Source organism: Marmota flaviventris, chromosome 1 (assembly GCF_047511675.1).
Source record: "Marmota flaviventris isolate mMarFla1 chromosome 1, mMarFla1.hap1, whole genome shotgun sequence".
Taxonomy (NCBI): domain Eukaryota; kingdom Metazoa; phylum Chordata; class Mammalia; order Rodentia; family Sciuridae; genus Marmota; species Marmota flaviventris.
The window spans coordinates 182,025,350-182,602,065 of NC_092498.1; the positions used below are offsets into that span (position 1 = coordinate 182,025,350).

General features: G+C 36.5%; 1 protein-coding gene across 1 annotated transcript; it reads right to left on the reverse strand.

The window, feature by feature from the left end:
- Positions 1–165,646: 165,646 nt before the first annotated feature.
- On the reverse strand, positions 165,647–448,150 carry Znf385d (zinc finger protein 385D). The gene is made up of 8 exons (XM_027923176.2): positions 448,110–448,150; positions 375,395–375,537; positions 279,597–279,707; positions 246,951–247,113; positions 179,321–179,554; positions 169,071–169,249; positions 167,889–167,990; positions 165,647–165,936 (listed from the first exon to the last, which is right to left on the reverse strand). Exons 1-8 carry the CDS (start codon positions 448,129–448,131, stop codon positions 165,703–165,705), a joined length of 1,188 nt encoding a protein of 395 aa, XP_027778977.1. The 5' UTR covers positions 448,132–448,150; the 3' UTR covers positions 165,647–165,702.
- Positions 448,151–576,716: the final 128,566 nt, after the last annotated feature.

Consider the following 576,716-nt stretch of genomic DNA (forward strand, 5'->3'; position numbering starts at 1 on the left):
GAGATCAGAGAATGAAGAGGAAGGTAGATCTACTTGCCAATGCCCTAGTGGAGCAGTTGGAATGTTTTTGGAGACAAGTCCAGTCAGACCAGAGCTGAGACCAAAAAAGGAGCCAGCAAGAAGGACCACCTCAACCAGGGGTGAGATTACAATGGAACCAGTGTGCTTGTTGCCGTCAAGAAGGTCCCTAGAAGAACAAGTGTCCACAACAGTCAGAGAATTATCACCTTGTCCTCAGATGAAGGAGGAAAGGCTGAGTAATTCAAGATCAATGCCAACAACCACAGCAACCCTAAAAAGCCCCCAAGGATAATTTTGTTGGATTGGCTGCCATGGGAAACTATAAAGAAACCTAGGACAGATTGTGCTCCATTTTGTTAGGCCCTCAGGCACCTGTGATCTGAAGACTGTGGAGGGCCAACCCATGAACTTCAATGATCAGTACCAGTGCAGGTCACATTCCATAGAGACCTAACCTGTGAGCCCTTCTTGCCGAGACAAGCCACTCTTGTGGAGCCACAGGTAGCCTAGCTGGTCACCCTTTTTTGCTGCCTTGACAATGCAATTTAGATGGCCATGAAGTTATTCATGATTTCCTGTAATTCCCAGAGTGTCCTGTGGCTTTAATGGATCAGGTCCTATTGGGAAACCTGCAGGTCCATATAATTTTTGACTCTTGCAGCCAAGCCACCCTGATACTAGGAAAACCAGAAGCAAAGATCCTGACTCTCATGGGCCCCAAGAAGAGTTTCATAAAAAGGTTACAACAGAGACCTGAGCTTCCATTAAATGTGCCTGTGGTGTGGGCTGAGGATAAACCTGGACTGGCCTGAAACATACCACAAATAGTAGTAGAATTAAAGCCAGGGGCTTGGCCCACCTGCCAAAAACAGTATTCATTCCTCTCAAGGCACAGATTGGTATCCAGAGGCACCTGGAGAAACTTCTTAAGTATGCAATCCATTGACCCTGTTGGCCCTCCTGGAACACTCCTCCACTGCCAGTCCAGAAGCTGGGGACAGACAACTATCATTGGGTTCAGGACTTAAGGGCAGTAAACCAGGCCACTGTTAACCCATACCCTGTCCTCCCTAACCCCTATACTTTTTTAACCTTATCTCTAATGAAGCTGCATTCTTTGCATAAGGATATCTTAATGATGCAATAAGGATGCCTTCTTGTGTATTTGCCTGGCCCCTCAAGGTCAACCAGTCTTCACCCTCCAATGGAAAATAGAACAGAGACAAAGGCCAGCTGATATGAACTAGATGGTTTTAAGGGTCTAAAGATTCTCCAACCATTTTTGGTACTGCATTGGGCTCTGATTTAAAAGTCCTCTCAGCAGATAAACATAGCTTCACACTGCTCCAGTAGGTGCATGAGCTACTGCAAGCCAGACAGATACAGAGGGTTGTATAGAAGGGCCACAGCAACCCTCCTATGAAAAGCTGTCTACAAGGTTTCAAGGAAAAGGCCTAAATCTGTTAAGAAAATGTCAAATACCTTTGTTTTTACCTATCTCAACAACAACATCAACTCAGCCTAGAGAGAAAATGGGATTTCTGCTCAATCCCAGTTCTGTCAACTAGATGCCAAGTTTGGGAATTCCTTAAGACTGCAGGTTTCTGTAGAATATGTATACCTAACTTCTCTATCCTAGCAAAACCCCTTTATGAGGCTACAAAGGCGGGTAGAGTGATAACCTTTTATATGGGAACAAGCCCAACAGAAGGCCTTTGAGGAAATTAAGCAAGCTCTCACCAACACACCAGTCTTGGGACTCCCAGACACGTCCAAGCCTTTCATCTTGCATGAGCACCTACTGCCATTGCAGTAGGAGTTCTGACCCATATCATAGCCTCCTCCAGTGGTATACCTCTCCAAGCAACTTGACTCTGTTGCTCGAGGCTGGCCTATGAGTACTTGCAGTCACAATTCTCTTGGCATCAGAGGCTAACAAACTGACTATGGGACAAGAATGAACTGTCCAAGTGCCACACTCAGTTCTGACATTAATGGTGTGTAAGGGACAATATTGGCTGTCTAATACCTGGATGGTCAGATGTCAGGGAATGTTATGTGAAAATCTGTGCACCCCACTTAGAAGTAGTGAAGACTTTAAACCCTGCAACCCTACTGCCTGACAGACCAGGTCCACCAGATCGTGACTGTATCAAATTCATGGATGAGATATTTTCCAGCCAACTGGACTTCACAGATCAGTCTCTCAAAGATCATGATGCTAAGTACTTCACCAATGGTAGCAGTTTTATGGAAGAGCAAGAATACCTCACTGAGCAGTGACCCTAAATTCCACCACTGAGGCAAAATCTCCACCAAAAGGAACTTCAGCACAAAAATCTGAACTCACGGCTCTAACCTCAGGCCTTCAGCTGGCAGCAGAGATGTGTGTCAATATATACAGATTCCAAAATATGCCTTTACCACCCTCCATGTACATGGAGTGTTGTGGTGTGAACTGATAAATACAATCAATAAGAGTGTAAGTTATATGTTATAAATTAGTAAAAATATATATAGAGAGATTATAGATATGAGATTTTGATAAGTGAGATAAGACAATTATAAAGCAAGAACTGTCATAGACAGGCCTAAGACTCCATTTTGCTGCCTTCTATAAAACACTACTACAAGAGCTGTTTCTGAGAAACTGAAATGAAAGCTATTTTCTTATAAAAAATTGTCTTTCTGTACTTTGTACCCCACAAATTGTACCCTACTCAAGATGAAGCAATGGTCATGGTGAGCTACATCCTGGGTGTGAATGTCCTTGTGGGTCTACATGACTTTGAAGTAGATTCTCACCCCACCAACCCCCGCCCAAGTTCAGGATGTGACTGTCTAGCACCTGCTTGAATCCAGGACTGTGGTCAACTTAATTGCAAAGCTAATGCTATTTTAGCTTTTCTTTATTGCTTGCTTGCTGACTGAAAAATTCCAGTCCTGCCTAGGGCCCACAGGTCCCACTTATCTATGTTTTAATTTCTATGATTGGCTAGCTCACATGACAATAAGCAAGTCACTGAGTTGTGGTTTTTGTGTTTATATTCTCTTTGGATGGACCAGAAAGCTACTGTCCTCCCACAGAGCCTGAGTCTCTGCAGTGGGTGACAATCCTTGGCCAGGTAAATAAAGCTCTCTTTGGATTTGAAATTCAGGCTTAGAGTGCTTTCTGAGGCGTTCTCCCCATAACCGGGCCTAGTTAATTCAGAAGGAGAAGACATAAAGTACAGCAAAGAAATCATTGAACTCCTAGATGCGGTTTGGGCTCCTAAAAGGGTGACAGTCATCCATTGTCAGGGACATCTATGGGGGAAATGCCATGGTCGTTCAGGGAAACGGCAAAGCAGACCAAGAGGCAAAGTCTGTGGCCACTGAGGGGCCAACAGAACCAATGACTATGACGGTCATCCTGTTCACCAGTCCATTGGAAGAATGGGACCCCAATTACAAACTGAGAATACCTGGTTTAAATCTGAAAATGGAAGTTCCTTCCCAGGTGGAAAGTGGAGATTTGAAGATGGCCAAAAAGCAATTTCTGAGGCCCTAGCCCCAGCCTTTGTCAAAAAGTTCCATCAGGACTGCCACATTGGCTGGATGGCTCTCGGGGCCATGTGAGAGTGACATTTCTACATTCCTCAGCTCTCCAGCATAGCCTGAGTGGTGTATGAACAATGTGAAACATGTGCCCAGAATAACCTGCGTCAGGGACCTCAGGCCTCCCCTGGGGTACAAAGTGTAGGAAGGGTCCGTTTGAAGATACAGTTGTGAACTTCACTGAGCTCCCATGGGTTTGGGGCTATAAATATTTGTTGGTCTTTGTGTGTACTTTCTCAGGCTGGGTAGAGGCCTTCTCTATTTGCACAGAGAAGGCACATGATGTGGCTCAATCTCTCCTAAAGGAAATCATGACCTGATTTGAGATCCCAATCGCCATGGGATTGGATAATGGGCCAGTGTTCATGGCTGAAATGGTGCAATTGGTGGCAAAGGGGTTGAAGATCATCTGGAAGTCACATATGGCATACCATCCCTAGAACTCAAGGATGGTAGAGCAAAATAACTAAACTCTAAAGTTACAGCTAAGCAAACTGTGTCAAGAAACCCACCTACACTGGGACCATGTGTTGCCAGTTGCTTTAAGAATTAGGTCTAACCCTACATCATGGACAGATTTTTCCCGTTATGAGATTCTTTAGGGATGCCTTCCTCCCATTATAAGGGGTAGACAAGGAGATCTAAAGGAATTGGGCAACATTACACCTAGGCAGCAGATGCAGACTCTTAGCTCAGCCCTGACCATTACACGCCATTGGGTTAGGGTAGAGCTCTGTGCACCTGACCACTGATGCCTACACCTTTAAACCAGGAGATGCTGTTTGGGTAAAATAATGGAATGTCCAACCCCTGAAGTCTCTTTGGAGGGGTCCATTCACTGCCATTTTATCCACCCTGACTGTAGTGAAGGTGGCCGAGGAGGTCCCCTGGATTCATCACAGCAGAGTGAATCCAGCTTCTCATGACTATGAGTACGTTCCAGATCCAGCTGCATGGTGCAAGTTGACATCCAAAATAAGCAAGCTGCACCCTGAGAGGATCCTGAGGACAACAGCCCTGCTTTAGTCACCCCTGAAGCTGACTAATTTACGCATGGCAGAAGCTTGAGGAATTGACCACCTGCCAAGATAAATGGACTGTTCTTATCTTCTATATTAGTGTTTCCACTGTAATGCTTTGGCACTGTCACCCCTTACCCCTCTTTGATATCGTGGTTCTAGCCTTATTTTTCACTGTAGGATTAGCAGAGACCGCTATGACTGACGGGCACTGGGGTGAAAAATTTCTATTAGCAGTCCTTTACCTCCTTTTGATAAGATGCATTGTTGCTATTGTCTGTGTCTGATCTGGCTCCCATTTGTAGACGTAAGCCCCTCATCCTGTGACCCATACATCTGCACGACTCAATCAGGCCAAGGTATCACCATGACCCTACTTTATCATACCCATTTCTCCTGTCAGGGAACAGTCTCAGGGTCCTGCAGGTAGAATAAGACAAGCTATTCTATCTGCCAACAGAGGGAATCAATATAACTGTTTTGATCTACAGTATTCCTCAAGGGAGGAATGGCTAGAAGTCCAAAGCTCATGGGAAGACAATTTGGAACAGGGCTCATTAATTTACAAAGTCCATCTTACTGAAACAACTAATTTCAGTACACTTGGTGCACACGGGGTCACAAGGGAGACTTGGGCACTTGCTGCGAACCATTGTATGTCCACCATATCATGTGGAGACTTATCTGGGGAGAGGAAATACAGGCTCAATGACAAGAATATGTGTGAATAGCCTGTAAATGGTGTGGTCCGTGTGCACTGGTTATGCCAAGTTTTTGTTATTGTTGTTCCTTTTGGAGTTGTGTTACATGGGCCACTTGGCAGAGTGACAGAAAAACTGACTGACATCCAAAGACTGTCACTACATCTGACTGCAAAATGGAAACCTGTAACTCCATTAATTTTACTATTCTTGACCCTGAAGATTCAGGATGGAAAACAGGTCACCTAACTGTCCTGTGTATAGTTGGATTAAGTACTGACTCAGGAACCATACTACAAAAGGGTCACAACTTCATTTAAGTCTTCCTCCCACCAGGTCTTCTATTCCTTTTATGAGGAAATGGGAAAAAAATAATAACCTGCCTCCTCCTTCCATCACAACCAGAAACTTATTCCTAACTTTGGTGGACAGTATAGTTCAATCTCTGAATGTCACTCTTGCTTTGTGTGTGGAGTAACCAACATGGGGGATCAATGGCCATGGGAGACTAAATAACTAGACCCCCATGAGTCCACCATGGTACAATGTCTTCCCATTTAACTACTGGTTTTTCAAAACCTCAATTTTGGAAAATATTGTTCTTCCCTAGAAGGAAAAGAGCTTAACATCTCAGTTGGGAATGTAACATGTCTGGCCAAAAATTCCAATAATGTAACTACCCAGAAAAAACAGTGGTGGGGATCCGTAAATCTCACAGAACCAAATCCCCACCCCTTGTCAAATTTCTCTAATGTCAGACAGGCCTGGGATAATGCCACCATAGAAATAGAATGGCAAGCCCCAGGTGGACTATACTATATACGTGGAAGGGCTGCCTTTGCTAAATTGCCCTGAATCTGGTCTGGATCTTGTGTACTGGGGACAATTTGCTCCTCCTTTTTCCTCCTTCCATTAGCTAGAGGGGAGCAAATGGGGGTCCCAATATATGAAGACTGAAGGACCCAAAGAGAGTGGAAAACCCTGACAATTAGTGACTAGAAATATGATCTCCTGAGTGGATAATTCATTATCATGGTCCAGCGACCTAGGAAGAGAATGAGTCCAATGGATACTGGACTCCCATCTACATGTTAAATCATATCATTAGGCTACCGGCTGTTGTTGAAATTATAACTAACGAGACCACCCAAGCCCTCAATTTATTGGCCAAACAAAGTACTCAAATGTGTAATGAAATCTATCAAAACCACTTGGCTTTATACTACTTACTTGCTTCTAAAGGTGAGCTATGTGAGGAATTTAACCTGAACAACTGTTGCTTACAGATTGACGATGAAGGCAAGGCCATAGAATAAATTACAGATCATATGAGAAAGATCGACCACGTTCCAATCCAGACTTGGAAGGATCAGAACTCCAGGGAATTATTTGGAGGATGGTTTTCCACTTTGGGGGGAATTCAAAACTCTCATAAGTGTTGTGGGTTTGATACTGGGGTCCTGCCTGCTCCTACCTTGCTTGTTACCCCTGGTTATAAAATCTGTCTCCAGTCTCATGGAGGCTATGGTTGAGAGAAAGACATCTATGCACATCTGATGTTATGGAAATATAAGCCATTAAGTCAGGATGATCTTTGATCCTGAAGGGATCCAAATATTAGAGTGAGGAATGTGGTAGAAGCCCTCTTCAAACAAAGAAAAGACTAGGTGGTGCAGCCAGTATTTGTATGCACATGTGTGACTCTGTCAAGCAACATGGCACAACCAGCGTCAGCATGTGCATTCGCAGCTACATTCAACGTGGACCAGCCAATGCCTGTGTGTGCTCATGTGCACCTTGTCAGTAACCATGTGTGCCTGCATTCTCTAGACAAAAGGAAGGCAACATGGCGCCCACAGGCATATGTGCAACCCTGCTAACTCCCCCCAACCCGAGCACCTGCACAGCTCTGCCACAACTTCCTTATGAATTTATAGTATAGAAAATCGATGCAAAATGTATTTCTCCACATAGGGGAGAGAAAGGGGCTAGTATGTAGCAGGGAGGGGTAAATGGAGACTAGCAGGGGCTTCTAAGGTGAAGCCCTGCTGTGTTCCCAGGCTTGGCCTTTGGATGTGATTCTGCCATGTCCGTGCTGGCACAAAATAAACACTGGTTCCTGTTGAATGCTCCCGTGCCCTGTCTCTGTACGAGAATCCCACAAGGCCCATGTGCCCTCATTTGAAATAATCAAAATACCAATGAAAGTATGTTTTGGAGTGGCAATTCCTGAACTTAATCAAAAGGAATTTTGAACTTCTTCATAAAGGTGTCATAATGTTATGCACAAGATGCCAGACTCAGAAAGACCATAGTTTTCCATCCTATATGGAAGGTGGAGTGGGGGAAAGAAAAGAAAAAAAGGGGTATTATGAAAATAGAAGGGAAAGCATTGGGGTAGAGGAAAGGGATTAGCAGAAGGGAACAGAGAGGGCAAGAGGAGGTAACAGGCAGAGAAACAAATCAAATTATGTTATATGCACCACCTTGTATAATTACTATGCACCAATAAAACTATATTAATATAAAGGGGAACATGGCAGTCATTTGTTTTTCTGATATAATAAAACACTTGCTTAATTTTCAGAAAAAAAAATGTTAGGTCTGATGATGGCTCATTAGCTATGCACTTGGCTTCAGTGTTAGACAGACATGGATTAGAATCCAGACTGCCATGGGAGAATTGGCCAGACACTTCACCTCTAAGCTTCCCTTTACTCATCTAAACAGCAGGCATAAAAATAACCACCCACAACTGACATGCAAATGCAGGGGTGATATGTGAAAAGGGTAGCCATGATGCCTGGCGTGTGTAAGTAGGAGCAGGTGAAGAAAGAGTGGAGGGACATGAGAAAAGGTAAAGAGCAGGGGATGAAGCAGCAGATGAGAAAGAAAGGAGAGTGGATGTTTCCCTTCACCCCCAACCCTGCCCCAAATCCCATTTTCTGCTCTGGTAACACTAGCCTTCCTGTTGGTGCCTGTCACCTGCCTGTATTTTATTCTCAGGGTTGTTATCATTTCCTCCTTCTATCCTTCTTCTCACACACTTCAATTCTTCAAGGGTTCACACGTTGACAAAGATCAATGGCAGATCATGCTGGTTTTCAATGGATAGTATAGAATTTTATATTTAGATGTAACTGTGACTCGATTCATGTGTAAATCTCAATTGTTCAACTCTGGCTTTCTCTGTGTATCTTTTGGTGTACAAAATATTGTGCCAAGGGTTGTGCTGACTGTGTAGAAGACATTCAAATCTGCATGGTTTGCTTAAATCAAAAGAATGACTTTGATAATTATATTTCCAGGATACATCCCAATGCATCAGATTGCTATGGGGTTTTGTAGGGGGAAACAAGTTTTACAAACTGAAATTATAATATGTAGACCCCCAACGCATTATATTCTATGACTGTTTTATGAATGGATAGGGTAACACACATATTCGTGGATGTGAAGTATCCCAACTTTGGGCATTTATGTGTTCCCTCTGCCTTACTGGAAAAAAAAAGCACAAAACACCCCACAAACCCACTGAATATCAATGAACCAAGCACTCAGCCCATGAGATATGCACACGAAGTTCAACCATTGTTTTAGAAGTGAGTCATGTGCATTTGGTACAAGATGGAGCATCATATGTCAAAGCATATGGCTGCCGCTGAAGCCAAATGCAGATAGCATATGCTTGGAAGTAAAATATTTGTAATTCTTGTTACTTATCAAAAATTAATGAGAGCAACAGTGTGTGTTTTGTACTATTCTGGGTTTATAACAGATCATCTGGGTTAATTGTAGAAACTGTTTTTTTGCAAAACAGTCAAGTGTAGCTATTTCAAGCTCTGATGTTTTCTTTCTATACCTTAACTCCCCACCCATGCCTCCCTACACACAACCAGACATACCACGCATATACACTCTGGGCAGGTATCAGAAACCCAATTAATATATCGTTTGGCTCAGAGCTCCATTTTCCCAACAGTGTAGAAAGGTGGTCATTAAATTTCACTTCTGGAACTATTCACGTTTCCATAGAGGAGGGAATATCTGTGCATAAAAATGAAACTTATGTCCTCAAAAATGCTCTGTATGCATATTTCCATAAAGCTTCCTTGTTTATAAAGTTTATTCACTTATTTGACCCTGTGTGTTAGGCAATTTCATGGCTATTTTATGGGTGAAGGAAATTTGGCTCCTCCAGGTAAGTCACCTTATCCTTGGTTTTGATGAAGCCAGACCTTCAGCCCTTATCTGCTGCCTCCACCTTCAGGATAGTCTCTACTACATGGAGCTTTGTAATGTCATTAGCAGTTGATGTTTGGATTAAAAGCTTGATTGGTGATGAAAGCTGGAAGAGTTGTGTCCAACATCATCACCGCTAGACCTGCTATTTGTGGCTTTCTGGAAAACGTTTGGGATAAGAAGGTTTGGCTACACCATCAGGACATGCAGTGATGTCTCTGGGTCTTGGCAACCCAGCAATATAAGTAAACATTTTTCTTCAAGGGTGATGACATTTCCTCCTTAGGAACAAGCTGAGCTCGTCATCTTTTCATTGTTGTGACTGAGATACCTGACAAAAACAACTTAGAGAAGAAAAATTTTTATTTTGGGATCATGTTCTCAGAAGTTCAGTGCAGGGTCAACTGGCTCCATGGCTTTGGGCCTGAGATAAAGCAGAACATCATGGTAGAAGAGCATGCTTGAGGAGGAAAGCTGCTCAGGTCCTAGAAGCCAGGAAACAGAGAGAGTGAAGAACCAGGGACAAAATATAATTCACAAGGGTACACATCCCAAACCTACTTCCTCAAGCCACACCCCACCCACCTGCAGTTACCAATCACTAGTCTATTCAAACTACTGATCCATCAAATGAATTAATCCACTTACTAGGTGACAGCTCTTATTTTTTGCAAGTAGGAAGTGATTATGTCATGAGGAAAGAAACCTCATGAATGAGACTTGAAACCTTACAAAAGAGACCTCAGAGAGTACCCTCAGCCCTCCACCACTTGGGCATACAGCAAGAAGACAGCCATTTATGAACCAGGAAGAGTCCCTCTCCACATACTGAATTTGCCAGTGTTTTGATCTTGGACTTGCCAGGCTCCAGAACTGTGAGGAATGAATTTCTGTTGTTGATAAGCCACTTAGTTTATGGGGTTTTCTTATAGCAGCCAAAATATACTAAGGTACTACATTAAACAATGGTAAAAATAGGTTAAATGAATTTTAATACTATTTTTATTGCATATATCGCCTAATATATAATAATCTAATGTATCTACTAATATATATCAATCTGCTATAATATGCTACATCTACTACATGTAAGTACTGCATTTCTAGTGTACATTGACTACATTTCCATGTCAACACATTGTCAGTATGAAATCAGTAAGATATTTATATTAATACTATGTCTTTGGAATATAGTAAGTTTCATCTTAATTCTGATTAACCACAATTCAAGTGCTTAATAACTACATGTGACTCTTGGATACCATATTTGATAACATAAAAAGCTAGAACACCTTATTTTACTTGCCTTCTCACTCTCTCCTCCTTTCCATGATCAAAGTTCAAAGTTCTTGATTCTGAACCGCATTAAAGTTCAACCCCTATAATCTCTAACAGTCTGACTTTGCCCTGCTTTTATACTGAATGGTTCTTTTCAAAATGCCTGGCCACTTCCTTATTGTTACATGCAGTACCAGTCCCCTCTCTTCATTGGGAGCTCTGAACTGTCTAATAGGAGCACAAGAATTCTGCCAGATGTTTCAAATAAAGGAAGTTTAATTCAAGAAACCTATTTACAAAAATGTACAAATTAAGAAAACCTCGAATCTATCAGAGTGTTTATTGTAAAAGAGGTAATACAATGACTAATTATCCAGAGGAAAATCATGCAGAGTCTTGCAAGCCATGTTTAGGGATTTGGAGTGTTTTAAAGAACTGAAGGAGCAAGAACAGAAAGCAAGTTAGCATAGAAAGTAACTCCAGGAATCTTTTGCTATCTCTAGGGAGGATAAACAAGGCAGTAGCAAGTTTTATCACAACCCAGGAACACACCTACAACTGACACTAGTATCAGAGAAATGTTGCCATTCTTAAAACCACAGCTTGAGTGGTGTTAAGGAAGCTAATAAAAATCTTGAATAATGAAATTATTTAATGTCCTGCATGAGGGCTTCTTCTATTTCCACTCAGTGGGGGATTTCATATACTCCCTGTAAGTCCCCTGTCTTCAATTATTTTCATTATAATTGAATGCCCACTAAAGAAATGCACTTGGATATACCATTTGCATATGGAATTCCAAATGTTAGAAATAGAAGTCAATCCTCTCTCTCCTCAACAACCCCCCTTCATCCTCCATCACTGTTATTTCATCTAGGCCAGTGGATGACATTATAATCTAGGCAGAAACTCAAAGTTCTCTTTTATTCCCAAATCTAATCAACAAGTCATGTCAAACTTACTAACAACTTCTTAAAATTGCCCCCCTTTCAAGACCCACTGATGGTTTCCAATTCAAATCATTATCTCCGTTGTATCAACAATTAGGTAACTACATTAGTCTCCTAATTGGTTTCACTGTGTTCAATACATTTTTCTCATTGCATTTGGAGTGATTTCCTTAATATACAGATTCCAAACACATCATCTTTCTGCCTATAACCCTTATTAGACCCTATAAAATTTCTCTCTGCTTACATTTCCAATCTCATTTCATGCCATTTAATACTTTTCTTTGGAGGTCAACACTTCAATAAAACTGAGTTAATTCCATTTCCAGCTTTCTCTTCTTTCTGGACATTGGTGCATGTTGATCCCTTCTTTTGAATGGCACATATCCTTCTTCCTCCCCTTTGCTTGAGTCCTTACCCTTCCTTTTACCCAAATGCTCCTCCTCATCCTTCAGATCTAATAATATATTTTCATTCACTCAAAAAGATATACTTGATTCCTGGTTCTCCAAATCTCAACATATCATAACAGAAAGAATTCTCTATCTTAAATACCATCCTACTCTCTAAAATGTAATCTCTTGGAGTAAGAAACTTAATTTTCTCCTCCAGCACAATCTTTGACATGTAACATGTGTTCAGTGAGTCATTTTTAAATAAATGGGTGGATAAATGGTTGAATGGACATGCAGCTAGATGGAGACAAGTACAAATTTACCTAGCATTTTTTAATGTCCACCTTTTTTCATGCTGATATGTTGCTTCCACACAGAGCACTCTTAGAATCCATCCTATCTTCTTGGACATAAAACGTGAAATTTAAAAGGACCTACTAATTACAAGTTATTTTCTCAGTATCACTATCCTCAATAATCAAACCAGGTGGCATAAGAGGCTCTATGCCATGGGAAGATTTGTGAATACCTGGATACCTGTTTCCCTATCCGTGGTTCTTGGCTTCATTTGGATTACAAATGGCTTGGAGCAGGTTGTATTCATGTTTGCAGTTTCCACAGTGCCCAGAACCTAGTTGAGCTGAACAGTTTGGTGAATGAAAAACTGAATTCAATAATAAGTGAAATCATAATCAATAAAAATTTGTGTTTTAAGATGTAAATTTTGCTCAAGAATCATTTTCTTAAGGCAAAGAAGGCTGATATCAACCTAAGAAAGCAGGTCATTGAGTTTGGGAGTAGTTGGAATTGCTTTGCAAAAAAGTATGTGAGCACAGGGCTTGTGCAATTGCCCTGAAAAACCAATGAGTCTTTGCAAATGTTCGTGAACTCAGAAAACTATTAAGTTTTCTCCACAGCTTGGATGCTTAAACCAAACAATTAAATTAATAAGGAGAAAAGGGTGGGTGAAAGAATTCTACTTCTAATATTCATTACATTTTACAAATTTGACTTGGGACCATCAACGGACACAATTTGGCATTCCTTAAGTTGTCACTCTTTAAATCATAAAATGTGCAATTGGAAAGGGGCCTTGAAATTTGTCTTGTTCAACTCCCCCACCCACCCCAGAACTTTTTGTTATAGATAAGTACTTTGGAACTCAGAAAAGCCAGGCAACTTTCCCAAAACCACACAGCTCTTGTGACTCTACTGGGAATCCAACTCAAGTTTCCATAAGTAAAATGAAAACAAAAAATACCCTACATGAAAATGTACAGTGTATTTGAAAGTAGCTATGCATTGTAGCATGTAGGCCTTTTATCAAGAAATGTGATTGTTTATACAAAAAGACTGACTGGAACATAAGTTTCTGCCAAGACATATTGGCATATACCAGGTGAAACTTTTAGTTATGAAATTGAAGTGTAAAGAGTAAACTAAAAATGGAGTATAGAACAAAGTACGAGAAGACCTTGTCTCCAAATTATAGTGACATCTCATGGGGAAAACACACACAAAAAACACCCCACCTTGAAACCAGGCAACTGCTTTGGAAAAAAAGCATTGAACACAATGTGATTGTAACAAGGTGACCTAGGAGAGCAAGGATAAGGGGAACTTCAAAACAGTGCCCACATATGCATTCTGGCTCTCCCTATTTCTACCCAGTTTTTTTTGTAAGGACGTGATATCTGCAGTTGACCCACAGAGTGCTCTACCAGATGCTAAATTGTCAGTCGGGCAGCCACAGAGCTTCAGTGAAGTTAGGAATAAATGTGTTTATTAGCATCCCCATTTACTGCCATCCAAAACATTCACATGAAAACACCCACTGTACTCCCTGCACACCCCTCCATCTGCACACTAGTTGGCAAAGGGAAAACTCAAGCAGAAAACTCTCTTTGAGGCCCCCATATTCAATTCAACCTCCTGAGTAAAGATGCTGGCTGCAGTGCTATAGTCTGAATGTTTCTGTCCCCCTAAAATTCAGATACTGAAAGCTGATCCCTGAGGTGATGGTAATAAGAGATGGGAGATGTCCAGGTCCTGAGGATCAAGCCCTTGTGAATGAGATTAGCACCCTTCTCTAACAGGCCCAAGAAGCTCATTTGCTGGTTCCACTCTGTGAGGGCACACATACATAGAAGGCCCTTCCCAGACCCTAAATCTGCTGGCACCTTGATCTTGGACTTCTTGGCTTCCAGAACTGTGAAAAATAAATTGTATTCTTTGTAAACCACCTTGTTTAGGGTATTTTGTTTTAGCAGCCAGAAAGGACTAAGATATCCTTGGAAGAACAGTTCATTTCCAGGGAAGGGTTAAATGACACTCCACACTGTTAGCCAGGTTTCTGTGGCAGAGCCATGTACTGCCCTAGGAAAGTGAATGCATTCACTAACCAAGTGCAGCTGATGGGGCTAATGCAATGGAGCAGCTGCCCTGACGTTTTCCCAGCAGGCAGGCGCATGGAGCTCCAATCTAGTGCAGGCTGGATGTTTTTAATTCACAATCTAATCATGATGGATTGGAAGAAGATGCAAAGCACTCTCCCTTTGTCAGAAAAGCCTTAATGGTCATCAACCATTTCAAGAAAATAGAAATCTTGACCAATTCTATTGAGGACACATGGGGGGGGGGCTTATTCTTGGCAGAAGAGATTGCAGATTTGTATAAAATATTCAGATCTCAAACACTTTTCATTTTATGATAAAAAGAAATAGTTCATGGTTCAGATATCTCTTATTAGCCAACAGTTGAGTAATTATACAGGATAATAACAAATATGATGTGTTGTCCACTTGAAAGAAATAATATCTTGTAGGAAAAATTGGCCAATACATAATAATATTTGGCCACATTAATTGAGTAATTTGATACACTTTTATTTGTTCACAAAAGGCCTCTCAGGGGATCTCTGAATGTTCAAAATATTATAATTTCCCCTTCACCAATGAGAATTTGAGTAAAACCAGTTGGCCCAGCAGTCACCCTAGTAGTAAACCCCAGAAACTTCTTTGTTTACTCATGGACATATGATTATCCACTGGAGCATCTGGAGGTTCAGAAAAAGATTTGATCACATATGCCCAGCATCAGGGACATGTAAAAAGAAAGTCCTTTCCCTTTGTCCCCAAATCACCCCAAACCATGTGCTTTGCAATGATTTTATTTGGCTATAAGATTAGTGACTTTAAATGCTCTGTTTGATGCCATTCAATTCCACAAATATTTGTTAACCATGAATTATTTTCCTTCAGTATTCTTAGTCAGCTTTCCTTCATATCCAGACCTGAGACAATCAAGTTATACAGAAGGAAGTTCCATTTTGACTCATGAATTCAGAGGTTTCAGTCTGTGGTGACTTGTCCCTCTTGCTTTTGATCCTGTGGTGAGGCAGCCTATCATGGCCAGCAATATGTGGCAGAATAAAACCATTCACCTAATGGCCAAGATATAAAAAAGAGAGAGAGAAAGGGATCAGGGTCCTGCAAGTCCCTATGGAGGCACGTAATCAATTATCTAAAATGTCCCACTTCAAGTTTCCACCAACTGCCAATAATGCCACATTGGGGATCATGCCTTTAATGTGCAGAAACTACATAGGATAATGTTTAAGACGTGACTCTTTCTCAGCTTGATAATTTAAAATGCATTTGAAAGAGTTACAAAACAATATGAGACAATTTTAAGTGGTGAAGACAGGAAGCATTGAAACCATGGGGTGAAAGTGAGTGAGTGAGGACCAGAGACACTGAAGGGCTTTCCTTAGAAAATCGAATGGGTCGGAGATGTGGCTCAGTGGTACAGCACTGGCCGAGGCCCTGAGGTCAATCCCTAGAACCTCAAAAAAAAATGAATAGAAAGAAAATAGAGTTGGGATCTTGAAGAACAAATAAACCTTCAATAAGTGTAAGAAAGGGAAAGACTATGAATGAACTATCATCAAAAAACAATGGAACCTAGGGAGAGTAGAGATCAATAACCTGTACAGAATTATTTTAGTAAATTATGGAGATAGGAAGGGAGGCAAGAATGAGTTCTTAAATAGCTGAGCATTTAAGACCATTATTAGGGGAATAACTACTCTAGAATTCTTTTGCAATTAATTTAGCAATCGTTTTATTACCATCTTTGTTTTAAGAGTCAAGGGCAATTTTGTGCCATGGGTGTTCTCAAAATCTTCTTGAGGAAGAAATGTGCACATGAAAAGGTGTCTGAAGGGGCCTAAATCATGACTTTCTTGAACTTATCCTGATGTATTTTTTTTTCATTTTTCCATCCCTTCTTCTTAAAGGAGACTTTCTCTCATTGAGGCTGTAGAACACTGAGACAAAATTTGGCGGTATCCTTACACTTTACTAAAAATTCATTGTTCCTATTTCAGTTCCAGTTCTTACTTGAAGTCGCCTCATGCATAAGTAGGATAAGAAGTCATATTAGAATTAGAATCAGAAGAAGACCTCAAGAATAACCAATTATCCTCTAGGATTAAAATAACATTCCCAGAGGTCTTCGGTTTGGAAGGAAACATGTTCCTTCCTTCACTCAGCGCCCATTTATTGGATACTTTCTCTGCGCCTGCACCAAACCACAAACTCACTAGCAGGGAATAACGATGAAAATGAGTTTCCTTTTCTTTGTCTTAGAGTGCCTTGATCACAGTGGAACCCAGTCAAGCATCAGCTGCATAGAACATGATGACATCTCTAGGTGTGATTTGTAAATAGAGGCTTCTTGAAAAGATGGCACTATCCAAGAAAGAATTGGAGGATTGGTGAGTACAGTGGGCCCACAATGAAACTTAGGGCAATTGGGGCAGAAAAGAAGGATTTACCTAAAAGAAACTATTCCTACTTTCATGTTTTACCTTAGGCTGAGCTTGCTGCCTGTGCTATATGGAAATCGTACATTCTTTCTCACATCTGGTTCAAGGCGCATATGCAAAGGGTATGCACATATATTTTGAACACCCCCCAGGGCGCCTGATCTACCAATAGGACCCATAAATGTTTTATTCTAAGAGATTAGGAGATCCTAAATTTGCATGTTGCTGGCAGAGACATTAGGCAAACAGTTTCTGTGTGTGGTCAGGGTAGTCTGCCCGTCCCTGGGAGAACAAAAATTAGGCAAAGGAGACTATGGGAAAAAAAAGAAAAGAAAAAACTTTCCTTTCCTTCTGGGTTTTCATTGCCAAAAAGGGAATATCAAAATAATTTCAGCTGTCTGATGAATGGTGAAATATTCCAGGCAGGGAGCTGCACAGCTCAAAAAGAATTAATTTTATAACTGTCTGCCAATTTTTTTCTTCCCCTCCTTTCCCCCGCGGAAATGCTTGTGTGTTAGTCACACACTGGATGAATAAAATGAGCACATAGCCTGCTGTTCAGGGCTGGGGTTGTGGTCATCTTCTGCTTTGGAAGACAGTCAAGGACTAATTAGGCATGTGTCTCTTCCTATCAAGTTTTGACAATCTGGAAATTTGGTGACAGCATAAGGAGAGGTCAGCTGATGGAGAAACTTGGGTTAGGAGAGGCTGTTTTTGAGACTGAGAGTCTTTAAAAAAAATAGGCATCTATTATTATTTGTCCTATCATTTGTTTCCTGCATCTCCAACATCAGTGCTGTTAATTTGGCAAATGACTATATTCATGGTGGGAATATTTCCTAAAAAAATGTAGTCTTGACCTTATTTTATTTTAGTTTTGTGAGTAAGAATTTCTCAGTTTCTAAAAAAAAAAAAAAAGAACCTCAAAAAGGTTTCCCAGGTATTTTCAATACCTAAATTTGGCATCCACACTTCCAAACGATGATAAGATTTTCGCTGAAGGGGGCACTTATTCAAGAGTAGGCATGGAAGTAGAAATGTTGTGGGCTCCTTCTGGAGGCTATAGGACAGGTTATAAAGTTTTCCATTTACTTTGTAAGACCCTCTAGTAAAGTGATAGGAGTTTAACATTAAACATTATAGGGTAAACCCTAATTTTGACTTAATGTCGGAATGCTTCAGTGTGCAGAAACAGTGAACGGTGTGTTTCTTTTTGCCTCTGTTTTGGAACTATTTCAATATGTTCCCAGATTTTCTCTGCATTAAGAATATATATAGAAAATCATGTACACTACACTTCATAGGATTCTGCTGAATATTTCAAATGTAATTTTAATGATATTGAATTCTAGCCCCAAGACTGGATTTTAGAAAATAATCCTTTCATAAAATACTATTGAACCTTTTGATTCCTTAACAACTTATTTCAGACATCTTTACATCTGAAGACACATTCTTCTTTACTGAAAACATTAAAAAAAAACACTCTCCAAGACGTGTTGATTGATATTTTATTTTCTCAGCCTCTAAATAATTGAACTCATCCTCAGATAATGACCACCTGATCAAGGAGAATAAAAAATATTAAATATACCCTTTACAAACATGTAGACATGTAATGGGAGAGGCAATACAGAGTCCTGAGTGCTATTTTTATCCACTTTCATATAGGAGAATACATCCAGCACCTACCATTAATTACAGAATAATCATAGGAGAATGACAGATGCATGAAACAAAGGGTCATACTTGACTCAGTCTCTAGGGTTCAGCCTCCTCACTTTTAATGTGACAGAATACCCTTGGTGATATTTAAGGTCACACCATGCCTAGTTTCAGCACTGTGTGCTTCACTTAGTCCAAGAGATGACTTCTTACCAAGGTGAAATATTCTCCAGAAGTAGAGTTTCTCTGCTTGAAAATGTGCATTTTCTATTATGTGCATCCAAGTGCAGATATTCTATTTTGAGTACTACTCCTGCCTTAGCCATTAACTTTCATTACAGTTTATCACTCTCCCTAATCCAAGAATTCATCAATAGAGACAACCATGATTATAATTAATGATTGAAAATCAGTGTATATGCAGTTGTCAAAAGTGTCTAAAACAGGGACTGACATATGTAGAGAAATCAGTGTCTATTTAACAGAAGCAGGACTCTCCAGGCTAGTCATGGTTTCAAGGTCAGGCAGCAACTAACTCTCAATTACTGGCAGAAAGCATAAGAAACACAGGATTCTTAATTCTGCCAATTTTTTTTCATTTACCCTTGCTTCGTGCAAGTCATTAAAGGCAAAGAAAATAAGAAACCCAATTAGGAAAGTATAGCCAATAATATATATTTAGTTGTTCCTGAAAATAATGAGATATTAAATAAAAAGAGGAGCCCAGTATGGTAATGCCACCATAGTATTTTTTTATGAGAGAGAGAGAGAGAGACAGAGAGAGAGAGAGAGAATTTTTAATATTTATTTTTTAGTTTTTGGCGGACACAACATCTTTGTTTGTATGTGGTGCTGAGGATCGAACCCGGGCCCCACGCATGCCAGGCTAGCGCGCTACCGCTTGAGCCACATCCCCAGCCCAACACCATAGTATTTTTTAAAAAATTAATCTAATATCAGTTGTTATATAGTTGGAAGTCAAGAGGAAACTGTAGACAGGAAAATGAGTTTCCAAAGTGGAAAGAAGAAGAAAAAAATACAGTCACTGAGTTAAGAGAGAGAGAGAGAGAGAGAGAGAGAGAGAGAGAGAGAAATAACATCCAATGTTAAATTGGCTCAAAATATTTATGGTGGTGTCTCAGAGATTTTGTTTTTCTCGTTAGCCCCAGTATGATATAATTTTGGCATAAGATATATAATGCCTTCCTTTTTAACATCACTTATGTTTTTTCTTTAAAAAGTCTATTGTTATTACTCTAATTCAGAAATAAACTACATTTTGCAAGGCTCCCTGATTTTCCTAGTTTGTCTCAAATTGTGTTTCCCTGATCTAGAAGATCAGCATTTCCTGAGAACTTATTTTAAATGAAATATTTACGACTCCATTGGAGACTGACTGAATCAGAATCTCTGGGAATGGGGAGCAGCCATCCATGTTTAGTAAGTCCTCCAGAGTATTTTGACGCATGTTCTGTTTTAAAATTCACTGAGCTGGTTCATTCTATTATAATATCCTTCTAAACCTTGAAAACATAGCAAACACATACATGTTTTTTAAATTGTCACTCGTATGAGGCTTGTTAGAAGACCTCTATAGTGTCACATCTTTCTAAATGGTAACTCAGAAATTCAAACTGTTCCTATCATATGGCTGCTGCTCTCTCCACTGGAGCCTACAGGAAGTGAGAACTGGAGAGTTATGGCCTATCAATAAACCAACCTGAAAAACAGTGTCCTCATATCTCAGTTCCTCTGCAGAGATAGTTATGTGACCTGTCATACTCACATGGAAGATGGGGAAGACACAGATATTGAATGAGGATCAAGTATGTCTGCCATGACCCTTAGTTAATCCATTTAGTGACAGTCTTTTCCTGGTTCCAGCCAGTCCACATAGAGACAAGAGGATAATTCCTCCAACTGAAGATTTTTTTTTTTTTTATTTTTGGAATTCTCAATTTCCATGGTCTACAGTCAAGTAGATAAGTGCAAATGATTGTCATGATATTTATCATTTTTCAGAGTTCAGTACCTCCTACTTTTCCAATGACTGCACCTAAACACAAATGCACAATTTTAACTCTGATAATCTATCCACTGTCTTTCTTTTCCTTCTTCATAAATAACAGCTGTGTAACGTATCCCCACTTCACTTCCCACAGTCTTCCTTTTCTCTTTCTTCCCACCCACGTCTTTCCTGACGTCTAAGACTGAAGTAGGCAACTCCTTGACATGAATACCTCTACTGAGGAGCCCATGCCCTCAGAATGATACCTGGAGAACAGAAACCATGTCCACAATATTTGTCCTGATCCTTGGCCATTGCCTCTAGATCCGGAGGTAGACATGTGCCTAAATGGGTCATTCAAATTTTTTAAGCAAATATATAATGATGTATTGTCAAAACGCTAAAGAGGCTTCTAATAGTATTATAATTGGTATCTATTTCATAGGTCATCCTCTTTAATGAGATGATTATTACCAGGTAGAGTCTTTAACATTGTGGTAAAAAATACATTTGGGGGGCAAAGAGCTGCCAGTATGGCAGATTCAATGCTGAGAGGGGTAGGAGCAGAATTGGTTCTGATTTACATTATGCAGCTATTTAAGATTTTGTCTTGAAGATAAATACAAATTATTTTAGACCTTGGTTATATTCCTGTATAAAGATTTAATGTTAATCCCAGCATTCATGAATGACTGTATGTTCTATCTCTTGAACAGGGATAATAAAGAAACTTACACTTAACTAAATAGTGTATATAGGATTATACAGAAATTATGTTGAGACTCATCTAATACAGTGCCCTTAAAAAGAAGCTTTATATGTTCCATTTCTTTGTAAGCTCAGAGATTTCACAAAAATAAAGATAAGTTTGATTCTAGCTGCCATTGTTAGCTTATCGGTGCCTGTTAAAGATGTTGAAAGCTTCCCAGAATATTATCCCTTATTTTCCTAGTTAGGGAGGGGGGAAAAATAATTCATCAGCTCCTTGTGTTTAACAAGACCAAGTAGGTTCAAAATCAATTCTCTAGTTCCCATCATGGAAACGATTCCTTTAATTAGGGTTTGCCATGTCATAGCTTCTGCTTGTTAGTCCATTATTTCCAGCCTAAATTTCAGACAAGATACTAATCCACTAGGTCTTTTAATGAGTTTCCAGAATTCTCTGAGATGGAGAGAATACTCTGAGATTAAATAACGGAAATAGTGATTGACCTTCATCCTCTTCTCAAATTCAGGTATAATTAATTCCTCAGCTGCTTACACCAGGTTGCTCTATGGAGATTCCTGTATTTCTGACCTTGGTCCAGACTTTGTCTCTTTTGCATTAATTTTGTAAGTTGTCCACTTAGGGAACACCATCACCCCAAGTGAGGTTGATTAGTATATGCTTACTTTGCATATTTTCCAAAAAATACTTAGTTGGAATAAATTCAAGGTTATATGCATAAAGGAAATTACTTTTACTATCTATATAGTTGATCACATAGTATATTTTCATTAACTTTTTGAATACATCATTTGTTTGAAATGCTCTACCAGCTTTTTTATTTGTATTTTATTCACAGTGATGATTTCAAGTTTTTGTGTTTCTTTTTAATAGTTTTATTATGGCCTTGTCTACTAAATTATGAGTGTTTTTATTGAAATACAGTTATGTTTGCATAATTTTCACAAATATAGGATTCAAGACAGCTGGATATTAAAAAAATTCTTAATGAAAAAATGTGTTGATAGAAAATTGCTTATGTTTATATGTTTGAATTATAGTTTTTAAAAGAAAAATAAAATGAAAAAAATCACAGTACAGAAATTTACAAAGAAATGAGTAAAACAAAAGTATTTGTGCTCATTTGAAGGTTTTGCCACTAATGGTTATCAGTTTAAATTATTTTCTCTGATATTTTGTAACATGTAAATGTTTTATATGAATGTCATAACACTGTAAAAGTTCTCTTTTTTTCTATTTCTAATCTAAAAACTTGACATTTTAATTACCTAGTCTTATAATCATAATTTAATGGATATATTGTGCCCCAGAGATAGCAGAACTAATTATTTCACTACAATTGAAAATTTATATTGTTTTAGATTCCTTACATTTATGACTGAAATCAAATTTTTATTTACTAATATTTTTCTAGACTTTGATTTTAATTTCTTATAATAAAATTCAGAAAAATTAATACAGAATCAGAAGATATAAACTTTTTTTAAGTAGGCTTATGTTTTTAGCACAATTTTGAGTTCAAAGAAAGTTTGAGCAGAGGGTACAGAGATTTCCTGTATACCCCCCATAGATGCATAACTTCTCCCCATTACCAACATCCTCAACTCTGACTAGTTGCAATCAATAAACCTAAATCAACACAATATTGTTGCCCAGTCTAGCGTTTACATTAGGGTTCACTCTTGATGTACATGTTCTATGGTTTTGTATAAATTTAAAATGACTTGGGTCAAACCAACATGGTACCATACTGAATGGTGTCACACCCTCAAATACCTTTGTGCTCCTCCTTTTCATCTTTTTGTCTCCCCCGGCCCCTGAAAACCCTTGCTCTTCTCCTGTACCCTGGTTTTACCTTTTCCAGAAAGTCATATAGTAGAATCATGCAGAAGTAGTCTTTTCAGAAGAGTTTCATTCACTTAGTAATATGCTTTTAAATTTCCTCCATGTCTTTTTATGGCTTGATAGCTCATTTCATCTTAGTGCTAAATAATATCACATTGTCTGAATATACCAGTTTATTTACTCTATTCACTTACTGAATGACATTTGAGTTGATTATAAGTTTTGGCAATTATGGATAAAATGACTATAATTATCTGTGTGTAGGAGCTTGTGTGGACATAGTTTTCAACTTTTTGGGGAGTTACCAAATGACACGCTAAGAGTGTGTTTTGTTTTGTAATGATTGAGGGTTGATGTTATTCCACATGCTTGCCAAGATTTGGTGTTATCAATGTTCTGGATTTTAGCTATTTTAATAGGTATGTAGTAGCATTGCATTATTATTTCAATTTGCATTTCCCTGGTGACTCATAATGTGGAGCATATTTTATATGTTTATATGACCTCTGTAGAACTTCTTTAGTGAAGTGACAAGGTTTTTGACCCAGGTTTTAATCAGGTTGTTTTTTTGTTTTTTTTTACTCAGTTGTTCTGGTTTGGATATTAGGTGCCCCACCACCCCAGTCCTATTAATGCAGGAATATTCAGAGATGAAATGATTGGATCATGAGGGCTGTAACCTAATCCCTCCATCCCAGTTTGAATGAACTGACTAGGTGTAGGCAGGTAGGGCATGACTGGAGAAGGAGGCCTTTTCCCTCTCTCTCTCTCTCTCTCTCTCTCTCTCTCTCTCTCTCTCTCTCTCCCCTCACCCCTCACCCCACCATGAATTGAACTTTTCCTTCACTGGGCCCTTCCTTGAGAGCAATGGAGCCTGCATATATGGACTAAGACCTCTGAAACCATGAGTCTCAAAAAAACTTTGCCTCTTTTTAAGTTGTTCTTGTTGGATAGTTTGGTCACAGTGACAAAAAAGCTAACTAAAAAAAGTTCTTTTTTTATTATTATTTTTAGTTGTAGATGAACACAATTACCTTTATTTTATTTTATTTTTTTATGTGGTGCTGAGGATCAAACCCGGTGCCTCACATGTGCTAGGCAAGCACCACTGAGCTACAACCCCAGCCTCTAAAACAAGTTCTAAACATTGTTTATGTACTTTGGATGAGGATCATCTATGGATCTTGCAAATATTTTCTCCCAATCTGTGACTTGTTTTCTTATCCTCTTGAGATAGTCTTTCAGAAAGCACAAATTTTAATTTTAATGCACTCCAACTTATTCTTTTTTCTATGGACTGTGACTTTGGTACTTATCTGAAGAGTTAGTGCCAAACTCAAGGTCATCTGGTTTTCTCCTATTTTATCTTTTAAGGGTTTTATCTTTTGTGTTTTAAATGTAGTTTTGTGTTCTATTTTGATTTAATTTATGTGATGGGTATACGTTCTGGATTTATATATTTTTTTCCTTATGGATGTCTGCTTATTCTAGCACCATATGTTGAAAGGACTATTCTTTATTATGTTGTCTTTATTCATTTGTCAAAGACCAATAGACACTATTTATGTGGGCCTATTTCTCATCTCTCATTGATCTGTCTATCCAGAAACAACATATTTCTCCATTTATTTATTTATTTGATTTTTTTACATAAGAGATTTGTGATTTTCCTCATCCAGATCTTGTACATATTTTGCTAAATTTATAACTGAGAATATTTGGAAGAGTGCTACTAATTAAATGGTATTATGTTCTTTTTATTTCAAATTCTACATATTCATTGCTGGTATATATGAAAGAAATAAACTTTTAAATTAATCTAATATCCTGAAACTTTACTATAATGCCTCATTAGTTTCAGGGTTTTATTTTAAAAATACACACACACACACACACACACACACACACTGCATAGGTGATAATGTTATTTGCAAACAAAAAAGTTTTAGTTTTTGTTCCCAATCTGTTTACTTTTTATTTCCTTTGGTTATTAACCACTGATTATTAAAGATTGATCATTGTCTTATTAATTAGCTAACATTTCAGGAAAGCAATTGTAAGAGAGAACTAATCTTAAGAAAATTTCAAGTTTCTTACCCTTAAGTGTATTGTTAGCTGTAGGTTTTTTTGTACATATTCTTTATCAATTTGAGGAAGTTTACTTCTACTTTTAATAGATTGAAAGTTTTTAATAATGTCTTGAATTTTGCCTACTGCTTTTGCTGTATCTATTGATATGATCATATATATATAATTTTTCTTCATTAGCCTGGTAATGCAATGGATTATAGTAATTGATTTTCAAATGTTTAAATGGAATTCCTAGGATAAACTATATTTGTGGAGTATAATTCTTTTTATACTTTGTTGACTTCAATATACTAATATTTGGTTGAGGAATTTTGCACCAATATTCAAGAGAAGATTGATTTGTAGTTTTCTGTTCTTATCAAATCTTTTTTTGATATGTCAAGAGCTTTGTAATGTTTCAAACAACTAATAATAAAAAAATTTAAAAAAAAAACAAATCTTTTTTAAAAAATTCTTTTGTAGTTATAGATGGACAGAATACCTTTATTTTATTTTTATGTGGTGCTGAGGCTCAAACCCAGTGCCTTACAGATGCTAGGCAAGCGCTCTGCCACTGAGCTACAGCCCCAGCCCATTATCAACTCTTTTTCTAGCTTTGGTAATAGTGCTGGCCTCACAGAATGACTAAGGAAGTGTTCCCTCTGTTTCTATCTTCTAAAAGGTATTGTAGAAAGTTGGTGTAATTTCTTTCTGAAATCTTTGGTAGAATTCACTAGTGTTTGCATCTGGGTCTAGTGTTTTATGTTAGAAGGTTATTAATTATCAATTTATATATATTTTTAAAAATATATATAAACTATGTAATCTGTCTAATTCTTTTTGTGTATTTTATCAGACTGCATCCTTCAATCAATTGATCTATATTCCATTGGTTATCAAATTTATAGGTATAGAGTTGCTCAAAGTTTTCCTCTATTATCCTTTCAATGCCCATAGCATCTGCAGTGATCATGTGCCCAGTAAAAGGAATTCCTGTAATTAGTACTTTAGTAATGGGATGGAAGTGTGGGGGAGGGGTGACATTGGATAGTCCTGTGATTAGGTCTCACTTGGATTTTCAGGATTGCTAACTTCACATGTGCTGTCTCCCACCCCCTTGAGGCAGGACAGAATATCTAGAGTGAGCCCAATTAGGTATTTCCTTTTTTTCCATGTGAAAACTAGGGGGAGCTGGAGTTTAATATTTTCCTTCCCCTAGATCAGGTACACCGTGATAAAACCTCTGTGGGTTAGGCCTGATTAAACACTCTTCCCTCAAGGCAGAAGTTAAGAAGAGCAGTGTTCTAGTGTATTTCAGTCATTTCTTTTCCTCTTACCCCACAAGAAGCACCAAGGGATTTTTCTCTGATCTTCACCAGGGGAACCTGGTAGAGCTCCAGGAGGTAATACAGAAGTGTAGGAGCCCCCTGATGATGGGTCCCCCTGGAGCTTTATCTTCAGGCTTGTGCACACAGTCTGAAGCAATTTGCCAATTCCAGTTCAGATTTCTTTACTGCGTACTGATTCCTGCAGTTGTCCCTGTTTATGGGTTTCTGTTCTGGTACCTTGTGATTCTTTGTGTGTGTCTTTCAGCTTCCAATGCTGCAGGCAGTCATTTGCCTTGTAACTTCCTTTTTTGACCCTTCAGCGTCTTACTAGTTACTGGTATCTTTCTCATTAATAATAATCTAGGCATTCTTATGGAATCCCTGTCTTTAATTGACTAAGAGTGTAGTGCCATTGTTATTAACTTTGCATTTTTACATAGTGAAAGCTTTCATACCTTCAGCAATTACGTTTCCAATGTGAGTCTTTTTTTATTTTCTTTATAAGGAGATTAAAGGAAGCACAGGTGCTTTTAACTTCAAAGAAGTTAAATATATCTCTGTATTTTTAAAGTTTTTAGGTGGTATCTATGAATACTCATCTTTTTTCTTCCTCTATATACCTGTCCTTAAATTATGCTCTTTTCTTGATGAGAGTCCTTTTATGAACTGTTATATAAATATATAATTATATTACATATAATTATACAAATATTTACATACATACATGTGTATATATATATATATATCTGTATTGGGATATATGTGTGTGTGTGTGTGTGTGTGTGTGTGGTGTGTGTTTTGGGTCTACAGAGATTTAGAATCATTGGCTCCAATAACTAATTGTAGGTGTTGGTGTCTCTGAAGTGTTCAGGGCAATTCAGCAAGTTCGAAATTTTAGCAAGATCTGATATTACAGTATTGAGTCCAAAGGCTGAAAACTGGTGTAGAATTTTCTTGTGGCAACCTAAATGTAGAATTAGGGAATTCTTATGGATTCTTATGGAATCCCAGTCTTTGCTTTTAGGCCTTCCATTCATTGGTTGAGACATGCTTATATAATGGAAGGAAATGTCTTAACCCAATGTCTATTGATTTACATGCTAACTTGCTAACTACATTCCAAAAAATGCCTTCACAGCAACATCTAGACTATTTTTTTTTTTTTGGACCAAACAAATTTGCAGCTTAGCCTAGTCAAGTTGACACATAAAATTTACCATCAAAACACTATGACCAGGGGCTGGGGTGGTGGCTCAGTGGTAGAGCACTTGCCTAGCATGTGTGAGGCACTGGGTTCGATTCTCAGCACCACATACAAATAAATAAAATAAAGGTTCATTGACAACTAAAAAAATATTTTTTAAAAAAACACAACACTATGACCTATTTTGATTTTGAGTAACAAAGTTAATATGTTTTAAAATTAAAAACATTATCTCACTATTAAAATGATAGTTCTTTACTTCACACATTTTAACAAACTTCTATATTAATTTTTTTCTACTTGGTAGTTCATTTCTAAGCTATTTATTCCTAGCCATAGTCCAATTACTCTTTGAGTCAAATAGTTATTTTTAAATATGTAATAGAAAGGAGAACTAACATATATTGAAGACAGGCTATTTCTTGATGACTAATAAAGTATATTCCATTCAGTTGTCCTAATAATGCACTGAAGAAAGCATTATATTATTTTACAGATGAAGAAAATGAGGCTTTACATGTTCTAGTTAAATAGGTGAGCACAGATATGAACCCAAGTGTCTTGAGTCAAAAACTCCCTGTTTTTTTCTATTAGTTTTCACTTCACACTTGTTCAGAGTCTTTCTTATTTCACTTTGCAGAAATGTGGTTGTCCCTACGTATAAAATGAGTTTTTCCTATAAGACTGAAATTTATCAAGACTATTATATCATACCTGAATTGGATAAATGCAAAATGAAGAATGAAAGACAAATCTCAGCAGATTTCATTTTCAGTGAAACTAGGAGCATATGTAATGTATCTGAAGGCTAATAATGATGTCTGAGAAATCCAACAACCATACAAGAATAGTAGGAGAGATAAAGAACAGTGGTAGCAAGATGACCAAGAATCACTAGATATCAGATATTGTCAGGAAAAAAAATACACTTCCTTTGGAAAGAGATTTTTTTAAATGTAAATGCCATAAATTTATACTGGTCAATAAGTCATGCAGAAAAACCATATTTGTAGGAAGCAATCTGAATCTGTGGCAGCAAGTAGAAGACAAGACTTTCTGTTGTACTCTCAGTGAGGTGGTGCTGCCAGCCTCTCTGCCATCACCCCAAACTCCAAGAAATTTCAACAAATAATGAGCACTGAGAAATCCATCGTTAGGGTTTAGATATGAGGTATCCTCCCAAAGCTAATGTGTGAGATAATGCAAGAAAGTTTAGAGGTGAAGTAATTGAATTATGAGATCCTTAACCTAATCAGTGTATTACTACATTTAAATAGATTAACTGGCTGGGAATTGCAGGCATGTAGGGAATGGCTGGAGGAGGTAAGTCTCTGGGGATGTGCCTTTGGGGCATATATTTTGACCCTGGTAAACAAAGCCTCTTTTCTGCTTCCTCCTGGCTATATCCTGAACTGTTTTCCTCCATCACACTCTTCCACTATAGTGTTCTGTCTCATCTTAGGCCCAGAGCAATGGAGCTAGCTGTCTGTGGACCGAGACCTCTGAAACAGTGAATGTCAAATAAACTTTTCCTCCTCTAAAATTGTTCTTATCAGGTCTTTAGGTCACAGTGATGGAAAGGCTGATTAAAACAGCTATCTAAGTTAATAGTAATCAAAAGAAAACTGACACATCAACACAAAGATGGTTTTCAAAATAAAAGTGTAGAAAAGTCTTCACTTATATTAATCTAAGTGAAGAACACTAACCAGAAAAAAATTACCATGGGTCAATTAAAAGTTGTGACCAAATTTTGCAGAAAGGCATAAAAAACATTTGGAAAATCCATTAACTCAATAATTGTTTCTTGAAAAGGGAAAAACAAAACAACAAAAAACAACAAAAATCCATTACTTCCACAACATCAACACAAATGCATCAAACACACACACACACACACACACACACACACACACACACACACAGGAAGAATATTTCCCACCAGGAAAATGTCACCACAGATTAGATTTTATTTTTAAAAACAGAAATTACTGTATCGATTAAAAAGGTAAAATATTCATAACTCAAAGTACAGAAATGTTGCCAACTTCCTTAGTAAGTAGAGAATTTCTGAAAATCTAGGAAAAAAAACAATAAAACTATGGGTAATTAATTAGAATTAGCTTGAGACATACCAAATATCTCTGAAAAATATATCAAATACTGCTAAGCATGCAAAATGCTAATCAGATTTCTCAAATCCATTAATAATAATAAACATAAAAATTGAACCTGCAATCAATTATTAATAGATGGTTGCCAAAATGGCCCACAGTGAAACATGGCTTGGTGCTAATGCTCTTGTGTAGTCCCCTCCGTCTTGAACCTGGGCTGGATCATGTGAGTTGACCTACAGTTAAGAGAACAGCAAATGTGATACAAGCTTGCACATTGGGGCTTGTCTCCTGGAATTCCTATAAGAATGTCTAGTGTGGCTTTTTTGAAGATAAAATCTGCATAAAGACACATGACTAGCTTTCCTTGCTGTCCTACCAGCTGAGTGCAACCCAATGGAGTAAACCCAAGAAAACTGCAGAGAAGTGTCCAGCCAACCCATAAAATGGTGAGAAATAAATCATGGCAATTTTAAGTCAGTATGGTGCTCTGCAGGGAAGGGAGTTGTTACATAGCAATGGATAATCTGATACAATGACATGCCATTTTCACTAATGGAATTGGTATAAATCCAGAAGTTTCACAATTTGCTTTGGTTGTGAGACTATGGGGAAAAAATATATCTCATACACTGCTGATGAGAACATAAATTGATAAAACTCTCTGTAGAAGGCAATTTGGCAATATCTAGTTACATTTCAAAGACTTATTTTCTTTCCCCAATGATCACATTTCTAGAGAACTATTTTGCAGATATATTTGCACGATTGTAACATTATGTATAGGCAAGTTTATTTGTGCAGTATTTTATGTAATAAAAAGAGGTAAATATAACCCAAATGTTTATTAATAGATTCTGGCTAAATATACAATGAAAAATATGATGTGTAAAAACAATAAAGTATGGGAAATCTTTCCATGCATTTATGTGAAAAAACTTAAAGAAATATTATTAAGCAATAAAAGTACAGTCAGTAAAATTATGTGAATAGTTGCCACATACTTTGTATGTAAAGAGAAAAACAGAAATCCATACTTATATGCTTGAATGAACATTTTTAAAACTCCAGACAAATCTTAAACCCTATATACCTACCTAGATAGGCTGGAAAGGCATTTGGGCTCTGGATGGGAAACAGTAGGAGACTTCACTATGGATATCATATACTTATATTTTTGAGACAGTATAAATATAAGTAATTACTTTGCAAACAAAAATAGAAACAACTCAAGAAACAATATTTTGAGTAATATAGCAGTACATTTATCTGGCAAAGCCCATACCATAGAAAATTAGACTATTGACAATTCAATGCTATTATAAACATCGCTGCTGTAAATATACTTATGTAGCAATTTTCCATTGTACCTTTGAAAAATCTTAATACAAATTTCTAAAAGTGGAATTACTATGCCAAAGGTATGAACATTTCTAGTGCCTATGTATAGACAAATAATTTTTTGTACAAGTGAGGTTATCTTTTATTTGAAGTCTTAGATACATTTCAGTAATTTATTTATAATTTGATTATTGTCCTTTATGTTGAATTCCAACCTCTTTTAAAATAATAAATATAATAACCCATTGTCAAATATATGGCATAATATTTTTCAAGTTTTGTGTATATCTGCAAATAATAGGGGAAATTATCTTTTAAAAAGTTTTCTTACCATCTAAATAACTTCTGTAAATTGTAAAAACTTAAGGCAGAAACAATAAAAAAATCAACAACATTTTCACAACTTGGGCTAATGTCTGTTAAAATAGTGCTTCATGTATCATGTATCTATCGATTCTTTTTTCCCTAATTATATATTTGGTACTGGGGATTGAACCCAGGGGGCATTTTACCACTGAGCTACATCCTCAGCTCTTTTTATTTTTTTAGTTTGAGTTGCCCCTGGGCAACTGAGTTTAGTTTGATGATGCTGGCCTCAAACTTATGATCCTTTGGCCTCAGCCTCCCACATAGCTGGGATTGAAGGCGTGTGCCACCATATTCAGTTATATATGCATTTTAATTTATCTTTGTAACCTGCTTTTATCAATCAACTCACCTTTGCATTTTATAAATTTCTAATCTCGTTTAGTAAACCATATTCTAATTCCCAAAATATCCTTGATAGATTGTTGGGCAATAACAGTAGAATCCAAGTCCATATATTATATCTGACTTTTACAAACATAAGTGAATACAATAAAATGATTATTTTTTTAGACTAGGAAAAATATTTCAGCCCATCACAGTGGTGTATGCTTATAATTCTAGTGACTCAGGAGGCTGAGACAGGAGGATCCCAGGTTCAGGGCCAGCCTTAGCAAAGTAGTAAGGCCCTCAACAACTGAGCAGGACTCTGTCTCAAAATTAAAAATAAAAAGGGGTGGGGATGTGCCTCAGTGGTAAAGTGCCACTGAATTCAATCCCCAGTACCAAAAGAAAAAAGAAAAGACAAATTTTTCATTTTTCTGTCATTTTAAAGGTTGTGTATATTTGTTTATTTATTTTTTGTTTCTATATCTGATCCTACATCAGAAATAATCCAGAACATGGTGTTTACAAGTAAGATGCTGCTATAAGAGAACTTAAAATAAATGGCTTAGTAAATGGTTGATGGGATACAAACTATTTGGGAAGCCGTGACCTCATTTTATTACAAACTTTTGGGTTAAATTGCCATCTGCATTTATCTTTGAACTCAAGACACAAATTTTATCCCAGGGAAATGGGTTGGAAAATTCAAAATGTTGGTATTGGTTGCCCAATTCTTCTCATTTTTTGTTTTTGTTTTTCATTAAATTGTTCTGAGGTTTAGCTCATATTAGTCATGTGGAATTCCTCCAGACAGGCTCTCCAAGCAGTTTGTCAGCCAGAGCTCCTTCCCTTTCCTTCCCATTAGAAGTTAGTGATCAGACTAAGTAAGAGTTTTTCCCTTCACATCCCAAGCAGATCCAGCCAGGATTCTGCCTGTATTCCCTGTGAGCCCTTTAGAGCTCCAGTGCATACCCACTGTTCCTTACAGGCAACACCTGCATCCTTTTTATGGAAAGGCTGCCCTTGAGTTGCTGGAACTGCTTTTCCTCAAAGCAGGGGAAGTCAGAAAACCCACAAAGGTAAATTCCTTCATTTAACCTAAGGTAACCCTAAATGATGACCCCTAGGTACAGAAGTATAAATGCTCCAGCTCCCCTGTTACTTGATTAAACTATTAAAGGTGAAATTTACACCACTAATGCCATCTCGAAAGGTCCCCTGGACAACTGAAGCAATGTCACCCTCTGCGGACATTGCTTGCCATCTTTAATTTCTTGGTCCCACTTTCCCACTTTGTTATGGAGTTTTCTTGGTAACATTTGCTGGAGAATCATGTTCACATGAGTACTTGCCTTTGGTTTTGCTTCCTGGGAATATGGCTGAAGATATAAAAGCTCGTTATTATAGTGGGATTCCCTTTATGTTGAAAAAGAGGAAGAAAAAAAGACCATTGAGGCTAGAAAATAAAACAACAAAAATTTCAAAGTACAACAAAGTTATACTCACATTATAGCTTTGGTGATTGTTTCTGGCAATAGAATTGACCAAAAGGCCATACAACAGAAGCCTATCAAATTATTGAGGCTATTTTAACTGTTCAAGAAACCACAAGCCTGGCATTTAGAGTCTGTGGCTCCACAGCCCCCAAGAAAAAAATTATTTCTAATAGTCATTCCAATGTGGCTATAGAGGATAAAACACAAAGGAGAATCTCCAAGAGAAAAATCCTTGAACCATAGAAAATGGACTTAGAAAATTAGCAACTGTTAGATGTACAAAACCAGGAACTTAATTCACAGGCATGACTGAGAATGCTTATAGTTCTTGCTCACAAAATTTAATAATACCCAAGAAGAACAAATGTCATATGTTCTCCATTTCTACCTTCTCAAAAGAGGAGTTTTTATGGCACATATTCTGTGCACACCCCACTGTCCATTGTTCTACACTGGGTATATATGGTGAAAGCAGAGAGATACAAAATACTTGTATTTTAGCATCTAAACTAAAGGCAGAAAGACACACACAGAACTAAAGGAAAATCCCTCATGCAACCCAAATCTTTGGTCCCAGATCTGAAGGTAATAACTAGATAGAACTTAAATTCCTTTGGAGAAGAATGACTGGTTCTACCTTTGAAGAAGTTGCAAGTGGGTGTAAGAAAGGAGAGCTCTGGAAGGCACAGCTAGTTATCCACATACATGCATTTTCTTTCATTTTCCACCTTCGGAATAGAAGCACTAAATATTTGCTGGAATGTGGATTTAGCATGGTCACCAAGCTAAAGACATGTCCCGACCTCCTTTGCAAATAGTGTAACCATTTAAACTGTGGCTAGTGGTGTCTGAAAAAAAATCTGTGCTTGGTTTATGTCCTTAAGAGAATAGGTGTGATTTCCCATGTCCTTTTCTCTTCTACCTTCCAGCTAGTATATGATTGTCATGACGAAAGCTGAACAGTGTCACCACGTCATGTATACATTGGTCCATGACTACTGATGATTGTAATGTTATAGGTGTCTAGGTGAATGTTTGTAATGTTATTGTAATGTCTAGGAAAAGCATAAGAACATGCATAGATAGGAGCCCCTTAAACATATAAGGGCTTCCGTTGCAAGGAGTTGCCACAGTTACTTGGAGGCCACCCAGAAAACATTCTTAAGCACAAACTCTTAGGCACCACTTGTCCCAGTATCATGCCAAGACAAGAACTCCAGCCACAATCAAGGTTAAGAGCATTGTGCTCTGATGTGTCATGAAGTGAGTACCTGTCCTAGTCTCATGAGTGTCCCAGTGATACACAGCTGAGCAAAACCAATACCCCTGCTGCCCTCCCAGAAATGAATATTTGTCTTTTAAACCACTTTTGCCTGCTCATTTACATAGCTGCTCACCTAATATCCTAAATAGTCTCATAAGAAAGAATTTATTTGCATGCATTCATAGGAGTTTGAGCTCTTAGAAATATCTACATCACCTGATTTACCTCCTTGTATTTATCAAGGCAAAATACTAGTTGTAAATGAACTCCTGGTTGTCCCAGCTTCCCAGATGCCAGATGAGCACGGATCTTCTTCATTCTAACTCCTTTGATCCTGGGAAGGCAAACAAAAACTGCTTTAATTAGGCTATTAGGCAAGGTTCCCACAGTATAAATAGTTTCTCATTTTTCTTAAAAATTACCATAATAAATTTCATAATGATAAAATATTTAATTAACATTTCTAAGCTCTTTATATTTTTTGTTTAATTTAATTTCATTTTCATTTTATTTTATTTTTTGGTATTAGGAATTAAGTCCAGAGATGCTCTACCACTGAACTACATCTCAGTCCTTTTTGGTTGTTATTTTGAGACAATCTTGTTAAGTTGCCCAGGATGCCCTCCAACTTGAGATCCTCCTACCTCAGCTTCCAGAATATCTGAATTACAAGTGTATGCTATAGCACTGGGATTATATTTTCTTTTTCAATACTTGCAACATCTTATAAAGTTTATACTACCAGAACTCCTAGTTTATTCCTGGTTTATCATTCTAAAGCAAAAAGATAAGTAACAGCTAGGATTTAGAATACAAGCAATATGAATCTGTATACTAAACTTTTAGAAAGTATAGAAATACATATGCATTCTATACTTACATATATTCATTCTCTTTTGAAGAGCTGGGAAACAGAATCAACAGACTTCAATAAAAAGATAGTGTTAAATTTGGTTCTATCAATCCTCAGAAAGTAAATTATCCCTGTAATGAGGTTTTCTCCTAAAGTTCAGATCTCCAGTCTTCTGTAGGGCATTACTCCCACTCCATCAAACGGCTGACCATTCCCAGTGGAGTCCCAGCTTAAATTGGTCGACAAAGAGTAATGTAACATATTAGATTGCTTACAGGCCAGTGGTGGTCCCTTTTCAAGTCAACAGGTACCTTAGGAAAGGAGACAAAGAATGGCGAATGGGAGAAAGCAAAGTATGTGGAATTTGATTTAGCCTGGGAGTGGAAACACTATTGTTATTACAGAAAGGTTGTAAAGAGTAGCAGTAAAACATTTCAAGCAAAGCTGAGGATAGGAATATACATTAAAAACAAATGTCTTTCAATGCACAAACTCACTGAATTGTCAAATGAACATTAATTATCTAGAAATCACTCCAATGATGTCGTATTGCTAATTCATTTGTCAGACAACAAAAGTCAGCCGCCCCCAGGAGGAAACTATCAAATATATAACATTCGGGGAGACTTGGCAGGCAGGCAGGGGGACTTTGGCCAAGCCAATACTAAACCACTTAAGGAAATGTAAAATGTAAGACTGTCCTGAGTAAATCCCGGAATTTGAGACCTGGCAGGCTCAGATGCTAAGGATGAAAGTTTATATTTATTTACATATGCATGTATATGATTCTTTGGAAACTGACCTAATTTAATGCAGATTTATATGCTTGACAGTTTTGTTCTTCCTCACATACATCTTCCATTTAACAGTAGGAAATGTTCCCTCTGGTTGTTTTGGATTGTGATACATATCCCAAAGAATTTTACAAATACATTTTGTTTTCTTCTTATTAAACACATATTAGTTGAGCTCTGAAGATCCTTACCTACATAAAGTACACATGCAAAAGATGACTCTATAAGATACACATAAAGGTCAAATTCATGTATGTACATGACACAATTTCATTCCACAGTTCCTTCCTTTTCTTATCCCTCCTTAAAAATAAATAAATAAATAAGATGGCTTATTTTCCTAAGCTGCTTGGAAAAGTAGATGAGGACTTGCAAACTTCATAGGATGAAATTTAGATAGTTCAAGGTCCGTCTTAGCTTTATGACTCACCTTTTCCTGGCCCTTGGAGAAACAGTTCAGACCGATTCTGGCTGGGATAACTTCGGTTAAGGTTACGCTGCAGAAATGACTCTTGGGTAATTGGTCCTGAGTGTACCTAGTCCAACAGAGAATTGCTACTTGGATTAGAACTTCGGAACTTGGGTTGTTCCATTCTTTCAAGTAGGTAGTTGAACTGTGTTACCCAGAAAGTGACATATGCTGTCTAGATAACCCTCCCATCTCTAAAATAGAATGTCTAGAGACTCACTAAAGTTGCTGAGAAAACTAATAACCTGTAGTTTAATAGCTATCCAAGAAAGGAGAAAAATATTAGGAAAAGAGATTCTAATCCCCAAAGAAAAATTTAAAATATTGAATGTCTATTGATTGCCACATGCACTCTTTTTCAATGTGCTATGATTATCCTCCATGTAATTTTTTTCTTTAACTTCATTTATTTGTTTGTTTTATTCTCTTGGAAGATATATTTAATCTCTATTTCTTCAAATAGTAATTCTGGTTTTTTCTTTCTATACACCTCGTTTCATTTTAACTCAATGATCTTTGACAGAAATTATCTTAACTTTTAATGAGTATTTTAACAAGTGTTTTGTAAACTCCTCAGGCTAGTGTTTTCTAACAACTTTCTGAGATGATGGAAATGTAGCTTTTCTGTGTTACACAATACAGTAGTCACTGCTGCATGTAGCTATTGAGCACTTAAAATTTGGTTAGTGTAAATAAGAACCTGAATTTTAAATTGAATTGAATTTCAGTTACTTTTAATTTAAAGACACACGAGGCTAGTGTCTATCATATTGGACACTCTAGCATAAAAGATCAAAAAAACTTGCCTGAGAAAGTGAATAAAAATGAGAGTGACTGTTTACCTCACATTTAGATTGAAAGAACCTGTCCAAAGTGTTGAGATGGATATTTGCACAGAATGTGAGGTCATATCAGGATGGTTTGTGATGTTTGGAAGTATAATTTTTTTGACCTGAACCAGTCAAGATGTTTGACAGAAACTAAATATGTCTGTATTAGGCAAAAATGAAGGATTTATATGAGAACTAGGGAATCTTTCAGAATCAAAGGAAAAGCTGAGTAGCTAGGTTTTATAAGGTTAGCATCTAGTGATGGTTCAGAGAAATGGGCAATAAGATTAATGGATGGCTCTTCCAGAATGCCCCAGTAGAATGAGATCCTCCACCCATGCTCCCTTCTGGGACCTCTCTCTCTCAAATTCAAACTCCAAATGTGGGTGATCAAGATTTGATCATGTACCATTCCTTATTCAGAAAAATTCATGTTTTTTATTACCATAATATTTTCTGAAAAAAAATCTAGCATTCTTCTAGTAGATACAAATACTAGATATCAGGTTTGGTTAACTGGTAAGTATAATGAATGCCATGTTTGATAGTTCTGTATATGCCCATTTGTCCACTACAAAGACATCTTCATTCTCTTGGCCTTCATAGTAAGCATGTTTTAATTTAAATAGGAAAAAAAACATATATAGAGAAAGCAGGTATCATGTTAACTGCTTTGATGCATACTATCTAAATTTTAACAGTTTTTTTTAGGGATGTTAATATTTGTGTTTTCCATGTAACAACTCCATCTTAGCATGTTCATGTGACATATTTAGTTTTATTTTAAAAGAAAGAACTATCTGGTCATGCTCAAAATTATTGCATATTTATGCATTTTTATGTTTCAAAAAGCAGCACCACAGATTAAATGAAAGGTTTAAAGTGCATGAATGGAAGGGTTATTCAACTCCTTTACTTTATAGATGAGAAACCTGAGTCTAAAACAGTATTGCCCATTTCAGTAGCCAGGAGTCATATGTGGCTACTGAGCATTTGAAATGTGTCTCATCTAAATGGAGACTGTTCTAAGTATAAAATAGACATGGCATTTTGAATAGAATATATAGTGTGGAAAGCAGAATGTGAAATACCATAATGAATTTCAAATGCTTGCATGTCAACATGACAATGTTTTTGCATATTATGGGTTAAATAAAATATATTTTTGAAATTAACTTCACCAATTTCTTTTAAGTTTTTAAATGCAGCTACTAAAAACTTAAATAAGCCACAATTGTGGCTTGCATTACATTTGATTGAACAGTACTAATTTAGAAAGCTAAGTGACTTGATAAAAGATGAAGTCAATGTAGAAAACAAATCTACTATCCTGTGGTCTTCCCCCACCCTAAGACCAATGTTGTGAACTTGCTTGATCATTCCTTAACACTGTTTTTTTGTTTTGTTGTGGTGATTGAACCAGGGCCCCACATATGCTAGACAAACATTCTTGAGCTACATCTACTGAGCTATATCTTAGCCCCTTAATTTTTTCTTTAAAAAAAAATAATGTTAGAGCATGCTGGTACTCTACATAATATTCTATGCCCCCCTAAAATTTTGTACCTTATAATTATGTAAATTTGTTTAGCTGTCAATTACCATAGTTAAGAAAACACAGTCTGACAAAAAGTAATAGACAAAGAGAAATTATATCAATTCATTCTTTGTTTGAAATCCGAATGAGATGAGCATCAAAGGATTTGGGAGCTCAAAATATCTGTACACTGATTTTAAATATTGTTTCCCAGAATATTAGATGTTGTACCATTCCAGTCCTTACCTAGAAGATTCCTTGAGTGTAGCTGGTTCATACCAGCTATTCAGGCTAGTATTAATTTAAAAATAAACCCCCTTCCATTTCCCCTCTACTCCTCTCTTCTAGGATTGGAGGATCTTTAAAGGCAATTCCCTTTTCTTACCCAGTGCAGCAGAGGGATTCCTTCTACAGACTATGACCAGCCTTCCCGGCAGCCTCTCACATAGTTGTCAGCAGAGTTGAGCCAGAAAGAAGGCAACAAAGGTGTCACTCTGGGATTATGGAGGGTTCAAAGATTCCTCCAACCTGTAAACTGAGAAATTCTTCACATAATGCGGTAATAACTAAACAGAGAGCCAGAGGTTTCCTGTTTTAACTCATTGACAAATCCACAGAGATAGTAAGGAATATTGGGTCGTACTTTGGGTGTTTTACTTGGCGCTCCTCAATCCAGTTCCACTAGCAATGGAGTGAAGAAGTTCACTCCCATATTTTCAGTTATTCAGACAGGAATTTGAGGCTTATATGCATATATCAATACAAGTCTACCTCACAGAGCATAATTTTTAAAATGTGGCATATAGTTTTTGGTAAATGGTTAACTTTATACCTTATGATTCCAAAAAGACATGAAACTTTTTTGAAACTTGTTGTTTTACAATGACAGAATCTCTAGGAATGAATATCTGGCATTGCTATCTACCCAGAATCATCACAGCAATTCAATTTTGATCTCAGGATACAGCAAAAATTACTCCAGGTTTGAGAGGGCATTTATCATTAGCATCCTCAGTTTCTACCTGAATCTAATCAGCTGGATTTTTGGACATTTTGCATATTTCTTAGATGAAGGAGAATCCCAATCAGTTCGATTTTTCTCATTATCATAAATAAATACATAAACATCATATCAGATCTCAAAGGAAAGCAAAGCTTTTCTTAAAATGAGGTTGTCTTGGAGCTTCTGTTTCTTCATTTATAAAGACAGAACACCCACTTTTGGAATTGGTATGAGAGGTAAATGAATTAGTATACAGATTTTTTTTAAAAGATTGCTTGAGCAGGGCGTAGTAGTGCATGCCTGCAATCTCAGCAGCTTGGGAGGCTGAGACAAGAAGATTGCAAGTTCAAAACCAGCTTCAGCAAAAGCCAGGTACAAAGCAACTCAGTAAGACCCTGTCTATAAATAAAATACAAAATGGGGCTGGGGACATGACTCAGTGGTCAAGTGCCCCTGAGTTCAATCTTTGGTACCAGAAAAATAAAAAATAAAAATAAAAAGATTGTTTGAAAATAATAGGGCTATATATATGAGTTACATATTAATTTTATTTATTTAATTCCTCAATCTAAACTCTTTTTTTAAATTCTCCCAACTAGCTATCACAGCTACAACAGAAACTGGATGTCCAGAGAAAGAATACTAATTGATATAAATTTATCATGTGAACTACTATTTTATAATATATTTCATCATTTGAAGGTATTTTTTAAAAAAGTGTTCAACAATCTATTTCATAAGTTTTAATTAAATGATGTTTACTGAGAATTTACTGTGTGTCAAGTTCTCTTTATGTTACTCTCATGTAATAATAATTCTAACAGCTCTGTGGAGCAGTTTATTTTCAACTCTCTTTTGGCTATGAAGATGCAGAAACTCAAAAAGCAAAGTATTTTCCACGGTTGTAAAACTACTTAACACTAGACCTGATATGTTAAAATTTATCTGACTTGAAGGTCTATCCAATTTCTTTCTTCTAAAATCGAAAATGTTTCTCAAACTCCATTTATTTGCAATATAGCAATGCATTGAACTCCTCAAGTGTTTTAATTTGTTGGAATTCTTACTCTTTGGAAAAAATGATAGTAAGTAAATAATATTATTTATGCTGCCTGTTTGTTTTCAACATTGCCCTTATTCTGGAATTCTAACATTTTCTTTTGTTAGAATTCAACTTTCTAACAAAAAAAAAAAATTCTTTTTTGTTAGAAAGTTGAAAGTGTCCAGGCTATATGGCCAATGACCAAACAGACTCCATTTTACCCTGAGACGCCATATCATGTAAGAAATGCTTCTCCCATGGGAAAGCCCCGCCTCTGTACCCATCAATAGTTACCTGGCATGACACACTTGGCAACTCAAAATAGCAATTCTTATACAATGTAAAATTGTTCTCTTTGGGTTCCATTTTTCTTGGGCAATGTATCTTGTCAGAGATTGATTGCTTAGATGTTAGTAACCATTCTCTAATTTGTACTGAACTAGGGTCATTTTGACCCACTTCCCTTCTGCTTGCTTGCTGCTATGCCAACCTGGAAAGTCCCGTGGGAAATACCAGTGTACCCATTGCATTGTCTCACTAACTGCCCAATTCAGCTTCTGTACTTACTTGCTTGCAGCTATGTCAACCCAGATGTGGTTTTTGCCTTTCAATATCCTAAAATGCTCAGGGTTGGGGCTCTGCCTTACAGAGACTGTTATTGGTCCTGTGAGGAGCAGTCGCTGGCTGGCCAGCTAAATAAAGACTCTTCAATTTGGACAAAACTAGGACTTGGTGTGTTTTTTTAGTGACCTGCCCCACAACAAAGAGAAAAGGAAAGCAAAGAAATAGAAAATTTGTTGGGATAGTTATTCCGTTTGGCTGCTATTTTCTCAAATAAAAGATCTCTGCTTATAGTGTTAAACATCATGAAGATTAAGAGAGCTGCATCATAGTTTACTTGATGAAAAATAAAATTGCTGAGTCAATCTGAGTCATTGACTTTGAAAAAGTCAAGGGGAAGCAATGAGAAACATCTAGAAGAGATATAATGTTCTCACCCACTTCCACTGTACAAGACCAATTAACCTCAAACACACAGTCATCCCACAATGCATTGTGACCTTCAAGCAGGAGGTCTATAAAATAAACGACCTTTAATAGACAACAGCTCTGACCAAGTAGACATTCAACAGCAAGTTTCATATGTCTTCTGGTAATTTACTAGCAAATAAATAAATAAAACTGCAATTAAAGCTGAGATTGATAATTTAAGATCTGAGAATAAACTTTTAAATGCAACTAGAGATTTCAAAAAGGAAAAAATTTACTTGTAATTATATTAGGGTTAACTGAGCTAATGGATAAAAGTATCATTTTATAATTAATGATAATTAAAATTTTAACATTATATTTATTGCTCATTTTTTGTCCTGCTTGAATTTTGCACTGTAGATTTTTTTAAATTAAATGTCACAAATTCTTTTTATCATCTGAAATTTGAATATTTATATTTTAAGGAGTAATGAGTAATATGAAAGCATTTTTTTTCTTTTTCCAAAAAGTTCCTGCCTTAGAGCTACCAATGCAAAAATTCCTCTGTGACACATCAAACAGTCGCAGCAAATAGTTGATTATAAAATAATTACAAGATGCTTTTCATTTTGCTTAAAACATCAATGATAGAGACACATTGAGAAAATCAGTTGGTCTTGATGTCCACCTCTTATATAATACTCTAAGTTGAAGGCAAGATGGAGAATGAGATAGCAAAAGCAAGATGAAAGAGGAAAAGAGAAATGAATAAGACTCAACCCTTACCAGTCGGAAATGCACACCTCCCCTACATATGGTGGAGTGTGCCTGTAATCCCAGGGGCTCAGGAGGCTGAGACCAGAGGATTGCAGGTTCAAAGCCAGCCTCAGCAACTTATCAAGGTCCTAAGCAACATAGTGAGCTCCCTGTCTCAAAATAAAAAGGGCTAGAGATGTGACTCAGTGGTTAAGTGGCCCTGGGTTCACTTCCCAGTATTCAAAACAGAAAGAAAAATAAAAAGAAGCACACAACTCCTACTCCCACGTGCCCCATCTGCTCTTCTAGGACAAAAGTCTAATCAAGACAGTGAGTCGGTTGAAGAGAATGGCTATCAGAGGAAGATATGTACACACAGTGTTTATCCACGATGGGACATTTGAGGCTGTAGTTGTTCCTATGAGGAAATGCACAGCATTAAATGACTCATTTAAAATGTTCCTGACAGAAAGCTCAGAGTAGAGTTCTGTGGGGATCCATTCCTCTCTGACAAGGGGAGGCATGAGGATTCCAATAAATAATTTACATTAATTCATAAGCATTACTTATAGGATATAACCAAATATAAGTCAGTTGGGGGATATCAGTGTTCACAGGCAAGACTGTATCTTTGCTGCCATTCCCTTCTTTAAAACATTTTCTCTCCATTTGTGGGTTTTTTTTTTTTTTAATGATGATATTTTGAAGTCTCTTTTCAGAAGAAAACAGCCTGTGACATCATCTAAACCCTTCCATCTAATAAAGTTTTGTCTTTATATGTATTGCTCTCCCTCAAATTCCAGCAGCAGCCAGGCATGATGGCACATGCCTGTAATCCCAGAAACTATTGTTGGGAGGCTGAGGCAGGAGGATCACAAGTTGGAGACCAGCCTAGACCACTTAGTGAAACTCTATCTCAAAAGAAAAAGAAAAAGGACTGAGCATGTAGCTCCATGGTAAAGTGCTCCTGGGTTCAAACCCCTGTAAACTTCCATCCCCCACCCCCCCAAAAATACCAGAAAAACCCTGGAAGTAGGAAAAAAAATCACAATTCTTGATACCTATAGTTTTCATCTCCCTTTCACTGTCATGTTACTAGCAGCTAGATCACAAGGTTTTTGAGTCTGGTGGGGTGTTAATTTGAATCATATTCATCCATAAAGTAAGGCCCCTTACCTGTTCATTGATATCCATAAAGAACATTGTTAAAATATGTCTGTTTTATCTCCATAAGACAGGAAGCACTGATCATTTCACATGATAGGAAATGAAATCCAAACATAAACTTTGGCACTCTGCTTAATGGGCCATTTTCAAATAGTACGTTGCCAAGCCTTGTTCCTAATTTGATGTCATGCAGCATAAGGAGAGTTTTATTTTCTTTTTCTTTCCTTTGCACTTCTTCTTGTAAGAATGCAATTGCACACACACTTTTGTTGAGGCCACTGCAAAACATGGAGAGATTTGAGGCAACCTGAGGAAGTCCAAATCAGAACAGTTGCTCTCTAAAAATCTGCAATTGTCAAGGCAAGGAAACCATAGGCCCTGGCACACATCCAGACATCCTCAGTGTGTAAGTAATAGATAGGACAGGAATCAAATGTAGTAGAAAGACTTGTTAGCATATTTAGGTAATCTGGGCCTATTGCACAATTTAAAAATTATTATTGTTAATCTGTTTCTACAAGTCAGAAGTACTTGCAATCGGTTAAAAAAATAAGGGCAAGGATGTTATCCCAATTCGAAATTCACAAATTTTCTTTATATAGTATAGACAACAATTATTCCAGTCCTTGAAAGTGACAACTTCAATCACTTTTCTTTTTTTTTTTTGAATTGTGGATTGAACTCAGGAGCACTTTATCATTGAGTTACATCCGCAGCTATTTTTAATTTTTATTTGAGACAAGGTCTTGCTTAGTTGCTGACACTGGCCTCAAACCTGCAATCCTCCTGCTTCAGCCTCCTGAGTTGCTGGAATCATAGGCAACCTGAGGAAGTCCAAATCAGAGCAGTTGCTCTCTAAAATGTGTGAGCCACCATAGCTGGCTCAATCACTTCTAACAGAGACATGCAGGTACAGATGTGCAATATCAGATACACCAACTTACTGGCAATGAAAAAAAAATATAAAATATTTAACTTTATGAAAACTTTGCAGTTTTAAGAAAGTGGCTAGAGAATTTATTTCAAAAAACAAACACACACTGTACTGGCTGAAATCTCTAAGTCCATCATCTTTTCTCTCTAAAACATCTAGAGCATGTTACAGTTTAGGACTTAACACAACTCAATCCTTATGTTCGATGGTTTTGTTTTATCTTGTTTTTTCCTCTGTTTATGATGTAAAGGGCCAGATAATCAAAACCTCAATGACTCAGCTCCAAACTTCTACCAGATAGATAGATTTTGAGAATTTCATACTGTAGTTTCAACTCTTCACATCTTCATATCTTATCACCAAAAGCTTACATTTTTTTCCCATCTTGCCTATCTGATTAAATTTTAGGAATTTTTACCCTGAATGCCTTGACTTTTTGTATATAGCCAGCAAGATCTTTACCAACATGGAAGGCTAAGGGATTTCAATGGTCTAGTAAGATTTAGAGACTACATTGTTTCATAATAGAGGTATATTTGGATTATAGATGCTATGTGGTCGCTGGTGTGTTCCTCCTGAATGTATCATTGTGTCTAATCAGAGCCCAGATAAACTCAAAATGATTCAACTCTCCTTATGTGCCGCGATAATGCATGGAGTCATCCACTTTGAGATTCAGAGGGAGATTGTTGTCTTGCACAAATGAAGAGTAGCCCCAGTGACACTCAATACAGAAGATTATTCCTATCGATCCATCTCAGAAGGAGAAAGCTTCTGTTCCCAAATGTCAGAAGGCACACTGGTTCCATTTAATCACAGAAGAGAAATGTGCTTATACACCTGTCCTCAGAACAAATCCTCTGCCTTGGAAATGCAAGCAGACCCAATTAATCCCAGTGGCTGTGATGTTAATGGTAGAGAGGTTTGGGAAGGAGAAGAGAAACAACAGATTACTAAAAGATTTTAACTTCAGTTTACTATTCTGAGCTCCAGAATGCGTGTGTGGATAAAGAACTTTAACATTAAAGATGAGTGATTTTATTTTTCAACTCTTTCTTTAATTTTCAGACCAAGATACGGTTGAAAAGCAGCATAGGTATTTATTTTCCTCTCATATGGAGGTAGTTTTAGAAAGATTGAATTGTAGCAGGACAATGGTTTAGTCTCCTCTGAATATCTCCAAGCCCTATGGAAAATATTATTTCACTTTCCTTTTCCTGAAATTTCTAAGTTCCTACAGCTGGGTAAAGTAGCTAGAGGTGCTCAGGTGAAAAAACAAGGCAAGTTCTAATAATACCTAAACTAGTAACATCTCCTGCCCTACTCCATTTGGCAATTAGACATGAGCAGTAATGTACCTTCACACATTCTCCTGTTGGTCCTTAAATCTTTAAAGGATTTTTTCTCATTCATGTTTCATATATTATGCATGCATGTAATTATTTGTTTCATATTTAATCTTCTTTAATTGTCATTCTCTCCAATCCTTACCAAAAACAAAATTTCCTTCCACATTAACTCTTATAAATTTCCATTATTCTGAAGTCAGATATTTTGAAATGATAATGACAAAAGTATTTAATATTCACCATTTTCTGACAGTTATTTTTTCATCTTCTCTTGGCATAAAGAAGTATATATTATATCTTTATCACACCCTTCAAAGTGCTTTTACAAAGGTAACCATTGACCTCCTAGTTCAATGGCCATTAGATTTATCCTCGAATTGGTGAATTGATGTTTATTGCTCTTGGAATTTTCTTTGTGAGTCTATCAGTTATCAGTTCCATCTCCAGAAGTTTTACTCAAATGGTGCATGTTTTTTTTTTTTTTTTCACCATTGATTTCCATTTATCATCTAGATTCTTGCCTCTTCTTTTGGTTTTTCTCCAGTTTTCATTCCCAGAGCAATCAGGAGCATGTCATTTTCCCCTATCTTGAGTTCTAGACCACTGCTGGCAATCACCTGTGCTTCACATTTATTTCAAAATTAACATATCCAAAATTCAATTTTCCAAACTCCATCTAGGTGCGGCACTCTTCATGTGTTTCTGCTCAGTCCAGGGCAATGTTCCTCATATGGTTGTCTCAGATACAATTCTTAGAGTCCTGTATAAATCCTACTTCTCTTCATCTTTTCAACTTAACACCTCCTAGAGCTTACATGCTTGTAACATCCATCACCTCTAGCTCCTAATGCTCCTCCATCCTTTACCTCTTCCTGGGGATATTAGAAAAACTTCTCAACTTATCTTCATGTTACTCTTCTCTTCACTATGAACCTTGTACTGTTCACAGAGACACAGTTGCCATATTTATAATTTGTACCAAGGATGCACAATTCACAAAGCAGACATTGTAGGTTTTTATATTTTATTATGGCAAATTTCCAGCAGATGACAGTAAAGTACTTTGTTCTAACAAAATCAGTATATTAAAACAACTTGGCTCATATATGGAAGGAATATGACATAAGAAGCAATGCCATTTTCTAATTTGCTCATAGGTACCAAATGGAATAGCTGGAGGGAGTATAGCTAGCTTTCTGGAATATACTTCTCCGATTATCTTCTGCCTGTTATATAGCATGCAGGATAAAATTTAAACCCTTTAGCAAGTAGTACAAGGCCCTGGACACTCTTGCCCCACTTTACTCATTACATTTTCCAATTGCCTCCAATGTTTCATCCCTGCTGGGGGCGGTTTGGTGCCACAACTTTTGCTGTTTTACCTAATTGGATTCTCTCCACCCCCTATTCTTCCTCTAATTGCTTATAAAATGTAAAGCAAAACTCATCTATTGCTGAAATACTCCTTGGTATAATTGATTAATTTCCTCACCTATGCATTTATATTTGACTTTATAGTAAGGATACAATTCTCCAAATTTCATGCCTTAGGTTGGGATTTAACACAAAGATGAGATCATATGAAGTTGCCATCAAACAAGGATCAACGATCAGCAATTTCATATGGCTCCATCTGTTCTCCCATTTATAGACCTAACTACATGCTTATATATGTTAATGTTTTTCATCACATCTTTTTGTCCTTGTGTTCCCTAAAATTTCCTCTTATCTTCTTGATGAAGTCTATTTGAAGAATGGGGAATGCATATATTATTATTTTTAAAAATTAATTAATTTATTTAAATTAGGTAGATATGATAGCAGAATGCATTTTGATTCATTGTACACAATTACAGTGCAACTTTACATTTCTCTGGTTGTGCACCATGTAGTGTCACACCGTATGTGTAGTCATTCATGTACCTAGGGTAATGATGTCCATCTCATTCCACCATCTTTTCTGCCCCCATGTACCCTCCCAACCCTCCCTCCCCTTTGCCCAATCAAATTTTCTCCATTTTTCCCATGCCTCCCCCATCCCCGTTATGCATTAGCATATTATTTTGATCACACTTGGCAGCTCACCCAAACCCAATATCTGTGACCAAAAACATTGTAGTCAATGATATAAAGCAAGGATTTCTTTATGTTACAAGCAACAAGGCCACTGGGTCAGAATTATCTGTCAGTAATAGCAACAAATCCTGGGCTGATGGGGGTGCTGGTGGGAGAGGGTGTGTGTGTGACATAGGGCTCCTATTAGCTTTAACATTTGTTGACATTGGAAGTCTTAAAAAAAAAAAAAATCTTCCTGTGAACTGAATCATTGCAAAGTGCTTAAGAACCTTGTCCAAGAGCCCAGGCACTTCATCATTGGCCACATTCCCACAGAAGAAGTGATCCTGAAAAGATTGCTCTTAAATCAAAAAATGTGAAATTGTACTTGGCAGCCACCGCACAGGAAAGAAAATTTCTGCTTGGAACGGCAACCTTTTCCTGTGTTTTGTACACTCACTTTTTTCCCCCCTTCTTCTTTTCTCTCGCTGCTTGCTTTTATTTTTATTTTTGGTATGTCCTGATAGCTGAGAGGAAAGAGATCTTTTTCAGGATCTTTGTGAAAATAGAATTTCCTGAAACGGTTGGGTGAATGAAACCCTATCCTTCATAGTTAATCTCAGAAGGTACGGTTGTTGGTGTTTTCACCCATGATGTTTAAGGGCTTTGGAAACGGAGGATTATTGAAACACTCATTTCCTGTTTTAAGTCTCTGCCACATCACAGCTGTGCTCAATTAAGCTTTTTTTTTTTTTTTTTTTTTTTGAAAAGCCAGACAAGAGAAAACAAAACATTTTCCCTTCTATTCTCTGCATTTCTTTGTAATAAATGAATAAATAAACCTAACGACACAACACTTTCTATTGGAACCCCCCCCCCAATGTTTTTAGAATTACAGACTTATTAAAATATCATTTCTAACTAACAGAAAACATCCCTCGTTTCTGACTAAACAGCACAGTGGAGGGGAGCCCTTTGTTTACAGCTACGTCAGAGACTTGCTGAAATTTCTTACTGAACTTTATAACTGTCACACTAAGTTATTCTCAACCTCGATAGGACAGACATTTTCATGTTGCAAATCCAACAGTGATTCAGGGATTAAGTGCAAGGTAGAATCTTCCTTAAGAAATGGAAAGTGTGAGGGTTGAAGATGTAGTTCAGTGGTAGAGCACTTGGTTAGCATACGTGAGGCCCTGGGTTTGATCCTCAGCAGGAAGGACGGAAGGAAAGAGAAAGGAAATAGAAATGAGAAGTATGAGAATTTCAAAGAGTAGCTGTAACTCTGAGTTGACATCTAGAAAATGATCTGGAAGAGTACTCTAGCTCTCTTGGCTACTGTTTGGTCTCTAACCCTTTCCCCTACATTACAGCAAAGAAAATTTTCTTATGTATGTGACAATGTTATTGCCCATGTGATCACCGATGCCCCAGGAACTAAAAGTGTTGATTATGAATGTTAGATGGGCATAAAAATTTTCTGAAGTGCTTTAACAGTGTGTGTGTGTGCTTCCCTTTCATCCCAAGTGTTTCTAAGTCATTGAGTCTGGGTTGAACACATGGGAATCTGCATATCTAGGATGCATGCAGCATGTTCTAATGCATAAAATGTAAGCAGACAGTCACTAGACTATAAGACAAGAGTCAAACCCTGCAGCACAGTATACATGTATTTCATAATTGGGCTTATTATACGTTTCAAATCCAAAAACACATCTTAGGACTGATCATTGACTTCTAGTCAAATTGGATAGAACTGAGTACTCCTTATGACTTAGTGATTCTCCTATGTGTCATAAGGCAGACATTATTTTACTCCTGTTATGGTTTACATGTGGTATCCCTCAAAACCTCATGTATGAGATGATGCAAGGTTTAGGGGAGAAATTATTGGGACATATCCTTACACTAATCAGCTAATTAATCCCTGATGGGATTAACAGGATGGTAGCTGAAGGCAGGGGGGGAGTGTGGCTGGAGGAAGTGGTTCATGAGGGGGTGTGGCTTCGGGATATATATTTGTATTTGGCGAGTGGAATCTCTCCCTGGTTTCTAATCATAATGTGAGCCACTTCCCTCCACCATGATGTTCTGCCTCACCTGATGAATAGAGCCTGCTGTCAATGGACTGAGACCTCTGGCACCGTGAGCCCTCAAATAAACTTGTCCTCCTTTGTAATTGTTATGTTCCTTTTAAAAATATATATATTCCTAGTACATGTACTTATTTTCTTCCAATCTCTAAAATACTGGTTTTCTCCAGGTTGCTCTGTGAGGCTCCTTGTTGTATGTATATTCTTTGGGTCACATATCAGTCCTCCAGTTACCTTGATGTTTAACACATGGACTCTGGGGCCAGGTTGCCTGGCTTCAACCTTGAGTCTGTCACTTACTAATCTCTTTATGCATTTGTCTTCTCATCTAAAAAAATGAGAATAACCATAGTATCTACATCAAAAGGCTAAAACACAGTAAGTTCTAATAGGCATTTATTGTTCTTATCATTATTGTCTTTATGTGGGTGGTTAACCAATCAATTCCTTCAGTTCTAAGTTCTCCCCTGAATTCCATGACTACTGTCCAACTGGCTATTTAGCATTTCTACTCAGAGATCATATAAACTTAACACTTCTAAAATTGAATCCCTGTTCTCCTCTACCAGACCCAATTTGCTCTTCCTTCTGGAATCCCTGGCTCAGTGAGTCATAATATCAATCCTAATATTTAAGATGGAACCTGATAACTTTGTCTTTTTCTCTCTATCAAGTCCATCACCAAGTATTGTTGGTTCTAGTTTCTCATATGATTCAAATTCTTCCTCTCCTTCTGAATGCCACTTGTCACAGCCCAATATTGAACCACCTCGATTACATATATTCCTTCCTTTCTATGTATGTTGTGTGTGACTCATTGAAGTATTGTCCCATTTCCATCCTATTCATTGTACTTCAGTGATAGCAAACATTCTACCACATGTCAATCACTACCAAAGGACCTCCAACGACTTCCTATGGTCTTCAGAATGAAAGTTCTGAATCAAATGTCCTTATGGGTCTGCCTTAACATTCCCACTCTAGTTCTCCATCATTCCCCACATTTTACTCTATACTCGTTTTACACTGAAATTTGTCATTATCACCCTGGCCTTTGAACTTTTGTTTAATTTCCCCTCTGGAGGATACTCTATCACTTACCAATTTGTCTCCGCTAGCACGTAACTTCTCTAGATATCTGTATTAATATTCTAGAACTCAATAAGGTATTCTCTCTAGGTGCCCCATAATATCTGTTGTACTTCACATGTTACTTCATAATCGCTGTGTCTGCTCCTACAATCTCATTACTTCTAAGTCATGAACTTAACTTTCTATTTTTTCCAGTCAGCACACTGTCTGGCATATAATAAACATCCAAGAAATGTGTGATATATAGATAAAGGAAGGAATATATAAATACAGAAATCCTTTATCACACACCTGGTATTCTATTCATACCAAACCATGATTCTACCCATAATCTATTCTGAGACTCCTTATGATTGCTTCTTCTAGTATACATAAATGTAATTTTAAATTTTTAAAACAAATAATATCTATACAGTACTATATGCAATATGCATGAAATAATTAAAACATTACAGTTTTAAACTTTTGAAATAAATAATATCTGTAAGTTACTATCTGTAATACAAACTAAAATTATTACCATTCTTTGATAGGATCAATTTATTATGGAAATTTTATTCAGAATAATAGCAGGGATTCCAAATTCTGTAAGTATGGGCCCCTTGAGTCCATCTAAAACACTTCCTGATTGTGGGTAACCACAGCATCTTTGACATTAATCTGAGCATCTTATGAGATTTTCAGTTCTTCCTGATTTCTGGTTTCTGGCCCCATTTGTATGGGAAATCTGGATCTTATTGACTCTAATACCAACAAGACAAGTGTCTTATTTTAGAAGGAAAATGAATCAAAATACATGAAATGAACACATGGGAAAGACATTACTTGATTTTCCAAGGAGGGTCAATGCTTACAAAAGATATAATATAAAAGCTGGAAGAGATTTTAAATATCAAGTCCAACCCATTCACTCTGTAAATGAATAGAGCTTCTACTTAGCCAGAATGGTTAGGTAAATAGCCACAAATCACCCAGATTCTTATTAGCAGAGTTTAGTTTGAAAGTGTTCAACTCAGAGCACTTTCTGCTCACTCATATGGCTTAGGAGAACTTTTTCATACGCTTCAGAAGACTATAAATTCTTCATCTAGGCTAGTGATTGATTGCTAAGGAAGATTCACAGATAAAACTCTCTTTGAAAGCATTGAAGAAAAACCATTGTGATCATTATCCATACAGTTTGTCTTAATATACTTCCTTGGTTCATTTAGGGGTGCATAGGGGTAACTTAGTGGGTCAAACAATGGAGAAAAACAAAAACTGTTGCATGGGTAACACAAAATAACAATTTTAAAAAGCCACCAGTATGTTGGAGAAAATTGAAGATTTGCTATGTAAAATATATATATTTATATATATTCTTCTTTACTCAGTTCTCTCTGCAATTCTGATTCCTTGATTCCTTATACTTTTAAAGGACAGGAAAGGAAAGATGACTTGGCTCATGTTGAATAAAATAAATAACTCCTATTATTGTTTTATTCATTTCCTGAGATTCTCTCAGGACTATGCTTTTGAATCTAGGCTTAGAATTTTAGGCAGCTTCCTACCTGTGCAATGTATGTCTTGATATCCCAAGAACTGGCCTTCCATTCTGGGTCTCTGTCTGACTGGGTCCAACTCTTTGACTTGCCCCAGATTTATTTCCAAACCAGAAACTAGTCACAATGTTATATGTTTATGGCCTAAATAAACCACATGTCCAGTATGTATGGTGGTTGTTTAAAGCTTATACATTTTTAATGCTCTTTGTCATTTAGCAGTAGATAATTGAAGCACTGGCTACACCATTCCTTTGCATAAACTTCCCTGGAGAGAGCTTCATATTGTCCATAGTCCATTATATCATAGGTAAGTGCATTTAAACTAAGGACCCAATCTACCTTTCCAGTTCATTGTCTCTCAATAGTCATTTACCCACTCCTCCTTCTCTACCTCACCTCAGTAACTTGAAATTCTCACACTCATTTCACAGTGCAAACATGCTTACACGTGTCTCACTGTTTGTTCATCAACTCCAGTCTGAAAGGTATTGCTTCCTTGTCTGGATCTTCAAGAACATCATCTAAGAGACAGGGAATAACTTTACCTTAATACATTTTCTTAAAAATTTCTTAGTTTTTGAGAGTCTAGAAGCCTCACTTGTAGGCATTCCAAGACCATCTCCATCTCTTTTTTTTTTTTTAAAGAGAGAATTTCAATATTTATTTTTTACTTCTTGGCAGACACAACATCTTTGTTTGTATGTGGTGCTGAGGATTGAACCCGGGCCGCACGCATGCCATGCGAGCGCGCTACCGCTTGAGCCACATCCCCAGCCCACCATCTCCATCTCTTAAAAATGGACTCATTAAACAAATTCATGATACTAATGAATAAGCTTTGAATGTTAAGTTTCCATTCTTTTCTCTTCCTTTGAAGGGAACCTCTAATTTAATTCACCATGTAAGTACTTTTTCTCCTTATAGGTAGGATCTCTGGTGAATAAGTTACATAATTGAATGTGGTCTAAACAGTGTGAGGTAGAAGGAAGTATTAGAGTATTCATTAGTTTAATGTCACCATGTCAGTTCAGTCAGATTCATCTTTCTCCACAATAAGAAGTCATGGAGGAATCCCCATGCTCAACTCTCTCTCCCCATGGGCAGAGAATCAAGGTGCTCTATCAGTTCCTCTCTGAACTGTATTACATTCTTGCTTCCACAGATGGCCATATTGTACAGTTGCTTCTGTATATGTTTCAGAAAAATAATATAATTTCAATAAGTATAAATATCATAATTTTTGTCTAACAGACTCATGTTTGTTTATTTAAGGGAATTAGTCAGTAAGAAATAGGAACTCTTAAAAATACCTAGTATAATAAAGATTCATGTGTTGGAACCTTAGTGTGATGGTGAGGAGTGGTAAACTTTAAGAGATAGGACTATGTAGAAGGTCCTAAGGTCATTGGGGCATGCCCTGAGAAGGCAGTGGGGGACCCTACCTCTTGGGCTTCCTGTTGAATGAAATATGATCTCTTCATCCTGCACATGTTCTTGCCATTTGCTGTCAGTTACTCACAGAATCACATTTATACTGGTATCATGCCCTTAAATCTCCAGAAAGTGAGTCAAATAAACCTCTTTATTATGTTAGCTTATCTCAGTTATTTATAATAACACAAAGTGACAAGTTTCCATAGAATCCAAAATTCCAATTATGTCACTTCTGTGTGATTAAATTTAGGAATTAAAAACCTTAAACCAGAGAAAAACATTCTATCATGTTTTGAACATATGTTCATCATGTACTTTATATCAGCTTTATCTTTAGTATTCAAAATTACCAAGAAGATAAAAAGAGAATTATCATACTCAGTAACAGTGAGGACCAGAAAGAACAAATAACCACAGTTGCATAGCTAGAAGTGTCAAAATAAATTTTAAACACAATTTATTGTTTGTTTGTTTGTTTTTCACAAAACTTCAGTATCCAAGTCCCAGGAGAAAAGAGGGAGGGAAAGTATATTTAAAGAACATGGTGGTGAAATATGAATGGACCTGTAGGACATTATATAATGATGTTCAAATCTGCAGGAGAAAATAAAAACATTAAAGGAATGTTTCTTTGATGAGGCCACCAGAAAAGTGAAGACCACGCTTAACTCTAATGGACATGATAGAAACATGATCTAACCAAAACCTGAGGTGCTGTGATCTAGCCAATCATTTCAGAAAGCACTTTATGAAGTAAGAAGGCAGTGATCTAGGACTTAAAAAAAAAAACATAGCTTTCAGAATTTGTTTATTCCTTTTTTCATAATTCTAGAATAATTTGCACTAAACTGTAAAGGTCAGGCGAACATCGGAGGAAAAGACCACCAAGAGACTGTCTCATGCAACAGCAAAGGGTTTATGGGGGGTCCAGCATGCTGGGGCTCCAAGCCTACCTCAAAGAGGTAAAGAGCAAAGAGCCCCGAGAACAGCTTGAGCAGAGCTTATATACATTCTTTGAAAAGGGCAGGGACTTCACATACAGCATAACAAATCACCTCAAGCCATGGGAAAATCAAACAACAACTCTAAAACAAGATTAGCACATTCACTGGCGGGAACAAGTTGGGTAGGGGTGATTGGTCAGTACAAAAGGGGTATTCGTTTGAACTGATTGGTTTGAGCCAAGAGGGGTGTACATACTGAACTACATGGTTTCCCAACTTGTTATCAACCACCATAAACCACTGGGAGGGTCATCTGGCATCCCAGGTATTTCCCTGTCTCATGCTGATTGGTGGCTGCTAGGGGGCTGCTATGGATCCCCACCTAGCCTGACTGAGTCAGGGACACCTGACACAGCAGATCTCTCCTGTAGATAAACAATTTAGCAGGGTAGGAATGTGCCTAGGAGTGCTCTGTGGGTTTTTCCAAGGACAAAGGCCATGTCCCTTCCTTGGACAGCTTTGCTCTGAGATAGAGGCTGGTTTTTCAAACCTCTTCAGAGAAACTTCCTATAGTAATTTATTTTCAAAGATGACAATAATCCTTCATTTAAAAAAAAAAGTCACTTGAATGGGAAACTGCTCAACTTGGTAAAGATTATCAATAAAATATCGAGTTCACAATATACTTAGATGCCTAAGTTTGAGAAGAAGGTGAGAATGGCTCCTCTCATTAAAATAATCCACCATTGTACTAGGGGCCCTAGACAGTACAATAAGAAAAGAAAATAGAAGATTAAGATATTGGGAAGAAGGTAATAAAACTATTGTTGTTGATAGAAGACATTATTGACTCTGTAGAAAAAGCCTAAAGAATTAACAAACATACTCCTGGAACTAGTTAGCAATTATTGCAAGGTTGGAGGATACTAGATTAATATACATTGCTTTTCTATCTGTTAGCTGTGAACTCTTGGAATTTGAAACTAAAAACACCATTAAACGTGAAATATAAATCCCATAAAATATGCAGCAACACAAAATAGAAATTTTGACAAAATATAGGAAAGAATGTGCAAATAAATATAGGGATATTCAGCGATCATGAATTGGAAGTCTTAAGATTTTTAAGGTATTAATTCTTTCCAACTTGATTTGTAGATGCTGAAGCCAGATTTAAAGTTAGGTAGTCAGTGTAGTTAGGTAAATTGGAGTAAGATCCAAAATGGAGGCCATATTGAGAATGAATTCCTGGAAACGCAGGACAACTCATGGAATGTTAATGAAGTCCCTGAAAAGCCCAAGGCCCAGAGCCCATCCCAAAGAAGTGTTAATGAAACAGCTCCCAGCAAACTTGAAGATGCTGACTCAAAAGTCCTTCCTGCCCAGATTACTCCTTTGGCCCACCTGTGCCCCACCCTTAACAGAACAGGAATTTGACAGGAATGCGGGAAAGCTAAATGAAGACTTCAGCTATAAAAATGGGAGACAACGGGGCTTCCATGGATTCCATCTCTTGGGTCCCCTTCTTCCTCCAGGAGAAATCTTTTCTGCTGTCCTTTAATAAACTTCTATTTTCCACTCTGACCTTGCCTCCGCGTGCTTCTCTGGTGTTATTCTTCAACATTGGGGAAGCAAGGACTCGTCACCAGTCAACAGCGGTAACAATGCAACACAATCTGAATCAAAATCTCAGAAAGTTCTTTTGGTAGATATTGACAAAATGATTCTTAAGTGGAAAGGAAAGGGACTCCAAATAATGAATACGATACTGAAGAGACAGAAGGTTTAAGGAAGGACTGAGAGGAGCATACTTTAGAATTTGCCAAAGCTTCTGTCATCAAATCAGTGGAATATTGATAAACATTAACGATAACAACAAAAATAGACAAATAGATTCATGAAACAAAATAGCCCAGAAACACACCCACATAAATATAGCCAATTTATCTTTGACAAAGGAGGAAAGGAAATCCAATGCACAAAGGATAGTCTTTTCAACAAATGCTGCTGAAGCAATTAGATCTATGTAAAAAAAAAAAAAAACTTAAATTTTTCAAAAGAATAAACTCAAAAAGAATCACAGTTATGAAAATAAAATATAAAACTTTAAATCTTAAAGAAAACATAGGGGAAATCTAAATCACATTATTTTTCCCAATAGGCTTTATGTACAATCCCCAAAACACAACCTTAAACAGACATTAATAAACTAGACTCATTAAAAATTTAAAAAACTAGGGCTGGGCTTTAGCTCATGGTAGAATGCTTGCTTAGCATGCATGGGGCACTGGGTTTGATCCTAAGCATCACAAAAAAATAAAAATAAACAAATTAAATAAAGGCACTCTGTCCATCTACAATTATCAAAAAAATTTAAATAAATTCAAAAATTATTTCCAGTAAAATGCACTATTAAGAAAATAGAAAACAAGCCACAGAATTGGAGAAAATATTTGCAAAATACATATGTGACTTGTGTTCAAAATGTAGAAGAATTCTTAAGAAGCAACAATAAATAACAACCCAATTTAAAAAGTGGCCAAAATTTCTGAACAGAAGATCAATATAGGGCCAATAAACATATGAAAAGATGTTCACATCATTTGTCATTAGGTAATTCAAATTAAAACAATATTGAGATACCATCACACACTTATTAGAAAGATTGGAATAAAGAAAACCTGACAAAATAAAAGTTGGTGAGGATGGAGAGTAACAGAAACTCATTCATTGCTGGTGGGAATGCAAAATGGTGCGGTCATTTGAGAAGACAATTTTCCAGCTTCCTAAAAGTTAACATAGTCTCACCAGACAATACATCCTCCCTGCTCCTAGGTATCTAGCCAACTATTTAACATCCACACAAAAACTTAAATGTGAATGTTTATAGCAGCCTTATTGATAATCACCCAGTCTGGAAGCAACCAAATGTCTTTCAAAAGGTTAATGGATAAACAAATTGTGGTACATCCACAAATTAAGTGTTATTCCGTGGTTAAAAAAAAAAAAAAAAAAAAAAAAAAAGCAGCTGCCAGTCCACAACAGGATGAAAGTTAAATAAGTATTGCTGTGAAAAGCAGTGGCACACACCTGTAATCTCAGCCTCTCCAGAGGCTGAAATAAGAGAATCCCAGAGCCTTTGCAAATTAGCAAAACCCTGCCTCAAAATTTAAAACAAACAAACAAATAAATAAATAAAAGGACTAGGGATGAGATTCAGTGATAGAGTGCCCCCTGGGTTCAATCCCCAGTACTACAAAAATACATACATTGGTACAGGTCTTTAAATGAAATAAGGCTGAATAAAGCCAAGTAATTACAATTATATGACATTCTGGGAAAGGCAAATCTCTAGAGATTGTACAAAGATCAGTAGTTTCCCAGAGAATGGAAGAAGGGTGAAAGATGAAATAGGTGAATCACAGGGAATTTATTGAGCAGTAAAATTATTCTTCATGTTACTGTAATGCTGGTTAAATGATATTATACATTTGTCAAAACCCATAGAACTTTATAACTTAAAGAGTAAATCTTAATATATGCGAATTAAAAAAAATCATTTAGCAGGAGTTGAGAAAATTCAAGAAGGAGTACAGACCATGCCAAGAAAATCTAAATGTATTACAAATGTGTGAAACAGACTCACTGAAGGATGCCATGGAAATGGTGCTGACCCAAGTAACTTCACATATGCGTGAAATCTCTAAGACTAAAGACAAAAAGAACTACACACAAATACTCTACTTCCATTGACAAATTTTTTTTCCAGGGAATATGTACTAAAATCTCTGATATGCTATAGAATTAAACAGTTAAATAACTGCAGTTAAATAAATGGGTAAAGTATGGTTTGAGCCAGATTTCTGCCTCTTGGAGTGTGAGGTTATGGTTAAGCAGGGAGATGTTAGAATGTTCCATGTAATAATGAAGTAGGATCTGAGGCATCAGCATGAATTCATGTTTAGCTTAAAATAGATGTGATGGATGAGTACAGAAATATTTATAGACATGTTCACATACACGGCTTAGTATGCAGACATATTTTCTTATTCTGTTAGATGAAAGGGCCTAAAAGCAAAGACACCCCCAAAGCACACTCAACCCAGACCATAATTTCTACTAAAAAGAACTATAGTGTCTACTCAAAGAAATGGCTGATTATAGCACTGGGGAAATTCTTAAGTATCTTATAGTGCCACAAAGTAAAAAAAAAAAAAAAGTCCTAAAATAAAAACAAACTACATTAACAGAATAAATCAAAAGGATATATTTATATACCAACTTTCAGTTTCAGTGCTCCCAATGGCAAAGCTGGAATAATTTGAGTGCATAATAATATACTATAACTAACTCAGAATATAAAACAAATACCCATGATTCTATAATGACATACATGAATACTTATATAAATAACTGGGGAAGAACAGAACAATTTTTCCACACAAAAGGATTCCAAATAATTTATGTAGCTACTCCTCCCTCAAAGAAAAGGCACATAACTCCCCATTCCTTCAGTATACACTATACATAGACATTTCCTTCCAAAGAGTGCAGTATGAAAATGGGGGGGGGGGGGCGGCGCGGAGAGCAGATTTGCAGTGGAGAAACCTGACAGACACTATCTCATGTAGGTAATCAAGGTTAACATCAACAGTTATAAATTATGCTAATCCATATGAACACTTGATATAATGTGATGAAAATGACACTTTCCTGCTCCCCAAATCTCATAGCTACACTCTAATTATAAGAACATCACACAAATACCAATAGAAGGGCATCCTACAAAATGTCTGCCAAGTACTCTTCAACAATGTCAAGGTCATCACAACCAAAGAAAACTTGTCACAGCCAAGAGAAGCCTAAGGAGAAATAAGAAATAAATGTAATATGCTATCGTGCTTTACATTCTGGAACAGGAAAAGGAAATGAGGCAAAAGCTAAAGAAATCCTTATAAACTATTCATCTTAGTAGTATTATATCAACACAGACTCATTAATTATAACAAATGTGCCATATGAATGTAAGATACTAATAACAGGGTAACTGAAGTATATGGGAACTCTACGTACTATTTTATTGAGTTTTCTGTATGCTTAAAAACTGTTCTAAGGAATGAATTTTATCTAAAACAAGAAAATATCAAAATACATTGTGATCCCAGGTGGAACAATCTGAGCCACAAAATAAATAATGATAATGTTGGATTTAGCCCTAACAATAAAACAGATGAGTGGATAGAGAAGTAATGAGGGAAATAGAGAGCTATCATTAGAATACAATAGTAATGGTTGCTATAGGCATGAACTATTGATGATAAAAGCAGTTGATATAAGTTTAAGCACAACAGCAGATTTGCATAGTCTCAAAATCTTCTAGTCAGCTTTTTGTTGTTGTGATCAAAATATCTGACAAGAACAATGGGAAGAAAAGTTTATTTGTGCTCAGGGTTTCAGGAGTTCAGTCCATGTGTGTTGGGACCCTAGCTGTGGGCCCAAGGTGAGGCATAACCTCACAAAAGAAGGGCATGGTGGAAGAAAACTGTTCAGATCCTGGCAGCCAGGAAGCAGAGCTAGAACTTCTACTTATTAGGGAAAAAATATAAATCCCAAAGATATACTCCCAGTGACCTGCTTCATCCAACCATACCTTACCTGCCTACAGTTATCACCCAGTTAATCTACATTAGTGGATTAATCCACTGATTACCTTTCCACTTTACCACTGACCAATCTTGCATTGTCTCGCACATGAATTTTTTACATCTAAACCATAACACAAAACATCGAGTCTAAATATTTATTAAATGCAAGGAGAAAAACTGTAGCTATGTAGTGGAGCAACTCTGGCAAGGTAAAGGTTAACATCACCAGCAATAAGACATTTTGACTTCACAATCTACTGAGAAAAGTCCACCGCCAATGTAAGATTCCTTCCAATAATGCAGAATCACAATATAGTTACCAGAAAACATCAGGCAGACACACCAGGGACATTCCACAGACACTACTCAGTACCCTTCCAAAGTCTCAAAGACATGAAAGGCATGAAGGACTAAAGAGCCATCACCAATGGAAAGACACCAAGGAGACATGAAAAGTGAATGCAGTGATAGATTCCGTATTACATCCTGGAAGAGCAAAAGAAGGAGCGGAGAGAAAAAGCTGATGAAGTATGAAAAAGACCTGTAGTTCAGTTAATAATGCATTGCAATAGGGTTACTAGTTTTGATAACTGTACAGTGACTACACAAGTTGTTAACATTAAGAAAGCCTGGGTGAGGAGAACAGGAACTCTGTGCTATTTTCACAACTCTTCTGCAGTCCTAAAATAACCTCAAAATAAAAAGTTAAAAACACACACACACACACACACAGGGAAACAAAGCTTGTTTTGCAACATATTTGCACCAAGAAGGGCTTGCCTGTTTTATTTGAGACAGTTTTTCTGAGGCAGTCTCTCTCAGCAAAGTGATGATGTTTAGCGAAGAGCTGCCAAGGTTATTTGCCAAGATCAAATGACCTTTGATCTCTTAATTAAATTCTAAGGTAGTATTTTCCTCCTTCAAGAATATAATAACTTCTTGGAAATATCTCATATTTCTTCATTTTACAACAACAGATTTCTTGTTTGTTGTCTTTTTTAGTGTGTTCTAAAATACCTTCAATATGGAAGGAGTTCTGGTTTGGAGTCAGATGGATTCCAGTTGTTTGAGAAACTGTATTTAGCCATGACTCAAAGCCAGGTGTATAATAGATGCCAAAGGAAGAAATAATTCACCCGGCTATTTCAGATTTCCAGCAACATTCTTTTTAGCCCACTAAGTTATCACATCCGACGTGGATAAATTCAGTCCCTCAATTTCCCCACAGCAAAATCCCTTTGCACACATTGTGACTTGGAACGTTCTATAAATTCATTCATCTCAATAGTAATTTTACAAAGTACCTCCACCTATGCAATCTTATTTAGCTTTATAAATAAAATGCATGCTCTAGAGAAGGTTGTAGGCAGAAAAACCAGATTTCAAACTTATAGTCCAGTAACATTATTGTAGGACTAGATTTAGGGTTCATATTCTTTGATTGATTTGTTAATTAAAAAAATAAATACAAAAGAAATAACTCATGTTTATTTAATAGTCTTCCCAAGGTTCTGCTTCTATTTTTGAGGAAAAGAAGAGCACTGGGTACTGAAAGAATTATGATCTCCTTTTTTCTCCTCAAGATCACTATTAATTCTTTCTCGGTTCATTTTCTTGATGATATATCTTTTACATACATTTACCACCATGTAACTTTATTCAGTTGCTCTTAGTTCATTTGTACATTCTGAAAACTATGGGATAAACTTTTTTCTCTAACAGAAATTGAGAGAAAGCAATTAGCTGAATCACAGGACATTGTAGCTAGTAGAAAAAAAAATAGAAATGATTAAACCCAATCTGTACTATACAAGTTACACAGGGGAGATCCAGAGAAATTAAAGGGCTTGTTGAGAGTAACAATTCTTTGCTTATCCCCAAACTATAATACAGAGTTTCTGTATTATATAGTTCCTCACTCCTGGTTCTGTATTTTATATTACATTAATCTGCCTCAACGGATGTCTTCTCAAAAAACACCTTCATTGTATACAAATATATCTACTCTTTCAGTGTGTGTACGAATCAGGATATAAGTCAAAATACGCATCTAGAATATGCTATACAAGCCGGGTCTCTTTTCCATTACCCCACTTCGTATTTGTTTTGTTGTTGTTGTTGTTGTTGTTGTCGTCTTTTGTACTAGGGATTTAACCTAGGATGCTTACCACTGAGCAACATCCCCAGCCCTTCATCTATTAAATTTTGGGACAGGGTCTCACTAAGTTGCTGAGACTAGGTTTGAACTAGCGATCCTCCTGTCTCAGTAGAACTGCTGTGATTGCAGGCCTGTGCCACCATGCTTGGCTCCATAATTTACTCTAATGCTATATTGTTAACTCATTTCTCTTAAGGAGTTCTGGATCTTACTGGTGATTTTTAAAGCCATTATTAAGAAACATGCATAAAAGTACAAAAAACCTAAGTTTGAAGCATTAAAAATAGTTGAACAAGTGAAAAGGTCTATTTGATTTTGTTAAGATACACTATTATATATATGACTGTTTTTTTTAATTATGGAAATTTTGGGTGATTAATAAAATGATATTGAAAATTTGGGAAAAAATATAGAATGTTAAGTGTCCAGGAACTTCCATTAAACAACAATAAGCAGAAGTTTTCCCTACTAAATTGTAATATATGTATATATACATATATGTATATATAAATATGTATATACATAAATATATATATATATATATATATATTCCAAAATTAAATTAATTAAAGCACTGAGGCACTAGAACAAAAGCAGACATAAGACAAATTTAAGTTTAAGTCATTTTGTGGACATATGTTTTCATTTCTGTGAGTAAAATACTTACAAGTAGAATTCCATATGGTAATTATGTTTAACTTTACTAAAAACTTGCAAACAGTTGTCCAAAGTGTGGTACTATTTTTGATTCTCATCAGAGTACTGTGTCCAGTTTTTCTATATTCATCCAATCAACAACTGGAACAGTCATTGTGCATGCATGTGGTTTTATTTTTTATAATCTATAGTGACAGAAAGTAGAATGGCAGCTGCTTGAAGTTGTTGGTGGGAGTTTCAGTAGAAAGGGACATGAGGAAGCACTTTAATTGATGAAAATGTTCAAAATCTTGACTATAGTAGAGGATTCACACACACACCTACACACACATCAATCAAACTTCAAACTGTACACCTTAGATAGATGCATATTATTTTAAATAAATTATGCATACATGCTGCTTTTTAAAAAATAAACTATAAAATGCAACTATAAATAAGTTTGATTACAAAGTGACATTATTCCTTTTTTTTCATGTTGAACTTTTGTATTCATAGAATACAAAGAATTGTACTGAATTATTGAATGAAGGAGCCTGTTCAAGATTATTCATGTATGACTGAATACAGAGCTCAAGTAACATTACTTGGAATAGAATAATAGAGAGCTACTTTAATAAAATAGTTGTTATATAGCTTTTGATATATAATGTACATACTGTACATTTCACCCCTTAAAGTATGCAATTCAATGATTTTCAGTATAGTCACACAGTTTTACAACCAGCACCACAATCTAAATTTAGAATATTCCATACCATTTTAAAAAACCAAACACATTAGTAGTCATTCCCCACTTACCTCCCACCTCTCTCTATCCTGAGGCAACCACTATCTTCATTCCGTAGAGTGCATATTATGAGCATATTTAACATTGCTTATGAATGGAATAACATAATCTATGTTCTTTTATGACTAACTACTTTTAGTCAACATAATGTTTTCAAGGTTTATTTGTTATAGTATGTATCAGTATTTCATTTCCTTTTATGGCCAAATAATATTCCATTGTATATTTATACTGCATTTCATGAATCCATTTATTAGTTGATGAGCAGCTGGGTTGTTTCCACATCTTGGCTGTGATATATAACATTGCTGTATTAATCTTTTTTGGTCAACTATAACAAAATACTATAGACTGGGCAATTTAAACAACAGAAATGATCTCTCACAGTTCTGGATGTTGCAAAGTCCAACACAAAGTTCTCAGCTGACTGTTTATGGTGAAGGTTCTTTTACTGGCTTGTGTACCTATTTTATTACTATGTTTTTATGACAGGGAAGGGAGAGAATGGGAGAGGAAATAGAGGGAGAGAGATGCATTCTAGTGTCTCTTCCCTTATAAGTATCCCAGTCCCATTGGATAAGGGCCCCACCTTTACATCTTTATTCAATTTTGATTACCTCCCAGAAGGCCCTATCTCCAAATACAGCAGCAAAGGAAGTAAGTTGGGACTTCAGAATATAAAGGATTTTTTTGATGAGGAGGAGGAGTCAATTCAGTCCAAAGCAGAATTGCAGTGCATATTCAAGTACAGATTTGAGGAGAAAATATGTTTTCCTTTCTCTTCATTTTTACATAGGGATGGAACTGCTAGGTGATGGGCTAACTGTATGTTTAACGCTTTTGAAGAATAGCCAAACTGCTAGGCAAAGTCTCAATTTCCATGAATGGAGCATTAAGGGCAATTCTGTTGAGGCATCAGAAGACAGCGGCTGTGGAGAAGCATAAGTTCTTTTAGAGATTACTTACAGGATTCCAAAAGTAATAAGGAAAGGCATCCACACATGGTAGATTAAAAGTAATAGTCTTGTCACCCAGATGGCCATTTTCCTTATGCCAGGTAATTAAGCACAAATGCCCTGAAGCTCAAGCCTCTCCATTCCCCAGATGAGACTGAAGGATCAACTGATCATGATATCACTCAATACAGTTGAATGTATGAAAGCAATTAAGCACATTCCTTCAAGGCCTTCGAAGCATGGGGTCCACCCTCTGGCACTTCCTTAGTGTTTGTCTCATCCTGAACATCTGCTCTTAGGATCAGATACCTAGCAACCAGTGTTGTGCTTGCTTCCTCCTTCTTACTATTTTCTGTTACTTATCAAGCTTAACTCTTAACACTTTTCTACCTAAATTCATTATATACATTTTATTTCATATAAATATACTAACTGACCCCAAATTCAAATGACCTACATAACTCTCTTGTAAGGCAAAATAGTTTTTCAAATCAGACTATTCTTTGAATCATGTGAATGTCATACGGACTCATTTTTCTAAATCTATTATCCATTGTGTTTTTCTGTTTTCCCTGCACTTGTGAGTCCCGCCAGCACTTAACTCAAATTATTTATTCTTTCCTACTACCCAACCCATTATGAAATCTCATCTTGCATTTTATATTATTTGCTTGATATCCGACACTTTTTGTTTTGTCCATCTCTTTTAATAAATGTGTATTTCCATCTAAGAGGAAAAGCTACTGTTTTTACTATTGAGGGGCAGAACAGTATTTCCATATCTTTTGGATATATGTAAGTTGAATGAATGAATGAATGAATGAACACATTAATAAAAATCCTAGCTATTTTAAATCCATGTATATTGTTTAGTGTAGCTTGCTCCTACCTTAGTGTAGAATTTTAAGAATTTTATCTGTAGGTTCTTATATTAGCTAGATCTCCTAGCCAATACTTTGGCTTGTGAAGTCAACATAAGGAATAATTTGATGCTATTATATAATCTGTTTCTGAGAACCAACATATTACCCTGTAGATAGTGGTAGTTATCTTAGCATATGAGTTGATGATGGTACATATTGCAGATCAAATTCAAGGTGTTTTCCTTATCTAATAGTTGAGCACATTTTAAAATGCACATGCTCAAATACTATACAATCATGATTCATGGAGTAAAATAAGTCTTAGGAATACACATCTCCAACACATTATCTATGAAGTACATAGAAAATAATATCTTCAAAACAATTTTTCTTTATAAGCATGATTGTTATAACCTTGTAAATACTGAACAGAAATCAAGAGAATCGTTAAAACTTATATGTAGGGACCAAAGAACCAATATATTCCTTAAAGTCAAAGTTACAAAATCAATATATTTGTATCATATTTTTCCTCTTAATACTTTGATTTAGTGATTCAGAATTTCCCTACTTCTCTTGTCCACTTTTCTCAGATAATGTTCCATGATTTCAGAAAATAGCTAGAGGTCTGGTTAATAATTTAAAGTCTTTGATAAGACAGTAAAGGTTCAGCCAACTTATTGTGGATCAAATGTTTCAGCAATGATAATCCAAAGTTGAAGCCAAACACATAAATCACTGCAGGATTTTGTTTTCAAAATGACAGCTTGTTTTCCTTGGCTTCTCACAATTCACATTGATTCCAAATTTGCGTTGTCAAAGCAAATTCCAGGAAAACTTAATGTTGACAAAAAAAAAATCCAATATTTTATAAGACACAAAGAGGTACTTACATGTGAATGTTTTCAACTATGGTATTAGAATACAATCTACTATCGATATTGAGTTTAACTTAGTTTCATAATTTGGGGAGCAAAATAGCTAGTGTGTCCCCTCTCAGGAGTGCATGTTGATTATTTTTCAACAAAATTGCTCTGAATAATTGTAAAAAATTGAAATAACTAGAGATCATGTCCACAGTCATGGAGTTGTACATGTTGAGGGTGTTAATAGCCACCATGTTTGGAAGTCAGCTAATTATCCACTCTGGTAATTAAGCAAGCACCTAAAGTGAGAACTTTCTGGGGTATATGAATAACATTGACCTAGTGCTGAAGCAGACTGACAAATAGCAATTGACTAATGTTACATTCATTCATTTCACCAAGATTTACTGTATATCCACTGTGTCCCCTAAACACACAAAAAGTTATTAAAGCACTTGGTTACAAGGTATGTAGGATCCCAGGCTGAGTTAGAAGGCAAGTCTTCCAAGAGAGTAAAGACAAAAAAAATCTAACTTTTATGAAGGCCAAAACTAAGCATTTGATTATTTTCCATCTTACAGTCCATTTCCTTCATTGATATCCCTTGAAGATTTTTGTGTCCCAGTATTCTTTTTTATCAAAAAGCATCTGCAACACATTTATACTCAATATTAAATGGTTTCAAGTTCCTTAAGCTATTATTTTATCCAAAGAATATTTTCATTAACTTGAAAAACATAAAAGGAATAGTTGTTGGTTGCAGACCAACCATATTTAAAGGTGGTCACACATACTACGTAATCTAAATTCCCTTGTTGAAGGGGAAGTCTCAACACAGAATAAAAGAGTGGAGAGATGAGATTGACCATCAGGTCTAATAAAGGACGTAATCATTCACTGTTGATAGCTCTCAATAGGCGCATATTCTGTAGGCGCATATTCTTTCTATGCAAGTTTATTGTCAGAATGTTGATAAATCATGGTACTGAATCTTACCTGGCACAGCCCGAATCCCAGGTGGATGAGCACTGTTGAGTTCACTGCCTCCCTTGGCAATTCTGTTAAGGCCATCCTTGGCATCCCAATTTCCGTGTTGGCAACATGAAATGAGGTGTTTTTCCCATCATTATCCCTTTTGACTTTTGTCCCAATAATAGCAGCAAAAAAAAATCCTTAGTTATTGCTGCTTTCTCCACATTCATTCAAGGCATTTAAGGATTTTAGATCAGGTTCAACTGTGCTCAGGATCTTTCCTTTTATCTTGGAAAAATAAAGTGATATTAGATTTTAAATGAAGTCACAATTTTTATTGCAGCTGTATAGAGCCAAAATGAAAATAAAAATTAGTTGAGGTGTAGTTATTATAGTTGTATCTCCAATCTAGTGCTATGGTCATTTCTGGGATGAACAGATGTTTAGAGTGTGACTCTTCTTCCACGAGATTTACATTTTTATATAAGCTTACAGAACATCAGCTCTGAAGTAAGGGGGCTTATGTAGAGGGCTGTGTACTCATTTTTACTCTGTAAAAGCTAAAAAAGAGTTTGCATTTTCTTTGTACTTTCTCTATTTACTTTTGTGTAAGTTGGTAATGAAATGCCCTCCTTTATTGATGATGTTTCTCTATACAGAGTGCTACATTCCAGGTGGCAATTGTTTACTGTGCCAAGGCTTCAAAACATGAGAAAAATTCTCTATAATAGGCTGAGGAGGGGAAGAAATGAGATGTTATATTTGAACATCAGGAACACATTTTTCTTCATCAAAGAGAAAATGGTTAGAAAAAAAATAAGCCTAAAAGTTAGCCCAAAACAGAGATTAATTTTAATTAAGGCTCAGAAAAAGATGACAAGTGTATTGATAAATGGCTTTCTTTTCTTTGCTTTCCTTCATTTCCTTTCACGGTCTATGCTTGAAGTCAGAAGCTTTTCTAAGCTTCAGTAGAGGCTCATTATGGAGTAAAAAGCCATGGCAGCTTCAGGTATTCCAAAGGAAGAGTTGATAGTGTTCAGTAAGGTTAGGAAGTCAAGTTATGTCCCAAGAATTTCATAAAATTCTTTCAGTCTAGAATATTCACTAAGCTCTTGCTAACTAAAAGACATTGATCTAGTGTGATGGTTTGGATGTGCGGTGTCTCCCAAAAGCTCACGTGTGAGACAATGCAAGAAGGTTCAGAGGAGAAATTATTGGGTTGTAAGAGTCTTAACCCAATCATTGAATTAATTCCTTGATAGGGATTAACTGAATGGTAACTGAAGTGTAGGGTATGGCTGGGGGTGGGCATTAGGGAGTGGCTTTGGTATATATATTTGTATCTGGAGAGTGGAGTGGCTCTCTCTGCTTCTTGATCACCATGATGTGAGTTGCTTCCCTCTGCCACACACTCTGCCATGATGTATATTATATTACACTCAGCCTCATCTCAAACCCCAAGGAATGGAGCCAGCCTTCTATGGACTAAGACTTCTGAAACTGTGAGCCCTCAAATATACTTTTCCTTCTCTACAATTGTTCTGGTCAGATCCTTTAGTCACCTCAGTGAAAAAGCTGACTAACACATCTACACATTATGGAAGAAAGCATAGATGACTATGTCTAAGACAGAGAAAAAAAAGAAGCATTCAAGTCTTAGAAAAAGTATAGAAAAGTTTTAAACTGGTTTTAGTTTTAATATAGGAAAGTCGTCATTTGGGTTTATTTTATGGAAGAAAGCAGAGATAGATTAACTTCAGGGAAAATAATACAGTCCATTGAGCTATCGACATAGATGTGCATGAACATGCTAACCTCAGTTCTACTATAAAAAAATATGTTTTGTGTTGAATACAAAAAAAATCATAAACTCCTTCCATGAGCAAAATTTAATCTAGTTCTCTTTCTTATTACTTATCAAGAAATAAAAATCTTTTTACTGGAATAAAATCTCTTCATTGGAACAATGTTTAAAGACATTTAAATATCCATATATCTAGTATGTAAAGTAGGAAGAGTCACTGAAAATAAGACATTATCTCCAAATCTTCAAAGTTGTGTATGTATCTTGCTTGTGGGCATCAGTAAAATTCTTAGGATTAGAAACAATGATGTGACAGAAAAAAATATTTTTTTCATTCTACTTCATATAACTCAAAACAGCCCCAGGTATTAGGTGTATTAGTCAGGGTTTTCTAGAGGATCAGAACCAACAGGATATGAATACATATGATTATAAAAGAGGGATTTATTAGATTGGTTTACACATTCAGAAGCTGGATAATCCACAATGGCCATCTTCCAGATGTAAAGCTGGAGGAACAAATAACTGCTCAGTCCAAGAAGCTGGAGACTTAGATAAGAGGGATCATTATGTAGCCTCAATCTGAGGCTAAAGGCCTGGAGGCTCCTCAGTATGTTTTGGAAGAGTAAAGGAGCTAGAGTCCAACATCCTCAGGTGATTGCAGCAGCAATAGAAGCACCTGCTAAAGAATTGTCCTTGTGCCGGGTGCGATGGTGCATGCCTGTAATCCCAGCAACTTGGTAGGCTGAGGCAGGAGGATCAAAAGTTCAAAGCCAGCCTCAGCAACTTAGTGAGGTCTTATGTAACTCAGTGAGACCGTGTTTCTAAATAAAATACAAAAAAGAGCTGGAGATGTGGTTCAGTGGTTAAGTGCCTCTGGGTTCAATTCCCAGTACCAAAAAAAAAAAAAAGAATTGATCTTGCATCTGTGTTGGCTTCCTCACCTTCCACCTTTTGTTCCATCCAGGACCCTCAACCTACTGGATTATGCTGCCCACTTTAAGATCAGGTATCCCCAGCTCAGTTTGCTGTCCCATTTGACCATCATATCTGGAAACACCCTCATGTACACACCCAGAAGTCTCTTAATCTTAGGCATCTCTTAACACATTCAAGTCGACAATCCAGATTAGCCCTCACAGTAGGTAATATTATTATTGTTATCTTATATATAATATTTCTAAGCCTTAGCGAGTTTTAATGGCTTGACCATAATCACTCAGTAACTAATTGTGGAGATACCATTTAAACTCAGGTCTGTCGGATTTCAATGTTTCTAATGCATTTGGTCATAAGATCTGCCTAATTTCAGACTAAATAAGATTTAGAGAGGTTTTGAGTTCTCTATAATTGTGCAACAAACCACCCTGAAACATGGTGGCTTAAAAAATCATTTTCTTTCTTTCTTTTTTTCTTTCTTTCTTTCTTTCTTTCTTCCTTCCTTCCTTCCTTCCTTCCTTCCTTCCTTCCTTCCTTCCTTCCTTTTCTTTCTTTCTTTTCTCATTATATCATTTTCATGAAATTGGATGAAACTTGAGAACATTATGTTAAGTGAAATAAGACAAACTCAAAAAGTCAAGGGGCATATGTTTTCTCTGACATATGGAAGCTACAGAGGGAAAAAAGGAAAAGAAAGTTGGAGGGGGGTCTTATAAAAATCAAAGAAAGATCAGTAGAATAGAGGAAGGGGACTAGGAGGAAATGGAGAGGGGATAGAAAGGGGAAACTCTGGAAAATGATATTGACTAAATTACATTGTGTACATGTGACAATGAATCCCACTATTATGCACAATTACAATGTACTAATGGAGAAAAGAAAAAAAAACAACAATTAATTATTTAACTTGCAAATCTAATATTTAGGAAAGTCTTGGCAGAGAAATTTTCTTAGTTCTACACAGCACTATGCAAATGATTTCTCTGGAGCTCTAGGATTTATTTCAATATGGCTCACTTACATGGCTGGCAAGGAGGTTCTCATTGTCAGCTGAGTGCTTAGCTGGAATTGTTGGCCAAAACACTTACTTCTAAACTGGGCAAGGTGGCACATGCCTGTGATCCCAGCGGCTCAGGAGGCTGAGTCAGGAGGATTGTGAGTTCAAAGCCACCTTCAGCAAAAAGCAAGGTGCTAAGCAACTCAGTGAGATCCTATCTCTAAATAAACTACAAAATAGGGCTGCAGATGTGGCTCAGCGGTAGAGTGCCACTAAGTTCAATCCCTGGTACTCTAAAAACAAACAAAACACATCTAGCATCTTCAAGCAGCCTCTCTGCATGGGCTAGCCATGCCTCCCACATATGTACAGCAGCTGGTCTCCAAAAGAAGCATCCCAAAAGCACCCAAAGGAGGTTATGCTGTCTTTTACTGACTAGCACCAAAAGTTATACCACATACTCACAGCTCACCAATATTCAAAGGGAAGTTACATAAACCCCACCTTATATTGGAGATATGTAAACATCACATTAAAATAAGAATGCATGGGGTGATATAAAATCTGGGAGCTATCTTCAAAAATTATAATCCACAATAGAAATCATATCAAATATTGTTTCTCAAAGTATGTTTGATTAAAATTAACTGATATTTGTCTTGCTCTGTTGGCAATGCTATGTCACAATACCTGAGAGTAGATAATGTATAAAGAACAAAAATGTGTTTTTCGTAATTCTGGAGGTTGGGAAGTCAAAAACCAGATGCCAGAGTCTGAAGAGGGTCTTTATGCTGCCTCATCAGATGGTGGAAGGTAAAGGAGTAACAGAGGACAATGTATAAACATTCTTTTATACACATTAAGCCCACCATGAGGGAAACATATAATTTAATGTTTTAAGATCAAAGCCTGGGAAGACACATTTTTAATAAATTATTTGGGTGGATTTTATGCATCTTAATATTTAAGACACACTTATCCCATCCAACACTCTTATTTGAGAGAAAAAGAAAATAAGATATAGAGAAGTAAATTATCTTCCCAAGACCACAGAGTGAAATAAGCTGGGTTCGGCCTTTCTTTTGGAGTGTTATTACAGGCCTGGGAAACGAGGCTGAGACCAGGATCACCTCAGTTAAAGTTCACATAATAATAGAGAAGCGAAAGATCTCATGGACTTCAGAAACTGCTTTTGGAGAAAAAAAAATCATCTCGAATGTCTCACTCTGCTTATGGTGGACAGGAGATGTCCACAGGAGATGTGGACAAATGGTTGCTGAATCAACAGTAGAAAGAAGAAAAGTTTCAGATCTCCAGGAAGGAGCTGAATGGAGCGCATGAACAGAGCATAGATGAAACAAGCACTGACTTATTTGTTCTGGATTTTTAAAGTGGATATATATTGAATTTCCCCCCATCTCTCTGAGTACACTGAGAGAGAGAGAGAGAGAAAGAGAGAGAGAAGAGAGAGAGAGAGAGAGAGAGAGAAATGTACCTATAAATGTCCAAACATACACTTATACAGTTAAAAGCCTTTACTACCATGATTATGCAGAAGCAATTCCTTTGGAATGTAAAATCATGCACTGTTTATCACATCTATAGATGATGAAGTCAATAATTTATTGCCTTCTCCAACTGTATAAATTCATCAAACAATTTGACAACATCCGTGGTCTTCCAGGGACAGGCTCCCTATTGAAACCAGTTCATGAACTCTCCAAGGTGCTTGCCCTCTGTAGGGCAGCTGGATGAAAAGTCAAATTTCATATCCTCTTATTTCTATGCAGGAGGAGAAGGGAATTATTGAATCCTGATAATGAAGCTAACTTTGGTCAGAGTAGTTCCAAATGAAACAGAAACAGCCATTTGCTTTAAAAATATCTGTAGATATATGAAAGGAAGAAACTAGAAAAAAACAGCTCAAAGGTAAATAACCAGAGACACTGTGGCAAAAATAAGAACCGCATTTACGTTTCTGGGACAATTGATACAGTGCATTTAATAGAACCAATTCCAGCTAAAAAGAGGTGCTGCTGCGTCTGCTGCTGCTATTCCTAGCTCTGCAATTGGGAGCTTCTCACTGGCGCTCACTAGTCTTTGCCTGTCAGGGGAGGTTGAGATTGGTCCACAGGCTCATTTTATCTTTCTCCTATTGCTGATTGCTAATTTCCTGGGTATTAATTACAAAGTTCAGTCTTTCCCCTATTGAGTCTGAAATAGAGAATGAAGGCTAAGTTTAGAACAAAAGCTGTCAAATTCTCCTATTCACTCAGTACATTTAAGGCCAAGGACATGCAAAGCAAAGAGACACATTCCTCCCCTTTCAGGAAAATTTCTGTGAAATTAAGATGACTCAAACATTCCTTCTAGGTCCTTAAAATAAAGGGTGAGTGTTAAAGGCATTCCATTTTTGAATGGCCCTAAAAAAAAAATCGTTTTTTCTGGAAGATATGGAAAGAAGGGTAAAATTATCTCAGCTCATTGAACACAAATAAATGTTCTGGCTATCCTTTCCTGCATGATTAAACCATTGTCTTAGTCACAGCCTGGCCTCTAATTCCCGAATGAATTCTAATTCCATTGCTTTGGAGTTGTTTTTAAACAGGAGAGAAGAAATTGAATTTTGATAGAGATTTTTCGCTTTTGATCTCAGGAACAAATCCCATCCTCTGGGGCTGGCCACCAGTGGCTTCAGCTACAAGGTTCAATTTATGGCACATTCTCATATTTCCTTCCCAAGAACGTGTTTCCCGGTTGGCAATCTCCATGTGAATCAGAGTTGAAGAACGAACCAATCTACCAGTAGATTTGGCAGGTGGCGGTGATGTAATTTCTCTCTTCTGGCCACAAAGATAACCTGACTCAAGTATACTGTCAAGGAGTTTATTTTAAAGCAGAATACGTCTCCCATTTAAAAAATTTCCCAAGCAATTTTGACCAAGTAAATAGGGAACTTCGGAGCAAATCATTCTTGTGGACCTGTGTCTTCTTATGAGGAACTGAGACATCCCTTAGGGAATCAGCATTAAAAACTCTAGAAAATATCTGAAAAATTCTAAAACATGAAAATATGAACTAAAACCCGAAAAACTGTCCTTAGTATTCTTGAGTGACTTTTACTCTAAGCTAGTCAAAGAAACTGGCTTTCTTTGAGTCCTTTACTTTCCCATTTGTAAGTTAAGTGGTGCTAAACTGGAGGAGTGGTTGCCAACCCATACATCCTAAATTTCTAGGAATTGTCCATGCTTCAAAAATCCTAATGGAAATTGTCTTTATATCTGGAATAAGTTTGCTCAGCTAGCTAAACCCCGCCCCCTCTCTCTTGCTTTTAGCTGGATTTACGTACATGTGATCAATTATATGGTGGTCAGAAAGCAATGATCAACTGAGGCCATCTGACTTCAATGAAGAGAGCTGCAAAGTCACTCTCATCTTCCCAACCCCGTCCCCATATCTGAGGCAGTCCTATACCTTGATCTCATCCCCATCAGAATGAATATTCAGTCTAAATGATTCCTCTAAGACCAAGCAGTTTATGGAATGGTAACATATGGGCTAATCGCCCCGCCCCCCCGCCCCCCACCCCCCGGGCAGATTTCTTTCTCTAGCGGGGGAAGAGGGGAAGAAAATATGATATTGATATAGATACAGATATTTTCTGCTCATTCTGGAGCAAAGTATATGTTATGTGAAGCTATTTAACTATTACTTATTAAAACTTTATTATGTCTCCTCTACCCTACATTGCTTTAGTTTTATTTTTCCCTTTCAAACTAATATAGACATTGATGGCAATATATTATCTTTACTTCATAACACATTTATCTTTGGTGAATAATGGCTCATGATATTATTTCAATGAACAAAAGTGGTTAAATAAATCAATGTATTAGGATGCTCCAGATTAGAGTTTGACCAAATATTGGGTACCCTAGCCTAGCCAAGTTGACCCATAAAATTAACCATTGCAAAACATTATTCCTCACTGTTAAATATAATTTGATAAATAAACTCTGTTATAAAATATGAATTCCAGATGATGAAAAGTTTAAAAAAACTACCAAAGAAGTTTTCTGAGAACCTTTCAGAATTGAAGGAATTTGGCTCTGCTGACTTTATGGAGAGGTTTGTCAGTATGAAGAGTTTATCCGGACCTCTAAACTCTACTTTGAAAAGACTAGTTCAAGGTCTTCCGTCTCTATCTGCTGGACTTAAAATGACGACAGTTGGGTTGTATCTTACACCTGCCAATAGCCATTTTTCTCTTGCTATTCTTATTTTTTTTTATTATTGCTCTTGTCTGTTTGTTTATTTTTCCTAAGATATTCTTAAAACCAGAAGAAAGACAGATGCTGACTGCCCCAGAGTTTATCTCTTAAGATGTTTTAAGGATGTGTGAACATTGAAAACCTTTCAAGTGTGAAATATTAAAAATAAGTCAAACAGAAATATAATACAATAATCACCTTCAAGTTTTCATTAAATGGACCTGAATACGTTTTGTAATCACTTTATAAACTTTGGAATAAACTCTGTGGATCAGCATTCTCCCCTCTCCTGCAAAATTTTGATTTTTCACACCTGGGCAATTTCAGAAACAACAGAGATTGACGTTTCTTCCCATATCCTTCCTGGGTCAGAATTTCCTCTCATCTTTCATAACATCCTCATCTCTGAAAAGTTTACCACATGAAGCATTTTTTTTTCTCTAGAGTTTGTATTGCTATAAACATTTTGTTATATTTAGTTTTGAAATATAAATGAAATATGCAAACACAGATACACATACACATATTTAAATTAGATTTAAAAATAAATGTCTGCTTTTTCTAAAGTAAAGGCTCACTTCAAGATATATTCTTCAGAAAAAGCAAAAGCCCATGCATATCCCAGGTCCCCATTTGAAAATCAGTATTCATCTTTTAGAATACTTTTTAGAATTAATGTGCTTTGATGGAGATAAAAATGGAAAAATAATTAGACACTAACCTCCTTATTTGCATTCTTCAGACCCATTCCTGATTAAATCAAATTAGTAGGGTATGTTTTTTTTTTTTTTTTTCCATTGATGGCATTTTCCATGGAGTGGTAATTACGTCTCTGTCCTGATGAGTGACCCACCAGCGCAATAGGGAACCCAGTTCTCGAGACACAGCTCTCAAGCAGCCTTTGCAAGAGGTAGTTATTTGTGAAATGAGGATTTTTTTGTGAAAAGGCACAAAATCTGTATAAGATTAGAACTAATACTCGTGAGCTTCAAAAGGTAGAGTTAAGCCTGAATTCCTGTCTGGAAAGTGTTGAAATCCAGCCCTTATTTCTTAGGGGTGTGTGTGTGGGTGCATGAGTGTGGGTGCATGCATGCTTGTACATGGCTGCACATATAGGTAGAAGACTGCAAAGGGGAAGTTCAAAAATTTCTGTAAACTTGCAAACACAATGTGCAAATCACTGAACCCAGTTACATTGTCTGCTGGGTGGATTTGGCAAGAAGCCGGAGCTGAAAGTAATGGTGTGGAGAGCCTCACCCCATTACTTTCAAAGCAATTGATTCTGTTGTAGCCATTATATCACTCTCAATTTAAAAAGAAAAAAAAATGGAGGTGTTTTATCATCTCTCCTAATAGATAAGAATATAAATTTGCTTTCAGTGTGGGATAAGTGAACTAAATATAAGGTGCTCTGTCAGTCTCTGCTTCCAAGTCAATGATGAGATGATGTGCTTAGCCCTGTGGCCAGCATTCACACTTGCTTCCTCTGTGAGGGAGTATGTGGATGGTGTGCCTGTCTAAATGGCTTCTGAGGGTCAGACCAGATTAAGGAAAAACAGATACTTATGAAAGTCTATTACCTTCAATGCTTGATTTTGAGGTAAGATACCAAGAGGATGTTTTAGTATCTGCCACGCCTATTATTGTCTGTCATTGGACTTGTGATTTTTATTGTGCATTATACTATTACCTGGAAAGAGATAGATGATTAAGAATGTGAGTGTTGTCCTGTTTAGTAGATGTTTAAAAACATTTTTTTTTCAGAAAAGCTGGTAGAGCAAGTTAGAGCAAACACTATATGCACTACAAAAGATACAATTACTGAAAAATACATGATAGGATTTTTGTGCAAAAGATAATTCTGCTAAGCCAGGTGTGGTTACACATGACTTGGCAGGCTGAGGCAGGGGGATGGCAAATTCAAGAGCAGACTCAGCAACTCAGTGAGGCCCAAAGCAGCTAAATGAGTCCTGTCTCAAAAATTAGAAAAAGGTCTGGGAACATGACTCAGTGGTTAAGAATTCCTGGGTTCAATCCCTGATATGCCCACCACCACCCCCCAAAAAAAGAAAGAAAAAAAAAGAAAATAGAACAGAATATGTCAAAATTACATATGAGTCAACTAAAAGAGATCCTAATGATGAAAATTGGAAGAAATTTGAACAATAAAATGTTATTTGATTATAACCTAAAGTATAAAATAAATATCTAGATATCCATTCTTACATGCTTAAAAATAATTGAATAAATAACAATAAATAGATAACTCTTCATTGAAGAATTAGCAAGAATTGATGTATATAGAATTTCATTTACAAGGTGTGATATATGTAGTATCTCATTTATAAGGTGGTGTGGTGCTCTTTAGAGTAGATTGCAGAATAGATTAGACTCTTCCCTTGTAGTTTTCCTTCCAAAACCCATAAATCCAATCAAATCATTAAACAAACCCCAATTCAGGGACATTTTACAACAACCTGAACCAGCACTTCTCAAGTTCTTAAAGTCATCAAGAACAGATGATGATGGAATAGACATTTTCTGATTCCATTACCCCTGAAAGAAATCCAACTAGCAACTATGCACAAATAAGAATTTTTTTTAATAACCCAATTCAGGAGTAAGGGTGAGGTATACCTTCTTGTGGCACAGAACTGAGAAAAGTTGTGTTTGAAAGGTAAGTGCAACAGTTCTCTTGAACTACATCATTCTGCCTCTGAGCTGGCAGTCCAATTCTCAGGTGATTCTTTTTGGACCCACGGTTTATACAATGAGAACAATGAGTTGGTGGTAGATACTCAGATTCCCCACTATTCTGAGCCACTATCTAGCAGGGTCACTATTTCTCATCTCATGAGAAACATTGGGAATAACTGCAAGGCCAGACCACAAGGGGTCAGTTAGAAACAAAGAACAAGGCTAAGGCTCATAGCTAACAGTGCATGGATCCTGGCCATTGTCTGTGTTCAGTACAACAGAAGAGACAACAGAGACCAGCCAACAGCATTGAGCTACAGGAAACATCTGAAGCATAGATCTACCAGGTTTAAGACACTAACTAGTCTTCCCACAGAGTCCCTGTGCTCTTGTTGGGTCTTTCCCAGAATGGGATAAAGCTACATGCCAGCAATCATCCATAGAGGGAGCATCTGCCTCTCCCCATTCCCAACTGTTGAGCAGTGACTTCACCAATATTTGGTGTTCTGATCAAAACTATCTTAGACTAAGAGGCAAACCCAAGTCAATGTGTATTTGTTGAGCATAGCCTCTGGCTGTCTCTGCTAACCCTGCATAAAAGAACAGCAACCCCAGAGATCTCATCAAGTCTTGGAACCCAGTATAAAACCCTGTTCAATTATAGATTCCAAATTGTAATACTGTCCAGTCAAAGAATACAAGCTATACCCTTGCCCAATCAGAGACAGTTACAGAATCCAGTCAGAAGTACTGCCTGATGGCAGAGTCCAGCCTCTGGTCTCACTAGAGCATGGAGCATAGTTAGCATCATTCAACCCCTGAGCACAGGAAGTGATCCAAGCCCAACTGAAGAATGTGACGACAAGGTCTACAACAAGGTCTATCTGTGCAGAAATACTAGCAGCTGGCCCAGTGTCAAATAAAACAAAAGTCTGCCATTCAAGAATACTTTATCCAGCAAAGTTGTCCTTCAGAAGTGAAAGAAAAATGAAAATTTTTCAGACAAGAAAAAGTTAAGGGAAATCATCACCTCTAGAGCTTTAGAGGAATTTCTAAAGGAAGTTATTTCAGCTTAAAAACAAGGCTATTAATAGTAAATATATGTATATATACATGTTATTAGCCTTTCATACATATATATGAAAATTTAATCTCTGGTATAAGTTTAATGTAGTCATTCGGAATTCTGTAATAACATAGGTTAGCAAATAAAGTAATTTTTCTCTTATTAGCCTAATAAAAGCAAAACTATTAAAAACAACTATGACTAACCATTAAGGGAAATAAGGTACAAAACATAAATTTTGTTATTAAAATCATAAAAGGTGAAGGGAAGGAATTAAAAATGTAGAGTTTTTAATATGTAATTAAAGTTGTTACCAACTTAAAGTAGCTAGTTATAAGAATAAGATGTTTCACATAATCCTTATGATAACTACAAAGCAAAACTGCACAAAATATAAAAAGAAAGAATTCAAAGCATAACACCATAGGAAAAAATCAAAGAAAGATAGCAAGAGGAAAAAAGAAATGAAAGGCCTGCAAAACAATCAGAAAACAAATTACAAAACAGTAATAGCAAGTTCTTATCTATCAATAACTATCTTGAATGTAAAAGGATTAAATGTTCCAGTAAAAAGACACAGCATGGCTGAATGAATTTTTAAAAATGATCCAACTCTATGCTGCCTACAGGAGATTCACTTCACCTGTAATGATTCACACAGAATGAAAGTGATGGAATGGAAAAAGATAGTCCACACAAATGAAAACAGAGAGCAGGGGTAGATATATTCATATTACATGAAACTGACTTTAAGTCAAAACCTATAAAAAATATCACAAAGATCATTACATAATGATAAGGGAGTTAATTCACCAAAAAGACATAAAATTATAAATATATATGTGCCCAATACTGGAGCATATAAATACATAAATAAATCATTAAGTGATCTGAAGAAGGAGATAGACTTCAATATTATAATGATAGAGGACCACAATATCCCACTTTCAACAATGAGACAGGTTATCTGGACAGAAAATCAATAAGAAAACATTGAACTCGAATTATATCTCAGAGCAAATGGACCTGATGGACATATACAGAATATTCCATCCAACAGCAGCGGAATACATTGTTCTCAAGAGCACATGGAACCTTCTACAGAATAGACCATATGTTAGGCCACAAGACAAATTTTAAACAAATTTAAGAGGGTTGAAATGATATCAAGTGTCATGTTACATCACAATAGCATTAAACTAGAAATCAATAATAGGAGAAATCTTAGAAAATGTACAAGTATGTGGAAATTAAACAACATGCTCCTAAATTACCAGAGGATCACTGAAGAAATTTGAAAAGCAGGAAAAATTTCACACACTGAAGACTGTGTAAAATGGAAGCACAACACACAAAAACTTAAGGGATATAGTGAAGGCAGTCCTAAAGGGTGTCCTAAAGGGTGGTAAATGCCTATATATAAAAAGAAGTTCATGAATAATCAATCTAACATTATACCCGACAGAACTAAAATAAAGAAGAAATCATGTACAACCACAAGACTGGGATCCTAATTAGAATAAGTTCTACTCTATGTTTATATAAATACATCAGATTCTACTCTACTGTCATGTATAACTATAAAGAACGGAATAAATAAATAAATAAAACCAAGCCCATGGTTGCAGAAGGAAGAAAACAAAAAAGATCAGAGCAGAAGTAGAGACTAGGAAAATAATATTAAAAAGTCAATAAAACTGAGCTGATTTTTTGAAAATATAAACAAAATTAACAAAAAATATACAGAAGACTAAATAAATTCAGAAATGTTAGAGGAGATGTTACAATTGCACTACAGATATAGATGGGATCATTAAATATACTATGAAAATTACATGCCAACAAACTGAATAATCTAAAAAAAATGAATAAGTTCCTAAACACAATCTATCAAGACAAATCATGAAGAAATAGAAAATCTGAGCAGGTCAATATGAATAGAGAGATTTAATTTTTAATAAAAAATGTTTCACATCAAAGGAAAGTCCAGGACTGAACAGTTTCACTGCTAAATTCTACTAAATATTTAATAACAATTCTTCACAAACTTTGAAATCACTCAAAGGGGAGAAAACACTTATAAACTCATTTTATCAGGCTAATCTTACTGATATACACCAGGTAAGGACACTAAAAGAATATTATAGACCAATTTCTCCAATGAACACTGATGAAAACTCAACAAAACATTAACAAATGAATTCAATAACCCATTAAAAGAAGCATTCATAGATGATCAAATGGAAGAGATGCCTGAAATTCAAGGATAATTCAATACTTAGCAATATATTTAAATCAATGAAAATGTACATGACAAGAACAAAATGAATGGTAAAAATCATATGATCATCTCAAGAGGTACAAAAAAGCATTTGACAAAATTCAACATTCTTTTGGGATAAAAACAGAACAGATTCAGATTAGGTATACAAAGAATACGGCTATATATGACAAATGCATAGCTAACATCATTCCCAACAAGGAAAAGTTGAAAACTTTCCTCTTAGATTGGGGACAAGATAAGATGTCACTCTTAGCATTTCCCTTCCATATGTATTGAAAGCACACATCAGAGAAATTAGGCAGTTGAAAGAAAAAAAGGCATCATAATAAGAAAAAAAAAGAAGTGAAAATGTGTGGTGAGCCGCTTCTGCCGTTTCTGCAGACTATGGTCGCCATTACGAGATGGCGCTGGCTCCGCTGTGGTATGTGACAAACAACTCCTTATCTGGGAGAGTTGGCACATGATTTTCACCACCCTGTGAGAAAGCTCCACGCGGCAGCTTTGCATTGGGGCTTGGGATGCTTTATTAAGGCTGGGAAGGGCATCCGGGAAGAAGAGAAGAAGAAAGAATAAGAAATATCAGGGACCTGAATAAACTGCTGAAAGAAGATTCCCGAGTGTTGCGTCTTCCTTGTGGGCAAGGGGTCGCGACAAAAATGTTCTAATGTACTGTTTGTTAATGACATAATATATACAATAGTATGAATATATTATCCATCTATCTATCTATCCTTCTATATACATTTATTCTAAAACTGCACTAAAAAAGTCAGAGTTAATAAAGAAATTTAATAAAGTTGTAAGACAAAAAATCCACATACAAAAATCAGTAGTGCTTCTATTTACTAACAACAGATTATCTGAAAAAAAAAAGTTTAAATCAATTCTATTTCTAATAACAACAAAACAATTAAATCCTTAGGCATAAATTTAAGCAAAGAGGATAACTTGTATAATGAAACCTATAAAACATTGATGAAAAAATACAAATAAAGTGGGAAATAGCCAGTGTTTATATATTAGAAGTATTACTATTGTTAAAATGTTCATGCTATAAAGTCAACACAATACCTATCAAATTATCTTTCCCAGAATTAGATAAAATAATCCTTCAATTTGCATGACCACAAAAGACTCCAAATGGTCAAAACAATCTTGAATAAAAAGAAGAAATCTGGAGGCAACATGCTGATTTTAAAACATGTGTCAAAGCAATTTTCCTCAAAACATCATGGTGTGGCATCAAAACAGACATACTGATGAATGAAACTATGTAGGAAGCCCCCCCTACCCCCCAAAAAGCTACACATTTATTTCCAATCGATTTTGACAAAGATATCAAGGAATATACACTGAGAAAATGACAGCTTCTTCAATAAATGGTGCTGGTAAACTGGAAAGTCACAGACTGAATTAAATTGGACTCTTGTCTAACATCACATACAAAATTCAACTCAATACATGTCATTTAACTGTAAGACCTGAAAGTGTAAAACTACAGAAAGAAAACTATAAAAAAATCTCCATAAAATTTATCAGAGCAATGTTTCTGTTTTTTATATGACTCCCAGAGTACAGTCTACAAAAGCAAAAATAAACAAATAGGATGGCATCAAACTGAAAAGATTCTATACAGCAAATAAAACAACAAAGCAAAAAGATAGCTCACAGAAGGAGAGAAAATGTTTGCAAACTATACATATGACTAGGGGTTAATATCCAAAATAGATAAGGAAGCCAAACAAGTCAATGGCACAAAAACAAATGATTTGTTTAGCAGTAGAGAAAAGATCTAAAAACACATTTCTCAAAATAAGACAAATAAATGGCTAATAAGTATGTGAAAAAAAAAGCTCAACATTACTCATCAACAGAGAAAAGCAAATTAAAGCTACAATGAGATACTACCTCACAATATTAGGACAATATCAAAAAGACAAAAGATAAGTGTTAGCAATGATGTGGAGAAAAGTGTACCTCTGCACACTGTTAAAGGAAATGTAAATTAGTATAGCCATTATGGAAAACAGTATGAAGATGCCTCATAAAATTATCAATAGAACTACCATGTGATCCAGAGATTCCACTTCTGGTTATATATCCAGAAGTAATAAAGAGACATCTGCACTATCATGCTCATTGTAGCACTATTCCCAAAAGCCAAGATATGGAATCAATTTAAATGTCCATTAATAGATGGGTGAATAAAGAAAACGTGGAATATATACACACTGGAATACTCTTCCGTCTTATAAAGGGCAAGAGGATTCCTGTCACCTGGGATAAAATAGGTGACTCTTGAAGATGTTATGCTAAATAACTCAGGCACTGAAAGACCAATACCACATAATCCCACTCTCATGTGAAATCTAAAAATGTTTAATTTATAAAAGTAGAAAAGTAGGAAGCTGGATGCTTCAGTTGGCAGAACTCTTCCCTAGCATACACAAGGCTCTGGGTTCCATCCCAAGCACTGCAAAATAAATAAATAAATAAAACAAAAACAGAAAGTAGGAATGATGGTTGTTACTAGAATTTAGGTGGGATGGGAAAAGAGGGAATAGGGAGATATTGGTCAAAGAGTACAAAGACTCGGTTTCCTGAGTTTGCGATCTATTGCACAGAAGGGTGGCTATATTTAATAATACATATTTCAAAATAACTAAGAGGATAAAGTTCAAATGCTATAATAAATGTGATTTATCCTATCAATAGGATGAAATACAAAAGCTGTATGACCATCTCAACAGAAATCAAGAAATCATTCCATAAAATTCAATATTCCTTCATGTTACACACTCTAAGCAAACTATGTACAGAAAAAAAAACAGATAAACACAATTATGGCCATATATAACAAACCAATAGCTAGCATAATACTGAATGGGTAAAAGATGAAAGTATTTCCTCTAGGATCTATAACAAGAGATGGATGCTCACTTTCATCATTTTTTTTCCCACACAGTACTAAAGTCCCAGCCACAGCAATTAGGCAACAAAAAGAAATTAAAAAGCATCCATATTGGAAAGAAGGAAGCCAAACCATCCTTGTTTGTTAATAACAGAATCTTATATAGAGAAAAACCTAAAAGAGTCCACCCAAAATTGTTAGGACTGAAAGATAAATTCAGTAATGTCAAAGGATACAAGTTCAATATACAAAGATAAGTAGCATTTCTATATACTAACAATGAACTGGGCAAAAAAAAAATAATTCAAGAAAATAATATTATTTATGACAGTTACAAGAATGAAATAATACAGAGGAATAAATTTTCTCAAGAAGGTGAGAGAGCTCCACAATAAAACGTACAAAATGTTATTGAAATAAATTGAAGAGGACACTAAAACAGCTGTCTTATGTTAATGGATTGGAATAATCGGTGATATTTAAATGTCCATACTATAAAAAGAAATTTTTAGATTTAAGGCAATTTCATATCAAAAATACACATGATATTTCTCCACAGAAATTTAGAAGTCACTTAAAAACTCATATGAAATTAGAAAAATCCTGGAATTGGCAAAGCAACCTTGAATAAAAATAACAAAGTTGGAAAACACTGAATTAAAAATATACTACAAAGCTATTTAAAAAAAAAAAACATGGTTCTGGCATCAAAACAGATACTTAGGTCAAAGGAACAGAACAGAGAACTCAGAACAGAATAGAGAACTCAGAAATAAAACTATGTATCTACCACTGAGTTCTGACAAGGAACCAAAATGAGAGAGAGGAGAAGGGAGGGGAGGGGAGGGAGGAGAGTAGAGTAGAGGGGAGGGGAGGAGAGGAGGGGGAAAATTGATGCTGGAGAACTGATATTTGCATGAAGACTTAAATTTCTATCTCTTACAATATAGAAAAATCAACTAAAAATGATCAAATACCTAAATGTAGAAGTTGTAAAACTACTAGAAGAAAACTTCAGGGAAATGTTTCAAGATATTGGTTTAGGCAAAGACCTTTTTCCCCCAATACCCCTAAAAGTACAGAAACAAAAGCAAATATTGATTAATGTGATTACATCAAACTAAGAAGCTTCTGCACAACTAAATAAGCAATCAACAGTGAAGAGACAATCTACAGAATGGGAGAAAATATTTGCAAACTTGACATCTGACAAGGGATTAATATCCAGAATATATGAAGAATGCAAGCAATTCAATAGCAAATAAACAAATAATGCAATTTAAAAATGGATGAATGATCTGAAAAGATAATACTCAGATTATGCACAAATAACTAACAAGTATTTAAAAAAATTTCAGTATCACTAATCATCAAGTGCAAATGAAAATCTCAATGAGATATAATCTCCCCCTAATTTAAAAATGTTTATCAAAAAGACAGAAATAAACAAATACTGGCAAAGAAGTGAAGGAAAGGGAGCTCTCATACTGTTTGGTGGAAATTTAGATTTGTTCCATCATTGTGGAAAATAGCATAGAGCTTTCTCAGAAAATGAGAAATAGAACTAAAATATAATTCAGCAATTTCACCTCTAGGTGAAATTGAAATCTGTATGTAAAAGAAATGTGTGCACTGTAAAGTTTTTTGTAGTACTATTTCTAATGACCAAGATATGGAGTCAATTCATCACTGGGTAAATGGATAAAGGAGATATAATGAAATATATAGAGACAATATATTGTAAATATATGCAATGATATATATGTAAGATATGTAATTCTATTTTTTTAACAATGTGAATTAGATTGGAGGACATTCTATCATTAAATAAATCAGGAATAAAAGGGCAAATACCATGTTTTCATTTATATGTGGAAGATAAATATGGTCTAATAGAAGTACAGAGTAGAAGAGTATTAGCAGAGGCTGAAAGGGTGGTAAGTGTAGGGGGATTAAAAAAAAAGTTGTTTAGTGGGCATAGGGTGTAGCTGGAGAGAAGGAATAACTTCTAATGTTCTGTAACACAGTACGGCAATTATGAGTAACAAAAAGTAACTGCATATTTCAAAATAGCCAGTACAAGAGATTTTTAGTGGTTCCCAAAGAAATGATAAATGTCTGACATGAGAGATATATCAATTACTCTGATATGATAATTACCCATTATATACAAGTGTGGAAATATCACACTGTACCCCATAAATATGTGCAATTATTTGCAACATTTAAAATTAAAGGATATGTTTTTTAAGTCTCACCATAAAATTTTGTAGATGAAGTGATAAGTGTGTTAATTAGTTTGATTAAGCAACTCTACCGTGTATACATATATCAAATATTACATTGTATATTATAAACATACATTTTAAATTTGTCAATAAAAATAATATGGGGGAAGAATAGAAGTACATTGAATTAGACAAAGGGGAATGAAGTGAAAGGGGGTGGAAATATGAGAGACAATAGAATGGATCAGACATAACTTTGCTATGTTCATATATGACTACGTGACCAGTCTGACTCCACATTGTGTACAACCACAAGAACGGGAAGTTATAGTCCCCGTATGTATGATATATAAAAATACACTCTAGAGTCATGTGTAGCTAAAAATAACAAACTTAAAAGCATCAGTATGCTATGTTGTGGAACTAAATAAATTAAAGGTATAGTAAAAATATTTAAAAAAATAAAAAGTAAAAAATAAAAATTCTTTGGTTCATCATAAACAAGGAAAATAGAGAACTATGCCAACTAAAAGGAGCATGAAGAGGCATGACAACTAAATGTAAAGTTCTTTCCTGGATGAGATCCTGAAAAGAGAAACAACATTACGTAAAAATTAAGGCATGAAGTATGGATTTTAGTTAATAAATAATTTATATGTGATGTTTCATTAATCATGATCAGAATCATACTACATATATCAATAATAAGAAACTGATAGAGAATATATGTGAATTCTGCACTTTGTTTGAAAATTTTCTATAAAGCTACAATCATTAAAAAATACAAAACTGATTTTAAAATTTTCATAAAATGGAGTAAATTTAACGCTTGTCAAATTTTCATGATGTTTCAAAGTTATAGTCTATTTGCTGCAAGAATGTTCTATCTACCTAAAGCCTTTCAATCTGCTCCTCTAAACCTACTTTTTCTGCTTTTTAGTCTTTCTTTGTATGTGTGTTTGTGTTAGGTACAGTATACAGTTATCCATTAGTATCTGTGAAGAATTGGCTCCAGCCTCCTGCCCAGGGATACCAAAGTTTCTGACTGTTTAAGTACCTCATATAAAATGATATAGTATGACATGTAACCTACACACACCCTCCAGAATATTTTAAATCATCTTTCAGTTACTCATCATACATAATAAAATACAAACACCATGGAAATCGTCATTATAGTATATTACCTGGGAACAAAAGTGTACACATTCAACAATTTTTTTCAAACATTTTTCATCTATGATTGTCTGAGTTTGTCAGACAAAATATGGAGGGCTGACTCTGTGTGTGTGTGTGTGTGTGTGTGTGTGTGTGTACACAGAGAAACACATATAGAGACAGAGATAGACAATTTACTTTATCCTCACCAATATGAATCCTGTTTATTATCATATGCAATGCCTATTTTCTAGTCTTCTTTGCTAAGGCTCTTTGGCAAATCTTTAAATAGATATATACTATTTTAATTACTTCTCAGATTTGTTTTTCTTTGGGAGAAAACTACATTTTTATTCTGACAAATATGGATTACATTCTCTGCTTTCTTTTAAAAAAAAAACTGGTTTTAATCCCCTAGCCTAGGGCTGGGGATGTGGCTCAAGCGGTAGCACGCTCGCCTGGCATGCATGCAGCCGGGGTTCGATCCTCAGCACCACATACAAACAAAGATGTTGTGTCCGCCGAAAACTAAAAAATAAATATTAAAAAATTCTCTCTCTCTCTCTTTAAAAAAAAAAAAATCCCCTAGCCTAACTTTTAACAACACATTGAAAAATGTTACTAGCCTAACTTTTAACAACACGTTGAAAAATGTTACTAGGACTATAAAAACATAGCTACAATTTTACTATACACATACATCATGTTTGATCTTTAATAATCAGCAAATAAATTTAATAGTAGAGATTCATCAGCCTTGCTGGTTTCCTACATTCTCCACATTAAAGCCTACAGTCTAGAAAACACCGGCACCGTGAGGCTCAGATTGCCTGACTCTTGGAGGCACATTTACTATGGCACCTGAACACAAACACAAGCAGAATCATAAAATGGCAAATTACATGTTCAGATGCCAAACTGCAAGACCAGATTGCTATTTACACCTGCAATTACAAAAACCAGAGCACACACTGCATTGCATACTCTAAACAGATGTGAGACCACATTTTGCAGAGACAGCCTGACTGCGAGAAATCATGGTCTTCCCTGATACACAATAAGGTTTCCTGCCTGTGATCATGATTGTAGTGATGTGACCATTTAGTGTTATGATTTGAGGGAAAGTCTTCCGTCACCAGATCTAGCTTCCAGGCTATTTCTTTTGCAAAAGGAGATAAACTACCCCACTGTAGCCAAAGTAACTAAGTAAATGATTTATATTCATTGGTGATATAGATTGTGTCATTTGGGATCTCTGAGGGTCTCACATTATCCTTTTTGGAAGTTATTATGGTCAAGAAAAGAATTTTTTTAAAAAAAAGAGGAAAGCAAGTAAAGCGTTTGATGAAATGAGAATTAGAACATATTTGAAATCACACAGACTTTCTGGTGACAGAAAGCTGTGGAGAAAAGAAAAAGGAAAAAAATATGTGCAAGATATACAGCCAAAGAGATTTATTTAAGGATAAGGGAAAATATTCAAACAAACATTTCTCCATTTTCCTCAAAGAAATTTATGAAAATATAATCTCTCTAAACCATCTAAAGTGGAATTACATAAATATGATATTTTAAAACCAAAATATATAACATTTTTTAAAAAGTAAACATTATGAAATATAACAAAATCAATAAAACAAACTGTAATCAGTGATATATGGGGTAGATTAAGAAAAATTATAGAAAACAAAAGAGTGTAGAAATAAGACATAGAAGTTATTATAACTAAAATGATAGCTTGTTGAAGACAAAGGATAGTAACATTCATAAAGTTCAGAAAGAAGCAAAACAGGAAAACATTTGAAATATAATAAAAGAAATCTATATTGAATTTGCAGATCTAAAGAACATGTCATACCCTGGAATTTACTAACAAAACAAAATTTCTCCAAGTGAAGAAAACTCAAAAAATCATTTCAAAGCCTTTTTTTAAAAAAAAGTAATCACAAGGACTAAGAAGTTACAAAAAATTTCAGTCTGGCCATAGACCACCCCATTTCATTCAAAGTTGAAAGCGAAACAATGTCATCATCATTTGTTTATTAATAATCACACAATATCCTATGAAGAAAATGTACAATTTATTTCTTTTGTAAATACGTTGGTGTACTTTCACAATTTCCAGTTGATCAGCTTTACAGGAAGACTGATCTTGTAAGAATACCCGGTTTCAGAAGACAATGCACAGGCAGATTCAGATAGACACTCAGATCATGTCTTCTAATTCTATCATGTCTGAAGTTGAGGGAGAAAAATTGGTGATATTATATCACAGATGGTCCCATTCTGCATCTTGGAAGAAGTCATATTATTACAAATCTTTATGTTAATCATTCAGGCCAACAAATGTTTTAAGAACCTTTTATGTATCAGACATTATACTAAGTAATTAGTTACAGGAATGAGCCAGATGGGATCCTCTGCCCTCATGGGACCTTGTTAAAAGCCAGACTTGAATAATCACATAGATCTTGTGTGTGTGTGTGTGTATGTGTGTGCACGCACGTGCGCACGCGTGCACACTTGTGCGTGTACATGAGCATGTGCACATCTGTGCACCTTCTTAAATAGTGTCTATAGAATTTAGCAAAAAGTTCGGAACACACATTCATCATAAATTGACAAGAATGCCATATATAATAATAATTATGACCACCCCTGCCAAAAGCAATTTCAGAAACCATAGATTATATTTTCTAAAAAATCACATTTGACTAAAAGAAATTGATAAAAGAAGCAATTTCTCTGCTGATCTTCTTCATGGTCTTGGTTTCCCTGATTGAATTTCAGAGAATAGACAGCTTGAGACAGAGACAACACAAGAAATTCTTTTCTGACCTGTTCTAGTAGTTTATCTTTCAGTTTCTGATTGAGTTGAAAATAATCCTGGAAATAAGAAGGCACATTTCCTGTGAAAAAAGCAATTAACCCACCAGGATAATTTTTTTCCCTTTAGGTTAAGATGAGCTTATGTGAAGATAATATTATTTATTTGATAAAGACCAAAATGATATAGGTCAGAGTAGACAGTGATAAAGTTCTACAAAAAAAGTGTAAAATCAGTGAGTTTACAAAAGATGGACGTGGAAATGGAGCTGTGGACAGGTATATGATAGTTGAAGCAGGTGACTAAAGGCTATTGGTAAGCAGCTGGTGAATCAACAGCAAGGGGAATAGATTCACACTAAACCAATATAGCAACAATTTTTTTTTATTATCTATTCTAGATTTTTTTCCCCTAGAATGGGGACCAATGAAAATGCATAGCCCATTTCAGGTAGAAACATGCTGGACACAATTGGAATTTGATAATTCAGACATTAGATAAAGGTCAGCGTCTAAATATAAAAATATCTTCGGATAGTAATATTCCATTTATAGAGGGAAACTAGCAGGTGTTTTTAAATTTAAAAAAACCCTGAAACCTGACAAAGAAACGCCATACCAATAAAATACTCATGACACTAAGTTACCTGTCTATGAATATTTATGAAAATTGATCACAGCTTACTTTGATGTAGTGGACAGTAGGTTGCACCATTCAGATGCTCTAATTAAGAAAAATACCTGTTCTCTCTGCTGCTTGGAATACTTCCAGTTGTTGGAACATTCCAAGAATTGCCCTCATCGGAAGAGAATGGCCTTGCTCCATACCATACCCTCTCATCCCTGGAACAGCCTTCATCCGTTGACCAGTTGACATAGGGGTACACAGGCCCAGCCTCTTTGCTTTTTACTGAGGCAAGGCTGAAAGGCTAGCTGAGTTGTCAATTTTCCCAGCTGGATCCCCTGAAGCCTGCACTGTTACTTGGCTTGTTTTGCAGATCATCATTTCCACCTGGGCAATCTTGCTTTTCTACCTTTCCTCATAAATTCTTCCTTCCTTTACACTGAGGCCAGGCTGAGCCACCAGCTTAAAGACAGTAATACCCCATAAAGATGGCATTTTATGCAAAGGACACTCTAAATCAATACTTGTGACATCATGCTTTGTTCCCAAGTACAGGGTCCATAATGCAAGGTGTCATAAACCAAAGAGTGAAAATAAGGGCAGACACATGCTCTATCACTTTCAGTAGTCCTCTCAGGGGATTTGTGTTTCCCATTCTAACGAATATGGGCTTGCTGGATTTGCAGGTCCTTGTTCCCGTATGGGAATTCTTTTAGCAAGATGCACAGAGTGCATCTTCTGGAACATTAAGGTATGACTGCCTCCAGGCTCTTCAGACAACTTATGCTTAATACTGTCAGGTATTAACAAGAGTATTTAACCCTAATCAATGGAGGAAGTAGCATTGCTTTTACTCAATAGAAATATGGCTGAATATGATTAGCATTCAGGTGGTCCCTTTTAGGTAACTGTTGGTAGCTTCTTGTCTAAATCTGATAGTAAATGGGCAAGTGCAACAACCAAGAGATGAGATGGGCATGTTAACAGGAGACTTAACTACTGATGGAAGGAGGATCTGAGTCCATCCAGTAGAGAGAGTATCCAGGAGTGAGCAAAAAACTAGAATGGGTAATAGAGAAAGGTATCAGTTATGGGAAAATAGCTGTAGAGAGGCAGGAGCTATCATTTTCAATACTAATCTTCCCATTACAAAATTCACTCTCGAAAATTTGGAACACTATAATTCCAAAAGCGATGCTTCCAGACTTGTACAAGACATATATTTGAGCAATGCAAGAGCTATAGTGTATAATGCAACCCAGAGATTCCCTTTAGAACATGATGCAACAAAGATTCCCTTTAAAACAGGCCAATCTATTTGCCTAGCTGCTAAGAGTACTGACAGATGATGGACTGGGATTGGTCTCATCAACAAGCTTTAATTATCTGGTCATTACAACATGGACTTTCTAAAGCTATCTACCTAAGGGTGCTATCTAGTTTCCTGCCACTTAAGAGAATCAACTCATCCAAAATTCTCACCACCTTTCTGGAGCCTGCATCTGGTTGCCCATATTATAAAGGACCAGACTCTTTGGATAACGTTGAGATAACTCTCACATTATCTAACCAGCTACATGGTGCTCTGTGCTTATCTGAAACTTTTGTTAGGTTGCATTGGGGAACAAACATCTTACTCTCTTTATTTCTGATTTATTTATTTCCCACATTAGTGTAAATCCAGTCGACAGTGTAAAACTTGTTCTCTAAGGAGAACAGGTGTCCTAGGAAAACTGACTTTCAATATTGTCCAAAGACAAGACATGATTAAGTGTTTTCCATCCTTAAGATAGAATGAGGGACTGGGGATGTGGCTCAAGCGGTAGCGCGTTTACCTGGCATACGCAGGGCACTGGGTTCGATCCTCAGCACCACATAAAAAATAAAATAAAGACGTTGTGTCCACCGAAAACTAAAAAATAAATATTAAAAAATTTCTCTCTCTTTAAAAAAAAGATAGAATGAATGTTCTATAACTATACATAAGTGTGATTTTGAAGAATATTCAATAATGTACATAAAATTTTTTAATGTAATGTTGAGTAAGAAAGAAACAAGATCTGAAGAAATGTGAAGGATCAAGAGAGAGAGAAAGGAGAAAGAGAGATCTGAAAGTAATTGCCCCTTTGAATTTTAACCAGTTCTAAGCTTAAGAAATTATAAAGATTTTCCTCTTGTGTTTTTTGTATTTTCTAAATACTCCCCAATTAATATGCAATGCTTTTTAACTGCAAATGAATATTTTACAGGATCTGTCAATGCTTGGTCTGATATAATGGTATATCAGAGGAAATTTGGGTGTCCATGAGATGATTTTTAAATATAGATAGGAAGCCTTTTTTACATTTATCATTTTAATGGAGCTATGGACTTTCATGCTAGACACTGTAATAATTTTGATGATGAAACTATGTTTTACATCCTCCTTTGAGATGACACATTGATAACTGTTATTGCTAAATGTACATCCACAATTCGAGCTTCACAACCTCATATCTGACTTGTCTGCCATTAGGACAAGAGTCATAGGTGTGCCCGATGCACTTTTTGCAGGGCTTGAATACAGAGAATAGGGATGTTGCTGGCAGCTGTGTATGGACCATGATAGAGCATCTAATCCACAGGCATCAACTCTCTGACAATGAGGTCCCAGGCTTTCTAAAGATGTATGCCAGGGATGCAATGTATCTGCCAATTTCAAGCCTTACTCTTTCATTTATAACTCATTTCCCATCCGATGAATTTATTATCCCTTCTCCTTCCTCCAATGCTGCCATTTAACCTTGAGCCCAAGAGCAATAGAAGCATTGGAAAATCAGGTGTGTGTGTGTGTGTGTGTGTGTGTGTCCCCATGTGTGTTTAAGGGGCAAGGTGCTGTATTTTTAAACAACCAATTCCCTCAAGAACTGATTTCTTCTAAATTGGAAAAATCCTTTATTTTGACTGACTGGCTGATGCAATGTCTGGTTAAGTGATTGCCTTCTCATTGTTGGAGTTAGTGACTGATACAGGTGGATAGACCCAGGTAACTGAAATAGGCATTCACTGCCAACTGCTGTTAAATGAACCAAGGAAAGAAGAGGATTAAAATATCCTACAACTGTGATCCCAAGAATGAGAATATATAGCAACACAGCAGTAACAGGAGGAGGGAGACAGAGGTATTAACTAGCTTTCTATTCTTGTTACCACATTAAGGCAAGATGCCTTCTGCATTTGTGAGGCAAATCTCCCTACTCTTATGTATTTCCTAAAACTTGTGTGATTTCTGCAAGTGTCATGATACCCTGAATTGGCCACAAGCATTCTGTTCCTTTGTTCATTTTTTTCCTATTCTTATGAAAAGTCATTTTTCCCTCAGCAAATGGAAAATGAGGCATGTGACATTTGTTATCAGAAATGAAAATACTCTTGCCTTGCTTTTGGTAATCCACTTCTACCTTTGTGTATTCACATTTAGTCTTAGTTATTATTTTGAAACCATTCGAACCTTTAAAATTGTCCTAAATGATTTGCATAGTAAATATAACTATCAAAGAAACCCGAAACTTAGAACAAATCTTGCCAAAAAATTTAAGTGGGCGGATTATTATCCCACAAATGTCACAATAACCTAAGGTCATGCATTATAAAGTCATTTCCAAGGCCTAATCATCAGCTCATCTATTTTCAGCAATATTTGACATGATAGAACATCAAAGACATGTGGGCAGTCTTACAGCATTCCTGACTGTGATGGATCTGACCGAGCAAAGGAGGTTTGGGTTTATTCTAGAATCTTTGTGTCAGGTGCAAAGAATGTGAGCTAAGTATGCTGGACACAGTCAACTACTTTCTCTCCTATGGCCAAATTTAGGTGTGCCTTCACACAGAGGCAATTTGTCACAAATAAAAAGTGGCAGACTTGCCACATAGCTAATCATTACCTGCAAAAAGGCCAAATTAGGTATCTTCATTAAGAGTAATTGAACTCAGTAGATAATGAAAAGTTGGTAAGATTAACTCCAGGGCTGTGTGTGTGTGTGTGTGTGTGTGTGTGCATGTGTCACTGAAAAAGAGAATCCAAAATAATCAAGAGCTGAATGGTAGATATAACATCATTGACAAAAAACAGTGTTTGAAATGAAAATTGAGGGAATTATCTTGGTAATTGCCTTTACAGCTATGGAGATCAAAATGTTCCTAAAATATTCAAATAGTTTTTTACTTATACATCTCATTTTGCAGTTCAAATAGAGATATTGAGGCCCCAGTTATCAAAAATTTATCAAATGAATAATCATTACAAGGAAAAATAGATTTACTGCATATGACATGAATTTTTAAAAAGACAAATGAATAAATAAAAGAATGAATATGAATGAATGAAGCAGATAGCAATGTAGTGCCTTTTGCATATAAAAACTTTACATATATACTTGAAGTGTTAAAAATGGTTAAAAAAGATGACATAGAGAATTTGAACTTGAGAAGACAGTTTCTTTGTTTCTCATCATTACCACCATTGTATCCTATGCTGACTTAATTATTTATAGCATAGAATACATGATATGCAATACTATGCACCTACTGATTTATTAGTAGGCACATATGTACCCATATCTTCCTTCATTCCTCTACTTAATAAATATTCATCATCCCCAGTATATCACACATCCCAATGCTGTGATATATACACAATAAATAGGCATAAAATTCAATTTCCTAACTCTAGGTGCTTATACCATATGTGATAAGTTGTGTGATATGGCAGCAAGTAAGTTAGTGGGTTAAGATTTTAACAATGTCACTCACTAGCTGTGTGTGGTGGTGACTGTGTTGCCTACTGACTTTTTCTTTAGAAATAGACTTTTCCTCTAGCATCACTGTATCCATCCCTATGACACTACGGTTGACCAATAGAACAGAGGAGAGAATCATCAAGTGTGGAAGGTGTTAGAGCTTAGAACAGAGTACCCTAAAATGTGGCTCCTTGGCAATTGGGAAAATGTCAGGAGCAAGCAGTCTTCAGAGCAAGCAACCTTCTCCGGGCTTCTTACCCTGGAGCTTGGTCATAAAGTGTAGCTCAATGAGGTGTGGCTCCAGGAGTAGGTGTCACTGGGTGGGGTTGAGCTACACTCACCCATTCCTTTGTAATCCTATCCCTTTGTCCTTTTTGGGATAAAATGTCCCATGGAACCTCCCCTTATGTGTCCCCTATATAAGAATAAAGAATGCCAATGGCTTGCTCTCTTTTCCACGGACCCCTAAGGTCACAGAGCTGTCCCCTGATTTTGAAAAGTTACTTCAATGTGGTTGCGTGCTTTCTTCACCATTTTCTTAAGTTATTGGAACAGTCAGATTTTGTGAACCCAGCATTAGGTCAACTAAGCTAGAATAGATGGCGATAAATCAGTACAAACAGATCTTGCTAAGCCCCCCACCCCAAGTTTATTAGCATGAAGTCATATTCCTTTTTATCTAACCATACCTTAGAGTTTTCCATAAAATTACATGTTTTTTCATGAGATTCTGAGTATTTCTGAAGGTTCCATGTCATATAAAAATTAGATTAAATAAATTTGTTTTGCTCTTCTCTTGTCTGTCTTTTGCTGTACAGGTACCAGCTGTGAGCCTTGTGGTGGATGAGGGGAAAGTATTACTTTGCTCCTCTCTAGAGGATTCCAAGCAAAGTCCTTGAGAAGGGGACAGATAGCTGCAATTGACCTTTCCTCATCTCCTTTATTCTCTCTCTTGCTTCTTGCCTGGAATGTAGATGTGATTTATTAGCTTGAGAAAGCCATTTTAGGTAGTAAGGTAAGCTTGAGGATGAATGTCAAGCCCTTGGGTTTGCATACTAGGAAGACAAACCTCAATGACTTGTTGGAGTCTCCATAAAAACCATATGCTGCCTACTTCTGAACTATTTAAATCTGTAATTGAAATCAATTTATTTTAAGTTCACAATCTGCTAACCATTTCTAATAGATAAAATGTGTAATCTTCTTTAGGCCCTTATTTTCTCTGAGACTCCTCTTTTTCTTTAAAATAATGTCAACTTTGTAGAATTTTGTATTAAAATTTTAATGTATGTGAAACAATAAGCATTGAGTAGAGGTATGCAGAGCAGACAAGTTCTGGGCCCAGAATCCTCTGAAACAGTCTTATTGCTTTGTTATAGGGAGCTCTGCTTTGGTTTTCAGGATCTGTAATATATCAAGAATTGCTCTGATCTTGAATATCATCCCAGAATATGTAATAGACATGATCTCCTTACATCTAAGCTAAAGAGAATTCTTACCTACATTTCTTAACTGAAATTCATGATGGGATTTAAATAAGAGAACAAACCAATAGAATTGTCAGAAAATAGTATCAGAGACAAATATTTAGTGCTAGTCTTCAATGCATTTGCCTTTTGAACTCTGCTATCTGATAGAAGAAAGTGGGAAATACCAATGAGGAATATTCAACTCATATCCACAGCATATTGGCATTCATTGGAGATGAGGCCATCAAAAACTGTAAGATACACATCCTGCTACAAGGAGACGCAGAAGGAGGAAAATACCATATTTTGAAAAACCGCAGGCTTGTAAATAAACATTGTCCATATTGCTTTTGTGTAAGTCAAGAGCAGGTTCTGTACATACCTTTAAAATCAAATCCTTAGTGAATTGTTTCAAGTATGCTTCAAACATTTGTGTCTATGTTAAACTGTATCAGGTGGTTTTCAGCAATAAATGGATATACAGTAGACATTATTAAGAAAAGGCATTGACAGATAAAAGCAGAAGGATGGAGTGGAAATGAGTAATTAGCTTTGTGTTTGCTTGCCTGTAGGTAGAAAGGATTTATTATTTCATCCTGGTCATGAAATGCAGAACATTTTCAAAATAATGTTTAAATGTTTGTTTTGTGCCTTGATGTTTAACCTAATTAACACAAATAAAGAAAATGATAATTAGTACATGCCAGCCTTGGCATGACGTTTATGACCCTCGTGTGATGAATGAGAGGAAATGCCTTGTGCTTCGGATAATGTGATAATTAAAAAGGGAAAGGAGAAAGATCCATTGTCACAATCATCATGACAAACACAAAGCCCTTCTGAGAGCACAGACTGCAGGACTGGCACATGCTCTGCTCAAGGACAATTTTGTGGTCAGTCTTGATAAAAGAATTGAGCGTTACCTTTGACCCCCAGACATATCCCCCCAAAATACTTTGCCATAGAATACATACAATATCACAATTGCAGAGCCTTTTACTGGGGGTGAATATCAGTCACAGTATCACAAAGAGAAGTGGAAAATCTTGGTGATCTAAACTTTTCACTTTGTAAATGAGAAAACCGGGGCCAAGAAGAGCAATAGCATTTTTTTTTTTAGAAAATTTTCTGAAACTAGAAAATGTAGGAGGAGGCTTTTAAGGTTTAAAGTATACTATGGACATTTTTTTCCCTCACAATTTATTTTATTTCAATTTACTTATTTTCATACTAGGGGCTGATTTCTGGGGGTACTCCACAACTAAGCTATTTTATCACAATCCTTTTTTTTTCAATTAAGCAGATGTACTATGGACATTTAAAAATCAAAAGATCAATTTCTATTTTGCTTAAAATAGTTTGAGTAGAATTCCTGTCATTCACAAATAAAGAATATTAACTGACTTGATTTTCAAAGCTTATTCGTTTTTTAAAATTCAACCAGGAGTACCAATGATGCTGAAAGGAAAATAATATTTAAAGCAAAATTGATTTTTGCTGTGAGGATAGGCTGGTAGACTAACATTTGGCAAGAATGAAATAAAATATACTGTTCTTGTGACTTCTGCCAATATTGGTGATAATAGCATGTGGAAGAAGGGGGATATACAGAATAAATCTAAAAGGAATGATTACATATGATCAAAAGAGTTCAGAAAAGAATTTTAGGGGTAAGTTCTACAGTTCGCTGAACTATTTTTTTTTTTTGTGAAAATGATACTTTCATTTGTTTGGACTATTGTCTTTTTTTGACTTCTGAAAAGGCAGGGTTAGAAGAAAAGTGAAGGCAAAACAGGTAGGCAGAATATTTGAAGGATATTCAGAATCAGATTTTAAATACTCAGTTTTTAATTCCCTTTTTTTTGCCAATGAAAATCCCCTGTGTTTCCAAAGCTTCCAAGGAATCTGTGATACACCCAATAATCTAGTCTCGAGTAGAATTAAGGGGTGTGTGTATGTGTGTATGTGTGTGTGAAAGAGAGAGATAATTAAAAAGAAGCAGAGCTCATGGTAAAGACAAAAAAATTGTAACAGATACAAAAAAATGAATAAATTAAAAAGCATCAAATCAAAAAGTAAGAGAACTAGAGAGGAAGAATGAAATTAAGGAAATATAAAGCAGCCAGAAAATAAAACTTACAAAACAACAGGAGTAAGCCCTTAACCTACCACAATTGTTTCAAATGTAAAGTGTTAAATCCTATACTCAAAAGACATAGAGTAGATAAATAGATTTTTTTTAAAAAAAGATTCAACTATATGTTGTCTATAAGATACTTAGCTTTAGGGACACACATAAACTAAAAGTGACAGGCTGGTTAAAAATATTCCATGCAAACTATAATTAAAAATGATCAGAAGTAGTTATACTGATATTATGCAAAATAGACTTAGGTCAAAACTGACAGAAGAGAAAAAGAAGATTTTTATATAAAGATAATGGTGTTTGCTCATCAATAGGATATAATGACTATGAATATATTAGCATTGTACATCAGAGCATCTAAATAAATAAATAAAGCAAATAATAAGAGAAATGAAAGGGGAAACAGATTGTAGTACAATAACAACAGGTGACTTCAATACCCTACTTTCAACAATGGACAAATCATCCAGACAAAAAAAAAAAAAAATCAATGAGGTAATGGCAGACTTGAAGAACACCACAGATCAAATGGACATAGAAGACTCATACAGAACATTTCGCCTGTAGCAGAAGACACATTCATATCATATGTTAGGTCACAAAAAATTATTACAAATTTAAGACTTAAATCATGTCAAGTATCTTTTCCAACCACAATGGTATGAAACTAAAAATCAATAACTGAAGGTATATGGAAAGTTCATAAATATATAACACACTTTCATTAAAAAACATAAATAATAACATGCTGTCATTAAAAAACAAGAAAATAAAGAGGAAATCAAAAGGTAAATAAAAAATATCTTGAGATAATTAAAATGGAAATGAAACATACCAGAGTTCGAGGATGCAGCACAGTTATTTTTAAGAGGAAAGTTAGTAGTGAGAAGTGCCTTCAGTAAGAAAAAGAAATCTAAAAACACAATCTGATATTATACCTAGAGAAAATAGAAAAAGAAGAATGAAGCTCAAAATCAACAAAACAGAACAATTTTTTTAAAAAAAATAGCAACTAGAAAAAAAGAGAAAAATCAATGAAGCTGATTTTTAAAATTAATAAAAATCACAGAACTGTAGTTAAATTAAAGCAAAAATAATGAAATAAAAAATATAATTAAAAGGAAAGATTGCAACGGATACCACAGAATTACCAAGGATAATAAAAGGCTACTATTAACAATTATATAATAAATGAGATCAATTTGAAGAAATGACTAAATTCCTAAATACATAAAACCTCCTAGTACTGAATCATGAAGAATTAGAAGATCTGAGATCAATTATGAGTAAGGAGACGGAATCAAAAACTTCTCAACAAAGATAATCCCAGCACCTAATGATTTTACTGGTGAATTCTAACAAATATTTAAAGAAGAATTAATGGCAATCTTTCTTAAATTCTTCCAAAAATTCAAAAGTTAGGTAATGTGTCCAAATTTACTTCGTGAAGTCAGTATTCACAACACCAAAGCCAAACAAATGAGAAAACTACAAAGAGAAAGGAAGAAGAAAGAAGAAAATATAGGCCAATCTCCCTGACGAGCACAGATGCAAAAATCCTAAATAAAATACTACTCACTGACTGAATTCAATCGCATGTTAAAAGGATAACACACCAAATAAAGAAGAATTTATCCCAGTAATGTAGAGATGGTTCAATATGTGCAAATAAATAAAGATGGTATACCACATTCATGGAATGAAGGATGACAGTCATATGATCTTCTCAACACTAAAAGTTTTCAATGACAGCTAACATCATATTTAAGGGTAAAATCCTGAAAGTTTTCTTCTCAGATCCACAAGAAGACATGGATACCGATTTCCACTCTATTTAATACAGTACTGGAGGGGTTGAGGCTGTGGCTCAGCAGTAGAGTTCTCACCTACTACGTGCAGGGTGCTGGGTTCAATCCCCAGCACCATATAAAAATAAAATAAAGATATTGTGTCCACCTACAACTAAAAAAATTATTTTAAAAAATACAGTACTGGAAGTCCCAGACAAAGAAATTATGCAACAAAATAAAATTAAAGGAACCAAAATTGAAGAATACACAAACAGGAAGATATCTTGTGCTCATGAATTAGAAGGAAGACTATTAAAACATCTAACTACCCAGAGTGAGATAGAGATTCAATGCAATCTCTATCAAAATTCCAATCATATTTTTTACAGAAATAGAGGAAAATGATCCTAAAATTCCCATGGAAATATTAAATACTATGAATAGTGAATGTAATATTGAGAAAAACAAACTCACAGAAACACAAATCTGGAGGCCTCATACTACCTAATTTCAAAATATGCTACAAAGCTAGTAATCAAAACAGTATACTGATGACATAAAAACAGACAAATAGTCTAATGAAATAGAATAGAAAGCCAGAAACAAGGTCATGCCTCTATGGCCAATTGATCATTTACAAAGATACCAACAGCACAATACTAGGCAAAGGAGCATCTCTTCAATAATTGGCACTGGCAAAACCAAATATCCACAAGCAGAAGAATTAAATCAGATTCTTACTTCAGACCACATACAATAACTCAAAATGGATTGAAAATTTAAATGTTTTCCCTGAATCTGAAACAACTAGAAGAAAACACAGAGGAAAAGCTTGTTGATATTGAGATTTGAGCAATTATTTCTTTGGATATAACTCCCAAAACATAGGCAATTAGACAAAATGTGATTTGGTCAACAAGAAAGATTCTGCACAGCAAAGGAGACAATCAACACAGTGAAACAACAGCTTACAGAATGGAAGAAAATATTAGAAAAACCATACATCTGATAAATAGTTAATATCCAAAAGCTATAAGAAACTCAAAACAACTCAATAGCAGGGAAAAACTGATTTTTTTTTTAAAAAAATGGACAACAGACCTGGATAGACATTTCTCAAGAGACTTATAAATAGCCAACGTATTAATGAAAAAATGCTCAAAATCATGAATCAGGAAAATGCAAATTTAAACCACAATAAGATATCACCTCATACATGTATGATGGGTCATTATTAAAAGGGCAAAGGGAAAGCATCAGTGGGGGTGTGGAGAAAAAAGAACAGTTAGTTGGAATATAAATTAGCACAGCAGTCATGAAAGACAGGGTGGAAGCTCTTCCAAAAGTTAAAAGTAGAACTATCATGTGATCTAGCAATTCCACTTCTTCTAATTATCCAAAAAATAAAAGTATGTTGCAGAGATGTCTACATTATCATGTTTATTGCAGCATTATTTGCAATAGATAGCATATGGAGTCAACCTAGGTGTCCATTAATGGATGAATGGATGAGTTAAATTATTTCTCTGTGTGTGTGTGTGTGTGTGTGTGTGTGTGGTGTATACAGCAAAGTAACAATTAAATCTTGCTATTTGCAATAGCATGGATGAACCTGAAGGACATTACATTAAGTGAAATAAACCAAGTACTAACAGTAATTACCTCAGAATTGAAGACAAAACTATAGATATAGTTTAGATATAGATATAATAGTGGTATATTTCCCTAAGACATGCCAAGATGCTATAGGTATTTTATTTATTTATTTATTTATTTATTTTTGGTATAGGGGATTGAACCCAGGGACACTTAACTACTGGGCCATATCCTCAACCCTTTTTGTATTTTATTTGGAGACAACATCTCCCTGAGTTGCTAAGTGCCTTGCTAAATTGCTGAGGCTAACTTTGAACTTAGGATCCTCCAGCCTCCCCAGCTCCTGAGATTACAGGCATGCACCAACCCCCACCCCCAGCTGATATAGGCATTTTTTTTTGACAAGCATGATATTCTGCAGTAAAGAGTACATGAACTTTAGTATAAAACATAGATTCATGTTGAATACTTCAGTGAAAACAACTGCATAACAGAATACTTTGCTGAAGTAAAGACCCTCATATTTCACACAAAAATCTGCTATCAACTTTTATACCAATGTCAAAATCTATGTAAGACAAATGTATAAACAGGTTGAACTTAAAGATGTTCTAACACAAAAATGTTTGATTGTTCTCCTAACCTTCTTTCAGTCCTGTTGTTTTGTGCTTTATTTAATTCTTGATATTTATAATCATATCAAGTAAGCATTTTCTAGCATTGGCTCCATCTTTTGGGCCAATTCTGCTACTCTTCCACTGATAGTACCCCCTATTACCTCTCAATACCTGTAGTCACAGTAAAATATGTCTATCTTCCAACGTACTCAACCCTTAGGAACACCATCAACTTTTGCCATGGTTAGAGCAAAATTACAAATTGCCCTACTCTGGAATAAAGAGGAAAGTCACAGGATCTCTGTCTAGATACAAGAAAAGTCTCTCTTTCCTAGTATTATCTATTACATAGACCTTTGCAGTAGTGATGGTCAACTGGTTGGCCACCTTGTATCAGCCCTAAGGAGATATATGTCTGCAAAAGTTCTCAGCTCCCTGTGGAGTATGGAGTGACATCTTTTTCTCATTCTCAATCGTTGAGAATAGATCTAGAAGACTCAGGCCAATTAATGAGCTGAGCTGACATAAATAAAACAAACATTTTTATTTTAATTTTACTTTATTTATTTATTTGTTTGTTTTGGGTAGGAGGGATTGAACTCAGGAACACTCCCCCACTGAGCCACTTCTCCAGTCCTAGTTTGTATTTTATTTAGAGATGGTCTCAGTGAGTTGTTAAGTGCCTTCCTTTTGCTGAAGCTGGCTTTGAACTCATGATCTTCCTGCCTCAGCCTCCCAAGTTGCTGGAATTACAGGCATGCACCACTATGCCTGACTAAACATATTTTTAAAGATAATTAAATATAGAAGTTATTGCTTACTAATATGATAATACTAATGAAGATGGCCCACCTATTAAGATGGCCTGTCAGCATGTAGCCACATTCTTTCCTTGGTGAATGAAAGCTAAGAGATGCACCTGCCTTCTAGGGTGAGTACGAACATTTTAAGATGACACTGATAACTTTTAGTTCATGAGAGGAATTGTGCTTTAGCTAACGTGAGAGAAATTTAGGCTAGACAAAAGTAAGACATTCTTGACAGTGTGCCTGAACAATAAAAAAAAGGATGCTCAGGAAAGATTTACACAGCTTGCATGATGGTATACACTTATAGTTCCAGTTCCACAGGATGCTAACATGGGAAGATCACTAGAGCCTAGGATTTTGAGGCCAGCCTGGGCAACATAATGTCTCTTAAAAACAAAACAACAATGTAAACCAAAAAGACAACAGATAGAAAATATCAATATAATTTAAAATCCATCAAGATTTGGCTATTCAAGAATGTGGTCTAAAAAAAATGAATCCTTTCTACTCATGTTGAACCTAAGCCACACTTTACATAAAGTTTTCATTTAAAAGAGGATCTGGCAACTCTCAAAATGCATCTCTCGCTCTTGAGATGGCCCACATTATCCCTTGAATGTGTATCCCTTGCTTTCCTAAATAAATCTCTGTGCCTGTACTAAGAAATTTTGTTCTGTCTCATATGTTGAGGACTCCAATAGTCCTGAATGGAGTTACCCCTTTGGGGGGAAATTTTTCAGGACCCTTTTCTGGTGATATCTCTTCTCCAGTGACACAACCACTGTGCTTATAAAGTGAAACTTTTGCTTTGTAAGAAATTTTATGAAATTTTTTTTTTAGACATTTCACCAGCAAAGCTTTTCACATTTGGGGTTTCAGTTCACAACTATGTACTAATATGTGCTTGCAGCTGGCACATGTCAAGGATTCTACAACTTGGCAAAAACATCTCACTCCTCACTTCATCTCCTAATGAAGTGTACCACAGGATTTGCATATGGAAAAACCTATGATTTTATTATAAATTGTACTGCTTTTATTAAAACTTAACATTGCCATTTGGAAATTCTGTTAATTCTAACATATATGTGTGTGTGTGTGTGTGTGTGTGTGTGTGTAGATAAGATAGATAGACAGATAGATAGATAGATAGATAGATAGATAGATAGATAGATAGATAGATCAGTAAATCCATGATTCCATTTCAGATTACTCAAGGGATATTAGAAGTCCTTGTTAAAATGAAATAGTGGGTAGTGGGGCTGATATTCTGGGTAATGACTTGAAATAGATTATCTGAAGTTTTTCCTTCCTTGACACAGAGACTAGAAAGATTTCTAATTGAATTCCATGAGCACTGCTACTTATATGAATAGTTGAAAATTAAGACCATGAAAATGGAAGGTTCTAAAGATATCTTTAAATGACCATGAGGGACTTTATACTTATTAACCTAGAGTGATGTAAAATTGGATGTCCATTGTCCAAACTCCAAATTGGCTTAAAAAAAAAAAAGTTTGACAGACCTGACAGAGTAGAGGAAAGAAGCGGTTTCTGAGGTCAGGGAGGGGAGAATGGATTCTGTTGAGATCAGGATAGAATAAGAACCTTCTCTGATGATCAAGCAATAATGTTCAAAGACGAAGCCATGGAGATTTAATTTTTAATGAAATGCAAAATGCTGTCAGAATATTGTAGATGCCTATTATGAGGCAAAAGACTAGGTATAAAATTTTAGGTACAGAGATAAATGTGGACCCCTCCAAGAGAAAAGTGACTTTAAGTCAGGAATATGTTAGGTTAATATGTTAGGATGCGTTTAAATGATTGGTGTGCACAGAATATGGCTCACCCATCCCTCTTTCTTAATGTTGGGCCTTCATCAAGTCACATCAAGGTAATATTCTTATCAAGGTATCTTAGGGAGAAAGTGAGTCACACCTATGCCCTCTCCCCTAACCTGCTCTATTCTTAATCACTGGCTCAGCTCTACAGCATCCAAATTTATGTATAAGGCATTCCAAGTCAACACTAATGTTCCACTGTCTTTTAATAAATAATATCTTTTTTGATTGTTTTTTATTTGCTGTTTAGCCCCATAGCCTGCTGACTGTGTTTTTAGGTTCAGTAGAACATAAGGGCCATGTTTTTTAATTTCATTCATCAAGCACCTGCTTAGTAAAAACTGTACACCTTCTGTGTAAGATCTGTAAGCTCTTCACTGATGCCAATAAAATCCTCCCATCCACTATCCTGGCCTTCCACCAGCCACAGCTCGACTCTGAGTGAATCATTGTCTCCATAAGAATGAATGTAAGCACTCAGCTGGGCATAAAGTATAGTTGTGTGAAAAATATTGCTTCACCCTGCTACCATCTTGAAAAGACATGCTGTTTCTAAATGCAACCTCTTCAGTAAATACATGCTACAACTTCCCAAATCTCCAAAGCACCACAGTGAAGAGTAGCTCAGCATTAAAATCCCAGCTATTTTTTTTTCTCCTCTCCACACTAATTTGAGACTGAGCAAGTCATGAAAATTCTCTGAATCTCAGATTACTAAAAAATAGACTGCCAGGTCACATTGAATGGTTGTTGAGAGGATAAAGTCAGAAAATAAAATTATATGTGAACCTGTTTTCATTTGTGGCTAGTTCCTGGGGAAAGGGGAATATGTGGTGATACAAATCACTGTTGAAACCGAAGGCAGCATTTTTATAAACATTGTTACTTGGAAGTATTTTTGAATTTGAAACAAACAAAAGATCTACATCAAACATCTATAAATTGGGAAAATAAATAAATAAACAAACAAACAAACAAACCAAGAGTAGATTTTCTGTTACTTGTAGGTATTAATACCCAAATTTCTTTGTTAGCAAAACGTTTTAAATGAAACTTTTTAAGTTTTATTTTTCTTATAAGCCAATTTACAAAACAAACACCAATTTACACAAGTGAATGTATCTCAAAGGAATATACTTAAACAAATAAATTATTTTAACTTTAAGCTCTCATATAATATTTTTACAGACTATTTTTTGGGAGGCGAAGTTTTCAGGATTGAACTCAGAGGCACTTGGCCACTGAGCCGCATCCCCAGCCCTATTTTGCATTTTAGCTGGAGACAGGGTCTCACTGAGTTGCTTAGCACCTCATCATTGCTGAGGCTGGCTTCGAATAATGATGCTCCTGTCTCAGCCTCCAGAGCCACTGAGATTACAGGTGTGCACCACTGTGCATGGCTTGCAGAATACTTTTTAAAGGGCATTTCTTATGGTTTTATTTCAACTACGCATTAGTTGTATAAACATACTTCCATGATTCCTAAGCCACAACTAAATGGGCAGTTATCAAACTTCAAATATTATTTTTGGGTTGCACAGAAGATGAAATATAGATTTAAAAATTTGAACCACACTTGCAGGCCAGAGTGGGGAACCTTAAAATGCAAAACTGAAAACCACTATGTCATTTCTGTTTATATAAATATCCAGGACAGTAACAGAAGAAAGAAATAAGAGGCTGTGAAAGCAAGTAAGTACAGAGACATGGGGATGAGCTATCAAGTGACTGAGCAAATTCCGTGTTTATGTCAACTTATTTTTTTCTGATTTTTCTGTCATCTGTAACATTTTTAACCCTCTGGCTAACCTTCTGCCTTTATTATTTCTATTTTGCTTTGTGTCTGTGTAAAACTTCATACAACATAAGACTTTGATACATTTTTGTTATGCTAAGAAATTGTTTTAAATATAAGGTTGTTTTTTTTTTTTTTTGGTCTCCCAGGATCCAAGGGTAAATTTCAACAGCAAATTCTGTGAAGTAATGGAAAATGTGTTAGACTAAATTTCAGAAATCGTGGCTTCTTCCCTATTCAAGCTGCACTTGTACAAGCCATGTGACCCTCTGAGCTTCATTCCTGTTATGTGTAGAACAATGCTTCATTCTAATGTTGCTGTGAATTTTGAATGAAATAAGTGCAAAAGTGCTGTATATGCTTGAAAGCTTTTTTACAAGAGAGTTGTCAATCAAATATTGCTGACATAAAGAACAAGGAATAGAAGTTCTATTTCCCATCTCTGAAAATCACTTGACTCCATGTGAATATGATTATGTCTCTGGTTTCTATACTGTAAGTTCAGATGATAAGCTAGAGCTGAATGTATCCTTTTAAAATTCAACTTGGTAATGCTCCTTTAGAATCACTCAGTAAAGAAGAGTCAAAGGTCTAATTAAATGAAACTGGTGTTATAATAGCTAATTCTATGTTTTGTTTGTTTGTTTGTTTTTTGTTGTTGAACTCAGGGGCACTTAACTAATGAGCCACATCCCAGGCACCTTTTTTTTTTTAATACAATTTACATTTTTAATTAATTTTTAAATTTGTTTTAATTAGTTATGCATGACAGTAGACTGCATTTATGCCAGGCACTTTTATTTTTTTATTTTGACACAGTGTCTTGCTGAGTTGTTTAGGGCCTTGCTAAATTGCTGAGGCTGGCTTTGAACTTGCAATCCTCCTGCCTCAGCCTCCCAAGCTGCTGGGATGAATCAATATGAAAGCATATCATTGTATTTTTTAGTCTGAAATATGACTGAAAACAGTCTGAAATTATGTAAAAAAAATTCCACACTGTTAGCAGCTTCCTTATTAACAGTGAAGAGAAGACATTTTTGTCATATGGTACCTACTGTTTTTGTTTGGATGGTTTGGTTTGGTTTTTTGGTACCAGGGATTAAACCCAGGGGCATGTAGCTACTGAGCCACATCCCCAGCCCTCTTTTATTTTTATTTCTTTGAGATAGGGACTCACTGAGTTGCTGAGGCTGGCCTTGAACTTGTGATCCTCCTGCCTTAGCCTCCTGCACCGGCTGGGATGACAGAGTGCACCACCACATCTGGCTAGTGTTTTTAATAATGTTTTGGAATGTTCTTAAAGTTTTGGAATTTTAAAATTGAGTGGAGCTCAGGCTGTGCCAGATGACATTTCTTTATGCAAGATTGACTATTTTAAGTAATAAAGAATCAGACATCAGTGTGGCGCAAGCACTCTGGCATAGCAGCTCACCAAGGTCTTTGCATAAATTAGCTCACTTCATTCTCACAAAATCTCTAGTGAAGTAGACATTACTGCCAGTTCATATTTAAGTGCTTTATAAGCATTTTCACTTTGAATTCTTAAAATAAACCTTAAACATGGATACCGTCATCATTTTTATTTGGAAATGAGAAAGCCAAATATTCTAATCAGCTTTTTCACGGCTGTGACTAAAAGACTTGACCAGAACAATTTTAAAGGGGGAAAAGTTTGAAGGCTCACAGTTTCAATTCACAGACAGCTGGGTCTATTCCTCAAGGCTCGAGGTGAGGCAGAACATCATGGTGGAAGAGTGTGGCAGAAGAAAGCAGCTCACGTGGTGACCAGGAAGCAGAGAGAGAGGTCTCCACTTGCCAGATACAAATGTGTACCCCAAAGCCATGCCCCAATTCCCAAGTCCTCCAGCCATATCCTACCACTTCATTTACCACTCAATTAATCCCAATCAGGGGATTAATTCAATGATTGGGTTAAGACTCTTACAACCCAATCGTTTCTCCTCAGAACCCTCTCATATTGTTTCACATGTGAGCTTTTGAAGGACACCTCACGTCCGGACCATAACACCAACATTGAGAAAACTTGACTCAGTTGAGCAAGATCCCCTTAGGTAGTAAGTGTTGGAGATGAAACTCAAATTCAGATCTGTCTGATTTGACCATGACACTAAGTGACACAGATGGGGCAGATAAAAAGCATGCCAACATTTTAAAATACACGCTCTCAACTGAAATGACAGATGAGAGTACTGGATCTCTTTGAAGGAGAAATCACTTCAAAGTATCTCAGTTAAAAAAAAAATCTGCATTTTTACCAAGTAACAGCTTTTACCCTTTCTCATGTAAAATTTTATACAGCCTAAGTGCTGAGAGCCATTGCCAAGTAGGAATGACGCATGGCATGACCCAGGTCATTTGCAGTGACATTGCATGTAAGGTGACCTTGCTCAAGAACCAGGGCGGATCCAGGTTTAGGGTGTATCCTGCTGGGATTAGGGAGTATCCCGCTCCTTGGTTTTAGGGCGGTTCCAGGTTTAAGGTGTACCCTGCTGGGAATAGAGCGTATCCTGCTGCCTCAGGCGCACCCGCTCCTTGAGTTCCCGTTGAGTTCTTGCAGGATTCAGAGAGTATTTGGGATTCAGAGCCTGGTGGAGAATGTGGATTTTGCCCAGAACGTGGATTTGCCCAGAACATGTGTGTAAAGTGCCGGTGACAGTTCGAGAATAAAGAGTTGCTGTTTGAATCTACAAGGTGTGTGGTGGCTTGTGATTTTGTGCCCAGCCAGACTGCGGCACATAAGCATCACAATATTGTACCAAAAGAAAAAAGAAAGAAGCTGTTAGATTTGAAGAAAGAAGAATATGAAAAATTGAAGGAGAAGAATGAATATGGGAGTAAGTGGAAAAATAAAAGGAGAAAAAAGGAATCAATAATAATTCCCACAAGATAGTGTGGCAGAAAAGTAGAATGATAACTATGGTATTTGAATCCCACATAAGGATAACTAGGGTGCATACTTATGAGAGAAGATCAAACATATAAAATTGAAGTTCCTGAAAAAGAAAATTAAGATAGTGGATCAGAATTAATATTCAAGTATTTTTAAATTTATACTTAAATTTAAATACCAAGCTCAGCCCACAAAGTGACTAATAATAGGGGCAAAAAGCAGACTGCATCTATAAAAAAACTGTGAAGAAAAAAATTTGATACAAAATATTTTAAGTAATGAAAATTTCCTCTCCACATCATCCAAAAATCTAATAAACCTGTCACACTGCTGTGTCAGTTTTCTATGGCTTCTGTTACAAATTGTCACAAACTTGGTGGCATGAAACTATATATATATATATATATATATATATATATATATATATATATATACGCACACACACACATGTGTGTGCACATATGCATATATATGTATATATACACACACATATATATATATACACAACATATATATATACAGATATATACATACACATATATACATATATAAAACATATACATAACATATATAACAGATATACACATACACATATATATACATATATAACACATATACATAACATATATAACAGATATACACATATATATGTTATATGTATGTCATACATATAATAACCTCAGAAGGGTACATGTATTTCTTGACTTTTGACTACTTCTTAATCACTCTCCAGTCTCTTGATTCTGTTACCACATCTCTTACTACATCTTCTTCAGTCAAATCCTCCTCTGGTTCTATTTTAGGATTATAATTAATTAGAATTAGAGCATATCCAGATAATCCAGGATGATTTTTTCCTCTCAAAAGCCTTAACTTAGCCACATATGCGAGGTACTTTTTGCCAGATACTGTAACATTTTCAAGTTTCAGGGGTTAGGTCATGGATATTATTGGAAATCACTTCTCAGACTAACATAGTTACTCTGTAAATTAAAAATCCTATCATGTGCCTGCAGAATATGTAAAAAAATTTAAATTTATTGTTCACAACTTAGACATTGAAATAAACAAAATCAGAAAAGAACCAAATTTGTTAATTGAATTTAAAAAGATATAGAGTAGAGAAAGTACAGAATCATAGGGAAAATACAAAATCATATCTGAAAAGAAAAGAAAATTTCAGATACTCAAGGGAGAATAATTATAAAAAATAATGACAAATATTTTAAGCAATAGACAGTGAAATGAAATGAAGAGTAAAAAGAGTTAGAAAGAAAGTGATTGACATTTAAAAAGGAGCCAGGCACGGTGACGCACACCTATAACCCTAGCAGCTCTGGAGGCTAAGGCAGGAGGATCTTGGGTTCAAAGCCAGCCTCAGCAATAGGGAGGTACTAAGCAACTCAGTGAGATCCTGTTTCCTAAATACAAAATAGGGCTGGGGCTGTGGCTAAGTGGTTGAGTGCCCCTGGGTTCATTCCCTGGTGTCCCCCCCCGCCCCCAAAATATATATATTAATAAAGGAAAAGAGGTACAATGCTGTAAAAGAAAATGAAAAGATTCAAATAGAACCCATGTAAAAAATTAGGAACTAAGAAAACTTTCTAGATGTCAGTAGAATAACAAGAAGGATGTTCAAGTTTCTGGAAAAAAATTACGTTTGAGATATATATCATAGCAAAATGGTTAGAATTCAAAGGTAAAGAAAATGTCCTCAATGTCTCCAGACAAAATTATGAAATAACTTATGAGGACAAGATCATAAGAGTGGCATCATATTCTTCAAAAACAACAGATATAAATCAAGTCAACTATGGTACAGCATTTCTAAAGAGTAAAATAAAACAAAAATAAAGAATAAACAAAAGATTTTCTAGTATCAAAATTATTGGAAAACAATTTAAAACATGCAGGAGCTCAACAATTATTATTACTATTCTTCTTATTATTATTATTATTCTTCATCATCATCGTCATCTTTAATTCCTTGAATAACTTACCAGAGGTTAAGCATTATCTAATCAAGACATGACTGGCAAATCTTTAGCACATAGACTATTTAGTCAATTTCCCATTACTATGACAAAATGCTTGAAATAAGTAAACTTAATAAGAGGAAAGGCTTATTGCAACTTAAGGTTTCAGCTCATGATTGGTTGACCCTATTGGGTCTATAATGAGACAGACATCATGGCAGGAGTGTATAGCAGAAGAAGCTATTCACCTCATGGTAGCTGGGAAGCAAAGCCAGAGAAGAATTGGCCAGACTCACCATATTTCCTTAAAGGCACACCCCCAGTGAAATATCTTCCTACCACTAAGCACCCCCTCTTCAAGTTTTTACAACCTCCCAATAGCACCACAGGCTAGAGACCAAGCCTTTAATGCATGAGGCTTTACAGGATATTTATCAAAACCATAACTCCAACCAATGATATTGCCTATGTTTACTTGTACAACCATGTCTGAATTAAAAGAAGAATAATGTGTACACATAACATGTTCCTATAAAATGGAAGAATGCAACTAAAATGAAAGAGAGAAAGAAAAATAGAATGTCATAAATTTTTGTAGGGATGACAGTTAAGACTGGCCAGCCGGATAGTGATCATTAAGGAATATAAGCAGGGAGTATAAAGGGCCCTTGAAAAGGTATAAATGTAATCTCTAGAATAAAGAAACAAACCTTGAATCTTCATAAATACCTAAAGTTTTTAAAGAAAGGAAGACACACCAAATACAGAGAGAAACACAACAAACATGATATAATATGCACAGTAATATTTAAATAATAATATACAGGTCACATTAAACATACCAGTTACAAAAAAAAATGTTAGGACAGTATGTCCAATTTTTCATTTAAAGGAAAAGCATTTTCAGGAATGGAAAGACTCTGGATGAGAGGAAGGGAGCACTTTTCAGTTGCTCCACAGTGCAGGATTCAGGCAGCCAGAGCACTGCTTCTCAGAGAGGTGGGTGACTGAGGGAATTCACGGAAATTCAATATTGGACAGTAACATAATCATAGTCATGGAAATTCAGAAGCTTTGAACAGAGAACAAAAACTAATAGGTTAGAGACACACCAACTTGGCTGGCAGCAGCAATGTCAGCGCTGCCAGTTCACTGCAGAGGGGAGGGGTGACACAGGAAGAGAGAAAAGCACTGGGAATGAATTTGGCACAGGAGAACCTGTGGAGCACACAGAAGAAGACTGATCTTAACTGACTGAGAGATGGCAGGGCAATCTGATGACTGAAAAGTACTCAGAAACTTTCAGAAGGTAGATGAGGAGTTGAAGGGAGAGCTGTTTGCAAGTGGCCACATGGTGATTTCAGTGACAGCAGCTCAGGAGTTCATAAAAAGCACTAACAGGCTGTCCCAGCAAATGACTGTTGAGATTGTTCCTGGTCCAGTACTGCGGAAACAGGCACCTGGAGAGGTTTCTGTCCAGTGGGATCCAGGTTGTGGATATTGAGAGGAGAGGGGCTCAAGTTTCCTTTATTTATGGTGAGCCCATGCAACCAGTGGAGAGAAGCCAGAAACTGGTCAGACAGGCACATCTGTACACCAGGTCTGATTCTGGGAACTGGACATCCATGACAGGGAATATGTGAGACGTGCAGAGGGTTCGATCCCTGACTCTATGAGTGGAATTTTCAGGAGGTCCCTGACATCCAGACCCCCATCAGAGATGGGCCTCATCTCAGGAACAGGGGGGTGTGGAATTTATCTCTCTTTCTGGAGTAAATACTTCCCACCAAAGTTCCAAAGACAGTCAGAACTGAAGCCCGGCTGCTGGAACTTCCCACTTAGAACTCTGCCTCAGCCCTGCCCTGGGAGTGCATTGATTGACATTGCCTACCCAGACAAAACTCCAATTGTCAGTATTCCTCTATCTTGCTAAATGGGAAGCTGAGAGCAGCTACAACCAGTTTTGGTTCCAAACCATATGAACTGGCAGCTTAGTGAGAAAGACAAAGAGGTCAGATTTAACAATCCCCAGTCCCTGATCCATGGGACACACTCAAAAAGAAACTCACAGAAGGGCACAATACTATAGGCAACGGACATCAACCTTGTAAAAACTTTTGATTCCCTCAATGGAAACAAGCCTTTAATTTTTCATTAAGGTCTTTTTTTTTCTATTTCTCCTAAGACAGGAGGCTGATGCCTAAAAGTCAGTTTTCCGATGACGGGTAAGAACCATATGTTGAATTGGACAAACCTAACAGGCACGGTCCCTAGCCAGATTGCTTGTTACTTAAACAGAAGTGGGGAGATGCTAAGAGCCAAGTATATGATGCATGGCATTTTTGGTGGAAAGGTGACGCCAGCTAGCCACTGAGATAATATGATTATATTAAGATTTGCATTCATATGGATATTGGACTCCTGCTGTTCACCTAGGCCAGCTACGGGACTCCTGGAGAGTTCCCATTGGTTGGGGAAGTACAGTAGGAGGGAGTTCCGGGGGAGGAGCTCTCTCTGCGGGTCCGGAGGAGGCCGCGTGGGTGGATCGAAAATCTTCCCGGGCTTGTACCGGACATTGGCGGCAGTTTCAAAAAATAAAGTTTGTTCCTGCTTGAGTGGCTCGTGATTTTGTGCCCAGCCAGACTGCGGCACTCTCTCCATTTTTTTTTAATCTTACTCCATTCTGGTGTGTGTGTGTGTGTGTGTGTGTGTGTGTGTGTGTGTTTTCTCACTGTTCTTCATGGTTCAAGAATGTATGTGAATGTACATATATGTATGTGGGTCTAATATATACACACATATGTATATATGTGTATATATATATATATATATATATATATATATATATATATATATATTCATATAACTTTTCCTTCATCTTAATCAATTTTCTTCACCCACTTATTATTTAGTCCTTTATTTTACTTTGGAGGGTTAGAATTTTTTGTGGGTTTGTTTTGGTTTGATTTTTTAATTTGCTCTTACCTTTGTTTTGTTCTTCTTCTTACTTCTTCTTCACTTTCTTCCCTGCTAATAGCTATATTCTCTCTTTTTAAATTTGTTTTAATTAGTTATACATGACAGTACAATGACTTTGATATATCATACATTTGAATCAGATGGGATATAATTTCTCATTTTTCTGAGTGTACCAAATTTTCTTATTATCTCTTTCTCCCTGTACTTATTTTACTACTTTGAGTTATTTTTTATTCCTTTTTATTTATAGCCATCACCTGCTACTTCTGATTCCTCACTGTTAATTTTTAAATTAGGCCAAACTTTATCTTGCCTTCCTACCTCATTTTCTCTTCACTTAAGGGACTATAATTTTACTACCTTTAGAACTATTTAATTTATATAACTCCTCCAAACACACCATTTATATTGTTATGGTTATTAATAGGGTGGATAATAGAGTTGACACCTGCTGTGTAATGCTAGATCTAGTTCATGGCTATTTTTTGTTGCTGATGTTAAATGCTGACCCCATCATTCCTCTTTGTATGACAGTTAGTGTTGTGGATGTCGCAGGTGTTTATTATTAGTTCCTACTATTATTGTTATTGCTTGCTCCCCCTATTTCTAAGAGAGGCTGTGAATTTATTGAGACACTACAAGTTCACAGGGTAGTAATCCTGCATCTGAGTGGCACTTAAGGCTGAACCAAATGACAATGAACCTCAATCCATGCACAAAGTATCCCCAACCAAGGTCCAACACAAAGAATAAGGGAGACAAAATCCCAAACCAATGACCAGGCCTCAAATAGGAACAGCCACAGTGAGAACATAGGTCCCAACCTGGGACATCTATTCACACAGCAAAAACATAGAGATGTTCCAAGATGACAGACAGTTCAGAAGAAGCCATAGTATTACAGAAGCTCTGCAAGAGTAAATTAAATCAATAGTTCTATAGTAGCAAACTGAGCAGAATCAGAAGCTAAAATTAACACTCATATTATGTTGAGCCCAGTGATGTAACCAAAAGATATCCAAAACACAGGACTTACTACAAAATATATAACTACATACCAATGAAAAGAGACTTCATAGAGGAAGGTAGACTCAATGTCAAAAGTCCAAGTCCAAGATTTCTGAAAATATGAGGAAACAGGCAAATAGGTCACCTTCCAAAATTTATAACCCCCAACAAAAGAACCCATGAATATTGAAGTAGATGATATTTCAGAGAAAGACTATAAAATATTAATAAATTATGTCATGAGCTACAAGAAGGTATAAGGAATGAGTTAAGAGAGAAAATACAGAAGGTGAAAGACAACAAAGAAATATAAATACTGAAAGAAATTCAACAAAACTCCTAGAAATAAAAGATACAAATAATCAAATTAAAACTTCACTTGAAAGTATCACCAATATATTAGATTACATAGAAAATAGAAATTTAGAACTGGAATTCTGTCTTCCGGACCTTGAAGATAGGGTATCTGAATATAAAAGAATTCTGGGACAACATCAGAAGAGCTAATTTAAACATATTGTATTAGAAGAGAACACAGAGATATAGGCTAATAGTATTAAGAAATTGTTCAGTGAAATAATAGAAGAAAATATTCCTAACCATAGAAATGAGATAGACATCCGCATACAGGAGGCATATGGAAACTCAAACAGACAAGATCAGAAGAGAATTTCTCCAAGATACAACATAATCAAAATGCCTAATGTAGAAAATAAGGACAGAATATTAAAAGTTGAAACAGAAAAATGTCATATTACATTAGGGGAAAACCAATACAATGCTAATGACTTCTCAATTCAGACCCTAAAATCAAGGAGGGCCTAGAATAAGATATTCCAAGCACTGAAACAAAACAATTGGCAACCAAAATTTCTATACTCAGCAAACCTATCTTTTAGTCTCAAGAAGAGGTAAGATTCTAAGATAAGGATAAACAACAAAAAAAATTTCATGAAAACTGAGCCAGCACTACAAAATATACAAAAAGATGTATTATGTACAGAAGAACTCAAAAAAAAATCCCACAGCTCTCAAATGGATGAAGGTATCTGAAAGAGAAATTATCTAAATAAAAACTATGACAAAATTAAATATAGGAAGCAAATTAAAATGACAGGAAATAATAAATATACATAATAACACTGTATGTAAATAGTCTCAACTATCCAATTAAAAGATAGAGAATGACAAAATGGGTTTAAAAAACAAGATCCAACTATATCTTATTTACCAGAGACCCATCTTATAGGCAAAAGCATGTGCAGGTAAAAGTGAAAAGATAGAAAATGATAGTCCATGCAAATTGAGTCTGAAAATAGCAGAAATAGCTGTTCTCATATTTTACAAAGCAGATTTCAAGCAAATTAATCAGAAGAGATAAAGAAGGTCACTACATATCTGGTAAAGGGAATAACCCAACAAGAAGATATAATGATAGTAAATATTTATTCCCCAAATGTCACTCAACCTAATTACATAAAACAAATACTTCTTGACATTAAGTCCCAGACCCCAATACAATAATACTGGCTGGTTTCAACACACCCCTATCACCAATAGTCAGGACATCCTGACACAAAATCAATAAAGATATTTCTAGCCTAAATACTATAAAACAAATAGACCTAATGACATCTACAGAATATTCATTCATGGAGAGCTGAATTAGCTTTCTTCTGAGCAACCTATGGAACATTTTCAAAAATAAACCATATTCTACATCACAATGTAATTCTTAGAAAATACCAAAAAATTAGTATGATCCCATACATTTTATCAAAACATATGGAATGAAATTAGAAATTAGAAGTCAACAACAAGAAAAATTATAGAAAGAAATAACACATTGAGATTGAACAATACTCTTTTAAATGAGGAATGGGTTATTGAGGAAATGAGAGATTCTTAGAATTGAGAACAGAGATATAACATATCAAAAGCTCTGGGACAGTTTGACACAGTGCTAAGAGGAAAATTTCTAGCATTGAGTGCCCACATTTGGGGGAAAAAATAGCAAAAAGATCCCAAATAAATAATCTAGTGTTATACCTCAAGGCCCTTGGAAAGGAATAGCAAACTAATTCCAAAATCAGTAGAAGAAAAGAAATAATTAAGTGATAGACCCAACCTGATCTTTTCTTAAAATTGGGAGCCATCTCGCCACAAAGCCATGAAAAGATAATTTCGGCTTTCCTATAAATTACTGAAAATTCTGAACCTGCTTGGAATGCCTGCCGGTGCCTTGAACTCACCCTTGCCTGGCTCTCTGACCAGATAGCAGCCCTCTCTGAAACTTTAGTGACGCCTCACAAATCTTGGCCTTCCCTGGCCAGATAACGACCTCTCTGAGGCTCTAATGACCCTCATAAATTCTGATGTTGGGGCCAGCAAAAAATGTAAACTACCATCAGTGTTATGCTCGTCAGAGTTCTGTTATCTGTAACCCCCCTTTGTGTAACTTTCTGGGCTATAAAGCTGGGCTGCAGGAAAGCTGAGGTTGCTGTCTCGTTCCCGCGGTTTTGGGAGGGAGAGGCAGCCCGGCTGGTCGAAATAATAAGCTTGCTTTAATTTGATTTTAATTGGAGTCAGTGGTCTTTTCTTGCGTCCTGGTCTAACATTAAGATCAGACCTGAAATGAGTAAAATTGAGAATAAAAATATGAAGAATCAATGCAATGAACAGTTGCTTCTTTGAAAAGATAAACAAGATTGATTTAACTTCAGCCAAACTCAACAAAAGAGAGAGAGAGAGAAGACCCAAGTCAACAAAATTAGAGATGGAAAAGGAGATATCACCACAGAAACTTCTAAAATCCAAAGAATCATTAGAAACTATTTTGAAAATATATGTTCCAATAGACTGGAAAATGTAGAATACATCGACAAATCTCTATATACATGATATGCCCATCCAAATTGAATCATGGAAGTACAGAAACAGACCAATATCAAGCATTGAGATTGTAGCAGCAATTAACAGCCTTCCAACAAAGAAAAGCACAGGGCCAGATGGATTTCAGCCAAGTTCTACAAAATCTCTAGAGAAGAAATAATGCCAACCAACATTCATCGAATTACTCCATGAAACAGAGAAAGAGGGAACACACCTGAATTCATTCTATGAAGCTAATATAACCCTGATACCAAAACCAAACGCACATCAAGGAAGGAACGTGTTATGGTTTAAGTATTAGGTGTCCCACAAAATCTCATGTGTGAGAAAATGCAAGAAGTTTTACAGGTAAAATTATTGGGTTAGGAGAGTCTTAACCTAAAAAATGAATAAATCCCCTGGTAGGGATTAACCAAATTTTAACTGTAGGGAGGTTGGGTGTGGCTGTGAGAGGTAGATCCCTGGGGCATGCCTTTGGGCCATATATTTTGTCCTTGTTGACCAGAGTTCTCTCTGATTCCTGATGCCCTGTTACCAGCTGCTTTCCTCTGCTATACCCTTCTGCCATGATGTTCTGCCTCATCCCGGAACCTAAGGAAATGGAATATGCCATCTACAGTTGGAGACCTCCAAAAATGTGAGCTCCAAAATATACTTTTCCTTCACCAATTGTTCTTGTTGGGTCTTTTGGTCACAGCAGTGAAAACCTGTCTAAAACAGAAAACTATAGAACAATCTCTCTGATCAACATCGACTCAAAAAATCCTTACTAAAATACTATCAATTCACATTCAAAAACACATTAAGAGGGGCTGGGGATGTGGCTCAAGTGGTATCGCGCTCGCCTGGCATGCGTGCGCCCCGGGTTCGATCCTCAACACCACATACAAACAAAGATGTTGTGTCCATCGAAAACTAAAAAATAAATATTAAAAAAATTTCTCTCTCTCTCTCTTTAAAAAAAAATAAAACACATTAAGAGGGGCTGGGGTTGTGGCTCAGTGGTAGAGCACTTGCCTAGTGCCTGTGGGGCCCTGGGTTCAATCCTCAGCACCACATAAAAATAAATAAATAAAACAAAGGTGTTGTGTCCAACTACAGCTAAAAAATAAATATATTTTTTTAAAAAAACATTAAGATGATAATATACCAGGATCGAGTGGGTTTCATCCCGGGGAAGCATGATTGGTTCAACACAAATCAAGAAATGTCACTTATCACATAAACAGAATTCAGTACAAGAATCATATGATTATCTCAATAGATACACGGAGAAAAAAAACTTCTACAAAACTCAGTTCATATTAAATATACCTTAGAAACTAGGGAAAGAAGGAACTTACCTCAATATTATAAAAGCTACATATGACAAACCCAAAGCCAACATCATAGTGAACCAAGAATGTCTGAAAGCATTTCCTCTAAAATCAGGAACAAAACAAAGCTGCCCACTCTCATCACTCTTGTTCAGTATAGTTCATGAAGCTATCACTAGAACAATCAGACAAATGAAGGAAAATAAAGGGATACAAATAGGAAAGAAGTCATATTATCTCTGTTTGCTGATGACATGATCCTATATCTAGAAGACCCCAAAATTTTCACCGGAAGAACTCTTGAGCTGGTGAACACATTCAGCAAAGTAGCAGGATACAAGATCAACATTTATAAATTAATAGCTTTCCTGTACTCTAATAATGAATATGCTGAAGAAGAAATCAGAAATACTGTCCCCTTCACAATAACCTCAAAAAACATTTGGGAATAGATCTAACCCAGAATGTGAAAGATCTCTACAATTAAAGCTCTGGAACACAGAACAAAGAAGATGGAAAGATCTCCTAGACTCTTAGGCAAAATTAATATGGACAAAATGACCATATTACCAAAAGCCCTATACAGAGTTAGTGCAATCCTCATCAAAATACCAATAATAATCTTCACAGAACTAGAAAACCAGTCCTAAAATTCATTTGGAAGAATGGAAGATCCAGAATAGGCAAAGCAATATTGAGCAAGAAAAGCAGTGCTTGAGGCATTACTATAACTGATACTACTGAGCTCTAGTAAGAAAACAACATAGTATTGGCACAAGAAAAAGACACAAAGACCAATGGAATAAAATAGAATACACAGACAGAAACTTACATACTTATAACCATCTATTCTGGACAAAAGTGCTAAAACATACCTTGGAGAAAAGATAGCCTTTTTAGCAACTGGTGATAGAAAAACTGGATATCTGTATATAGAAGAATGAACTATAACCCTATCTCTCACCACACATAAAAGTCAATTCAATGTGGATCTAAGACCTAGGAATTAGACCAGAAGCTCTGTAACTGCTAGAAGAAAAGAGGGTCATAACTCCAACATATTGGCATAGGCACCAACTTCCTTAACAAGACCCTTATAGGTCAAGAAGTAAAACCAAGAATTTGTAAGTGATGCAGCATCAAATTAAAAATATGCACAGCGAAGGAAACAAGAGTGTGAAGACATCGCCTACCAAATGGGAGAAAAATCTTTGCTAGCTACAATCCCAATAGGTATTAAAGTATTCAGAATATATGAAGAATGCAAAAACAGAACTTCATATTAAAGCATGAGAAACCTAGTCAATAAATGGGCAAAAGAACCCAACAGACATTTCTCAGATGAGGAAACACGAATGGCCAAGAAATATATGAAAAAAATAAAAAGTTCAACATCCCTAGCAATCAGGGAAATGCAAATTAAAGCTACAATGAGATTTCATCTCATTCCAGTTAGAATGGCAATTATCAAGATTACAAATAATAATACCTGCTGACAATGGTACAGGAAAAGCAGTCTCTCATACATTGTTGGTGGGACTACAATTTAGTACAACCACCTTGGAAAGCACTTTGGAGATTCCTCAAAAGACAAGGCATAGAACCACCATATGATCCAGCTATCTCACTCCTTGATATTTACCCCAAAGAAATAAAAACAGGATACTATAGAGATACAGGCACATCAATTTTTACAGAAGCACAAGTCACAATAGCCAAGTTAAGCCATCATCCCAGCTGCCCATAGACAGATGAATGGATTCAGGAAATGTAGAATACATGCACAATGGAGTTTTACTCAGCCAACACAAAGAATGAAATTATGGCATTTGTTGGTAAAGGGATGGAATTGGAGAACATAATGCTAAGTGAAATAAGCCAGACTCAGAAAGCCAAGGGTTAGAATTTTTCTGTCATATGGAGCTTAGAGCAAAATAAGCAGGGGAGTGAGGAGTGGATCCCATGAAAATAGATGGGAAATCATTGGAGGAGAGGAAAGGAATTGAAGGGAAGAGAGATGATACAGGAAAAGAAGTACTGTGGAATGAAATTGACCAAATTATGCTATGTAAATACATGAATTCTACCTTTACATACATATATAAAGCACAAATTGAAAAAAACAACAACAATAAATAGAAGGAAGACCAATAGACTTGAGGAAAGGGAGAAGGGTAAGGGAGGAGGGGAGAGAAAGTAGAAATACCAGGGATTGTAATGGAGCAAATTATATTACATACATGTATGATGTGTCAAAATGAGCCTGCTTGTATGTATAAAGCACTAATGAAAACAATTTTTTTAAAAAGGAAAGATCTTTTCAAATTGGCTTATAAAGCAAAATCTACCTTCATATGTACATAAGAGACATACCTAAAATATTGTCCCTCAAAAAGGCTAAAAATAAAGCACTTCACAAAGACAAAGAAACAAAGAGAAGCGGTGATTATAGTTTCAATAATCAGACAAAGTCAAATGCAGACCAAGAATTTAAAAAGCATTAAATTAGACAAAAATATACCCCCAGGCTAAGAAAACATGCTTAGGAGAAAAACAGATTTGAGTTTTATTTCTCTCCCTGATTTTGAGGTCGTAGGCAAGTTTACCATCCTCAGCCTCAATGTCCTTATATATGAAATGGTAATAGTAAATAGATCACACAGAATACTTCCCTATATTCTAACACTGGTGAAATAAAATCCTGTCACCAGCAGCCATTTTATTATATTTGAATAAATCCCATTGCTTTTTTTTCTCCTTTGAATCCTACTATGCACCATATTCGTATTGTGTTTTATTTTAATTTCACAAACTTTTTTTTACACAATATTATCTATTTATTTATTTATTTATGGTGCTGAGGATCAAACCCAGTGCCTGGCACGTGTAAGGTGAGTGCTCTACCACTGAACCATAACCCCAGCCCCAATTTCACAAACTTTTATGTAGCAACTATTGTGCAAGACATTAAGTGCTACCAGGGTTACAGATGTACACACTGTGGAGACACAATCTTACAAGATGGCCTGTTCCCTATCTCCTTATTCTAAGGAATTCTCAAAGTGCCCCCTATAGATTCTGAAAATGATTACTTGTCTGCAAATCAGAGCAACATTCCCATAGTTGTTGGAATATATGCACATAACCTATAGAACTGTCCAACATAGAAAAAGAAGGGAACACCCAGCTCGACTTTTACAGATTGGACTGTGTCTCCATAGATGTTGAGGAGTCAAAATTTGGAATCTTCCTCTCCTGCAGCCACGTAAGCAAGAAATTACGCATTCGAACACTAAAAAGGGGGGGGGGGTGAGAAAAGGTGAGAGGGAGGGAGAAATAAAAGAAGAAAGAAGGGAAGAAAGGGACAAGAGAGTACTCACACACCTAGTATATATTTATAGATCTTTAAATGCCACCTGATTTGGCTTTTGAATATCACCAGGATGTACCTGTCTGTGACTTCAGCTTTTGCATTATGTATTTATGTAAAACACATTTAGCCAGGAGGAGCTTTTGAAATTCTCATTACTATTCCATGGGGGAAATTTATAAACTTGTTCTTGCTCATACAGAGAGAATTATCTGAGATGCCTTGTTCTCTATCTACTCTGAATCTAACCAGAATATGGCTCTCCTATATTTCCATCATGATTGACTGGGATGAAATTATCCCATGATTCTTATATTTTATTAATGCCTTTCTTGTCTATGTTCTCATTTTGTGGTGCTATCATTGTTTTTAAATAGATTAAGTATGATTAGTTTAATTCCAGCTATACTCTATCTGATAGTTTGCCAACCACAGAATTTCCAGATGTATTTTTGGCTTGCAAAGTGAAGACAAAATTTGGGGCCTCACCCCTGACTCGTTGGAAGTGTTCACTGGAATGGTTAGAAAATGGAAAAAAAAAAAAAAGCCCTGACATTAAGAGATGTGAGCTGTTTCCACAATGCAAGAGTTGAAGATTTGAAGACAACATTGGGAAGATAGGTTACTGGATATTACACACCCAAATGAACAATTTATCTCTTCAAACATAAAACAATAATAATAAAAATGTAGATATGCAGTATTTTGGGTGGTGAGGCCTAAACAATGAGATGATATAATAATGCCACTTAAGGGTGTTGTAATTATGAGTTTTTAAAAAAACCATTATCTTTTTTTTTTAATTTACTTATGGACTAACTTTTGTGCCTTGCACCATGATACTACAAATTTAATTTTTAATATTGTGAATAGCATGGCCATGTTTTCTAAGAGTTTAGATAATGAAAATGACAATGATTACAAAATCAATGCTAGCATGACCCAGATATCACCAAAAAAAGGCAAATAACTGTGTTATTTTAATGATTAATGAAAGTGCACATACAATGGGACTAAAGAGGCAAATGATCAAAACAATGTATTAAAATATTATATAATACATTAAAACATGAAATTTTATAACAACATGATATTAAATACTGTGATAACAGTTAAATATTAATATTTAATGTTAAAGATTATAATACAATATTTAATATTAAGCAATGTTCAAATACAAAATGTATTAAAATATGAAATTTTATAATAACATTAAATATTGTATGACTAGCTAATATATTAATATTTAATGTTAAAGATTATAAGAAAGTGATATTTAACATTAAACATTAAATAATATTAAAATATTATACAACATACCAGAAATAATTTGAAATGCAAAGAATGAAAGAGATATAAAAGCATATGTGAAGATGAAAAAACTCACATTTTTATGATAAGACATGCAAGAAATTTTACATCAATAAAGTTTTCATCTCCTCAAAATACCTCAGTGCACAATCAAAATTGTAACCACTGAATTTGGGGCATTCATTACAAACAAACACTCAATATTGTGTCATTCTCTATAAAATGAAGTAAAAATATATTTCCTGATTTAGAGGTTACAACTGAAATATCTTATGGGTAAACAAAGGGAGAAATTTGAAAACAGAGATATTAGTCCTTTATAGTATATAGCTGATTCTGCCAGAACTTACCATCAACCAAACTTTCTACAGTGTAGAAATGTATAAATGATGAACTGAATCATGGCCAGAAACCAAAATCCAAACAAAACTATAATCCCTATCTCTTTAAGTACTTTGATTAGAAATGTAGAATTTGAAATCATGTTCTTGATTTCTGTAAAGATTTTAATAAACTTCAGTAAATACTAAACAAATAGTCGCTGACATATTTTCTAAATGGAATCTAGATTCTGCTTACCAACATGAATATTTGGTTAACAGGGCAAATGTAAATTTTAGCACAATCCATTAAGTCTATAAACTACTTATCAAAGAAAATGAAAAGATCTTACCTATTAAATGTTCTGCTTGCCTGTATACAGCACTGTTATAAAGAGACGTTGTTTTCCTGTCATATTGACAACTTCATAATGAAAATTTATCACTTTTTATTTCCTCAAAATGTATAGATGCACTTAATGATATATTTTTTTATTTTATTAAAATAAAAGAAGTTAGACTTTCATGTGTTTATAAGGTGGCTCTTATTGATGTCAGTCTTAGAAATAGATTAAAATGTTGGCCTGTTATTAAATTTTTCAGAGTTTGAAGAAAGAATAATATTTCAGAGTTTGAGGAAAGAAAAATTTTCTCCACTATCTCAAAAATAGTTTTACTATTTAATATAGTACATTATTTGGATTCCAACTTTGAATTCTCAAGTTCAAATCGCCTCTATTAAAACTATTTTCCCCCAAAGATTTAAGCTATAATGAAAGCAAATGTGTTTCTGAATGATTTTAAAAGATGGATGTTTTAGACACGAGTAATCTAAAACTACTATATTATGAATTTTTACCAAAACAAACAGATAAATTAATAAAAACTTGATTGGCAAACAATTCACCTATCAAAACAAGTTTACAGAAACAAAGTAATGTATCTATAGACAACATTTCAATGTTTTGCATTTCAGCCATTCTAATAGGTTATGTATAGCTATGTAACATGGTCATTGATGTCAGTCTTAGATTAAAAGGTTGGCCTATTATTAAGTTTTTCAGAGTTTGAGGAAAGAACAATATTTCAGAGTTGGAGGAAAGAACATTTTTGTTTCCTTAAGTCAACTCATGAGCAATAGGATTTAGGCTAAGAACCAATGAAGAAAGCACCATGAGTATAGGCCAAGACTCTATAGCAGTCCACAAAGTATATACCTAAGTCACTCATTATTTAATATAATTTTCAAATATATAATAAAATACTATTAAACCTCATTTTAGGGTGCTGGAGGTAGGACAAATGCTTAACACACTCAAGACTTTGGGTTCGATTCTAGCATCGAGAGAGAGAGAGAGAAAGAGAGAAAGAGAGAGAGAAAAAGAGAGAGAGAGATTTATCAACTTTGTTTAGTACTCTAGGGAATAGAAGGGAGGCACTATATGTATGTATGTTTGGAAAAATAGTGGTAAAGAGAAGAATATATACTCTATATACCAGCAGTGCCCCACGATAAAAATCAGGAAAACAATAACAGGTTGCCATAGGCAGGTTGGTACAGACCAGAAGATTTATCACAGGGAAGGCACTGAGCCTAGAGGATCAGGCAAGCAGAAGTGCAATGGAGGCCTTCTCCATGTTGCAGGGTGAAAGCAACAGTTATCAGCAATAGCATAAAGTAGCCTTGCAAACTCCTAGAACTATTAGAAGTAATGAAAATAATTTTAAAGAAACCTAAAGAAATTGTCTGGATTGAGGTAGATTATAGAAAAAAGATTGCTACGAAGTTGGTAGTTGTAAGCAAAAACCGGATGTTAATGGTCATATGTCTTTACTATACAAAGGGAGATTAAACCTGGTGACATCTGGTTGTCTGCATCTATGAGATCAACCTCACTAATTATATTATTCTGATTCTTTTGCAGACATGTTGCTTGTTTCTGCCAAGCTTCCTTTTCTTATAGAAACTAAAATCTTAGTTTCCCTTGGGAATCCGCAATGCATGTGATTTGAGTAAGAATGACCCTGCCTCAACCCAAGAGTTAAGCATGTGTCCTGGTACCAACCAAACATAATATTCTATACTCAATCACAGAGACTGATCACAGCTCACTTGACCCAAATCAGGCAAATGCAGCCACACGTATTTGCTAGAACTGTTAAAAAATATAAAGTCTCTGTATATTTACATCATGAATTACATGAATGATATAAACATGCAGAGAACCGAAGAGAAAAATACAGAATGCAGATCCTAGAAGTAAAGAAAGAAAAGTAACAGAGCAAGAGATAAAATCATTGAGAAATCTTCTCTGAATATTATCTTTAGACATTCATCAACAGAGCCTTATTTGGATCTGTTTAAGTTTTATTTAAGTTCTACTTAAGTTTTAGTTAATTTAGTTTTCATTTGTATTCACTAGACTTATAACACAATCCTCTGTATGTACTTTAATTAATAAAGCAGTGATCAAGATTAAAGTCTTGTGAACTTCTCTTTCAATTTATTTATTACTGTTCCTTAAAGGTTTTGCTTTATATATTTGATTGCAAGATGTATATATAATGGTTAATGACCATAATACCTTCAATATAAACTTTAGTTTAACTTCAAACTCTATCAAATATTAAATAGAGACTATCTGTGTATGGTATGTATCCTTTAGTTAATTTAATCTGAAATTCTATTAAATATTAACAAGAATCCCAATTCCTCTTTGTTTGCATTTTAATGTTATAACTTTACCCGTCCTTTTTGTATGTCAACCTTGTTAAATCAATTTTTCAGTAGTTTCTCTCAGATAACTCAAGATTGAGTTTGTTTTATAATGTAAACAAAGATCACATGTGTTTATATATTACATTGCTCCATTTTGATGATTTCATGATTCTTTTTGTCTTATTTTTTATCATTTTGTTCTATTGTCTGGTTTATACTTGATGGAGATATGAAATTCTTTTTTTTTCATAATACTGAATTCTATTTGCTAATATTTTTACCTGCATATTCAGGAGACATATTTTGTCTGTGAATTTCCTTTTTCATTCTGATTTTGTCTGCTTTGGTATCAGGCTAATAATGAATTCATAAAATGAATTGGGAAGTACTCCTTCATTTCAAGTTTCTAGAAGTGATTGTGAAGAACTGTTGTTTAGTTATTTCAAAATCAGGTACAATTCTCCGATGAAACCATTTAAATTTGGAAGTTTGCTTTTGGCAATTTATGACTTACTAATTTAATTTCCTTCATAGTTATAGGTTATTTTAAGTTATGTAACATTGTATAGAGTTTTAGTAGTTTTTGTTTATTGAGAAAATGGTCAATTTGTCAACATTTGAATGTAGAGTTGTTTTTAATACTCTTTCATCATTATTTTTATGTTGGCACAGTATCATGCTTTTCCATTTTATTCCTAATATTTATACTTTGTTCCTTTCTCTCTTTCTTTTTTACATTTTGCTAAAGGTTTGAAAATTTCATTGGCATTCAGATCTTTCATCACTGATTTTATCTATTGTTTTTCTATTTTCACTTCTATTGATTTCGGCTATGATCTGTATTATTGCCTTCTAATCACTTTACAGTTATTTTGCTCTTTGAGTCCTGTTCTTGAGGTCTGAGAATGGATTATTTTGCAATTTTTTTCTATTTTTTTTAAATTATAAGACTTTTACTATTTTTAGCTTACACATTTAATGATATAGAGTTCCTCTCAGAGCACTGCTGTAGTTATGTCCACAAATATTGTTACATTGTAATTTTTATTTTTATTCAGGTTCGATTTATTTGCAATTTTATTTGAGTTTTCTTCCTTCACTGAAGGTTTATTTAGAAGTGTCTCATTTAGTTCGCAACTATTTAGATATATTACAGCTATGTTTCTGTTATTTTCTAGTTTAATTTTATATGTTCAAAAAAATGAAAATTTTATGATTATGCATCTTTTACATTTTTTGAGGTTTGCTTTTGGCACAGGAAATGTTTATCTTGGTGGATGGTCCACAGAGTATGTCAAGTAGTGTTTAGTTGATGGTTCTCTATACCTGGTTAATTTTCTGTTTAGTAGTTCAATTAATGTAGAAGTAGTATTAAAGCCTCCAACTATAACTTTAGATTTTTTATTTCTCTCTTCAGTTCTATGGGTTTGACTTCACATATTTGTCAGTTCTCTTGTCTGGTAGATACATATTTAGATTGTTTTAGCTTCATATTGAATTGTCACTATATGTCATTATATAACATGCAAGTCTTATCATTATGCAATGCATCCCTTTGAGTTCTAAAGACTACTTTTTAAATTACTAGTATAGCCACCTCTGCATTGTATTGTTAAATGTTTGCATAATATATCTTTTTCTATAATTTTATTTATTTATTTATTTATTTGTTTGTTTGTTTGTTTATTGGATTGAACTCAGGGGCACTCGACCACTGAACCACATACCCAGCCCTATTTTGTATTTTATTTACAGACAGGGTCTCACTGAGTTTCTTAGCACCTCACCATTGCTGAGGCTGGCTTTGAACTCATGATCTTCCTGCCTTAGCTTCCCAAGCCACTGGGGATCACAGGTACTTACACCATGCCCAGCCACCATTTTATTTTTAACCTATTTAGGGTTGAAGTGGATTTCTGATAGACAGCATCCAGTTGGATGAGGTTTAATACATTAGGAGATGATGCTCTCCACCATATAAGAAGGTCCTTTCCAGATGCTGGCATCAACTTTCCAATTGCCTGAACTGCAAATCTCTATACTTTTATAGACTACTCTGTCTCAGAAACTCTGTTATTGTAGCACACAGTGGATTAAGACAGAATATAAACCAGGCTTTGACCCTTGATGTCTACTTTCAAAACAACCTTATCAGTATTATATAGAGCAGAGATTGCTCTGTATTTGTGATAAAATATTTTGACTATTCCTGAGGCATAGGCTAAATCTGTTTTTCTCAATGTCTATTTTTTTCAATCATGTGATCATTTGGTATAAGGTGGCAGTAGGGAAAAGAATAGGGAACTTTCTTTATCCTACCAGTTTTCCAAGGAGTCATAAATGTACTTTTCCAATAACATAATATTATATGACTTATAAGGCAATGAGTATCTACCAATTTTGAAATAGCTGGCCTCATTGAAGAATTGTGATTTGAGCAATATAGTAGAATTCAGATGAGTCTATGAGTCTTCCATTAACTTAGTATTGAGATTTTGAACACGTGATTAAAGTTGTTTAAAATATCAGGGTTTTTATATAAAAATATCAGGTAGTAATCTGTATCATTTCTATGAATGTTAGAAATAATATCTATGAAGCCTCTATAAAATTCTTCAGAACACACACACACAAAATAAAAGCATTATTAAAGACAATGTAATTGCATAATTAAATGTTCATTTATGCATTTCTAACCCTTTTATGCAAATAAATTCATAAGTGAGAAAACTAATTTGTTAGACTAAATATATTGAGATTTAGTTTGATGTTTTTGGTAGACTATCCCTTGGGATATTGTCTCTGCCTTGGAATATTAAAAATTCTTGTCAGCTCTTAGGAAGTAATTTTCTTATGATGTTACTGATTTACATAGCAAAGGAATTGAGTGAAAAATGGAAAAGGAACCTAGTGGAAGAGAAAAATAAAGTTGGAAGGTTTAAAACACCAAGAGAAGCTATCCATAAAGAAACAGGGAACTCTGAGGACTGAATGCCAAGTGTTTACTAAATATATCTCCTAGTTACTTGTTAAGGTCTGTGCCCTTGAAGAGGAAGCTCACAATTTTCTAACTTTTGCTCTAAAAAGGATTAAGATAAGGCTCGGAATTTGTTATAAACCTTTAAAAGTCATTAATTATATGTTATAAGTTTTGATATAAGACTTTAAATCTGATAGTGTGATAGACAATAATAACTAGGATATATATAGTTTGAATTTTCACTTTTTTAAAATTTTACCTTGGAAATTATCAAATAAGGTAGAATAGTAACCTTAAGCACTCATGTTTTCTTTTAGTTAATCTGTTTACATTCATAGATCCATTCATTTAACTGTCTTATATAATTTGAAGAATAATCTCAAATATCACTTTAATCAGAAATGGTTCAGTGTCCATCTCTGAAATGCAAGAAATATTTTTAAAACATAACTACAATTGTATTATCTAACATGAAGATAGATGACAATTCCTTGATATCATCAGCTATCTCTTCAGTGTTTGAGTTTCTACAAGCACATATGGAGAACAAAAGGAGAAAAGAACAGATGGGCAAGTAGAAAACAAATAAAAAAGCAATAAATTTAAATATAAAAATACAGATAATTGCTTTGAGTGTAAATAGTCCAAATATGTAATTGAAAAGCAGAGAATGTGAAACTAGATAAAACAGCAATACTCAACTTCTTGCTACTTAGAAGAAATTCACCTTAAAAACAAAACTTCAAATAGTAAAAGTAAAGAATGAGGAAAGTGCACCCTAAAACAATAATTTAAAAATAAGGAGTATTTATATTAATTTAAAAATAAACATTAGAACAAATAATATTACCATAGAGCAGGGCACAGTGAGTGACCTTTAATCCTAGCTGCTTAGGAAGCTGAGGCAGGAGTATCACAGGTTTAAGGCTAGCCTGTATAACATTGTGAAATCTCTCTGAGGAAAAAAAAAATTAAAAAGAATATTACTATGGATAAAAGAGGTCAATTCTTCAAGAGAATGGAAGAATCCTAAATACCTTTTTTAATTTGGAGCTTAAAAGTATGAAACAAAAACTGAAAGTAATGAAAAGAAAAGATGATTTATCATTATCATGGGAGATTTTAAAGAATCTCTCAATAATTAATATAAGAAAGTAAATAGAAATTCAATAAAAATATAAAAGAACTTAACACTAATCAGTCAACTTGTCTCAGGACATTTATTGAACACTGAAATCAAAGCCAGGAGAATGCATATTCAAGGACACCTGGGGGTTTTATCATAGTAGGCCATAAAACAAACATCAATGCATTTTAAATTGCTCTGAAAATGAAAAGTATATACTCTAATCATAATGAAGTGTAGATAATATAACAGAGGGTGATTTGGAAAATTCACAAATATTCTGTAAATGCCAAACTTCTGAATAATGCATAAGGTGAACAAAGTCACAAGAGAAATTAGGAAGTATTTTGAATTGAATGAAAGTAAAAACACAATATATCAGATATAACTTGTGGGATGCAACTAATGAAATACTGATAGAGAAATATAGTATTAAATATATATCTTTATGTCAAAATAAATAAACATCTTTAAGAACTTAAATGAACTAACCCTTTTAGAAATTTAAAAGAACAAACTAAACAGATGAAAGAAACAAATACAAATAAATGAAAAAGCAGAAAATAATACAGATCAGGAAAATAATAGAGAAAATCAATGAAGTCAAAAGTGGGTTTTTTGAGATCAATAAAAATAGCCACAATGATAATGAAAAAAGAAATAGATTATAAATATCAAGTAGAACATGATATTAGTTCAGGTTCAACAGATACAAAAAAGGACAATACAGTAATATTATAAACAATTTTATGCCAGTACATTTGATAATTTAAATGAAATGAGTAAATTCCTTAAAAACAAATACTTTGAAAGCTCATTGAAGAATTAGATAACATGAATTCTCCTATATCTATTACTGAAATATAGACTGTTACCACAATAAAAAAGATTCTAAGGCAATACGGACATATTTGAGAATATCATGAAATCTTTAAGCAAGAAATAATTTATACACACTTTCCAGATTGAAAAAAATGAGCATACTCCCTACTTCAATCCATGAGGCATGATTTAGTCTAACACAAAAATCTAAGATGTTAGCATAAAAGTTAACTCAAAATTTATCACTAATATAGATGAAAACTTATTACCAAAAGTTTTAAAAGTCAAACAATATCTAAAATGATGATATATGTGGTAACATTTGCTCCAAAAATATAAGGTTGGTTTACAATAAGAAATCAATAAATATAATTCATCATATTTACCATACTACTAAAGAAAAATCATGTTATCATCTCAATAAATTCAGAAAATGTATTCAACATTAATGGATGATAAAAATCTCTGTGAAAACTAGGAATAGAATGGAATCCCCTCAACACAATGAAGGATATCAACAATAAAATCTTCACCTAGTCTCTTACCTAATCATGAAAGACTAAATGATTTTCCTCTAAGATAAGGTATAAAAAATTTTCATTGTCTAAAACTGAAAGCAGTCTTTGTATGTATTATTTTTTGGAGTTTCTAGCCAGTTGAATAATGCAAGGGAAAAAAGAGTGCTAAGGTATGAAAAAAAGAAATAAAATGGTCAATATTTACAAATTACATAATTGTTTATGCAGAAATTTATAATATCTACCAAAGATTTTATCCAATTAACAATGAGATTGTCAAGATTTCAGGATACAATATGAATATATAAAAATCAATTCTATTTCTATATACTGACAATAAACAACCAGATACCATTTAGAATAGCATAAATACATGAAATGCATAGGGGCGACTCTGAAAAAAAATGTGAAAAGACCTGTAACAATGTGAAAACTCAAACATTTCTGAGACAAAATAAAAAAATAAATAGAATGATGTTGGGTTTGTATCTGTTCTCCCAAAATTTATCTATAGATTCACCAAAATTCCAATCAAAACTCCAGCATTCTATTTTGTACAAATCAGCAACTTGCATTTGAAGTCCATATGGAGACGCAGAGAGCCTTTTAAAAAGAGTATCAATTTTAGAAGACTAAAACTACCTGGTATCCAGATATTATAAAATGACAATACTCAAGGCAGTAGGGTATTATCACCAAAAGAGATGAATAGAGTATTGAACAGAAACATGTAGTCCCCAAACAGACTCACATATATGTCATCAACTGATCTTGAACAAGAATGCAAAGATAAGTAACAGGAAAGTTATACCATTTTCAACAAGTTGTCCTGAAACAATAGGATATATATATATTTGCAAAAACAGACACCATATACAAACATTTAAACTACTAGTCCAAAGTTCTAAATGCAAAACTTACAGGTGTGATATCTCTAAGAGAAAAAGTCGTAAACATTTGCTTCACAGCCAAAGATTTTTTTAGCTTCAGCACTAAAACCATGACTCATTAAAAAAATTGATAAATATCATTAAAATAAGAATTTCTGCTTTTTGAGTGATGTTTTTAGTAGAACGGGGTGGGGGGGAAGCCACAGATGGGGAAAAAAAATCTTTGCAAAACATTTCTGTGACAAAGAACTTCATTTCAAAATATATAAAGGAACTCTCAGTCAGTAATAAGAAGAAAATAAAGAAAACTTACCAAAGAAATGAATTATAATATTTGAGATCACACTTTACAAAAGAAGATTTGTAGATAAAAAATAAGTACAAAAAATTCTTACAGTATTTGTCTTTAGAATGAGCCAACTAAAATGCAATGAAATAAACTTTACATCTATTAAAATGGCTGTACTTAAAAGGACTAATTATACCAAGCAGTGGTGAGAATGGTGAGCAATGGGGAACTGTCATTGACTCAATTACCTTGGAAAATAGTTGGGCAGTTTCTTAGAAAATGAAATATATATCTACCATGTGACCGGATCATTTAATTCCACCTGTGGTCAATGTTCATAATAGTTTTATTTTTAATAGCCCCAAACCGGAAGCAACCCAAATGTCCACCAACAGATGGATGAATAAACTGTGGCGTTCCAATAAATTAGAATACTACAACTTAGAAATAAAAAAAGAATGACATTGAAACATGCACCAACATAGTTGAATCTCAAAACATTATTCTTTCTCTGCTTTATTTTAGCTTTTGTTTTGTTTTTAGTGCTACAGAGTAATCTAGGGCCCTGTGCATGCTAAACTACATTACTACACCTTCAGCACCTCAAAATGATAGTTCTTAAGTGAAACAAATAAGACAAAATGAGTGTATACTGTAGTATTCAATTTAAATAAAATTGAAGAAAATACAGAATAATAATGACAGAAAGCATAACAGAATGAGTCATCTGGAGAAGTGGGAAACATGGAAAGTAGAGAGAGGGAGATAATACAAATGAAACATTAAAGGGTGCTGGATATGTGTATAACCATAATTGTGGTCATGATTTTGAAGATGGATACACAGTAATTTGGATGTCAATGATACCTCAATGAAACTTTTAAAAATTAAATAAATGTATATTTTTATAAAAGCTGTTTTATTCCTATTTATTCACCCTATCTCTCCTCCCTCTGTAAAAAAATAAATTGGATAGCATTTATTGAACTTCTTAAATGAGTAGTAGCATTCCATAAACAACTTCTTCCACCTTCTTTTTTTTCCACCATAATTAAATAAACTGAATCACAGCAATCCACGGATATGGTCTTCATATATTTTACCAGTTGCATAATTCTGTAGTGTGTGGATATACCATGGCTTATTTAATTGTCCCATGTAATTATTTTTTGGGTTATTTTTAATATCTGGGTATTAGTAAAATAACAGTGTACAAGAGTGGTGCAACTGGTTGTCTTGATCATTATGCTTATACTTTTGGTGGCATATTGTTGGAACATATTTCTAGAAGTGATATTTCTTGGTGTAAAGGATAATGCAATGTGTGTTTGGTAGCATTTGCTAACTTTCCTTCTTAGGAATTATGCCAGTTAGCATACTGACTACCAATATATTGACTCCTTATTTTTTTCTGCAGTCTGACCAACAGAGTACGTTCTTTGCCTTGCTGTAAGATGAGAAACTTTATTTTAGTTATTGAGCTATTTGCTTAGACAGTAGTGCTAATAATTGGATGATTTGACAAAACTAGAACAGGATTTGGATCCCACAGCCTAGGTTTAAAATCCCATCTCTGAAATTTTATTCACTCTGTTTCCATGGGAAAATCACTTAACTTCTTCACACATGGATTTTAAATAATAATAATCCCATGCTCAAAGAATTGCTAGGAGGATAAAAATTAGTTAATATATATAAACTTCTTAGAATAGGACCAGTGTATAATAAGTGGTAATACAATCAGCAGTAGTAGTGCAGTATAGTATACCACACCAACTTCCTCACTCACCACATTCCATCTCATATTTTTTGTACCAATAACACTGAACTACTCATGGTATCCTGCATATACTATGCTACTTATTTTATGCCTTTACTTATATTGTTCCTGTTGTTTCAAATGCTCTGCTCATGTGGTTACCCACCTCATGTTTTCTCCTTGTTCAACAAATATCAATCATTATCTCTTTCAGGAAGTTTTCTCTCACACCTCCCTTAACACCCAGCCCACAATGAACTTTAGAGTCCTGCTCTATGTTTTCTGTGACTCTGCTTAACTCTGGGTTGCAGAAGCATTTAGATGTTCATAAACCACTTTCTCCTTCTTCCTGGGCTCACAGCTGGATGGCATATGCCAGTCTTCCTTGCAGCTGGATACAGCTATGTCATCTAGAATGCAAGCAGTAGAGTTGGGTCACTTTTCTAGTTCTGGCCTTGGAGAATCTCTTCAGTGTAGTCCTCTATCCTATCTGCATTCTACACTACAGGTTAAGCAAACACATTCAGAGAAGGGCCCAATTATACCAGTACCCAAGAAAGTCTCCTGGGAATTAAATGACATGGAGGAGGACATACATCTGCTCATTGGGAACAAATGGCTAAACCACTGAAATTTGGGGATGTATCTGTTACAACTTTAGTATGACTAAAACAATAAAAATCTACCTCATAATCAAAACCTAGTATTCAAATTATCTTTTCTGTATCTGGATTATAGAGTATAATGCTATAATAATCTTGAATTCGAAGGCACTGCCATGTCTACTCATATCTGTATCACCAAGTAGATGAATTTATTCAATAAATGCTTGAATTCAATGAATGGTGAACTGAAGTATGCGGCTACACATGGATAGAACGTGTTAGGCTATTTACAGATGTTGTCTCACTTAATTATCACAACAATTCTCGTGGTATGCATCATTTTCTCTGTTTTATGATCTAGAAAGAGTATATGAGATGGCAAGTAATTTAGGCAAGGTTGACATATTGGAGATTAGATCTGCCTAACTCTAAAGCTTACATTACTTTCTGGAAACGTGTGTCACAGAGCGTGTGGAAATTGGCAATTCACACTCACAACCTCATATCTTGTCTTTTCCAGAAAAAAAAAAAAAAAAAAACATGGCCCATATTTTGAAACTGTAGTTCTCCCATAGAGATAAAAAATCTAAGAAGTACTTTTCTTTCCAGGTAAATCTTCTTATAATTTATTTTCCAAAATGTTTTTGGCCAGTCATAAGCATCTGCTCTGATTTTTTAAAAGTCTGTGGGTACATCCAATGCCTTGGTTTATTGTTGTTGTTTTGTTTTTTAATGGGAGGAAAAGTTGATTTTTTTTCTTCCAACAATGAGGTAGTACATGATTTAATCGAAAATAAAATACTAGAGACTTGTTATCTTCCAAGGAGAACTCTGCAGTCCTTTGCTTGCACACTCCTTATTAGTCTCCTTGGCAACGGGTAATCACTTGTTTCCCTTAAATAGATGAGATGCCAACAAATATGTAATAGTGGTTTGATACTTCAGCAAAGAAAAGTGCTATAATGACAGCATAATAAATCTGAACATGAAAAGTTAATAGCCACATTAGTGACAGCCTAACTATAGTGTGAGAAGCACATGGAGCTTGAATTTCCTGCTTCCGCTTCATTCTTTCTGATAACTGTGTTCTCCCTAGAATGTCCTCCTCCCTCCCACCATGCCATAGCCTGAAACATGTAAGGGGTAGAAACCCTTCAAAATGAAAATAGACCCGTTAATCATCCTTTTTACCCTTGTAAGAAAGAATGTTAAATTTATCTGGCTTCAGGTATATTATTCTATAAAAATGGGAGTCCAGGTTCATCTTTAAAATGATAAATACATAATTTGAACCCACGATGTTTACCCAATATATTGCATCGGGTGGGGTGTGTGGATTTTCCCTGATTTATTTTCATTAGGGTCACTGATCTCTATTTGGATATTCTGTTTTCTGAATATCACGGCTATGTCATGGAGGTAAATGCACAACTCACCATGGTCCTGTCACAGAGGAGCCATGGATAGCTGGAGTGGGCTTACAGTAATTGCCTCTAAAGATGTAACTAGACACAGCATCCCTGTTAATGCATGGTAGACTCGCTCCTCTTCTTATTGTCACCAGGTCTATATGGGCATTTTGAAGTGGTCTGTGGACAGCCATTGCTTTCGCATTCATCCCCAGAATACATCATGCTTAGCAATGGCAATAGATTTAGACCTACAGGAGATGCCAGTTATGCCCTCTATTACATTTCCTTCTTCCTTGTTCTTAGTTCTACTTACTCCACTTCCGATGGCTCCTTCAAGTTATATCTTTCCTTAACATAATTTTCTAAATCAAATTCTGATCTTTTCCCTTGACAGCAGCAGAACCTTTTGGAAAAAAAAAAAAAAGTGCTTCCTCTAAGATATTAAGATAAAAGGTGAGATTAGAGAATAAAATAGATCGGAGAAGTAAAAAACCTAAAGAAGGAGTAAACATTATAGCAATATTAGAAGGATTAGTTTCATCTGCCAAATACTTACAATTTGTCAAATGGTGTACTAAATTTTATGTGCATTATTTCCATTGACTCTTAATAATATGCAAAGCATAGTCTTGGTTTTATAGGCAATTGAGGTGCCCATGGATGTTAAACATCTTATCCAGGGGCACATCAGTAGAAAGTGACAGAGTCAGTATTTTAATATACATTATCTTGTTCCCAAAGACAATGGAGAGTTGAAAGGGTCATTCAAAGCCAATGAATAATTTATTAAAAAATGCAGTCATTCTTCATCTGAAATCCTTGAGAGTGTGATTAACCAACCTCTGAGTGGTTCCAGGTCCTTGCCTTCCAAGGCATCATCTAAGTCTGTTATTAATAATAAAAGGAAGAACAGCTACTATTTATGTAATGCTTGCAATGTGCCAGATATATTCCCCAGCCCAAACTATGATCAGTGGCCATAACCAAGGGCTCTGGAGTCAGACAGCCTGAACTTGGATCCGTACTCTACCTTTATGAGACCTTGTGCCAATATGCTAGAATCCACCTGTTTTCTCATTTATACAGTGGGGAACCAGAACATTCCCTAAAATACAGTGTGACTGGGAGACAATTAGATGAGGTAGTACACATACAACTCCTAGGACTGTGAGTGCCTACAAGAAGTATTCAATAAGTATTACCCAAACTGTTAGCTGTTTTTATTGTTATTTGCAAGACAATGCACTCCATCATTTACATATATTCTTTAAGCTACTCCTCTTGGTAAGTTTTATGAGTTATGCACTATGGGAATCTTTATTTTATAAATTTGAAATATGAGGCACATTGATTTTATGTGATTTTCTTAAGGTCAAGACGGAGTAGTGATGAGCCAGCTTTCCAACCAGGCATATGTCTCTGAAGTAGGACTTCTCGGGTGACATTTTATATGAACTCTACTGTTGGACAATGTTGATGGTTAGAAGCTCTTCCCATAAAGCATCAGTCCCTTGATCTTAGTTGTAGTTGTTAGTAGTTGATACACTTCACTGACCATGAGAATTTTCTCTTTCTTCCATCTAATACTCCATATCCCTCCAAATCCATCACCATCCCAACATAACCTTACTTCACTACCTTTCCATCATAAATAATTTGTTAAAAGTATTGGGGGAAAATAATTCTCAGGCATTTGACCCAAAGTGGGTCTTAAAAAATTTGATAAATACAAATATACTTAGGAAGCAAAAGTTTTTTATGATGGAAAACAACAACAATAGTTAAAAGGCAATACATTGAACCTGGAAATTATCTGAAAAGAGTCATTTCTGTATCCTTCTTGGCCTCCAAAGGATGAGACATATATGCTTATATTTCATCCTGTGCCAGAATAGCTGGCAACTAAAGGTACCGCACAATCATAACACACTGCCTTCCAGGGATCAGAGACTTTAGGGGAGGTGCATGTCTGCAAAATTGTATCATAGCAACTTGCACATTTTTAATAAATAAATCATTGTCCAAATAACTTTATTCACCAAGGAGAGATTTCAGGTTCTTGTCCATGTCTGAATAGCACTTGATGTTCTGTTCTTCCTGGGTTGAATCTAAAAACCACACACACTTGGTAAATTATTATCCCAAGTGGAAAATGCTTTGCTTTTCAGAGGATGGAGAAACATTGTTTTTCAGATTTCTCCAGAGTTATTAGAGAAGCCATGTCAGGGCGAAAGCTTGATTTAAAAGAATGAAGGTTGGTCAGATATCACTTCTGAGTCCCCTACTAGAATACCAATTTGGCAAAGGAAATGTTCTGATTTCATTCCCAGTCAACTCATAGCCTGTGGATCTTGCAGTTAAATGGGAGAAGGATGATGGTGGATTGGAGAAACAGGAAAAAAAAATGGTACAGGAGAGAACATTAAGTACATTTTACATGCATAATTACATGAAGAATCATGGAATTAAACCAATAAAATCAGGCTAAGTTCCAAGCAATCATTTTGGAATGCTGAAAGCCTCTAAGTTCACTTACCCCTTGTCTGATCCACATCTGTTCCCCAGGGTATGTGATGAGTGGATCAAATGCAGGGAGAAGACTCCTTCATAGACCAATGCTTCTATCTACCTGAAAACTACTTACTCCAGACCAGTTCTTTACAACTCAGAAACATCATGGATCCTGTGAAGCCTAAGACAATATTCATCCCTCTCTGAAGTTCCTTCTCCCTTCTACATACATCTCCTTTGTTTCTTCTCACAACACATTGTAATTATACATCTCTGTAGACCAAGTCATATTTACCTGTTTTCATATGAATTTACCTTCTAAAGTGTGATTTTCATAAGATATGCTATAAGATTTTTTTTAAAAAAATCCCAGTTTTGTACTGAAGTACTGTTTCAATAAATATGCATTGGGTGGATGGCTAGCTGACTGGATAAATGTTTTTTGACGGGTGCTTTATACTTGTACATAATGCTGGGATTCATTCTTACATATCCATACATGCACACAACATAACAATATAATTTAGCCAATATTGTTCCTCAATATTTCTTTTCCCTTTCCTCCTCTCTCTCCCTGGGCTCTTTCCTCTATCTTGCTAATCACCCTTCCAATTTTATGAGATTCTCTCCTCTTTTTTTCCTCTTTTCTTCTCTAGCTTTAACATATGAGAGAGAACACATGACCCTTAACTTTCTCTGAGTGGTTTATTTAACTTAACACAATGTTCGAAAGTTCCATCCACTTTCCTGCAAATTACATAATTCCATTCTTTATGACTGAATAAAATTCCATTGTGTATACCTACCACATTTTCTTTATCATTCATTCATTGATGGACACCTCATCTGGTTCCATAGTCTGGGTATTGTGAACTGTGCTGCTATCAACGTCGGTATGCATGTATTACTGTAGTATGTTGACTCTAATTTTTTTAGGATAAGAACTGAGGAGTGGTATAGCTGGGTAGATGATGGTTCCATGCCTAGTTCCTTGAGGAAATTCATACTGATTTTCATAGTGCTTGTACGAATTCACAATCATCAATGTGTAAAAGTGCTCCATTTTCTCTAAATCTTCTTTAACGTTTTTCATTGTTTGTATTTTTTTGTTTGTTTGTTTCTTTTTGTGCTGCTGAGGATTGAACTCAAGGCCTTGTGCCTAGGAGGCAAGCACTCTACCCACTGAGCTTTAGCTCCAGCCCTTATTGTTTGTATTCTTGATGGTCTTCATTCTAAATGAAGTGAGTTGAAATCTCAGTGTAATTTTGATTAGTATTTCCATAAGTGCTAATGATGTTCAACATTTTTTTTCATATATTTGTTGGCCATTTGTATTTCTTGAGAAGTGTCTGTATATATACTTCATTTGTCCATTTGTTGAGTTGCTTTTTTTGTTATTAAGTTATTTGAGTTCTTTACATATTGTAGGTATTAATCCTGTGTCAAAAGAGTAGCTAATGAAGATTTTCTTCCTTTTTGGAGGATGCCATCCTGTTTGTTAATTCTTAGCATTCTTTTTTGAATTCTAGGGGTCCTATTGAGAAAAAGATGTTGCCTGTGCTTATGTGTTGAATTGTTGACTCTGTTTTCTTTTGGGAGTTGCATAGTTTTTGATCTAATTTCTAGATCTTTGATCAATTTTGAGTTGACTTTTGTGCAGGGTGAGATAATGATCAAGTCTTATTCTTCTATATATAAATAAGCAGTTTCCCAGAAACATTTGTTTAAAAAACGGCTATCTTTTCTCCAATGTATGCTTTTGGCAACTTTGTCAAGGATCACATGACTATATCTGTGTGAGTTTGTGTCTGTGTCTTTTATTCTGTTCCATTGGTCTCTGTGTCTGATTTTAGGCAGTACCATACAGTATCTGTCATTATGGTTCTGGAGAATAATTTAAAGCAACCTATTGTGATGTCTCTAGCATTGCTTTTTGGTTTAGAATTGCTTTGGCTATTCTGGGTCTTTTCTCCTTTCCAATGAACTTTAGGACTGTTTTGTCTTACTTCTGTGAAAAATGTCATTAGTATTTTTATGATGATTGTATCGAGTGTGTATATTGCTTTAGGTAATTTGGCCATTCTGACAATATTAATTCTGCCTAGCCAAGAACATGGGAGGTCTTTTTATCTTCTGAGGTCTCCTTTATTTTGTTTTTTTCAACATTCTATAGTTTTCATTTTAGAAGTCTTTCACCTCCTTGGTTAGATTTATTCCTGTGGATTTGTTTGCTTGCTTGTTTGCTTTTATGAATGGAATTGTTTCCATGATTTCTTTCTCAGCAGAAAAGAAAATTTATCATTGGTGTATAGAAAAGCTGTTGATTTTTGTATGTTAATTTTGTAACTTACTTTGCTGAATTTATTTATTAGCTCTAGCAGTTTTCTGGTGGAACTTTTTAGAACACTTAAGCATAGGATCATATCATCTGCAAGCAATGATAATTTGACTTCTTCCTTTCCTATTTGTATCCTGTTAATTTCCTTCTCTTGCCTTATTGCTCGGGCTAGAATTTCTAGTACTCTCTTAAATAAGAGGTGGTAAAAAAAAAAAAATCTTGTCTTCTTCTGGATTTTAAAGAAAACACGAGTTTTTCTCCATTCACTATGATGTTGACTTTGGATTTGTAATATATACCCTTTATGATATTAAGGTAGGTTCTTTGTATCCCTGGTTCCTCCAGTGTTTTTATCACAATAGGTGCTGAATTTTGTCAAAGGCTTTTTCTGCTTCTATTGAGATGACGCTGTGATTTTTCTAATTCTGTGGTGAATTACATGAATTGATTTGCATATGTCAAATCATCCTTACATCCCTGGGTTTTACTACTTGGTCATGATGTACAATCTTCTTAATGAGTTGTTTAATATTATTTGCTAATATGTTGCTAAAAAGTTTTGCATCTAGTTTCATCAGGTATAGTGGTCTGTAGATTTCTTTCCTTGATGTGTCCTTACCTAGTATGAGAGTAATGTGGCTTTATAGAATGAATTTGGAAGTTTTCCATCTTTTTATATTTCATGGAATACTTTGAGAAACCAGGGCATTAACTCTTTTTTAAAGTTCTGGTTGAATACAGCTTAGAATTCATCTGGTCCCAAGCTTTTCTTTGTTGGAAGACTTTTATTACTGCTTCTATCTCATTGCTAGTTATTGGTCTGTTTAGGTTTTCTATGTGCTCTTGATTAAATTTTGGCATGTCATATGTGAACAGAAACATAGCCATTTGTTCTAGGTTTTTCAATTTATTAGAGTGTAATTTTTGAAAATAGTCTCAAATGATCCTCTAGAGTTCTGTGATGTCTATAGTGATTTCTCTTTTGTCATCTCTAATTTTATTAATTTGGGTCTCCTTTATCTTTTTTTGTCTTTTTTATTTCAATTTTTAAAATAACTTTATTTATATTTGTATGTGGTGCTGAAGATTGAACTCACTGCTTCTCACATGCTAGGCAAGAACTCTACCACTGAGCCACAACTCAAGCCCCTCCTTTTTCATTTTTAATTTTACTAATTTGGGTTTTCTCTAATTTTGGTTAGTTTGGCTAAGGTTTTATCCTTATTTATCTTTTTAAAGAAAAAAATCTTTCATGTCATTGATCCTTTGTATCATTTTTTTTAATTCTCAATTTGATTGATTTAGGCTCTGATCTTAATTATTTCCTTCCTTCTACTGATTTTGAGATAGAATTTTTCTTGTTTTTCAAGGGTCTTGAGATGTATCAGTGAGTTTTTTTATTGAGGATATTTTGGATTTTCAAATGAAGGCTCTCAGGGGCTGAGGTTGTGGCTTATCAGTAGAACTCTCACCTAGTAGGTTCAGGGCATTGGGTTCGATCCTCGGCACTACATTAAAAATAAAATAAAAGTATTGTGTCCAACTACAACTAAAACAAAACATTAAAAAAAAACAAGAAGGCTCTCACAGTAATAAGCTTTCTTTCAGAACTGCCTTCATAGTGTCTCAGAGGTTCTGGTATGTTGTATCAGTATTCTCATTTGATTCTAAGAATTTTTAAATTTCTTCCCTAGTTTCTTTTATCTCCCATTCATCATTCAAAAGTGTATTGTTCAATCTGCATGTGTTCATATAGCTTCTGTAGTTTGTTTTGGTGTTGATTTCTATTTTCATTTCACTCTGATCAGAAAGATGCAAGGCATTATAGTGATTTTTGATATATGCTAGGAGTTGCTCTCCTGACCTAAAGTATGGTCCCTTAAGAAGAAAGATCCATGGGCATCTGAGAAGAAAGTGAATTCAGCTGTTATTAGATTAAATTTTCGATAGGTATTCATTAAGTTCATTTGGCTTATAATTTTTTTTAACATATGAAGAGTCTTTACTGATTTTATATATGGATGACTTATCCATTTGTGAGAGAGGTGTGTTGAAATCAACCAGTATTATCATAATGGGATATATGTGAGTCTTTAGTTCAAATAGTGACTCTTATGTAACTAGATTATCAATGTTTGGGGCCTAAATATTTGCTCTCAATATATCTTCTTGTTTGATTGTTCCCCTTACCAGTATAAAGTGATCTTCTCATTAATTTCTGATTAATTTTTGCTTGAAATATGCTTGTTTTGGGGCTCTAAAACATTTGCACAGCATATCAATTTTCATCCTTTCAATTTCAGCCTGTGTCTCTCTATGCTTGTAAGATGAATCTCCTTCAAACAATATAAGTTGAATCTTATTGTTTTAGTTCATTCTGCCAAACTGTATCTTTTAATTGGACAATTGAGTGCATTTACCTTCAATGTGATTATAGGGAGATATTTATTAATACCTGTCATTTTGATTTATTCCTAATGTTTAATAGTTCTAAAAGACAGCAAACATACAGTTTACTAATAGAAAAGAAAATGGGATAGGTGGTATAGGTTCCATATGTGAACAGAAAGAAAGTAGTAGAGGTATGTCAAGTTATGGCTATAAAGAAAAGGAGAGAAAAATATATTAAAAATCTAAGTAAGCAAAGAAATTAAGAGAAAAAAAATTGGTTATTAGAGGGAGAAGAAAGGAGAGAAAGAGAAACAAATAAACAAGAACAAAACCATACAAAAATAAACAAACAGAAAACCTAACCCTTGAAAGATAGAACAAAGAAAAATAACACTTATTAAAAAGTGCTAAAAATTAGGAAAAAAAAAGAAAAAAAATTGTGTACATATATATGTCTATATATCAATGAGCCAATCAGCACAGCAAGAACACCAGTAAATAAGTAAGTAAGTAAGTAAATAAATAAATAAATAAGAGGAAAAAAGATCCTCAATGAAAATGAAAGAATTGTCTCAGTTGACAGGGTAAAAACTGTTGACAAGGATGAATGGTCACTGCCTATGCCTGACTGTTCTTTCTGTTTCTTGTTGGGCTGTGTACTGAGAGAGAGAGAGAGAGAGAGAGAGAGAGAGAGAGAGAGAGAGAGAGAGAAAGGGAGGGAGACAGCAAGGGCTGGGCCTCCCTTTTTGTGTTGCTTATAGCTGGAGTAGCCTAAATCTAAAGCTGGCTGAAATGCTTTCTAATTCTCTTCTTATCAGTAGAAGGCAGAACAGAATGGAAGTAGCATCCATTGGAGTTTTATCCAGATGGACCAAATCAATGCACTCCAAGGGGGGCTGCTGCAGTGTTCAAAATAAGGAATTCCATAGGCTGGGGCTTAGCTCTATTTAGGCCTTAGGACTTTGATGGGTAGTACCTAGACCTTAGATCCGCACACCCATAGGTCTGGACAGATGCTGATCTCTGCCGGGAGTTTAGATCTCAGAAGACTCTGAAAAAATTCTTCCCTTGGGATTGGAGAGTGATCCTCCACAAGTCATTCCACTGCCCACAAATACAGCCTTCCTAGTCTTAGTTTCTGAGTGTATTCACACCTGCCATGTTCAATTTCCTGATGCTTTTCAGCTGATCCTGTGAGCCACCAGACTGAAAGGGAAAGCAAATTGAACTCCCCTCTGTACCTCTGGCTTGAATCCTCTTGGGTACAACCTTCTCTGTGCCTGTTCCACTCATGCTCTGCTGGTTACAACCTAGGCCACCCAGTAGGAAATTGCTGGATTAGTATGATAACATTTGCTATGATCTTTTGTGCTCCTGCACTAGCAAGCTGTGGCCTTCTCAAGATGGCTCCCTGCCCCAGCTCTCCACTGGCCAGTTGAGAAACAGAGCACTTTTCAAACACCAGTTCACTGTGCAGCCTTTGAATCAGCTATGTTTAGGTTGCTTTTCTGCTCTAGAAGTTGTTCCATACCAAATTGGTCCACAGTGTTTCTCTCTACCCCACGCCCCCTGACTTTTTCCCTCCACTCTGCTGAAACCTGCTTGGCTCTAATGTACTCTTTATCATTCTTTGTTCAATTCACCTGAATTTCTGAGTCCTTAGGAGATGTTGACTGTCTGATTCTGAATTTAAATGCATTTTTTTTCACCCACCTTGTTGAGAAGCAGTGCTCTTGTTGCTTGAATCCTGAGCCACAGATCAACTTAAAATGCAAACTTCCTCTAGTCACCCATCTTGAATGTCCTCTGGATGGATTAATTAAAGAATTAGACCTGATTTTTAAAACTTTCTTATCACTGCCTTTAAAGCTCACTAATTAAATATTCATTAATTCGGAAGGTAATTAAATACGTGGAAAGAGCAATTGATTTTGAGGCAAGAAGATACCTACTATACTACCGTCTATTTAATCTTTCCCTACTAACTTACACCATAAGCTATCTCTTTTATATGCTGTGTCTAATAAAACTTACCTCAAGGAATTTCACAAAATTAAGTAAGATGATGTATATAAATGGTCTAGTAAATTAAGATTATGTATGCAAAATTTTGGGTTAATTATAAGGGCTCACAAAATGGTAGTCACTTTTATTTAAAAATCTGACTGTGAACCCCTCTACATCTTAAAATATATTCTTGTTTCTAAATAAACATTATTAAATACTTCTCAGAACACACAAACACATGCATAGACATTTCCACCTTAATGCTAACTTTCAAACCAATATAAAATTGATCATATATTCATACATACACAACCCCACACACATACAAAAAATTATGGATGCAACATGTCTGTTGTTCTTTTAAAAATGCCTCTTTTGGTCTAGAACCCTTGGTTGTTTGTATAAAGCTTATAGAGGAATAATTGTAATAGTAATAATAATGTTAATATGATATAAAACTTATTATGTGCCAAGTGCTACCCTTCAGCATGTCATAATATTCAGCTAATAAATTGACCCAAGAACATTATGATGAGATATTCACATTTACTCACCAGTATTATGTCCACTTAACAGATAAGGACATAAGCACAGGTTAATATCTGACCCAGTATCACTACCTATGCCTGACTATTCTTTCTGTTTCTTGTTGGGCTATGTACTAAGAGAGAGAGAGAAAGAAAGGTAGTCACTTTTATTTAAAAATATGACTGTGAACCTCTCTACATCTTAAAATATATTCTTGTTTCTAAATAAACAAGTTAGGAAATAGAGCAAGAGTTGGACAAGTTCATTAAGGCAGCAATAACAGAAAGTTACCTCACTTTGACCAGGTTGTTGGGCAGGAGCTATTTCATATTTACAGAATAGTATATGCCTAAATCTATAAGCTAAACATTGTGGAAAACAAGACTGACTGGTAGCTGCATATTCTGCTAGTCTAAGATGTGCATGTTTGAACAGAAGTCTTCAGATTCCCATTCAACTGAATGGTATTGTTGTATTGTTTGGGTCTACTGGTATATAAAATTATACTAGTGGGGGTGGAAGGTGAGGGTGGCACTGAAGGAGCTATTTAAATTTGGCCTCATAATACCTTATATGTGATTTGTACCTGATGTGGAATTCAGGGATTTTCTGGAGCATGTAAACTTTTTTTGTGTATGTGTGGGGGTACTGGGGATTGAACTCAGGGGCACTCAATCACTGCGCCAAATCCCCAACCCTATTTGTGTGTGTGTGTGTGTGTGTGTGTGTAATATTTAGAGACAGGGTCTCACTGAATTGCTTAGTGCCTTGAAAGAAAAGTGACCACAACACTCGAAGCAACCAAGAGATCTTTATTGCAGCAGTGCAACAAAGAGAAAAGAAAGAAGGAAAGAAGTGGGAGGGGGGCAGCTGGGGAAGACTTTTATAGCCCTTCTGCTGTGCTGCCTAAATCTAACAGGGTCTCTGGGTTTGCAAGCTGCCTTGTTGGGACACAAGGGGGTTAAGCGCTCAGCCTTGAGCGGGGTGTGGGGGGGGTGGGGGGGTGGGCTTGGGCGTTTGGGCTTGAAGCAAACAGGTGATAAAGAATCAGACAGAGGGTTTGAGCGGCCAGGTCATCCTGCAGCTAACTTTTTTTGGCATGCCCTGCAGACAGCTTACTCAGCCTGTCCTGCACCTAACATGCCTCACCATTGCTGAGACTGGCTTTGAACTCATGATCCTCCTGCTTCAGCCTTCCAAGCTTCTGGGATTACAGGCATGCACCACAGCCTGCATGTAAACTACCTCAGCTACATGATTTTATAAACCGGTATCTAAACCCTCTCACTTTTATTCTGGCTTGTCTACATAATACTATGTGTACTAAATACCATGTACCAGTCCTTTATTACACAGACTTACAGTCATCTCTAAAAACAAACAAATGTGTGTGTGTGTGTCTATCTCAATGTGTGTGTTCCATTTGTTTATCTATGGGAAAGGTATGATATACGTGAATATCAAATTCCAAAATAATGTATCTTCTACCTAATAAAATTGTCCACTACAAAATACACACACACACACATATACATATACACATATGTGTGTATATATATATATATATATATATATATATATATATATATATATATATAATATATATATATATATATATTTTTTTTTTTTCTTTGTGGGAAATGTCTAGTCATAGTAGTGATAGTATTCTGGTGTTGGGCATCAAGCCAAAGATGAGGAAGAAAAGCCATTAAAAAATATAAGAACTAGCAGCTCTTCTAAAGAGTCATTTAATATAATAGCAATGGCCAAGCACTGGAAGCAACAGGAAGTTTCCTGGACATTTTCTTTAAAGATTCTGATACTCCATAGGTAGAGTTCAAGAATTCACAGGACAAATTCTCCTAGAGTTTCTGATGGGAGTGGCCTTGGCACCACATGTGAACAAATCCTATCCAAGGCCATCTTTTGTTGTTTAACAGTTAATATCATTGTTTAAATGCTTTAAAATGTCAATAATTAAAGAAATTATCTCTTGCTGCTTATGCAATTATCCTACATCTTAAGATGTGCAGATATTCTTACGTGAGAAATTGTAAGGCAACAAATCTCAAAAACTCCATGATTTACAAAAGCATTCTTCATTAAATGGGAGAGACATTTTATTTGTCTGAGCTTTGGGGATGTTATCAGGAAGGCAAATTTGGCCTTGTAATTGTTTCTACTATTGAAAGAATACTCATTGCCATCTCTGAATTTCATTTGTGTGGGTTGAAGGCCTTGCTCATCGACAGAAGGTGTAGTCGGATGCTTTGTCCCCAAACCCTGGATTCTGTGATTTCTCACTTCCACTAAAGAATACATATACACCAGTGTTTCTCATTGCTGGTGTGTAATTGGTGACCCTTCTAACATTGATCTCATCATTTTATTAAAGCAAGTACAAAGCACTGGAGACTAAATTTGAATAGAATATGTATTGACAGAGCAGTAAAGTGTTGGTAACTGAGCATAGATTTTGCATGTTGGTCTGAAGATCTTAGACCATTCCACTGAAAAGGAAAGGATGGGTGAGATGTAACTGATGTGAGCTCCATCATAATTACTAACATCTTCAATATTTTAATCACTATCACTTTTTTCCTCAACAGATTTAATTAAGAACTTCACCCTTCGATCTGTATAGCTAGATTCAATGAAATTTTGCTATCTTCTCCATGAAACATCTGGATTGAAAATTTTCCATTGTATGGTAGAAAAAAAAAATTAGGCATGAGGTTCCTAATTTAAGTATTGTCACTAAAGGTCACTCACTGTTTGCAACTGTTCCACCTCTGTAATTTTACTTTTGCATTTGTACTTGAGCACAATAATCTTTTACTACTATTGAGAGGATAAAATAAAATATATATTTTCACTCTATGTTTTAGTTACCTTCCCCAACCTTGTCCAATATAGCATAGGGTACATTATGTAATACAAATGATGCCTGAATGGAGGGGTGGGGGACAGATGGATGGACAAATAAGAAATTCAATCAATTTATTTGTAACTTAAAATATTAATTGCTATTACAGAAAAAAAGCATTTTGTTCCTTCCCTAGTGGAATTTTTCCCTCTAAAAACAATGCTTTTTAAAAAATACTAAGCACTGTACAAAAAAATTTTATTATTGGAAAGAATCCTTATTTTACACCTATTTCAACCTCTTTTTTAAAAATGCTTGTTGTAGTTGTAAATGAACAGAATGCCTTTATTTTATTTGTTTACTTTCATGTGGCACCAAGGATTGAACCCCATGCCTCACATATGCTAGGCAAGTGCTCTGTCACTGAGCTACAGCCCCAGCCCACCTATTTCAACCTCTTCATTTAATATATTGAGAAAAGGAAAGTCAAAAGGTGACCAACTTATCAATCAAACCAGGAAATTTTTTAGCTTGCAATAGAACACTAATAGTGAGGAACCAGTGTAACTGGTATGAAGTGAAAGTATTCCAGGAAAACTAAGTTGACTAATCACCCCTCCTAAAGGTGACCCATGGCTTGCCAATGGTCACAAGAACTGAGGTTATTGTCTCTCTTTTTTTACCCTAATGACAGCTATCTCTTTGCATACCTCATCCTTTGTTTATACTAACGATCACTTACTGTTTTATAGAATTATTAAAAATATCTAGAACTTCCCATGAGACTAATCCAAAAATAACCCTTTGCTTTCTTCCCTCACCCTCTTCTGCTTCCTTTATTCCTTTTCACCTGAGAGCCTTCCCTCGGTAACAAAGAACTTTCACAAGAACCCTAAGAACCTAGTTTCCTTGGATTACTAAAACAAATTACAATAAATGTGGATGGCTTGGAAAAAAAAAAAAGAAAATGGAAATTCATCGTCTCACTGTTTTGGAGGCCAAACTCATAGACTCTCTTTTATGAGTCTCTTCTATTCTCTCTCTATGTCTATAAGCCACAAGAACATAAGAGCCTCTGTTTTTATAGGACATAAACTAAGAAAATGGGATTGGGTGTGGACAACAAGAAACATAATTTTTGAGAAATAGTAGAGATTTCTAGAGACAAAGATAGTTTTCAGGGCCCTGTTCTGCTTGCCTGTCACTCTAAACTGCAGTGACAAAGGTGGTATCTGTTGTGGTACTAGTTTATCTCATGTACTATCTAAGTCCTTAGATCATAAATATCCTTTCCAAAGGGAATGATAAAAATTTTGAGTGTAAATTCTCTGGGAAAGGTGAGGTAAGCCCAATGTCATAGGTTGATTTGTCTCCCAAGAAGATATATTGAAGACCTACTTCTACAACCTAAAAATGTGACATTATTTACAAGTAGGGTCTTTGCAAATGTAATTACTTCGGTTAAAATGAGGACACACTGGAGTAGGTTGGATCCTAAACCCAACCTGGCTGGTGTCCTTATCAGAACAGAAGAGACAGACATGCAGAGGGAAGATGCTATGGTATTATGGTGCCAATCTTAAGAAGTTCATTTGTTAGGCAATGGAGGAGGTGAAATGATTATGAGAGCCATAACCTCATTAGTGGGTCAATCCATTTGATATATTAACAATTTCAATGAACTACTGAGAAATGACTGTAGGCAGATGGGGTGTGGCTGGAGGAAGTAGGTCTCTGGTGGTGGGACCTTGGTATTCCTTGCTCCCTGTGATTCTTCACTACCATGCCTTGCTACCATGATGCTGTGCCTCAGCTCAGGCTGAGTGCAATAGAGTCCGATGATGATGGACTGAACCTCTGAAACTGTGATCCCAAAGTGAGCTTTTCCTCATCTTAGTTGTTCTTGTCAGGTATTTTGGTCATAGCGATGTAAAGCAGACTGACACAGAAAATGATGTTAAACTATGGAGGAAGAATTCCAAAGTGAAGACAAATTCAGAGACTGGAGCATGTATCTATCTATAAGCCACAGAATGCAAAAAATTGCTAGCAACTCCCAGAATCTAAAAGAGACTCATAAAAGAGAGTCTATGAGTTTAGCCTCCAGAACAATGAGATGATGAATTTCCATTTTTTTCAAGCCATCCACATTTATCATAATTTGTTTTAGTAACCCAAGGAAACTAGTGTGCCTTAGTATACAATGTTAGAGATTTAGTATAAACTGGTTTTCTTTATAAATCTGGAGAACCATATCTATACCAAGTGTCTCCAGCAGACTCTATTTCTCCCACTAGTTACCCAGAAAGAATCTAGAGAGAAAAACAGAGGAATCACTGACCAAAGTAGGCTTAATTTTCTGCTATCCTACATAGCATTTTGCTTCCATTAAGTCCTGCATCCGTGGCTAAATAAATCACAAACTTGCAGAGGGTATGTTTATGTAGTCTTTTCTAGTATAACTCAACCCACCTGAAATGCTCTGACGCTCTTGAAAATAATTTCAATTAATGAATAAAACATGATAAACTGATAATTAGCTTTTGAAGGTGAACTCTTTAACAGGAGGGTAATTCAGTAATGTTCTAATTGTTTTCCCCAGCATCAGACCTTAGCTGACATTTGGTTTGAGCTTCAGCATAACAATTCCCAGGCTATGTTTAGAAAGACCATGGACAATTTCCCAGGGCTTGGCCAGAAATTATTCACAATGCCTGGATTACACACTTTGAAAAATGTGAAGTTGTATGTTGTTCAAGTTTCCAAATCTAGCTTTGGCAAGGGCTCCTGGCTTAGAATACTCAACAGAATCTTATGAACAGCACTGAATTTTTATTTCAGAGCAAAACAATATGAAAGAGACTTTTGGTATTACATGATCAGCAACTTCAAAACTATAGATACTAATATGTCAATGGTATGGGGTCAGTTTATTGCCAAGGCAGATGAAAAAAATAGATAGTTGGCAGGCTACAAATAATTCTATATTTAAAATGTTATTCCTAAATGTAAGGCGGGGTGGAGGTTATTTCAAAAGTAAAGGGAATTCTTTTGTATGTGTTCTTTTCAAACTGATGATCTGGCAGGTTACATATATTTGTGGGACAGGGTCAGAAGCGCACTCAAGAATCAAAATGTGTTTAGCAAATCTGTGTTTCCAAGTAGTATTATTTCTGAAATTCTCCTCATATTTGATTTAATGAAAGAATAAAGAAGATAATGATTCATTTTCCTATGAAACATGCTTAGTGTTTCTTCCGAAAATCCAAGTTCTGCCATTAGCAGAAGCCAAACCCTCTTGCAGGGAAACTCAAAGAAAATGCCAGAATCCCTTTCTGGAATACAGATACCCATTGCCTGAACCAAATATTTTTCTGGGCTCCAACTCTAAGATACTCCCACACATTCCAGTCATTGATTTGTCACAGGTCAAATTCTGGTGAAAGAAACCTTGACTGCAGTGAAAGTTTGCAAAACATTTCTCCTCCTTGAAGTTGACTCTCCAGCATGAGAATCAAAGGCATTCCAAGATGGAGCAAGCGATACTTAATTGGAAGGTATGGTTGAGGGATGGGGAGAACTCTGGAAACTAGGGGGCAAAACAGATGTGATGGTTGAGAACCAATAACTTATGGTGGGATTTGCAAAGTGAATATTACAGGATCTGGTAGAAAGCAATGGCTAGAGCCCCTAGTGCATTGGAGGATACTGTAAAACTCTTGTTTTATCCAGAGGGTGCATTCCTAGTTCAACTGCCACTAACAATGTCCTAGTGGGAATGCTGTACTAGGGCTCTCAGTCCCCGCCCCCTCCCAAAATTAGAAATTCTCTCTCTATATATATATTAGATAGATAGATAGATGTACTTATACATATATACACACATATATACATGTATCTCTCTCTGTATATATGTATATATGCACATACTTTCCTTCTTTTGAGATTTTTGGGACCTATTAAAATTTTATAATTTCTAGCCCAATGGAAAATTAGAATATCACCTTTAAACTTCTTATCTGCACTAAAATTTTATTTCACCAAAAGTCAGCCACAATGTTTCAAAGTTGTAGGTAACATGATTATTCTGCCTTATACTTAATTGAGTCATGAAGTGGTCAGTTTAAAGATGAGAGTAGGGGGAAGAGACAATGACACAGGCATAGTCAGAACCAAATAAAAATAAAATATGTCACCTTTTTCCTTTCATACAACACATTTCTTATGAGATGTAGTCATTAGATGTATGTCCCGTGAGTCACTATGTCTTACTTGGCACCTGGAACAACTGTAATATGTAGGTTTGCTGTACTTCTCAAAATGGGAGGATGTTCAAATAAGTGATCTGGAACATGTAGAATATATAATTTGTTGTAGTATTCTTCACCAAGTCTTAGGACATAAACTAAGAAGGAAAATTACTTCCCAAAATGAATATATTGCCTATGGATTATCTACAGGGTGAGGAAAAATAAGCAACCGTCTTCATTTCATGAACTAAATGAAGAATAAATACATAAATGCACCAATTTCCTGAAACTACAGGCAATGCTACATTTACCTGGACAATTTTGATATTGTCAGAGAGAGGAGATAATGGCTGAGGATGTTTCTAGAGCTGGGAAGAAATCAGGTAGCTTTTGTCACATAAAAATATTACTAGTGTCTTTATTTTATTGAAACTGAAAAGTTCTTCAAGAATTCCTGATAAAAATAAAGATTAATTTGTTCACAGCTGCAAATTTAGCATAGTACAGGACCACAGACAGAATAAAATGTACTATATTTTACATTTCTGAGTCAACAAAACTGATAGCAGCTTCATTTCATACTGGGAAAATTACTGACATACGGGGGATTTTATTACATGATATATGGGGTGGGGGAAGCAATTGACATATAAGCAGATTTTATTACATGACTTAAAACAGAAGACCAGCATAGAACAAGTTATGCGAATTGCCCTGATTATGATCACTACTTTTTAGTTTAGCATTTCACTGGCATACAAAGGACAATTCTTTGAGTTTATAATTAAAATGATTGTAACAATAACAAACGTAATCATCATTCTTTCAACCATCATAGTGTAGAACACACACACACACACACACATAATCCCACCTCAAGTTTCCATGCCTACTTGGGGACATCTAGAACCTCTGATGAAAGGTATTCGGCATGATTTGGTAAGACATAAAGAATAAAATAATTTATGATCAATGCATGGACTGATAAAGTCGCACAAATTAAATTGCATCCTGAGAATTTTTGGCTTCTGGTGCTCAATTCAAGTTCCAAACTATGCAGATGAGAATGGAACATGGAAATTGTATACTAAGGTGACATTGTTATAGCTGACTAGTAAATCAGAATCCCATACCTTTGGATGTCAATTTCTTTGATCCTGTTTTGCATGTTTGTTTGGTTGTTTGTGTAAACTTAAGATAGCTATGTCTACTATGACTCTCTTCAATATTTGTGGGAATGCTTTTTCAAATATGAGGAATTATTGCTACCAGGTAAAACCTTATCAAACCTTTTGCCAAGAGGCTACTATTGGACAGAGCTCTGATTGCATTTTCTAGGTCATGAGAATAAAAGGGAGGAAAAAAATCTCATGAATATTTTCCCCTTGAATTGTTTCTTTGAAGTGTTATAAACACATTGAACAAATCACAGCCTATTTTTTATTTAAGAATATTACTCACTTTTTTGAACATTAATACCAAGGTTTCCATTAAGAAGCTGTTGTCAGAAAAAAGAAAAAAAATACTGCCTTCAATTTGTACCAAATTCATGTAGATTGAGCTTTTTTTATGTCTTGAGACTAAAGTCCAAATTGGCTCATGTCAATAAATAAGCAGTCATCACTCAATCCATTTGACAGGTACTTTAGGAATATGAATATGAATAACCATTTTAAAATAGCCAAACATCTAGTTTTGTAAAAGCTGAACACTTCACCATACAGTGACTAATATTAAATTTTCCTCTGATCACTCTTGGGAGTTAGTTTAAAATTAATTATTAAATTCTAATAAATCAAATATTATCAGCACAAATGATTCACTACAATTAGTTGAAACTGACATGAGATACTGATAAGAAACTGATAAAAGTAATGAAAATAACATGACTGATAAATTCCCAAAGAAGAGCAATGTTTTTAGTACATAGCTCCATTTTCATATAATTATTTTTTAAAAACATCACATTAAGTACTTACAGGACAAAACAGAGTACCTAGTATAGCTGCATATGATGTAGCTTTGGAATCAGATGGGTTTCATTTCAACATGTGGGAATTTGAATAGTATAAATATTAATTGCATTTTAAAACAATCTTATTCAAATTTATACAAATAAAGTTTTGATTTTGGAACTAATTTAAGTGACAAATGACTTGCTTAACTGAAGTTTCGTTTCGTTTGTATTTCAGTAGATCTCTGTCAAATGATTGATTATTATTCCTAGGTTTTTCAGAAGAGAATCATGAGCTCAGTTGCCTCAGATAATTTGTGGTGAAGCCAGCACATGTGTTCACTGTTCTGTGGTGTTCAACCTTGTGCCCATATCCCTTGGCCACCAGGCTTTCCCCAACTATCCAATACTTCTACATATTTTTCTGTTATCTTATTTTTTTAAAGGAGATGTCATCACAAGAAACTCTTCCTATTTGACAAAAGTGATACTTTCCAGAATCTCAAGAACTTAATTTCTTTTCCAATTGTAGTAATTTTAGCTCAAAGTCACAATAGACACAAAGCAATTCATGAGGGGTCTTCACCTGATATTAGCCTTTACCCATTATTAACCTTGGTGTCCTATACTAAGATTACACAATAAAATTGTTGGTTGACAAATACTCAATAAAACCCACTTGTTGTTTTGGTTAATAAAATTCCATATATTCTCATTATGGCTTCAAAACTCTGTAACATTTGTTTCTCAATGAATTTATGTTGAACAATCCTACATGTGAGAGACTTTTTTAAAAAAAATCTTTGTTTCCATAAATGTAATCTGAGTCTCTGATAAAGTAATCTCTCTTTGCTAATTTTCTTTTGTCCAATTTAACATGTTCTGCACACTACCAAGAACTGAAGATTTGATAAGGATTCAGATTCCACACTCAAACTCTGTAGCTTATATGAAATGACAATTACATTTTCCAACTCAAATTGCTAGCATAATAATCTTGTCAGACAACATAGTACTTGACATTATATCTACTTTTAACACCTCCAACGCCCTAAAATAATTAAGATTCCAAGTATGAAATTAAACTTTCTCTTCTTAGTGTGAAACCAACCTAACCATGGAAAACAATTTGTCATATCTTTGAAAAAATGACGATATAAAAATACAGAGTCACACTTTTAAAATTCTGTGTATGTGTGTGTGTGTGTGTGTTTGTGTGTAAGCGCGCATTAATTTTAGAATTGGTGACTAAATTTTATTTAATTTCTACTTCCTTGTTCACAACTTACTTTAGTCCTACTCTTTGGAAATGTTCTTTAGAACTGACCTTTCATTCATAAAATGAATGTGACCTCATTCTATATTGTTTCAGTAAACTTGGTCACACTCTAACATACTCAACTCAATCACATTTATTAATGATCAAATTTGACTTCAAATATGTTTGTCAGTTTCTAGGGTCAATTCAACCAATTAAGAAGAATGAATTTCAATCACTGAGAAGGGGAATAAAAAGGCCTGCAAATGAGAAGTATTTCTCAATTCTTTCACATCTGTGCACTGATGACCCCTTCAAAGAATTCTTTAAACTCTGTCCCCATTCATGACCTTCTAATCCAGGAGTACATGGAGATTTTTCCAGTGTAGAATCTTCCTCCCATTGCTATTCATCATTCTGCTGAGCCATAAATCCATTCTGGGAAGTAACAACCTTGTAGGCCATCTGAGAATGATTTACCCACATACTCATCTTTCTCGGTAAGCCTGAAACCACTCTCAGAACTAGCAAACAGGCAATGGAAACCTGCCACTAAATGATCCATCTCACCTTCTGACAGAAACTTGTCTAGTTATGAAAGCAAACCACACCAACACCAGGAGAAACACTCCAGAAATATATCTCCCCATTTAACAAAAACAAACAGCAATTATTAGGTAAAATAGTCCCTGTCGGGACTCAGTTCAAATAATTCTTGCAACAATGACGGATTTTATACCTGATTTTTTTCTCCCTGTGGAATAAATGGTCTTAATAAGGTGGCCATTAGCTTAAATACATGCACACTCAGGGGGAGAATTAGTTATGGTTCAGATGGGACCTGTTTCTACTAATGAGAGAAAGTGTAAGAAAAGTAATAGGATGAGGCATAACAATCCATTGCTTCATTCCACACCACACTGCTGGCTTCCAACTGCTCTTATCAGGATTGGTTTTGCTCTGAATTAATTAATCCAGACTGGGAAAAGACAGGCAGAACATCTTACATGACTTTTGGCATAAGTCCAGTAATAACAAGTGAATAGTAAGTGAATTAGCAGCTCTTCCAATATTAATTGGTGGATCTACATCTGACCGAGATGACTGATCCACTTTGTACACCCAGGATAGAAAAGAATACAAAATCATTCTCTGGATACATGGAAGTATTTGAGTAACTATTTTGTTACCTCTAGGAGAGCAAGTTTTATTGCTGAGGTGACAAGAGAAATGGGCTTTCAAAAGTGCTAAAACATTCAACCAGCTTAGCCTTTAGTCCCCTTCACCCATTTTATTACTGATGAAGAAATTTCGAGCAAGGTATCCGCTGACCATTGAAACTTACCCAGCTGGTCAGAGATAAAGGTTGCAGTCTCACTGCTTTCCCTTTCATGTCATTTCATGCTGCTTTCTTGCGTAGTTACTTTTACAATGCCATCTGTACTTATGGACAGAAAGGTAGTTGCACATCAATTCACTTTCTAAGGAAGAAGCTTACTTACAATTCAGTTTCTAAGGAAGACTACTTACTTCAATCATCTTTTAGGCTTTCTGATGTCAGAAATGTTGAAACGTGACATGGGTGTGGACACAATGAATTTAATCATAAGTGAAATAAATGCCCAGGTCTATTATTATTAGTCCTGTGCCTTAGAAACTTGTAGGAGCATACCCACAATGTACTTTGATTTTTTTCATTGCCTTTTAATCCTTAATAACTTATTTCCTGTTTTGGTTTTTTTAAAATTCCCAAATGTGTATAAATACTCCTTTTTAAGTAGCTCCTTGTCAACAAAATTATCTCTCTGATAATGGCAGTGAACTATTGCAAGAGTGAAGGGTGTCGCCCGATTGTACCTAAAGATAGCAATCCTTTCAGAGGAAGCAGTGGTAATATAACTTGCCAAAAGCCAACTGCGTTTGCTTATGTGACTAAACAACTACTCTTCAAAGTTTAGAGCGAGTGAGAGGTGCAATTTGTTATGTGTAATCACCTGTTTTCTCAGAAGAGAAACACAGTACCTCCCCCAACAACTGTTTCCCATTTCCCTCTGGATGAGGTGCAACAATGCTTTTTCCAGCAGCATTTGGCTCTTGCAATGCATTTATATTTGTTTCAAATGAAATCCAAGATGCTTACTCAATCACCTTCCTTGCCAATGGGGGTGATGCATGGTAAGAGATGTATAACCATAGAGTCAGACCACCTTTGGGGATTTTCATAGCACCAGCGCTGACCAATCTGAATTGTCAATCTTTATTCATGAAAAATGCTCCCTAAGGGAAAGAGATTCAGCTCTACAGTCGGAACTATAATAGATGTTGATCTGGTGTTGATAAATATGTGGAGTGTGTGGGGGGAAACAATTCACAGAGAATCCGCCGTAAGTTCTATGTTTAGGCTTCATCCTTTATTAGGTAGTGAATAAAAGACAACTGATGCTTACAACTCCAATTTAAGAGACCATTTAAACAAAAATGGTTCCATGGCGAAGAGAGGCAGAAGGGATCCAGGTATTTCTGAGTTTTCTCATATGGCTGATGGAGAAAAATATGGCTGATTTGTTTGTTCCCAGCAAATCATTGAAGTTAGTGACACTCGATAACCCAGGACTCTGTGTATCCCACAGGCCCTGACTTCTAGTGGACTGGCTTATTCACTTTGGTGAAAATGGGGAAGAACAGCAAAAGCACATTATATAGTAAGACAGCTTTGATTAACATCAAATTCTCCAACAGAAAGAGAGGCCTTATCAGATATAAAGATAGTTGTATCGAGATTCAGTATCACGTTAGGAAAGATCAAAATATTTGACAGAGCAGAGAAAGGAGACCAAAGTCCAGGACGGTTAGAAGCAGGTCACATAGGGGAGACACAGAGCCCAAATTAACAAAACTCGTGAGTAACTAACTGTTCACCTGGCTGAATTAGCAGAGTCTCTAGGCAAAAAAAAAAAAAAAAAAAAAAAAAAAAAAAACCAAACACTTGCTATAAAACTAGAGTAGAGATATTGGTAAATGCAAAATCACCAGATACTTGCAAAAACAAATTTAACGCTATCCAATGTTTAACCAGAGAGGCATGGCTTGAAATTCTCTTTACCAGAAGACTGATGGAGTACATTTTCTTATTCCCTGTCCTTCCTTCCTTTTTTTTTTTTTTTTGTTTCATTTGGTTGTTTAACAAAATAATATATAACAACAGCTTTAAAGACACACTTAGATGACAAATTTCTATAGCTAGATAATGGAGATGTACTCCAAAGACCATGTTTAATGTTGAGCACCAAGCACACTAATGAATGTTTTTAAATATAAAATGACAAATGATAAATACCTATCTTTCCAATGGTTTCATGTTGATTCTTTATACCTCTCTCTAAAGGTTACTAGTTTAGATAAGAGCAGTTTTAAGAAGGCCACACCCAGCCCTTCCCTATATTTTTAAATAGTCTTTACAAAACCTTTCCAAAAATAATTTTTTTTTCTCTAAATCACATAGGATTGATTTGTACATGTTTTGTCCTTGCTCTAAGATTGAGTGCCATTGTTCTTCTCAATGCAACAGATTGGCTGCATCAAATCCCACCATACTGATAGGTATATGTCAGCTTTCTATGGGAAAAAGCAAATAGCCTTTATCACAAATTAAAGGCACAGCTATTTTATGCCATTTGTTACCAATTTAATGATAACATGTAACACTGAATGGTTATAGAATTATTTTATATAGATTTTCTTTTTATAAGTTATTCTCTTAATCTTTCTAACATATATACAATATACATATATTTATATATATACCCCTGATAAATCTTGTTTTAAAGGTAAAACATCAACTTCTTTCAGCTTTATGGTGAATCTCAAAGGCTATCAGAATTTCACAACTCCACTGGAGAAATGATGGTCTAGTGGAACTTACCAGTATTTTTTAACATCACGTCATCATTGTGCAATTAAGTCAGACTCATTTTTATTGTTGTTACTAACATTTAAATATATATTAATAGTTTATATCATCTCAGTAGGAAATCTAAAAAACAATAATAAACCCATAACATTAGCTAATGCTTAATTCTACCATCAATACTTAAAGAAGAGAGAAATCTTTGAGACAACCCTACTGGTATGATATAAAGGGGATATTGCAGAGATGCAATATTCTCTGTTTTTTATTAGATTATGCACTAACATGAAAGACTTAGCATTATTATCTGAGGTTGAGATTGCTCCTTGTCCTTGAAACCGAATGGTTGTACTGATTTCTTTCTAAACACCCATGATACATGGGTTTATCTGTGTTCAGACAAAGACTCATTACACATGCTTCCCTGTTTCCAGCAATACCTCTTCAGGGTGGGGAATTAGTGTTTGGTAAAAAATTTATCATTATGAATGCCTTTCCCACCTCTAAGCATAGCCCTGTTCTAACTCCACGCTGGAGAGGTGTGGGGGAAAATGCTAACCAGAGAGGCCCCTTTGACACCATCTGGTGTTTATTGTTTTACTGCTTACTGGTATGAAATAGTTGTTCGTTCTACCTTTTGCGATTCTTTAGAACCTAATGGCATAGATTGAGACACAGCACTATTGTTTTACAAGACATCTACTGTATCTACTTTTGTTGGGATAAATACCCAGTAACTGCTGTCATAGCAAGAGGACCAGCACGGGGTACTACTATTCACAGTGTTGCTTTTGTTTTTTATGGGTTTTTTTTTCTTTTTTTTTTCATATTATTTTAATCTACAGAGTAAATTATTATATATACATTGGAACCAGTTAATGCCCTTAGACAATGTATAGTTGTTTCGTAAAGCAGAGAAGACAATGCAGGGGAAATGGGTGCCCAAAAGCACAGTCACAGAGGCTTCAGAAGTTCTAGATACCACTACAAGTCAATGCTGGAGATCACTTCTAAAACAATCAATGTTCAAGAGGAATGCTTTAATTTGGAGAAGATACCACACCCTCCCTCCCCCCAAACCCCTCCCACCCTGTTTTTTTTTTTTTTTTTTAATAATCTTTTCATTTCACTATCAAAAGTCCTGGCTCTTCAGATATACTTTAAACTATAAATAAACACTGCATAGTTCTCTTTTGTTTTACTTTTTTTTTCTTTTTTTTTTTTTGTTTTTGTTTTTTGAAAAATTATTGCAGTACAATGACTCCTGTTTGGAATTCAGTAGGGAGCAAACAGCACAGGAGTGTGGGTGGTCCGAATGGGTCCTGGCGCTGGCCGCAGGAGTGCTGGAGGGAGTGCAGAGGTCTGAAACAGCGTGGCTGCTGGAGTAGTTCGGAGACTGAAGGGAGAATTCACTGCCACAGCTGCAGCAGCTGCTGCAGCTGCCAGGGGATTGGGTAGAATTCTGGGAGCCAATGGCTTTGAAGGTTCTTTTGAAAATACTAATTTCACCTGCAAGGAAGAGAGAATAGGACAAGAACAAAACTTTGGGAGTCTGTTCTTAGAATCCAAAAATGGTAGGCAGCTTTAAAAACACATCCCATCTGATTCAAATGTAAGATATGTCAAGATCATTGTACTGTCATGTGTAACTAATTAAAACAAATTAAAAAATTAAAAAAAAAAAACAAAAAACACAGTACTGAACAACTACACAGATGAACTTGCATTTGTAAATTGACAATAAAAGAAATGGAAAGTGTAGAATACTTTCCCTTAGGAGGAGACTAGAGATGGCTGAAAACAGCCAGCCAAGGATGTTTAAGAGTCACCCAGAAAAGTATTCAGGAACCTTATTTTATTCTGGTCAGAAAATATTCAGGGGAACGTATTCATCTTGAGAAAAAAAAAAGGAACATTTTAGGTCATTCTTTTCACACACATAAAGTTTCAAGGAATAGACATTTTTAAAGAGGATCATTGTTGCTCCCAGTGCTACTAGACTCTTCCAGTGTGCATGTAAACCAGGTAGCATACGGAATGTGGTTCCTGTTGGATGAGGGACTATTCAAGGGAAATAAAAATAACAAACATTTACCTTCAATAAAGAAGTGAACTATCTTCCCCAAATTTTGACTCCCCCTCCCTGCCCCTTGTCTTCTTTGCTGGGTGTGTGAAAATGGTCACCACATTCTCTCAATCTTCTTCTACAAAGTCAGTTAATCCAGTGACATGTAACGAAATGTGAGAAAGATACCAGTTCTAAGATACCTGTTCTCACTGGATGGAATGTTCCCACTTATGGAAACAGTAACAGTCTTGGTTAAGGTGGAGGAAAGGGAGGGAGGGGAGGGAGGGTGCTTGGGGACAGGAAATATGGTGGAATGAGATGGACAACATTACCCTAGGTACATATATGACTGCACATATGGTGTGACACTACACCGTGTACAACCAGAGAAATGTAAAGGTGTGCTGCAATTGTGTACAATAAATCAAAGTGCATTCTGCTGTCATGTATACCTAATTAAAATAAATAAAATTAATTTTGAAAAGGAGGGTTTCGATTCTAATTGTAACACGATTTTGACTGCTCTGTGTAAGTATCATTCTGTCGCCTGTCAAAGCTGCCATCTGTGCTGGCTGGAGATGGCACTGAAGGTTGTGACTAGCAGTGCTGAAGTATCAACTCTGCACAGAATTCAGTCTCCTAAGGCAGCAAGAAATGTTTCTGCACAAAAAAGTAAAGTGACTTCATTCGTATAAAATGAGCAATCCTACTAAATTCTTTAGGTCAATCTATCCTGGGGTAGCCTATTATAGCCTACAATGTCAGAGGATTTCACAGATTGCCCTTAAAGTCCTACCAAACAATCCCAGTCAGGACATTACCCTACTATGTTTTCTAATCTAAAAAAAAACTATTCCTGGAGTAATAGGGAGAGGGAATTTCTCAGGATACATTTCCCCAGACCTTTTACAGTGTCCTTGGATGAATAATAAAATTAAGGTATACCCTTGAGATTGTGTTTTAAAAATGGAAAATTATTGAGACCATCAATACCAAGGCTTTCTCTCTTGAACATGTTAAAAAGACAATTTAATAATTTGTTTTGCACTAACCTTCTTTCCTAAAAGTTTTCACTAACACCAGGATGACATGTCATAGGACTATTCGCTGGACTCAAAACAACCTGGCGTTGATCCCTTCCCTGTGCTCTAAGATAAACCTGAGCCCAACACAAATAGATAGAATACTGAGCTGTAGCTAAAGGTGGCAAAATCCTGAAACAAATCATGAGACCAATAAGTCCATTGGTGGAGCAGAAGTTGGAATATAAAAACAATTAGTCTAATTAGTAACTCATCCACCTTCCAAAAATAATGTATACATATATTCAGCAGAATGTGGGACATTAAAATACACATCATGCTATCTTTTGGGAGGCAGAAATGATACTCACCCCCAGCGGATGTGCTGTCTTTTGTAGTTTGTTGTAAGGACTGTATTTCGGTTTGGGGGGCTTCCCAGCAGCTCTGTCTTTGTGCCTTCTACTGCTAATGTGCTATTAAAGACAATTAAAAATTACAGCTTTTACAAATTCATCCCCCCAAAATATTTGCAAATATTGTTTTAACCTGGAAAAAAGATAATAATTATTTCATGAAAGTTTTATAAAGACAAAAATAAAAGAGTATGCACTTTTGCCCTTGGATTTTGATACCTTGAGGAAATACATTTTTGTGCTATCCATTTTAGTATATTTTTAACAAATAGAAGGGTCTTATGTTTTTCCCAGCTTTTTTGCCTTATCACTGCACACATCTCCCCCGCCCCCCCCCCTTTTAAAGTATTTACAAAAGAAAGGAAATGTCTGAAGACATTTTATGTGCAAATAAACAAAGATGCCCAGGCAAGCATAAATTTATTTCCATACCAATATTTATCCTCATATTTGTATAGCCAAATGTCAACCCCTTAAATTCTGAAGATAAATAACTAGGGTGCATAAAATCAGCAAAATAGCTCATATATACGTATAAAACAACAGAACACGAGGGTTTGGCCTTCAGTTGGAAATGAACAACTGATCTCTTTAAAAGGCTGTTCAAAGTACAAATGAATGCAACCTGATTAGACATCCCTTTAGCAGGTGGCGGCAAGATTTGGAAATATAGCACAATACCATGTAGCAAAGAACATACAATAAAATAATGGCACAGTATAAAATTAGTGACAGCATGCAAAGATCTAAAGAAGTAAAAATGGAATTTTGCAAATTGACCTTTAACAAAAATCTACACTTTTGTGTGGGAAACCTGGTAAAGACCTTCTATCCCTTCTCCTCCCACTGTTCACATGCAGGAATAGTACAAACCCACTGCCAACAATTTCCAAAAGCTCCTAGAAGCCACTGCATTTTAGCATTCCCTCCAGCAACTAGAAATGAGCATAAATAACTAAGGAGCATGAATAGAAGATACGTGGGTGGATGGGTGGGTGGATGGATGGATGGATGGATGGATGGATGGATGGATGGATGGATGGCACAGAGACAGAAATGAGAAGGCAGGAAAGCAGAATGCACATGTTGTTAATAAGTGTCCCCTGTTTGATTTCATTCCTTGAACATGTTGCTGCCTACCTGTTTAAGTTGTGTTTCTGAGTTGACATGCACATCACAGATTTCACAGTGAAACGTTTTGTTCTGGAGTCCCGTGTTTCCCTTATTGACAGGTCCTTTGCCTTTCACTCCTGCCCGAGGAAAGGCTTTGATAGTCCCACTTCCATTTCGGGCTTCTAGCATGGTTTTGTGCTTAGTACCTGCCAGGAATGTTTAGGAGAAAAGGAATAAAAAGAGAGGGACAAAGCCTTAGCGAGCATGTATTTCAACAAACAATATAAAAACAAAATCACAGGACTTGCTTAAATGCAGTTTCTTCCAGGGATTATGGCTGAAATATGTTCATGTCATGCATATAGAAAATTAATATTAAGTTATATTTTATACAACTTATGGTATAATATTAATCATTTTAAATGTTCCATATAAGAAACAAGCATTCTCCATATAAAAAATAAACCTGAAAGCCCTGAGGCAAAATTAAATGGGTGTGACTCAGTTTCATTTCCTCTTAATGCTAATAAGACATAAATGATAGCTGATGAGGAAGAGTGATTTGGTTGCTAAAGGTAGAGTTGGAGGTGATGTGTAACAAATGTAATCACTTTAAACATAGTATGTTTACAGAGGTGGCACTAATTAAATATCCACTTTCCAAACAGAATACAAACAAGCTTTCTTCGCTATATATTTTAGGTTCAAAGAGGAAGAGCAATAGAAAAAAGATCTTAATGACTCTGACAAAAAGCCGTATTAGGATGGTAAAGCCCTCACTGATTGGCTATGTAATTTCAGATGTGTACAAGTGACCAAGAAGATGAAGGGTAGGCTCAGATTATGCAGACACACTACAAACAAGCACTTCTTTTTATTAAACCAGCAACATCCTTCGGTTGTATAACATAATTAATATAGCTGTGCTTATCAACTATGAACATTATTTTTTGAGATCACTGTACTTACATAGTCAGTTTGGGATGGCAGCTTTCCTTTAAAAAGTTGTTCAAAATTTCTTTTTCCTTTTCTTTCTTTTTTGAACTAAGTGTTCTTTATTTTTCCCACTGGGTGATTTGTTTTTCCAATGATATTTTCCTTTACAATCATTTGTATATTCTTTCGGCTATTCTGATTTTTAAACATTTTAAATTATTGTTTCATTTCTATTTGTATTTATTAGGATACTGGTCAGTTTTACAAACATACAAAAAGCTCAACTTCTAAGCCATGTGCCAGCTTTGTAAAATCATTTAATATTAACAAGGAAGCCATATTAGAGATACTCTAGGTAAGTGCAGATTGTATCATGGTAAATTGGAAGCAAATGCATGAAGAAACTTTAAAGCCATGTTTCCCTCATTCAAAATAATCATAACTTCATTTAGGCCAATATAAAGTATATACATCTGATTATATCTTTACCAATTCAATATAAAACGTTCATTCATATAACTTAGGTTGCTCTCTTGGAATATCTATGCTCTTATGCATGGTTATTAAAATGTTCAAATCACAACACATCCAGGAAAGGAAAAGAAGTCAACATCATCCAAGACTAGAGGAACAGGAGCCTGGAACCACAAGATTGCTCTGTCAGGGGGTGGTGGTACCTCACTGAGGTTTGTTTGGGTTATCTCCCTCGTGATTCAGTAAGCACAATTGCTTCCCAGTGTGTCTGAAGATGGAACAAGTGAGAGCAGGGCCAAAATAAAAAATAAGTCCTAGAGAGCAAGAAACAAATATGCAAATATGCAGATGGCAATCCAAACTTCTTTATGCCAACTGATGAATTCATAAACAAATTTTCTCCTCATGCAGATTGTTCAGTCAAAATGAGAAGCATTCATAGGGTCAAGATTAACTAAAAAAAAATTCAGATCTTGACTTTCTCGAGGAACTCCTGGTTCAGTTTGGGTTCATATCATTTGATTCGGAACTGGTCTTTGGTGGATAAGGGGTGCTTGTGCGCACGTGCGCGCGCACACACACACACACACACACACACACTGCAAGATGGAAGGTGGAGGAACTACCGTTCATCATTAGACAGAGTTGAACTTTAAGGTGCTTCAACCTCATGCACTTAAAAACAGATTGTCCGCTGTAATTAATGAGCTATTAGATTGCTTTGTAAGATCTTAAAGCTCGTATAGGCTGTAAGGGTAGGTGTATTTCTTCCAAATACAGCTAAAATTCAGTAAAAGTGTACTGAATTTTAAAAGACTTATTTTTTGAGACATAAAATGTGCATTAATAGTATGAATATATTAATTGTTTTAATTCATATTTATAGAATCTTTAATACATTTCAGATGCTGTGTTAATTTTTTTCCTTGCTCACAGGTGCCTTATGAGTTAAGTGCTATTAGTCTTCCCATATTAGAGACAGCAAAGAGATTCAGATAGGTGAAATTTCTTATATATGAACACAAAGCAAGCCTTACTTGAAGTTTCTTGTAATTGGAAAGCAGAATCCTAGCTAAGTCCTTAGGAATCTACTAAGAACTTCCAAGCTCTCTGGATGCAGTTACATACAAATCTTTTTTCAGCACCTTTAATTTTCAATTTTAAATGTACATACAATCTTTAAAACTGGATTTTAATTTGGGTCTTTCAGACTCCCCCACCACCACTTTTTTTTCCCCCTTGCAATGCTCGGCAGAGCTCCTTGAATTGTGATGCTTGGAAAAGCCCTGGCTCTGTAATAGCCAGTGGCAGCACCTCTGGCTTTAGCACACTGTAAACATCTTGCAAAGTTGGTGCCCTCCTTTGTGGCCACTTGCCAGTCTGTGTCTGCACTTGACTCATTCCTCCTCTGAGGAGAGAATCTGCAAGAAGCCAAGTGGACTGCTTTCCTCTTATTACTTTTAAAAGGCTGACACTGACCGTAACCTTCATTTGAAGCTTCGTGATTTCTGAAAAGAGAAACTATATTTGGACTAGGGTTTAAATTCGGCAAGTCATAAGGCTTCGGGAAATCCCACATTTATTTCACTTTTTGCTTAGCTGGACAAGACACTGATCTCACATTTGTACAAATCAAAGTCACATCAGAGGAAGGGGCTTGGCTTACCCTTCATGCCCATCATCTTATGACAGTTTTTATAGCTGGCCCTTCAATTAGGTATTGGTATAAAGAAAAGGTTGGGAAGAAGGAACACTGACAAATGATTTTTAATTAATAAATAAATCTGTCATCAGAAATGATTTAGTATGTCATTAGGAAAACAGAGAAAAATTTAACAAAAAGAAAACAAGAAACGTAATTCTACCAACAAGAGGTATATCAAAACACTAATAAAGTTTGGATAACTTAGGCAAAGTGGCACTGTATAAATATACCTATGGAATTATATATGCCTTTAGAAATACATGATTGTTAATATTAACATAGAATTTGCAACGGATATGTTTAACCATTTATCTAAGATTAGATCTTTGTGTTATTTGCTTTTCTCCTGTGTAATTAAGCTGTAACCAGCATGATACTTGTTAAATCTTTCATCACACATCTGATCTTTCCTTGGGTTAGATTTCATAAGTTGGACCTTAGGGATGAAGAACATGACTATTTTTAAGGCTCTTGATACAAACTTTCTAAACATCACAATGTTATTTTCAGAGAGATTTATTTTATAGGAAAATCTATCTTGGTATCACCTATAAAATTTGCCCCTCTATTAAACACCTTTCAGTACCTTAAAGTTTAGTTCTCCAGAATGCCCATGAATGCAGTTATATTTAATAGCATTTGACCGGATCCTTAACTAACCCATGCAACTGCCAACAATAATTTAGTTACCTTCTCAATGACATGTTAAATGATTCAGTTTATAGATGAGTGAGCAGGAAAGTGATCAATATCCACACAAGCAGGAAAGTGCAAAGGTGTTTTGTTTTTTTATGTGTTTGTTTATGCTATTTAGGAGAATAGCATCATAAACCAACTCTCTTGAACCTATATTTGAATAATTAACACCATAAGCCTCCATGTGCTCTTCTTGGCACCTTTAAATATGAAATTAACTTTTTATTACCCTGATCCCCTATGTATATGTAATTTCCATGTTAATTGCATCTGAATTCTGTCTTACAGAAAAGAAAAAATACTTTGGCTACTTTATCAGCATATCCACAAACATTAAGCACCTAGATGGACATCCATGATATCAGATGACTAAGTAATGCCCCAAGTGATTAGAAAATCATGTTATTTCTGTTAGTTCCCTGTTTGAAAGTAATTTGCTGATTTATCAGTAATATACTGAAGCTCTAATATGCAGAGGTGAGAGTAGAGACAAGGAAAAGGAAAAGTCAGAACAGAGTAAGGAGAACTGTGTTTTGGGCATCAGAAAAAGCCTTAGAGGGAAAGCTATGAAGTTGGGATGGGGACCTTCTGACCAATGAGAGTCAGGGAAGAGCTTTGTAGGCCATGGGATGCAGTGGACAAAGCACATGGCTGGGTCTGCTGAGGAGATGAATGTGAAACCATGGCATCCAAACAGCAGTAACCCTTGAAATATAGCAGGTGAGGAGAAGTATCAAGCACTAGGAAGTCTCTCTTATCCAGAGTGCCTTCAAATTCTGACTATAGGAGCACCAGGAGACTTGGATCCATCTTCCTGTGTGTCCACCTCATCTCCTTAAAAACACAGCCCTTAAGAGTGCAACAGATGCCATACGGCTTTAATATCCACTCCACAAGAGAGCCTAGCAAAAAAAAAAACAAACAAAAAAAAAACGTTTTCACATAATTTGCACTCAAATCGACAGACAAATCAGTCACACTTCCACATTGAAACTGAGATATGACAGTTATTTGCAAAAGCAGACGTTTTTTGTTTACTTTTTGTGTAAACTAGTTTTATTTATTTTATACTTTTTAAATGAAATTTAACAGATGCTCTTGATAAAAAAAAATTCAAAGAGCACAGAGTAGAAGACATTAGCCTGCCCAGATTTCAATTTCAAGCTGCATGCCCACAATAGGTACCCATTTGTGGGTATAGATTTTCAAGAGTTCTAAATATCAATGACTTCATGTGAGGCATGGGCCAGGAAAATCACAGAGGTAGGACATTCTACTGATTTGCACTTGTTACTTCTTTTACTAAGAATAGTCATGTAAACCTTCACAGTCAGAAAATGTATATCGATACAGGTCTGAAGTCACAAACCCTGAGCGTTCACCAGGTAATTCACTATCACAATCTCCATATTTCTAAACGGTAGCTTTAGTGTATGGTCTAATGGAAAGTTCTGTGATGATGAAGATTTCCTGTATTTTTCCAGATAATGAATAATTAGCCATGTGTGGCCCTTTGACATTTGAAATCAGGCCACTGCAACTGATAAACTGAACTTGAAATTAATTTAAATTTGAATGCTTCCTGAGGCTAATGATTACCATACAAGGTAGTTCAGCTCTAGTATTCAAATATACCATGTAGAGGCAGAAAGAAAAAAGGAGGTATGTGTTAGCCAGCTTTCCATCAGCATGATGAAATACTGGAGATAAGCAACTTAGAAAAGATATTTTGGGGCTCATAATTTTGGAAATTTCAGTCCATGACTGGTTGTCCTTGTTCTCTGGACCCTTCAGTGAGGCACAGAATCAAGGTGGGAGTTCTTGATAGACAAGACCTCTTACCCCATGGCCAAGAAGGGAAAGAGACCAGGGTGTGCCTAACATATGTTAGATAATCAGTGAAAATTAGTTTGAGTATTAGATCTTACTACAGATTAATAAATAAACACTGAAATTATTCTTAGTAGTATCTTAGTACAGATTAATAAAATAAACACTGAAATTATTATTATTTTTTCATTTGTAAAAGGAATTATGAGCTCTGGTTTTTGAACTGCACATGTCAGAATTTGCCTCCATTAACTGTGGGGGATCTTCAATTTCTTTGTACCTCAATGTCCTCAGTTATAGAAAAGGAAATGATCTGCTCTATTGAGTGTTATATTAAATGCATTTACTGTTCTAAAGATAACTTAGGGCACTCCATGTACCCTACTAAATTCTTTTCTTTCTCCTTCATAACACCATTGCTTTGTCAAGGTAAAAGTTTAGAAATCTCCAAGCATTTTTAAATTTAGTAGAGTCTGTCCTCTGATAGTGATATTTTCTGTACATTAAAACTTAGTGAGGGATAGAATAAGCTCTGTCAAGGGATAGCAAGACTGGAATGAGCTGAGTGAAAACTATTAAGTGTTAGTGCTTCAAGTAATTACCAGAAAAATCTGCCCAAATTAGTAATAAGCTTTAACTATAAAACATGTCAAACTCTTTTCCCCATTACACAGAGAAAACCATAAAAATTAGCTAAACAAATAGGATATTTGGGGGAAATTTCTTTAAGGGAAAAGAGAAACCACATCTTTTGTAATAACTTGGATTATAACACACAAGTTGCAAGGGGGTTCCAGCTCTCCTAAAGAGACTAGGTCCTCTTCAAGGTGGTTTTAGCATTTGTAGACTGTCCTGTGAGTCCTGCTGGGAAGCTCAGAAGAGCTCTGGCTTTTAAACTGCATATTCTCTTCCCATATATTCTTAAAATATCAAAGCAGGAATGCTTCTGTTCCAGTCCTGTGTGCCTATGCTATCTATGGAATACAAATCAAATAACTGCAACTTCAAATGGTTCCGCCATAATGAGGAATAAAAAGAAAAAGCAAACAGAAAGACACACTTGACCCCTAAGTATGTGGGACGCAGCAGTGGTCACGCTCCGCATTGTGCTGTAATATTAGATCCTTAAGAGGTGCCACATGGCTTGGAACTCCATTGAAGACAGGGAGAAGAAAGAGCTAGAAAGAGCCCACAGAAGACAATTTCCTTGCCCAGGTTCAAGTAAGGTGATGTGTATACCTGAGGGTAAAAGTAAGCTAAATCACTTCTACTTCATTCTGTTGAACCATACCACAGGCAGTATTTGAATAAAACTGTACCCCTGGTACACTACCTGTAATCAGTTGCTCAGGATTAGATTTTCCAAGATTAAAAGTAAAACATTTTGAAAGGTCATTGGCAGCCCAGAGATGCACATTTCCACACTTAAATGTAGGGAAACTGTTGTATGTTTGTGTGTAATGTACTTCCAACAGGGAGCAAAGAAAGAGAATTATTTGTTGGATGCATGAGAAACACTGCCCTACCTGAAACCTGGCTGCTTCTGACTAGGATTGATCTTCAAACCTAATTTTAAACATATATTTTTTTTTCTAATTTCATGACTCTAGAAAAAATCTGAGAAGTCTTTAAAGTGATTTTGGAGGGATAGGGGGCAAGGGAGTCCTAAGATGGGGCAGTGGTTGTGATCTTCGCTGAGAGCAGACAGTGAGAGGTTACATTTAAAAAGAATCCAGAAAACCATAACTAAATGGACTAAAGGAACAAGACAGCCTGTTTCTACTGGTACCACAAGCCAGAAACTCTAGAATGTCAGTGATGAAGTATTACACCTGAAAAATACTGTTAGTCTATATTTTAAGCAATTGATGGGGTTACTGTTAAGATTCAGTATATAATAAATCACCGCATTGCTCTTACTTATCTTACAAATAAACCTCACATTAGCCCTAGATACACACAAATTCAGTTGTAAGTTTTGGTTTCATCAGGTAAGTTCATTAACAGTTTCAAAGGCTGAATTTACTAAGGGCACAGTTCATACATTTGACCCCTCCTATGTCCTTTTAAAATGCAAACAGATTTTAAACAAACAATGATAACACAATGATTATAAATATGAAGAAACAATTAATTTGATCCTGTCATTCTCTCTGAACAATTGAAATAGCTGTGTTTAAGCCGTGAAGCAGAGTGTGAACTGAGAAGTTAATGGTGTTGGCTGGTGAGCTCCAGCTGCCCAAGTTGGTCACTAGCTAAATGATGTGTCCTGCATTGGCTGTCTTCTCTTCCCTCTTTCTTTTCCCCACTCCCCCAACTTGTATCCTTCACCTCCCTAAAAACTATCTGTCCCCAAAACCTTGTCTCAGAATCTGCTTCTGTGGGAATCCAAACGAGAGCACACTACAGCAATCCTATGTTCAATCTATCCTGGCAGGGCATTAGGCATTAGCCTCTATTCTTCACACTTGCATCATAGGTTCCCCTATAGCAGACCCAAGGGAAAGATGCAGAGCAACCCAAGTACAAGTGGCTGTTGTTTGGACACAGGACTGAATTTATATATAGTTACAGCCAGAGGAAGTCCAGACATGTGGGGCCTCTCAGCAGACCTGCAGTTATGGATGACAGAGCAGAGCTGGGGGATCATACATAGTGGAGCAAAGAGGTCAGAGACCACTGACTTGAGTCTTTTTCTTCTTCCTATGCCACCTCTAGTCCTGACACCACTCACTAGTCCAAGTCTAGGACAAGGTCTGCAATGAGCATTAGGATTCGGGTCTGGGTCTTTCAAAAAAGAAAAAAGACTCAGAAAGGGAAAGATAAGGATGAGAAATGCCAAGAAGCAACCTGAATGAAGTAGGGAAGTGGCTGAAGTCTTTAGATCAGGCTGACATTTTGTTGGGAACTGTCCTCTACAGGGACTCAGGTAAGGGGTGACAACTATGTTCACCTTCTCCAACTGTCAGAGGAGATTGTTTGGGTCACTCTCAGCTCTGTCTGCAAACTTCAGTGGAAGTATTTCCTTTTTCTTTTCCCCAAAACTACAGCTTCCCAAGCCTTGGGTATAAGTCATCAGAATCCCCAGGTGTATTGCCCAGGAAGATATACTTTAAACGCTTCGTGGGTAATTTTGTTGACACTCAAGGCAGACAGAAGGACCATAGAACTGGAATATGAAAAATGTTGACCTGGTGTGATATAATCAAATAAGTAACTCTTCTGCTTCTTCATGAGATGTTTCCGATAAGAATTCAAGAAAGACTCTGAAATTCTTATCAGCAAACTCCAACCTCAAAGGGCATGCATGGTTTACCTGTCAAAATTGATTCCCCCCTCAAACTGAATGCGTTTTTCTGTCACTCTGTGGAATGATCAAGAATTTCTGAGCAACAAATGAACTTTCCAGCATCCAAGGGGGAGGGGGGAAAGGATTTGCATGAGTAAACACATGGCAAATCTACATGCAGTAGATTCTGACTTGGGGCCAGATGCTTTCCTGTGTTTTTCGGCTCCTGAACTCATGAACTTTCCCTGACTGCAGTTAATGTATGCAGAAGGAGGATGTGTGCTGGAGTCATTGTTCTCCATCTGCAATTACTCCTTAGAGTCCTGAAGTCAATACTTGAATATGACCCTGCAGCACAATAGTTTGGTCAGTGACTCAACATACAGCTGCAATATTAACTCAGGGCATGATTCACAAATGATTCTACTTCTTTTATAGTTGCTGACAGAATCCTGGCAATGCACCCAGTCTTTCAGAGAAACGTTGATCTTGGCAATCAACCCAGTTTTTAGAGAAAAGCTGATATTTGTGTGTACACACATACACAGAAAGAGAGAGAGAGAAGGGGATATATACATTACACACACACACACACACACACACACACACAGCAGCTGGATGGAACCAAAATAGATCCAGAGAGCATTTTTGTCGTAACTTGTCAGTGTTCCAGTATTTTCCTTTTCTGCTTTAAAGTGTTATATTCAAGGAAGAGGGACTTGGGTTTGAATCATAGTCCTGTCACTTAATTGGCCACATGCTTTTCCTTCTCTGAACCTCAAATGGAAAGAATAATATGTTTCAGTTGTGGGAAGAGTAAAGATCATATCTCAGAGGCTGCACATAATAAATGTTTTCTTAAGTTTAATTGTCAAAATCACATAGATGTAACCCAAATAGCACGATTTGCCATAAAAATCATTAATAGAGGGGTTTTAGCCAAAAGTAAACGGAATTGTAGAACCACATTTTGCAATCATAGTATAGGTATGGTTTTAGAAAATTTCATTTTAGAAGCAAATGCATGCAAGTGCATAAGTAATCATATAAATGCAGAACATATTTTAGAATTACGTTTTATCTCCTTATGTTTAATAAAACACACACACACACACACTCACACACACTCACATACCCCACACGGGCCTGCAAGCCCTATAAACCCTCCTTTGCACCTATACAAATGACATTTTGCTTGCCATTTTTATTTTTTAATGGTTAATGAATACCATGTAATAATTGCCAGTTTTCTGCCACCCCTTTGTCCCCTGCTGCAAAAGATCTAATCTATTCAGAGGAAGATAATTGCAGAGCTGTTGAGACAGAAAAGAAATGGCTGCATCTCACCACTGTTGTGCGCCTCCAGCTGTGAGGCGGAGTTGACAGCGACCTTGCATAGCGAACAGTAAAGAAGCCGTTTTGCCTTTTCTTCCTCAGTCTCCGTAGTAGGACACGAGCTGTTGCCAGTGGCTGTCGTGGGGCTCTTCTCCACTTTAGAGGTGATCTCAGGTGTCATAACACTGCTTTTGCGGATTTCCACACTTGTCGACGTTGATATTGCTGGTGTCCCTGCAGTACTGTCTGCATTCAAAATACCATACGAAGGGGGTGAGAGTAGTATCATCTTTCCCTATTTGGAAACATATCACTAATATTATATTCTGCTAATAACCACAATAGCAGCTAGCAATTGCTGCTTGTCAACTATGTATCAATCATCTCATGAGGAAATCTGCATTGATGACCACACTTAATTTCGTATATTGAAATAAAACATTCAGATGAGTCTACAAAATAACAGAGATTTAAAAATATTCACACAATTTTTAAAAATACTCTATGGGATTTTAAAAAAAAGCCCACAAATTTCTCTTGCCATATTATCTGAATATAATATTTATACTATTGTACTTTGTATACATGCATTTATACATATATGACTTTTTTAAGAAATAAAATAGAGAGTAAATGCTTTTATAAATATTTTTCTATTTTTTTCCTTACTACTTGACTATTTCCCTTCTGTATTTCCTTGGTTTTTAGGAAAAATAAATATGGAACCCTGATGTCATAATTGCTTTGTCTAGATTATCAGTTCAGAAAAGCCATTGCTCTGTTTACAAAGAGTTAATAATTCAACACAGAGTACAATAACATTGATACCAAAATAAGAGAAATTCTATTCCATCGTGTTTACTAAATGCATGCTCTGTATCAGACTTCTGTGGGCAGAAGTTTGTGACACAAATATTCAAACATCAGTAGCCACTCTTGATGAGGAATTCACAGACTAGTCACAGCATGCATTAGTCACATCATTTTAAGAGTGTGATGATCATGAACGTGTGGATGCACTGTAACCCAAGAACCCTTTTGGCTCCAATGTCTGATACTAAATCTGGAGAGATCAACCTTCAAAGCAAAATTACCTCGTCCTAACTTCACTGGGGTATACATAGCTCTCTTCCCAAATATGCCAATCACCATGATATTAGCAATGCTTGCCATGTCCAGGAATGATCTGCAAGTGAGTACTATACTCATATTCTATCTATTCTTATACCTTCTTCATTCTATATTCCCAGGCGGCCTCTGTGGCTACAGCTGCTTTCAGAGCTGCCATTCCATATATCATTTCACATGCTTCTATGGTCACTCTTTAATACCATACTGAAAAGTTCATGATCGGGCAGTGTGTACAAGGGACAATGGTCTGCAGGTAATGGTTTGTTGCCTACCCAAGTATTTACTTTTTATTAGCTCAATCATCACGAGCTGAGTGCCATTCAACATGCCTTTTAACTTGGACATCCACTGGATCCATGTGTAGAGGTGGGAATAAGAGCTGATGTTGTTTATTGCTACTTTCCTAAAATGGCATCAGAAACACTATCCAATGCGATGAAAAATCAGCCCTTGTTAAGGATTCTTCTATAGTAATATTCATCTGGATCTTGTTTCCCTAGCCTGACACTTCACACACTTTTAATCACTTATTTAACAGCTAAGATTGTTTCCCAGTATAATGGATAATATTCATAAGTTCTGTTTTAAAATATGTCACACTGCAAATCGGTGCACCATGGATAAAAAAATAATAAAATTACTCTAACATCAGTTTTTGCTGTTAGAACACTTCCATTCCCTTGAATGTTGAGAGATCCACTTTCTGATTAGTTTTTATTTTCCTGCTAAGGTCACATGATTAAAATATCAGAGAACAACCTGAACATATCTTTGACAACCTAGAGATGGTATAAAACACAATGCTAACATGCTCCTATAGCTATTTATTGCCCTCCAATAAATCAGAAATTATGGTTTGAAAGCATTTGTGTATGTGTCTTTGAATAACTCACTAGTGACCAATTTGCTAAGTGCTCTATATATTTAAAAAAATTTTTATATACCTAGAAAATAATTTCATTTAACCTTCACATAAAGCTATGAAAATCAGAAAATTCTAGAAATTAAGGATGATTTCCAAGGTCACACAAGTAGAATATATTAAGTCAGGGAATACTGTTTCATGGAATAAGGAAATCAGGGTTTGGGGCGGGGGTAAAAAATACTCTGATAATAAATGTTCTGACTGAACATAAATGTAGCTATTATATTTAAAGTCTGGTTACATACTGAAGAAAGAGTGGGATGTGGTGGGTATTTATTTCATTTAAATTAAAGATGCTAAAAATTTCTTTAGTAATGGGATCCTTCTAAATAACTTTTTGTCTAAACTGACATATTTATTTAATGTCTCAATCTGAAATGGCACATAAAATAGATCCTATTCATCTGAAGGCAACTTTCTTATTTACGGTAAAATGTGTTAAAAAAAAAAAGTACAGAAAAAACAAAGCCGCGCATCCTCCAATCCCTGTGACAGCTGCATCAGTATTTCCGCTGACCCCAGAGGATAAGGCACATTTAAAAGACACTATAAGATTAGAAGCAGTAGATTCTCTATGGTTAGGGCTTAGTGAAGTATTAACATTGCTTTGGCAAGTTCCTTGCTTGAGACAGGCTTAGGGGAATTAACAGCAAAATGCTTCATTTCCCATATTTCTATTTTGTGGCACACTTTTGACCACGTAGCTAAGCACAGATATATTATTTTCTAAGCTTGCAGTGCCTTTGAAAAAGAAACACAAAAATCACATTTTTCATTTTAAATTTAATATATAGACATTGATTCCATAAAGGTAGGATTGTTAATAATTTATAACAAGACATTGATTTTTCAATCACCTTTGTTATATCTGTAATAAAGGGGACTTTTAAAAGAAATTAAGGTAAATATAGTTTAAGATTATACATTATTCAAAGAGAATCACCTACTCTATACTTTGCATACAAAATAATAATATAGCAAACGGATTTTCCTTAACATGGGAACCAAATTACCAAATACATATACACTAATGATATGTACTCATTAAAATAGTCTTGAATGGATGATCATGTTAACAACATATAATGTGATGAGAATTACCTCTGTGTTCCTCCTCCCCCAAATCTATAACCCCCGTGTAGCTATGAGGAAAATAAAAAATGAACCAAAATTGCAATATACTCTACCACATTCCTGACCAATGTTCCTCAAAGATATCAAACTCATCAAAACAAGGAGTTTAAGAAACTGTCACTACATAGGGGGGCTAAGAAGACAGGACTACTAAATGTAAAATGGAATTGGATCTTGGGGTAAAAAAGAGAAAAGGACATTTGGCAAAAACTTAAGAAATGTGAAGATGGGTGTTGGGTGTGGTAATGGGATCTTTTAGTAATGGGATCCTTCTAAACGTATAATCCAAGCATTTTGGGAGACTGAGGCAGGACAAGTTCAAGTCCAGTCTCAGCAAGTGAATAAGACCTTCAGCAAGTTAGTGAGAACTCGTTTCAAAAAAATAAAAAGGACAAAGGTTATCACTCAGTGGTAAAGTGACCTTGTTTTCAATTCCCAGTACCTTTTTCTTAAAAAAAAAAAAATCATAGTAAAGTATGAGAGCTTTAGTTAATAATAATATCAGTATTGGTTCCTTAGTTGTTATGAATATACTGCAGTAATGAGAAATGTTAACTATGAAGGAAATGAGGTACAGGGTGTGTGGGAACTCTCATATTCTTGCACTTTTTTAAAAAAAATAAAACTAAGACTATTATAAAATTAAAGTTTATTAAACTTAAGAAAAATAGAAGTAAAACTAGTCAAACAAATAAAATATCTTCTCAATGACTTTACAGAATCATAGCCAGAAGGGAACTTGGCAGTTTTATAGTACGGCTTTCTTGATTTTTCACTAAGTTTTTCAAGGTAATACTATACCCTAAGGTAGAAAGTAGGAGTGATCGGACATAGTCCAATTCCAAATCTAGAGCTTGTTATCCTACACTAACGGACTTACGTACATTCTAGCAACATTTATTAAGCAGTTATTTCATGCTAAGATCTTTGCCAAGTCACAGGCAATAAGGCCACACAGACCATGTACCTAAGTTAGCAGTGACACAGTTCACAGGAGACATTTCAAAGTGATTCAGTAATGATAATTATAAACAGTCCTTCATCTTTTTTTCCTCAGGACCACATCCTCACACTCACACTTTACATCAATGAGGCACTCAGTAAATATTTATTGAAAGAAACCAATGAATGAATGAAAGAACAATAATCTTTGTGAAAGCACTTTTAAAGGCTTTATAGTTATTAATTTATTCAATGCTCATAAAAATGAAAATACGCAAATCATGTTTTTTCCCCGTTGAGCAAAGAAATGGAGGTGTGTAGAAATTTGGGAACATCCCAATGCCAGACTGGCAGCAGGCAACAGTGACTTGAACTGTCTGGCTCACCTGCACATGCTGTTCATTTCTTTTGTATTGCTAAAGTTTAGATTTTGATTATAATACTTTTAGCTAGTTGTCATTTATTATTGCAAGCTGAAAGGCAACATCTTTTTTTTTTTTTTGGTACTGGGGATTAAACTCAGAGGCACTCAACCACTAAGTCACATCCCCAGCCCTATTTTGTATTTTATTTAGAGACAGGCTCTCACTGAGTTTGCTTAGCACCTCGCTTTTGCTGAGGCTGATTTTGAACTCATGATCCTCCTGCCTCAGCCTCCTGAGCTGCTGGTATTACAGGCATGCACACTGTGCCCAACTGAAAGGTAACATTTTAAATACTAAACTTAAAAAAAAACAACAAACTAAACATGACCTAAACTAGAGTCAATCAAGTGTGTCCAATCATGCATTTATGCTCAAGTACTTAAATCCCTTTAGAAAGAGGAGAAAAGGAAAATCTTTAGTTTTCAAATAACCTCTTGTGCAGAATGGTAAGAATAAATCACAGTCTTCTCCCCAGCCCAGAAAATGATAAAGTAGTATAATGATTCACTTTTCTCAGTGTTTCCCAAAGGCTGATTTAGATTTCTTTGCAGTATTCAACCAAGGATTCTGGGAACAATGTATGTGACAGAGAGTTGGAAATAATGGGTGAGATTCAATGGGAAGAAAAAGGGTTGGATGGTCTGGGCTTGTATTTCTGTGCCGTTTTTCTGCCAGTGCCCTGTAGCAAAGAATCATTATTGCAACTGCCACTATTTGGCTTTGGCATCAAAACAGATTGCTAATACTTTGTGGAATGGGGCTTTAGTTGAGAATGAAAGGTAGCATGTCAGTATTCAGAGGGGCCCATTTGTGACCCTCATTTTGTATAAAAACACTGTAAATACTTTTTAAAAAAAAATCCAGAAAGCATAAGGAAGGATTCAAAAAAATATCAACAACTTGAATTCTGGATAATAAAGTAGAGCAGCCAAGTTACACGGTCTGGGTAAGAAAAAAAAAGAGAGAGAGAAGGAAAGAAAAATTATTCTTCTAGTTACAGACTTCATAACCCAAGTGGGAAAACCATAGCTGAGTTATTTCAGTTTCCTCTTAGGAAACAGGGATGAATGTTATGACCCAAAGACACTCATTATGTTTTCCTATAGATGGAAGACTCAGAATTACACACGATTTATTTTCTTCTTTCCTGTGTGAATTTAAGTCTCACTCATACTTGCTAGCAAGTGAGTACAACAGCTGCTTCCTCTTAAATATGCTGACACTCTGAAGTATAAAAAGAAGAAAATCACAAGCCTTTGGAAATTATTACTGGAAGTTTCTTTCCTATTGATTTTATTCAATTTAGCCAACATACATCAAACATGGTGTCACAGTTAGACCTGGGAAGGAATGGACCTTGGCATTGGGCTTTGTACTTATCAGGGAACCATGGAGCACTAGTCACTGAAACAAAATCTCTTTATTTTTGTACTTTTGGCCTTATAAAACAAAAACAAAAACTTTTGAACTGGCTTGGCTTGGTAAGCAGTAGAGCAAACAATGGAAATTATGAAAAGGGAAAGTTAAGGGTTGAATTGGGTACCCTGAAAGCCAAGGCATAGATATCAAGAGTTAACAACAAGGGTGTGTGTGTGAGTGTGTGTGCTGAGTGGTCAGAGAAAATTACAACTTATTTCTGGAAGTCAGAGAGAGAAAGAGTGGGTGCTTGTATATAAATCTGGCAAAAGCATCCCAGTCATCAAAATGTAATATAAAAGGGACAGAGTCATTGCCGCCACCATTTACTCTGCTAGGATGGTATTAACTATAGGATATGTTTCAAACTGCCTGGTAATCTTGAGTCCACAAAAGGAGGCTGGACAGGAACCAGACATGGCCTTCCACTTGTGGGCCACCTAATTTGGGTGAGGTCAGTCACCAATCAGAGCTCCTGGCTTTGTGCAGAGTTTCTGCAGATGTGTTTTATAGCTTGGTAGGGCTCAATCGAGTCAGGCAAGGAGATTCTTAAGTCTCCATGTCATATGGTTCCTGAAGAACAGGTAATGGGGATGCTTGGTGACACCTGATAAACATTTAGATATGTGGCATACTGTCCCCATTTGTACTCGTGTCCTAGCCCTGGAAACTTCTTGAGTGTGTCTGACTTAACCCCTCCCTAATGTCAGACACTGTGATAATCACTGGGGGTAGAGAAATCAGTATAATATATCTTATATACAAAAGTGTGACAGCACTCTAGTAAAAGTGGAGGAAACAAATGGGTTCACTCTCTTTGAGGAGGATGTGAAAGAGGTGTTATAAGAAAATATTAGAAAAACGAGTTGTACTCCAAATCCCAATTTATTTGCACCTCTAATGGTCAATGACATGGAAGTAAGATGCAAAAAGTGATCCTGTGAACTTTTAATTCACGATTTCTGCCCTGTTGTAACTTATACGAAACTCTCCATGTTCTAAGGAATCAGGTGAACAATTCTCTCTGCCATCTCATCATTTAAACTGCACTGCCCAAATCTTGTCTATATTAGAAATTGCAGAAAAGAAAGAGTTTTTTTAAAAAAACAAATTGCTAAAACAATCAAACGTCAACTTCTGAGGCAATTACTTCAAGAGTAGATGCATACAGAGAGATTTTGGATATCAGTTGAACTCACTGTGCCATGGATATCACACGCAGATCAGAATATAAACAATTCTCATGCAAAAGTATTTGAGATAGAGCCTTCTTAAAAAAAAAAAAAAAAAAAAAAAAGGAAAAGAAAGGTTCAACTTGTGGATTTCTGTCTAAGGCCAGTACCTAATTATTTTCATAGGGATTGGTCATCTTCTAGGATGATCATGTGATATGTTAAGGAAGTATTATAAATTATCCTATGATAAATTACCCTACGAATTATCCTAAGTAGCTTTCATTCCATAGGATAATTTATCCAAACTTTAGGCTATTCCTGTCACTTACATTTTATGATAAGCAGACGAGAGAATAGGTTTTCCCAACTCTATAGAAGCCCTAACAAGGAGATGAGGATCATGACCAGATCAAAGAAGGCTTCACTGAGGGATAGCAAATAACAATCTAACAAGAAGCAAAAGGGAAATCAGTATGAAACCACACAGAGGGAGAAGCAGAGAAGTCCAGATCCCCTGCTGGGGAGTTAAGCAGGATCCAATAGTTGGTCAACCAAGTTAACATTCACTCAACATCTACAAAGCTTACTTTTCTTTTCTTTCTTTCCTTCCATTTTTTTTTTTTTTTTTTTTTTTGTGGCACTCAGGATTGAATCCTGGGTTTTCCCCAGGCCCACAAACCTTACATCCTTACATTTTAAAAATGTCCTTGACCTTGAAAAGGACCTCTCTAGTTTGAACTGGGATTTTGCCAAGTATAAACAGGCAGTGTTATTTTCTCCAGGCAATAGTCCCAATTCCCTTCCAAAATAAAAATCCTTAGCAAACCATCAACATTTCTATGGTGAGATTCGATTTTTGAGATATATGTGATAAATGAGAAGAAGGTGGAGACACATTCAGATCTTTGTTGAAGGAAAAAAATAATTTTGGGAATGCAAGAGAGTTTCCATTTAGCAGTTAAACCAGGGTTGATTTTCTTGAGAACAGGGTCTTCTCTCCCTGACTTAGAGTCTATCTGTTTCTGAAAAGAATTCATTTTTATTCTGTTCACAGAGGTTTAGTATAAAACATAATTTGTTCTCTCCAAAGAAAAATTAATCCAAAGTAAGTTAATCAGAAGGAAAGGTGGATTAACTGAGTGGATCTGGCCTTTGTATATATAGTGGGTAAGTACCAAAACTTACGTGTTTGGTTAGAACTTGGGATGGTCCTGGCAAATATTACAGAAGGAAAAGGAAGACAGAAAGAAAAATCAATGTATTTCAAAGCTATTTTAAATTGCTTGGTTGTCACTAGATTAGAAAGCTGCCTTTTCAGGCTTCTCATAGAGATTTTTATTTTTTCCCCTCAGTAAGGCAGAAGAAAACAAAATTCTATGAATGGTAGTTCCCCTGTTCTAAGAACTTTCAGAGAAAAATGAAAAATAAAAAGTGCTGCATGTTGCAATAACAGTTCCCATTTCATTAACGAGAAGACCTCTGTGTTGAAAATCTTGATGGGAAATCTGGCAAAAAGTCAAAGTAGTTATACAGCCACTGTCTTTGGTAGCTATCTATTTAATATAGGGAGCAATAAATGTTTTTCTTCGGGCCATGTGCTTTAGGCTACAAATGAGGGTTTGCCTTGTGTCCATAACTTCTATAATATCTAACTATTAGGAATTATGACATGATAAATCATGAAAGTTGAAAGTTTTTGCTAATTGAAATTGAACTCAAAGAGAGTGTGATCTTGGCTTCTGCCTAGTGAATTTAGAATGTGTGGAGAATTTAAAACGTGGAGGCAGTCACGCTAAGTCATTTAGGATACAAATCCTTGGTCTAGAATCCTGTTAGGCAGTCCATATAAAAGTGAAGTAATAATTGTCAGCTTTTCAATTTTTTTTTTTTTTGGTACAATAGAGCTGCCTTTAAGATAAGAAAACAAGCTCTCATAATGAAGGGCACAATGATAAAATATTTAGAAGGGATATAATTTAGAGCATTATCCCATCTGGTCTCAGGCATTTTATTGTATGTGCAAGAATTACTTAGTGTTTTTCACAATATTATGTTTCATGGATTAACTATGCAGAAAACATTTTAATCACCCGAAAGATACCATGATGTCACTGATGAGAACTTACCATCCATTCATTTCACAGACATTTAGATTAAAGTCCCCCCCCCCTTTGGTTTCAGGGGAGTAGGAAAGGAGCATTGAAGGAGAAAATTCCATTGGAATTTATAGGAAATGGCTTACAAAAATGAAGAAAACATACAAAAAGAAAGAACCTTTACAAAAATCACAAAACAAAAATTTCAAGAACTACTGACCAATTTCTTTTTAGTTGTTAGCTGTGTTGTTCAAAGACTCAAACTACCAGTCATTTTAATCAAAATAGGACATTAAAATTATTTTCCCTCTGAGGGAGAGGAGAAAGATGAGGTTATCATGTAACACAACTCATTGATAGAATTTCTATTTTCAAAGCAGTTGTTTCCATACAGTGTTAATATTAGTTTAGCCAACCTGATTTTGGGGGGTCAGGGGACACATAAAAATTAGAGAAGATGTGCAAATTGAAATGCAACAGAGAAATTAAAATTCTACTCAGTATTTAATGAAAGGTGGCTACTTGGAACATCATAAAATTATGGAATCAAAGGCCCTCTTTCCCAGCAAAGCCAACTGTCATGTTTCTAATAATCATCTTATTATCTACAGAAACCATACACTTTTTCATGAAATAACAGGTATAAAATTATCTTGCCTATTATTTCCATAAGCTATCACAAAGTTCCAGAAATTCTAAACTACGACAGACTGCCGCCTGCAAAAATCTCCCCCAAACTATGTATTCTTCATTTTGCTTTTGAGAATACGTTAATTGTAACAATATCACCATTTTACCAAAACATTAAATGAAATGTTGTTTTAAAAAATCAATCTTTGTTTTTTAATGAAGAACTGTTTAGAAAAACTATCTTGATTATCCTTAGGCCTCAATAAGATACCTTCCCCCCCCTTTTTTTTCCTTTTTTTTTGTTTCAAATCCAATTACTTATTTTGAGTGTATATTTAGAATAAAAGGGCTTATTAGGTAGATATATCAAACATTATTTAATTTCAACACTATAATTGATTTTTAAGGCAAAGCTGGGTTAAATAAGGATATACCATATGAGAATTAATTTCAAAGGATATTTGTGTTATCTGTTAAACTGTCAGTACTCGTCATTATGATCCTATGGAATGCTAAATATTTTTATAGCCACCAAAGAACAGAAATCTGGTCCCATATGACCTGACCTGTCAAAGGATGCTGACATTTCTATTTCATTTCATGTGCTGGGATTTTGTTTCACAAGTCAAATCAGAACACCCTATCAGCAATAAGAATAGAAGTTCTAGGGGATGGGGTTGTGGCTCAGTGGTAGAGCGCTTGACTAGCATGCATGAGGCACTGGGTTTGATCCTCAGCACCACATAAATGTAAAATAAAGATATTGTGTCCATTAAACCTAAAAAATAAATATTAAAAAAATGTGGACTCAACGAGTCAATAATAAAAAAAAAAAAAGAATAGAAGTTCTAAAATTTCACCATTAATTTAGGTAAGAATAATATTTAAAATCCAACTCTTGAGCTTTAGGAAAGGTCACTATTTTATTTAGGATACATGTGTGTATATCGGTTTTTTAATTCTCAATACTTTTAACAAAAACCCAGCTGGGAAAATTAAAAATCAAGAGGCAGCTCCTTGATTGGGTAAACTGCTTTTAGAAATCACTTTTTCAAAACAGATACATTTTCTTGGGACCCATGGTTTTCTTTTTGTGCATCCTGGTTTCATTTGGAGATTTTCCTCTAGCACTGGTAAAGCCTTACCACGGACATGTGACTAGCTGTGTTCATGTCCTCACTGCAGGCTTCTCTCGCCTAGGGAGGAAGCCAGCCAAGAACGCCTGCATCCAGGACTTGATGTGTGCAATCAAAAAGTCAAAAGTCTGAGCGATCAGGGAGGGTGCGAGGCAGAGACCACATCCAAGCCTGGTATTGGGAAGGCTGCTGCCAAGCTCCAAGATCACAGCCAGGCTACGGCAGCCAATTCTCAGGGCTGGAGAGAAAAATTCAGAGCCAGAAGGCAAACTGGGTGAGAAGAAACAGGTCCTCGGGTATTTAAGGACATGACTTAAGACCATGGCAGGCAGACAAGGTGACAACCTTGTTAGGTTATTTTTAGCTTGAAGGCCTTACCTCTCGGACAGCTCTGCATCGTTTTATTGAGGACAATCCTTGTGGTCCCTACCTGCACTTTCCAGAGAAATGAGGTGAAGGAATGGATAGAAGACATGGGTCTAGAGACTCTGTGCTTTATGCCCCTGGACTACACTACAAGAAGTTGATGAACCAGTGGCCAGAGCTCAAGTTCCTTCGTTAATTCCTTGTTTGCTCAATTTTTTTTCCCTGCTTCATCAAAAATAAAATAACAATATAAGCAAATAAAATAACACATGTACGTATGCATGTTTCTGTTTGCAATTCCACTTTGCTCTCATGAGTCACCCTTCATTGAGGGCATTTCTGTAGGAAGCAAATTAGAAAATTTCTTGGTTCATTGGTGCGGGGGAGAGAAAAGTGACCAAGAATTGGGCAGCTCAGCTGGTGGAATTGAGTTGTATGGTCTGGTTGAGTGACGTCTTTTATTCTCAGAAGGTTACCAAGAGAACATTGCTGCTTAGGACTCAATTGTGTAAAAATATAATGTGATGTACCAAAATTGAACCCCAGAATAGATTCATCTGGATAATTCAAGGGCACACACAACTCTAGGCATTGGGGAATTCTTGAAGGATACTTGGACATTGAAAAAAAAAAGTATTCTGTTTTCACACAATCATCTTCTTTTCATATAACACATGATGTCTACATGAATTTTTAGCACTGCAATGTCATCGTTTCAATAGTCATTTGCTCTTACATAACAATTCAGGAAAAATCCACCGTGACTTAACCTTTAGAGCGCAATTCCAAAACCACAGCTTCGTTTCTGCCTGACTTGTCAATCTGGGTTAGTCAATATTGCTCAGATTGGAGGTTAAACTAACTTAAGTTGAACAGACCTCCATGAGACAGAATTATTTGTATTTGTTTATTAACTTTTTTTTTTTGGGGGGGGGGCAGGATAGGCAGAACAGGAAAACAGAAAAATCAGAGAGATGTTTGAGGTGCCCTCCAAAATTACATATTTTATAGGGAGAAAAGTTTTGTGAGCTTCTTCTCTTAATGAATATTTTTATCAGTCAGTCCAGCTGAATTGAGATGATGAACCAATCCACAGAATTTGGATAAAATTCATCTCTTTTGATCTTTGAAGGTCCCATCATCAAAGATACTCCATTTCTACTGGAGGATGTATCCTGTTAAGATTTCTAAATTGCTAGTGGAAAAGGTGTCAATAGCTATGTTTCATAAATTCTGATGTCAATATCATTGACATATGCAAATGAATGGCAAATGTCAAGGAAGTATACAATCAAGTTTGCAAGGTTGTACAATATACTGAAAGTGATAGATTATACATCATTCTAAACGAGAGAAAGATTTCTTCTTCAACTACATTTATTTATTTATGTTAAATTGTGTATGACACAGAGAGGCTCTCTCCTTAGTCCAACAATCTAGCTGTCTAGTTTTATAAATCCTTATTTTAAATGCTGCTGCATGAATCAGCTCTCAGGTATCACAAAACATTCCTTCAGAGGTAAACCTAAAGAATTACAAAATTAAACAAATATGTGATAAAGAAATTTTTAAAAGGTGTAAAACAATAGTAGTATTTTAGATTTGTTTAACCTTTTTAAGTTTTCAGATGATTTTGCATATATTTCCCTTGCCAATACCTTATACTATTAATTAGCTAAGTTTTTAAGAGCATCAAAATTATTTAAAGTTTAATATTGCCACCTGGCAAAAAGTATTATTTTTGATAATAACCAGGTAAGTATTAAAATATTATGTAGTATCAGTAGGACACTGTAGCAGTCCTATAGTAACATATATGTTTACAAATGTGTGTGTGTGTGTGTGTGTGTGTAAAATTGAACTCAGGACACTTTTTCACCTAGCTCTATTACCACTCTTTTTTATTTTTATTATATTGAAAAGGATCTTGTGAAGCTGCAGAGGCTGGGCTCTAACTCGTGATGTTCTTGCCTTAGCACCCCCAAGTTGCTGGGATTACAGGCATGCTTCACCACACTTGGCAAAAATTGTTGCTATAAAAGTATTGCTAAGGCAATGTGTATCACTACCAAACATCATATATTTAATTTTGAACTAATTTTATACTATTTAGAATAGAAACATGTACTAAATATTTTTGTACATTGATATTATATTAAATTTAATGTGCCATGTCAAATATCAAATACCTACTTATCATATTCGCCATGGTTTATGCCCTTCTGTTTAGAAACTGTAATCATTTAAAACATTAAAAAGTCAGAGATATCTTTTTAGAGTAGAGTGTAGATCACATTGCTCTTTTTCTACAGACTGCTGTAATGACTCCCCTATTATGTTCCATGTAAAACCTGATGTCCAGTTCTAAGTTTTCCTCCTTAGACCAGGGAAAAGCAAAGATATCACCTGTTGCCATGGCCATCCATCTTTGTACTGTATACTCTAGTTGGGATTATTAATCAAGGGAAAAAAAGGTTTGCAGATTAGAGATAAAGAAGTAAAACTATTTCTATTCTTAGATGCCATGATCTTATACATCAAAAGCTCTAAGGAATCTACTAGAAAAAAGCCAATAGTTTCAATAAGGTCATAGAATATGAGATCAACATACAAATCAGTTATACCAGTAATGAATAATAAAAAAAAAATACTTCCATGAAAAGGAATTAAAAACTTAGGAATAATTTCACTAAGGAAGTGCAAGACTCATGCACTGAAATTATACAATGATGTTGAAAGAAATTAAAAATCTCTAAATAAATGGAAAGATATCCCATATTCTTGGATTAGAAGGCTAACAGGGCAAGACTACCCAAGTTAGTCCACATCTATGCAATCCCTATCAACATTCTAAGTGTATTTTTTTTTTTTGTAGAAATGGACAAGTTTACCTAAATTTCATGCAGATATGAAGGGCATCTAATAGCTAAAACAATACTGGAAAAGAACAATGTTGGAGGGCTCACACTTCTGGATTTCAAAACTTATTAAAAAGTTACAGTAATCAAAACAATACGGTATAATGACAGATGTATAGATAGACGAAACATGGTCCAGAAAGAAAATAAATCTATACCTTCATCTATGGCAAATTATATTTCAGCAAATCTGCCCAGTGAAGACTTCAACAATGGTATAGGGACAAATGGATATCAACATGCAAAAGAATTTAAGCTAGACCTCTACCTCCCACTATATGCCACACAAAATAGATCAATGTTCTATAATATGAGACTTCAAACAACAGTATTCTTAGGAAGAAACATATGTGTAAATATAGGTGACCTTGGATTAGGCAATGGTTTCTTAAAAAAATTTTTAAAAGCTTTTAAGAGTCAAAGGATGCTATCAAACAAAATAAGAAAAAACACTGAATAGGACTAAATATTTGTAACTTATATAGTTTATAATGGTCTAATGTTCAGAATAAAGAAATCATGCAATTAAATAGTAAAAAACAAACAACACAGTAAAAAAATCAGGCATATGATTTGAATAGACCTTTCAAATAAGAGAGACAACAGGCCAATAGAGATATTAAAAGATATTCAACTTTAGGCAATAGAGAAATGTAAATAATAACCACTATGAGATGCCATTTCATATCAAATAGGATGACTGCCATAATACAAAAATTTTAATTAAATTTATAACAGGAAATAAGTATAGGCAAAGATGTGAAGAGATCTGAATCCTTACACATTGCTGGCAAGAATACAAAATGGTGCAGTCATTAGAAAAGTTTGAAAGTTGCTCCAAAATTTGGTTCTTAGGCATGTACCCAACATAACTGAAACTACATGTTCACATGCAACTTGTGCAATAAATGTTCATGAAAGCATTATGTATAATCGTCAAAGCTTCTAATGAGCTGGGCGTAGTGGCAAACGCCTGTAATCCCAGCAGTTTCAGAGGCTGAGGCAGAAGGATTAAAGCCAGCCTCAGCAAAAGCAAGGCACTAAGCAATTCAGTGAGACCCTGACTCTGAATAAAATATAAAATAGGGCTGGGGATGTGGCTCAATGGTTGAGTGCTTCTGAATTCAATCCCCTGTACCTGGCCCCCACAAAAAATATTCTAAAGCCCTGATGTCCATCAAATGATGAATGTCTAAATAAAATGTGGTACATATTTAAATGGAATATTTTTCATCACCAAATAAAGAACCAAGTTGTAACCCTGTTTTTGGCGATTAAAAAAAAAAGTCAATGTATGAAAGTGTGAATGCTCCAAGATTGTTCTTTTTCAGTATTATTTTAGCTATTAGGCCCCATTCATTTCTATATGAAGTTTAGGTAAGCTTGTCCATTTCTACAAGAAAAAAAAAAATACACTTCAACATGGTTGAATCTTGAAAGCAAAATACTGAGTTTAAAAAAAAAGCAGTTAGTCACAAAAGGCCACTTATTGTATGACTCCATTCACATAAATTGTCCAAATAAGAAAACCCCTAAGAGTCAGAAACTAGGTCAGAAGTTGCCAAGGAATGGGGGGAAGGGAGAAATAGGAGGCACATGGCTTCTTCTGATGATTAAAAAATACATATATCAAGGAATTAGACAGTTGTACTGGTTGCACAACCTTGTGAATATGTTCTTAATTATATACTTTAAAATGGTGAAAATATTGAATTACATTAGATGAATTTTTATCTATAATTTTTTTTTCTCTCAAGACAGTGTCCTTGCAATGGCCAAAGGCCCTGTGATCTATCTGTTCCTCCAGTGTCTGTCTGATTTTCTCTCTCTCCTTGTTCCCCTTTGTTCCCTCTGTGACCTTCGCCTTGCTCTCTTCCAGCACTCGAAGCACCCTCCCATCTTAGAAACACCAAGTTTGCTATTCCTCTTTCTAGAATGTTCTTCCCCAGAGAACCATACTACCCACCCCCCTCATCATTTTCAAGCCTGGATCACTTTCTCATTGAGGCTCTCTCTTCTCACCCTGGACAATGAAGTCTCTGCTCCTTCATCCTAGTAAATCCTCTTTCTCTTTCCCGCTTACATTTTCTCTACAATATCTATCACATTCAAATAGGACATGTAATATACAACCACCTAAGGGTTGCTTTTATCTGTCCCCTTGAAAATTCCACAAGGGCAGAGAATATTAGTTGTTTTGTTCTCTGGTGGTCCTTAGCATCTAGAACGGCGATGGAAACTCAAAGGGTTACTTAAGTATTTCCTGGATGAACGAACAAAACAACCCAATGAAATGATGCGTGGGAGGGAAGAAGAACTAGTAGAGAAGGCAGAGAAAGGCCCAGTACCTGCGTGCCATTACATTTATGATAAAATCATTTTTCAACTGTTTGAAATTTTTGCCTTCATTCAAGTATTATTTAATTAGGTGATTTAAGGAAAGTAGTTATGATTTTTTAAAATGAATAATTACATTATATGATTTCTTCAGTCCTTTCTAGCTATTAACTAATTATGATGTTCTCTGAAACAGGATGTTTATAGAAATAGTGCTGTAACAGAGTTCCTAAAGAAGTGATTAATAAATTAAGAATTACAAGTAATTCTTTACTAGAGCTTTCATTTCTAGATACTGACAGCTAAAGTAGAGAGGGTAAATGTGCAGAACTTTTTTCTGCACTTGGATAGTTATGCCAGGAATTCTATCAGGACATAATTGCCAAGTCTTTTTATGTTTGTTTGTTTTATTCATTTTACTGGATCAGAAAAAGAAAGGAGTGGTTCAGTCTAGAAGGAGAGTTGCTGAGACTCTTAAGGAAAAAAAAACAAAAAAACACCAAAACATTATGCAGCTGAAAAAGAGATTAAGATAAAAACTATAAATCCATGTGGAACAGACTGTGGGAAAATTTGAACTCTCAAGAATCAAGTAGCTCTGTAAAACCTGGAAAATGTGACCCTAAGTTAGGAAACAGGTTAAGAAGTTCTTAAAAAAAAAAAGTAGGTAAAAATATGAGAAATCTCTTATATTTACTAAATAACCTGTTTCTTTAAAATCCTGTTCTAATGTTAAATGGAATATAAATATGTGTATATCATATAAACATATACATATATTATATGTGTAAACTATATAATATATATTTAATTAGGGCTAGCTAGTCTTGAGACTTTATTTTTATCCATTTTATTGCTTATTTTACAGAAACATCATCATTGAGTAAAAATACATGTTAGTAATTTTTTCAGGGAAATTACACCTGTGAAAAATCTACTTGCTAAAAGGATCAGCCCAGGGAAAACTCATAAGCAAATTTTTTACTATCAAGCTGAGGATAAATAGCCTCAAACATAAAGGCCAATAAATTTGTGCATCCACTTTAGAAAACTGTCACCCAAAAAGTTATCACTTGACCCAGGAAAACCTCTCCAGCACAATTACACATGGACCTCAGAGAAATAAGGCCATGTTTCTACACACACACAAACACACACAAAATTATGCATAAAATTTCATAGCAACATTTTTCATATTACCAAAATAAAATTTCCATCCATTAATGAATGAAAGGAAAGATAAAATATGGTTTATCTCTACACTGGAATATTATTCTGCCCGAAGAAGAAAAATGTCATGGTAAAAGCCATGTCATGAATGAACCTTGAACACATCAGGCTAAGTAAAAGAAACCAGTCACAAAATATGAGACACGGGGTGATTCTATTCATGTGAAAAAATCCGGCCTGGGCTAATTCACGGAGCCAGAAAGTAGATCAGAGGTTGCCAAAGGAGAGGGAGGCCGTGGGTAGTACTGATGGTACCTCTTCTGAGGGTTCCAAAATTGATGGTTGCACAGCTCCAAGTATTCTAAAAACCAGAGACTGTACACTTTAAACAGGTGAATTGCTTTATATGTAAAACACATCCTAAGTAAAGCTATTATTAAAAAAAAATCAACAAGCTGTGAAAATTCCTCTAATGTTCTGGCTCCTTTGTTTCTTGCTTTCTATTCAGGATGGCTGAGTGCTGACTTCCACCATCTTGGAGGGTCAGATAAGAGCACTGGTTATACCAACTCTCATGTTGGTGATGGGTTTCAAAAATGTTAAGAGGAAACAGAGCCTCTAAGCCCCATGCCACTTGTGCCTGCAGGCTGTTCTTTTAAGAGGGCAAGACTTACAAACCAGTCACATGACAGGGTGGTAGTCATCATGTATCTCAAGCCAATAAGATCCTCCTAAAAGATAACTATGATCACTCCTCTGCTCAAAACCTTGTAGGACAAAATCTAAACTCCTCTGTTAATATATACCATTCTGGCCTGTCTTCCATTTCCTGATCCCCACGCTACACTTTAATGCTGTCAAACTATCAGTTATAATTTAGATGTGAAATATTCCCCAAAGGCCAATCTGTTAAAGGCTCAGTCCTTGGCCAAGGTGTTACCAGGAGATGGTAGACACTTAAGAGATGGGGCCTAGTTGGAGAAAGTTGGGTCATTGTGTAGTGCTCTTAACAGAGTCATGGGGACCTTGGCTCTCTCCCCTTTTTTTCACTTCTTAGCTGCCCTGTGATAAGTACTTTTCTCTGCTACCCACTCCCGCCATGATATTTTGATATATTGCTTTGCCACAGACCCCAAAGGCTTAGTCACCAGCAACTGAAACCTCTCAAACCATGAGCTAAAATAAACCTTTTCCTCTGAAGCTGACGATCTCTGATATTTAAAATAATAAGGAGGCTGACTCGCCCACAATCCTGGATGCCCCAAACGTAATGCTCCCAGGTTTGTGCATACCCTTTGGCTAAATTCTAGTACAAATCATGATAAAAGCCCAATGATTCTCCATACACCCACAATATCTTGTCTATATTCTTATTTTGTGATCAATCATATTATTGTAATTGCACATTTATTGTACTTTTAAAAATTTAATCGTCTTTTCCCCAGATTGTGAGTCTCAAAAGAGAAATATCTAACACATGGTAAACTTTCAATAAAGTACTCATCACTTGGCAGTTGAATAAAGGATTGAATCTCTGCTGGTGTCTCCATTTTACAGGGTAAGATGGGGAGAGAGAAGTGAAATAATACTGTATAAATGCAAACTAAGCTTAAAATAACTTAATTGGCTTAGGCAATTACAAATTTTAAAATGTGGACAAAAATATAGAATATTTAGAAGATGACTGGTTAGGACACATTTTCCCACCACACTGAGTGCCTTTAAGTTTAGAGCAAGATGCTCTATAAACACAAGCCAGCTCTCTTATATCCCACATTCCATAGTGCTACTTGATGAAAAGTGATCCAGGTCAGGCTTTCAAGAGAGATGGAATGTCTGTTCCAAACTGCCACCTAAGATATGTTCAAGCGTAGCTAAGGCGACACTCAATTTTCACCTTATACGAAGACTTCAGGCCCAGCTCCCATGTGGGTGGGACTCCGCTCTCCAAGTGTGGGAATATGAAACCGAGTTTCATGACCTAGGGTGCAAAAAGCATCAGCCCACATTTACTAATGCCATTGGTGGCTGATAAATCACCTGTCCAATTTTCTGAATTTGCAGTCTATTTGTTCTGAATGCTGTGCTTGCTCTTTTGTGTTCATGTTTATTGATGCTCTTTACACAAGGATTCCCCAGATACTGAGGCCTGACCTCAGTTTGATGCTCAGATGTTTTTTCCAGTAACACCACTTTTTTTTTTTCTTTCCAGCGCTACAAAATAAATAAATAAAGTTCAAATGTTGTTTAGTGTCACATGCCCTGGCTTGCATAACTGATGCAAATTTAGAAAAGACTGCTTTGGGCGTGTCTATCTGCCTGAAATTCTTATGCACTAGTCTGATGCTTTGCATTTATTCCATACATATCAGGTCATGTGAGAAACAGTCTAGACAGCCAAAGAGCAGCTGGTGGATATTAGATATTTATTAAGTAATTTTTGCCAATACCAAATTATATTCAGTATAAAATCTTCACAATATGTTATTTTAAATTGTGTATATCAATCGGGATAAAAGGAACAAAGCAACTGATTTTTGTTCTTTAAAATGTTACCTTGCATGAGGTCTTGAAACCTTTCTATATAATCTTATGATAAAGTTATAATGCCTGGACCCTTTAATGAACACTCAAGTGTTCACCTGCTTGCTCTTTGCATTGTATATGAAAGAAGAAATTATATTTTATATCCTTCTCCATCTGCTATAATTTATTTTTTAAGGAAAGGAGATACAACCAATTATTTATTAGAGCAGCTGTAACCTCTAAAATTGATGGTTTTCTAATTTGATTTAGATTTGTGATATAGAACTTCCTAAAGAAAAGAGCAATTACTTAGGCAAGTGGATTTGTGATCTCGGCCCTGGAAGTCTCAAAATTCATCTTTCTCTGTCATAACAAAAAATATTAAATTGATTGCCTTGATAGTATCTAGGATTTGTTTAGCGATGTACAATATGCTAAATACTTTTAACACCCATTCATTATTTTTAAAACGTCTTTAAAATCAAAGCAGGTATTGCTTTGGTTTCTTTTAAAAATGTGGAAACTGAAGTTCAGAGACTTGAACTGACTCAGCATAAAACATAAGCGCTGCCTTGCAACTCCAAGACCACCACAGACAACCCCCACCATGGAAGGAATCTTAAGAAACTGCAGCTAAAAAAGGATGTGAAAAATGAAAGAAGGCCGCCTTTCATCTTTCAAATCATTTTAAAGTTTGATTTTTTTTTTTTTTGTTCTTGCTGGTCTTCACATTTAAAATATGTGATTTTATCAAATATTTAGAACTCTTCTTGAAAATTAAGTTTTAATTTTGAAGCAGACTGTTTAAGAGAGCAATTCTGGTAAAGATGTTAGAAATTCAAATGACTCATGTTGGGCCAAGTGTTAAATGGTAACCTAATTGCCTTCAAATTTGCACAGCTTCTAATTAGGCCTCTAGCCAGTTGAAATCACACACGATCAACTTGTAGTTGTACATTTCAAATGCTCATGGAAAGGGGGCAGATGTTCTTTTGAGAGTTTGCTCACTGGATAACTGCAAATGTCCAGTAAAGCTGTTTGCCAGTGCAAATCAGGACAAAGACACATCTGCAGCCATAATCATATTATTTTTAACCTCTGAGTGCTTAAGTGTCTGGCTTACAGCCTTCCTGTGACTTTCTAGTTTTTAAATAGCCAAAAGTAGACATGTACCAGCACCTAATAAAATGTTAGGCAACATGATGATTGCCTAATAAAATTTCAAGTGTAACTTAATGGGGGAGGGGTCACATAACATTTTCATGGCTAAATTTTGTTTTAAGATGTAAATTTATGGACTTTTCCATCTGATGTTTTCAGATCACAGATCACAGTTGAGTGCAGAGGACTGAGGCTGCAGATAAAGAGAGGAACTATTGTCTTCAAAACCTCAAAGGGGGCGGGGGTGTAGCTCAGTGGTTGAGTTCTTGCCTAGTATGAACAAGGCCCTGGGTTCAGTACTTAGCACTGCAAAAACAAAACAAAACAAAAACAAAAACAAACAAAACTTCCAAAACTATGAAGGGATAAAAACCTCAAGGTTTCGAGACTTTTCCCTTAATTGCTAAATTAGTAATAGGGTATAGATGCTGCTTGTCTCCTTTGTTGCTATCAGCCCAACTTCCGGATGCCACCTATGATTACCAGGCTCTATCCTCCTGTGGCCTTATAATCATCCTCCTGACTATAGGTGAGTCAAGTCTCAACCCTCCTTCCGGACTCTCCTCTGGGTTTGGAAACACAAGGCCTGAAAAGGGTCTGCTGCTTTCAGAAAGGGGCTGTTTACAACACAGACTTGTGACAAAGGAGGTAAGAGAGAGACATGGGCCTCCCTCTTCAGAGAAGCTGTTTAGAAGAAAGATGGCCGAGCATGACTAGCTGGTGAGGAGGAAAATATCCCCTCCAGGGGCCCAACTGGCACCTGTGGTTTGTCTCCCTGGCCCCGTGAGGCTCTGTTTGTAAGGGAAAATTTGTGCAGACCGAGGTGAGCCTCCTTATAAAAGGGAAAGTGAAATCCTGTGGGGAGAAAACCCAGAAGCTGTGACATGGAGGCAGCCGTGCGGGCTAAGTCCATTCCAATTCCAGAGAAATCAGAGAAGGGCAGTTTTATAGGTTTTAAATTCCCATTTGTGACAGCAAGTGCTGAGATGAAGCAGTGGACTGTATCTGGGGAACACTGGAAAGTCACCTTGAAGCCATTGAAAATGCCATCCCCACACCTGCTAGGGCCACCAGATGGCAGGTGGTACCTTAGAGGAAGAGTGGGGAGAAGTGTTGGGACCCTTCATGTATTGAAGGATTGAAAGGGAAGCTGCCAAGACATGGACCCAGATCTTCAGGGAGGGAGGGGCCATGTGTACTCCTGAGTTCCCTGGGTGCTGTTATCAGGTCCAGTTCTCTAGGACTGGCTGTGCCTGGGAGTGTCAGTTGTCTTAAAAAAAAAAAAAAAAAAAGGGACCAAAACTTGCAATTCTGGAGGCCAAGGCAGGGAGCCCTATAAGTAGGCCTGTCCTCATTCCAAGGATCACTCTAGTCTATGCTGCCACCTAGACTCTAAAAAGCAAATCCAAGCCATTGCTAGTATCTTAGTTCAGACTGTGCAGGACAGAGTTTCAGCAAGATTCTGAAGAAGACCCAATGCAGTGGGCCACTCAGACCCCCAGGGCTCCTAGAAGTCAGAGAGATCCCCCACCTGCTTTGATGGAACTGTGGAAACCTGGGATGTCTTTTTATTTTATTGTCCTTTAGTTTTATTTTTGTAATACAAGGGCGGGGGAGGGGCTCAAGTAGGAAAATGCTCACTTGCTCCCTCAGATCTCCAGATGGATATTCAGGTGCATCATGGGAAAAGCCCTGACTTCCTTGGACCTGTTTTTTCTTTTCTTTTCTTTCTTTTTTTTTTTTGTATCCATATAATTTTAAGTGCTACTTCCCTAAGTTTTTGTGCTTTCTGGCCCACTAGTCTCTATGATCCAGGACAGTAAAATAGGAGGAGACTGAGAGCAGCCAAGACACAGAAAGGGTCAGAGCTGGGCCACTCTTATACACCCAGACCTTCCAGGTCATGGCTAAACTTTGTCTTCCACATTATCATCCTCTTTCATAATCAGCAAAAGGTACAGTCTAAATTTCTGAGACTCGAGACTCCAAAACTCCAGGAATAGCTTGGTGGCTGGAGTTACTACTTTAAAATTTAAATATTACCATTGCTACTTTTAATTTAATTTCCTTTCTATGTCCGCCCCCCCGCCCCCATCACGGTTAGGGCACATGGAATTCTGCAGTGTTTCAGGATATATCTTTGTGAGTCAGGATGGATATTTGCTTATAATTACACAAGCCAAGAGAAGAAATATAATTTATACAAAGAGATAGCTGGCTAGATCAGTAGGTAAATTCCTTAAATTGTTTTAAGGCTAAAATACACATTGGACTATGTTTAGCATAATGCCAGGAGTGAAAGCAACCTTTAGTAGTCAGAGGATAAAAAACATCATGTGGGTAAAAGACAAAGTAAATTAATAAAATAACAAAATAATAAAACTTAAGAGCTACTATGTTTGCATTCTCTCTCTCTCTCTCTCTCTCTTTCTCTCTCTCTCTCTCTCTCTCTCTCTCTCTCTCTATATATATATATATATATATATATATATATATATATATATATATGAAAATGTGCCACAATAGTAACACTGATGCCCTAAAGAGGCAATGCCAGAGAAAACACTATTTAAAATACTATAATTAACTTTTTTAAAAGAAGACAAGAGATTTAAAAAATATATAGCCTATGTTAAAATGATGTTAAGTGCATTACATAAATTTTATTAGATGAGGTCATTAAAAAATAGTAAACATGAAAACCTTAAAAATAAATTAAGAGGTAAAAATAAACATACAGAAGAAAATATTCAGTCATATAAAAAGAGACATTATATGGCATGTGACATCAGTTTTATACATTTTTTGCATATATTTTTAAATGAATATTGTGGGACTGACATGGTCTCTCTCTCTTTCTCTTTTTTCCCCTGTGTTTAAAACCACTTATAATTTATTGCTTTTGCAACTAGGAGAGCTCTTAATTACTTAAAATAAGGAAGAGAAGGAGACCATGAACAGTGGCACAGCACCACAGGCCCAGGCTGAGACCCGCGCAGCAGTACGTCTGGGCATCGGGTATTCCTGAACACTGCCTCAGGGCCAGGGCCAGGGCCAGGGTGAAGTGAGAACCTCTTCACCTCCTGGAAGAGGCCTTTTCAAGGGCTGGCTAGCTTTCTCTCACCATGTTCCCAACCTGGCTAGCCTTTGCCACTGAAGCCTTTGGACACAAAAAGTCACTTATTCCCAGGGGGGTTAGCTTGACAGTCCACATTTGGGGAAATCAAGGGAAACCCTTAATTTCAGATTTAAAGCCCACTCACTTTTCAATGACAAAATTTACTAGGTGAAATCCAAGATTTGGGGTATGGTTTAATATTTTTCCTGATACAATGCTATGATTTTCTTCCCAGATTGTTGCTATCACATGGTGTACTCCTGGGAGAGTCACTTAGCCTCAGTTTCTCTCTGTTCAACAGGAATAAGAGCATATGTCCCATATTTTCTTATTTTGGGGAGCTCCCACACATGTACAATGAAACAAAGTGGCTAACTGGAGGGAGTGCAGCTGAGTTAAATGCTATATACAATTCTTGACTTAACCGAAGGAAGCAAAGATTACAATAAGCCTTAAACTCATTTAATCTCTCCCCAAAGCAAATATTTTGCTGATTACAATATTCTCAGGGTATTTGATAAAGCAATGCCTCAACCCTTTAAAGCAGATGTTTGATAAAGTAAACTGCAGAGATTTCACAATAATTCATAATTACTGACTGAAAGTTTAATATAGAGGATCACATCACACACATTTTTATGTAAACTATATATATTTTTCAAAAGGAAAGGGAAAAGCCTTCTTTCTTTTAAACGGTTATCTGAGAATTAGCCTACTTACCTGAAGCAAATAAATCTTACTGCTAATACACGCACTTTTTATATTAAAAACAAAACCAGAAATATGTTCCTATGCTGTCTCCCTGTCTGTCTCCCTTCCTCCCTCTCATAGACACACACACACACAAACACACACACACAGGATCTCAAACACTCAAATAGCTGCTGCTTTCTCTCTCTGGAACATTACATTAGCTTCAGAAACAACACAGTCAACCCTTTTCCAAACAGAGTAGGCTCTAGAATTGCAGTTTTTAAACCACAGCTGTTAGAAGCTGCTGTCCAAAGTTAATATGTCTATGCCATGTTTTCAACTCATAGCCTCCAAAAATCTTTTTGTAAAAAAACACAGCCTCACATACACAATTATTTACAGCTGCTAGAAAACACACACACACACACATGCACACACATACACACACATGCACACACGCACATTTTCTCTCCCTCCCTCCCTCCCTCTCTCTTTCTCTCTCACACTCTCACACAGTTCATGAACACTGCTCCTACAATTTCTGGACAAGAGAAAAAAAACAGTCACAGCAGATGTGTAGCATATTAAAATGTTCACGGAAATACAACACACGTGAGAGAGACAGGACCCTTGCTTACCACACCTTACACGGCCTACTCTCTGACTTCTCAATGGGGATGCAGGCAGAGGGATCTAAGCAAATTTATGAGATGATCATGTGACCCTTTGACCGGCCAGAGACGCTGCTACAAAATAAGGAGCTATAAATTTCTTCCTTGTTAAATACTTAGTCATCTTCAAAAGAAGATTTCACAGCTGAGAACTCTGCATCTTATGCTTAACAGATTTACCAAAACTCTCTCTCTATATATGGAATCTTTTCTGTTAAGTATTTTTTGCAGGTAGGTTTTCACTATCCCCTTGGTCACCTAAAAATCTGCATTTTTTTTTCATGTAGGCAACCACACTTTTATCAAATCTTCTGAAATTCTTTGGCTTTTAAATGATATATTCCTATGTATTCTGTGATGTGTCTGAGGCAAAAACACTAATTTTTTAATACTTTATTTTTAGTTATACTTGGACACAATACTTTTATTTTATTTATTTCTTTTTCTGTGGTGCTGAGGATGGAACCCAGGGCCTGACACATGCTAGGTGAGCGCTCTACCACTGAGCCACAACCCCAGCCACAAAACATTAATTTTTAAGGGTTGTTCTCTTCATGAAATATTTTTGGTCTTATAAAGCAGACAGAAATATTTGTTAATTTGAAGTGCTTTCTCTTTTCTGGATGAGGAGAATAATATATTGAAATTTTATATGCAATGCTTAGATCTAAAGGGCTTCTTTTTTTTCTATCTGTATTCTGGTAAGCTCTACCCCCCCCCCCCCCCCCGCCCCTGCCACTTCTCCCCCTCTATGCTCAAGAAGACAAAAGCCTTTCATCACCTGGCAAGAGTGGAAAGCACAAGACAAAACATTTTAAAGTCCAGGAAAAGCCCTAAAAGAAAGAATGAATCACAAGCCAAACTGTCAATTATCACCAAGGCATAAGCCTGAGTTTTAAATAATTCCTTCAAGAATGTATCATGGTTATTCATTTTCTGTGGCATTCTTGTCTTGCATCCATGCTAATCTCAGAGCATCTTATTTTCTTTTCTGACCTTGGTTCTTGCTTTACTGTGAAAAACCCACCTGTGTGAATTTTACAACACTTCTATAATTTGTTTCTTTATCACCCGTTTTATGTTTGTGATTCATCGCACAGTAGACCTAAGCCAGGCACTGGCTATTAGGATTTGGCACAGAACCAGCTGCACTGCCTGCAGGCTGATCCACTCTCTCGGGCTACAGAACACTTATTTCCCATCACGCTTCAGGCTACAGGGACTGCTGTGACACCGAGAGAGCTGCTCTTCTTCTCCATAAGTAGGTGCCAGGCATTTCCACAAGGGTTTGCAAGTCTTCACAAGTTGGGTTTCCATCTTTATTTCTAATGGCAGAGTTCAGAGTACTACTATTGCTTCTCACTGGGCTCAGTACAACTGTCCTGTAAAAGATGTTGTCACATCTTCCTTTCTACTACCTGAATCCATTCTAATGTGCAAATGCACTAGCAGTCTGTACCTTGCAATATGAACAACATATTAGGAAGTGAGAAATCCATTGAGCTTAATGTGGTTTATACGGCTCTCAAAGGTCTGGTCCCTGCTTCACTTTCTGGACCTATTTTTCACCCCCCCCCCCCATAATATCTACTTTGCTCTTGTCATATTGACCTTTCATTTTCCTTGAGTATCTTTCTTGCCTCAAGTCATTATGTCACCCTTGTCTTTAAGGTCATTCCTTCTCATCAGTTGTTGAACACCTAGTTGTCTCTCAGCTGATAGTTATTTTTTTCAAAGATGCATTCAAGTATTGCCTAAAACGGGTTAGCTTTTCTTCTGCATGCTTTTACTAAATCTTCTATGTTTCTAACCACAGTCATGAATTTTAACATCCGTCTCTGTCTCTCTCTTGCTCTCTTTCTCTCCCTCTTTACCTCCCTATCCATTTCATCTTCATTTTTGGTACTAGGGATTGAACCCACGGTTGCTTTACCACTGAGCTACATCTCCAGTCCTTTTATTTTATTTATTTATTTATTTTTTATTTTGAGATAGGGCCTTGCTACGTTGTTGAGGTTGGCTTTGAATTTATAATGCTCCTGCCTCAGCCCCCTAATTTGGTGGGATTACGGGCATGAGCCAGTAAGCCTGGCTTCAACTCTGTATCTCAACTTCCTACCTACTTAGTTGTACTCCTCATTAGCCTGAAAGCTCCTTAAGAAATGGCCATGTATTTATTTGGTCCTCCATGATTTCTGTTTATGGTTCCTACTCCAGGCATTTGTTAAGCACACAAAGTTTGTTAAACAAATGAAAAGCTGGTCGCCATCTCCTATAACTCCATATCATCACTCCACTACACATGCCTTTTTTGCTGCCTTAGGTCTCCACAACCAACAGGCTGTGATGGGTAATTACATACAGCAAACTATACTGTACTGCCCCTGAATAAATGAGGGCACACTGGCCAAAGAAAAATGAGACACCTTGCCTCAGAACACCGAGCTGGAGAGAAGCAGGCTCTGGACCTAACTCCAAATCTTCTAAACCCTTGATTTATGTTCTATGAGATCAAGATATTTACCAATGATCAGGATTTCTCATCAACTCCCTTGAACAAGGTTCTTGTGCCACTGGCCAAATACTAATGGAAAAGGTAGATTATTTCATCAATGTCCCTGTGTCACTGTGCTTATACAATAACATACGGAAGCAAAATGTAAAACCCTGTGTCAAAACTTGAACACATTATATTTATTTTTCTGTTGCTTAAATTTATGTTTCTTTTGATGAACTTTTTCAAACAGGGTAAGCCAAGGATACTTTTTTTTAATTGTTGCTGTAATTACTGCTGTTATTAAGGGCTTATAAAATAACATGGGTATTAATTTTTTTTTTGCCAAAATAGTATTCTAATTCTAAATGCAAATAAATTGGAAGGCAAAGTAAGACAGTTTCTCTGAGATGTTATTACCAGTGTGTGCACATTTAATACATTTTGGGAACATTATTTCCAAAAATAATTTAAGGTATTTTTGCCAAAATTAAGCAACTCCTTTTTAGTCTAAGCTGCCAACAGGAGGAAGGAGGAGGCTGACAAACATGCTAATCTTAGTTCACTTGCAATACTGTGCTTCATCCTGGTCTTAAGAAATTTGGTGGCAGTGGCATCTTTTGGGTGGATTTCCCTGGTAATATATTGATCCTGTCCCAGCAAATCTATACTTCCTCTCGGTGATAATTTGAGGTTAATCTGGGGGCCACATTTTTCAGAACTCAGAAATTCCATTGGTAAGGTGTTTTAGTTTGGTTATCAGGCTCCCCCGAAAAGCTTGTTAATGCAGGAATATTCAGGGGTGAAATAATTAGATTATGAGAGCTGTAACCCTATCAGTCCACTGTGGCTGAATGGACTGACTGGAAGATAACTGTAGGCAGGTAGGGCATGGTTAAAGAAGGTGGATCACTGAGTATGTGCCCTGGAAGTGTTGTTCTTCCTGTTGGTCACTTCCCCTCTCACTCTATCTACTTCCTTACTTCCATGAGGGGAGTGGCTCTCCACCATGATGTTCTGCCTCACCTCAGACAATGGACTAGGCCATCTATGGACTGTAAACCTTAAATAAACTTATCCTTCTTTAAGTTGTTCTCAGGTATTTTGGTCACAGTGATGCAAATCTAACTAAAATATAAGGCTATGGATTGTAGTTTAGAGCACATTCAAAATGTTGGCTTTGCAACTTTTTGTCATGGGGAACTGAATAAGGTAACACTTCTAAACTACAGTTTCCACATCAGTACAATGGGAATATGAACCACAACATGAAATATTACACACTAGAGGGGCTAAAATTTAATTTGTGCAACAGGAGGCAAACTCACATATCCATCGCCAGGTAAATGGGTAGATTGTGTTAAAAGATGGACCACGACTCAGCACTAAAAAGAAACTGGTGCAAAAACAATACTGATGAACTTGAAAAATCCTATGTTGAGCAAAAGATGTCAGGCACAAAAGAATTCAAAAGTATGACTGCATATATTACATTCTAGAAAGGCAATATGAAACTACTGTGACAGCAGGTCTGTGATTGCCTCTGGGTGGGGCAGGGGCTGTTGGGAATGGCACAAGAGTGAACTTTCTAAGAATTTCAAAAGGTCATATATCTTTTTTAAATTATTTTTTTAATTTACATATGACAGGAATGCATTATAATTCATATCACACATATAGAGCACAATTTTTCATATCTCTGGTTGTATACAAAGTATATTCACACCAATTCGCGTCTTCATACGTGAACTTTGGATAATGATGTCCATCACATTCCACCATCATTTCTAACTCCATACCCCTTCCTTTCCTCTCCTACCCCTCTCCCTATCTAGAGTTTATCTATTCCTCCCATGCTCTCCCTCCCTACCCCACTATGAATCAGCCTCCTTATATCAGAGAAAACATTTGGCATTTGGTGTTTGGGGATTTGGCTAACTTCACTTAGCATTGTCTTCTCTAACTCCATCCATTTACCTGCAATGCCATGATTTTATTCTCTTTTATTGCTGAGTAATATTTCATTGTGTATATATGCCACATTTATTTTATCCATTCATCTACTGAAGGGCGTAAAAGTTGGTTCCACAGTTTAGCTATTGTGAATTGTGCTACTATAAACACTGATGTGGCTGTGTCCCTGTAGTATGCTGTTTTTAAGTCCTGTGGGTATAGACTGAGGAGAGGGATAGCTGGGTCAAATGGTGGTTCCACTCCCGATTTTCCAAGGAATCTCCATACTGCTTTCCATTTTGGTTGCACCAATTTGCAGTCCCACTAGCAGTGTATGAGTATAAAAAGGTCATATATCTTGACTAGGATGGTGGATACACTGTGGACAGAGCTGCCTAAACTCACTGAACTATCCATTTAAACCCTGTATACTTTCTGTATGCAAATTATGCTTCCCTAAAATGGTAATGTAACTGATATTTTTTTTCCTTTGTACAGATTCTTAGGCTGTTAATGGAAAAGGGGAGGAGACTTTGGTTCCATGAACTTGGGAAATAATCATGATAGCCCTGGGATCTCACCAAGGAAAATGCAGCTGTGAGTCCACCCACAGCCTGCCTTAAGTTGAAGTTCATCTCAGGCAGCTCCCATGTTTCTTTGCACACATTTGAGTACATGCTATCTTCTCTTTGGGAGAAAAATAAAGGCACATTGTATAAGTCCTTCATTTTAAAAAGCTGTGTTTTTTTCCAAAGGGAAATTAAGAAGTGTATAGCATATTAAAACAAGTGGACTATTTTTCAACTATAGCAATAGATATACATTGAACATATATCATAGGAAAGAACAGAATTACATTTACATTCTTGGAAAATTTTTAGTTTGTTTTAATGATTATAAGTTGTACCACTGCTGCTCAAGTTTCTTTCTCTCTTTCTACTGACTATCCATCCAGATAGATGGCAGTTGAATTACTTTAGAAAATTTTAAATATTCTCTTTCCTTACTTTAGTATTAACAAATAATTGGGCATAGGCATAGCACTTAAAACTCAAAAAAATATATTAAAAAAAGAATTTAAACAACCATCTAAAGAAGACCTAAGGAGAAAAAAAACACGTCAATAATTGTTTTGTGGTCTATAAGTTTAATATTAGAGATCTAAAGCTATCTCTCATTGCTTTCAAAGTACTACACAAAACAGGTGCATTAAGAAGAAATTGACGGGTAAGAGGACTAAGAAAAAAGCTGCTAATGGAATGTGTTCAATTTAAAAGTTGGATAAAATGGAAGTCATATCAGCTAAGTGTAACTGCTTTTCTCCTAGCACATTGTTTGCTGTTTATCATATTAGGCACTTATAGTACTTTTTTCCCCCTTTTAAAGTACAAATTCATTGTATAATTATGGTAAGAGAATGCATCACACATTTCTCTTTTTATTTTTTCTTTGCCTAGTACAATGCTTTGCAGACCAACTCATCAACAGACACGTGCTGAAAGAATTAAGAGCACATTATGAACATCCTCCATATCAAAAATTTACTGGATCCTAAGTAAGCATCTAGGTATTTTCAGGAAAGTAGGCAGCTGCCAAGTTTCAGAGTTTGCAGCCCAGATGCACTACTATTGTTCTAAAATGTGATCGGGTGGGTGTATTCTGCATTCTGCCTACATTGTCCCCAAATTTCTATAAAACTGCCAGAGTAAAAAATGAGAAAACATAGTATAAACTTACAAATAAACCTTTCTGCAACCTTGAAACATTCTTTCATAGAATTTGTATCAAAAGGCATCATTCAAAATAAGTTGGTGACATAACTATATAAAGAAAAGGTCAGACTAAGTATGGTGTGCATCCAAAATGGTTTATGTCTTTAATCTTTCAGGGAATGCAAAAACAAGTCATTTTCCTAGCATGTATCTAGTGTGTGCTTCTGATTCTCCTATCACAGATCCTAAATAAGCAAGATTCACAATGGGAAAATGTTCCTTCAGACACAAGTGCCCTCTAGGGTTGATTGTGGAGGTGAAAGCAACACAGTACAGAAGCAAAGTCCTGTACGTGGTGCAGCTAGGTTTGCATGATCATTCTCAACCTTCAGCCACCATTAGGCACAAATGACATGTCATCCTAAACATGGGACACACTTTGCAAAGATTGGCGACTACGTTTCAATATCATGGCATGACTAGAGTATGACACAAGACTCAAGAAGCACTGAGACCCCAAATTCATATTCTATATTTAATTCTGACTTAAGAACAATAAAGGCCAATGATTGTCTTTTCTTAGAACCATTGAATTTCAGAGATAGTTGGTGGGTTTCATATTCTAATTTTCTCAATTTAAATGTGAAAAAATAGGGGTTCATAAGAGTATGTAAGTGGTTTGCCCAAGATAACACACATATCCCCCATCATGCGAGGGTTACCTCCAAATATCTGGAGTTCTGAGTTAAGAGTTCCTTTCATTGTAGTATATTCATTCATTCTCTCCTGACTCTACCTCTCTCTGCCCTCATATACCAGTTTTTTAAAGAAAATTTAACCATTTCTCAGTTGGATCTATTCATGCATGGACAATGTTTCTATAGACAAAGAGCAAAGCCATAGTCTGATGATAGTGCAGAGGTTCTGCTTATATATAACCCTAAGACAGCTCTGATATTCTCACTAAAGAATGCCCAGCAAATAAGCAACTCATTTCTCTGCAAGCAGAATGTCAGTATGTATATTTATGCTGGAAATGCTAATTAATCTATTATATGAAATCTTCAAATGATCAAAATCTCCCAGAGGATACAGTACAGAGAAATAGTTCTCACCCCTCAAGTTAAGACATCACAATATTTTTATTATAATCAGTTTTGTCTTATTCAAAATAGCCTGCGGTACGTAGGGTAACATTTCCCTCAAGACTCTTTAGTTTTGATACAATTGGAAAAATGATATCTTTCTGAGTATATTTACAGGGTTCTTTCTGAATACTGTTGAGCATGAAAAATCTCAAGACGACAAAGGAAATCGGTTACTGTTTGCTGGTTATCCAGCCACCACCACCACAGGTGGGGAAATGTGATAATTACTTTTCCTCATTTCATTAAATACACGGGTTTAGAAAAACAAAATACTAAGTTTGCTAAATAAAATGCTAAGTTTGCTAAATTACTTTGCTTAACTTAGGGAGAAATTTTGTATTTATGTGAAGACCCATTAGTAATATTGTTATCCTGAAATATGTTCAACACAGTGTTGGCCTGGGTATTATAACTTTATCTCACGTTATACTTTGCAAAGAAATCTGAAGCTTAACTCTTGACAAAAGTTTTTAAAGAGATATTATCCCCTTACCTCACCCTGCTTCCTTCCATCCTTCTTTTTCTGGGGACTGAACCCAAGGACCTCACTTATAATAGGTAAATTTTCTACCATTGAGTTACATTCTCAGTTAAATTATACCAAAAAAGAAAAAAATAAAAGCTTGACACAAAAAAACTGCTATTCTTAAAGGATTTAAAACTAATAGAAGGAAACAGAAAATAATTGCACCCAATGGCTATGTGAGAGGACCTAAGGGAATAGTAGCAGACAGTGCGGGATGACATTTCCAAAGAGAACATGATTAACTTCAGTTTTGAAAATATGAAACTTCAGTATTACATGGAACTACCATTCGAAGACCATTCAAGGGCAGTCAATCACTTGCTCCTCATTTCTCTATTATTGGCTTAAAGTAAATCTGACCCAAGTGTAGCATCTACCACTTAAAAGTAAATTTTGCAATGCTTGTTGGGGCTCAGCCAATTATAGCAGCCAACTTTCAGCCAATCACAGGCTTCCAATTGTTCAGATCATGCCCCTGCAAGGAGAGCGCCTCATCACATCATGCCCAAATAAAGTGAACACCCAGCCAACTAATCAAACTGTTTCTGTATGTCATCTCCTTTTCCTATCATTAAATACTATCTGTCCACATTACTGGGCAGAGCTCTCTGAAACTCTGCTAGTTCTGAGGGCTTCCTGATTCCTGATTCCCCCCACCCACATATTGTTCCTCAAATAAAGTTTGCTAACTTTAATTTGTCTAATGGTTTTCTTTAACAACATCAAAATATACTTTAAATCCATCCACAAATTCTATACCCACACTGTTCCAAGTCGACAGTCACCTCTTGCCTAAACTCATCTGTAGTCTGTTCTCCCTGATTCCACTCCTAATTTTGGGTCCACTTCGTGCACCACAATTATAGTAAATTAAACAAACAAACAAAAAAAGAGGATTCCTACTTAAAACCCTCCCCCCCAAAACCAAAGGCCAAATGTTCTCTCTGATAAGTAGATGCTGATCCATAATGGGAAGGGGGTGTAAATGGGAAAATGGAGGGACTGTGATTGGGCAAAGGGAGTGGTGGAGAGGGGGGGTATGGGGCAGGAAAGATGGTGGAATAAGATGGACATCATTACCCTAGGTATATGTATGATTGCACATATGGTATGGCACTACATATAGTACAACCAGAGAAATGGAAAGTTGTGCTGCAATTGTGTACAATAAATCAAAGTGCATTCTGCTCTCATATATACCTAATTTAAATAAATTTAAAAAAAAACCCTAATGCCTTAAGAGTCCAATGTCACAGTTTGCCTATATGATTTGGTTCCTGCCTGTTTGGGGGTCATCCTCTTTTCTTCTGTGGAGGATGTAATGGTCTGGCTTAGCATTCATGCCAGAGGCTAGAAAGTTAAAAACTCTTAACTGACAGGTTAATTTCCATGTAGGTCCTGGCTATAATCTAGTTAATACCAGTGAGATTGCTTGAGATTACAATAAGGGATTTGGACACTTCTGTCTCATTTAATACCCGCCTTTTTTTTGTCCTGGAAAATCATTTTAAGAAGGGTCTGATATATATGGGGAAGATTCCTATGTGTGACGGTTTTTTCAGTGGAGTATACCTCCCTGACAACAGAAGTGGTTCCTTGCTAGTCTAACTCTGTATCTTGGTTCTCAGGTTATTTTTCCTGTAGCTTTCCTCAATTAACCTAAAATCTTTTTATCCTGTCTACTAAAACAAACTCATATGGATTCTAAACCCTACTGTTCAATCTTGAATGATCTATTTATTTTCAGTCTCTCTGGTGTAATAATATTTCTTCTCATTTCAAGACCTTTGGCACATACTTTTTGCTTTGAATGATTGGGCTTCATGGGGCTCCTTCTCCTCGCTCAGTTCTTCGCATAAATGCTAACTTCTAAGAGACAGTTCCCCTAGTTACTCAGCTCAATTTAGATACCCCCTCATTTTCTCCTATTAAACCCTCTACCTTTAATTGAATAGTAGTTAACATAAACTACAATATATCATAAAACAATGGAAAATATCCCCCACCAACTAAATTGTGAGGTCTACCATTTGCTCAGCAGTACCTCGGAGAGGGCCTAGTGTATGTGTGTGTATATATTAAAACTAAACCAAATTTGCTTCAAGTAATTGTCCAACTTTTCAGTCAGCCTACTCTTTTGCCATTGGTTTTCACTGGGCATGGCCTAGCCAGAAAAACCTAATGACAAGTCTCTGTTCACAGTGGTGGAGAAAATTCCCTTAGACTATATTGTCAAGGCAAAGTATTGAATTATACATCTGTCAGGGATTATGAAACAAAGACAGTGTGTCTGTAGGGTTCTATCTCTTGAGCACCTAATAAGGTCACTAGAAGTTGAGTAGGTGCCCAAGAAATAAATGATTAGCAAATGAATGGATCACATTCTTTTTATTTGAGAATAACAATAAAATCACTCTTCCAAGGTCAAATCTATCATTTGGATGTGACTCTAGGTTCAGTGCCATTGGTTACACAGAAATTAGCCTTTCTTTCATGGCATGCACGTAACAGTTCAAATAGTCACTTCACTAAACTTTCTTCCATTTTATTTTTGAATTTAGAAATATATTTCATTTATTTTAAATTCTGAGAGATAAAACTGAATAACCACTTTGGATACTTTAAAATGTATAGAATATTTTCTAATCAAAACCCTTTCACAAGTCTTGCTGTTCTCAAAATCCAAAATCATTTTACAGTGCTTGAAATCCAGATCTTGCTTGGCTAGCAAAATTACACATAAGTGATGAATTCCTCATATTGAGGATTACATTCCTCATGACATGTTTTCTTGAATAGGTAGTTTAATTATGGTGTAATTGATGAGGTCCCCTTTCTCTAGCTCTTTACATAGAAAATACAGAATAAGAAAAAATGCATTTTTGTTTACTTTTACAGCTTAATTTCTTGACATGTTACTTACTTTACATATGGTTTACAAAGTAAAAAATACTACTGGGATAGTTAGGTATATAAAAGAAAAATATTATAAGAAATATGGGTGGGGAGATCACAGTTATTTTGTTTCATTCCTTGTGCCATTACTAAGTTTTTGAATTGGTGTTTGTATTAAACAATGTAATTAGAATGAGAATTTGATATTATAATATCCACGTGTTTTATAATGAAATGTCTCAAGGCATCTATTTCAGTTCTGGATCAGTCAACTGCAGTTTCTGATGTTTAGATTTCCTGTATAGAATAAAAAAATATATCTTCATTCACAAATGTTTAATGGCTCTTTTGACTTTTGTTTTCAAAACATTAGATATTCAGGACATACTTTCAAATTTTTTCTAGTTACTAAAACAAATGGTTCTTCTTAAAATCCAAAGCCACTATTTCACCTGACTTCTTTCATGTTAAAAAGAGCCAAAAGAAAAGATCCTCTCAATTCCAACATTCCAAAATCATACAAAATTTCAAGGCATCTTGATTTTTCTTATGAGCCAAAAAAGCTCCATTCTGCTTGAAGACGACAGCACATGCATTCAAAATATCAGGTCTATTAACTTTTTACATCTCCCAAGAAAACAAGTGAAACACACCCACACAAGTACAAAGCACATGGAAGAAGGAAAAACATTACCTTTCACAGACACTAAAGAATCCTAAAGAAGATGCTGCTGGCATACTTAGGAAAATGTATTCCTTTTTCTCTTGGCTTTTATAGTTTAATATAAAATAATTTCCAGCATATTTTGTACAGAAAAGGCCTCCTGTGTTAGATAAATCTCGTGTGTATCATTTTGCATGACCAGGAAGTCGACAGATACATCAGCATGTTGCTTTCTCATCTATAGCTGGTCACGCAGATTAAGAAATGAAGCACAGTTAAGTATTACTGATTATTTGAGGAGGGTTCTATAATTACTCCTCAACATTGAACTGTCATGTTAGATTTTTTAAAAATTGAAATTTGTTTGGGCAGAGAAGTGGCAAGCTATGATATAATGCTTGTGGCAGCTCTGCTCAATTGAAATATAGGATTTTCAATAAAATTTAAATCACCTGCTATGGTCTGGGGATGGTTTGAGTGTCTCACGGTAAAGGTTCATTTGTTGAAGCTGGTTTTTTTTTTTTTTTTGGGGGGGGGAGCGGGTACTGGGGATTGAACCCAGGGGCACTTACTCATTGGGCCACATCCCCAGCCCTTTTTGTATTTTATTTAGAGATAGGGTCTCACTGGGTTGCTTAGGAACCTCACTAAATCACTGAGGCTGGCTTTAAACTTGTGATCCTCCTGCCTCAGTTTACTGAGCCGCTGGGATTACAGGTGTGCACCATCTAGTCCGACCTGTCTTAGTTCTTTTGAGAATGAGTTGTTACCAAAAAAAGGTAGTCTGGCCCCCAAATCTCTGTGGTTTCCAATCTTTCCATGTGATTACTCTCTTCCCTTCATACAGGCTCCCATCATGATGCTATCTACCATACTGAGATACAGCCACAGGGCTCTCATCAGAGCCCAAACTGATGGGAGATGCCTGATCTTAGACTTTCAGCCTCCCAAAGTGTGAGCTAAATAAGCCTCTGAACAACATACCTAGCCTCAAGTACTCTTCTACAGCAATAGTGGACATAGTAGACTATGATATTCACTGTAGTTAGGACCTTAGGCAGGATTTAAACATTGCTACCATAACCAAAGGCTGCTCTTTATGTAATTGTTCACTCAGCCCTTAAAACAGATCTGACAAAGTCATTGTGACTTCATAAAAATCTTCCTGACATACTTTATTCTTCAAGTCAGTATTGGATCCTAAATATCTTGTTGTCGTGTTTGTCACCCCATGTCAAATCCTAATCTGTTTTGTGTCCTTGCTGACTGGAGCTCATCCTCCTTATCCGACTCCAGTATTTTAAGCCCCACATGAACCAATATAATGTTCATTCCTGAATCTCTGTATTTTTTTGTGGTTTCTTCTACCAAGCTTGCCTTTCCTCTGACTTCCAAAAATCTGTGCCAAAGCAAATAGTTTCTTCAAATTATTTCATCTTTCATGGAGCCTCAACCCTGGGAGCCAAAACCAGTAAACAAGTAAATAAACACTCACACAAACAATTTTCTGCCCTATAGACTATTAACCACAGTTATAAAGAGCACAAATCTATTGGTGGCAGTTTGAATGGGACCAGGCCTCCTTCCAGAGTTGATCAGAGTCTCAAGGAAGGTGCCTAACAGTGAACTTGGCTTGATTATTATACCTTAATCCCTAATGAGGATTTCTATGAAAGCAGTATAAAATTTCAATCAATGCAATATCCACAGAATAAAAGAGTATGTCTATGCTATTCATCACTCCAACCTGTATACCAGCTCAAACGTCAGTGGATATTAGATATTCCAAAATATGTATTTACATGAACAAATATCTGTGTGAACTTTTAGTATCACTGTTCAAAATATCCATAGTCTTTCTCTCCAGTGCTCAAATACAAGATTGTACATGCCTGCACCTCACTGGCATGAGGCCTTATCATGCCATCGATGCGGTCCATTTAAAACACTAGTGAAAGTGACCCATGCCACCTCCTGGCAGGAGGAGGAGATTTAGCTGGGCTCTCACTGTTCCGGTATGGATAAGAAAGAAAAACCAGCCTCTACCTCAGAGCAAAGCCTGTCCAAGGAAGGGGGCGTGACCCTTGTCCTTGGAAAACCCCACAGAGCACTCCTAGGCACATACCCACCCTGCTGAGTTGTTTATCTACAAATAACAGGAGAGATCTGCTGTGCCAGGCTAGGTGGGGAACCATAGCAACCCCCTAGAAGCCACCAGCCACCAATCAGCATGAGACCAGGAAAATACCTGGGATACTAGATGACCCTCCCATAGTTTATGGTGGTTGATAATATGTTGGGAAACCATGTAGTTCAGCACTTACTCCCCTAGAGGCCTAAACCAATCAGTTCAAACCAATCCCCCTCTTGTACTAGCCAATTACCCCTACCCAACTTGTTCCCGCCAGTGACTGTGCTAATCACGTTTTAGAGTTGTTTTAAGATTTTCCCGTGGTGTGTGATGATTTGCTAAGAGATGCTATGATGTATGTGAAGTCCCTGCCTTCCCCAAAGAGTGTAAAAAACTGCTGCAAACCCTGGGCTCGGGGCCTCTCAGCGTCACCAGTTGCTGTGTGTGCGCGGAGGACCAAGATAGCTTGCAATAAACACCTCTTTGCTGCTTACTTCGATCTTGGTCTCTGGTGGTCTTTTGGGGGTCCTGAATTTGAGCATAACAAAAGATGTCCCCCAAAAGATCATGTGTTAGACAATGAAAGAAGGTTCAGAGAATAAATTATTGAGTTGTGAGTCTTAACCCTGATGGGATTAATTGAGTGCTAACCAGAAGGCTGGTTGGGTGTAACTGGAGGAGGTAGGGCATTGGGGGCATGACTTGGGGTATATATTTGTATTTGGCAAGTGGAGGTGTCTCTCTATGCTTTCTGATCATGTGAGCTGATTCCTGCTACCATACTCTTTTGCCATGATGTTCAGGCTCACCTGGAGCTGCAAGGAATGGTGCTGAACTTCTATGGACTGAGACCTCTGAAACTGTGAGCCCTCAAATCAACTCTTCCTTCCTACAGTTGTGCTGGGTGGGTCCAGTGAAAAAGCTGTCCAAAACAGAAATTGGTACCAAGAGTAGGGTCCTTGCTGTGACTTACGTGTCCATGTGGTTCAGAAGATTTTGGAGCTTTTTGGAATTGGTGGGAGGAATTTTGAGATGTGTAGCCATGTATGCTGGAAATGCTTTAGATTGTTGTAAGCAGAGTTTAATGGACAATACTGCTGGCAGCTCAAAAGACCAAAGGAAAAGGAGGACTCTATTGGAATTTGGAGTAGAGGCCATTTATGTTAAGTTCTGGCTGAGAAGTTGTCTGCATGTGTCCTGAGACTTTCTGAAAAGCTGATTTTAAAACCAATGGACTTCTTAATCTGGTGGAATAAATTTCTAGTCAGCATAGCATTCAGGCAGTGATGGCATGAATAATACTGTCAGGTTTTAGCCAATATTCAGGAGCAGAAAGCAACTGGGGCTAAGGAAGTTGTAGTTGTTAAAGACATTACTGCCACTAAAGGAATGCTAAAGACTTTGCACAGAGACAATAAGAAAGATGGCTTGAGGGCATCTCAGGAGCTGGTAAGACCACACCCATCTCAGGCTCAAGGGAGTAAAAGTGAAAATCCTCTTGATAAGAGACCAGTGGGGCACCCTTCTTGTACAAGAGGGCCTAGGAAGTTTTTTCAACACAATTAGCCACTGAGGCACTCAGAGGTTGATGCAGCCAGGGTCTCTGGAGGCTTGGTACTGCTCAAAATGGTGGCAGACCTTGGCATCAACCACATGGTGGGTGGTTCTACTGGAATGCAGGATGCTGAAATTAGGGGGTCGCAGAGGCTTTTACCAAGATTTCAAAGGAAGGTCTGGGAAGCCAGGCAAGGTACAACAGGGTTGGGGGTCCCTGAGAGGGCAAAGTGTGGAGATTTGAGGAGGAAGCCAAAGCTGCAGTAGAGACCCCTGAGATTAAAAAATGTCAGTAATGTGGGACATCATCCTAGGAAAGCTGCAGGAATCAAGCCGAAACAAGCCAACAGAAAGGCTACTTGGGCTGCAACCAGCAAGGCCACAGGGGCAGATCTACGCCAGCCTTTGGAGAGAACATCATGATGTTATGTGCTCCAGATACCAGAAACAGAACTAAAGAACTTGTTTGCCCAGCTAGACTTCAGTCTTGCTTTGGTCCTATCCCTTCTTTCTATGCCCCATTTTTATAAATGGAAATGTTTACTCTATACATTTACCTATTGGATTCTTGTAAATAGCTTTTGATTTTTATAGGAGCTCACAATGCAAGTTTGCCCCATGTCTCAGAGGAGACTTTGGAATTGAAATTTTGGGTAAACTTGGGATTCTTGAGACCATGGAGACTCTTGGAAATATACAAAATATACTTTGCATTGTGACATGGTTGTGAGCATTTGGGGGCCAGAGGTAGAATGTTAGGTTTGGATTTGAGATATCCCCCAAAAGCTCATGTGTCAGACAATGCAATCGTTTCTCGATTGGCTTGTGACAGTCTCAACTCAATCAGTGAATGAATACCCTGATGGGATTAACTGAGTAGTAACTAATGGGGGCAAGGTATGCTGGAAGAGGTGGACATTGTGAGTGTGGCTTTGGGGTACATATTTTGTATCTGGAGAGTGGAGTCCCTCTCTCTGCTTCCTGGATCATCATGTGAGCTGCTTCCCTCCACCACAGTCTTCTGCCATGATGTTCCCCTTCAACTTGAGCCCCAAGGAATGGAACCTGCTGTCTATGGACAGAGACCTCTGAAACCATGAACTCATAAATAAACTTTTCCTTTCCTACCATTGTTCTAGTTGGGTCCTTTAGTCATAGCAGCTAAAAAGCTGACAAAAACACATTTCTTCCTCTTTTTAAACATAAGGCAAACAATACCCCAATACTCCTGCTCCACTGATTATTCAGAGAGACATAGTCGGCAGAGTCACAGCAAAGAACAAAACCTTTTGTGAAAAGGAGATTGGGATTACCACAACAAAGGTTAGCCCCAACTGTCTGTTATAGAGAGAATCAAATATATGAAGGAAGATTCCTCTTTCCTAACACTGGCTGTTGTCTCTGAAAGACAGAAAGGGCAATACTGTTATATAAATGTCCAAGAATCTTCAATATAGAAACACTTGTCCTCAGTAATGAAGAAAACAGAGACAGGGGACAAGGGGAGAGAACTCTTTTTTTTTCTCTTCACTTTTATCCAAATTTATTAGCAAGAAATTTTTGAGGAAAAGGGAATACAGAGTATTTTAAAAAATTTAGGTCATATAAATATTTTAAAATGTGCATAATGAACTTGTATTATGTATAATTATAATAGCAGTAATGATAGGGAAATATGGTACGATAAAACAACAACTGTAAAGTTCTTATAAATATTGAATAGAAACATTTAAATGAAATTATTAACCATTTCAGATAAAAACACAAATTATCCAGTTAATATTTTTATTTTTGAACTGGTTTTCTTTATTGACATCTTTAGAAGATTCTAGAGGTATAACTTAATATCATTCAATGTTCAGGCAGAAAATGCATTTATCTCTGTATAATTTCACCTAGGATACCACTTGAGAAATTTATCTTGGCTTTATGTGACTTTTGTGGAAAAATTTCTTCCCATATCTGATCCATAATTTAGCATGTGTAATTAACACATGTAATGATGTGTTAATGATCTCTTATTTATACAGCATCTAGCTTCAATGAACACAAAGTGCTCTATTTACTTAATTTATTCTCTAAACATATGTATCTGGAACTATCCTTGGACTTAAAATAAATTAACTCCACTAAAGAGTAGATTTCTTTAAAAGGAAATTTATTTAAGGGCAAGAATAAAAAATGAAGACATGCAAATATTTCTTTGTATGACAAAATTATTTAAGGCACTTGATTTGGAATTAGAGTACAAGAAAAGTACTTCCAAATCCTATCAGTGTTCAGCAGGCTCCTGATGACTACCGAGAGCCTTAAATTTTTATTAACATCATAAGAAGAACTTAATTTGTAATGAAAGGCTACTTTGCAATTGCCACTAATTCTACATTTACCTGCCTCTATAATTCGCTTCACTTACAGCTGTCTCTTACATTAATATTCATTACAAAAGCCTCTCTCTAATATTACTTGATTTGACAGAAATGCATTAGCTATGACGAATGCTTCAAAATGTTCTCAGGCAGTATTAATGCAAGCAGAACCTATGATAATTATTGCTATTTAAACACAGAGATTATTCCTTGTGGTCTGTTTGTAAAAAAAAAAATGGAAATAAAACCTCCAGCCACCAGAAATCAGAAAACTCTGCTTTCTAAAAAACATTATATATTAAATATCATGTCCCCACATGCAAACAGCCATATACAGAAACACTGGCACATGATAAAATATGATGGATCTGCATATTCATAGAGAGAAAAGAAGAAAATAAAAAACGGATGAGCTTCTCACTTGTATAGAGAATAAAGAGGACCTCAGGAGATTGAGTTGCTGGGTTTTATTCAATGTCAAATCATTCTCCAGAAATTCCAGTACCTAACTTTTCCCTAACCCTTATCACATAAAGCCAGACCAGCAGCTCATTGCAATTAGGAAAAGTCAAGATAAATAGGGGTTTTTGTATTTTAATGATCACTACAAAGCACAACACATGGCCTGATTCACAAGTACATTATTTGGTGATTTCATATAGACTGGTGATAAAGATACTATAAAAACGCTCCATATAGATATTATTTCCTTTGTCAAATATAAACTTTGGGGTGCCTGTAAGTGTCCTTTCTAATTTATAAGTTTCTACTCATCTACTATAATGTTGAAGTGCTCCACTTTCTTCTGCCTAGTTTTTTTTTTTTTTTTTAAATAGTATCAAGCTTAGAAGGGATATGTCTCCCAAAGCATTTAATCCAAGTCTTTATCTCAGGGTTTTTAAATGTATATTTTAGCCAACGGACTCTCTTCAGAAAAAACATTATGGAGAAGTCCAATTCTTAGCAAATAGATACAGGTATTAAAATAGGGTTGAGCAATCCCTAGTTCTGAACTTCATATCATGGTCTCTTAAGGAGCTCAGTGGGAGGATGGAGCAGACTGTAAAGCATTCCCAATTCACACTCTGCTCCCAAATGCTCCAGGCCAGCCTATTCTGTTCTCTAGACTATAGTACAACCCCAAAGACTGAGAGCTCATCTAGTCACAATGCAGACCAGTCTACTTTCAGAGAGCTTTTAGTTTTTAAAGATACTTTTCTTCCCGACTCAAAATCTTCCTTTCTGAAACTTCCATTCACTGTCTGATTAGCTGGTTCATGAGATTCTTTGGGGTTTACAATAGCATGGGAATTCAATAGGTTTTTGTATATAGTTGCCGGATAAATGAGAATGAAAGAATAAATAATGCTACCTCTTCTACTTATTCACTTGAGGATGCTGCCAACATTTCCTTGGGGTTCACTATTTCAGATCCTTCATGTTCTTTCCCGTGATGTGGTTTCCTGACCCTTCACAATCCTGTTCAATTTGTTCTGGCCTTGAACAATTTCATAAACTTTTTTGTAAGTGAGGAGGCAAGACGAAGTTCAATACCGAAAGTTTGACTTGACATGAGTATAGCCGTTGGTACCATCAGTCTGTTTGTTAGTTCTGAGAATCATAAAAACCTATGGGCTAGGGCCATCACATGATTGACTCCTACTGCGTGGGGGTCTACTCCGTTCACTAAATTTGCAGGTTAGCAAATTGTGGACTGTGGGCCAAATGTACTCACAAACTGTTTTCCTAAATGAAGTTATATTGGAACACAGTCACTGTTATTCAATAACATATTTTTCTAGGCTGTTTGACACTACAATGCCATAACTGAGTGAGTGGCTACGACAGGCACTATATGGCCTGCAAATTTAAAAATAGTTCCCAGTGGTCCTCTGTAGAAAAAGTCTGCCAGTCCTGACTAAGTCATCCTTACCCAGGATTATTAAAGTACAGGTTGCTGGGGTGTTGCCCTGTGGCAGAGTATTTGGTGAGCACGCCCAAGGCTCTGGGTTAGATGGTCCTAGAACTACAGACAAACAACTAAATAAACTGGGTCAAGAAAAGCATGACTTCTTTCTGATTCTTCCAAACATCACACAACCAAAAAAAAATTTTTAAAATATCTTGAACACTACTACTCCCTTCTAGGCAAAGCTTTTACCCTGGGTACCTTGAAATCAGTATTTTCTCAAATCTTATAATCAATAGAAGTATCTGTGAAATTTTTAAAAAGAGACAACTCCTGGACCTCAAATTAGGTCTCAAGGTGGTGATTTTGAATACTCCACAGCATCAGCTGCTAGGACAGCTCAGTTCTTCCTTTCTACCACAGGGCCCTTTTGTTTATGGGGGAATGACCTCTGTTTCTGTTGTGATTGTTGGGGGTGGTTGTTTGGTAAACATTTTACTTTGAAACAATTTTAGATCCACATGAAAGGTGCAAAAACATAGTAGAGTTTCCATGCAGCCTTGACCCAGAATCCTTCAGTGAACGCCTCATACATAACCATAGACACACCATCAAAATCAGAAAATTGACCTTGTACAGTATTAATATACTAAATTTGCAGGTTAGCAAATTGTGGACTGTGGGCCAAACGTACTCACAAACTGTTTTCCTAAATGAAGTTATATTGGAACACAAGTCACTGTTATTCAATAACTTATTTTTCTAGGCTGTTATTTGGATGCTATTTGGATTTTACCACTTTGATCATGCAATCCTTCTTTTATATTTCTATGAAGTTCTATTTCTTATATTGAGTTTTATAATTTGCCATCCTGATCTGGAACGGACTGTTACCTCACACACAAAGCTGCCCTCCTGTGCTACCCCCATTATAGTCATAGTTTCCTTCCAACCCTAAATTCTGGAAACTACTCCATCAGTGTTATTCAGAAAATTCTATCTAGATGGAATAATAAAAAGATAGTTCCTTTTGAGAGTGGTTTTGTTCACTTGCCATGATGCCTTTAAAATCTACCCAAGACGTTAGGCATATCAATAGTTTATTCCTCTGAGGTGCTAAGTACCATTCCTTTCTATCAATTTATTATAATTTACTAATTCATTTGTCCAATAAAAAAAACAAACATTTGGGTCATTTCCAGTATTTTCCGAGGGTTCATAAAACTGCTATAGATATCTGTATTCATATTTTTGAGTAAATATAGTTTTCATTTCTCTTAGTTATTCTTAGGTGTAAGATCTCTGGGTCATATGGCAAATATATTTTTATCTTGAAAATAAACTGCCAAAAATGTTTTGCTCAATAGCTATATTAGTTGTGTTTCCCCCAGAAATATGTACAAAGTCCCAATTGTTCCACATTCTCATAAGTAGTTAGAATTGTCAGTATTTATTTTATTTTAGCAATTCTAACAGGTGTGTAGTAGTGTCTTATCATGGCTTTAATTTGCATTTTCCCAGCAGCTAATGGCATCAAATATCTTTTCATGGCTTATTTGCCATCTGTCCATTCTTCAGAAGAATATCTGTTCAAACTTTGTGCCTATTTTCAAATTGAACTTTTTCCTTTTTTAATTATTGAGCATTAAACATTCTTTATATATTCTGGATACAATATCTTTGCCAGATATTTGAACTGAAAATATTTTCTATTTCTTGACTTTCACAAACTTTTCCCACCTCCCACTAGGGATTGAACCCAGGGGCTTAACTACTCAGTCATATCCCCAGCCCTTTTTATTTATTTATTTTGAGATAGGGTCTCCCTAAGTTGCCAAGGCTAGCCTGAAACTTGTGATCCTCCTGTCTCAGCCTCCTAAGTCACTGGGATTATTAGCATATGCCACCATGCCTGACTACAACATTTTTAATTTTGGCGAAGTACAATTAATTTTTCTTCTTTTATGGATCATGCCTTTGGTGACATTCTTTAGCAGAGTCCAATTATGGTAGAGAAATTGCCTAGTACTTTGAACAAGAAAATTTAGTATTAACTGGAATGGGAACATTAAATGACAATTAGCAGGTAAGAGAAAAAGAGATCTCTAAATAATACAGGATTAGCAGATATAAGCATCATGTGTCTAGGGAAAAAAGTTTCCTTTCTCAACCCAGATCTCACTGGAGAGGGTGTGGCCATAACTCACTGAATGCTAGAGAGATTTCTATAGGACTTCTTGGTGGAACTTGGGGGAAATCTGTTCTCTAGATACCAAGGAAAGCTGCTCACAAGGCAGCATCTTGCCAGAGCTACAATGCTACAAAACCGCCTTAGGAATGTGTTGGGAGAAGCTGCTGGAATGTGACTGCTATGGCCACCTTACACTATAGGAGTTTGACCAGAGAGATCATGAGACCAGGAATAAAGACACCTACTTTCCACAATGTCTCTCCATAGCCATCTGCTTACAAAGGTTAACATCATTCCAGCTTGTCGAAGGATACTAAAGGGTCTAGATTCTGTCAGAGGTAGTCAACTTGCAATTCCCCTAGTGCCTTTTTGTTTTGGATAAAATTTTATTTAAACCCCAGATGGTTGACCCAGGGGTAGTATTTTGAAATCTTGATATAAATTGCATATGATTTGAGTCACTATATTATCAGGGAATATGTTTGCTGAGCCAAGATTAATACTAATACTTATATAAAATGGACAAACTCCACACCAGACCTTCCATGATCTTTGGTTGATGTTGTTCACATTTTTCTGTGGTTTCCTTCCCTTGAGTATGGGCAGGACCTGCAACTTCCTTTTTTGGTGGGATTTAGCATACTCTTTCAAGTTTATTTTGTTTCACTGCCTATACTTGCATGAGAGCTGAGTACAGACGGTCAGCAGGACTTTCCCTCTCCTTCTGAAGTGAGGGTGGCAGAGAAGGCAAGGCATAGCTTCTGGGTGGTGTCGTCTGAAGTTCAGGGAGTACTGCCAAAAGGGTCCTGTTCTCTAGAGCTGCCTCTTCCATATCTAGAAGAGAACTAGAAAGAACAGCTTGTCTTGGGGCTGTTTTGTTTACAGCAAGTGACAGCTCTAGGTTATAGGATCTTCTAGGAGCCCAAGATTGGCATTAGTAGGAGACAAACAAAACAAAACAAAACAAAACAAAAAAGCAAAACGAGGAGCTTCCCACTGGGTAAGCTCAGGTCCTGAGGTCCCCATTCAGCTCTACCTTTTTCTCCATTCCCTCCCTCTCCTGATGGTTGCTTTATGACTCCTCTCCAGGCTTGTAGTTATCAGGAGGAATAGCGTAGAATGTGCTTACTCTACCTTCTCTGGACCCAGAAACTCCCCAGGGTCTGTTTGAATTGATTTATTTGCTTTAACTACATGCCAAGGTCTATCCCACATGTAGGTGTTTTAAAGCCTGAGGGTTGCCATGATCAATTGGCTAGCTGAGATTTCCCTCTAAAAAGATGGTTGTCTTGATCCATAGGGTTTACGTACTTGCCAAAGCTAGATACAGATCATAATACGGACTTTAAAGAAAAGAGACATCCGTGTTAATTATGAGAAGCAGACTCTACAAAACACTGTAGCTGATCTGAGGAAAGAGGGTCAGTTGTCCTAAACTGCCAGTAAAAGGGGGCTAACACACACTGGCATCACCGACTCCTTACCTATCAGGCATGTCAAATCCCAGAATGCCTTGACACACTGTGTGGCTTTACAACCGTTTCCGCCCTTCCTAGCTGGCTCTCAGTTTCCTCTATGGGGTTTCCTTTATACAGCTTTTTAATCTCTTTGCCCAACATCATTTATTTTTTTTCATTTGTGAGATTCACAGAGAAGTAGAATATCTCATTTCTATCTCAAAATGACAATACACAATAATAGTGGTGACCATAGTAACTTTCTAAGATTTCAGAGTACCAATTATGTGCCAGGCAATCTGTTAGCTGCCTTAACTGTGCTATTGATCATCCTCTGTATAAGTTATTGCAGGAGAAACAAAGAAAATTAAATGGTACAGCAGAGATTAGAAACCTAGAGTCTGATTCTCGATCTCACCTTCTTTTTCCAAACCAAAGGCTCACCTGTACCCTACCCCTGCCTCCACTGCTGTATCACCCTTTTTACCTGTATCTTTAGGCTTACATCATAGTATTTACATTTTGATTTTATCTACCAAACAAGACTGAAAGCTTCTTGATGGCAGTGAATTATCCTATAATAGATATGTGACATAGAATAATCCTATGTTGGATGTTGAGTGGCTAGAGGCTGATTTTCATAGCTGACAATTTAAGGGCTATCCTTCTCTGGAAATTTGCTCAGCAGAGACTGAAAGAATCTGTCTCGAGAGTCACAAATCCAGCCAAGGACCAGCTGAGTGGAAGGGATGCTTGGTGAATAATGAGGCTAATCTGAGTGATGATCAAGACTTGGCCATGCATAGATATGAGCACCCAACTTGAAATGAGGTGCCACTGCACACATTAATTTATAACTACATATGAAGAAATGGAGCCAAGCATCATAAATGCAAGTATAAGCCTTTCAAACACACACACATTTCAGAGACTCATATTTGATGATGATACCTGATAGAGGCTCCCATCTGTCATGCCACAGCCTCCCATCCTGATTACAAAGTACATGTTGTCTATTTCTCTGAACATGATGACATGTTATCAAAAGATGATAAATGCCTTCACAAACAGGAAGGGCTAAAAAAAAAAATGCCTGCAATATTTCTCTGTGGTTTTGCGAGAGACATCTTGACTGGATTTCCTATCTGGTAGGGAGTAAAAAGCTAAAAGCTATAACCATCAGGAAAGCTCAAATGTTAAGAGATAAAAATCGAAAGTGTGAACATTGGGATAGACATTAGATCACATCTACTGTAACCATAATTCAGAGCTGGAGCTTGCTCCAAGACATTCCTAATAACTTGTCACAGGGCTGCCCCAGAACTGCTCCAAAGTCAGAAATATATCTGAAGGGCTCTATTTGAGAGACAGTTCTTTTATTCATTCATTCATTCACTCATAGATTTATTTGATGATTACATCATGCTTATTATGATGCTCTAGGAATGTGCAAAACACCAAGAAAATAGCCATGAACAAAACAGCCCTATCCCTAGTCTTAAGGAACTTCTATTCTACTAGAAGTGGAAGAAGATAGGCAAAACTAATTAAGAAATGAAATACTTATAAATGTGCTGGAGTATCTTGAATGTAGTAGTATCAAAAATAAGTTCTTTCAGAGGAACTCATGAAGTCCTCTGTATCTTTTGCTAATTAGTCCTGTTATATTCTAACAGGTTGAAGAGAACAAGCCTTTTAATTCTCCCACATGGGGCACAGCAGATTTTGAGAATAGTTCACATCTTTCCTCAAACTTTTCTAGAACAAATGCCTCCAATTTTTTTCCAACACTTTTACTTCTTACAAAGTCTTGTCATTTATCATCAATTTACCAGTCTGCTTCCACATGCCATTTTTTTCCCTTTGTAAACATAGTAGTTTGCAATCTGTCGCCTTTGCTCGTAAGTACATACATGAGCTGGAATTCACTATATGGCCCAAATTAAATACAAAAGGGACTTGGAAATGGAAAGGAATAATGGATAGTTGGTGAGTGCTATATCTATTGAGAATTCCAAATCTCACTTGACATTATGACAGTAGATCTAATAATGCTATCATCTTTCTCATTGTTGATTCCTTATATTTACTGATGCTTCCAAATGTAATGACACACAAATATGCACCCACATGTGCACAGGTACCCATACCACAGAAGAGATAACATTAATATAGTAAAGGAATGGAGAAAATTTGACTGAGGGAAAGGCTCAAATCTCCTTTATGAAAACATAACACTTATCAGATGGCAACTTGGATAACAGAAGCAACATGCATAGTGCTCAGGATCAGCTCACTGGAATTACATTTGCTAGATTCAAATCCTGGTTTCTGCAAAATCATTACCAAGGGCAAGTACTTAACCTCTCTGTTCCTTAGTATTTTCATTCACAAAATGAAAACAAGAGCAAAACTTTTGTTAAGCTGCTGCAAGGATTAAATGCATCAATCCGTGTAAAACATTACATAGCTTGACTCAGGGTAAGTGCTTCAGATGTGTAAGCTGTTGCTATTATCACAACTGGATGTGCATTGGAAATGAGATTTCTTTATTTGCTAAAATCAAGCCAGTCTTCCCTAACAGTCTCCAATGTGCTGTACTGGAAGGAGAATGGGAGAATGTATTTTAATATCGAACTTACATGTTTGTATGGGCACCATCTCTCCAGGTTGAATCATATCCTTTGAATGTGTTTTTGCCCCTTCACTCTATGAAACACAGAATTCTATTTTTCTTTCCTTTCATGTGCTTGATCTAAGTCTCTCATGTCCCTTCCATTAACTTCAATGATGACAACGACTGTTCATTGTACTCGTTCCAATCTTCCTGACAGTCAAGGCATAAAGGGAAATACAACTCTTATCGAGAAGGAAGGAAGTGTGCCTGTTCTTCAGGAAGATAATATTAGCTTAGCATTTCAGGTGCCCACATGCATCTACATATCCAGAATAGAATCTCTCACCATAAAGCACAAAGGCAAAATAACTTACAGGATGTTTGACTATCTATGTAAGAATTCAAAACTGCATTGCTCTATGTATCCTTATTCCTAGGCTTCTACCCATCCAATGTCACAGCTCTGTAGAAACAGGGTGCAATTCACATTAAGAACATGGCAACTATAGTAAACTTGGGCTCACTAGGTAGTCTGTTACTTCAGTCTTGACTGTTTTCTTAGATCAAGGTTTTTAGAGTGTTAATAAGTCCAGCCAGTTTGAGCTCTCTGGAAAGTAAATGTTGGCATTTATTTGTTTAATCTCGCCAAAACATTCCAAAAGCTTACCTGAAGGTAGTATTTAGAATTGGGTTTCTAGTCCCAAAGGATGCTGTTGTTATTCTTAAGAGTCGGCCTGAAGCCCTAGCAGGGAACAAGCACATTTGCAGATAGAGTCTCTTAATAAACCGATGAACGCTCCCAGTTAAAAGCTGAAGGATGCCACTTAATGCTTTCTTCTGCTTTTAATGGACTGAAACTTGTTAAAACACTGCTAAATAATAATGTGATTTTTTTTTTCTTGCAGGCAACAGGAGGACAGGAACACAGGCGCCCAGGAGAAAGGAGTATTCCAATAAGCTTTGCACCAAAGGTGGCTGAAATATAGAAAAATATAGAGCCCACAGAGTCCAAGGAGTTCCACGGAAAGATGGGAGATGAAACTCGAGATGTTCCACTCAGATAGAACTTCTATGATTACATTATCAACTTTCCTGGGGCTATTAAATCAGCAGAGCAAAAAATAGGCACATTTGTTTCACAGAGAGAGAAGGCTGGGTACAGAGGAGGGAGGATTAAAATGGCACAACAGATGTCTCAGGGCTCTCGTATCAAGGTGCATGCTCTGAAGGGCTCTTCTGAGGGCTCTAATGCAGAGAATGGCTTATTGAGTGCAAAAATGAGAGAAGTTAGGGGATGGAGTTTGAAGACTTTCTTCATTCTTTAGCTTCCCAGATGGGCTGTTTCTATCTATTTTTGGATTTGTGATGTCAAACCAACCAGCCGAGGTAGTCATTTCAGTGAATTTTTTGCTTCTGTGACACCTGTCATGTTTCAGCTTCAGTAGTCAAGACTCGTGCTTTTCTGGCCAGAAACATTCATCTATCTGCCACATCCTTTGCTACTGGCCTGTCCTTGATGTGCAGTAGGCTTCAGACCTGCAGAACATCACGAAGGTCCTTGTTCTGAATTTGGCCTCGGTGTCAATAGCCTCCTTTCCTTCCAGTTTGGAGACCACTTTCTGACTCCCTCCATGGTTGGACTCAAGACCTTCACCTGACCTCTTCAGATTATCCATCCACATTTTATAGAAGTTCCTCTTTTGGTTGCTGTTTCAAATACATGGCTCTGATGTCTTAACCTTCCACAAGCCTGGTTTTGGCTCTTGATTGCCTTACCTATCATTTTCATGTGTCCCTCCTACCATCCCAATCTCTCCCTTGTCATTCTCTACATCTTCTTGTCTTGCCTTTTCTATTGCTGTCGTCCCAATCCATATCAATAAATAATAAACAAAATGTCCCTTTTCACTTTCCAAAGATAGTCCCACCTCATATGCCATTCTTACAATGTACAATATGACTTTGCCATTCTACCATTACTGGGTGGAATCTAGCCCTTCTCCCCAAGTACCTATCTAAGAATAGAGTGAAAAAATGTTGTGACTTTAGGGGATAAGCTATAAAAGAAAATACAGCTTTGGCCCATATCTTTTCTTTTGTAGCCCAGGTGCCATACTGTGAAAAATCCCAGCTCATCCACAAGGAGAGACCACTAGTAGGTGCTCTGGCTATCAGCACTGGCTGTGGTATCAGGGCAGCATCAACAGCCGGACATGGGAGTAGGTCCATGGAAGCTGTCATGTCACTCTAATACAGAAGATGCATCTCTGCTCTTTGCCTACTTAACATCCTACTTAATATAAGTCAACCACCAGATTCAAGAGATATACTCTTTGCCTACTTAACATCCTACTTAATATAAGTCAACCACCAGATTCAAGAGATATACTACTACTACTACTATTTTTCCACTACCAAGTTTGGATTGCTTTATTTTTCATTTATTGGCAATTGGTACAAGCATGAAGTAGCTTAGTATTTGGAGTCATCCAGACAAGGAATTCATGGAGTAGGGTCCCTAGGCCACACACTAGGCCTGCTGCCTGATTTATTTTATTTTATTTTTAAAATATTTATTTATTTATGTATCTTTAGTTTTAGGTGGATACATTAGTTTGTTTTTATGTGGTGCTGAGGATCCTGTATGTGCCTCATGTATGCTAGGCGAGCACTCTACCACTAAGCCATCACCCCAGCTGCCTGATTTATTTAACATATTTCTAATGGCTACTGTCATGCAGCAGGGTCAGATTAAGTAGTTGTGATGGAGGCTAAAATATTACCTGGTCCCTTGCAGAAAAAAACTTGCTGAACCCTGAAGAGACGAATTGATGACTTATCTACTCTTGACAGTGAATATTTACCATTTTGTAACCTAATCCAGTTATGTAAAATTTTATTTTTGATTTATGCACTAAAGGTAAAGCTACACTTGGATAAAGCTTTCATTAAGTTGAAATACACCACAGAGACTCTAAATAGCCACATCTGTGATTTGCATAATGCTAAAGTTGAACTGAGTACCAGTGAAGATGGCTCAAGAGCAAATATGTTGATTGACCAGGGAGTGTGGTACATCATAATAAATGCTTCATTTTTTTTTTTCTGGAATACGAAGACAGAAACTCCTGACTGTGTAGAAACTTACATTGCAAAGAATTTTGAGGAACATAAAGCAAAGTTTTCTAAGTAAAGACTAATATTCATTCTTAAAATCCTAGAGCTAAACTGAATCAACCTAATGACAGAGTACCCACAAAGTGAACTGGCATGTTTCACAGAGTCTAAGTGTGTTCTTTGTGAGAAAACACCTTTGTCATTCAAGTCTCGATTTCTTTGTTTCATTACTCTTTGCATTATAAAAAATAATATTTGGACAGGCTTAGTTTGATTACACAAACAATTCAATATTTGGGAGCACGTGAAGGAAGTCATAAAGGATACAACTCAGAAAGCTATCGGGTTCTCCCCCATTAACTGCAATTTTAATGAAAGATGTCACCTATTGAAGAACGAGAATAGCAGTGGACCAAGTACTCAATGAATTCGACAGCCGTGACAAGTAAATTATTCCATTGTTGCTCCAACCCTAGTTATTAGATCGGTTTTTATTAACACAAAGGCATATAATATGTTTAGAATCTTGGATTACACAGAAAAAAAAGTGTCTTTACCTGCAGTTGCTAGAGTAAAGAACTTTTTATGAAAAACTTTTTAAAGATATATCCATCTTTCAGGATGTCAAAGCACTCCCCCTGACTAGGATGTGAAAGTTAATACACACCACTATCTGGGAATAAGTAGAGGACAGATACTATATCACTAACATATTTTTCATACTGTTTGGCAAATGAAAGATTTATATGTTCCTGCTAACAGAAATAACTATGATTTCTGTTCCAGTTTGGATACTCAGTGTGTTCTGCAAAGCAAGTTCTTTAAAATTAGGATATCAATAACTTAGAAATAACTCTTCATAGGATTGCATCATTTTGTTTTATATGAGGATAAAATGTAATATTTTATATGATGACGTATTAAAAATTTTGAAGAGCTATGTAAATAAAAATGACATTTTTTCCTGCTAAAAAATCGACAGCTTTATGGGGAAAATTGTTTGTGACCTCTAAACTCACGACTACATTACTATTGGTGCTCTATGTCCATGGATTCCTGGTCCATGAATTCAGCCAACTGTCAATCAAAAGACTTGTTTTTTAAAAAATTGCACCTGTGCCGATTATGTATAAATGCTTTTTTCCTTGTCATTATTTCATAGTGTAACAACAATTTAAAAAGCATTTACATTGTATTGGTATTATGACTAATCCAGAAATGCTTTAAAGTATATGAGCAGATATGCATAGGCTATATGTAAATTCCATGACATTTTAGATAAGAACTTGAGCATCCTTGGATTTTGGGATCTGCAGAGAGTTTTATAACCAATGCCCCAAGGATACTGTGGGACAATTGTAGCTTATTTTTAAGTATAACTATATGCTTATCTAAAATGTCTTAGTAATAGCAGATAGCATGAATTTATGGGCCATGAACCACTCTTTTCTAAGTTACTGGATTTTCAATTACAAAATTCATTGTACTAAATATCACCTTACTTGTCCCCCCAAATTAAAGCAGTTTTCCAAGTGACCATTCCTAGCAGACCACACATATCCTGCAAGACTCTTGATTTTTTTCAACATATGAATTCTTATATTTTTATTTGATAGCTTTGTATATTCACATAGAAAAAACAACATTTGACTAAAAAAACTTAGGATCTCTTTTTGTGTGACTTGAGTCTTTTTCTTCCAGGGAATTTTGTCATTGTCTAAACAGCATCACAAAATCAAACATAAACAGATAAAAATGAAGGTAAAATGGTTTCATATGCAAATCCTAAATTATCATATTTTACACAATATCAAAAATGTTACTTTCAAACAACAAACTTTTCTGGAAAAATAATAAAAATAATAGCATGATTTCATTAACAAAATGTGGACCAATGTCAAGCTTTGGCCCTGGACCTTGTATTCTCTTACCAGCTTCTATTCAGGTAAAAAACCACAGTGAAGATGTAAAGGGCATATACCAAAGGCAGACACGACACGCACATCAGGCTCTTTTGATAGGTTCAAGGTCTAATATGTAAAAACAAGTATTTTCTGCTACCTGCTAAGGCAGGGTTGATGGTTTGCTAAATGAAAAGAACTACCCTAAGTAAGATAACAGACAAGTAGCAACCAAAGTTGAAGCTAGCGGAGTTAGTGCTAATGAGAACTATGGCAGGATTGTGTTTTGATGCCTAAAGGAGACAGAAAGACTAAAGGCCCTGAGAAGAATCAGAACTGGGTTCAAAGTATACCACTCTCTAGTGGATTTGTTGACACCAGTCAAGTTTCTTAACAAAGAACTGGATTTTTATATCTGTGAATTTAAGAATATTTACTGCTTAAGATTTAGGTATCTCTACAACCTTCACAAGCATGGTCTTTAAAAGCACAGAACTTTTAAGCTATGTTATTATAGCTTTTTGTTCTGTCACCTTCATTATCATGAGCCACCAGGGGACAGAAGCTCTACCAAAGGACCAGCAAATATTGAGTACTCACATGTTGATTAAATGGAACACTGCATCAAAGAAGTTATTTAAGAGATTACATACTGTTGGCATTAACAAAATATTTGTTCCCCCTCCTACCTTGCTCACATAAAATGATCATCACACTTGCTCTCCACTTTCGTGGTACTATTCCTACTATTTTCTCCCAATAAATCATTTTCTAATTGAATTAAAATTTGTGGTTATGCCTTGTTTTCTCAATCAGACTGAAGACATTTGGCAGGGGGTAGAGCTTCTAATCTGGGTCTTGGTTTTCATTTCTTCAGTACCTAATATATTGCAAAAGAAAAAAAATATGTACAAATCTAAGAATATGAATGCATGCATAGATAAAAGGACATATAAATAATCATGAAACAGATTTGCAGATCTCTGATCATTTCGGTGAAGGGTAGGGAAGGTTTTCATTTTTCCCCCAAACTCTACTACTTCAGAGTCTTACTTTTCCCTCTGGTTTCACTTTAATAGTACTGGCAGGGAAACAGAGGTCAGCCAAAAAATAAAACAAGGTCCAAATGGGTCAGTATCATTACTTCTAACATTCTGCATCACGACCTTCACCTGGGACTCTGGCCAGGCACCAACTGTTAGTCTGAGGGTGATTGATTTGAGCAATCACATGAAAGTGAAATATTGTCAAGGCTGCCCTCAAACGCAGTCACAACAAAAGCAGAGCAAATTAGAGACAGTTGTGTACTGGCAGAGTGGCACCAACTCTATTCCATGGAGTTAATGTGCTCGCTGCCCTCAAATTTAACCTGATACCAATGTCACAACTTAAAGTTCAATACATCATCAATGTGACTCAATAGAGCTTTTTAAAATGTTCTTAACTCTCATTAGAAACTGAAGTAGCACAGTAATTTAATGATGAATCTGAATGCAATTATGATAATTAAAATAGCAACTTAATTTTATGCTGTCTCTGGGAAATGTTCAGCCCAGTGGTTGCACCTTCAAATTCTGAGTTAACCTGGTTAATACCTTTGATTCATACCTCAAAGCAGTTAAACGTAGTAGAGTTCAGCTACTAAAACTTAGGAATACATGCCCTCAAATTCTTACTGTATATTCAAAATGTGTTGTTTTTACTTTCAATAGAATTCTTGAGATGATCTTCCTGATGGCGGGGAAACAGTACTATTTACTGATATTTTTGAATGCAAAACTATGCTAGCTGTTAGGACAAAGGTGTATGAAATGAAGGTGTAATTGCATCAAGAAGCTGAGTATGTCATGGGCTGGACAAAGAAGATAAAGCTTTAATACATGCAAGAACTGAGCTAACCCAGAAGCCTGGAAGTAGAACTTGGCCAGCCAGGAGGGTGAATGGACCTATACACGCTTGTGTGTGCTCATGTAAACATGCATTGTCATACAACATGTATGTTCTTCTTTGCAACAGAATATGACGCATGGGTCCGGGTGAGGTATAATGGAGGACTGTTATAGCAGAAGCACCTATAAACCTTGCTTCTGATCCTCAAGTGATTTTGTTGGGCTGGAGATGAGAAGAGACATGCAAGACCGACAGAAATGATGGGCAAAGGCTAGATCACAATGAAGTTTTGACAGCAGGAGTTTGCAATCATAAATTTTTGCCTCAAATTATCTGCTTTGGTTTGTGTTTTGTTTCTCCTAAGGACTCAGTAGACGCTTAATGTCTCCTGACTAAGAAATGGGCTGTTAACCCGTTTTTGTTGCAAACTTCACGTCTAATACTGTTAGATACCAAACCTCTTAACATCCCCACATTAGAGACAAAGTTCTCTAATCGTCCACGTGTTTTTACAAGGTGCTCATCTGACATTCTGTCACATCTGATCAGATTTTAATTCCTTTGTTATATTTGTCATTTCTCCTTTATACCTGAAATTTTTCTAAAAGGGGCAAAAAGCTCTTCCATGAATACACAGAGACACAGATGTTTCCAAGAGTACGGCATCTGTAGACAAAGCCACCGGGAGTTTTAATATCATTTTTAAATTCCATCCAGATGTCTGGTATATCAGAGATACTACTTAGGTGTTCAGCTTATCATTTGCTTTATAGATTTTATATTTTTGGTAAAAACACGTAGACACATGCATATAATGCTCATGTGCGTACGTGCGCGCGCGCACACACACACACACACACACACATTTATGCATTGAAGGGGTTTGGGAAATGCATCTCAAAATATGCCCCTGTGATATGCTGATGAGTTCATAGCGAGGGCAACTAGAGAACAGCAAATGAAGGGAAGAGCTTTCTCTAGACTCCCCTTATCTGCCTAGGGACAGATCCTTTAAAGGGAACTCAATTGCTAACTATTCCCTCTCCAGGAATCTGGTTAATCAGGTAAGACAGACTTCTATGGTAGCAGAGGAGACTAAATGTCAGTGCCACACCCAAAGGAACTCTGTACTGGTTATTGTCATCTTCCTCCCAAAATGATTTATCTACCTCTATGTCTCCCTTACATCTTGTCTCCCCTATCCCTTATGAAGATGGTATAAAAGCTTCTACACCTCACTGGGTGTTGAGATATATATCTTTCTGTCCTTTTATACCCTTGTGCACATAACACCCTTGCATACCTTTCCCCTGTTCATCTACTTGCTGTCAGCTAATTTCAAAGGTTCAACTAGCAAACCTTCAGAAGGCACAAGTAAAGTATTTCCTCTCCTACAGCACACACAAGCAAACACACACAGGCAAGGAACCCAGCTGTTTTAAGACTCGAACACAAAATTATGCACACATCAATTTCTTATTTTTTCTTTATCATATGTACTGTACACCAGGCACCTAAACAAAGCTGGTGTACAGATCCTTTATGAGGTTGGGATTCTTATAGCTTCACTCATTCATTATGTTGAGGAAGTCAACATGTTCTTGTCAAGATGAAGAATTCATCGAGAAATTTTCCTGTGATTCAGGGAGCAGTTTTATGTAATATATTTAGGTCAAAACTTTTATCAGCCAAATAGAACTAGCAAAACACCATTTATCTTGATTTCCCCATGCACGAAAAAGAAGATAATAGAATATTTTCTGTTATTTTCATGTCACCCCTAATGTACAATTTGTCATCACCAATTCACATACAAAGATTCTGGAACCACAACATTTAAATAAATGTTTGCTGTTTTTTTTTTAAAATCCTTCTTCTGAATTTCTTTTCATTTTTTTCAATCTCTCTAAAGATCTACTACTAGCACATTCTGCTGGCACTTATCACACATCTTCTGAGTAGGAAACACTTGATAAAATCTCTTTCTTTGACCAATCTTGAGCCAGTGCTAAGAAAAGAAAATGCACTTGAGGCATAAATGGTGTCACAATGGTGCTTCAGCTCCTACGCTGAGATGCAGGCAGTGGGGTCCTTCATCATGGGAGTTATTGTCCCAGGGATCCTTTGTTTGGGAGAACAGGTTAGAAAAGAAAGACCCCAGGAGCCAGCATAATTTCCACATGCTAAGAGGGACATTTGTACAACACTTCACCAGATATATAGGAGTTAGTGGAAATGTGTTCCCTTTCAAATCACTTTATATTGCCTCTTAAATTTCAACAGAGTTCCAGATTCATAACCCACAAGATAATTTGTTTCTCATCTCAAAGAAACCAAAACTGATTATGAAGACCTAGTACAGAGGAACACTTCATCAAGCATTAAAGACAGAATCTCATATGTAAATAACTATCTGCACACAGTATTTATATTCATGTCTAGTATATAACATACCAATATTATAACAGGGACTTAGTGGCTACTTTTGCTAAGAAACATGGACTCTGCATTTGGGGCTGCAGATGGGTAAATAAAAGCAGGATAAACGTTCTGCCTGCCTTGCATGCAAATCACCTCATGATGAGATTGCCCCCCATCTCATGAGTGGGAACAATTACCAAATGACAGGAACTGAGGCTGCTTCCCTAGGAGCAATCATCTCAGGGGAACAAGATTGCTCCCTTAAGTAGTAAGAATTTTCTGGAGTCACCTTGCAGCACTGTGTTCAGATAATGATCATCCAGAACACAGTTTGCATCAAACTGTTTAATTATGCACACCTCTCATTCTGTGCCCTGATTCTTTCTCTATTTAAACCTGAAGTTCATGTTAGTAACCTGAGAACAGGGCTGAGTATGCTAGTCCCCTGGTCTTTCTGGTGTCATGATAATGATTAAAGTTCCTTTCCTGCCTTCACGGTCATCTCTTCAATTGGTGTCTTGGGATAGGTGTCAGAATCTATTCTGTTGGGACCCCCAGAGCTGGGGCCTTCACCTTAAAGAACTCCAGGGACAATATCATATATACAAATATATCAAAAATATAAATACATATAAGAGACACATAGCTTTCTGAAGTTAAGCTCACGTTGTATTTTGTCATTATTTTCAAATATTTGAAGCCTAAATGAAACAAGACAAACATTCCGCCATCCTCATGACAAGAGAAATGAAAGCTAATTCAAACTTGTCCTCTACTGAAAACTTTTTGTTTACTAAGTGACAGTGAGGTTGGTTTTTCCTTATAAACTATTCTTCTATCACCTTCACCACTAATTTGGCATTGTTATCATTTGGCTTCTACTTAAATCTCAAAGAAAAAAATATGTGTACTTGGGGCTGGGGTTGTGGCTCAGCGGTAGAGCGCTGGTCTAGCATGTGCAAGGCCCTGGGTTCGATCCTCAGCACCACATAAAAATAAATAAATAAAATAAAGGTATTATGTCCAACTACTTCTAAAAAATAAATGTTTAAAAAAATATATGTGTACTTAGCTTCATCTAGCACTGGGCCTGGGATAAACAGCTGGTTCAAGAGGCTAATGCTCAGGAAGGAACAAGACTCAGACTTGTGGCCTTAGGATGTACCGACTTTTCTATGAGGCTTTGTCCCCAATGCATTTATTTCCAGTCACTGGCTATCATTTTATCATGAGAAAAATCTCTTTATCACTGAGTCCCTGAACATATTTTGTAACTCCAGTAAACACTTAGAGCTAATTATTGATGCAGAGTATAAATAAATGTTCCGTTGCCTTCATGGATCTTCTCAACAAAAGATTCAAAAGTACTTTACTCTTGGCACTTCTGAGTTTGATGAGTACAGTGTCCCTGGATTACAATTTTAAATTTATAAAAAGAAAAGAGAGACATGAAAATGAATACAAGATGACTGAGTCATGAGAGTGAAAAGTGCAAATTTAAATTGTAATTTAGTAACATTATCTGATGAATATATTTGCAACTCACTGGGACTTGATAAAGAGGATTATATAATAAAACCAAGGAGAAATGTTCTAAGACCTTACCAATTAGATGACTAAGGCAAATCCATATACTCAATAGGCTAATTAACTCCTGATTGATAGTGACTAAAGGGCCATTAGAAATGTCAGACGTTCTTTATCCGTACAACTAAAGAATCTCAAAAAATAAGACAAAAATCTTCTTTAGCAATCATATATATCTGACATTTATATATATATATATCTGGTCCGAGTTTTAAACCTGTTCACTTATCACATTTAATATAAAAATACTTTGTAAAAAAAAGTAAACAATTTTGTAAAAAAACAATAAAATGATTAATCAAATATGTACTCATGGGGCTGGGGTTGTGGCTCAGCAGTACAGCGCTCAGTGCTCGCCTAGCATGTGTGAGGCCCTGGGTTTGATCCTCAGTATCACATAAAAATAAATAAAAAAATAAAGGTATATAAAAAATATGTACTCCCAAGAGAAATGTCATGTAGCAATGGGAGAGGGTAAACGTATGAAAATAATATTTCAACAAGAATACTATAGTTCAAAAGGAATGTATTCTTATGGGACTCTGTGGGCAGGGAGAAGAAAAGAAAAGTGATTGACTTTAAAGAGAGAGGTTTAAAAGAGAGCATGAGTGATGGGGTAACAAGATGTATCTATGATGGAGGATATTGCAGGTGAGCAGTAGAAGAGAACTTGGGAAGGGTGCACTCTGATCACACCAAGGATGCCCATGAGGTCCAGCATAAAGACAGAATGATGGTTTCTAAATCTGTGCACCACATAGTAGAAATGGACAACAGAGCGAATGGCGTGCATGTCACGGCACAAGTATAGAAGCAGTTGGACCTGCATGGAGACTAAGGAAACTGATGGGCAAGGTACAGACCCAGAAGACCAGAATATGGGTAAGAATGCATCAAAGTATGGAAGCCATTTTTGGGGAATGGGAAGGAAGTAAGTTCCAATACATGTATTGATGTGGAGATTGAGAGAGAAGAGGAAAAGACAACTTGAAATGTTCAATCTGAACTTCAGTATTAGAAAAGAGCAAAGATAGAGTAGGAAGGAAGTGGAGGATTGTGGTCAAGATGAGGACTATTTTTTCTTTAACCTGTTAAATACTGATACTGGCAAACTAAGTAAGTAACCAACAGGCCATGGATGGAAAAGCAGATCTGGATTTAAGAGAAGGACAGGCATAGAGACTATCGAGGCGTATAAACATCAATGGTGGCTGAAGTCACAGTGCAAAGTTACAAGGGAATTCTTCGGCTCCACTGTGGTTAGGTTTAACAATAAAAAGTGAGAGGAATGTTATGTATTGCTTCCACTAAAAATTAGCTCTCAGAGCTTGCTGCCTATTGACTCTCTTTTTCCCTCCACCATAGAATTGGCCATATCCAGATAGTGGCTGCTTCAAAAACCTGAATCTGGTGTTAAAATTCACATGGAAAGAGGACACACAGCTCATATCTAATGTGAGTAATAAATAATTAGTTGTTGCAAAACTACTTGGATTTGGAGACTGTTTATTACTACCAAATAACCCAGTCCAATCTGACATAAACCATGGGAATAAATGAGAATCCTCAAATTTAAAAGTAAAGAAAATTCAAGTGACAGAATCACACAGAACTTAGGTAATTCTGAATTTGGCATTTTATAAAAGAGAAAACCATTTAATTACATTTGCAAAGGTACTTTGACTATAATGCCTTCATTTCTGTCTTTACTCTTTCTGTATCAAAAAAAATATGCATTAAAAAAACATGCTGAATCAGATAGTAAGTCTGGCTACTTTTGGAAAATGCTTCCTATATATAATATTCAGTAAGGACAATATTCCCTTTTACATGCAAACTATTGAGTATTCAATGTCTTTTTAAATATTACATTTGCCTATGCATTTTTTTTTTTGTGTGTGAATTCACCAATCTAACACTTTTCATTAGATCACAAGAATTAAATGTATGTGTAACATTAGAGAGTTTCTTCTAGCCTAGACATAGACAAATTAGGCTTTCTATGAACAATTAGTGGTTGATCCCTGAAAAGTACCATATGTTCACAATTCTAGCATGCAGACTGAGATAAGTAGTAAAAAAGAACAAAAACAAGATCGTAAACTAAGAAAAGCTAGCCCCATAGGTCATTTAGACATATTTATGACTCCAAGGAAGCAATCGAGACTCCCGTATATCACCAAGCAATACACAATTTAGGAATTTAAGAGAAAATATCTGTCAAAATTCTCTCTTTTACCAAGTAAGTTTGTAACCAAAACTTGTATTTTGTGAATATCCTAATCTTTATAGTTTAAAGAAAATCCCCAAATCAATTTTCTAATTCAAGTCCAGTCCACTTTTTATCCTTTTTACCATGTTTATCCAAACTCTGAGGGTTCTCATACACCAATGCTTTCCAAGCTTAGTGTTTTTCATTTCATTTTTTTCACTCATATAATTGGAAGAGGTTTTTTTTTTCTTTCATATAATTGGATTACTTTATTGAGATGATTTGGTGAAATCAATAAAATGTGATTTAACGTCTGTCATATGTATGGATAAGTTCCTAGATGACAGAAGATCCTTGTGCGTTACTCAGAAGAGTTATACTTTTGTGTTACTAACAAATGCACAATCTTCGATTCTAGAGCCTCATCTCCCTCTCCTTCTGCCAAGTATTTAACTGTCCTAGAAAACTAGTTCAGAGATTCATTTTGTTTCCAGGTTTGGACTCTTAATAAACATGGGGAATAAGCAGTAATAAAAAGGACAAGTTATTATTTTAAGAAAAATTCAAATTTGTCAGCTCAGGTACCCCTGGTTTATAATGCAATCAAACTGGATAAGGGGGCTATGAAATGGGTGGAGTTTTCTTGGACTCCATAGTTCTCCTAGAGAGTTTCATGGAAATTCAGTTTTACAGTTACAATTAGGCTTAAAACATCTGTGAATGTGCTAGAATCTCTACTGTCTCATCCTGTATGATTTTTTTTCGACCTAAGTATCTGTCCCTATAGGTTAGTTCTAATGCCCAATACTTTCTTCCTTTGGCTTTCAGATGTTTGTGATAACTTTACACATTTCCAATTAGCCCTCCTGTCCTTCTGGAATTTTCTCTGCCTCTGGACTGGAAGGGTGTTTCATGATTTCAATACCCATTCCACTGCTAGGTAAGTTATGGCATGTTTGTTTTATGTCGATTCTCTTCCATAGCTTATTACTATTCAACTTCTAGAAGGACAGAGCCTTTGTGACTACCACCTTCCATGTTCTAGTCTTTACATTAAAAGCTGGAAGTACACGTCACAATTCCTTTCAGTAACACAGAAAACATGCATTGGGGGGAGGGGACCTTCCTGACCCAAGTCAGCAGTTCAACCCACCATGCAAACATATTTTTTAATGATGTGCATGTTTAACATAGTAAGGATTTCTGCATTTTTAAAAGAGGAGTCAAATAGCCCAAATAGCCATTACTGGTTAAAAAAAATAGGTCTAGGAGTACAAAAATTCAGGAACAAGCAAAGATGATACTCTGAGCCTGGAGAGCAGGATCCTCTTTATTCTGCCTTCTCACTAAGGTGTTCACATTAGAAAGCTATCTGAAGTTCTCTAGGGCAAGAGTGGCTTTGGGGATCCCCATCTGTGCCCCAATATCTGGGAACAGAAATTAAACTCAACTACTTCATTACCACTCATTCCCCTATAGTCACCAAAATAATGCAGCAAGTCTTCAATTATGAAGCAAAAAAAACTCATGCTTTTCCTATAACTTTTCACATCTAAGTTAATAAAATGGCATAATCCGGCTCTTGTTCTGGATACCAGAAATGAATCTGACAAGCACTTCCCCATATCCCCTTTAGAGTGTGGTGGCACAAATTTGGATACATCAGAGAATCAAAGGGCTCCAAGAAGGTTCATTCACTTCAAGAGACAGTTTACAGAAGGATCTTCAACACATCAGACCAGGTATCAGAGCACAGAGATGACAGGAGCATCCAGATTCAGGGAGTGCACAGGGATCTCAAAAGGAGGGGGCATCATGCATCCTCTGCCAGTACTACCTGGGAAAAACACATGCAGCATGCAAAGGGAGCTCAGGGAGAGTAGCAGTATCCCGTTTAGAATCAAATAGGCATCAAGCATCACCTCAGATCCTTGGAGGGGCTTATATGTGTCCAGTGGACATTCCAGGTGTGATGAAGTTGTTTTAATTTGTTCTATTTGTTTACTACTCAGCATTCTACATTTGCCCCAGTCATGGCAAAAGATTCTCTTCTAGTTTAAGACATTCCCGTCAGTGAGGAGATGAACATTTCCTGTTCTTCACCATTGCCCTCTCCATTGTATAAAATGGAAAGCAACCAATTTCTACTAGTTCTTGTGTTCCAGACAGTAATTTATTAAAGGGACATCCATGCATCATACAGGACTTCCTTTTATATAAAATTGGAGGACCAGCAGCCTTATGTTTTAAAATGCCAGCTTAGAGAAAGCCCCCTGGCTTTCCCTGCTATGTGTGAATAAACTGGTCCTTTAGAGGAGCAATCCCAAGGGGCCATTCAGAGGCCATCATTTCACCACGAAGACTCTGTTAAAAAGAGTAATTGGTATCAATAACACTTACCTGTATATGCAGAGGGAAAGTTACCCAGCCATAACGAGCCCAGAATCACACAGCCACTAGTTAAAACAATGCAATGTTTGGAATTTATGAGAATAAAGCCTGTCAGTAATAATGCTCTTAATCGGGCCTTCTCGATTCATTTGGCATACTCTGCTGTGTACTCACGGTTAAATCAAATCTGCCGTGTGGAAATAAGCTAAGGGATTGTGTGCAAGAGGCGAAGGATACACTGAAAAGGTTCACTTCATAAAAAAGGAATATTGTGGACATGGCTTCCACATGGCCTTTGTGACTACTGTGCTCCTCTAAAAGCCACAGGACCCTTTCACCACGCAAAATGTGGACTATAACTAAGGATACTGGAAAAATGAGAGGAAACAGTTACCATTGTACAGAAAGATGGTTCAAGCGTGAATCAATGTGGCAGGCACATCATTAAACAGACATGGGGTTAGACAAGGGAGGGAACCCCCAAACAATGACAACGACAACGACGACAACAACAACAAAGATCATTGCTTAACCTGTTTTGTCAGAGCTGGTATTGATGGTATTGGTAGTGATGGTGGTGAAGGTAGTCTTTGCGCTGTCCTTGGCAGTTACAGATTTCTGCTTATTTTTCATGGCTTCCAGTGCTTTGAGCTTCTTGGCATGTTTCGTGCCTTTGTAGTGGGCCGCAGCCTGGCTCTACAAAGGAGAACAAAATGAACCATGCAATCAGGCTCATTTCTAAACTGGCATTCTCTGTATTACTGCAAATACAGACTCCCTTTCAATAACAGGTACCATGATGGCGGTGGCCAAGCAGTGGGATTCTATTTAGAATGATGCTAGAAAGCAATGGGAATCAAGTTCTAAAACCGCAGGACAGAAACAAGAAATATTTTCTGGTTTGTCTTAAGAGAAATGCAGCTAAATATTATCACATCCATGACATTTTTTGGTGGAGCAAGTGAAAAAAAAAATTTAAGAATTTACACCTGGGTTGCTTTTTGTTCTGCCACTGAAGAGTCTGGGCTCCCAAAGATTAACAAGGGGCCCAGAAAAAGAGTGGCTCTCATCTCCTTGGCTCAGGAAATCTGTTTTCTTTTTCTACCATGTGTCTTATTAATATAGTCTCCAACGGGTGTCTGCCAGGAAAATTCAAACATAACAAGGGAAGTGGGCACCCTGGAGACTGAGGCTGAAGCTTGAGAATGCAAAAGTGAATGCAATGCCTAGGTACAGTTGGAGTCACATGGAAGCTGGGCAGTTTTATGATTCCATCTTTCTCTTTGCTACCAATGAGGGATAGCCTGAGAAATTCAAGATAGTGTCACTCTTTCAACACATGGATCTTTCATGCCACAGTCCATTGTCAGAAGTCTCCAAGGTACTCCAACTTCCTAAAGGGGCCAATGCAATACTTTTGCCTATGCCTGTAGAGATTTTTTTTTTTTTTAAACAGGGATATATGTTGCCCATGTTTATATTTCTTAGCACTATTTTATTTGGGGGTGGGTTTACTAAAGAGATGTGATAATTGCAATATAAAATCATCTTTAAAAAATATATAGATATTAATGTTGATTTAAAAGAAAAAGGACTTTGGGCTGAAGGGAGGTGGAGAAGAGGAGGTTTGTGAGGGTGGGCAGGGAGATACTTAGATCAGGTTTTTCAGGTCAAAATCTTTACAAAAATTCATCTCCCCCCCCCAAAAAAAAAATCTCAGTGGCAGACTATTTATATTAGATCAGACATTACTTCCCATGCTTATTTAAACTAAATGTTCCATTTTGTAATAATAATAATAATAATAATAATAATAATAATAATAATAATAATCACATTCTTCTCTTCACTCCACCACCTGCAATGGGCAGGGTGCTGCAGTTTAGTGTCTTTTGGTAAATAAATAAATAGACTGCACCTTCATTTGCATCATTCCAACAAGATATCTCACAGGACGAGGTACCCTTATTGAAAGAACACTGGACAAGGAAATTATATATTAGAAACAGTTTGAACAGAGAGCACACTCATGCATCAGTTACAAGTTTTCCAACAACACAGAACACCAAAAAAGGACATAGTGTGAACCAAAATAGAAGTTAAGACATGCTGTAGTTAATTAAGAAACCAGTGATAAGTTTAGATTGGTTTGATTCTAAGTGGGGAAAGTCACTGTGATAGACAGGTTTTTGTGTCTTTTATCCTGCTCAGTTTTCCTTTTTAATAAACCAAATCTCTTGGGAGCTATTTGCTATGGTCTAGATAGTTGATCATCTTTCCTGGCTATAGAGCTTCCCTTAAAACAAAGCTCCTCTCTTCTCTATGCTGGTACCCAGGGACCTGGGGACAGAAGTAAATGTTTTTAAAATGTATATTAAAAGATTGGGTATCAAATACTAGTGCTACCTCCACTTATACGTCCAAAATATAAATTTTAAAGGTTTCCTAGAAAATCTACACTCTCAGTTTTATTTACTATTAGACAAGACCATTTTAACATACCAGAGTCCAAGTGAATTTCACTGTTGTTGAAACTAAACTTACTCCAATAGAACTCCCAGAATGAACAAAAAGAAGCAAATTCCACAAAGAAGCCAAAACCCCATTCTGCACAAGTACAGACAGAACAGGTCCCTCCAGCAAGGAAGTCGTGGGGAGGAGCAGGTGACAAAATGACCCGTAGCTGGTAGGTTCACAATGGAGACACCCAATATTTTGAAATACAAAATAAAACAAACTGCATACTCACATCCACCTGGTCATCAAATGATAGTCTCAAAGTATGCTGATGACTAGTTTAATCACACAATATCTGATTTTTCAAAAAGGTGATTGCTCCTCCAAATTTGGGGGGGGGGGGATGTCAAGTGACAGAAAGGTTCAAAGTGCTATCAAGAGACCAGGGCATGTAGAATACAGGGGAGATGAAGTGTAGTGGGGTGATGGCAGCAGAGGAGACCTATGTGATTGTGATTGTGTGGGGGCTGGTGTTGCGGGTAAAGGTGGCATCCAAATTTGAAACCTGATGTAGGCAGAGAACCAATTTCTCCATTGATTTTTATTTGATGACTTTAGAATGTGAGGGTTGTTCTTAAGTTTCCCTAGTCCAAATGCTTCTAATGTATATATATTGAACCCACAGCTCACAGGTTCACCTTGATTCAGGTATGTTGTATAAAGGTGTGCTCCTGCGTCACTGCAGAAAACCCAGGCAGTTCTCTTTAGAATGGATAGATTATTCAGTGATATCTAATCTTTCTCTAACTCCAGACAAAGTTGACACCTAAATAGGAACTCTGCAGAGAGATTTTTAAAAAGGAGCAGTTTTCCAGAGATGTCTATTTGGGCCTCTTCTGCCTCATCTTTAGGCATATAGGTACAGAATGGTCATAACTTCCATAAGCATACTATGTTGTGCCTGAAATTGTTTCTGAGTATTTAGTAGTCAGTCTCTGAATCGTCATTTGCAGAAACCTGGGAACCATCCAGACACAGCAAATGATCATTTTTCACAGGAATGACTACTTGGTTAAATAAGCAAGCACGCTAATATTATATTGCATCTCACATAGATGTGATCCAAACAGTAAAATGTAGGCTTTAACCACTGACTTTGGAGGAATAAATGGGATAGCAATGCATAAATATCACTATACTAATCTTAAAATAGCATATGGCACCATGAAATCTAACTAGTCATCCCAAAGGCAAGCGCTGATTCTAGAGACAGGCATACATATTCCTATAGAATAGAATGATGCCATTTTAGATGTCATTGCCATGTCCTAACTATCAATAGCCAGTCAGACTTTCCAGTCTTCAAATTTTAACCTCCATATTTCAAAATGGCACTTTGCTTATACACAACTAAAATTTTTAAGTAGATAAATCCACAAATGGCTAACAGTTGAGAGAGAGGTTCTGTCATTTTGAAACACACATACACAAATTTATATTTGTACCTTTACATATTTATATGTCTACATGTGTGCAATGCATATTACTCAAGAAAAGTATCAAGTTAATTTCCTTAAGAAAAAGTCCAAAAAAGGCAGTCAAAAATAGCCCAGAATTACATGTAATTGGGGAACTTCTATCCAAGAGGGGAGAACTCAAAACAGCAAATTAACCTTGGAAACCTCCTTAAAATTCCAGAACGAAAGTGGAAGTGATTGCCAACTCCTTGTGATTTTTCTCTTTCCTGGTTTTACCTTTTCTCTCCAAGGTAATTATTGTTGCAGCATGAACTCTGACACCATTACTTTTACCTCTAAATTGATTGCTTTGCAATGATCCAGTCTTTAAGGGTTGAAGGAAACACAGCTCTATAATAATTCTCTATAATAGTAAGCAAAAACTAAGCCTGTGGGCCGGGGTTTGGCTCAATGGTAGAGGCACATGTATGAGGCACTGGGTTCAATTCTTAGAATTACATATAAATAAATTAATAAAATAGAGGTACATCAACAACTATAAGAATATATTAAAAACAAAAAACAGCAACTAAGCCCTGTGTCATAACTTCCAAAACTTCATTATTTAGAAATATCTAAATTCACTGTTTTATTTTCATTAAACTGATTTGGTGTTAGCAATGCCTAGGTACATTCTTTATGCCCCTCTCTCTTTAGTCTAGGGAAGCCACTGGACAGCCAACAAACAAACAAAAATCTCTCTGGTAAGCTAGCTAAGAGCACTTTTCCTGTTACTATATTTACCAAAATATTTGAAGAAGAAATTTAAAGGTAGAATAATTTCATTGTTCTTGTGGCACAGATATTTTTATTACTTAATAATATGTCCCATGTAGAACATTTAATAATTTCTTATCTTGTGATTGTATGGTTAAATTTAAGTAGCAGAGTACATTAAGAATAAAATGAAAATTGACTCGCATTGTGTCCCAATGTAAAAAAAAAAAAAAACATGATTCAATTAAGAGTATTCTTTGTGAGCGCCAGTGATTGATGCTTTACTTTGAATGTTTTTCTGTCTTCTGTGCTCTTCAATACAGGAATGAACAGTAGCAGCCATGGGAACAGAAAAAAAAAAAAAAAGATAATACTCCCAAAGTAGAGTGATTTTCCTACACCACTGGGAGGAAAACATCTAAACATAGAGAAAAGGGAGAGGCATGTCACATTTTCTCAGATAAGTAACTCTAATTTTTATAAGCAAAGAAGATACTTTTTTCCCCCACTAAGTACTAATACAGTTAGGAGAACTAATCTAGATGGATTCACTTATCTTTTCAAAGCTTCACAAGTCGTCTACAAACTTCGTGATCTCCAAACATAAAGTATTTAATGTTTTCAAGTATCAAATGTGAATAATAAAATAGTGGGTGCTTACTGGAATTGAGAAAAGCATAATTTGAGAGTGTCTGCCTGGTTCCTGTCGTGGAAGCAACCACTGCTTTTGTATAGGTGGAACCTAAACAGCTGCCTCCTTGAATGCTAATGATGGAGCCCTGTTTGGGGGGGCATGAAACAACAGTGGGATTTGGAAACTGGCACACAAGGTTTCATCCAGCCAAAAAGAATGTAGACTCTGACTAAATTTGAGCAGTTCTTTTTTTTTTTTTTTTGGATGGATGTAAACCAGAGACCTTGAATGAGTTTTAACCCTAGTGATGTAACTGCAAACATTTCAGGTTTGTACAGAACAAAGCAAAGTCAGGAAAACCACTCTAACTACTCAACCAGTGCACAAAATCCCTCCATAATGCCCACAGCTTAACACTTCTCTCAGTCTGTGCTTGTCACATACCATTTATAGAGGGTTGGAAGGAATTAAAAATGTTGAATCTAATTATGTCTAAGGGTCAAGTTGTTACGGGTGTTGGTGTCAGCAGGAGAGAAAAACTTGCATCCTGGAAATGACATGCATACTTCCTCTGATCCTCCATTCTGTCCACTGGTCAATGTACCCCACCCCCAGTCACAAGGTCTGCTCTCTAGCAAGAACAACCACTAACAGGGTAGATAAATGAGCCACAGCCCTCCCTCTCATTCTCATGAGGACAATGCCACAAGAAGAAATCATTCTCAAGTCCTTGTATGACTAATTCCCTCTGCCTGCAGTGCCTCTGTTGCCTGGTAATGTTTTAATGTCACCCCCCTCTGGTATTGGGTGGGCCTGTATTATGGCACTGCCATAGAAGGGTTAAGTGCCTGTGTCTCCAAACAAAGAGCAAATCTCATCACACAGAATGGAAGACCTGATGATACTCATCATTCTGTCCCTAGGATCTACTGTACAACTCTAAATAGTTGCCTGTTAAATGCACGTTGAATTAATTTCACATTTTGATTTTTAAATGGAAATATGCATATGGTGTCTCAACGGATTTTGTGTGTGAACAGGGTTCAACTTAATTCTCTGCCATTCTTTGGCACTTCGCCCTATCTGTTGAACACACTTCAGGGGATTTTTATGGCACTTAATGCAGGAAAAGCATCTGGCACAAACACAAACTATTATTTTTTTCTCTAGGAGGAAGCTTATCATCAACCACAAATTGTGCTATTTATGGGAGCTCTCTTCACATGGGATATAGCAAGGGAATAATATGGAAATAATATTCACTTTTTAAAATTTTAATGAATAACTAACAATTTCCCTTTTATAAAATCCAGGAAAATACAATGAATGATTTCAATGATGACTCTGTGTTTTAAAGGCTTGTAAACGACCAAATTCTTTTAAATACATACAGAAATTCCCAGTGCTTGAGAAATACTACTATTGTTACTACCACTTATAAACTTTAAATTTAAATATACTATGTTCTAAAAATATGCAGGAATTATGACATCATTAACTCATTTTCTTCCCTACAAATCCACATAATATATACCCTGTATTAGCTGAAGAAAAACACTGAGAGAAAAGACAAAATTTCCTACTTCTCCATAAACTACTATAGGGCTCCCATCTATAGTTTTGTTAAACTCTTAATCTGTAATTTAAAAAAAAATCCAAGAATCATTCCTTTAATAATCTTATCCCAAAGATTACCTCTAAAATGTGCAATTATTAAGGAGATCCATTGGGTCCACAAAATAATGATTTATATTTGATCCTGATGTCCTGTCCACATTAAACACCATAACAGTTGTCTGTACTTTCAGCGCACTGGGAAGCGATGGAGAATGAGACCACAAATATCCTCAGAACCTGGACCTCTGTAGGTAGAGCCCACCCATCTTCACATTTTCTATCTGTTCATTTATTCAGAAAGGATTCACTGAACAGTTATTGTGGGCCAGACATAATTGTACCACGTGGTCTGGTGATTATAGATGAAGTCGAGACTGCAGCTAAATTGGGGAATTAATCAGCAACAGATGGTAACTGAAGTCACTGAGAAATGCCATTTTGTAAGACAAATTAAAGATATTTTTCCATTTAAACACTGAAACGTAATCCTCGGTCAGCTGCGACATTTGAATGAATGAACTAAGATTGCGTCTGACAGTGGACAGGACAACATATTTACACATTCTTTATCCAGCCACTGTATACTTCAAAACTTAGCTTAAGAAAACAAAAAGACGTTCCTTCCAGTGTTTACTATCTCCATGATTCAATGAATCTTTTCTCATCCTCACACCAGAATACGTTAATCAGAAAGAAAGAACACATTTCTCTCCGCCACATAGAATATTTCATCTCTTCATTGGTCTCTAGAGGTTAAATTCATAATGTTACAAGTACCATCACAGAAGAGCAGACTGGAGAATGGTAAAACCCAGCTGCAGAAAGCTATAGTAAGGTGTCCTCAAAACCTGGCAGTAAGGTTGTTCTGAGTTAAAATTGTAGTGGATGGAATTAGCCTCTCACAGGAACCTTATTAAAGGGCAGGTCAAAAGCAGGAAGGCAGAATGGGGAGTACTAATCAAAGGCTGACTGAATGTAAAAGAGCAATGTCTTAATGAATATTATTAACATGTCTAAAGGAAGACGATGCCAGTTGAATAGGTTTCATCCTGGAATCTAGAAAAAAAAGGAAATTTACAGATTAATTGCATGTAAGATTCTTTCTCTTCCCCTGATAAATACAGGAGAAAAAATGTAACACCACCTGATCTTATTTTTGAAGATGCCATCTGCTTCTGTCTGTCACAGCCAAAGGAGAAATGGTCTACTCAGTTGTATTTCTAAAAATTTTATAAATATATAAAAGCCTTACAGGAATGGAAAGGTGTGATACCTTTCCTTGCCTATCGTAAGGATCACAGTGGGCACTCTTATAACAAAAGACAGGTTAACAAGAGAAACACAGAAAGATTTATTTGGTCAAAATTTCATGTAATAAAGAAATCTACTGAACGAAAACTCAGGGGCAACTGTATTTTAGATTTGATGAAGAAATGGACAGTTGCTTGGAAACATGATTAGACAAAAGGACATGACCTAATGATAAAATACTGAGTGGGGAATCCAGCAAAGCCTGTCTGTCCATGTTTTCCTTGGCCTCCCAGGTATGGGGCAGGGACCCTTCTGGAATAAAGGTCTTAGGGTCTATTAACATCCAAGGTAGGTCAGAGACTTTCTTTACTGTCAGCTACTACAAAGAAAAGTGGGGGGATGTTTGAATAATATTTCTGTTTTAGGCTGCCTTTGGTGGAAATGCTTTCTAGTTTTTATGACTTCTAGTTTCCATGACCTTTCCATCAGGAAGAGGAATTCGAGTTTCTATGAGAAAGGGAAAGGGAAAAAGAAAGGACAAGGTCATAAAGCCCCTTTCCTTCAGCTGAAAGCATTCAGCGAGCGAAGGCACCATCTTTTGAGGTACAGTCTTCTGAGCTCTATCAGTCTCGCCCATTATAAAATGTAAGCACGTTAGCCTCCTACATGCAAAGAAACAAGCTAAAAGCTGCACTTTTTTTGTCTACATTATTTTCAATACTTTAAAATGTTAATTTTCATTTTCTAAATTAATCTATTAAAGTTGTACTGAATGCTTCGGGGCAGCAAAACAGGCACTATGTTGAATGTGTTTTTCCAATACATCAAGAATTTTTGATCAACACTGAAAAAGTGAAATTAAAATTTCTCTAAATAATAATTAGAGAAATAATTTTTTATAAATAAAAAATTTTGAGTACACAAATATCAAGCCATGTATAGGACATCTGATTTTCTATGTTGTTACCTGAATCTCTAAATTTTTTGAGTTCATTGACAAGATCAATAATTGTATTTTCATGACAAGTTGGGACATTTCTATCTTAAATACCAGAGTTTTCTAAGTGATGCTTGTTAATATCACAGCTTCTACTGCTTAAAACCAGCAAGTGATTTTCCCCCTTGGGCATATATTAACAATTTACTTTTTGCAGACAAGTGCACAAATATGATTAGCTTTTTGCAAATTGCTCTTTATTCTGTTACTGGTAAGTAATTTTTATATTATTACAGTGTAAACAGATGCTATTTTCCACTACATATTCAGCTGTAATGAGCTAATTTAATGTGTTAAAACAACAAAAGAACTTCAAGAATGATTCAGTGATTCAAGCTGCATGGAAGTAAAGAGAAAAATCAAGCGCAAAGTTTGTAAAGATTCTTCCAAAATTTGGTTTTCAGTAAAGAATTGCAGAACCCTCTATATTTGAAGTTGCTCATTGGTAGTTGTGAATTCACCTTTGCAGGACTGTTCTACAAGCAAAATTTTAAGCAGAAGGGCTCCACAGGTGCCTCTGGCTCTTTGCTCTCCGACTTCGTGAAACTTGAACTATCGGTGGCAGACCTTTTGGTTGAAGACTGGATTTAGTTTTGTTTTTATATCTGTTCATTTAAATATTTATGTATTCAAACAAAATTTCTCCCCTAGGACATTTCAATATATTGATAGTTGAAGAAGTATCCAAGCAAGAAAAGGAGATGAAGAAGATGTAGACATGGAAATATAAAAACCTAAAGAACCCGGTATCATGTAAGCCAAGAGAGATAAGAGCTTCTGGAAGGAAATGCTTATCAGTATGGACTGCTGCTGTGACTCAGGTAAGAGGAGAGCCAGAAGTGTCCATTAGATTTTGCAACATGTACATTGTTCATGGCTGTAATACAGGATAGGACAATTTAATGCTAAACCATTTATTGAAACCATGGATTTTGGAAAGGTCTGGAACAAATGGAGGATCTCAGTGCTTGGTCATGGAGTTGTTAATTGGAGCAGCTACCAGAAGCTTTCATTTCTCCTACACTCTATTTTTGAATTAAGCACCATTATCTTAATTTAGTTCTACCAAAATGTATTTTCATATTATGAGTGAGTCTCCAGAATCACACTTGTTTGATTCTATCATTTATGAAAGCAAAGATGTTAACATTTGTAATAACATTAGTGAGTTATATTAAATACTTTAACTTTTAAAATAAAATCCATGGTATGAAAAATCTTTTTTTATAGTATTAATTTATTTTTTACATATGACAGTGGAATGCATAATTCTTATTACACGTATACAGCACAATTTTTCAAATCTCTGGTTGTATACATACTATATTCACACCAATTCATGTCTTTATATATGCACTTTGGATAATAATGATTATCACATTCCACCATCATTTAAAACCCTATGCAACAACTCTGCCCTATCTAGAGTTCGTCTATTCCTCCCATGCTCCTTCTCCCTATCCCATTACAAATCAGCCTCCTTATATCAAAGAAAACATTCAGCATTTGTTTTTTTGGGATTGGCTAACTTCACTTAGCATTATCTTCTCTAACTCCATCCATTTATCTGCAAATGCCATGATTTTATTCTCTTTTATTGCTGAGTAATATTCCACTGTGTATATATGCCACAGTTTTTATTTTAATCTATTCATCTACTGAAGGGCATCTAGGTTGGTTCCACAGTTCAGCTATTGTGAATTGTGCTGCTATAAACATTGATGTGGATGTGTCCCTATAGTAAGTTTTTTTTTTTTAAGTCCTTTGGGTATAGACCTAGGAAAGGGATAGCTGGGTCAAATGGTGGTTCCATTCCCAGTTTTCCAAGAAATATCCATACTGCTTTCCATATTGGCTGCACCAATTTGCAGTACTACCAGCAGTATATGAGTGTACCTTTTTCCCCACATCCTCGCCAACACTTATTGTTGTTTGTATGCATAATAGCTGCCATTCTGACTAGAGTGGGATGAAATCTTACTCTGATTTTGATTTGCATTTCTCTAATTGCTAGTGACGGTATAGAGAATCTTAAAAGTTAAAAATAATAAAAAAATGACTTGTCTAGCAGTGATTTTTTTTCAGATTTTCATGAATTTTTTTTCCATGAGGAGGTAAATAAGAGGCATTTGATATCTCTTTGTTGAAAGATAGTTATATACCATTATACAAAAGATTAGATCACAGAATCTAATGCATTTCCTTATTAATATATCTTTAAAATTTTTCCAGTTGAGTACAATTTCTTGGTTCACATCCTTATGATCCCATGTTAATGAAGGGAAATATACCCTGATACTGTTATCAATGAGCTGTAAATGAGAAGGCATAGCTCTCAACCAGGCCCTTAATTTTATTTATATACCCAACATAAATAATTTTACTTCCAGTATGGAATTTCCTCCATAGGAAAAGTTACTTACAAGTTATCAGGTTATTTAGAAGAATGCATTGTTAGTTACTTCAAAAATAATTTGTTATATAAAGACTAAGAGTAACATAGAACTATAATGAACTTCAGGCTTTCCTCCACAGATTAGTATTTTAATATTGGCTCCCTTCTGGTCTTCAATATCCTTAATATCTGTTTAATGGCCATGTCTTGCTAAACCACCAAAAACACAAGGAGTAGAACTATCCAAAAATTAGAATGCTTATTGCAGAAGTATGGAAAAGAGAATGCATGAACTTCTAAGTTCTCTAAGTCTCTCTAGTTTATGGTCTATTTGTTACCGTAATATACACATTAACTAACACAAATCCTTTTCATAGACTTTTCATTTGAATATTGAAGAATGTAAAAAGTGCCTTAATAGTGACACTAATATCTCCTAGAGATTAGCCAACTTATATTCAATTTAGTTTTGAAAGGGCTTTATGTAATAGGAAGTTTCCCCTCCAAATTAGATTTTATTATGCCCATTTCAAAAATATGGAAACTGAGGTTTGCAATTTTAAAGCGATTAGCTTGAGGTCCACAATACATAGACAAGAGTTGAAAGTAGGTCTCTTTGTCTCCAAGGCTCACTGTATCATGAAGACTTTTTCAAATATTTGTCTTCAATGCAAACATTCAGCAACTGAAAAAAAAAGATCCAGAGGTGACAGAAGATTTTTAAAAATGCAGTAACTTTCTGTTCATAGAGCATATATCCAAAGGTCACCCTGTACCCCAGAAACTAAACTAGCTAGTTTCTGAGGTATAGTGTCAATAATGTACTGAAGAAATTCACTTCCTCTTCCTTGACACAAAGCCACACCACACACTGCTCTCATAGTTGTGTGGCTCTGTGATTGTCAGTGGCAATACTCTGCAACATGCCCAGCCCTGATTCACTAAAAATCTCCAAACATAATTTTCTTGGCCCTTTTTGTCAGCTAGATTCAGACAAGCAAGCATAGTCACTGTGGATGCTCCACATTAAAAGCATTAAGAGGACAAAGCAAGCCAGGCCATGATGGCATGATAGAGTCCCAGGGACCTGTGAGGCTGAGATGGGAGGAATGCATGAGCCCAGGGCCTCCATAAAAATCCTGGGAGACAAACCACAAGGTAGAGTGGAGTGCACCTCTCAATTACCATTAAGAAGTGATATGCCAATGGATCAAGAATACTTATTTTGCATATTACACGAGCAAAATTTAAATATCTAGCTTTCTAGAGCCCTAATACATGTTTTAATTGATTTGTACAGTAGATTGAGTTATGTTAAACTAACAATGATATCAACCCACCATTATGCTCTAAAACTACATAAATAGAGAGTTCCCAGTCAAGGTAAAGAAGAGAGCAGACGAGCACAATAATGTCTGTGTAATTTAATTTTAACTATTCATTGTCTAAATGGACCATCAAAGTTCTCTGAAAATATACAAGTTTCATGCCTTTAAGAAAAGCAAGAATGCAACATATCTTCCTTCAGGTCTTTTTGAATGTTTTTTCTATAGCCAGGAGTGAAATAATACCTAGAAGAGGTGTTAGTCCACAGATCTGGACAGATCCAAATTGCTTCTCTATATAATCCCTTGTAAATTCTTAATAACTATATAATTTCTTGGGATGGTTTGCATAACCCAGTTTTCCAATTGCTCTACCAGAGGCAGGACTTGACTGCTGGGGTGATTTTCAGCATTGTATAAAAGCCAGGTAAGTTTTCTTGCCACAGCACAATAGGATTTTAGTTTCTGGTGTCCTATTTGACTTTGACAAAATAAATCAAATGATCCTGCTAAGGAAACCAGTGAATGATTGATGGAAAGGCTTCAAGGTCTTAATATAATGCATGTCATAAAATAAGAACTACTTTTATCTCAGGAACCCTTCAAATCTACAGCTTTCTGAGACTTCTTCACTTTTCCTGCTTATCCTTTTTCATTATACATTTAGAAGAAAAAGTTCAAACATGTATTTTTTAAAATATATATTTATGTGTACATTGTTTTATACACACATATAATTTATATGTTATATATATATTTTTTTCCAGGAGACACAAAATTGATCTTGTGATTATTTTTTCAACCTTCCATGAATTTTATCTATGGATCTTAAGTCACTTTGGTAAACATTCATTCATTTTTTTCTATTTTCAAGCAAAAAAGATATGAGACATTGCCTTGAAATAGGTATGTAAGTACAAAGAAGGTATAAATCTTTATATAAATCAATGCAATCCAGAGGATCATAATCCCAGATCTACAAGCTGAGGTGAGCATTAGTCCATTAAGTCTGGTTTTAAGTAAAATGAAACTGAACTAGGTTTGGATTTAATGATCCTGAGGTTTGGTTTTAGCTCTCCACCCATGGACTTGAGCAAGTTTACTTATTCACCAAACCTATTTCGGCAGAATGATTATAGGGAATGCTATTTCTTCCACTTTGTGAGAATTAAGTTAGAGAAGGAAAATCTCAGCTGCTTGAGGAAAGATCGAATATGAGTGAAAAGTCCTGGAGTCTCTATCCCAGGTCTTTGATTGACTGACTCTTTATCCCAATTGAACCCTTTTATGGAAGGAATAGCTTTTTTTCTACTCATTTTCCAGACTCATGGCCTTTGGGTAACCTCAATTACTTCCCCCAATCAGCTGCAACATTAATTAGAAGTATAAATATTATTACTCCTAGTAGGATAGGTTTAAATAATTATTATATAAGAGTTATGCTGAAAGAGACTCTCAGAACAATCAAGTCAAGTTTGCTTTGTGGGTATTTCATTCATTCTAAGGAACTTGAGGATGCTGTCCTCTCCCCAGAGTCCAGCAGATACAACTTGTACATTGCTGGTGGGACTGCAAATTGGTGCAGCCAATTTGGAAAGCAGTATGGAGATTTCTTGGAAAGCTGGGAATGGAACCACCATTTGACCCAGCTATTCCCCTTCTCGGTCTATTCCCTAAAGACCTAAAAAGAGCATGCTACAGGGACACTGCTACATCGATGTTCATAGCAGCACAATTCACAATAGCAAGACTGTGGAACCAACCTAGATGCCCTTCAATAGACGAATGGATTAAAAAAATGTGGCATTTATACACAATGGAGTATTACTCTGCATTAAAAAATGACAAAATCATAGAATTTGCAGGGAAATGGATGGCATTAGAGCAGATTATGCTAAGTGAAGCTAGCCAATCCCTAAAAAACAAATGCCAAATGTCTTCTTTGATATAAGGAGAGTAACTAAGAACAGAGTAGGGACGAAGAGCATGAGAAGAAGATTAACATTAAACAGGGATGAGAGGTGGGAGGGAAAGGGAGAGAGAAGGGAAATTGCATGGAAATGGAAGGAGACCCTCAGGGTTATACAAAATTACATACAAGAGGAAGTGAGGGGAAAGGGAAAAATAATACAAGGGGGAGAAATGAATGACAGTAGAGGGGGTAGAGAGAGAAGAGGGAAGGGGAGGGGAGGGGAGGGGGGATAGTAGAGGATAGGAAAGGCAGCAGAATACAACAGACACTAGTATGGCAATATGTAAATCAATGGATGTGTAACTGATGTGATTCTGCAATCTGTATATGGGGTAAAAATGGGAGTTCATAACCCACTTGAATCAAAGTGTGATATATGATATATCAAGAACTATGTAATGTTTTGAACAACCAACAATAAAAAGTAAAAAAAAAAAAGATTTAAAATTGCCGTTCCTGCTCCAGTTCCACCTAAAAGAAAGGCAGCAATTAAAAGTCAGCTCTGGGAGAAGCTCAGAGGGAACTGCTGTTGGGGTGTTAATAGAACAAAAGAAGAGCAAAATAGGAAATCAAGAAGAGATAAGGAAGGAAAGGTTTCCTGTTTCCTTTCCAAAGTGACTGAAGGACAACTTTATGGATGGAGAGATGACCAGATGCAATTAAGTTAAATCACTTGCTTCTTGAGGCAGTTAAATTTTCGGTATGTGCTTACCTAACACAAGACTTCCTTCCTGTCAAGGCATTAGATCTTTCCAAGCTAATACTATGGGACATAGCTTAGTCCTTATAAGGTTTTTGCAACAAAATGGATTTTTTCCTCTAATATATAATAAAGAAAGGTGCTCTGCTGTAAGCTAGGGCTGGAAGGAGACAGGAAACTGATTCTTTCCTTCTTTGTCCTTCTGCTCACATTACTGTGTGGTCCCTCTTCAGATGGTTACTGAGGGCATTTTTGGAGATGCTTAGGACTTCAGAGGAAAAAATAGAGAAAAGGCATTTTCTCTGAGGTCCCTTTCCATGAAAACATCACATGGCTCCATCATAGGACATTCTAAAGAATAGGGGGTAAGATATGTAGTCTTACAGACATGTTTCTTTTTCTTCCTTCCTGAACATTGTAATCCATGTTAATGTTACTCACAAAGACATGGCATAGATTTATTATTTTCAAAATATACACAAGGTCTATATTTTTGTCAGAAAATAAGCAATACTTCTGGTTGATTTCATTGTTTAAAATTAAATGTTGACTTGACTGTCAACATAGTTAGTATCAACTCCACTTCTTCAGTTTCTCTGCAATTTGGATTCACGTCACATTTTCCCAGGCATTTCAAAAACAGGAAACTAAATCACAGTTCACATTACCAAAATATATGTATTTCCTTTTGTGGTGGTTATAGAGTTATGGCTTTTTGAAAAACCTGGGCTCCAATCCTAGCTCCAATTTTTGATGTGGGGAAATAATATAGATATTTCTAAACACTAAGCTTCCCATTGGCAAAGAATAAGAAACAATTCATATTTATTTGTTCATTCATCCTTGCATCAAATATTGCTAGAATCCATACCATTTTCTCAATGCTGTGCTAGATAGCAGGGGTTAAAAAGATAAAAACAAAAGAGTTCCAATTCCTAGCCTTAGGGAGGTTGCCATTATAAGGATTAAAGGAAACATAAATTTAAAAGCATTAAACTTACAAAAATGATGATTTCAGGTATTATTATGTCACATAGCACAATCTTGATGGAGGTTATACTTTTAGGGGATTTCAAAATTACCTTTAAAGAAAAAAAACGGGGTTGGGGGTTATGTCTTAATAGTTGCCTAGAATGTGTGAAACACTGGGTTGAATCCAAATCTCTGTGTGTGTGTGTATGTGTGTGCACACTTTCAATTTGCTTTCAGTTCTCCCCTACTGAATTGCTATTAGAAAAATCAAAAAGTATTTGTATGCATCATATTAAATTATGATGTGACCATTTGGGCTTTTAAAAATTAATGCAATAAGATATGAAAATACAAGTTATACAGATCGAGAAAGAAGATAGAAAAACAGCTTTGTTCACAGATGACATGATTCTTTATATGAAAAATCCAGATGAAGTATGGGGAAAACTCTCCTTGAACTAATATGTGATGATAGCAAGTTAATATAGAAAAGGTTAATATAGAAAAGTCAATTGCTTTCCTATATACTAGCAATAAACAAACAGAGTTTGCAATTAAAAACATAAAACTATTTATATATGAAATACTTAGGTAACAATCAAACTATATGTGTATAATATCTATATAAGGAAAATTAAAACTGATGAAAGCAAGCAAACCAGAAGTAAATAAGTGGAAATAGTCTATGTTCATGGATAGGAATACTCCATATTGTAAAGATGTCAGGTCCTCTCAATTTATAGATTCAATACTATCACAATTAAAATAACGGCAAGTTATTTTGCATATGTTAACAAATTAATTCTAAAAGTTTATATGTGGAGAGGCTAACCAATGTAATACTGAAGGAGCAAAACAAAGTTGAAGAACTGATATTACCCAACTTAAAATATGTACTATACAGTACAGTAACCAAGATATCTTTTTTTTTTAAAATCAGTGAGAAAATAGACAAATAGACTTACATTAATATAGTCAACTAACCTTTGTCAAAGAAAGGTAATGAGAAAACATTCTTTTCAAAAAATGGTATTGGAATAACTGAACACGCAAAAAAAACAACACAGACATACATTACTCCTGCACAGCACCCCCATCCCGCTCCCCACCAAAAAAAATCCTCAAGAGTAAGTTCCGGTGTTCCAGTGCATAGTAGAGCAAACAGTTAAAAATAATATAGAACTTATTTCAAAATAGGTATGACAGAATTTGAATGGTTTTACCACAAAGAAAGATAAATGTTTAGGGTGATGGACATGCTAATTAAACGGTTCATTACACAAAGTACACATGAATAGAAACAATATATTGTATTCCACAAATACGTATAATTGTTAGGTGTCAATCAAAATATTTTTTAAAGTCTATTTTAAATGAGAGAGGGAGGGAGGGAAAAGAAAGAAATAATGCCACATAAGAAAATATAGCTCCCTTCTCTGAAAAAAAAAAAATATATATATATATATATATATATATTCTGTCTGTTATGCATCAGATTGCATAATCATTTTTTTTATCCATGAAGGAAGGTTTAGAATTGGGGGTAGCAGAGCACAAAAATGGGAAGCACTTGGGGCCTTGGTGAGATCATGAGCTGGTGAATTAACCCTGGAGCCATCCTGCATTTAGACCTGTGTATTGTTATAGTTTATGCAACAGAGAAACCCTAGATATTTGCTATGTCCATCATAATGTATCAGTGGTTGGGGAGGAGATACCTGAAAAGATGAATATGGGCAAGGAAAATGTAGAGTAATAAATGACACCAGATTGCAAAATTCTGGTCTATTCAACATCATATTTACAGGAATAATTAACTGAAGGTTTCTGATAATTAGACTTTAAGATATTCTTAAAAATGGAATACTTTGTTTCCTTCTTGCTGTTGCTTCTGTACGGATCCTTAAAGCCTGACAAAAAAATACTTAAAAATGAAATCATCTATATCCAATACCCAAAATAAATACAAATAGCATCTGTATAAAAGTTTATGTGTCAGTTATCTAAAATATAGTATGCTGGATAAATATTAAAAATAAAAACATATCTGGAAGCTTCTACAGTTATCTTTTCCACATTTTTATTTGTCCCTTGTCAATTCATTTCAGCAAATATTGAGTTCATTCAGCACTTACTGGTGACCAGACAAGATTCTAGGCACTGCTACATTTCAGAAACATACTTAAGGTAGCGAGTCACGGGATTTCACAAAGGCAAACAGCCTAGAAAATTCATTATCTAGCAGCCAAAATCACCACTTGCCTCTGATTTTGGAGAATTCATGCAACTATCTCACACCGGTCCACAAATCTAAGGGTTAAAGATTTTGTGAATACAAACCCTGGTTTGGTATTCCGTGAAGATGGATATAATCACAGCCATAAATTGACAAGTTATGCATAAAGCTACAGTGACAAACAAGGCCACAAGCCATCACAGGTCTCTGAAATTACTGATGTACTTCCAAAACACCAGTAAGTGAAAGAGCAGGTGGCCCTCACCCTGTGGGCTGCAGTTCTAAATCTTTCCAGTGGACTGGGAAATAAGCACTTCACCATTTAACAGGAGCGGAGGAAGTCACTTCATCATTGACCTGTCGAAGGAACTGCTGACACAAGAAACTTTTCCCCACTTAAAAAAATCACAAGTACCAAGTGGCTGCCTAACAATTGGAAAATGTATTTTTTGCCCATGCTAACCGTCTTATTTGAAAATAAAGGCCAGTTCCCTTTGAGGAACTTTGGGTGCACTCCACATTTGAACTCCCATAGTCCATGAATCCCGTAGAGGTAAACCTTGGGTGAATCTGTCAATGGCATATAAATTTATTTATAACTATAGCTGTGCATCTATTATCCACTATATGACTCAAAATGCCAACTGTCTGGTAGCTGAATAGCAATTCACTGGATACCATTTTCAAAAAATGTTAGGTCAAGCCTGCATTTATTACACGAGATCTTGTGGTTTAGGATTAGAAAAGAAGAAAGAGAAAACCCAGAATCATCCTGTCAGTTATCAAGTAAAGCTATAAATTGCTCCCAGAATTAACTCATATCATTTATGGTTTAAAAAAAAATAACTCAATATGTATGTTTAAAGTTCTCCTGGAAGGACAAATTGGCTAAAAGGATGGGATACACTGACACAGCTCAATTAATCCTCAATTATACGACTAAGAAAAAAAAAGAATTACAGTCTCTACAATTTTGGAAAGATACTAAATATGAAAATATTTCATTTCCATGCCAATACCAAACATAAGGAGGACAGAAAATTAACAGTGAATGCACACTGTGAATCTGTTGCTTTGCCCTCTTTCATCTTCAGAGCCATCTTACAGTCGTATCTTCTTTACTGTACAGGAATCTGAGACTCACAGAAGTTTAAAAAAGAAACGTGTTCAAAATTACACAATAAGTGCTGCATCCTAATGCAAGTCCCTTTGTCCACTTCATGAAGATGGACCAAACAGTAACCTGAAAATAACTCCTCTCTCATCTGAATTGGAACTATGGAGTAGGTGAAAAACTGAAGCACTGGTCATGATAATTTATTGAGGAATCATCCAAAGATTTGAACATATTATTCCCCCAACACTCTAAGATAGCTGACTTTAATATATCCCCCTCCCCTGACTCAAATACCCAAGAAAAGGTGGTTCAGCTCTTGTCATATAAAAACAAACAAAAACTGGAAGTAAAGTCAACTCTCATCAGCAGCACATCACTCTTGTGTTGCCCTGAGAAGTAGGGAGCTGGAGCCCTACTTTTACACATGCTGCTAGCTCCGATAAGCACAGCTGGGCTGAGGAGACCTCTTTTCCTAAATTCCGTTGCCAAGTTGAATTTTATGATCTTCACTGGCAGATGATCAAATGCAAACTCTTAACTTACAGCCAAGTTATCTTACAGCAGCTGTTGGAAGAAATCATTTAGAATGCAAATCTGGTCCTTAATCTATGGGAAAACGGTTGCAGTGATGGATGGCTTTTGAAGCAATAGTTCACAAATGACACCCCTGATGCCCTCTAGTATTATGGAGGAAGAAAAACTTAGCTGCCAGTTGTGTTTATTTTCTTTGGAGCAACTGCCCCTGTTAGAGGTATTGATGACCCCCAGAAAGACGGTCTAGGTATTTAAATCTTCCTCAACTTTCCTTTTTAAGTAAGTGAAATTGATATCAGACAGATATGAAGGCTATGTTTCAGGTGATTTCTTCTTAGTATCTGGGTTCACACTGACTCTCAATCCTCTGAAGCACTTTGCAATGGGATATAATAACCTACGTAAACCCCTTGGTGCTGTCAGGGAAGAAGCACCTAAGAATTCATTGAATCATTCAACACCTTTGATCTTCCTCTCTTCAGTTCAATGAAATATCAGTCCTGATTATTAGGAAGTTGTTTTCTGAAGAAACCTGGGCTTTGAGCAGTATTTTTGAAGCCTTCATCTCATGATAACTGCCATAGTTATAAGCAATAGAAAAGTGTTTCTATCTGTTTTGTTAGGCACGGTGAATTTCAAATAGATTAAGGAATTATCAGAACAAGCATAAGAGGAAATTACTCTCATGAGTAAAAGATTAGAGAAGGAAAGTTATACCTGTTTGGAGACATTTTATCTTGGTTTTATATACAGCAGAGGAAAACTTGTAGTCTTAATAATTTTAACTTTGAATATTAGTCTAGAAGGTCTAACATGAGGCCACTTTTTTGCCTGTGTTACTGAGTCAACAAGTACAAAGGGAAAAACAAGATGGCACCACCAATCATGCTTACTTCTACATTCTGCTCTCCTCTGACCCAGCCTCATCAAAGGCCATTCCCAGTTTCCTTAAACACACAACTGCCTATATCACTAAGCTACATGAATAAAAGTGGCAGAGATGGTAAGGCTTCAGTTAGGACAAGGGCAATATCCTGGATTCCTCATAATCTCAGCTACTATCAGAAGAATGCTGTTTCTTCTGAAATAGAGCAGGTTTTGGAAGAGTAAGACAGTAGCGTGAACTTTCAATATTTTAGGTTTGAGGTATCTATCAGCTAACCAAGTAAAGACACTGAGGGATCAGGGAAATGACTGAGTATGCAGTTGGGGAAGAAGTTTCAGCTGAAAATACAAATGTGGAAGTTATTTGGATACCCATATTGATAACTTATCCCTGTCCACACCCATCTCCAGATAATGAAGCATTTCTTCTGCAAACCAGAGTTGAGACCTCTTTTTTCAGAGAACACATCCCTTCATGAGATATGTAAGTTTCATTCTTTTAATATTCTTCAATGCCTTATAAGTTGTTTAAAAACAAAAAGAAACTCTTCTATACATGAAATAACTTTTGGTGGAGTGTGTGCTTCAGACTATTAAACCTTTAAAATTGAGGTTGTAATTCTTAGCATTTTTCAATTTAAAGACTGGCAATTTGTTTCAAGTTAGAAGAGATGGCAGGGTCAAACTTTTAGTGACAAGATCCCACCATAAACTTGTCACTCTCAAAATCTGCTACAAATTTCCAGGCAACACGTAACATGGTAATGGAGTTGCAATGTGAACCAAACATCTCCAGAGGAAAAAGCTGCAAGACGAAAAAAGAGGAGAGAGTGTTCCAAGTTATTTATTTAAAATAAAGACCTGTCATTTCATATCAAACTGTCTATAAAATTTTATAATAAAATTTCAGCCAATCTGAGTATTTTTAAAATGAGAATTACAGTGTTCCTTTTTAAAATTTTGTTCTAATTATACATGATAGAATATATGTTTAAATTTATTTTTATTTTTAGTTGTAGATGGACACAATACCTTTATTTTATTTATTTACTTTTATGTGGTACTGGAGATCGAACCCAGTGCCTCACACCTGCTAGGCAAGTGCTCTACCACTGAGCTACAAACCCAGCCCTGATAGAATGTATTTTGACATATTATACATACATGAAATATAACTTCTCATTTTTTGTGGTTGTATATGATGTAGAATTACACTGGTCATGTAGTCATACATGCACATAGGATAGTAACGTCTGATTCATTCTACTATCTTTCCTGAGTGTTTTATAAATATACAAACACTGCCACTTCTGTTCAGCTGATTTCCAAAGCTCAGTATTAAGACCTATACTTTGGCTATTGTTTACAAGTGTAAGAACCACACTCTAGACTAAGCTGATAAGTTCTTAGGGCAAACCACTTCATTTGCCTCCTTGGGTTGAAAGAGAACCATTCTGTCTTGAGAAGAGCCAGGCAACTGACTGTTAATGAGGATCAACTGGAGTGGGTACAACAGGGTATTATAGTTAATTTTTAAACCTTCATAATGACAAAGGCACCACATGACCAAACTGATCAACTCTGATCCTGGGAAGATTCAAGACCATGAAGATATCAATGAACCCATTTGAGCTTTTAGCCCAGCTTTTCTAAACACTGGAACATACTGCTGTATGGTTTATTCATTTCTATAAAAATTGCTTTCTCATTACTTATCACCATTTGCTTTAGTTTTGTTGCATAAATTGAAGAACCAATAATGCCTAAACACCACTGCTGAACGAAAACAAAGAACTCTTTTTTGTTGACCTATTTATTTTACTTGAAAATAGGAATATATAACTGCCATCGAAGTACAACCATAAAAGAAATGTTAGGTTTTTATAATTAAGCCTTTTAATGGAAACACATGATTTCTAATCAAATCTACATTATTCTGTAATTTCAGGTTATGCTGTTTTCTTTATACTCTGCACTTTAAGGGCTAAAATATCTTTCATGTTTTTCTAAATTATTGTTTCAGATTTTGTAAAGTAATAAAAATACCACAAAATACAAGAGAGAAAAAGAGGATCTTAATGGACTATACAAAGGACATATGAAAGTTTTTTAATTACAATTTATTTTAAATACATTGCGAAAGCAAAAAATATTTTACATTAATAATGTTTTATCATTGCTTTTGTAACTACTCTGAAAGTGCTACTGCTTTAACATGAATAGGCTTAGAGAAATAGGAAATATTTTTACTATATGTAACATATATTACACTGTAAGAGCAGTGCAGACTTTGAGCGATGGGTTTTAAAATATTTACTTCTCAATGTCTCTTAAAACCATAAAGATAGCTACTTAGTGTTACTTAAAATAAAATGAAAATTAAAGATAAATATTCCCTTGCCCGAGCCAAAACATAGAACAGAAACCTAACTTAAGAAACCATTAAAAATCAACAAAATCAGACTTGCAAACAGTCTAGTAAAACATATGCTAAACTGTTTTTACCCAAGCACTGAATATTCATTGAATTATAATTCATGAGATTTTTAATTTCTATAATATCTGCATTAATGACTGGGAAAAGTTAATGTGATAATAAGGATAAAATAGATTATGAGCTACTCTTTTGAATTAAGAAGGCAATAGCAGAATAATAACAATACAGTATACATAATCAAGCAAACTCTGAGGGCTATTTTGGGAGAATATTTTAAATGAGAGAAGACAGAATCAAAGATAGACATGACAACTCAATGAGACCCAAATGTAAATGATAAGACCATCGACAGAACCTTGAAGGAAAATGCTTTTCCCATCAAGGGATGATTTGTACTGGCCTCCAGGTGTAATATTATGTGCACTGATGAGCTGATCAACAGAACAGAACTTCTACCCAGCTGTAATCAAGAGTGATTGATGGTTGGGACAAAAAAGTTGATTATCATGACAAGTTCACTGATGCAGAGAAAATAAGCTCTGCTTGGGAAATGAATAAAACCTGTTCAGAGAATACCTTCTGAAACCTTATTTATAAAAGAGTCTAGGAGAAGGTTAAAAGTTGTGCAGATCGACCTGATACACTGATAAAGCCGATAAGAACAAATTTACCATACATCCATCTCCACAGATTTCCTATATAAGGAATTTAAACGCTCATCTATGCCCGTTAAAGAGTAACCACATAGGCACAATGTTATGTATGCGATCATGAAAAGATCTCTCTGCTTCTCAAAAGATCACTGAAAATCACACATGGACACAGATAATTGAATTTCCATAGCATATGAGGCTTCTGCCTGCCCTCCTTGGTTTCCTCCCCAAATGATCGCAACCTTTACTGCTATCAGATTCAATTTATATCCACACATAGATTTGGACTGAAATAACAGTTCCTAGAGGCAGTATTTTGCATTGAAAATGAGGTTTGGCAGGCTTCACAAAGGTGAATCTGGGCCAGAATGTTGAGTGTAAATACAGCATTCTAAAATCACACCCAGATTAAGCAAAGATCCTAGAAAATGAAGGAAAACATATATTTTTCTGTTTTTTGGTCTGGTTCTAAAGCCATACAAGAAATCCTGGCAATGTAATGCACATGTAGTGAGCAATTTATAGCATGCCTGGTACAATTTCATTCTCGTTAAGCCCAGGATCAATCCAAATCACCACTCCTAAACCAATCACCATAAGAAGGTGAAGGAGGTTAAATAAAGGGATAGGTTAATTTAATCTATATAGAGATTTTTGGCCATGTGGATACTTGGAAAGGGTACAGGCATTTTATCACAATTACTCTAGTTAATTAATACAGAGGAGAGAATTCAACAGAACAGAGACAATACAGAATAGCCAACTGTTAGGAAGGGAAGAACATAAATGACCACAAAATCAACATGACACAAGAGCAGACACTGATATTAGTTGCCTTTTTTCTCAAATCCCTTTGGTCCTCTGCACAGGAATAAATCCCTCCATTGTCCTCATTTTCAGGGCTATGGTGAAACTGGCAATTTACAGAATGCTGACATAAATTATAACTGAAATATAACAAAAAGGGAAAAAGAGGCTTCATACACTGATGATAATTAATGGAAAGAGATGAGGAAAGTTTTATCCTTGTGACTTCCAGTTACTGGTGACCAATAATCCAGTTTTACTTTTGGTCTCTATATGTTTTGTTAGTGTCTAGTAATTCTTTGAGAAATGGGTATGGTTGTCAAAAAAGATACAAAATGGCATAGTAAATTTTTAGTAGATATGTATCAACAAAGAATTCCTTCACAACTGGGTTACATCAAGAATTTTATCTCCTGGGTTAATAAAGACTACATCTGTCAGTCAGTGATGCATTTGCTGACACACCCTGAAAATCTAAGTACAGTCATAAAGCTAAAATCTGGGATGTTTGGCTAAAGTGAATCCCCACCTCCTGAAAAATAACCTAAGATTCAGAGGTTGCTACGAAGAAAGCTTTCAGAATTGTAAAGAATCAATTTACAGTCCATACTCAAAATCTTCCTCATTTCCATTTCAAGATGGGGGTTTTTTCACATTTAGGTTTCAGGGAATCAGTTCTTAAGATGTGAATTCTGACTTTCAGAGGGATAAAGCATCAAGGAAAAGGAAACCTAAGCTTCATTTTTATCAAACCATGGCAATTATTTTAAACGCTTCTCAGTGAAGCTGAAACAGATCATTTTAGAGATTCTTGTTTCTACCTTCATTTTCTTGTCACAGCAATAAGGAAAAATGTTTCTAGTCTGAAGCGCTTCATTCATTTACCCACTCAGCAGTTACTGAGAATTCCTAGGGACAACTTTCAGGACCCAGACAACTCTGAGTGCACATTAGAAACATACCTGCTGCTTCACTACTACCTTCTGTTTTCCCCATCTTCTTAAACTCCTGCAGGCAGCAACAAAGACTCTCTCCTGCTCCTTTCCATAACTTTCAATTTTGAAATGTTTGTATATTTCAGCAGCAATTGACGCCTGTACTAATGGTATCCACCCTTGGGTAATTTCTATAGTGCATGCAGAACACAAGTGGCCAACTGTCTCAGTTGAAAATTATCAGCTGATGTCAATGCAGGCGTCAAATTTCCTCTAAGGCATGCCACCTGATATGACAAATGAAAGCTCTAGGCTGGGTCTTAGGAGCCCTGTTTCTTGTCCCCTGGCTGTTTCAGCAGCCTAGTGACCTTGAAATGGTAAACAAAATATGATGGTCTTTGGTTTCTCCATCTTGTAAAATCTAAAATGAACAGAAAGACATTTCTGTGCACTACTTTAAAATTGCTCTTTGACTTGCTCACATTACTCAGTAGAAATACACGTATCCCTTTGCTTACGAGGGGTCTGTACACATCCACTACTTATGTGTACACTCAGCATTCCTAGCATTCGAAGTCCAATTTTCCATGTCTAGGAGAAGTTAATAGAAAAATGGATTGTATGATTTTGTTTTTTCTTTGAGAATAAGGAAAAGAAACTTAGAGAAATACAGATACATGTAGTGCTCTTTTCTCACTCTCTTCCCCTTTATTCAATCTCCAGATGAAACTCCAGAGTAGTAATTCCTGATTCAGAGATTCCTAAAATATCCCAATATTTGGAGTTTTATTTTTTAAAATCCTGCCAAATAAGCATACTATTTCTATAGATACCTATGCTCTTGGCTGGCTCATATTTTCCCCTGAAATCTTTTAATAGCCAGACCCAATCTTCTTACTTGGTCCTTCTGTTCAAATTTTGTTTTCTGAGGCTTTCTGATAAAACTGTTGTTGGTTCTGCTCAAGAAGTAGAAACTAGTGTGGTTGAGAGATAATACAAGTGCAAATGCATAGTCAGAGGTTAAGGTCTTCAAAAGAGACCTCCCAGTCACGTGACTCAAACATCCATAGCCTATGGTGCTTCAGCACACTCTTCTAAGCTAGCCCCCACATGGGACAGGGAGCCAAACAGCCTCAGAATCTCAGATGTGTTCTTATCTCAAGAAAATGAATGGACCTGCCAAAGACTTGCTTCTGAAGAGGAAAAGGCACCTAGTGGGAGGGCCATGATGTCCAGGCTGGACTTCCCAGTAACTGAGTCCTGAAAACCAACAGAGGATACTCTTTTATAAAAGAGATGTTTCAAAAATGCCTCAAAATTCAATTTACAAATGGGTTCCTCAGAAGATCTTTTGGGAAATAGAAATACCAACACTGGACTTAAAGATGCTGAGAGTTTTTTTTTAACAGATACACCTTTCCCAGGGACAATTTGTCCCTATATACTTTTAAAAGTAAAGACATACCAGGAATGAGTATTTCATATCAATGGAAAAACATACTAAATACAAACACATTAAATACGGAGTAGGTCCCTTGAAATGTTTTTAAAAAGTGAACAAAAGAGATATTTTCAAACGTTGGTATTTTTTAAAAATTTAATACTTAAAAAAAAATTAACTAAGGTTATCTCGCTCAATATAAATGACCTTTTATACTTATTTACTACATAGTTTATAATCTGATAGTCTACATGTCCAACTTTATTTAATTCTTACAGTATCACTGAAAGGTATAGATAGTCATTCTAAATTAAAAGATTGTGGAACCAATAAGTTCAAAGAAGAGCCCAGGGACACACAACCAATCAGAAGGCAGCTCTGGGCAATAAACTGTCCAATCCTGATGGATGATCTGCCTACCAGGTGTCAGATTATGTGCACATCCTACATGGACACATTTTTAGGAATCTTTCACCAGGATATTAAATAAAATGTGAGGATAAAAATGTGCTATCATGGGCATTTTCTTAGACTGCAGACACTGACAGATATGGGGGAAAATATTCAAGAAACTGCAACACATCTTAAAAACAGAATTTATAATTTGAGGGGGGTAAAACATGCAATTTAAAAACTATAATAAGATCACAGATGCAACAGTTCCTTTTTTATGAAATTCAAGCATGCTCATAAAGGAAATTTGAAATTAAAAGTTGGAAGATGAAAGAGAAAAGTTCTTTGACTTTAAACAAACACCAGTATTTTTTGGTTTTGTCCCATTTAAGTTGCATTTTCTTTAAATATCAGCCCCACAAATAAAAGTGATTTAAGTATTAAAATATGTCTTAAGACATTATATTATAAGAAAGTTTAATTCTCTTATTTGGTCATTTGAAAAGAAAAAAACATGCTACCAGAATCTCTATTCCAAAAAAACCACTTGATTAAGACGTTATCAACGAAGAGGTGTGAATTAAATTTAGATACATTGCTTATTTTCATTACCTTTCCAAGTTCAAAACTGTGGAACAATAATGATTTCAAGTTTATAATATCATTGGAAAATTAATTATATTGGTGATTATTCCAAAGATCTCCCTTTAGAAGGGTCAGAGGCTAGAAGTGACGTTCTCTTCTAACAAGGATTTTTTTCCCCTTCTGGTTTATCAAATAGTTCCCAGAAGAAATCAATGCTTGATAATCCTCGGTTGCAAAAGGAAAAATCATTACTGTATTATGTAGTTCAGTAATCTTAATTTATATTTTTTATTTTTTTAATTATAGATGGACACAATACCTTTATATATTTTTATCAAACCCAGTGCCTCATACATGCAAGACTAGCACTCTACCACTGAGCCACAACCCCTTGCCCCTGAATTTATATTTAAACTTTCAACATGTTTATGCTTGAATTTTGAGTGTGACTGAATATGAGTGAATCATTTGAGAGGACACAGGACACCTTGCAAGGAAGGGCTAGCCAATATATTGCTTTCCGGTAACAGCTCTGACTTCATCCACTTAGTTCCACAAGGGAAGAAGCCCTCAAGGCCTCTCTCCAGGACAGTCTGACTCAGTAGGAAAAACACAGATCTTCATCTAAGCCATTGTTGTAGCATCCTCTGGAAATCCAGAATGGATGTGCTTCCCAACTTTGACCAAAAGAGCCATAAACATTGAAGAAATGAACTACCCCTGTCCAGCCAGCTACTGGCCACATGGCCATCTCAACTTGTGCAGGTGAAATTAGCAAAAGGTCCTTTTTGCCTCTAAAATATTATCAAATTCTGGAGGTTAAAAGCAGATGCTATAATTTTATATTCCTTTGTTTGGAGCCTAAGATCTCACTTCATTCATACCCTACAAAAACATCATTAAACATTCATTCTCTGTATTTCACTAATTATTCACATCCATGATGGCCTTGCTGTAAGTTGTCCTTCAAAGGCAAACTTAATAACACAGTAACAGGCTTATATTAAGACGCTGATAGAATAATTGGAAAAATTACAATTTTTCAGTCTTTAATTGAAAGGCTTTTTTCAAAACCCAGGGTATCTTTCCAATGAAAATTGGAAAAAAAAATTTATTCAAGAAAAAAGCCTGTATCAGAAGGCAATCTGATTTGAATTCATTAAATATAAATTATAACATTTCAAAAGCTAATTGCAGGTTCCAAAACGGAAATGGTACCACACAAGATACAGGTATGGCAAAATATAAACTACATGGTTTATAATATGAAGGGTTAAAAAATAAATAAGCCGGACACAATGGCACATGCCTATAATCCTGGCAGCTTGGGAGGATTGTGAATTCCAAGCCAGGGCTCAGTAACTTAACGAGGCCCTAAGCAACTCAGGGATACACTGTCTCTAAATAAAATGTAAAAAGTGTTGGGAATGTGGCTCAGTGGCTAAGTACCCCAGGGTTCAAACTCCAACACCAAAATAAATAAATAAATATTTAGAAGAAAAGGAAACTGAATTTTCATGATCTCAAAATGAAAACAACTATAAGCTATTATTTTCATTGGAAGGGGAAGAAGATTTGAAATGTAAAAAATTCATAAGGCAAAATATATTCCTATGTGATAGAGGATTAAACCAAGCATACATGTAAAATAGACTTTGTTTTTGTTTTTTTTTTTTTTTTAGACCAATTCTAAGTTTAAAAATGGAAACAAGACAACAAAATCCAGATTTACCTGGAAAGAACAAAAAGGCACTTGTATTGAGATTAGAAAACTTCTTGGTATTAAAATAATCAAATATGATATGTATGTCTATTTAGATTTTGATTTTCCTTTACAGAGGGATGACTTTCTTATATATGGATCAATTGATAAATGTAATTGGCCTTGGCATTAATATCATGCAATTGATATTTATTTATGGATATAACTGGCCAATAAGTAAACTAATATATTATGTCCAGTTCATTAGTTCTTCTTAGTATATAATGATGATACCAGGGCTTTTTTTAAGTCTCTAAGAGAGTTTCTACTCTTATATCTTAATTTCATAATGATCATGTCTTCTTTGAAAAACAGTTAAGATGCTGCTAGTCATTGAAAAAGTCAACATTGGTTCTTTTTACTGAAAAATAAATAATGCCATAACTTTAAAAATTAGCACTCCATCGTGAATTTATACCCAAGTTTCAAGATAAAGAAAAACGTACAGATGATTAATTCATATATGTCCAGAATAATATAGTCCAAAGAAACTGGGCTGGGTAATTTCCCGACAAATTCAAGTGGTCATGACGTTCAGTTCAAATCTAACTCAAACATCTAAATAAAATATCTGTGGCAGGCAGAATAATGACTTCCCCATCTACGAATAGGATATATTATGGGATAAGGAGTGGGTTAGGTTAGCAGATCAAACTGGGGTTGCTAATCAGATGAATTTTAAATTGGAAAATTACCCTTCATCATCCGGGTGGGCCCAATTTGATCACAAAGGTCTGTAAATGTGGAAAATAGAGGCAGAAGTGTGAGAGGCACAATGATGACAGGTGAGGGTGGACTCTGCCATTGCTGTCTTGGATATGGGAGGGGTTACAAGCCAAGGAATGCATGTAGCCTCAGGAAGACAGAAACAAAGGTCCTGGATTCTCACCTAGAGTCTCCAGAAGAAACAAACCCTGTCAACACCCTGATTTTATCACTGGGCTCTGTTTCAGACTTATCACCTCCAGAACTACAAGGTAATAAATTTGTGTTGTTTCAAGACACTGAGTAATGTCTTATAGCAGCGATACATAGCGTGACTATGCAGTCAAGGGTCAAGGCTGTAATATGTAACAGTGGTGTGTCCGTGTGCATTTTTGAAGGAATTATGACTCAAACTGATTAGTACAATCTCCTGAATACCTTGACCAGTCATTCAAGTTTTGTGATTAAAGGAAAATTTAGCCATATGCCAAACAGACCCAAAAGCAAAGTCATGAGAACAGAAACCCATTGTCCCTAATAAATACATTTCAAGCCCTATGCCACCTTGACATTTCATTAGCAAAAGAAGTTGCCACTCCTTATTTTCAAGGAAATAAGGTAAGAATGTGTTTATATTTCTTATGTTATATAACATTCTTGTTTATAATGTTCACTTATTATAAATAAAACTCATATGTTCAAATCCTAACCTCCAAGGTGATAATATTAGAAGGTGGGCTATTGAGGAAATGATTAGGTCACCAGGGCAGAACCCTCACAAATAAGACTGGTGCCTCTATAAATAGGCTCAAAAAACCTCCTTCACCTCTCCAACATTTGAGAATACAGTGAAAATGCACCATCTCTAACCAGGCAGCAGGCCCTTGCCAGACACCAATTGCCAGCACTTTCATCTTGGACCTACCTAAAACTATGAGAAATAATTTCTGCAGTTTATAGTTGGTGATAACAGCCCAAATGGACTAAGACAGGTGCTATGGAAGCAATCTTCTCTTTCTAAAGCCAACAGCAGGAATGTTTTGATTGCACTAGTAGATTTGAGTAAGACAATAGCAATCCTTATATAGAATAAAATGCTCTCATAGAAGAAATGAGCCACTTTTTAAATGCTACGTCTATTTCCTCTACCTGATTATCTCATATTCTATCTCATCACCTGAGCATCTAAAAGAACCATTTGGCTATGGAGATTAAATATTGGTAGGTTTAATATACTTCAGCATCCTGATCTATCTGGGCATCTCCACACTGTCTATCAACTTAGGGCAAGGTGACAGGGGATCCATTTTTAAAGTGTGGGGTCTTGCATTTGCCTATGGTCTGAATGGCACCCAACTCCCATTCCTTGCAGACTAACATTCCCTTGTCTCTTCTGCATTTCACAGAACCAACTGCACACCAAAGCAGGTTTGGGGGTACAAAGGTGGTCATAAAGGCTTTTCATACTGGCCACAAGTCAAAAATTAGTATCACTGTGATGGACCCAGAATTCACCTGGTTCTTATCAAAAGGTGTGAATCTTAGCAAAATTGTTATCATCAAAATGATGTGAATAACTTGCAAATCACTGTTCCAGTTCATAGATGTTTCCCTTCTATCATGTTCTCTACGTACATTTTATTTTGGGGGGCTTTAGTGATTTGAGGTCTTTAGGATTCCCTGTTAAATTGCTAATATTCCTAGGATACTAACCAGAGAGCTCTAAAAAATATAATCCAGAATGCAGAATTGACCTGGAATTGGGGGCCTCCATGGTAGGCTAATAGAGTTTACAAATAAAATCTTGGCCTTGAAATGTTTTGGTACCTATCTTATTTCTGAAGTATAATCTATTGAACATGTCATTGGTCCATTGACTATTCTCCCAAAACAAACCTACTATCTTCATTTAGCATTCCAAAGCAAGTATATAAGACTGTTCATGTGTGATTTTTCTATAGTCAATAACCAAATATAATGAACCCCCAAATTAAGGCATATATGGAGTTAAATGTCATCTTTGGATTTTGACACGCTCAGTTACTGGAGAAAAATGTTTAAAAAATATTTTCTCCTGGAAGATTAGAACTGCATAATACATTTCTTTTTTAGTGAATACTAAATGATAAACTTACATCGGAATTAAATCTCAACTGGCAAATGTTGCATGATATGATTTGCTTTCTTCGATGAGGAAGAGGAACCCCGAATGTATGATTTATTACAGCTTTCTGAATCGGGTCCATCTGTAATGAGAAAAATACAACAAATAGAAATAAAGCTTGTCAGTTCCATTGGAATGTTGCCTATTTTATTAAAGAGCCAAGCTGTACAGCTTCCATCTACTGTTCACATTATAAAGACCATTTTTATTCTAAGAAAAGGCATTTCTACTTTCGTGGAAAAGAGATAACAATAAGCCTGAAGCTCAGTATGATAAGGAAATGAAAAATGTACCCATTAGAGTCTGCATACTAAGTGCTTTTCTCATTTAGGATTAAGAATTGTTGCAGTTAGACAGTCCTTAAGTATAATTGAAGGTTTATCAAAACGAGTTCTTGCTAATGCCAGTAACCTATACCATTGCCCCTAAATGGACTTCAAAACAGACTTGATTAGTTGAGCAACTGTGAAATTAAATATACATTATTAGTCAACTTTAACCTTATGCTATGCTTGGAATCTTTTAGCTTCTAAACATATAGCATACAAATCTATTTTTCAAGAATTGACACATATGAAGTTGTTATTTAAGTCATTCAGCAATCATTTATTGACCTTCTAATATATTCTGATATCCTATGAACTTAATTTGGTGGTTTACAGAGCTTTGGTCAGATGTCTGTTCTCTCTCTCCATTCCATCCCAAGATAGGACAAGCAACAACAAAACCTAATATCAGAAATCCACTTCTGATAAAACTTAATGTCCATTCAATACACTCTGTCTTAGGGTTCACGTGCAGGATTCTCAATAGTTACAGCCACATCAAAATTCTGACTTGCTTCTTAATTTTTCTGCAATATCTTTGATCCTCTCTTTTTCTTTTTTCTTATCATGGTTACTGGGGATTGAACTCATGGTTTCTCTACCACTGAGCTATATCCCTACTCCTTTTTATTTTTTATTTTGAGACAGGGCCTTGCTATGTTGCCTAGGCTGGGGCTCTAACTGGTGAACCTCCTATTTCAGCTTCTCAAAGTTTTTGATGAGGTGTAAATGTGATAATTCATGAAATTTACTTAACACAATCCATTCTGTGTGCATTAAGACACGAATAGATGTTGACTACTATGTTTTATACATTGTAAGCCATGTGAAGAAAAAGGTTGCATCAGCCTCACAGTCCTATAGTCATTGTTGACAACCTACCCATTTCACATATGGCCTAAAACAATTCAAAATTATTCAAATTCTGTCCATCTGTCCAACTGACTATCTATCTATTTATTTATTCCATGACTTCTGTTGAAACCTTACAAACTTAGGAACTTTTTTATTAAATTTTCAAAGCTATGATAAGAGTCCTTACCAAGACTTGAGACAGCCCAGAAATGACTTGTCATACATTAAAAAGCTAAGAAGGTGTCTGAAAAATGATGTCGAATATTTAGCTTGTGTTCCACATTAAGTTCATTAATTCCTCTAAATAGGACATCAATAAATTTCACTGGGTTTTGTGTATTTCCAGTCACTGGAACTAGTTGGCTCCCAGGCTCCCTCTAAGGATAGGGAGAAAAAAGTTTCTGTCTCTTCTGTATTCCCATCTCCTCATTAGGTACTTTTGATGCACACTTCTAAACAACAGCAACAACAACAACAAAAAAAAATAATAGCAGTCAGCATTTATTAAGTGCCTTCCAGGTGGGAAGCAGTTAGAATGACCGAGAACTCATGGGTCTGATCATTTTTATTGGCCACCTCCCCTTTGAATTTATCATCTCATGTCAATACTTTCCCGGATTCTAGATGAAACTCAGACTGCCCCCTGTCATTTCTAGTCATTTCTAGTCACTTCCAGGTATATACAAATAATAGGATTCCCCCCTCCCTTACTGCTGAATTCTACCATACTGTCTTCTGAATCAGCTGAAATTAGGTATCTTTAAATATTTATATACATAATAAGATTCACCAATATTAAGGGTACAAGCTGATGGGATATGATAAATGCCTTCAGTCACAAAAATTATCAGAGAGAACATTTCTAGGTAATGAAACAGTTCTCCCCTTCCACTCTGAGGTCAATCTGTCTTCTACTTCCGGCCCAAGGCCACTGGTAGGCTTGCTTGTCACTAGAGTTTTGTTTACTCTAACTCTATATAAATGGCATCAAACAGTTTATTGTCACTGTGTCTAGCATCCTTCATTCGGTCTAATGCTTGTAAAGTTCACCTGTGTTGTTGCGTGTCTCAGTAGTGGGTTTCTTTTTATTGCTGAGTGGTATTCCCTGTGTACCAATAGATCACAGTGTTTGTAGATTTTCCAGATGATGCGCATTTGGATATTTTGCATTAACTTCTATGATCTTTTCAAGTGTTTAACAAACTTGAAATCTAAACTCACCTTTTAAATTCTGTCCAGGATTGTCATCTAAACTTTGAAAAATCAGTTTAAAATTACAGTATCCTTTTCCCTTAGCATGGTCCAGCTACAGGGAAACCTACTGCCAACTTTCCCATCCCAGCCTCGCTTCCAAACTTTCCTCAACTCCACCTCATTCCTGTTTCCACCCAATAAAAATTAACAATGCACAAAGTGTGAGACAGTAGTTATGCAAGTGTATAAATAGATGAGATGGTCTCAACAGCTCCCATCCTCCTCCCTATGACAACCTCAGAAATGATTAACCCTTAAGCCATTAGCAGAAGGAAAAATTAAAGGCAGAAAGAGGACACCACCTTGGAGAAGTTCTCATATGGTCCTGTTGGGTGTGTTCTGTGTACAAACAAAGCCCTTTTCTTTTAGAGGATCAGGTGAATCATGCCTACAACTCATTAAGAAATATTAAAGTCTCATAATGATGCTTTGAAATATAAATGTACTGCAATATTTATATCAAAGATACACTCTGAAAATACCCATTGCCAATTTTTATCATATATTGGTGAGCAGGGTATTATTTTGGTCTTTTGATAACACTGGGGAAGCTGCGTTTGCGATTATATTCAATCCAAAACTGTGTAGGAGGTATTTTGGAACTAGACACTTCATGCAAATGTGACATATTCTCTAGATTAAATTCTTTTGTTTGAATTGAATGATGTTCTGATCACGGTGGCTATAAAATCAGATTTCAAAATGCAAAGTGGTGTATTATTCTTTGGAGACAATTTTATTTCCCGGTATACTTAAGGGGGAAAAAAAAACAACACTTAACAGAATTATACTTTGAAGATGGATTTCACAAACTGCAACTACATCACCAAAAGTAATTATCTTTCATCATTTTAGAATCTAATGCAACAAGATTATAAAAGTTAACACCTTTAATAATAAAAGTAAACAATAATCTCTACTGTATGTGTTAATATATACACATATATAACAAATTACAATGAGTAATTATAAAGGTCTAAATACTAGTCATTGTTTAATATTGAATTAGATGATATCACATGCTATACTAGTAAAAATATTATCTATTATTCAATCTACAGATATATACACAGCCATTTAGATCATTTAACTTAAAGTTATAATTCTTTACCATTATAAACTTTCTGCTTAAAAGAAAGTCATATGTTGATTTTTCTCTCCACAAACCAATAGATCTGTTCTGTTAAAACAATAATCTCTCACAAATATGTGCATGTATTGTTATCAGGTTTTCTGCAAAATCAGCCTTAATAGAGGCCAGTGTATGAGGGGTTCTTGGATCAAACAAGTTGTAGAAAATTAAAATACTAGCCCAGAGATTCACAGTGCACAACAATATTAAAATATGAGATACCCTAAAATAAAATTGCTTTAATTTAGCTTATAAAATAATATGTAGCCAATATATATATTAGTTTGCTCTTCTGTTTGTTTTAAAATTCAGCATGTTTTTTTTTTTCTATACAGGCAATTTAGAAAATAGTGACCTGTGAAAAAGAAAAGTCATTTTAAAAAATGCAAATAAAAAATAAAGGCTTGGGTGTAAAGACACTAAAATTATAACACATAGAAATCAGGATACATACAAATCTTCAGCCACATTCTACTATAGTTTGAAACTGCATTGAAAGCTAAAGAAATGGCAAAAATCAATATGGTATTTTATGACATATTTGTCTGATTTCAAAATTGGGATATTTTACAGGGTTGAATATCTGAATCCACCTTCCACCTTCTCAAAACAAAAGCAAAGAATGGTACACTACCGACTGATATGCCCACCCAAACTCAAGACTAAAATTCAATTTCAAACTCAGCCTATGGCCTTATTTAAAGCCAAAATGAATATGTTTTTCTTCATTTCAGGCTTAAGGACCTTTGCATTTCTATCAGAGGCTGAGGTTTTCACCACTTCCCCTCTGGGCATTCTGCTAAATGGATTTATAAATGAGCAGGCAAGGGGCACATCTCAGGGGTTCAGCTCTGGAGTTCCTTCTCTAAGGTTCCTGTTGCATTTTTGGAGAGGAGGTACCTTAACCCTGAGTTTGCACTTTGTGCTCTAGGAGACACCCTCTCTTTCTCCATCCTATCATTATTGTGGTCTTTCAGTCTTTAAATCTAAGAATAAGAACTTAAATGCCAGGAAATTTAGAAATCCAGAATTGTAAAGGTTGTCTCTTCCAGCTGATATTTCTATATAATAATGGCTAGTACCAATAATTCTAAAGGTTACACTTACAGACACTTACTGTGTGTTTGATGTTTATAAGCATTATTTCTATTGTGACTGACTGAGGAGCTCTTTTTGTCCCTTGCTGAATATCACACAACTAATAAGGGGCAGAGCAATCTCACACTTAAGAGCCTCCCATGCTGCACAATCCACCTAAACTCTCTTGGGTGCTATGATCAAACTCTGCGAGATATATTACGGCTACAAATTTGCAGGACCTTGTAACCCATATACAGGTTTGATAACTTGCCAAATACAGGTATGTGAGGATATTTGCAACTCTCTTGTACTGAGTGACACTGAGCAGAGCCTGATTATTGACTATATCACCTTCCAATAAGTAAAATTTGTATTTATATTACTTATATTAACACACTAGGAAATACTAATGAAAACATTTCAAATCTCACTCTTACACAAATTTGTCCTTTTGAGAAACTTACAATTTTTGTTATCTTTTTAAATGGATACGTAACTTATAAGAAAATGCAAAACTGCTAAGAATATCATTTGTCAACATTAAAAAAAATATATATGCATACTCCAATATGGTCAGCATCTCAATAGAGAGAGAGAATTTCCAGTATCTTAGAGGATGTCTCATCCTTTTCCTGGCCAGACTACACTCTCTAGCCAAAATCATCAATATGAGATTTTTACCATATATTATTTTTGCTTGCTTTTGTGCTTCATAAAAATGTACATTATATAATATGTATTTTCTGTCTAGTTTCTTTTATTCAACATGGTGTCTTCAAGTAATTTGTTCATTTTCACTGCTCTTTAGTATTCCACTGTATGATCATAAAACAACTGTTTGCCAATTTTATTATTTATGGACCTGTGGGATGTTTCCTGTTTGAATCTTTATGAATAAATTACTATAAATATTTCTGAACATGTGTTTGTTGGGGTACAGCAGTCATTTCCTGGAGATAAATTTCCAGGAATTAAATTCCTATATTATAAAATATGCATAGGTGAAGTTTTAACAGCCAGTGTCAAAGAGGTGTCCAAAATATGTGTTGCAATAATACAATGTACTTCTGGCACTAACTACCAAGAGTTAGTGTACATTCTACCGGTGAAGGGCATATTCCTCAATAAGGCTGTCCCCACCTCAGATGCCAACCACAAGTTTAGGAGTCCCCAAGCCACCTGCACTTCTGACAAACCGGACCCAAATTTGGAGGTTCTAATGTCTCAGGCAGTTTGAACAACTTGCTAGATGACTTGCAGACCTCAAAACTTAAGGAGTAGTTTTATTATAAAGGATACACATCAGAACTAGTCAAACAAACAGACCCACAGGACAAGCACTCTCAAGATCCCAAATGCAGAGTTTCCAGGTTTTCTCCTTGTAGAATTAGGAAGGTCATTCTCCCTAAACCTTCCAAACCAGAAAATTCTTGCAAGTCTTGCTGCCCAGAGTTTTTTGTTGGGGTTTTCTATGTAGACACAATGGACAGAATCACTGGACACTTGAATGGACTCAATCAATCAACCCAGCACCCCCCTCACTCCCTGAGGATTTGGCTGCTATTGCCTGACTCAGGGCCTGAGTCTCTATTCACATGGTTAGTCTTTCTAGTGACAAGACCTCATCTAGAGTCACCTCATTAGTATAAGCTCAGATATGAAACAAGCAGTTCACCACAAAGGAAAAAAAAAGACACTCCTGTTATTTATAAAATTCCAAGTGTTAGAGGTTATCTCTCAGGAACTGAGGACCAAAATGAGCCAGATTCTTTTTTTTTTTTTTGGTACCAGGGATTAAACCCCGGGGCATCTAACTACAGAGCCACATTCCCATCTCTTTTTATTTTTTTATTTTGAGACAGGGTCTCACAGATTGCTTTCAGTCACACTAAGTTGCTGAGGCTGGCTTCAAACCTGTGATCCTCTGCCTCCCAAATCTCTGGGATTATAGGCATGCACCACCGTGAGTGGCTCAAGATTCTTTATTATAAATGGTCATACATTTTTGTGCCTTCAAGTGTATAACTTTACACAGCTGTAAGCACAACACAGAAAATAGATTTCCTTTTTACTTAATAATATATAAAAATGACATTTTTACCTAACTCTGGTTTTCATCTTTATCCATGAAATCATGGCATGCCGTTTCCCTAAATGATTGTACCTCAGTTCACTTAACTACTTCCTGGTGTCAGATGTTTAGGTTGTCCCAATTTTAAACAGTACCATGAAGATTCTTCATCCATATGTGTATAGCTCCCTGAGAACCATGGCATCTTACAGCTGGGCGGAATCTCAGTGATCATATTTTCATTCTATTGGTAAGGCCACTGATGGCCACAGAGATGAAGAGCTGGGAGCAGAAAGGGTATAAGAAGCCAACTCACTACCTTCTAGTCCTAGGTTCTGGCCAAGGTCATCTGAGATACTAAATATAACCCTTTTTCTTTCCTCTAAAGCTGTAGTGTAAAATCTCTCAAGCCAGGTACAGTGGCACATGCCTGTAACCCCAGAGGCTCCGAGACTGAGACAGAATTGTGAGTTCAAAGCCAGCCTCAGCAACGGCAGATGCTAAGCAACTCCGTGAGACCCTGTCTCTAAATAAAATACAAAATAGGGCTGGGGATGTGGCTCAGTGGCTGAGTGCCCCTGATTTCAAATCCCCGTAACCACCCCCCCAAAATAAAAAATATATAATCTCTCTCTAGATTTACTAGCTAGTCCTTCTATTTTTAACCTTTCTCTCTGTTTCCCCAACTCTACAAGGGGGTGATGATGACCACTTCTGGGCTGTCGTTGATAAATTCTGTTGAGAGCTTATGGAGCCAGTGTGTCTGGGACACAGAAAGAACTCATTAATGAAGCTGATTCTGTTACTGTTACTTCATAGCAATGACAGCAATCACCACCACCATTCCCTTTTAGCAGTAGAAATGTAGAAAGAGTAGACAGATGGCTCAAAGGGCCCAGGTGATTCACAACTTTCTAGAAAGAGATGAATGAACTCAACTAAATTAAAGTTCACATTATATGTGGAGAAAATAATGATAGCTAACTTCCACCAGGCCCTTGCATGTGTGAGGCCCTGTCCTGTGTGCCCTCTGTGCCATAACTCATTAAGTCTCCACAACATCCCTGGGAGCTGGTTACTGATTTGAATCTCTTTTTGCATATGAGAGTTTCAAGCACAGAGACATGAAGGTAACTGGATTAGGATTTATCAACTAGGCACTTCCAGCACTGTGAGTGAACTCCCAAGAATCCTAACTTGCCACAAGTAATCTTAACTACTGTGCTCTATTTCCTTTTATGAGCAGATAAAAAAGGTAAATTTACTTAAACAAGATGAAACTGTTTTTAGCATCTAAATAAATCAAAGATCATGTGCTCTGGATATTCAGAGGTATTTCAGAAATCACCACGTAAAAGATAAATACTGCCCGCAAGGCACGGTGGTGCACGCCTGTAATCCCAGAAGCTAGGGAGACTGAGACAGAAGGATTTTGAGTTCAAAGCCAGCCTCAGCAAAATTGAGGTGCTAAGCAACTCAGTGAGACCCTGTCTCTAAATAAAATACAAAATAGGGCTGGAGATGTGGCTCCGCGGTTGAGTGTGCCCCTGAGTTCAATCCCTGGTATCCCGCCATATACTACATATATGATACATATATCAATGACAAAATAAATGGTCAGTGCTTACTATAAAAAATCTTGTAGAGGAGAAGACATGAATGAGCAGTAAAATGTAAATGTACTGGTTACTGGAAAAAAAATGAACTTTAAAAAACAAGGACGTAGTTTTTATTCAGACAGTTGGCAAAATAAAACTGACAACACTAGGTAAAGACAAGGACTTGGGAGAAGTGGGAACAATTCGACAGCACCTGGGGACACTGAAAATGAACCTAACATATGACCTAAACCATGAGCTTTGGGAGACACTCTGGCTTATCGGTAGCCAGGGATCACAAGAAGATTCCCTGCAGTTTTTGTCTGTGTGAGCAAAGACACAACTGAAAACCAAAAAATTTCCAGCCCACCATAGAAGAGATAATGCATGGTCAAAACTCAGTAAGATAGACTACCATACAGAAGTTACAAGTATTTGTTTGCCAGCTCAGAGAAATGAAAAACAAGATGTGGAAGAATATCTATAAGGTGACCACAGACACTAAAATAATCACATACACGAAACGAAAAAAATAGAGCAGGAAATCAGGCCAGGAACATTTCACCAAAGAAATAATGTATCTAGGCAATGACCATCGATTACTGCTCAAGAACAGAAAGAGACCAGAGAGCAGGCATCTCCTGAGGAAGGGCCATACCACCCAGGAGGACGTCCTGTCAAAAAGGGTCAAACCTGTATGTGACCAAAACTCCAGGTATAATGATCTGCTTGCAGGAAAGAGAAGAACACGAAGATAAGTTAAAATTCTCTACATAAATAAGCTCAGGAAATTCCAACTGTGGGGAACTACAGAACAAATGACAAGATTTTTTCAATTAATAAACCACTAAAAATTAGTTGGAAGAAGATATATAACTTTAAATATACTTAAAAATAATATTCTAACCAACTCCAAAACTTGAGGTTTCTGGGGATCCTGATACTAACGAAGTGTACAATAAATATTTAGAAGACAAATTAGAAAAATGTAAAACTAGATTTTCATAATAAGGTATTATATTTTAGTTTTTGATGGTGATAAATAGTTATGTTTTAAAACTCATTATCATTTGGAAAAAATAAGTGAAATAGGTACAATGGAAGTGATACTACAACTGGGATCTGCTTCAAAATGAAAGATTTTGAGGGTAAAGCGGTTGGGGAATTAAGTGATAGACATGTAGCTATTTATTACCCTCTTCTATTTCTGCACGTTTGAAATATTTTATAAAGAAAAACCAGTAATAATCACACATACTAAAATTTCATAAATTATGGATGTGCATTTAAAAGTATAAAAAGTGCATTTACATATAAAAGTATGAGAATTATTATGCTAGGAATGGTGTATTACCAGTTCCTAATAATTATTGCATTTGTGGATTCTAAGATTAGGACTAGTGCAGTAGCTAAAGAGGTCTATAGCTACATCCATGTTTCATTTTTAAAAAACACGTAGAACAACTAGAAGTAAAAATGACAAAAATATTAACAATTATAAAATTCTGAATAACATGAATGTGGGTTTTTGTTATATTATTTATCACACAAAGAACAATTTTACATCTAAAAGGAGCATGTCAATCATTCAGTATCAATCATGAGGCAAAATAATTTGGGAAGATGCTTTTATTCTCTCTGCAGTGGGATTTGCATTGGCAGGATATTCAATGGGAATACCAGTCAACCAAGAACAAGACACAGCTCTGCACAACAAGGTGGTGTCTAATGAATGTACACACCAAGTCTCATGGGCCCTGTGCTTCTGGCCCAGCAGCAATGACATGTCTAAGTTTATTTAACAAACACATTCATTCAGCAAGGAAAAGGCCATTTCCACCAACCTCACTTGTGAGCTCAAGCCCAATCTAATGACTGGATAAACTTAAGTAGAAAATAGGACATGTATAAATCACATACATACATGAAGGGGAAAAGCCAATTTTTTAATGGAAGCTTTGCTTCAAGCCTCTTGCACATTCCACTTCCTCTAACTGGACAGTCTCCAGCCACACACTTTCTTGCCCCTCGTCCCTTGGCATTCAAGTCTCAAGACGAATCTTCTTGCAGAACTCTTACCTGACCACCTTCAACTGAGCTAGGTCCTCCCACCTATGTCATTCCACCATGCCACCTGAAGATGTCTCTTGACTTGTCTCTCCTAACAGTGCAACATCAAGGGAGGGTTGGCTCTCACTGTTTTGTTCCTGGCATTGTAGTTCACACTTACCAAGGGCTAGATATCTGTTGACTGTGTTGCTAAATGAATGGAACACCACACCAAAGGCTGATACCAAAACAATATCAGTCTAAGAACAGTGTTAACAGTAGCAGTGGGAAAACCTGTGTTCACCAAGAAACCTTAGGCTAAGGAGGTAGAGAGAGCTTACTAGAAGCAAAGGCATATGGCAATGACTCCACAATATAACACTGGATGCAAAATAGCAATTCTGAGAATGGGATCTCTACCTACAAGCCACCAAGCAGAATCCACATATCGTCATCTAAGCAACAGAGCAATGTCATCTACACTCCAGGTATCAAAATCAGATCTTTGTTTCCTATAACATATCTTCTTAAACATAGGTTGCTACACATAGTGGGCCCTTGATCAGTTAAGGAAAGATGATTTTGTTCAGAAAACCAATGATTGAACTCAAATGAGCAAAGGCACATTTTCCAAGTACTTGAAACATGTCCAAATGCAAGAAAAATTTCATTATCGGTAGTTTTCTGCCATAGCTATGTCCCTTAGTGTTCTATAAGCAGATTCATAAAGTCAACCACAGCAAGTTCAAAGGAAGAATGAGCTTCGGCACATCCTAACACATTATTTATCTTAGAATCATTTATATGTTTATGCAAATTATGTTTAATCAATATAGTATGTCCTTGCCATAGAATTCCTAGAGATACCTGCACTCCAAGATTTTTAATGAGACACAGAGTCATTACCAACACAGTGTATCATTTGGGCCTTGGACACAACCTTAGAAATCATCTCTGGGTGGAAATTCCAGTGGGTAGAGACAATATTTCACCTATGTTCAGATCTCCTGTGTCCTCATTCCTTTCTGTGGGATCGAGTGAGTACTCAAGTATGTATTTAAACTTCATTGATACTTTCTCATCTTACCAATGAAAAAGCTGCATTCTAGAATAAAAAAAAATCTGAGAAAACTGAAATAAAGGTTATTTCATTCTAATAATGGGTTCCCTTATTCAATAATACAGCAATAAGACTTTTTTTTAACAAAAGTTATCTTTTCTTTTTAAGAAAGAAAGTTGCCTGATTGTCCTCATAGTTCTTGTGGTGTAGACTCCAGAGTTCAAATAGATACTTTCAAAGTCTTATTATCTATGTACACAGTTGTTGTTGTTGTTTTTGTTGGTTTTTTTTTTTTTTTTTTTTTTTTTTTTTGAGTCAAAGGTTTTGAACAAAATCCTGTTTCTTGAGGACTTTGCAAAAATCTCCTTTAAGGCAATGAAGGTCTACACTGTCTGTTTATATGACAAGTCAAGGGTCTCAATAGTCTTCAGTATTGGTCTCAGAATAAGTTCTAAGTTAATCAAACCCAAAACCTCCAGAGTTGTTACTCCATTTAGATGAAATGTTCCAAAGAATATGGTGTTACTGAATGAGTAAGAGAATCTATTCCATAAATCCATCCTATCACCAACAGAATCATGAGTCCACAAATCCACCTGGGTCCTGGGTAGGTCACTGAAATGTGGGCCAGGATCTGAAATCTGCTGTGCACTAAAGTGAAAGTAAAGGTAAAGACAACACATTCATTGAGATGGATGAATTTTAAAGATTTTTCTCTTATTCTAAAATAAGTCTTTTCTATGTTTCTATTGTTTACTTTCTTTTACAAAATCACCATAATGTTAGAGTTATGGAGTTATTATTTATTTAGATTGGGCTTTAAATAAATTAGAATGTAAACGTCATCTGGTAATTAGCCTTTAATGCTCATTAAAAAAAAAAAAAAGACAACTTTGAACTGTGTACTAGTTTTTCAGTTTTGCTAAAACAAAGCCCCACAAACTTTGTGGCTTAAAACAAAATATACTAATTATCTCACAATTCTGGAGGTTCTTCACAAGGCTTGACATTTAAAATCAAGGTGTTGGCAAAGCCATGTTCCCTTGAACCCTGTGGTGGAGATTCCCTCCTTGCCTTTTCCCAGTCTTCTGATGTTTTGCCAGCCACCTCTGGCATTCCTTGGCTTACAGCCACATCTCTCCACTCCTTTGACTTCACATTGTATTTCCCCCCTGTATTTCCATCTCTGTGTGCACATTTTTCCTTTTATTAAGGACAAAAATCATACTGGACTATTATCTCATTTTAACTTTATCTCCCCTAAAGTACCCTACTTTCAGCAGAGCACACTGGCATAGACCCATAACCCCAGTGACTTGGGAGGCTGATGCAGGGGGATCACAAGTTTGAAGCCAGCCTCTGCAATTTAGCAAGACCTTGTCTCAAAATCAAAAGGGGTGGGGTGTAGCTTAGTGATAGAATGTTTGCCAGGATGCATGAAGCTCTTGGTTCAATTTCCAATAACAAAAATAAGCATGTTAGTAAGTTACTAAATAAATAAATAACCCTACTTCTAGATAAGATTGCATTCTGATAGACAAGGGGTTAAGATTTTGAGAGACACAATTCAACTCTTCCCAAAAGGAATGGATTATAGAAGTCTAGGAACCATGGTAAAATTTTATTCAGGCACTAATTTTAGATTTCTTGGTCAAAGGAAAACTGCAAATGAAAATCAGTTTTCTTGTTTATATGACTGAACTGGAAAGTCTGAACAATCAAGGGATCACTAAGACCATACCTTTCCTGACCCTCTTGCCAGCATGATCAGTTTTAGCCTCAAAGAATTCTGTGATCCTCAAGGGTCTAGGAAGAAGAAACAAACTCAAGGAACTGATAGATGAGAATAGAAATGAAAGAAGCTGTGCACCACTTGAACACAGATCTTTACTAAACAGTCTGCATAGAAATTATCTTTAAATTGTCAGAAAGGAAAGTTATAGTCAATGGAATAATTAAGTAACGGTACCTTAGTAGGAGCTCCAGAAACAATAATTCTGGTTTTAATTGTTCAGTTAGATTTATAAAAGATAAATTGTGAAAAAAAAATAAATTTAAAAAAGACAAATTGTGATCAAAATGTTTTAAATCGTCCATTTTTTCTTGCTTCTCTGCATATTTGATTCATTGTTTAGGTCATTGCCTTTGATAAAGTATACTGATGGGTGGAATGGCTCTTCTTACACAAATGCCTTCTCTGTAGGAAATCTACATTTCTTAAAGCATGGAAATTCTTTGATAACATACATATACACAATTCAGATGCCAAAACATCTTTGCTTAGTTTGATGTTTTGTTCAAAAATGCAAATGCATATGTCTGTATGTGCATCTGTAGTATATAATTCATGCACCCATTTTTATGCTAGCATTTATCCACCAATTTCTTGGAGAAAGTTTCTCAGTACTTGTAAAATTTGGCATCAATTTCTTTGTTCTGTGTTCAGGCTAGAATGGAACATTTTCTTGAAATATTCTATTTCTCCTAGCATGAGGTATTCATTTGCAAATTACAGTTCTAGCTCTCCCCATAGAGGATGGCCTATATACCTATGTCTTTTGACCAGTGATGTGGAATTCTGGCCCCAGGGGCATTTCTTATGGGCAAAGGATGCCTTCTAGAAGGAGCCCAGCTCCATCTCTGAATTCACTTTTTTCTTCCTCCTTGCCCCAAACATTCTGCTTCACTAATGAAGATCTGCTGGCAGCCCCTTGCATAATCCAGAGTAGTTTTCTGACTCATTAGGTCTAAGGTTTTTACCTTTATTAAACCTCTATTACTTACTTTTTACATGTATAATTCCTATCCACCCCTCCTAATTCAAGAGGACCCTTCTAGTTTCAGAGTAGGCTGGGCTGTATCCCTCTCCTGTAAGTCCTAGCCATACCCTGTATATTCTGTCATGACATTTACCACCAGCTACTCAACATGCTCAGAGTTCTCTCCCTAAATTGCACAAGAGGTAATATGTTTTGTCTTTGAAAAACAAGTACCTTACCACAGAGAGTGCCCAATAAATATTTATTGTTGAAGAAAGTAATTAGAGATGCAAAAATAGCCACCCCAAGTGACTGTCAATCATTTTAAGGAGGAAAAGCTAGTCCAAGATATAATTCTTGGTGGAAGCTATATGGCTTAACTTTGTGGAAGAGCCTTTTGTCATCTAGGGTTTTCTGTGTTTGGGCTTGGATGTATATATTTAAAATAAACAGCATATCCACAAAGCAACACTAATAATCTTTAAAGTACCATGTATTTAAACTGATTATTTGCAACCCTAGCTGTACACAGGAAATGAACTGTGAGTTTATTTAAGGTATAGAGCCAGAGTCCCAAACAAGGCAAATTCATGCAATGTTCAAAGTGCTCCTTGGGGATACCTGGGAAACACAGGTGAAAATCCTAGTAATAGAACCACATTCCTTGCTTAACAGATTTGCATTGAGGAAACCAATATCTTCTTTTCCACTAACAAACTTTTAGGAAAGTAATCCATAACCTATAAAGCATATAGTAGTATTCTCATTTTATAGAAATAGAAACTGAGTAATAGCCAGGGTCAATGATTTTTCAGTCACTTATATATTACCAGGTACCTCCAAGATTTAAATCCAGGCAGATTAAAATCCAGTGTTCTTCCTAAAAATCACACATATTCCCAACTTGTGAGCAGGTAACTGAACTTTGGAATTTCATCTAAAATCTGGATGTGCACTTGGGTGCCTTGTGAGTTGGCGCACCAGCAGGCAGAAATGCAATCACATTAAGAAAACAAAGACAATAACTGACAGAGAAAACTCAACCAGAACAATGCGAAGTGAACAGGCATCTCCAAACACTGGCTCGCTTTCATTGCACTGCAGATTATTTTTAGTCTCCTAAGAGTTGCTAAAGTGCTCCTTCACTTCTCTCCCTGTTTTCCTCTAGCCTTGTGTTTTACTCACACACTTTTCTTAAGGACTTAAGTTAAAGGAACTAAGATGAAGTTGAAATGAATTAAAGCTTGAATCAGTTATGATAAAGGCTAAGTGGTCAATAAAGTGTTCTGAATTGGGCAAGTTGAAGTCAACATTGTCTAGCAAGTCAAGAAATTCTGAAGATGGAGTCCACCTGAACTCCAGGTAAAGGCGACCCATTACCTACGAACCTCTCCTAATCATGAAGGTACAGACACCTTTGGTGTCTACCATGGAGAAATAACATGGGAAATATTTTGAAATATCCACCATTTAGTGCTGCTGGACTATTATGGCTTACCACATACACTATAAACTACAGTATAAACTGCATGAACTAGAACATAAACGGTAACCATTTAAGTCATTCTTCTCTTGACACAAAAAGGCTGGCAGATCCCAAATCCTTTCCCATGAACATGAACACGAGAACCAGTGATTTAAGAAATTATTCTCTCAGTTTGAACACTACCTAGCACACTTTATATTTCCCTTGCACTTGAAGGTCTTCTCCCATAGGGAATATACTGTATTATATATATTGGAATCAATATATATTGTATTATGTCTATTGAAATGTTTTCTACTATAATTTCTCTTCTATTGTTATCTTCATCAAATAATGCACACATGGTAATAAATCACATAGTACAAAACAGGTTCAAATGAAAAGGAAAACTTTCCACTCTAAAATTCTCAGCCCAAAGATAAATGTTTACATAGTGTTTATTATGACCATTATTATTATGAGAGTTTTTTCCCGACAATTGACATCATCACTGTATATAATATGCTAATACATTTAAACATCTGCACACTAAGAAAGATAAAGATTTAACTTGTATACATTATCACTTTTATTTTTCTTTCTATACTCCTCTATGTAAACTTCCAAAATTTTTATCAATGTGAACTTGCTGTTGTTATTTCACAAATATAACATGGTTATTTTTTTTTATATATTTCATTTTCCTCAATTTCTAATTCTTATAAATCTCTAAACTATGCATAAACTTTTAAATGTTAACAATTTTCTAAAATAATAAATTGTTCAAAAGAAACTAATATGCAGTTGAACTGAATTAGAATCTTGGATCAACTATGATGAAGTCCAAATGGTCACAGCCAAGTGGTCATGGATTCTAACTGCAACCTATGCATCCAGGCTCTGTTGGTGAGTATCCCTAAAACTTGAAAATAAATAATATCACCTTTGTTGTGACTTTGTCAACATTGTCTTTTTCCTGGAAATGGGATAGGATGAGAATTCTTCTATGGCTCCAATACTACAAATCTTGGCTCATTCCAAAGAGAACATTTTAGCTTTTGTGCTAAGTAGCTTATATTTTCTTTTTATCCATGAACTTCTTGAAACTCCCTTATTTTGGACTTGAATATAAACCACACTTTCTTTTTTGCCTTCGCTTTTTACAAATAATGCACTTTTATCTTAATATAAAACAACTTTTTCTCTTTTGGATCAGTCCCTACATGTTCTGGCTACATTTCTCCTGCTTTCTGGTTTATTCACCTATCATTCCACCCACAGACCCTAATTCCACACTTCCTCCTGGGTTCTGACCTCATATTCTTCTCTACTTTTCTCACCCAGGCATTCCCATCCTCCCTCTGGTTCCCAGAAATGTTTAAAGCTTTCATCTTGTGGGGACCAAAAACACCTCTGCCTGCTTAGAGCTCCATCTCCTTTTTGTATTTCCTTACATTTATCTCAAAGAAATCTCTGGAGAAAAGGAATTGTGTATGTATGATCTTCATGTCATTTTGAAATAAAACTAGCTGTATTTCTAAATGTGCTTCAAATAATAAATCCAAAGAAAAGTAATCTTGGCTACTAAAAAAAGGAACACTCATCCATCCAAAATATCTTAGTATCTAACCCCCATAAATTAAAATTCGCAGGTAAAGGATTATCATGGCTCATATTTGGTCACAAAACTATTCCACTTAAATAATCGTCCTTCTAAATAATATTTTAACAGTGAGCACATGATTTAGGATCATGATGCTTCCTCTGAAATCTTCTGGGAACTCTTAGAGTTGTTTTTCCTCTTCTTGGAATATGTAATTCCTTCCATCATGAAAATAATACATGACAGCTAAAAATCCATATTCATCCTCCCTGGTTGCTGAATTTACTTTGTATTTTAAGTCAACTTTCTAAACTAATTCTCCAGATCTTCCTGGATAACAATTTTATTTTGTAAAGGATTCCCGGCTTTAAAAAATAAATAAATAAATAAATAAAAGGGATTACAATAAAGAAAATGTACTTACTAAGTAGTACTGAAGATTGCTGCTAATTACCTGACAAAATAATCTGGCTGCCTGCCACTTCTGGGGCTGTGTTGGTAACTCTTAACGAAAACACACCACTGATTAAGTGTCGGGCTGCTCAGCTGAATTTCAAACAATTCCAAAAACATTCAAGAGGAACAGACCATGAACTGCATGACACAGCCTGGCAAAAGTTCCTATAAACATTTGTACTTTATCATATAAATACAGAAGTCAAGTCAAGTCAACAGAGGATTCAAATTGATGGTTGGAATGGATAGCCGAGCATGGAAAATAGAGAGACGAAACTAGTTTTAAAGAAGTAAGGTACCCAGAAATACAAATGTTCAGGTAGACAGATCTGGGTTGACCTTCCAGATATTATTCAAATAATAAATCCAAGATTACTTTTCTTTGGATTTATTATTTGAAACGCATTAGTCACCTACTAATTTTTTTTTTCATCTTGAAAAATAGTAGTGGGATAATGATAAAGGATAAACCACACAAAGCTTGAAAAAGAACCAGTCAAGTTCAGGATCCATAAGGATATTGGGATTTCTGAGACCATCACCCTCTAGATACTGAGGACCAGATACTGAGAGGTGGGATAAACAATAGGACCTTCAGGTAGTTATTTTCAAGGCTTAAGGTCATGATGAAATACAGAACCATTTAAATTATTTTGTGTTGATTGTTGAGTAACAGATAAATTAATGGTAAAGAACTGAAAATAATGAAGTAAAAGAGAATTTGGGGAGATGGAGAAGCTTAGTAAGGTTTTAGGGAAGGGGCTAAATGTGTCCTATTGTAAGAACAAAGAATTCAATTAGGGTGGACAAGAAGGAGAGGGTGTTCACCAGATGGACCAAGTGTTTGCTGGATCTCTTTGAAGTCTGTTCAAGGATGGATGTACAAACTAATCTCTGGGGCAGTAAAGCAACCAAAAACAAATAGTTCTGAGCTCTGGGAAGGTGAAACACACATATAAACTTTAAGTTCTCATTAGCCAGTGTTGAAATGAAGATGTAAGCAAATTGCCATAAGACCAGAGAAGATGAGTCCATCGATTACTCAGTTTGGGGTGTCCTGGATTACTTTGGATAAGTGATGACATTTGAGTTGGATGAGTATACACTAATTTATGAAAAAACAGATACCTACAATAAAGTCATAAACAATATTAAATATAAGTGCACACCTAAAATTTAGCTATGAATGGAGACCAGTGTGTGTGTAAGAGATAAAACTCATGGGATAGATGGAGACATGTCCATCAAGTGTCCTGTGTGGTTTGCTTATGAATTTGGACTTTTATCTTTGGAGCAATTTTAAGCTATAAGAAACATTCAGTTCTAAAGCACATTTTTAGACATGTGTATTTTATAAAAAATAATAATAATAAATTGGACAAAATATTTGTATTTTACAAGAAAAAAAAAAGGACAAGATTATATGTGAAGCAAGAAGTTCAATCTGGAGCCAGGAAGAAAATCAGTAGGTGACAGCAATAGTTGAGCAGGTCACAATTCAGGCAGTTAGCAATAGGAAATTCAAGGAAAGACTGCGGGAGATGTTTAGTAGCATTATGTGTTTGAAGTTGGCCAAGGAAAACTGATTCTTCTCATTTGGGTCACTGAATGGGTGAAAACAACATCGATCATCACATGACCAAAAGAAGAGGAAATTTTGGAATAGTAGGTGAAGAAGGAAATTAATGAATTTATACTGGGAACCTATTGAATTTTATGTGCCAACATCAGGTTTTATGAGATATATAATAAATGTGTAGGGAATTGGAAATAAGGTTTAAGAGTTTAAAAGTTTGTTCAGTGTTGACATTATAAATTAAAATATTCATGGTATCACTGAAAATACAATCCTGCAGATTATGTATAGGCCATTGAGTAAAGATGGAAAAGAGTGGACTAAACACTGATTTCTAGCACAGCACTGATGTCTCCTGGATGGCAGATGAAAAGACGTAACCATGGAATCCACGAGGTGAGAGGCGGAAGAGAACTAGAAGAGGATGAGATATCAGTATCTAAATGGACAGAGGATTCAGAGGAAAGAGAAAATCATACAGGCTAATTTCTGTGCAGTTTCTGAAGACTTTACTGAAAGTAGATTCTATTCAGTCCGTAGATGCCAAGTTTTAACAGATCACTGTATCTACACTCTCCATGGTAGGCACCATGATGGAGCCTGGGGAGACAGAGACAATATAAAGTTCAGGAGTGTGCAAGCTAGTGGGGAAGACAGATCTATATAATTACCACACAGCACAATGTTATGGTAATTGCTGTGAAGCAGATTCATAGTCAGAAACACAATGGAAGAGCTAATGAATTTTGGGGGGATGGGGTAGGGGTACCATAAGGCTTTATAATGGGAGAACACAGTAAGTTAGCAGCAAAGTGTTTTTCTCCTTAAGTCTTCTCAGTAGCTTAATTAGGATCTTCTTTAAAAAATTTTTTCTCACAACCAAATGAAAAATTTCTGATGAATTACAGTTATTGGTTTCCCTAAAAAATTTACCTTTACTTCAAAATTTATTTTTATGATTTAATTTTTAGAATGTATAGTGTCAATATTCAAAGATAAGGGTTTCCTGATTTAATTGAAGAAGCTGAATAACATAGCCATGTCTTCAGGAACAATAAGCATTTACCAAGCAGTGCACAACCTAAAAGAGATAATGTGTAAAACATATTTAAAGATTAAAAGAAAGAACTAAATAAGTGAAAGGATATGCTATTTATGGATAGAAGCATTCTAAATAACAAATGTCCCTTCATTCTCTCCAAAATAAACCAATTCAGTATAGTGGGAACCAAAGAACAAGGGGTTCTACATGGGACTTGATAGGATAATTCAGGTCACCCTTAGCAACTTAGCGAGGCCCTAAGCAACTTAGTGAGACCCTGTCTCCAAATAAAATTTACATGAGAGAGGAAATTATTATGAAAATACAAACCACCCTTAGAGAACGAGAACATGAAGAGGCATACCCTATCAGAATTCAAGTCTAAATATAAACTATAGATCATGCAGGGGTATTCACACAGAGCAAAATAGAACAATGAAAAATACCAAAAGCCCATAAGAAGATTTGTTTTCAAAATGTAATATGTCCATGCATCCACTCATTCAATGTGTATTGCTCATCGCTGATTATGTGCTAGGCATTTTTCTAGACTCTGGGGTTCCAGGTAACAAAATGCTCCTTCCCTCATTGCGCTTACATCATAGTGTCAACAGTATACAATAAACCAACAAGACAGCATATATAAATTCGAATCTTCATAAGATAGATGGAAAAAGATACAGTGGAGAAGGAGGATTGTAAAAGTTTAGGGATGCTTTGGGTTTTTAATATAAATTGTCAAGTATCACCTCAATGAGAAAAATGGCTTTAGAGAAAAATCCTGACGGAGATGCTGTAGCCTGAGGAAGGAGGAAAAGCAGGTGCAAAGACCCTGAGTCAAGAGCGTAGCGGAAGCAGACATGTCACCCATTCAGGAGAAAGGAAAGACAGCTCAACTGAGGAAAGGAGAAACGCTTTACCCTTACAAAAAACAATGAAGTTGATTGTGTTTCTTTTTTGGTACTGGGGCACTTTACCACTGAGCTACATCCTAGCCGTTTTAAAATTTTATTTGGTGACAGGGTCTCGCTAAGTTGCTTAGGGTGACCTGAAACTTCCAATCCTCTGGACTCATCCTCCAGAGTCACTAAAGTCACAGGTGTGTACCACCTCACCCAGCATAAAGTTAGTTTTATACCTATTGTCATATATAAAAATCAATTCACAATACATTGCAGATTTAATTGTGAAAGGTAAATCTCACTTAGCAGACAAAACATTTTAATGGCCTCAAGATAGGAAAACATTGTTTACATAATACAAAAAAAAAATTAAGGCTCAATCAACTGAAAGTCAGAACATTTGTTCACGAAAACTTACAGTTAACAAAAAGACAAGTCCCTAAACTGAGAAAGAATTAATATCATTCATAAATAACGAATGCCAACAATTCAGTATGAAAAAAATCATAATAAGAAATGGACATTCCACAGCAAAGAAAAAGTTGATGCCAATAACCAGAAGAAAAACAGACTAAGCTGGGCGTGGTAGCGCACACCTGTAATCCCAGCAGCTCAGGAGGCTGAGACAGGAGGATTGCGAGTTCAAAGCCAGCCTCAGCAATGGCAAGGCACTTAGCAATTCAGTGAGAACCTGTCTCTAAATAAAATAAAAAATAGGGTTGTGGATGTCACTCCATGCTCAAGTGTCCCTGAGTTCAATCCCTGGTGCCAAAAGAAAGAAAGAAAGAAAAACAGACTGACATTAGTAATCAGGGAAATTATTTTTAAAAAATCAAAGTTACTTTGGAATGCTATTGTTCATCCAACAAACTAACAAAATTTTAAAAATGTGCAATATTACTAACTAACCATGAATAAGTAGAATAAAAAGAACTTAACATATCCAGGGATAGTATCACTTTTTGATAACCTCAAATGTAAGGTAAGATCCTAGTACTATAGGATAATCCATCAGTGTTCCATTCCTAGGTAATAACCCTACAGAAATTTATGCCACTGAGCACAAAGTGAAGTTGCTAATAGCAATCTATGATATGGCAAAAACATAGATCCAGATATCCACCTACACAGAGCAGACCGATACCCGATTGTCTATTCATATAACTAACTATACAGCATAAAAGATGAAGTACTGGTAAATGTGTAAATATGGATGAATCACAAACACGCAGAAATGAGTAGAAAAATAAGTATCAGAAGCTCACTCTCTCTATATACATATTACTAGGTCATTTTTTGCGATGCCAAAAATCAATCAACTGTCTAGTCCTTTACTTAGGGGTTCATACCTAGATACATTTTTAAATAATAAAGAAAACATGAATAATGAATATAACTCTTTATTCTAATTACTTCTGACAGGGAGGCAGGAAGCATAAGTTCTTTTAAAAGTTATAGATCACTCTCAATTTCTTAAGCTGAATAGGAGGCATGTAGTGTTTATATTATGCTTTGCAATTTCCATGTATAGTGCATATATCTGTAGACAAATATTTCATTTTAAAAAGCCAAAAGAGAGCTAATGAAATAAATTTAGAATGAGCCTCTAAAAAATGCACCATGAAAAAATTAAATAATTGCATTGCTTTTATCTTTATGCTTTTACAAATTTTTACCATAGGGAATCACTAAAGGATGACTCGGACTATTCAATAATTTAAGAAAATGAAAATTAACTAAGTGGAGGCAGTGATTATTCCTTGCTTTTTTTTTAATCCATTTTCATTTGGTGGTAAGATTGGAATAATGAGTAGACAGGATGCAGCAGCAATGGTGGCCTGGCCATCCCCTCCAGCCCTCCAGATCTCTAATGGCCATCTATATCTAATCAAGGAGAAAACCCAAATGAGAATATTCAAATTAACCTCAACTCCACTGTATTTTGGGGGAAAAATAATAATTTTAAATAAGTATATAGCACCTTGATATCACATGTGAGGCATGGCAAGAAAATCAAGTATCAAAAATGTGCCGTGAAGTTCCTCTCATTCTCTTTGAATTATCAGAAACTGAATAATCCATTTCTTTTTTTCCACAAGTAGTCCTTCGCCTCTTCAATAATCAAAGCTATTTTGTGCTCTTTTACCTAGTGAAAAGGTAATGCAGAGTCTATTTGCTCCTCTATTACCTAAATACCTCTTGGGAGAGAAAACACATGGAAAGGTTAGCATGAAAGAACAAAGCAAAAGAGAAGTTTAATAGATTTCCAAAGCATGGGGTTAGAAATGATGGTGGAATGTGATGGACATTATTATCCAAAGTACACGTATGAAGACACGAATTGGTGTGAATATACTTTGTATACAACCAGAGATATGAAAAATTGAGCTCTATGTGTGTAATAATAATTATAATGCATTCCGCTGTCATATGTAAGTAAAAAAATTTTTTTAAAAATTATCATTCATCAAGACTTGCCTTTTCTGAATTGATTACCTGATTAATGGTTATGATCAATGCTTACTTTTAAAAACCAACTTTAGTAAGTCCAAGGTGAACAGAAATTAACTTATAGTTACTCATGGATGTTTTCTACATTGTCCTTATAAAAAGCAAATGCCCAATTAATCTGGTGTTAACAAATTCTTGGGGTCACACCCTGAAATTCAATTTACCAGGAATAGCCAAACCTCTGAATCCTCAGTCATCACTCATTCTGCCCACACAGCTCTACTCCACCAGCCCACCCACACTTAAACCTCATTGAGGTCAGTTCTTCTTGGCTATAATTCCTTCTCCAACATCCAGCCTAGACACCTTGATCTTTCATACCAATGGCTCTGATGCCTTATTTGCTCTGGTGTCTTTCCATCACATTTGTTCTTAAAAGTTCCCAAACATCTGACTACATTTTAGCTCTTTTAATGATTATTATTATATTTTTTAACCAGCTGCTGCTCAAGCCTGACACCCCTTCAAGTATCAACTCCTGTTATGAATGATGTGATAATGTTAATTAATCTCTTTAAACCTGACTATTTATGAACCGAGATAACACATGACACCTAAGTATGTTGCAGGGACTAAGAGAGATTATATTTGCAAAGGTTTAATTACTACAGCTTCCGGTCCATAAGAAATTTTTGTAATTATCACTTAGGATGATTAGGAGTTTCCTTGACTTGTCTGAGTAAATGAAATGCCTGTGTAGATTTCCTGTTTGGTTTCCAAAGTTTAAGTGCTTCTCTCTAAACTTCTTTACATGATTCTGTTCCTCTGCTCATTCCTCAAATGACACCATTCTCTAGTATGTCATCTGTATTGCAATCTGAAATGACTTATTTATCTGTTACGATTGTGTTCTTGTAAAAATATGCTTCTTTATAAATTATAAACAAACACCAAGAGAAACAAGTTAATGATTGCAATAATGGCAATATATTGATGTCATCTAATTGTGTTCTCTATGATCGGATTTACATTTTCTCACAGAGATTTCCCTCCTCAGTAACCCCGTCTTCATAGTAAAAAAACAATGATGGCATTATGTGTAATTTTCCGCTCTTTGAAAAGGAAAACTTATTTTAAAAAATCTATCTGCAGTAAATCTTTGGTTTGCTCAAATTCCTGTCCTTAAATCAAATCTTTTAGATGTGAAGGAAATGGCAACTTCTATTTTAAGACTGCGAATCTCAGCAACAGGTACCTTTCAAGAATAAAACCTATTCCATTTTCTTCTAAGTAGAAAGCAGTTAGAATCTGTCAATCAAAGTATGAAACTTGCACAGGGGAAAAGCATTCTAGAACATAAAGCCACTCATTGATCTAAATCAAATGAAAAGGTGGATCTCTTAGACAGGCCCTTTTCTTAAGGTCCTCTATTCCCTACCTAGGCTAAGGGACAAGGAGGGCTGAAACAGAGCCTGCATACAGCTAGCTCCTGAGCAAATGAGAAGTGACACCCCACAGGGCAGACCCTGGCATGACCTGAGTGTCTCCACATATCTATAGCCACAAAAGAAAAACAGTCACAGTTCACCAGTGCCTCTCCCCCTGCTCCTCTGAGACATGCATTGGCTTGCCCCCTTTTTTTCTGGTCACCCCCAACCAGTCCTGCTTGAGATCTCTCAACCCAACTCACTTATTGTTTTACAGTGTGGGGACTCTGGTTCTCTGTCTTTATAGGAAGACCTCGTGGATGAATGATGGATGTGGCATTTTTCCATCCTCCCAGCCTTTCCCAATTCCAACACTGGCATTCCATGCACTGGCACTGGCCTCCATTTCATCATCTCACTTCCCAAACAATTTTGTATTCCCCACATCACCCTTGGTCCAGACCCAACTCTGGACCAAGACATCTGAAAAAAATTTCTGAAATGTAAATGACTCTTAGTCCCTCCTTTGTAGACAACGTTCCATGACTGACATCTTTTCTCTACAAGTTTATCTGAAATAGAGAAGGATGGGGGAGAGGAATATAAGTCAAGCAAAGCATCTCTTGCTTGTACTGTTAGCAATAAATATCTTTAAGCACAATATCACACTAGTCCAAACATGTGTGCACACCCCCATGCATAGAAGTACATACAATGCATTTTCAAGACTTGAAAGGACCTCAGGCTTGTTTCTGGGTCCCTAGGTATATGTCACAGATTTTGTTTAAAAATACAATGGACAATAAGAGAGAAAATATGATCTGAAACCATTGGTTATGAGGAGAGCTGGTAAGTCCAAAGTATAAACTAGTCCGAGAACACTGGAGAAAAATGGGAAAAGTTCTTTGAAGAAGGAAAGTGCCAGGGTATGGGCCAGTTTCATGTGCTTTTTGAGGGGTTCATCCCAGTGTGAAGGCTCCTTCCCACTGCTGTCCTGGATTTCTAGAGTAGAGCTCAATCTACAAGGGAGTGACATGAAGTCGTCCAAGCACTGTTAACCCCAAGGCAAAGGCAGACAGATAGCTTTCCATCAGATTTGTGGACCCAGAAGAATACTGGGGATGAAAACAAGAAGCAATTCTAGGAGGCAGGACTTTTGCATGTTGCTGTTGTATCCATTAAAACTACAGAGGGTTCTGTGTAATACATCAACATCTACCAAGATCCTTCATGGTTTTTTGCAGTTATTTGCATCTGCAGTTATTTGCATAATTATTTGCATCTGTCCACTAGACATCCCACAACGGTGGCATCCTCAAGAGAATATGTAATGACTAATGAGAACAGAGCTAGCTAACAGATGAAGTCTGTGTACTTTTACTTTAGAACAACCCTATCTTGGGTCTACTTTCCAGAAGCGGACTCTGAGCCAAAGATTACACTGAATAAGTGAATTTTTTAATCACATGCTCTGAGGCAAGTCCAGTGCACTTGTGAGGAAGCACCACAAGGAGCAGGAAGGAGCCAGTAACGGTGTGATTTCAGGCTGGTCCCACGAGGGTATCTGGAGTATTGGCTATCCTAGTTTGACCTGATCAGAAGTAAGACACTGAGTCCTGCATATTCCCACATCTGTCAATTACTGCTAAGGATGTCCCCAGGATATCTTAAGCTTCCAGAGACTTCTGGCACCTTGCCTGGGTTAGCAAAGTGGCTCCACGTGCCCAATAGCTCTTGTAAAGAAAGTCAAAAGCAGAGCATATGGGAACCAAAGTACATCAAAGCTGGAAAGGGCACACAGAATCAAAAAGGGGATTGAGGAGTCCTGTGCAGATAATTGACACTGTTCACTACAGGCCAATTTCAGCAGCCATGACATAGCAACTGGGAATTTTCAGTTTGATGATCAGTCTTACATGAATAAGAACTGGAAAAAAATATAAGCCAAAATAAACCAATCTTAACTTCTAGGGTTTCCTCCACCTTATCTTACGTTCAACAAATCATATTTAAGCTTTGCAATCAGTTGACTCCAACTTTCATTCATAATGTTTAGAATTTCTGGCCATGACCCATAAAAAGAAGATGAAGGTAAATCCATGATGATCCAGGATACACGTAGCCTTTATGATTAACTACTAAGCCTTAATGATAATAATAGAAACATTTTTTAAAATGCATGGACACATATTTCCTCCAGGACAAGGGTACAGCACATCTATAACCTTGGCTGTTTGTTTTTTCAGCCTGTTACCTGTAGTGGTCCATCACTGCAATGATTGGCATGCAGATTTGACCTTTATTTAGTTATTTATGTCATCCTCTAAGCTCTATTCATCATGTATAAAATGGGGGGAAAAAAGAATACCTACTAAACTACATAACCATGCTGAATGCCAGACCACCTTTAGAAATCGAAATTGACTACCTCTGTTGCCAATTTCTTCAGTCTCATCTTCTCTCCTAGACCTTATATTCAATGTGATCCAGCCAAAGACAGCTCTTGGATTACTCTAGAGAAATGCACTGTTCTCAACTGAATCACATTTCATCAGTATAATTTTTGAGCAGCAGAAATAATGTGAAAAGTATCTTAGTAAAACAAACTAAAACTGTTTTCAGACAAAAAACTCTCTAAAAAAAGAAAGACAAAGCAGATAGACACGAAAGTCTTAAAGAGATCTTCCTAAACACCAATTGCGCATCATCCTTCAGTCTCCAATACTTCATTTTATGGTGGTTTTAGACTAATTACAAATTAAGTCTCTTCTAAAAATATTAATCTAGATGCACAGGTGTCAATGCAATCTGCCAGTGGAAAGGAATTTTTACTTTTCAGTCCATAAAGAATGAATAAGCCAACAATTTCATCTGAAACATAATGAACATTTAGCTGCAAAAGTTCATAGGAATGCTCTCTCCATCACCTTTTATTTTGGGGAGTGGGTACCAGGGATTGAACTCAGGGGCACTCAATGACTAAGCCACATCCCCAGCCACATTTTGTATTTTATTTAGAGACAGGGTCTCCCTGAGTTGCTTAGCACCTCATTGTTGCTGAAGCTGGCCTTGAACTCACAATTCTCCTGCTTCAGCCTCCAGAGCCACTGGGATTACAGGAGTGCACTACCATGCCCAGCTCTCCATCAACTTTTAATTAAAACAAAAACATGATACAGGAAAGAAAGTTAAGAAAAGTCGTTCTGAATTTAAGTTTTAGTTCCTACAAGAAGGGAAGGTGGCAATTTCATTTGCAAGTATTTACTGCCAAACATTTCAGCAACTTTATATCAAAATTTTCAAAGTATAAATACAATTGCAAAGCGAAGATAGAATTTAAAAGTCACAACTGATATCATTCAGGTTATAGAGCTTGAGAGCTTTATAAAAATGAGAACTCACTGTTTTTTCAGAGATTCCTATTCCTTATCTTCACATAGAGAGAGTCAGAAGACAAATTTTTCATCTGTCAAATATCCTTTCTCATTTTTTGAGATGGTGCTATGAATGGATGGAAGGTCAGGCTGCAACACCATCAGGGGTGCTACTGCAAGTAGTTTTAATTTTCCTCCAGGTTCCTGAAGATTTGGGTCATTGCTGTATTCTCCTTTTCTCCTCATAGGTAACAGACAATGTCAAGTTTAATGGTGGATAGAAAAGGAGGGTACAGTCTCATGATACATCCTGACTTCTCCTCTTATGTATACTCCTGAAAACAACTAACTTAGCCTAAAAATGCATCCATCTCTGCCAATATACTCTGAGGAGCTGCACATTTTTACTTTTATAACAGTTATTCTATTTTTTTTTCCAGTGTTTTTCCGGGTGTCATTTTAGGTCAGAAATATCAATACCAGATCACATTCTAGCCAATAGTTGGTGTATTAAGTTTGAAGAATACTGACCACTGACCTAAAAACAAAGCATTTTAAATGTAAGTAGGATTTACTTTAAAAATTAAGCCATGATTTAGTCTAAGGCTTAATCAACTAGTCATAATTTATAACCTAATTAATTAGAGGCTTCATATTCTTCCCTGGTGGGAACATGTGCAGAGATTATTTTCAAGTAGTGCTAGCACGTGACTCAGAAGTCCTATGCTATATATTAAATGGAGCAAGAAAACGTTCCTGCAATCATATTTAACTTCAGAAACCTAGAAAACTATTCAAAAAAAAAAAAAAAAAAAAGGATCCAAAGACAAATGAGACACTTTAATCCAGCAAGACCTGTAAACAAAAAAGAAAAAAACAAACCTGTAAACAAAAAGCACACAGAATAACAAATGACATACAAGTGAAATGGCATAGGAGTTCAGAAGGAAAGAAGAGAAAGAGTGGTTTCTGACTGAAGTGTAAGGGAAAATCTCAGTGGGAAGCAGTTTGAAAGCTCGGAGGTCAGGGTTGCATAACTCCATAGAAAATGGCATGGGTGGTGAGAGGCACGTCAGATGAAGCTACCTAGCATCGAAACAAATGAAATGGGAAAAGTTCAGATGTAGAAATACACTGTCAGTCATCAGAGGGATTTTTGTGACTTATTGGGAGGATCAGGTGGGAATGGGTGATAGGCCAGAAGGTTGTTTCAAGGGAAGCTCACCAAAGACCTTGAATGTGTTCTTGAATGGGTGGGACCCGGCAGCACTTTACAAATGATGAAAAGCAAAAGATAAAGTGGAAGGATGGGTGAGGTAGGGAAGAGGAAGAATTAAATGAAATTAGCAAGGTATCTTACTTTAAGAAAACCCACTACTTTGTAGAATAACTGTTAGTAAATAAATTCCTAATAAATCCTACAGGACTTGGTTGTCTATGATCGAAGATAACAATGAACATCTTAGAGAAAGTAGTGGTGCAAATAAATGCTGAGTTTCTTCGTCATTTTCAAAATAAATACCTTTAAAGAATATATTTACAGCCTGTAATCTCAGTGGCTCAGGAGGCTGAGGCAGGAGAATTGCAAGTTCAAAGCCGGCTTCAGCAACTTAGTGAGGCCCTAACCATAGGGAGACCCTGTCTCAAAATAATAAATAAATAAAGGGCTGGAGTTGTGACTCAATGGTTAAGTGTCCCTGGGTTCAATCTCTAGTAGAAAAATAAAAATTTTAAAAATTACATATATATGTTTTTATATATATATATATGCACACACATACATACATATATTTCTTGTAACATAGGTAAGGATAAAATTATGTACACACATCTTATTTCTAATTTATTTTTTTGAAAGTTCTAGATTTCAAATAGTGCTTCTAAAAGGTAACGCAGACACTAGTAGAGAAACACATGTATATAGCCTTTAGCCAAACAGGAAAAAAAAATCCATAATACTGATTTTAGAAAACACAGAAGCATTTTGAAGCTTGGTCATTAAGAAGAAACTTTAGGAGAGAGAACTGGCAAGCACTACATAATGTATTCCCCTGTGGACCATTTAGATGTGAATGAATAATATTGCTGGACCAAATATTATAATTGGGTTTAATGACACTGAAGCAATGTCATTGCTCAAAACTGAACAGAGTGGAAATTTTCCCAACAGACAGTAGGCTAGAGTCTCAATGTCTGTTGGTTTGGATCCAGAAAGAAAAAAAAAAAATATCTAGGTCTGAAGAATACACTCGTACCTGGAGGAGCTATTTTTGTTTAAAGTACAAATTAGGTACTATGACTTGAGTAAATAAAGATTTGGGAATAAAGTAAATAAATATCTGGAGACATAAAAAGTGAATGCTAATTCCCAATATAGAACATCCAGTGTTGCCATCCAGTTTCTTAAGGCCTCTTAGTCAAATAGATCTGTATCCAATTTCAAAATCCCACCTGTTCCGTTCCTTTAGTGATTCCAGATATGTTCACTGATGACGGAAAAACGTTAAGTAGGGATCAACAACATGTTGGAGTTGAACAGAACAATGAGGTTTCCTCAAGTCTACCTTCCATGCTTAAAACTCTATCCATTATTCTTGTCATGGTTTAAGTCTAGAACAATCCCTAATGCCAATGCAGCCATGCCCAGAGGTGGGGCTATTAGGAAATTATTGGGTCATGAGGGCTCTAACTTAATCTGTGGATTAATCCACTTAATGGATTAATCCATTTGATGGATTAATCATTTGAATGGACTACTGGGAGGAGATGGAAACTGTAGGAAGGTACAGCATGGATGAAGAAAGTAGGTCACTTGAGATGTGCCCTTGGGGACTATATTTTGTCCCTGGCTCCTTCCTCTTTCTAAGTCCCAGCTGCATGAACTGAGTAATTTTTCTTCAACATCTCCTTGCCTCAGGACCAAAGCTAGGGTGCCAGACAACTACGGACTGAAACTGTGAGCCAAAATAAACTTTTCCTCCTTTATGTTATTTAGGTCACCAAAAGTTAATACAGTTGTATTTATAAATACACTGGAAGAGAATTCCACTAAAGCAGTAGTACCCTCCCAATGAACTTCAACTCACATTTTCTTTTCTCTTTTAGATATGAATCTTATTTTCAATGTAAATAATATAAACATTTTTATAGGTCACTGAAAAGTAAATGCTTGCTATTACAGACTTGCCTCCCTGTTTACAGAAAAACATCCATTCCACTCACAGCAAGAAGAGTGCAAGCCATTTTATAATTTGGCTGAAATATTATTATTGTATATGTAAACTTAAGAGTTGCAAAGATCCTCTGACAGGAAAGGCAAAGTGCTTAGAAAATATCAAATACTGAATGCATATTATTGAATGGATGAGTTATGTGGAGCATCAAGAAACAAAATTATTAAATGTGAAGATTTACATTTTATGCTATTAAAATCAAATTTTTTTCTAAGTTGCTTAAGCATTTCCTCCAAGGTTTACCTAGGAGACAATTTTTTTCCAGGTTAACTGGGATAGCTATTATTTACTCAGAATCTGCCCTATGCTAACCTTTTGATGTCTTTTGCTGACTGTAATGCTGATCCATTGAACAAACTTAGCGTTTGGCATTATTATTATATGATATTCAGAGATGTTATTTCCTTAAAATTACAGGGTCTATAACATAAGTAAAGCTCATCACAAAGTACTTTAATTGAAAAAAATAGTAGAATATTCTGAGGATTTAAAGATTTCAAACAGGAAGAAACTTCCATTTTCATAAATATGCATGCCTTTTAAAATATTTAAATTTCCAAATAAGGCATTCTAACATAATTTTTATTTCTTCTTCAAGATGCTATAACCATCTTTATCAATTAATATCAATTAAATAAAGTTTATATAAAGATTATAATATCAATATATGAATTTTTAAAAAGTAAATCATTGCCTCTGGCATGCCTTATTTAATGTAAAATTTTGAAATACTGAGTTCAAAATAAGCTAAATTATTTTTACTCATAAAATGTCCTATAAAGATACTACCAGCATTTTTTTTCTTTTTAAACAAAAAAAATTTTAAAAATGGTAATGAAATAAAATTATTTACTCAATCATAGACTATTATTCTGGAGAGGTGTGAAATAATACTTTGGATTTCTGTGCAATACATTGCTAATTGTTCAAGACTTTAAGGATAGAGCTATTAAATTCTTTAAAAATTTGAATTTCTATAGTGGTTGGCAAAATTTTAAATTAATTATGTGAAGAAAGTCAAGAACAAAGCATTATCTTGTAGAATCACAACAACTTCAAATAAAAGTGGGAAAAATCCATAAGAAACAGAATAAAAATTGTGATATGGGATGATAGGGGGTGTTTATAACTCTGTACCACAAATGTAGAACAAGTGAAAAAAAATGAGTTATGAGTAGTGTGTTAGTTAGGTTTCAGTTACTATAACAAATATCTGAGATAATGAACTTATAAAGAGAAAAGGTTAATTTTTGTCTCATAGTTTTGGAGGTTCCAGTCCATGACTGGTTAGCCTTGCTGCTTTGGTGTCTACCTTGGGATAGTATATCATGGCAGGAATGTGTGGCAGAGGAATACTGACCATTCATAGCTCAACAGTGAAAGAGAAAGAAAAAGGGGCTGGAGTTCCCTTATCCTAGTTGAGGGCACAGTCCGAGTGGCCTAAAGACCTACCCCACCTCATAGAGGTTCCACCGCCTCCCACTAGCATCATGGGCTGGGGCCAAACTTTCAGCACATGGATCTTTGGGGAACAATAATATCCAAACTATATAATAAGTGGCAAGAAAGAAAGTGATGCAAGACAACCAAACTGACAGACCCCTCAGAATCATTTTAAGCATTAAGAATTGGGGACATCAAACAGCTTGCAGCTGAAACTCCCTTGGGAATGAGTGCTTTAAGTCTTTATAAGGAGTAGTTCAACTTTATATCGTGTTATTCTTGAACAATTCCCAAGAAAGGCAAAGACATATTTTTCAGATATGTTCAACACTAGAAGACATCAAATACAACAGTGATTTGGGGTGGGATACTCCACGAAGTGGAGGTTTAGAAAAGGTCAGTAAGATAACTAGCACAATTTCCTATCCCACTTTGTCCTCCTAACATCTACAACCATATGGATCAATATGGCAGCGACTTAGTCAGACATGGCTGTGAAATTAAAGCTAAATGAAAGCCCAGTTCCTCGCTTGCATTATCCAGTCTCAAAGTGCTCAATGGCCATCTGCAGCTTAGGGGTCACGACACTGGACTGCAAGTATAGAGCATCTTCATCATCATCGACAGTTCTATTGGACAGCCCTAAAGAACTGAGCAATCTGTTATACCACCAGAAAGAAAGTTAAGTGACGCCTCTCGATAACATTTGAAAGCCCCCAAAGAAGACTAACACTCATTAACGTAAGTCGTCTGATGAAAAAGAGTCTCCAGCCGGATCTCCCTCCATTGCTTAATTCTACCATCATTCACACCAACTATTAAATTACCGTATTTGTGGTCTCAAATATGAAATTAAAGTTGATATCAAGAGTCACTTTATTTTTTTTTTTAATTTTTTATTGTGGGTTGTTCAAAGAGTCACTTTAGAAAAGCCACAAACATGAAAGACAGAGATGAAAACAAAAACAATGTGCACGCACACGCACGTGTGCACACACACACACACACACACCACACACACATAGAGGAAATGTAGAGAAAACAGGGGCAGTAAAGGGAACATAAAAATTAACTTCCATGGTAGGTAACAGAATATATTCATGCATGGAACTAGAAGAGGATGCTACTAAATAAATGCCCAAAAGGCAAGGAATTATAAATCCGCCAAATTATAAAGATCAGAGTATATCCCACAAAACCAAAGGCCGAATGTTTTCTCTAATATACGAATATTAATTCACAATAAGGAGGGGGGGCGGGGACGAGGGAAGAATAGTGTCACCTTAGATTAGGTAGAGGGAAGTGATGGGAGGGTTGAGGAGGGGATGTGGGGATAGGAAAGCTAGTAGAATGAAACAGACATTATTACTGTGTGTACATTTGTGACTGCATGACCAATATGATTCTGCAACATGTACACTCAGAAAAATGAGAAATTATATCCCATCTATGTATGATATATCAAATTCAGAAATGCATTCTACTGTCATGTATAATTAAAACAAATAAAATTTTTAAAAATAAATTAAATAAATTTTAAAAATAAAGATCAGAGTATACACACACACACACACACACACACACACGTACACACACACGTACACACCAAAAAAAGTCTCCAGCAAACTGTTTTCAGGATAAAATAGAAAAAATATCCTCCAAGTTAAAAACAAAAACCAAAAGAATGAACAATAGATGAAAATATATTTAAAAAAATAAAGGTTAATCTAGAAAGCCCATATCTGAGTGCACACGGAAGTTAGTGGAAAAAAATTTTTTTAAAAATCCTGAGAAAATTTGTATAGAAAACTGTAAGTGGAAGCCCATGGAACAATTATGATTATTGTTCTTATTTTTAAAAAGCTTTTTATCATTATTTTTCCCATGCATGTAGGGTCCACCGATTAAAACTGAAAAATACAGCTTTGAGAACTCAAAATTTTGCAAAAACATATTTGAAGCAATTTACCCCACTAGGAAGTCTACCAAGTTATTTAGATAGATAGTACATATTTCCAACCAGTTCTTTAGGATGAACCCAGAAGATTTTTCCCCTTTTATAAAGCAGAAGATAAGCCATACAACAAGACAGATCTGAATTCTTGCTGCTGACTCATTTGCATGAATGAAGTAAAACATTCAAAACCTCAAGAAAGATAAAAACACCAACTAATGAGGCCATTTGTGCAAATTCATTAGCATGAACACTTCCAATTGATTAGAACAAAGTGTTACAAGAAAACCTCAAGAGGAAAAAAGGAACATGCAAGATTGGAGGCTGCTCTCCCAAGATGGAGAAAACCCCTGGGAAAGAGACACTGGGGAACGGAGACATCTGGCCTCCTTTGCAAATGAAAATCTTCTATTAATAAATAAATAAATAAAGCAGCTACCAGCTAACTCTGAGCACTGGTGAGACTGTATCAGAGCAACCACTTCATTCTGCTAAGGTTGCTAAATGTGAAGTCACTTAAAGAAAGCAGATTTTAATACATGGGTGGGCAGCAGATCCCACCCATGGCAGCCTGGGCATGCCTGCTCTGCTGATGAGGTCCTCCAACTAAGAGGCCATGCCCTCCCTTCGTGCCTTCATTTGGAGCACAGGTCACAATGCTGCCAGGTCTTTTCATCTTTGTCTCTGATCTCCACGAACTTTATGTTCAGAGAGAAGAACCAGGCTATTTTATTCATCTTTTTTACCCAAAAACTGCTAACACAGCTTACCTGGACATTTTGGCAGGTAGGTGACTTCTGATGGAAAGAATAAAGGAAGGCAGAATTGGAACTCCTCATTGTGCAGATGAAGACAAGACATACAGGAAACCCAAATACTAAACCAGAGTCAGTTAACAGCAAAACCAGAAGTAGAACTTGGGTCTCTGTCCTCCCTGATGATTGCTCTTTCTAAAGTGTTAAAACAGAACCCATTAGCCCACATTTAAGAGCCACTAAAATATGAGTATAAGCTACTTTTTAAATTGTCTCCATCATTACTCTTGCCCTTCCAGACAAAAAGACCTGTTTACTGTTCTGACAAACCCAGTGTATCCCTCCTGTGTCCATTTCTGATATCTCTATTCCTTCTGTTCATATCAGGAATCTCCTGTCTTTGTCTTTACTCAAAACCTATTCTCATTTAACATCCATTCCCTTACCCCAATAAGAAAGAAAACAAAATTAAATAACCATACTGAACACTTTCTATGTACAAAACTACGTAGAAATGGATGTTTATATGCACATGTATGCATATATATAGATACAAATGTATGTTTATATGTTCATCTTGTCATATATATGCATGTATATGTGAATACAGAGAACTTCTCTTGAAGATGCATATAATTTAACTAGGCTATTGAAAGATTGGAACTATATATTACTAATAAGAAGCTGAGAAACAGCACTCTTAGACAATGTTGGAAGGAACATAGATCAGTGCCACAGTTGAGTTTAGATTTTACTTTATTTTGTTCTAGAGGTTAGATTTGGCAACGTCTCTCCTAGTTACAAGCATGGGTTCCGGCAGACCCAGCAATTCTGTTTGCAAACACAACATAACCATATTCTCCTGCTCTTAGGTACATTAATGATGACTGTAGCCATTTATGAAAGAGTCCAAACCTGGTTAAATAAGTGCTCATTAAAGTATGCTGGTTATATAAATTGTTACATCTATATAGACAGTATTGGGGAGGGGGCGAGCTAGTTCTCTGTAAGTTCTGTAGAAAAACCTCAAAAACCTCAAATGTAAGTGAAAACAACCAAGTGCAGAACTGAAGGTCTAGTGATTCCATTTATTTATTTATATATATATATATTTATATATATATATATATATATATATATATATATATATATATATATATATATATATATATATATATATATGACTTTTGTATGATACCATGATAAAATTTTGGTTGAAAAAGAACAAGCACTCTAGGAAACAGAATTGGAAGCATAAGTGATGGTATTTACTTTTCATTTTTTAAATCTTTGATATTTTAATTTGCACACAACTATCATATTTAAAATTACATATCTATTAAATAAATGAGTTTTTTTCAAAGTCTGTTGATATTACCCTAAGGATGTTTACCTACGGATAGATTGTGCTGATTGAAAGAGTGATATTATTGACTGGCCTGGATGAGGAGGTAGTGCTTCATCCTGGGAAGTTGCTGGAGGAATTCTGTGCATGGAGTAGACTCTACTCAGGCCCATGTGTTCAGTTCTTAGCTGATGAACTAGGAGCAGAGGTGACTTTGCCGAGCTCCAGGCTGAGGCAGTGAAAAGCCTCCGACTCAGTCATAAAGAAATACTTGTGTTAAGTTGAAGAAATAAGCTTGAAGTGGGCTGGACAGAGTGTCCTGCTGTGTCACATCCATCCTCAAGAGTAAAAATAAACTTTCCCTTTGTACAACTACTGGAACTTGAAGGTGTTTGTTAGGATAAGCAAACATGGCCTAAGATACCTAATACTGGTGGAGGGAAGAACATGATGGGGAAAAGTTTTAAAAGGGAGAACTGTGGTGATCATGGTGAGTATCTACTATGTAGGAGAAATGCTTAAAAAGTCTCCTGGTGTTCAGACCCGTGGAACTGACTGCCAAAGTGAAGAGTCACTTTCCCTTTGTTTATATTACGAAGAGGCAGAAAGCTTTTTGTTTGCTTGGCTTTTGCTTTGGTTTTTCAAGCTGGGAAGAGACATGAGAGATGTTCAGGAATTCCAACTACCTTGTGGGGGATTGGCCTGGCAGTGCTATGTGAGAGGGCTATCTAGTTTTAGAAATGGAAGATGATGAGTCAGCAGAGAAAACAGAAAGGAGTAGGAGAAAAGTAGGAGTGTTTTGTGTTCCAGAACCCGCAGATAAAAGGTATTGGAAGAAGGGATGGGTGGTTCCCAATGTGAAATTCAAGGAGGTAAAATGAGGTGATTCCTCAGAATAGTGATGCTGGTGATTAACGGATAAAGTTAGAGAAAGTAATTAGTAGGGGAAGGTGGAAAGAAACTAGGTTGAAGGAGTTTGAATGGTGAGTAGGTGGTAAGGAAATGGGGTCACTTAGTGCAGCAAACTCTCCAAAGAGATGTGCAATGAGCAGGAAGGAGAGAAATGGGAGCAGCCTGAAGACAATTTTAAGGTGCTAATGATGAGCTGTTGATTTTGTTGGTTGTTTTTGTTTTTTTTTTTTTTTTTTTAAATAGGAAATATAATGAAATATCAGTGGGCAAGGAAAGGACAGAAAAGACACTAGAGGGTGGTGACTAGTGGCACATCATGGTCCTCACATGCTACCCATTGAAAAAATCCAAATGCTCCGGCAAAGAGAAGCTCTGAGCAAACCTCTACCATGAGAAAGAGGCCTGAGAAAATGGGGGAGTGCCACAGTCTGGCTGGGCACAAATGCCGCAGTCTGGCTGGGCACACAATCACGAGCCACCACACAGCTTGTAGATTCAAACAGCAACTCTTTATTCCCGAACTCACACCAGCCGTCTACAAACACGTTCTGGGGAAATCCACGTTCTCTGCCCAAATCCACGTTCTCTGCCCAAATCCACCACCACTGGGCTTCTATCTCCAAAATATACTGTCTGAATCCTGTGAGAACTCAAGGGGAACTCAGGCAGCAGGATACGCCCTATTCCCAGCAGGAATAATCTTAAACCTTAAACCTGGAACCTAAACTGGGAACGCCCTAAACAGGATTATCTTAAAACCGGGAACACCCTAATCTGCCTTGGTCCTTGAGCAAGGTCACCTACATTCAATGTCGCTGCAACATGTCAGCAACATGGGGTACGCTGGCAAGGAAATTGTCATACCTACTTGGCTAATGGCTCCCAGCAGGGGAGACCACTGAAAGAGTCTGGAGTGAGGAAGAAAGAGCTTAAATGGAGATTAAACAGTCCTGGCACTTATCAGTAGAAAGGGATAAAAGGCATGCAGCTTTCATGAGAGGGTGGGAGCTTGGGGGGCTGCAGAGTTGGAGGTGAGATCATTAGAGGGAGTGGCCTGGGAGTTAGAGGCCTTTATTTCCTGGGAATAGGCTGGGAGTTGAGGAAAGAAGCAAAAGGAGAGCTGAGCCCTGATGGGGGTTCAGCTACGAAAAGATAGGCTGTATAGTGCACCTGATAGTGCACCTGATATGAGCATTTGGTAACCCTGTCCAGTAAGTCATAGCAGCCAGGGGACAGAGTGAAGAAAGTACGTACAACCTCTTCATGCCTCAGTTTCTCCATCTATAAAATGAAAACAATTATAGCATAGGGATAGTGTGAAGATTACTTGTTATTAATATCTTATTTGATCATCACTACCATCTGGTGAGTGAGGTATTTTTCATTTCAAGGTTATATATGAAGGAATATGAAAGATTCTTGCCCTGTGTGTTTGTTCATTTTCCATTGCTATTAAAAATTACCGAGATCGGGTACTTGTAAAGAAAAGAATTTTACTGACTTAACAGTTTTAGAGGCTGGGAGTCCCATATTGGACATCCCCATCTATTTGGCCTTTGGATGCATCAGAAATGGTTAAGGTAAGAAGAAGCCAAGTACACAGGACAGCCTCAAGAGACCCACATTAATCTCCTCCAAGGGCAGTGGCCCCAGTGACCCAGCCACATTCCTATTAAAAAAAGAGATGAGCAATGAGTAGGAAGGAGAGAAATGGGAGCAGCCTGAAGACAATTTTAAGGTGCTAATGTCACATGTCAGAACCCATGAACTCTTGGGGGACAAATCACATACAAACCATTGCACTTTGATCCTTATATTAACACACTTGAGTGTAAAACATTCCATACAACAGCCTATGTCTATTCAACGCTATCCAATATTTGAAGCATCGAATGCAAAATAATTCATATATACTGCATACATAAAAATGACAAAATATACATCTTAAAATGCATAAGACAATGCTTGTATTCTCCTTCTGTCACCTCCTTCCACACCTGACTTTCTCTGGCCTCTATTCCCTGGGAGACCCACTTCATGGACTCCACCACCTGCATCCCTTCCACCTGACTTGATTATGGTTAGCCAACACACTTAAGGACAAGAGGACTTAGGGACAGAGGTGAGTGTCATAGTATATCTTCTCTAATTGCTCACACCACACTGAGAGTAGCTGCTGCTTTTTGAGGACCACAGCTCAAGCTGTGCAGCCCCATCCACACAGCCCCAGCTCTCCGGGGCTCCAGCAATGTTACCCCACCACCACCACCACCCCCTGCCATCCCTTCAGGCTCAATACAGTGATGCCACCTCTGGGTGCCTTGACATGACTTACTGGTTCCTTTAGCCAAATTCTTACCTCTGAGAGCTTAGTTCTTTTATGAAACATCCTTCTAATAGACTTTTTGGACATACTTTTTCTGGTACCCAAGTGACCCACAGAGAGCGTGTGAAATGCCATATATTCTATGTACACCAGGAACACCATTAATAAATTTTAGATCCATAGATAACTTCAGTCTGTATTTGAAATAGATGAAGAAACTGAGGCCTGACAGGCTCAGAGTCTGAAAATCCAGCAAGATCAGAGGCAGAGGGCCAGGTCTCCCGACTCCCAGAACAGACAATCTATACTCCATCAATCAGGCTCTCTCAGAAGTGGACCTGAACCAGAAAACAAAAGGTTTTGACTACAGGAAGCATCTGCACGGCAGTGACCATGGCTTCTATTAAACACAGTCCACTGCCAGACCTTTCCACCAACCGTCAGCACAGTCCCACCATCTCTCTCTGTGGAGATAATGAGGATTTAACCTCTATGTTGAGGCAGAAAGATGTTCGCTTTTGAAAAATGATGTCTCTTAAAGGTGAAAACTATTTTCTTCCAAGCAATTCTGGAGCAAACGGACAAAGTTCCCACATCTCTGATGGTTGTGGGGTGAAGAGTATCTTGTTTCCACTCAGTCGCTTTCATACTCACAGGAAATCATGCATTATCAGGCAAAAGTGAGGAATGCAGTCTTCTAATTAAACCAGCTCCTCAGTTTTGATAGAGAGAATGCATCCACATTAATCAAATTTGACTTTCCAGCTGTGATTTATTCTCCTCAAAAATAATTCTTTCTTTTTTATTTTATTTAATTTTGGGGGCCAGGTGGGGTGGGGCGCTGATGGTACCAGGCATTGAACCCAGAGGCACTTAACTACTGAGCCATATCCCCAGCCTTTTTCATATTTTATTGAGAGACAGGATTTTGCTGAGGAGCTTAGGGTCTTACTAAGTTGCTAAGACTGGCTTTGAACTCATGATCCTCCTGTCTCAGCCTCCCAAACCTCTGGGCAAAAATTATTCTTAACATTTATCATATGTACAACAACACTCAACAGCATTTCAAATATACACAGATTCACAAACAGTTATATATACACACACAAAATACAGTAAGAAACAAGTATGAAATTAACTAACCTACAAAAGGAATGATATTTACTTCCTGTTTAGTGGAGGAAACTTACATTAGTGTCTTCATGTCATCCTCCAACAACTATGGATGGCATTTATTCCTAGTCACTCAGTAGATAACAAAATCAAAACATATGAAAACTAAAAAAAAAAAAAAGCAAAACCAAAATAGCCTAAGCAAAAGGCAGCACAGCTATGTGCCAATTTGAATCCAGAACTTCCTACATAAAACTGTATATAAATAAACTGTACACTCTACTTTTCTGGTGGTCTTATCTATATCATCACCAACCTGACTGGAGAGTATACTTACATTGACTGATGGGGCCACACAATATGCTCTGCCCCTCATTTTTTTCTAGCCTCCATATCATCTTCTTGGAAGACCCTGCTGTCCTCTGTTTTTTTTTTAAGAGAGAACACCCATTCTTTCTACTGGGAATTTAGGTTTGGGCCTTGGAGTTCTGGTTTAGGTTCTTTTGGTGCCTGGGTGAAAACATCCTATGAAAATCTAGGCCAGTGGCTACTATTGTTCAAATAAGAAAGCCAGCTACAGAGACAGAGAACAAATGCTCAGCTCCAGAGAAGCAGAGATGAGAGATCACCCAGTTCTGGAGAAGACACAGAGAAACCCAGGTCCTTGATTGCATTCTGTTCTCATTCTTCCAGGAGGTCTAATTGTCATTCCTGCCTTTGAGTTCCTGAGATGCCACTTTATTCTTTCAAGAAATGACCTCTTTCCCTAACGTGTATATAAGCAACTTTGAATAATGTAGTGTTGCCTTTAGCCAAACATTATGGTTTCAATATGAGGTATCCCTGCTAAGCTCCCATGTTAATCCAGGAATGTTTAGAGGTAACAAGGTTGGATTATGAGAGCTGTTACCTAATGGGTAGATTGTGCATTCAAATTATTAATCCATCAAATGGATTAAACTGGGTGGTAACTGCAGGCAAGTGGGGTATGGCTGTAGGAAGTTGGGTATATGTAAATGGTTTATATTTTAACTCTGGCTCATTGAGCTCTCCCTCTGTTTCCTGGCTCCCATGAGCGGAGTGCCCTTTCCCTACCATGTCCTTCTACCATGATGCTCTGCCTCACCTCAAGCCCAGAGTGATGGAGTTGGCCGACCATGGACTGAAGCTCCGAAACTGTGAGCCAAAATAAACTGCCTCTTCTACATTGGTCTTTTCAGGTATTTTGGTCACAATGATGAAAAGCTAACACATCAAGTAATCATGATACAAAAATGCACCTTTTTTCCTGATAATTCTGTGCATTTTCAGGATTATAATTAAAAACACAAATTCTATGCCTTACTGCTTATTAAACCATGAGCATGAATTAGCAGAGGCTAAAAGTATGGGCTCTGGCTTCAGATTACTTAGGCTCAAACCTTTGTATCACGGAAATATCAAATAAGAAATATTTATCTATCCTCCTATTTCCTCTGCTGTAGAATATGGAAAACAATTTACCTAAGCAGTTTGTTGCAAAATTAAATTAATATACGGAAAGCAGTTACCCCAACTCCTGAGCTATAGAATGTTGGTTGTTTGTGTTGCTATGATCGTCTCCATAGTGACTGTCTACGTAAAGTTTCATTTCTAGTTTCATGAAGAAGATTCAAAATTCCACATGCAAATGACAATAGTTACAAATCCCATTGTACAATGGAAGCAAGGCCAGTTGAAATCATTAGTATTAACATTTATTCCTCTTCAACTTTGTTTAAATTCCTAAGTTTCATTCATTCCCCTAAGAATGGGTTGGGATGAGACTTCCATTGAGACAAAGAGGAAAATTCTTTCTAAACATGTTGTCAATGATAAGTCAGATAACCTTGAGATATAATCAAATACATAAATATGAAAATAGGCATGCCATCTTTCATCAATATAAATGACTATTGGCCACTTTGACAAGGAGTTACCTTGGAGTTGTTTGCCCAGCTGTGACAAGCAGAATTGTGTTAAATAACTTCACTTGCTCTGATCCACAGCAGAAAGCAGGTGTTTTCAGAAGAAGGTTAGAAGAATAAATAGAGTCCGTATTCTAGAACAGAGTAAAGCCAACTGGTCCACACAGGGATTTACCCACCACATCTGCCTCATTAACACGTAGCTCTAGCCAATTGAGCTAAATAATTAGGGTCAGCTATAGATAGAATTACCATTAATTGTTTTCAGATTCCCATCTCTGGGCTTTTCATTCCAGAATCACTAATTAAAATAAGAAGAAAAAAGTGCTCTGAAGTGTATAGTCAATTTATGCTGCATAATCATCATCTATTGACAAGCCAAATGGCTCATTTATAAAGAATGTTATCCAAATCAGGTTTTCCAGCAGTAAATATTTAAATCCCAGGAACTTGAGAATAAGGTTGCCAAATAAATTCTAGACATCACTCTTTTGCCTAGTTAATGTCTTTCTACCTTCTTTCTGAGAATAGACCTATCCCTTCCCCCAGGAGTTTCATGAAGAACTATGTTTAGCCTCTTGGAGTATCTTGATCTATGGTAGGATATCATTGGTCAAAGGTGTCACTGAGAAACCTAATGGGAGCCAATAATATTCATCTCTAGACTTCTTTTCAAGGAACAGCTGAGTGCTAGGGAATGGCATTGGCCAAATCATATCATTATATTGTGTGCATGCACAAATATGTAACAGTAAATGGCATCAATATGTACAACTATAATGCATCAATAAAAATGTGGGGAAAAAACTATAATTAAATAAAGAAGATGATGCTGAGAATGTTCCTGGACATTCTGGTCATGAAACTGTTAATACTGGCTGGCTTTCCAAAGCCACACATAGACAAATAAAGCCCACATGTGGAGAGATGAGATGCAAATAAAGAAGAAGAGAGAGGCCTGATGGCACTTAAATCCCTCCTTCCATCTGTCCTTAGCTTTTACTCTTACCATTCCCCAATATGTAGGCAAATAAGTTCCCCACTGCTCTTAAAGTTATCCAACTTGATTTCTGGCACATGTAATCAAAACATCTTGATGAATAAGCCACTATACCAGAATTAGTTTCTTTAAATATTTTTTAGGTTGATTCATTAAAATGACCCAGAATTGTAAGAAAAATTTAGGCCACAGTGTGTGTGTGTGTGTGTGTGTGTGTGTGTGTGTGTGTCTGTGTATCTGCCTCTCTTACACACACACACACACACACACACACCAGGGACATAATTAAGGACTCACACTGAGCTTTCAGGAGATTGTATTTACAACAAAAGACAGGCAGCTTGGAGTCAACTGCGAAAGAACACAGATATCAGGACAAGACTCGACAATTCTCTTATTTTTGAATGAAGGAGGAGAGTATGCTGATAGCACTGACTTTTATTGAGTTATTAGAATGTGTCTAACATAGATATAAACACCATTTATTAACAGATTTGGTCCCATAACAGTTCTCTTTAGGTGCACTAGTTACCTTCTGATGAATAAACAAATTACTGCAAACCTAGTGGCTTAAAACAATGTTGTGTTTTGTTTTCACACAGTCTCTGTAGATCAAGCGTCCAGACACAGCTTATCTAGAGTCTGTGCAAGGTGGCAGCCAATGTGTCAGCCTGGAATGTGGCCGCATCTAAAGCAACACTGGGAAAGGATCCGCCTCGCTCTCCTGGCTGTTAGTAGTATCCAGTTCCCTGTGCATGTCCAATGATCTAGAGCATGGAAACCTACTTCTTCAAAGTCAACAGGGAATAGAATCTCCTGGTGCTAAGGTCACCTAATCTTCTCCATGTGATCACATTTGTCCCATCCCCTTTACCCAATTCTGCTGCTTAGAGCATACTACAGATCCTGCCACATTGGAGCAGACGGGCTACACAAGATGGAATACTAGAAGGTGGCATTCCTGGGAGCCCCCCTAGGCTGTCTGAAGCAGAGATATATATTATTTCCCATTTTATACATAGGATACTAACACACACAGAAGTTAAGGTGCAGAGCTGTGACCTAAATCTAGACTGTTCCCACTCTATAAGACTCCTTATGCGAAGAAAGAAAATTAAACTGCATGTGATGCATTCCATTCCAGTATGAGATCTAATCTTTACTGACCGTATAACCTAGAAGAAAAGTCTTTACCTTTCTGATCTTGAGGTTTATTTTTCTTCTATAAACTAGAAATGATAAGACATTGCTGTTTTTTTTTCCTGATTGCTAAACGACTATAACGCATAATATTCTTTGACAATACAAGCACGTTATGTGAAAAATATCATCCCATGTCCTTAAGATACAGAACAAAAATAATGTGATGAACTCTAATGCTTTAAATGGATTGACCCCAAATTATTAGGCACCATCTTTACTACATGTTGCTGTAATTCCATGCAACCACAAAGAGCCAATAAATCATTATCTTCTCCAAGAATGATGCCACCTTCAGCCTGTAAGGAATTGAAAATAGATGCACCTGGTGCTTCACTATCACCCAGATGCAAGCCATGTGCACCCTGATTTTCTGGTAAGGATGGATGAGTTTGCACAAAGTCACCCATGTGCTTTTGCTTGTCATTCCCCATGATACTTCCATAAGGGCTAAACTAATTTTCATATGTCTGTTATAAAGAGGAAAATGAAGGGAATGCACATTTACTTAACATCTTCTGAAATCACCATCCTTGGAGGCAGTTCAGAGGTTTTATTTCCTTTAACCCTCAGCAAGCTCATGAAGGAGTCATGATGAACTATTTTCAGATTGAGAAACTGAGAGCCAGGGAGGTTATATAACTTTTTCAAGGTTGAATTTAAATCCAAGACGTTTTCAAGTGGACACACAAGAGACATGTGTATTTAGATGGATGACAGCATGGTGGGATCTATTTATTTCTTCAGTTATCAAATCACGGACCAGTATTTTTAATCTATCAGTCTCACAGATATATAAAACCAGTGAGAGGGTCAGATTAATTTCTATAGCATTTTGAAAGAGAAAGCACTGGCTCAGAACTTGAAAGTCGCCTACCCTGCATCCAAAAAAAAAAAAAAAAGCCCTGTGTCCATGTCAACTAACTTATTAGGTTCTATAGTATAAGCCACTATCTTTCCTCTATAAAAATGGTGACAACTCCCCTGCTCTTTTTACCACAATGCATTTATTGGAGTCAAAATAATTAACATGTCTGTCAAAATAAAAAAAGTATCTATGAAAGAAATTGCCACAGTTCTGGGTACCCAGACATAACCTTGGATTCATTCAGCTTTCAGTAATGGTCCAGAATCAAACAACTTAGCAGAATCTTTTCCTACTAGGAAAGCTAACAGCATGCACTAAACAATACAGGCAACTTATAAAGTATCTCCAACCAGGTATGCTGATCAGGGGACTGAGGCATCTGGATCGCAAGTTCAAAATCAGCCTCAGAAACAGTGAGGTGCTAAGTAACTCAGTGAGATCCTGTCTCTAAATAAAATACAAAATAGGGCTGGGGATGTGGCTCAGTGGTCAAGTGCCCCCGAGTTCAATCCCTAAACCCTAGTACCAAAAAAAAAAAAAAGAAGAAGAAAAAAAAAAGAAAGAAAACTACATTAAAGAACTATGCTCAACTAATCATTACACACTCACAAGTAGACTTAATTTCAGAAAAATGATGATGACATTATATGAGCTGCAAAGACATACTAGCATATTATTTACAGAGATATATTTTCACGTAAATGTATAATGGCTTTTAACAAAAAATAGCCTATAAAGCATATGGAGTTTTACACACCTGCTTCCCTATGTAATAAGAGCGTATCTGTGAATCCAAGGAAGAAGATCAGAATTTTCCCTCCATGTCTCCTGGAAAATCAGGACTACTGGTCAAAACTGACTACAACAGGACTGAACCAAAACAAAGGAGAAGCCAAAGAGGACAGTAGCAACACAACAATCATCTGTAATCAGAGGAACTTCTGTTCCTATAGGCAACAAATGCCCTTCCAGCTCTTAGTGCCGGAAACACGGCAGACTTGTGTTATTAGACTACAACAGTGAGAACGCTGGGATGGAAAGTTGGACTAAGCAAGTTCAACTTAAATGAATCCTAGAGACACTGCTTTGTGAGGAAGTAAGACCCTCTTGCTCCTCAGCTCCTTTGCATGCAAATCAAATCCCATTTATTTGGGTAAACAACTCCTGCCCCTGTATGTTAAGGTAACCAGGTGCAGAAATAACCTCTACCAGCTGGGACAACCTGCTGTAACAATTAGGATGTAAGAATGACTCACATGCAGAGAAGGTTTAATTCTGTGCTCAAGAAAATGATCAGTGGGTGAGTGGGTCTGCAGTCAGACTAATCTATGTGATCAACTAGGAACCCTATTTGACATTTTAACATGAAGTTTCTAAAGCCATTCTAAGGTCACTGCATTACTTTGCAGGGACTGCCAGAACCAAATACCACAGACCAGGCGGCTTAAACCACAAAAATTTATTTCTTGCAGTTCTGGAGACTAAAAGTCAAAGATCAAGGTGTGAGCACTGTCTGTTTCTCCTGAGGACTCTCCTTGGCTTGCAGAGGGCTATTCCTGCTGTGTCCTCACATGGCCTTTCTTTGTGTGCATGGGCCTCTGGTGTCTCTCTTTATGTCCTAATCTCCTCTCCTAAGGACACCATTCCACTTGAATAAGGGCCTACCCCAGCACCCTCAGTTGACCTTGACCTCTTCATCCAGGCCCTGTCTCTAAACATAGTCACATTCTAAAGTCCTGGGAGTCAGATCTTCAACACATGGATTTTGGAGGGACACAATGCACTCCCTCACGGTTACCTTAGGGATTCTTCTTGATTGCAGTCACACAGGAGTGGTCAGAAACACAAAGGAACATGGCATTGGGCATTCTTTTCAGCCAGGCCTGCAGCACAGTATTACCCATTTCCATTTATATCCCTTTAGCTAGAACTTGCACACATGGCTGAGCTCACAGGAAACCTGGGAAGCAAAGTTCCTGTGGTAGTCATGTCCCAGCAAAAGCTCACACAGAGAAAGCAGAACACAATTGTTGTGGACAGGTAAATGTCTGTGCCAATGTATTGTATTCAAATCTGTATTCACCATCTTGTTGAAATGTAGCATTAAGGTGTCACACAGCAGGGACTCAGCCTGTAACTTTTGTCACCTACTCTCTAATAGCCCTAATACTATTGATCTCACCCTAATCATTTCCTCTACTCATTATTTTTTTTTAAATCTTCAGAACACTATAGTTTTGTTGCTATTGCAGGTATCCCTTCCATCATTTTTCATTGATGGTTAGGGTTTCAGGTGGCCGATGTGTCTTTGAGGTCTCCTATATCTAAAGTGTGGAAAGTGTGTGTGTGTGTGTGTGTGTGTGTGTGTGTACACGCACATATGTATGAGTTGTTAGAGTGGTAAAAATGAACCTATTTCAAAAGACCTCATTATTCAGTGAAAGAGGGGAAGAGGCATCGCAAGTGAATCCACAAACAGCTTCATAAATCTGAGCAGTTTATTTACCTAGACAACTTTCTGAAAGGCTAATCAGAATTAATGAATAGAAAAAAATTAAGGAATCGAATTAATTCATGGAAAACAGGAAAAGAAAGACTGTAATCAGTCATCAAGTTTGCTCTATTTAAATAAGTTGAAATCTATTAGAATTTTAATAAAATAGAAAAAAAAAACTTAAGACTACCTTTGCCCTAAGACTAAAAACTAAATGAATAAAATAAAACATTTAAAAAATAAAAGCCCTTCTACGGTGAACATACAAAGGGCAGGATGTGATGATAACAGAGGTCAACTGAAGGGGTGAGAACTCTTGGCACCTGGTGACCTGGGAATTCAGGGTGGCCACAATTCACTCCGTTTCCTTGCAAAGGATGCTGGGTAATCGAAACAGGGCAAGGAATGGCTTAATTCTTGTTTACTGCTGGGAATATACAGACATCTGACTCACTGATGGTGCTAAATTAGTTGCTTCTCCACTGATGCTAAAGATACCCTTCAGTACCTTCCATCAGAAAATCAATTTCCTTGCAGAAGAGTTTTTGGAGGAGGCCAAGGGACCTTCTTCTATTATGCTAAATAACTAGTCACAGCAAAACACACTTTCATTCCCAAGATGACCTCTACAAAACAGGGCATATTTAGTCTTGCAAACCACAAATGTTTCTCTAGCCTTTCCATCTAACTTTAAACCTAACTAGTTCATTACAAAATTACTCTAAGATAAAATTTTAAAACAACTCATGTTCTGCCTCTATCATATCACTAATTGTACTAAATAAGTGGGAAGTTAAAATGTCCCCAAGAAATAGTAAACAGGTCTGGAAATAGCACTTATTTACTGCAGTATATACTGTCTAAATGCATGAGACAATATATTTTTCATATTTGTATGCTTTTGATAATTGAGACAGAAATTACTAACTCAGGGGTCACTTTGAAGCTGGAACTGTGATGTGCTATAAAAGAAATGTGCACATTGTCACTTACAAACCTTCACTAGAGTTCTTTATAATAAATGATATACAAATCATTGTTTCTCTTCCTCAATTATTTTTGAAAGGTCTCAGAAAGGTCAGAAGGTACCACATCTGCCTATATCACAAGTACACAATGATTTTGCTACTACTAAGTATCTTAAAATACAATCCTGATATTTTTCTTCTTTGCAAGAGCCTGGATTTCAGCAATATCGTCTCTGTCCTTGAATCCTGTGTCATCAATAACAATTTCTACATTTACAAGCCTTAATGTGTTGAGTAATAGAGAATTCTGGCTTCTCTAGCCACTGAGGATACTGAATTTTCATTTCTACATTTTCATGTAATAAAACTGACTGCAGGGTGTCTCAACTCTCATATGATTGGAACAACCACCTAAGTTCTTCCTGCCAAAGTTTTCCCATCAAGAAATCAATGTGAAATGGGTGCTGGGTACACAGAGGCAGACCATGTTCAAGAATTATAGATTTGAGCCCTAGCTCTGTTACTAACCAGCTTTATGACCTTGAGGGTTTGACAACTCCCAGGACCTCCTGTGTGCATCTGTAAAACAAGGTAGTTAGACCAGATATTCCCTAATCATAGCTAAAGTTTCAGACTGCTCCTGTGACCTGGATAGTTCCCCTACTTTAAATACACTGGTTCACTTTGTCCTCAGCTCAACATTAAGAGGTTTTTGCTGTACAGATGTGCACCCCAAGGTATGGTGGAGTTAAGAATCCTACCTAAGGTCAAAACAGCAAATTGTTAAACAGATTCACCCCAGGAGTAAATGTCCTTGGCCATTCCCCTATACTGCTAAGATCCTTTCTAGTCCTCACATGTTTGAAAACAAAGCAGTCTGTAGAACAGACCTCTGATTACATTTTAATTTGAAACCAGAAAGGATCTACACATTGGGCCTCCCATCCCTTGAGTCCAGGAAGAAGGGCTAACATAAGGCTAATTGCTCTAAAGGAGTAATCACAACTCATCACAGAAGACTCCTCCTTTTGACACTTTTTAAAACCTTCTTCCCCTCTGCCCTCATTTCCTAAGTCCCCTCTTAATAACTCCTTCCAGTGAGTAGATGGGTGAGACTTTCTCTATCTTCCTTAGCAGAATGCATCATGCTAATGAAGTGCCATTTTACACTAACTAGTCAATGATTAGTCTCCTCTACAGCAGGCATTTCACAGAGCATTGTATTTCAGGCTACTGGTTTGCCAGGGAATTTTTCTTTTAGCACCAAGGCTGGTCCTTTTAGCATCAGGCAGCACTAAAAGGCAAGCAAGGCATTTTAATCTCAGCCCACTGTTTTTCTCATTTGAATACCCTTAGCCAATTTGATTCGGCCTTTCAGTTTTGCTCAATATGCTAAAGCCTGAGTCATACACCCCAAGGAACATGGGTGGCTGTGATATGATGCTTGTCAGTATACTTCACCCCTGCAAAAAGCAAGTTTCCACAAAGGACCCAAGAGGCAGAATTGGAAAGGGGCTCTGAGCTCCAAACTACCCATGATGTGTTATCACTAATGCAATCCATTGTAAGTAAACTCATCACAAATCAAACACTGTAGGCAAACAAAACTGTCCCTGCATGTGTGTGCACACACATGCACACATATGAGCTGTGCCAATATAAATGCACACACACACACAAACACACACACAATTTATTTTCAGAAACAGTAAATATCTGGCATGGGTTAGCCATTAAACAATGAGAAGTGTTTGTTTCGTTATAAAACTTATCCTATTTACAATGATGTCAATAAGAAGGCTGCAAAAGTAGGACTTTAAAGGTGGACTCCTTGTTGCAAATACTGGGTGTCTATTCCCCCCGATAATTATGCATTTGCTGTCTAAGATTAATCAGAGAAGTTAATGATGCAAAAAATTACATTTATAATCCAGTCTGAATACAGCTGTACTGCAAGCTAAGTTCTAAGTCCTATTAAAGTAAATGGAATTAATGGGCTGTCGCTGGCAATCTTTGTATCTATCAGTTACTAATTAACATTCTTCTGTAAAGAATAGTTTGTGGTGGGGAAAAGAAAATAACCCATTCCTTAGTAGCAGCCATGGTAGAGTCATTAACGTAGGCCACAGCCGTGGCTACGAGGGATGACCACACACCATTGACAAGGCTATGGGCAAGAAATGGACAATTCGCTGACACCAGATAAATGAAACTCTGTGTGTGTGTGTGTGTGTGTGTGTGTGTGTGTGTGAGAGAGAGAGAGAGAGAGAGAGAGAGAGATGTTGTTCTACACAGTAGCAAATGATCACCACTAAGGATGACCTTTGTATGGGAAATGTTGACTTCAGCTAATGATGAGAGAAGAGAGGCCTGTGAGCTGTGACACAGGAGAGTTAAATTAGCTAACGGGGGAGGGGGGGATGAATGCACTATGTTATCTTCTGAGATACTCAAGCACACTGGTTGCTCTCATCACGAAAAGGTTCCAATTTTGATTACTAATTTTATGTCTACTCTTCTCAGTATTAATTTGAAGTGTCCCTTCCAGCCCTTTAACACTGAGAGTTGAGTGTGTGTGTGTCTGCTGAAACTTAGCGCACAAGGGGGAATTATACTATTCTTCCTCTGGGTTTTAATTTTCTTTTTGTGTATTTTCCTTTTTCTTTTATTTCCTTAGCCAGAAACACATGCTTCATTGCTTTACAGTTCAGAAGAAAATGAATTTACTAATAAAGGAATCGTTTTTTTTTGTTTGTTTTTTTAACATGAGCCACCATGAGCTTCTACTCACTTTTTCATGACTTACAAATTGATAATCTGATGTCATGAAATTACCCAGAGGTCTTACATCCTGCTTTTGCAGGCTTCTTATTAACATTATTGTAAATAGGACAGGTCTTTTATGAAAGATAAATTTATTACAAAGAAAAAATGATTGAAAAAAAGGCATAGAAAAAAAGAATTTTAAAAGAAATTAGAGTCAAGAGCAATTGCCCTCAAAATTTCAACATCCCAAATATGCTTTGACCCAAACATTTAACACATAATCCAAAGAGATCACGTGTTAGCAAGCTTTCCAGATTTGTAGGGCTTGCTTTTTTTTTTTCCTCAGTTAGATGCACAATGAATATCACAAAGCAAAGGAAAGGTTAAAGCTTTGAGAGGTCAAGAGATAGAATAAATTTTGAGTGGAAAGATCAAGATTAAAATTGCAGCTTTGCCACTTATAGGAAAGGGATCCTAGATCTCTTTCAAAGGATCTTCCAAAGATCCTTGACTCTTTGGAATCCAAAGAATCTTCATTCTTCCTAAGGAGTTATTAAGATGTTAAAGACTTCACATGAGATTTCAGATAGGAGAGTGTTCACATATGTAAATTAATTCTGTGTGTTAAATTCAGCCCATCTGTATAGCTTAAGGAGTCTTCCTTTTAATTTCTCTTAGACATGACAATTATTTAGCTTTTTAATCAAAAATAAATGGTGTGGTTTCCTTAATCCTCACTTTATTTGATCACGGCTATGATAATTTTGGAGCCTATGCTCAATTTAACTAGATTCACGTTGCTAAATTAATTCATTTGTTCTTTCAACATGATTTATGTGGATGCTCCAAGCAAAATACAGTGGCAAAGGGGAAATCATAGTTTTTAAAGGCTACCACCCAAGTGAAAAAGAAAATGTTTATTAACCTTTATCTTTTCTTCAATGTGTCAATGAAACACAGTGATGATGAAACACTTCTTTTTTTTTTTTTTCCCAAGAACTACCATTTTATATAGTTAGAGGCAGTATCACTGATGTTTGAGAATAGCGGCTCAAATGTTATACTACTCTCATTCACATGAGAGCACTGCTTTTTGCTGGCTGTGTGATTTTTGGATCACTTTCCTCATCTGTGTTTGAGGACAACACTATCCCACTGGGTCATTCCATAGATCCAAAGAGACAATGCAGGCCAAGCATTCAGGTATCAATACCTATAACACAGAATGTGCTTAATACATGCAAGCTCCTAGTATCTTACCATTGATTATAAAATGATGTTTTACATAAATAACTCTTTTATTACACATTAATATCAAGAGCCTGGGAAAGCAAGCCCATGACATAGCACACAATCCTAAAATATTACTACGGTATATGTACAAATACAGATATATAGCAGATTTACTTTGCTTCTTATTATAATACATGGGCCACTGATACTGATTTTAAGCTGTTCTCCCCAGTTTGTCATGACTATCTATACTGAAGATTCATTTTTCCAAGTGTAAAGCAATGAAACATTGATAAAAACCAGAATTATGCTTGCTGGTGGGATTTAAGTTAGAGGCAGAAACATGTTAAAATGATCAGACCAACTGAGGAAAGAGAGGAGTGGCTTCCATATGACTTTTGGCTGTTTGTGTCTTCTGAGAGCTAGATGGATCGAACCACAGAGCTAGCCAAGATGAAACCTGTAAAGAAAATGCTAGAAAGTGTTCAACTCAGCTTCTCATTGCCACTTCACGTACAATCAATCAACCTTATTTAATTTGTGGAAACCAACAGCACTATTTTAAGAGAGGCCTTTCTTCATAACTCTGCTCTTGATTGCCACCACAAGAGTTCTGGAAATTGCTGTTGCATCCGCCAAACTGGGAGCTTCCCAGGTTGGCTACAAACACTGAGGGGACCTCACTTCCTTCTGCATGGAGGGACACCTTGTCATAGGGCTGCTTTTGAGGGTGACCTACAAAATTAGCCCAATATTAAATATTGGCATTCAAAGAAGTCATACTCCTTTTCTTTGCAAAAAGCTCTGCAATAAAAATAACAATGCTATTTTCAGCCAGACAGATGCATAAAAAGGATGAAAGAGATATGCTACCTGAATTGGAAGAGATTCAGTTTCTTTTAAAATAACAGAAATCTGGGAAATAATCATACTCTTAAGTTCTTAAAATGACTACTGGCAAGAATTGGCCTGGTAGAAAGCCAGGCAGCTGGGAGACTGCTCGCTTGTCAGCCACATGGAGAAACCTTGAGTCACTACCCACAATGCAGGACCAACTCACCCCAACCAACCTCACAAGACCCACCTAGGGCATCAAGAAGCTCGGTGCTAAGTATTCCCGGAAAACCAGGGGCCAGTGACAATCTGAATTCCGAAATGGGAGGAGAGAACATCTTATTTCAACTGAAGTCCCCCTGCGGTTGCAAAACTGTTTCCTGTCACTGAGTTGAAGCCAGGTTGGACTCCATTGAAGAGCCGAAGTAAAAAAAAAAAAAAAAAATGTCCTTTCCCTTAGAGCATCCTGCAGCTGTGCTTTATCTCCAATCCCCAAAACACAGGCTTTGAAAGGAAGGATAGAGACACCATAAAAAAATGAACTTCCTAAGCACTCATGTGGGCATGAACATTTTCATAACATAGGAAAATATCTTCACAATCCTTGTGAAATCCCTCTCTCACATAACTTTCTTGGGTCCAGGTTTAAGTAAAAATAAGTTATAATGTAACGAGAGGCCAAAATTGCTTTTTAGAAAACAGTTTAAAATATTTGGTGGTAGACTTGAATAATCAAAGTACTGAAGGTGTCATTTAATTAGGTTTATAAATAAGAAGCTGGGTAAACACTCCCTAATGAGTCCCAATTTAAGGCCAGGTGCTTTCTGAGACTTTTCAAGGTTCCTATTCTTTCAGATGCAGGTGTCCTACATGTCGTTCCCCTTCTCATTTATAGCACATGTAGTGATCCACATGAGGAACAACCAGGAAGGACTAAATGAGACTTCTGTAGGGCACACTCAGATGGAAAGTCTCTTAATCAGCTGTATTAAAGTTTTCAGGTCTTCAGTGGCAAAACCATCCACCAATGCAGTCTGAATCCAGCCCTCTTCAACAAGAATGCTTAGCCACATTTTTCTATTCCTTTACTCGTAGCTATAGAAACACACATTCACTTAAAAAGTGGCACAATTCAAGAGCATAGTGTTACTTGACTTCATTAGGAAAGAGAGGCTTGACTGGTTCCCTGTTTAGCCATAGCAAAGAGTTAAATACTTGTTTTTATCCATTTTGATGACAGAGCCATTAAGACATATAAAAGGGCACACAGCTTCTATTCCTGTGCTGTCCAAAATCACAGACTCTGTTTAAATGTGACTGTTTAAATTTAAATTAATTTAAATCCAAAATTCAGCCAGGTGCAGTGGTGCACACCTATAATCCCAGCAGTTCAGGAGGCTGAAGCAGGAGGCTCCCAAGTTCAAAGCCAGCCTCAATAATGTAGTCAGGCGCTAAGGAACTTAGTGAGACCCTGTCTCTAAACAAAATACAAAATTTGTATGGGGATGTGGTTCAGTGGTCCAATGCCCCCCGAGTTCAATCCCCAGTACTCCTCAAAAAAAAAAAAAAAAATCCAAAATTCAGTTCCATACATCTTGAGTTCGATGGTAGCATGCAGTGAGCCACCACACTGCACAGAAATAAAACACTCGTTGAAACTTGTGGTTATCCTGCCTGCTTTTCTGTCCTTTCAGATTTCTTAAAGTCACCTTTTTTACTGGAAGCTTACTCTTGGGCAGGTACTTTTCACATTTTATCTCCATTTAATTCTCAACTGCCTGATGAGATGATTTGATTCCTGTTTTTATCAGTGAGGAAACTGAACTCAAGCAAGGTCAAGCAAATTGCCCAAGGGATGGAGCCCCAGGTCTGCTGAGTTCACAGCCCTTGCTCTATGCACCATATTATGAGGCTTCTAGAGCTTATATCCACCACTGCTCCAAGCTATTTCAGAGGCAGAATTTATAGAACAAACCGATCCAGGTACCACTGTGCCAGGAACTACATCACAGACAGTAGCACAATCTTCACAAAAAGTCCATAAGACATAAGCAGATATTCAATGATGATCATTTTTCCCTAAGTTACAAAATGTCTTATCCATTGGAGTGGATAAAATGTCGTCTCTTGAAGTAAGATTGGGTTCTGATCTGTGACATTCCCTTTGGCTCCTTGTGGGAGACTTCTATCTAATTTCAAGTAGATTTCCTGGCAGCTGTGACAAATTGATAAGACCCTGGGGAGTTTTATTACTTAATCACCACCACAGACTTGAGGCAACCTTGGACACTGTGGTAGTTGATTCCCTGAAGGGAGGTTCAATAGGTAACCCAACTGACTATCAGCTTTCCTTGAGATGCCCGGCTGTGCTAGGAAGTGCAAAGTCAGAAACTTTTCAGCCCCAAACCGGTGCCAGTGCAAGGAAACCTAAGACTAATGTCTGAGGCAGAATGGGGAGAGAGAACCAGGAAGAAAGAGAAGCAGACAAGAGGTCTAGAATTTAACATCAGACAGTGATGTGAGTGAGTAGCTGTCAGAGTTCTGGGCCAAGGCTGATGGGCTATTATTATTGTGTCACTGCATATACATGTGGTCCTGCCAGGCCTGCTGAAAAGATCTGGATCTTGAAGGACTTAGGAAGAAAAAGCAAATGTTAATTAGGGAGGTGGCATCTATTAATGACAAGATTGTTGATGTTTTATGGTTAAAAAAAAAAAAGTTCAGGAAGATTTTTATTTTCACAAAGCTAAATAACTACAATTGCTATTTTTCCCCACTTTGGGGTTGTCCTTTGGTTTTAATTTTTTTTTTAAATGAAGTGACACAAATAGCAGATGCTAGCCTGTATGTTTCAATGCTATTGGCAGAATGGAACACTGGTAAACTATGCTAGTTCAAAAGGTGTGTGTGTGAGAGAGAGAAAGACAGACAGACAGAGAAACTGAGAATACTGGTTGTTACTATTGGTTTTTGAAGGTCAAATCTAGAAAAGATGCTATGGTACAATGCCAGATAAAGCTCAGCCCAGGCTGTGTACTTACTCCAAGATCATCTACATGTCCCAACTTACACTGGGTCCTGAAAGCTTTTAAGAACAATCCTGTAACCAGTATGCCCAGTATGCCATTTTCCATGAAGAATTTGAAAAGTTCTTTTTTTTTTTTTTTTTTTTACAAGACAAAAAGAAACAAAGCTGTGAAAAAAATCAGGCCTATCAATCAGATCAGGTGTTGATATTTCTCATCCCATTCCATTTCTAAAGTCCTACACTTCTCCTTGTTTATTAAGGTTTCTATGCTGTTAGTACAAACAATTGAATAGAATTAGAGGAAAATAAAATTGCAAGGAAAGGTTAAAAAATGCAGGTGACTTAGGCAATGTACAAGAGATTATAGGCAGACATGGTTTTCCTATGAACCAGCCCACCAAAATGTGTGCATCTAGAGTAAGCATCATCCACAAATTGTCTACTTTTCTAGAGCTGAAGGGAAATTTCTATTATAGTTCCAATCACTTATGAGCAAGGAGGTCTGTCAGACATCTAACTGCCTTTTAATCAAGCAATGATTTGGGGATAGTTTTATTTGTACCACAAATGTAATCTGATCTAGAGTTTATTTTAAATTGAGTTATGCAGAAAACAAGCAGAGAAGACCAAAAAATGTCAAATACTTTCTTTGCAAATATATTAATAATCCCTTTTGTCAGATTTGCAAGATGGAACTGGGCAATACCTGAAAAGATTTTACTATTCACATCAACTAGTGTTTTTTTTTTTTTTTTTTTTTTTCCATTCTGCCCTGACACTTGGACAAAAGGCTATTATTGTTCCATGACTGGTCACCAGTTTTTAGAAGTCTGAAAAGCATGCCAAGGTGGCAGTGCATTCAGGAAACCTGCAGCTGGCACTGAGTAAAAGTCTATGGCAAGGAGTCTTCATGGGGCTTCCATGGGCTTCGAGGTGGCCTTTCCTTGTCAGATGCCATTCAGTTTAACTGCTCAGATGCAATAACCCTGCTTTTAGGGTCAGTGGCATTCACTGAGATAGAACTGTGGGTTTTAATGGAGGAGATCTTAATTGGCAGTAAAAAAAAAAAGGAGGTATTTATTTCCACTTTAGGCACTAAAGACTATGTCATCATAGGGAAGGTATTTTCTTCAGGGTACTAACCATTTGAGATCATTCATATGGGCAACCTCAATAAAAGAAAAAAGCCAAAAAAAATGTCAAATACTTTCTTTGCAAATATATTAATAATCCCTTTTGTAAAATAAGAAAAAGTAAAATAAGAAAAAAAAAAGTTGTCAACTCCTCCAGGTTTTGATTTGCTTCCTTGTACCAAAGGCAGGTGAGTGTGTTGGTGGCTGTCAAATTTCATTTTGTGACTTAGTGTCTGGCTGCCAGCATTGGAAGAGGTCTTTAGAATACAGAGCACCTGGAAGTAAAATTATGACTTTGGGTCTGGGGAGGAGCCATGGAACCTGAATTGTTGCAAGCACCACAGGCAATGTTGGCACAGAAACAAAAGAAGGAGTAGTGGTACTACTAAAAATGATAACAGAGGGAGTTGTTTTTCCAAAGCACTTGTTATGGGTCAAAGATCCTACTAAGGTAATATAAAAGTATGTGTCCTCAAACATGACCTGTCACATTCTTTCCAAACCCATGATTTTATGACCTTCCCACTCATATTTTGCCTAGGAAATATCTGTTTAGGACAGGAGCAGTCATTATTTTTTAAGACGTCCCCTTGGCAACCAGCACTGTACAATACAATTAACATGTATTCAGTACGGTTCAGTTGGCTAAAATGCACCGAATCAGACCAAAGTCCTTTCCTTTTCTTTTTTAATATATTTTTTAGTTGTAAATGGACACAATATCTTTATTTATATTTATGTGCTGAGTTTTGAACCCAGTGCCTCATGCATGCAAAGCAAGTGATCTACCACTGAGCTGCAAACCTAGTCCCCAAAGTCCTTTTCTTGTGGTCTGTTCCCAGGCAACTCTAGGGTGAATGAGTCTGCCTTTTTAGACAGTTGCACACTCATTCTTTCCTGGAGACATAACTAAAATGTGTGGTGTGTCAAAGACATTTGCTTTGGGTCAAAGAGCCCAGAAAATAATATTTTTACCAATGGCATCATCAGATCTCTGGCCACACCTGCATAGAACACTGCAGAGAGGTCAGGGCTTCCCCAGGCAGCACCCTGTGAAAATGTAGTTCTGATTTTCATCTGGTTTTTCTCCAGGACTATTTCTCTTATTGCCAAGTAAGAAAGTTCATTCTTTAAACAAGAAGAAACATAAAAAAGGTCCAAGTTCTATGTCCCATGTTCTCTTTTCCATTGAGAATGAAAGAAACATAATCATGGAAAATGACCATTTGCTTAAGTGACATGAACTGGTGACAATGACTGCTTCATCAGGTGCGCACTTCTGTCTGCCCTTGTGGACCCTTCCTTCCTTTCTACCACTCTGTTCTCAGGCTTCCTTCTAAAATGGTGGACTCAGATTCCACCAAAGGATGGGGAACCTCTCACATGGCCTAACCTTTTCAGCTCTGTATTCAATAAGTTTCCAACATTTACCAGGAAGGAGGAATTAAAAGGCAATACATATCCCAAATTCCTCTAGATTTTAAATATCTTAAGTCATGGATTAAGTGAAGAGATGCAAACACTTGAACACACTGCACCGGCTTACTCAAGAATTGCTTTGATGGAACTGTATTCTGATGTCATTTCACTGAGCTCTGCCAAATATGAGTGAGGAAACCCATTACAATATTTGCTGCAAGGATGTAATTAAACATTCATCATATTTACAATATTTTCTCTGGGAGCATCCATAGAAAAAGTCCTTCCATATATATATATTTTTCCCCACTCATACTATGGAGTAGATTTTATAATTCTTATTACCCATTTGGCACAAAGGAATGTGAAGATCATAAAATTTAAGAATTTTCTCATCATTATTCAGCTGGTATTTAGCTGGTAAATGGTGAAACTCAAAAATCAGGATTTTCCAAAAACATACACTGCATTTTCATTTTTGGTATAATTGCACATATTGCTCATAAAGCCCATGGTGACTTAGACAATCTAAAGCCTTACTGAATCTCGGTGTTTTCAGTTTAAAGACACACATTGAAAGGCATTTCTGGCTCTAAAAAATCTTTGGATTCATTTCTTTCCTTTTTAAACTAAATCAGAATATGAGATAGAGAGGGGAAGCTTCCTGATGCCAAAATTTGGATATCAAATAAAAAGGTATTCCTAATAAGCACTAACATAAAGTTTAAAGAGCATAATTTCACCATGTTCTTGAAACAAACAAACAAACAAACAAAAAGCCTTTCCTTTAAGCCTTCAGATTCCTAAAGGTGGATCCTTATTAATTTGGAGTTTATTTGAAATCCAAATTTATATGTGTACTGACATGATATATACATCCATTTTTGGATCTCCAAGACAGATTTCAATCATTTAGCCAATGTTTATTGAATTCAAATTACATGCCAGGTACTGTTCTAGGCACTAGTGTCACAAATATTCCCTCACCAAGATTACAGTCTAATCATGGAAGAGCCTGTCAATTACAAATACAGAGGAAGTTACAACATTCCTACCCTCAAAGAGCTTATGCCTAATGGTAGAGAGATAGACACTAAGCAAACAAATATGTAAACTAATGTCATATTTTGCTAAGTATCATGTAAAAAAATAATATTGGAGAAGAGGCAAGGCATACTGGTAATGTAATGGAAACTGGTAGGTTTTAATTAAACATGACCAATTTTAGACTTGCCTTTTTTAATTTGTTCATTTACTGAGTTTATACCATTAGTTTAAACCCTTGGGAAATATATTAAATTTTTACTTACTTCTCATGCTGATTTTTGTCAATTCAAAACAATTCTGCATGAAATGCATTAAGTTAATTTCTAAAAGAATGTAGTTAAAGGGGGGGAAAAAGCAATATAATAGCATTTTGCTCTGGGAGATTGAACAATAATGCGCCATATGAATTGGACCCACAGAGTGTATTCTTTAATGAAGGAAACCAGAGAAAGGAGACATAACAAATCTATTTTCAGATTCAGTTAACACGGACTGTTGCTTCTTCCTAATTTGTGGTGGAGCATACATCATCTCTGTTGGATTGAATATGACAAAGTTTGAAGAAATAAAATAGAAGTCATTGCTTTGTGTAAAAATGGGAACCAGTTACATTGTTATCAAACAATTGGAAGACCTAAGAAATTATTTTTTATATATCTTAGTCTAATATCATAATATGAACAACTGAATAGCTTGTATCTATTTATTAAGTTGATGAATTCATTTACAGGAAAGTTATTATTATACATTGACCCCACTACATTTATTTTTAACAAAGGATATTATTAAGATGGAATTTTTTAAACTTGGTTGAAACCAAAACCCATACATAAAATCTAAATGTCAGTATGTTGTAGAGATTTAGCAAGAAAACTGTCAATGTGTTAGCTATCATAGTCTGGCAGTTAAAGTCAGAAAAAGGAATAAAAACTCAATCATTTTGGTACTTAGGAGAATAAAATTAAATCATTAGAGGTGGAGATGTTTTTATTTTACTTTACTATTCATGATCAGATCATTCAATTATCTTGAAAAACAGCTGGCTATAGCACTCAGATTATACAAAGTCAAATGAATGTGTACGTCAAAATGATGGATCTTTAAAGGAGAGTCTGAATGCAAATGTGGAAAAAGAAACAATAAAATGAAATAAAACAGGCAATAAAGGATAAATAGGTGAGACAGGAAAAAAAATCTTAATACAGTTACATTCAGCTACTGTGCCTGGATAAACCATGAATGAACTCTTATTACAGAATTACAAAGATTTTCAGCCAAATAACTAATATTTATAATGTTCTGAAAGGAATTATGGACTGTATGGACTTCGGTGGGGAAGCTTTGAATCGTATCCTGTTATTAGATAATAAAGTCATTAAGATTCTGACAGGTGGAGGTTTTAGCATCACATTCTTTTAATGATTCTACTAAAGAGGAAGATAAAAATCAAGTACAAAACAGTGTATTTCTTCCAACTCTCTCTCCATAATGTACATATTGCATTATTCATAATGTATTAACATAATAAATGTATGATCTTATACTTCAATACCATCTTTGTTAATGTTTTAAACCAGTGACATTGGTGGCTAAATAAAGCCAATAAAGGGAACTGTGGCTTTTCTTTTCCAAAGTGAAAGTAAACCATGAAATCTATCATAAAGGAAATGCATAATGCTCAAATTATAAATAACCCAGTAGGCTATACATTTCTTACTTTCAAAAACACTTGGGACATTTTTAGTATTAAATTTAATTTGAGTCGTACTTGCCAAAATACAATTGCCATTTTTCCATTTTATACAATGACTAATATACAATCGAAGGCTTAGTGTTTGTTTTTGTTTTGATTGTGAAAGTTTTTCTTTTGGGTTTCATTTTATGCAGAGACAAAAAATTGTTATTTAGAAGAAATAGAATTTAAAATAGGAGCCTAGAAAATGAATTTATTCATACATATCTGAGTAACTTGTGTCAATTAGCTTCTGATTTTAATGGAAGCAAACTGTGATTTTTTTGCTTCACATCCAACTGTGCTATCAAGAGGCACTTCCCTAAAAGTCAAAGCTAATCTTTATACACATAGAAACCAGACACACATATCCATGTGAGCAGAAGAGTATCCAGGGCAGACTCCTTTTATTCACCAATGTAATAAATATTGATCAAGCATCTAACTACTTTTGCATGGGCCTTTGTGGATGCCTAATACTGTAAGAGTGAACAAGACAGACTTGCCTCCTGTAAAATGAAAAGGATTCAGAAAATGTCATCATTTTCTAAAACAAACAAAACTCATAATTAAATGATGTCATAGTATATGAGTGCCCACCATGCACTCATCTCTGTTCAGAGGGCTTCATACATATTAACTAATTTAATCATCATAACAATCCTACAAGGATTCATTATTATTATCCCTTTCAAGTAGATGAGGAAATTCAGACACATGAATTTAAGTGACTTGCCCTAAACTATGTAGTTAGTAGTGTCATCGGGATAGGATTCTAGCTCAGACAGTCTAGCTCCAAAACACTGAAGGAATCTCTTCAGTAACAGATCCTGTGAGGCTACCAATACCAATCCATACTGGCTGAATAAATTTAAAGTGGTTTTCAAAGAATATGTGATCTCCAAGTGTTTCAGTTGTTCACATTTTTCTGCCTTTCCTCTCCAACTCTCTCCCCATAAAACTCAGATACTAAATTTTAAAATGAATTTCAACAGATGATTCTCAGTGGTATTGGAAGGTTGAGGGAAACTGCATCTTCATTAGAGAGAAAATAAAATTTGAAGAAACTAATTATTCACACAAATCTAAAACCAACTGGATCTAAGCTGAATCTGAAATTGAGTCCTAATGCATTTTCCCTGTACTTTACAATCCCAATCTGTTACTGAACATATCCATAATTCCAAATAATAATCAGGAAAAAAATGAAAAGAAACCAAGCCAAAAAAAAAAATACTGGTTATTACATTAAGAAAACAATTTTATCCAGCATTTTTTCTGCACATACTAACAAATATGAATAAATACAAGCAAAAAGATGATGTTTAAGAAAATACAAATACCACAAAATTTTAGCATGCATTATTCAATTGGGAGACAAATCTCCAAGGTTAAATGTTTGTGCACTTCTAAGAAAAGGGCTTCAACAGCTTTGTTCTAGACTATCTTTTCAAGGATGTTTATATAGCAAACAGCCTTGGAAATTAAATCGTGACTCCCTCTGGGCAGAGGACAGATTTGTTTACTGGCCAGACATTACAGACAGTGTCTTTCTCTGAGGCACAATTTGGAAGGTGTACTAGAAGCCTCTTTTAAAAGACTTGTCTTTTCTAAGCTCAGAGTTCCCCAGCTAAGCGACAAACCTACTATCCACGTATCATCCCCTGAGCTCACTCCTGCATCACTCTGTGGATTTAGGAAACAAAGGGAATTGATGTGAAAATGATGTCCAGGTGCCTATTGACAAGCCTGTATAAAGTCACTTGTCTCTGACCTAGGAGTCTCATGTCTTCTGCCAGCATTTATAAAATTGGGGCAGCCTGACTCATGAGCTCATAAGTCAAGTCTCAAATACTGGACTGGTTTTGACATTTTCCAATCAAGAACTTAGCTGGTTTTCCAAAGAAGAAGTTATTTTAGTTATCCTTTTTAAAAATTTCTATCTCTTGTAAACCTCAAAGTTTCTGAAACAACTCATAATAAAATACAAATGTGTACTTGAACTTGACAAGAAATGACCCACGGGTGATCATACATGAACATTTTATCTAGAGAAATTTCCCTGGTAGTTGAATTATACCCATATATTGATATAAACCATAAAGAAATGGCAATTCTGACACACAATGTAAAAGGCAGTTTTTCAAATTTACCAGATAAACACAGACTCGCATACTCTAACTTCAAAAAGAGCAAACTTCATATTACATCTAATCCAATGATCTGTGACCAGTCTAGAATTTCAGAACCTGGAGAGCAATCAATTATAATTCTTTTAAATATTTTTCCAATATTTAAGATAGTAAGTGCAGTCAGCTCTCTGTATCTTTGGGTTCCATATTCACAAATTCAACTCACCTCAGATCATAAATATTAAAAATAAAAATGCATCCGTACTGAGTATGTACAGAGTTTTTTCTTGTCATTATTCCCTAAACAATACAGTATAACAACTATTTACATAGCATTTACATTGCATTAGGTATTATAAGTAATCTTGAGATGATTTAAAATTTGCAGAAGGAAGTGCATAAGTTATATGCAAATATTATACCATTTTATATGTGGGACTTGAATATCAATAGATTGTGATAACCATGGGGAGCAGGGGTTCCTGCAACCAGTCCCCCATGGATACTCTTAGGGTAAATTACTTTGATTATTTGAATAATTGGAGTTGAAAAAAGTGTGTGTAGGCATGTGTTCCAAGTGGAAGGCCTACTTTCCACCTGCTAGTAGCAGTGTAATGTGTGAATTATAAAGATTGAGGGGGCTGGGATAAAAATCAAAGTTCTCACAGTAAAAAGTGGATTCCAAACTTTTTTCAAAGATTGGGGAAATGAGATAAACAAAAACTTTACGTAAGGGGAGGAAGAACTCTAATTTTAAAACCCAAGATAATTTCAAATTTAAAAACTTAAATTTTTATTTACTTAGGCTGCTGAGGAGGAGGAATAATACAGAAAGATCATTTTTTGAGAGATTTAAAGGATATGTGGACTATCTACTGTATAATAAAACTATGTCTGAGATGATTGGTTTCAATTTTCTTTTCTTTAAATTATAATAGCATGGTGTTTAGAATTTTTCTTCAGGAGAATAAAACGATGAACATTTTTAAAATAAAAAAAATCCACAGCTAATATAATTATGCTTTATCCAAGCTTTTGTAAAGCACAGCTGGTCTGTGGCACAACTGGTTTTCACGTATAAATTGAGCATATAGGAGTTGGATTGAATATTACGCATAAACAGTAGCCAAAGATTAATATTCATAGAAGTCTAAGACAGGATCTTGTATATAAAACACAGAATAAAAGCCAACTGTCTCCCTGCTCCCCACACCACTACATGCTGATTAAACCAGGGCAATGGCTAAAGAAAAGAGTAAAAGGGTGTCCAAACCACTCACACTCCTCATGTCTGTCTTCAAATAAGGAAATGACTCAGATTCACCACTCTTGAAATTAGGATGCTTGCTGCCATGGGCTGTTTATGAAACTCCCCTTCCCAAATTTATATGCTGAATTGAATCCTAATGTGATGGTATTAGGAGGTGGGGCCCTTGGGAGGGAAGTAGTTTTAGATGAGATTACAATATAGAGCCATAATGGGATTGGTACCTGTGTAAGGTCACAGGCACAAGAGGGTCTTTCTGTGCCACTTGTGGTATGAATGAGAAAAATGCCATCTATAAGAAAAAAGGCTCTCCCCTTCCTAGACACAGATTCTGCAGGTACCTGGATCCTAAGTTTCCAGATTCCAGAAATATGAAAACTATAGGTCTGTTGTTTAGGCCCCCACCAACTCTTTGGTATCTTTTGTCATAGCAGCCAAAGAGGACTATGATTCTTAGTGTTTTCCAAATCTATTGTATTTTTTGTTTCAGGTACTGAGAAACATGATACCTACAGAAGGTCAGACTATCTGTTATGATGGGTGGTTACCAACCAAAAAACTATACTGATGTCCCAGAAATTTTGTGAATGCATCCTTTGGTATGTGTAATTGCATACTGAGAATCTACAACTTAGCCTACTAGGAGACATGTACAAAAGAGTAGCATGGTGTGATAACTCTCTTAGTCACAGGATACCATGGCCTTCCAATAAGCTCTGAGAAGAACTCAGAGAAATTTGGAACCCCTTTGTGACAAAGATTAGTGAGGCTTACCACTTTGCTTGCTTCTTGCTACAGCGTGAAGTGTTTAATTAGGAGCACCAGCTACAGTCAGTGGTCTATAAATTGGCTATCAGGAGATCTAAGAACATGCAAAGCAATGATCTGATATAGACTATTATTATACAAGGAGAATGGAACCAGGACTTAGTCTAGGTCAGGAGTTGAAAAATTTTTCAAAAAAAAAAAGGCCAAAAGGTAAATATTTTAGATTTTGGGTTCGTAGTTTTACTTGTAACAGCTCAAATATGCTATTACAGCATGAAAGCAGCCATAGAACAGTTTGAAGATGATGAGCATGGCTGTGTTCCAATGCAGTTTTACTATAAAAACAGGTGGTAGCTTGAATTTGCCCACAGGCTTTTGTCTGCTGGCTCTCAGCTTCTACTGGCTTCTATTCTGGCAAGCTGACTAAGCACAGGTAACTTACCTTATTTCTCTGACCCTAAGATCATCATCTATAAAAACATCTATAGCATTCTAGAGTCAGAATGTACTAGGGAATGTTGGCGTATATATATATATATATATATATATATATATATATATATACACATACACACACACACACACACACACACATACACCAAAATATAATCAAGTAATATCTGCCAAAAAACACCTGCTATAAATGCACATAGTTGATGTCTCTGCTTCACAGTTATTCTGCAGATAGCTTCTTCTGATTATATGATCAAAAAATCATGGTCTGAATGATGGTTCTGTTACTTCCCTGCAGAAAGCTTTGTGAACACAGGCAAATTAATTACTGACTTTACACCTCATTTCTTCTTTTATAAGGTGGGGATAATTTAACCACGTAAAATTGTTCGAACTGCACATGTAACTGAGATTAAGTCATTCAGACCACTCATTCAGAACCAAGAATATCCTGATGCTCATCTTAGTGAAATATCCCAAATTCAAAACAATATTCCAAAGGCTGGAAGTGGAGTTAGGATTTTCCTGAGGTGTCCCTGCTGTGACTGCTGCCCCACCAGGTCCTGCAGTGCTCTGGTCGCAATGGTCTGCTTCTTTTCAACACTAGAAATTGTTCTCCATCTTCAGCATTTCTCGTATACTTGGGTTTCATGGAATGTTATGAACAACTAAGGATTAGCCAGTGTAATTCTGTTTTTGCAATACTGGCAACTGAACTCAGGGTGCTTTACCATGGAGCTATATCCCAAACCCTTTTTATTCCGAACCCTTTTTATTTACGTTTTGACTCACTAAGGGTCTCACTAAGTTGCACAGGCTAGCCTGAAACTTGCCTTTCTCTCATCCTAGGATCTCAAGTCACTGAGATGGTAAATTTTTTTTTGGGGGGGGGGGTGGTACTGGGGATTGAATTTAGGGGCCCTGGATCATTGAGCCACATCCCTAAAACTATTTTGTATTTTATTCAGAGACAGGGTCTCACTGAGTTGCTTAGCACCTTGCTAAGGCTGGCTTTGAACTCTTGATCCTGATGCCTCAGCCTCCCCAGCTGCTAGGATTACAGGTGTGTGCCACGGCGCTGGGCCAGGGATTGTAAATTTTAATTTGAAAAAAGAAACAGGGTACCACACAGGTTTGTGAAGAGAAATTGTTAAAGAAGAAGAGGAAGAAAAGGCAGAGGAGGGAAAAGGGATGAATAGCGGTGGGAGAAAGGGAAGGAGAAAAAGAAAACCATTATGTTTCTTCCTATCCCTGGGGCTTTCATAGGTTATATCCATCTGTTGTTTGGTCCTCCTGCCATGTAAATCAGATTCTTCCTTTTTAAGCCATATTACATCTCTCTATTCTATTATCACATTCCCGTCCCCCTTTCCATCCTGGCAATGCAAAATAGTTATCATTTCAAAATGCAGAAAGAATCAGGTCTCCTTTTAAGCACTCTCCTTCATGAAGTGACATAACATACCTTTTGTAAGTCAAGATTGGTGGAGTCACTCCCATCATACTCCTATTCAGTCAGCACCATTCATTGATAATGGAAAAAAACAGATTTCTGAGCATATTCTCTAGAGGACTGCAAGCAGATACTTGTACACCAATGTTCACAGCAGGATTATTCACAATAGCCACAGGCAGAAATAACCTGAAAGTCCACTAACAAGTGCATGGATAAACAAAATGTGGTATGTATACACAAGGGAATATTATGTAGTCGGGGGTCAGAAGGAAATTCTGACACATCCAAAGTAGAATGCTAAGGACATTATTCAAAGTGAAATTAACCAAACACAAAAGAAGGAACTTTGCAGGATTCCATTTATATGAAGTTCCTTAAATATTCACATTCATGGAGTCAAGTAGATTGGCGGTTGCTACAGCTGGGGAAGAGGAGGATGGTGGCTGTTGTTTGACAGGTACAGAGCTTTATCTAGAAGATGAAGTTCTAAAGACAGATGGTGGTGATGAATGCACAACAGAGTAAATATACTTAATTCCACTGAAATGTACACTTTAAAATGGTTAAAAAGGGGAGCTGGGGTTGTGGTTCAGTGGTAAAGCGCTTGCCTAGCATGTGTGAGGCACTGGGTTCGATACGTGGCACCACATTAAAAAATAAATAAAAATAAAGGCATAAAAATATGGTTAACAAGACCATATTTAAAATAATATATATATATGTGTGTGTGTATATATATATATACATATGTGTGTGTGTATTTTACAATAAAAAGTGAGAGAAAATGCACTTGATTTTCAAAACCCAACATTTTGAATTGTAAGAGTTGGGCTTTTCAGGCACAGTGTACAAAGTAGACATGAAAATACACAATGCCCACTTGTGTAAAAGCTATCTTTTCTCGAAGGATAACGCCAATCCTTGTGGTGAGGAAAAGAGCAGGAAGTCAGAGGAAAACATAAAAACCTAGCATAAGTTGGAAAATAAGAGTCAAGGTGAATAGCTGGATGACAGGATCATCATATGCATTTCAGGGAAGGTAGAGAAAGGAAAAACCATTTCATTCCATCCCCATCTCCTAACACCAGGATGGTCTGGTAAAATAGCCAGAGCCCAGAATTTTCTTGTGCCTACTGTAATAAATAAATAAATATATTTATTCTGTATTCATTTATTTACTAATATAAATATATTAGTATGTTTATTAGTATGAATATATAAAAATAATATACATATGGATCTAAGCAGATGAGTCCGAGTCAATGTCACACAATTCCAGAATGAATGTTCCAGTGACATTCATTCAGTAAAATTACTTTTCATATACTCCTTTAAGAGTAGCTTTGAGGCTATTATTGCTCTGCAATTTTCCAAACATCCAAAGTATAATGGGAGAAATGAATAAATATATTTGGAGAACCTGAATGATATGTACAAATGGCTGGAAGCAAGGTGACCTGCAGAGACCCTATGATTTACAACTATGCTATCCAATACAGTAGACATCTTGCCATGTATTATAAGTAAAAATGAAATTAAATAAAATTAAACATTTAGAAACTCAGTCACATTAGACACGTTTCAGGTGCTCAATAGCCAAACATTGTCAGTGGCTGTCCAATTGAACCATACAGACAGAAAACAGTTCCAACACCACAAAAAGTCCTATTGGACAGTGTCCATTTGGAAGAAAGGGCTACAACCCAGGTGTGGTGGCACACACCTATAATCCCAGTGGCTCCAAAGGTTGAGGCAGGGGGATCACAAGTTCAAATCCAGTGGTAGAGAGGCCCTAAGCAACTCAGAGAGACCCTCTGTTTAACAAATATAAAAAGGGTTGGGGATGTGGCTCAGGCGTTAAGCGCCTCTATGTTCAATCCCTAGTACAAAAAAAATAAAAAAATAAAAAGCATATAGAACAAAGGGTTACAATAGCAACTTACATGGCTGAAAAACCAAGAATCAAATGGTATAGAACAGGGTACATCCTATCCTTTGCCACCATGAACAGAAAAGCACAAAGGTGTCTCCTGAAACCTGATATTCTTAAAGCACCCATAATTTGGATATCTACCTGGAAATCAAAGGAAATGACTCCATCAAAAATTGTATTTTTTTTAACCACATGTACACAATAAAAACTGACCTCAGTTTTAGGGAAAGATGTTAAAGTTCCTACACACATATCTTTATAGATTAAAATTTGCACCATATCACTCATGAATCACACTTCTGAGATAAAACGGGCCACATCACCGTGTAAAAGTTTACTTTTAAGCTACACTTCCTTCTAGTCATCACCTAGATGAAATGTCTAGCAAAGTGCCTGGTTTATTGTTCTAGTTTACATGATACTAAACTCAGATGGCTTTTCTTATTATTTCTATGACACTTTGTTCAAAACATGCAAAAAAAAAAAAAGTGATCATCTGAGAAGCAGCACAACTTTCATATTTAAAAATGACAAACCTGCCAGGAGTGGTGGTGGATCACTCCTATAATCCCAGCTACTCAAGAGTCTAAAGTGGGATTGCAAGTTTGAGGCTAACCTCAGCCACTATATGAGATACTGTCTCAAAATACAATACAAAAACCAGTGGCCCATGGATGTACCTCAGTGGTAGAGCATCTCTGGGCTCAATCCTTAGTTCCAGGGAAAAAAAAAATTGTCAAACTAACTTTAAAAATAAGCAGCTAAGTAGAGCCCAATGACCTTGAAGTCTTCTAAGTCAGAAAACTCAGTATATGTTTGATACAACGTTCCTGGGAAAAGTTTTGTGAATTCCTAATTGAAGCCTGTATGATATCAGGGTCTTGCCCTCAATGACATTACTGGAACTGACACCAGTCATACTGTCAAATTCACACTCGTCAGTCAATAGTCATCCAAAGCAAATTGCAGCCAAGGTTGTTAGAGTCACTGATAAAATAAGCAGTTGTTGGGGGGAGGGGTTGCAAGGTGGCGAGATCCCAACAGCAGCTGGATCCTGGAGCATGAAGAAGCAAAGGAAGAGGTCAGTTGAGACCCCTACAATTCGCACATTTGCAGACAAGTGCTTAACTAACCTACTAATCCTTTTGTCCAGAATGCTCCTAATGGTGGGGGATCTTAACTACGTTAGAATTGGTGGAGAAAGAAAAACTTAATGAACAGAGAAGCCTCAAGGGTATTATTCTTTATGGACAGGCTCCTTTTTGAGGGTGAGAGCAAAGCTTAGAAAGGAAGTGAAAACCTCTGAAGTCACTGGTAGGCCAAACTGGGGGTTTTAAAAAAGTACGGTGGGAAAATTAGAGAAATAGAGCTGTTAGGTTAGGTTAGTTGGTACAACTTCTAAAGATGTTATTATGAGCTGAGTTCTAGAGAAGCTCAAATTCACTGTGTTAGCTCAGGGATGCCAAGATGAAGGAGGGCAAGGTATAAGAAAGATGCCACTAGAGGACATGACAGGGAGACTGGGCATCATGTCCCTGTTTACTACAAGCCCCATTACCATGACGACTCCCACCACTAAGGACTTATTACCATGACAACTCCCACCACAGGTGTGGTATTTTATAATGAGCAGTGGGGGTACAGTGGACAGTACTCTAAGTAGGTTTTCTAGAGTAAGGAATGGGGGAAAGTTGGACAATATTCTAATCAGGTATCATGCTGTAACCAATGGGAGCCAATGAGGCAAGGTCTTCAATCTGGCCCATACAGGAAAGAGGATGCTTCACAGCTCAGTGTATAAAACACTGATTTCCAGATATTGGGGCTTGAACCTCTCTTTCTCACTTAGCCTGCCCTGCTCTACAGAGTGCTACTCTCACCTCCACCTTCGATAAACCTCTAATTTGCCGATTACTTATGTCTTGCTCAATCCTTTGTTTGGGACACCAAAAACCTATATCCCAACAAAAACACCTTTAGTCTCCAGATACTTTGGGGGCAGTCACCAATTCTCACTGTCAAGTTTGACACCAACAATCCTGTGCAACCGGATAAATACAAAATGACTTCGTTTCAACTAGTGGTTTCTAGTCTCCAAGTCACACTTGCTGGGTTTTTATTTATTTATTTATTTTCTTTCAGTTTAGCTTTACTGGGTCCATGTTCAGCATAATGAACAGAGGGAAAAAAAAGTACGTTAGTAAAGGTTAAGAAACTTCTTCTTCAACAGAAAAGGTTTTCATTTTTGCCCAAGTTTGAATTAGGATTCAATATAGGTGAACTTCAAGTTTGACTTCTACCCTTAAAGGCAGCAAGCTCCAATGACCGATTTCAAATGAGCTTTTTGTACAAAGCTATTTCAGAGAAGTTGAGCCCTCATTTATAGGAGGATACCTAAAGGAGAGAGGCTACTAAGGCCACAGTGCCTGTAACTTTTTTGAAGAAGGAAAACTTCAGGCAATTTTTTTTTTCAATTGTTTTTCTTTTCAAAAGTTGAGAAAGAGGAATATATCATTTGGGGTTATAGAAACAGTCCATGGAAGTAAACACAGTCATGGATTCGCTTATGTTTAAGAAAATGAAGAAGAAAATGACCTGGGCACACACATATCTAGGATGTGCTAGGTGCCATGTAAACATCTCCTGTGATCTCCACAGAGCTCACTACTGTGCCGTACGCTATTACCCTTACCTTATAGATGAGGAGTTAGATGTCAAGGGAGGTGAAGCGAATGGACAAAGAGCCACAGCTACTAAGTGGCAATGCTCAGATCTGAACTTCACTCTTCATCTCTGAACCTAAGCGGCAATTTTGAAAAAAGGACTCAGAGGCCAGAGACTATTTTCAGTAGTAATGGAGACTAATGTACTCAATAAATACTGAGCGCCTATTATGAGCTGACCACCTCTGTGGGAAGGTGCCCAACAGTCAACTTTGAAAACATGGCATAGAGAAAGCCTGATTGTTCTGACAACTCTTCATTTCCACCCACTTCAGAGGCGGTTACAGAGAAACAAGGCTTTCTTTCCTTCTCTACCATCAGAGGCCTGCACAGGCCCTCCCACTTACTTTCCTTCCTTTCATCATCCAAGAATGTACTCAGCCTGCTTTCACAGCCATGAGCTTCAGTGTGTCAGGCCATGTAGAGAGCAGGTGGGTTCCCGTAAGGGCAGCAGTGGCCCAGCCTGTGTGAGCTACGGCTCCTTGCAATCAAAGGTAGACAGCATTGAGAGCCAATCCAAAGGGCTTCCCTAACCTGCCATTTATAATAAGCTGCCAGTGATCTTTTCAATGGGTAATCGATTTCATAATGATATATGTAGTTTCTTGTGTCTAGGCAAAACAGAGACCAATGAAATAGCAGGTACAGACAGAGTTAATATTTTCAATATTATATTTACAGACAATCCAAATATCCAGAATAAGTCTCATAATCCAAATGTGGATGTGATTTTTTTTAGTAAATTATAGTTACTTTCTAAGTATAAATATTTTAAAGGAATTTCCTAAATAACAAATAATAAAACCACAAAACCTCAATTTGAGAGTTTCATTACTGGATTACTAGTAATTATTTTCCAGAACCACATTTCTTTAGAAGAATATTCTAAAGTAGCAGTGATAATTCTTTTTCCCTCTTTCTCTCCCTTCCTATCCATTTTTCCTTCCCTCCATTTACTTAAGATCACAGTTATTTAAAAAAATATATATATGCTTATTTTTCAAGAGACCGTTAGGTCGGAAGAATGTCAGGTGATACAGCTAATTATATAATACCCACCCACACAGTTCAATCCATAAAATAACAACTTTATTCCACTTTCATTACCCATAAGTCTGTTTCTTTTACCCACATAATTAATAATGCTAGTAAGATATGTTTCTCCCTTTCTATTCCTGATAGTTTAAATAAATATTTTGTTAAAGTACCTCACTTTTCATTTTAAATGTAGCTTTTAAAAAACAGGTTATCAACTGCCTAAATTTAACTGTAGATTTTATGTGCTATAATATTATATGTCATCCATTAACAATTTTATAGGCTTAGTAGAATAAAATAAAAATTGATCTCTTTCATATGAATCCTATTAAGTAAAAAGAGTGTAAACTTCAACTCATTAAAATATTACTTAACATGCTTTATTAAAATTTATTTTAAAGCAGTTTTTACTCATTAAGACATGACAAATCTGGAGAGCACTTCATTGAATCTCCTTTATGAGGATGATTTGCATTTAAAGATGAACCTGAGGGACTGAGACTCCAGAGAGGCTTGGGCAGGCTAGAGAACTAGGATCTGTAGACAGGTACAGTTTAGAGATCTATTGTACGAGTTGCCCCTTGCACAAACTAAGGTAGTAACGCAGTGGGTAATCACAATCTTGCTTGGAGTTTTAGTTTTCTATAAAGCTTGATAATGACTGGAGAAAGGAACAATTGTCAATTAAAAATCTGCAGAATCACCTATGATTACTTCAGTAAGATGTCCCCTAACAGAATTTGACAGGCAAGTAGGATGTTAAAGTGTGACAAAAGAATGAGAAGGATTTACCAAGAAACAAACAATGGAGCAATGATTATACCTTCCTTCACAACTACCCTAAGAAAGTGTGTTCCAGAAAATAAGATATGTGATATCTTATTAATCCATCCATGAAATGAGTCAGTATTACATCCATTTTACAGATGAGAGAACTGAGATATGAAAAAACAAAGTAACTTTTCTAATTTTACAAATCTAGTAATAATCAGTCTAGAATACAAAACTAAGATCCTTGATTCCAAACTTCTTGGTCTTTAGCTCTTTATCTTTGCTATTCTGTGTGTAGTCTAGAGACACATCAATCAGCTTTATCTGCAACTTCGAAGTACAAGCAAAAGAACATAATTTCACTGAATGGCACACTGAAATTTGGGAGCACAATGAAACGTTAATTCCAACAAATGTTAATTAATGTTAATTAACACACTATTTGTTGGAAATAAAATTTCATAGTTAACAAATATGTTAATTCCAACAAATAAATAATGCACTTTCTGAAGGTGAAAGGTTGTCCAACCACATCAAAAAAAAAAAAAAAAAAAACATTTTGTAAAAAAAATGACACCAACTATCCTTTCTGAGGACATAATGAAAAAAAAAGCTCTTCCATGAGAGTTTCATTTGCAAAAAGAGAAATTCTTGCAAAGCAACTCTTCATAGCTAGAATATATGGAAAACCCCGGTCTCTTTTATTCAAAGTTTTCAAAAGCTCAAAGCACCATTTAATTACTAATATTGAATGCAAAACTGCATATAGTTCATTTATCATAAATGCAAGTCAGCTAAAAAAAAAACAACAGGATAAGCTAGAATTCATTTTTTCCAATATTTTTTATTTGGTCCACATAGGAGTGAATTCATTAAAGAGAATCAATATGTCAAATTAGTAGTCTTGAATTTACTACTTGAATTATTTATAATATGGAGATTTCTCATGCCTTCTCCCTCAGCTAAATTATGAGCTTTATTCTTCATTTATTCTACAACATCTGAGAATGCCTAGCATGGTTTAGATCTATATTAGTTACATAATAAGAGAAAGCTTATTAATTAATGAATTAGAACAAAACTTGTTCAGGCTCTCTGGTTCAAGACTGAGTCTTGGTTATTGTTCCTTCTAGAACTACAACATTTCCAGTAAAACTAATATTTATTAAGTTAATGAATGAATAGAAGGTTACAAGAAGTTAATTTTTTGAAGGGCACTTTGAAATACGTTCATTCCAACAAATAAATAATGTACATTCTGAAGGTAAAAATTTGAACAATATTTCCTGTTTTAAAATATAAGTTCACTAAACTCCTGTGTCTTCAACACCTATTTAATTCAATTCAATAAATCTAGCGAATGTCACAGTTTTCAGTTTATGTTCATTTCCTACACCAATTCACAGGCCATTCTTTGTTAGTAAACTGATGTACATTTATACACTTACAAATTGTTCCTTTTATTTCATTAGGGTAGAGGAAGGAGTACATTGGAAGGAAAGAGGGAGGGTTAAGGGAAGGTATCTGAGAGTAATCAAGAGTTAAAAGTCATGCACACAAACCTCTCAATTATGAAACATACGTTAATGATATCAGTAGTAAAGTTCCTTGGGCCATGCCCTTGAACACTAGTGTTCCATTGAAAGACTTTAAAAAAAAAAAAAAGTAAACTGAAATACAGGTTTTTATTATATCTGGGTGCTTTTTAAAGAAAATTCCACATCCAAATATTTTTATTTATGCCATGATTGTTTCTTTTTTTTTGCCTCTGGCATTTATTAATTTCACTTAATCATATTAATTATGCAGAATAGTGGGTTTCATTGTGGTGTGTTCATACATGTATATATCATGGTTTGGAAACAATTACTCCCAAATACCTCCCCTTAACCCTACCTCTTCCCTTCTTCTACCCTAATGATTTCCCTTCTACTTTCGTGACATCAAACTTTTGTCCTTTCCCCTTTTCCTGCTAGCTTCCACATATGAGAAGTGTTTTAGTCAGCTTTTCTGCTGCTGTGACTAAAGGATCTGACCAGAACAACTGTAAGAAGAAAAAGTTTATTTAAGGGCTCGTGGTTTCAGAGGTCTAACTCCATAGAAGGCCAACTCCATGAGGCTGAACATCATGGCGGCAGAGGGAGGCAGAGGGAAGCAGCTCATGTCATGATGATCAGGAAGCAGAGAGAGAGAGAGACTCCACTCTCCAGATATAAATGCATACCCTATAGCCACACCTCAATTCCCACCTCCTCCAGCCACACCCTACCATTTCAGCTAATCCTATCAGGGGATTAATTCACAGATTGGGTTTAGACTCTCACAACCCAAACATTTTTCCTCCGAACCATCTTTTTTTTTTAATTTATTTTTTAGTTGTAGTTGCACACAATACCTTTATGTTATTTATTTATTTTTACGTGGTGCTGAGGATTGAACCCAGGGCCTCGAACCTGCTAGGCGAGTACTCCACCGCTGAGCCACAACCCCAACCCTGAAACATCTTTCATTGTCTCACAGGTGAGCATTCGGGGGACACCTCACCTCCAAACCATAACAAGAGGAAATCTGTCTTTGTGTGTCTGGTTTATTTTGCTTAGTATGATGCTCTCTGGTTCAATTCCTTTTCCAGCAAAGAACATAATTTCATTCTTCTTTATGGCTGAACAAAACTCTATTGTGTATACATGCACCACTTTTTCTTTATCCATCCATCTGTAGACAGACATCTAGGCCAATTCCATAACTTGACTATTTCAAATTGGACTGTAATAAACAAGGGCATGTATATACCCCTAAAGTATGTTCACTCTAATTCTTTTGGATAAACAACAAGCTGGATCGTATAGTAGTTCAATTTTTTTACTCTTTTGAGGAACCTCCACACTGATTTCCATAGTGGTCATACTTATTTGCAGTCCCACCAACAGTAAGTTCTTTTCCCCCTCATATCCTCTTTAGCATTTATTACTGTTTGTATTCTTGATGATTGCCATTCTGACTGGAGTGAGATGGAATCTCATCATAGTTTTAATTTGAATTTCCTGATCACTAAAGATGTTAAACATTTTTTCATATAATTGTTATCCATTTATAGTTATTCTTTTGAGAAGTGCCTAGTCAGTTCATTTGCCCGTTAATTGAATGAAGTTTACTTTGATGTTGAGTTTTTTGAATTCTTTATACATAGTAGATATTAATTCTCTGCTGGAAGAGTAGCTGGAAGATCTTCTCCCATTCTGTGGGCTATCTCTTCATGACGCTAATTTGTTTCCTTTGCTGTGCAGAGCTTTTTAACTTATTGATTCTTGCTTTCATTTTTTGAGTTTCAGGAATCATATTCAAGAAGTCATTGCCCATGCCTAATGTTGAATTGTTTTCCCTAAATTTTCTTCTAACAGCTGTGAAGTTTATGGTCTTATTTGTAGATTTTTCATCCACTGTGAGTTGATGTTTGTACAGGGTGGGAGACAGGGATCTAGTTTCATTCTTGTATATATGGCCACCCCATTTTCCCAGGACCATTTGTTAAAGAGGCTATCATTCCTCCAATGCATGTTTTTAGCACATATGTAAAGAATCAGATAGCTATAGTTGTGTGTTTAATCTCTGTCTTCTATTCTGTTGGCCTACATTTCTTTTTTTATACCAATACTATGCTGTTTTAGTTACTACAACTCTGTAGTATAATTTTAAGTCAAGTATCAGATAGGGCCCAGTACAGTAACAATGAGTGATTCAAGAGACCTCTCTAGACATAAAATCAGCAAAGATACTATAGAGACTCGACAGACATTTAATGAATAGTTCACCAAAATATAGCTGAATATGCCTTCTTTTCAGCTGCTCATGAAACCTTCTCCAAAATGGATCATATGTTAGGCCACAATACAAGAGTTTAAGTAATCCCTTGCATCTTATATCACATAGAATGAAATTAGAAATCAACAGAAAGTAAAGAAATTATACAAACATACAGAAACTGAACAACACACTTTTTAATGACATATAAGTCACTGAAGAAATCAAGATAGAAATTTAAAAATTCTTATAATCACATATGAATAGAAATGTGACATATGAAAACCTCTGGGACACACAGGTGAGAATGCCTATATTTTTTAAAAAATCAGATGCCAAATAATCCAATGATTCATCTCAAAGTCTTTGAAAAACAAAAACAAACAACAACCAAAATAAGAAAAATAAATAAATAAATAAAAAATAAAGATCAGTGCTGAACTTAATAGAAAACTAAAGAATTCAAAGAATCAATGAAACAAAGATTTTGTTCTATGAAATATAAACAAAATTGAAACACTCTTATCAAAACTAACCTAAAGAGAGGGAGGAGAGAGAAGACCCAAATTTAAAAATTAGAGATAAAAATGAGATATCACAACAGACACCACTGAAATCCAGAGGACTGATCATCAGAAACTATTTTGAAACCTTTTATATTTTAATGAATTGGAAAAAGCTAGAACAAGTATATCTCTAGGCACATAGCAAAAATTCTTAATAAAATATTACTAAATAAAGCTCAGTATCACACTGAAAAGACCATATGCCATGACCAAGTTAGCTTCATTCCAGGGATGCAAGAATGATTCAATTTAACAAATCAATAAATTTAAGACACCACATAAGAGAACCAAGAACAAAAATCACATAATCACCTCAAGAGATGTAGAAAAAGGCTTTGACAGAATTCAACACCTCTTTGTGATAAAAACACTGAAGAAACTAGTGACAGAAGAAACTTACCTCAGCATCATAAAGGCTACTTATTCATTATTATTAAAAATAAGACAGAAGAAAATAATGTGGCTATGAATCAGGATAAAAGAGAAATATAGAACTATTTATTCTTTTACTTCACTATTTGAAAACACAGGCTGCCAATATTAGTTATAATGATATAAGTTATAGACGATCCGATATATACATATAAAGAAAGAAAACATCTTATATTGAAAGAGAACAATATACCGAAGGAATCAAATAGTCATGATAGAACTAATTGCCATATATACAAACACTGAAATTCACAAAAAGACTCAAAGATATGATGGAAAGGCAGGCCATCCTACAATGTTGGTGTTTAAAAACTCAAGATACAGGAAAAGTGACTAACATAATAACATGATATGAGCAATTATAGATGTAGTCCACATTTCTAGAAATCGATGGGATACCACATTAAATATAAATAACATTCAAATTTTGACAACGTTGAATTCCTCGAATGATTTCAGCGGTCAAAACTCAATTTGGGACATTTTCCTTTGCTCCTGTGGTATTTTATTTCAGCTGGTGGTTCTTTTAGGTTTTCCTGCATTTATAAATACTAAAGTTAACACCTGCTTCTCCCTGCCAATTATAGTGAAGGCCTTCTGAGTCTGTGTATCATACACAGGCAGTATGACACACAGATAAGAAAGGTGTGTCTACTACATTCATTTATTTTTTTCCTTATTATAAGGCAAGAAAAATCTTCAACATGAATTTCTCAAAAAAACTCCTTCAAATAGTTCACAGGCCTCAGCAAATAATATGCAATTTAGAATGACGGCTATAATGCCTTAAGCTTTCCAATGAATTCTGAGAGTTATGTGGGCTCTTCAATTCTCCCCTAGACTGTGGACATGTTCAATGACATTAGAAATCAATATGTTAAAATACAATCATGAGTATAATAAGGTACTGAGATTTTACTCGTCATTTCGGACTTACTGGTAGTGTCTGAGAACTGCATCTGACTTTGAATAGTCAAAGTCATTATGCAACACCTAAAGGAGATAACTGATTTCAAGCTCCTCACTGCTGTTGAAGTGGGTTATTTTCCTTTTATGAGGAATATGTCAGCTTTTACATTGTTGCTTTCACTAGAAATATATTTTGCAGTCTCTTTCAATTATCTTTAATCGGAAACCTTTTCGAAAAAGTGAAGATAAGCTACCAGGATATAAAATATCTCATTTATGTTCCGATGCAGGTTATTTGTATTATTTTAATTCAGCCAAATTGAATATATTCATTAGATGCACAATATAGTATGCCTGTGATCACAGGGCTATGTGCTGGGGTCACTGGGGTTGGAGGTCGGGGGATTCTGCTACAGCCAGTATGCAGAGCAGACTAGAATTTTGGTGTGTGCAGGTGTGGAGGTAGAGGGTATAGTTCCTCCAGGACATTGCTAAAATTATTTTGAATAATGGATGTATATAGTAAATAGAGTATACAGACAAGTCCATCCAACCAACTTTAAGTGTAAATTGGACTTTTTAACTTCATTCAGCAGTCTCATGATAGATACATTATGATGAGCTCAGGGATCCTTTTTCTAAAATTAAAATTTTCCTAAGAGCCCAGTGCTTAAGCTAAAAATGATGGCAATTCCTTAAAAAGTAGAGACCTTTTAATAGGAAATTAAAGTATCAACTTGACATTTTAAATTTGCTGGCTGGATCAACTTTTTTAGGGAAGTATAAATAAAGTTGACCATTTCTGAGAAATAATCAAAGGGCAAAGCTTGAATAGTAATGTTCATTATCCCAAGATTCTAAAATGCCATCCCTACTCTCCTCTGAAATTTGATGCAAGCTAGAGAACTACCACAGACTCCATGACAGTTGATACTAACATACCCAGGAATCAATAAAAACCGATAATTTTACTAACTTTTAACCTTCAGTGAATATTCAAGTGTTTAAAGCAAATGATAATCTCTTTAAAAAGTAAATCTGAATTTGATTTCAAGAGTTAGGGAGCCAAACATGGTCAACACTTTCTCTGACTTTGCAACCACTTCTAAATACTAGAAGATTGAGATTGATAATATCCATTGATATTAATTGAAATAGTTCCACCATAAGGCCTTTGGACATGTCAAATCATAACTGCAATGAAGACCAGAGATAGGGCATGATGATCAGACAAAACAAATGTATGTCTGAAGTTGTCACCTGAGTGTTAATATCAGCAGTGCCATAACTAATACTATATTATAGGTGGCACAGGTTGCAATTAAGTATTTAGAAAATTTGATGAGGTTTTTTAATACATGTATAAATGAAGATATATTAAATAAGCATGTACTGATCATCTGTGGAAATATCAACAGCTCTTCATTGTTTCTGGCATTTCTTCTTTAAAAAAACAAAATCTTGAATGTTATAGAAATGTTGAAGTTTCCTTTTATTCCCCAATCCAGTTCTCTCTCAATTCATCCCTCTAAACTACCTGTAAATAAAGGTTTATGTGTGGTCTTCCAGTCCACGTTGCTATATACTGTGAGTCAATTTTGATCTTCTGTTCCCTCATTATGGTATGATTTTAAAATACACACATGCTCACATATTCTATAATTCTATACACATTTTGCAACTTGTGCTTTCTCCTCCATCCAACATTACCCTTTTGTGATATTTCCACATAACACTTTCACAAATCTCTTAAATACAATTTATCATTTTACACACACTTTTATTGATAATATCTATGAATAAGTATATTAAATTTTTGCTGATAAAATTAAAGTGATATTCCATTGTGTTATAAATGCCACTTTTTTTATCCATTCATCCACTGAATGACATCTAGGTTGGCTCCACAGTTTAGCTATTGTGAATTGTGCTGCTATAAACATTGATGTGGCTGTGTCCCTGTAGTATACTCTTTTTAGGTACTTTGGGTATAGTCTGAGAAGAGGAATAGCTAGGTTAAATGGTGGTTCCATTCCCAGATTTCCAAGGAATCTCCATACTGTTTTACAAATTGGCTGTACCAATTTGCAGTCCTACCAGCAATGTATTGGTGTATCTTTTTCCCCACATCTTAGCCAATACTTGTTGTTGTTGTCTTCATAATAGCTGCCATTCTGACTGGAGTGAGATGGTATCTTAGAGTAGTTTTGATTTGCATTTCTCTGATTGCTAGAGATGGTGAGCATTTTTTTCATATATTTGTTGATTGATTGTATATCCTCTTCTGAGAAGTGTCTGTACAGGCCCTTGGCCCATTTATTGATTGGATTATTTGTTTTTTTGGTGCTTAGCTCGTTGAGTTCTTTATATACCTTAGAGATTTGTTCTCTATCTGATGTGTGAGGAGCAAAAATTTGCTCCCGGGATATAGGCTCCCTGTTCACCTCACAGATTATAAGGGGGATGACTCAAAGTGGGGTAGGGAGGGAGAGCATGGGAGGAAGATTATTTATAGATAGGGAAGAGGGATGGGAGGGAAAGGGAGGGGGAAAGGGAATAGCAAGGATGGGGGAATGTGATGATCATCATTATACAAAATACATGTATGAACATTTGAATTTGGAGTCAACATACCTTATATACAAACAGTGACATAAAAAATTGTGGTATGTGTATTAAGAATTGTAATGCAAAAAAAGAGTACATGTATAATGGCATAATTTGGCGTGAATATACTTTACATACAGAGTTATGAAAAACTGTGCTATATACGGGTAATAATGAGTATAATGCATTCCACTATGGTCATGTATTTAAAAAAATAATAAATAAATAAATAAAATTAAAGTGAACATTTTAATAATGTATTTTAATACACACATATTCAAGAGTCTTCTACATGTCTGTGTTCATTATTCTAAGCCATGATTGATGCACAGAAACATGCATAAATATATGTATTCATATATGAATATATCTACCTTTTCCTCTGTTCAAACTTCTAAATTTTAATTATAATTTGATGTAGGTAAAACTAAATACAAACTGTGAGCTCAAAATAATTCTTCATTCCTCTACCTCATTCCAAATAAGGATCTTCACACCGGGGTATATCAAAGAACCTTACAGGTAGTGTAAGAGCTAACTGATTCTGAAAAATTCATATTTTATGAAAAGAATTTACTGAAAAAGTTAATTATCTGAAAACAAAACGAACAAGAAAATGAGTCACTTTTCTCATAGAGCCCATCAAACACAAATACCTCTGAGTTAAAAAATTCCATGTATGTAGAAAGTGACAGAAATGGCTGGTTACCTCTAAAATCCAACTTTCCTATCACAGGTTCCTATGAAAGCAGGGACAGTTATTTTGCTATGCAGTCCATGGCAGAAATCACAAACACTAACAGAGGAGGTATCACAGGTATTCTAAACAGCATAGGATATTTTGGTAAAACTAACACTTCTGTATAATTTCCTGGAAGAACTTGCTTTAAAAATGCTCCCAACTTTTTGTACAACTGGACTATCAGTTCTATTTTAAAAATAACCTGGACATAGAGATCAAGGTAACAAAATTTCTTAATCCTATTAATTTCTTAATCTCTTAAAATATTCATTTTCCGTTCCTTAAAAATTCCCCGATAAGGTTCTTGAAATAAATTCCATTTTAGAGTGCTCAAGAAAGGAAATTCCAGAATTAACCATGAATTCTACCATTTGACTATTTGCCCAAACTCAAGATAAAATGTGAGAGAAGGGGTTATGCTTCAGAGAAAGACAAAATGTGAATTTTCTTATTTGACTCTACTACTGTCTTGACTTTGGAGCTGCAGAGAGCCATCCAGCATTGCCACACTTCCCCAAGACAAGGGATATTACGGAGAGTGAAAGAAATCTAAGTCAAAATGAATTTGTAGCTGGCAGCCGTACCTTGTGCAAATCACTAGATAACGCCTTCAAATTCCCCCTTCAGTTACTACATACAGATGGAATCATGAAATCTAATATATAACTGACCAGTGCTTCTCAACTTTTTCCTGAAGGACCAGCTCTGTGCCCACAATGGAAGTTATGAGAACAAAATGAAGATGACATATAAACCTTCTTGGTTTGCACACATATAATTTTTTTTAATTTGCTATAAGATCTTCCAAAGGTGTTCTCTCAATTTCTTTTGCATCATTACAGATAAATATGCTTAACCAAAACAGATCTGTGAACCACACTGAGAAGCACTGAGCAAAATGTTTTCATTCCTTTTGATTATGGGTAGTAAGAAAGAGCAGAAAGGTTGCCCTTTGTATTTGTGTTGGCAGGAAGCAGGGCATGGAAGAGGGGACAATCCTAAAATGAAGGTCTGGAAAAGTCAAATCTTTCACCTGGATTTAGCTATGCAAATGCATTTTCCTGCCAATTTTGGCCCCAGGGAGGGGCACAAACTGAAAGCGGCAACAAATAAAGTTACAGAGGTTACAACAAAATGATCACTAGCTTCCCAATACCAGAGACTGAGTCCACACAGACTTCCTCAATGCCTACTATTTAGGTAGCATTTTTAATTTTTAACAACTTTAGACATGTGTATGAGGTCAATATTCTCGTTTTACAGATGAGAAAGTGTAGAATCGGGAATTTGCCTTAGGTTATAGATAAAATATTAAACACAGAACTCAAATCTTTTAGATTCTAAGTTTAGTGGGATTTTGTTTTTTCTTATGTCCTCCAGTGCAGGTGTATCTTAAAAAACCTAAAATTATTATAAGAATATGAATGGATTTTTTCACTTATTATCATTACCATTATTATTAGAAGTTACGTGTTATTTGTTTATCTGACAATGATAGCCCATGTACAATATAAGCATTTCTGTGGGTTACATCACGTACGTCAACAGATGCCCTAAAAGTTACTCATAACCATCCAATCACAACCAGAATCTTGTTTAGGAAATAGCTTGTGTTCTTGGGGTTAAAATTTCTGAGGTAGTAAAGACTGTTTGGTTAATTAGCTCTATGGTGTACCAAAGTTCTCACGGCTCATTAAAAAACTACTGCCATTTACAGAAAAAAGGATCCTCTAGCTATGTTGCAAACAAAATTTCACTAGGCTTTTATCGCTGACCCTGAAATCTAACTAGGATTCAGTGATTCCCTATCTATGTTATTTGAGGCAAATCCTTTTCTCTCTGAGTTCAGTTTCCTTATCTATATAATTCAGGTAGTATCTATAACATGTAAAGATCTTTTGAAATTAGAATCAAAGATAATGAGTACAAAAAGGCTTTCCTTCCAACCCCTGTTATTTGATCAATAAATACATTTTTATAAACAGCAAGACCTTGTGTATTAGCCTCTTCCAGGGTTTATAGGAATTACAGGGAGCCTGAACTGGCTCCAAACAGAGAACCTCCTTCTATAGGTAACTATGACTTGCTCATAAGACTCAGTCAAGCAAAAAGTAGATTTCCAGTTGTCATAAACATTGTAGACAAGATGCCTAGGAGTGCGGGTAAGTATATTAGATGGATCTAGAAAATTCTTCTCCTACTGGTATAACATTATCATGACCTAGGTGGAATACTGATTTATTATTTTTCATTTCTGGAGGCAAGAAATTAAAAACCAAAGTGTTGGCAGGGTTGGTTCTTCTGAGGGCTGCATGTTCTATTCTCCTTGGCTTGTAGGTGACATTCTCCCTGTGTCTCTTTATTTCATTCATTCATTCATTCATTCATTCATTTATTTGTTGGTCCTAGGGATTGAACCCAAGGCCTTGTACATGCAAAGCAAGCACTCTACCAACTGAGCTATCACCCAAGTCTCTCCCTATGTCTCTTAATATGGTCTTCCCTTTCCATGTGCCTCTGAATCCAAATTTTCCACTTTTGTAAGCCCATAAGTCACAATGGACCTAGGGCCCACCCTAATGACCTCGTCTTAACTAATCACATCTTTAGTGACCCTATTTTCAAATAAGGTCACATTCTAATTGACTGAGAGTCAGGACTTCAATATGGCACAATTCAATGTGTAACACTGGTTCCATGATCAGCTTTCTCATAAGAAACAGAAATCAGGAGTCTCAGTTTTCTCTCAGCATTGCCACTTGCTAACAACCAAACATCACTCAATCATTTTAAACCAATGAGTTAGAGTCAAAACAAATTAACTCTAAAAACTTCCTTTCATTTCTAAAATGCCTATGTTCTAGTGGGGAACAGCAATCTCCAAAAGAGCAATTAGATCACAAAATGAGCTGTGAGCTTTCACGTGTTTTGTTTTGTTTTGTTTTTTTAATTCAGTGCCCCTATTTTGCCCAGAATTATAGTTAGTAAGGAAGAGTGAGAAACACATCAAATATAATCTTTGCAAAGTTTTATCTCATTATGATTACACTGACCATGCAGAGTACATATGTGGGTGTATCATGCCTCAATCTTTTTCTCTGAAAGGACAAATATAATAACAATTTACCACATTGATCATCCTCTAAGAGAAGACCTGAGAGGCAGGGGAAGAGCAGTAAGGAAACATTTTTATGTTGTTGTTCTATTTGCATTTTGAATCGGAAAAAACTGTGTTAGCTACTCAAAGAGTAAATACCTATTAAGAAAGGAAAATATGTGAATTTTACAATTCTTGAGGCTTTTATTTCTAAGTCTGGATATTCAACATTTAAGGCAGTTTGTGCTTCAGGATCATTATAATAAGTTGGCTTGACTTTTAAAAACTTCTCTTTTTTTCCCACAGGAAGCTGCAGGGATCAGGAAACATGCTTAGATATTTGTTTCAGAATGAAACATATGATAAAGGAAGACTTCATAAGCAGATGTTTTTTAAGAGGCTTCTGCTATCCAAATACCACACAGTTAATGTACAGAGAACTAAGTACCAATCTGCTACATCTGTCTTCAAAGGACAAGGAACTTAGTAACCAATACCGGGTTAGTAACCAATATCGGGCATTTTTTAACCTGAAAAATTTCCACCACCCCTGTATCAGCTGTGACTCAGAAAGACAAGCTTGTTTTTCTACCCATAATTTCACCCCTGCTGCCTACCTATTTTAGTGACAGCAGCACTTAGGGAAACTTGGTAAGAGCAGCTATTAATGTATAAACGGAACTTAATTAATATCTCTTTGAACAAAATAAATGGAAGTGTGTTTAACCACTATTTCTCTAATTCCAGCCACCAACTGGGGGATGGAGGTGGGAACAATGACACAGCTGGAGCAGGTAACAAGGTACAAAGGGTTTTGCTTTTTGTTTTTGTTTTAATAAAGAAAAACTACAAAGAGTACAAATAAATACGGTGGTGCAGGTTGAGAATCCCCTGTCTGAAATGCTTGGTACCAGAACTGTTCCTGATTTGGAATATTTTCAGGTTTTGAAATATGTGCATATGCATGATAACATATCTTAGAGATGGAACTGGGGGAAAACATGAGATTCATTTTTCTTTGATGTGCACCTTATACACCTAGCCTGAAGGCAATTTTACCCAAGATTTTTACCATTCCTGCTTTTTGATGGTGACATATCACACAATGTCACATGGAATTTTCTACCTGTGAGGTCATGTCAGTGCTCAAAATCTTTCTAATTTCAAAGCATTTGGAACTTGTGATTTTTAGGGGTTAGGAAAGCTCAACTTGCATTTCCATTTTAAAGGGTGGAGGAAATGAAGATCCTGAAGAATGTATCTCTGAGGATAACAGAATCACGAATCTGAAATTTCCTGTTTTGAGTCCTGTATTGTTACCTATAATATTAGAAATGCACAGTTAGGCTTCAGTTCTTAAATTATCTCTATGTAAAGCTCATTTAATCTGTCCTTTTAGAACCTTAAAGCCCCTCACCAATGCTTTTATTATCACACAGCCCTTCTGGGCTCTCAGGAAATAATTGAGGAATATTATAAAGAACTGATTTTAGAGTACATTCTATAGGGAACCCCTGGGATTTTTACATTGCTTTCTTTTATATAAACAGTAAACGAACTCAAGCCAATAAAAAACAGAATGTGAATTAAGGGGATGGCTTAATGGCATGCTTATGTTTCCTAATGATTACTTAAATTAATAACTTTGATTAGAAGTAATCAAACAAATATGAAACAGTGAGTACTCAATTTTTACTTTCTTATCACCACCATCAATTATATCTTCTCTGATAAACTATTATGGCCATTTCTCTCCTTTTAGTGATCTGCCATGTGTTTTTTCCTTCTATCAGATCATCTCTGTCTGCCTATCCTTTATCATTCATTCAAGAAGTATGCATCGAATATTGTTATATTTGAGGTCCTGTATTATGACTACCTTAACAAGCCACTGATCTCAGATCCCCGGAGAGACCTGTCCTTCTCTTGAACTCAGGTTGCAATATCTTTCAAAGAACTCTGAACATTTAGGTATAGCTCTTCATAGAATGATTTACCTGTCTCATATTTTCAACGAATGAGGTGTGCCAATATTAGGGTTCCTGCTTGCATAGAGCTTATTGTCTAATCTGGTGTTTTAGCATCTTGATGTTTTACCAGTTCCTTAGAGAAGAGTGTTTTAAGGGGTGACTAACCAACAGTGTCAACTCCATAGACACAGGAATTATTCTGCCGCCTCCTTTCTTATCCTATTTCTTCTCTTCCCCTTTCTTCTTCTATTATTGCCAGTGTAATTCTAGTGATTACTATAGTCATACAAAGTCAGGACTTCATAAATGTCCAGTATGTCAATCACTAAAAGATTAACCTTTTCTTCCTCCTCATACTCTCCAATATATTTACTAGTCTATGCTTCTGGATGGAATTATTTTCAAGAGGTACATTTTTCAACATTGAGAAGTTTATAGAAGAAAGAAGTCACTAAGAGAAAGAAATGAATCAAAAACTAATTCATGTTATTTTTCCTCAGCAATACTTTTAAGATCATGACATACATAAAATCTTAAAAAAATTATAAAAAAATCTTTAACCAGTTGGAATGCAAAAGATAATGCCAGACACTTGACACATAGTAAGCATTTGTTAAAAGGCAGCTGTAACCAAGTTCTGAACAAAATCCTATAAATGAGGTTCACAGTGCTTCTGGAGGATAAAATAGAACCAGATCATGTCTGAGGTACAGCTGCACCTTGCAGACACTTCAGATCTCCCTATTTACGCTCTTACAAACTCCTCACTGCATAAACACCAGAAAATAAGTTCTGCAACTTCAGGCATTTGGCTTATTAGTTTTTCCACTGAATTCTCAGGACCCAGCACATAGTAAGTGGTCAATGCATATTTGTGAAATGAATGAAGAATTGTTCAATGCTTTCAATATTTTTTCCTGGCTCTCCCTCCCCTCCTACATATGTTCACAATCTCAGGCCCCACCCCAGAACAACTGACTCAGAACCTGCATTTTAACATGATTTCCCTGATACATAGAAAAAGCAAGGCCATAAATAACAAAATCACCACTTTCCTGTGGCCAAACTGATAAAAATTCCAAAATTGCTGAGCAGAACCCAAACTAATGCTGCATTCAAATTTCCAACAGTGGGTACTTTTGAGAAACAGAAAGAGCTAGAGTGGAATCAGGCGCTGGATTTGATCTCTCCTGCTGTCCCGCGCCCCACCCCCACCTCCCTCCCTTCCCCAGTTTTCTCTCTTTCATAATGAAATCACAGCCTATGGAGGAGCAGCACAGAATCCAGAGTCAACTTTTCTATGCTAATTGAGGTCCAGTTCAATGTTAAAGCCAGAGCTAACTAAAACATTTACAGACACTCTCCTTGATTCACTCTCCTCTCTGCCTCTTTGCCCTCTCCACATGACCTCCTCATTCTTCCTTCTGCATCTCCAGAAAGGAAGAAGGGCTCAATATTTAATGAGGGGCTGACACATACAGGTGCCTAGGCTCCATATTTCTCAGTTCTCCTCATGCCAATGGGAGATACAGCCATGGGAAGCAGGATGCGGAATCAGGTTCCATCAATCCCCACAAACACATTCTCCATTGCCATAACCATGGATCCTAATCGGAAGAAAATATGGTAGAGAAACAGAGACAAAGGGTCCACTGTGAGACCCTGAGACCCTGAGAAGAAACTGTCAAGGGACACAATCATTTTTTTGTTCATTAGCTCCCATTCTAGACAACATTCCCAGGTCTTGCCCAAGCCCATTCTCAGCTTCAATCTCCAGAATTTTAAGTCCATCTGCACCTCTGATAATAAACCAGAGATGTTTATGTTAATTTCATAGTTTAGGACACTGGACATCTAATGAATGTAGCCTTCTCTCTTACTTACAGACTCTATCAGGCTTCTGACTCCACCTATCTCACTGTACCATGCCACAGAGAGGGGTCTTCGATGGGCAGCCCTGCACGGTGCCCCCACATCACAAGGATAGGAGCCCAAGGTCTGCATGCCCACAGATCCCTGCCAGCACATGCAAACTTGGCTGATTCCACTGATCAGAGGCATTCCATGGTATTTGACTGGACTTGCTGGGTGTCTTGTGTCTTGTGCAACTCACTGACTCCGTGAAAGCAAGCTGGGAAAAAAATAGCCTAAAACAGCCTTCTTAGACTGTCATTTGCCCAACATCCACAAAGATTCTGTAAGCACTTAAAGCCTTACATTAAATCCCTTCCTGCTTGAATTCCAAGAATAGTTTAGTTTTTCCTCACAAACCTCCACTAGGACAGCCAGAATGTCATAAACACACTCTTATCCCCAAGCTGATATTTTATCCTATACAACTTTCTCTATCAACGCAGCCGTATTTGTGAATATGTCCTTATTTGTCAACTTTTCCTTTACAGATTGACTTCTTTTCATAGCAGGGGCCATGATGTACTCTCTGTTATCAATATTCCTGGCACATAGCAGCTGCTTAATAAATAGGAGTTGACTGAATGGACTAAGCTCATTCTCTTTCCTAAATGTCATCTATTCACTTCCAGGATTCGTTCTGTTCAAGAAATGCAAGACTCAGGGTGGATCACTGAGATCAGATTGTTTTTGAGCACTGAAATCCCCATGTCTTAAGAGATTAAAGGGCAGGGTGGTGGTACAGGAGGAATTCAAGGAGAGATTGCTTTAGTGTTAAAGCTCTTGAAACATCTAGAGACACAACATTTCCCAGACCAGGGAACTTCTGTTTCCCAAAAGTTGACTTTGAGACCAAAAGATCCTAATAATTTTGTTGAATTTCCTCTTTTATGTCCATATATCAGCTCTGATTCTATCTCTGTTTCCTTTCCCTCCTAACAGTGCTTATTTTCATAGATTCTTCATTATCCTTCCTGCCCTTCACACATGCAAATACTAATGGTTTATGCTCTTGCAGAAGTACAATGATCAGAGATAGCTACCCATGTTTTTATATATTTGATCTTACAAGAATGTTTTTAAATTTTTCCTTTACCTTTCAGCCACATCCTACCTCACATAGAGATGATTCCATACACATCACACTCTTCTCCACATATATCCATGTATATAAATGCCTATGTGTATCCTATATATAAAGGATTTCACATATGAAGAACATCTACGTATTGGGGGTAGAGTAAGTGAGTGTGTTGTGTGTGTGTATGTGTTTTCATATTCCATTAGAGGAGGAATGTATAACAGACAGTGTCTGATCACTGTGGACTTTGTTCTGAAAATGTTAGATGGATCAAAACTGTTAGGTTGGCAAAATGGTTTATCACTTTCTGCAAAGAAATAACAGCTGTGTGGTGGATCTGTGCATGAAGGACAACTTGCAGCCTTTTGAAGTTTGTGAGTCTTAAGTGAATTACAGAAAAAGCCAAGTATCTTAAGGGCTATGCTAACCACAGGCTGCCCATATCTCATGAATGCCTATGTGGAAAAATAATTTGATCAGAGATGTCTCCCACCAAAAGTTGGATAGATAACCTGTTAGAATCCAGAAACTTAGCATACCCTGAAACAAAATTAGATTGAAATTACCTCCTGATGGAATGAGCCCTTTTAAAACAGAAATCAATTTATTAAAATAAAACATCGTATCTTCTACATGCCAAATTTGTGGACTGAGATTCACATCTGCTTTAAAAAAAATCAAGAATTCAGGTTGTGATCTAATTCTGAGTCCACAGTCACATGGATTATGGGCTTTCCAATGATTCCCCTCCTTTGGGAGCAAGGAGCATCTTAACCCTCAGTTGGCTGCAGCCAGGCCAATCTTGAAAGGGAATTACCAAGGAATAAGCAGTAGGAACAGAGGGCAGCCTGCTTTAAGGGACACACATAACACAAGTCAAAATCCAAGAGAGGAAAAATAATCAAGTCAAACTTTAGTAATCCATTAGTGAACTCTCACATTTATACTTAAAAAGATTCACAAGTTACTTCTGAACACAATACCATTCACTCCATGACACTGTTCAGAATGATTTACCCAACATTATCATTATCACATGCCTATAAAGGGTGCTATATTAGTCCCATTTCATGGATGAAGCTAGTGATGTACACAGGGAATATAGGATAAGAGGTAGTTCTGAGACTTAAATAAGTTTAACTGCAGAGCCCAGCTTGACCACCAAATAACACTGCCTTTGCCCACCAAGAAAAAAAAAAAAAACACTCAAATCTCTCAGTAGTATAAGAAGAGATTATCAGGTCCACTTTTATCTCTAATAGGAAAAAGCAGCAAAGAAGGTGAAGAGATTTGCTGGGTGTCTCACAGCTCAGCATGTCACTTATCTTTGTTTCATGACAAAAAAAAAAAAAGACTCATTGTCAGTCAGATTAATCAATGGGCTTTTAATGTCTCCTGAAAGACAAATCAAAAGTTTTAAACGTGGTATTTTATAAGCTTCCAAGATTTTTACCTAAACTTCTCTAATGCTATGGGACCCGCAGGACAAGATGCCAAGTGGTAGCCAAGGCTAAGTGGACCACCTCTTATGGATCATCCCCCAGGCATCGGGGGGACAAGGCTGTGCCAGGAAGCCACTTTAGGAGCTCCAGGAAGGGGATCTGAGGGACTTCAGTGTAGTCATTTAAGTGTCAGGGAATTTGATGCCAAGCAAGTTTTTCGCTACTATTCTTGAAATACCTAGGATTAGAAACCTGTGTTTTGTAAACATGATCTTTATGCTGCTCTGTTTTTGCCCTATCCATTTCAAAACAAGGTTCCTATGGAAAATTCCTCTCCCCATCGTTTTATTTCCCCTTGCCATTGAGCAAGGACAAGCACAGTACATTTTTGTACTATTTACTAGCACGTCCAAAGTCCCTGTGACAAAGTTCTATTAGGAAACACAATATCTGCTTCTTTCCCCTGAGGAAGAATTATTTAATTGTGGGCAGATTTTTTTTTTTTTTAAACTCTATCATGGGGGCAAGCAGTTGCAAAAAGAAGTATTATTTAGATCTCCAGGCATTCAGGAACCTCTCATCTTAATCCTCTTTGCTTTGGCTGTATTGACATATCCTGTCATTGATAAGCTCAGACCTGCATTATAACAACTGCTGGAATCCAAATCGGATGATATTTGAAATATATGTCACTTACTTGTTTCTAACCTTTTCAACCCTTACTGCAGTTTCCATCCTGAAAATACTCTCAACCAGCTTGCACAAAATAAGAATTATGATGTATGTGATGAATCTACCAACTTATAAAGACATCTTAAAAGTGGAAACAGAAACAAGAAAATAATTGAACTTGTGCTGAGAAGGCTGTTGACAAAACCCAAAGAAGCAAAGTAATTTAAGACAGACTTAACTTGGCTGGGCAGGAAGGAAAATGATATTAAAACTCTTGTTACCAGAGCCCTGAGTTGCTTTAAGGAGGAAAAAAAAAAAAGTGTTGTATATATGAAATGTAACACTATTGTCATTATCCGAGCTCTCTTTGTTAAATTAGGAAAGAAGTATTAGATTTGAACATTAAAGCAGAAGACTCAGACACAAGAAACACATGTTTAATTTATTTTAGACACCAACTTGATAATTCTAATAGATAGGTCAAATTGAAATTCAACATATCTCAACAACAACAAACAACAAAATAGACTTGTTGGTGTTATCCAGAAGACACACAATCACATTGAATCTCTTTTCTTTTTCCCATGAAAGAGCCTGGCTCTGGGAATTTGACATAACCAGGCAGACAATTAAGTTTACCATGGCTTTCAGATAAGTCATGGAATCAACTCTATAGCAAAAAAGAGGCTGTAAACTGAATCACCCCCATCCTCTAAGTTTTTCTAGCACCTATCACTCTGATAGGTGCAAGTTTCGTTGTGGTACTTACTGCATTAAAATTGGGGAAGAGGTTGACTGCAGCCGCAGTGTCAAGAGGAAAGGGAAGAAATGGTTTAATATCCAGCGATGGTTGCAAAGGAGGGGCTGGTGGACGGACCAGGGCTGGGAGAGCAGGACTCTGGCATGTACCACCTGTGGAGATGAAAAGAAACAGAATGATCAGGGATATCAGGCATGGAAAAAGCACCACCATCTCTCTTGAGAGAAAAGAGGCCAGCTTCATGGATCACTGGAAAAAATAAAGACATGGAGTCTGCTGACCTCAGTTGGGAACTGGCCAGTGAGCAGTTCTGCCATTGGGCAGCAGGAGTATGTCAAGCTCTTCTTTTCTTTGGATTATAATTGTCTGGTTATGCAAGTGTTGGTCAATATTTCAAACTCTCCAACTCATTTTTCCTTTCCTGCCTAGAGCTCTGGAACAAGTCAGCAACAAATCCAAGATCTCTGAATTCAAAAAGAAACCCTCTCCATGGCTGGCTTGCCTGTCCCTCTTTGACCACTAACCTACTACTCAGAAGAGGCTTCAGATCTGAGAGGTTATTTCAGTAGAATTGCTCTTTTCCGCCAATGCAAAACTCTGGTAGTAAGATGACATGAATCTGGCACAAGAAAGAAACTTAACTGTGAACACTGTGAACACGGGCAAACATACCTTACTGCCCCAGCAACTGGAGGATTAAAAACCAACAAATCCAGTGCTAAAGGCTGAGCTGTTCAGCACCCCTGTAGCTCTCAGTATTCAACAACTGCCTGCCTCCACCACAGGCAGGAGTAGGTGGAATTTACATGGGCACCACTGAGTAGGCCATGTGAATATTATATCAACAAAGACACCCTCCTTGCCATACCAGTGGACAGCCAGCTGTTTGCAAGGTTGCATGCACCTTTGCCCCGTTTTTAGGACTCCATGTCACTCAGAAGCTAGTAGGATGGAAGCTCAGCCTCCGTGTTCAGTCTCCCAAGTTTTGATAACATTCCAAAACATCAATTTGCTGTTAATTAAAGGCTGTTTGAATCCTAGGAAACTGTTAAAATATGCCAGCATTCTTCTAATCTGAGAGGCAAGCAACAGCCTGTATAAAAACCCGCTGGTGAGAATCCAAGAAGCATTAGGAAAACAAAATGCAGTGAGATTTTTCCTTCCCTCACAGAAAAGAACTCTAAGAGACTGGAGGAAGAGGACAAGGTCCTGTCTATGCCACTTACTGCCTGCCATCTTGTTTTTAAGACAAAGTCAAGGGAGGCCCCCATACTGATTGTCTTTCAAATTTCACAACCTGGCCCAGTGGACAGGGACCATCTTCTTGCCTTCAGTCAGTCACCTGAGCACAAAGTAAATATTCTGAAAGGACTCCCTATAGAGAAGCCTAGCCTTGCTGGGCAGAGGCTCTGATAACAAGGTGGATGACTTAAGACCTATAACAAAAGCCATCAGCTCAAGATTTAATTAACCATATACAAGAACCATCAGTTTCTCCTGCTTCCAGGTATAAAATCAGCTGGAGCCAAATTAACAAAAACAGTATTTTTTCCCTCACTGTTTTAACTTCCCTCTTGAAATATTCCTCAACCAGAGTAAGGCCAATGACTGAAGTGTGAATCAGCACACCAATTAAAAAAAATAAAATAAAACAAAAAACAGTACAAGGAAGGAAATGGAGGACAGATGTTAAAACAAACAGAGATAAAAGCAAAATACAGCAAGTCAACACTCTCTAGAGTACACTATAAACTTATTTTACTGTCCTCCTGGTAGCATAGTGAGTGTGGGTGCATGCCCTTTTCTAGCGAGGACATCTATAAAACTTGAGTCATGGAACTGTTGTGAATTTAGTATTGGCTTTTAAAAGTTTCTCTTTAATAAAAGTTAAACTAAATAACTTTTTGGTTGGTACTTCTTTTGAAGACTGAGGAAACAAGTTTTGGTTGAAATCAACAGTATGATTTAACATGTCCACAAATAGTGATCTTCAATAATTTTAAATTATTTTCACTTATGTCATGAATCAAAGAATATTAATATACATTTATTACCGTGATTTTTTAACATCCTCGAATTAGGTAAGGCTAACATCATAAAATATCATGTAGAGGAAGAAAAAAAGAAAAAAGGTAAACTCTTTACCTTTTTACACTGATTCCACAGAAACATTGCATACTTAAAATTATAAGAATTCATTTGAGCAGCAATATATTCAGTAATTATTTCATTTTAAGCTCATGCCCCTAGTTTACAATCTCCAAAGAAGTTAATGGTTAAAGCTTACTTTGTATGTAGCTCAATGTGAGGAAAAAAGAATTAAAATGTTGATTTAATTGCTAATTTAATCTACCTCTAGGGTAAATACTTAATTTATACCTATTCATATATTTCAAGGTCCTCTCTCAATGTTATAACTGGAATTTACTTCACTGGGGAAGAAAACATAAACAAGACTCACTTAACCTTGGAAAGTTGCAGGAAAACTACAGGAGCCTATCTTCTCTCACCCCTTTGAAGGGAGAAATTTAAAAGGCAATTACCTGTGGAACTTCCCCCATTGTTATGCAAATACAGGTGCAACACCTATGAGGTACTTCACAGAGCATCCCAGCCCCTAGCACTCATTCCTCAACTGCTTGGGGTGTTTGTTGGTGGCTGATAACCCTCACCCAAGGTAGACCTCCAGAGCAAATAGATTGCTGTCCCCAGGAAATGACAGGTGAGTGCAAACATTCAATAGCTTTGCCTTTCCCTCAAGGCAGGAAACTCAGAAGCCTCTAAAGCTCCTAGTACGATGAGTGGTCTAAGGCTCCTGCTTTGACTGTACCACAGTCCAGTTTCCCCTTGCTTCTTCAGTATCCCTAACTCCTCACAATGTTCTCCAAAGCACACCCCAGTAGAGTCTCAAGAGTCCACCTTCCAAAAGAACTTGATACGTGGCACCAGGGTATAACATTCATAAACTAAGTAAAATGCTGAATAGCTTTATTCTAAAATTGATGCTCACCTCCAAATCCATAGCAGTGATATGGAGGCACAAAATTGAAGCTAGCTCTTAAAAATTACTTGTAACTAACAGTGCACTTTTCAAATCTAGATCAGTCCTGAATTATTCTACTTGTATCAATCTATGCATACTCTGTAACAAGAACACTATTTGCAAGTAGTGCAAAAATCAAAACTGGCAAATGTGTTTCATCTGCAAAACAGATTAAACTATGCTCCTTCGGTAGATAGTTATTCTTTCCCTTAATTTTCTAAATAGAAACTTTTGTGTATAAGATAGGAATGTATATTATTTATTTCACAATTATAAACTTACTGGCAATAAACATGAACACCAAGTATAATGGTATTTCTACAGGTGAAGAGTTGTTCATGTTTGCCAACAGCATCATTCTCATAGAAATTTCACATTTCTAGAAATATTAATATTCTTTTTTTTAAGAGAAATTTTTTTTTTTTTTTTTGGTAGATGGACACAACACAATGCCTTTATTTTTATGTGGTGCTGAGAATCGAACCTGGGTCCTGCTAGGGGAGCACTCCACCACTGAGCCACAATCCCAGCCCATTAATATTCTTAATTTTAAAATCCCCATGGGGCAGAGATTGAGACATACATAGAATCATGTATTTGTATCTGAAATGCTATGCCTAGCACCACATATTTCATTGCCTACGAATTTTAATTTATACAGCTTGAACAAAATAAATTGTAAACAATCTGATTTCAGAGTAGTTTCTATCTTTCTATACAGAATTTGTTAACACATTTAAAAAACATTAAAAGTCAACGAACCAAAAACATTTATGGAGTATAGAATACTTATTAACACTGAGTAAGCTGTTGGGTAACAAAAATTAAAAAGGTGAAGTACAGTGATTGTTAAAGCTCACTAAATTCTTCTCCCACCCTTTATGATGCCCATTTCTGTGAGTCTACATTTACAAGTTCAGTTGCAAAGAGTGAACTACAGAGCAAACATATCAGATTCACTTTAATGCATTCACAGGAAGCTGTATGTTCACCAAAGTATTATCAGTGAGATTGAAAAAAGTACTGGAGTAACCAAATCCTAAATATTTGTTAATAGATACCTATAATAAATATTTGTTAATTTATACCTATTCAATCTGGTAACAGATTGGTGACAGTGGTCCACTTCACCTTTGAATATAGCCCTTGCTGCTTATTTTTAAAGGGACTTGTTTTTCTTTTCCTCTTCTCCCACTCCCCCTCCCTAACCTGGGGGCAAGGAACAAGATTACTTTGAGTTATCTGTCCTTCACATAAAGGAGACTTCACTGGAAGATCTAGGAAGTGACTATCTCCCAAATTAACAAATTAACAAGCAACATGCTATCCAGGCTCACCTGGGACCCCTTGTCAGGACACATCTGGAATGTAGCCTTTGAATAGCTTCTTTAAAAGTTCTCTCTTTTCCCTGATGGGCAGAATCACAGCCTCTGGGACAGGAGTCCCCTGTGCTTCTCCTTTGCTGGCAAAGCAATAAAACTTCTTCTTCTTCTTTTATTTATTTATTTTTCCCCTCAAAACCTTGTCCTGATTTTTGGATTGGCATCAGGGACAAGGACTGAGGTTTAAGTAACATTCACTTTAGGAGTTTACATTTTCATAAAGCAAGTTTAAAACATAAATTCAAAAGTGTTCATTTTAATAATTTACACAGATAAATAGGAATTCTAAACCAGTGGTTGTGAGTTAAAGCTTACTATGTAAAAGAATATGAAGCACCTAGCACAGCTCCTGGCCAACAGATGCTCACTAAGTGAGGCATATCTTTTTTTAGTGAACATAATAGCCTCCCAGGAAGCTTGTTCAAGCCTTCTGAAAGCAGTCAATCAAGATACTTTTAAGAGTACCTTCAAATTCTTAACTTTGTTTATTTTGCTCCCCCAGAAGGGTGCTCCCACTAAGAGGTCCTCCAGAAAGAGGTCTGGGCTCTTCATAATGGGGCATGATTTAACCTTAAACTGCTGCACTGACCCAGAGTTCATAGAATAGTCCTGTCTGACAGCTGAACTTTAATCTTCATCTCAATTTCAACTTCCACCTATGATTTAACCTTTGATATCCCCAAATCATTAGGGCTTGCTGCCATTTAAAATTAACACCAGCATATGATTGGGTAAATACATACACTCACACACAATTATATGTGTGTATATGTATTTACACACACATGCATACACACACACACAGCATAAATCCCTGATTTCCTAAGAGAAGAAATCATTTCTATAGTCTCTTTAGCATTTTTTCCCCTTCACCATCAATTTATCTATAGATATATGCATACAGATACATATATATCACACACATACACATAGGTATATACATTCTTGAACTATATATGTTTGTCTATATTGAAATATATATAGTTATCTATATATTATGGAGAGGTTGATCACTGGGTATTAAGTTGTAGTTGGAGACATAAGTTCTGGAATTCTACTGCACAGCAGAGTGACTACAGATAACAATAATAAAAATAGCTTGCTGTATATTTTGAAAAAGCTAGAAGGATTTTGAGTTTTTTTAACCAAAAAAAATGATAACTAAGGGAGTTTTGTAGAATGTATAAATGTACTGAAATGTCAGAGTGCCAAATATGTACAATTTCAAGTGCCAATGTTTTTAAAATTAAGAAATCTATATTTCAACAAGCTACAATTAAAATAAGAAGCTCACAATATTAATATATAACTGAAAAGCATCTAGAACATTTTGCATAATCTTGAATTTTTTTTTTTTTTTTTTGGTACAGCAGATTGAAACCAGGGGCATACTACCACTGAGCCTCAGATCTAGTTTGGAATTTATTTAGAGACAGGCTCTCACTGAGTTGCATTGTGCCTTATTTTTTTTTTTTCCACTTCTAGAAATTTATTGCAGACATACTTTGTTTTGAGAAATGATACTTAGAGAATATAGATATTTTCTTTTGAGTATTAATTGAAACAAGTAACATTTTTTCCAGTTTTGGGGGACTAGATGGTCCAAGGATGAGGGTGAGAGAAACATTTCACTGTATGCCCTTTAAAAAACAAACATGAGGGGCTGGGGATATAGCTCAGCTGGTAGAGTACCTTGCCTGCACAAGGCCCAGAGTTCAATCCCCAGCACCACCAAAAAAAAAAAAAAAAAAAAAAATCAGGGCTGGAGTGGAGGCCCAGTGGTAGAACACTTGCCTAGCAATGTGTGAGGCCCTGGGTCCAATCCCCAGCATTGCAGAAATAAAAGATACAACAGAAATATCCCTTTCATTTTAAAATAACTTTCAATTAATAGAAAACATATAAAGATAATATAAAGAGTTCCCATAACTTCCTCACCCAGTTTTTCTGCATACCAACATCTTGTATGACCACAGAACATTGGTTAAAACTAAGAAACCAATATCAGTACATCATTATTAACGAAACTCTGAACTTTTGACTTTCACTACTTTTTCTACTAATATCCTTTCTCCATCCAGGATCCATTTCAGTAAACCACATTGCATTTAGTAGTCATGTTTTTTTGGTCTTCTGATATCTGTAACATGTATACCCTTTTGAATTCTGTGTCATAGAACTTCGCTTTTGCTGAGGCTGGCTTTGAACTCATGATCCTCCCAAGCTGCTGGAATTACAGGTAATGTTGGATTTTAAGTAGTTATTCCTTTTGATAAGAATTTAATTTGATACACAAAATTATTTGTATCCACTTCTAAATAATTTAATTGGAATTTTCCATTTCCATTGGGCAACATTGGAGCTCATTACAGGAAATCAGGAAACTATGCAATAGTGAATGCAAATTCAGATCTGATATTTCTAACAGGAAAAAGAAATGATATATTGGGGACATCAAGGCAAAACTTGTACTTGATCAAATATTGGCTGCAGAGTGCTATAATTAGCAGAATCAGCCAGCCAGGGTAGAAGTGATAACTCTAATGAGTAATTAACATGGATTAGTTTGGTATCCCCTTAATTCCTTTAAAATACAAAATTCTGCCAGGTATCTATGATAATATCCAATTTACATATTCAAAAGCCAAGGCTCTAAGAAGCAAAGTATCTGACTGAAAGAACCTGAGTAACTTGAACAATTCTCACTGCATTGATGCAAATAGCTTTTAAGTTAATAATAACAACAACAAAAAGAATACTCTACCCAACTAGTTTTCTTAAAATGAGTGAGTCAATTCCCTTGCAGCCAGAACAAAATATTTTAAAACTAGCAATCTTGTAAGAAGTGTGTATGGCGGGGGGGAGAGCATTTCTTTTTAAAGATAAAAGAGATGATAAAGGAATATCCAGTATTGACCACTGATATTTATCTACCATGGGAACATGCTCGCTTTGTGAATATGATATCAAATTTGTTTCAGAAGTTGTCATGCTCACATTCTTCATTATTTCTTTCCCTAATCAGAAAAACAAATATGTAGTTGTTGTAGTCTCTTCTGCCTTTCAAATACTCAAGGTTATTGGCTGGGGACTATAATGGGCAGTTTTATCATTGAGATTGATTTTTTACTTTTTGTTTAGAAGAACTGGGTTTACTATGCTTCCTCAAACCTCAGTGACCCAAACTCCCATTCAATTCCTCTTTGTTTAAATGTTGTTCTCAACTGAACAGTAAAACTGTCAACTTGTTTTGAGATGAAATTTGAATTTAGCATGACTAGGTCCCAATTTTTCCCCTCACATGGCTTTTGTTATTTGCCTGTTTTGGACTGTTGATTCACCCACTAGGTTTAGGAAAGATGATCTAGCACGTTCTACATCAGGAGGAAGCTCCTTGTTGGCCTGAAGTGATCTGCTCTTGGCAGGTCAACTCAAATGTCAAAACCAAGTGAGATCCCTCTAGGACAAGCTGGCAGCACAAACCCACACAGGAGGGTGGCTGCTGTCTCACACAGCCTGCTCTTGACCACAGGGAGGAATGAGGTGAGAATCGAAGGATGAGTCAGGGCAAACTAGAACACCATTCTGGAAACACTGACTCAAAAACACCTGCAGGAGTCAATGGTCAGCATTCAGATATTTACCCATGAAAAAAAAAATCACATGTGAGTGCTGTGTGTTCTCCCTTTGCCCAAATTCTTAATTTATTTTAAGCTGTTTAAATATTCCAGTAATTCAGCCCAAAATTCATTCTGGAGGGAAGTTAGGAAAGAAATTAGTATTGTTTTATCTGCCACTGTCGTTGAATGGCATCATCTAAATCAAAATACTGATATTGTCCAGCTTTTAATATCCCAAGTCTAGTCTTCCCTAGAAGAAAAACGGAATCTCTCCCTTCTTTAACTAATTCAGGATAATTTCCAGATTATCTGCTAGCAGTTCCAGGGTAAGGAGTTTTAAACACTTAACTCCAAATATCCTTGTATTCTTCAGCCTATCTGTTAGGCACTGTATAATCCAGAACTGTATAATCTGCCTCACAGGAGATCAGAAAGGTTGGCCTGGAAAATTCCTATCTAATCAGAAGCAAGTGACATGAAATACAAAAAAGATGTAAAAATTTCTCAAGACAAGTTTCCAAAGATTTAATTTCAGACAATCAATTATAACTAATAAGAGAGGTACTCTAGTGCTGAGATGCCCACTATAGAAGTTATTAGCCACATGAGGCTATTTTATATTCTAATTAAGTAAAATTAAAAATTCAGCCTCACAATCACACTAGCCACATTTCAAGTGTCCAATAACCACATGTTGCTAAAAGAGTACTGTGTGGTACACTGCAAACACAAACGTCTCCATCATTACACAAGGGTCTGTTAAACATAGCAACTCCAGTGCAAAACCAACATTCTCAGGCAACAAATAATTTACAGATAATCTGCTCAATATAGTCTATTTCAGAACACAATGCTGATAGGAGAGAAACTCCTGCTTTCCCCTGGGTCCTTTACCTTTTGGGATTGAGAAGGGATATTTTCTCAGAGCCAAATGGAGCTATTGTCAGAATAGCTGGCAACATGCCAGAAAGCCTTAGTTGTCTACAGATGACAATGGCCAGCTAAGTATCTTCATGCATGATCAATGATGATCACTTGGGTGATCTGAATTAAAAAGAAAAAAAAATCATGCCAGAATAAGTAAGAAGTGAGTGTTTTGAATAAAATAGATAACATATCTTCAAACCAAAGAAGCAGAAAGGGGCCAATCCTAGGGCAAATGGATACTTATTAGTATCTAATAACTCTTGAGAGTGTTAACAGAAAACGTGCATTTAACCAAATAAGCGTAGTCATAATACAGTCAACTCAGTGTTTAAATCAAGTTGATGTGAGCGTCAAGCTGCCTTGCTACATCTGTCTCTCAGAGTAATTTTACTCAGGATATCTAGGCTTTGGTCATGTCACTCTTTCAAAAGGAAAAGAGATGCTATAGTGTTTTTGATGATCCATCCATGATGTGTGCCTCTCACCTGGGACTTCCCTATAGGAACTTCTCCATGCCAGGGACTGGGCAAAACGGAGAAGTTGTTGACCAGCTTCATCCAGGGCTACAGAAGGACCCCAAGTTACATTTAACCTCAGAGAGATTTTTGGTGACCTTAATGAGTTATTTAAGTGTTGTCATTTTTTTGAGGAGGATAAGGGCTGGATAAGGGTTTCATAAAGGAGACTAGTGGAGACAACTGTTTTGAAACTTTTGACCAGGAACTAAAAGAATAAGACACTAGGGCTGGGGATGTGGCTCAGTGGTAAAGTGTCTGCATGGCATGCATGAAGCCCTGGGTTCAATCCCTAACACCACATACACACACACACACACACAAAAAAAAAAATTTGTTTGTGTGTGTGTGTGTGTGTGTGTGTATGTGGGTGTGGGTGTATGTGGTGTTGGGGATGGAATCTAGGGCCATATATATCACTAGAGATAAATAAGTCTCAGAGTTACAGATAGTGGGTATTCTGGTATTCTGGTTTGACTCACTTTCTGTAACATACTTTCGGAATGTTGTATTTCAGTGAGCAATTCAACCCAGAATGTTGCCTTAACCCATGGCAGCACACTGACCCTTGTTTGTCTAGGGTGTAACCCAGATGAAACCTACATCAAAGTATAGTAAATAACAGATCATCTACTTTCAGGATGCAGCTTAAGCATGACTTCCTCTACTAAGTGTTCCCTGGACATATCAATAGCAGGTTTTCTCTCTGGTGTCCAGATCTACCTTACACAGGCTTCCATTAATGTGCAGGACTAGATGTATTTACTACTGTGTTAGCCTCCACATATGAAGATGTCTCTGGGGTTTTTTTTGTTTTTTTGTTTTTGTGGAGGGGTGTGTGGGGGAGGCAGGTTCCTGGTACCTATTTAGTGACTTGAATGCTCGTTTTAGGATTGGGTGGATGGTGGGAAAATAGATGAACAAAGAAATAAACAAATGAAATTGAACCACAACCTGCTGAGATTTTGAGACCCTCTCCTGTTATGCCCAAATTAACATGGAGTCCATTTCAAAATTAGCAACTACCTTGAAGAATTAGAAATGCAAAGGGGAATAAACAGAGATCTTATATAGGAGTGCCCTGCTAAAAGGCAAGGAACATTTTAACATGTTTCAAACCAATTAAGCTTCCACTATTGACTATTACAAATGGTCCAAATAAAAATTTTATGGGTTTTCACTAAGTTTTTCCTATGCAAGTTTCTTAAAACATAGATTTCAGTTGAAGGAATTATGATTATTATTATTTTGTATTGGACACTGAACCCTAAGCTATAACTCCAGTCCCATTTTATTTTATTTTATTAGGTTCATTTTGAGAGGGAATCAGTTACATTGCCCAGGTTGCCCCCATACTTGTGACCCTTCTGCCTCAAGTCACTCTGGACTAGAGATGTGTGCCAACATGCCTAGTTTGAATATATCTTGTAAATAAGACTCCTTGCCTTCACAGGCATAAAAGCATAACTTTTCTGCTCCTATATACTGGGCAGAGTGCTGGGTACTCCATGTAGGAGAACTCCTTTGATCCTTCAATTCCGTTGTGAATAGAAATGGAGCATCGAGTAGTTAAAACAATTGTTCAACTTTGCTCAATATCATACAAGTAGTAAGTGATTGAGCCATGATTTCACACCAAACATTATGCTCCCAGAGTCTTAACTCTTCTATTTTCATCTTATTTAGAAATGGTCATTTTCTCGATGAAAGACAATTGAAATTATATATCACAAAGCTGGTTTCAATAAAACTTTGCCAAATAAAATCAAATTAATGTATAATAAAGGTCACTTGCTTATAAGGCAATTTTACCTTTTTCTTGCTCATTTCTGCTAAGGTTTCTACTCTAGCATATTATAAATTAAACCTATATAATGTCCACCACATTCATCCAATGGTATCAGATTTTTATTCCATTTGCATTAATTTATTATTGGTTCAGTTTTTCCTTTCACTTTGTCTGCATAGTCTAGAAGACCAAAGTGGAAACTAAATTCACAATCATCATCACTAATTCTATGGAACTTAATGGTAATATCTCCTGCAGCATTTATCTGATCCGGAATGATTTCATTCCATGTTTCAGTGTGATTCTTTTCACATTGAAATCCCATTTTCTTTCATAATGACCATGACATAAAAGTGCTAGGACAACTGACTTTGTTGGCATGGGGTAACTATTGGAAATAACTATCACTGTCAACAAATTAAATAAATGTATTAAGAAGAGTGAAGACTGCACTCCGTCTTAAAAAGCCTTTACTTCGCACATCCCTGGCATTTGTAGCGCCCAATGCCTTCCAACATTTAGGAACTGTGAGTTCTGGTTTCCATTGCTTTGGTGAACATTCTTACAAACTTTATAATAGCAAAAAAAAAAAATTCTGATTTCAGTTTCCTCAAGAACATTCCCTGTGGAGCTGACATGTGCTCTGTTTAGTCTCGGCCTCAATGTGATTGTTTCTTCTGGCAGGTCGTGCTTAAAACAAACCTAACTCTGTATTTTCTTTTAATTCTGAAACATTTAGTCCTTGGGACAAAAATGTAAAAATCAGTTACTAATGGAGTTGTAGTAATTGTGGAATGTCAAAAATGATTTGTTTTAAATGGAAAAGAAATAAAATGCACATTAAATGACTGTAAGCAAGAAGGTAGGTACACGTGACCTACTTTACTTTCACAAATCCTGTCCTTTCAAGCCCTCTTTATAATTCTAGGTTCTGCGCTTGACAGTTTTACATATATTACTTATGTAAATAATGAAGATATCCTTGTTCTCATTTTACAGGTGAAGAAACAGAGGCTTAGGGAGATCGTTTTACTAAAGATAAATCACCTCGTAAAAAGGTAAGAGCTAAAAAGAATTAGAAACTGGAGATGTCTGATTTCACAGCCTACATTCTTTCATATTACACCTCTCTCCTTCTCAAACCTACCAAGTTCTGTTTCCCACCAAAGTGAGAGAGCGATTGAAAGTAGCAGAAATTCCATCTGAGAAAGAGACATAAATTTTCACATTCAAATAGCCAGGACACAGCAGGTACAGGATTTACCAATCCAGGGGAGGGAGAGAGGGAGAGAGGGGGAGAGGGGAAGAGGGGGAGAGGGGGAGAGGGGGAGAGGGGGAGAGGGGGAGAGGGAGAGAGAGAGAGAGACTGCTTTTAGCCCTAGGAAGAAGACAGTCCTCATACCACAGTTACGGAACCATCACCAAAAAGCAGCACAGGTAACATGAAGAGATGTCCATATCATGGTGAAATAAAGGACTTTCTTAAACAGTGCAATTAAACACAAGGATTACATCTAAACTAAAATGAAAGAGAATCAATCAATGAGAGTGGTCCTCACTGTGAGTCATGTCAGTAGAGATGATGAGCATTACAGGCTAAATCAGAGATGGCCTTTTGGAGGGCCCCTGAGCTCTGAGAATCCCAGCCCTGACCAGAAGTCCAAGATTAGAAGCTAAGGTTAATGAGAGAACACAGGTTTTTCTGCTTGACTTCATCATGTCTCACCCTCTTGTGAACTGCAGTTTCAAATATAGAAATCCTTGACTTGGCATGAGGCACATATCCACCTTGACCCGGACAGCTAATTCTCATTCATTTTATTCAACTCAAACTGAGCAGAATTAACCAACTGATACAGGCTGTCACAGAAATTGCCTCTGATTTTTCTTTTACTGTAAATTTACTAGAAGCTCATGCCCTAACCATTCCTTAGAATTTGGAAGTTCAGAAAAGCAAAGGCCTAAATTAAATTTTTCTCTTAGAAATTACTTAACAATGAGAGTAAAATATTCTGGTAATTATATGAAACACTCTCCTGGCATATGTTGAACTATATAGACTAAATTATTCAAGACAATTCTAATTTAAAATAATGATAATCTATAAAAAAAGAAACCACTACCAATTTTTAGCACTTTACATTATACACAGGCTTTTAATTTTCACAATATTTACCTTAGCTCTTAATTCAGCTGTTTAGATGTAGAAATTGAGAATCTATAAGCTTGAGATTAAGTATGCTGTAGCAGCTAACTCAAAGTAAGTACGCAAACACAGGTCGGCTGATTTCACTACTTTTACTCTTTGGAAAATTATATTCTTTTCATTGTATCCATAATACAAAGATAGGAATCCATGATATCACTCAATTTTCTAGTACTGAGGACATAATACTATCAATTAATCCTATTTATGCTGGCCTATGAATCTTGCTTAACACCACATACCAGTAACTAGTTCAGTTGATCAGACTTTGCTATCACCTGCATAAATACCCCATATGACCTAAACATGGTAACTTTAGTGACTTCTAAACTCTACTATTGTCACCCATCAGGCTAAAAAGATGCAAGGAAATCATCTCTAAGGTTTAGGAAACAGACTGTAGATTAACACTGATGGTATCCTTACACCAAGTCATTTGGCAAAAGGTTCGGCCATCTTTGGATCAAAATTTGGCAAGGGGAGAATGTGACTTTTCTGTCAATGCTTGCCCAGACTAAAAGGATAACTTATCATCTGCACTTGTTCTTTATTATGGTTTGGATCTTTAATGTTCCCTCAAAGCTCATGTGTTGAAGACTAGGTTCTCAGTGCAGCCATGTCCAGAGATGGACATGGCTACTGGGAGAAAGTGGAAACTGTAGGCAGGTGTGGCATGGTGGAAAAAAGTAGGCCACTGGGGTGTGTCTTTGGGAATTATAATTCCTTCCTCTGCTTGTAGCTGCCATGATGTTTCTGCCTCACTCAGGCCCAAAGCAATGGAGCCAGCCCACCATGGAACAAAAACTCTTGAAACTGTTAGCCAAATAAACCTTTCCTCCTCCGAGTTGTTTTTGTCAGGTATCTTGGTCACACAAAGCTCCAACAGAAGCAGGAGACTTCCATTCCTAGGCTTTCTGCAACAGCTAGTATTGGCAAAAATGAACATACCTCAGAAAACATTTCTGAGATTTCCTCCCGATTCAAATACGAAAGAATATTTTGAGAATATACAGCTACCTCATAGCTATTCTTCTTCATTGATATGTCAGTGGAAGTTTTTGGAGTGACCTAATCACTGTAATCCCAAAAGCTGGGTGGAAAAACAAAACAACGACTAACCCTAAAAGGAAACCTGAGAAGGGGTTCTGAACACAGACAGTCTCAAGAACCAGAATCAGTCTTTTCAAATCCATGGGGCTCTTTGCCTTCAACTGTAAAGATTATTTTGTGCTTTTGAAAGGACATTAATCCCAAAGGAAGAACATAACAGAATGAGTCAAATTGCTTTGAGCAGGAATGCCTGCCGAGAGGAGAGAAATTCTCCAAGAAACAAGGCTTCTGAAATTGGACCTGTATTTTCCTGAGTGATTCTGGTCAGTCCTGCATATAGTTTTCAGAAGTCATTATGCCTTCCAACTGCTAAATCACTGCCTCCCATGTTATCAATGTCAGTGTGACCTTCTCTTGCTCATTCATATCATTTGGTGTCCTCAGAAAATGAAGATAAGGAAAAAATTGTTTGGAGGGTCTTCCCCCACCCCCACTAAATTTTTGTAAATTTGAGTCCTTTTTTCAACTTCTCCCTGCCCTTCAACATTTAGCTGAGGCACTCTGGTTTCCCCACCCATTGGATATCACAGTCAAATTGTTTGCACACATTCACAGAATATTTTAAGTAGTTGAGAACAGAGGCTTCCTCTTCATAAACCTGCATCCAATGTCTAGTTTCATGTTCTAAGGAACTTAGCGGCTACTTAGTTTCTCCTTCAATAAAATAAGAATAATACCCAAATCCCAAAATCTTATGTAAGGCTTATGTGGAAAAAATAGAGTAAATACAAAATTCTAGTAAATTGTTTTCTTTATTCAATATTATTTTAGCAAAATGTGAAACGAATGGAATATGTTTTATTGACACTGTTGTTTGGATCATTAACCAGTATATCTGATAGTTCTTGCTTTTGTTTAGTAGTAGAGTTATTTGATTCCGACTTTCCCAAAGTGCGTCCATGTCTCTCTTTATCACCTTATCTTTTTCTCCTCATAGTTCTTAATGCAGTGCTTTAAAAATTACATATACTCAAGCGATCTTGGATGAATAAATGAATGAACAAATTAGGCACTGTTGCTTTGACGCTTATCTTGAGAGAGGAAAGGGAAATGGCAAACCACATGTGACTTCATTAGAACTGTGAGGTTGTTCCATATTAAGAAGGTGAAATATCCATTGGCACCTGTTTTCTATGTGTGAGCTTTGTAGGTGGTAGGCATAGAAAACAAAATTAAAAAGAGAAATAGAACAGAAGCAAAGGAGGAGTCAGGGAAGGGGAAAAAATTGGGGGGGACATGATCATGTCCAAATCTGATATTCAGACGACTCATCTCTCCTACAAAGAACTGCTTTTGAAACAGCCTGAAAAGTATGCAAAATGTCCCCTACAGGCATCCTATAGGAAAATATTTGATGACAAGTCACAGAAATATTCTAATTTTTAAATTGGAAAGTAACCAGTAAGAGCCTCATTATCTGGTGAGACATTGTATGGGACAGAGATTCTTTAGTGCTGTACAGGGTGAATACTCAAAAACATGATAGCTGATTGACTTGGAGTCTGGGACAGAAAGAATTAGTACCATTTTCTGCCAATGGGAAAATGGAGACACCCTAATTCACACCATCCCCTTTTAGCTTGGTTCTCCGTTACCTACCCCCATCTCACCTATTCTCTCTCATATGCTACTCACCTTTCTCTCCTTTCAGATTTAATTCATAGCTTTTGCATTCTTTCTCACAAACATTCATCAAATATTTATTCACTGTCTACTCTCCCCGTGCACTAGGGGAGTTTCAATAAAAGTATGATCCCAAGCCCTTTGGATAAAGATAAAAGAAATCAATCGAAAAGAAATAAGCAAAGCATTTCCTTCCAGCTTCTACTTTGGAATTAAAGCTTCCTCTTATTTAGTAAAATGAACTCCTTTTTAAACTACTGACTGAAAATAAGTGATATTTGCTAATAACACATATTAACCAAATGATTTTGGTTGACCTCAATTTGTCCTTTTCCCCCATATTTTCAAATAGATTGAAACCCACTTCATTTTGCAAAGAGCCATACAAGATTGATTAACAGTACCATATACAATGATTGACATTTTACCAAAAGGTGACACATTCTATTATTCACATGGAATAGAATTATGGCCACTAAATTTTATGAGTTTTAGGTGGCATATTGGCATTAGGGAAATTCTAGTTGTATATGGCAGCTGTGCCTATTGTTGGAAAAGTCAATTAGTCCAGCAAAAATTTTAGTCGGCTATTTTTTTTTTCAAAAATACCCTACCCAAATTCAAAATGCTACATAATTTAATCCAGAAATATCCAATCTTCTCTATCCCTATATGTAGGGTCATGATATTACTGTCCCTTTTTCCCCACAACCACAACCACCATGTTTTTATGTCTCTCAATGGTCACTGCCACAAACCTAGGAAGATATTTTGCATTTCGGTTTTTTTTTTCATTTTTAAAATTTTTCTTTTCTATTGTCAATTGTCTTGGACTGCATTTTCATTTAGCTAATCCGAGTTGGGTCTCAACTGACTGATAAATTCCAGTCATAGATATAAACCCAGTTTGCATGTAAGAGTATTCTCCTGCTACAAGATATCTGTAGTCCTTCCCTCATACCATAAGATTATGGTACGATAAGTCTTCTTAAAAAAAACATTATTTTCATTTTAAGTAAGTCATAAATTCAGAAAGCCGTGTGAATATACCCTATGAGTACAAACATGCAATTTTGGCATATGGGCTATAAATTTGATTGGCATGGAACAAATTATGTTATTCATTATGTTTCTGGAAAGTTAAAGGCTGAACAATTGGTAAATTAAAAGTGATTATTTCAGTAATGAGATATTTCAAATAAGCAGACTTTAATCTGCTGAAGGAAATGGCAGGGCACACCTCCAGGGGCCAAGCTTGGGAAAGCTGGCTGTCCTTCAAAGAAATCCATAATACCAAGCGCACAAATATATACCACAAATAAAATAGGTAGATGGAAACCTAGGAGACAGAATAGCATATCTGCATATATTTGAGATACACACCGACACACACACACCGACACACACACACACACACAATTTGTTTTCAGGAAGAAACCAGACTAAGAATGATAAAAGAAACACAAAAGTGACCAAAAAAGCAAACAGAAACAATTGTGTATGTTTTTAATGCCACAACAGAAAATAAAGACTAGAGATCAACTTAATGTGATAAAAAGAAGAAAAAGAAATAGATTTCACAGATTGATTTACTCATTGATTTGTCAGGTACTGCACACATGACAGAAATGAGAAAAGGAATATCAATTTATAACTGAGCACCTAGACTATGCGTAGAATCAACTGGTCAGCCAATGAGAAATATCAGAGGCCAGTGAAAATATCCATCATGCCAAAGGCCTGACATCATTGAGGCCAGCTTCAAAAAGGGAGAATTAACCACAGAAAGTCTAATTGTTGGGCTGATTTTGCATAAAAAGGAGTATACAATAAGGAATGGACTTCAAGCAAAGGTAAAATTGGAAGATGTATCATTATATAGAACTGTAAATTGCTGAACCTTGGTCTGTTGTAGGACTTAAGTGTTTTTTTGTTTTAGTTTAATGTAGATGCCAGAAAGATTGGCTAAATATGTTCAGAGTCTAATAAGTCATGGAAGATGTACACATCTGGAAAATATACAAAACAGAAGCAGATATGATTGAAGAGAAGGCAAATAAGAAAAGGAAGAAACTGGTAAAGCCAATAGTAGTGGTAATGTTTTCCCAAAGGGGAGACGCACGGTGTCTTAAAGCCTTCAACTAATATCTAATATTGGCAAGATGGTACACAAATGCTCTCCATTTTCACTTGAGAGACAAAGCTAATAGAGGAGTGAAAGTGCAGAAGATGGATAAAAAAAGTTGTAACTGCAATCATGTGTGGAAGAAAGAACATACTTTCAGGGCCTCTAGTATAGATGACAAATGTAGGTCCTTTTTAGGAGAATTAGACTCTAAGTCTCTTATGCAACTGTGTAGAATTCACAAGCAAGATGTGCAAAATTAGAACAAGTTTGAATTGCATGGAATCTAAGCAATCTGAGCAGGAACAGGTAAACTGTTTTAAGAAAGGGCCAGATAATGTCATGTTTCATGGGTGATAAGTTCTGTATTGCAACTGCTAACTCAGTCACTGTAATGTGAAAACAGCCATGGATTATATATGTGTAAGAAAATGGTTATGCCTGTATTTCAATAAAACTTTATTTACTAAAATAATCATCAGTCAGATTTAGCTCTTTGATAGCAGCTGTAGTATGCTGAACCTAATCTAAAACACAGGTTTTCAAACTTTGTATGAGCACTGGAAATGCCTTGGGAGCTGTGTACAATGCACACTGCTGATGCCTGCCCTTCCCTAGAGCTTCTGATTGATTCTTGAATGGGGGGCTACTAATTTGCACTTCTTAGAAATTCTGAGGTATTGGTGATGCTATTGGTACAGGGACCACCCGCTGAAAACACTGAAGATTGAAAATAGAAATGATAAACCCAAGGCCCAAATATGGGTATGTTTATATGTGGTGTGTTAAGCAAAATTCTAAGATGGCCCCAAGATTTCCTGCCTCCTGATGTACATACACTGCATCACTCCCAGGGCTATAAACCTGTGGATATTACTCCTGTAATTAGATTATGCAATATGACTGGGTGGGTCTGAGCAAACAAAGTACATGAGACTTTCAAAAGCAAACGCACTCTCAAGCTGGTTGCAAAAACAAGGATTCAAAGTGCCCTTCCCTTGCTGTCTTGAAGATGGAGGACACAAAAAATTTCAGTGGCCTCTAGGTGCTAAGAACTGCCCCAGGCTGACAGTAAGGAAAAAGAGATCTCAGTCCTACAACCACAGAAAGTACATTCTGGCAACAATAAGCATCAGAGAAAGATTTCTCCATGTTCTCCTGATGAGAACCCAGTCCAGCCAACATCTTGATTTCAGCCTTATGATGCCCTGAGAAGAGAATATAGCCACACCAGTGCTGAACTTCAGATCTATGAAATCAGAAGCTGATGTTACAGTGTTTCTAAAAATCAATTCTAGAACAGTAGAACTCTAACAGTGTAGGTGTGATGTGGGTCCCACCTTGGACCTATAGATCCCCAGCTGAACCAGATACATGCTCACAGACAAATATCATGATCACCTGCATCAACTGCCAAGCACATCTTGCTACTCACTAGCACCTTAGTTCTTCAAAGCATCATGTTTAGGAGTTCTCTTTGAACTCAAACATTCTCCAATTACTCCCTCCTCTCTTCTGATCAGAAGCTCAGAGGAAACTGAGGCAATGAATTGCTGACATGTTTGGCAAACTTAGTCGTACCACACCTAAACAGTGAGCTTTCCGTCCTTTCTTTCCAGTAGCTTTAAATTCTTCAGCATCAAAGGTGAGCCAACCCAGACCATTTCAATGACACAACCCTTTATAGAACCTATATGTGCCCCAATTCATAAAAGTTCAAAAATACCCTCAACAGTTAAGTATTATAAAATCACATTAATTTAAAAGCATTGCATTTTCTGACATTTAAAAAGTCTCTGACATGGCATATCCATAGTTTGATTTTTCTAATGTTCTTATAAAGGTCATGTTTATGGTATAATAAGCACACATTTGCAAGGGTTATTAATCAGAGTAAAGCTAGGTTGCAAACAGATTTCCAAAGCATTTTCCATTTTTATTCTGAACATATTAGCTACTTAAAAATGCCACATTTTTAAGGGCCTTCTTTGAAAAAGAATTAACTATTAATTTTGTTCAAAGGAATGTCTTCATCTTAAATGAAGCTGGAATATGGCTTAGGAAAATAAATGACAAGGATGTGTTCTGCTAGTTCAGCAAACTTGTATGGCAATTTAGAAAATTCTAATTTTTAAGATAATTCCAGTTAGCAAGTGAGCCTTATTAGGAAATCCAGCGGGTACTGGCAGTAGGTTTTTCTAATTTGTATGGGAAGGGAGGAGCATACATTTTTATAATACTTCTAAGAAATATGGCAAAACCCAGGTCTTACAGAAATTAAACTTTACTATCTCAAAAAAAAATTACCTTCCCATTTTGTCTTAGCAAGAAAGAGATGAGATTCCTACTTATTGACTATAGGAAAAAAAAAAAACCCTTGTTTTAATATTCAAGAAATGCCAAGGAGTGTCCCTGAAGATCTAACTATTTCGAGACATTAATTGCCTCAATGACAAGAATTCACCCTCTTTTTGAACCATAAGCATATTTTCAAAATGTTATCTTAATTAAAGGAAATAAACACAAATAAAAAGGAAACAAACATACAAAATGGCAAAGAGTAACAGTTCATAAAAGGCAGCATAAATGAGAAACTTTTAAGCATTCGATTCTCAAATTTTGATCCCTCTGGTTTTTCCATAAGTCCCTCTTCACCTTGTCTGTGATGAACTTCATAAACCAAACAAGCTGGCACATGCATGCAGTCCTGCTCCAGCAAGAGGAAGTGCTGGCTCCAAAGGGCTGCTCCACCTGATGGGTGTTCAAACTGACTGCTCCAGCCATATTTCAAGGGCTGTGAAGAGTGTCTCATAAAAAGACACAGTGCAATCCCATTAAAAATGATGAAATTAGTAACCGGCACTGCCTAATTAGTAATGATCCGAGAATTGTGAAAATCCTTTCTTGTTTGGAGCAATACACCTGCCTTTCTTAATTTAGAAATGAAGTGCAGGAGGTACAAATGATTAGCCACTGTGAGGTGTTGGCCAAGAAATGCAAGAAGCCAAACAGGAAAGCTATCCAGGTGAAGTCCCCTGAGCAATATATTCCTCCACTGAGACAATTAGAGCAGGAAGAATGGGTCAACCAAGAAAGCAGAAGGACAATAATCCTGAAGCCAGGGGGACAGGCAAGTTTGGCAGTCAGGTGTCCAGCTTGGCTATCCCAAAAGATAAGAAAGAGATGAAGGCAAATGAACCACCATTCCAGCCTTTCAAAAAATACACAATTAAGGATCAATTGAGAACAATTAAGGATCAATAAGAGACAAAAGAGATAGCAACACAATAGAAATGAAGAAAGTAACTTTTGGTACAATGTCTAAATCATTATTGGTTTTGGATTTTTGAAAATTGCTACAAATTTTGGTCTTGGCACTTGGAGATTATACACAGGCATAAAGAGATCTAAATATTTATATTTTGAAATTAGGATCTGTAGCCATATAACTGAAAAAAACAACCATTTGCTAGTATTTTATTTTTCAATGGGGTTTTAGGATCATCACAGTACTGAACAGAAAAGCACAATGATTTACCATTATACCCTCTGTCCCCCCACATGCATAGCCTCCCCCTCTATCAATACCCCTCACCAGAGTGGCACATTTGTTACCAGTGATGAAGCTACACTAACTGACACATCATTATCACCCAGAGGTCACAGTTTACATTGAGGCTCAATTCTGGGTGCTATTCATGCTATGGATTTGAACAAATATATAAAGATATATCCAGACCACTCTAGCATCATACAGAGACGATTCCCTGCTTGAAAAAGTGTTCATAATATATTTTGGGGGTAAAGCAAAATGTGCTTCTCAATTTACAGAATATAAATGCAAAAAGAAAAACAATAGCTCAGCAATGATGATCATACACAATTTTAATTTGTTCAGCTGGAGAATTAGCTAAATGCCTTGAAGCTATGTGTTTATTGTGGAAAACTTGGATAATACAAAAAGAATAGAATTAAAAAAAAAAAAAAACCTTGCTGCAATCTCACTACCAGAAGTCACCTGTGATTTCTGGTGTCTCTACTGCTTTGCCCCTTTTACTATGTATTTGCGGGAAGCAAACATATTAGTTTAAAAAAAAAGCATACTCACTTGAAACTGCCTTTGTTCTATTGAGGACTATTGCACAGTTTAGTAAGTATGATCTTAGCAAAAATGAAGTTCAAAATATCCTTTTAAAATTTTCAAGTGCTTTATTTTAGGGATATATCATAAATGATTTAACCAAAGTTGTTGATCATTACAGACATAATTTTTTTTACCACCAGAAATAAAGTTGATATATAATACTTTTATAATCACAAGATGTCTCGAATGAGACAAAATGTGAAGATAATCAATACAATGGGAGGAGGAATATAAAGTATATCATGAGAAACACATAACATTCATTTATTATCTTTAAGAAAAGTTCAGAAGTTAGACATCACCTGCATTTTTCTCCAAGGCCTGGATATTTCAAGTGTTTTTTTTTTTTTTTAAATCAATGTTTCTACTCCTATAGTGCATGGATAGCCAATTAACTGTTTTTTAAATCTATGAATTCTGCCATAACTACTGTCATCTAATAAAATTCTAATGTGCATTTAGTTAATAACTCCAGGAATACAACACGAAAACTAAATACCAAGCTATACAATTTTAAAAACAACACAGAGGAATGTCTCATTTTCCCACTCAACAGCTTTGGGAGGTACCATATGTTTAGAAAAATCAATTAAGAGCACACCAGGGTATCTGAAAATAGTATGTATATGCTGTGAAGTTATTATAATGCATTTGTGTTCTCCACAACGCACTTCAATATATATATATATAGAGAGAGAGGGTCCTCAGCCAGACAGATTGCCATTTGTTAAATAAATTAAGACAAAATATTCTCTGTGACACAGAAAGGGAACTTGTAGGCATAAATCTTATATGATCTTACATGTGAGACTAAGCAATCACAAAATTTCACGGTTTTTCTGATGTTCAAATATTCAGAATCATCCAGCTTGCCCTACTTGCTTAAAACATACTATTTCATTTCAAGATTGAATGAATGAATCTCAGAGCACTTAAGCCAAGCTGAGTGCATTCTAATGCAATATTTAAAAAGTATAGACCAGAGAGAAGGAATGGTGCTGTTTATCTAGTGCTGCCCAGAGGAGAGCATTACCCACTCTAATGAACCACTAATATTCAATGGGTGTTTTGTTGTGGATTCATAAGCTTGACTGAACTTATAATATCTAGACGAAGTACTCTTCTGATGATCCACTTTGCTTTTCTCCCACCCCATCAAAGAACCAGCAGATTGATCTGGCCTCTATGGCAAACTGGAAAGGTTGAACTCGAGGAGCTGCTATAAATGTAAGTCATCAGAAATTCCATGTCCCATCAAGAAAATATTAGTAATTATATATAGGTTTAAATTTCATGAGCAAAGACAATCTTTGAAACCCTGCTTCTTTTTTCTTATATCAGATTTATGGGGAGGTCAGTTGCCTGAGATATAAACTTATATATAAAAAGATCTAAAAAAATTATTTGCAAGTGGTATCAGAATGTCCTAGAGGACTTTAAAAACCACAGATCACGCCACCTGAGAATTTCATTGTTTAGAAATGCCCTGGTGATATTAAGCAAAATAAGCCAATCTCACAAGGGTCATTTGTTTTTTCTCAGATATAGAAACTAGAGAGGAAAAAGGAAAAGAAAGGTGGGAGGGAGAATCTCATAAAAATTGATGTCAGATCAGTAGTATGGAGAAAAGGGACTCGGGGAGGGAGGTGGGAAAGGAATAGTGAAATATCAGGAAATGATACTGCTCAAATTATATTGTTACATGGTGCACACATATATGTAAAACAAATACGTAAAAACAAATCCCACCATCATATACAACTACAGTGCACTAAGACAAAATGTGGAAAAATTTTTAAGTGAAATTCCCTGGTGATACTGATGCTATTGACAATAGGGACCTTGGAGAATCACTGCCTCAAAATATCCTTGGATTAAACTGGGAGTGTTATGGAACTTTCTACTGGTTTTCAAATATGTCTCTTTATAGAGCCAGTGAAATGAAAGTGTTCCTGCTCCGATTAAACTAGATAGTACCCTTTCAGTCTTGAGTGATATGTAAGATCTGGCTCCAAGGGAATCAGAACCTGAGACAAGAATGCCCTGTTAGGCTTTACTGGTCGCTTTGAGAGTGAACGGAAGGATGGAAATCATGCATGGCCAAGGCTACCACTACTTCAGGATAAGTTATGAAGAGACACCACCAACTCTGCGGGGCCTCAGGTGACACTTCCAGAAAGGTTCTGCAGAGACACTGTATTTAGAGACACTGTATTTAGACACTGTATTTCATGAGAGAGAGAGGAGGAAGAGGATTTTGCTGCTTCTGTCTTCTTTCCCTCAATGGTCTAAGCGTGCCTCACAGGAACTGAACTCCCCTGCCCTTGCAGGGTTGTATCATCTGAAACACTTAAGGGAAAGCACATTCCACTTTTCAAGAGGCATGGCACTTCTTTCAGGTCTGCAAGTTTCTGGAGAGCCTGAAACTCAGGTCTTAGTGCAGACTAAACTACCTGTTCAGCAGCAGCCTAGAAGGAGGCCTTGGCCCTCCCAATCCAGCCACTAAACTTCTGAACTCCAAGGGATACACCTGAGGCCCAGAGTTAGTTCCTGGACTGCGCAAGAGGCCAAGCAGATAGAAAACAGAGGTGCTGATGATTTCTAAGGAAGCCTGTAAAGTCTGTCTGATGCCTTTAGAAGTTGAAGATACCACCTCATTCTCACCAACTTGTTTCTAATAGATAGGGGCAGCAAAAGCCCCACCCAACTCTTAAATGGCAGAGCTTGCTACCAATCCTGAGATCAGTGAGGTCACAGTTGCCTGAACATGCTAGACTTCCTAAGCTGAAATTCTAAGGCTGAATAACACTTGCCATGATTCCACTTACTGGAAATGAGGGGATTATTTTCAATACTTTAAAAATCTAAATGTTAATCTCTTTGATATGTCTTCCAGGAAGTTGACTGAATCAAAAAAAAAAAGTGCTTTCTCCAAAAGTGATGAGAACTTTTAAAAAATTTTGGATGTTATATTACAACTTAATGAGTGTCCATGATTAAATAATATTGAGTGATAGAGAGAAATTAAAGATAACAAATATGATAAATTTTTTATAGATATAAAATGCATATTAATTTGTTTATATTTATAATTGTTATCATTAGTAAAAATCCATTTTTTTTAAATTTTTTTATTGTTGGTTGTTCAAAACATTACATAGTTCTTGATATATCATATTTCACACTTTGATTCAAGTGGGTTATGAACTCCCATTTTTACCCCATATACAGATTGCAGAATCACATCAGTTAAACATCCATTGATTTACATATTGCCATACTAGTGTCTGTTGTATTCTGCTGCCTTTCCTATCCCCACTAAATTAATATGAAAATTTTAACATAAAATTAGCACGTGTATATGTATATATGTATGTATGTTGCATAAGAGTATATATATATATATATATATATATATCCATGTATAAGCACACATACATATATACATGGATGTACACACATACATATACATCCACATAACAAAAATCCAGAATACTCACTTGAAGGAGCACTAAATCGTCAGATCATCTAGACTGTATAAATAATCCAATATGGACTTACTTAGTGGTGATGAAGGTATCTGAGCCTGCAGACTCAGCGCCACACTAAGTTTTGAGCATAATGTAAAGTCCAGAATAGATGGCTAACGGGTTAACCTGTCAGAGATCACATACATACCCCCAACCCTGACAACCTCTTAATTTTGCATTATCCTGGTCATCATCTTCAAACCTCCTGTCCATTTCCTCATGTTCTTTGAAAACTTTGGGACCTAGAATGGAATCCTCTTTCTTTTATCTTCTGCTGTGTAGAACATGTGCCTTGAAGATCCATCCTGCCCAATACCCTACCATAGACTTTTATCTAGGCCCTATCCCAATGGTTCTCAAAGTGTGGCCCTCAGGCCAGCAGCATCGGCATTAAATGCTAATGTGTTAGACATTAAAATTCACTGGCCCCTCCTTGGACCTATGAATCAGAAACGGTGGATGTGAGGACCAGCAATGTGTGTTTTAAAGAGTTTCCAGTGATTCTGATGCATGTTAAAATTTGAGACCCACAGTTCTATTTTGTCATTCAAATCTACCTGCCTCAGAGCCTAGGCACTTACCTGATCAATATATGGAACTGTTCCTCCTCCTAAACCTGGCCTCTGGCATTCTATCCTCTGATCACAATCCATGTTTACTAACTTTTCCCTTCGTTAAACCTGTGGTCCCTGAATGCTGCCCAGTCTGCTCTCAGTCTCTCAACCCCTCCTTCTTTCCGGTCTTTCCTTTCCAGCCTGGACCACACGGTCAACCAATTAAATGGTATTCTCATGGGTACCCTTAATTCCCCCAACTCTTTAACTTTTGACCGCAACTGTCTTGCTAATGCCATACTGTAAATCAATCCAGCTGCCTGTTCCCCCAGGTTGTTTCTGTGTTGCCAAATACCACTAGAGAAAATGATAGAGCCATGCTCACTGGCTCCATTACAAATTTATGATATCCAGCTTCAGCTGATTCCTGTCTGCTACTTGGCAATTCTTTTATTCTCCCCCAGCCTACTTCCTTTCCCACCCACAGCAGCTGTTAGACAGCTTTGCAACTTTCCCCATGCCCCCAACCTCACCTTCACCCTTCCTTCTCCTTTACCAAAAGAAAAAAGTCACCAGCACTTGTGCCTATCCTTTCCTCCTCTCTTCTTCTGAGAAGAGGTGCCTTGGACCTCCCTGTCCTAGGCAACCCCATCCACACCTTCCTTTCCTTTGACCCCACAAAGGTGTCCTAATGCCAAGCTACTGATAATTCCGATGATCTTTTGCTATGAAACAATATGGTTTCTATTCACTGCCTGCATTCACTGTCAGGACGCTTTAATTTTTTGTATGGTAAAACATACATAAAATCTATCATTCTAGCCACTTTTAAATGTAGCTCAGTGGTATTAAGTGCATTCACAAGACTGTGCAACCATTGCCACAGTCCATCTCCAGAACATTGTCATCCCAAACTGAAACTCTTGTACCCATTAAACAATAACTCTCCATTCAACCCCTCTGAAGCACTTCTCTACTTTATGTCTCTACGACCCTGATTATTCAATATCACATATAAATGGAATGATGCAATATTTGTATTTTGGACTCAGTATATTCCCCTTAGCATAATTGTCTAAAGGTCCACCCAAGTTTTAGCAAGTATTGGAATTTCATTCTTTTTTAAAGACTGAATAATGCCCAGGGCATGTATATGTGCCACATTTTTTTTAATCCATTCTTCTTTCTTTGGACATTACGTTGTTTCCTCTCACAGTAATTTTCTGTGGTGTCTATTCTTAACTTCATTTTCCGATGAAGATCTGGAGGTTGAGACAAGTTAAGAAATTTGTTCACACTTGCTACAGCTCTTAAGCAGGTGGAGGAGTCAGATCTAAAACCTTCTGAGTTTATGTTTCTGGCTTTTCTCACTATGTCCCCCAGACTCTCATCCACTACTCTGGAGATTGTACCACATCAGTTTTCTACCCACACTTGAGCTTCTCCCTCACTGATTACTTTCTTCTAAAATCATGCTCAGTTCTGTCCAATCATAAGAATAGCTGACTTCTCAGTTTTGATTTACTTGCCCAACTCTCCCACGTATGGCCATCAAAGGTTACTGAAGCTATCTCAAGGGCTGCTTCTCCTCTGTCTTTCTCCTCAGTACTATTTGCTTCCTGCCTTCATAATTCAGCACCCATGTATTTTTCCCACTTCACCTGCTGATAACACCCTTGTTACACTCCATACAGAATCACACAGGATGCTCATCAATCCTGAGGAGTGTATATTCTCCTTGCAATGTCCTTCTCTTTGGACATTTCTTTTCTTCCCCCTCCCCCCACCACCCCCATTTTTGGGATTAAACCTAGGGACACTCTACCACTGAAATAGATCCCTAGTCCTTTTTATTTTGAGATGTGAATTGCCCAGGCTGTTCTTAAACTTGTGATCCTTCTGCCTTAACTTCCCAAATCCCTGGGATTACAGATATGCACTACCACACCCAGCCTGGATTTTTCTTATGGCTTCCACATAAGCTCTTAGTCACTCTTTCCAGCTATACTTCTGACAACCAACATCACATCAGATGTAACCAGACAACTCCTTTCCTCAGCTACAATGACTATCTCTTGCTTTTGTGGCCACTATGGTTTCTGTCTCTCTCTGTCTCTGTCCTTATAAAACATTAACTGGTCTCACAGCCAGATCTGTGAAGAGGATTCCTGGACCTCAGGAAACTGCACACTTGTCAGGGGAACATACTTTGGAAAACCAGAGAAATTGGAACTATGATGAATTAATTCTCTGGATAGCAACTTGAGTGTTCATTTGTGTGCATCTCGACTGCAGATGGAATCTTGGATTTTTGAACATAGGATGATGAGCAAAGACAACTGAGAAAGCTTCTTGAGATGGATTTTAATTATGCAGCCTTGTGATTCCAATTGGGATCCAACGTTTACTAATGGTGCAGAATCAGGCCAGTTATTGAACCTCACTGAGAAATCTAAGAAAATGAAACAACCAAAAAATTCACATATGTGTGTGTATGTGTGTGTGTATATATATATATATATATATATATATATATTTAGGGAAAGGGGAAAGAAGCAAACAAAAGGGAAGCAGGGGGGAGGGAAGAAGGGAAGAGGCAGACGTTTGACTTTTGAAAGGAACCAGACCTGGAGCTGGATCCTCACTCTACCACAGAAGTGCACCTGTGATTTAAGAAGTCATGTGACTTCTCTGTATAATGGGAATATTACACTAAAGATTATATATACAGTATGTAAAGTGCCTGAAACACAGGAGTTGTACATAAATGGACGTCATATTTGCCGTCACCATCATTACAAGTGTTAGCATCTTGTCACCTGCTGTAATGCAAAGGTGCAATGTGGAAAGCAGACAGGAAGTCTTCCAAAAGGACATCAGAAGGAAAGCAGCATAATGGAGTTATTTTTCTCTTTTAAAGTGCCTTTAGGAAATTACTTTTCTTTCCCCTTTTAAATTAATCTTCAAATGCCTCTGGAGACAGGTGATTTTCAAGATCTGAGTGAAAGTAAAGCCAATCTTTTGTAGATGATAATACTCAAGGTTTCCAAAATGTGTACCCCATCAAAATGGTGCTTCCCAGTGTAGCACTTTCTAGTTCAAAGGTGGCAGATGCATGTGACTTTAAGCAAGCATCACTGCAGGAACGGACATTATAGCCTAAGTAGCACTGACCAATGGCTCATCCAGCTAATGCCTGGCCTCTTCCTCAAATAATGCCAGGTGTTTTGATGTAAGTAAAGTGCATCAAATATCCCTTACTGTGCTCTACGACACCATAGAGAGTATTTATTCTTGACCTCAGCTGCCCAGAAGCCTGAGATCTTATAGCCCACATAATAATTTTATCCTTGCTAGTCAAACTGCAGGTGCCATTAAATATATGTTATACACATGTAGAGTTCAAGAAGAGATTTCATTTTCTTCCCTTAAAAAGGCCTTCCCTTTTCATTATAATTGTTGCTACCTCTTGTCAGGGTGAAAAGACGTAGCATAAGTAAGAATACTATTTTATTCCCCTGAAGTACTTAGTAATTATAGAGATAATTGCCAATAGGATGTCTTCTCAATGGCAGGCCCCTTGCTAAGCCACTTACAATGCAACTTCTCATCCTGACAGTGCTGGTGGTATTACTGCCCCAATTTACAAATAAGGACATGCAGGGTGGGCAAATCATTCCACCCAGTTTCCTACAGCTATCAGGGGTCAGAGTTGGACAGGGAATCACTGCTGTTTGGCTCTAAAGTCATCAGAGTGCATGCACTGCCTCAGAAGTGCCTTCACAGAGCAGATAGAAGACTGAGGACCACCAAGTTAGAATGCTTAAAGTGTCAATGGAACAGCAGAGGAGTTGAGTGTGGACTGTAGAATCGATCATTCAAGTCGGAGTTCTGGTCTTAGGTGTTCCATTTGGGGGAATTTACTAAATCTCTCCATGCCTCAGTTAGTGTTTCTGTGAAATGAAGATAGTAAACTCTTCCACCCAGGCACACTGGAGATAATCCCTGGCACCTTATATACCTGGCACAAAGAAAACATACAACAAATATTGGTTGTTAAAATGATATTCATTATGCTGTGATATGACTTAGTCACTATGAATATCATGTGGAATCTGGCCCATATGAGTAAAACCAACATAGGAAATTCAGCCATCATCCAAGAGCATTTAAACATATCTCTCTTATATCACTTGATCAAGGAATAATAGTCTTTCTAATCCAACCAGAATAATTATGTGTCCAACTGAACATACCCATGTCCATCAAATTGCATGTCTTTAAAAGTGATCACTGTCCATAAGGCCTGTACAAAAGCATTTACAGGAAGTATCCAACAAATAATGAAGACTTAGCTACTACAAAGCAAACCTTTATTGTGGTGAACAATCTATTCCTAAGTCAACCTCTGCTTAAATCAGTAGAGCATGCAATGGCTTGAGACCTGAAGGGAACATGCACTCTACTCTCTGGCTGGTTATAAGGGACCTAAAGTTAGTGTTTAAGATATGAGTTGATGTCTCATTAGTATTTCTTGGCTTGCTTTAATACTATTTGAAAGAAAGAAAATTAAAATTAAAAAAAAAAAAACATTAAGAAGTAACAGTTGATTGAGCACTCTGACCAGTGTTTACTTTTCAGTTCAGCAGAACTGCTTGGGTTAAGGATGTGCTCTCCAAGGGCCGGTTGGGTAAAGACCTATGAGCTGGCTTTGCATCCTGGAGAAAGGTACTTACCTGGCTGTGCTTCTGTTCCTCCTCTTTAAAAATGGGACTGGGAAAAGCTGAGCCTGCTTTGTGAGATTGCTATTCATCAGACATGGATTCCAGTAGTCACCATGGGTGATACCCTTCCACACATTATAGACACAACACTGAATAACAGAATAATTTCCTTGACTTTAAAAAGCTTATAGTCACATGAAGAAAGCCAAATCAATATTCAGCATGTCCACAGTGATAAGGTAAACTCTGTCTTTAATTCTGACAGTAGTAAAGTAGATTTCTTGATTTGATTTGAGTAACCCATTTGGCCTTTGCAAGCTTAAATGCTAGGTTATAAAAAGGAAAGTAGAGTAAAAGACATAAAGCTATACTGTCCAATATGGCAGCTACAAGTCCCACGTGACAACTGAACACTTAAGATACGGCTGGACCAAACTAAGATTTATACAAAGTATAAATGCCCTTAGTATATTTACCAAGTGTGCTCTAAATGTCAGTACTAGCTTTTAAATACTTTGTATGAAAAAGACACTGTAAAATGTCATGACTGTTTTGCATCGGTAATGTGTTGTAATTATGATATTTTTCATATATTAAGTAAAAAAACACATTATTCACATTATCTAATTTTCATTATTTTTTCTTGCTTTCTTAAAGTGACTAGAAGAAAAGTTAAAACAACACACATGACTTGCATTTGTGGCTCATGTTATGTTTCTCATGAGCAACTCTGGGCTAGTGATGGGGGCCAGGCTGGAGGGGTGCATGGAATGAATGGTCAAGGAAGCTCTTTCCCTTAAGCTCACCCTCGTGAGGGGTCAGAGGGAAGTGAAGGAGTAAGCCACATGCATTTCTGGAGGAAAAGGCATTCCAGACTGAGATATAGTCAGTGGTAGATGAAATAACTTATGCCATACAACTCAAAAGGGATGAGACATCTGATGAAGGAGTGAACTTTAGTTTTCATGATTTTTCAGTCCCAAAAGTCTGGACTGACAGTTACAGATAAGCATTTCTACCACATGACTAATTTTTTAAAAATAGTTTTTCCTTTTTCTGAAAAGGACAGCTAGGATTAACCCATCATTAGGGATTATGGAAAAGCAGCTGGACAGGACATAAGACCTACTTACACCCTTTGGATGTGACAAATTTTGCGATCCGGTGACATTAAGTAACTCACTTGGTCTTTCTGATCCTTGTTTACTGATGTACGAGATGGAGAGGAAAGATAAATAAGGATATCTGTTCTACCTTCTATAAAGAGGTGATATAAGACTTTGGAAAGCTATTTAAATTATATATTGTAAGGAGAGCAAGAAAAATCCCAATGGAACACTCAAGTGATACCTACCGACTCATGTCATCATTGACACATAAAAGTCAGATATCCCAAACAAGTTTAGTTTATCCCTGTTGCAACTTCCTACAAATGCTTTATGTTGAAAGGAGGTTTTTGGATTCAAAACAAAACATATCTGAAATAACCACTGTGGATATTTTCTCTCCAGGTGTTCTCTTAGTTCTTTCTACCCTTTGCTGTGCCTGGGTAGCTTCTCTGTGTGGACTGTATCAGCAGGCTCCCCTGCCCTCCAGCATCTTGTGGCTTTGGGTTTGGGAGGCAAGGAATTATCTGAAAGCAGAATGAATATAAGTTTGGGTGTTTTATTCCCTGGTGGGTTACCATGTGTCATCTGTGACCCAACACCCATCCTCCTGTAAGACTACACTCTTGGCATCACCACAGAGTTCAAAGATGACCATTCTCCTTGCCCTGGCTATCATCCTGTCTTTGGTTAAACCCTACCCAATATTTGAAAATAACTCCTTTGTTAAATTCTTCACAATTATACAACTTCAGCATGCCATCCATTTCTTCCTGTGTCCCTTAATGTCAAAGGCTTAGTGCAGTCAGAATAAACTATTCACATAAGGAAGCAGCTCCTGCAACCTTATAAAAGTAGCTTCTACTATGTATGTGACCTTTGGGCTTAAGCTGAGCCCCACCACGTACATAGCAAAGAGCCATGACTTTGGCAAGCTCAACTCTCCTCACCTCCTCCCCTGAATCAGACACTCTAGTGCTGTAAGGGACTCTTTTCAGATCTCTGATCAACCCCAACTCCCTTCAGATTCAGTGTCTTCCACACAGTGGTACCTCTACCTGCTTCACCAACAACAAACACTGGAAAGAAACTATTGTGTCCCTTGTCCACACATAAATCAAAGAAAACACAACATAAAACCATAAAAGATATAACACACATATTTAAAGCTTAAAATACATTTTTCCATGATTTCTCATACCATATGAGGGCCCCGAGGCAACTCTTCCTATGTTTGAGGTGACAATGCACTGCTGTTCTAATTTAGCTGGTGGTAGGTTTGCCTGCTCAGCCACCCACCAAAGTTCCTCTCTATTCTTCAAGATTCTGCTCAGATGCAATCACCTACCAATAGCCGTCACTAATCCCTGCACTCCCAGTTGATAATGTACCTAGAACCAATACGTGTACTTTCCCAGAGTCCCAAGGGCACCTTAGTGTCATCACCAGGTTACCTTGTCTTCCTCTTGGATGCCACTCTTCATTCACTATCTTCTGACCTTTCTTTTTTTCACAGTCTTTACTAATATCTGATATTATTTATTTCCTTCTTTATTATCTTTTTCTTCCACTAAAGTGCAAATTCCATTAAATCATTTTTATTCCTCCCAATACCCCCAGTCCCTGACACATAGTAAGGCATTTTAAAAAGTCCGTTACATGAAAGAATGAACTGTTACAAACTCACATTTCTAACATAGCACTAGAAACAGAAGGTACTTACTAAATGCTCACCAGAATATTGAGTAGATTCACTATAGTATTCCACTATAATGAAGAACCAGAGAAAGCCCAAGCTATCTAGAATGAGCATCTGGGGCATAACTATAGATATTATCATCTGAAACTGTAGAGTCACTGTTACCAAATTTTCCCATATTTAAAGAAGAACAAAAATTATAATTTTTCTACATTAAAATTATCCACTGTAAAAATGTATCAGGAATAAGAATTATTATATTATGTGATCCAAATGAAATGTCTACATGCACACACAGTGGGTAATAAGCTAGCACTAGTAGCTTGAGAACTCTGCCCCATTCACCCACCTTTAATATGCCCCCACAAAAGAAGGCAAACAGTAAATAGCAATACCCTAGACTGATGATGGCCAGCTCTCTTTTAAAAACATCCAATGTGATCTCTTGGTACAGATTACTAAAAGGAAGGAAAGAAAGGGGGAAAAAAAAAAAACAACTCTTCTTTAAAAAGTTCCAAAGAAAAGAGTCTGAGACAAACCAACTCATCAGAAGTTACAAACTAATTTCAAACCTGTTCATAAGTGAATGCTACTCTGCTCAAAAGTCAAAGATCTCAATAACCCTCTGCCTTAGGATGTGTAATGGGGTTCTGTTTATTGAACAGGCATGGAAAGACACAGAGTATAAGGGTAGCAGGTGTTCCTCAAAAGGCAGGTCTAGTGTCTTCATGTTGTAGCCAAGAGAATAAAAGACTTGCCTGAGGTCAGGTGGCTGCAGACCAGGAAATAGAGATCCTCTGTGCTCCACTGCCTCTTTCTACCACTCCCCAAATCCACTCTCTCCATTGTGCTACTCCTCTGGTCCAGGCCCTTTGCACCAGTTGTAGATCTTGCACTTCCATTCACATGTTTGGGTCTCACCCTGGACTATGCCTTGCTTTCTGACCCTAAAGTACCCAATGGCTCAATTCCTGCCACTCCCACACCAAGCCTGGTTGCCAAAACCTCAGCCTGGGACATGTGCCCAGATGAGCTCAGTCACCAGGGAGAAAGCATGACTTGATCAATGATGGCAGAGGTGGGGGTGGGAAGTGGAAATTTACCATTCCTGTCTACTACGGAACATCTGATCCAGTATTTCACCTCCTCTAAGGATCTAACTCACTCCCACATGATGACTTGACCTTACAAAAGTTACTTATTTGTATAATACATAATGACTGCAAAATTGCCCTTCTGTCCCCAAAGAACAGACAAGACTTCAAGACCATACATGATTACACATAGACTGATAAAACTCCTGTTTTACCCTTTATCCTGCAATTAGCTTTTTTTCCCCCTCAAAGTTTGATGAAGATATAATTCCATACCATACAATTCATTGTTTTTAAAGACAAATAATACAGAACAGCTCACTCATTACTTCTTATACTTGAGCTAATGAAAAAACCCACTTTTACAAGAGATTGTACCTTTTGGCAAAAAAAAAAAAAAAATAGAGGCAAGGAATTAACTTTTCACAAGTCACAATATATTTATGACTTCTGAAAACAAAACAGAAAATCTTAGGATCTTTTTTTCCTCTAAATTACAGCTGGCCCCTTGCATAGTATTAGAATTTGTGGCTCCAGAAACATGTTCCCCAAATTCACATCTACGTTATAATCCTATCATTAGAAGTGATCATGTACCTCAAGGTGTTATTATAGTTTCTAATCTTTTTAAGTGCCAGAAAGTCAATTATAATTAAGACCAACACAAGAAACCTCTTGCTGTGCATACACCACGTACCAGGAAAGCAGGTAGCAGAATGTTATGTTCTGCTTCTGAGGGAGGGCATTTAAATAGATGATGAGAGACAGATGGACAGAGATATGCACTTTAATCACAAAGACAAAATTGGTTTAGGAACTTGGTGAGTTATTTTGTTTACTTCCTCCTGCAAGTAGCTGCCTTAGTCCCTGTTCCTACATGGGTACATGTAGACATATCCATAGAGACCATTTGTAAAGCTTGATGAAGTTTCAGTTCAAAAGCTTTCAGGAGCTTACCTTTAATCAAACCCAGATGCGCTTCCAACTTGAGCAGGCCTTACTTGCCAAGAGTATTTGTTACTAAAGGAAAAAACGAGCAAACTGGTGATCTGAATCACACTGCTCAGGTAGAGAGCTGCTTAGTTAAATAGTTATTATTCTTTTTTAATAACTCCTATTTAGATTGGCTTCATTATGTGACTTGCAAATCACATCATCTGTATTAAAGGCACTTAAAATATGCAACGTGAAACAAAATTCTGAATGCTTGATTTACTATAAATTGTGCACAGGTGTGGGATTGCTTACAGTCCTTTGGTACAGTAGGAAGTCAAGCTTTCATTTTATATTTCATGGTGCAGTGAGTTCCGTTTAACTCTGAAATGCTAGGATCATTACAAGTAGCCTTAAAATATGAAGCAATTGTCAATGCAGATCAAGTTTTAAACTCAGCCGCCATTATGGTATCTCCTTAAGCAATGTTGCAAGAGTTTCTTTGTTAGAACCTTAAAAGGAAAGAAAGATATCTATAATTAGAAAACATTTAAACCCCTAAATGCTCTGGGGAGAAAAAAAAAAAAAACGATTGCAGATAAAAGAAGTGTAGGCTAATCTGGGCAAAAACTGAAATGGGCTCCCCTGGGAGGGTAGCATTTGGAAAGGGCATGGTCGATTTGAATACAGCTATAAATTTCTTCTGAAGGTGAAGTTATCTGAGAATGTACTGGTCTCTTTAACTGTGTCTTGGTTAATGTTTCCAGGCAGTAAAATCCAGTTCTGTCATCAGCCTTCAAAGACTGGAAAAAAATACAAACTGTAGAAGATGATATATCAGCTCTTTTTAAATGTCATTAAGTGTGGAGTGAGTGCACCCAGGACTATACACACATATCTGTCCTCCATAGTCTGAAGGAAGCCATGCCATGGTGACCCGGAAAGAGCTCTGAGCTGGGAACTGATAGCTGGGGTTTTGCACTGGGTCTGGCACTACAGGCTTGTAGGGTCTTGGAAAGTAATACCTTGTGTGACTCAGTCTCCTCATAGGTCAAAGGAGCAACTGGAGGACATATCTGCACATCATTTTAGCTCCAAAACTCCACGATGAGGCCCAAGAATTCTAATACCAGGTCCAAGATCCTGAGCATCATTTTAAATGTGTTGATGATTGTAAGGGGAAAAAAATGGAAAAAGAAAAAGTCCTTCTGAGTTGATTTTGGTTGCTGTTGTCTCACACACCCATGGGCAGCAGCAGTAATTACTGAGCACTTACTATGTCATAGGCACTGAGCTAAGAACCTGGCCAGCAGTGCCGCATGGAATGCTCACAGTAACCTTATAAGGGGGTGGTTATCTCCTCTCCAGCAGAGAAAAGTAACAGCCAGGACAGCACAGCCCATAAGTAGGATTTACACTCAGGGAAACCCAGCTTACTCTTGCCTAATGCCACTGCTCTGAGCCACTGTCACTTCTCCATGTCATTTGTGATTCCCAAATGTTCCATCCAATGTCAGATCTTTCCCTCAACCATGGGCATTTAAATCACCTTCATATTTTATCAATATTCTTTAAGACATGGTTCATTCAAAGTCCCCAAATGTGGAAATGAATTTGATACTATTCTGTTATATTATTCAGAATTTAATGTTTTTACTCCTTTATGATTTCATTTTATGTGTTTTAGTTAATTTTCTGTATTAAATGTTTATTAAAATAATTCTATTAAACCTTGGTTCGAGTCCCCCTAGTTATAATATTTACATGTTATCACCAACTTTCAGAAAGCAATACACTTAATTGTCTAAAGATTTCAACTGATTTATGTTGCATTTGCTGGCTGGCTCTTTTTCCTTTTTATATTCCACCTGTTTAATTGAGTCAATATCCAGAATGCCTGCACACTATACACAGAGTGCTTTGGTCTTAATATCCTTACTAGGATTTAAATATCATAAAGCAGTTCCTTCTTGAAAGTGAAGTTTTGCTTCCCAAACTAACAGGGTAGGAGAATGCAGAATGAGAGAATTAAGACACAGGGGAAGACTGGAACTGAGGTTGTGACTGGAACTCTCGGGCCCAGTACTTCCTTTTCTATTTCTTAAATCAAATGCATGCAGTCCACAAATATAATGCATGTCAGTAACTAACATTTTGCATTAGTGGTAATAGATACCAAGATGTTTATTTCCATTTTCTACCTCCTTCAGGATCCCACATACCTCTAATAACAATGATGGACATAATTAATTTTGCTTTGATGAAATAAGTTAATATACTTAAAAGACAGGTAGAGTGTTCACTTTCTGTGTCATATCCCCCTTCCAATGTTTAGTGACTTGATTTTATGACCCACAGCTGTCTGTACCTGCTTGTCATCAATATAATGGGCCTCATGAGTTTCCAGGAAACTTCTCTAATCCTCAGTGCATTTATCATCCTCTTTTTACCATAAACTTAAAAAAAATTTAGTTGACAATAATTATACATATTTATAGGGTATAATATGATGACTTGATACATGTACCCAATGTATGATGGTCAAATTCAGATAATTAGCATTTACTTGCATTCAGAACCTTTGGACTTCTCTTAGTTTTGAGTTATACAGTAAATTATTATAAACTATAGTCATCTTACTATGCTATAGAATACTAGACCAATGGAACAGAACAGAAACGCCAGAAATAAATCCATGTATTTACAGCCAACTGATTTTTTGACAGATTTGCCAAAAATGTACATTAGAAAAAGGACAATCTCTTCAATAAATGTTGCTGGGACAACTGGATTTCCGTAAACAGGAAAATGAAACTAGACCTTTCTCTCTTGCTCCATACATAAAGATGAACTTAAAAATAGATGAAATACCTAATTGTAAGACCTAAAACTAAGAAACTAGTAGAAGAAAACAGGGGAAATGCTTTAAGACATTGTTTGGACAAAAAAAAGTTTGGGGGCGGGGATGGATAAGAGACCCAAACACAGACAATAACAAAAGCAATAACGGACTCATAGGGGTATATAAAACTATGGAGCTTCTGACAGGACAGGAAATAATCCACAGAGTGAAGAGAAACCCAGCAGAATAGGAGAAAATGGGCAATTTATTCATCTGACATGGGATTGAGCTCCAGAATACATAAGGAACTTACTAGGCTCTTAACAGAACCACAGACTCTCACATGACTTCCTCTCTCCCCAGGCTTTTCTGGAAAAGATCCACCTCTTTTTCTTTAACTTTCTTTTCCATTCCTGAACTTAAGTTTCCTCACTTGGTCATTCTTTTGATTAGAAGGGACTCTTGTACAAAACTTCAAGGTTGCACAGACCATAAGAGAAAACACTCCTCACACACTAGACTTAATAAAAAGCAACTCACAGATGAAAGGGAGTATGATACACGTTTTTTTCAACATTTCGTTTTGAAACTAAGGACACTGCTTTCCAGTTTAAGTATATATACTCATCACATAAGCAAGCTCTCCCACTCCTGTGTATTTTCCAAAGGAAAGTAAAAAAATTCACGCAGAAGCCTGTTTGTGAATAGGTTAAATGATCTTTTGCTTTGTTCTGCTTTTGTAATCACCAGAAACTAGAAAAAATGGAACTGTCCTCCAAGAGCTGAATGGACTGATAAACTGTAGTACACCTGTACATAGAATACTAGGCAGCAACAGAGAGGGACGGGTCATTGATAGACAAAACATTCATGGAACTCTCAAAGATTTTAGGCTAAGTGAGGGGCTCAAAAGATGACATACTTTGTAGTTTCATTTATTGACATTCCAGAAAAGGTAAAACTGTGAAGACAAAAGTCAGATGCATGCTTCCAGGAGTTGGGCATAGAAGAATATAGGAGATTTACCATGAGGAGACATGGAAGAATGTGAGTAGACAGGACAGTTCTGATTGTGGTAGGGGCTATATGGGTATACATCTGTCAAAATTTGTGGAAATAAAAACTAAAACTGCAAAAGTATAGCATTATAAATCTAAATAGATAAATACATAATTTTAAATCAATTGGCTCTACCAGATCCAATGATTTGAGGAGACGAGGGTAGAATAGTATGGTAAGGTGTCCTATCGGATTCCTGAAAATCACTTTGTTCTTCATAAGGTCCGACCAACTCTAGGGCTTTTTCCAAGTTCCTATTAGGTGCTTCCACTCTTGTTCTTATCTTCATCATAAACTTCCACTAACCTGGGAGTCATTCAACTCCACCAGGTACAATGGTGTCTTCCTTCTAGTTTTATCATAAGCTTCAACTAACCTGAGAGTCATTCAAAACTCCACCACGTACATTGATGGGCAGGGCTCAATCTGCTCTGCATCTTACATCACTGTTTCACAGTCCTGGTTTTTGATCCTCAGTCATTTTTATCCACACTCAGGCATGTTTGGGACCTGATCTGTTCAGTTACAGATAAAGAAAGGATCTATGTAAATTCTCAAGACTCTCAGATTGGAAGCAATATTTAAGGTCTTTGAACCATGAATGTTGGGCTGTCTCCAATATACTGCTTCCTACAGGAAGTTACTTAGCCTCTAAATGAATTATTGATAAGGTGGGGAAACTCACTACTACATAAGCCAGTCTGATTAATTCTTTTATGACCAAGTTAGGAAGTTCTTCCTAAAATTAGCCATTCTTCATGAACTAGAATGGCCTAAAGCCTCTCTGACTTCTCCTGTCTCCTTCCTATACCATAGCTATGTGTCCTTTATCTTTGCAAAACTTAACCATTTTTTGGTATCTATAAACAAAATATATAATCCTTTCCTGTAGGGGAATATAATTTCTTATATTAACATTTGTTAAGACTGGAGAAATGATTAGCATATTTGAAAAGGATTCACCTTTCACTTCAAGACTTTTTTTTTTTTAACAATGTAAATTATAGGGTGATTCTGTTATAAGTAACCTAGGTCTGACAGCCCCAGAGCCTGTACATCATCAACATGCAGCCTGTTGCTACCATATAGAAAATAAATTGACAAAGATTTTTTTTCTTAAAAAAATACTCACTCTGTTTTTTTCATTTTTTAAATGCATCCAAGTAATTTTTGGTGTTTATATTTAGATTTACTGATGTATGCATTTCCAAAGATATTAAATGGAAAAAAAAATAGCTACATCCAGAGCCAAGAGTTCTTGTACTCCAAGAACTGTGAGAGAAAGAAAAAAATTAAGACTCAGGAAGAGGAACAATAGCCCTAGGGATGAAATTCCATCTGGGAAACCCATTGTTCTACCTTTTCCATATCATTGGACATGAAAATCCTACAGAATCAAAGTATAGAATTACAGACCTAAACACTGTGTCTTAAAAACATAATCGTGTGAATGTCATTTTGCTAATAAAAATCTTTGATAATGCTCTAGAGCCAATTGATTGTAATATTATCTACTAAAATTTTACTTGATGGAGCATTTGAGGCCTTTATAAATGGTGTACTCCATCTACATTACTAGGATCTTTCTGCCACCACCTACCACTATGATCCCATTCCCTCTATGGTAATGAACAAATAACAACTGTCCAAACTTTCTAGACAAGGACAAATAAAGACACATTTGCACTTCTGATCACTATGTTCTCTCTGCCATGATATACCCATCCCTCTCAAAAATCTACTATGAATCCCCATAATCCTCTTCTCCCTTGGAAACATCTGCTTCCAAGGCATCATAATAAGCATGTGATAACCACATTATAGAGAGGGTCTCTGCCCAGGAAGGTCAGGGACTTTTGATTCCTTATCTACCTACCCATTTGAGCTCATGGTCTTTTCTTTTCTTACTTCATTATGGGACATGTCACTCCCATGCCCATATTTCAATAAAGAATCTGTAACATATTTGTAATTTATTGTTTTAAGTCATCATAAAGTAATTTTATTTTAAGTAATAGAAAAATACAGCCTTTAAAAAAATTCTCAGGCATTTGAACACTCTTGCAAAATTCTACTAAATATAATGTCTAACTTGAGAAATTTCACTATCTATGCACATTGGTATCAAATGTGAAAAATTCATGCTGAAAGAAATGAAAATGGCTCATATGGAGATTATTCTAGTTTGCAAATATATAAGTACTTGACAAGATGGGTTTTACTATTATTTGAATACATGTAACCTGTTGGTTGTCTTTTATCTACTCTGAACAAATATAGTTTTCTCTATTCTGAACAAATATAGTTTTCTCTACTCAATCAAGAATAATTTATTTCTTGAATCTATCATATCCTTTCAGATTCTACTGGCAATGAGTTAATTCATTCTCTATTTATCTTCTAAAACATTGCAAAAAACTCCTAAATGGCTTTGATGCTTTCTGTCTCAACCTCCCCCCCGACACAAATACCAGAAATGCACACATATAAACACTGGCTATTTCTAACCTGCCAATAGTGCCAGCGGTTTTTAATATGAGTCAATTTTCAGTGTAAAAATAATTTTCTACAGGGTGCAATGGTGCATGCCTGGACTCCTGGCAACTTGGGAAACAATGGAGGCAAAAGGATCACAAATTAGAGACTAGCCTCAGCAACTCAGCAAGACTCTGTCTCAAAATAATAATAAAAAAAAAAAAATAGCTCAGTGGTTAAGTTCCCTGGATTCAACCCTTAATACCATTTAAAAAAATAAAAATAAATTAAAAAATGAAATAAAAACAATTTTGTTCACTTGTCCACCATGCCACCTTGGCCACACTTGGTACTCCAACAGAGATTACAGAGGAAGAACCCATATACTTAAATTAAGACGGTTCCTCTATTTTCATTGTCAGCAGCTAACGATGAACCCGCACACCAGAAGTCAGAGTCCCTTCCCACAGACCTCAAAGGAAATGCAAGGGAAATCTGGAGAGTACATGGTAAGTCTCCAACTTTAATCCCTTCATGGGGTGGCTTCTAACCCTTTGTTATGGGTTAGATGTTATGTATCCCACAAAAGCTCATGTGAGATAATGCAAGAAGGTTTAGAGGTAAAATAATTGGGTTATGGGAGTTTTAACCTCATCAGTGCATTGATTCCCTGATGGGGATTAATTTGATGGTGTGATGGAGATTATAGGCAGGTAGGATATGGCTAGAGGAGGAAGTCCCTGGAAGCGTTACATTGGTGTGTATATTTTGCCCTTGTGGAGTGAGGAGCTCTCTCTCTTTCTCTCCTTCCTGGCATCATGTACCCAAACGCTTTGCTTTACCACATCCTTCTGCCATTATGTTCTGCCTCACCTCAGATCCTGAGGAATGGAGCCAGCCATCTATAGAGGGAGACCTCTAAAACCATGAGCCTCCAAATAAACGTTTCCTACTCTAATTGTTCTTGCCAGGTCTTTTGGTCACAGCAGGGAAAAGGCTGACTAAAACACCCCTTTGCACCACTGAGCTCACAGGGGTTTTTTGCTCTCCATACTCCTCATCACCATCTCTAGGCTATTCTCCAATGCAACTTCTCCCTCCCGGCTCCAAAAAACATCCTTGACTCCCTTGCAGCTGTCACTACTGTCCCAAGGATATTCCCTTTTTAGATGGTTTGAGCAGCTGTGTCTCTGTCAATGTCTCCTACCGTACCTTTGATACAAATTTTGATGATTTTCATACATCCACATTCCATACCTACAGTTCACAGAAGTTATCTGGTATCTGGCCTTTTTCTGCCACAGTCTTGCCTTCTTTCCTCTGAGTCACATTTTCCTGTGGTCACAGGGTGCACCTTGCCATTACCAATAACTGGAATTTGTCCATCTTCACCAGTTTCAAATTTCCTCTTCTCTAAACTTTATCTTGTTAATTCAAAGATAACTCCTATTAAACAAATGCAATCTTTCAACACACGGGAATATAATCTGAGGATCCCATTACTCTTTCAATTCCTCACCCCATTCATAATCTTCTCTCCTTAATCAGGTTTAACTATTTATTAAAATTTTATAATAATACCCATGCACACAACCTCAAGTTGCTAGCCTTTCATTGCTTCTTTGAATGAACTATCTGTACCTTGGGCTAAAGCCAGTCTCTCCTCTTGAGATCATGTCCCAAAGCTTACACAGATATCACTCCTTTATTTCCCTCTCTCTTTTCTGCCTCAGTTTTCCCTCCCTATTGTATCAGTCCAATTAATTTTTCAAACAAGATATTTCTCCTATCTTCAAAAACAAATACAGGCAAAAACTTTTCATGATCCTACATCCTCTTCCAGCTAACACTTCATTCTTTCGTTCCCTATACAACAAAGCTCCTTGAAAAGGTTGTCCAGAATGACTCAGAAAATGGGAGCTCCATCCTTTCTATTAATTCCTCAAATCCTGAAACTTCATCATCCTTAATTCTCCACATCTACCCACTCAGCAAATCCTGTAAACCATACTGTCAAAGAAGACATGTCTTACCACCTCTGCTGTGCCCACCCTCGTCCAGTGTACCCTCAGGCTTCCTCTGAACTATTTTCAAAGTTTTATAGCTCGTTTCCTTGCTTTCACTTCTGTCCATTTTATGGTTCCAATATGAGGTATCCCCCCAAAAAGTTCATGTATGCGACAATGCAAGAAAGCTTAGAAGTGAAATGATTGGGCTATGAAAGCCTTAACCCAAGCAGTAAATTAATCCCCTGATAGAGATTAACAGACTGGTAACTGCAGGCAGGTAGGGTGTCGGGGAAGAGGTGGGTCCCTGGAGCTTGCCTTTGGGGTATATATTTTGTCCTTGTTGAGGGGAGCTCTCTTTCTGCTTCCAGGTCCCATACCCCCAAATGCTTTCCTCCACCAAACTCTTCTGCTGTGACATTCTGCCTGATCCCAGGCCCAGAGCAATGGAATCAGCCATCTATGGACTAAGACATCTGAAACTGTGAGCCCCCAAATAAACTCTTCCTTCTTATAAGGGCAGGATTTTTTATCAGGTTTTATGGTCACACCAGTGAAAAAGCTGGACTGAAAACAGTCCACATTCAAGCTATTGCCAACACACCAGACAGCATGATACTATTAAAACAGGTCAGATATTGCCATTACTTCTCATCTCACTCCGCAAAACTATGATGCTGTCATATACTAAAGCTCCACCCATCAGATCACTCTGTTATCTCCCCATGTGATTCTCAGCAACTCTCCACCTATCTCTCGCTGGCCTCAGTGTTACTCCTCTGATGTGCCAGGCACAATTCTCCTGTAGATCTTTTACATTTGCTGTCCCTATGGGTGGGATACTTTTTGCGCAGATATCTATCTACCTTGGTTGACTTCTCAGTTTCATAGGTATGCTACTCAAAGTTCACCTCTTATTCAGTCTCTCACCATCCAATAATTCTCTTCATTCTCCACTACTTACTTCATTTTCTTCTTAAAAGATTGGTCCTATATAGTATGGGAAACATTTTCCTTCTTGTATGGCTAGATTTCCAGGAGAAAGTAAGTTCCACTTCTGTTGGATTATTTTTTTTTTCCCCTTTAATTCATCACTCTGCCCTCAGTGTTTAGAGAAGTTCTGGGCACATAGCAAATCTTCACTAATCACTTAAGTGAATAAAATGAATAAGTGCTTTTCCCCAAGTGTCAGTTGAGAAAAAAATACAAGGTAAAGGTCTTTATGGATACAATTATGCTTTTCTCCTTAAGAATCATTTAGTACATTCAAAGAAGTGTAGAATAGAGTATTCTGAGCCCTTCCAGAATTTTCAACATGCAGACAGTATTTGCAGCCATATAGAATTTTTAGATTCCTTATGATGACTTCCTGGTCCCTCTGTGGTCCTTGATACAGAGCTTAGAATCGGTGCTTCATTGTTTAACCAAGCTAATCTTCCTGAAATATAAACCCCCCATTATACTGCTCCTCTGGTTAAAATTCTTTAGGATTGGGCTGGGGATGTGGCTCAAGCAGTAGCGCACTTGCCTGGCATGTGCGGGGAGCTGGGTTCGATCCTCAGCACCAAATAAAAATAAAATAAAAATGTTGTATCCACCGAAAACTAAAAAATAAATATTAAAAAATTCTCTCTCTCTCTCTCTCTCTCAAAAAAAATTTCTTTAGGATTATCTATGCTGATAACAGTACTTCCCAAATTTGCATGTGCATCAGAATCCCATGGAAAGCTCCTTCAAACATAGACTGCGGCTTGGTCCTATCCCAGATTTTCAAATTCACTAGTTCTAGGGCAGAACGAGAGAATTACATTTCTACCATGTTGCTTTGTGGTTCTGTGACTTCTGGAGCTGGGCCTGTACTCTACAAACTGTTGGGCTAAAAGGTGAACACTTTTAATTGCCACATATCTCTCACAAATGAATCTGCATGATTTAGTTCAGAAATAAACATTGTGGGGCCCTCCAGGCTAGCAGACTGGGAGCATTCCTGGAACACTCCCACCAGTTCTTCCAGGATTCCTAGGAAGACAGCTCCAATCTGCAATCTGATCCCATGGGGTTGATATAAGAAATCCTTCTTATGTGGTCTCCTGAGAAACCCGTCCAGAAACATTCCTGAAAGCCAAGTCAGAGAACTAAGTTTTGGGAACCACTGGTATCTACATCAGCCAGCCAGCTGTAGCCACCAGCCAACAAGGCAAGGTAACAGTGAAAGCCAATATTTATCTAAGCGCTTACTAAGTGTCTAGATATTTGTTAAGAACTTTACATGTATTATATTATTGAATCCTCTCACAAGCCCTATGAGACAAGTGTCATTAGTATCTCCATTTTATAGATGGAAAAATTGAACCTCATTAAGATTAAGCATTGAACTTCTAATTATATAGCTTGTTAGTGGCAAACCCTGGGATGGAGCTCTGATATTGTAATTCCAGAGGCCCAAATCATAACCATGATGCTATAACTACTTTCTCTTAAAGATGAAATAGCAGAGAGAAAAACTAAAACAATTAAAGCTTTTGCTTCTCAACATAATTTGGGGATACTCAGACAGAACTGAAAAAGACAACTGGACCAATTTAAAAAAAAAAAAAGATAATTAGCCTTGAAGGTTTGTCACCAAATCAATTTTTAGAGGAAACTGTATTTTGGGCAAAAGTTAAACGTTTTTCAATTGTTAAAATTCTAACCCCTTTCCCATCCCCTGAAAAAAGAAGGAATACTATTCAGATCCTCTAAAATTTAAAATGACTACAAATTGGTCTAATATAGTTGCTTATGATCTGCTAATTTTGCTTGTACTAGCTATTATCTTGAATTTGGGGCCACGGCTTCTATTAAGCTTGCATTCAAACTTTTTATCAATAAGGAACATTTTCAACCTCAGTGTAGTCTGTGAACCAGCTCTAAGGACAAAACCTGGGGGTTTGTTAGAAAAGCAGAACCCAGACACTACCCCAGAACTCCTGAATAAGCATCTGAATTATAATGAGATAATAGGCAGTCACATTATGTACCAGCTAAATTTTAAATCCTGACATATACAGCAAAAGTGCTCTGGACCAGACATCAGGTGAATCATCTCTATTATAACTGGCTGTCTGGCTTGTGATTTCTTGGCCTGCATGTTTTTATTTGAAAAATAAAGAGGGCTGGGGTGGTAGTGTATGCCTGTAATCCCAGCTACTTGGGAGGCTGAGTCAGGAGGATTCCAAGTTGAACGCCAGCCTAGGTAACTTGGACAGCTCCTGTCTCAAAATAAGAAAGAAAAAAATGACTAGGAATGTGGCTTAGTGGTAGAATGACCTGGGTTCAATCCCCAGTGTTGTAAACAGAGAATAATAAAGTAACAATAAATAAAAGTAAAAGAGGAAGAAATGTGGAACTAGTTGCCTCCTGAAATCATCTGAGGGTCCTGAATAAACCCTGATGATCACTAGAGAATCTAATTTAAATTGGTTGGGTGTATAGGCTGGCCATTGGGATTTAAAAACTTCCTCCAAGTGACTCAAATGTGCAGCCAAGAATGAGAACTGCTGGCCTAGAGTAAGTGCTATTAAAGGGTGGTCCCTAGACCAAGAGCATCAGCAACATAAGCAGCATCAGCAGCACCTGGAAAACTTCTGAGAAATGCAGATTCTCAGGCCCCGCCTCAGATCTACTTCATCAGAAGCTCTGGTTGAAGGAAGGGGCACAGCAATCTGTGTCTAATAAGTCCTCCTGGTGATTTTGCTATGTGCACACTCCAGTCTGAGAAGAGTGACCTGGAAAAATCATCAAGGTCTCTTTATTTCTGGATAGCTGTAATTTTAGCACATATTTCTGATTGGGAATGTGAACAATACATTTGCCCCACAAGTCCCATGACATTTAAATTGAAGATCTTCTATTTTAGGTTAGTGGTAAAGCTTGGGAAGGAAATGGAGATTCTCAGGAAGGTTTTCATATGATGACAAAAAAAAAAAAAAAAAAAAAAAAATACCTGCTTGCCACCATACAATTATGTGATAATTAAGGGTTAGTGAATCCTATATGCCCATGTGCTAAGTGACAAGAAATTCTTTGTAAGAATTTCTTCTTATTAATTTTTTAACATATACCTCATTGTCAAGAGGGAGTTGTAATAGGATTTTTTTTTTTCTAATGGGAACAGTTTGCATGTAAATATACTCCTATGGTTTACATTCTTGGAAAGGGGAGTGACTACTCCCCTACCCCACACCCTACTTCTACTGCTAGAATGGTTACCTGTAAGTCCCCTACAAAGTCTCTGTTGATGCTGGCACTTACCCTTCCCACTTCGAGGTACAGAGTTGAAGCCAAGTGGGTGAGCTCTGAATGATAGGAAGAAAGGGCAATTGCCATCATTTGGTCAGGCTTTGTCCCTCAATGGTCTGAAATATCCTTCCATTGGCTATAAAAAGAAATAGTCCAGAGTGGAAAGCACTAACATTTGGCAGATTCTAAAAAAAGAAAAAAAAAAAAAGACTCCACCAAGACAGAGGAAAGTCCCCATCTTTAAATATATAAAGAAATAATTTTCTTGAGCCTAGACTTTCTTTGAGGTTTTAATAATCAAAATGAGGACAAGAAAAAAAAATCCTATTTGGGAGGGTATACAAGCTATTTTAAAATATTTGTGATCCTTAAATCCCTGAGCGATGATAGTAATATTAATTTGGACTATTTTAAGTTATGCAAGTGAAATGTTACACTCCATGGAAAAGATGCCTTTATAAATACACAAAGCTCTTAACCATATTTTTTAAAGATCAGCATGGCATCTGGAGCCAAGCCTGGCATTTTCTGTCTGAACTGTAATAGTATCCTATCTTTAAGAGATATGGGCACACAAATAGCAGGACAGCAAGGGTGGTGCCCAGTCCCCAAAGGGGACAGTACCTTGAGTTAAGGGTGTGTCCCAGCAAAGCTGCTGTTTCTTACAGATATTCGGCACCATCGTTTTTTTCCCTCCCCTGTGGTTGGGCAATTAAGCAAGTTGCTCTGGATGAGAAGTTTGTCTTGGATGCCATAATGTATAAAACAAAGGTGTTTTTTAGAACATACATACTTGTCCCTTCCTCCCTCCCTCCCTTCCCCCCCACCTCTATCTCTCCATTTTTCTCTCCTACCTTTGAAAATCAACCTGCTGCTTAGGCCCTTCCTGTTTGCCTTCTCTTCTCTCTTTCCCTGCAAGAGTAAATGGAATGGCACCCACAAGGCAGGCCCAGGCCTACTGCTCAGGGGTCCAGCCCTCCTCCTGATGGAAATTAAATTCTTAAAAATCCATCTGGCTCCCAGGTGGGCCTGGGATGAGGTCTAGGTCCACTGTGGCCTCTGAGATGCAGCACTGATTTTCCTCATCCCTCTTGTTTCCTGTGCTCATTAAAAGGTCCCAAGTCATTCACCTGAAACCATCTTTCCTCTGCCCAGATGCTTGCTAGCCTTCACACCAAGGAGAGCAGATCTTTTTCTTCATGTTCTAAACCACTTCTGGTGACACTGAATAAAGGTCCAAAAACCTGCAAATGACCCTGACTGCCTCCTTATCTACAGTGTATTTGGCCTCAGCCATGAGATCCCCCATCTTCCTTCTCTGCCATGCTGCATACCTGTGTGAGCTTGTTCCACTTTCTGGGTGCTGGCTCTATCATCTGGTCCTCCATTCATTCCCTCGGTCCAGACTCGCCCTTCCATCCACCTATCTGTGTGTTGCCTTCTGCTCCTAATGCCTCCCAGTTGAACCTATTTGGTCCAGGACCCAGATAGTTTCCCAACATCACATAAGGTGAAGGGAAGAAAAGACCAGATGCCCACCCAACCATGATGATGGCATTTTATTTCCTAGGCTCAGGTTTTGACAATAAATATGAAAGTTTTGCCAGAATACACAGCCTCGAGTCCTAGGTAATAGCAGAGGACACATAGTTAAAAATTAATTAATTAACCGATTAATACATACATGCATACATATGCCAAATAGCCAAAGAACTATTTTATCATTTTTTAAGCAAAAGTTTAAAATGCATGAACTTTTGTAATAATAAAGCAACCAAAGAAACTCACAACTCTCTGAGCATCCACTATATGTTTGTTGTTCTACCAAAGTCCATTTGGTTAATTCCTAACACAACACAATGAGTTATACATTTTGCCGCTTTACAAACTCAGCTTCCACTGATAGTGAGCTTGCCCAACTTCCTCAGCTTCCTCTCAGCAGATGAAGGATTTAACTCATTAAATCTTAATTCAAATGTTATCTTCACAATGATGCTGACCCCAGAAGTTTGGCCACTCCTCTAGGGCTTTGCCTAATTTCTCTGGAACTGCACTTTCCCACCCATGTCTCTTCTAATATTCAAAGATGCTGCAAACTTTATGTGTTAATGGTGTTTACAATTTAATATCTGTATATTCTTAAGAAAACCTAAATTCTTCAAGGGTATAGATCTTGGTTTTGTTCCCTAACTCACCTCTAGTGTCTATAACCATGCCCACGAAAATGGCAGAGCTCAGCATCTATGCAAAGAACCTACTAATAAATCGTCGGAATGTCTCTCCTGCCTACACTCTGAATGACTGCTCTACAATACCTCTATTCTGAGTGCAGAAATAGAAACCCTATTTCATTCCATGCTGAACCACTCTCTTTGACAAAGATTAGGAGGTGAGCAGGAGGTCTTCTCCCACCCTTCTGGTCTCACTGATGAGAACAATCAAAGTTACAAGTATTCAAGTATGACTTAGACCTTGAAGCATAAAGACTTATAAGCAAAGAAAAAAATTGAAAACAATGACAACCTAAAAACCATTTGCTCATTAAAGCATATTTCTTTAAATATTGGTTTGCTTCTCACTGGCTGAAAGGCCTTTAGTCAAGCTATTTTAAGATAAAGAAGAGGTAGCACTTATTTTATAACCCACAGTGAAAATGGATTATCTTCCCACTCCACTGTCTTTGAAGATAAAACTGTCATTTCCACAGGCACTGGAAGGCAGTGTGACTCAAGGACTTTGGCAATCCTGTCAACTCTAAGGAACTCCAGGGGGACTGAGGCTTCTCTTTCCCTAAAAGGTGCTTTAAAGATAAGGTCTCAGGCTCCCCCAGCACCTTACCAGGCTGAGTTTCTATAATCTCTCAGAATCAATCCTGAATTGGGTTGTGGGTTGAATGGGTGGAAAATCTGGCTCAAAAAGAGAACACGGGAGATTTGCAAGAATAGCAGTAGCCCAGGGCACTAACAAGGAAATAACTTAACCAGTCCTGGAGAGGAGAGGGTCCACTCCTGACACCTTCCAGAAGCCAGACCTACAAGAAAGACTCAGTCAAGGAACAGGGAAGAGAGACAGAGGTCTCCATGCAGCTAGAAGGGGATCAATGATGAATCCAGTTTAGAGTAAATCACCTGTTGATTTTTCACTAAATTTCCCCTAGAACTACTGAGATACCAGGGTAGCCTGCCTCAGGTCTCCAATCATGATGCAGGAGGCTCATTCCTTTGTTTATTCATTCTTCATTCATTAATTGTTTACTGTCTACATTGCTCAGTGCTAAATAACAACGTGCCCCCATTTAACTCTAAGAACATTGTATTATGTATACTACATGCATGATCTCGTTTAAGAACAATCCCCTGAAGAAACAGAGACACTAAGGGTTTGAGCCAGGGACACTCAGCTAGTAGGCACAAGAGGTGGCACTGAAGCTGGACTGCAGGACACAGGATCCAACTCATTTCCTGGTGCAGTACCAGAAAGGATTCTAATCTGTACCGGTCAGCAGCCTAGAAACAGATGATTCCTAGTCACAAACATCTGTCCTGCAATCTCAACAAGACAGTTCCCAAAAGGGGAAAGTGCTCTCCAACACTGGCTGAGTGAAAGAACTACCTGGGAAACTTTTATAAACACTTCATGCTCATTTTAAACAAATGAGTTTATTTCTATGTTAATGCACAGAATAAAAAACAGAACAAAGAAAGTGACTCAGAATCCCACTCAGATAACCATTGATGAGGGGGGCAGAAAGGTAAAATGGTCACTCCACAGGTAGTTTTGAGCACCTGATAGGTATCAGACACAGTTTAATGCTGAGGCCAGAGCAGCAAACAAGAGACCAAAGTTCCTGGCCTAGAAGCATTCAATCTTGCCTTCTTTACCTGCTATGACATTCTAGATTTTTCTCCATGTTGCAATATACAGACTATTTTTCCTCACAGCAGCACTATTCCAACATTCTGGATGCACCAAGATTTTATTTAATGCTTCTCCCGCTGACACTCAAACTTTCGTTGTTTGCAGTTTGTGCTTCAAAAACCAATGCTGCACTTACGATCCTTAATGGTATGTCTAAGTGTCTGAGTCACCTTTTGGAATTAAACACTGAACAGGAAAGTACGGAGATGTCCCATAGATCCTCTACCCCCAACACATACATACACATCCCCATTAACAACATTTGTTATAACTGATAAACCTCCCGTGACACATTGTAATGGCTCAGAGTTCATAATTGGCATGGGGGGTCATTCATGGTATTGTGCATTCTATAGTTTTAGACAAATGCATAAGGGCTCATGTCCACCATCACAGTATCACACAGAAGTGTCACTGCCCTAAAAATCCTCAATGCTCTCCCTATTCACCCCTTGTAACTCCTGGTAACCATAAACCCCTTTACTATCTTCATAGATTTGCCTTTTCCAGAATGTCATATAGGTGGGGTCACAGAGGACAGAACCTTTTCATATTGGCTTTCTTTTACTTAGTAATATACATTTAAGATTCCCCTGTATCTTTTCAAGGCTTGACAGACCATTTTAGTGCCACTAGTATTATATCGTCGCAAGGCTCCACAGTTTATCCGTGCACCAACTGAAGGAACCACTCGCTGATTACAAATTTGGGCAATTATGAATAAAGCTGTTGCAAATATCCAAGTGTAGATTTTTGTGTAGCCATAAGTTTTCAGATCCTTTGGGTAGACATTAGGAGTGTGACTGCTGGATCATATGTTAAAAGCTTGTAAGGAAAAACTAACCTGTTTTCCACAATGCTTCTACCACTGTGTTGTGTTCCCAACAAAGAATGACAGCTCCCCATTCTCACTAGCACTTGGCATTGTCAGGGTCTTGGATTTTTGGCAATTCTGATGGGTGTGTAGTGGTATCATGTTTTAATGTGGATGCCCTGACGACATGTGATGTTTTGTTTAATTTTCTGTCTCTATATCTTCTTTGGTTAGATATCTGTTAAGGTCTTGGGCCCAGTTTTTTAAATCAGGTATTTGTTTTCTTAGCCTTGAGTTTGAAGAATTCTTTTGAATAACAGTCCTTTATCAGATACGTCTTTGGCAACTTATTTTTCCCAGCTGTGACATAACTTCTCCATCTCTTGAAAATGTCTTTTACAGAGCAGAAAATTTTAATTTAAATGAAGTTCAGCATATCAATTTTTTTCTTCCATAAAGCATGCTTTTGATGTTGTATCTTAAAAATCGTCGCCATACCCAAGAACTTCTAGGTTTTCTTCTTATGCTATCTTTCAGGAGTTTTAGAGTTTTGCATTTTAATTAGGTCTATGATCCATTTTATTTCATGTTAATTCTCATGAAAGAAATAAGGTCTGTGCCTAACTTCCCTATTTTTGCACATAGATGTCTAGCTGTACCAGCATGGTTTTTTTTGTTGTTGTTGTTGTTTTTTTTGTGACTGTCTTTTCTCAGTGTATTTTCTTTGCTCCTCTATCAAAGATCTGGAAACTTCGCTTATGTGACTATTTCTGGGCTCTCTATTCTGTTCCACTGATGTCTTTCTTGTCTGTTCTCACTAACACCACACTGTCTTGATTACAATAGCCCTAAAGTTTTGAAGTATGGTGCTGATAGTGCTCAAAATTTGCTCTTCTTCAATATTTTCTTGGCTATTCTGGGTCTTTTTTCTTCATAGATCTTTTAGAACAAAGATTTTTTTTTTAGAACAAAGATTTTTTAAAAAAACATTTGTACAGATTCTTCAACAATTTTTGGTAGCTGTGTATCTTCCATTATTGATTTTTGAAGTATTATTATTATTATTATTGGTACAGGGGATTTAACCCTGGGGGACTCAACCACTGAGCCCTATCCTCAGCTCTTTTTATTTTGAGACAGGGTCTTGCTAAGTTGCTTAGGTCCTCACTAAATCACTGAGGCTGACCTCAAACTTGTGATCCTTCTACTTCAGCTTCCTGAGTTTCTAAGACTACAGGTATATGCCACCATGATTGACTCATTATTGATTTTTATTAATTAGGGAATGTAGCCATTTATCTGATATTGGTGTTATAATACTGCTTCCATTTTTGTTCTTTATTTTTATTTAGTTTCTGGATTATTTTTCCCAAACACAAGTTATTGATTTATGTAGTTAAAATTATCATTGCTCTTCTTCAGGTTTATATACAGATTATAAGAGCCTTTTCTAGTCCAACTGTAAAAATTTGTTCACCCTGGCTTTCTTTTATATATATTTTGGCTTCAATTTTTACTTCTGAACCATTTCTCAAACTGGAATTTCTTTTGGAGTAAGAAGTACAATAGGAATCCACTTTATCTATTTATTTGTGTAAATGTTTATTCAGCTGTCCCAAATCACTTGTTTCTATTTTTACCAATTAATTAAATGTCATTCTTTTTATTGTATAAATCTTAAGTTAGAAATCTTCTTATCATTGCATAATACTTCAATTAGTATTTTCAGAAAATATAAATGTTTACTTCTTGATATTCAAATCTGTTTTTATTACCTGTTTACTATACTGGACCAAATTATTTCACTATTATAGTTTTATGATATATTTTATGGTAACTTTCCCCTTTCAGACCATAATTTACTGGAGCATTCACTCATGTTTCTTCTCTCAAATAAATTTCACTATCAGTTTGTCTAGTTCAAAAATCAAGTTCTACTAGTATTTTAAGCATAATTACATTACATTTATAGTTTAATCCATGGAGAGCTTACAGTTTTATGTTATTAAATGTGGTGGTAGGGTGGAGTTTTTGATAATCCTCTCTCTACTGGTGCATAGAACTTTTCAAACACTCCCGGCTTTTGCTCAGATAGGATTGATAAATACTATACAGAAAAATTAGTATTTGCTTCTTACATAAAGAACTGGATGGCCAAACACAGTAGCACATGCTTACAATCCCAGTGACTGAGGCAGGAGGATTGCAGGTTTGAGACCAGCTTCAGCATCTTAGTAGGGCCCTATGCAATTTAGTGAAACTCCATCCCATAAAAAAAAAAAAAAAAGGCCTGGGGATGTGGCTCAGTGGCTGAGCATCCCTGGGTCCAATCCCTAGTATCATAAAAAGAAAAAAAAAAAAAGATAATCTTCCTAAAAGAGGTACATTTTACGGTAGGCCTTCTCAAAGAATTTGGGAGACTTACATTCTCATATTAAAAGAGACAAAAAGGAACAAATAGATTTTTGGCAACACAGAGCAAAAGCAAATGATGAATCAGGTAATGAGAAAGACAGGAAGCAGAGATTCAGAAGGTTAAGAATCAGGGAGAGGATCTTCAGGACTGGAACTCAGAGTGATAAAAGGGAAGCTTTGTAAAAATAAAACTGCCAGGCACACCAGGGCAAGAATGTAGAGGGTACTGATCATCTAGACAAGAAGCCTGGGTCCCATGTCTCAGGAAATAAGAACTACTAGAGGCATCGGGCGTGTGAGTGTGGTGGGGGTTATCATGACTACAGCTAAATCCTGGGACAACAGAATGTTGGTAGAGTTGGAAGCTTGGAAGCGTATGGAGAAAAGTCAGGAAACTCATTAGGGATGATTATAGCAGTTCACACTGGAGATAAATGATGCACTACACGGACAGTGACTAATGGGATGAGGGAGACTTGATTGCGCCTCTGGGACTCCTATGGGCTACAGTGATTTATTGCTTCAACAAGTTCCACCCTCCTATCCCCACAGCAAACAGAGGATCAGGGAACCAAGGGGCAGGGAGGGATCTCTGGATTCATTTAGACCCTACCAAGTGCAGGGATCCACTTCCATTCAAACCTAGTCCAAGCAGAATCTTCTTATCCAAGAAGCAGAGGGTGACTTCTTTGCTCCTCTACTTTCTGTATAATGTTGGGAAAGCAACTTCATATTTGTTTCCTCTTCTACAAAATCTCTTATTAGATTTATCATGAAGAACAAATGAGATAATGAAAGTTCCTTACACCCCTAGGAGAACAATTGGCAGTGGAAAGAAGTCAACAGACCTGAATTCTAGGCAGCTCCAGCCACTCCCTCACTACTGGTTATTTGTTTGTGTTAGACAATTAAATCTATTAAACTTTATTTTTCTCATCTTAAATATAAGGTGAGCAATAGAAGGCGACATCCTTAAAATTAAGGATTAAAGTTAAGGATGTCAAAAGAGATTCTAAGCTGCTGTCTACACAGGAGATTTTTCTACCATATATTACACAAGGCTTGTGTGATCACTAGGACCGGGAAGAATTTTATGGCAGAATGCACAGAGAGGAAGTACACGAGGAAGTACATGAGACTGTGACTTCTACCTAGCATTGCTAATTAGCATATCATTAGGTCTAATGATTTACTGCCTTCCTTCACTTCATAGTTTTTGCTTTGGTGTCACCAGGAAATGCAAGGTGTTGTTCAAAGAGATAGCAGGTAACACTGGACATTTTTCCGCACAAGAGAAAAGTGGTTGTCCTAAGTGGTTGTCCCTGGCCCTCGTGAAGGTTTGTACTGCAGGCAGGGCTTTCAGAACTGTTCAAACTCTAGCTGGGATCACTATGATTGTCCTCAAGATTCTTTGAGAGCAAGGACCAGGAAATGGAGTTCTCCCACTTGATATAAATGACTCCTACTACCAAGAGATTACCCAGAGGGTGGCAGCTCAAGAGTAGTACGCCCAACAGAAAATACCAAAGGGTAGCATCAGCATTTTGATACGTAAGCTATCTACTCAAAAAATCCTGGTGTGAATAAGTGCCTGCCATTTTCAATCTATTTGACCTTGGGGAGGAAACTTAGCTGTATAAGAGCTTCCTTTTCCTCTTACAGAGATACTGACATCCATTTCATTAAAACAATAGCACTGCTTTAAGGAGTAAATTAATTTATGTTTATAAATAGCTAACGAGAGCAATGGAAGATGACCCTAATCTCTGCTTGGATATTTTTTTTCTTTAATAAATGTGGCATTTTCCTTTCTACCACAGAGGTATGCTACAGACATTCCAGATTATTCTGAGCCTAAGGTGTACTAAACAGAGATGCTAAAAAAGTAGAACACGGCATTAGAAATAGAAAAAAAAAAAAAAAAAAAAAACAACCACTGAAATATAGGATGATGCAAATGTGCTTGCATTTTTTAATACCCACTACTACAACCATGTGAAGCTTCTGATCACATTTGGGACTACCTTTGGCTTTAGACTTAATTGATTTAAGAAAGCCTTTCAAAGATGAGCCTTCTAGTTTCGAAGCCAAAAGGTGAAATTTCACTTACAACATAACATCTTCCCCACTGCATTTATCCTCATGCTTAAAGCATAGGGCATCCCTCAATTTAATGGCACCCTGGCCTTTTTATAAATGTAGAACCTAACATCCATGTATGATTAGCATAACAGAAGTAAAGTAAAGAAATAGATTGGGGAGGAGAGAGACAGTACAAAAATTTCAGAAGACACTTCATGTTGTTCCACACTGAAAATGTATATCCTTGAGACTGTGGTGGGGAGGCAGAGGGGCAAAAGGACAGTCAATATAGGTAATGAATAGTTGCGTCAGATCAGGAAGGTGGGGGTGGGTTCAAAAGGAAAGGAAACAAAATGCTAATACCTTCAGGACACTTCCCCTCCTCCTCACTTGTTACCAAGGTTACTTGCCTCCAGGGAACAGTTCCTCAGTGCAAGGAGTAGTTAATGAATGCCTCCTGGGTTGCTCCCTTCCTGCCTGTACCCCTGGAAGGCTCCTTTCCCACCTTTTGGCCCACCTTTTAGTCGTAGACAGGATAGGGCAGGAGGAGGGCATGAGAAGAAAGGAAAAGTGAAATCTATAAAAGGGGCAGGACTCCCCCCTAATCCCTTGGGCACCAACTTGGACCCCCTCTCTATGGAGAAGCTGCTGTCCCTCTCTCTCTTTCTGTGTTCTATTCCTTAAATAAAACTTTTTGTGCCTGTCTCTGTGTTTCTCAGATGTTCAATCTTCAGCACAAGGGGCAGGAGGAATGGGACCCAGGCCTGATTCTCAACCAGATCTCACCCAGAGATGTCTGCAAGGCAGTTTTCAAAAAATTGTTTCCCCATTTGAAAGCCATTGCTCTACACTTAATGATTAAAAGTATATACAGAAATTTATCAACAAAAACTTTTCATGAGATGCTTTGCAAGACCCTGAAGAACTGAAAATACATCAGCATTTCCCTTTCTATGAATTTACCGGATGGATGAGAAACTCCATGTACACAAAAGGATTTTTACTAGTAAAAATGGAAAGAAATGCTTCCTTTTAAAAGGGACAGTAAGATAAGTCCTAATAGGCCTTTGGGCTAGAATACTGTGTAGCCATACAATAAAAAGAATGACAAACATCAATATATGATAAATAACGTGATATATAAAACAAGGTATATAGTAGACGTGATATATAAAACAAGGTATATAGTAGACTTTCATTTCATGAAAAAGCAAGAAGGGGATGTATACATATTTCCTTCTGTAGAATTTAGTCTTACAAATGCAACAAAATACACTAAGAGGGGAAATTTAGTTTTCCCTATTATACTTCCATAATATCCAATTTTAAAATTATTGATGTATTAACTTTTTTTTTTTTTTTTTGGTATCAGGAATTGAACCCAGGGGCCACATCCACGGCCCTTTTTATTTTTTATTTAGAGATAGGGCCTTGCTAAGTTACTGAGGCTAGGCCTGAACTTGCCATTTTCTTGCCTCACTCTCCAGAGACCCTAGGATTACAGGTGTGCACCAACATATCCGGCTATGTATTGCTTTTTCAAAAATATTCTTTTAAGGATCCAGAAAGAGTTCCAGGTCTCTACATTTTTCGTGTGCCAAGAGTTTAAAAGAAATTCAAATTATTATCTGTTAAGAGAATATCACTCCACACGTGGCACATTGCCTGATATGCGCAGGAAGAGCACACACAATAAAAAGGAATCTGTTCCATTTGGAAGAACGTGGTCCCTATATCAGGCACAAACCCATACAAGTAAAGGTCATAGCGCATCTCCTGGTACTCAGCAAGCACTTTAAAGAAGCCAGCTATCATTATGACTGGCATTACAAGACACCATTTGGGAGAAGCACTGGGGTTCATGCTGCATGTTCCAGGAACAAGATTTTTCTATTGACTGTCCTTGTGAAGAACTTTTGGAAAGGAACTGCAATCTTTCCCAGATCTCAGCCTCCAGCCCCAGTACCACCAGGTGGCTGCCTGGCTTGCAAGAGGAGCTTTGTTTATCAGCTTGCTCACCTGTTGCCTTCTCCAAACCTCTGCTATATTTGAATAGTGAGCCTATGATTGCTCGGGGCACTTTAGTTTTCAGAAGCTAAGATTTGCTCAAGGTCACACAACCAGTGCAGGGAAAGAGGAGGCTTCTGCTAGGCAGACCGGCATCCTGGATCTGGTCCCCTCTGGGGACCAGACTAAGTCTGGCCACTTAGTCTCATTACTTAACCCCTGTGTACCTAAGTTTTCTCATCTGTGAAAACAGGCATACTGATAGTTCTTCCATTACAGATCTGTTGTGAGGAAGGGTTGAGCTGACACACTAAAAGGTAGCTGGCAGGGATGAAGCACTTTCTAAATCTTAGCTATTATTAGCAGTTACAGCTCTGCCTTCTAAGGTAGGGTGGATTGCCATTATTATCTCAGTTCACTGATTTGGAAGCTGAGACTCGGGGCAGTTTATCAGATTCATACTACTGCACCAGGACTTTTTTTGATTTTTTAGTTAAGAGTATTAAATGCATCTATCTGGCTATTAATAATCACTTAGCCTCTGTTTTTCTGTCTATGACATGAAGACTTTGATTTGACCCCTTACATTTAATGCCCTTTCAGAATGGTATGGCTATGACTAGAGTAAATAGAGAACGAGAACAGAGACAAAAATCTCCCAATTTAGCTTCTAAACCGGACATGCACGGAAGTGTGATTATGCTGGGGCCCTTTCTGCAATCGCATTTTATGCTCTAGGAAAGCAAGAGGAGCTTTCACTTTGTTGTTCATTTGTTTTCTTGTCTGAAATACTACTCGGCAGCTGCTTAGCCCAGGTAACCCCTACTGTGGAATAATTTGCTGCTTGTAGCTGCCCCACTTACTGGACATAATAGAAAAACAAAAGTGCATTTCACATCTCACACAACAAGTCACATATCTAGCAGACTAAATGCTCTGATAAGCAGATGGCATTTGACAGGAGGTGAGTTCATTGGCTTTCCTAGGTAAGGCCTGGGAAAGCTGGCCTCATTCTTTCAAGGCCAAGCCAAAACCAAGAAGAAGCAGAGGCTTAAGTCTCTATTAGAAAGTCACTTGCATCAGAGAGCGCCATGGTTTGGCGTAGCACTCATGAGCCACTAGTGAATCTAGTGTCCTTGTGCCAGGCTCTGTGCTGGAAAGTGCATGAGGTAAAAGTCTGCCTTCCTCTCTGTGGGCATTTCTAGTGGAAAATGTGGCGGAGGGGCTGCCTTGCTGGGTGTGTATTGTTTTAAAGGGTATTGATTGTTAGCACAATATCGGGTCAGTCATTAGCTGCAGCCGCCCTCATCAGTTGTTACCGAGCTCAGAGAAACACTAATGGATAAACAAGGTCTACAGGAACACTAGGGTCCAGTACAGAATGTCCCAAGGTAGCAAAGCTTTAGCCAGGCCTTTCTTTCCCTAAACAGCAAAGAAAAACATTAGTATTGATGTTTGGGGTGGGCAAATTGTTCACTGAACCAATAACGACCTCAATCCAGCTAGCCTAGAGTATCTCAGGCAGTAAGTCATTTATAAGCTGCCTTCTTTGCACAGATATGAAGCGGGAAAGATGATCCATGGCTACCCACACTTGATCTTTGGGGTGATTCTTCTTTGCAGTAATAGAGATCTGTGCTGAGTCAGGTTTATGCAGAAGTGGCCACAGCCGTTGCCAACATTCAGTGAGAGTGAACATCATGACAGTGTGTCTAGCGCTTTACATACGCTGCCAAATTTAATCCTAACAATCTTTGGAGTAGCATTTGTTATTCTTGCTTCACAGATGAGGAAACTGAGGCTCAAAGGGATCAAATTCCATGCTCAACTTCTGTCCACTGATCAGTCGATGGGAACTAGTGTAACCAAGCCATCCCAGTCGGCATGAGAATTTCTCCATTTTAGCACTGAAAGCTCTCCAGTCTGGAAGCCTAGTCAGTTTCAGGGAAAATAGGATTTTTTCCTAATGAGAACGCAACATGGACCACTCAATATCTTACACAATAGAAATAGCGCTGCAGATTGGAGGATAAGACCTAATTTATTGGGTTTGCAGAAAGCAGGAGCTCGGTGAAATGATCTCTAAAACCTTACTACTAAAAGTGGGATTGGCAGGTGGACCAGCAGCATCAACATCACCTGAAAGCTTGTTAAAAAGGCAAAATCCTAGGCCACACTTCAGACCCGCTAAATCAGGGTCTGCATTTTAATATGATCCTCAAGTGATTTGCAGGAACATTAAATTTTGAGAAGCAGAGTTCTAAAATCCTTTCCAGAACCATAACTTCTGAGTCAACTTGTATAATAAAAGCCTCTCTAGGGTTTCAGCTCTATAAAGGGTCCTAAATAGAAAGAAGTGGCTCCCATCCCTTAGGGACTTTCACTCTGGAAACCAGGGTGGGCAGCAGAAGGCAGTGTGTAAGCAGGCCCACACTTCATGCTATAGATTGGTCTCCCTGAGAAGATGCAATGTATTCTGGGGAAGAATACATTGGTTTTGAACTCAGATTGACCTGGATTGAAATTCTAACCCTGCCAACTGCTGCTTGATGATCCAAGGGGAAGCTGGGAACACCTGGGGCCTCAAGATATTCTCTATCAAATGGTTCAAATTGCCCATTTCAGTGGTGCTCCTTCTGGCTGTCCTGCAGAATCAACGGAGGGTTTTAAAACAAAGTGCAGATGCCTGCCTGCATCACCAGAGAGTTGGATTTTATTGGACAATAGTAAGGCTTTGACATTAGTATCCTTTCAAAGTGCCCCAGGTGATTCTTTTATATTTCCAAGATTTAGATCCACTGATCTTCCTCTTAAGGATGATGGGCAAAATGTCATTGAAATAGCTCATGGCGGCCCCTGACACAAAGAAACAACCAGCCTATGTGAAATTCCTCATCCCTGTGAGCAGGGCCATATCACCTGCCAGCAGTTCACAAAGGAGACCAAGATTTTTTTAAGGAAAATGAGAGGTCCATTATGCCCCGGGACTTCAGCATTTCACTAAAATATTTTTACTTAATAAGAAATTTTAAAATAAGGAAAAAGCAGGCAACAGTGCCCTCCCAAAGAGAGAGAGAGAGAGAGAGAGAGAGAGAGAGAAGCAATTCAATCTTATAACTTTTTTTATTTAAGGGGAAAAATGTTCAAGCAATCCTGCCTTCCAATTTTTTTTTTAACTGATAAATCTTCCTTATGACACAAATCCTAAGAATCCCCATAGAACTTTAAGTTATAGCTTGCCATTCCTCAGGGCAGCTAATTAAAACACCTGGTGGTAATCAGCGCCTTCCATATTGTGCACTGCGAGGGAAAGGCTTCCCAGCAGTTAACACGGCGTTCCCTCAAAACAAGGGCACTGTAAGTTATGAACTGTCACAGAGCTTTACAAGCAAGCTCTGAGAGAGATGCTAATAATTCCCATACAAAAAGAGCAGACGGTTTTGCCTTCTTTTTTTTTTTCTTCTTCTTCTTCTGCTAGTAGATCCAGTCAGCCAAAGAAATCTGTCTTTAAGCATCCAGCAACACATGGAGGGATAGATAAAAATCAATACCAAATCCCTCTTCCCTTCCCAAGCAACTATTAATAAACTCTCTCAGCTTTCAATGCTTCTATCCCCATCAGAGTTGCTGGAGAGGAAAGAATATGTGGCATGGAATCTCAGAATCCCCTCCCCACTCACTGGCTCTCCCCAGCCTATGCTGCTGCAATTTTCCTGCTGTAGAATAATGACAAAGGACAGATTATGTGGTCTCTAAGGTACCTTTAAAGCCACAATGGAAGGGACTATTTGAGGAAGTCACCAAATGCTCCCTCCCTCAGTGCACTCAAAAATCTCTGCTGGAATGCTCAACTGCACAGCTACACATGTATCTCCAAGATGTTGTCATGTCCCTGCTTCCCTCTCCTCTTTCTCACCCATTGGTTTTTCTCATGCACCTCACAGGGCCCAGTGAAATGGTGCTCTGCACATTATGAAGCTTAGAGTCAAAACTCATTGAACTTCACTGTCAGATGGATTCTTCAACCCATTTATAAAAGCAAAAGAAATGATCCAGAAGGAAACTGACTACTTTGTCCAAGGTCATACTACCAGAAAGTGACAAGGTAGTGACTCTACCCAAAGTGACAGAGAGTGGCTCTACTGAAACTGGGAGGAGTTGCCCAAAGTTCTTGAACCATACTTCTTTCCTTCTTCCTTCTATCTTCCACTAACTCTCACTGACACTCAAGATGTCTTTCCCATATCTACTTATGCCTGCTGTAGGCCCTCCCTACAGGTCTCTAGCCTTTTTGCCCTGAGGTCCATTCTTGCCCTGGGGTGCCTAACACCTGCAGAATGTATTTCTAAGGCTGCTCATTTAAGTAGCCTCTGGCTCTGTTCCACCATTGAAAGATAGAGGCAATGAACTGGGGGTGGGGGGGGGTGAGAGAAAGGGAGAAGCCAGGATATTTCTCTTTATATATATCTGAACCTAAGGCTAGGTCTCCTCCATGCATCAATTTCTAAGGCCAGGTGTGATTCCAGTTGCTACCAGAAGACCCTGGACCTTGTCCTTCAGGACTTGCTCTTTTCTTTCTACCCATACCTACCAGTTTCTTGCTATTATTGCACTCCCTGGATCACCTCACCTTTCTCCATGCACCTTCTCATTTCTCCCATCACCTACACAATAAAGAAACCACATTGGAATCCTTATATGTGAATTACTCAGCATGGTTCTGGTTTCCTGGTTTGACCTCAACAGATACAATGACTTCTCTTAATTTTCATAGATTTGTAAATAAGTTAAATAAAAGCAAATAAATAAATAAATTTGGAAAAGCCCAGATTCTACCAGAGGCCAACTGTCATCATCACCTCAGGCTGCCATGACAGGACACCACAGACCTGTGGCCTAAACAACAGACACTTCTCTTTCATAGTTCTGGAGTCTGCACAGTCTAAGATCAAGATACCAGCCTGGTTTAATCCCCTCTTTCCATGCTTTGCAGATGGCCATATTTTGGCTATAGCATTACACAGAGGAAGAGGGATAGTGAGTCTTCCTCTTAATACACAAGGACATTAACCCATCATGGGGGCTGTACCCTCATCATTTCCATGACCTCATGGAAACCTAATTACCACCCGAAGACCTTACCTCCTGACACCATGATATTAGGGATTAGGGCTTCAGCATACAAATTTGTTTAATACATGAATTTGAATGGGACACAAACATTCAGTCCACTATGTTAATTCACACCGTCTAAGCAATACTCATTCTCTCTATTAATTATTATTTTTTTAAATGTTCATTTTTTAGTTATAGGTGGACACAATGTCTTTATTTTATTTTTCATGTAGTGCTGAGGATTGAACCCAGTTCCTTACGCATGCTAGGCAAGCGCTCTACCTCTGAGCCACAACCCCAGCCCTGATTATTAATTATTTGATGCAAGAAGAAAAGCAGAATAAAGAAAATTATGTTCAGACCCACAATTTGTAATTGTGATTCTACAAATTCAAAACACAGACATATCTTAGGTTGTAACTATTTGTATTCATTTCCTTAACTATTAGTTAGAGTGTTTTTCTAGCATTACTGTCTCATTTACTTCTATCCGAAAAAATATCTCCCAAACCCCATGCTCCTATGAAAAGAGCCCTAAGGTAAACCTCCAAAGTACTGAATTAAGAGTCTACACCTTAACATTTACTGTGAGACCTTGAGAAAGTTGCTTCAATCTTCTGAGGTTCAAATTCCTCGTCTAGAAATAGAAATAATTGTATTTTGTCTACCTCCTGCAATGGGTCATTTTGAGGATAATAAAAACCATAATGTTGATCCTTTGTGAAAAATACAAATTGCTATATAAGTGTGAGAGACGGTGTTTATTAAAGTACATTTACATTCATTATTGCATTTTTATCCTCAGAGCAATCTGCCACAAGTGCTTTCCCTCATCAGCAAAATGCACGAATTTAAAAACAGAAAGTGTGAAGAACAATTCTGCAAAAGCTTTGCAAATAGTAGTCAAAACGAACTCCATTTTCTTCTGCTACCACAAATGGTAACCTTGAAAACTGGTGACCTTCCCAGACATCTTCAGCCACCTTTACACAGGGTCTCTTGTGGCCCTTCCCAGGATGCTGGTGACAGAAAGCCAATCCATCCAGCAAAGCAAAGCTGAGAACTGAAACTGATCAGGTGAGTTATTAAAATTATAATTTTCCTATCTTACATGATGATGTTTAGGTGTTTTTCAGACACTGTTTTTACAGTGGTCTTATTAGTTTATAGAATTCACTCTTTTCTTTGGTTCTATGATAAAAGAAGTGACCAGAAACAGAAAAAAAAAATGGAATTCACTACATTTGATTTATGATCCAAATAAAGACCAGTCTTTACTTCTATGGGTTAAAATTAAAAAAAAAAAAAAAAGCAACTGATGTTTCAGGAGCAAAAGGATTATTTCTCTTGTCAAGGCAAAGGTTCTGGCTTTCATAAAGAACATCAGCCTCAAGGGATGAGCAGAGGAAGCAGATGTCCTTCCTCTCTGATTTCCAGCTCACTTTCAGTCTAGCACATCTAGCACAGATTTCTAAATGAGCAGGGTGCTAAGGACACAGATTAAATGACATCCATGGAAAACTCTTAGTCTACCAACCGAATCCACACCCCACCCCCACTACACACATACAAAATTCTCTATGTCCTCCACCAGGTACAAGGCTTTGGAGCAGCAACATTTCTTCTGAGCATCAGTCCTGATACTGCTGCCCATTTCCTTTCTGACCTTGGCCAGGTTACTTTTCTCTTTTCTCTCAACTTACAGAAATGTGATATTGCAAGTCGGTTAAAAAAAAAAAAAAGAAAGAAAGAAAAGAAAAAAACCTGAAAGTCTTGATAAGAAGGAGAAGGGGCTCACTGCACACAAACACCCCACCCCCACCCTGCTCCTATATTGAATTTCAACTGCATCTGAGGTTTGGGAAGTGAGGGGATTTGATATTTCATGGAAATACCTTCTAGTTTAAAGCTGTGCAAACCTGGAGTTCACATTCAATGAGGGCCGACCTCCAGCTGCAACAGAGCAAAGCGTCTTCCTATTTTCAACCCTAGCAATTTGGTTCAAGCATGATCTCAACCACTTTAAGCTTTGATATTTCTAACCACCCCTTATGCTGTATTTTCACTTAATGCCACCAATCATGTGTGAAATTCTGTTGCAAAACTGATCTTTGTGGGAAATGATATGTAATAGCTTCTTTAAAGAGAGACAGACAGAAAGAGAAAGGACAGCAACTATGACCTTTGTTGGTTTTTGACATGTTTTTCAGAGTGTAATACAAATAGAAACAAACCCTTTCTCAAGGTCAAAGTAGAGATGGGTTTCTGCTTGTACAAGCATCACTCTTCTCTTAGTCAGGAAAAGCCTTGAGAATTATCCTCATTATTTTATTTTTTTAAAGACCTACAATGTGTTTAATTGTTGGGAAACATGAAAGTCCATGGTGCTCAAAAATACTTTATTACCTATCTTATCTTATTAAATCGGTTCTTAGATGTTATAGTTCAAATGGTGTGAATAAATTCAGGAACACATAAAAAAACTATGACTGAGGAATAATATTTGGGTGTCTATGAAACAGGGCACTTCTTCATGTTCTAGTATGCACACACATACACATGAATAATAGGGAGCCTTCAGTCAAAAGCAGCTGTGACCAGGTCTTTTGAAATGGAAGTCAGAAACCACTAATTTAAATTTTCATTTTTTTTTGGAACAATTATGACACCTACAAAAGGGTAACTTTGTAAGTCCTCATTGTCTTGTGAATATTGGAACTTATCCCTTAAATAAACTCATCTCATTTCCATATAATTAGAGTAACCCAAGAGGTCCTTATTAGAAGAAGAAGAAGAAGAAGAAGAAGAAGAAGAAGAAGAGAAAGAAGAGGAGGAGGAGGAAGAGGAGGAGGAGGAGGAGGGGAGGGGAAGAAGGAGGAGGGGGAAGGGAGGGGGAGGGGAGGGGGGAGGAGGATGAGGAGGAGGAGGGGGAGGGGAGGGGGAGGGGAGGAGGGGGAGGGGAGGGGGAGGGGAGGGGGAGGGGAGGGGGAGGAGGAGGAGGAGGGGGGGAGGGGGAGGAGGAGGAGGGGGAGGAGGAGGAGGAGGAGGAGGAGGAAGGGAGGGGGGGTGGGCAGGAGGGAGGGAGGGAAGGAAAAAAATTAGCTCAAAATTTGAGGCTGTATTAAGAAATCTGAGTTACTGGCATAGTAATCAAATTTGAAATTTGGCTTCTTCAAATGGGAACTTTATATGAATTTAAAGAGAAATGTCTTAAAGGAGAAATCTTTATGGTTTCAAAGTTCTCTTAGATTTCAGGTTCCTGTGCATGACCCTTCCTAACAGTATTTACATCCTAATTTATTGCATGTCACTGAGATTGATTTGTGATAAAACATAATGGTAATAACTCCCAAGTTTAAAAAGGGTATTGTACACACCAGTTCCTTCCTCAATTATTCTCTCCCCCTATCAGGCTCAGGGAAGACAGGAACAGTTCCTAGATGCATAGAAAGACTCTAGGGGACCTAATTCCCTACAACAGATCGCTCACTACAAACTAATTAGAAGGAGTTAAATGTTTCTACTGAACACACTAAAAAAGAGGAATGTTTTTTTTTTTTTTTTTCAGTTTGCCTGCTGTTTTCTGATTATTTCCTTCCTCAAAAACTTGCCACTAAACTGTTTGTTTCTAACAAACTGCTTTGGAGGTGAAATTTGATGGTCCAGCCACAACCAAAAGTGTAAATGACTTGAGGATGTTCTAAGCATCCCAGGAGAAAAGGAAAAGTCCTTCCTGACACTGTACAAACATGTCTATTAGAATTTTCCTAGTTATTGTATTAATAAAAGCTTCCTCAATGAAGTATTTTTTTTAATTCTGATAGGCATGCCTCCAAGTATTTTTCCTACTTTTCTTAGGCATTTTAAAGGAGACAGCTGATCCACAATGAACACCAAGTTGAATGGGAATGGCTTATTCACACTTTCTAAATTTTGCTTGCCCTTTTCTCTAGGTTTAATTAATATGCTATTAATAGTAACATTTATAGTGTGCACTAATATTTGTCTCTCAGTTCTGCTAATTTGTATGAGGTACATCATTTCAACTTTTAGGAGTATTCTCCTGGAGCCAGCCCCAGCCACCCCTGGGCTGCAAGCTCCCCAGAGGCTCCATCTGGCTGTCTCCTGCCTGAAAATGTACTGATTTTTGGCCACACAGAATTACCTAGGAGCAATCCCTCCCTTTTTCTTTCCTGATGGTAAAGAGCTGGAGTGGCACCTTTCTGGCCAACCAGAGACAACTTGTGTGGTTGGCGTGACCACTCTAGCAGTAAAGAAAGGAGTCAGGCCAGACAGGAAGGGGGACAAGACAGAGACATGCGGTGCTTAGAGCGGAAGACGGTGCACAGTTAGAATCTTCTGCCAGACACTGAGTGGTTATGAGATGCATTCAAGCAAAGACCTGCCCGTGAAGCCAGCATCTTCCTTTTAACCCAACTTCAACCTGGTGCTCTGTCTGTTACATGGACAACCCCCCACAGTCTCTCTTCCTCAATCTTGGGAGACATCTCCCAGCTGCCTTGCTTTTATTTCTGAATAAATTATTAATGCCTATTCATCCTTCACACATGTAATTTTTAACTATGTAAAATATTTATAGGGGTGGGGAGGGTAACTTCCTCTGTATTTGTTATTTCTCCCTTGCTTTTTTCCAGCAAAACCCACTCGGATTGCTGATTAGGATTTTCCGGGCTCCTTTTCTTTCCTGTGAACCCTACATTTAACTCGTAAGTAATGAATGCCAGATCGATAGAATAAGTAACAAAAGTACCCACGGTGACTGAACAGCAAACTCTTAAATCACCGCGCAGTAAGTGCAAATGAACAATTATTGAAAACACTGCACTAAAATCTCAATAGGAGATAAGAGTGAGGCTTAAGTCATTAAGAGGGTCCATTAGTCTTGTAAGTGTGAAACAGCACACTCCAAACACTAGCTGTTCTGAAGAACTGGAAACAGCACGCATTCCACCAACTTGCACACATACGACTGACTCCAACTGAGATAGGTCAGGGTCTAAGTGACCAGTCCCTTAGGAAGCACAGGGTAAAAGAGAAGCAGATAGCCTGAGCCAGCCCCTTCAGGCAAAGATTCCTCAGTTATATCTGAAGGGGGCACGACCTAACAAATCAGATTATTTATAAGGGAAGTAAATATTCTTTTTTCATATCAATTCACCTAGTACCATAGCATTGCTATGCTTTTCATCACTCCCTGCCAGAGACACAAATAAAAGACTTCTGACGTGTCTACCCATTCCCACAAATCACCAGAAAAGCCCAAGTAGTATGCAGTACCACTTTGTCTTTGTCCAGACTCCCCCTGACTTGATAAACCACTTGCACTTGAAAAATGAAGAAACTATGTTCAACCAATTTACAAAGTGAAAGCATTAGTGTAAAAAAAAAAATCACCCGAAACAGATGAAATTTTACATATACACATACATGCACATAGATGGACTTATATACACACATATATATGTATGCATGCACACGTGCACAAGTATGTGTACACAGTCTTAGGGGTTTGCAAACATCAGAATGCCGTTGAATTTTAACATGTTCTGCTCAATTCCTCTTGCCCTAGCTCATGTACCACACATTTTATTAGAGACAGTTGGGCTCCCAAGTTGGAGATGTCTAAGAGCTTGAGTGAGGGACTGCACAGCATAACCTGAAAAAAACAGCCTTCCTGAATATCCATGATCTCCTCCAGGAACAGGAAAACATTTTCTCATGCTGGAATCATGGTGAGACTGAACCATATTCATGACACAGAGGGCAACTTTAGCCTTGCCTTTCCAAGAGTATATTTTCATCTGGAGTATGTAGGACATTGCATTTCAATCTGAACTATTAAAAACTTGCATTACACAATGAAACTAATTACCCTGTGAATCACCCTGCTTTATAAGACAGCTGGACTAGCATACAGTGAATAACATGGGCTAGCCCAGGGAACATTTCTCCAGGAGCCACACCATAATCCAATAAAGCATAGATGGCCTCTGACCACTACTTGTAGACTCTACTGCTTCTCTGGTTAGCCCTACTTCCTCACTACAATCACATCAGGAATTTTTGTGAGCGCTTGGAAACTGACACTAAAATTATAATCTGTATCACTCCTCAATATCATTACAGATGCTAAAATTTTATTTTGTCCAAAAGACACCTTTATAAGCGTTTCCATTTATCAAAAATAAATGCATGATAGATGCTGTTCTATTAATTGCCAATAAACCAGCTTACTGCTTTCATCACTACTCCCTGGAAAGAGGTGTTGTTTAATTCTGGAATCTGCTTAAATTTGTCTATGAAATGAGGATTGTTTCTTTCAAATCAATGTTGGTTATTTTAAGATGCCTTTTTCAATATGACACAAATTATAGGGAAATCAAAACTGCTGTCAAGACAACTAAAGGCATTTAGCTTTTGCAACTTGGGTTCCTACCACACTTTTTTTTTTTTTTTAATGTTTCAAAGGCTCAACAAAACAAAACAATACAGTAATCAGATATAAATGCCCAACAAACTAACTGTGCTGCAACCCAAAGATATCTAAATATTTCTTTAATCTGAAAGCAGACTCTAGATTTACTATTCAAAGCAAGCCAAGAAATCACCCAGAGCATTTGCATCTTAGAATCCTCCCCTATCCCCTCTTCAGCCGCTCTCACAAACCTTTTAATATCACATAGATTCCCTTAAATGATGACGCCGGATGGGACTTACAGAAGGAAAGCATAACTTCAGGGAGGAGGAAAAGATATTCGGTCTTAATCCTTGGTTTCTTCTTATTTAGTGAAGGGCTTTTGCCTTCTTCCCTAGCAGTAAGTTGAAGCGTTACAGTGCAAATGTACAGCTCTCAGCCCACTTACAGTGCTCAACTGATAGCCCAGATCTAAGCCTCCACATGCTTTCTGGAAATGCAAGCAGCTCAGCTGAAAACCTAAGGGAGGTTTCCACCAGCGGCACAAAACTAAACCGCACAAATATTTAACAGCTCGGAGACCTCTAAAGGTTTAAAATAATATGCATTTTGTGCTAAGCTGCTCCTAGCCAGAGGGAGCACTGAGATGGTATGGAGGAGTGTTCTCAGCTACCCAACCACTGCTCACTAGAGAATGTTTTCTTCAAAATTTAAAAAAAAAAAAAAAACCCAAATGCTTAATGAAATGTCCCTATTGACTAAGCATTCACAGCATCAATAGTATAAGGAACTTTGTTTCACATTCCATTAAGTTAGCCCATGACTTCTCAGGCTTGCACCATTTCTCCTTCCTCACCTAGCTAAAAAAGCCAACTTCATTCTGACAAATCAAGGCAAAGTTTATCCACCCCCACCCTTGTCTCTTTTCTTTTCCAACTTAAACTCATCCACAGCTCACAGCCCCAACTGTAGCACAAAGGAAGCTTTGCGAGCTGCACCGGCATGGTCCCCCAGTTGCCAAGTGGAGGTAGGTTTCATGTAACATATTCTAGCATCTTAAAAGATTTTATTTTATTTTTTTTTAAGGAATTCTCTGCCTGATGAAGAGGCTGACACCCCCCGGAATTGCATCATCAGAGACAACACTCACCAAAATACATTATGTTTCTCATTAATCAGACAGCTGAAACCCCACCGCAGCGTCTTCAGCATCAGCTCGCACCCCAGGCTGACACGCAGAGCAGAGCCGTTTCATGCTACACTCGGCGGAAACGTCCCCAGCGCGGCGAGCAGTGAGCGCCCAGCTTGCCTCCTCCGCGGGATAAGCGCCTCACGGGCTGCCTGTCCAGGGCTATGGTCCCCGGCGGCTGGAGCGTGCGCTCGGGCTGCCTGCTGCACTGCCCATCCTTACTGTAATCCGACTCCTCCTTGCGATGTCCTTGCCGAGCCTGTGACATCAGGACTGAGAGTACTACAAACAGACCCCCCCACCCCACCTCACTCCACCCCCGGTTCGCAGCCTCTCCATGAGGTGCTCCGATTGCCTGCCTGGACCAACCATGGCTCTCCGGAAGCTTTCGCGAGCCCAGAGCTTTGGGTGGGGGCGGAGTGAGGGGCGCGGGAAGCTCTCTTAAAGAGAGAAGGGTCTCTGGATCCACAGGGGAGCCACGCAGAGGAAATTCACCAGTGTACCGGAGGGGAACTTGGTTAAGGCGAATTCTGCCATTAACGTGTGATTAGACACACTTTCATCTTGCCCCTCCTACGAATGCCATCATCCTTGCCAAAATTTAGCTGCCCCTACCAAGTTGAAAAGAAGGATGGTGGTGTGTGCCTGCATTCTCTTTCCTAAAGAACTTGAGGGTTGGTGATGGTTGTTATTTGTGCATGTTTATTCAGGAGAGGAATAAGATGAACTCAAAGAACCCCATTCCTTGGGTGGTAAGGGTTTTGACTTAGAAGTGATCAGAACCAAGGAAGCCAGTTGCTGTTGAAGAGTTGTGGGGTCTTTTTGTTTGCTTGTTTGTTTGTTCTTGTTTGTTTGTCTTTGTTTTTAATTTCTTGAGTGTTTGCTGAGTTAGGTTGATCCACAGATGTAAAGAAAAATAACTGGTATTAAAAATCACCTCCCAGTTTCCCAAAACACATTTTCTGCCTCTCTTAATAGGAACTGTAAAGCACACTGAGGCTGAATTGATCTTTGAACCCTTAAGTGGAAGAAACATTTAGCTTCAAAGGCAACCAAGATTATGCCATAATTCAAGACTAGCACGAATATAGTATGTATAGTATGTGTATGAGTCCACACACACACACACACAATTTGAGATAAACGGTTACATCTCAAAGCTTAGCAAAGTCTCTGGCTCCTCCAATGGTATAATGAATTGCAGTCCTTATCTTACATAGAAAAGGATGTTAGAAAGAAAACCCTGGAAGCTGTGCTGATTAACACTCAGCACAGCATGGAAAATAAACCCACACAGAAAGTTCCATTTCCAAAGGACACATCACTCTGGAACTCAGTTTACCCCCTGGACCATTCAAACTTAAAGATTTCTATGAACATCTATGAAATTAAGAATTGGAGATACAGAACTGCAGCCTTTGGAAAGAAGCGATATTTTTAATTTGGACTTTTATAAACCATGTTAGCAAATAGTTCTACATTTTGATATTAAAATATTCAATGATGTTTCTTTATGCAATTCTGTAGCTGTTGGTGGGTTTAATGTGCTTTGATACTGGGGGGGGGGGCGAGGCTCATAATGACAGCTTTCTGTGCCAACTTGCAAAAAAATCTTTACCCCCTATGTCCCCTCTGTCAGAAGAGTGCAATGACAGATAATCTTCTCTCACTCTGTATAGTAAAGAATTTGGTGAATGTGAATAGGTAATCAAATACAAATCAGATTCACAGAGAATCTTGAGAGAAATCTAGTGCTGTTCTTATAAAGAAATGTCCTTCCTTTAAAGTGATATGGAAAAGGAAAATTTAAATATAGTAAAGGGTGTTTACTTTTTCACTCCTTCTTAAAATTAAAAATAAAAACAATAAACAATGTTACAGGCAAATACTGAAGAAAATACATAAGTGTTTTCCCTTTTGGACAGATGGAAATTATCCAAAAATACAATTAATGGCCCTTCCCTCAGGCAAAGGAGCCATCTGTGGTGAAGCTTTTGCAGGAAGCCAATCAGCTGCCTTGCCTCCTACAGAGGCTAGGGGGCACTGTAGTTTAATGTTAGAGTTTTTGGTCCACTGGAGTTCCTGTAGTTGGAAAATGCAAGCATTCAGAGTTGAGTTTAAAACAGGTTTGAAAGATTAAAGGACTGTCTTCATCATTAATAACACCTTTCATTTGCATGGTGTTTTATTGTTACAATATATTTGCACATATGTCACCTTTCTTAGTAACAAGTTGAGATATAGTCGGAAGTGAAAAACTTGAGGCTCAGAGATGTTAAACAAATTTCTCAATGAAGTTAGTAAAGGACTATTGTCTTAATATTTTTATGTCGAATTTGTCAGGGTCTTTCAACTGTTTTCCTTACTCAAATAAATATGTCATTTATTATGACTCAGGTGAAGATTTTTTCCCCAGTAAAAGTATACCATGGCATTTTCCAGAAACAAATATACATATGACATTTATAGGCATATAGTATCTGGTAACAGAACATGCCAATCTCTGCCCAGTCTATAGAGGATTATACCCCAAAGAACAACATATGGCCACTGGAAGAGTATGGCTTCCAAGGGGCAACTGCATGTTATATCCATACAGTGGAAAGCTTCTCAGTAAAAAACGTGAAAGTATTCTCTTTTATTTAAAGATATGTCCCCCCCTTTCATTTATTCATGGTTTATTTGGAACGTCAAAGCATCAGACATACACTTTCTCACATTTGCATGAAAATAAGTGATTATTGTTTTAATTTTATACTTCTTCCATTTCACTTAAAATTACTTTATGTATATTATATTTTCAAAGGAAAAAATACAACTTTTTTTTCCCTTTGAGGGACATCTCCCTAATCCTCTCATCCTCCAGGCTCTGGTGACCGCCATTTTACTCTATATTTCTCTGAGATCAACTTTTTTATACTGTATATGTAAATATATCATGAAGATTTGTCTCTGTGTGGTTTATTTCATTGAATATAATGTTCTCCTAATTTTTGCAAATGACAGGATTTCTTTCTTTTAAAGGCTGAACAGTCTCCCATTGCATATATATTCACTTTCTTCTGTTGATAGAATTGATTTCATGGATGTTATTAATGACACTGCAGTGAAGGTGGCTATGCAGACATCTCTTCAACATGCTGTTGTATTTTGAAGTATAATAATATCCAAATGAAACCACAGCTGACGTAGACTAGGCCCCAGCTGTGCCCTAGAGATGCTCCCATATGTCACCTCCAGGGGGTGATCCTCAGCTTCCAGGAAAGGACCAGGTTTACATCTCTGACACTTATCTGACTCTGTCTCTAAGAAACTCTCAGAAACTGGGAATGTCTGAGGGAGAATCAGGTCAGTTCCTCTGGGACCAGCCATGGCATTAACCTGCTTATAGACATAAATACACCTTTCAGCATTAAAACACAGGAGGTCCTCAAACCAGTTATCTGTTGTGTATTAAAACATCATGATTAGGTGAGAATCTTCTCTCCACTTTAAGATCCAGGTAAGATCCCGCTTTAAGATGCTGCCTGCTTTGATTTCTCTTCTCCTTCAAGTCTTACTTCACCAGTATATTCATTTATTACCTTTTTTTAGTTTTAAGCTGCCCTCATCCCTTCCTTATTTTTCTCCACAGTAATTATCATCTGACACTCTATAGTAAATATATACTTATTTTTATTTCTCCTCACTAGAGTATAATCTCCCTGAAGGCAGAGATTTTTTATCTGTTCAATGGTGCATCCACAGTCCTTAGCAGGGCACCTTACACTTACTACTCCATAAGTATGTGTGAGTAACTGAATGAATCAATGAAAAAGAATACCAAGTACAGCTGTATTGTGTGTAAAACATCATACTTTTCTGTGTGCCTGCAGTCAATTCTTTGAGGTTGATAGTGTTTTGTGCAAAGCGTTTACACAAATTGAATTTGTCCATGCTTAGCAGCAGCTGTTCTTAAATCCCATGCAATACAGATGCCAGGTGGTACTGCAGGCCACAGTTTGTGAGCTTGTTTGTCCTTTCAAATTCTTTATAGCTGCATGTAGCAGTAATTTAGCATTGACTTAGCATAGCCCAGTTGTCTTCCAATGTATTCTCCTGAGCTTTAGTTTAGTTCACCTTTATCTCATCTATATAATAACAAAATTTTAGCCAGTGTTGCTAATTTCAGGGTTTCTTTTTTTTCCCCCAGGGTCCAATCCATTCTCCCTATTAGATCCATTAATATCTCTTTCAAAAACATATGGCTATGTTACTTGCTCCTTCAGTACTCTTCACCCTTTCCACATTTCACCTACAGTTGTGTCTATAAGACCTTTCACAACTAGGCCCATATTTATGTCTCCATTTGTTAATGCTTTTATCCTTCACACTCCACTCCACCTCTAATGTAGGACTAGAATTCCCCTGAAGACTACATTCTCTCCCACCTGCTCTCTCTACTGGGACGGTTCCTATTCAATCTTTGGGTCTCCGTTCAAGCAAGACATCTTTTGAGAAGACTTTTCCTGTCTATAAGACCAAATAAGGCACAGCTTTTTTTTTTTTCATAGAGTGTATTGTACTAATTCCTACTCTAGCATTTAAACGGTGTAATAATTTGCCGTTACATGTCTGTCATACAAATGAAAGAGGATATTCTTTATTTCAGCCATGATCTAAATCAGTCATTTAATATATTCATAATTTATTAACTCATTAAATATTTTTGGTAACATTCAATACCTTACTCTCGCCCATTATGTTCCAGACATTGTTCTAGGTGTTGGATAAAGACCATTGCAGAAAGTGAAAAGGGCAAGAGTGGAGCTGGGCAGGCATGCCTTCTGGGTGCCAGGAAAAGTAGCCATTATGGCAGAGCAGTAGGTACTAGATAATGAACTAAGAGTTGAAGCCAATGGGAAACATGGAGCCAAATTTAGTAGGACTTCATAGGTTATTATGAAAACTTTTTTTATTATGGCTTAAGAACTTTGAATTTTGTTATGGCTTATATGGTATATTGCCTTTAAAATAACAATATTTGACATGCTAACAGGTTCACTAGGGCTGATGTGTAGAGAATGGTATAAAAGGAATAAGGACAGATGCAGGATGACCAGTTAGGAAGATTATTTAATAACTGATAAAAGAGGTATACAGGCTTGGAGAGAATAAGATTAGTGGAGGTGGCAAAATGTGGTCAGATTCTAGACATATTTTATTACGATTTAGATATGAGGTATCCCCCAAAAGCAAACAATGCAAGAATGTTTAGAGGAGAAATGATTGGATTATGAGAGGTTTAACCTAATCCCTGATACAGATTAACTGGGTGGTAACTGTGGGCAGGTAGGGTATGACTGGGTCCACTAGGGGAGTGCTTTTAGGTATTATAATTTGTCTATGATTAGAAGAGTCATCTCTCTGCTTCCTGGTCTTCCTGTCCTGAGCTGCTTTAGTCCACCACATCATTCCGCCATGATGTTTTGCATCACTTCCAGCCCAGAGCTATGCAGTTGGCCATCTATGGACTGAACCTATGTACCGTGAGCCAAAATCAACTTTTCTCCTCTAAGTTGTTCTCTGCAGGTATTTGGTCATGGCAACAAAAAAGCTGACTAAGATATATGTCAAAATGGGTCAGTATGATTTTCTGATGGCTTGTTTGGGTAAATGATAAAAGACAAAACAAAGAGTAATGGATTATTCAAAATTTGACAACTGAACAATTGGAAGGATGATATGTCCATTAACTGATACAAAGAAGACCACAACAAAAAATACGGGTGAATGTTCAGAGGTGGTCACCAGGGGACATATTTAGTTTGATATTCCTATTATACATAAGTGGTACACTTTCATAGCAGCTTGGATACATGGTATGGAGTTCAGAAGAGACATTGAGGCTTCATATTTAAATCTGGAAGACATCATTTTATAAATGGCAGTTAAATCCATGAGATAGGATGATATCCTAAAGAAAGGGTAGAAGGAAGAAAGATAAGAGGGTCAACATTGAGCCCTGGGAAATTATATGAGCAAGAAGAGAAGTTCATGAGCATTTGCTGATGGAGTATTTGTTGAAATCCTAATAACTTCTTAAATGAATATCTGTTGACATGTCACATGAATGCCAAGTGATGGAAGGCTATGTAAGCCTGAGTTTGCCTCTGATGTACCACCATCTGATGTCAAAACAGTGTGAAAAATGGAGAAATGATTTGTCTATATGAGAACAAATACTGAATTTAATTGATCTATGAAGTGTTTTAATCAGAAATTTTTAGATTATGTACACAAGGTTATACATTCATAAAACATTTTTATTCTCAGAATTTCACTTGCTGTTCCTATTGAAATTAAATGGCTGGGAATCTTAATCTGAAAAATTAATCATCTATAGGAAAAGATGCAGTAACATTTGATAAGAAAGAATCCTATAAAAATATAATATTCTAAATTTCTACCTATTTGGAGGACCTTGAATTTAGAGACAAGCCCTTATTACATGTGGCTGTGTTTCTCCTGAAAACCAGTCAATAGGGGCTACTTCATATAATATTTAGTAAATGGTGCTAAGAGCCCTCAGAATTCTTACCTTAGAACTTGTTTTGAGCTAGAAATGTTTTTCATTAAAAAAAAAATAGTTATTGGATACTCATATGCCCATCGCTGTTCTAAGATTCTGAGGGTACATGAATGAAATTACAGAAATTTCTGTCTAGATGAGCTTACGGTAGAAGTTTGAACCTCTTCCACCTTCCTCTCAGAGTATAGGACCCAAAGCATTACTCATTCATGCGCTGGTCATAGTTATTGCTTCTCTCCCCCAGTACAGTGGACATGAGGGCAGGGCAGAGACAGGTCTACTATGCTCATGCTATATTTAGTGCCTAGCACTGTGTCAAACACATAGGGTGCATGCAATAAATATATTCTGAGTGAACAAATCTCTCAAAAGTCTTTTACCTCTATGTCATCCTCCATCCTGATCCTACTAAGAATATAGGGTTACATACACAGTTACAATTGATCCCTTTATGCATGAGAGATACATGCCAAGAATTCCAGTGGATTCCTGAAATGGAAGATAGTACCAAACTTTATATTACCTATGTTTTTTTTTTTCCTGTACATACATACCTATGATAAGGGTTATTTTATAAATTAGACACAGTGAGAGATTGACTACAATAATCATAAATAGAAAATTAAAGGCAGATACTTTTATTAGTCTGACTTCTATTGTTAATAACACAATACCATAGACTGGGTAAATTACTAAGAGAAATGATTTATTTTGGCTCGTAGTTCTGAAGGGCTAAAGTTCAAGAAGTTGCTTTTGGTAATGACTTTTTTGCTGGCAGAGTCCTGACATAGTACCAGGCATCACATGGCATGAGACCGGGAATGTGCGTGTGTTTATTTCTTCTGATCTTTTCCTTTCTTCATATGAAACCATGAGGATTGAATCATGGAGACCCCACCCTAGTGACCTTATTAATCCTAATCACCTCCTGAAGGACCCATCTATAAACATCCAAGTCAGATTAAATTTCTATCCTCTTAATACCTCACAATAGGGACTAAATTTCAACAAATTTAGCCTTGGGGGACACACTCAAACTATATCCAAGCCATAGAAATATTGGAATAAAAGTCTGCAGACAAACTACATCTAAATCATAGCAATATTGTAATGAAAGTCTGAACTTGGGAACAATATTAAGTAAAAAAATAAAACAGTTTATTTGGATACAAGTGGCATGATCTCATGACAGTCAATCTGGAAGCAGAACAGCTATTGAGTGATTGACTAATGGGTGAGTAACATATATAGTGTCAATACACCAAAGGGATGGTTCTTGTCCCGAGAAGGATGGAGGAGAATGGTATTGAATTTCATCCTACAACTCAGGACAGTATACAATTTTATAAATTATTTCTGGAATTTTTTTATTTAATGTTTTTTGGATGGTGGGTAACTGAAATGCAGAAAGCAAAATTGTAGATAAGGTGACATTACTGTATGTTCTTCCAGGAATGCCCTTTTCTATTCCCCTTTATCTGTCTACTTATTTATTTTCCAGTCACCAAACACTGCTCAGATATTCATTTTCCAAGATTTCTTCTAAGATGTTTCATGCATTCCCTTAATTAACTCCTAATCACTCTTTGTATAACCCTACTGCAGTATTTATCAGATTGCATTTCAATGACTGGTTCAGTTGCCAGTATCTCTCCAGTAGAATAAAGGCTCTTTTAGAGTCATGGAAAATGTTAGATAAATGCTAATTCTTTGAATATGTTAACATACCCCAGACTATAGCTGAAATGCATCCAGAGAGCATTATGCAGTGGGTCAGTGATGGAGCATGCTACAAACACCAGACATGGTGTCTGATTTCGGAAGCAGCAACACTTTGCTGTGGAGGAGACAATGGGTCTCAAAGAGGAAACACAAGAGTTATTTTAGGGTATAGAAAGAAGGTTCAAAGCGCTAGGGAAAGACCAACCAGGAATGTGAGGGCTGGTCTGCCATCAGGCAAGAGACATATCAGAACGTGTAAGGTAGAGTAGGTCAGGAGTCTAACATGGGAGCCAAGTACCAGAGTACTTGGAGAATAGAGAGTTCAGGCCAAGAGTGATTCAGGGAAGCTAATCTACCCTGGATGCTCTCAGAGGTAGATTTTTATATGTGCTCTTGTCTGGATTGATAGATAGTACTGATCCTTTTACAATAGGAAGCATTACAAACTTCCTTTCTGGTGGTCCTCAGATGATGGTTCTCTCCTGTTTCTTGTTCTATATTTTTCCCTTCCCTCCTATCAAAAGCCCTTCAGGAAATTGTATTTACTTTTATAGAGTTTTTATGTGGTGATTCTAGCCCCTTGGTTTATACCCATGTAGACCCTGTTCTCAAAAACAGATAAGCACTGTGTCTTAAGTTCGGTGGCTCCAAACTACCTAGTTTTGTGCTTCACTTATAAGAAATCAAATCATTACAACCATCAGCAGCAGCAAGAAAAAGAGTCATTGAACTTGAATGTATAAGCTACTTTTTTATTTCTTGATATCTTAAAGAAATGAAGCACATTTCCAAAAACAAAAGTAAAAACAAAGGTAATATCAAGTGACAAATGAAAACACTAGGACACGTATAAGTTCTTCGTAAAAGATGATATGACAGGGTTTAGGCAGTCTTGGAAAGCTACGGAGAAGAAGCAGACCTTATACCCTGCCTCTAATATTGATCTGCACTGGTAGGAAACAAGAGTGGGATGGTGGAGGATGTGTCTAAGAGATCAAAAACAATTAAGAGTTTTAAAGAATAAATTTTAAAAAAGATCTTCAATCAAAGTAAGGTTGAACAGGAAAACACAGAGGTTATATTGGATGGGATCTCACATGTCATGTTAAAGGGATTGAGTTTTATTTGACAAATAATGTAGGAAGCGTTTGCTGAATGAATACATGAATAAACTTCAAAGTGTTTCCAAGGACAAAAATGTATTAATATGCCTCCGAAGAGATTTGGTGACACAATAACATGAGTTAATACATCTTGTGGAGCAGGTTGAAAGATCTTATACACTCCAGAGGTTTCCAATTTTTCTTAAAATAAAATTCATTTATGGTCCCTGGGCAGCTATTTGAGAATTAGCCCTCACCACCCCAGCTCTCCAACAAAAACGTGCTTGCAAACAAAATGGAAGAAGTAAACAGCATTATATTGAATTTCTTATTTTGCCTTAAAAAAAAACAGATCTTTCAAGATAAATTGCATACAGCTCTAGTAAATCTGGATGCTTTAGGTCATGGACATTCCATTTTTATATACACTGTGATAATAACTTTATAGAGCGAGCAGGCAGACAGTGAAAATGCACCCCAATGTTGCAAGAATTCACAGAGTAATTGAAAGTGTTTCCAAGTGTGCATAATTCCGTGCCTCTAGTCAAATACAGTAGGTGGAAATTTGTTTGGCTTCCTCTGTCAAAATGTCTAAAATACATAGAGGAAGTATGTAATCAGAAAACAAAATATTACAGTTTCAGCGTTCTGTTAATTATATCTCCATCTCATCTTGGCTTTGCTCAAACACATTAATGATCCAAAGGGCTCATCTCAGATCCTTTTGGTGGATACAATGACCGGATGTGATTTTTACCCTTGACTCAAAAGTGTCAGTTCTGGAAACCTACAGTATTTGTCACCATGAATACCATTTAACTGCAGTGGTACCCAAAGGAACTCTGCACAGCCACACATGAATACAACCAGAGGAACTTAATTAATCTTGCTGTCACTTCCATGATGCTTTTCATTAGTTTTGCTGCTATCTGATCAACCTGCCTTCTCCTTATTGGAAATGGCTACCCATAGCCGCCAGTGAAAGTATTTTCAAAAGGTAAACAAAGACTCACCTTTGCAGTAGGAAACTGTAATGCAGATGGGCACTGTTACAGCTATTCTAATATGGAGGTAACACTTACATTTCATATTTAAAATTATAAAATTAAAGAAACCATAAATATCCAGTCTATCTGCAACTGAGAAACTGCTTTACACTCTATTCACAGATTATGTGCTTGAAAGAAAAGGTCACACTTCTCTTTACATTCTTTTCAGAATACTGATGCTTAGTGCACTATCAGGAACAGTACTAACTAAACATAGAATATAATTCATAAGCTGAGGCTGAGGCTGGGGCTCAGTGGTAGAGCACTTGCCTCACATATGTGAGGCAATGGGTTCAATTCTCAGCACTGCATATAAATAAATGAATAAAATAAAGATCCATCAGCAACTAAAAAAAATTTTAAAAGAATATAATTCATAAGAAATCTGGATATTTTTGCTAACCACTGAGAAGCATGCTATTTAAGAGTTGGACTTAACCTGAAATGAGAAAGCAAGTGATAATTGAATAGTAGTCATATGTTTGAAAGACTGATCTATGTTGATATTTTAAATAAAGTTATATATATATATATACATATACATATATATTTGCATTTTTAATGTTCACCATAGTATAATTTGCTAAAAAAGTTTGGAATGGCTTTAGAAAATGTCATCATATTTTAACTATATGAAAGAATTCCTAGCTACGGGATAGACGTAGAGAACTGAATTAGCTCACCAATAACTTGACATGATGGAAGAAATTCAAAAAAATGTAATGTGGCCCCTTTCTCCATGTGTGGAAGCAACCTTCAAAACAGACTCAAGTGATTCTCGTTACGTTGTGCTCATATCCTCCTGCATTCCCCACCAGGATGACTAGGACTGATCTGTGCAACCAACAGGATATTGTGAAATGACTATTACTTCCCAGGTTAATTCACAAAGTTGCTTTCCGTTTTCTCTTGGAGAAGCCATGCTACAAAGACATTATAGAAACCCTCTGAAGAGATACATGTGATAAAGAACAGAAAATTCTAGCCAATAATCAGTATCAACTTGCCATGCATGTGATTAAACCACCTTAGAAAGTATATCTGTCAACCATGTGTCAAGGCTTCAGATGCCTGCAGCCAGGGCCAATATCTGAAATGCAACATATGAGAGGAGAATTCTAAGTTAGGACCATTCTGCTAAGTAACTCCCTTATTCCAGGCAACAGCTACACGAGTTGATAAAAGTGTACTGTTCTGCTAGGCTTCAAACTTCACACTTCATAGATGGGTCATGAAATATCATAGTCCACTTGTAACAATGAGATTTTGTATTTATTACTTAAATTTGTGATGACATCCAGAGCTCAGCTGAGATAGATGTAGGGTCTTGAAGAGATCATGTACCTGGGTCTGGGATTTTGAATCCATGAAAGGATGAAGTTGAAATGAGTGAGTTGATCAATCATCATGGTACCTTATAGACACAGATGAGAGAAGTACCCTGGCTCTATAGAGTGGTTCTAATATATATATTATATGGAGTACTAGAGACCTTGGAGGAATAAAGAGCATGTGTCAACTACCAGGAGGTGCTGTTACTTAGCTTCAACTGATGAGGGAGTGTGTGCCCAGTGTTGCCAGATTCTTTTTCTCTTTTTTTCTAGTTTTTAGTTTTCATCACTAAAATGTTACCCAGATGATAAAAACTTTCATCTACTTCAATTTGAAACCATGGAGTTTTAAAATTAATAATGATAATAATAATAATAATAATAATTATTATTATTATTATTATTTTGGTACCAGGGATGGAACCCAGAGGCACTTAACCACTGAGCCCCATCCCAGCCAGTTTTGTGTTTTATTTTGATATAGGGTCCTACTAAGTTGTTTAGAGCCTTTCTAGGTTCTTGAGGCTGACTTTGAACTCATGATACTCAGTCTCCTGGGCTGCAAGGATTACAGGTGTGTGTCACCATGCCTGGATATAACTGATTTTGAAACAGCATTGATCTCTGCTATTGGATTCAGCTGCTCCATCCATTCTTCCCATCCATGACTATCTATGCCCTTCACTTTCTATCTAACAGTCAGACATTTACCGTTCATTTACCAAATATCATTTCTCCTTTCTTGGGACAGTACTTTCCCTGTAGCCTATATGGCAAGACTCACAGTTTCTCTACCTGTTCAAATGCTGCTTATCATTGCATAATACATACATGGCACCTCCACTAGAAGGTCTTTCTTTTTCTCTAGAGTCATAATCAGTGGCTACTTTTCCTTTGCCTTGAAACTAATGCTCTTTATTCCTTGACTCTTATTAGATCTGTCTCCCTGTTTATAATAGGAAATGTCTTTTGGCAAAATTAAAGTCTCATTTATTTCATTGTCACTTAGCATTTTTGCAATGCCTATGTGTAATACATCACCCAGATCTCTCTGAGATGACATACTCTGAGATGCATTTTCCAGGAATGCTGTAGGTAGCCTTCAACCGACAATGCTTTAGGTATTATCTTAGTTGTCTCCTCAAGGTTTTGACACACGAAAGCAGATCAAGATCAATGATCAATGAGAGAGTGAAAAGGTCAGACCATCTTGGACCAACTTGGACTACTCAGAGCATCTAAAGTAGCCTTGGGTCCTGCATCACAGTTCAATTCCTTGCCTCCCAAATATCTTCATTTTCTTCCTTCTACAAAGATGACCCAGAGCACTCCACTATAAGCATCCTGCTGGCTCACCCTCACCAGATTTTGCAATCCCATAATTGATAAGGTAATCATAAAAATGCTTAATGGAATAGATTGAAGTTCCAAGTATCTATAGACAAATCAGACTTATTTCCTAATGGGAAAGTGAGGGTTACTCTCTAAGAAATCCTTTAACTTATTGGATAATTTAGGAGGAATTAAAGGTCTTTCTCTACTAAGACCTGTTGATTTGGGAATTATCATGAGAAAAGGAAAGCCCAGAATTTCAGTGGCTGCCCTGATGGTGTACTCTGCCTCCCTAACTATGATGGCTCAGAGCTGTTCAGTCTCCCAGGAGATGTGTAATCACCATCTCTTCCCTTTCTTTTTAACAAAGGTAATCACTCAGCATTTTACCTTTTCTAGAGGTGTCATAACTTTGAAAAGACACAGTTTTTACAAGGGTTTCTATGAAATGGAAAGTTGTCTCTTTGAGGGGGAAAAATAATGAAGGAGAAAAAGACCCTATTTAATTTAATCGTGACAAAATGCATTAGCTTAGAGGAACTTCTGTAGTTTTGAAGTGTAAAATTTCTTGGGAAATCTTTTTCAAATGTGTAATTTATCATATGATTTAGTGCCTATAATATGTAACACATCTCTTTAAAATTATATTGTTTTGGTTAAATACTAAGATCATTCATTCTGGAGGGGGGGGGGGGGAAGGAGACCAAGAACTTTGCCTTAGAAAACAGTTGTGGACAGAAATATGTAGAGCTATTCTAAAGGAAATATCAACAAGAAGTTTTTTTAAACCTATGCCTATTTTCAAGTCTAATGTTTAATGATAAATCACTTAATTTTCATACTCATTCACCATTTTAACAAATATTCATTTAATCCTAATTTTTCAAGCATTGTGCTAGAGACCAGGGATACAGGCATGATCAAGATACATCCTTGTCATCTTGGAGTTGATAGTTTTCCAGAAAATGGTGCACTGGGATAAGAGGTGGATCAAAGGCTTCACCAGTCTGTTGAGATGGGATGGGCAGCAAAAAGAGAGAAAGGTGGACAGGTAGGGGATTTAGAGAAGGGCTTTTGAGAATATGACATCTAAATTGAAGAATGAAGGTAATTTGGGATTAGTCAGACAATGATAAGGGAAGAGTGACAATGTACACTCAGTCACCAACATAGGTCAAAGAAGGAAAATGAATATGGGGACAAAAGCTAAATGATGGACTGGGGATATAGCTCAGTCAGTTCAATACTTGTATCACATGCACAAAGCGCTGGTCTCAATCCCCAGCACCACAAAAAAAAAATAAATAAATAAAAATAAAAGCTAAAAGATTCAATAAGGAAAGGCAGGGGATAGAGAGAAAGAACTATATGGGGCAGGGAGTTTCGGGGAAATCATGAATCTTCAATATAGATTGAAAAAATCACAAAAGATTTCAAGAAGGTGATTTATCTCATGGTTATAGATGCAAACTTACAATAGTTAACTACTGGGTAATTTGTGGAAATGAAGTTCTTTCGTAATCTATGTAATCCTGTGATTTTTTTTGATGTAAATGTAATTATGCTGTAATTTCCAATTCTAGCCATAGTTTTCCTTGCTCCCGTTTTCTGTCTCCATGCCATCCAATAAAACACAGCAAGGAAGAGGAAGAAAGAGAGGGCGAGCGGGAGGAGGGGAAGGACGAGAAGAATCGTCTGCATGGATGAGCCTGTCTAGTTGAGAATCACCAATTTAACTAGTTTTAGAGTAAGTCAGTTCTTTTTAGCTGTCATGAGAGCTGAACACTGAATACAAGACTGAAAACTGAACAGCTGATTGTCTGACAGTTGACCCAGTGTAGCTTTCTAATGCATTCCATGTGCTGTGTGGATTTAACTCTGTGCTACAGAAATGTTGGCATTGCAATTCAAGGGAGAAAGCGGATGGGAGGAATGACACTTTGAGGCATATACCATTCATTTCTGATGTTCACCTGCAGGTTGTGGTACGAGTTTACATATCTGGCTCTAAGTTCAATTGCTTTTCAACCGGCTGCTTCTCTCCTATCTACAACTCTGCCTAGGTAACTTTTATCGCACCACACATGGCCTTGTTTTGAAGATCCTCAACCACTGAGGAGCATTCTTGGACTGAAATTATCTATAGTTGTCTCAAGTGAATAGAGTCTTTGATACCTACAGTGGTTAGACATGTCTTAGTTTTTTCCTTTAAGTTTTATAAAGTTAGGTTTTTCTAATTGTGATAATATTCTGATGAAACAAGCTGGTTCTTTGATTTCAGAAATGTAAAAGCAGAAGTTTCTAAAAGATGCATGTATATAACTCGTGTACATGTGTATATATATGGATGAACATATGAGTGTGTGTATATTCATACATATGTGTATATATATGTATGAACATGTGAAAGTGTGTGTGTGCATGCATGTGTGTGTGTGTGACAGATTTCACAATCTTATTTTCCTAGAAATATAAGAAAGCCATCAATACTGAGATGGGAGGGGTATAGGGAATTCTAACTTATTTCTGAGCAGCTGCAAGCCATGCTCTTCCTTTTCAATATGAAATACAAAGGGCTTACTTACCCCTGAACACAAGTGATCTGATTAGGATGACCCCCCAAAAATATTTTCTGAGACCTCTGACTTAGGCCAACCTAGTGTGGCCTAGCTTGAAAAGATGAGCAGATATAATCCTGTTTGTACTCAAAAACATAAACTAAGAGATGAAGAAGGAACTCATCAATTGATGATGGATCCTTTGATCCAGTGGGTCATATAGACTCAAGTCATAATGAGCTTTGTGCACAGACAGATAAACACAGAAGATAGAAAGAGGAGGAAGAGAGAGAGAGAGAAAATTGGGAACTTGATTGAGAAGTGGAGCCACATTATTATATTTATGTTAGATGATTTATTTTCACATACACCTTTTCAATGAGCTTATATTTCTCTTGAGGCAAATTTATTATGTTTCTGTTAATCCAATATTGGAACAGATTCAGATTAAGTGGAAGAGATTCAATATGTTGGCACGAGGAGGACAAAATGGCAGCATTGTGAAGAAAGGAAAGATGGCTGTTGAGAGGAAAAAAAGAAAGAGTTGGTTATGCTTGGGGAAATCAAAAGTAATCAGGAGGTGAAGTAATAATGGTTACAGAATTAATAACAATGATTTCTTCAAGGAAAAAATAATGGCATCCAGCTCTCCAGATGAAAGAACCATTATCTTCTAACCTTGATCCTCCATTAATAACTAGTGAATAGAATGCATGTAAATTATGAGAGTAAAGGTTTTTGATGCTTAGTGCCAACGTGTAGCCCTGATCTCTTATGCTTTTATGTATAATTTCTGATAAACAAGTGTTTTCTTTGAGTGATAAAGATATTGACGCCAGATGATCTTCTATCTGTTATGTGTGGGAGGGATATTCATTGATGTGTTAGAACCCCAAATCTTGACTTTGCCCATGTCTTGAGGAGTCGTGTTCAGCATACCTTCTGGACATGAGTTTGTGTTTTAGGGAAGGAGAATTGTGGCATACTGTTAGTTACAAGTAACATGGATTCACTGATTCTTTCCTTTACCTCAATTTTTGATAGCTTACTACCTATCTGTTATGAGATGCAAATCTTGAGGGAGATTTTGCAGGAGGACAGATAAAATTTTATTAAACTACCATTGAAAGTTCACCTGAAAACCAGTTTGGCATGGAAGACAACAGAGAAATAAGTAGTAAAGGCATGAAGAAGAAGAAGATAAAATAGATAAAATTTAAAAGAAGATATATCAAGAGGATATAATGAGTTAGAAGAAGGGCAAAGTAGTGGAAACCATTGAAATCAAGACCACATAGTTAAAATCATATTTACTGGGAAAATCTTCTGTATTTGAACCAAGGTACTTGAAGGGATTTTGTCTACAGGTAAAGAGGGCAGCCAAATGAAGTTCTATGCCTATGAATCTTACTTAATCCAATTCTTGACTCAAGCTGTGGGCTTGATGACCATATTTAATGTAGCTATCATATATAAGAACTTTTCAAATCTCACTGTTCTTTTTGCTCATGAAAAGGCTAAATTCTGTGTATAAATACCTCCTTCCAAATGTACACACAAACTCATGCACATGCACACCCCAGCCACTGCTGTTGGAATTCAAATTAAAACAAAATTCGGTAGCAAAACGTTATCCATCCAAATTCCTTCAGAAATCACAGTTCATAGAGAAAGACGAAGACAGTGTGAGATAGCCATCTTGCAACAAGACTGAGGCTATACATGTTCCTCAGCTTTGTACAATTACCCTACAAATTGCATGCCTCTTTTGGGGACCTCTCCCTCTTGTATCTGACAAATTCCACACATTCTTTACCCTCAGGCTTAGTTACCACTTCTTCCAGAGCTTTTCATGACCCTGTTGATAAACCTCCTATGTGCTATCTCACCATCTTCTTCGTACCAATATATGACTTGTTACATTGTCTTCACAACACTTTAGTTTCTTTACTAAACTACAAGATTCTTGAAGGCAGATTCCATGGCATATTCTCCACTGCATCTCCAGGGGTGTGTGTGAGATTCACAGTAGGTACCCAATACATACCTGCATATAGGTGGGTGGATAGATGATGAATGGAGAGACAGTTGAGGAGGGAGGAAAGAGAGAGGATCAAGAGAGAAGGAAGAGAAAGTATTATGTGTACTGTGTGTGAGTATATGTGGTGGTAGTTAGAGATATTTGATAACGGACAAACGTGACCATTATTTTTGAATATTTTAGAGATCAAAGTGGACTTCCTAATGTCAGGTTAAGGCACAACCTCAACATGTGCATATGTAATATTTTCATATTACCATGAACATCCATAGTATATTCAAGTGAAATAGCCTTTTATCATGTATCCTAGCCCCAAATTAAAAGACTACTCTTATTTTTACATTGTTATAATTTGCTGTAATTATCCACATGAGTATATTCTAAGCATGAAGGAATTGTAAAGACATGTACTTTTCTGGCCTTGTTGTGTATACCAATTAAAGGAAGGGGAGATTTACTAGTAGAACATGGAGATAGCCTAATGAAGGGAAGGAGATTCCCTGGGGCCTTCCATGCCATGGGACATGTTTCTCCATTCTGATTGTGAAGGTGAGATATTTTTAAAAATAGGGTAATGAACCCCCTTTTAACTAGCATAAAATGTTTTTAAAAAGTGACATTCTAACATTAAATATAAAAAACAGGACATTCTAACATTAAATATAAAAAAAACATTAAATACAAAAAAATAAGAATTATTCTTGAACAGAAATTCCACAGTTTTTTACTCACTAGCTTCTATTTCCTCTTGAAGGCAGAATCTGTGGTGAAATCATCACTGAATAAATTCTTCTCTCTTTCAAGAGCCAGAGTCAAGGTACCATGAAAAGTTTTGCCCACATCAGGCAAGTTCACCATATGAATGAAATTCTAAAGAAATAAGACCTCTTCTCAAGGAACAGTTCTTACATGTTTCCTCATCAATTTAAAACTAAACACAATTCTCTGGAAGCACTGACCACAGGGTATTGTCTATACTTGTTTATATACTTGCCCTTCACTCTGCTGTACATTCCCTGAATACACAGATTCTTTTCTCTATATTTATCTCACCCATATTCCTGGAACCTTCCATAGCATCTGGTACATAATGAGTTCTCCTTAGGTGTTTGTTAGATTAATGAAACGTGTGTTTGTATAAGTGAATGAATGAATTCAAAAAGAGGAAGAGTTCCTATTGACCATGTGAGTAGATGTACGTATACTTTCTCTGATAAATCTCTGGGAAAATGGTAAATGAATATTTTAGCATGGACTTTATCCTTGCTCTTTTGTTTTGACTATATCAAAAAGAATAATTTATTATCTTAAAACAGGAAAGCTCTTTTTCCAGTGACTGGCATGGCATTATCCCCTAAGACTTTCTCCTCTTCCTAATATCATTTAACCTGGAGAAGAAAAATGCTTATTGGTTAGTTGTTCATTCTTGGATCACAAAACATTAGAACAAAGGAAGAATTGGACATATGGACGTCTTCAGGAATAAAACCCTGATTTATATTCTTAATATTGACATTATTAAAATTTAGCATCCCACACATCTGGACAGTACTGAACAGATATTGCCAAGTTTCAAGCAATTGTTTATTATTATTTTTTAACCACAAAAGTCTTGTGAAACTGCTTCTCAAATCTGTTTACTGTTCAGTGGTAAGATAGAATCAGATTGGCCAAACTCGAGACGCAAGGTCAGTGTTAGCTGTGAAAAGTGGTCAGAGAATGAAAAAATAAAAAATGACTCTTAAATATCTAACAAAATTGAATGAAGATTCTTATAATTGTGAGGACAATGGACCTCTTGGGCTTGCTGACAGGTAGAATGGTATAATGCAAAGAGCATCAGTTTGGATTAATATGGTGATTAAAATGGACCCAATCTAAACATTGCCACTAACGAAATGTGTGACTCCATGAATGTCACTTAACTGGTTTGAGATTCTACCTCTCCATCTATAAAACAGGGTGAATACTCTCCACTTTCCTTGAACAATCAGCTCAAATAGGTTCTGAATAAATGGCGGTTATCATCATTGTTAATTGTTATCTTAATAGCCTAAAATTAATCTCTAAATTTAAGTGATTATACTAACATACTAGGATTCTGGCATGCTAGGAAGCATCAGGATCCTATCTTCCCACCTACACAACACTGGCAGCATCTGCCTGATCTAACAGTTTTGGAACCCTGGGATTTATCAAAAGCTTGCAACTTCTAGGAGGAACACTTGGGCCATCAAATGCAGTTAAGTTTGATCAATTTCAGCTCTTAGCAAAGTACTGTCTATTCCTAGTCCAGTGCAAGCAGCTTTTATCTGCTCCCAAAGGAGCTTGCATACAACTTGCAGGAGCCAGGGTGGGCAGGGAAAAAAAAAATGACTCTTTCCTCCAAATCTGAGAGTCTATAAACTGATACTAACTCACTGCTCTTTCTCACCATAGAGATGCAGACAGAGGTGGGCAGGCATTGTTTTGTACCTCCTTCCATTTAGCAAGCAAGCCCTCTCCCCCACTGAAGTAAGTTGCAGAGGATTGAAAAAGCCAGCATCCTCGCCCCCACCTTCCTTGATTTCATCCCTTTTTTCGGAAGCCAGACCCTAAAGACCAGAATGTTAAAAAATAATTGCATGTATGAGAAAATTAGAAAATGACCACTTATGCTCATGGGAAGGCACAGGCTCAGAAATGACCTGAGAAAAGCTTAGTATATTGCCTCAGGTTGATTGCTGGCACAGAAACCACCACCCCTACCACAAAAGCAATAAATAACAACAAAAATATCAAAAAGTAGCAAACTTTGGAGAAGGAAGAAAATCTAATTTTCAGAGTACAACATTATTACATTCAAATGTTCAATTTTTAACAAAAATATCACAGGGCATTCAAAGAAATAAGAAATTAAGGCACATTCAAAAGAAAAAAAGTAAAGTAATAGAAATGATTTCTGAAAACTACCTTATGGCAATTGTCCCAGGCAAAGATGTTAAAAACAACTGTCATAAAGATGCTCAAAGAATGGAAGGAAGGTATGAAAAACAAGTTTGATCCAAAAATCTAAGACAAAATGAAATGTGGGAGCTAAAAAAATATAATAATTAAAACAAGAAAATTCACCAAAAGGATTCAAATGCAGATTGAGCAGGCAAAAGAAAGAATCAATGAACTTGATAATAACACAATTAAAATTATTCAGTCTGAGAATTAAAAAGAAAAAAAGATTGAATGAAAGTGACCAGGGCTGGTTTTATGGCTGGTAGAGCAATTCCCTAGCATGTGTGAGACAGTGGGTTAGATTCTCACATTGCAGGAGCCAGGGTAGGCGAGGAGGGTGGGAGCAGGGTGGGTGTGGGTGGGGGGGGGGTATATGACCCTGCCCTCCAAATCTGCACATAAATAAATAAAATGAAGGTTCATTTACAACTAAAAAAAAATAAGAAATAAAGAAAGTGACCAGAGCCTAAGTGAGATGTGGACACCTTCAAGCAAACCAAGGAGAAAGGAATAAAAAAAAAATATATTTGAAGAAATAACAGCACAAAACAATCCAAATTTGATGAGAGAAATACATATAAGCAGATCAAAAAACTCTTTTTTTTTTTTATGGAAAGCATGTATTTTTATTAGTGCATTTTAATGATATAAAAATGGTTTCATTCTGGCATATTTGTACATGCAAATAACATATTTTTCTTTTTTATTGTTGATTTTTTAAATTTGTTTTAATTAGTTACAAAAAACTCTTAAGTAAAATGAATTCAAAGAAAGACACATTAGAATCAAATATGCAATTGTAGTTACCTAACACTACATATAGAAATCAACCCAAATAATCAAAGATCTATACTTAGTTCAAAATTATAAAAGTCTTAGAAAATTTTATGACATTGTACTTGGTGATAATTACTTGGTTATGACACCAAAATCACAAGCAACAATAACAAAAAAATAGGGAAATTTAACTTTTATGAAAATTAAAAATTTTGCACCAATAGATATTCCTAACAAAATAAAAAGGTAATCCACAGAAGAAAATATTTGCAAATCATATATGTGATAATGGATTAATACTAATAATATAAAGAAAACACCTAAAACTGATGACCTTTTGCCTGATTAAAAATGGGTATAGAAATTAAATAAATATTTCTCCAAAGATGATAAACAAATGGTCAATTGCACACAAAAAGATGCTAAATATCACTAACCATTAGGGAAATGCAAATGAAAACTAAAGTGAGATATCACCTCACACCCATTGTGATGGAGAAAACAGAAAATAAACATTGATAAGGATGTAGAGAAATGTAATTATTATACATTTTTAGTGGGAATGTAAACTGGTAGCAACATTGTAGAAAACAGGTTAATAATTCCTCAAAAAAATAAAATTAGAGTTATTAGGTGACTACTCAGAAATTCTATTTCTGAGCATATATCTTCACAAATTGAGAAAGCAGTATGGAGATTCCTTGGAAATCTGGGAATGGAACCACCATTTGACCCAGTTATCCCTCTCCTAGGACTATATCCAAAGGACTTAAAAACAGTATACTACAGGGACACAGCCACATCAATGTTTATAGCAGCACAATTCACAATAGCTAAACTGTAGAGCCAACCTAGATGCCCTTCAGTGGATGAACGGATAAAAAAAAATGTGGCATATATATACAATGGAATTTTACTCAGCAATACAAGAGAATAAAATCATGGCATTTGTAGGTAAATGGATGCCATTGGAGAAGATAATGCTAAGTGAAATTAGCCAATCCCCAGAAAACAAATGCCAAATATTTTCTCTGATATAAGGAAGCTGACTCATAGTGGGTAGGGAGGGGAACATGGGAGGAATAGATGAATTCTAGATAGGGCAGAGGGGTGGGAGGGGAAGGGAGGGGCCATGGGATTAGCAAGGATGGTGGAATGTGATGGACATCATTATCCAAAGTATGAATTGGGTGTCAACCTACTTTATATACAAACAGAGATATGAAAAGTTGTGGTATATATGTATAATAAGAATTGTAATGCAAAAAAAAAAAAAAAACTACAGTGGTGATTGCTATGGGTGGGGTATGGAATGAGGGGTTCCTATTTAATGAATTTAAAATTTCAGTTTTATAATATGAAAAGAGTTGTGGAGATGTAAGGTGGTTATTGTTGTACAACTCTATGAATATATTTAAGACCATGAACTCTATACTTTAAAATGGTTAAGAGGGTACGTTTTACATTGTATGTACTTTAGCAGAATCAAAATAAAATTGGAAAAATAAAAACAGTAATCATTTTCTATTTTCATGTCTAGCAACTTTAAATTTATCTATTCTTCTCTTCCCAGAAATGGCTTTCATATATAAAGATAACAAAGGGAGTTTCATTTTTATGCATATGTAGAATAAAGGAAGTTTATTAGAGCAGAAGAGAGAGAATAGGGGAAAGGAGGAGGGGAATGGTGTTTGAAAGCAAATTCATTGCAGGTATGACTTTGTCAAAACCAACTCGATTACTATGTATAATCATGATAACATATTAAAAAAGAAATAAAGGTCAAACGAAAGCAAGATCTTTGAAAAGGGAAGCCAGTGGGATATCTGATGGAATCAGAGAAAGGGGGAAAGGAAGTAAGTAGTCTCCATTCCATCAAATCACGAAGCTCAAAAAGAAAAAAAATAATAACTAAAAAATCTTCGTGGAGGATATTACGGTAAGTACAGAGTTAGAGTGCATCAATGTGAAAAGCAGTGAAGAGATTTTGCTAACTACCCGTGTGGATGGTGATGGTTATAATGGAGTTGATAAAGGAGTAGATGTGATTAAGAATTACTGGTTTTCCCAGGTCAGTACCTGTCACTGAACTTTGAAGATGCCCAGTTTATGGGAAAAGTTAGCAAGTTTGAATAGGATGTTTGTGATACTTCTGTAATAAAGAGGAGATGAAATGACATGAAGCAGGTGAATGAAGGACCTAAAACCAAGAGGACTGGTCCAGGGTGGGATACACTGGCCAATGTTAACAACTGGCTTTCTAGGGAAACAAAACCCCCACTCCCACCAGCACATCAATTTCATGGTGCAAGTACAAACAATAGATCTTAAGAAGAGATGCACGTAATTGGAACTTGCAAGGGGATACAAGCCAGCTCCATCACATAAGGGTAATTAAGAAGCAGGAAATATTTTTTTAATGTATTTTTTGACCATTTGTGATTCTTCTTCTGTGAAGTACCTGTTCAGTTCCTTTGTTCATTTACTGATTGGGCTATTTGTTGTTTTTTAATTTTGTTTTGGTATTACGTTTTATTGAGTTCTTTATATAGTCTGGAGATATGTTCTCTCTGTGGTGCTAGTGGTAAATATTTTCTCCTATTCTGTAGGCTCTCTGTTCACATTCTTGATTATTTCTTCTGCTGTGAAGAAGCTTTTTACTTTGATACCATCCCATTGATTGATTCTTGATTTTATTTCTTGCGCTTTAAGAGTCATTTTAAGGAAGTCAGTTCCTAAGTTGATATGATGGACAGTTGGGCCTATTTTTATTCGAGTAGGTGTAGTCTCTGGTCTAATATCTAAGTCCTTGATCCACTTTGAGTTGAGTTGCAGGGTGAGAGATAGGGGTTCAATTTCATTCTAATATATGTGGATTTCCAGTTTTCCCAGCACCATTTGTTGAAGAGGCTCTATTTTCTCCAATGTATGTTTATGGTGCCTTTGTATAGTATGAGAAAACTGGTTATATGGGTTAGAATCTGTGTCTTCTGATCTGTTCCACTGGTCTTCATGTCTATGTGTTGTGCCAATACCATGTCATTTTTGTTACTCTAGCTCTGTAATATAATTTAAGGTCTGGTATTGTGATGCTTTCTGCATCCCTTTTCTACCTAAGTATTGCTTTGGCTATTCTGGGCCTTTTATTTTTCCAAATGAGTTTCATGACTGCTTTTCCTATTTCTATGAAGAATGTCATTGGGATTTTAATAGGAATTGCATTAAATCTGTATTAGTGCTTTTGGTAGAATGGCTATTTTGACAATATTAATTCTGCCTATCCAAGAACATGAGTCATCTTTCCATCTTCTAAGGTCTTCTTTGATTTCTTTCTTTTGTGTTCTGTAGTTTTCATTGTAGAAGCATTTCATCTCTTTTGTTAGGTTGATTCCCAAGTATTTTATTTTATTTTTTTGAAGGCTATTATGAATGGGATAGTTTTCCTAGTTTCTCTTTCAGTTGATTTGTCATTGGTGTATAGGAACACAACTGATTTATGGGTGTTAATTTTATATCCTGTTACTTTGCTGAATTCATTTATGAGTTCTAGAAGATTTCTGGTGGAGTCTTTGTGGGTCTTCTAAATAAAGAATCATGTCATCAGCAAATAGGGATAGTTTGAACTCTTCTTTTCCTATTCTTATCCCTTTCTTTTTTTTCTAATTGTTGTGACTAGGGTTTCCAGGACTATGTGGATAGGAGTGGTGAAAGAGGGCATCCCTAATCCTGTTCCAGTTTTTAGAGGAAATGCTTTAGTTAAATGTTAAACATCTCTAGCAATTAGAGAAATGCAAATTAAAAACTACACTGAGATTCCATCTCACTACAAACGGAAAGACAATTATCAAGAATACAAGGAACAATAAATGCTGGCAAAGATGTAGGGAAAGAGGTTCACTTATATATGGCTGATGGGACTGCAAATTAGTGCAACCACTCTGTAAAGCTGAACAGAGATTCCTCAGAAAACTTGGAATGAAACTACCATTTGACCCAGTTTATCCCACTTCTCAGTTTATACCTAAAGGACTTAAAAATCAGCATACTACAGTGATGCAGCCACTTCAATGTTTATAGCAGATCAATTTACAATAGCCAAGCTATGGGACCAACCTAGATGTCCTACAACAGATGAATGGATAAAGAAAATGTGGTACATATACACAATGGAATATTACTCAGCCATAAAGAATGAAATTATGGCATTTGCCAGTAAACGGATGGAGAAGGAGAATATCATTGTAAGTGAAATAAGCCAGTCCCAAAAAAACCAAAGGCAGAATGTTCTCTCTGAGATGTGGATGCTAACCTACAACAAGGGAGGGGAAGATTAGAAGTTCATTGGACTAGACAAAGGGGAATGAAGGGAAGTGAGGGTGGATGGTAGTAGAAAAGACATTAGAATGAATCGGACATATCTTTCCTCTCCTCGTATATAAATGCATGACCAATGTAAATCCACATCATGTATAGCCACAGTAATGGGATCCTAATTGGGACAAGTGATACTTATTCTATGTGTATATGATATTTCAAAATGCACCCTGCTGTTATGTTAAAAAATAATAAAACAAAAATAATCCCTAAGTTCTCACAGCATCCTACTGCACAATTAAATTCATTTTATTCTCAAGTAGCATCCTCTATATGGTGTACTAAAAAAAAAAAAGAAGAAGAAGAAGAAGGAGCAGGAAATATCTAAATGTGTAAAGAACTCAGGGGAAGTGCAATATTCCTCTGGACTGATGATGGCTTTTGAATATCCTTGCCTCTGTGTCACTTGGGTTTCTTCCTTGATTAACTCTTTATTGTTAGGTTGCATGACACTTGCAGAAGTAATTGGTGTCTGTTCCCCAAACCAGCTAGAGCACTCATTCCTGTCACCTGCATCAACTGCTGTTTCCCAAGGTCCTCGGAGCATGAGTAGGTGAAGAACAGCTCCTGCTTACAACAGAGGGTAACGAACATCCTGTTTTTATGGCTCCAGGATTCCCAAAGTAGCTTAAATTCTCAACGAACCTATTTGAATCTGATCTGAAGTTAAACTTCCTCTAGCTCTCTCTTTCAGCAATTGGTAACCTAATATTATATCCAATTTCTGACTCTAAGTCCTTCATAATTTTACATAACTGTTTTGGTTAACTGTGAATCATTACTCCTCCATAACTGCTTATAAAATTGAATTTTTACACTGATATATATGACGTATTCAATGGCAGGGAGTGATTTATTTTCTTATTGATTTAAGGATACGCTTCCAGAGTACATTTTGGGACTATCTTACCCATAATTAGCTTTCATTTCTTTCTAGAAATCATTTTTTATAAATAGCACTTCTCACTAATCATGCAATCCAGGCACACTCTATTTAAAAACAAAACAACAACAAAAAAAAACTTGAGGATTTTGTAAAAATGGAAAGAAGAAAATAAATACTAAAAATTCCATTTATAGGGCTGGGGTTGTAGTTCAGTGGTAGAGCACCTGCCTAGCATGTATGAGGTGCTGGGTTTGATTCTCAGCACCACATATAAATAAATAAAATAAAGGTCCATCATCCCAACTTAAAAACAAAAACTCCATTTAGAAAAACTAATAACATTTCCTTTCACATAATCAACTATATAGCTTATATGCATTATGGCATATATTGTTTCCATATTAAATATTTTATAGGATTTATATTCAGAAATTTCATTAAATATTATAATACCAATATTTTCCCTGTGTTGTTAAAATGTGGCAAAACATATTCCTAATTAAAGAATATTCTGTGAGTACACCATATTTTAAAATTGTTTTATTTCTGGACACTTAAATGGTTCCCTAGCTTCTATTATTATGAATATAATGGCACTGGACATCTTCTTCCATTAGTTTCTGTGCTTATTACTCATTGTTTCCTTGGATAAAGTCCTAGAAATACAATTGCTGGGTTAAGGGTAAAACTGCAGCAAAGACGTTTGGTTCTTCTTGATTGAATGCTTTTCCAAAAGACTGTGCCAATTTACAATCACTAAATTTCTGTTTTTACTCTTTTTTAAAATTTTTATTATCACAAACATGGAATAGTTTCCTTAAAAAAAGAAGTGTGTGTGTGTGTGCGTGTGTGTGTGTGTGTGTGAGGGGGGGGGGGAGGGTCCCATCTGATAGCATTTACAGAATGGAATTTATGTATTTATTTTTCTTGAAGAATATGTTAGTGTTTTTATGGAGGAAAGTTTTGTGTGTCTGTCTCTCTATAAACCTCTTCATTTTTTAAAAATTGACGTTTAGTATTTAGCCTTACCTAAGAAATCTGACATAATCTAGAGATAACTGAAATAATAAACTTTATTGGAGCTAAAAATAAAATTTTAGGGAGCTAACTTAAAAATCAAATTTATTTAAAAATAAATTTTCTAAATGGAACATCAACAGTTTCCATGAAAGGCAAAAATAAAGCTAAACCAGGGATATATAGAAATGATGTTTACACGTCATGATTACCCAAAGCAAAAAAAAAAAAAAAAAAAGAAAAAGGAAAATTATTCGTCATAGCTGTTAGAATCCCTACTCCCGTGGGCAGATTTATTTATTTATTTATTTTTTATTTGTCCAAGTGCACAATTGGATATTACAGTGAAGACTAGTTCCAGAAAGGTTTCCAGTTCCTTCTCATCACTGCTGAACAGTGGCACAGAGGAATCCTTATGAACAATTGCTGTGAGCTTTAGATATGATTTTCTAATTCTCTCCTGGCCCCCAAACATGCTACTTCCTCAGCCTTTTCCCCACATGGGATCATGTTGCCAATAATGTCTTTGGGATAAATTTGAATTCATCAGGCTTGAATTTAATTACATTATGTAAACTAGAAAATGTCCCCAGTAGGCTTTGAGAGAATAGCTTCTGTTTGCAATTGTGAAGTTCTCTTTTGTTTAAAATATTTGCATTCTGATAAATCCACTCTGGCTCTGAATCCTTTTTTTAAAAAATCTTTGTCAAGAACTTACTTTCCTCACATTACTGTGAATTTACTTTTTTTTTTTTTTGAAAAATAAATAGCTACTTGCAAAATTTTGCATTAAGAACCATCCCCTTTATTCCACATCCTTCCTAAATACCCTCTTTCTTTACCGTAGTTAGGGCAGGATGATGTGAGATGATGAGCAAAGCTTCATTTTCATGGTTATTCCAGCACCATAAAAGCTGACTGGTATTAACCAAGTTCTGATAGAGTGTTCTCAGTACATTGAAAGCGAGGTTTTCAAAAATGATCAGACAAGGAGAGAGGGGTCATTTGAAAGACTATATGGGCTTCACACTTAGATTCATTACAACATTTGTGAAGATGCATTATTGGCTCCAATTTTTCAAGTCTCTTCACATACATGGCCTTTGCCACATAACTTTGTAATTCTGCCTCCTAACAGGCACATTATTTTTCAACCCCTGTGGTAGTGTGGCCTTAGCTTTGTGACCAGTTTGATTAATAGCACAACTTGTGTTGTATTTTATCCTTGCTTTCTTAGGTCTCTGGCATCACTGGAAGAAGACCTTACCCTGGGCAAGCCTGGTGGTTCAAGGAGAATGAGATAGATGCAAAACATACATATCCCATCTGGTTCAAACCTACCCAGACAAGTGAGCTACCAGCAATGGCAACCTAAAGAGAACTCATCCTGCAAAGTCAAGCCCAGATCAACTGAAACCCAGAGGATGAGCAGCACATATCCAGCAGTTAGCATAATGTACAGATAATAAGCAACTGCTGTCTCAAGTCCTCACTAAATCTGAGCTCTGGGAGGGCTTGTTCAACAGCAATAGCAAACTCATATCATATCCTTAGAACTTTTGGCAACTTAAAAATTTACACAATCAATACAAAACTTTAAAAAGCTCCCCAGTGAGGAAGCATGCCAATCAAGGCCCTCCTTTCGGTGTGGGGGGTGACTTGCAGGTTTCCGGGTTTCTTATTTACAGTTCCTGAGACGTGCTTCCCACTGAAAACGTTCTATTTATTGGCTTTCAAAGAGGAATTTCTCACCACAGATACACTTTCTTTTTTTTCATTCATTACACCTTGCCATCTCTCCTCAAAGCTCCTCCCAACTACTTCACTTTTTTTCCTACCTACAGAGAGGCAAGGAGCCTGAGTGAAAAGTGGCAATGGCTGAGCTCAGAAAGAAAGCAAGCCTTCCATTTCCTATTCATCTCACAGGGGTAATCTAAGCTCCGAAGCACTCAGTCGTCAATCAGGCAAGCTCTCACTGCTGGCTCTTGAAAGATGCAGAGAAACAATTCTGATTCAGGGCATGGCTCGTGAAAAACAAAATCTACAAATGCAGAAAAACGTATATGGACACCTCTCTCTGATAAGAAGGAGTAACATCACATCGTTTATGTTCCTATCATTTCTGATTCCTCATCATATACAAAAAAAACAAGTGAACATGTTTTATGATTTAATGAGATAACTGTAAAAATTCAAATCCAAAGTATCCAAATGATTGTGCTGTGATTTCGTTTTGCCAAATCTGTAAGCCACTTGTGTTTCATAAACAGGAAACTCAAGGGAAAATGTTGTGATAAAAATACTATTTTCGCGAGGGGCTGGGCTTGTGGCTCAGCAGTCCAGTGCTCGCCTAGCACATGCGAGACCCTAGGTTTGATCCTCAGCACCACATAAAAAATAAATAAATAAAATAAAGGCATTGTGTCCATCTACAACTAAAAAAATAAATATTTAAAAAAAATACTATTTTAGTGAAACAAAATTACCATCTGGCACTGTAGTCTGGAACATTACTATATGAGGACCAGATCCTATTAATAGCTGTGTTTTGCTAAAGAAAACAAACTTAGGTTATTTCAGCAGGCTGAACTCAATCTTCCTCCACAGAGAGCCCGGTTGGGAACAAGCAGCCCTCAGGAAATGGTGATCTGGTAGCAGGTGGGCCAGGGGGCCAACTGCTTGCAGGTCAGAGAAGGAGAAACCCACTCCAGGTGGGCTGGAACATGGATGACTGCCTGGGGGGATTCGCCACCTGCAAACTTGACATCCTTCACTCTAATGACAAAGCCAGGAGCCTCAGTCTCATTAAGCACCATTGGGCATTTCAGAATAGGAAACTTACAAGTGCAGTACACTCTGTGAAACAAACTTGAGCAAACTATTCAAGTCAAATCCACTTCTAGCTCAGTGATCAAAAGCCCCAAATGGTTCAAAGATTTTCATGCTGGAATACATCTAAATAGCCCACGTGGAGGAACGATATATTTAATTTTTCTGCCTTTTTAAAAATGTAAGGAAAAACACACGCTAGAGGGCTGATTTTTGTCTTTCCATAAATTGTATGACCTAAAGCATAATACTTAGTTTACTATACTGTAGGAGTAATGAAAAGGCCATTTAAAAATCTATCATAATTAATGAGTTCAGTGCATTGAGTTTATACAATGCCTATTTCTGAAAATTAGGAATAAAAATTAATTTTTTAGATGGTTTATGTCTTGGAGAAAAAGAAGGGATAGTGTATGAATGAATATGCATCCTTTCTAGTTTTAAGAGTGACGAGTATTCACTTTTCTGCTCTTCTTAGAATACTTACATGTTAGGGACCAGTAGTAATTCACATGTGAATGGGCTGCAAAGATACACAGAATTTTTCAATGAACTGGGTCTGTGTGTACATTAGTGCCCTCAACTATATTCTAATTAAGTTAACTCACAGGGCCTGCAGGAGGCTCCTGCACCATCCTTAAATAAATCCTTTTTCTCCAACTTATGCCCAAGGAAGAATTGTTTTAGAACCATCTAAATCAGGTGGTCAATAAGTATTCAAATGTTTAGAACAGTAACAACAAAAACAAAAACTTCCTGTGGAATCCATCTAGTGGGACAGCAGGTTGTTATTTCCAAAGCTGATGTAGCAATGACTTAAGACATCAGCATTTGAAGTAAGTCAGTTTTAGATCCATTGTAATTGGGAAGTTTTGAAGCAATGGCCTTAATAGATTCTCCCATGGGGGGATGCAGTAGCTAGGAGATTAAAAGCAAGAGAAGTAACCCAGGATAGAGAGGTAAAATGGGCCATGCTATTATTTCAGGAGAAAAAAAAAAGGTACAAAAGAAATATGAAGTCTAGGAATCAGGTAGATCTTTCTCTCATTGAAAGAGAAAGGAGAGGGGAAAGAATAAACTTCAGAAAGATAAAAATAAATAACTGAATATTTTCAGAAAAAAAATTCTTTTTCAGAAAGAATAAGAGGCAGAAATCTAAACCTCACTTGCCTATGTAGGAATATGCAGCCTTTTTACATCTAAAATGAGACAATATATGAAATAGCCCCCAAATTCTTACATTATTTCAAGTTCCCATCAAAGCAAATTGTATGCAGCAAATATTAAATGTATCAAAACCCAGGAAACCTTTTTGAAAAAATGACTCCTTTACAAGTCATTTGGGATAAGTGTTTCATGAATCCTGACTCCAATAATACCTCATATAAATTCAGGTCAGAGAATGACTAAGGATTTCTTGCTGTTCTTGACGACATAAGCCAGACACCTTGAATAAACACTTAAGTCTTCTTATGACTCTGCAACTCATAACATCAGAGGTTATAAATATCTAAGCAGCATGGGTATTGGAGCCTCATCCTTTCACCAGATTTGGACAGAGAAAAGTTCTTACTAGCAGACCTCTGGCCCACAGGTTAAGATGAATCAAATAACTGACCTCTCCAGTAATGACATTTGACCTAGAAAGATGCTGTAGCAATAAACTGAAAGCTGGGAGGGCTAACTGGGAATGGGAAGCTAGCAACTTTTATCACTCCTCAGACTGATGAAAATTGCCTCCATCAATAAAAGAGCACTTCACTTTCGGAGCTGTCTCTGTCTCCACCATGGTGAAGACTCATCCGTACCACTTACCCAGCACTCTCTGCTCCTTCACTGTGATGATAAGGGGCTCCTTTCATGACTTGGGACACACTGAAGCTCTCTTGTCAGCTAGTGCACCTATAGCATCGCTCATCCAGAGAAGATGCTGTCCTGCTTTCCACAGAGGGAGGTCAATAACCACTCCTGCGAGAGCTCTGTACGTGTGACTGTCAGTTTTGGTCTCGTGAGCAAAGGAGAAGATGGACAATATTTAGTCGTGCCTGCCAAGGAGAGGGCACAGTGTGAACACTTGTCTCTGTGAGGCATCAACAGAAAAGTCTCCAGGCTTGGAAACAAGAGAAGTGAACTGCCATCTGGAGGAAATTCAGGGGACAGAGAATTTAAATACTTTTTCAAGTGAAGAAACTGAGTCTTAGAATTAAGAGGTTCATTCAAGGTTATCAGTTGACCCAAGACAAACAAGTGAGTTTCTAATGCAGAGTACTTTTTATTTAGATTCTGATCATTTTAATTGCCACACTGTGGGAAGCTATCAATTTAACTTGTGTCTCCTTTTCTAACCTATGTTGACCTTTAAGTCTCTCCAGATATGCTGTCTCTGTGATTCTGAGCAGGTTTCTTAACTTCTCTGAAAATGTTTCCTTATAAGTAAAAATTTGTATCACAACATGAAGTTCATTCTGCCTAGGATTGTTTGGAGAATTAAATTGGACATTTAGAAAATACAGTCTAGGGCTGAGGTTATGGCTCAGTGATAGAGTGCTTGCCTAGCACATGTGAGGCACTGGATTTAGTTCTCAGCACCACATAAAAATAAATAAATAAATAAAGGTAATGTGTCCAGGTGCAACTAAAAAAATATTTTTAAAAAAATACAGTTCATTACTTATCTCATACAATAAGAATCTGATAAATGTTAATTCTCTACCATTATTCTTCAGGTGAAGGTGATAAACTAATATGCACTGGAGTAATGAAAATGTAGGTCATGGGAAGTTTGATCGTGGGATAATGTGGGAGGTGGAGCAGGAACTTAATTTAACCTGGTCACACCACATCCTGGACAATTAGGCTTACCCACCTGAAATTTCCTTATGCATTTCTAATCGTCTTAACATTTAGAGAAGCACACATGACTTAACTAAAATATCCACACCTTAAAAGTGCATTTTCTTCTCATAGCCCTGATCTTCACCCTGCATTCTTGCTAGATCTTCATGAATGGGGTAGCTGATCACTGTGCTTGGGCTTGCTCCTCTCTCTCTCTCTCTCTCTCTCTCTCTCTCTCTCTCTCTCTCCCTCTCTCCCTCTCCCTCTCCCTCTCTGAATTTTGGCTCAATCTTTCAAGATCATAACAGAAAGAAAAGAGAATATTTTTAATAAATTATATTTAGAAGCCCTAATTAACTTTCTGACTATAATTACATCTGAACAACCTGAAAAAATGAAGGATCTGAATAGGTAGTGAACATGCCATGAACTTGGACAGTGTTTCATGGTTAAAGGGTTTAGTATGGCCAGGGGTTCCATTAACATTATATAACAAATAAAGCTCTCCTACAGAGTCTCCCATATTTCCACTGAAATAGTGGTGGCACAAAAGACTAAGTGAGACCTTCCACGAAAACATTACAGCAAGGAGAAGACAAATGCTGAAGAAGACACCGAGATGGTCTAGGCATTACCATTTGGCAACAATATTTCCAAATAGGCTTAATTATGTGTCAATTGTCCACCTAGAGTATGTGTCCAGAAAATCCCTGCAAACCCCAGAGCATTCTCACAGCACAGTTTAATGGGGTAGAAGTGAGCCCTTGGAGAGTCCTTTTTGTCTCACAGCATTTGGAACCAATAAATTTCCCTGTCTTTTCCCCCACAGTGTCTGGCTCCTTACATGACCTTTCTGGGTACATGAAGAGAAATACCACAGATGCACAAATGCTAAAAGATGCTCTTTGCAAAATATAAGCTAATAAAATAAAATAGCAGCCACAGGCAAAAGCCAGCTGATCTTTCCCCATATGAATGTGGGACATTTATTTGAATAAGGAAACTTCAAAAGCTTACACTCCAGCTAGCGAAAGTTAAGCTTTTCCTAAAATATCTTGATCGACACCCACTTCCTATGATGAGACTAAAAATACAGTGTGCAAGCAAGTTCTTCCAGAAAGAAAGTTGGGGCAGTGATTTTTTTTTTTCTACTGCAGTGTGGTGTTATCAGCAATGCCAGACTAATTCATCGGGCAGTGAGGTTCTCTGGCACACATGCTTATCAGTCTCCTGAAAGAAGTTTGTCATTTAGTGCACTATGGGTATTAGGAAAGAGTTACTAGGAGAAAATTCTGCCAAGAATAAAACTTTAAAAACCAGCCAATAAAGAAGGAGAATGTTGTTTGAGTTTCAAAATCCATATCTCTAAAAGGAGACATTGGGTAGATATCTTAAAAGTGAAAAGGTCTCTTCCTGGCCAATCCTCAGTGTGGGCTACTCATTTTATTTATCTAAAGACCTGTCTTTCAGTCTTATTTTAAAGATACCAGCACAATCAAATCAACAATTTTGTCGGCACCTCAAGATTTTAAGGTCAATAGGACCTGTCCTCTGCAGGCATATGTATTATATATTTACTTATCTACTTAACATGCAGATTTCAGAGAAATGGAAGCCTCAGAGAAGTTTCCAATAGTCTATTTTTAAGTACTATATAAATGCGCTCACATAAATACTGCTAGAGAAAGAGAATCGGGGCATGGACTACAGGAGGACAGTGAGATTCCACTCAGGCACAAAATTGGGGCAGGGGACAGGAACTAGAGAACATTACAGAAGCACAAATGCTAAAAGAGGCTTTTTACAAAACATGAATTAATAAGATAAAAAAAGCAGCCCCAGGCAAAGCCAATGGATCTTTTTCCTTATGAATGTGGGACTCATGGGAAACCACCATTCTGTACATGGCCTCTAAGCATCTGACTGACTAGTAGATTACACGCATTAAAGTGAGGTCATGCATTAATGAACATGAACACAAACAATATTTTAAATAATAATTAATTAATTTTATTGTGTTATTGTGTGTATTAAAGGCATACAACTTGATGCTTAGGATATATCGTATTCTAGTACTTATTCTTAAAAAGTCAAAAATTTAGCCTGGTGTGGTGGTGCTCACATGGATTCCTGGCAGCTCCAGAGGCTGAGACATTAGGATTGCAAGCTCAAAGCCAGCCTCAGCAATTTAGGGAGGTCCTCAGCAATTTAGGAAGACCCTGTATCAAAATAAAAAAAATAAAGAGGTCTGGGGATGCGACTCAGTGGTTAAGCGACTCTGGGTTCAATCCCCTGTACCAAAAAAAAAAAAAAAAAAAAAAGTCAAAATTAGTGCTGGAAAGAACATATTAGAGGAAAAAAAATCTAATTTTTAAGTAAGGAAAGGATCAATCTTACAGACTTCGATTCTTGCCTTAGGCTCTGAATGGCATGATTACGGCTTGCGATTTTAACTTAGACTTTGATGTTTTGCTTATTGTGGAATTTTTCTCATTTTAACTTTCTTCAATTTTTTTCCAATTTGTTGTTGACATCTAGTAATTTTACATATTGATGGGGTATATTTCAATACAGGTGTGACATTATCAATACAGACAAACAATGCATAAAAATCAATAGTCCGATAGCACAGTAGGATAACTATAGTTCACAACAATTAATTGAATATTTTTAAATAGTGGAGAAGAGTTTTAATGTTTCTGATGCAAAGAAGCAACAAAAATCTGAGGTGACAGAATTCATTTTAATTTTTTGACTTTCAAATTCAATTGTTATTTTTCTTGATTACTGAGGTTTTTGGTGACCTCTTGAAGACTGAACCATGGCAAGCACTGCTGCTCACCTTATCCAGTCCCTAACAGGTACACACATGAACCTGCACTCTAGGTCCTATGCTCCACCTGTAGCTTCACACCTGGTCCTCTGCTCTGACGGAGGAGGTGAGGACTTGGAAACTGAGGATCACAGTGTTTTAATAACTTGCTCCAAATCGCAAAACTATTAAATCAGTAGATGAAATGGGAACCCTGGTCTGTGTCATTCCTGATTTCCCTCTTTTCCCATAGCTTTAATTGAGGAATAATGAACCATTGAGAACTGAATATATGCTTAAGGTACACAAGCTGATCATTCGGTATACACATCATAATCAAGCTTGTTGACATTAATGACCTTCCAGTTACCATCTGTGTGTGCCTGAGCACATTTGGTGTGAACACCAAATACTGGTCATCTTAGCTAATTTCCAGCACAATCCACAATGCAGTATCATCAACTACAGTGTTGTATGTTAGACCCATAGAGATTTATGTAATTGAAACTTTGTGCCCCTTAAGCACAGCCTCCCTGTTTCCCTCTCTCCCCAGCCCCGGGCAACCGCAATTCTGCTTACTGCTTCTTGCTTTTGATAGTAGGTTACACTTGTGAGATCACTCAGTATTTTAACCACAATCATACATAGATCATCATCCCCTCTCTGGAGTATCACAATAAAATGCAAATTTGATTCAACAAATAGCTATTAGGTACCTGCTTCATTTTATGGCACTTTGCTAGAAAAATGTTGTTGTTATTTTGGTACTGGGAATTGAACCAAAGGGTGTTCAACCACATCTTTAGCCCTTTTAAAAAAAAAATATTTTATTTAGACAAAGTCTCTCAGAGTTGCTTAGGGTCTCACTAAATTGCTGAGGCTGGCTTTGAACTTGCAATCCTCCTGCCTCAGCTTCCTGAGCTGCTGGGATTACAGGTGTGTGACATCATGCCCGGCTAGAAAATTGGATGGGAAATATGATACTTCTGTTTCCATAAATTCATGACCCATTAAAACATACACAAAACCTTTTGACTAACTAGACTAACTGGGGCAATCCCCCTATGTGGCCTTCATTCACATTCGTTTAATATTTGATCCTCATGGAGGCTGCATTGGGCTAGAGGGTAAGAACAAAGCCAGACCTGGATATAAGAACAGGAAGAAGAAAAACGATAAATGTTGAGCATGTCATCTATCCTAAGTGCTGTTACTCCAGGATGTCTACCTGGGACTTCACCTGCAAAAAATACACATGTGATATGGATATCTGCATTTTTCTAAAGAAAAGGTCCTCCCAGATTCATAAACCTCTCAACATCACAAACATTTCTTACCAAGAGCTTTTGTATACTGCTCCCCATACTAAGTGTACTGTTGACTATCCTAGGAAAGGGCTGGGTGCCATGTCTAAGCACAGTTGCCCAATCCATGTCCTGACCAGAAATGTTTTTGACATTCTCAGTCTAAGAAAGCCAAGGAAACAGTGACAAGACAGCACCTCTCTGGGGAAGTTAGTTTTTTATCTTCATTGTTTGCTTTGGCATATTTCAGATTTTAAACATATACAATTCACAGCAAATGGGATATAGTGCCCCCAGCAAGAATTATTCAAAAGGCTTTAATCAGAAATTTCGCTCTCATTCCCAGTGCCCTGAAACCACATATCTTAGTATATTATCTCTGAATAAATCTATGCTGGGCCATCAGTGAGAAAAAACAACTTTGGAATACCTCCCATTGTGCACAAACTATGATCTGGAACAGCACGGCATTAGTGGTGGCAGAATAATAAGATCATTTATACTTTTCTGTTTGGTGATTCATAAAACCATGTTGTATCTATGCAATTTTTTTAGCATTAAGCTTTGCCATGTCTGTGGACATATGCTAATGAATGAAATCAACACATTTTTTTTATATCAACAAACCTTCTCTTGTAAAGCTAAACAAATCCCAAGCTAAGTCTCCAAATATATTTTCTTAACCCTGTGTGAAGTAGTTCATTATGCTATTTTAGAAATTATCTAAAAAAAAAAAGGTAAAGAAAAACAAGTTATATCTATTTAAACTTAATAAGAAAATGTAATGAATCGATCACATGCATTTATCTTGATTCTTGCCTGAAACTAGATGTAAATCACAGCATGGGATTAAAATTATTAATCCATAAGGGTAAAGAAATAAAGAGGGCAGACAAGAGTATATAAGTGATGGCTGCTCATTTTTGGAAGAAAAAATTAAAAAAAAAAAAAAAGAGAGAGAGAATGGAGGGAAAACACCTGATCAAGCAAAGTAGCAGAAGCTGAGAGCAAGAATCCAGGGGGTTACTAATGAGATCAGCTTGTTAAACACCTACACCCTCAAAAGGCTCAGGAGCCTCAGGTGCGAGGTATAAGCAGAGCGCTTTCCACCTTGTGCAGCAGAAAAGGGGCCTAATGGAGAAAATGGACTTCAAATACCCAATGAGTGGAGACACGTGGCACAGGGATGAGGAATGAGTAGCTGAAATGAAAACAGATGTACTTAATGAAAGTCTGAAAAAGCAAATGTGAATGCACACCTCTTAGACCTCTGCTCCTCCTGCTCATTATCCAGACATGAGGTTCCAGCACAGCACCAACCACATGCGCTCCCAGGGGACAGTGCAAGATGCTCCTCAGGAGAAATAGATCCTCCCCCACCCCGAAATGCCATGCAGATCACTGATTTATAGAACACTAGCTGCCAGGGAAACGCTAGTGTTCTATAAATTACTTTTAAGGGGAGGTTACCCAACCCACAAATTCTTTCATCCATCTTTTAACCTCTCATTCTTCAATGTGAATGCAGAGAAAGATCACCCCATGTTTGAGGAAAACCCTCATTATGAAAAGCAGAGACCAAGACAACTGAGGATACATTTCAACAAGAGACACTGACAGGAGTAGAAATCTATTATTTTTTTTTTTTTAAAAAGCAATAATTATTGACTTCAAAGAAGCAGAAACTAAAATGTACCTGTTTAAAAAATGTGTTGAAAATGAGCGAAGAAGAGATCACGGAAATTAAAATTATGATAAGAATCACCAAATATCCAAAAAGGCATTAGAAGGTAAAGTTGAAGATACTTCCTAAGAAGCAGAAATAACAACAGTGACATGGAAATTGAGAAATGTCACTGTCATTATTTCTGCTTCTTAGGAATTAAAAAACAAATGTATTTTGCACAATTTCATATTTGTCCAGTGGGCGATCCAGACAAAGATAAAAAGTTACCAAAAGACAAAACAAATTTCAGAGAAGAAGATGGGACACATAAAATAAATTTAAAAAGGAGAAAGAGGACCTCTTCACTAAAGCATATAATGCCAGAATCAAAACATTTTAAGATACTGCTTTTTTTTTCAAAGAATAAACATCTCCTTCATCTTTCTCTTAGCAAAAGATTTGTGACATCAATAGGGGGCAATGATTATCCTAGGGGACGACATGGAATGCAAGACCCACACATCTTGGAATTCTACACCTGCTAGAAACTTGAAAACTTCCAAGGGGATGGCCAATAGTATGCTATTGATTACAGATGCACACAGAGAAGCCTCAAGGGCTGATGATCCAGACAAGGGCAGGAGGTCAAGGCCATCAGGAAGGATGAAATGGAAAAAGATGGATCAGACAGATTTTTCAATAGACCAAGTTATTGAAAGGTATGGAAAAAGTATCCCCCAAACCCTAATCAAGTGAAAAAATTAAAACTATGTTTACCTTCTGGGAAAAAACCACAAAGATATTATATAACAAAGAAAAAGTAATTATAGCCTATTTGGATCTACAATAAGCAGTAGGTTTAAAGGCATAATGAAGAAAATCCAAAATATTAGTTTAACGAAATCCATAATATACTTATCTTTGGAAGATGGGGAAGGGTGTTGTGTGGTATTGACTTAGGCATTTAAGATACACTGTCTAAAATTATAAACCATCCAAGTGTAATATACTCCTATGATTAGTAAAAACATGATAAGATCCAGAAGAAAAAAAATATATATATATATGGCAGAAAGTGGCAGCATCTGGTTAACAAGACCCCAGAATGAGGAGTTTAGGGCAGAATACTGGTTTTATCCGATATTGCTCTAAATCTTAAACCACTATCTGATTTTCAAATTATGGGCTGAATTTGTTAAGTGAACACATTAATAAAATCCAAAGATCTTAATGGATACTTTTTATAACTGCATTACTGCAAATAAATCTCTCTGAAGGATAAAGGTAGGATCACTGATTTAAAAGGTCAACAAAGAGCCTCATTTTTCTGTTTTCAGAAAATTATTGATTTACATGTTTATATAAAAAGAACAACAAAGCAAGGAAGGAAATTAAATTCTATCTATAGATGTAAAATGCTTAAAAGTATTCAGCAAGGCTGTCATATTTTTATGGCATTTATCACATATACTGTGGCATGTTTGGAGGACAGAATTAATTTATATTCTCTGATCTTCATTATGTGACTTCTGGCTTCTTTTAACTTGGCAACGTCGTCAGATTATGGCAAAAGTATTAGGAAGACTAAATTTTCTTCAAGAGACTAGTCAGACCTTAAAACGAAAAATAAAGACCAAGATGAAGAGAACAGTATGCATTCTGTGCACAGGTGTCCATGCTTGGGAATGAGCAGATTGATGTGGGGTGGACATGAGTTTCAAAGTAAGGATGTCATATTTCATTCAAAACTCTTTAATGTTCTGATTTTTTAAAATGTGTGCATATTTAGCTTCTCTTCAATAAAAAAGTGGCTGATAAGCATGTCTTAAATGCCAATTTAACATATAATACTGGTTGGTAGTAAGATTTGAAGTGATTGCTTTTTCTTCTTTGTAGTGTTTTTGAAATGTGCACATTTTCTTTAAACTTTTATTCCTTTTTAAATAAATTCTTTAAAAAAAAAAGCAGAAAGAGGAGAAAATGTCATTGCTTTATCAGTTCTCTGGGGCACCGAAGATGTGCAGTCAGTCAGATGCAGCTTCTGGGAAGGGGAGGTGAGCATCTGGGTATTACATTTGCAGATGGACTTCATACCAAGCAGATGGGAGATTTTCTCAAGGAAAATTGTTGCTGTCGAGGCATGGGATGCTATTTAAACCTTGGCAGACTGTGTCTCTTTATGCTTGACTTTTCTCTCTCCAATATGTGAATCAGGCATATGCTCAGATTTTCTTAAGGAATTCCCCCATTATGGAAGTTAATTTTTTTTTCTTTGTAAAGATTGCAAATTATAGAACATGGGATGTGATAGCTTGGATATATATTTTTAGTTTATCTTCCAGGCCTATTTATTTTTTCACTCTGCTTTCCAAGTAACCACATATGTTAGAACAAGGGCTAAGAAAACAAAACGGTATCAATCAATACAAAGATAATACTTAGAAATAGTTGCACTTGAGCCAAGCAGGCAAAACACCATTTCAGAATAACGAGCGACTTCATTCTCCATTTACCAGAGGTTAGAGTTCTAAAAATCACAAGCACTTTTCAAGGGAAGAAAATGCCTTTTTAAAGGTCAGTGCAGAATCTATAAGCTATATTGTGTGTTTTCTCTCCTTTCCTTAGGTATGTAAAGGGAACATGATAGAAGTTTTTTTTTTGTTTTTTTTTTTTTCTTTTTCGCCTTTATGTCTTTTCTGCAACATGACGAGATAGAACAATTGCTTTGCTTCCAACTCAGTAAGTACTTTTGATTTCATCATGGGTCCATTTTTTTTTTTTAACAAAAACAAGCATTTCTTTAGTAGCTAAAACTAAGAAACAGACATAAGTTATGCAGTACTGTGAGATAGACAGGAGAGAAGGAAACATCTCCCCATGACCACAGTGACAGAAGTGGAAGGGAATCACAAAAATATCTTCACTGCAAGTAATGGTCCCCTTAATTTTAGGGTATTCAGATGAAGATTTCAGGAAAAATCCCTTCCCTGAAGAAGAAGATATTTGGCTCCTTCAAATTCCCATCATGTTTTGGGGACAAAAATCTCTGCTAGTGCTTAGAGACTAGAGTCCCCCAGGGGATATTTTACAAAACATTAGCAGCTCTAATGGTTTTCATTATTTAATGGTTTCTAACATTATCCCTCTGAATGAAAACTAAAAGTTTAGAAAGTTTAAGCATTAACAACTCACAGTCTACTTTTTGGAACTAGATTTTGTAATTTTTATAGTCTCTCTGTCCTTTCCTGAAAAAGATAATGATGATGATGACGATGATGATGATGATGATAATAATAATAATAATAATAATAATAATAATAATAATAATAAAAGAGGGGCCCCAAATTTGGGGCTTCTTTCTTAAGTTGTATTGTTTTTAAGCAGTTGAGTTATCTGGGCCTTAGTTTTCATATCTATAAAATGAAGGGATGGTTCATTCCCTCCAATGCCCCTCTTTACTTTAAAATTCAATGACAGGGACATGCTGTATCCTGTCTGTAGAGAAATTTGCCCCCTCCATTAAAATACAGAGATGAGGGTTGGTAGGTATTTGGTAACCTCTTCCAGCCTCTGGGGGAGTGAACTTCTAAGGAACCCTCTTACAAACCCCATGACAGCCCTTAAATGACCAAATCTGGCCAGTCTTCTGTCTTTTCCAATAATCTTTTATTGGAAGATGTCTACACCTGTTTGTTTACTTAAAGTCATGGTGGCTTTCAGACTATCTTAGCACAGCTAAACACTGGAGCTAGAGACCACATAGCAAGCAAACCCCGCCATGTTTACTAGCAGCTGGCCCTTTACAGAAAGAGTCTGTAGATTCCTGGTCTACAGGATCTTAGAATTGCTAAATACCTCAATTTCCCTGGGGAGTGATAGAAACCTGAAGTAGATGTACAGGATGGGAAAGCAGGACACTTGCATATATAGCCAAGGGCAGGCCCCAGATTTGCTCTCAGTCACATTTTTCCATCCCAGTCCTTAAAGGTAGACCTCTACTGCCAATGAAGTAAAAGCTTGATATCCAGATTCTTAAGACCATCAGGAAGACTTTCATCTGGGATATTCCCCTATTATATGCCACAGTTATTTATTTTTGTCTATACACAGTAGCTCTCAATTCTCCTTGAATTGGTTAATACATGTTAACTGATCTCTGGCCAGCTCTCAATATTTTGGGTTGGTCACTGAACTTTAAAAAAGTTTCATTAGAGCTAGGGACTCTCTTCAGGAAAATATGCTTACTTATGCAAACAAGATTTTTGTACTCAACTTTTAAGGTATGCAGGAGGTGGCTAACATTGGTCTACGATTTCATAACATGTAGCCAAACACAGTTTCTAAGTGAGATAATTTGTGCAGTAATTGCACTACCAAAATATAGAACTGAATGAAGTGTAATATTGCAGAGAGAATATCAGATGACAATCCAGAAAACCAGTATATACATTGTCTCTAACATTAACCAGCCACAGCAGGCCATGGAAGCGCTTTATGTTTGAGTTCCTCATTTACTAAGTAATGAAAATAGTAAGGGTCCTATCTACAGACTATGATAAGAATTAAATGATTATATTGTTTAAGAAAATATTTTACAATCCTCACAAATCTGTGCATTTTAGTGAGTGATTTTGAGAAACCACAGATGGAAAAAACAAAGCACTATGAATTTTTTTTTTTTTTTTGTAATTGTATTAAAAATGTGTTCTGGGACCAGCATTGTCAGCATTACTTGGAAGCTTGCTAGAAATACAGGTTTTCAGGTATTGACCCAGGCCTAGTGCATCAGAATATGCATTTTAATGAGATGCCTGCTGAAGCTTAAGGAATATTTCCACATAAGTTTCTCTCTGCAAAGTACCAACCTCTTCACAAGATTGATCTCCTTCTGATAGAGAAACTGAGGCCCAGATATATGACAGGACACTGAGTTTTTCACAAGTCAAGCTGCACAAGGATGGGAGTAAAACAGATCTAAGATTTTAGAAATTTTTTTAAAATAGTTCTGTGCATAGAACACTCACCGCCTACTGAAAGACAGGCACAACATTAAATAGGCAAACATACTGTGGGGAAGCTTAGAAACAGTTTGACCAGTTGCTGAAACCCACAAAGGACTGCCATGTATTATTATGAGGTCATGGGGTCATGGAAAAATTGTCAAGACATGGCCTCCTGTCTCTACCATCCCATTCGGTCACTCAATGCAATTTTCCAGGGTGGGGAACAGGAGAATGTAATGAGAAGTTAGGGGAAAAAATGAGAAGCTCTGAATCAAAAAGAGCCTAAAAGGAAAGGTGAAAATGAATGGACTTCAGATCATTGGAAACTTCCATTCTAGTGAGATCATTTCTGAAGATCTCTGAGACGCTGGGATATTTCTTGAAAGCTGGGGATGCCCAAGTGCCACTCAACGGAAGGATAACAGAATGTTTGAGAATATCTTAAGCTGGTATAACAAAATACCATTAACCAGACAGCTCATTGGCAACAGAAATTTATTATTTGTAACTATGGAAGCTTAAAGTCTAAGATAAAATAACCAATAACCGCCAGTTTTAATATCTGGTGAGGGTTCATTTCTTGGTTAAAAAATGGCACATGTTTTCTGTGTTCCCACATGGTACAAGGGGAAAACTAGTTTGGGGGAAGGTATCATTTTTTAAATTATTTATTTTTATTTTAAATAAAAAAAAAATTTAGGTGTTGGTGGACCTTTATTTTATTCATTTATTTATATGCGGTGCTGAGAATCGAATCCAGTGTCTCACACATGTGAGGCAAATGCTCTATCACTGAGCCACAACCCCAGCCCAGAAGGTACTTTTACAAAGGCACTAACGTTAATAAAATCTTGAGTGTGGTTTATGGCAGAAGGAAGAGGATCCCAAAATATGATAACACACACACACACACACACACACACACACACACGGAAATCTTTGAAGCTGTTGCCACTCTCAGGAGTTTGGTTGGGGGCGGGTAGAAAAAGTCTGGATTTAAACCCAAGTTCTGCTACTTATCTCATGTAATATGATTAACCTCTCTCAGTTTCATCTGAGGACTGAAAATACTCTCACATATCACAAAGTGTTATTATGGAAGATAAATTAATGATTATTAAATACTGACAAAGTATTGATGGCCATGATAGTCATTTCTTGATCTTTTTTTTTCCCCTTTGCACTAAGACATAGTTTGTAAGCCCATACCGGCACAGTCGGCATCCACTGTGTATGGTATTCTATCAATAACTCACATGACCCTTAAATATAACAAAATGAAAAACATTCTTAGTAAAGAACTGAGTGCTTAAGTTTGAGTGTTCCAGCCCTGGTTGTCCTCACATCACCCTTCAGGTTTACTTAGCTAGAGACAGCATTTGCCTGCTCTAAGATCACCCACTGTGAATGGAAAAGCCATCTAAGTCTTTTTCACATAATTATGTACACAGTCGCTAAAGGCCCCAGGGGCCCCCGTTGGTTCTCTAATAACCCAGAAGCCTGGAAAGTCTATGCCTCCCCAAATTACAGCAATGACGGGTTATGGACTCACCTCAGTAACAGATGGTTTTATTAGTGGCTACTGCCAGCCACTTAGCTGAGGACAGAGCACATGGCCATTAGTGTCTGTTCCACTTGGGTGGAGTAGTAGCTGTGTACACAAGGAAAGCTGGGTCTGAAAATAATGGTCAGTCAGGGAGACAATGCACTTTTGATATCATCTGGGGTAAAAGCAAGCAAAAATGAAATAAGTCCTTTCCCATGGCTTCTGCAACAGGAAAAAGAAGTCCAAGCAATTGTGTTATTTCCATCCAAAGGAAGGTCAGGTTGTCTCCCAGTAAGTGGAAAATAAAGCAGGTATCTGAGACTCAGTGAATTTGGAGAAAGGAATTCTGATGATAGCTACTTGTCAAAGTTTTAAAAAGAAGAAAAGGAGCTGAATGTGGTGGTACACTCCTGTAATCATAGCAACATGGGAGGCTAAAGCAAGAGGAATGCAAGTTCAAAGCCAGTCTCAGCAACTTAGCGAAGCCCTAAGAACTTAACAAGACTCTGTTTCAAAATATAATGTGGAGAAGGCTGGAGATGTGGCTCAGTGATTAAATGTCCCTGGAGTCAATCCCTGGTACAAAATAACAAAAGAAAAAAAAAAAAACAGCTTTTTTTGCCACTGCTTTCCCTTCAAATTATAGGCACTCAAATAAAGTGGGGAAGGCAATTATCAAACTGCAAAAGGAAAGATAGTCTTAATAGCAAATAAAATATTTTTCCTGATTTTTCCCATATTTTTAATTGGTGCAAACATATTCTTTTTAGCAAAACAAAAATTCTAATTCATAAAACTATAGTTAGCTGAAATGACACTTAAATGTATTTTAGAAATATATTTGAGAGAGCTCGGAGTCTATGGTCATCCACTCCATAGAAATGGATGTTCAGCAACACCATTGTAGCAAAGCCCTACAGCTCTCACTTTCTTCTTGTACTTGGTATCTGGATGTAAATACTGTGAATTGTTGCTTTATTGTTGTTGTTCTTGGCATGAAGTTCTGGCAGATTTCTCTGGTACTTTACAGGTACTCTAGAGTACACCTCCCTGCTGGAGTATCTAGCCATTGGTTTCAACTTTGTATTAATGTATTAAAAATTACCCAAAATTGCACAGCTTAAATAACTTATATATCCTAACCCATTCTATGAAGTCATTATTACTCTAATGCCAAAAGCATACAAAGACATTATAAGAAAAGAAAACTACAGACCAATGTCACTCCTGAACATAGATGCAAAATTTCTCAACAAAATATCAAAACATTCAGTCCAAAAATATACACTACTAACAAGTGGGGAATATCCCCTTACTAATCAGCCAAAAAATAAAAATAAAAAAATCACAGACTCATATTGCAAAGAATATTTACAAAACAACCCATACCTAATATACTTCCTGATGGGAAATTGGAAACTTGTCCTTAAGATCAGAAACAAAGCAAGTGTTCCCTTTTGCCATTCTTCTTCATCATTGAATTGGAAGTCTTAGACAATGCAATTAGATAAGAAAGGGAATTTTTAAAAAAGGGAAATAAAAGAAACACAGGTTGGGAAAAAGAGATAAAACTGTGTTTGAAAATTAAAAAGATTGTCTATATAGAAAATCATCAAGAACTAACAATAAAGATTCTGTAAGTAATAAGTGATTATAACAAGGGATAAACTTAACATAAAGAAATTCAATTGCTTTACTAGATACAGTCAATGAACCATGTGAAATTTGAAATTTAATATTTACATTTACACACTCCAAATTAAATACTTAGGCACAGATCTAACAAAATACACATAAGGTTTATATGAGAAAAACTAAAACACGGATGAAAAAAATTAAACAAATGAAATGGAGAGATATCCCACATTCATGGATAGGAGGACTGCATACTGTCAAAATATCAGTTCTTCTTAAATTGAACTATACAGTCAATCAAATTGCAACTGAAAATCCAGAAAATTACTTTGCAGATATTGACAAAATAGCTACAAAGGTTAAATGATTATGAAGTTTCTATGGAGTGGAAAAAATTACAAAATGGCTAACAACATTGAAGAAGAACAAAGATGGAGAACTGACAGTAATTCAGAATTACTATAAAGCTATAGTAATCAAGACAACATGGCAATAAGAACAAACCAATAGGGCTGGGGATGTGGCTCAAGAGGTAGCGCGCTCGCCTGGCATGCGTGCGGCCCGGGTTTGATCCTCAGCACCACATACAAACAAAGATGTTGTGTCCGCTGAAAACTAAAAATAATAAATATTTTTTTTTAAAAAAAAAAGAACAAACCAATACGACACAACCAAAGAACAAAGCACAAAAACAGACCCACATAAATATGGTCAACTAATCTTTGACAAAGGAACAGAAGCATTAGAATGATGAAAAAACAGTCTTTTTTAAAAAATGGTACTACAATACCTGGACATCATCAATAAGTAAAATAAATAAATAAATAAATTAATTAATTAATTAACCTAGATGTACACTGAGATCATTCATAAAAATGATCTTAAAATGGATCAGATCTATACATGTAAAAACAACAGCAGCAACAACAACAAAACTACAAAATTCCTTGAAAATAACTCAGGAGAGGGGCTGGGGTTGTAGCTCAGTGGTAGAGCACTTGCCTAGCATATGTAAGGCACTGGGTTTGATCCTCAGCACCATATAAATATAAATAAATAAAATAAAGGTATTGTGCCATCTACAGCTAAAAATATTTCTTAAAAAGTAGAAAAGAATATAGGAGAAAATTTTATAAGTGAGAATTATCAAAAATTGTTCTTATTATTATCTCAGAGATGTTGCAATATGGGTTAGTAAGAAGACAAGTCATCTATAAAGAAATGGTATCTCTTAAACATCAAAAAGAAAATAGACAATTAAGAAATAGCAATCATTTCACAAGGGGAAACAATATAATTTCCTTATAGATTGGGCATATTTCTTTAACTATATCACACAGTGGGAAATGACAGAATATAGAAATGTCTAATATATATATTTCCTTAAAGGTGAGTAAATTTTGCATAAAATCAAATGCAAATGGTACACATTGTCTATTATAGATTGTAATCCTCATATTGTCCAGGGGCTTATTCTTGTGATATAGTATATATTTAAATACTGTTTCCAGAAAGAGCACAAAATAAAAATATCTTTGAGCTTTAATCATGGAGATGAAGTAATTTACTTAATAAATCCAATGCACTCAACATTATTCTTTTAGAGAGAATTTTTCTTATGGTTTCTAAAACTTTTTTTTTTTTTTGGCTTAAGACCTCTGAAGCAGAAAACTAGGAGCTCCTTCAAAAAGATAGAGTAAAGCAATGTTTATGTAATAGATACCTCCAAATAAATTATATGAAATACCTGAAACTTATCTTGCAGAAAAATAATTTTGAATGTGTCATTTTGATTTGTAAAATGTAACAGATACAACATAAATGATATGCTTATGAATGACAGGCAGGGCAATCCACTCTGATCTACTGTATTAGATGATGATTTTTTACTCTGGAAGTAGGAGCATACTCTATAGAAACTGTTCTAGGAGTCCCATGTCTTACCTGTGTAAACTGGTAAGCCACTTAATCTTTGTGGAGTCTTGGTCTTATTGCCTCTAACATAAGAAAAAAAAAAAGATGTCTGCCTGCAAATCTATCTACCTGTGCAGATTAAAAACAAAATGTTTGTGAAATGCTCTGAAAGCTACTAGACTTAAACCAATGTGTTTTAGGATTTGTGTTCAGATGATTGTGGAAATGGTCCCTGTAAAAAATGTGGATGGATGTTTGGAAATAGGACAATGAAGGGGTGAAGAGAGGGAAGAATGGGACTTCTGGTAAAATTTTAGTCTCAAGATCATCCTGGAAGAAGATTTGAGTCATGTCAGAGTCTGTGTAGCCTTGGAACGAGATGTCTGCAAGTCATTGCTAAGGTGCTCCCTGCTCCCCCTGGGGAGGCATGAAACTCCTCTAGGTACTTCCAACTCTCTATATCAATGAGTAAAGCAACTCCAGTAACATAAAGGCAGTCCTTCACAGGGAGATACAGGTATAAGTGGCACCTTGAAATCAGAGGGAGGTGGGGCTGTGGCTGTGGCTCAGCGGCAGCGCACTTGCATGGCATGTGTGAGGCACTGGGTTCGATTCTCAGCACCATATATAAATAAATAAAATGAAGGTCTATCAACTATATACACACACACACACACACACACACACACACACACACACATATATATATAAAATAAATGGTTAGTAAAAATTAAAAAAAAAAAGAAATCAGAGGGAGGGAGTAAGAATACAGTGCCAAGAATGTTCACTCTAATCATCTTTCTTGCTATTTAAGTTTCTTCTTAGAAGTTTTAAAGTTCTCTAAAAAAAAAAATTATCTGGACACAATGGTTTTTTTCCTATGTTAGTAGAGATATAGAGTCATTGCTATTGAATGAGGATGCTTTCACAACTGCAAACCAACCATGTTTCCAGAATGGAGAAGAAAGCCTTCCTTTAAAAACTATCTTTTCAAAATGTTTCCATTTTCAGTTTAAATTTATGGTGAAGAAAATACATTTTTCTTAATAGCTACATTATTGTTGTTTTAGGACACAAGAAAAAACATGTACCATCCCTGTCATAATTCAAATGAAATGTAACTTATCAAGACAGTCCATCAAGACATAATACATTTTTCTTAGGCATCACCATTCCTTAGACTTCTGGAAATTGAACAAATACAAGTACTTATTGAAATATTTCCATATGCAATAGGGTTTCCTTTGAGCCATTTTCCTCTAGAATCTTAGAAAGCAAATTGGTGCAAGAGGAAAAGGCCTCCCCAGGTTCCCACGGGACAATTAATCATTGCTGAGTTTGGAACTGCACTTGTTGGTGGCACTGTCCTTTGTGAGCAAGACATTCAGCATTTGATTCAATAGGAACATTGCCAAATGCTGGAGAGTTCCACCTCATGTTTGGACAGTGAAGAAGTCTTTTCTTAAAGTGTCTCAACTCATCCAAAACCAAAACAACAATTTTTAAAAACATATAAATAATCATTTCAGTTAACTTAAGAGCAGCACTGTCACAGGGCAAACTAAAATTTTCATACATTTTTCACCTATAACAAAATTACTTGGATACAATAATCAGTAAATTAAAACATGTCTGTTGTGGTTGTTTCAGCAAACAGAACAGAATTTATTTATACGACATTCTTTTTTTTTTCTCATTCATTGCCCTTTATGAATCTTTAATTTGTTTTCTTATACTATGGAATGTAACTTCCTTCTAGACTTGAAAAGGCTAAATAAGTCTCTGCAAACTATAATTAAGATGAATACATATGTAGTGGTGGTAGTTACCAGAGGAGAGTGAGGTTTTCAAGAAATCAATCAGATAAAAAGTGAAGTAAATATCACAAGGGACTGCTTCTCCAGGGGACACAGAATTCCCACATAGAAGAGATGATTCAAAAGTAGAGTGACGTTTCTTTTCCATGCATCCCCTTCCCCTGATACGTGAGGAAAGTACATCTGTACAATCAGAAGACAAAGACTGAAAAAATCAGAAGACAAAAACAAAGACTCCACCTAAGAGCTGCGAATCCCTGGGTATTTTATTGGAGTCTCTCTTGCCTTTGTATTCTTAATTATTTACTTAATATAAGTAGTTGTTGATTTTCATTTATATCATTAACTTCATTTTACAGATAAGAAAACTGAAGGTCAATTTTTTTTGCAGATCTACAAAAGATGAAGGTGGGGCTGGGGTATTTCAAGGTTATTCTATTTGCATTACTTCCACTTTCTCACAGTATTAACTTCTATCACTATTATTAGAAAGAATGTTGCTTGGAAAATCGAGTTTAAGAGTGAAAATTTAATAATCATCGTTATTTCTTATGCCTACGGCGGCATCCAAATGTCCCTGGACAGGAGAAATTTTGATTTCTATTGAACCCTGCAGGTGGAGTGCAGAAAAAAAGCAAACCAATAATGGTGAGGTGTGGCTCACATCTCTAAGTGGTTTCTATTTTTCAAGCCATTAAGGGAAGAGACTCTAATCATCAGCCTTTTGCTGCTTGGACCATCTCCTCCCATTTATAAGAATGATGTAGGAAAAACAGTACCACATGCAGTTAATTTAAGAGTAGGTTGTCTGCTGAGTGGCATTGAAAAATGGGGTGATCTATCTAAATTAGACTAATTTGAATTAAGGTGGGTATGTACCTGTGGTGTGTGGGGAAGGGATGGGGAGAGAATGTACATAAAATGTATGTAATGATGTCTACAAATTTATCGAAAATGTGGGTGCTTGTATAGAAATAGGTTGCAAATGTGGATATTTAGGTAAGGAAACTGGTCCCTGGCAGTTTTCCCTGTGTGGACTTAATATAAATCAGGCTCTGAAACGAATGCTGTTTATTTACCCTTAATGATTCATGATCACGGATATTAAATGAATAATGTCTAAAATCCAACTCAAGTCAAAAGAGTCTCCTTTTGACCAGGAGAAAGAATAAAAGACCACGAGTTTTGGCTCTGACTATATGATTTTGACCCACGGCTCCCTGGAGGACCCATGATGTCATTTATAAAATAATCAAGCAGAGCAATTGTTGACCATACCATCCCTGATGTTCAAGTTCCTCCTACCCTGTCCCAAATTTCCTCAGAGTTGCCAGGAGTATAGTAATACTGACAAGATTGGATTCCACTTTCCCTTCTCCTGTCAAATGGAGATGCTAATGAGCAGTGAGATGGCCAGATGCAGACGTGTAGAAAGAATGGTCAGCCTTTTGGAGGTTGGGGCATGGGAATCTCGTAGAAAATGAACCATTTGTCCCTGAATAATTAGCATTTGGCTGAAATGCTGCCACATGTCTCTGTCTCTTCTACTTAACCGCCAATAGACCACAAGATGGGAACCTGGGAGAGGTCACTTTCAGAGTGTTTTGGATACCATAAAAATACAATGTCTATAAATAGACAGTATTTGAATAAGCAGCCTTGCATATAGCCTTGTTCTCATTTGCCTTAGGCAATTGATATCATGTCAGCCAAATAGCAAAGCATGCTCCTTTGTCTAGTACTCAAGTGGTCTGCCTCCTTTCTTTTTTCCTTTCCTTTGTTTTTTTCTCCTAATAACAATCTGAGGACCTTTGCATTTAGTATCTGAAAAAAGAATGCTATGAGACAAGGATCAAGTAACAATCCAACACCATTTTATCAGGACTCCTGCTCACTCTCATACCAAAATACTCCAGAGATCACATGCATCCTAACTCCCTCACAATAATTCCTACCACCCAATGCTCTGGGCTCCTGTTTTATTTTTTAAACCTACTTCCACAGTAAATAAAATTACCATTTTATAATAGTTAATTAAGTCCAGAAGCAACTACATGAACTAGAGAGTAAATTTTATGGTTATTTGAGGTCATAAATAATGTATACATGAAGCTAGTGGTATTGTTATAAAGGAATAGAATAGAATGTCATTCTAGAACTTCTTCAAAACTACACATACCTAATTTTTGTAGATTTCGCTGCAAGTATAGGAAGCATATGCTACATAATAATGAAATTTTATGTTTTGTCTGTTTTTTATTGTGCCTCATAATTGTGCATAATGGTGGGATCCTTTGTTACATATTTGTACATACGTACAATATAATAATATAAATTGGACATATCATTTTCTAATCAATTCACCGAGTGTTTTGTTTGTATTTCCCTCTATTAGTAGTTTCCAAACTTTCCTTTACAGAAAACTCACCTGTGACTCTGGTTAAAAGTACGCACTCTTGAACCTTCTCCTTGACCTGGAATAAGAATCTCAAGGAGAGAGGCCTTAGAATCTGTGTTTTAAAGAAAGTATTTACAGTCATTCTAATCAGAGTCAAGTTTGGAAACCATTTCTTTACCTTCAAACAGGAATTTCATCACCCACAGATGCTTTTTCTGAAGTCATTCCCATCCTCTCTCTTATTTTTCTGATGAGAATTTAGCCATTTCACATTCTACACTCTGAGAAGAAATCAGAGGAAAGTGGGAGGATTCAAAGAATGCAGAGTAGCAGCATGCAATAAAAATCTAATGCCAATCATATGCAATTTTCAATTTTCAAGAAGCTGCATTAAAATAGTTAACTTTAATAGTACATGTAACCCAAGATATCCCAAGTATTATAATTTCTACATGTAAGTAATATAAAATTATTGAGATATCTTACATTCTATTTTAGTGAATGAGGTGTTAAAATCTGATTTATACCCAGAGTTTACCTCTTTTTTTTAAAATTTCTTACATACATGACACTAGTGGAATGCATTACAATCATAAGTATCCATTCACAACACCATTTTTCATAACTCTGTATATAAAGTATGTTCACACCAAATTATGCCCTTATATATGAGCTCTCTTATTATTATTATTAATTATTATTATTTGCATTGCAATTCTTAATACACCTTTATACCACAATTTGTCATATCTCTGATTGTATATAAGGTATGTTGACACCAAATTCACATCTTCATACATGCATTTTATATAATGATGAGGGTTTAATCTCTATTTGTACTTGTTACTTTTCAAGTGTTCACTAACTAGTGTATCCAGTGCAGACTTAGAAAATAGTGGTTTCTAATACTTAAGAAAAAAGTAAGCAATAACTCTAATTTGTCTCATTCATTTATCTTAGAAAATTTTGCAACAATTTGCTGGCATCCTAATGATGATTTGACTTGCCAGGTAAAAGAAGAAACCAAGAACATAAATTACAAGAACAATAAGGCTTAGTTCTGGAATTTCTAATGGGTAATATTTCATTTTCAGCTTATGGAAAAAAATGGTATTGAGTTAAGCAGTACAATAGAGACTTAATTCTCATTACTAGGTCTAAGGAATTAATTCTTAATATGCCAATAATATATTATACTTAAAATACATTTAAATAACTGAGTTTAGTATTAATATAATGAAATCACAAAGAAAATGTTCCTTTAAAAATCTGTCATCTTGATTGTTTCTTTACCAAATAAAAGCATTGATGATATTATTACATATTCTCTTATTTCTTAAGCTTTTCAGAATACTGACCTCTGTTTTTCAAGGTCATTGGTAAAATACAGTGAGTTTTCGGAAGGTCTCACTTCTGAGGAAGACCTCTGAGATGGTATTGCAGGTCTTACAAAAGCTCTCCTTAAATCCCCATATGTAATTTCTACCATAAGTCCCAGTTAACTTTTCTGTAGCAATTTCATGGAAATAAAGTAAGAATGTAGACTATGTCAAATATCAGAACAAGGACTTCAAGGTCAATCTATTTTCCTTGATAATAAATGAAGAAAAATTTACTCTCTGAATTTGACAAAAATCATAGAAAATCCTTTGAGTGTCACAGTTAACTAGTTTGTTTACCTAGTTCTTCATCATTTTGAGGACATAAGCTGAATTTACAGCAGAAGAATATTTCCAGAACCTTTGCACTGTGCCAAGAGTTCAGATCTTACTTTTGTGGTCTAACTATACATGTAGCCTAATGTGTTTGAAAGCAGAATTGCTACGTTGTTAAAATCATTTTTTTATCCTAACTTCCTCGTTCAGCATCAATCCTGGACTGGTCAACAAACAAGAAGCCAAAAGCAGGATTGTAAAGGGTAAAGGACAAAAATCAAATATAGTAATCAAAATCAGTACGCATAATGAATAGCGAGGGATACTTTCCTTGTTGTTGTTGCATATGTTTCCTTTTTCATATATATAAAAACACACATTTTGTGACTAGCAAAGCTGCAAATTATATCACATCCTAATATGAGAGAAATTAAAATATGTCACTTTGAACAGAGGAGCACATATTTCTGGCTAACTTCCCAACTCTCTAGTCTTCCATTTTCCTTTACATAAAATCCTGGTTAAGTTGGGGTGTCAGTACTTCTCAACCTACTGTGAAGCTAGAGCTGCCCCTGTGACAGAGTGACAATGGACTGAAGGTAAACAGAAGCTTCTCTTTTGGACATTTAGTTAAATCTTTTTCAATAAAAAATACCTGGATAATTGATCTCTTTTTTCATCACAGGTCACACTTCCTCTTCTTGCTTAGATGGAAGAGTGGATATCTGAAGACCTATCAGCCCATCATCTCCATGTAATGGCATGAAGAGTGGCTCAAATTAAGGATGTTGCAAAATCAGAATAATCATGGATTGCCTAAGAGTATGAGGAATTACTTACTGTTCCTGCACTCGCCTTGAGCTACCCTTGTCCAGACTTCTTGTGAGGTGAGAGGAACAGCAAAACAAAACAACACCCAATGAGTTTCTCAAGCTTCTGTCTGATACTCCAATGAGCATGCAAGTCTCAGACTTGGATAAATAATACCACATAGGAAAATTATTAAGTATCGGTTCACATATGACTGTAGACTACAGTAAACGATATTCTGACTTCTTTCACAAAAAGCTGAGACGAGTCCATTAGGAATATTTTCTGAAAATACGAAGGAAATTTGAAAAAATTGGAATATATTTGCTACATCTTTTTTTCAGAAGAGGCAGTCCAGCAGTCCAGTATAATAATATTTTCTCCTCTTCATGACAGTTGACTCAAATAGAAAAACACTCAAAAAGGCCCCTAATTCTCTATTTGCATTTTTAAAAAAACCTCCATCACTGGTATAATTTTACTGATGGACATTAGCCTGAGTCTTATTAACACATAGCATGATAAAATTATAGATTGAAATCAATTATTAGGAAGTTTGAAAGATTTGCTCATGGGGATGAAACATATTAACAGGGTCATTGTGACTTTGCTAAGGCACTGAGTTGGGAAAACCAGAAAGCAGTTCACTTTGCCTCAAAATGTCTCCAAATGCTGTCAGAAACTTCCTACAGTGTCCACAAATAGAAGCTGCATTGTGCTGATAAGAAACAGAAAGTAATTTCTTACATATAATATATAAACTCTTTAAATTGATTTTTAAATCTGCTCTTTCTAAATTGTCTATTCTATAACTCATCCTGAAATTCTCATTGCCTAGAAAGTCATGGGTGATGGTTATTGCATGCCAAGCACATTGTCTTCCCTTGACTTATAAGAAAACATAAGAGTGTCTGTTCCCAACACAAAAGCTTATTCAGATGTGTGATTCCACAAGGAAGATGAGAGATGCTGTCAGTCAACAATTTTAATATGCATTTTCTGAAGATAACTTTGCTCCAACTTACCAGATTTCTTTTCAAAACAAATAATTCATGCTATAAAGAATTTTCATTGGTGAGGGAAAATATGTGTAGAAAACTTATTAGTCATAGACATAAAAAGCAAATCAATTTGAATCAAATTTATCCCATTATAAAAATGTGAAACATAAACTGTATTAAGACATCAAACTGATAGTACATTCTTATATAGCACAGTTAATTATTAGTGTTTTAAATATTTACATAAAATATCTAATATATAAAATATCTAATATATATGTGTGTGTGTATATATATATATATATATATATATATCACTAATTAAAAAAATTAATACAAGGAAAATCAGTAGAGTCAAGGAACTGGATAAGGGAGCAGAAGATGAGATAAAATGAAGCTAGTGGGGATTACAATAGAACAAATTATATCCCATGCAAGTATGTATATGTCAAATTGAACACCACTATTATGTATAATACACTAATAAAAATATTTAAAAAATGTTCATTTATTCATCATTCTTGTGTGTTGTAATGGATTAATGTTTATATTCTGCTAAATTGCTATAATAAAACCCTAACCCCAAAGTGATGGTATTTGGAGGTGAAGCCATTGGGAAATAAATAGGTCATAAGAGTGGAACCCTTAAAATTGGGTTTAGTGCCCTTATATAAGAGACCAGAGAGCCAGCTATTTATCTTTCCACTATGGGAGGATACAAGAAGATGGTAATATGCACCTAGCTGGGGTTCTTCATCAGAACTTGAACATACCAGTACCCTGGTCTCTGACTTCCAGTCTCCAGAACTATGAGAAATAAATTTCTGTTATTTATAATCCACTAAGTCAATGGTATTTATTATAGCAACCGGAACTGATCAGGTCATATATAAAATAAAGGTGATACAACATAAAAAATGAGTATTATAATTATTTTCAATACAATAAATAAACAGATTGGAAGAGGCATAAAATGTTTGAGTTATATAAATAATATGTGCCCACAGTTAGAATTGAAATCTCTCCTGTTCTTCTTTAGCACAGTGGTGTAACTTTTGGGAAAAACAATCCATGATATATTTAAAGATGATGAGGAGAGTATGAAATACATTTAATGTCTGAAAAGCCTAATTTAATTAATATTCATATTGTACAGATAGGTGTACACAATTTTAAAAATAAATAAATAAATAAAATGTGTAAACTTAAAAAAAGTCTCCTAAAACATACTTTGCTTATAGAGGAACCTGGGGAATAAAACCCTTTTGAATATACCTATGCTATGCCACATAAACATTTCAACTTTAAGACTTGATTTCACTATCAATATATGTTTATAGAACAATTGGGGAAACTTTGAATATTTTAATATTTGGATATTAGACAGTAGTAAGAAATATTTTTTTATATTCTGGTGTGATCATAATAGTGTGCTGATTTTTACATAGAACCCTAAAGATACACTCTGAAATGTTTATAGGTGAAATGAATAATAACTAGGATTTTTCTTAATATGACCCATTAGGGAATGGTGGTAATGAAGAAACTAGAGGAAAGGTACACTGAACTAATATTTATGAGATCTCTAGGCCATATGTTAATAATTGCAAATCAGGGGTGCTGAACATGTATTCTATAATTTTATTTTTTCTGTATATAGTTGCAAAATTTCCCTATTAATAGAAAAAGTCCTCTCTCAAAAAACATGCCAGAAGGAAGAAGGGATATTAAGGTGAATTGTGGAATAAAAAAATTGAGAAACACATGAATGAATCTAAAGTATTATTAATTATATAAACAATAAATGTATTAAATTTTTCATGTTGAAAATAAAACAGAATAAAGTTATGGGAGAGGCTGGCATCTACTTTATTAGAAGGTGATTGACATTAATAATGAGTTCTTGTATTTTTCAGGAATGAGAAAAATATTATTAAAATTTATACTTGGTTATAATAAATATGCTATTAAATGTTTTAGTATAAGCAAAAACTATCAATAAAATGGTATGAAAATAGAAGAAAGGCAAAAAGAGAGAAGAAACACAAATCAGAATAAAAAGCACACAAGATGTTAAAAATGAATCCAATATACCAGTAACTATAACCAATACAAGTAGACTAAGCTCTATAATTGAAAGACAAAGAATTGTTAAGTGAAATTTGAGATCAGAGAAGCTACATGCTCTTTGCCAAAAAATTCAAATTTAAAACAAAATTCTGCAAAAATGCCTTAAAGTAAAACAACATGAAAATATATATATATATATATCAGCCAAATATTGACTGCAGTCCCCCATTATCTGTGGTTTTACTTTCTGTGGTTTTATTTACTAGTGGTCAATCAGAGTCTGAATATATTAAATAGAAAATTCCAGAAATAAACAATTTATCAGTTTCTGTTGTGAACTGTTGTGAGCAGCACCATGAAATCTTGCACCCCTGCTCTGCTCTACTTGGAGCAGCCTTCAGGCCTTGGTTCAGCATACTGAAGCAGTCAGCAGAAGGCTCAGTTAACCTATCAGGTGCTGCAGCATCATGGTACCTGTGTTGAAGGAACCCTTAATTGACTTTGTAATGATCCCAAATGCAAGAAATAGAGGCTCACAATTGGTCCATTTCAAAGAAAAGCTATCATGTGAAAGTTCTCAGCCTCATAACAAAGATAACAATTGTGTTAGGAGGTAAGAATTCTTATTTCATTTACCTCACTCCCTCTCATTCTATAGGGATTGCATCGTTTCACATCATGGTCATAACAGGGTTGGTACTGTCCAGTATGATATTTTAAAAACAATACCACATCCACACAAATTTTACAGTATACTATTATATTTTTAGTAAAGTACGTTACAATATACTATTATACTTTTTCTGATGGCTATTGTTAATTTTTTTACTATGCTTAATTGATAAATTAAACTTTATCGTAGATATATATGTATAGGAAAAAATATAATAAACACAGGATTCAGTATGATTGACAGTTTTAGGCATCCTCTGGATAGTGGAACATATCCCCTGTGGATAAAGTTGACTAGTGTACAAGGAAGATCTAGGATTGGTAATTAACATGAGAAAAATTATGTTGTAAGGAAAAATTTAATAGGAAAATATTTTGCATAATACTAACAGTCAATTCTGTTGGAAAATAAACTCACATATGTACGTGTGTGTATATTATATATTACTTCAAATTTATAAGGTGAATTTTGAAATAACTGCAAGGAGAAGTTAATGATCACTATAATACAGGATTTTAATAATAATATAAGCATATGAGAACTAGAAAGAAGCTGAGATTGGTGGTATATGCCTGGAATTCCGGTGACTCAGGAGGAATTCCTCCTAACTCAGTGCTGAGGCAGGAGGATCCAGGTTTGAAGCCAGCCTCAGCACCATAGTGAGACCCTGCCTCCAAATAAAAAAATTAAAACAACAATAACAACAACAACAAAAAACCCCGCTTATGTGTATAGTGTATAGTTCAGTGATAAAGTGCTCCTGGGTTCAATCCCAGTACCAAAAATAAATAAAAAAATAAAAAATAGTAAGAATATAGACTATGTAAATATCACATTTAATAAAGCTGCTTTATCTAATGGACATATTTATTATGCTTTATGTTATGCTTTATATTGAAGCTGGAAAATAAATTTCAAGTATACTTTAAATATTAAAAAAAATTCATATCATTCCCATTGATATTCCAAACTGTCTCACACATTGTGAAAAGCATTGGACAGTTCATATTTATAAACACAAAGTCATAAAATTAGAAATCAACAGAGATAAACAGAAAGAAAAAAAATATAAACATGAAAACAAAGCAATACTTCTAAATAATTCATGAACTAAAGAAGAAGCCAATATCAAATATTAAAACAGTTAAAATCAAATCATGAGCATACTGCACAGCAAAACTTAAAGCATGTAACAAAATCTGATCAAAGAGGGAGATTTATCACTTAATTGCTTTTTTTTTTAAATTTGAAGATGTTATATAAATATTCTTCATATAAGAATTTAAGGATAGAAACATAAAGTAAACCAAACTATCCCAAACTGGAACACAGTAAAAATAAAATTAAAATAATGCAATAAAAAAATAAAGTTGGTTCTTTGAGAAGATGAACAAATTTTTAAAACCTTTTGAAAGAAAAATAGAGGAATGATACAAATGAAGAATATTGGGAATGGATGAGAAGGATGAACATGATTGTCACTTCAGTTTGTATTAAAAGGACACTGAATCAATGAGGTACAGAAATGTGCAAACCTTATTAAAAAGAGCAAACTCCCAGAAAAATATTAATGAAAAAATCAGTTCAAGAAAAACCTTAAAAATTTCAAGAATCCCACAAGAATGAACTAAATCAAATCAGTAATTAAAGCACTCAACAGGCACATGCGGTTTCTCAGAGGTATTTTACCAAACATCAAGAAACCAATAATTGGAATCATTTAAGTTCCATCCGTATGACATTTTGTAGGGAAACTATTCAAACTAATTTTATGAGACATGGAAAGCAGAAGGTAGTTAAATATCAGGACCACCTCACTCATAAAGGTAGATGAAATAATCTTCAACAAGGGATAGACAAACCAACAAGATACTGAAAAATGTAAACCACTGTAATAAGATGATTTTTATCTCAACAGTACAAGGCTCGTTCAAGAAGAATATATATACATAATCACCCTAACATTGCAAAACAATTTCAGAATTTGACAAATTGTTTGAAAATACTTTTACAATAAAAACTCCAACCTAATAAAAGTCAAAGGGAACTGTCTTTGGCCTATTAAAAAAATTATAGCAAACATCATATTTAACAATGTAATACAAAACCTATTCGTTTTAAATTGGCAAAAGATTTGAATGACATCTGACAGAAGAAAAAAAATTATCACACTTATGCAAAGATATAAAGCTTCATTGGCAATCAGGAAGATACAAATCAAAATCCCAAGGGGATGCCATTGCACACTCATCAGACTGTCAAAAATGTAAAAGTTGGCCAAACCTAAATGATAATGAATTGACAGGAACCCCCACACCTTGTTCTTGGGATTTAACATTGCCCCATTGTGCAAAGCATTTCATCATTACACAGAAAAGTTATATGTGTCTTACAACACAGTGATTCTATTCTGAGATATATAGTTTACAGAAATGTGCACAAACAAGACAGTGGCATTATTAAAAGAAAAAAACTCCAAAAACAAGCCAAATGTAAGGCTATAGTAAAATGGCTTTTGTGAACTGCGGTATATTTACAGATTGTAACAAAGCAGGAAAAGAATGAACTATGGTGATATGCATCAACAGGGATGAATCTCAGAAACAATGTCGAGTGAAAAAAGAAAGTGACAAAATAATACATAGGGAAACTTACAGTTATATAAACATCAAAGCAAGCGGGCAAAACTGCACAAAACATTGCTTAGAGACGTCTGCATAGATTATAAAGTTGTAAACAAAAGAAAGAAAATGGATTGTTTAAAATTCAGGAGAATGGTTACCTGGGGAGGTAGCAGAAGAGATTGAAATCAAAAGGGACTTCAAAGACATAACAATTTTCCAGTTTTTAAACTGCAGAGTAGATACTCGGGTGTTCTGCTATTGTCATATTGCATGCATGCAATATATACAAAGAGAAATAGATATAGAGATAAACAAATATTAATAATTTGCTGCATAAAACCCTCAGATTGTATAGAGACTAGGTAGACATTTCATAGGTAACAGAGTTGCTTACACTTACATCTGATAAGTTATACAAATTAATAACATACCATTTGAGGCCACTTTATTCTTAAATTATTGTAGCCATATCTTCACTATAGTCAATGTGAGGTTTTGGCAATTCCTATTTGTATCCTAAACACCGATTTATTAGGCTTTGCATTTATTACATGTCCAATGCATGTGTGCACCCCCGAAGCCCCCTCTACACTATGTGTTTGCAGTATATAAACACATTTTCTTTTAATTCACTTCTCTTTTCATCAGACATTACAGGCTGTCTCTGGGGATGAAGTCAAGCATTGCTATGTTCAGATGAATTTTCTGGCCCAAGGAGATAATTTTGCACACAGTCAATAGTAATATCCCAGAAGTGAACCAGAAAACTCAACCAGTGAAACAAAATTCAATAGCAATATCAGAGCAGAAAACTCCTTAACCACAGAGGGTATGTTTTCCAAAAACCCCACCAGTGAATGCAAATGGAGCACATAATACCTACATATGATCAAAGCAGATTGTGTCACATTTGCGGATAAAGTTGCAGCAAAAGAAAAATCAAAACAAAACTTCTGCCTCTACAATGCCAAGGGAGTCCCTAATACTTAGGTTTATTGAAAGTCAATTTATGTTAATGGATTACACAGAGCTGTACTTCCAACCTCAGGAAGAGTTGCCATTTTATTGAGAAATCTTTCAATTATTATACTACTTAATGATGCATGAAAGTAAAATGCAACTGTGAAGAAGAACATTTCAGATATAGGATTTGCATTTTATTAATGCAAAATGGTGCACTTTTGCCAGTTCTCCAAACACAGCATGGCCATCTGTGAAAATCTGAAACTGAAGAGAGATGACAAAAGGTGACTAATTAAAACATGACTTCTTTCAAAATGTGTTATATCACAGCACAGTGCATTACCCAAGGCCTTGAGACTTCTGCCCAAAGCAGTGAAGGCTTACCCCTTCAAATTATTAACATTAGCTTTTTCAAAACAATGCGTTTATGACTTTGAGAAATTTATTTAAAAGACTACCTAGCGACGGCAGTTTAATAAATACTACTGCTGGAACACATATTTGTTCAAGACTAAGCATAAGTCAAAATCTCTCTTTCCATGTCTTTCTCTCACACAGACACGCAAGTGTTGTACATGTGCACAGGAACATTCACATCCATATCTCACCAGCTCCTAGAATAGATCTAATCTTCTGATCTCATGTAAGACTATGTCTACTTACATCTATCTAACTATACACACATGCATTTATGCAGTTACATCTACAGCCTAGACTTGCTTTTAAGGAACTGGACACCAAATGTTGGTGAGAAAAAGGAAGACAACAAGATTAGTAATGAAATGAGGGCTGGAGACCAATTGTCTAGCAAGGGCCAGGCCCAGGGTTCAAAACTGAAACTGCACAAAACTGAAAGAAAAAAAAAAATGGAAATGATTCTAACTGGTAGCAAGGTCAAGTAGGAATTTCAGTATGTGAGAAATATTACCTATGGATGAAAATAGAATGCTTTAATATTTTGGTAAATGCTTTCCCGTGTTTAAGGAAAAACCAGAAATCATCCTGCAATTCCCAGCTGAGAAAACTTGATGATTGTTTTAACAGCCTAAGGAAACAGTGGGGAAATGCAGGATTGCTCTTTGCACTGTAATGCTGATTGCAACTATAATATGATAATATGGCATTTCAAACAAAATTACTTTGGTAAAAATGTTACATATAAAGGCTTGTAAGAAAACTCATATATTTTAATATGGTAACAGAAATTCCCATATCATCTAAATATTGATCTGATTATTTAAATTTTTTTTCAAAGCTCATGAATATTAGCACCACAAGTCATTCGCAAAAAGCAATTTTCTTTTACTGCTTAATTTTTTTCCCTGAAAAAAAAATTTAGTAAATATACACATCAATGCAAACTAGGAAAGGACATGATATTTCCTCTTAAAGCATATTCTAAAATGATAAGCATCTAACTAAATTGTCAAAAGGATCTTGGGGTCCAGTCAAAATCCCATGTGTCCTCAAAGCTTGTATTTAGCCCAGACATTATTTCTTTTCTCACAGACAATATTTACTACCAATACTGGTTTGCAACCTGAGAACACACTATTTTGTATTCTTCTCAAACTATTTCTAGCACTTGTACTTTATGCCCCTATATCAACCAAACTAAGGTAAGACAGAAGAATTTAAAAATATGTAGAAAGAAGACATAATGGAAGGTCAAGAAGGAATGATATTAATTGAAAGCTCCACATACTTTACTAGGACTGCAGCTCCCCAAGTCAGTCTCTCTCCTTGGCCAGATGCTCCTGAGTTTCTATGAAATTTGGAAATCTTGAAGCTACCATAAAATCACTCACTGTTAATTAGTCCATTCAATAAACAGATGAAACAAAGAGAGGCGTGGTATTTTAAGAATCCTATAATTTAAGGAATCTTCCCCCAACATCATTTACCGATCAGATAATGAAGACATGTCCACCTAAGGATCCAGAGAATGACCAGGCTACCATAAACTATGGCATGATCATTAGATTGACGTCATCCCCACGGACCTACCCATACCAACCCCTCACAAGTTTCTTTTAAAAGTAGAACTAGGGGCCCCAAAAGCATATCTTTTACTCTCCTGAGGGCCCACATTCTCCCTTCTTAAATAAATCTTTGTGTCTCTGAATGGAAAATACTAAGATTTTTTTTTCTGTCATGTATAAACATGAACCTCAATTTTCTTGAGTTGAGTCCCTCACCTCTCTGGGAACTTTGGGGACTTCTTCCAATGACAAAACTACAGTTAGAATATGAAACTAAAATGGGCTTAAGCATTTTAAGTTGTTGGTAAAGAATAAAAAGTAGAGAATTAGGTGGTTTTAGGGTAGAATCCACGGCTTATGAGGCTTATGAAAGATGCACCTTTTTAATTTTACTCTTTGTCCCTCAGTTCATTAGCATCATCTTTTCGGATGATGACCAAATGGCTCTAAGAATCCCAGCACCCTATCTTCTCAGTGTAACACTGTAAAGCAGGACAGAAGGGAGGGACAGTGAGAAAAAGGAGAATTAAATCAATGAGATCATCTGACCCATCTCTCTCCCTCTCCTCTGTCCAATTGTTCAGACTAATCTTTCTCACAAGTGTTTCAGCAGAATTTCCCTAATGTCCCTTTGACCTGAAACAGGTCCTATGAGCACTTCCAGGAGCAGATAATCTGGTAGTCCCTATTGTGGAATGCTGATTCTCACAATGGGTGGGAAGTTTGATAAAGAATCGTGAAAGAAATTATGTCCCCAATGGAGTGGCCACTGTTCAATGCTGGTAGTCTAAGAGCCCACAGACTACTGGGACAATTCCAGTTGGTGGCACTGAACACAGGAAATATTTGACAAGGCAATGAAGAGGGTAATAAATACAGTTTTTGGTATCTGAACCTTGGCAAGAGTGGGGAAGAGATGAGGTGGGAGTCTATTTGCAGGTTAATCTCTTTCTTCAGAAAATATGAATGATCCAGGTAACTTCTCCCACTGTTCACACAGAGAGAAAAAGAAGGGGAGTTGGGGTGATAGACAGCAACTACAGAACATGTGGTACAACAGAAGGCATCCTTATACAACAATGGACAGTAAAACAACTTCAGAGAGAAGGCTAGAGACTTCGACACAATTAGCACAAACAGAGAAGAAATGGGAGAAGGGATAGAGAATCAGGAAAATCAAAGAAAACTCTTCTGCAGAAAAAATATGAAAGTAGTCACAGAGTCCCCTTCTGTTTGTACCCATACTGAAGGGTAGGGCTTCAAGGTCACACTGTCTGAGCCCAGAACCTGGCTCTGCCATCTACTCAGCTGCTCAGCTTTCAGCAACTCACTTCTCCAATCTGTGCAACTATTTCCAGATCTACCCAGTGGGGATTCTAATACTGCCCATCTCACTGAGTTATGCGAAGGAGGCTAAAGTAATACATACACCATACTTTCAACACTGACTGATCCACCCTAAGTATTCGATACTTTGAGCTTCGGGCACCACCCATGACACTCTTAAGCCATACCTGCCTCAGGATTTGATGGACCTTCATGAAGAGACTTTGAATAAATACACAACCTCCCTAGATAGTTTATATTATGCAACTAACTACTGCTGAGTGATTATTCATAAATGCATACATACTCACATGCATACACATTTGTGTGTATGTATATGAAGATGCATACACAGACACACGTAATTAATTAGTTTAAGCTTCTTATCTTTTCAGAGTTCTGACTTACAAGGATTCCTTCACATACTTTTCAAGCGATCAGCTGACACTTGTGGGCAAGCAGCACCTGCTATAGTGAGAGGTTGTTTTAAGTTCACTTGTGTGTCAAGATGCCACATGCTATGATAGATTAGAAAAACATTGTTGAATTAAATTCACCATTATAAATAGTTTAGTTTTCATCCAGATTTCAAAATATTAGTAATTATCCCAATATTCACTTATATTAATATATTAACATCTTTAATACCTAAGATATTAATATATTTGATTTACTATCCTAGATATTAAATGTAAGATTTAATACTAAAATGTTATGTGTAAGATACTAATTGATATATTAATATATCTGTATTTGGAAGCATTCCAAGTAATCATGGAATGCTGAAAGATGACAAATTACCAAAAGAAGGATTCCCCCAAGAGTTGCAACTCTGAGAAAGAATTCTACAAAATGTGCCTGACATTTGGCTCTTCATTCAAATGCAGATCCTTTTGAAGTTTGCCTTTCACTAGTTAAATATATAGATCAGAAAAGAACATGCTGAATTTGTAGCATATGTTTCTTTTCTGTTGAAAGAGCACTGGTAGAAGGTTCAACATATTGAGCACAATTAATCTTAGCCTAGTTTACATGGAATAAGCACGTTATGAGTCAGTTATATTAGATGTTAAGGAAAATGACTTAAAATTTATGCATTTTCTTCTGGTTACTTTGCCCCCTTCCCTACCTAGTATTAACAACTAAGCCCAGGGGATGTTTATATCAACATACTAATCATAAATGAAAACTGGATTTTACAAAGGGAAAAATGTGCACATATAAAATTAGGTTATAATTTCTAATAACCAGAACCACATTTCCCAGACAAAATTCTCTTTAAACCAATTCATCTACTTGTGTTCAGGAGAGGTTTGCAGTTGTATAGTCACATATGTATATCCTGGACATGATACCCTTGATTGACAGTTCCAGGTGTTTACAGGCAGTGTTCAATAAACCTATAATTCAGCATATTTAAATGTCTTCTGAAGAATATAATCAACATATATTTTACTATGCTTTGTTGCCTATCAGAACAACAAACAAAAAGAATAGAGTGTGGATTTTTAAATATGTGGGACACTTAACTGCAGTCTTACTTATTATATACAGCCTAAATCCTTTTGACATCCATGTCTTCCCATAAGGACATATTGGCATGTGATTCACCATTTGTTTGTTCTATAAATATTTATTAAGCACCATGTATGTGTCAGGCAGATATGGATATGATGGATTCAAGGGAGAACAAAACAAAAGCCCACCTCTATAAATTGCTGATTGCTGCCCTAACAAATTATCCCAAATTTGTTTGCTTAAAATAACAAATTTATTTTCCTCACAGTTATGGAAGTTAGATGTATGAAATTAGTTTCTCTGGACTGAATTCAAGGTACTGCCAAGGTTGGTTCTTTCTGGAGGCTCTTTGAGAGAACTGATTTCTTTGCTTTTTTCCAGTTCAAAAGGTTACCTGCCTTCCTGGACTCCTGTCCCCCTCTCTCCAAGTTCAAGGAACTTTGCTCCAACTTCTGGTTCTACCCTCATGTCTTCTTTACTGACTCTGACCTCTGGTTGCCCTCATGTAAGAACCCTATGATTCCACTGGGATTACTAGAATAATAAAAAATAACTACCTCAAGGTCATTAACTCAATCACACCTTCAAATTTCCTTTTGCCACAAAAATAGATTTTCACAATTTCCGAGGATCAGGATACCAATGTCTCCAATGCCTGCTTTATCATGAAGTTTACATTTTAGGAGGAAGACAGTAAATACAGAAATAAATTAATAAATTAATAAGCTGTGTGATTTCAGGAATTATTATATACTATGAAAAAAATTTTAAAGGCAATAGGAGAGTGAGTAGTGAAAGATGAAGTGATTATTTTTATCAGAGATGAGGAGAGGATGTCACTGAGATGTAAGAGTTGAGATCCGAATGATATGGGGAAAGAGCTCTCTAGATGGAAAGCTCATCAAGTGCAAAGAGCCAGAGTGTTAACAATCCTGGGTGTTTTAGGGCAGAGAAAGGCCACTATGGCAGCTTAGAGAAAGAGTAATGGGACCAAGTAGTTGTATGTGGTTCATGGTAAGGAGATTGAATTTGGCTGACTTACCAGAGAAAGCAAAGAAGAAATTAAAACTATGGGAAGGTATGATATGGCTTATCCTTTAAAAAGATAACTTTGGTTGCTGTTAAAAATTGTAGACTCTACAGGGTCAAGCTGGTAATACTGAGGTAGGATGGGAGGAGGGTTCATGTAGAGGAGGCAATGGTGTCATGAATTTTCATGGTCGAGATGCTAAGAAATTCTTGTTATACATTCTCCAAAAAAACCTGTGTGTAAGCCTCTCATTACCCAAACAGGAATTCATCTATGTATTTACCAAACAGGAACTCTGTCTACTCTGTACATGCATAATGGACATGAGTATTTGGGGATTGTTTTTTAGTTTATTGGGTTAAACAGTTGATTTGACTGATAGTTGTTTAATGGGGTTGACCAATTGTTTGACCAAACTGATTGGCCTGATCAGTTATTTGAGCAGTGTTGATGGAGCTATAACCATCTCTAGAACACCCTATACCCTGCCCTTAATTCCTCTGTTACAAAACTACTTGTCGATGTCCCTCTTGGCAATACATGTAATTTGTCATGATGGTTGTTTGATGTTGACTTGATTTTGTAGCAAAAACTGTATTTGCTTAGTCACTCTTACCCAGTGTTTGTTTGCTTTCCTTCTTTGCTTCCTGGCCCCTGTCTGTCCACAATCTGGCCAACAGCTTGCTCATAGTATCTTTATTAGTAGAGCCGTGGGAGGTGCACACCAAATTTTAAGTAGGTGTTCCTTGTTGTGATTTCTTCTCCTTAGCAAATGTTTGTGTCTGGGAATTTTATTAGCAGTGTACAAAGAAACCTTGTACTCCTGGGGAACAAAACCAAAAAAATAAGCATGCCTATGTTTGTCATTGCCTTGGGATAGACAGAACCCCTGGAACAGATCCCAAGGAAAACATTTATGCCACGGATCCCATTTATTCACCCCAATTCATCGAAGGATGCCATGGTATTAGTTGACTTCAAAAGCCATTGAATAAAGTCGTCTCTTAAAAATTAGTGTTTGGGTTTCAAGAGTAAAGGAAAGAAAACAGAGCAGGTCAGATTCCAGGACTTCAGAACTTATGTACACAGTGAGACTGGAAACTGAATCTAAGCATGAAAGGAAATGTTTTCTTGACATTTCTTTTCAAAACAAATCAACACTCGAGGTTGTTTTTAGAGGCACAATTCAATAACTCTGTAAAAACATTCTACTTAAAAAAAAACTCCTCTCTTGTGCTACCTGGGATGCCCTTATTCTTATGTTCTATCATTTCCTTCAAATTTTAAGTGTCTCAAGACTCTGCCTTTATTTACCTCACATGTAGGTAAGAGAAAAAGAGATCCTATTTACTTCCTGAAATGCTATGATGGAAAAGAAAACATTCACATAGTAACATGGTAGGAACCTAGTAGGTGCTCAGAAGTGTTATTTATTTTCTTTTATGTATTTTTGAATCCTTTAGTAGTTATTTGAGTCACTTAAGGACAGCTTTGTGGTTAGGCTGGAGTGAGAATAAGAAATGTCTATTTCATTCCAAACTAGCAGTAGTTCAACATGAACTCAGACCTTTCTACACCTAATTCAAAGGTCATCCACCTCAGGTAGCTACTGGTTCACTCAATAAATATTTACCGGGCTTCAGTTGGTTTTAATTGCCCCATTCTGTCTATGAATGGAACCTTAGATAAAAGGTAATTGGAACTCTCACCTTGTACTTCTCACCATTGCTGAGGTATGTTGCTTTCCCTTCTGTTGGATGTCAATTGCACAGGACTCCTTCATAAACCAAAGTTCTAACACGGGGGTCAGACAGCTGAATAGGATCAATTCTGGATTTTTATGGTTGATTTCACCACACTGAATTTCAATGACTTTATCTTTAAAATCGCATGACCTCATGCCCATACCAAAATAACAGACAAATTGAAAATATTAAAAGAAACTTTCACACTATTTACATTTTTAAAAGTCACATTAGTTTTATTTTATTCTAATTTGTTATATCTGATAGAAGAATGTATTACAATTCATTTGACACATACTGAGCACAATTTTTCCTATCTCTGGTTGTATACAAAGTATATTCACACCATTCGTGTTTTCATACATGTACTTAGGATAATGATGTCTGTCTCATTCCACCATCTTTTTTATATGTTTTAAAAAGTACATTTATTACTTTTTTGCTTTAAAAAGTAATAAATGTACTTTTTAAAACATATAAATGTTTCACATTAAAGTGCACTACTCTAGGTCAGTGAATATAGCTCAGTGGTATAGCAATTGCCTAGCAGGCACATCGCCCAGCGACCAAGCCCAGCACTGGAAAGAAAACAATGCTCTACCCTGTAGCTAGTAAGGATATCATCATTACAGATTAATTTATAAAAACATTAAAAATCATCCCAGTAAATTTTGGGGATAATGTTGTTAAAGTCATCTCTGCACACTTTTTCCTTATCCTCCTCCTCAAACTCATATTTTTAAAAATGTTTACTTGTGGATAAATTTTATAACACTGATCATGTTAACAAACCATGTCTTTTTGATTCCTTTCCCTGTCTACTTTCATAGAAAAAATAATCAGTCACAAAAGAAGAATTATGCATTTTCTCAAATATATCAATCCTTATAAGAAAGCAATACCTCTCAATAATGTCTGTGGTTTAGCATTTTATATGTTAGACTCATTCACATGGTGTTAGGTTTATATGATAAATAATGAACATTTTTAATAAATAATTTGAAAATTATTGTGCTCAGTTGTAATTCCTGAGTAGAAATTACTTTCTGTTTAATATGGTACCGTAATCTCAAGGATCAGAGAAGAATGTGCTTCTCCCAATCACAAGCTGGCATCCGGGCTCAGTAAGGTTTGCCCTCTCTTTTCTAGCAGGCTTCTCTTCACAATGTGAAAGTCATAGCTCCCCGCTGCCACACACACACATGCCTGTGTAAAAATGCCTGATACTTTGATGTTATCTGATTTCTCATTCTTGGATCAGTCCAATGTCAAAATGGGCAGAATGGCAAGGTGGTGTGATCCTCAGTACTGGGGGGGGGGGTTAGCATTAAAATGAAAGCTATCATTGTTTCATATGTGTGATCAACTGTCACTGGGTGGGAAGTTGGACTAGATGATCTATATCTGGTCCTTTGAAACTTGAGGATTACCAGGCTCTATAAGTGCTGTCTCTCTCTCCCCTCCCTCCCTCCCTTCCTTCCTTCCTTCCTTCCTTTCCATAATAGGAAAATGATCCATGCACTAGATATTCAGTTCTATGTCTGAGTCCACTTAAGGACCTCACTCTGGCCAACAATTTTTTTTATAAGATTATCCAAATATGTTATATAAAATCAATCTCACTTTCTTGGCTAGGATCTTCATCCACAACTTCAGTAATAAGGCCCACCCCTTGTCTCCTGACACTTTCCACTCTGATATCCTAATGCATTAATCCCTTTGCCCATTCAACAAATGTTTATTGAGTACCCACTCTGTCAGACATTGTCCTGTGGCATATACTGGGGATACTGAAGAGATCAAGGTAGACAATGATCCTGTATCACTGAGGGTTTTGTTTGTTTGTTTGTTTTTGTTTTCTCTTCCTCAGTGCTGGGAATTGTGCTTGCTAGTGCTCTACCACTGAGCAATAGTCCCAGCTCAGTGAGTTTTCTTTTAGTAAGGTTTTTAAGGTGGTATAATCAGTGGGCTAAAAGGTAGCCCCCAAATATGTGTCTACTTCCTATTCTCTAGAACCTATAATTGTATTATATGGCAGAAGAGTAGTAACTTATATGACAAAAGATGGGATTAAAATAAGGATCTTTAGAGAAGGCGGGTTATCCTGCATTATCACATGCATCCTTTTAAGAGAGATGGCAGATGGTAGCACTATGTGTGTGGGGGATTAGTACTACACATACAGTAGAGAAGGTGATATGAATGTAGAGCAGAAAGAGATGTTGAATGAAGCCAAGGAATGCCAAAAATCACCAGAAGTTAGAAGACACAAAGGATGATTTTTCCCCTAATCCTCCAGGAACAGAGTGCCTGCCAAAATACCTTCATCTTGGACTTCTGTCATTCAGAATTGTGAGACAACACATTTCTGCTGTTTTAAACCATTCAGTGCGCTGTAGTTTGTTACAACAGCTCCAGGAATCAAAATAATATACAAAATCAGGGCTTAAGAACAAAAATCTTGGGAGTAAACTCTCAAATCAGTAACCTAGTAAATGAAGAACACTAGCCAAATCATTTCAACTCCCTGGCTCTTATTTGACTCATCAGTAAAAAAGGGAAAATACCAGATTCTTCTCATTTAATCATTAGCTTAAAAAGCTGTATTTGTTTGAACGACAAGCCTAGACCACAGAGAGTTTACAGTAATGGTATACATGTGAATACGCTAGCTACTATAGTCATTTTTTTAAAATTTAAAAGACAGTTATTTTAGAAGAGTTCTTCAATTGAGAATATGAATAATAATTTCCATTACTTTTATGGACAATGAAATCAGCACATACAAAATATTTCATCTCTTGGTGATTTTTGTTACAGCAAATGAAAAAGAGGAAAATAAAAGAAAGGGGGATGGGCAAGGTCTCGTCCATCTCATAGACTCAGAGCTGACAGATGAGCCATCTGCTCCCTTCTCCTCCTTTTCTGAAGCACCCTACTTGTGCCCAAATAGTAACACAGTTAAGCTCATACTCCAAGTCTAAGCAACAAATCTCCATGCATTCAGAAAGGATCAGGAATGGAAACGTACCATGATTTGACCAAGGAGACAAAAGGAATTCATTTGTCGAGAGCTTCTTAGTTCTGTTTCTCAAGGAAAGATTCTAGGGCTGTAATTTTTTCTTTCACCCAAAGTAAATAAGGAAGAATGGCCCTGCTCCATTCTGTGATATTTTACGAAGAAGGGGGCACTGTGGTCTGCAGAATGCAAGAATGGTTGTTCACATAATGACCTACTGAATCAGCCAAGAGGAACTTTACCCTTCCATTGTATTCCCATTTAAGTGAACCATGACAATTCTCCATTTTTTTTGGAAAAGGTAATTTTGAAATATATATTCAGTTATTTGCAAATATGCTAAGTGATGAGTGATCCAATATATGCTAGGCATAGCTTTGGCCCTAACCAAACACACTTGTTCAACTGGCAAAGGTTCATGGCGCACATAAACAAATATTCACTAGAACTCAAGTTATTTTTTAAATTTAAGTCTACTAAAGGTAGTATCCTATATAAGAATTGATGAGAAGATAAAAGATACTTAATGACGAAGAAGGGAAGATGAAAACTAGTTAGGATTTTTTTTTTTTCTTTTTCAGATTCTGGGAAAAGAAGTTAAAAAAAATATGTAGTTTTAAGTTCTATGTAAATAGACACCGTGGACTACATAGCAATTGGCTCATAACCCTTTCATTGTAAAATCTGCCGAGGACGTGTTTTTCCCTCTAGAAAACTGTTTATGAGAACATATGTCGCCTCAAAAATTCTCCAGTTGGATAATGTTTCCTGCTGAAACCCTTAGTCCTCTTAGGAATGTAGTGAATGCAATGTGATTTGGGGGATAGATCAAAGCAAGACCATGTTAAAAAATACCTAAACCAAATGCATATGTACACCAAGGTAAAAGGCATATGCAATAAATACTAGTATATCATTTCATGTGAAAAGCTGAAAACCATAGACAGAGGCAGGTTGCCTAAAAGTTGGTACTATCCTGTATGTTATTTGAAAGGGTTCTTTGTAAGTCAGACATTACACTTGAAACTGGGTTGTTACCAGGAAAGAGAACTTGTTTTCCTTTTCCCATTCATAAGCCACATTGTGTTATTTTCAGAAAAACAAAACCTTTTCTTCCAAGCGCAACAATAATTGTAAGAGTAACTCTTTCAACTTGGTATCCTGAGATTATACTCCATAATCTTTCATTTGTAGAAGCGATACATATTAATGGATTCTGAATAAGATTTCAGAAAATAACAGGGTGCTTCAGAAGCACCTTTTCAAGTGGGGTTTGGGAGGAGACAGAATCTATGGATGTCTGGAAAGCTGGACAGTTAGACAAGGAAGACTGTCACAGTAAGTTTTGGAAAACATTTTATTACAGATGATGAAAAAAATTGGAAAGAAAAAAGAGGTTTTGTTTTGTTTTGCTTTTAGGACTAATGCCATTAGCTGTTTGTTATTTCATTTCCTTTAAAGAAACTTTGATCTATAGACAAAAGGGAAAGTTAATAAGGAGTGAGGATAAGTCACATTGGTGTCACGTTTTCAATTAAACTATCATCAAACACTTAATCTCTGATCTGCTGTTCTCTAGCTCTATCTCCTCCCCGCATCTCTTCCTCTAACCCAACAGGACATAAATACTTCTACACTTCTGCATGGTGAGGACTGTGAGGGTCAGGTGGAGAGTCAGCAGTGTGTGTTTATTTGCAGGTTCACACACACTGCTGTGAGATGTAACACATAAGCAGGAAACAAAAAAAGAAATATTCTCAAATCTGCATCCCTCAGTAAGAGTTGCAAAGCTTGTGAACAAGGAGCCAGATCCTAAACATTATGGGTTGCATAAAACCTCTGTCACCACGACTCAGCTCTGCCATTGTAGTGAAAACGTAGCCACAGACAATATGTAAGCAAAGGAGCGTGGCTGGGCTCCATGAATATTTAGACACTGAAATACGAGTTTTATGCAATAATATAATTCTTCTTATTTTCCTCTTTCAACTATTTAAAACATGGCAGAAACTGCTCTTACATCATAGACGTATAAGAACTGCTGGACATGCCAGTGCATGCCTGTAATCCCAGCAACTTGGGAGGCTGAGAGAGGAGTATTGCAAGTTGAAGGCCAGCCTCAGTAACTTAGTGAGACTCTCAGAGTTAGCGAGACCCTGTCTCCAAATAAATATATTGGACTGAGTATGGAGTTCAATGTTGAAGCCCAACATATCTTAAATATCTTGGATTGGTGAAAACTAGAAATAACTCAACTTATTCTTTCCTTTTTTACTCATGTCCCCTCCATATGTCATAATATGAGAGATCTTTGAGGAGGAACATAAGACTTGCTTAAAAAGAACTATTTACTTTTTTGCTATAGTTGTATTGTTTCAGGTGTTAAGTTGTTGGTCCATTTTGAGTTGGTCTTTTTTAGAGATGGGAGTATTTATGGCTTGGATCTGGAATGTCCCCTAAAGGTTCATGTATTGAAGGCCTGGTTCCAATGTAGCAATGTTCAGAGGTGGAACTTTCAGGAAGTGATTGGATCATGAGGGCTCTACCCTAATTCTAGGTTCTAGATTAATCCACTGATGGATTCACAATTTGAAGGAACTATTTGGAGGGGATGAAATTGCAGGAGTAGGACCTAGTTGAAGTGAGTAGTCCTTGGTGGTGGCTGTTGGGAACTATATCTCCTCCCCAGCCTTCCTCTCTCTGCTTTCCAACTGCCATTGTGTGAGCAGCTTTGCCCCGCCATGGCCTTCTGCCATAATGTTGTAGGTCACCTCAGGCCAAACCAATGGAGTGTCAACTTTATACTGAAACCTCTTAAACTGTTTGCTTTTCTCAGGTGTTTGATCACAGTGACAAAAAGCTGACTATTACAGAGGTCTAGTTTCATTTATTGAACAGGACTGTCCATTTTCCAATACATGTTGTTTGCTCCCTTGTCCAAAATCAGTTAGTTATAAATACATGGATTTATTTCTGGGTTCTATATTCTATCCCATTGGTCTTTATATGTGTCTTTTTTTATTTTTCCTTTTTCAAGTACCATGCTATTTTGGGTAGTATATCTTTATAGTACATTTGGAAGTCCAGTATTATGATTCCTCCAGTTTCATTCATTTTGCTCATGATTGCTTTGGCAATTCTGGATCTTTTGTGGTCTCATATTAATCTTAAGAGTTTTTCACTATTTCTGTGAAGAATGTTAATGGTATAAGAAAACACAGAGGAAACTCTTCAGGAAAGTGATAGGGAAGTAGACATTATGAATGAGTGAAAAATTATAGGAAAAAATTAAAAGACAAAGGTAGGAAATAGACAAATGGGACTGTATCAAATTAAAAAGCTTCTGCACAGCAAAGAAAACAATCACCAGAATGAAGAGACTGCCTGGAGAGTGGGAGAAAGAATTTTAAACTATCTGTCAAGGATTTAAAATCCAGAATATATATAAGTAGCTCAAACAACTCAATAACAATAATTATTATTATCATTATCTAATTTTAAGATGGTCAAATTACATGAATAGACATTTCTTAAAAGATGACATACAAATAGCCAACAGGTATAATGAAAAAATGCTCAACATTACTAATTATCAGGAAAATGAAAATCAAAAGAACAAGGTGCAATCACCTCTCTCCAGTAAGAATGGCTATCATAAAAATAAAAAAGACAAAAAAAATTAATTCTGGGGAAGATGCAAGAAAAGGAATGTTAAATAACCCACTTGAATCAAATGTATGGAAGATGATATGTCATGAGCTGTGTAATGTTTTGAACAACCAATAAAAAAAATATGACTTCTTAACAGAAAAAAAAAATACTGATAGGAATGTAAATTAGTATAGCCATTATGGAAACTAATATGGAAGTTCCTCATATTGAGAGCTAAAGATAGAACTACTGTATGATCCAGCAACCCAAGTAATAAGTATATATCCAAAGGAAACAAAATCAATGTATTCGGGAGACACTTGCACTCCCATCACTTTACAGAATAGCTAAGATATAGCATCAACCTAAGTTTCCATCAGTGACAGATGAATTGATAAAGAACATATGGCATATGCACACTATGGAATATTGTTCATCCATAGAAAATGGAATCCTGTCATCTGCAGCAACATGGAGGGAACTGGAAGATACTGTGCTAAGTGTAATAAGCCAGGCACAGAAACACAACTACTGTGTGATCTCATGTGGAAGCTGAACAGGTTGTTTCATATAAGTACATAGATGAATAGTATAATTGTAGGGAAAGGATATGAGGGAGAGATGTTGGTGTTTGGGTACAAAGTACAGTTAGATGGAATAACTTCTAGTATTCTGTAGCATAGTGGGGTGATTATACTCATCAAAAATTTACTATAGATTTCAAACTGGCTGGAAGGAAGGATTTTGAATGTTTTCAACACAAATAATAAGAGTTTCAGATGTTGGATATGCTAATTAGCCTGATTTGATCATTACATATAGTATACATGTATTAACTTACTTTAGGACAGGTGTATAGCTCAGTGGTACAGTGCTTGCTAACATGTGTGAAGCCCTGGAGTTAAACTGAAGCATTGGAAAAGTTAAAAAAATACAATAAAATAAAATAACACAATTTGTCCCACAAATATGCACAATTTTTATGTGCCCATTAAAATTCATTTAAAAATTATAAGCATATTGTGAAGGTTTTATGAAAGAGCTATAAAACTCAAACCATACATCTTTATCCCTATATAAAGTCTACATTTTTTAACGTGTTGTAAATGTTATAGTTCAGAAAAAAAAGAATAATTCTTTTTCATATTTCATTGTCAGGTTTCTTCCTATCATTCCTTTTAGTAATTCAGAGAAATGTATTTGAACTGTTGAAAGCCTGTGACTCCCTTCTGTCAACTCTGGGTGTGTGAAAACCTCTCTAAATTTAGTCTTCAAATAACAGTAATTTATAACAGTCATCTAGCAGAACGGTAAATTGGCTGTGGTATTCTGCTAGCCTTTCCTTGGGCTTGCTCATGCAGCTGTGTTCAGTCCCTGTGTAAATAATTGGCTGGACTCAACTGCTACAGTTGGAATGGTGAGACCTCTCTTTCCATTCTCAGATTTCTTCATGGTATGGTGGCCTCAGAGCACTGAGGAGCACGCAGGCAGTAGCTGTAAGACCTCTCAAAGTCCAGGCTCCCGAATTTGAATTACATCATCTTCTCCACATACTGTTGTTCAAAACAATACCAAAAATACACCCTGAAATTAACAGATTAGAGAAACAGACTCCACCTTGGGTGTGGTAAATTGGCATAAACTGTAAATGATATGAGTACAAGGAAGAAGAGGAATTTGTAGGACCATACAATCTACCATATCATACTTATCTCAGGGTTTGTGGCTCCTTTGATGTCCACAACTACTTATTAACAGTAATAACTTTATTGTAAACCTTCAAAGTGAATTTTCAGACTAGCACATATAAATAGCATTTATAATAATTCATACTGTCATATAACTGGTTTGTGTTGGTTCTTGTGTTTGGTAAAATTGGAAATAAAAGTTTGTCTATGGAAAATATAGACCGTGAGTGTGAACATAATCCTACTGAGATTTTCAAACATGTCATGAAAAACATTTAGGTCAGGTACTTGGGTCATCTGATGGAAGAAAGATTCAGTCATGTATCGTAGATTGTAGAGGCAAAGGTAATGGGAATATTTTGGTCAAAGTCACAGTCAGAACTGTGCTCAAGAAGAGCTCCCAAAAGATGTCAAAGTGAACTCAGCCATGAGTCAATGAAGAGGTCAGCCTTATTGTTTGGAATATCACACTACCTCTTGAGGACACTAGAAGGAAAATTTTAAAGGCAGCGAGAAGACAACTGTCACTTTTAGTAGTTGGAGTGATGGGAATTAGAAGTTCTCTAAGTTACAGTACTCCTGAAGGACATCAAAACTGTGTCCATTCATCCATGATGCTCAATTGAGCCCCATCCAGAAGCACAGTCAATAATTACCTGACATGCTGATTTATTTACCATTCAGTACCTATAATTATAATGTATCACCAATTTTTAGGTGCATTCTGGATTCAGAGGTAAGATATGAGAAAACATGCTTCTTATAGGTGAGGCAATATGCTAGTTATAATAACAATACCATGAACTCAATAATAACCACAGGAACATTTTTCACATTTTTTCTGTCAGTGCCTATAATAGTCTATGAGGTAGTTATCATTATTATTATTATTCCTAATATATGGATGAAGCAACTGTGGCTAAAGACATTAAGTCACCTGATCAACATCAGATAGTAAATGCAAAGCTAGAGCCTATTATTAGTCTAAATACAAAGCCAGACCCTTGATCAATAAGCTCTATGACTTTTCCTGAAAAAAAATTTTAATTTATTTTTTTAGTATCAGAGAACATAAAAAATTTAAAAAACAGTTAATCATCCAACCAAATTTTAAAATCTCATATTATAATTTTTCAGAATATATGTTAAGCACCAGAATATATGAATGTGCCTTTCTCCCCATATCCTTTCCAACACTTATTGTTGTTTGTATTCTTAATAACTGCCATTCTGACTGGAGTGAGATGAAATTTTAAAGTAGTTTTGATTTGCATTTCTCTAATCGCTAGAGATGTTGAACATGTTTTCATATATTTGTTGATTGATTATATATCACCTTCTGAGAAGTGTCTGTTCAGTTCTTTGGCCCATTTATTGATTGGGTTATTTTTTTTTTTTTAGTGTTGATATTTTTGAGTTCTTAATATATTCTACAGATTAGTGCTCTATCTGATGTGCATGTGGTAAACATTTGCTCCCATTCTTTAGGCTCTCTATTCACCTTACTGCTTCTTTTGCTGAGAAGAAGCTTTTCAGTTTGAATCCATCTCATTTATTGATTCTTGATTTTATTTCATGCACTATAGGAATCTTATTAAGGAAGTCAGGGCCTAATCTGGCATGATGAAGAGTTGAGCCCACTTTTTCTTCTATTAGGTGCAGGGTCTCTGGTTTAATTCCTAGGTCCTTGATCCACTTTGAATTGAGTTTTGGTGCAACCAATACGGAAAGCAGTATGGAGATTCCTTGGAAAACTTGGAAAGGAACCACCATTTGACCCAGCTATCCCACTCCTCCTTTATATTCAAAGGACTTAAAACAGCATACTATAGTAACACAGCCACATCTATGTTTATAGCAGCACAATTCACTATAGATAAATTGTGGAACAAACCTAGATGCCTTTCAGTAGATGAATGGATAAAGAAACTGTGGTATATATACACAATGGAATATACTCAGCAGTAAAAAGAATAAAATCATGGCATTTGCAGGTAAATGGATAGAGCCAGAGATTATCATGCTAAGTAAGCCAATCCCCAAAAACCAAACGCTGAATGTTTTCTCTGATATGAGGATGCTGATCCATAATGAGGATGCAGAGGGGCATGGGAGGAATGGAGGAACTCTAGATAGGACAAAAGGGAGAGAGGGGAAGGGAGGGGGCAGAGGGGTAGGGAAGACGGTGAAAAGAGATGGACATCATCGTCCCGAGTATGAAGACACAAATGGAATGGCTCTACTTTGTGTACAACCAGCGATATGAAAAATATATGTGTACTATGAATTGATATGCATTCTGCTATCATATATAACAAATCAGAATAAATAAATAAATTGCTAAGTTAAATATCAGTAATGAAAACAGTTTTGACTCCTCAGTCCAAAAGGTCTCTATGTATTAGGAATTTGTCATAAAACATGATGAAACCAGAATAGCCATCCCTTAGTCCCAGATGCTGTTCTAAAATCCCTCACTTACCTAAAGCTATGTCCAGTTCCAAGGTACAATTATAAATCTATTTGATGTAATTCATTGTCACCCAAGGACGACCCAAGCAGAAGAGACTGTACAAGTCAGGAGAGGCTAGGTTTCCTTATGGTAACTAAGAGGACGACAATCACAGTCACTTCCAAGAACAAAGATTTATCTCTTGCCCCACACCATGTCCTTTGTGGGTCAGGGAGGACTCAGCTCTTCATCACTTCACTTTCACTCCTAGACCCAGTGACAGAGCAGACATTATTTGGCACATTTCCCAGAGACTGTGGCAGTGGGTAAAAGCAAATCCTGGGGAATTATATACCAGCAATCAAATGCTTGACCTGGACCCAACCTTCATTACTTCCACATATTACTGGCCAGAACTGGTCTCTAGACCTCCCTTTATCAGAGGGGTCAGGATTTGCCTGGCGTGGTATACCTAAAAAGCGTGACCTGTGGCTGAGAAACTCTTTCAATTATATTCAGAAAAACATCATTTGATATCTAGGCCTATACTATTTTATCATTAGATAAGTTCTCTCCAACAGTTTTGAGTGTGAGGACCCCTCTAGAACGGGAAGAAAAAAATACAACAACCTTTTTTGATAGTAACTTGCTTGAGAAAATGCATGTGATGGAAAGTCTACATGAATTCAGTGATGCTTTTAACTGAATTGGTATTTCAGTGATGACAGGCATGCATTTGAAAGTAGCAGACAGGTAGGAAATATATTCCTTACGTGGAATGTTGCATTGCTGAGGTGCAAAGTCTATGAAATGATTAAAGATGTCAAACATGGGGTAAAGAGGAACAAATGAAAAAAAAATGCAGGATTCAAAGACCTAAAATTAAAACACAATAGAGAAGAGCTGTAAGCGAGTGGGATCACTTTTACTTCTTCTTCTTCCATGCTCTGCATGGAAGTCCAACTGCCCTCTATCTCTACCCCTGTTCATGTAGACATTTCATTCCTTCCTTTTATCTAGTCCAATCATGCTTGACCTTCAGCAAGGGTAAGAATTACTGTAAACACAATCCCCCAATTTTTGTAGTTTCTTTACCATCAAATTTGGGAACTTTCAAAAATGTTTATTTTTTAGCCAATGTCTGTGCACAAAAGTACTCAGGATTTTATAACCCACAAGCTGGAATGCACTGCTTCAACATTCCCGTTTCTAACAGATGATGCTCTTTGGTGTTTGATGTTCTATGTGATTCAAATATTCTACCATTACTAATTTGGTCATTAACTTTTGGAATGTGGCTGGATCATTATTTTTTCATCCCTTCAACAAAGTTTGATAAACTATCCTTTAATGTCAATTGCTACCTCTACATATCTTGAGATGCTGAGATGAAATATGTAAGTCCCTGGCTTTGAAGAGTTTCCTGTCTAACAGAAACCAAGAATTGAATAAATAGCCACAACTGAGATCTTCTCAGGATAACCAAAAGGCACATGTGATGGATCAACAGGTGAGTGATGAACGTTGGTTCATCAGTTGAGTTTCACTGACAAGCTGAGGCTCCTGCTGAATATATAAGGATGTATAAGAATACATCCAGACAGATGGTGAGACACGGCTTGCAAGCGAAATCGAGAAGCACAGTCATAGGCAGGTAGGCAGAGATGGCACCAGCTGTTCATTCACCCACCTAGGCACCATGAGCACACAACAGACCAATGACCCAACTTATTCTTTTAATAGGCTCATAGCAATCTCAAGAATAGATGCACATTATTTGCTGGATTTTTCTCCTGCTAAGGGACATTCAGATCACTTTCAGGGTTTTTCTACTACCAATATTATTATTGGAAACTTCCATTTGTGTATAACTATTTTATTAGGTATGCAGAAAATAAATAGTTATATTTCCCTTATGATCAATTTCTAAAACTGGCATTTTTGAGTCAAAGAATAATTTATTAAAATTCTATTGTCAGATTCCTTTACCAATTTGTCATCCAACCCGGCACTGTAGGCTACAAGTCTTACTACATTTTGCTCATTTTATGAGCACAGTATCTTTTCATTGTAATTTGTATTATCCTGACCACTGATGAAGTTGAAAATGTTTTCTTTTCTGTGATTACCTTGTTAATATCTGTTAACCATTTCTGTATTGTCTTTTTCTTGTCTTGAGGGGTTATTTTGTATGCTTGGGTTATTATCCATAAAAGTAAACATAAGCATAATTCTCTGAAATTATATACATTCTTCCCTTTGTTTGCCTTCTGAATTTGTGTATGAAGAATTTAATTTTATTAACTTACAATGTACTGTGTTATAAAATCATTTTTAATTTTTATAAATGCACATGCATTATCCTTTGCCTTCATATGTTTTATTTATTTATTTTGTTTTTGGATCTTCTCTAGAAACTCAAGGTATACAAATATTAATATAAAATGTATTGTATAATATTTTATTATTTCTGAAATTTACATCTTTTGTTTATCTTAAACTATGCATCATTTTAGTGTTACTTTCCCTTTCAGAGAAAACACCAAGGAGAGATAACTGATTATGATATCAGTAATAATTAAATTTATAATCTTTTCTCATTAGTGCAGTTCAGCTGGGACTCTGCTCTGCTCTAAGGTCCAAAATGATTGAGGAATTACTCTCTGGAACAACAGGGATAAAATGTGGATTATTTCTCATTTTGGATACATTTGCCAATAGGGCATCAGGAGGAAAAACGGGCAAGATGGGAAAGACAAATGATCTGGGCCTAAGACCTGCTTCCCATCAAGTCTGACTCCTGTTGCATTTGTAGGTCCCCCCACACACACACACACACTGTGACTCCAGTAATTATGAATTGAATTTGGCATGTTTTTGAAAGGCCAGGCAGCAAGTGGTAGGCATAAAAGATGACCCCAAACTCAACCTAGTTGTAGGCTTTCTGGAGCCACTGTTGATGCTCATAAGAGTATTTGTTAATATTAATCTTGTAATTGGATCTTTGGGATGGTCTGAGGTTATTAATTTATATTCAAAGGCCTGTTTTCCAGTTGTAGACCTTTGTTCCTGGAAGAAAAGCCTCTTATGTTTAATTCAGCAACACAGTCAATCTATCAATTTTTGAATGCCAAAATGGTACAGAAATACAGTATTTTCAGCTTTGGTTACCTCCACATTTGATCAGCTGTCAAACAGCAGTTAAGCTGATGCAGGAGGATTATTTTGATAAGGCCATTTCTGAAGACAGAATTCAAAACAAGAACATTATGGTCTTGCCCATTAATGTCAAATAAATAGTGTTGTGCCAAACATTGCTGGGTCACTTTTGAAAGTCTGGTCTCTTTCAAATCTTAGTACATTATATTTTCTGCAGAATGCTCGATCCTTGTTTGAAATAGTTTAGAGGAAAAGCTTTTAAGAACAGATTCTTTAGAAGCTGGGGTTAGCTTTTATTGCAAAGTGTAGTTTATCCTGTAGAAGAGTTCCTGGACAACTGCTAGGAAGGATCTTGGTTCCATTTTAGAACAGGGTGAAGCGAACCAACCTTGTATGGGGAGTTCTGAGCAGTTAGAAGACACTGAACTCTTGGGTGGAGGGAAAGGAGTTTTAGAACTGGCAAAGTAAAAGCACTCAGGAAATTCATCTTAGCTCGATTTTTACTTTATCCTTTGCTCAGAGTCTTAAATGGACCAGTGAAGAAGACCACCAATGTGGCATTAGTGGTTCAAAGTCATTCTGGCCATTTGATTCATCTTCAAGGATATATTTCGGCAAAAGAGAAATGCAAGCCTGTTGTCTGTTTTAGAAAAGTGGGCCTGAGGAATATAAAACCATTTATCAGGCTCTGAAGAACAATCAAATAAGAGATCGACCCTAATTCCAGGCTAGCAGCCGTACCAACATCTATTTATTTGTTAATTTAACTAAAATGTATGGAGTCTTTAAGTTATACAAGATACTATATTTGGCATTTTGGGAAATACAAAAAAAAATGAGTAAATCTAATCAATTATCTAATGGTGGGGTGCATTAAAGTCAGAAGATGATAAACAGGAATAATCAAGGCATTACAATTTCTGAGAAAGAAAGAATACCAAGAAGATCATAAATTCTTAAAGAGGTATTCTATATAAAGTGACAGGAAGAAGTAATTCTTAGGGTCCCTGGTAGAACCAGAAGGTCTGGGATCTTCCAGGTAAGGGGCGAATATTCATTCTGCCCTTTACTGCAGGGATCACCAACTCCATTCAATGCATCATGCTTCCTGCTGAAGGGACAGGCTTCAAATTGACATGAGTAGTTCACTGGGGGACCTCCAGTAGGGAGATAAGCCACAGGCATAAATAAAATCTGATAAAAATTAATACAACACACAGGAAGCCCATACATCCTTCTTCTGGGAATTGTGTTGGAGTGTAGAGAGATGATATCTGGTTGTAGGAGATCAGAGATGAGGGATTTGAAAACACTTAACATCTGAAGCATAAATAACCTTGTGTTATTTAATTTTAACCTTAAACCTCCCACAAGTTAGGCAGTACAGAATACACGAAGATTTAACATCCCTCTTTTACAAAGGAGGAAAGTCAGGCGGAGAGAGATGTGGTTTTGTTATTATTATTTTATATTATAGTTTTATCTCATTACCCAAAATGAAGTTTCTATAAAGAATGTTCTTATTGAGGGAATTCACCCTGATTTTTTATAAGTAGGGCCTTATTTTAGCTCATGAGAGATTAATTTTCATTATTTGCATTTTTGATGAATAACCTGGATGTTGAAGTCATATGAAACTTAGTTTCCCCATGTTTCATGTGGGGCTTATAAAATCTGCCCTGCATATAAAAATCAAGCGGGAAAGCCCTTAAAGTGAGACAGCACCACACAGAAAGGCAAGGTGTTAAGTTTCTCATGGTGGACTTCATTCCAGATTCAGTTCCATAATGTCATGTTTAAAATTCATCCTGGTGCAAGATGTTCAAACTCTGAAATATTGAGGCCTATGGGGAATTTGTCACAATCAGCAAAATTGCACTGTCACTAAATTGTTCACATTCTACTCCGAGCTAGTATTTTCAGTTAGCTTCGAAGGGTAGAAAAGCTCAATTTTACTGTAATTTTTCAAAGCTGCCTTGCTCAACCTCACAAACATAAATATCAGTGTAGAGCATATACTGAGATAATTTAAGAGATCCTTGCAGACTTCAGAATTGGTTTTATAGATGTTGGTTTCACTTCCAGTACTACTGCACTGCTAACACTTTAAAACATGTGTTGATGTACTGCTAAATCATGAACAGAGGCAAAAGAAAAAGAGACAAAGAAATAGGATTCGCTAATGTTCACACAGGTCTTAAAGTTACTATGCAGCTTTTTTTTTTCTTTAAGAGAATCACTTAAGAGTTAGAATGATTGGAACTATTACTAGCAATGGTTTTCTAGCCTACCTCTAAGAATGGCCCATCACAGGTTGCATATCTATGCTACAAATTTGCTGTCTGTAATAAAATAGACCCTTCTGAGATTAAAAATGAAAAGGAAAATACCTCCCAGTGGCAGTATTTTCTGCACAAATATGAATTCTGGGGCAATGGACTATAACAGGCATGATAATTGTGGTTGTGACATGAACTTGGGCATCAATGCACCAAGTACATAGCAGCTCCTATAACTACTACTGTCATATTTTTCTCCTTTCTCCTCCTCTTGTTCTTCTTTATTCTTCTTTTCTCTGTTTTTAAATACCTTTGCAATTAGGAAACCTACTCCTGGACTAATTGAAGATTTTCCTAAGCAAAAAAAAAAAAAATAAACTGGTTTGTTCAGTGTTGAATTTTAGAGAGAGAAATGGAACAAACTGTGCTGGTTCTCATTTAATCCATAATGTCTTTTGACATTAAAATCCATCTCCAACCCCCACACCAGGAAGGTTTATTTTATTTTTTCAGTGCTATGAGTGCTAAGCATGTATAAACACACCCTCCTGAAAGGACATCTGAATTACCTCAGCCACATTTGCCATCACAATGCTCCCTGAAAAGACCTGATCATTAGAGATGGGATTTTCGTTGGTTAATGAGAGCTTCTAAGACTCAGTGTCTGACTTTCACAGGAGAGAGCTTGACGACAATTTCTTCATCAATGTCAGCTCATGAAAGCACACCAGAACACAGAAAAATATTTAGAGGTTCCCACACAAAAAGGAAGCTATTAGAGAGTAAAAATAAGTAAATCTTATTGACAATGGTAATGCATAAAGTACCCAAAGCATGTCAGAGCTGAGACATCCATTTACAGTTCTGAAGGCTGGGGAGCCTGCTAACAGCATACAGAGAAAAGTTCTGCTCCAGAATCAGAATGAACAGGTAACCTGGGCCATAGCAGTTGGGAAAAGAAGTGCAATTGCCCATGAGCCTTTGTTATGAAAAGGCTCCCTAGTTACAACCAAAGGATGGGGAGAAATGGGGCCAAGACAACAGAATGGAAGAATCTGAAAAAGTATTGGAGAGATGACTCCCAGATCTGAATATCTCTAGAAACTCAGTTCCAATTAATAATCCTTTAGCCTTTTACATTTTCATGCTTCCGTGTCTCCCCAACCCTTCATGAGTGTTGTCACGCCTTTTAAAAAAGTCCCTTCATGTTGGGATATGGTTTTACGGATTTAAAATGTACTGTCCCATAAACTGGTAGAGAGAGAATATTACTGAATTATTAAATTATTTGAGTTTAGGCAGGTAACAAGAGTTTGCAATATATTGCTTTAGGACTTCTGCCACGACTAAGAGGGAAAACCAGCTGTGTCTTCCAGGCATTTGAAAAACCAAGAATTTATTGGTAAGACTGTGACACCTTGTTACAAGGGCTGGGAGCAGCAGTGTATCATTTTGATGACAGGGAGACCTAAAAGAATGGAAAGTGATGGTCACTTCCCTGGGTCCCCAAGCTGAACTCCTTAGCATAACCCATCCCCAACATACACTCCATATTTGGACAAGGATAAAAGCAGTGGTTTATCGGGGACTTAGTCGTGTGCCTAAAGAAGTAAGAACGTGGTGCAAATTGTACCTAAAAATCATAGACACCAGAAACCCAAAGGGACCTTGAAGACCAAGATATAGTGGCATCTGGGGGACAGGGGTTGTAGACAATTAGTGGCACATCTGATTTTCACAACCCTTGCAACTGATGACTTAACAAAGATAGAGTTAGAGGTAAGCAAAAGTAAAAACTCAGACCTTCTTAAGCCCCATGCAGATTTCTCTGTGTAAGAGGACGCCAACCTTGACTTTTCCTGTTGGAGCTATTTCTATACTCTAATCCCACATCAGCTGCCAAAGATTTCACTTCTGAAAATCCAGCTGTTAAAAATAGTTTTCACAAGAAACATAGAAGAATTTATATATTTTGTGACTCATTTCCCAGGGACCCTAAATGAATAAAAAAGGTGCTATAGGTAATAGGCTGTTTTAGTTGTTTGGAAACACCCAATTTTCTATATTCAAAACAGCTGTTGCTGGGGTTCCTCTGCTTCAGACCATGGAAAGTTCAAGAATATGACAAGGAGTCTATGACCTATTATCATGATTTAAAAAAAAAAAACAAATAAAGCTGCAGCTTATCTCACATGTAGGAATTCCTAAAAACTCCACAAACAGCCCATCAGAACTAACAAATGAATTCAGTCATGTTATAGGATACAAAATCCACATACAAAAATTAGTTGCATTTCTGTACATTAACAACAGGATTTCCAAAAAGGCATCTGGCAAAATACTATGCTTTATAATAACATACTATTATAAAAGCTTATGAATAAACTTAACTAAAAAGGTTAAGGACATATAGATTAAAAAAAACTACAAAACATTAATGAAAGAAATTAAAGAATACATAAACAAATGAAATGGAACTACATTCTGGGTGTGTGGATTAGAAGACCCAATATTGTTTAAAAGGCAACATACTGCTTCAATCTAATTCATATCAAAACCAATTAATCCAAAAAATACAAAAATAGGGGAAAGAAACAGAATAGATGGATAAATAGAAAGCCAAGAGCAAGGTGGTATACTTAAATCTAGATTTATCCATTGTTACATTAAACATAAATAGTCTAAACATACAAATTTAAGTGCAGATACTGTAACATATTTTTTAAAAAGTAGAAACTATGCATATCCTTTAAGTAATGCACATTAAATATAAAAAAACTGAGAATGGTTAACAACATATGAATAGAAAAAGAGCGCACACAAGTAAACATAAGAAAGTTGAAGTGACCATCAGAGAGTTTCTCTACAAGAAACTATTACCAGAGGTGAAGATCAATATTTGTGATGATAAATCTGATATATGAAATTGGAAGAAAGCTATGACATCTGTAGTAAATGACATTTGCAGAACTCTACCAACAGGGGGAGAACGTATGCTCACTTTAAGTACACCAGAAGCATGCACCATAATTGAAAGTGCTGGGTCATAAAACAAGTCTCAGAATTTAAAATCAACATTTCAAAACATCAATCCTAATTAACATTATACTAGAAGTCCTGGACAGTGTATCAAGGTAAAAAATAAAGAGAGAGAAAAAAAGTAGGAGGTAAAATTATATGTGGAGAGGACATGTTTGTATTAATAATAAAACTAGTAACTGTACATAAAGTCACTAGAAATAATAAGCAGTTTAGCAATATTAGAGAACAATGACAGATGTAAAAATGGTATCATCAACAAACAAAGCAGTAAAAAAATTTTTTAGTTGTATATGGACATAATACCTTTATTTTATTTATTTATATTTATGTGGTGCTGAAGATCGAACCCTGTGCCTCACACATGCTAGGAAATTGCTCTACCTTGGAACTACAACCCAAACCCTTGAACAAACTATTTGTAAAACATAATTTTAAATCATTAAGAAGTTTAAAATACTTACAATATAGACTGATATAACAAAGATATGCAAGAACTTTGTGCTAAAAAAGAACAACATATTGCTTAGAAAAACTAAAGAAGCCCCCCCAAAAATATGGTATAAGCAATAAAAATGGATAAAAGACTAAGTACTATTAAAGTGGAAATTCTCCTCTAAGTGATCTGTAGATTCAGTGACACTCCTTTGAAAATACATACATGCTTCTTGGTAGAAATCAACAATGTGATTCTAAGAATAATACAGATATGCATAAAATATCATGAATTTCCTAAAACTTTTTGAAAAATCAAAACAGGATTTATACATATCTATTATATTAATGAAGACAATGTAGTGTTTTTGATGAAAAATACATTTAGATATATTTCAGTCTTTGGAACTGAATAGAAAGCTCCCAAATATGTCCACACATAAATGGTCAATCAGTTCTCAAAATGCCAATGTTATGAGAAATGATAATAAAAAAATTGAGCCTGGATTCTCACATTACACCATACATTAATGTATTGAAGATACAAGTTCAAAAGAAAAATGACAAAATTTCTTGAAGAAAGCATGGGGTTATTTTCTTACGTTGGCAAAGATTCCTTAGGTCACAAAAGGCATTCATCATAGAAGGAAACATGATAAACTATATTTAACTTAACATTTTTTCAAAATTTCTTCTTAAGAAAAAATTTCAAGCCATGGAATAAAATATTTCAAATGCACATACCTAAAATATTTATCTAAAATTCATCAAGAATCTTACAACTCCATAATTAAAAAAAAAAAAAACTGAAAAAAATGCAAATCAAAACTACTCTAAGATTTCATCTCACTCCAGTCAGAATGGCAGTTATCAAGAATACAAGCAACAATAAGTCTTAGTGAGGATGTAGGGGAAAAGGCACACTCTTACATTGCTGGTGGGACTGCAATTGGTGCAATCAATATGGAAAGCAGTGTGGAGATTCCTTAGAAAATTTGGGATGGAACCACCATTTGACCCAGCTATCCCACTCCTCCATCTACACCCAAAGGACTTAAAAACAGCATACTACAGGTCCACAGCCACATCAATGTTTATAGCAGCATAGTTCACAATAGTTAAATTGTGGAACCAACCTAGATGCCCTTCAGTAGACGAATGGATAAAGAAACTGTGATACCTATACACAATGGAATATTACTCAGCATTAAAGGAGAATAAAATCATGGCATTTGCAGGAAAATAGATGAAGTTAGAGAGCATCATGCTAAGTTAAGTAAGATAATCCCCCCAAAACAGGGGCCAAATGTTTTCTCTGGTAAGTGGATGCTAATTCACAATGCAGGAGGACATGGGATGAGTGGAGGAACTTTGGATGGGGCAAAAGTGGGGGAGGGAGCAAGGGAGTAGGAAAGATGATGGAATGAGACAGACTTATTACCCTAGGTACATGTATGATTGCACGAATGGTGTGACTCTACTTCATGTGCAACCAGAGAAGCGCAAAGTTCTGGTCCATTTGTGTGCAATGCTACTGCCATGTATAACTGATTAGAACTAATCAAAAAATACCCCTTTTAAAAAGTGGCATAAGAGATGTTGAACATTTTTCATATATTTGTTGATCAATTGTATTTCTTCTTCTCTGAAGTGTCTCTTTAGTTCCTTAGCCCATTTATTGATTGGGTTATTTGTTTTTGGTGTTAAGGTTTTTTAATTTTTTAAATATCCTGCAAATTGATGCTGTATCTGAAGTATACGTGGTAAAGATTTTCGCCCATTCTTCAGGCTCTGTCTTCACATTCTTGATTGTTTCCTTTGCTGTGAAGAAATTTTTAGTTTGGTTTCAGCCCATTTATTGATTCTTGATTTTATTTCTTATGCTTTAGGAGTCTTATTAAGGAAGTCAGTTCCTAAGCCCACATAATGGAGAGTTGGGCCTTTTTCATCTATTAGGTGCAGGACTCTCTGTTCTAGTGCCTAAGTCCTTGATACACTCTGAATTGGGTTTTGTGCAGGGTGAGAGAGAGGGGTTTAATTTCATCTTACTACATCTTTCATTTCCAATTTTTTCCAGCACCATTTGTTGAAGAGGCTATCCTTTCTCCAATGTATGTTTTTAGTGTTTTTGTCTAGTATGAGATAACCACATTTATGTGAGTTTGTCTCTGTGTCTTCTATTCTGTACCACTGGTCTACATACCTGTTTTGGTGCCAATACCATGCCATTTTTGTTACTATGGCTCTGTAGTATAATTTAAGATCTTGTATTGTGATGTCTCTTGCATCACTTTTCTTGCTAAGGATTTCTTTGGCTATTCTGGTTATCTTATGTTTCCAAATAAATTTCATGATTGCCTTTTCTATTTTTTTTGTGAAATGTCATTGGGATTTTAATAGGAACCATCATTTAACCTAGTTAGCCCACTGCTTGGTTTATACCCAAAGACTTAAAATCAGCATACTATAGTGATACAGCCACATCAATGTTTATAACAGCTCAATTCACAATAATAAACTATGGAACCAAACTAGGTACCCTTCAACAGATGAATGGATAAAGAGAATGTGGTATATATTCACAATGCAATATTACTCAGCCTTAAAGAAGAATGAAATTAGGGCATTTGCAGGTAAATGGATGGAGTTGGAGAATATTATGCTAAGTGAAGTAATCTAATCCCAAAGAACCAAAGGCCAAAAGTTTTCTCTGATATGTGGGTGCTAATTCACAGTTTCATAGTGGGGTTGAAAGGGCTAGGGAAAAATGGGGGAGTGAAGGGAGAGAAAGGGTTCTGGGAGTGGAAACCACAGTAGAATGAATTGGACATTATTACAAAATGTGTCAGTCTACATCCTATACAACCAGAAGAATGAGAAGTTATACTCCATTTATATATGATGTGTCAAAATGTCTTCTACTGTCATGTATAACTAATTATCACAAAGAGAAAACATAAACAAGCAAAAAAAAGTGGCGTAAGATTTCAATACACACTTCACAAAATAATGTGTATAAGTGGTTACATGAAGAGACTCTCAATCCCAGTGGTCATCAAGAAAATGAAAATTGAAATGATAATGAGAGACATCATCTTGTACTAAGAATGGCTAAAATTAAGACTTCTGAAAATAACAAGGATTAGTAAGAAATAGAACAATTTAGTAAGGAAATAGACTCTAACACATTGTTGGTGAGAGTGTAAATTTCACAGCCACTTAAATTTGGCAGCTCCTTACAAAGTTAAATATATCCTTAATTTATATGACATTCTACTCCTCAGTATTTACACAGGGAAGTAAAATATATGTCTCCACAAAAAGAGTTGTATGTGAATGTTCACAGAATCTTTATTTAAAATACTTTAATATTTCTGGTTTTAAAACCAGAAATCCCTCAAGTGTCCTTAAAAAATGGATGGAGAAACAAATTATAGTACATTCCCTTACTATAATTGGGATCCCAAACAGCAAAAGGAAGGTGGGGGAATCTCTTGTGGTCATAAGACTCCATGTATTAAATTTTTTGTGTGTGATTATTATTAATAAATGTTGATCAAATAACATAGAATAAATATTGTCAGTGTTACAAATTTTAAATTTAATTCTCTCTTTTTTTGTTTATAGATCAACAACTGAGCATTATATTCAAATGCATATGTAGATAAATGAGTAAAGACAATGGGGATTTGATACAGCAGTATTACTCAATTACTATGCCTCTCTCTATGCCAATAATCACATTGTAACCTACCTAAATGCACTTTTTTAAAAATAGTTTTTTTAGTTGTTGATAGACCTTTATTTTATTTACTTATATGTGGTGCTGAGACTTGAACCCAGTTCCTCATACATGCCAGGCAAGTGCACTACCCCTAAGCCCCAGCCCCAGCCCCCCTAAATATACTTTTAACAATGTTGTTAAAGTGAAGAATTTGGAATCACCTCATTTGCAAAAGGATTTGTTATTCCATAACTCAATACCATGATTTAGATTTTAAATGTCCTTCAAAAGCTCATGTGTTGAAAGCTTGATGTCCTAGGTGTTGTGAGGTGGTGGAAACTCTAGAGACAGGACCGATGTGGACCACGCATGTCACTAGTGGTGTGCCTGGGAAAGGTGTATTTTGTCCTGGGTCCCTGGAGCATTCACTCAGTCCCCCCTCTCGCCAGCAAAGCTGCTCATTATATAGTGCGAACAACGTACTCCCTGCCATGATCTGCCTTACCATATGCCCAGAATCAACAGAGACAAGCAAGTGACTATGAACTCAAACCTCTGGAAGAATGAGCCCAAAATAAATATTTCCTCTTCTAAGTTGATTTTTTGCAGGTATTGTGTCACAGCGATAAGAGGCTAACTAACACATTAGAGTCATTCACTTTTTTGGCATCCAAACAGGTATTTCTAAATGTCCCTCCATTGGGTGTCCGAGAGGGGTTTTCCAGAGCAATGTATCATAGTGTATAAGAAGGGAGCCTTTCTCTTATAAATGATGAGCTAGAACACGAGAAAACAGAGGATGCATAGAGGATTTCCAGGAAGAAGTATTTTAGAAAAGAAAATAACACATATGGAATTTGAGATGTTGCAAGTTGATTCCCTTAAAACAACCCATGCCACAGAGTACCCTGCAGAATGGACCATCCCCAAGGGGGGCCTCCCTGCCCTGAAGGCTGATGCTTTAACATTTCTTCATTCTTAACCTTTTGCCTTTTGTGATTTATTCACTTGAGAGAAATGATACTTGGGGCCTTAAAACTCAGATTTGTTTTTGTTTTCCTCCAATGCTATTCCTTCAAAGCCCTCCTATACGTTGCCACCGCAAGTGGAATACAATTCAGACACAGATAAGTCAGCCTTTCGTCTCATTTTGTTCTACTGTCTTTTCTTTCATAAGGATCCAGATAGAAACATCCTTGTGTGCAACTAACGTACCAGGTTTATACTTATCTTCCACTTTGTTTCCTGGTTGCTCAACCCAAAGCAATCCCTGGGGATACACTTTGTCTGACAGTCCTGCTTCACTTTCCTATTATTCATCGCTGCCTAATGTTGTTACCCATTTTCATTTCTTTTTATAAACTTCATGAGAACAAAATTAAAAATTCTTGTCTTCCCCTCTCTCCCTCCTACCTCCTCCTCCTCTTCTTCTTCCTTTTCTTCTTCTTCTCCTTCTTCATCCCCCCCCCCCCCCATCTCTATCTCTGTCTCTCTCTCATGCCTAGACCTGTGCCTGTTGGGTTCTCAAAAGATATTTTCTGAATGGATGAATGAGTGAATAAATGAACACTAAATAACTGTTAATAAGCATCAGTTTTTAGAAGATATTTCGATGTTGCTAAATAAGTAAAAAATGCTCCTTTTGCCAGTACAAATATACTGGTCCCTCAAACTACAGGCTAAAGTTGGTTTCTCTCTCATTTGGCTGTCCATCTCTAAGGAATCTTTGCATGACAACTTACAGAAGGCAGAAATTTCAGCAAGTTCAATTAATTGCACAGTACTTTCCCTTAGGACATTTCAACACTGTTCCTAAGTCTTAGTCACAAAAGATTCCCTAAATGACTGTAATAGACAGCATTCGTTTGAAAACTGTCACCTCTAGACCTGTGGCTTTATTGATTTTACATTGCTTTTACTTTCGAGGCATCAAAGTCAGAAACAAAATGAATATCATGCTAAATGGGTAATTGGTTGAGGATTATTTTCTCAAAAGAATTTGGAAGAAATGTTGCTATTCTGAATAGGATCAGATTAGGCAGTAATTACTGTCCAGAGCTGAGCAGAATTCTGTTGTTTCTACAGTGCTATTTAGAACAAGATAATCCTGTAATTACTAAGAATTGATTAAAAGTAAAATTGAGGGTAAGATGAGAAGATATGAACTGAGGATCTACTTCAAGGGATAAAAGTCAGTATGAAATAATTGAACCTAAACGGGAGGGGGAGCAGAGCAGGGTTAGGGTATTGGAAGATAGTGGAAGAAGAAGGAAATGTTATCTGTAGAAAAAAAAAAATTCTCTAAAACCCCTGATTAAGTCATCACAAAGTACAATGAAATTATCACATGAAGAAAATCCACTGAATATCCAAGCTTGGAAATATTGGAAACAACTTAATTCAGTTTTAATTTCTTCCATTAATTCCTTTGAACCGGTTTTTCAGATCTCCTTCTCCATTAGTTAAGGCCAACTACATTCTGACTACATTTCAAGAAAGAAGCTACCAAAGAAATAGAGCATAGTTTGTGATAAAACTGAAATAAAACAAAATAACTAAAAGATACAGAGTAACAAAAAAGCAAACATATATTAAAATGAGGTGCGACTGAAGTTGTATATTTGTATCTACTTTAAGTGATAATTTTTTTCTTATGGTGGGTAAGAAATTCCAATAATTATTTCCAGTGAAAGGCCAGTAAAAGCATTGGAAATTTTTTCTTCTTACAAAAACAAACAAATTTTCTGTTTGGTGGTTTAAAAATTTTTTAAACCATCATTTCTCTTTAAAAAAATAGCATTTATTAACTTAGAAATAATATGTTTAGTAAGTTAATTTACTTTTCTATTTGTAGCATGCTAATGATCAAGGTCAATATAATTAGTGATGGTAATGTTAAAGTTTTTCAAGTGTTTTTAACTTTTGAAAATTTGAAGTCCTGTTCTTTTTGAGTTATAGAATGCCACTTTGCCTCATCATAAATGCCCAAGTAGGCAGCTGAGGTTAAAAAAAAAAAGGAAAAGGAGTTGGAAGAATAGATTCTACACCTCAGTTTTATTTATTAACCTTGTGACTCATGTTATTTCCTAATTATGAGTGCTTATTGACTTATTCATAATGTGAAAAACAGAAGGAAGAGGGTATCCTTGATAATTTCATTATATGAAGTTCAAGAAAGTCTAAATTTATGTAGAGTAACTAAAATCAGAGCAGGAATTATGGGGAAGTAGGAGACTGGCTGGAAAGGAGCCCAGTGGGAGATTTCAGAGATGGTAAAATGTCCTGGGCTTACAGGTGAGAAGTTAAGGGGTATGTGCACATATAGATCACAAAGATATACACTTAAAATTCATGCCATTTTTGTAAATTAAATCTCAACAAATCAAAGAGAAGACAGTATTATAGTGGTATCTCTCCTCTTTAGTTAGCATGACCAAAAGGACCGTCAAGACCTGTTCCTTACTCTCCTTTTCTACTCTCTGCCCAGTATTGTTCTCTTTCCCATCAATATGGGAACCAATCATCACTTCCTGGCTACTATATTTGTCTCTTAACAGTTGAAAAGAAATGGTTAAATCTGCAGCTCTGCTTATGCTGATCCTATTCCAAACCTGTCAAGCAAACTTGACAAAACAGCTCACGTGCCTCTCTTTCCGGTATCTTCATAGATGGAGATCATCAGATGATCCTCCTTTGTAGGGTGCTTGGTTTAGTGCGCTTCTGTAGCTACCTTGACATTCTTAACATGTTTTCAACAAAGGAACATTCATGATCATTTTTTTTTTAAATACTTGCCCCTGAAATTATGTACCCAGTCCTGCTCTTTGAGGACTGTATCTGTACCAGTATCTTTTTGATTAGGATTTGTTATTTCTTGCTTAATTCCTTTATCAAAAACACTTTTAACATGATCACTACATGGCTACAGTATTCCCAGAAAGGGCATAACTTTTAGTACTTAGTGAACAACTATGTGTTGACTGACTGATTAACTAAATAATCGACTTATTGGATGAATTAATAATTGAGTTATTAATGTGACTAGGTAAGAAAGTGATATGGCAAACTAAAAAAAAAGATAAATAGATTTGAGTAGTAAACAAAAAAACTGTAGTTTTTTTCATTAACCTGCTTTGTAAAGTCATTCAACAAACATTAAATACCAACATTGTGATCAGAAGCTATCACATCTGTCCTTTCCCTTCTGAGGTGCTCCCCTTAGACCTGGGCTGAAGCAATAGAGATGATGATCTCTGTGCCTCCTGTCTGCTGAAGATCAGCAGAAACAAAAAGTAGAGTTAGGCAGAATCAGTGAGCTTTAAGAATTCCACCATATATATTATTTCAATCTAACTTTCTAATATTGAAAACACTGTATTCTTCTTCTATCTCCATGAAATCATTCCTCAGCAACCACTCCTTGGCCATTTATTCCTTATTAGTATGCGAAACACAGGAGAAAAGGTGGAGGAGTGGAGTACATGGACAATACCCATTTTGTTTTAGAAGCAAACCATCTTTCCAAGGAAAGTGTCGGTGAAGCCATTATTTTTAACCCATACCCACCTCTATACCAGTTCTCAGCCTTTCCTAGTGGATTCCCTGTCTTCTATAACTAGGCAATATTGTTACCAAGAGCTCTGTTACCACACACCACACCTATTCTCCCTACTCATTCCCTGAAAGTGAGTTAACATTCATTTTCTTTAAGAATTTGTCTGCAATGTAGTCTCAAAATAATTTACCCTTCCTTCAAGAACTATTTGGTTGGTGAAAAAATGTCACTCTTCGCATCCCAAACCACATGCTCAACCCAACCTGGATGGCACCTGGACCACCCAGAGAATTCATCACGGTGTAGTGTGTGACAAAATGCACTCTCTCCACAGGCTGCTCAGGAGGAGTTGCATCTCTTTATGAGGAAATGGCACTACATGCTTCATGTCATCCTTCCCTTCTCTGTGGAACTATGGTCTTCCTGGGTATTTCCAGTGTTTTAATCCTATGGTTTTAGATTCCATTTCTTTGCTATTTCCAAGGAAAATCAGAATCACTGCATCAATCACATCCTATAGAAAGCATAGTTCCCAGTCTTCTTCCTTCCTACACTTATCAGAAAAGATCCCCCAAGAGAGGTGTGCATCAGGGAAGACCCGGAGCCCTGTTACTTGCTAAGTCACCATTTAGCCTCTCCCAAAGGCTTTCTCAACCAGTGGTGCTAAGAGATAAAGAAGACAACTTGCTTCTAAAGTAAACAAAGTAGTAACTTTCATAAGCCTGTATGAAATGATTTAATATGATTTTCTCTGCCTCTAGGGTTATAAACTGATCTAGATAATGTTTGAATCTTTACATAATAAATTGTGGCAATAAATATAACATATTTTGATGTTAATCCATTTTATTTACATCTTGCTGACGTTTTGAGAACAGGTAGCTAATAAGAAATGGATGAAATCTATCATCTGTTTATCCTCATACATACATAGTATATGCTATGTTAGTATATGGATGTGTGTACAAATACATAAGGGATACATGTGCATGTCAATATTTTTCCTTATGTAGTTAACATGTTGGTGTATGTGTATCACCTGGTTCTGAGATTCCTGCTAGTTGTAGTGTAAGTGCAAGAATCTAAGTTATGTAGTCCTCGTTATCTGAGAAGACAGACTCTGTCATCTTCAAGATAAATTATTTACATGAGGTATGAAACAGTTTGGATATGGTTTGTTCCCACCAAAACTCATGTTGAAATTTGATTCCCAATGTAATAGTTAAATAATGGTGAAAACTTTTTCACCTTTAAGAAGTGATTAGGCCTTCAAGAGGGTTTAATGCTGTTCTTACAGGAGTGTGTCTCTTCTCCTTCAGGACTGGATTACTGACCTTGAGAATTGGTTGTTATGAAGTGAGGCTGCTCCTTGTGTTTTCTCTCATTTACAGATACTGAACTGGCCTTCTGCTTTCCAACATGGGTTGAAGCAGCATGAGGCCCTCACCGGCACTATGTTCTTGGACTTCCCAGCATCCAGAACTGTGAATCCAAATAAACTTCTTTTCTTTATAAATTATTCAGTCTCAGGTATTCTGTTATAGCAACAGAACAGACCAAGAGAGGTACTTTATAGCATTTGTTGACATTAATTTTTCTTAGTGTTGATCATTTCCTCAGAGCTTCTTTGCTGGGTTTGTTTCAGCTATTGAAGTTTAGACTTTGGACTGTACAGGATTATGTCCATGAATCCTTCTATTTTTTCCACCCACATTCATTCTTCCTGTCTCCTCAGTTAGTTAGTCCCTTCAATTTAAGTAACATTCTCCAATTTTCTTCTTTTTTCCAGACCCTTTCTCTGAACTCCAAACTCAATTACTTCTAGGGCATGTCCACTTGAATATCAATAAACACTCCGAGAATTAACATGTATAATGTGAACTCCTGATTTTCTCTTCAAATCCACTATAATTGCTACCTATCTCACCCTTTCCAGTGCTCAGGACACAAACCTTATGTTTTTCTCTCCTATTTTGTCTGTGTCTTTCATATAACTCTTTAGGAATTCTGTTGACTGTAAATTCAGAATAAATTCAAAATAATGTCCACTCACTCCTTTTCACCATTGCTTTCCAATCCAAGCCACCAACATCTTCTGCCTTGATTATAGAAGGGACATGTTTTTTCTAGTGTCCCCATATATCTGAGAAGACAAATGAGGAAGACCAAGCTCACGGATGCTCAATGAAGAACTATGGAGCAAATGTGATGCAGTGTCCTTAAAATATGGTTTAAAGGAAGCTTAGAAATTGACAAAAGTGACTATTTAGAAATATTATAAAAAATGAAGAAATAGAAATGGTAGGCTTAGAATTAAGACTCGGGGGAGGTAGTTCTGCATGGAGCTAAGGTAAGTGAGGTAGTTTTCTCGTGTTCTCACATCATTCCACCTAACAAGGTCTCTATTCATAGAGGAAATACAACATCCAAGTCACATGTCATGTTCTCATGGAATTCTCCCTCACCACAATATTTAAAATTATAGTAATCTGAACTGTGTGTGTGTGTGGGAGGGGGCGGTGCTAAGGCAGGAGGATCACAAGTTCAAGGCCAGCCTCAGCAACTTAGCCAGACTCTGTCTCAAAACAAAAGAAAAAAAAAATAAAATAAAAAGGGCAGTAGCTCAGTAATAAAGCATCCCTGGGTTCAATTCCCCAGTACCCAAAACAAAATAAAACAAAACAACAAAACACTAGAGTAATCTGATCTAAGCCCTCACCAATGTTCACTCTCGCCTTAATATATATTTTTTGTCACTTTATAGTACCAAAACCATTGTATATATTTAAGTAAGTTGCTTCATGACACCCTCAAAACATTTTACATTTAGTTATTTGCTTCTATATATTGTTTCTTTCCTGTACTACAGCATCACAATACAACAGCAAGAGGTTTTGATGTGTAGTTCACCGCATGGTCTGGGCTGAGAACAGGGCCACTCCATTCCAAGTTGTGCTGTTCAGATTCTAGAGGAAAACAGAATTTTTTTTCAGATGAGAAGAACATTGGTTTTCTGTACAAAAGGAAGTGTGGACAGAATTCAGGAAATCTACAAGGTATTTGGGACACCCAGACATTAGCTATAGTGGGAAAGTTCTTAAGCCTGAGGCCTTCAGAGAAAACTGGGAGGTTAAAGAGGCATTGGAGTTGGGTGAATGCTGACCAAGTTATTCAGTCAGTCCCTGGAGGAAGTTGCAGTCCTGGAGGGGAGAGAAGGGCCCCCGTCATCTAGTCTATAGCAGCAGTGAGGCAGTGGGGTGTGATACACTCACCTCAGCTGTCTCCTACCCTGGCTGACCTGTCCGTGCTGCCCACTGGCCAAACCCAGTGGAAGGCAGAGGTGAAGGGAGCCCAGCCAGTCAGGCTAAAGCTCAGCTTCCCAAGGCACAGAGCCAAGCAAAGAAGGCTGAGGCCGCAGAACAGCCAACACAAAGGAACTTAAAAAATAGCCACAGAACAAATGTGAGGCTGTAGCCTTAAAATATGTTTTCAAAGGAAACCTAGAAATGGAATCCAAAAGACTGTTTATCTCAGGGAACTTAAAAAAAAAAAGGAGTCAAGGGCATAAAATAAAAATAATAAAGCTCAGGAGAGGCGATTCTGAGAGGGATTAAGTTATTTATTTTAAATGTGTATTTTTCAATTGTATTAGACACGATACCTTTTATTTATTTATTTATTTTTATGTGGTGCTGAGGATGGAACCCAAGGCCTCGCATGTGCTAGTCGGGCTCTCTACTGCTGAGCCACAACCCCAGCCCCCTGAGAGGAATTTAGTTTAAGGAAGAAACTTCGAATGCTCCATCAGCAGGTACTTAGGAAGGGTTATACCCACAGTGGACACCACAGACAGATTCAAATGCACGTTCACAAGTTATCTGAGTGTTTGTATCTGCCCCTCTACTACCAACAACTTATATATTGAAACCTAATCTCCTGTGTGATTGACAGAGATAAAGGCACAAGGCCTTTGGGAACTGATTAGGTCAGATGGGATTAGGTCCATGATAATAAACGCCTGGAGGGCTTGTTTGGCCCTTCCTCTGGGTGGGGACAGGGTGAGAAGGCACTGTGTATGAGAAATGGGCTCACAGTGGATACCATATCCATTAGCCCTCTTAATCTTGGACTTGCCAGCCTCCATGACTATAAGAAATAACCATCTGTTGTTTATAAGCCACTTAGTTCATCATATTTTTATTAAAGTCGCCCTAATTGACTAAAGCAGCATGGATGGGGGAGATAGTCATGTTTCCAAACTTCATAGTTCGATAAGTGTTCTCCCTGTTCCTCCCTCCATTTAACTATGTGGCATCCCCAAACTGCTTCATTAATTCAGCTTCGAGCCATGGGGCAGCTCTAGGCTGCTCTCTTCACAGTGAAAACCCATCAGTTAACAGGGCCAATCTGTAAACACCACATGGCCTCTGTTTTCCTTGATTGTATCCCCCCCACTGCTTCATCTCAAGAGATCTAAGAATTGATTTGATATCATGAAGCTAGAATAGCAGACATCACAGCCATCGCCCCCCCACTACATGTGAGTGGGGGCAGAAAAAGTAAGCCTTAGCTTTCATAGCTTCAGTTTAAGGAAGGGGTTCTTTTAAGTAGCAATGCCACCTGGAACTAAAATTTATCATTTCTGTAAATAGTAAGGGAACAGAGAGAGGTGAGAGATGAAAAATGAAGGAAAAAAAAATTTAAAAAATAAAAACAGCTACCAAGCCTTTTTTTTTTTTTTTTTTTTGCTCCAAGGGATCGCAAAAGCTCAAAGAACTTCCCTCAGTAAAACTGCACTTTATACTCTGTCTGCAAATTCACTTCTGCTTCAGGAAGAAAGTCTAGGGCAAAAAGAAGCCTGAGGAGAGCCCTGAAGTTGGAATCTGGGGTTATGCATGTGTGCATTTATCTTTCTTCTCAACTCGTTGGGTTTGGAAAGATAAATAGAAAAAAGACTGAGAACGATAAAGGGAGAACCATCATTGCCCCATTTCTACGGTCACGGAGATGAAAAGAACATTCTGCTTCTCTTCTCTTTGCTCTCATCAGAGGCCGGTGCTATAGGGCATTCATGTCTCACACCATGTCAAGGAGCAAGCCCATCAGCTCAGCGGCCTGCAGAGTTCTGCCTGCACAGGGCAGCTGCTGTAAACATGATTGCTAGCTTTGACTTGGGAAGCTCCAAAGACTTTTTTTTTTTTTCTTCTTGTAGCAGTGAGGTGCTGACCTCACTGCTGGAACTGGAAGATAAGAAAAATGTTTTAATCCATATGTTAATTATTGAAATTAGAACTGCAAACAAATATTTTGGAAACTTCATGTTGCTTCCAAACGTGGCGCTTTCCATTTTAAGCCCAAAAGTTTAATTGTGTATTCAAAGGCTCAGATCTTCCCGAAGATTCATGCATTATGTATGCTGCACTTCCCTGGGACATGGAGGATGTCACGCTCCGCATCCTGCTGAAATGGGGAAATAATTTCAGACAGAGTTTGACTTGAAAAGTATCAAAACTTCAAAAAGAAAAGAAAAGGAAAAACTTTGGAACACACTTTTTTGGGGACACAGAAACAGTCATGGAAAATCGGAGGCTCTTTGGGGCTTAAAAATGAGGAAATTGAGGAAACAGTATATTCACAGCTATAGGAAAACATTTTTTTATGCAAAAAAGATCTGAGAGAGGTTGATGCTGATGAAGGGCTCCTCACACTTTTTTTTTTTTTTCATAAAACACCAGCTACTAAAGCTTTAGGCTTTGTGGTAACCTCATCACTCCTCAACTCTATCCTTGTGGTGCCAAAAGAGCAATTTGTAAACAAATGGCCAGGACTGTATTACAATTAAAGTTGACTGGCAAAGATAAGTGGTCAAGGGAATTTGGCCTGCAGGCTGTAGTTCGACCACCTGATAGATGTTATATGTTACAGAGTAATTAATATTTTTATTAGGCAAGTTAAGTATTTTGAAAGCATACAGTGCTGCCTACTTTTATAAGTTGATTATTCCACTTATGAATTCCTGGCCTTTTTCATCAGTTGGATAAGTACAGATGTCCCCGCATCAACATCAATTAAAAAGGGAGACATCTCGGCTGCCAGCATCAAAGTGCTCCTGGGAATGGAAGCAGATCAAGCATTCTGACTGTATTAGGTCTAACATTTCCATCGTCAGATTTAATAAAATCTTATTAATAGTTTTCAAAGCCGGGCCTGCATGCGTTTTCTCCAGACTTCTACCTCAAATCACATATTCATTTCAGCCACTGGTACCCGAGGCAGTTCTAGCTCAAAGGCTTTCTGCTGCTCCAGGGAAGGCCAGGAGAAGGGGATCTGAACATCTGTCTGTGGCAACTGTGCTCGGAGTTTCTGCTCAGAGATTCTTGTCAAACCAAATGAAAAGGGGCAGAACGTAATAACATCCATTTAGATTTGCTGCCCAATTCTCATTCAGTTGTCCTCATTTCTTTTTTGTCTCTGGGCACATCTGCCAGTGCTTATTTTTATGGCTGATTTATGGTATAGGTTTGATTAAGACACCTCTCTACCTTGCAATGCTTAAAATACACAGCATGCGGCAGCCAAGAAGAGCAGATGAACCCCATGGGTTCAAGGTCAAACAAAAATATTTCAGTTCATCCAGCCAAGCCAATGAGGTTGGCTAACTCACTGGTCTCTTCACACAACAGCCTCCTGTTTCCATCCTCAGTGCATCTGGGAAAGCAAAGGAACAGACTGCTTTCCAAACAAGTTCTTTTTTTTTTTTTTTTTGCCATGCTACATACAGTACAGGTGTTTCAACTGTATCAATACAGTCTGTCATCATAAACTGGAAAATTCAGAAAAATTACAATTTTGCTATGTTCAGAAGTTAGTAGGGATTTTGACTAGAGGCTTCAGTTGCTGCTCATGAACATACATTTACCTCCTACTTCCACTCCTACCACTTAATGTGCTGTGCTTTGGTAACATCTCTCATCTCATATGACCTTAAAAACAGGTAAACCCCATACACGTAGAAATTTAGATGAGTGCCATTAATTAAAATGGGTGTAATGAGAACCTGACCAACATATAATTGATTTAAAACAGCTGAACGCTGAAATCATTGATTAGGCAGTATTGTTTTGTAAGCCTGAACTGAGAAAGGCAGATGGCATACTTTGGAAAATTCCTTCCAGTAGCCATAGGTAGATGTGGCTTCAGTAGAACAGGAGGATGTGACAGATATTGTGGTGTCTCTCTCCCATTTTATAAAATGTGAGAGTTTGGGGGGTTGTGGGAATTTGTTTTACCCAACCAAAGAATTCCCTTCCCTTGGGCACAGTGATTGTTTGAGGTAACTGGTTCCACGCCAAAGAGTGCATAGCATTCCCCACACACTCATGGCCAGTGAAATGTAAAGAAAGTTCTAGTAGCTCTATGAGAAAGAAGTTACGCACGCTTCAGGAAAGCCATGCCGTGCCTTTAAGATATCATTATGCAGTTAAATCAAAGGAATCCTAACACTAAAGTTAGACCATCTGATCACATGTGCTAAATAATGTCCCTTAACTGTTTTATAAGTGTACCTCTTATATTAAGAAATGCTAACTCTTTTCCATGTTGACATTAAGTCCTTTTTTCTAAAGAAATCAAGTTCTGCAGGAGGCCCTGGGTTCAATCCTCAGCACCATGAGGAAAAAAGAAAAGAAAAATTCTTAAGAATGCAGAATTTCTTAACTCAAAACTTCTCTGTGCAAGTAATGGGAATAGAAACGGTGCCACCACCGAAGCATCATTGATGGATTCTGAGTACCACAGACGGTGTATTTCCACCGTCTCTGAAGCTCAGATTAGAAGCCTAAGATGTATGCAGTAAGTGTAACAGCTGTGACACTGAAAATATGACAAAAGTGGTGAGAATCATCGTGGAATATCATGGGCTAATTTGAGATTCTTATATTAGACTAGGGTTCTAAAAATGCAAAACAAGTAATAGAAACAAAACAAAAAATGTCTTTTCAATCCTGACCACTGATTTGTCCTAATATTAACAGGGCAGCCACTGGTAACTCCCCTTATTGCCACACCATGTGCCACATTTGCTCGGGAGTTCTTTTCATGTCCGTTTTCTTATGTGTGTGGGATTCTAGCACAAGGACTTTTGCGGAAGGGAGGTAATTTAGATTAGAAGGAGCCTTCATCCTATAGCCCAGGTAGCGCTGTATAGGCAAGCAGCTGCATCCTCCTAGGCTCCTCCCAGACCTCTCTTCCTGCTTGTGTGGACCCTGCTACATCTGCCACTATAGAGCTGAGACTCTTGTGCCAACAACTCTAATGACCCAAGACACACCTAACTTCAAGACAGGCTGAACAGTTAGCTCAATTACCAGTGGTCTTCTTTGATTTCAGAATTTCCAGAGCCTAATGAAGGTCGCATTCTACATCCTGCTCCACTTAATTTATTGTGAAAAGCCCACTTTCTCTTTGTTCCCTGATTTTACTCACTTTGTATACAAACATATGAAAAATAAATAACTACTATGCTTGTGAAGGGGTTTAGATAATTGAAAATATACATATATTTATAAAGTCCACTGCTCTCAAAATCCCAGAGGCCAATAGCACAAAATCATGTTGGGAAAGCATATGAGAGTTCTTATCTAAGCCAAATAACCGACAGTACTACATTGGAAATTTCATTAACCTAAAACCTATACACTAACACTTTAACTAACACTTTTTCCCTACATTTTACCATTTGCTCATTTACTTCAATTTTATCAAACTAGATGTTAAAAATCATTGACATTCTTTTTAAAACGGCAGTGTTTGATTTTATTTTGTAATATATTTTCTCTTTTCTTGATCACTGTAGACACCGATGATTTGTTGGGTGTATAGAAGGATGTGTAAATTAATGAATGTCAAAATATGCTCCTAATAAATATTTTTCTTCATTCTTTGAGCACTGGCTGTAAGAAATAAAACTCACATGAGCACATAACACCTATAAAATGGTCAAAAATTATTGGTTCCTGTATTTCCCAATGCAAGTCAGTGTTTAACCTAATGTCACTTATCTCAAGAGTTGGGGAATTTTAATAATGAGAAACAGGAGCCTACTGAGTAGTGCAAGAGAGATATTCAACAAGATTTCACTCATAAAAAGGACAAAGACTTGCAAAAGAAGACAGTTGATATATGTCAGCATAACTTATGCAGACAGACTGGAATTTTAAAGCTGGACCCATGTTTCCAGTAAAGAAAGAAAACTTACAGTATTAGTATATCTGCATAGACACAAAGAAGTGGTCAACCCTGATCCACACCTTAATAAAGTTTGAATATAATGAGTTTCTCAAACATCAACCTGCACCTGAATCACCTGGGAATTTTTGTTTTGTTTCAAAATGCAGATTCCAATCCATGATATGTGGGGGAAGATGCTACATTTCAAATAAGTTTCCAGATGAAGCATATGATGCTGGTTCATGAATCGTACATTGGGTAGAAAAGAAAGTTTCCTCACAATCAATTCCTCACAAAGGAATCCAGGTAAGGACAATATGTTTGCCAGTATATATGCTTTGTGTGTGTTCTTCTTATGTGTGCATACATATGTGTTGTGTGCACATACATGTGTGCACACACACTCGGTTCATTCAGTTCTCAACTAGTCCTTGTGTTGCCATGTTGAAAACCTGATTTCAACACTCTACATCTTTTAAAAGAAAGATATGATCCCAGCAACTTGGGAGGCTTGGCAGGAGAATCATAAGTTCAAAGACAGCCTCAGCAATTTAGTGAGGCCCTAGGCAACTTAGTGAGGCCCTGTCTGAAAATAAAAAAGGGCTGGGAATGTGACTCAGTGGTTAAGCACTCCTGAGTTCAATCTCTGGTAACAAAATAATAACAATAAAAAGGGATGTTTCATTTGATTCTTTCTTAAGCTCTGATTGGTTGACTAGGTAGGCATTCCTTTCATATCCATCCCCTGATGAAAAAGGACTTCTTTGGATAAAGGGTCTTAAAGTTACAAGTTCTCTGAGCATCCATTACTTCATCTATGAATTGGAACCATTTGCCTCACCTTTCTTAAAACCCTGCTCCTCTAATCCTGGTCCTGAGACTGGAAACTTGTCTAATCACTAACAGTCTCGCTTTCTCTATTTCCAAATTATGGATAAAGGGCATACATTTGAAGATTAAACAGGCCAATACACATAAAGTACTTACCACAATCTTTGGCATGTCATGAGCATTCAATAAATGACAATATTTTAAATAATAATAATTGATCAAATACGACTATTTGCTTTCTAAAAGACTATACAGGTTTATTATTATCATTATAACCCCAAAATTAGTCTTCTGGCAGCAGGTATGCCTGAAGATAACTATAAAATTTCTATTCCATTCTTTATTCCTTTCTGCCACCTTGTTTAATTCTATTCATTGTATCTTCTTACTAAGAGGCTTAGTATTCAAGGCTAAAAATGTCCTCGTAAAATATTGTTCTTTATTATGCCAATAACTCAGAAATGTAGGTCAAGTAAATACAAGTGGTGTGTGAAATGAAGCCTTCAGAGTTTATAGTGCTACTGACCAAACAGTCAAACATTGTTAGTGTGATTATAAAGGCCCAGAGGAACCTTTCTACCTTTGGAACAATGCTTGTCTTTGCTTTTGCAGCAAATGCTCTGCAGGGTGAGAAAAGGCACTTTTGATTTTTAAAAAGGACTCTCTACCACTTGCTATATCTGCTTTCATTTGGTGTAATACAGTTTTTTTTTCTTTTTTCAAAGTCATTATTTGTATGATTAGGCTATACAAGTAATTAGAGCATTTACTACACATAATGGGCTTCCGGAACCCTTAAGAGAAGTCATGAATCTGCTATACAAACTTATAAATAGATGGAATCAATAGACACTGAAACCTCAAAAACCCATTCCATGCTAGTTTAGTTTAAAATTTTGCGATTTATCAGACACAGGTCTGGCTGAACTTTGCTTTTGCATAATCTGTGGATGGAAAAATTTCTTATTAAGCAATTTAACAAGGTCATTTACCATTCTTAAAGAGTGCATTATTATTAAGGCTTTTAAATAGGTCTAGGGGGATACAGTGCGTTAATCATAAGCTATCAGTTCATTAAAGCAGAACTTGCAGACCTTCTGCAACAATATCATTAACTTGAATTCTTGAATATTACAAAATAAAATTTAAAGAGTCCTTCAGCATGGCTTTTTTGGGAACTAGCTTCAGAGGGGTAGAAAGATAAACACTGTTAGATAAACTATTAGATTAGAATGTCTTATATAGCTTGAGGGACTTACTTTGTGAAAGAACTTGAGTTTTAATTGACTGACTGAATTTCATTCCCATCAAAATTATTTTGTTCAATACCAAGGTACTTGAAATCCAAGCACCACATAATTGATCTAGTCACTTTATTCACATATGTACTCTCTTCTACTTTTATATGAACAAAATTGAAGAGCAAATATAAATACATCACATTTGCAGCTTAGAGCTGATTATTCTGTTTAACAGACACAGTGACAGTGCAAAGGACACTCAAAGAAACTTACAGCATTGGGATTTAGGTGACTAAACACTAGCTTGAGAAATAAGATTGGATTATTTAAATTTTTCAATATAATATTGTGGCATACTTTAATATGTATGTGTTCATAACATTACTACACACACACACACACACACACACACATTGGTGATTTAACACATAGTAGGAAAAAGTAGAAAAGTGATTTTATAAATATGGTAGTTAAAAAATACCATCAGATTTTATGAAGGTACCACTAAGTATCTGTAGTGGTGCTTTCTGAACTTAAGTTTGCACCAGACTCAATTGGAGGAAGGGCTTGTTAAAAGAGGACCTGCTGGGATCAGATCCTGGAACCCAGGTTACTTTTCTAACAAGTTTCAGATGATGCTGTTGCTGCTGATCCTGGTACTGTCCTTGGATCTATTGCTGGACAGCACTTCGTTTTTATTTGGCATAAATGGAAGCTAGATATTCTGTTTTGCCCCCTTTTCTCTCATCATAACAAATATCTACAGAATTTATTACTGTGGTATTATCATTTTCTTTAAGTCAATAGTGAGAATCATCTGGATATTGAATTAAATGTGAATAACTGAGTCCAACATCTTTAGGCTTAAGGTGAGGGCAGCTGTTCTACATCAAACTTTAAGGACTATTAGGATCTTTTGGGGATCTTTTAAAAGCCCTGAAGCCCAGGCTGTATCACAATTGTCTTTGTCTATTTTGTTGCTGTAACAGAGTATCTGGGACTGGGTGTTTATAAAGATCAGAAATTCATTCCTCATCATTCTGAAGGCTGGGAAGCCCAAGATCAAGGTCCTGGCATCCCATTTCTGGTGAAGGCCTAATTTTTGCACCATCCTATGGTGAAAGGCACAAGAACAAAAAGAGGAAGAGGATTAAACACTGGATCTTCACATTGCAGAAGACAGGGAACCCACTCTTCAGCCCACCTCACTTTTTGGGGTACTAGTGATTGAACCCAGGGCCTCATACATGCTAGGCAAGCACTTTACCACTGAGCTATACCTCCAGCCCTTTTTAAATTCCATTTTGAGACAGGATCTTGCTAAGTTGCTCAGGCTGTCCTTGTATTAGTTATCCTCCTGCCTTAGCCTCTGAAGAGCAGGGAGTACAGTACGTGACGTAGCCCATCTTCTTCAGCCATTCTTGTGAGTCCTCATGAACTCAACACATCCCATTAGGCCAGACCCCCAACACCATTGCACTGGGGATACGGAAGTATCTAAAACATAATCTGGAGGCACACTCAGACACTAGATCAATTAAATCAGAATCTCTAGGTGTGGGCATCAGGCCTCACTAGACAGACCTCCAGGTAATTCCAGTGTGGGCCAAAGTTGAGAACTAATCAGTATTTGCCAACTGAAGCTTCGGAAGTCTGTATTCCAAAGCCAGCTTTCTTGCTCTCTGCCTATAAGGATCATAATAATGACAGAACTCTCTCTGTTTTTCTTGTCTCTCAACACTCCAATTGATCATATCTCATTATTTGTAGTTACTTTATTCAAATCTAAATTTCTAGGTTTAAAGTATATTAAAATGCTTTGTTTGAATTACATGCATTCTGATGTCTATATTTAAATGATTTGCAAGCTGATTAGCTTATTTCATGCCTTTGGATTTCTCACTTAATGCCAAAAGGCAATATATTTTAGTATGAAAAAGATCCAGACTTTTGGCCTGGGGATGTAGCTCAGTGGTAAGCTTACCCAGTATGTAGGAGATCCTAGGTTCCATCCCCTCTACCACAAAAAAACAAACAAAAAACAAAATATTTGTCAGTTTTGAGACCTTAGGTTAGACATGTTCAACAGAAATTTCTGACATGATAAAAAAAAAATCTTAGATATTCTCTAATACACTACCCATATGAATCTTTGAATGCTTTAAATATGGCCAGTGTGCCTCCTGAACTGAACTTTTAATTATGTTTGACTCTTGGGCTGTGGTTGTGGCTCAGCGGTAGAGCACTCGCCTAGCACCTGTGAGGTCCTGGGTTTGATCTTAAGCACCATATAAAAAAATAAATACCCATTTGATTCAAATATATGATATATCAAGATCATTGTATTGTCATGCACAACTAATAATAAATAAATAAATAAATAAATAAATAAAATAAAGGTATCATGTCCAACTACAACTAAAAATAAATGTTAAAAAAACAAAATAATTATGTTTAATTGCTATTTATGTTTAAGAGGTACATGTGATTAGTAGGTATTATTTTGTACAGTAGAACCTTAAACAATAAACTGAATTTAGCACAAAACTGGCCTGCCAGAGTAGTAGTAATTTTTTAAAACATATTAAGATTTACTATATGCCATGTGCTGGGTTTAAGGAATATACATTTTTTTTTTCATTTGATTTGCATGATCAACATTTGGCACAATTCTTTTGTATGGCTAGAGAGGAGAATCAAGAGCTTATAGACCATGGAGTTTCTGCTGCAACTTCTTAACTTTTCTGTTACAGTGAAAGCACCTTTAGCCAATCCAAGTATGAATAAACATGGCTAGGGACATAGGAAAACATATTTGCAACATAGGCAGCAGGCAAGGTTTGGCCCTGGAGCATATTTTAAGACCCCTGTTTAGGATAATCATATACTATTATAGTTGAGAAATTAAATGAGTAAGGGTCTTGTTTCTAGTACAAATTCTTGCTTCAACATTTGCTTCCCCACTTCTGGATTATCCTTTTATTGGGACCAAGTGAGGCAACTTCTTGATGCAAATTAGCCTTAATATGAAAACCCTTCCTCCAATTTTCTTCCCAGTCATCTGTTCAGGGAAAATTGTTATTTTACTATCATTTATTCAATAACGGCTTAATATTAAATAATATAATATTAAATAAATAGTAAATAACATATTCGTTATTATACTATTTATTTTTACTATTTTCATGTGATAGTAAGCTGCAATTTTGTGGTATAACTCCTGGTTCCAACTACTGACAGAGTAGAGAGTTATTACATAGCAATTAAACATTTGTGTGGCTATGGGGATGCCATAGTCATGAAACACCAACCTGTCATGTTTGTTTATTAATCCATCTAACAGAATTTAAATACTTAATGTGTTTAAGGTACAAAGCTGGGTACTGTGGTGGAACCAGAAGACAGCATAATCTTTTCCAGAAAAGTCTGAAGAGGGATACATCAGGTTCATAAATAACTTTTATACAAATTGACTTAGGGGAAGTAGAAGCTGAGTAGTTCAGAGTCCAGAGAAACTGGAGGTCACATGTCACTAGAATTTAATTCAGTCCAATTAATGGTTACCTGCATGAATATCTATTTTTGTCCAGAATGTTATTAGTCTGCTGTCAGGAGACAAAAGTAGGGAAAAAAAATTAGGTTTCTTGCTTCTGTACTGCAAGAATATGCTCTTTAAACAACTGAAAGTAATCCCAAGGGGTTAATTTCAAAAGTTCCCTATAAACCCTTCATCATAGAAGTCAAGGCAATTAAAAGTAAGGAACAAACTTCTGCATGTAATTAGGCTGTGGAGACTCACATCCTACAGAAGGACCCACAGACAGGTCTTACAGTCTTGGTGTTTACAAAGGAAGCAGTGTCAGAGTCTATTATCATGTAGACTTCTTGGTTTACAAAAAAAAAATAAGTAGGTCAAAAGGACACACCTGTCATTTAAAAAAAAACATCAGTGGGGTCAAAGATCATCAAGTCTTTACAGTAAATTATCTATGTAAAATGTGTACAGTGAACACATTTTAAATCTTTGAATTCTTATGGTAGAAGTGTATAGCACATGACATGAAAGCTTTTGTGATGATTGGAAATGGAAAGTGGCCAGTTATATGGTCAGTAAGTGCTGGGACAAAATTTCCTCCTGTGCTTATCTGCTCCAAATCACAAAGAAACAGACAGTGACAGAAATGGAATAGTAACGACAATATTTCCATTGGATATTAGAGTCAATGACAAATACACTAATTTTTCTTTTCTGTATTTTTTATTGTTTTATTTTGAGATATGGTCAACTGAGTTGCTGCTCTCAAAGTTTGGCTTCAAACTTGCAATCCTCCTACCTCAGCCCCCTGAGTTGTAAGAATTATAGGCATGTGCCACCATGCCTGGTCATCCTCATTTAAGAAATAAAATATACTTCAGTATATTTTTTGTTACTTTAGTATGTTAACAAAATACTTGCTGCTTATATCTTCTCTACCTCTTGTTATTTATTTATTTTTTTCTCGTCTTACCATTCCTTTTAAATATACCTGTTTCCATTTTCAGGGATTGCTTGGCAAATCTTTGACAATTGTTACCATATATATAGTTCTAAAAAATATTGCTATTAATCTAAAATATACATTTGAGAATCTCATGGCAAGGTGAAGTCTATATTATTTCACACATGTGAATCAGAAAAAAAATCAAAAATATTTTCCAGCATCTCCATGGGTTCCTAAATGATAGTGTGTTTTTTCCTGAATAGACAGTACAGTATATCAATTATAGCAATACTTTCCTCAACTGCATTCTTACTGCATTGTGGATATGATATCCATGTGTTACGTGGACACTTGAGACAAATTGTGTCTTCCTGAATTAGGCCCAATATTTAGAGGTGAAATTTTATGCTGTCTCTTATTCTATACATTGCCTAAAACAAGATTGCCTAAAATATAAAACATTATGATACAGCAACACCAGCAGGAATTATGGAAAAAACAAGATTCATTTTGCCTCTATCTCACTCAGTTTATTATTTATTTTTTCATCTTAAAGTGCCTGTTTTCCCACTTAAAAAATGTTGTGTGCTGCATAACAATGCTTTAAGGAACCCAGAAGCAACATTATACAAACTCATCAACACGTAGATTAAGGCCATCTCTCCAATGCTAATGGCTTGGCAGATTTTGATGGGGTGGAGGTACAAAGTTGAATAGTAAAACATCAGGATGGGACTTGAAATCTTGTCCAGAGGAAGACAGAGGTCCTCCATCACCAACATCCCTAATTCATGCTTATCCAAATAGTTTTCTGCTTTATTTTATTTATTATTACTGACGACAGTGCTATACAGAAACTATCAGAAACCTTTAAATCTAGTATTTTGCAACATGTGATTCCCCACCCCAGGGAAGGCATGTGCATCCTATATGAGGAGCCACCCTGATACTGTCACAATGCAACAAACTGCCGAGAACAGAAGTTTGTCAAAATCTACTAACTTGTGCAAGCGCCATTAAACTATATTCTGAGGGATCAATAACAACAAATAAAAGACAGGCTTAAATAGTATCCCTTGTCCTAACTGATGCACTTGGAAGCATGAGGAAGGTGGCTTTTGCTGTTATGAGAGAAGAAAAATATTTCATGCTTTGTACTCACTTATTAATGCCACCTATTTAAAAAATAGTTTAGAGTTTTGCACCATAAGACAGAAAATTAAGCCTGGAGCCCATCTAAGATTGCATTTAACTAACTTCTCACCAAAGCAGTTAAATAAAATAGGTGTGGATCTCTTACATAATTGTAAATTAGCAATAAGGCAAAGTTTTCTTCAACTTAAATGAAAACTGATGAACTCAAAATTTAAATGAAGATTTTATACAAAAAAAATGAATAATGCAAGAAAGATAACTAGACTTTTATATCTTGCTGTGGAATAAAAAACTCTCTCAAATGTACAAAACATATATTCCCATCGTTAACTTTGAAATATCATTCCAAAAATACACACTAAGTAAATTATAGCTTCAGACTCAGGGGACATTTCAATAGCTAAATATTTTTATAGTAATTATTTCCCTCCCAATTTATATTCATTCTGTTCAATATCCCAATGGTCAATCTGCCACACTTGAGAAGTTTTAATGCCTTTTTATCAGTTATAATTTTAAACCTCAAATCAAGTTGTTGAGAGACTGATTCTTTTAACTTTTAACTTTATTTTTAAGTAGCAAATGATCTTGTGTATAAGGTGACATTTTGGTATATTACAAAAAGATTCAATCAAGTTAATTACCATATCTATTGTCTCACCAAATTGTCAGTTTCTGCAGTGAGAATGTTAAAAATATGTTTCAGCAATTTTGAAATACACAGTATGTTATCACTAACTGTGGTCATAATGCAGTGTAATAGATCACTGAAGTGTATTCCTCCAGTTGAATTGAAACTTTGTACCTTCCCTCCTTAGTCTTACCCTTATTTTCCCCAGGCTCAGGGAACCACATTTTTTACTCTCCTTCTACAAGATTGACATTTTAGTTTCCACACATAAGTGAGATCATATGACATTTGTTTTACTGTGTTTGACTTATTTCACTTTGGATAATGTCGTCTAGTTCCATCCAGTGACAGAATTTTCTTCCACTGTGGTGAATATACCACACTTTCTTTGGATCTTTTTAATTGAAACATAAATATTTACAGGGTATAGTGTGATAATTTGATACATGTAGACAATGTGAAATGATCAAATCAGGGTAATGAACATTTCTATCTCCTTAAACACTTAACATTTGTGATTTATTTAGATTGGGAACTTTTATAGTCATCTATTCTAGTTATTTATAAAATATATAATAAATTGTTGTAAACTAAATTACCCTATGCTGAAATACCTTAGAACTTACTGCCCCTATGTAACAGTATTTGGGTACCTGTATTCAACTTCCCTTCATCTCTCATCCCTTTTCCCTCCTAACCTTTAGTAAACATTCTTCTATTTTCTACCACTAAATCAACCTTTTCAACTTCCACATATTAATGGGATTAGGCAGCATTGGTCTTTCTGTGCCTGGCTTATGTCATTTCCATCTATGTTTTCTTTACCCATTGTCCACTGATGGGTTAGGTTGCTTCCATATTTCAGCAACTGTGAATTATGCTGAAATGCACATGGGACTACGGATGTTATTCTTTATATACTGATATCGATTCCTTTGGATATATATCCAGAAGTGGGAATGGCCAGATCACCTGGTTATTCTATTTTTAGTCTGAGCCCTGAGATGAAGGGTAAACTTTGGTTTCAATATGCTAACAGTAAGACCTGATTTAAGACATGAATACACTTCTTTGCAGTGTGGTTATTTGAGCTATCACTGAACAAAGAAATCGTTGCTGATAGTTACTCTACAGCAGGTACTTAGTATGATTCAGGTAACTACCATATCTGGTCTGACTTTAGAACTTGCAGTTGAGGTTCATATTTATAATAAATAATGTCTTTACCCATGGTGTCTTTATTAGTAGGGCATGAGCAACACATAGTTTTTTTGTTGAAGTATAGTATCACTAATATCAACCTTCATTGTGCATCAGAAACATCATATTTGCATGCCTGCGTGTATTTATGTGCATGCACATGTACACACTCACATACCATTTCCTTTCCATGAGCTGCCATGAGTATTCTCTGGTATGACACAGCTTCTTAAAGTAATATTTATATACATTCCTTATCTTTCACCCTATATCCAGAATATAACTAGACCTCCTTTCTCCATCACTATCATTCCTATATAAGCTACATCCTTACCACCTAACAGGTCTTTCTCCGTCCACTCATTTTTCCTTTTGTACTAGGGATTGAATCCAGGGATTCTCAACCACTGAGCCATATCCCAGGCCTTCTTTATATTTTATTTATAGACAGGTTCTCACTGAGTTGCTTAGGGCCTCTCTAAATTGCTAAGGCTGGCTCTGAACTTGAGCTCCTCCTGCCTCAGCCTCCCAAGCCACTGGGATCACAGGCATGCACCACCACACCCAGCCCTTGGTCCACTCTTAATATAATTGGCCATTGTCTGAAGAGTAACCAGAATACTCTTTCTTTATTATTTATTCATCATTTAAAATATAAAATGGATCACACCACTTCCCTACTAAAAATGAATGGCTCACTCTTCATAATCAGAATAAGCATTGCTTTCAGACCTTAGGTAATCTGTATGGAGCGCCTTCCCAACTCCATGACACCATTCCTCAGTACAACTCCATTGATTGCTTTATTCTAGCAACATTGTGCCATCTCTAGTCTTTGAATTTCTTGTGCCACATCTTTTGCACACATAGCCTCTCTACCTAGAACTGGATTTACAAGTTTAACACTTTCATTTTCTTTGGACATCTTCCCCAATATCACCTTGTCCAAGATCTTTCATCGTTACACCCTCACCACACACCACCCTACCTTGGCTTCTTTTGCTTAACTTTTTTATGTCATCACTTATCACTAACTGAAATGTTACTGAACATATATAACCATGTGTTTATTGTCATCTCAGTTCACTTGAAGGGTAAGCTCAAGGGTAGTAAGTCTGTCACATTCATTGCTCTATCCTTTTAGTTTTCAACAGCTCCTGGCATGTAGGATACTCAATAATTGTTGAATAAATCAATGTGTAAAAGAATGATGTTTATAATGATTTAGTAGTCTAGTTCATGGTTGTAGCTTCTTTTGGCTCTATTCTTCTTGCAAGGGATTTAATTTAAGATGGCAATTTCAAACTTTTTTTTTTCAGTATAAGAGATTAAATTCAGGGTTACTCTATCACTGAGCTTCATCCCCAACTGCCTTTCCCCTGCCTTTTTAAATTTTGAGATGGCATCTTACCATGTTGCCAAGCCTAGACTTGAACTTGTGATCCTCCTCCGTCAGCCTCCCAAGTAGCTTGGATTACAGGTGTGCACCATCCCAGACTTTGAAATCATTCCCTAGTTTTGATTACTGATATTTTTTGATGAAATATTTTATTTTATGATGAACAAATATGACATGAATTTAAAATGTGATTTATATTTTTTCATACTATTTAATGTCTACTTACATAATTAGTATTAGAGCATATCGCTTATAAGCTATAAATACATAAATATACTCATAATAAGCACAGAATAGAAATGACTGATATGGGAATATTATTAAATAGGTGTGAAGACAACAACCTTAAAAGGCTTCTTTTTTTAATTAGTCATTTTTATTCATATGTCACAGTAGAGTCCATTTTCATAAACTTATACAAGGATTGAATGTATCTTATTCTAATTAGGACCCCATTCATGAGGATGTACACACAATGGTGGGATTCACTATGGTATATTCATGTATGTATGTAGGGAAATTATGTCAGAATCATTCCACTGTCTTTCATTTTCTTCTATTTCCCCTCCTTTCCCTTCATCCCCCTCTAATTTACTGAATTTCTATCCTTCCCCTCCTCCACACCTTATTATGGGTTATTTTCCAAAAGTTAGTGAAAACATTTGACCATTGGCTTTTTTGTTACTAGCTTATTTCACTTAGCATGATAGTCTACAGGTCTGTCCATTTACTGGCCAATGTCAATTCACAATAGCTAAGCTATGGAGCTAACCTAGGTGCCCTTCAACAGAGGAATGGATAAATAAAAAGTGATATATACAAAATAGAGTATGACTCAGCCATTAAGAAGAATGACATCTGACATAAGAGGGTTACTTTTATTTGACCATGTTTGCAGTTATATTTTCCATATGATGTGGTAAACTCTTCAAAGGCAAGAAGCATATTTTACTATATGTATATTCCTAGCACTATGCAGAACTGGAACTCAATCTGTATGTGCCTTTAAGGAATGACATCCATTGAACTGAAGATACTGAAGGCATCTAGATAAGGAAACAAGAATACAGTGTTGGACTTTTACAATAACAGCACAAGAGTTTAAAATTCATAGCACTTAATCTAGAAATCTTCAAATAGGACCGTTTTCTGCGTCATCCTTATAAACTTGGTTACTATGCCTCAGTGAAGTCTTACTATTCAAACCCTAACATCATAATGAAATGGTTGCTATTAACTGGGTGGCAAAATACCCTGAGAGAAACAGAGTTTGCTGAGCTTCTGAAGGGAGAGAAACAAACCTAACTGCCGGTAAATTTTATAGTCAGTGCTATCTGGTCTGGATCACACATTTTCTCTAATATATAACTGGATACACATAATACAAAATATTGAGCATGTGAAGCTGATAATGTTAACGTTAATAACAGAAGGCACTCCCCAAAACTGTTTTAACTTGTATTTATGTTTGGATGGCTGTATTGTGTTTCCAAGACTGGATGACACAACTATTACTGCTATTTCCTGCCAGATGATATATACACCCAGGTCAAGTCAAGTTCACTGCATCACAGAATTAAATCTAATCCCCTCTTTTAAGGTTTACTTCCTTTGTATAAAATGAATTTTATAAACATTAAAAATTTTCAGAATGAAAATGGTATACACAATTGGTAGATAATGCTACTGATACATAGATATACATGGATATATATATGTATATATGTGTGTATGTGTGTGTGTGTTCATTCTACATTTAATGGGCTACTTAATGATTAACATATGACTTGAGTATGTGCATATCATATGTCATAGTATTCCATATCACAGGGGCCCCATGGGTATGTTTAGAGTTAGATTACAGATAAACTGATCTCACTAAATTGAAACTAATTATCCAAAGGCCTATAGCTACTCAGTGCCAAAGCCCAGATATAACTTCAATTCTTCACCTGTTTTCACATATAATGTACTGTAGTGTTTCCTATATTTCTATTCATCATTAGTTATTATATTTTCATGGAAAAACACATAAGAATTGCCCTCTTCAACTTTTTGTAACACAATATTCTTAAATATAAGTACAATGTTCTACAGATCTATGGAACTTTTTCATCTACATGATAAAATCTTATACCCATTGACCAGAAACTTCCCGCTCCTCCCTACCTTTAATGTCGGGAACCACCATTTTCCTTTCAGCTTTGATGAATTTGACGACTTTAGATCAATTATAAAAGTAGAATCATGCATTATTTGTCTCTTTGTGACTGGTTTTTTTCACTTAGGGTAACATTTTCAAGGTTCAAACATGCTGTCACATATTGCAGGACTGTGTTCATCTCTGCGGTTGAAAAATACTTGGTTGTACATGTATGTTACATTTTCTTTATTCATTCATCCTTCATTGGACATTTAGGTTGTTTCCATCTCTTGGCTTCTGTGAATAATGCAGCAACAAAATAGGTATAAAAATATTTCTTCAAAATTTTGGTTTTGGATACACATCCTGAAGTAGGATTGTTGGATCACATGATAGTGCTATTTTTAAATTTTCTTTTGGGTAACCTCTATACAGTTTCCAAAGTAAATGCACCATTTTTTTATTCCCACTAATGGTGTACAAGTTTTTCAATTTATCCATGTCTTCAACAACACTTTCTCTCTTCTTCCTCCTCCTCCTCCTCCTCCTCCTCCTCCTCACCATCATAACAATTGTAAAGTGATCTTTTATTATAGTTTTGTTTCACATTTCCCTCATGATTAGTGATATTGAGCATCCTTTCAATATACATGTTGGAAATCTGTGTATCTTCTTTGGAGAAATATCTGTTCAAGACTGTGGCCCAATTCTTAATTAGGCAAATGCTTTTTTTCATTTCTTTTGAGTTATAGTTTTTATTTTTATTTTTTGGTTTTTGTTTGTTTTACTTTTTATATATTAATCTCTTACCAGACATAAAATTTGCAAATCTCTTCTCTCACTGTTTGTTACCATTTTTCACTGTTCACCGTTTTCTTTGATGGAGAGAATATCATTTATTGTAGTCAAAGCTTTACGTGTGGACTCTCTGTTCTTTTCCATTAATCTGTGTACATCTGTATTCAGGACTATCCATACTGTTACAATTACTGTCGTTTTTTTTTTTTTTTTCCAAACATTTTGAGGATGTGTGATGCCTCCAGCTTGTTCTTTTCCAAGATGTTTTGGGCTATTCTGGTCCTTTGCGGTTATGTATGAATTTTAGGACTGTGTGTTCAGTTTCGGTAAAAAATGGCATTGGTATTTTGATAGAACTTGCATTGTATCTTCCTCAGATAGTATAGACATTTTAAAATATTAACCCCTCTTATTCATGAGCAGGGGATGCTTTTCCTTGGGTTTCTTCTTTAATTTCTTTTAGCAATGTTCTGTAGTTTTCAGTATATAAACCTTTAGTTGTAAAAATTTTATTCTATTTGATACTGTATTAGTCAGGGTTCTCTATAGGAATAGAACTGATGGGATATATATATATAATTATTAAAGGAGATTTATTAGATTGGCTTATACAATCAGAAGCTGGATAGTCCTGCAAGGGCCATCTACAGGCTGGAGAGCCAGTGGAATCAGTAGTAGCTCAGTTCAAGAAGCGGAAGCCTCAGCACAAGAGTGACCAATGATGCAGCCTAGACCAAGACTGGATGCTGGGAAGCTCTCTGGAGAATCACTGGTCAGAGTCTACCTGGACAAGTGAAGAAATTGGAGTCCAATGTCCTGGAGCAATAGCAATAGCAATTGAAACACCCACTCAAGAATAAGATAGCTTGCATCCACCTCTGCTTCCTCCCTCTTCCACCTTTTGTTATATTAGGGTCCCCGGCCTATTGGACAGTGGGTCTCCTTCCTCAGTTTGCTGTTACACATATCAGCTATCCCTGGAAACACCCTCACCAACACACCCACAAGTCTCTTAATCCTAGGCATCTCTCAATCCAATCAAGTTGACAGCCCCGCTTAGTCAAAACAAATGCTAATTTAAATGAGATTAATATTTTCCTTTTTAAAATTTTTGTATTTGTTCTTTTTAGCTATACATGACAGTAGAATGTATTTTGACATATCATACATACACGGAGAATAATTTCCCATTTTTGTGGTTGTACAAGATGTGGAGATGCATTAGTCATGTACTCATATATAAACATAGGAAAGTTATGTCTCATTCATTCTACTGTCTTTCCCATTCCCATCTCCCCTCCCTTTCCACTGATACCCCTGGCCAATCTGGTGAAACTCCACTCCTCCCCCAACTCCCATCTATTGTGAGTCAGCATCTGCATATTAGAGAGAACATTATGCCTTTGGGTTTTTTTCAGATTGGCTTATTTCACTTAGAATGAAAGTCTCCAGTTCCATCATTTTACCAGCAAATGCCATAATTCCATTCTTTTTTTTTTAATGCCTGGAGTAATATTCCATTGTGTATATGAAACACTAATTGGATTATTTCCTTAACATTACAGATATTAAACTGCATTGTTATTTTAACTTACGTCACATGAAGGTGCCAAATGTACCACCCCTAATCTGATCTTTGTGGTAGGATTTTGTGTACCTTGCAACTTTTCTGAACTCAGTTGTAGTAACACAGTTTGTGTGTGTGACATATAGGATCTTGTGCATATTACTTCATATTATCAATGAACAGAAATAACTTGACTTCTTCCTTTTTTATTTGGATGTTTTTACTTCATATTTCTTTTTACCTGAACTTCTTGTACTTATATTTTCATAGTTGCATCATCTTTCACTCTTTGCTTTTTCCAGTTGTCATCATGACTTCTATGAGATCTTCCTACATTATATTTCTATTCCCTTTGGATCTCACTTGAGTCACTCTAGCGTGGGCTCTTCTTCTGCTGTTTGTTTATTTTGCTGTACTGGTGAATGAAACCAGGGGCACACCATGACTTAGCTACATCCTCAGCCCTGCCTTTTTAAACATTATTCTGATGATGATGAGACAGGATTTCACTAAGTTGTTGAGGCTGGCCTCAAACTTGCAATCCTCCTACCTTAGTCTCCTTAGTAGCTGGGACTACATTCATAAACCACTCCCCTCACTCCCCAGCTAGTTTAAGCTTTTTTTTTTTTTTTAACCTCCTCTCTTAAATATCAAACAGCATTGTTTTAATGTATCTCACCTGAGTAGCATCCCCAAACACTTTAAATAACTGTTTACTTATTTTTAAAGCCCCCAATATTCTGCAGGACCTGGTCCTCCATTGTTATTTTTTGAAGTTCTCATATCTGCTCCGATACAAATTGGTCCCGAGGGTTCCATAGGATTCTCATGTCTCAGGCTTTTGATAAGTACAATGTACTCTTGCTTCCTCCTCAACTAGCTCAAAGCCAATTCAGTCTTTGAAACCTATCTCTGGGCCATTCCAAGTAGTAGCAGCAGTGTCATTTATCACTGCTTCTGTCATTGTTTGGTCAGCTTCTTATACAACTTCTTACAGCAGTGCTACACAAAGAGGTGATCTGGCAGAACCAAGCTTCCCAGCAACCTCCCCAGAAGATAAAGAGTGAAATTTACATGCTCAAAGGAAAACCTACATAGAACCCTCCAGTTTCACTTGCTTTTTGTGGGCTTTAAAAATTACTCATTCTGGAGGTCAGGCAGCTGAGCAATCTATTATTACCTTTGCGGCAGACAACACTTCTGTGCTGGGGTTACAGTGGTCATGGCTGCACAGGTTGTTTCTCAGGGTCTTAGAATCTACTTGTGCTGAAACCACTGAACCTTCACTTGGGCCTGCAGGAATCCAATGGGTGACGAAAAGCAGGATAAGAAGCCTTGCTTCTACATTGCTACTCTGAACTTGGGGTCAGATTTCTGCTCAACTCTGCACATGGACATGGTCCTCACTTCAGGAGTGCTTGTGTCAGACATGGACAATCCAGGGATGACCAGCCCGAATTGACCTAATCTCTCTTTCCTTTCAAGATTGAGCACGCTAAGATGAGTAACGAAGATATTTTCAAGATTTACAGGGACTTCCTGATCAACAGATGATCCATCACTAGCTCTTACAGGGTCCCTTTTCCAGACCAATGGAATGGCGCACTGAAGTCTGATGTCATTGCCCTCACTTGAAGGAAGACCCAAAACATTGGCCTAACTCACTCCATTTTCTTCCTCTGACCTTTTCTTTCTTTGGATCATTTCTCCTGGCAGCTTATCTTAAATTCTACAGGCATCATCTCAGGATGGACACCAAAACTGCTTCACCCCTATCAAGCAGTGATGACCCTGTTGGTGGCGGCGGAGCCCTGCATAACCAGGCCTGAGGATAATGACCACTCTGACCGCAGCAGTTTGACTAAGGCTGCTCAACTCTGCACACTTCCTCCCCCCTGCCCTTGTTCTTTGCCTGTATAATCTTGAAGCTACTATCAGTACCTCAATGTCAGATCTTAGGTTGCTACACTGGTGTTTTTGGTCCCACCAAAATAAATTCCTTTTCTGTTTTATCTCCAATTCTCTCTCTGCTGTTGGGATTTTTTTTTTTTGGGGGGGAGAAAGTGACTTCTTTAGGGAACCCCCAGAGCTGGGCCTCCGGTAACATTAAGAATAAACATTTGCAGATCTCTGTATCAATTAGCATGGTTATGACATTGACATGTGGTGATTTGAACGTGTCAATGCTCCATAGATTGTCAAATACAAAATGAGAAAAAAACGCTACCACTAAGTTTCGTTATAGATGGCTTTGGAAGCATTGCTTTGCCATCTCTCAAAGAATTTCCTCACACAATGTTATAGTCAACTCATGCTGTGATTTTAGGAATATATATTGTTTGCCTCTTATAAATGTAAAACCCACAAAAACTGAAAAACCAAAAAACTCACAAAAATTCTGCTGGAGAAAAACATTTACATAATTTATTAAAACACATATCTTCTGGATGAGTGACTCACATGTGTAATCCCAGAGGCTCTAGGAGACTGAGGCAGGAGGATCACAAGTTCAAAGCCAGCCTCAGCAAAAGGGAGGCATTGAGCAACTCAGTGGTACCTTGTTTCTAAATAAAATACAAAATAGGGTTGGGGATGTGGCTCATTGGTCAAGTGTCCCCAAGTTCAACCCCTGGTACCAAAATAAAACAAAATAAAACAAAAACACATATCTTGTAAGTGGTTAAAAAAAAAGTTTATTCCAAATCTGATGATTCATCATTTCTTTTTCTCTTATTGCTTACATAACAGAAGAACCTCATAATGATTGTCCCCATGTATACAGCCTGATTGAAATGTATTAGATAAATACTTTGTAGATTATTTGAGCATCACTAAACAGCCACTGGCTGCCTATGCAAGTTTTATTTCTTTATACAAATTAACCAAGTATTTTTCTTCCCACTAACTTACTTTCTCATTCATTCATCTATCCCTTCAACCAGCTGACATTTAATATATTCATTGAACACTTTTGGGTATGTATGGAGAACAAAATAGCATTTCATCCCTGATTTCATAGGTAGAAAATAGAACAGGGGTTAGGATACACTTTCTTACAATTTACATATTTAACATTTGGAATCATCCCAAACTCAATTTTCTTGTTTGGGAGTACCAAAGCTTTGAAAGGATTCCATCTAATGTGGAAATAAAATTCTCCACAGCTTTACTCTGCTGCAAGCTACTAAGCATTAGCTTCTGTCTAATGGTTCTTTCTTTCTCTAATTGCTTTCCTTTGGATCGCTAATCTTCCCAAAGAATCATTGTTTACATTATGCCTTTGCCCATTAACCAGTGAAACACATCTTTCCACCTTTTCCCCATTCCAAGGAAGGATTAAGAGCAACTGTTAACACAATTAAAGCTCAGTTTAATTTCTATGATGCATTTGTATTTGCAGTAAAACACCATGACTGGGAGCTAGGGGGAGGGTGGTTAAATACCATGGGATGGGGTTTATTCTCCTGTCCTAAGTGACCTAAGCAAGAAGGCAGGGCTTATCATGTGGAACATCAAAACACTCAGGTCCACTAAACAAGGTCATTTTGGATGCTTTTTCTGTTTGCAAAGGAAAAGGCATTTTAATAATTACCCTGCTTTGATTCTCTACCATAAAGCATCAAACCCAGCAAGCACTGTACTCAAATATCTATTGCCGCCTGAAGTAGTCTCAAAAGCACAGTGGCCTGGAATTTTGATCCACTAAGGAAATCAATTCAAGAGCAGATGCCCTCAATGTGTGACCCATTCTCCGGGCCTGTGATTCTAGGGAGCAGACACATCCCAGAAACGTGTTAGATTAGAAGGATGACTGTGGTGTCACGTGGACTTTGGTAGTTACTTAAAGTTAATTAATTTAACCTGACCTTTCCATAAAATATAAGGTACAATAGAGTACTAGTGATAATTGATTCTGGAGAGCCTCCGAAACAGTTCAAGGAAAACACAGCTGTGCTGTGTAACAGTTCTTGTTTGCTCTGGATTATAACCTATTTTTAGTACTTAGTTAATAAAGCTGATTTTCTTAAGGGGCCTCGGGTGGAATGCATGAGCTGCCGTGTCAGATGCTGATGGAATTGGGATTTGCAATGGATGAACCTGAGAAAATTAACTCCGCCAATGCTGAGTTTTAGAGCTGAGGTTTCAGCATGCCTGTTTGTGCACCTACCTAACAGAAACTGTTAGAGCCTACGTCATGGTTTCCCCAAATACACCTTCGAAGCTACAGATAGGTTCAATAAGTCTGTTATTGCTCTTTACTTTATGCAGTGGTTTTAATTGTATCAGCACTAAAATGAAGATTTCTGGATGTAATGATAAGTATTATATTAAGTGCTCCTTATAAGTGCATTATAAATACAGTGTTTTTTTTTTTTTTCCATTTTAAGATGCTCACATTTTCCCAGTTTGACATTTGAAATTGATGGTGTTTCATAATAGTGGGTCTTAGAATCTCTGATATATTAGGTTTAGTAAAATATAGTAACCTATGGAATCCTCTAATAAGCTTTGGAAAAGAAGTAATTACTGTCATTACTCCCATCTTAGAGATAAGGAAACTAAGGCACAAAAAATATCAATTAACTTGTCAAACGAGTTGTAGCTAGTAAAGAGGAAAGTTGGGATTTGAATCAAATTATGAATTACCATAAAATATTTTCTTACAGATTCACTTCTATATGACTGGTCTTATAAAGGAACCACCATCATACATTTCATGTATGTCCCATCTGTATGAAGGAAACATTGATGTGCATAAAATAGAAAATAAGTTGTCCTGTTTACAGAAAATAAATAGCAAGTATATTACTATGAATTTCTATTTTGTTTTTGTCACACAATAAAAATATTTGCATGTAGTCATGTTGACCTTTTAACTCCCTTCTTAAACACAGCAGAGAATTCCATAACATGAACGGATACATGATTTTCAGGTGCCCATTATTATAATTAGCACTGTAATGCAACATGTATAAGTGCTCTCAATT

Excerpts from the sequence above, each read along its gene's own strand:
- Znf385d (XM_027923176.2), bottom strand. The coding sequence starts at position 448,131 with ATGAGAAACATAATGTATTTTG. Across the intron at positions 247,114-279,596 it reads AGTTGAGATTTAATTCCGAT|AGCCAGGCTGCGGCCCACTA; the intron begins GTAAGTTTATCA and ends TCTCCTTTGTAG. Across the intron at positions 167,991-169,070 it reads CAGAAACACAACTTAAACAG|CACATTAGCAGTAGAAGGCA; the intron begins GTAGGCAGCAAC and ends TGTCTTTAATAG.